The sequence below is a fragment of the Schistocerca gregaria genome, chromosome 3, assembly GCF_023897955.1.
Source record: "Schistocerca gregaria isolate iqSchGreg1 chromosome 3, iqSchGreg1.2, whole genome shotgun sequence".
NCBI classification, from domain to species: Eukaryota; Metazoa; Arthropoda; class Insecta; order Orthoptera; family Acrididae; genus Schistocerca; species Schistocerca gregaria.
Genome location: NC_064922.1, coordinates 135,113,076 through 135,518,821, shown reverse-complemented (window position 1 = coordinate 135,518,821; position 405,746 = coordinate 135,113,076). Strand labels below are relative to the sequence as shown.

General features: G+C 41.5%; 2 protein-coding genes across 5 annotated transcripts; one reads left to right on the top strand and one right to left on the bottom strand.

The window, feature by feature from the left end:
* Nucleotides 1-8,594: 8,594 nt before the first annotated feature.
* Nucleotides 8,595-178,325, bottom strand: LOC126356071 (uncharacterized). Its single transcript, XM_050006774.1, has 4 exons — nucleotides 176,660-178,325; nucleotides 23,196-23,328; nucleotides 11,588-11,717; nucleotides 8,595-11,238 (listed from the first exon to the last, which is right to left on the bottom strand). The coding sequence occupies exons 1-4, from the start codon at nucleotides 177,316-177,318 to the stop codon at nucleotides 11,153-11,155; spliced, it is 1,008 nt and encodes a 335-aa protein (XP_049862731.1). The 5' UTR covers nucleotides 177,319-178,325; the 3' UTR covers nucleotides 8,595-11,152.
* A 244-nt stretch (nucleotides 178,326-178,569) lies between these two features.
* LOC126356069 (PRKCA-binding protein) lies at nucleotides 178,570-306,451 on the top strand. 4 transcript variants are annotated; one of them, XM_050006768.1, is made up of 11 exons: nucleotides 179,272-179,384; nucleotides 184,530-184,610; nucleotides 189,115-189,213; nucleotides 194,707-194,793; nucleotides 197,652-197,763; nucleotides 201,668-201,796; nucleotides 229,157-229,430; nucleotides 272,261-272,394; nucleotides 272,505-272,698; nucleotides 290,478-290,730; nucleotides 305,823-306,451. In XM_050006768.1, the coding sequence occupies exons 1-11, from the start codon at nucleotides 179,287-179,289 to the stop codon at nucleotides 305,910-305,912; spliced, it is 1,551 nt and encodes a 516-aa protein (XP_049862725.1). In that variant the 5' UTR covers nucleotides 179,272-179,286; the 3' UTR covers nucleotides 305,913-306,451. The 4 variants fall into 4 exon arrangements, with proteins under 4 accessions (XP_049862728.1, XP_049862725.1, XP_049862726.1 ...); XM_050006769.1 differs by lacking the exon at nucleotides 184,530-184,610; XM_050006771.1 differs by lacking the exons at nucleotides 179,272-179,384; nucleotides 184,530-184,610; nucleotides 189,115-189,213; nucleotides 194,707-194,793 and adding an exon at nucleotides 178,570-178,932.
* Nucleotides 306,452-405,746: the final 99,295 nt, after the last annotated feature.

Genomic DNA, 405,746 nt, shown 5'->3' with positions numbered 1-405,746 from the left:
ATATGTCAAACAGGTTTAGTGGTTAAAAAAACTGTTTTTACGGAGAAGTTTGACGCAAGTCACTACCTTGGTGTAATAAGATAAATTGCATTGAGAACATTAAACCACAAGCCAGAAGCCTGGCTCTATTAAAGAGAAGAGCCTTGCTCTTGGAATATTTTGTGCACATATATTTTAGAACTACTTATTGTGTACTGCAACAGGAAGTCAGGGTATGACTACATTTGATACAGCATTGTATATCTGGCATAATCCATATCACTTCAGGCATGGGGATTACCTTCATAGTCTAGGATGTTACTGAATTTAGCGTATGTAAAAATTCAGGAGTAAGTAAGAAAAATGTATTTTTTTTCTAAAAAAAAAAAAAATAAAAAAAACTGCCTTAAGATACAGACCTCCAAAGATGACACTGTAAAAAATTTGTTTTATTTGAAACAAGATAATTGCTTTATGGTTGCAGTGGTATCCTCTGTTTGGACATATCTTCAAAGTTATTTTATTGTCACCTTTTGATTTTTTTTATAATTTACAGAATTTCTTTTTTTTCCCCAAAAAACACCAGTCCAGGAAAGATAGATTTTTTTTCTGATGATTAGTACCATGTAGTACTATCGTCTCCATAAAAGAGAGCTTCTACTTTTAAGTTGGAGAGGCTTTATTTGAAAAAATCATTTTTTTTTTTTTTTTTTTTTTTAACTTTCAAGGGTAATGTATGTCTTCACTGAAGTTGTCTCTTACAAATTTCTATTTACAATGTTTATTTCTATTGTCTTTGTTGCAGTTATTACTTATCACTTTCGTTGTTGCAGTTATTTCTTTCCACTTTCATTGTTGTAGATATTTCTTACACTTTGTTGTAATTTATTGTCAGTTTCTTTGTTGTGGTTGTTCATTGTAGGTTTCTGTATTTTAGTTGTTCAGTGCTAATTTGTTTAGTGAAGAGGCTTCTAAGAAAAGAGAGACCATCCAATGAGTTCTGTGTTTTTGTGAGGAATTTGCGAATTGACACAGTTGGGTTTTATAAAAATGTCCGAAATGTCTTCTGACTTGGGCCACAGGAGAGTGAAATGTGCTAACTATTTGCATATCCATGAAAGCGTGATATATATGTAGATGTAGATGTATATAAAAGACAAACAAAAACACAGACTTTGTTCAGTTTGGGAATAAGTGTTCTCTACAGGATGAGAAGGGGTTGATATGTAACAATGTACTGAGATGGCCTTTTGGTATTTCTTCCCTTACTTGGAATATTTTAAAAGTATGATGTGCAATGTGTTTCGGGATCTAAGATAATGCCACTCATGTTAATACTACAAGTAAATTTATCATCATCTGTGGAGTCATACAGTGTGAAACAGCAGAGAATCTGGCATTTATGCACGCTATATAGGTGACATGCTTGTGGTGAAGAGTTAATGCTTTGTTAAGTGCTGCTTGGAAGATAAATCATTCCTTTTCTTTGTTCCTATGACAAACTCTTAGTCATTTGTTTCAGTTTGTTTTCAGTTGTGTGTGAAAGAGAATCCATTGCCTAGTGATGAACAAATTCTGTGTATGTTATCTGCCTTGTACCACAATTGATCAGCTCTGTACTCATTTGGTAAATCAAGCAGTTATCCTCAAGATTTGTTTAGACAGAAAGAAGCTCCTCCACCTTTGATGTGTACTCTCTCAACTGATTTTCTGTTTCCTTGTGGAATACTCTATTTAGTGTGTTGTGTCATATCATATTCAGAATTGTAATGATAGACATTTTATCACAAAAGTTCTGCCCTACTTTTAGAGTTCATGATTTTTACGATATAGAGAGATTGCTTAAAAGCAACTGGACAACAGACCAGACAAGTTATTCATCCACAGGCTCCCCCAGCACACACTAAAAAGAAGCAGGGTCAATCCATATGAAGTGAGGTGGTCCAGTGATGGTTGCTTGACCAATTTTAAATATTTTAATATTTTTATGTAATTGCCCTATATTTGAGAAGTTCAAAACAGTATTTTTTTAAAAAAAATTCTTGCACCTTTACTGGATGGCAGCCATTTTTATTCGTAGGCGTGCGACGATTTTCAGTGCTCTGTTGGACAGATAGCAAGTGAAGTGTATCACAAAACAGTTTACAACTCAGTTTCAAAAAACTTGAAAATTGTCAATGACTTTGATGAAGTTAGACAAACTTTGTTTAAATTTTGAGTAACTTCTTCTGTAACATCAGTGTATGAGTATCATGAAATACATTCTGAAGTACAACAACATTTTTGGAAGAAAGTGCTGTGATCCACTTAAAGTTCATAAAAAGCTTGTTGCTAAAGGTTTGAGGGCAATAAAACCTCGACATTTGTTCTTGTTACGTGAGAGTGAAACAGCTTCCCAAGTGAAACATGATGTGATTCCTGGAAATTCCCTGTGCCCAAATTGTTACTTAAAAATATTTGTTCTGAATCCAGAACTGGAATCATGCAACCTTGTTAATGATATTTATATCCCTAATGAGGAAGCTGTTAGCATATTGAATTTTACTTGTTCTAAGTTAGATGTATCTCCTGCTTCGAAAATAATTAAATTAAGTAGCAGAAAAAGAAAAGCAGCTATTGAAAATAAGGCACAACAAATTTCAGAGCAAATTAGAAAAAGACTTGGAATCATGCTTTAATAATACAGATACCAACATTATTTCTAAAGAAGAAGAAAACTTAGGACTACCACCAGCGTCATCTGACATTGAATATTTGAGCTTAATAGAGAAATAAAAATTAAATGTTCAGTGACATATAAAGAGGAAAAAGTTAAAATTTTAAGTTTGCTCCCTGATTCGTGGCCAAGAGAAAAAAAAAATAGTTCATGAAATCAACATATCTTATTTCGTTAAACTAACCCAAAAAGTAGTTAAAGAGCAAGGCATTCTTCCAGTTTTAGGAAAGAAGAAAGGAGTGAAGAAACAATTAAAAAGATCCAGCAGTTTTTAAAGATGATTAAAACAGTAGAATGTACCCAGGTTGCAAATAGAAAAAGAGTTGTTATAAATTCAGTTAAAGTAACAAAGCAGAAATGACTAATGCTGTCAAATTTAAATGCACTTTATATAGCTTTCAAAAATTCTCATCGTGAATGCAAAATTGTAAGGTCAAAATTTTGTGACCTCTGACCTAAGTGGTGTATTTTGGCTGGATCCTCATGGACACAAACCATGTGTGTTTGTTTATATCATCAAAATGTGAAACTGATGATTGCTAGTGCAAAACTCAGTGATCTTAACTACAAAGAGTTATTAGATTTAATGGTCTGTGACACTAACAGTTATGATGGTCAGTGACCAGACAACAGTGCATCCATTTATTCTCTACTTTAAAAATGAGAAAGATGAAGTTTGCAGTTCTTCAACTTGCATTCTAAGCGACTACTTGGAGCATAACACTTTGGCCATACATGTTTCAAGATTATGTAATAAATTACATAAAAGAAAATTTTCCCAAGGTTGAGAAGCTGATATACTTTTCAGATGGGAGTGGCAGTCAGTATAAGAACAAAAATTATTTTTCAAATCTGTGCAACCACAAAGTAAACTGAATGGCACTTTTTTTGCATCGTGCCATGGTAAAAATGAATGTGATGGAGTAGGAGGTACAACTAAACGTGAAGTATGTAAAGCCAGCCTGCAAAGACCAACCACAGACCAAATTCTCACAGTACAGGACATGTATGTCTTTTTTTAAGGATAATATTAAAGGCATTACCTGTTTTCTGATCAAGAAAGATGAAGTGGTTCTGCATATGAAAACAACACTCCAAACCAGATTTGAAAACTGTATAGCATTAAAAGGAACATGGTATTTCCACAAATTCCTTGCCATTGCAGAAAACTTAGTTTGATGTTATGTAACATCAGAAACTGAAATTTATGAGCATCATTGTGTCAGTAAAATTACATTTGTCTTTAATGTTGAATGACATAGTGGCATGTGTGTATGATGGACAGTGGTGGCTGTAGAGATTGAAAGAATACGTTTGAAAAACAATGATGTTTTTGTGCACCTTGCTGGCCCAAGAACATCATTCAAGAAATCTACTAGTGACAAAGTTTGCCAATGAAAAATGTTTTAAGGAAACTTTCAGTGCTTGAACTTACCTCAGCAAATGGGAGGGCTTATTCTATATCACAGAAGCTGTTTGAAGAAATAAGTGTTGCATCTTGAAGGATGTTAATTGAAAATATTTTAAGTATGTCAGAATAATATAAATGTTAATTTCAGTGATGTTTCCACTTTTTGTGTATAATTCAGTACCTTACTTCAATAATAATTGATTATAGCCGACCAACATCACAAGTGAATAGGCAACAGCCGTAAGGTCAGTTGTAGAGTAATGTGAATTATCTCCTTATTTTCAAAAATTCATATATCTGTTTACAGTCAGATATCAATGTTGAAATTTTTACAGTACATTGATATCATATAGGTGTACAAACTGTGCGAAAATCATATTTTTATATTCAGTCCCACTTGACATAACTTACCGCAAACTTTACAAAAAGGAAAATTTTCAAATTTCAAGAATTCATAAAAAATTAAGGAAACATTTATAAGTGTTCTTGCTCTATATGAGGCTAGTAGTGTTATGATATTTAACTATGGGAAAAAACAGACACTCTTAAATCACTCCTTGTTTGTTATTTTTGGGCCTAAAAAAAGTGGATTTTTGATAATTTTGATACCAAACTTTGAATTTAGGGTGTTTTGTGTAATAGACAATGTTGTAGAGGACATTTTCTAAAAACAATCCTGTCAATTGCAATGTAGTAACATAACCCAGTGAAGAGATATTCATATTTTTGCTAACATCTCTAAACTGAAACATCATCCCGCACTTACAAACGTAAATGGCCACCATTCAGTAAAGGTGAAAGGTAAATTTTTTTAAAAAACTGTTTTGAACTTCAATTATAGGGTAATCACATATAAAAAAATTAAAATATTTAAAAATGGTCAAGCACCCAACTTCATTTTTATTGGACCACTTCATTTGGATTGACCCAGCATATGCAACTGAGCTTATACCATCAGCAAAGAATGACAATAACGTAAGTTCCTGGTTAGAGCAATTTGTAAATTAAGGGACAGGTAACTACGCATCTTTAGTAGATTTATGTGTGGATCACAGAAACATCCTATGGAGAGATTTTCCTAAAACAGGAAACCTAAAAATTAATCCAGTCTGTACTCTCATCCCACAAAAATAAACCCACCATTTTCAGCAATGTGCTACATTATTCAATAGACAAGTTTTGAGCCTTTTATGTCCTGTGGCCCCGTAAAAGATCTTCAAATCATAATTTATATTTAGTCTAAACTTGCGTTGCAAAGTTTCTGTTAATGTTGCATCTAAAAGCTGTGCTACATATAGTTAAGTAAAAACAGATTTTAGTGGAAACTGGAATCACTGTCAATAGATTCAGTACTCTAGCTTGTAGTGGTGAAAGTACTGGGATGTAACAAGGTAAGTTATATCTTTCCTTTCTTATTGCAGTTTCTTAGCAATATTTTTTAGTTCATTTTTGTTGTAATAACTACACTGCAAAAACCTCTGTTACTTTCACCACATTTTAAATTATGCAAAACAAATTGAACTATATAGATAATAGAACTGTATACATAATGCTGTAGACTGTGTGAAGAGATGCTTATGCAATATCAGAGCAACACGTTTTCATTGTAGACTACCTCTACCTAAGACTGTCTAGTCCCTCCAGTCCAAAAAGCAAGTGTTAAATGTCCCTTGCCATCTTATTTTTAGAAATAATTTGTAATATTAATAACCCAAATGGCAACTGGTTGTTTTTTTATTCATCACATTGTCAGTGGTACACTATTGCAAACTGAGCAACGGATGAAATGTCTAGAATAATTGTTTCTCCGGTATGCTCCCAACATTAATTCAGTCATCAACAATTTGGCCCATTAAAATTTACAGATTATCTTGCACTTCCGAAGCAGAATAGACCTTGTGAATGCATTATAGAACTTTCCCAGCAAAAATAAAAAAGAATAAATATTAATTCATGTAAAATGTGATTTCTTGTTTCTGTGTAGCTATAGATAGGTACTCTCCACATCATCTCTATTCAGTGAGCAGGGAGCTATCCTCATATAAATGTATATTCTAGCTTGTAAATATAGTAAGGAAATTTCTGGCAGAACATAAATAATTTAAGAGTTATGGAGACCACTCACTAAATAGCAGAAGCATCGACATTGACAGGCACATAAAAAAGAATGAAAATTTTGCTAGCTTTTGGAAGAAAACCTTTGATGAGCATCTCTGTACACCTCTACGTTTTGATGGTTGCACACGCAGTTCTGTGATTGCAGTTTGGCGGGAGAAAAGGGGCGGGGGGTTACATTTGGTGGGATGGGTGGATTGGTAGGGAGGAGATGTTGCAAATGGATAGTTGTGTCTCGGAGGGAAGCAGCATACCACAAGCGCAGGAGAGAAATATGGAGAAGGAAGGGTGGCACCTGCAGAGACTAGGTCGATATGCTTCACCAGATCCTCCCCAGTCCAAGTACCACCTTCCTGGACATTGGCCTCCATTTCTCAGACCACTCTATCCACTAACTGCCAAAAGCACCTGGATTGATGGGTGTCACCCCCTTAAAAAAATTGTTCCCATACAGCCTGACCGCCTGTGGACATTATATCTGCAAAGGTGAGAATTCCCTTGCCCAGTATTTTGAAGGTCTCACAAAGTCACTCAAAAACCGGCAATAGCCCCGCCACCTCAAACCTAGTCCACAAACGGATTGTGCATGCCGGACCATCACACAGCCGTAATCCTCCCACCACTGCCAAAAACCAGATGGATAAGAGCAATGCACCCCTCACCCTCAATCGATGCGGACTGGAGCCACTGGGCTGTATCCTTCCCAGAGCGCTGTCTATCATCGTGCACAGAAATGAGCAACATCCTATCCAAGTCCTTCCCACTCCTCCGAAAGTAATACTCTGTTGTCCCCATACTTAATACCCCATAATTACTTAACCACTCACAACCCCTTGCCACAGGACCCAGAACCCTGTGGTAGACCCAGGAGCAAGACCTACCCAACTCACCCACACAGCACATCCTATTCTAGTCCTGTCATAAGCTTATGGTATCCCATTAAAGACAGGCCCACCTGGAAAAGCAGCCATGTCATATACCAGCTCTGCTACTGCACAGCATTTTATGCGGGCACGGCCACCAACCAGCTGTCCACAATCATGAATGGCCACTGCCAAATTGTGGCCAAGAACAGAGTTGACCACCCAAGGCACAACATGCAGCTGAGCATAATAAGCTTGAGTTCAGTGGCTGTTTCACAACCCGTGCCATCCGTTCTTCTCTCTAGCAGCAGCTTCCAAACATAAATACAACACAACCTTTGTACCCGTAACTCTTCTGGCTTCAGTTTCCACTAACCCACTGTCCTCGCACTCACTAAGTTTCCTCCCTTCCTATGGGCTGTCACTTCCTAAGTCCACACCTGCATGCCATCTTCATTGTGCACTGCACCTCACTGGCTCTAGTGCCTATGTGCTGCATCCCTAGCCCATGCACCTGCCAAGGAGTTGTTCTAAAAGCTAGCACAGTTTTCATTCTGTTTTGCATCTGCCAGCAACTGAACGCTTCCGCTGTTTGGTTAGTGGCCTCCTTTATTTCCAGATTATTTACGTTCTAGCTTGGATTTTTTAATTGTCTTATTCATCTAGAGTTTCTGTTACTACAGCTTCTCTGTTTGGAGAAGTGATCCCCTGATTGAACTTCTGCAAAAAACTTAGTATTTTATTTTACTAACAGTTTTGCTGACACTAACCATCCTCTTCAGTAGTTATGAATCTGCAAGTGTGTAATATACCATTTGTTTCTACATTACTCAGGTTATCTCAAACATTATTACTTTGAGGAAGGTGACATTATTCATATGATATGAAAATGATCTTGTTTGATGGTTTTATGAGCAAAACAGCTTATCTCACACTTTTATTACTAGCATCAGCCAAATTATTACATCTTAAGGTTTAAGGGCTATTGCCAATGGTAGCAACAGCCTTCATATATTTTAATTGTAAATATGGAAATGGTCTGTCAATCTAATTTGGCTGAAACTGGTAACAATCCTTAGATAATAACATGCTCTTTACCATTCTGCTTGTATTTTAAAAAAGTAGTTGTACAGTCTGACAAAAAATTTGGATATATTTTGTACATTAAGTGTTCTTTGTTTAATTGGGCATTTTATAACTTCTCTGACCACAGGCAGTATTTACATACCATAACTATTATCAATATAACATGCTAGCATTGCAGGAATGTAAATGCACTGCCCTACAGTGAAAATGGTTAGATAATTATGTTTGTTTAATGACATGCTATAAATACATTATGTAACATTGTTAGCTCATATAATTCTACTGCACATGATTTGTGGAAACTAAAAATTACTATCTAACTAAAATGAGGCATATCTCTCTCCCTCTCTCTCTCTCTCTCTCTCTCTCTCTCTCTCTCTCTCTCTCTCTCTCTCTCTCTCTGCTAAAAGAAATTGAACAAATGTATCATTTCATGTGGCTTTTAATCACAAAAATTTACAGTTGTATTTAAATCACATAAGTAAATTGTACTTTTCTTGTCATTGAGCTGTCATATGAAAGGAAATCTACAAATCTGTTGACCACTGCGTCAAATATATTTGTAATTGATAAAAAATATTCCAATTCACATGCAACATAAATGGTACGTCTCTTCTTCACAAGAGAAACTTACATTAAAGAAATGGATTCTGAACTTTCTCTGAATGTCAGTTACTTCAAATTATTAATTAATAATGGTTTATTTCTTTATTGTTTGTCATATAATCATAGTTTGATGCTACATGTATCTACGCGTGAACTGAACAAATGCTTATACGACCACTTTAAAACCTCATCAATGGGACATATAATTTCAAAAAATATACTAGTAAACTAAAATATACAAATGAAGTGGATCCATTTTTTGCTTTTTATTATTCACTATAATCTATTTGCTATAGGCAGGGAATAACTGCAATAAAAATAATGAAAATGAAGATTTTTGTTGCCACTTGTTTCGAAGTTCTTCCATTCCATAGAAATTTGTGAGTTGACTACAGTAATTTCCAATACTTAGTTACGTTACCACCAGTAACAGTAGCCTATATTGTTCAGAAGCAATATACTGTTTTGTACCATAAACACTAATTTAAGTTTATTATATCAGTAGTAATTACATATTGATGTACAGGATCTTATTCTATTCCATATGCTGTCAATATACACACTGCATCACATGCTAAATAACTAAATGAAAAACAAATAAGCAGTGCAGCAATTCTTAAATAACTGCTTTAAAGGTGAACAAAGGGGAATGTGTCAACAGATGGGATAGTTACCACAGCTGTATGAATGCATATGTATTAGCTCCCCTGCATGTATCTTAGGCATACCAACCAATCCAGTGCTTTATTGCTATACTTGTTGTGTTGGCATTAACCCTCATATTAACTGGAAAATGTTTTTTCATAAATACAATGTAGCTTTTTCCTACCATTGCAATAAGGATATACTGAGTACAACTAATTAGATTTATTGGTAAGAAATTCTAATTCGTTGTTAACGTAACATGCAAAAGCAATTTATATTAGCTGTTTTTCTATGGTATAGTAATTCTTGAATAATTGTTCATCACTGAAACCCATCATTGTTTTTGGTTCATTTGTTAATTAATGTGTACCTCATAATGACCAGATTGCTGATTTACAATTATAAAACAAAATGACTGGATGAAATAATTTACTTGATCACTGCAAAATTATGGAAAAAAAGAGATGCTGGTTTTTAACTTGCTGTAAGTAATGCATGCACTGTGGTATGGACTCCACCATAAAAGTGTTTAAATTTGTCAGATGCAGCACAATTTTGAATAAATATACTTAATGTCTTAATAGTAAGAGATTAGAATTTAATCAAGAGGCACTAGTCCATACACATTGTTGAGTGTATAAAATATGTAATATACAACAATAAATGCCTTTAAAATGATAACAGAGAAAGCACATATAATAGTAGTAACGGCAGCACCTCTAATATTACAATTAAACTTCTATGAAAGAAATTTTCATTACAAGTGTTTTAAGTAAATGTATAATTATTTAACAAAAACTAAGACAGTTGTTCACATAAAAGGCATAGATACTAATGATAATTTGGTAATACTTTCAGCTATTGTGCACAGATGTCACAGGGTCTTACAAAATCATGTCAACTGTAAACGGATACATGGCTAGTCTCCATTGGTGTAAATAGATCAAGAAATTTAGAGACAGAATGATGAAATATGGAAGACAGAAAACTTGAAATCTTTGGCTTGTAGAATTTTTCTTATATGTATTTAACTAGGAAGACAGACTGTTTTCAGTTGCTGCATAAGTTATACTAACAAACAAAAAACTTAATACAGCATCTCTTTTGCACTATGTAACTTCCATAGAGAAAGCTGAAATGAACTTTTCATGTCTTGTGCATAATCCATTGGTACTTTCCCATTATATTGAGAAGAATAAATAATGAAAGAGCATGTGAAGAAGAATGACATCATCACTACACACTTTCAGAATCTCTCCATTTATGATACAAAAGTGACAACGGTTTGTATAAACTGTTGAAGACTTTAGAATTCTTTTGGAGAAGCTAAAACTATGGTTATACACATGACTAGGATAGTATGTAAAGTCTATAATATAAAAATAATTCTCTTTTGTGTAATAAATATTTCTTTGTGCTAGCTTAGTAATGTACAAATATACGTAAATTTAAATGAAATAATTGTGCCTGCTGTACAAAAGGACTAGAAACAATTTGTGGTATAAATCAGAAGCAGAATAATCACTTTCTAATATTCATAACAGCCTAAGTGTTGCTGATGGCAATTTGATGGGACTTTGGTTTGGCTTTTGGGTAGTGGTGATTAGTATAGCTATTGTCATCAAACTAATTAAAATTACTGCTGAAATTTCATCATAACCATGTGAATTCCTGAGGTTAAAAGCTACTTTTGTACTGTCATACAATTTTCTTGCATGTCTTCTGCTGTATCTAACCATATTCAGAGCTGACTGTAAGACTCATTTCTCCATCGTCTATATGGGTATCATGGTACCACTGCCGTGTGTCCAGGAGAACTGAAAATGCATTAAGCAAATTAGAACAATAATAATGTATTTAAGATCCATATATATTCAATAACAAGATTTCTATCATTTTCTGTTGCATTAGTTTTAGAGATTTACTTTCCGAAATTATGTTTTATACAATAATGTCCTGGCGAGAAGAATAAGATCAACCAGTGATAGCAGTCACAGTATTTTGAAGTATGAAAAGAGTTGCACCAATATTTCATACTTACTAAGGAACATACCACACATTTTTTATGCCCTTTCAGAGAAGATTTGCTTATTCTGTGTTATTGTTTAGCAACTATTCTTTTCAAGTTTTGTTTAATACTAAATGAAGTGTGTAATTTTTACGTACCTATATCTCCTGGTTCAACACGGAAGCTAACTGGTGAACAATCATCATCACACTCTGGTGGTGGTAACAATTTCCATGTCTTGTGCCCTTTAATTTGGGCCTGCCACATCAGGCGGCTTACGTAGTCAATCTGTGAAAAGAAATAAATGTAATGTGTTGTTCTTATTGATGAATGTAATAACTGCTTTTGTCACTGTTAAAATTGGCCTTTTGTCACGATTAAAATTGGCCATTTCAGAGTAATTGGATTTATTGGCTCATCTGCCTCCAATAGGTAGAAAAAGTAAGATATGATTTTGTTCTGACAGGATTTTGATACCACTAAAAATTCTACTTGCTTCTTAATGGTTTACCAAAGACAAGGTAGCAACTACATTTCACCTTTTGTGAAAACAAAAAATAAAGAGTGTTACTTCTGTCAACACACAAAGGGCTTATTTGAAGATACACAGATTAGATTAGGCATACATTTTGTTTTGGAATAAAAATCAGTCATCAGTTGCATAATAATGCAACATGTCATAAAACACCAATACATAAACATATTTACAAAAATAAACGTAGGTATGCTAAGATCCCTTCCACAGATTACATAATAGTGCAAAACAATTTGAATTTTACAGGAGGCACTTGGTAGTCACAACTAATAAGTGTTGAGTGTAGCACTGGTCGACAGTCTGAAGACTACTCAAAGGAGTCACTTGATTAAAAATAGCTGACCAGTGCATGAACGAAGGTGTCTGAGGGCTCAAGGAATGGCCACCAATTCAGTAGGGTTCATAGTTTATTGCATCTTGCATGTATGTACACAAATCCAGTTTCTCTGTCGACCTTAGAGCCATCAGTGTACCCCACATCTGAGCCTGGAAATGTATGAAGGATGTCCAGGAACAAGCGGTGAAAATCTATTGCATCTATTGAGTGTTTTGGACCAAAGGAGAGGCTGAGGCAGATCGAGGATGGGATACACAGCATGAGAGCACATGCAGTTTCTCCCTGACAAGAGTCAACACTGGGGAAGGATGAAGTTTTAGAGCAGAACTATATCCGAATTGTGATTGTGACTCCAGACCTTGGCCTTTGTTGTCTGAGGTAGATCTCCCTACCAGGAAAAGGGATAGTAGTTTGGATGCTCAGGGGAGCAGCGAATGTGTACTACATAGTTGAGCAGCAGTTGGTGTCTGATCTGTAGGGGAAAGATACAAGCTTTCATTAGTAGGCTGTTCGCAGGCTGGTTTGAAAAAGCAAGTTTGCACCCCAGTTGGTGTTACTGAGACAGCAAAGAGTACTAAGGTGTGACCAATATAATTGCTAAAGATGAGGAAGCCGTGTCAACAAGGCATCAAAGACCAATCCCCCCCCCCCCCCCCAAAAAACCATCACAATAAGCATTTGGTCTCATCTGAGGTGGACAATGCGATGGCAGCAGAAGTGCATGACATGTCTTGGTGATGAGAAACCGGTCACTACGAGTGGAAACTCAGGACTGCTTCTTTTGCGTGGAGCCCTGCAGTTGGCATTGGGCAACACCCGCAGCTGAGTAGTAGTAGTAGTAGTAGTAGTAGTAGTAGTAATAATAGTAGTAGTAGATGCAAAAATCGTCACCGTACAGGGAAGATGTCAATAGATCCCACTGCTGAACTAGACAATTGACAGCCACTGGAAAAAGGGGCACACTCAATACAGAGACTTGTGGGACACCATTCTCTTGTAGATGGGGGTTAATGTGGTGGGAAGCACCAACTTGAACCCAGGAAAGACAGTGAGACAAGAAGTCCCAGACAAAAATTGGGAGTGGGCTCTCTGAGATCTCACTAATGTAGTGTAGTGTGGACAAGGTGACACAATTTAATGTCATCAACCCTATGCGAATCAAAGAAGACAGCAATAAGATGTTCACACAGGGCAAAACCTGACCAAATATTGAACGCCAGGCACACCAAATTGACAGCAGTAAAATGGTCTTGGCAAAACAGCCCTGAGATGGAGCCAAAAGACCCCAAAACTCAAGGTACCAACACAGCTGACCAATCCGGAGAGAACATTAGTAAGGCTAAGTGGGTGACAGCTGTTTATCCGAAGGGTGTGTGTATACCAGTACTCTCACAATAATGATTTCTCACCACTGCTACAGGAACTCATCCTCGCTCCAGAGACAGTATGGCAAGGAATCACAATCCACTGGCAAGTACACTCATGTTCAGAAAAAAAAAAAAAAAAAAAAAAAAAACAGAATACCTTGAACGACTAGAGACAGGATGTTCATGTTCACAGGACATGTACATCAGGCTCCGAGGTCAACATTGATAATGCACTGCGGAATTCATATTCACAGAGTGAATCAGTGTAAGGTTACGTGTAGTAAATTGTAAAGGAAGTTACTCTACCTGCTGTTTGAGCAAACAAAATGCAGATGCTCAGGCATAATGAATAGCAGACTGGTCGGCAACAGTGTCTGGGTCAGTGTAGACAAACAGCATTCACAGATATAACAGGTACACTCATGGGGTACTGGTGTTCATATTGGTGTCAAATCTTCACCTGGCCTGCGAAGGAGAACTACGCGTGGTCCAATGGTAGCAACGTACTGCTTCCAGCATTCTCGTTTCTGTCTTTTATGAGATGGTGGACCTGGGTAGGGAGCCATTTAAAGGCACTGAGGCTGAGGTGCTCCCTTGCAGATGTCACTTAGGGCATTTGGGAGCCTGCCTGCGATCTCTCATGGCATGGAAATTTCTGAGGTCCGCCAATGTAGTCTGTTCTGACAGGGGGATACCAAGGAAGAGGGGATTGCTGAGACAGCTGCAGTTACGCTCTGGACAACTGCGTTGATACCTCCATGTGTTGGGGTGCAAAGGGTGACAGCAATGGTGAAAACATTGCAGTCAATAACACACTCGGAGAGAGCCCATTTGAGTGGGCAATGAGGTGTGTGATGCCAAGGGAACCACTGGAAAATGATCACTGTCGCACATGTCATTATGGTGTCTCTAATGGACAGTGGAAGAAGACCTGGGTTGCGAATGGAAAGGTCCATGGCCAAATAAGACCCATATGTCATCTTTAAGTGTCTGGATACTCTACTATTCAAGAGGCAAAGATCAAGCTCTGTGAGCAAGTTTACTGCAGCCAGTGGTCTTAGTTTCACCCCCACAAAGCATCGCAGGTATTTAAGTCACCTATTAGGAATGGTAGGAGGAGCTGAGAAAACGGTGAAGACAATTTGTTCTGGGACATGTCATTGTCAGGAGGGAGGTACACGTTACAGATGGTAAATTTCGGAGATGACTCCACATGACTTGTCACAGCCTCCAAAGTCCTGTTGAGTGACGTGTTTGCTGCAGACAGAGTACAAAACGTATGGGCAAACACCACCCGATGCTCTTTCATAGTCAGTATACTTCTTAAAATAGCTGCAGAGGGTAGAGGTCTGCAGTGCTGGAAAAGAAGTTCCCTGCAGGGCGTTGCAACAAACGCAGATCAACCAAGTGGCAGACAAAACTGCCACAATTGCAGTGGAGGATCACACTACCAATATCCTGTGGGGGTGTGAAGGAACCATGGAGGCAAGTCACACTTCAGTTCCACCTGCTGCCACTGCTTGTGAAGATACAGCACCAATACACAATCATTCCATAGCAAAATGTGTGGGGTGAGAGATGTTCTGGGGCGATATGGGCCACTAGGAATGCTGCCTTGGATACAGAGGTTGAACATGCTGGGGTCTGGTGGCACGGGACCCATCATAATCTCTCTCTCTCTTCTTAGAGGACTACTTATTGTCCTTAGAGAATTGAGATTTCAGCAAGGGCTTGTCTGCTCCAGGTTCTGGGACAGAGGAGGAACACAAAAGCCCTACAACTTGCATCCCTGTTTCTTCAGCCACCAGCTGGCACCTAATTCCACGTTAGCAGAGACCTGGGAAGGGAGCATCCCGAACAACCTCTTCCTGGTAATGGGCGATGGAGGAGAGATTTGCTTCTCTGGCTGGGGTTGGGGGCTGATGTCCTTGGTGGATGGTGTGTCTACACTCCAAAAGGGGGTGTGGAGGAAGCATTAGATGGAGGACCCCAAACCATCAGGGGAGTGGGTGAAGTCCCCAAGGGTTAGGCATAGAAGACATGGAGGGCGATGACACAGTCACAATGTCGTCGTCACAGTAGCTTGTGTCATTGTAATACATGTAGGATGTAGGCAATCTTATTTCTTCTTGATCTCTAGATATGTGAGGTATCATAGGTCTTTTATTCTTGGATTTTCTTTTTGCATCTGAAAATGCTGCAGTCTGGTGAACTCGAGTAATGTCGCTCCCCACCGTTGACACAGTTGGGGGGCACAAGGAACATCCATGTGCAAACTGACAGTCAATCTCTACAGACTGCTGGCTATGCAACATGTATTCGTGTGTCCAGAGTGCATGCGTTTTTAGCACGACGTGGTAGAAGGAATATATGGCTTGATATCACAATGACACAAAATCACCTTTATCTTCTCAGGCAACATGTCGCCTTCAAAGGCCAAGACGAAGGCTCTAGAATACACTCTGTTGTCTTGTCATCCCCACTGAATGCAATGGACAAAACGCACATGTTGTTGCTACAAATTAGCACACAAATCATCATCAGTCTGTAAAAGGAGATCTCTGTGGAAAATGACACACCTCTTTGATAGCTTTGTAGTGACAGGAATATAACCCAGCTTGCTGCAGGCAAGCAGTAATAGTGAATGAGGGGTCGGGGACGCCGTTTTAACACTGGAATTGCTGATATTTGGACATGCCTACAACTGCAGCTTGGTGACTAATGAGCTGCATATCTTTCCCTTTTACTATCTTGTGTTGGTAGGTTATTGTTACTACAAATGAATGTATTCTTTGAAGTGCTGTAAATGTTGTTATGAAATCAACAAAAATGAAGTAGCTTTTCACAAATAATCATTTACTATTTTAAAAAACTTACACACATTTGCTGAGTGCTATTTACTGGCTACCATTCCATAATGAGCACAAATAACAGTTTTTTGATGTACATTTGTTGCAGATAGTTTTCTAATGTATATGAAACTTCACAAATGATTTGCTCCCTTCACAGTTGTTGTTATTATTGTGGTCTTCAGTCCTGAGACTGGTTTGATGTAGCTCTCCATGCTACCCTATCCTGTGCAAGCTTCTTCATCTCCCAGTACTCACTGCAACCTACATCCTTCTGCTTAGTGTATTCATCTCTTGGTCTCCCTCTATGATTTTTATCCTCCATGCTGCCCTCCAATGCTAAATTTGTGATCCCTTGATGCCTCAGAACATGTCCTACCAACTGGTACCTTCTTCTTCGTCAAATTGTGCCACAAACTCCTCTTCTCCCCAGATCTATTCAATACCTCCTCATTAGTTATGTGATCTACCCATCTAATCTTCAGCCTTCTTCTGCAGCACCACATTTCGAAAGCTTCTATTCTCTTCCTGTCCAAATTATTTATCGTCCATGTATCACTTCCATACATGGCTACACTCCATACGAATACTTTCAGGAACACTTAAATCTATACCCGATGTTAACAAATTTCTCTTCTTCAGAAACGCTTTCCTTGCCATTGCCAGTCTACATTTTATATCCTCTCTACTTCGACCATCATCAGTTATTTTACTTCCTAAATAGCAAAACTCCTTTACTACTTTAAGTGTCTTATTTCCTAATCTAACTCCCTCAGTATCACTTCATTCGACTACATTCCATTATCCTCGTTTTGCTTTTGTTGATGTTCATCTTGTATCCTCCTTTCAAGACACTGTCCATTCTGTTCAACTGTTCTTCCAAGTCCTTTGCTGTCTCTGACAGAATTACAATGTCATCGGCGAACCTCAAAGTTTTTATTTCTTCTCCATGAATTCTAATACCTACTCTGAATTTTTCTTTTGTTTTATTTACTGCTTGCTCAATATACAGATTGAATAACATTGGGGAGAGGCTACAACCTTGTCTCACTCCCTTCCCAACCACTGCTTCCCTTTCATGCCCTCGACTCTCACAACTGCCATCTGGTTTCTGTACAAATTGTAAATAGTCTTTCGCTCCCTGTATTTTACCCTTACCACCTTCAGAATTTGAGAGAGAGTATTCCAGTCAACATTGTCAAAGGCTTTCTCTAAGTCTACAAATGCTAGAAACGTAGATTTGCCTTTCCTTAATCTAGCTTCTAAGATAATCCGTAGGGTCAGTATTGCCTCACGTGTTCCAATATTTATACGGAATCCAAACTGATCTTCCCCGAGGTCGGCTTCTACTAGTTTTTCCATTCGTCTGTAAAGAATTCGTGTTAGTATTTTGCAGCTGTGGCTTATTAAACTGATAGTTCGGTAATTTTCACAACTGTAAACACCTGCTTTGTTTGGGATTGTAATTATTATATTCTTCTTGAAGTCTGAGGGTATTTTGCCTCTCTCATACATCTTGCTCACCAGATGCTAGAGTTTTGTCAGGACTGGCTCTCCCAAGGCCATCAGTAGTTCTAATGGCCTGTTGTCTACTCCCGGGGCCTTGTTTCGACTCAGGTCTTTCAGTGCTCTGTCAAAGTCTTCACGCAGTATCTTACCTCCCATTTCGTCTTCATCTACATCCTCTTCCATTTCCATAATATTGTCCTCAAGTATATCGCCCTTTTATAAACCCTCTATATACTCCTTCCAACTTTCTGCTTTCCCTTCTTTGGTTAGAACTGGGTTTCCATCTGAGCTCTTGATTATTCATACAAGAAGTTCGCTTTTCTCCAAAGCCTTCACAGTTAGACTTTACAAATCAATGTGTCCACTTTTCTTGTCTACCAGGAATGTCTTTAGTTGTGACAGAGGTCTGGTCTTCCTTGTTGCTGTGTAGTTCTCAGCAAGCTCCTCTCCCTGCTGCAGTATGAAGTCTCTGCATTTCTACTTTTTCTCAATTTTACAATACCCAGCTAAGTACAGCAAGTTTTAAAATGTGTGAACAGGCCAACGTCTCGATGTTGCTTTGACAGAATACTTGCAAGCCATTTGGTTGATCATGTCCACCCCATATTTAGAGCTGTTATAAAATTTAACTGTATCTGGCTTCTTTTTCAAACCATATTCAGTTTTAAGATAAGGATACGTAGTGCTGAAAATCAGCACATTCTTGTTGCTCTTTCCCTAGTAAACTGCTAGCGTGGTATCATTCTTCTTGAACAATACTGTGCTGTTAACACTTCTTTTGCTTTCTTGATACAGACTGGAATTTCCCCGAGAGATTAATGGTACCCACTAGACTTGTAGGATTTGCTTTCAAGGTTTAAGAGAGAGCCAAGGAGGTGAAAAAATTGTCACATGTAACATTTCTTCTTTTATTGAGATAAGGTTGCATCAATTTTTTCACAACAAAATTGACAGTACTCTCATCACTTGGCGTAGTGTCATCCTTTTTTAGATACCAGAAAGCATTCACAATATATTTGGAGTCTTTATCTACTTACGTCTAATACTTTTGGCAATCTTTTGAGGCCAGGAACTGTGTCGATCTGCAATGGAACTTTAAAGGGAAAAGCTGTTCGTCGATTGTGTGTTCACAATGGACTACTACCACATTTCTGATACCAATGCAAACTTGTCTTCTTTCAGTTGTTCTGATCTTGTGGACCTAATGTCAGATCTGAGATAATGCATTATATCTCTGAATCTGTCATGAGCCATTGTTGACTACACAAAATTATTTCCCCACTTCACCACAATGTGTGTAGTTCTACGAGATGCATTCAAGTTCTAAGACCTCCAATTTTTTTTCTCCTTACTGGAAAGAGATAGAAACATGCACATTGTTTTAAAATGAGGCCGCGTTCATTGTCAATAAGTCCCAGAGATGGCAGCACCGTACAGCAGATGAAATTTTACCGCCAGTGGCGAGAATGAGAACTGTTTTAAATACTTAAAATGGCAACGTTTTCCTTACTTGAACAGCGTGCAATCATTCGTTTTCTGAATTTGCGTGGTGTGAAACCAACTGAAATTCATCGACAGTTGAAGGAGACATGTGGTGATGGAGTAATGGATGTGTCGAAAGTGCGTTCGTGGGTACGACAGTTTAATGAAGGCAGAACATCGTGTGACAACAAACCGAAACAACCTCGGGCTCGCACAAGCCAGTCTGATGACATGATCGAGAAAGTGGAGAGAATTGTTTTGGGGGATAGCCGAATGTTGAACAGATCGCCTCCAGCGTTGGCATTTCTGTGGGTTCTGTGCACACAATCCTGCATGATGACCTGAAAATGCGAAAGTGTCATCCATGTGGGTGCCACAAATGCTGATGGATGACCACATGGCTGCCCGTGTGGCATGTTGCCAAGGAATGTTGACGCGCAACGACAGCATGAATGGGACTTTCTTTTTGTCGGTTGTGACAATGGATGAGACATGGATGTCATTTTTCAATCCAGGAACAAAGTGCCAGTCAGCTCAATGAAAGCACACAGATTCACCGCCACCAAAAAAATTTCAGGTAACTGCCAGTGCTGAAAAAATGATGGTATCCATGTTCTGGGACAGCGAGGGCATAATCCTTACCCATTGCAGTCCGAAGGGCACTATGGTAACAGATGCATCCTACGAAAATGTTTTGAAGAACAAATTCCTTCTTGCACTGCAACAAAAACGTCCGGGAAGAGTTGCGCGTGTGCTGTTTCACCAAGACAACGCACTCGCACATCGACCTAACGTTACACAACAGTTTCTTCGTGATAACAACTTTGAAGTGATTCCTCATGCTCCTTACTCACGTGACCTGGCTCCTAGTAGCTTTTGGCTTTTTCCAACAATGAAAGACACTCTCCGTGGCTGCACATTCACCAGCCGTGCTGCTATTACCTCAGCGATTTTCCAGTGGTCAAAACAGACTCCTAAAGAAGCCTTCGCCGCTGCCATGGAATCATTGCGTCAGCGTTGTGAAAAATGTGTACGTTTGCAGGGCGATTACATCGAGAAGTAACACCAGTTTCATCGATTTCGGGTGAGTAGTTAATTAGGAAAAAAATCAGAGGCCTTAAAACTTGAATGCACCTCGTAAGCTCTTCGCTCCTATAGCACCACAGACGTACAGTATAGTTATAACAGCTTCCAGTTCTTCAACATTAATAGTCCAATCATCTGAACCCAATACTTGAAGTGCTTCGGTCTCAGTTCATTTTGCAATGTGTTTCAAAATTTTGTCTTATGATTCATGTTTCGTTTTGCATGCAGAGATGGTCCTGCATGCCTTTGGAAACAGTCTGTTGTCCATATCTGCCAGCTGAACAGTCACCTGTAACTTCCACTTTCCAGGTTGCTCCATATGGTGCTACAATCTCTCTACCTGAAGGAATTTGTACAGAAACCAGATGGCAGTTATAAAAGTCAAGGGGCACGAAAGGGAAGCTGTGGTTGGGAAGGGAGTGAGACAGGGTTGTAGCCTATCCCCGATGTTATTCAATCTGTATATTGAGCAAGCAGTGACGGAAACAAAAGAAAAATTCAGAGTAGGTATTAGAATTCATGGAGAAGAAATAAAAACTTTGAGGTTCGCCGATGACATTGTAATTCTGTCAGAGACAGTAAAGGACTTGGAAAAGCAGTTGGATGGAATGGATAGTGTCTTGAAAGGAGGGTATAAGATGAACATCAACAGAAGCAAAAGGAGGATAATGGAATGTAGTCGAATTAAGTCTGGTGATGCTGAGGGAATTAGATTAGGAAATGAGACACTTAAAGTAGTAAAGGAATTTTGCTATTTGGGGAGCAATATAACTGGTGATGGCCAAAATAGAGAGGATATAAAATGTAGACTGGCAATGGCAAGGGAAGCGTTTCTGAAGAAGAGAAATTTGTTAACATCGACTATAAATTTAAGTGTCAGGAAGTCGTTTCTGAAAGTATTTGTATGGAGTGTAGCCATGTATGGAAGTGAAACATGGACGATAACTAGTTTGGACAAGAAGAGAATAGAAGCTTTCAAAATGTGGTGCTACAGAAGAATGCTGAAGATTAGATGGGTAGATCCTATAACTAATTAGGAGGTATTGAATAGGATTGGGGAGAAGAGAAGATTGTGGGACAACTTGACTAGAAGAAGGGATAGGTTGGTAGGACATGTTCTGAGGCATCAAAGGATCACAAATTTAGTGTTGGAGGGCAGCATGGAGGGTAAAAATCGTAGAGGGAGACCAAGAGATGAATACACTAAGCAGATTCAGAAGGATGTAGGCTGCAGTAGGTACTGGGAGATGATGAAGCTTGCACAGGATTGAGTAGCATGTAGAGCTGCATCAAACCAGCCTCAGGACTGAAGACCACAACAACAACAGATGAAGACTCCAGATTTAGGACCCAAAATCTCATTTAGCACATTTATAATGTCCTCTTATGTTCACAGACGTTTGGCCGCAATAAATTTACACAGTTAGAATGCAGTACTAAAACCACATTTCATGAAACAAAGCACAAGCTGTGCAATACTTGTATACACGGCCAGATGCATTTCCACCTGCTTTCTCTCTCCTCCCCAGCTGGGATTTTGCAATTGTTGACCGAACACCATCTAATGATAAGCATGAAGCTACATGAAAAACCTGATTGTTATAGCAGATGCAGAAGAGGGGTCAGAACTGACACATCTGCAGTTCTAGGTGAATCTTCATATTTTTTTTTGTAAGGTTTCCCCATAAAATATAAAATGAAGTATAATCACTCACTAACTACCTTATTCTATAAAAAGTAACAGAAACTCAGCACTCTACGCAATAATGCATAAGAGTGACAAACAAAAAGAACTGAGAAGTGGGTCGCAAGTGACCCAGCAGCAGTTCTAGTGTTAAGTTGAACAGAGCCACTTTTCATTTTTGAAATTGCTGACACTTCCCCAAGACCTATCCTCCAGACGTTCAATGAGGAACAAAGGCTTTGCAGTCAAAAACTAATCTCTGTCTGGGGGCGAGTATTTCTCACCTTGCCTCTGACCCCTATTTTGGGGCCATACCTCTCCACAACGTAACATATCTTAGTTTCAGAAGAAACTGCTGGGGCCTTGCGGCCACCGAGAAAAATTTAATTTGCTTCATGTGCGAATCTTCCGCCACGGTAACACCCACTCAAAATGGGGGCTCTCCCCATTAGCACCACCCACCCACAGCAACAGTTACCTGTCCAATAAATCATCGCTTGGAGTCCCTGTGACCCAGCCATGATGGGCACACAGTCCATGGATTGCATGGGAAGTTTCCAGTTCCGGCACCAACTGTGTGATCCCTGCACGGTCAGCGGCCTACAACCAGGCAGGTACGTGGTGAGACAGCATACTACGCTGTTCCTTTACGTTCCACTCAACACAATGTGCTTCACTTTGTTGGCTACTTCACAGCCTATGTCATCTAGATTCTTCCCACAAATATCACATTTTCTAAATTGCACAGGTGGGAACTCTTCATTTCCATAACCTCAACTAAACATTTGATTTTATCACTTGTATGCCCTTTTTAATTAGTTGCCATTAATGAAAACACAAAAAATTGGAAATCATCAACAGCTAGGAACATTGTCAAAAATACTGCATATCTTTTAGTAGAAAAAGAAAATTCTTACATGCATGACAGCTCCCTGTTGGTATCCGATGAAGATGTAGTCAGTGCGAGAGTGTTCAGCATCCTCTGGCAGGAAGTCTGGCTTATCATAGTACTGATGCAGTACGTCCAGAACTTCTGGATGACAGTTACTCCTGAAATAAAATTTATCACATTTTTATTCCTCCACATTAATTTGATAGCAATTTGGGAAGACATGAATATTTAATCCAAGGAGGTGTTATGCATGCAGAGCACTATCTGCTCTACATTCATATTTACAGGGGCAGGTTAGTGCTTTGGTTATTTGCCAGTAAAGTAAATTCTATATTCAGTCCACTACTTCAAGTTACTCTCATCAGTTGCTGTTAATCTATAGTACATTTTGAACAATTATATGTGTCATGTAAAATGAGATATAATTAACATTGTTTTCTACTGTGCAGTACTTATATTGATTACAAGAAGCCCCCAAGCATTTTGATTATTTACAAAACAAGTGGATAAAAATATGCACTTAATTTAATATTGAGTTTCTGAAGATTTTTTAATTTCTCATCTTCTCTGTGGGCAAACTGTCAAGAATATTATTTTGCATCCAAATTAGGGTTGCAAAGCAGTGCACATGAATATTATTTGTAGTTTGTTGTGTATACCACATTTAACATCAAATCAAAGCTACCTTAGGTACTAATCTACAGATACTTTTTGCTACTGTGAAACACAAGGAGTGACCATATCTTAAGAATAAGCTAAACATCTACAGCCTAAACATGTGCATTTGTTGTCTTACCTGCTGTCACAGTGCTTTTGAATAATGATAATGCACATGACTGCTTACAGATGTTCAGATTCACCAGCCAAGCAATGAGAATTTGATTTTGTTTAGTGGTGAGCTATGTAATTCTGTCAATATCTTTGTCCTTTTTTGGCCATAGGGTTAAATTTACCAAGTGAAGTGATGCAGTGGTTAAGTCCAGGAAGACTATTTCATAGGAGCTGGGTTTAAATTCACAGATCTCCCAGCCAGATAGATTTCTCATTGTTATGTATGGTAACATGAGGTGAACATCACCAGTGTTCATTAGGAAGACAATGAGGCATTACCTTTACCACTATCTTTTTATGATTAGATTAGATTAATACTTGTTCCATAGATCATGAATGCGACACTTCATAATGATGTGGAACATGTCAGGTTAATGAAAGATTTCTGTACAAGATATTACATTACACAAAATATTGCATGACACTAATGTTTAAGTTAGTTTTTTTCCCTCCCTTAATTTATATCTAAAAATTCAGGCAATGAGTAGAAGGAGTTGTCATCTAGAAATTCTTTTAATTTGTTTTTAAATGTTGGTTGACTGTCTGTCAGGCTTTTGACCTGTTTGGTAGGTGACCAAAGACTTTTCTGGCAGCATAATTTACCCCTTTCTGTGCCAAAGTCAGTTCAGTGTGAACACAACATGGGAAGTTCTGGAAGGTACTGTGTGGAAGTAACGTGTTTCTTCCCTTATTTCAGAATTTTAACAGTTAGTCTATGTGTAAAGCACAGTTTATTTACTTATCATGTAACCCACTGGAGATAGATGAGGTGGTTTTTTTTTCAGAAATTTCTTTCTTATTGAACACCCAAACCAATAACAAATATTTTCAGTCAACCCCTGCCCTCGTCGTAACGATACCAAACAGACAACCTACGCCCAAGAATTGGCCAGACAGTGGTTATGTGGGAATGAATCATACACTCCTGGAAATTGAAATAAGAACACCGTGAATTCATTGTCCCAGGAAGGGGAAACTTTATTGACAGATTCCTGGGGTCAGATACATCACATGATCACACTGACAGAACGACAGGCACATAGACACAGGCAACAGAGCATGCATAATGTCAGCACTAGTACAGTGTATATCCACCTTTCGCAGCAATGCAGGCTGCTATTCTCCCATGGAGACGATCGTAGAGATGCTGGATGTAGTCCTGTGGAACGGCTTGCCATGCCATTTCCACCTGGCGCCTCAGTTGGACCAGCGTTCGTGCTGGACGTGCAGACCGCGTGAGACGACGCTTCATCCAGTCCCAAACATGCTCAATGGGGGACAGATCCGAAGATCTTGCTGGCCAGGGTAGTTGACTTACACCTTCTAGAGCACGTTGAGTGGCACGGGATACAAGCGGACGTGCATTGTCCTGTTGGAACAGCAAGTTCCCTTGCCGGTCTAGGAATGGTAGAACGATGGGTTCGATGACGGTTTGGATGTACCGTGTACTATTCAGTGTCCCCTCGACGATCACCAGAGGTATACGGCCAGTATAGGAGATCGCTCCCCACACAATGATGCCGGGTGTTGGCCCTGTGTGACTCGGTCGTATGCAGTCCTGATTGTGGCGCTCACCTGCACGGCGCCAAACACGCGTACGACCATCATTGGCACCAAGGCAGAAGCGACTCTCATCGCTGAAGACGACACGTCTCCATTCGTCCCTCCATTCACGCCTGTCGCGACACCACTGGAGGCGGGCTGCACGATGTTGGGGCGTGAGCGGAAGACGGCCTAACGGTGTGCGGGACCGTATCCCAGCTTCATGGAGACGGTTGTGAATGGTCCTCGCCGATACCCCAGGAGCAACAGTGTCCCTAATTTGCTGGGAAGTGGCGGTGCGGTCCCCTACGTCATTGCGTAGGATCCTACGGTCTTGGCGTGCATCCGTGCGTCGCTGCGGTCCGGTCCCAGGTCGACGGGCACGTGCACCTTCCGCCGACCACTGGCGACAACATCGATGTACTGTGGAGACCTCACGCCCCACGTGTTGAGCAGTTCGGCGGTACGTCCACCCGGCCTCCCGCATGCCCACTATACGCCCTCGCTCAAAGTCTGTCAACTGCACATACGGTTCACGTCCACGCTGTCACGGGATGCTACCAGTGTTACAGACTACGATGGAGCTCTGTATGCCATGGCAAACTGTCTGACACTGACGGCGGCGGTGCACAAATGCTGCGTAGCTAGCGCCATTCGACGGCCAACACCGCGGTTCCTGGTGTGTCCGCTGTGCCGTGCGTGTGATCATTGCTTGTACAGCCGTCTCGCAGTGTCCGGAGCAAGTATGGTGGGTCTGACACACCGGTGTCAATGTGTTCTTTTTTTCATTTCCAGGAGTGTATTTCCTTATAGGTCTTCCACAGAATTTCAGCATGGTGCCGGTCTCTGCTACAATGAGTCATGTAATCATGCTACTTTACAACATTCCAGAAGAAGGCTTTTATTTTAATTTTTTAAAATAAGATTTCTTGAAGCCTTCAGCTGCCATTCTCTTTATTTCCTGTATGATTCTACAATTTTGGCCTTAGGCCATTTTTAAGTACTTTATGGATGATTTTTTAGTAGCAGATCATGTCATATACATTGTTGCTAATATGACATCATGTTAAGCTCATAAAATATTCAAGGTGTTCACACTATTTTAGGAGCACGTTACTACGCAGTTAAGCAATACTGGCTCTGTCTATGTGCACTGCAATACCCTTGGCTAATTCTCAGTTGTTAATTGGAGATCTTTGATTTTGTAATTATTTGATTTCCCAGTGAACAAATACATTGTCATTACCAGTTGCAGTCAGTTTTCATTTGTACATTATGTGATCAAAAGTACCCAGACACCCCCAAAAACATATGTTTTTCATATTAGGTGCATTGTGCCGCCACCTACTACCAGGTACTCCATATCAGTGACAGCAGAAGGTTCATCAAACCACCTTCCAAATTATTTATAATTCCAGTCTCGTATAGTGCACAGAAAGAACAAACACTTATATTTTTTCTTACAAGCTCTGATTTCCCTTACTTTATCATGGTGATCATTTCTCCCTATGTAGGCCGGTGTCTACAAAATATTTTTGGATTTGGAGGAGGAAGTTGGTGATTGGAATCTCGTGAGAAGATTCCACCACAACGAAAAACGCCTTTCTTTTAATGATGTCCACTCCAAATCCTGTACCATTTCAGTGGCATTATCTCCCCTATTTTGGGATAATACAAGATGCACTGCCTTTCTTTGAACTTTTTCAATGTACTCTATCAATTCTATCTGGTATGGATCCCACACTGCCCAGCAGTATTCTGAAAGAGGATGGACAAGCATAGTGTAGGCAGTCTACTTTCACTTTAAAACTGGCTTATTTCCTTTGTCTGACTAAAATGAGTAGCTTTTTTCCTACGTGGTTAGGAGTAATTTTAGTAAAAAATATAGAAACTGGCCACATGGAAAATGCTGTGGTGACTCAGTAAAGCTAAAGGTTTTTGTAATATGCACATAAATGCAAAAAGAGGAGCTACATTATAGAATAGAAGACCCAACACTCATATGATATTGTGTCAACACAGGCAAGCTGAATTCCAATGTGAATGTGTTGTTAAGAATAATTAGGTCCAGAGTAGCACAAGAGGAAGTACAGAGTCTCATGTATAAATAATTATAGGAGAAGAAGAACAAAATGCCAAGGGCAAAGAAATTATTGCGAAGGAAAAGAGACAGATCATGAAGCAGGTGTATGGCCATCAGTTAGGTGTACACCAAGAGATCCACAGAACGTTGGATTGCATGCAGAAGTTTAATATATGGAAAGTTATGAAAAAAAAACTTCGAAGAATATATCAGAAATGCGATGTGTCAGGGGAACAACCTCACAAAAAGTGAAACCAAGATGTCATTTGCAATTACAGACACAGTAAATAAAGTATTTCAGAAATGTAATATATGGATATAGTTGGCCCACTAGGTATCCCAGTAGTGATGACATCAACTGACGAGTTCAATATAAATAAGTTCAATCGGATAATAAGAACACTATACATGTCTATTGTTTGTGTCTCGTATCTCGTCTTTGTCTTATGTACTGTTTATTCACTATGTTAACACATGTGTTTTGAGTTGTGTAATTATTTATGTTAATGAAGTGGTTACAATTTGTGGCAACAGTACAAATATCTTATCCTGCCAAGTCACCTTCATGGACAAATACACGGATATGTCCTGACATTTGAAGATGATTTAATCAAGTTTATGGTAGTGATACCAAACAAATGTTAAGATGCCGAGAGAGTGGCACAAAATTTTGTGGACGAGATTGTACGGAGATGTTGGATTCCTTCAATGTCACTAACCAACCAAGGGTTGAACTGTTTGAGTGAAGTATTTAAGTATGTAAACTATTACAATTGAAGAAGATACAGGAGACAGTTTTTCATCCACAGACAAACTGAGCACTAGAAAGGACTCACAGGACATTGGTAGGGTATCTGACACACTTTATAAATGAGGACCATAGCAACTGGGATTATTGGGTAGCATACAATACTTTTGTGTTCAGTGCTGCACCGTATAGTAGTACTGGATACAATCCAATTGAACTTATGTTCAGGAGAACGGTGGCCATACCAGGAGTTTTACAGAAAGACAGTTACAACAGTTGGATAAAACTATGATGAATGCAAAACAAACTCAGAATGTGGATGCAAGAACCTCCCCAAGTAGTGTGCGAGAAAATTAAAGGGGCAACTGAATTAAGTGAGGTATTTCAATAGGGTAAAGAATCTGAGATCATGGAAGCTATGTGAGAAAAGCTGTACAGACTGTCAAAGGAGTAAACTTCCACAGTTCAAACAACATTCTCTGGGTTAAATCATACAGAAAATTTAGTTGCCACTAATAAGCAGCAGCTAAAAAATGGGATGAACAAGTCAGAACAATTCTTAGCATACTCCTTGAACACAACAGATGCAGGGCTAAAAAGAAGAGCAGCAATCATTATGAACAATAAACTGATAATTTGTTAAACAAAGTATTTAACTGAATCAAGTACACAGTGTTATCAGCTAGTAAGTAGCATAGTATGTGCTTAAAATCAGATATTAGCATCACAAATTGTGAATCTTGTTCAAATTGACAAATACATGAGGTTAATAGAGGACAGTTTAAGGAATACTTACATAAGGGGGCAACGAAATAAAAACAAGACACAAAAAAGTAAAATGTTCATTATTTTAAAAGCAATTGCCATAACTGTTAATATATTTACCTCACTGTGACACTAGATGGTCAATGCCTTCATGCAAAAATGTTCAGAACCATTATTGTACCCAGGGGGGCACCTCTTCGTGTGACTCAAACAGCGGCAATGAATGTCTTTCTCCAGGGCTCCAAAAAACATGGAAATATCATTGGGAGAGATCAGGACTGTATGGAGAATGTGTAAGGGTTTCCCAACGAAACTTATTCAGCACAGTCGAAACAATAAGGAGGTCTGACCACATTTTTCTTTGACTGCAAGGGCCCACTGCCCACTGACTTTCTGCAACAGGGCGCCACGATTAACGCACAGCGGTATGCGGACACGCTGCAAAAAGTGAAGCGCACCATTTCACAAAGACACCAGGGATGTTGACAAACGGCTTCATTTTATTGGACGCTAATGTGCACTCGCATGCTGTCAACAACACTGCAGAAGTTTCTGCTGGGAGAAGCTCTTACACATCCTTTATACAGTCTCGATCTCTCCCCAAATTTCCATATTGTTGGATCCCTGAAGGTAGAGATTCGTGCCTGTCAATTTGCTTCGGACGAAGAGGTGTATGCTTGGCTACAATCATGGTTTTATAGACAGCCTCCCACATTTTTCCATGAAGGCAATGACTGTCTTATCTGAAGTGTGGTAATATGTTTACAGTTAAGATAAGTATTTTTGAAATAATGAACTGGCCAGTTTTCACCCCCGTCTCGTTTTCATAAAACCTTTGCTGTGTTGCATTGTTTATGTCTAGGACTTTCGAAAGGGGCTAACTGCTCCTGTTATTCGTCTAGAGGTAAAACATGCGATTTCTTCGCTCAGAAACACAAACGACCACAAATTGTGGCTCAAAACACACAGTTTCATGGGTACTTTTATGTAATGTGTCTGAGTAGTGCAAAACATATTAGCAAGATGTCATAGCGTAAAAACTGAAATTAGACACAAATCCTGGATGCAGTATGGCTGTTCAACACCCTCCAAGTACCCTGAGTTCTCTCGCAATGCTGGCATAGACTGCACGAGACATCTACACTCGCACTGTGCAACCATCTGATATCCTGCCCCAATCTCTGGCATTGCCGCCGAGTTGATTCGGTACTGTTTACATGACACGTGCTAATCGCAAAAGGTATCATGAGAGTGAAAAACTTTCATGCGGAAATACAACTTAAAGGTAAAGCTACTGTGAGATACCTCTTCCAGTAAGCATATATATACAGTAACTGTTTGAAATTCAGCATACTTGCTAGTCTGATAGCAATCTTCAACTTTCCTAAGTACCTGAGGAAGGCTTTTGCTCTCACTTCCTACGACGATACATAGGAGCTAGCACAGAAGTAATTGTTCCTCAGTTCCCGTCCGTCAGGAAGAAACGGGGAAACGACACCCTGCTTCAAAAGTGTTTCGGGCTATTATAGTGAGTGCTAGTCGACGCGCTTGTGTGAACATGAGCATCTACCAGTGGCTTGCTACTAGGACTGTGGATAAAATATCGGCAACGTCGTGTGCAGGTATTTTTATTTTATATTACATTTTTTCACAATTTTCGGAAAAGATTTGAAGTTGTTGGACATTATTTTACTTCCACTGTGTTAAGGATTGTAGAGGCTTCTCATGAGGGGTAAGATAGATACTGCCTACAGGAAAAATAAAGAGACCTTTGGAGGTAAGAGAACCACTTTCATTAATATCAAGATCTCAGATGGAAACCCAGTTCTAAGCAAAGGAGGGAAAGCAGAAAGGTGGAAGGAGTATATAGGGGGTCTATACAGGGGCGATGTTCTTGAGGGCTATATTATGGAAATGGAAGAGGAGGTAGATGAAGATGAAATGGGAGATACGATACTGCGTGAAGAGTTTGACAGAGCACTGAAAGACCTGAGTCAAAACAAGGCCCCGGGAGTAGACAACATTCCATTAGAACTACTCACAGCCTTGGGAGATCCAGTCCTGACAAAACTCTACCATCTGGTGAGCAAGATGTATGAGACAGGCGAAATACCCTCATATTTCAAGAAGAATATAATAATCCCAATGCCAAAGAAAGCACGTGTTGATGGATGTGAAAATTACCGAACTATCAGTTTAATAAGTCACATCTGCAAAATACTAACACGAATTCTTTACAGGCGAATGGAAAAACTGGTAGAAGCCGACCTCAGGAAAGATCAGTTTGGATTCCATAGAAATGTTGGAACACGTGAGGCAATACTGATCCTACGACTTATCTTAGACGAAAGATTAAGGAAAGGCAAACCTATGTTTCTAGCATTTGTAGAGAAAGCTTTTGACAATGTTGACTGGAATACTCTCTTTCAAATTCTGAAGGTGGCAGGGGTAAAATACAGGGAGCAAAAGGCTATTTACAATTTGTACAGAAACCAGATGGCAGTCATAAGAGTCGAGGGACATGAAAGGGAAGTAGTGGTTGGGAAGGGAGTGAGACAGGGTTGTAGCCTTTCCCCGATGTTATTCAGTCTGTATATTGAGCAAGCAGTAAAGGAAACAAAAGAAAAATTCGGACTAGGTATTAGAATTCATGGAGAAGAAATAAAATTTTTGAGGTTTGCCGATTACATTGTAATTCTGTCAGAGACAGCAAAGTACTTGGAATAGCAGTTGAACGGAATGGACAGTGTCTTGGGAGGAGGATAAGATGAACATCAACAAAAGCAAAACGAGGATAATGGAACGTAGTCGAATTAAGTCAGGTGATGCTGCGGGAATTAGATTACGAAACATGGCACTTAAAGTAGTAAAGGAGTTTTGCTTAATAACTGATGATGGTCGAAGTAGAGAGGATATAAAACGTAGACTGGCAATGGCAAGGAAAGCATTTCTGAAGAAGAGAAATTTGTTAACATCGAGTATTGATTCAAGTGTCAGGAAGTCGTTTCTGAAAGTATTTGTATGGGGTGTAGCCATGTATGGAAGTGAAACTTGGAAGATAAATAGTTTAGACAAGAAGGGAATAGAAGCTTTTGAAATGTGGCGCTACAGAAGAAGGACCAACGAACAAGTACAACTTTATGCTGACGACACGGCATACTGGACTTCCGGACCGAACATGACTACCATAAACCAACAAACTTTGACCTACCTAACACGACTGCAAGACTGGATGTGCAAACGGCGTATCAAACCAAACCCTGACAAGACGCAACTCATACTTTTTAAACACAGACATATACACAGTAAGACGAACCAAAACCCTGACGACATCACACTCACGCTGTGGGGAACCAGACTGAACATATCCGACAAAGCCAAATATCTGAACCTAAAAGAACACGTTAAGCAAACCCTCAACAAAGCCCGAAAAAGACAAAACCTCATTAGACTGGTACAAGGCAAATTCAACGGCTGCTGTGACAGAACAGCAATTAACACGTACAAAACATTCGTTAGACCCCTCTTCGAATACGCAGCCGCGCCGCTAGCAGGAATGAATCGGACACAGACAGAACGACTATACCAGACTGAAAGACGTATACTGCGTAGCATACTAAGAGTCCCCCCGAACTGAGGTCTACGAGGAAGCTAGGGTCACACCGCTGCAAACCAGGCTCGCACTACTTAGAGCGCGGTATGGGAGACGCACTCTAACCAGACGGCACGACATGACACACACATTCACAGCCATACCACGCCACAGGAATAAGCCCAAATACAAATACACCTACCCACCACGCACCATCACATACAACACATTACTAACACACCCGCAAACCATTGAGAACCACGAACAAGCAGGCCAAATTAGCATACTAGCGAACGATAAACCCACCCCTCCCCACTTACTGGCATTGGACCCTGACCCAATATAAATATAAGTATCGTAGCAGACACAGGATACTCCCACACCTACTCTGATTAAAGCCACTCTTTCGTCTTCTCACATCATTTATAAATTTACAAATTTAATTTACTTAATGCTTAGACCCTTCCCTGCTTGACACAACAAGCTAAAACAACACAAAACTATCCATATAGAGGCTTGTTTTCATTTCACCATATTATAATGAGCTAATATCTATTTAATTTTCTATCCCCTTATGTATCATTTATGTTAAACAACTCCAAACTCACAATTTTATTTTCATCTATTAATTTATGTTATGTTTTATGTGAACTAGCACCAAATAATCCCATGGTGTTATATTTTATGTTATTTCACGAATTTGTTCGGCATTTTGCTCCCTTACTAAAACACAAAAAAATGTATCATAGACTTAAGTTTAGCTGTAAGATTAGTTATAAGATGGTCTAATAAAGGTTCAAAGGAAAAATATAAAAACTGTGTAACTAAGGCCCCATAGAGCAGTCGCTCTAAGAAGGCCCGCCTGTTCCCCTCAGGAAAAAAGTTATGGAGTCCAGTAGCGTGAAATATGTCGGTAAGAAATCTCGCAAAGTGCGAGTGACGTGCCGTTATCCGCTTCCTACTAGGAGGAGGAATAACACCTACTGAAATTTTTTCGCGGATCAAAACGGTTTACTATGGAGTGTTATGAGCAGAGCGAATGTGGCTAAGAAGTGAAGGGAGATCAGTGGAGGCAGAACAAATGTTCATGACGAACAGAGACGTGGAAGACCTTCCATTTTCACAGAGGAGTTACTGCAAAAATACGAGGAAACTGTTCGTAAAGGCTGCCGACTGCCAGTAGATGAAATTCCTGTGATATTTCCACAACACTCCAGAACTTTCATACACGAGACTCTCAGAAACTCTGAGAACAATAGGTCCCGAAACAGCTGGCAGAGCAAGTACAAGAAAAATCGGGCCAGTAGCGCGAACACCAGCGATTTAAATTGAAAGGTGAAAATTTTCTGAGCTCTACTATGACTGGAGATGAAGCGTAGTTGGTTCCCTATACGACTGAGACAGAAAGACAGTCGTCACAGAACACCAGACCAATTTCCCAGCTGCCAAGAAATTCAAAACAACAATTTTGGGTTTATTTATTCATCGCGTCAAAAGGAAATGGCTGTTAGTTTGCTCAACGCCACACTGGCAAAGAACTGAATCCACAGAAAAACCTCCAAATCCGCAGATTGATCTTGCATCTCGCTGTGTTTGATCGTAATCAACTGAGACCTCCATATTGACCACTTATCAAAATGTCCAGCTCTTCCTTTGGAACCATCCATTCCCCCAAATAACGACATTTCTCCCGCCATCGCGAGGTCCTTGGCGCATGTGGATTCTCGATGAGAGCCTCAGTAGTTGTCAAGAAGCTCGCTCTTGATGTCAGCCGAGGATGTGCGGGCTGCCAACCATGTAGTGGATAGGCTTCCTTCGTTGTGGCCTTACTTTTTTCATATCTCGCAGCTACCTCACGTCTGATTTCAGGAGGACCTATGCCAGCGAGGCAATGGAGTTTGTCCACAGGAGTAGGTCTTAAGCAACCCGTGATAGTCCGATAGACTCATTTAGAGCCACATTTACGTTACTGTTATGACTGGACTTGTTCCATACCAAACATGCATATTCAGCAATGGAACAACATAGAGCAAGCGCGCTTGAGTGCACAGTGCATCGATTAGCACCCCATGCTGTACCTGTCAATTTTTTCACTATGTTATTTCTGGCTGCCACTTTCTGTTTGGTGTTTCGGCAATGTTTTTTATATGTTAGCGCGCGATCCATAGTTACTCCACGACATTTGGGAGTAGGATTATGTTCGAGTACGAAGCCTCCCCAGGATATATTTAAGGATCTATTTCCCTGTTTATACTTCAGGTGGAAAGCGCAGGTCTGAGTCTTGGCAGGATTAGGATCAAGATAATAGTATCTTATCTCCTTTCTCTCTCGAAGAATTCAATTCAGCCCTGAATAAATGTAAATTGGGAAAAGCAGCAGGATTGGGTGACATTGCAGCGGAACAAATGAAGAATTTTGGTCCTGTTACAATGCTTTGATTACTGGAGTTTATGAACAACTGTATTCGAGAATGCAAGATCCCTATAGTATGGCAAAAAACAAGAGAAATTGCCATACCGAAACCAGGGAAGGATAGGAAAGATCCCAAAAATTATAGACCTATCTCCTTATTCTGTCACCTCTACAAAATACTGGACAGGCTCATTCTTCTGATAATGATTAGAAAAGTGGAGTCTCTTCTAACACCACAGCAAGCAGGTTTCAGAAAAAGGAAAAGTTGCATGTCTCAAATATTAAACTTAACAGAACATATCGAAGATGGGTATGAGAAACGGCTCATTACAGTTGCTGCCTTTATCGGTCTATCCGCGGCTTACGATACGATCAACCATCGGCTACTTCTGAATAAAGTTTATGATACAACTAAAGACTTCACACTCACGTGCAATATTAGAAATCTTCTCCAGAACCGCAGATTTTTTGTGGAATTTCAGGGTAAGAAAAGTAGATGGAGAACTCACAAAAATCGGCTACCACTAGGCAGCGTGCTTGCGCCGCTATTATTCAACATCTAGACCAACGATCAACCTATCCCTGAAGGAACTCTAAGCTTTATTTATGCTAATGACTGCGCTATCACTGCTCAGGCTGACTGTTGAGACTGTAGAAGATACGCTATCAAAATCTTTCGAAGAAATCACTGTTTACTATCATGGGAATTTCGGGTTAAAAAATCATGGCCTCAGTGTTTTGAGACCAAAAAGGCATCATTTTGGTCGAATTTCTGCCTCAGAGGGAGACCATCAATGCACAACGATATTCGGAGACCCTAAAAAGCTCAAACGGAGCATTAACAAGGAAATGAGGGTAATGCTGGGGAGAGGGGTGTAGTAGTTACACGACGGCCTCACACAGCTTTAGCCACGAAGGCGCTCTAGGTCTCATTTGGTTGGGATGCGTTGATCCACCCCCCCCCCCACCCCCCATTAACCCTTTAGATTATCATCTTTTCACGTCCGTGAACGCACATGTAAGTGGAATTAAATTTTCAACCGACGCTCTGGTGCAGAATGAGGTTCTGAAGTTGGCGAAGGAGCTGGCGGGAGAGCCTTTCGAGGATGTCTAAGGAAATCTTGTGCCACGGCTCCCACATGCATTAAACGGGAAGGTGATTATGTGGAAAAACAGGCAACAAGTGTATCCTGTAATTTTTTCCACGCACATTTTTTCTAAATAATATAAAGATGGAGCACGCTTTCTGAACGTGCCTCATATTGTGACAAGTGGTTTGCTGACGGATCTAGCATTTTTACTTGACGAGAAGAATGTCTAGAGTGTTTAAAAATTTTGCGTGACGACTAAAGTTCATAAGCTGTTACGGTGGAGTTTCGATGTTGTTCTGGTGGGCGACGCTTCAGATGTTTCTGACAAGTGCTCAGCCAGTCACGTCTTCTGTGATTGATATTTTGGTCTCGTCGCTTCTAAGAAATAAAGACCCTTTATATTGTTTGGGCCTATATGGTAGGTGAATGTGTGGCTGTCAATACGTGATGCGGTACCAAATCATAATTTCAAATATTTTAGTGAAGTTAGTCTGTTAGTAATTCTACGTGGTACAGCGACGCTTAGTGTCCGGAAGCGGCAATAACCATCATTGTTCCCTAATTTATGGCATACTGTGCGACACGAATTTATATTATAGTCTGCGGCAGACGAAACTAGACTCCATTTTAGAGTACTCCCTAAACAGCAGCTTTGCGCTGCGCACTGCCAGACAACGTCAGCAGGCGCTCTAAACAGAACATCTGTCGTTTAGAGTAAAGTGTGTGTGCCGTGCTGCGCCACACCCTTTTCCGGCCACACATTAGTCACATGAGCTGTGGCACGAACGCAAACAACAGTGCAGGGTAGCCAAAGTAAAGTGATTCCCGGTAAGGGAATCCTGAAGCCCATTTCATTTTTTAAAAAAATTAGGTCATTCTAGCTCATTACAAAAGCCACACAATTGTATGAATATCTGCTCTACATCTGCATCCTATAGTTCGCAAGCCACCATACGCTGGGAGGGTACTTCGGCGCCACTATGTTTTCTCCCCCTCGATGGCCCATTCGCGAATGTTTCGCGAGAAGAAAGACTGCCTGTGAACTTTCACTTGAACTCTAACTTCCCTGATTTTCTCCCCCTGCCAATTTCGTGATTCGCCTATCGAAGTAATACAGTGACTCCAGAAAGTATAAGTCCAACCATAGCACCTCCATATAAGAAGCACAATCATCAAAATATAGCTAATGAACCAACAATAACCAACCCATTAGTCGTATAATATCGACATTTATAAATAAAACCCTATTTAAGTTCGTATGTTGTTTTATTTGTGAACAAATCCACGTTATTTACAATCATGCCCCAGTTGAGATCAAACAAGTACTAGTCTAGTAAAGAAGATCCCAGGCGTGGTGCCGCACTGATACATATCCCTCTCCCTTTCCTTACGCAGTTGTATTTCATCCACTGTAGTGGATAGTTTCCGCTCTGTTTTCAAAGCCGTTGAGTGCAGTTTGGTCCCGTTAATCTATAAACCAACCAACTAACCATATCAAAGGTCATCAGTCCCTTGTTTCATAAGCACACAGAGCATATTTAAACCATCTACCAGTCAGGCTGAGTACTAAAAAAGAGCTCCGGGGGAAGAAAAGCCCCAAGGTCAACGGTAAGCCAAACGTGCAAAATGCACAGCGACAAAAACATATAGAAGAAAGAATTAAAACTGTACAGCAGAGAACCGTGGCTGGCTGATCACGAAAATAAAAGGATGAGCCAGCCACTTTGCAACACGTTAAAACCTCCAGCCTAAAAGATTAGGGTGGAGTCGAAATACAACACAAAACAAAGTAAAATATACGGCACAAAAGAGGGCGACGCAATAAAATTAGATGGACCTATAAAAACAGCTTGCGCGAATAAAACTTAAAACCCGATCCGCCGTAGATACATTGTCACCTAAGAGAGATGATCAATCACACAGTGAATTAAAAGATCGCCTGAGGCCGGTTAAAACAGGACATTCCAACAACATATGGGCCACCGTCATGTCTGCACCACAGCGACAATTGGGGGGGGGGGGTGTCCTCTCGACGCAGCAGATGACCATGCGTCAGGCAAGATCGACCAATGCGGAGCCTACAGAAAACAGAATCCCTGCGAGAGGCCCGCATGGAGGACCCCCACACAGTCGTGGTCACCTTTACTCTCTGCAGCTTGTTTGGGTGCAAACATGGTGCTCCATTCGTCGCCCCACATCCCAAAGACCCAGTAAGCAGTATGTGTCGAAAACGTCGCGAAACTGCAAAAGATCAGAGAGAAATCTACATCAGGTTCTTTCGAAAAGGAAAATCTTTTCAAGAAATCGGAGAAACTGTTGGCAGACATACCAGTACAGTGAAGACTTTTTTATTAAATCTGTGTAATATAACAAAGTGCGAAGACCCATCACGAAGCGGTCGTCCTGGGGTTCTAATCGAGATTGAAAAACGACAGCTACTTATAGAAGTCGAGAAAAATGCAAAACTAAGCGCTCCAAAACTTGCTACAGCAGTTGATAAGCATACATGAAAGTCTGTTGCAGCACAGACTGTGAGAAATGTGCCTTATGAATCTGAGACCTCAAAGCCCGTACAAAACAATAAGCCAGTAAAATCAAGAGCAGGAAGCGAGTTCTATATGCAAGAGAACAACACAAATCTGATAGGTTTTATCTCTGGAATGAGGCTGCACTTACGAGCGAGAGTCGATGTGGGCTATTTAACTAAAAAAGAAGAGTAACATTGGGGAGAAAAAAAACCTGTGAATTTGAAGAGAGAAATAAAACAGCCTCTGTTAAACAAGGTGGAGGTTAACTATTTGTCCGGGGCTGCAGGAGTGTAAATGTTGTGGGGGGGATTTGTGTTTTATTGATGGAATTATGCACCACAAAGTTTACATATACATCCTAACAACGCATCTATCCAGTACTGAGTATAATATGGGTCTTTCTGAGACTTACATTGTCACTCAAGGTAATGATCCAAAACATACGCCGGCCGGGGTGGACGAGCGGTTCTAGGCACTACAGTCTGGAACCGCGCGACCGCTACTGTCGCAGATTCGAATCCTGCCTCGGGCATGAATGTGTGTTATGTCCTTAGGTTAGTTAGGTTGAAGTAGTTCTAAGTTCTAGGGGACTGATGACCTCAGAAGTCAAGTCCCATAGTGCTCAGAGCCATTTGAACCAAAAAATACAACTCTAGCTGCAGAGCTGTGGCTCTTGTATAACACTACACGCTAGATGCCGATGTCGTGGCAGTTGCCAGACATTAATCCATTAGAGAATTAGAATTTGTGGAATGCACGTGACAAAAATATGAGGAATCATCAAGTATCAAATAGAAATGATCTAGAGAACGCTCTACTGGACGAATGGCGTAAAATTACAGAGCAAATAAGAGATTCGCTAGTGAAGTCCACGCCAAGGACAATGCGAGAGGTTATAAAGAGGAAAGCAGGGCCTACTAAGATAACATTCTATGTTCAAAGTGTCACTTTCAGTATCATCAACGAATACTTGTTTTGCATTCTAAATTACCTATATTTACCTTTGAAAGTTTAACTACGTTTACGTAAATAGAAACTCCGTTTCTTTATTGTATTCTCCTTTTCATTGATTAATAGACAAGTCCATGCCCCTGCTATACTTCAATCTGAAAATTTTCCTGTATTTCTACACCATTAAACATAAAGTCGTGTATTAGACGACCATTTTTGCGATTATGTGTATGTCGCCCTATACGTCGTGGAACGTGAGCGCTCTTAACTTCAACAGCAAATATCTCGCATATGCAAAGTCTCTCCAGTATCGTCTGCCACTGGATTTTGTAAAGCATCTCCCTAACACACTGGTGAGGCTTCGAGACTGCTGAGCGTACCCAAGAATCTGTCCAACAAGTGTTTTGCACGCCACTTCTGTAGCAGACGAATTACATTTTCTTAAGATTCTCCAGTGCATCTCAGCTTGATATCTGCTTGCCATGCAACTAGCCGTAACCTGGTCATTGCACGTTAAGTTCCTTTGGACAGTTACTCCTTAGGTGGTTTACAGCTGCTATTGTTTCCAGTGATTTGTCGCTGGCACTTTCATCAAACAGTAGTCAACCTCTTCGCCTATATACTCGTATGCGCATCTACACTGCACAACAAAATTACACGAACCCTTTTCGAATCCCCGTAACTGTCTCCCATTCTGATGCCCAAGTTTGAAATTTGGCTCAAAGACGCCAACAACCTTCCTCTGTATTGGTGCAAAATCGTGGCACCCTGCGACGTCACCCTCGACCTCGACGACGCATCAGACAGCAAGGTGTCGACACGCGCCAAAAAAGGACACAGCTCAGAAGTTCATGAGACGTGCAAGGTGGGTTAATGACGTCACAGTGACTCGAAATTTCATCACAATTCTGCCCAACGCCACTGAAGCCGTGTCACACGATGACAAGGTCGTCACAGCCCCTCTTACCCGCATTTCACCCCTTATTTTGGTGGCTCTGCGACGGAGGCCAGAACCGCGACTCTCGTTGTTGAAATCAAGCGCTTTTCTCGTGGGCGGCCGAGGAAAACATTTGAGAGACACCGCCGACCAAAAAAATGGTTCAAATGGCTCTGGGCACTTAGGGACTTAACATCTGAGGTCATCAGTCCCCCAGAACTTAGAACTATTTAAACCTAACTAACCTAAGGACATCACACACATCCATGCCCGAGGCAGGATTCGAACCTGAGGCCGTAGCGGTCTTGTGTAAAGGCCTCAGAGGGTGGTACGAAGAAGGCCAATGAAACCATCCCCTTTCCCCGGGACACTGATTCCCACAAATTTCGTCCCCGAACACGACAGCTGTGGGATGAGCAACAGGACGCCGTTCTTGACAACCTTTGGCACTGTGCACACCTCCTGGGAGATTCGACCCTTCTCGACGAACATCATGGGGCTGCAATCCCACTGGACTGTGATCTGACCCCTTTGGAGCACAGAGCGACAGCAATATTTGCTAAGGTATGCACGTTGGAACCATTCGGGACAGAATGAGATTTTCACTCTGCAGCGAGTGTGCGCTGATATGAAACTTCCTGGCAGATTAAAACTGTGTACAGGACCGAGACTCGAACTCGGCACCTTTGCATTTCGCGGGCAAGTGCTTTACCACCTGAGCTACCCCAGCACGACTCACCCACTCGGGACAGTTCAAAACCGTCCGACAAAATCTCAACGTGATCCGAAGCACAAGTGTGTCCTTACGCTTTTTCAGTGCTCCTGTTTAACGCCCTTCTGTGGCATGATCACTGAGGGTTGTGACACTGACACATGCCTCAATAACGCGGGACGGGGTCCCTATAAGACACTCTTCCCCTTTCCCTTCCACCCAGTTCAGCAAAAGCCTCGGCGGCACCCGCCCACCTTCATTGAGAATTTTAGAAATGAACCTGCCACAGAGACAATCTGTAAAGTAGTCAGAGGCGTTGCAGGTAGGCAACCACTTGATAGGCCTCCGAGACCAGGCACCTAGGAATATTTCGCACGAAACTTCGCAGAACTATCGGAAACATGCGTTGCATAATTGTAATGTCTAACAGGTGTTCAGTTTCACGATTCTCTGTGAAACGCAAGGCGAAAAACGTAAGACATCTCGTTATTAACAAATACCGAACAATGGTCAGTAGCCATACTTCATATCTAAGAATGTCAGCTTCCACGTCAACTTCAGAGACATCTGCACTTTATAGACACACACACACACACACACACACACACACACACACACACACACACACAAAAAAGGTTTGCATTACCCCAGTTTCCAGAATTCCTGAAGACAGACGTTGACTGTGGATACTATCTCACAGAGACAGTCCCTTTGACCAGAGATGTCACCAACCCGCCCAAAGATGTAAACAACCAAGCATGAGCAGCCCCTATTAGACGGAGCGGGTCCGACAGCCGATCAGTTCCAGTCACTCCACCAGGAAGAAGGTACACGGCTCGTGTTGTCGGTGGTCCAATCATGCCTAGATGGTCAATACCGCGGTTCGATCGCGTCCACATTGTTACTTTGTGCCAGGAAGGGCTCTCAACAAGGAAAGTGTCCAGGTGTCTCTGAGTGAACCAAAGCAATGTGGAGATACAGAGAGACGGGAACTGTTGATGACATGCCTCGCTCATGCTACCCAAGCACTACTGCTGCAGTGGATGACTTCTACCCACGGATTATGGCTCGGAGGAACCCTGACAGCAACGCCACCATGTTGAATAATGCTTTTCGTGCAGCCACAGGACGTCGTGTTAAACTGTGCGCAATAGGCTGCATGATGCGCAACTTGACTCCTGACGTCAATGTTGAGGTCCATCTTTGCAACGGCGACACCATGCAGCGCGATGCAGATGGGCCCAACAACATGCCGAAAGGACCGCTCAGGATTAGCATCACGTTCTCTTCACCGTTGGGTGTCGCATATGCCTTCAACCAGACAATCGTCGGAGACGTGTTTGGAGGCAACCCGATCAGGCTGAACGCAAGGGAGTGTAGCAAAGTGGAGGTTTCCTGCTGTTTTGGGGTGGCATTATGTGGTCCCAACGTACGCCGCTAGTGGTCATGGAAGGCGCCGTATCGGCTGTACGATACGTCAATGCCATCCTCCGACCGATAGTGCAACCATTTCGGCAGCACATTGGCGAGTCATTCGTCTTCATGGACGACAATTCGCGCCCCCATCGCGCACGTCTTGTGCATGACTTCCTTCAGGATGACGACATCGCTCGACTAGAGTGGCCGGCATGTTCTCCAGACGTTAACACTATCGAACACGCCTGGGATATATTGAAAATGGCTGTCTATGGATGACGTGACCCACCAACCACTCGAAGGTATCTACGCCGAATCGCCGTTGACGAGTGGACAATCTGGACCAACAGTGCCTTGATGAACTTGTGGATAGTATGCCACGACGAATACAGGCATGCATCAATTCAAGAGGACGTTCTACTGTTTATTAGAGGTACCAATGTATACAGCAATCTGGACCACCACCTCTGCATGTTGTACCACCAGACGGCGAGACCTTCAATGCGTTGTTTTCATGGGCAATAAAAAGGGCGGAAATGATGTTTATGTTGATCTCTATTCCCATTTTTTGCTCAGGTTGCAGAACTCTCGGATGTGTGCATACACAAATATTCCTATCTTCTTTGATTGTTATTAGAATTTCAGACCTACTGATTAGACAACTACGATGGACGTTAGACCTGAAAAACTCGTGTTAGATCTGAAAAACGCGCGTTGGCTCACAGATGTAATAACTTTTGCTATTGGGCATTTGTAAAATCGCTTATTTGTCACTCCGCTGTCGTCTTAACGTCCATTGATTTAACTAAATTCTAAGCTCAGCTTTGTACCACGGAAATGTGCGTTTTTTAAATATTAACATATTTATTGAGGAGGATAGTGCCTTTTCAATGCCTGATGCCGTGATAATTGCGTACTGCAGTCCATTTTAATTGACGGACGATTTAGATTACTTCTACATTTTGTCAGTAGCAATAATTGTTTAAATTACGACGGAAAGCAGCTCCTCAGCGTCTTCAGAGCCACCAACCGGATAAACACACAACTACACTGGTAATCAAAACAGCAACTACTTCCTTTATTTGTTTCTGTCACAGGAACTACAAAAAAATATGTTTATAGTTATTTATCTTTTAGCTTCCGTATTACTTTTCGATCCCGACGTCTTTAAATCTCCTTTCCTTTCTGGGTTTCATGCAGGTAGGAATGACTAAATGACCAAGTTTCGTACTAATTCAAGGCAATCTCAAAAGATCTGTGCCCATAATTTACAACCATATGTAAACAGTTTGTGACAGTGTTTTACAGCTGACAATATGGGACGGACGCTCAATATTTCAATAAGATACTTAAAAAAACTGAAACCAAATGCCAGTTTCCAGAGACCATCCATACTGCGTAAACGGCGTCTCACGGTAAACGAATCGATAATCTACTGCAGGAGAACAGACGTGAGATTTACCTGCAACGTGCCGAGGATGAACGGTGGATTCTGTTCATGCAATCGTGCGGTATTTATATTCGGAAGAATTGCTTCATCAACGACAGAAACGCCTGCTGTTCGACAGCAACACACGTCGTGTCACCACGGGCCTAAAGTTCAAGCCAACATTGATTGACAGAAGCCAGAAAGCGCTCTAAAGAAATAATCGTTAGGATCGAGAAACTAGCACATTCTTTAGTACTTTTAACGGACAGGATCTGTAAAACATCACTGTCACTGGTGTTACTGTCATCTTAGGCGACCAAACCAAGGCTCAAATAACGCTGTTAGAACATCTGAGATCTTAAAAGAGACATGTTTTTCCATTGGGTATTGTAGTGTACCAAAATTTACAGTCCACTACGTTCTTGCAGGCTGTGTGACGTAACGTGAGTTATTTCTAAGTAACGCCTTTATTAGGATCGAAGTAGTAAATGAAACTACATAATTGTGTAATTTCGTCGGTTGATTGTTGCCAAGTGAGAGCAGAGGGGACTTACGGTAGCGTCGTATATGCCTTCTTCCTTTTCGACTCGACAGCTCTGATCAGCGCCGGTCGCTGTCAGCTTACAGCAGAAGATATTGCTGGAGTCCTCTGAGTCACCGGTATTTAGTTTTTGTACAATGCTGAAGAAAACCGAAATATACTAGTCTAAACGCCAGAAAGATTGAGACACTGTGAATAAGTTAGTCTGTGTTCATCAGCAGAACCGTAAAAGTCTATACTTATCTCTCTTAGCTAGCAACTGTATGGAAAATTACAGGTTTTATTAAGACAGAAAGTTACTATATATTGCCTGTGATCACTTGTGAAGAGTATAACGAAACTGATTCACAAGTGTTTTACCATATACTACGAGTGAAATAAGTGTGTGACGAATTAAATATTTATTAGAAACAAAAGACATCGAGACTATTATCGAACATCTTCGAGACTATTAACGAACATCTCTGGATAACCGATTTTAAGTAGAATTACATCATAGCCATACACTACGGGACCTATAAGACCAGTGACATAATTTTGAAGCGGTACCAACAGTTTTAATCAAAGATAGGAAATAGTCCAAGACTGACTTTCGTACCTTTTTTATGAAGATACAGGCAAAGTCTTTAATCAATAATAAAATTTGCATCGGCAAAAATTCAATAATCACTCGACGGCTGCAATATGTAATCTATGGAATATCTTTGTAGCATCAAGGACAGAAGTTTTATACGTTTCCATGGCTACAAAATATTTGAGTCTAAAAAAAAGAGTATTTTTTAACGACAAGAAGTTTTCTCCTCCCATTAGCTTAACCGGAGCAGAGCCTACGAAGAATATGTGACGATGCAAGAAGAGAATAGATAACCAATTTAGCTACGAAGAAAAGTTACGAAAAAAATATCTCAATAATTACCACCGTTAACAGACATAGTGAAAGCGACGACGAGGGTTTGCATTTATTCCCATTGCATCTTCCACCTTATTGCTACTAGACTGCGGCAGGACGCGATGGCAAACCAGAACTTAACAGCACAACACTACAGTCTTATTAACCACTACGATACTAAATCGCAGATACAGCGGATATGAAGGAAGAAACGCGCATGAAGGAAATTTTTTAGGTTCCTCTGTATCGTAATTATGCCAGTCACATATTCTGAAATACTTGAGCGAGACGCTGTGGTCGCGTTTGGGAAATTCTACATCACTATCTGTCACAATTCAGGCTGCGCGCACTCAAGGGGCTTATTTCAAACTCCGAGCAGAGTGTTTTTTTTTGTCCCCAGTCTTTGAACTGCTTTGGTGCCGTCATAGAACGTTTCCAATCTTCCGCTCATCTGTTCATACCAAAATACGACACAATCTCTATCTTGCATATTCGAGTTTTTGTCTGCCCTGGTATTTGTCACTTGTACTGTGTCAAGTTATTTCTGGATGCCACAGCAGATGTCTCACAAACCTGTTCCTTCTTCTGACAAAAGTTTTTGAGACTCCTTTCCTGAACTATTCTTTTTCTACTTCATTTCGTGCTTATCCATTCTTCGATAGCATCAAATTTCAAATGGTTCCAGTCTCTCTTCATTCAGATACTCGATTGTCAACGTTTCACTTCCAAATAACGCTGTGCACGTCTTCTGACGAAAGCTTTCTTCGCTCGCGACACACTCACGCTCAGAGAAAACAGAACACACTGAATGACTAGAAATAAGACGTTCATATTCACAGGACATGTACATTAGTACGCTGTGCAGAATGCTTAGCATTTAAACCACGTCGGCACGCGGGTTTAAGTTCAACACCGACATCGCCGTGCAACGCCACCTACCAGTAAAATGTGCCTGCAGCTCGCGTTGTCGCTATGAGTCGAAGGTAATGGATCAGTGTGACTTGAGAAGAGCGGGATGGAGTGTTTCGACAGTGCAACCGGTGTGTGTGTGTGTGTGTGTGTGTGTGTGTGTGTGTGTGTGTGGAATGATTCACAGAAAGCCGTAGATGGAGTAGGTCGCACCACCCTGACCACCGCAGAGAAGATCGACACCTCAACCGAATGGCATTGTAGGACAGATTTGCGTCCTCCTCGGCTCTGGTGCAAGAGTGGAACAGTGTAACACGTCATACACTATCAGGGATGACAAGTCCTACGCAGTTTGTTATGGTGTGGGTTGCATGTGCGCGGCGTCCACTTCTCCGCCTACCTTGGACGGACGTGCAGAAAGTGCTACACGCCAGTGGTTTATAGGAATGGCATCAGATAGTGTTTCGAAAGAATCCAAGATCTGTTTCTTTGAAAATGATGGGCGCGTTTTGGTTCGCCACAGACCGAGGGGGGGGGGGGGGTGGCATCACAATGACTTCATTTGCACGAGACATAACAGCGCCAACTCCAGGCCTTATGAGGTGGAATGCTATTGGGTACAACCACAGACGACAAGTGGTGAGTGTCCAGGGCACTGTGACCAGTGTGCATTACGTGAACGACGTCACGTGACCCACAGCCATACCCTTTTTGCAGAACACCCCGGACGCCATTTTTCAGCAAGACAGTGCACGACCACATGTTGCTGCACAAACATGTGCCTTGCTGGTGTCACAGGATGTCAGCCTTATGCCCTGGCCCACCCGATCACCAGACCTGTCGCCCATCCAAAATGTGTGGGAGATGGTGAGACGACGGGTTCAGCGCTGTGACCCAGTGTCAACCACCACAGATGAACTTCGGAACCAGGTGAATGCAGCATGGGCAGCTATCGCACAGGATATACACATCGATACCACCACGCATGGACCAAGTTATCAGGGCCCATGGTGGGCTCTGTGCCTACTGCGCAACAGAGAAACTGTTGAACAGAGGTGACTGAAAGGCCATTCATTTCTGCAGAACATATACTAATGTGTATGTCCTGTAAATAGGAACGTCCTATCTCTATTCGTTCAAGGTTTTTTTTCTGAAAAGGGGTGAACTTGTGTTATCTTCCCTGCTTCGGGAATTGTTTGTAATTTTGCTTGGTAGATGTGAGAATTCTTCCACTTCTTCCAGTGCTGTGTCATTCTCAGTTTCGATATTCAGTCGTCGTAATCCTACTATCATACAGTACGTAGTGAGGTAGGTCAGTGGCAACACCCTGGACACTTACTTGGGAGGACGGTGGTTCAAATCGCTGACTTGTCATCCTGAATTAGGTTTTCCGTGATTTCCCTAAATCACTTAGGGTAAATGCCAGGATGGTTCTTTCGATATGGTATGACCAGTCTCCTTCCCCACATTCCCCCGGCTCGTGCTCCATCTCTCGTGACCTCGTCAGCGACGGCACGTTAAATGCTGATGTATTTTCGTTCTTCTTACATAGTGAAATAATCTCACAAACCACAGAAGTCTCATACTCTGGAGGTGTCAACGAATATATGCCGATTTGCACGCAAATACATTTATACTGGGTTTCTAAGTACAGCGCTGTCTGTTACATACGAAGCCTACAATGATGGACCAAAACATTTATGATCACCTGATTAATATCGTCTTGAATCACCTATAGAATGGAAAACAGCAGCGATTCTGCGCTGCACGAATTCGCCAAATTCTTGGTACGATTCTGGAGATATGTGGTATCACATACGCACAGGCAACGCAATTCGCGTAAATTACGAGCCGACGGTATGTGGGAACGGAACGGGCGCCTTGCAGCGTCACGGATGTCTCCCATAGGCTTCAGATCAGACGAATTCAGTGGCCTGAAATGTTCACTACAATACTCTTTGAACTACTGTAGCAGTATTCTGACTATGTGACATGGATTGTTATCCTGCTGGAAGACGCCATTGCCATCGGGGAAGACATCAAGAATGAAGGGAGGAACGACCATCGACCTGGCTTAGCAAGAAGCGTGATCAGTCCGGCTGCGCGACACGTTTCACTGATCCTAGGTCCAATCTAGATGACCCCGTGCCCACTGACTGACGATGTAGTTGGATCGACGCGGGATGATCGGTGTGCTCCAAATCACTTGCACAAGCGCCAGCTCTGTGCTCTGTCGTCAGATCTGCCAGAGATTCCCGCTGCCTATCCTACTTTACAGAGCGGGTAGGCCTCCGGTCTCCATGTTCTGTGATCAGTCGCGGACGCTCGAGTAGCTGATCGTAAGGGGGCCGCACCAAATTTCACATTCTACTGTTTACAATGCAGGTGGAATTTACAAAATGACAATCTTTTCCATCGAATCCAATCCACGTTTATGTATTTCTCTATTATTCTTTGATGCGTCATTTGCCTATGTTTAATACACTATGTGATCAAAAGTATCCGGGCCGCGTGGGATTAGCCGAGCGGCCTAAGGCGCTGCAGTCATGGACTGTGCGGCGGAGGTTCGAACCCTCCCTCGGGCATAGGTGTGTAAGATTTTACACACATTTGAACATTTTTTGGAAAGTATCCGGACATCCCCAAAACATACGTTTTATATTAGGTGCATTGTACTGCCACCTACTGCCTACTCCATATCGGAAACATCAGTAGTCATTACACATCGTGAGGGATCAGAATGGGGTGCTCCACGGAATTCGAACGTGGTCAGGTGATTGGGTGTCACTTGTGTCATACGTCTGTACGCGAGATTTCCACACTCCTAATCATCGTTACGCCCACTGTTTCCGATGTGATAGTGAAGTGGAAACGTGAAGGGACACGTACAGCACAAAACCGTACCGGACGACCTCGTCTGTTGACTGACAGGGACCGCCGACAGTTGAAGAGGGGCGTAATGTGTAATAGGCAAACATCTATCCAGATCATCGCACAGGAACTCCAAACTGCATCAGAATCCAATGCAGGTATTATGATAGTTAGGCGGGAGGTGCGAAAACTTTGATTTCATGGAGGCTGCTCATAACCTACTTAGATAGTTAGTTACGTGTTCCAAAATGGCACAAAATGCATATATCATATCTCCAGATTTATTTACTCATATTCAAGAATTCATCTATGGTGTAGGAGGAGTTGTCAAGGAGGTATGATTTCAATTTGTTTTTGAAACTATAACTGCTGTCTATCAGACATTTTATTTCATCTGGTAATTTATCAAAAAGTTTTATAGCAGCATATTTTACCCCTTTCTGTGCCAAAGATAGGTTAAGTAAATGATAGTGTAGGTCTTTCTTTTTTCTGGTACTGTAATCATAAACGTCGCTGTTGATTTTTAACTGAGAAAAAAATTCATTATTGAGTAAATGTACTGTGTAGCAGTTGTAAGAATTCCTAACCTTTTAAAAGAGATGCCTCAAGGATATGCGGCTATGAACCCCACACATTATTGAAACTACTTTCTTTTGAGCACTGAATACCTTAAGTGTTGAGTGTTTTGTATGACATCACGCCGGTAAATGCCAAAGAAGCCTCGCTTGCTTAAGGAGGGTAAACATTGAACCACTGAACAGTGGAAAAACGCTGTGTGGAATGACGAATCACGGTACACAATGTGGCGATCCGATGGCAGCGTGTGGGTATGGCGAATGCCCCGTGAACGTCATCTGCCAGCGTGTGTACTGCTAACAGTAAAATTCGGAGGCAGGGATGTTATGGTGTGGACATGTTTTTCATGGAGATGGTTTCCATCCCTTGCTTTGGGTGGCACTATTACAGCATAGGCCTACATTTATGTTTTAAACACGTTCTTGCTTCCCACTGTTGAAGAGCAATTCGAGGATGGCGATTGCATCTTTCAACAGGATCGAGCACCTGTTCATAATGCACGGCCTGTGGCGGAGTGGTTACACGACTGTAACATCCCTGTAATTGACTGCCCTGCACAGAGTCCTGACCTGAATCCTACAGAACACCTCTGGGATGTTTTGGAAAGCTGACTTCGTGCCAGGCCTCACCGAGCGGAATTGATACCTCTCCTCAGTGCAGCACTCCGTGAAGAATGAACTGCCATACCCCAAGAAACCTTTTAGCACCTGATTGAACGTATGCCTGCGAGAGTGGAAGCTGTCATCAAGGCTAAGGGTGGGTCAACACCACACTGAATTCCAGCATTACCGATGGAGGGCACCACGAAATTGTAAGTCATTTTCAGCCAGGTGTCCGGATATTTTTGATCACATAGTGTATCAGTGTTAGAGATAAGGTTTTGTTTATGGCATTGGACATTTTATCTACTGTCGTAAATACGTGCTACGTTTGCAAAAGTCTGACGAGAGTACACTAGAATACGGTAACGTGTCACCACCCAATGACAGTTTCTCGATCGCTTGGATGAAATACACTACCTGACCAAAAGTATCCGGCCGTCATTACCTAATGCAGAATTGACCACTAGATGTCACGAGAGTTGACCCGCCTGTATAAAAGGAGGTGAGGAGATTCGTGTTGTCAATAGATAAGCACCGACAGCTGGGTGGGTCGGTCAGGAGAGCTCACCGATTTCGGGCGTGGACTAGTTAGTCATCGTCACCTGCGTAAAATGTCCGTCAGGGACATTTCAACTCTTCTAAGGCTGCCTAGATCGACTCTTGGTTATGTGACTGGGTGCGGAAACGCGAAGGAACAACCACAGTTACACGAAGACCAGGTGGACATCAAGTTCTGAAGGACAGAGACTGTAGAGGACTCCAAAATGTGGTTGTAAAATATCGCACGAAATTGTCCTGTGAGCACAATGACTGAGCGTAGGGAGTTAAAAGGAGCGAGGTACAATGTTGGAGTACCTCCTCAAAAGCCATACATCAATGCAGAACGACGCTTGATATGGTGTGAAGAGCGATGCCATCGCACAGTGGATGGCTGCAAACGAGTGATCTGGAGTGATAAAAAAAAAGCAGTACCCTGTGGCAATCCGATGAAAGTATTCAGGTTTGGCGTATGCCTGGACAACGTTTCCTACCACCCATTTATAAAGTGTTCCCTTTGTCAAGTCCAAGAAATTTTACTCTGGCTCAAAAGTATTCCTTCGTCCTCTGAAACTGGTCTTAGGACTGAGGTCTATTTTTCTAATTTGGGAAAACAGTTATTATAATTTATTACTGTGACAAGTAATTACAACAACTGGAAGGACGGCAAAAGCAATAAATAAAAACGGTGACCTTGAGTGCTGTTGGTACACTAAAGAAACTTTCAAAATGAAGTTTTAAATTCTCATGAAATTGGACCGTAAAAAGCAGTTTGTAGTAGCAGTTTTGGCTCGTGGCAGTGAGACCATTCAGAGTTTGAGGGCGATTCATCGACGAATAGGGAAATGCATGTTCCAAAATATTGGGTGAGATAGGAATGCAAATAAATGAATTGGGAAAGAGATTAGAAAGGAAAATCTAACAATGAGTGATGAAGGGGGGAAAAAAGTGGACGTGAGCTGGACAATACGCAGGAAGACGGGTGGTAGATGGTCAAAGGAACTTTTTAGATGCTAAGATATAAGGAAAGACTGAAGACAAATTTATGGAAGGTAGGTAGATGACATTAGAAGATACACGCGAGAAACACTGATTCACATCGCTGAAAATTGCAATGCCTGGAAAGATCTAGACGCGGCTCTTATCCAGCAGTGGATGTCAAATGACTGCTGTTATGTTATATATTAATTTTGATAGCCTAGGTTATTTTTAATATATCAATTTAAGTTGGCCACGATAACCCCGTCGAACCCATTTTGTCTTTATCCCTCCCTCAGAAATTTTCATTTTACTCCACGAGGGTAATTACCCCGAGGTTACGAACTACTGCTCTATCATATAGTTTGCAACACAGAGGTAAACAGACTTGCTAGTACCCCGGGCCGCCAGTTCCTTACTGTGAAAACAATCATATCGTTTGTTTCACAAATACACTGCAGGAAAAAAATTGTACACCCTTTTAGGAGGTTTACAGTACTCTCAAGATTGTTTCAATAGTGCATATGGAGTATATGAGTTATTACATTGACAGAGCAACAGCACAAGTGGGTCCGAGGTACCATGTACCGAGCCATCATGAAACGCTCACATATGTGATGTAGCCTCCATAGGCAGCAGTGCAGGCACTAAGTGTGGCACCCAGTTGATCGTACACACAGCGAATGCTGTCCTGGGATACGTTACGCCAGGCCTGCTCGACCTGTTTACGTAGTTCTGCAAGAGTTGTTACCGGAGGAGTAGCACGAGTCACTTCTCGTCCCATCACATACCACACCTGCTCGATTGTATACGAGTCCGTAGAACGCGCTGGCCAGAGAAGTTGCTGCACGTTTTGCAGGGCACGTCGAGTTTCACGGGCAGTGTGTGGGCGGGCATTATACAGCTGGAACGACGCATCTCCGTCCTGTTCTACGAACGGCCAAAGAACGGGTCTAACAACATTCTGCACGCACCGAGCGCTGGATAGCGTCCCCTACAGAAACACCAAAGTAGAAATAGGGTTGTAGCTTGTCGCACCACATACCGTAAGCCCTGGTGTGCGGCCAGTGTGTATTGGACGAATGCATTCTAAGGCACAGCGCTCACCAGGCCGTGCACGCTCAATCTGTTCGTAACACTTCTTGTAGGACACGTCTGGATCCCTAAGCTGTCTTACTTGTGCAGTGGTAGCTGTACCATCTGCCACGGCTGTCCTTACAATACAACGATCCTGGCGGGCGCCTGTGCTACGTGGGGGGCCAGTACCTCGTCTATGGGTGTGAGAATGTTCACGTGACACAGCTATCGCTGCACATCCAACTTGTGTGGCAATTCTCCGAAAGGACTATCCCGCCATTCGGGAGGCCACAATTTAACCCCTTTCAAGCTCGTTAATTTGGCTGTAGGAAGCACGAGTGCGTCTCTGTGGCATGATTGCCTGCTTGCTTCACACGTTTGCACCACAATGAGTCTTTTAGCTGTGAGCATTCCCTATTAAGGGGGGGGAAACCACATCAGGAGGTTTAAAAAAATCCGTTTTTTATTGCATAAATCGTTAGCTTAACTATCCAAGAGCACGCTGTCAGAATTTCAAAGCGAAATTCGCATTCGTTCAGATTTTATGAACATAGAAGCGAGTGAACATCGGGTAGGGGCATGGGCACAGGCAGGGAGGAGCACTACCTCAGGTATGCTGGAGCGATGTTTAGGTGGACACACACAAAATGCAAATGAAAATTTTAACTCAACTATTTGGCGATTAGCTCCTGAACACTTGCACCCCGGACTAAATTGCGTTGAATTGGCATCGTATTAAGCAACGGGTTTATCCAATGAAGGAAATTCCTCCCTTCTCATGGTCATGAACGAGGCGGCAATTGTAGTAGGCACGCAAAGCTTCTATTATGCCGAACAAATGGACAACCAGCGCGTCAGCCGGCAGAATCGACGTAGTTGATTGGAATCGAAGGAACGTCGGAAAGCACTACTGCAAGCGCAAAACGAAGCCTATGAGGAAGGATTACTATATAGTGCTGGAATCGCAGATCAAACGGTAAGAATTTTACAATACTGTTAACTTCCTTGAGTTTCTAGTTTCCGAGAATGTATTTTTAAATCGCGTTTATCTCGAAATGACTGTTTTCCCATGTGTGTGCAGTCGAACTCAAAAAGTATAGAACCGATCATTATGAAAATTGATGTTATGATTCTTTATAAAATTACGAATTACATGAACCAACTTGTGAGATAACATGATTTTAAGGGTATTTTCTTTGCATAATTAGAGAAAAAAATCGTGAATATCGAAGTAAATTGTTCCAACGCAGGCAAAAATTTTACTTTTCATTTCGTCACCTGCACTGAAGTTCATATTCTTAGAAAATGAGTTATTAATGCAGAATCAAAACCTTTTTCATTTCAGATGAAAATCAGAATGGCTACACTGCACGCAACTGGAGAACTATACCCACAACTTCAGAGGACTTCACAGCGCAGCTTGGTTATTTTTAGCTGAAATTATTCAAAAAAAAAAAAAAAAAAAACAACAAAACAGAAACCGTTCGAAACAATGTCAAAATTTGACTAAATTCCAATTAACTCTGCCTACTCAAAAAAATCCCAAAAACAGCCTCCTAATGTGGTTTCCCCCCTTAAAGGGCAGACACACACTGTGCTCTGGTAGCTAAGCTATCCGTCGACGAACGACGTTGAAACCATTATGAGTACATATACTGTTCCCCAAGTAGCATAAGCTGCTATCGGATCAAAATCTACGTCTTTCCAGGTATACTAATTTTTTCCGGTACTGTATTCATTTTATTTAAATTTTGTACTTTTCTTGTATTACTGACCGAAGATCCTAAAGTACATGCTTACAGGTTCACAGAAATATACAAAATTTTGCGTACCTTCGTCGTAACACGGTAACGCGCTTATAAGAAGAATGCTGAAGCTCACTGGTGAGAAGTATGTACTAGAGGTGTAAAAAAAAAAAGCTGATAGAAATAAACGGACACTGGAAAAGTAGCAGTTACTGTAACAACCGCTCATCTGTTACTAGTACTTATTTCAATAACTGTAGTGAGTGGCGCCATTTCTTTACCGAAGCATGTATGCGCTTTCGCGTCATCTGATGATCTGAGCACAGATAAATGAACAGAGCAGAAGGCAGTCATCTAAGAGGGATTCTACTGCTGTCAGACTGCGCGCTGTCTGTTCATTTAACTACGTAGCGTGACCGTACTGAATTCGTGCGGCAATGAAAACAACTGCCAGTAGATGTGGAGACTTTTATGTTATTTTTCCGTGGCAGTTCCTTTTCGCTCGCAGTTCTTTTTCGCTGGGAGTTACGGGCTACCACTAGAGGTAACCTGGAAGTTGATGACTTTGTTCCGTTCTCCTGTGGGTCGTTGCAGACGGTGATATTTCCAGACGGGACAGATATTTGACTGAAACAAGTATTTTCGTACTTCTACATGAAATAACCATCGGCTGTCAGGGATTTCCACCAAGTTTACGAATAACTGGATTGTTATTTTGTCCTTAACGTGATGTACATGCCGCTCCCACATGCAGCTGCCGTTAACCTGTATGCAGTATTTGGCAGTCTGATACCGTGCGCCAGAATCAACTTGCACGACCGCTACACCAAATAAAAAAGTTAAATATCTCTACTGCCGTTTCGCAGATGTAAGTATACGATCACAATAAACAAACTTTTCAAAATGGGCTGTGACGTCACACACGAGGCGCAAAAAGTTTCGATCTGCTCATAGATTAAGCGACAAAAGCTTAAAGTCACACCCATAAGAAATACATTGGAGGGAAATTATTCTAAGATTGATTTTGCGCGTAAGCGAGCTGAGATAAATCTAACAGCTCGCGTTTCGCAGGCGCTCAGAGTTAACTGAACCCTGTGTGGGCAAATCTGTAGTAAAAATAAAAAGCCGTTACAAATAACTCTTGAAAGTGACTGGTATAAAAAATAATCATAACTGGTACTCCGAAACAATAGTTTGGCCCACCTCTAGTATGTGCTGTATAATGTACCAAACACTGACGACTAAACAATATCGTTTCCCACAGACCCACGTGCAGCTCCTTTTGCAGCATCGGCATTGTAGCACGAGTCCAAAATTGACGTTCCAAAAGAGAAGTTTATATTGTGAATTCGCGTCCCCCTATCCCAACTCCACGAAGTTCTACAAGGGGCAGCACCCCTTCTTCCGCCGCCATCAAATCAATGGCAGGTAGCATGCGGCCTATGAATCCCTGACTGTGGAGTCCCCACACGACACTGTGCCCAATCCGTAGTGACTTGTTTTCGTTTCAAGCGCTGGGCAAGTTCATTTGTTTCTTCGGAAGGGAAAGGACAGTGTTTGTCCCCTTTTCGGCCGCTCGGCGATGACAGAATCTAGGGGCACGCCTTGAAATCATTCTCCAACTGTTTTAAAGAAACTATTGAGATAAAAAAGCAATTTCGCGGTACTTATAGCTTTATGTGTCAGCTTCACGCTGTTGTGCCAATCATTTCGTTACTGTGATACATGCATGCAAGTAACACACTGCGAGAAATTCGAAAAAGTTTACACTGAGATATAGGAGTCTATGGTTTTGCGTTTAGTGCATATTACATAATATTTCGCTGCGTATCAAATTTAGCTATCGTATTGGATTTTTTTTTTTTTTAACTTGGGTGAAGGTCTATCTGTCACCAGTCTCCTAACGAAAGCAGTGGTGACATCTTTTTAGTGGTCACCATGCAAGTGCGAGCGAGGAGGAGCTCCACTCAACATTTCAAAAAATGTGACTGTAGGCTTCAGTTTAGAATGGCACTGCTGCAGCGCTCAGGATTCCCCCTATAGCGTCTGTGCGTAATCCCCACCACTACCGCACTCCATGCATCTTCTGGCGACTGCTCACCTAGCGGCCACATTATTCTGCACACACTAATACTTTACTATCGTGTTAGACCTGCAATGTACACTACTGGCCATTAAAATTGCTACACCAAGAAGAAATGCAGATGATAAAAGGGTATTCATTGGACAAATATATTATACTAGAACTGATCTGTGAGTACATTTTCACGGATGTTGGGTGCACAGATCCTGAGAAATCAGTACCCAGAACAACCAACCAGCTCTGACCGTAATAAAGGCCTCGATACGCCTGGGCATTGAGTCAAACAGAGGTTGGATGGCGTGTAAAGGTACAGCTGCCCATGCAGCTTCAACAACATAGCACAGTTCATCAAGAGTAGTGACTGGCGTATTGTGACGAGCCAGTTGTTCGGCCACCACTGACCAGACGTTTTCAATTGGTGAAAGATCTGGAGAATGTGCTGGCCAGGGCAGCAGTCGAACATTTTCTGTATCCAGTAAGGCCTGCAATATGCGGTCGTTCATTATACTGCTGAAATGTAGGGTTTCACAGGGATCGAATGAAGGGTAGAGCCACGGGTCGTAACACATCTGAAATGTAACGTCCATTGTTCAAAGTGCCGTCAATGCGAACAAAAGGTGACCGTGACGTGTAACCAATGACACACCATACCACCAAGCCGGGTGATTCGCCAGTATGGCGATGACGAATACACGCTTCCAATGTGCGTTCACCGCGATGTTGCCAAACACGGATGCGACCATCATGACGCTGTAAAAAGAACCTGGATTCATCCTAAAAAATGACTTTTGCCATTCGTGCACCCAGGTTCGTCGTTGAGTACACCATCGCAGGCGCTCCTGTCTGTGATGCAGCGTCAAGGCTAACCGGAGCCATGGTCTGATAGTCAATGCTGCTGCAAACGTCGTCTAACTGTTCGTGCAGATGGTTGTTGTCTTGCAAATGTCCCCATCTGTTGACTCAGGGATCGAGACGTGGCCGCACGATCCGTTACAGGCATGCGGATAGAATGCCTGTTATCTCGACTGCTAGTGATACGAGGCCGTTGGGATCTAGCATGGCGTTCCGTATTACCCTCCTGAACCCACCGATTCCATATTCTGCTAACAGTCATTGGATCTCTACCAACGTGAGCAGCAATGTCGCGATACGATAAAGCGCAATCGCGATAGGCTACAGTCCGACCTTTATGAAAGTCGGAAACGTGATGGTACGCGTTTCTAACCTTTACACGAGGCATCGCAACAACGTTTCACTAGGCAACGCCGGTCAACTGCTGTTTATGTATGAGAAATCGGTTGGAAACTTTCCTCATGTCAGCACGTTGTATGTGTCGCGACCGGCGCCAGCCTTGTGTGAATGCTCTGAAAAGTTAATCAGTTGCACATCACAGCACTTTCCTGTCGGTTAAATTTCGTGTCTGTAGCACGTCATCTTAGTGGTGTAGCAATTTTAATGGCCAATAGTGTAAGAGCATACCTCTCAACGACTAGACTATAAAAGATTTTAAATTCGGCGAGTAATTACATGAAATACTGAAAATCGAATTATTGTTTCCCCTGGAAGCTGTTAGAAAGGCAACAGCTAACTGGGAGCAGGTGACCTGTTCGACCTTTATAGACAGAGATAGACCCCTAGCTTTGGTAACGACCTCAGAATGTCAACAACACCACCGTACTGGCAGCTGGCGGCAGTTTGCCACAAACGGCTGCCGCCTCGCACTTGGAAGCGTGGCCAACGGCAGCGTGCCGCATAGATAGCGGCGGACTTTTTACGCGGTGCGATACGGCGCCAGGCACGAGGAACGCCGCCGCAGACCGCAACAGATGGCGGCGGCGGCGACGGGGGCGGTTCCGCCCGTCTCTTGCACCAGACAGCGGCGTCTGGCGAGGACGCGGTTGCGTGCTCCCGGTACACCTGGCACCTGGCCGCCACACATGCGTGCTATTTACACGCGTGTCGCGTGTCCCACTGTGGGGCTAACGTCGACACTGTGCGTCTCTTACACGGAGTGGACGTGTCAGTCGCCGATACATGCAGGCCACGTTCTACTTCTTCTCAACAGGGGGAGGACGAAATCGACTCACCAGGTCGTGTCCTATGGGATGTCCTCTAATTGAAGCTGTAGCAAGGACATCATTTTGTCGCGATCTTCAGTCGGATTATTGGTCTATCCTGAGCGAGCCTCTTCATCTGTGTATATTACAACCCATACAAATTTCAACCTGGTTAGTGTATTTAAGCCTTGGTCTCCCTCTACGAGCTCAGCGAACGAGAACGAGTCCGGATAGCTCTGAGATGGACATCCCATCGACAGCGCGGTCATTACAGACTGAGCACAAGTTCAGATTACGAAAGAATGGGGAAGGAAACCGGCCTTACAAAAGAACCATAGGTCATTTACCTGGAGTGATTTGTTTAAATCACGGGAAACGTATATCTGAATGGGACGGGCAGATGATGATTTGAGCAGTCCTCCTCCCGAATGCGAGTCCAATGTGGTAACCAGTGCTTCATCTCGCTCGCTGATATGTCTCTACTCGATTGCGTGGTACATATGGTAAGGAGACTACAGATAAAATAGATACATTCGAACGACAGTCAATTGTGGGTCTCCATCTCATGTAGCAGAAAAGAAGCAATTGATAAACACAGACCAATATACTATTTAAACTGTTCTCTGAAGATCAGCGACCCTAACATTATCGTAAGTGATCATTTATAAATAATTATTATTTGTACCTTATTTTTATACGGCAGTTGCTGCTACGTATAAGTGGCGGTGTTTGTAATAGGCCCTTTTCACATTTACCGGGTGGTTATAATTAAAGTGCTGCTCACTGAGGTCGATTGTGCGCTGTAGGTATCTATGGCAGCGAAACTTGGGTTGACGCGCTAATGCGGAAACGACTTAGGCTTGAAAAATTAGTTCCAATCTGTGCACCAGGGGTAAATCTAGCGCTGTTCAGCATCTCGTCGCCATCTGCACTATTCATATTGAAATAATAGTGTAAGCGGCGGTTAATACAAGAACATTATGCCTTCATCACTCGTTTGACCTTTTCTGCCTACTTCCCGTTTCTAATCCATTACGTCCAGAATGAAATTTTCTTTTTACAGCTGAGTGTGCGCTGATATGAAACTTTCCAGTAGATAAAACTGTGTGCCGGACCGAGACTCGAACTCGGGGCCTTTGTCTTTCGCCGGGAAGCGCATTAACAACTGAGCTACCCAAGCACGACTCACGACCCGCCCTCACAGCTCCTATTCCGCCAGTACCCCGTTCTCTACCTTCCAGCCTTCACTAGAACTCTCCTGCGAACCTTGAAGAATTAGCACTCCTGGAAGAAAGGATATTTTGGAGACATGGCTTAGGTCCAGAGTTCGAGTCTCGGTCCGGCACACAGTTTTAATATGCCAGGAAGTTTCATTTCTATACGTCTTCTTGCATTCATTGAGTCAGATTTGCACCTAGTGGCCAAAATTGAACCTAACTTTTTCCAGCGTAAGTTGGTTCCGCACTAACGCATTGTATATCTACCAAGTTTCCCTGCCATGCGATAATTACAGCCCACAGTGGACTTGTGTCAGTAGTTGCACTTTAATTATAACCATCCAGTACAACAGTTGTGTAGTAGTAGCAACACCTATAGCAGAAGCTGATAAACTTAACCATGAAATTACTTAAAACATTGAAAAGAGCCTTTCGTCTCGATTTCGGAGCTTCCATGGCGTTGATGACACAGCCTAAACGCACGCACTCTTTGCGATCTGAGGCGCGCATGAGACACTCAAGGATAGCAGTGATCTCAAACAGTCCGCTCTGTCCTTTGGAGTAGAGAATGAAATATGTACGCCAAGACGAATGGTCCCTCTCTCGAGCGGCGACAACAGCTAAAGTTGATAATACAACATCTTGCTACACTGGCTGAAATAACTGTACCGTCTAACTTCATTTTTGGAAGTGAAGCCATCTTCAAAAGTATGCTCAAAGTCTGGCTAGACAATGAAAGCGTTAACACCTCACGTCGTCTCATTATTACCCACAGCTATTTCTACACCTTAACTATCTCTTGTTTCCTTACTTCTCAGCGCGAACTGAGTTGCGTTTCTGTGTGACTCCCATAGAATCGGGTGGCATAGAGACCAAAGCAATGGATTCCCATTCGCGAGGACGTCGGTTCAAATGCCACGACGCTTCCTCTCCAACGGACACTGTCCATTTCCTTCCTCTTTATTGTCCAACCCAAGCTTCTGCTCAGTCTGTAACGGTCACCACGTATGTAAGATTAGGGTTTAATCTTCCTGTCATTCCTTCAGCATGACAGCTGCTGAGTCGCAAGAAAGGATGCTTCTCTAGGCGTTACGTGTCCATAGCCTGGGCGATAAGCCACGCAGTGTGCAAGCATCCGCCAGCAAACGGCGTTGAGACACCACCGTCACGTGTGTCGAAACCGACACAGAGAGGCCAGTCAGTACGGACACAGCAGAAAGGAGAGGTAGGCAAAAATGCAGATGCTGTCGACACAGCCTCCAAACAGCTAAATACATAAATCCAGTTTAACGGATTCCGGAGGAAAAACAAGCCCCCGATTCGGATCTCTGTGCGCGGGCTACTCAGGAGCATGTCGTCATCAGAAAAAAAACATGACGCGTTCTATGGGTCGGAGAATGGAATGTTAGATCCCCTAATCGGACAAGTAGATTCTAAAATGTAAAAATGGCAATGGTTAGGTTACTGTTAGATGTAGTGGGGATTAGTGAAGTTCGGTGGTAGATGGAACACGACTTCTGGTCAGGTGGTACAAGGTTATAAATACAAAATCAAATAGGGGTAGCTCAGAAGTAGCTCTAATGATGAGCAAGAAAATAGGAATGCGGGCGAGCGACAATGAACTGCGTAACGAACGAATTATCGGTGCCAAGCTGGACACGAAGCCAACACTCATCACAAAAGTACAAGTTTATATGCCAACTATCTCCGCAGATGAAGAGATTGGAAAAAGTATGATGGGTGAAAGAAATTATTCGGACATTTAAGGGATAGTAAAATTTAATTTTGATAGGGGACGAATTCGATAGTAGGAAAAGGGAGGGAAGGAGAAATATAAGAGAAAAAAAAAATGGGCTAGGTGAATGGTGTAGCTGTCTGGTGTAGGTCGCAGTAGTTATTCGAAGAGGAATAGGCTTGTACAGGATAGATTAGCACTGAGAGAAGCGTCAAACCAATCTTCATACTGACCACCACACAACAATTCAATCAAAAGCTGTTGACAACTCGGTGGACGTCTCAATACCAATAGACACACGCAATAGAAGGCGTACCACAGAAATAATAAATGGGTATAATTTTGCAATAATAAGTGGGAATCACATTGTAATCCGGACACCTACGAGTTCATGATGCACGAACAGCAATTCAATGTTATAATAGTACTTATCTAGGACTCTGTCGCGCAGAGGCTTCCACCTGCAACGGACGCAACGGAGTGTAAGGGCGACCTACTTCGGAATCGAATGCAATATTTGGAATGCTCAGCTTTAGACAGGTCGGTCTACAGTGATCCCGCAAGTTAAGTGTCAGCGGAAGAACATCTGTAATAACATATCCGCTTACCAATCAAAATCATTGACGCACGTCAATTCAAAATAAGAGATCACGGAGCTATGGACAGACGCCGCATGGGAAGTAGCATAAACAGTGCAACGTAGCATTTTCAGCAGAATGCTTTGAAATTTCCGAGTAATAGGTAATAATTTAGACTGCTTTATTGTTTCAACTTTCAGCCTGTGAGAAACAAATAAATTGGCGTAACTGAGGAATGATGGCTTAAGGAATAATTGAGGCAGCGTGTAACCTTGCTAGGTATCAACAACATTAAAGATGGCATCCAGTAAAGGGACGGTGTTGTACTGTGTCAAGTGTGTCACGGAACTGCATAAATGCCATTCTACACTGAAGCGCCAAAGAAACTGGTATAGGCATGCGTATTCAAATACAGCGAGATGTTAGCAGGCAGAATATGGCGCTGCCGTCGGCAACGCATATATAAGACAAAAGTTTGTTGGGTTGTTTTGGGGGAGGAGACCTGACAGCGAGGTCATCGGTCTCATCGGATTAGGAAAGGAAGTCGGCCGTGCCCGTTCGAAGAAACCATCCCGGCATTTGCCTAGAGCGATTTAGGGAAATCACGGAAAACCTAAATCAGGATGGCCGGACGCGGGATTGAACCGTCGTCCTCCCGAATGCGAGTCCAGTGTGCTAGCCACTAGACAAAAAGTGTTTGGCGCAGTTGTTAAATCGTTTACTGATGCCACAATGGCAAGTTATCAAGATTTAAATGAGTTTTAACGTGGTGTTACAGTCGGCGCGCGAGCGATGGGTCACAGCATCTCCGAGGTAGCGATGAAGTGGGAATTTTCCCGTACAACTATTTCACGAGTGCACCGTGAATATCAGCAATCCGCTAAAACATCAAATCTCTGACATCGCTGCAGCCGGAAAAAGATCCTTCAAGAACGGGACCAACGACGACTGAAGAGAATCGTTCACGTGACAGAAGTGCAACCCTTCCGAAAACTGCTGCAGATTTCAATGCTGGGCCATTAACAAGTGTCAGCGTGCGAACCACCCAACGAAACATCATCGATATGGCGCTCTTCAAAGTTGACGGCTGGACGTGCACGGGTATGGAGATAACCTCATGGATCCTACATGTCAACAGGGTACAGTTTAAGCTGGTGGAGGCTCTGTAATGATGTGGAGCGTGTGTTGGAGTGATACGGGACCCCTGATACGTCTAGATACGGCTGTTGACAGGTAACGAGTAGGTAAGCATCCCGTCTGACCACCTCCATCCATTCATGTCCACTGTATAGTCCGACGGACTTTGGCAACTCCACCAGGACAAATGCGACACCCCACGCGTCCAGAATTGCTAAGAGTGGTTCCAGGCACTCTCTTCTGAGTTTAAATACTTCTGCAGGCCTCTAGACTCCCCAGACGTGAACATTATTGAACATATCTGGAAGGCTTTGCAACGTGCTGTTTAGAAGGGATATCCAGCCCCTCGTACTCTTACGGATTTATGGACAGTCGTGCATGATTCATGGTGTCCGTTCCCTCTAGCACAACTTTAGACATTAGTCGAGTCCAAGCCACGTCGTGTTCTGGCACTTCTGCGTGCTCGCGGGGGCCCTACGCGCTATTACGCAGTTGTACCAGTTTCTTCGGCTCTTCAGTGCTGTTTATCTGTAGGTTAGTGGCTGTTAGTATGGGTTGTCGGTTAGTGTGGGGCACATGGTATTTCTCGGGTGCACTTCAAAATAGAGGATTAGCGCTCCGCCATTCTCTTTAAGCTGAGTGATGTAGCTCTTGAGTCTGTGTAACAAGTAAATTTTACTTATGTATGAGTGTGGAAGCTGGTGGACGGCGTAATCTTCTGCGTCGATTCGTACATTTACAGATGAGAATGTAATGGTATCATTCTAGTATTAATATTGAAGTAGTCTATTCAGATTTTATCGTATTAGTGAAATTCCGTTCTCTCAAGCCGGTTTCTGCTTCCGCCGTGGTTAAATGTGCGTCAATCAGGTAGTGTGGGCGACATTAGTAATTCTTTCTTTAAGGCACGACGCCAACGATGAAAAAGAAGGGTGGAGGTGAGGGATGGTGGAGTGGTCGACAACGCAAAAGTAGTAAGCTGTTTCAAGTGTTTCGGAAGCTGAAATCACCAAATGGGCTGTTGACGATCGTTTTAAATATTTCTATAACTACGCTGCAAAGGAGACACGTCAAATGAGGTTATCCAACTAACATTTCAAGAAAATTATGGAGAACTGCTTGTACCACACATGAGAGATTTAGATTCCAGATTAATACCGGTAGCTAAGATTGAGTTTCGAAATTTATGATCTGGGAGAAAAATTAAAATTGCTTCACCGATTTAACAGAGAAAAGCAGCTTTCTACAAAAGCTTATGAAGAAGCAGCCAGAACTGCCTTACAGAAAATCTGTCGACAAGTTTAATGCGTTGTTTTACGTTCTGTGGGCCGCAAATCGTGTGGGTCGTTGGGTCTGAAATTTGAAAAATCTTCTAGTATCATGCTACATGTGCAGAGCAGTAATAATAGGCACAGAATTCCTGTGGACAGTTTCGGCTGTTCTTTAAAAGCTGGGTAAGTGACCTGCTGTGATTAAACTATTTGACTGTCACATCTTTAAGGCCTAATTATAATGATTGATAGACTATTTTAACTGTCGCTCTTAACTCCAATAATATAACGTGAACGACTGTGTCGCTTCGGTAATATGAGCTCTCGAAGTCAAAGCTGGATACATCTTATTATCGAGCTGCTCATGTTATTCCATAACAACGAAGATTATAACGTATCGTTGACGACAAGTTTCATGGAGACGGAGTACGTACTAGGGTACGGCAAGCACGGGAAAAGAAAGATTCATGTAAACGGATCTAGGGGAACCAAGGAAAACCTCAATCTGGATGTCAGGACGGAACCTAACCCAAGTAACATGGAGAAGTCTGTAACAGTAGTGTGATGAGGATCGTTAACGCTACGTACACTATTTCGTAAATTAAATCACCTTCCTTTCAGACTGCTTTGTATGGATATATATATTACACACTGATAAGACAAAATATTGCGACCTCTGATCGCTGCTGGCGTCGTTTCTGTGAGGGACGTATGTAAACGGAACAGAGACAAATGGGGAATATTAAGGCGATGATACGGGCCCGCAAATAGAAAAAATGTTCACATGTGTGTGAAACCATATGGGACTTAACTCCAACGTCATCAGTCCCTAAGCTAACACACTACTTAACCTAAATTATCGTAAGGATAACCCATGCCCGAGGGAGACTGGAACCTCCGCCAGGATCAGCCGCACAACCCATGACTGCAGCGCCCCAGACCGCTCGGCTAATCCCTCGCCACTCGCAAATGGAGAAACATACAGACATAAGCGACTTTAACAAAGCCCAGATTGTTATCGCCCCCAATTTCTCGCAGGCGTCGCAACACGTCCCGATAGTAACACCGATTAACAGTTTGTTCCTGTGGCACGAATTCGTGGTGAATTAATCCACAAGTCTAAGAAAACTATCATGGCATTGACATTTGGCCTCACCTGACGAGCTTTTTGGCCCTGGAGACCCTCCCCGACCCATTGAACAATCAGTATGGTGCGATTCGTCTTGGTTCTGTCCACTTTATTGGAATCTGGCAGTTTTTAATCTATGATATACCGTCTTTCAGCGGTGTTTTGTTCTAACGGACAACGAATGTTTGGTAAAAAGATTCTGAGCTTTTCCGCTTCAATATTTTGGTCAAATGTTCACCTGACGATGTGGCCTTTAGTGACACGAAACCGGTAGTGATCCAGTAATAAAGGACCAAATACGCCTGAGGCGGTTATTAATACCCAAGATGAATACTCATAGCTGTGGTTGCGCACCTACAAGGTTGTCTTATGAGTTAGAGGTTTTGTTTCCGTGCTCGTGGTGCAATATGACGCGGTGCGGCAGTTTCAGCGAAATTCTGTACGAGGCAACAGGAGGCGAGCCCGTCTCGTTTAGACTGTGTGGAGAATCGCCCGGAAGCTGGCGGCGGCGGCGTGCAGAATGGGGGCAGGTGTCGCCTGCCGTCGTTTCGTACTGTACGTGCACAAACAGCTCGCCCCCAGCTGGCGTGGCAGGCGCAGCGGAAGGGTAACGGACGGCTGCATGGCACAGCACTGCCCCGCACCCCTTGCTATGCCCTGCTGTTGTGTGGACGGGCCGACATCTGCGCGGGCCAAAGGCTGCGCGGCCGAGCGTGAGAGGAACGAGCGAGCCAGCGAGCGGCCACATGGGCAAGCGCGGCTTCTGTATCCGTTACACCGGCAACGGGAAGCTACCCTACGGACCGGCCGGAAGACAAGATCTCGCCTCGCCTGCAAAAAACCAAAGCCTCAAAGCACGGCAAGGCACAGGCCGGCCACGTGTGAACACACGTGCTCGCTCCCAGAACTGGGGCACAGCCGCGCCGCCGATCCCTGCTCTCGCTTCTGCAACGACACTCGGTTCAAGACTCCACCTTCATGAAGCAGTTACCTGCAGTGCCTTTAAGGTTGAAAATAACATAAACAATCAAACGTGTTATGTTTGTTATTGCAGACAGACAGAATGATATCCACAGAGCAATAAATTTAACATTTTACTTCATTTAATGACTCACAAAATACAAATAGTTTCATATTTATGTGAAATAACAGATTTCTCTTCGCAAAAGTATTGGGATGAAGGGCAGAAATAAACCAAAAACTAGGAAATAATGAAGAATTGGTACTTTGTACTTCAACGCTGGTGTCAGCCGTTTTCGCATACTTCGTACAAGCTTCTGTACGAACGAAATGCTTGCATTTTCCGAACCTTCTTACAGTCGTCTCCTGACTTCTTGTTTTGGCTGTACAGGGACTTTTCGAATATTTTCCAACGCATCCCATAAATTCTCTATTGGGTTCATGTCCGGACTTTGTGAAGGGGGAGTGACAACTTTTGGACAGATGTCTAGGAGCCACAACCGTACAATACACACGGTATGTTTGGGTTCGTTGTCCTGATAAAACTTGAAACAGTCTCCGATCCCCGTATTCTTCAAATTGTTCCTTAGACTCTGCAGGTATACATATTTACCCATTGGCTCGTCACTGAAGAGCAGTTCAACCACTCTCTGCGCCGACATCCAACCCCAAACCATAAATACATGGCCCCTGCTGTCTTTCACTGTAGATTGCTATCTCTTTCTTCTAGCTGATATGTTAAATTTTGATTCATTCGAAAAAATTACTTGATTCCACCACCACATGTTCTTGTTTGTGTGTTCCCTTGCAAATAGTTGCCTCTTCTTCCTCTTGGAAGGACTGCCGCGCGGGATTAGCCGAGCGATCTAGACGCTGCAGTCATGGACTGTGTGGCTGGTCCCGGCGGAGGTTCGAGTCCTCCCTCGGGCATGTGTGTGTGTGTGTGTGTGTGTGTGTGTGTGTGTGTGTGTGTGTGTGTGTGTGTGTGTGTGTGTCCTTAGTATAATTTATGTTAAGTACTGTGTAAGCAGAGGGACTGATGACCTTAGCAGTTGAGTCCCATAAGATTTAACTTTTTTTTTTTTTTAGCGGGCCTGCATAAGGCTTCCTTCTTTCAGTTCGCCCATAGTAATTTTCTCTGTACAGTAATCGTCTGATTGTGCTGTAACTAGCCTTCTTCCCAAACTCTTCCTCAGTCTCAATTGTGGTTCTTGGATCTTTCTTGACCTTTTGTAATATTGCCCTCTCCTCTCAAATATCCTTGTACGGCCTGTCTGTGGCAGATTTTCTATCCTGTCTTCATATCTATATCGACGGAGTGTTCCTTACGGTAATTTTCTTTATATTCAATAACGTTGCTATTTCTCGGCGTGTTCTTTCCTGTTCGTGGTGGATATTACTAACTGTTAAGAAGTGCTGTTTTTACCTCTGCGTACCATTGTATACGAACACTTGCGTTTCCTCTGAGCTCTCGACAAATAATGACTGACATCGCAGGAGGTAACGAATAATAGAGATATGCACACTGACACTGTTGCCAACATTTGTCCCAAAACTTTTGAAGTGCTGAATTTCATACTTCGCCGTAAGAAATGGGCCTTGTTCTGTTGTAAACAAGCAAACATACGGGACTGCACTTTTCATGGCCCATAATTACATGTACAACCTGCAGACGTACATCTTTATTTCCGTATTAACCATCATAAATTCTTTCATACCCAGACATACTGTGAACAATGTTTCGTCCCAAAACTTATGAGAGGCGCTGTATAGCGCAGGGAACAAGACGACTTATAAACTGACAAGGGGAGGCCACAACGTTGGGATCACGTATTTACTTCAAACTAACAACTTTAGTAGGCCATTAAAACAACCTAATATGCGACTAGTACGCTGCGCTACTCTGGCAATTCCGAGAAAATCTCAAGAGAAGTTTTACACGTCTAATACGTAACTGATGTATCTGTGCAGAGATGCCGGCAGTAAGACAACAGACAAAAGATCAACAAACGAACTTTAACGGATGTCATGTGACGTCCGCAATGACCAAACAACGATCAACAGAATGAAAAACCGGTTAGCGTTCCCGCTGTGTAAAAGAGTCGTGGCCGAGGCGATGGTTCTAATCCCGCTAACACATTTCTTTTAGTCAAGATTTTTTTTCATCACTGCTCACATTATTTAATTTATATGACATTTGAGACGTAATACACTGAAGCGCCAAGTAAACTGGTATTGACATGTCTATTCAAATACAGAGATATGTAAACAGCCAGAACACGGCGCTGCGGTCGGCAAAGTCTACATAAGACAACAACTGCCTGGCACAGTTGTTAGATCGGTTACTGCTGCTGCAACGGCACGCTATCAAGATTTAACTGAGTTTTAACGTGGTGTTACAGTCGGAGCACGAGCGGTGGGACACAGCGTCTCCGAGCTAGCGATGAAGTGGGTTGGCTCTGAGCACTATGCGACTTAACTTCTGAGGTCATCAGTCCCCTAGAACTTACAACTACTAAAACCTAACTAACCTAAGGACATCACACACATCCATGCCCGAGGCAGGATTCGAACCTGTGACCGCAGCGGTCGCGCTGTTCCAGACTGAAGCGCCTAGAACCGCTCGGCCACTCCGGCCGGCGAAATGAAGTGGGATTTTCCCCGTACGACCATTTCATTAGTGTATCGTAAATATCAGGAATCCGGCAAAACATCAAATCTCCGCCATCGCTGCGGCCGGAAAAAGATCCTGCAACAACGTGACCAACGACGACTGAACAGGATCGTCCAACGTGACGGATGTGCAACACTTCCGCAAACTGTTGCAGTTTCAATGTTGGCCAACCCATCAACAAGTGTCCACGAGCGAACCATTCAACGTAACCTCATCGATATGGGCTTTCGGAGCCGCAGGCCCACTCATGTACCTTTGATTACTGCACGACACAAAGCTTTACGCCTTGCCTGGGCGCGTCAACACAGACACTGGACTGTTGATGACTGGAAACATGTTGCCCGGTGGGACGAGTCTCGTTTCAAATACTATCGAGCTGGTGGACGTGAACGAGTATGGAGACAACCTCATGAATCCATGGTCCCTTTTTGTCAGCAGGGGACTGTTCAAGCTGGTGGAGGCTCCGTAATGGTGTGGTGCGAGTCCAAATGGAGTGATTTGGGGCACCGGCTATGTCTAGATAAGACTCTGACAGGTGACACGTACGTAAGCATTCTGTCTGGTCACTTGTATCCATTATGTCCATAGGGCATTCCGACGGACTTAGACGATTCTAGCAGGTCAATCCAACACCCCGCACGTACAGGATTGCTACAGAGTGGTTGCAAAAACATTCTTCTGAGTTTCCGCTGGCCATCAAACTCCCCAGACATTAATATTACTGAGCATATCTGGGATGCCTTGCAACGTGCTGTTCAAAAGAGATATCCATCCCCTCGTGCTCTTACGGATTTATGGACAGCTCTGCAGGATTCATGGTGTCGATTCCCTCCAGAACGACTTCAGGCATTAGCCGAGTCCATGCCACGTAGTGCTGCGGCACTTCTACATGCTCGAGAGGCCCTACACGAAATTAGGCTGGTGTACCAGTTTGTTTAACTCTTCGGTGTGTATTGACAATGTCCCAGACCACAAGAGTAATGTACAATCACTCCCCGGATGTGCTCTCGGCATCACACTTTGCAATATGGTATTTGTCATACAAACACGGCAAACGTGAATTGAAAATTGCAAAACTCCATGCAAAAGCACATGTTTTTATTTCATTATATTACGTCTCAAATGTCATAAATTAAATAATTTGACCAGCGATGAAAAAAAAGGTTAATAAGTATGTTTGAGCGAGAGTCGAACCGTCGCCTAGTGCATGTTCGCCTTATGAAGCTCTAATACTAGTCACTTTGCAAGGTGCTGCTCCTGGCGGGTGTAAAAATGAACGTGCGCAACGGAAAGTAATAAACGCTAAAATGATGATTTGGCCCTGTCTGACTACCCCCTGAAGCAGCTCTTAGGATCTCTTTTTAACGTATAAATTACAATCTAAACATAAATGAATGACGAAGGCAACTAATATTACTAAATGATAAACGTTGTTGTTCAATTTATATTTATTATAGAGTAATATCAAACCCTTTAAGTACAATTGTCTGTATTTCCTGACTAAAATTATTAATCACTTGCCCAACTCTGCCCCTTATTATTACTGCGTGGTCTAATATCACTAACGCGAAATGACTGACATCATCTATGTACCAAACACTAGAAGACAACTTTCAAAGACGATCTACGGTGGTGTGGAACCTCAGTGGAAATAAACTAACGTGATCGCAGCTGTTTAGCTTTATTGCCTTAATAAGCCGAAGCAGTTTGCGATATCACCGTATGTACTGCATCTGGTGTGTCGAAGTAATGGTTCTTGTACACGTCTGTGGCGATGGAAGAACTCTAACCACCAATAAACTCTTCCAAACACTACGACGGCAGAAGGGGATCCTCTGACTAATATACTCTAATACTGTCTTCTCCTGTCTGTGTTCTACAGACGAGAAACGCAAACTCTAAGGCACAAGGACAGAGTTCAGATAACGTAAGTATAGGTAGAAGACGTGCTCTCAATTACTGAACGCTGCATACTCAACGACGACTTCCAATCCAGAGGCGAAGTTCAGAATCGTATAGGTTTGCAACAGTACAGTGCCTAACTGGTCTAACTATAAACTGTCCTGAGAGCAAACACAGCAAGTCCGTCTGTACCAACAAAAGTTGATACCGAGCGACCGTCTCACACGGGCGCTCACAACGGAAGACCTCGTCTCTCCACCGCCTGCCTCCCAGCAAGGCTCGGCTCCACACCCTTGTAATTCCGAAAACGCATCAAATTCCCGAAACCACGGAATATTCTACCTCCCTACAGATTCTTCCGGACGCCGACCAACCATATTTCGATCTTTGACGTCCAGCGCGGATAGTTTGCGAGGAAAAACCTATACTCGTACAATGGTACGCTTCTGACTAAAAATCCTTGGAAATAACCCAGCTTGCGTGGTTTCCGAGGTGCCGTTTATTCGTTCCCCTCACTTGCGTCAAAGATTTGCAGAGTTCCCGGTTATCCCTCCGGTCCTGCTACAACAGCGGCCGGACGTCACCCTATTGTGCTCCAGAGCTCACGTGGCACGACGTCCGTCTAGCTACACCCTGTTTCTAAGTATGACCAACACCTGTGCGGGCCTTCCACCCAGAGCTTGAGTTCTGCCTGCCGTTTCATCTCCACTGGCGTTCCAGCCTGTACTATTATAGGCAATCATTCATTACGCAGTTCTGATAATGGAGACAGTCAGTCAGCTTTCATGCAATATGTGCTAAAAATTATTTACAAGGCGTACATGAGAATGTCAGTCTCCTTTAAATTTTCATATATATGATGTACAACATATCAAATGATACCTAAATGTGCTTGAAGTTCACGGCAAAGTAAGTGGATGAGTGCTTGTAAGGTGCGAAATTATAGCCACCTTGCAACTTGACCGCCATGAACTTAGACACCCAGTAACTTTGCGCACACATATATGGCCACAAAGTAGACGCGTAAAACTTCTCTTGCTATTTTCTCAGAACTGTCAGAGTAGTGAAACTTTCTACTTGCCCATATACAATAATTATGTTAAAATGGCCTGCTAAAGGTGTACGAAGTTTGAAGAAAACAGTGATCCCTACGTCTTGGCCTCCCCACGTGAGACCACATGAACTACCAACCGTGACATTCCGTACCTCAACTGGTGAAACCGGAACCTTAACAGAATCACTTTGTTGTTCGCCCCTCTATCCGACTATTCAAAACTTTCTCAGGAATTGGTATGTGTATCAAGTGGAAGTTCATGCCACATACTAGGCACACGGTCCCTTGGCGGAGTACAGTAACTGGAGCCTCTAAGTTAACGAAATCAAAAGATACTGCCGTTTGTCGCATATTTCGATACTCACAAACTGCTCGCTCATGAAAACCTGCTGGGTACCTCCTGTCCACCTAGCACCATGAAATTTGGCAGGAATGAAGGTTTCACACTACAACTAGAGGAATAAATCCGATAATTGTTAATATATAATTATGTCACACAAGAAAAAGTCTTAAGTCTTGTTACCAGACTTCAAACTTAAAATATTCTCCAAAGTCTTTGAATTCCTGGGACCGTTATCTTGCTAGTATCGACATCGGTAGGTAAAATCGACGAGATTATCGATTCCCGGAAACGATGAACAGTTTATGTACAGTAATTAAGTTTGTACGGAACCCTCAGTAGTGCGCAAGTAGTCCTGCAGCAAGCCAAAAAAAGGTAGGCAATGAAAACCTAGTAACGCCATTTTGCTAACTTTTACAGGAGAAGCGAAAACGTTTTCCTAAGAAAATATGTAGACAGGTACAGAAAATGTTAAGTGGTGCAGAAAATATGTTAAGTGATACAGAAAATGCTGATACATGTGAAACTATATATCAGAAATCTGTCTACTGACAAATTAGAGAAATCCATCCGATAATGTCGTTTTTCAGTTTCGGTGTTTGCATATATTGTTTTCTGTGTTACATACCGTATGCACGCATCACCTTTATGGAATTAGAGATTCTCTCTTCTGCCCACTTCTACATTTCTATGGAGAACAAAGATCTCGAGTGCCTATGCTTAGTCGCAACAACTGTCGAACTGAACTTAAACAAAACAGTATTGTTTCACTTGACGTGGGTGTACATCCCTGACGGCGTTAGGAATATGAAGCAAGGCTCAGAGTGCGTGGGAAAGTACATGCAGACAAGGGCGGAGGCAGATATGGGCCCGCAGTACCGAATATTCTCGACCTCTGATGGACAACACCCAGTAACATCTCGGCAATACGTCGGCAACTACCTGCTGCATCAGCAGTATTGCTGGCCACACCGCTCTACTGACGTATATTCGAGCCACATCGCAGCAATATTTAGTGCAACACACTTGCGGCGGCACGTTGCCGTGAAACATTTGCGTTGGAATCACCGGGCAGCGCTTTTGGCGACTAGCACGCGTGAATCACGAGACACTGCTGCTAAAATAACCGCACAATACAACACTGATCGTCGTGACGATGGATTCTCTGGAAGGACGGGCCGCACGGTAACGTGTATCAGCTATTCTAGTTGATGCCACGTGATTCATCCGTAGCTCTCGTGAGCTGACTACGAAAATGACTCGCCTAGTGCAACGAACATTATTAAGTGTCGTAACAGAAGAACATTATTAAGTGTCGTAACAGAATTGATAACTTGGAAAATAATTTGCCTGCTGGCAATTCAACAACTTTATTCCCATTTTTTTTTTTTTTTTTTTTTTTGGCGTAAGTAAGTATGAATGTGTGGCGAGGCGGGAGCGAGCTTGGGGAGGGGGACATAACTTCACGCCGCGAGAGCGTAGTAACGGCAATTGGTATGGGAAAGGCAGCATGAATGGAACGCTGGCTGTCAAGGAAGGCGCGGTTTGTTTGCTTGAAGCTGGTGATTTTTAAGGACTAGATGTTCGGATAATATTGTACTTGTTTTCAGAGGCTGCGATACGATATCAGTAAACTGTTGTGATGGGATTACTTAGTGATTTGCAGTTAGCCAACGTCACATTTCGATCATTCAATTACATTTCCTCTCGAAGGTGTACAATAAGCATAGAGGCCGTGTATACGTAATGTCCGCTATGTTCTTGTATCTGTAACACCGATACATGTAGAAATGCTGAGTGTGTGTGTTAAAAATACTACAGTCCGCCTACAGAGGTGAAAGTCACATGGTGATTCGTGGAAAAAAGATTATTTTACTTACGTACTTTGTTATGACCTGTACGGGAAAAGTGCGTGCTATACAAAATAAAACGAAATACCTTTTCATTTCACCATCACAATTAGGCCTAGCACTTCAAAAAATGAAGATTTATCGGGTAGGAAGGAGTGGAAATTGGTATAAAGGAAGGTCCGCTAGATGGTGCGCGCACTGGTGAATGCCGACAGCTCGCTACGGTTGCAGTTCGGAGGCAGTTATTGTGATAATGCCGGATGGTTAACAAGTTAGGGCGTTCCAGTTCTGTTACTGAATTTTGCCAGATTGGGTTCACAATATGGCGACAATGGCAAATGTGGCCGGCAACAAAAATTGACGACTTGTATTCCTCTCAAATCGTGACTATAAGACACATCCAGGTGCGTTAGACAAATCCCAGCTGAAGGCGCATTCAAGAAACGGCTCCATAAGCCACTTGTAAACAATGCACATAAGGAGGCTAGACTGAAGTTTGCAGAACAACATATATCGTGGACCGTAGACAGGAACTAAGTAATTTTCAGTGATGAGAAGAAGTTTAATTTGGATGGGCCGGATGGTTTTCAGTATGCCTGGCATGATCTCCATACACAGGAACACTTTTGGGCGAGTAGACACTTTGGCGGTGGCAGCGTTATGAACTGTACTACAGGAACGGCCAACGCAGCATGTCCGCACTCCAGAATGAAGTTCGTTGGATATACGGGAATGCTGGAAATCGGATTGGTTCGTATGTATGAGGAATTCCACGACGACAATTTCCTATTCCAACATAACAACGCTGCCATTCACATGTCTGCCAAGACAAAGTCGTTGTTTCAGAATAAAGGAATTCCACTTCTCAGCTGGCCATCGAGAAGTCCAGATTTAAATTCGATGGGCAATCTATGTGGGATTCTAGCACCACGGTCTGAGACTGTGGCCGATCTGAAAACCGAATTCGAATTGAGTGGACATCAATCTCGGGGGAGATCACTGCTCTTATACAATCAATACCTAAGAGGGTTTTAGTAGTTACTAAGAACAATGAAGGTTCGACTAAATACTAGGTCATAGTTGTGATCTATTTACTGTACACGTTAGGATACTTTGACAACAATTCGTAAGTGCCTTTATATCAATTGCTGCCCCTAAGGTAGTCTTGTTTCTTATATTCCTTAAGTACCAGCGCTAATGGTAAGCAGAGAATGTGTTGTTTTGTCTTTTGTGGACTGTATGGGAAAAATAACCACGTGGCTTATACTGATTTCCACTACTGTACTGAATAACACCATTTATTTCATCCATACGTTTGTTATTTACTTGTAAAGATGACATCACTAACAGAATCTGCACCAGTCCTACGCACAGCAGTGGAAACACGAGTAAAAATTATTGAAAATGGTACTCTGACGTTGGGAATTTACCTACCGTATTGTCTACACACAGGAGCAGCGTTTCCATTACTCGTAAAATATTTGGTGTCGTACATGTTATTTTGTAAGTTTTGAAAGTCTACGGCGAAGAATTTGCTGATAATGCAATAATTAGAAAAAATGCATGAAGAACAGAACTCGTCACTAAGTATTATTTTGGGAAAAAACAAGTTTAGTTCCATTTGAAAAAAAAAAAAAAAAACCGAATCTGATGGCTTCATTTTGGTGGGAAGAAAAACCAGATCAGAAGAGAATCGAAGCATTTGAGATGTGGTTCTACAGAAGAATGTTGAAAATTAGATGGAGTGGTAAGGTTATGAAGGTATGAATGAGGATGTTCTCCTCAGAATCGGCGATGAATGGAATATATGGAAAACACTAACAAGATGAAGGGACAAGATGATGGGACATCTGTTAACACATCGGCGAATAACTTCTATAGTACTTGAGGGTGCTCTAGAGGATAAAAACTGAAGAGGAAGTAAACTGTAATAGACACAGAAAAAAATGGGAATGTAGGTTGCAAATGCTACTTTGAGATGAAAAGGTTGACACAGGAGAGGAATTCGTAGCAGGCCGCATCACAGAAGTCAGAAATTTGATGACTAGAAAGATTACGATATTGTTTGCTATTTTATGAGGCCATGGTGACTATTCATCGGAGTGATAATAGGTTGTAGCCTTAGCTTTTAACAAGATATCTGAAGTGAAACAGATGACTCGCCGTATACGGAGGATTCCAGGAAGGAACGCTTCCTAAGGGAAACCGGATTCATGAAATTCCCTCGCTCACTATTCTACCGTGTCAAATCCGAGACCACGACTGTAATGGCGTGAAAGTTCCGATTCCAGAAAAAGCACTCCGTGATCTGCACTAGCGAAACTGCTACACTGATATGTCACGTTGCATTCTAGCTGCACAGAACGCTGAAACAGAGTCTTTGATGGCCGCTCAGCGTTTTCTAAAGGCAGTCAGTAGCACATTGGGTACCACAATGTACTCATTTCGGAAAGATGGGTTCAAATGCTGTCCAGCTCTCCCGATTTAAGTTTTCCGTGGTTTCCTTAATTTAAGACGAATGCCAAGATAGTTCCTGTAATAGGACCACGGCCTATTCCTTTCCTTTCTTGTCCAGTTCGAGCTTCTCTAAATGTTGCCGATGGCACTTTAAAAACAAATTTATTTCCTTCGTCCCAGAAGTACACAAGATATCTGGTTTTTCAAAGAAGTTTAGGACGTGCAACCGGCAGCTGTTTACCGCACTACTCGATTTTTCGACTGACCATCTGCCAGTCAATCTCAGGTCAGTAATCGGTGACTGAAAATATTAACAGTCACAATATCTGGTTGCATTAAATCTGATAATAGCGCGCAGTGATTCTAAGACTGGAGGGGAACAACTAACAACAGCGTCGAATATTAGAAACGCACCCAAAGTTTACAACTTTACAAGCATTATTTAAACATTAAAATAGGTCGGAGGCAAATAATTTATAAAACTTCTGGTGTTTGGGATCCACAGTGAACAAGTATTTTTTTTTTTAGACTTCGTCTTTCTGCCGCTGACTAATGTTTCGTGTTTCAATATACGATAGCATTTTCGGCACTTAGGGCATTGTCAAGTGTTAGATACATATCCTGCCATTTTATAAACGCTGAGATGTTCGAGTCTGTTGTCAAGAAAGCCTGGGCGGCATCACCATTTGACTTTTAAATAAAATTCATATCATTTCATAAGACTTGACATTATCAAGTTTGTGGAGTATGCGATCTATATTTTCGATGTACAATTTATTAGTATTTATGGCATATTCATAAGATGATAGCCAGTTTCAATTACTTAAGCAATCATCTCCATACCATTAAAATTTCTCCCTGCAGTCAAATTTTAATGATGTCAAGATGATTTACTGAATGATCCTTAGCGGTTATCTATAGATATATACATAATTTACAGCACCTGCCACGTTTTTCTGTCTATTGTGACGACTAATTTCAGGACTTACAGAAACACTGATTGATGAGGAAGGTTTGTGTACGTAGGGTTGTCACAGTCTAAAAAGCTTGGAAGGGTGTTGCATGGTGGTTGTACTGAGAAGTACTAATTAAGAAAAAAAATTCGATACTTTGCGCCGTTTCCGAGTTAATTAGCACTAAAGTTAGCAACCTGAGCGTTGCGCGTGCAAATGCAAGGGGCCCGCCAGAAACAATTAAGTTCGACCCTTACTATCATCCCATGTCCAACTTACGTATCACTCTATTTTTCGGTTTTAGGAAACCAAACGAAGAGTACGTTTGGCGGGCAGCTTGAATTTCCGCGCGGGCAACGGCATGACTGGCTAAATTCGACGCTAATTAACTCAGAAGCGGCGCAACGTGTCGAAGTTTTTCTTAATAATTATTTCTTCGCACTATCTACTCTACAACATCCTGACAAGCTTTTAAGACTGTTTCTGACACCCTATATTATTTGTTACCTCTTCCCCTGGATACTAAAGACGTTAAACCTACAAGCATCTGCTCCAAATGAATGACTCGATGCGGCAGTCGCGTTTATTTTGGCATATATAGCTTTTTTGTATTATAAGGTGATGGTGCACTGAAGATTTATCACAAACACGTCACCCCTATCATTAAATGCCAGTTAATGATGCATTAACGACAGAAGCCTTCAAGGGACAATGTGGTACCCAAAGCAAAAAACCGAATCATACTACTGCGGCATAGCATAGTGGATATCGTCGTGGATTATAGTGCGGGAGGAAGTAGGTTCGCACCACGCTGTTCTGGGACTTTCTTATGAATGAAGTACAAGTATGATCAGTAGTATACGATGTTATTTTATTTCCGTGAGATTACAAAACGAAGAATGAAACAAATATTTGTCTACTTCCGAATATGTGGCGATTTCCCAAAGTGTGATTAGGGAGGAACCGAGGAGGACAGCTTTAGATTGTTGCGAATGTGTATAGCCAGCTATCACAAATATTTAGCTGTTTGAGAAGAGAGGGGAGAGCGGGATTTTCGCATGCGGTGCTTCTTACGTCACTTCCGTTTGGAGCAGTTGCTTGTTGTAGGTATAACGTCTTGTCAGGTAAGTCGTCCGGCCGAAGAAGCTGAGGCTGGTCGCTAGTTATTTTATACATGTGCGATCAAGACAAATATTCTATCGAAAATTCAGATCAAATAGGCGCGTGTTATCACCACCATGGTTCTTTTACGATTTGATGTGGTGGTGGATAACACAGAGAAACACTTCTGATACGAATTTTATTTAAAGATCAAATTATGAAGTTACTGAGGATGTTTGACGACATAGAAAGTCTCAATATTTATGTAATGACCGGTTTTTTTTACTCCCGCTAAGACGTGTTTTATGTATCTGACTATGTCCTACGTGCAGCTGTTGCAACCGTTTATTCAAAGATTGCAGCCAACAGCCGAAAGACAACGTCCTTTAAAGAATTTCCGTTCGAGCTTACGAGTGTTTTTATATATAGAAAATGGACGCGTGAAAGAGGTAGTTCAAGCTACTTGAATACGCTGTGTGTAACTGTACGAAGGACTAATACAAAGCCACGATGCTGTTCATGAGCACCATCATGGGAAGTGAATTCTCTTTTGTTTCGCACAGGTGTCTTCAGCTAGCAACAACGCGACTTCCGTTAGCATCCACGATACGGTTTATTGCATTCAGGTCGGAAGATCGAGACGGCCATTCCACGCACATATTTGCTGTTGAGATGTTAAACCGAGAGCCGAACCCTGTATGGTCGAGCATTATTGCTTTGGTGGGATGAAATTGACACCTATAGAGCCGACATTAAGGGGGAACGACAGGGTGAAGGCGGAGAAGACTCGAAATTTTTTATTGCGGAGTTCCAATGTCTATACACTCAAGAATTATTCACCAAAATATTACTCCATAACGCAACGATTCTGTGAGCGTGCACGGTACGCCTCGCCGTTAGGGAACCGGTTCTGCGATCCCATTCCCTGTTCATACAGATTTGAGTAAATCTGATTTGGAGGAGCGTTGTTAGGGCGAAAGTTTCAATAGTCTCGTTTGGAGATATGCTCCAAAAACAACATCCAGCCGAAGCGAAACTTTCAACTCTGCTTCGTATGTCTATTCATCTACATCTACATACATACTCCGCAATCCACCATACGGTGCGTGGCGGTGGGTACCTCGTACCACAACTCGCATCTTCTCTCCCTGTTCCACTCCCACACAGAACGAGGGGGAAATGACTGCCTATATGCCTCTGTACGAGCCCTAATCTCTCTTATCTTTGTGGTCTTTCCGCGAAATGTAAGTTGGCGGCAGTAAAATTGTAATGCAGTCAGCCTCAAATGCTGGTTCTCTAAATTTCCTAAGTAGTGATTCGCGAAAATAACGCCTCCTTTCCTCCAGAGAATCCCACCCGAGTTCCTGAAGCATATCCGTAACACTCGCGTGATGATCAAACCTACCAGTAAAAAATCAAGCAATCCGCCTCTGAATTGCTTCTATATCCTCCCTCAATCCGACCTGATACGGATCCCAAACGCTCGAGCAGTACTCAAGAATAGGTAGTATTAGTGTTTTATAAGCGGTCTCCTTTACAGATGAAGCACATCTGCCCAACATTCTACCAATGAACCGAAGACGACTATCCGCCTTCCCCCACAACTGCCATTTCATGCTTGTCCCACTTCATATCGCTCTGCAATGTTACGCCCAAATATTTAATCGACGTGACTGTGTCAAGCACTACACTACTAATGGAGTATTCAAACATTACGGGATTCTTTTTCCTATTCATCTGCATTAATTTACATTTATCTATATTTAGAGTTAGCTGCCATTCTTTACACCAATCACAAATCCTGTCCAAGTCATCTTGTATCCTCCTGCAGTCACTCAACGACGACACCTTCCCGTACACCACAGCACCATCAGCAAACAGCCGCACATTGCTATCCACCCTATCCAAAAGATCATTTACGTAGATAGAAAACAACAGCGGACCTACCACACTTCCCTGGGGCACTCCAGATGATAACCTTACCTCCGATTAACACTCACCATCGAGGACAACGTACTGGGTTCTATTACTTAAGAAGTCTTCGAGCCACTCACATACTTGGGAACCAATCCGATATGCTCGTACCTTAGTTAGGAGTCTGCAGCGGGGAATGCAATGTAGGCCATACTAAACTAAACTCTTCCCGAACAGGTCTGGGAAGATCCTAACGGTACTGACCGACCGCCGTGTCATCCTCAACGTACAGGCGTCACCAGATGCGGATACGGAGGGGCTTGCGGTCAGCACACCATTCTTCCGGCCTTTATCAGTTTTCGTGACCGGAGCCGTTACTTCTCAGTCAAGTAGTTCCTCAATTGGCCTCACAAGGACTAAGTGCAACCCCCTTGTAACACTGCTTAGCAGACCGGACGGTGACCCATCTAAGTGCTAGCCACGCCCGACAACGATTAACTGCGGTGATCTGACGGGAACAGGTGTTACCACGGTGGCAAGGCCGTTAGCAATGCACGTGGAAAATGCCCTTCAAATCAAAATTGCACCGATTCTGTGAAGGTAGAGATGACATCGGCGATGCGCTCGGCGATAAAAAGGGTTTTGAGGGCGAAAATGAGGGCTTATCAGGTCAAAGTAGCAGAAAGCGGCCGCCCTCTAGCCGGGCCGATAGTTATTTTTGACTATACATCGATGATATCCCGTAAGTTTCAGGCTTTCTCCCTTTGCCATATTATAAATACTTGTCAAACTAGTTTCTTTTTGCTTCAAAACCATGATTTTCGGCATGGTTGTCACCGCCCACGCTACAATTTTCATTCGATTTCAATGAGTTTTTGTCTCCCTTTGAAGCAAACTGAATTCTCTTCAGTTCATCAAAGCTGATTTTTTTTGTTAATATTCAGTATTTTTTCGGCCAAAAAAGTGAGGCCCAAATATGCCATTTTTTCAAATATCTATAATTTCGCCAAAACATTTTTTTTTCCAAATCCCTACGATGAACTAAAATTACATCTGTAAGGATCAGGGTGATATGTTGATTTCATGTTTTAAAAAAGCACAACCGGAGTTACAGAGTTGCCTCGGGAAAATCCTAATCACACAATGAAGATACTAATATTATCCAGTAAAAAGATACCAATAAAAAAAGTCAATATATGCTTTATTCATTGCAGCAAACCCCTTTTGTCTACTACACTCCAGTACGGAAAAAAACCGTGAATCTGAGCAATATTTTCTTCTGTCATCCCCCCTTAAGGACATGTACAGAGTGTGCCAGAAATGTTACGAAAAACTTCTGGGTCAGGTGGGGGACATCGTAAGGATAGCAACCCATGGTCACAACATTTCTGGGACGACCTGTACATGGAAAGAGGACGTGATCTACCGGGTGATCAAAAAGTCAGTCCGTGCGATTATTGGCTTTGGGGTTACCTGAAGTCGCAAGTGTATCGTGATCGACCGACATCTCTAGCGATGCTGAAAGACAACATCCGATGCCGATGCCAATGCCTCACCGTAACTCATCTTAGCTTTGTCTTACTTTGTTATGTTAATTATTGCTATTCTGATGAGAAGAAGCACCATCTGTCGGACATTTTTTAAACTTTCTTTGGTTCTAATAAAACCCCATGTCATTCCAAGCATGTGTGTCAATTTGTACCTCTCTATCTAAATTATTCCGTGATTTATTCAGTTTTCAAATTTATACTGACTTTTTTATCACTTGGTATATAAGATACACACGCGAAGACAATGGTCTGTGCGTATCTGTAAAAACGTTTCGTACCATTTGCAGACGATGGCTGAACCCGAAGGCACCACTATCTCACCGACGCCTGACGGATGATAAAGGGTTCCGGCTTATCTCCAATCAAAACACGTCTGTCTGCTGTCACTTTGCCAGCTGCAGGGGGACTCATCCGCGAAGGGGGGCTGTCCCCCATTCAGATGCAATCAGGCGCACGTGTTGGCGTGGTCGCTGCACGTTCGCCCAGCCGGTAGCTTCGCGCACACGCATTCTTCCGGTGGCTGCAGCAAGGGCGGACTGCAGTTATAGATGGGGTCATGGAGCTATTCCTTCTAGCGCGAAACAGACATCTGCCACCGAAGCGCGTCTTGGTCCAAGCCTCAAAGCTTTGACTGCTCAATCTACACAAACATCTAAATGCCGCTAAACCACCTTACGGCGTTAGACGGAAGGTATTTTTCGGTATCACTATCAGTTCCCCCTTCCTTAATCTCCAAGGAGTGTGGGAAGAAAGGCTGTCCGTATAGACTCTGTGCCAGTTATTTCTTTGGTTTCTTCGGCCTTCGGGAGAAGCTAGATTACCTCAGTGACACTTCACCATGACGTCACTATGACGCTTACATCCTCAGTTTTGAAAGCTGTGGCGTCTATCGACTTTCGTGGTCGTATCGAGATCGATTCTGAGTGCGGTGAGCTTTCCGTGCATCGTCTTGTATTTACGGAGTGATATTACCACGGTCAGCCTACAGCCCCACGGTTTCACTTGGGACTTGGCACAATCATCGTATTGATATTATATAAATTAAATATTAGACGAGGTAGGACAAGAACCAACGCAACCGTTATACTTGCTTCACAACCCGAGATGCTATCCACTGCGCCACTGTTGACATGTGTAACATGGAACTCTGTTTCGTCTTTAGACACCCTGAACACTTCAACTCCCGATATGTTTTTACCTTATATTCAATTATAACAAATCGTACCAACAACGGCGTGTTTTCGACAGATCCTCAACATTTGAAGCAGCATGTATTCATAGGACAAACGACGTAGTTTAAGACATTAAAGATGGCGTCTCGCACTCTTCTGAACCGGATACGACCACGAAAATCTATGGACATCCGAAACGGTAGGCATGGGCATGTACATCTTCATCGTGACATCACGGAGAAGTTTCAGCGAGGTGACTGTAGTGTGTCCATCGGTGTTAATTTCGCGAGACGTAGGTGGGAAGAAGTAACAAGTTGCCTGACTTCTTGCAACGTGAATGAATACCGGCCATGGTATGCCTTCCTCCGATCTTTGAACTGAATTACCCAGTCAATTATGTGGGGACCTACAGTATAACGTGGATTCCGAACCACAGCGTATCTCGGCATTTCTCACACGATCAGACAATACCACACGTGAAAGAAGTGGTAACTGACTTAAAACTCGTAGGTCTGATCGGGGAACGAACCAGACACGTTTGCATCAGTAGCATGGCACATTACCATCTGCCTGCTCTCTTGACACGTGCCCTCGGAAATTGAGCAGTACATTTCTCTGTGGTGAACAATGCTCATCTTGTAATGTCTGCCAATGGAGTTGGTTGACCATCTCCGTAACGCAGTCGCGACAACTCATCAATCCCGTGACTTAACGCGCCGCTCTTCGTTATATCGTCTATTAATCTATCCTGGCACAAGCCCTTGACTGAAGAATCTCGTCAAACAAGTGTTTCCTAAGACGCTTCTTCCGTGGATGAATGATAGGTTCTTAAAATTATTCCAATGAAACTCAGCCAGACATCTATTTTTCCTACAATTAGTTTTATTTGATGTTGCGTCGCTTGCCTTACATGGTTGTTACTGTTTACTATGATTCACCACAAACAGTGTAATAAAACAGTACTTTACCTCTTCACCTCTCAATGCACAACAGGTACATTTATTATAAATGAGTTTCAGTTGACAGTTCTTTAAGCATTCTTTGACCATCTACTGGTTTTCTTGTATTTCTCTACTCTTCTGGTGCTGCAGTTTCTTGCTATATAAAAGGAAAATCGCCAGCAGCCTCAAGGAGTTTCCGAACTTATCCAATCGATAATTTACACATAGCGTAAACAGTAAATGGTTACAACACTATCATGATGTACTCGCGAATGTACCTTACATCCAGTTTTGGTCACCAGGTGCAAATTGGTCTTTTGAATGCAAGACAGACATATAGATATGCAATGGATTAGGAACGGGACATGGACAGGAAAGGTCAAACTCCGCTGCAGAGTGAAAATCTCATTAAAATGAGAAAGACATAATTTTGATTTTGTAATTGACCGCCGGTTACACAATTTGTTCAACGTGAACACCGTAGACGTCGACGAGGTGCTGCATCCGTAAAAAGACGTGATCAGAAATTGCTCGCACCAGTTCCGGTGGAATCTAAGCCACGTGTTCCTGTATACTGGCCATCTGATTAGGTGGAGACCTCTTTTAGATATCCCCCGAGCCAAAGGATTCAGATCAGGTGATCTTGTAGGCAATGCATCTGGAAAACTCTGGACATAGCATGTTCGTGGAACGTTGTATGAAGTAGATCTTGCACTGGGCGAGTGACATGAGGTGTTGCTCCTTTTAGCATGGAAGCAGTTGCTTACGCACCGTTGCACTCTTTCAAAGCAGGAATCACATGCTGTACAAGGATGTCTCGGTAACGTGCAGACGTCATGGTATAACTGACAAGCCCTCTGGGTGTATTCTGTTGAAAAAAGAACGGACCGAGGATAAGGCGCTTGTGAGAGCAGACACCACCGTCACATATCGCGAGTGCAACGACTCTTCGTGCACAGCACGCGGTTTAACAATACCCCCAAATTTGGCAGTTACGACTATGCACCCTGTAGCGCAAAATGTGCCTCGTCACTCAACAGAACATTTTTCGAGCACACTTCTTGACCTCCGAACCGTGCCAGAAACTGCAGAGTAAATTCAAAATGTTGCTGCTGATCATAAGGTTGGCTCTGAACAGTATGCGACTTAACTTCTGAGGTCATCAGTCGCCTAGAACTTAGAACTAATTAAACCTAACCTAAGGACATCACACATATCCATGCCCGAGGCAGGATTCGAACCGGCGACCGTAGCGGTCGCGCGGTTCTAGACTGTAGCACCTACAACGGCACGGCCACCTGATCATGAGGTTTCAGTTGCTGCACCGTATGGATCTTGTACGTGAACCAGTTGACAAAACTTTCCGTACTGTTGACCGTGGGGCGGACAATTCTCGTGACACTGTACGAGCGCTGGCCCTACCCGATGCACGTGCTGCATGGTCAGTTACAACAACAACCTCGTCAATAACTTCCACCGGATTAGGATCTCGTCTTCTTATGGGCGCCACATAAATATCATCCGAGTTTTCGAATTTCATTATTAGCTTCTTTAAACCAATTAATGACGCTGGGCTTCTCCTTAGGCTTTCCAATCTGCTATGATTCACTGAATGCTGCACTGTAATTGCTGCCGTTCACATAAAATAATTTCGCCGACATCATACTGTCTCTCTTGTCAATAGCCATACTGTTCACTCACGTTTGGCTTATCAACTGACTCTCTCTCTCTCTCTCTCTCTCTCTCTCTCTCTCTCTCTCTCTCTCTCTCTCTCTGTGTGTGTGTGTGTGTGTGTGTGTGTGTGTGATACCGTCATGCAAACAGCGCATAGCGCCAGATTTGCACCTGGTGGTTGCAGTTGGAACTAATTGTTTTTCCAGCGTAAATCGGTTCCGCATTAACGAATTCGCACATCTACCAAGTTTCGTGCCATACGATAAGTACAGCCCACACTGTACCTTCTTGAGTAACTGTAATTATGACCAACCAGTAGTGTTGTGGAATGACGTGGCCTGCACGGTACGGTAGAGTACGAGGCTGTTTGATGTGTCGTAAAGGGTTTGAATTGTCATATCTTGGGTATAATGACTCCGTTTACTTGTGTGCGCTTGGTTCAGACTACGTGAGGGTAAGTGAAGCGCCGAACTCACGGATGACATTACGGATGGCTGAATTCCTGTCAGAATCTAGTACCCAGACAGTGTCTACGCAACGAGGGTTGGGAGGTGAATTTTGGCTGTAGCAACTTTTCACGCCTGGGGCGGAGATTTGTAGGAAGATGGAACATTCGGTAGCAGCGCGGCGCGCGCAATGTCGAACAGACGCTGCAGCCCAGAGTCTGGATCTTTATCTTGTCTCGATAGCCCCTAGGAGCCCCACCGACACACACACACACACACACACACACACACACACACACAGCGTGACCTCTCCGCAGCCTCTGGGCCACTCATCTCCCGTCAGACTGCGTATCGTCCGCTACAGGCTTCTCTGAGCTCTCGAAGGTCCGCCATCTGTTCTGTCATACAGGGGCCTCGCACGGCTCAGCAGTTATGAGTGCACGCCGGAAGGCTGCTGTAGCATCCTATTCTCGGATGACTCAGCTGCGCCAGGATAGTTACTGTCGCCATCTCTTCTCACAGTGCAAACCTAGGATCAATGGCCGTTTAAATAAAACTGAAGCACAATATTGGAAGAAAGGTAGAAATCGGCATTTATTTTGAAGCAAAAGGAAAAAGCGAAGCTTCTGCTTCAGACTGTATTAATGACCTTTCTTTTTTCCTCTTATCTTTTGCTTCTAACACGAAAGCGAAAGCTTCTAGCGATCTGTTTCGCCTGCATTTGAACAAGCGTGGGCATCTTGATTTCGCTGTTTCGTAGACGGTAAGACTTCCTCTCGCTTTCTTTGTTCTAAGTTAGCACAAGTGACTTGTCAACTGAAGACGTTCTCATACGATTCAGATAAAAGATAGGTAAGTGCAGACAATACGATAGTGTTTGTAACCACTGCTTTACCAACATCCTGATTTATAGAAATCACAATTTCGGAGGCAAAAAGAAACAAACAGGTTGCAACTCGTCGTTTATAGCAAGTTCGTATGACGGGCCACCAACCTCGAAGACAGCAAAATGTTTGCCAGAAATAGATGAGAGAAAGGTGCTCGGTACCACGGAAAACACGGGCTTGTGCTGCTGGAGTAACTGAACTTGCAAATGGAAACAGAAGCTGTGATAAAGAACTTCCTACATGCAGAAAGTGGAAAACGAAAATAGTTTTAATACATACACTGTTCTTTAGAGCGTGTTACTAATAGCTTGTTATAGAGAATAAACAGTTTTCTACGTTTTCATACGTAAAATAATTCAAAATCGTGCATTTTGTATTGAGTTGCAATTTGTTATCTTTTTCTATCCTAAAAATTTCCGCTTAAATTTCAGGCTCCATTCTCGCCATTAACATGGCAATCCTATACTGGACCTTCAAAATCCTCATCCTGCAGATGTTACGCAGCATTATGTAGTACAAAGCAACAGACAGGAATTGTTTCAGCATTTGATAAGGAAACTTTACACACCGTCTATAAAACAGGAAACCGCCTAACTGACCAAAAAACCGCTTCATCACGACGATCCCTTTTTTAAAAAAGGATGTCTGAATGATTCAAGACTAGCCTCTGTTGGTTTGCGGTAGGGTAGAGGGTCATCAACCAGGTCCCTAGGGCATAGATATCATCATCATCATCATCATCATCATCATCATCATCATCATCATCATCCAAAAGAGCAGTGTTTTTATGTTCAGTTAGCACTCCCCCGAATCTTCAATTTCTGCTCATACAATTATGTACTGACTGGGGCCAGATAGCCACAGCGCGCTAGTCCTTACATTGCACGTATCCTGCACGTTTATAGTAGCGCTAACCCTATCCATTCACATATTCGTCGCCATATTGCACAGGTTTCGGAATTCGCATCTACGTACAGCCAATTACACGGGAGGTACTTGGTTGGGAACGTACATTTCTCTAGCCACCCTTTTTTTCTTTCTTTTTTTTTGTTTTGCTACAATCAAGTGGTGACGACCAAAATTTGATCGGCATTCAGGTTTTTCCATTACTTTCTTAGAAACTCTACTCACTCTCGTTTGATGAACCCCCATTTCTTGTGCTATGTCGGACTGGAATCTTAGATCAGCAGCATAACGAAGGAAAGTCTTCAGCCTCTATTCTGACAATAGTGCTCCACCTCTTTCTTTCCCCGTGTCCTCACAAACTAAAGTTCTTGCTTCACATTTTATTTATAAATTGCTTTTTGGATCGAAAAACAGTTCGTTAAGATTAGATTGGTTTGTACTTACGGTGATTTATCGGCTGCTTACTCGTTTACATCGGGAAATGCCGTCTACTAGCACATCGTTTTCGTGTGTTAGACACTAGTAATTTTCGACTAGTTTTTAGATATTCTGCAGCACTATGCATTTCTCACAACACACTTTTATGCACACCACTGTATTCTGTTTGTTTTCGTACTTCAAGTAAGTATTGATGTTTGTGTTTTGGTATATTGCCAACATAATCTTTCCACTCACTACTTTGTCTTTGACCTACAAATATTCCTTTTTAAATTAGGTTATTGAATGTGTGTAATTCTATTTAAGTATGTTTCTGTGTATTTATACACTGTGTACGAGTAGAGAAGGAGATTTTTCTTTTTTTTATTTAGAAAAAACCATGATGAATGGACGTAAGTATATAGCACTGTGATGCAGTGTGGTTTAGAGGAGAAGGTGAGGAGGGAAGAGGTGTAATGAGACTGCAAGTGATGGAGGGGGGGGGGGGGGAGGGGGAAGAGTGGGAGGGCGTGAAGGATGGAAAAGGCTCTTTTCTTTTTCATGTGATTTCATCACTTATTCTATATATAGAGTACGGCTTCCAATATTTATCTGGTCATTGAGCAACTGTATTTTGTGTTAATGCTTTTTGTATGTGGAAATTTTCTAGGAAAGGAAACGAAGGAGGTATATCTGTCTTTACTGATTTCTATGATCTTCATATCGTTTTCAGTATTGCTTGGTCTATGGTGTCGTTCTTTTAGATCAGGGGTTCCCGACAACATTTTCTCGAGGACCCCCCCCCCCCCTCATCGAGCATGATTGGTACCGTGTCATATCACAGTATCAAGTACCTAAAAAAGCCAAATTAAGAGTCTTTTCATACGTTTTCTACTTTTGGTACTTATAAAGAACATTGACATTCACTATTGAAAAAATATTGTGCCTAAAACTTTTTTAATTCAGCCATCATTGTTAGTGTTAAATTTTTAATTACTGCTCAAAATCTTTGTCTTCAAAGCTGGGTGTTTAGTATAACAAACTGCTTAAAAAAATAATGGTCGATTGTCGACTGAAATGCGAGTTTCTGTGTAAAGTGACTGGCAGTTGTCAGCTGCAAAGAAGCAGCGCGCGCAGTCTAAGGCATACAGCAGAACTATTTGCATCTATCTATTGCTAGTTTTGCGGTAGTGTGTGCTAGTGCCAGTTGGCTCTAGGAAGACGCTAGACGCAGAAATAACGTTCGCTCAAGCTCTGCTCATGCAGGAAGCGGCCAAAACGAAAAATCTGTTATCATACGAAATATATTTAATATATTTTGTTTTCTTACAGTATCTTGTGGACCCCTCTGGCATAGCTCTCAGACCCCCGTGCGTCCGCGGACCACCTGTTGGGAACCGCTGGTTTAGATGATCCGCAAATCTTGAATGACTTGTACCGTATTTGTATGTTCTGATGTGTTCTTTATATATTGTGTCAAATGTCCTGCCAGTCATTCCAATGTATATCTTCTCACAAACACTGCAACTGAGCTGATAGATACCACATTGGTGGTATCTGCCTAGTTTTTAGTTTTAGCACCTGCTTTTGTATGGAATTAATTGTTTTGTGAGCAACGTTTATTGCCTAGTTTTTTTGAATGTGTTTCCTATTTTATGAGTGAATTTGTTGTGGCAGGTCATTGCATACCATTTTTTTTTGTTTTAGTGCAGGTTGTACGAGTTAGTGTGAGTGGGTTAGTTTTCTTATTTTTTTGTTTAATTTGTCTGCCATTGTTTCTTTGTGTCCATTTTTAGTGCCATTTGTTTTATAATGGCTAACTAACTCTTTTTGGTAATTAGAACTGTTTAGGGAGATTCTGTTCAGCCTGGTTAACATGTATCTGTTTGCTGCTTGTTTGTGGTTCTGTGGGTGGTTTGAAGTTTTATTTAAGATAATGTCACATCTTGTGGGTTTTCTGCATATGTCGAATGTGTGTTTATTATTGTCTTTTCTTGTGGTTATGTCTAAAAAGTTGAGTGTGTTTTATTGTTTTCTATTGTGAACTTTATTTTTTTGTGTGCAGTATTTATGTCTTTGTGTAGTTGCTGTATTCTGTTTTTAGATTCATCTACCATGCATATTACGTCATCATTGTATCTGTACCAGTAGATGACATTGTAGCTTTTCTTTGTTATTATGTCTTCAAATATTAGTTTTTCTATGTGAGCGAAGAAGTCAAAGAACCCGATGTCTCTGAGCCAGGATAATTAATCTTTGTACGGAGATCACCCTGTACTTTTCCAGCCATCGTATACTCTCCTGTGTCATAGTACCACAGTACCACACACACACTTTTTGTTGAAATCGTCAAATTCCTTAACTTCTGTTTTCATTTATATCCCTTTGTTGGAGAATCAAAACATATGGTTACACCTGGAAATTCTGCCGATGTTAGTGCATTGTTAATATAGAATACAGTCGAATCAGAAATACCACAAGGTTTTCTTGTTATTTTTAGGACTTGCGCAAAATTTCTTCATTAAGTAAAGAGCATCAGCACATTCCATGCGAAAATTTTAGATTGTTTTTGAATTTCTTTTCGCCCTTACACACACCGACCAGAGAAGCACTACACGGAAGCCCTCGCTCCTGTATTTCGCTCACTACCATACTCAACGCCAATGCACTGTCCCACGGAAGACTGAAAGCACCCATGAACACACGATATTCGACGGATACGCTGAACATTCAATTGGAGCTGACTTACTGCACAGTTAACAGTGTACATAGGGGACGATAGAGCTATGTGGGCTAATCACATGGAGTAGCGCCAGCCGACTGCAAGGAGCGGGTGTGACCTTGAGGTGTCTAATTTCGTGACTGGCACTCTAGCGAACGCACTACGTCTATCGCCGACATGGTTACTGTGCTAACTTCCACTCTTCCACGTACTTTGTTCAATGGAGTTCTTGCTGTTACTTCGCTTGGGATTGGTGCAAACTCATAAAGAGCCCCGTAAGTGGGGGATCGCACGTTCCGTGTTTAGTAAAGCTCACCTGTAAAAGTGTTGTGTTAACAATAACGACAGGAAAAATATTAACTGCAAATGATTCACCATGTGCAACAGAAGGGCGACGGAAAACGAGTGTTCCAGATGTGCACAGACCACCCTTCTGTGGGATGTATGTGTTACGCTTCACATCGTCGATATTCAAGAAAAGTTCAAAACAAACCATTAACTTGCACCATGAGCACCGAAAGAAAAATGGCGCTCCATGGTGATTACAAAGGTTCGCACCATCAAGATCGAAGGCGAACGCCTTGGAAGTTACAAGGCTGCGGTCGGCAGCGCCTATATAAAAAACCAAGTGTCTGACCCCGTTGTTAGATCGGTTACTGCTGCTACAATGGCAGGTTATCAAGATGTGAGTTTGGTGTTATAGTCGGCGCACGAGCGATGGGACACACCCCGAGGTAGCGATGAAGTGGGGATTTTCCCATATGACCATTTCACAAGTGTACCGTGAATGGGACCAATGACGACTGAAGAGAATAGTTCAACGCGACAGAACTGCAACTCTTCTGCAAATTACTTCAGATTTCAGATATGGGTCATCAACAAGTGTCAGCGTGCGAAGCCTTCAACGAAACATTATCCATATGGGCTTTCGAAACAGAAGGCCCATTAGTGTACTCTTTATGATTGCACAACACGAACCGTATGCCTCACCAGAGCGTGTCAAAACCGACATTGAACTGTTGATAACTGGAAACATTTTGCCTGGCAGGACGAGTCTCGTTTCAAATTGTATCGATCGGATGGACGTGTACGGGTATGGAGATAATCTCCTGGTCCATGGACTCTGCATGTCAGCAGGGGACTGTTCAAGATGGTGGAGGCTCTGTAATGGTGTGGGGCGTGTGCAGTTTGGAGTGATATGGGGCCCCTGATACGTCTAGCTACGACTCTGACCACTTGTGTCCATTCATGTCCATTGTGCATTCCGAAGGACTAGGGCAATTCCAGCGGGACAATGCGACACCCCAGACGTCCAGAATTGCTACAGAGTGGCTCCAGGAACACCCTCCTGAGTTTAAACACTTCCGCTGGCTACCATACTCCCCAGACATGAACATTATTGAGCATACCTGGGATGCTGTTCAGAAGAGATGTCCAACCCATCGTACTCTTCAGGATTTATGGACAGCCATGCAGGATTCATGGTGTCAATTCCCTCCAGCACTACTTCAGACATTATTCAAGTCCATGTCACGTCGTGTTGCGACACTTCTGCGTGTTCCCGGGGGCTCTACATGATATTAGGCAGGTGTACCAGTTTATTTGGCTCTTCATTGTATTGGCGTAAAGGGCTTATGAGAAATGGTGGAATATGGTGGTATGCAAATCAATGTGAAACAGTTTGTCGTGGATCTTGTCGTGAAACTAACAATCCTTTAAGGCGAAGATGCAGTTAATGCAATAATATGTCTCACAGGCACGGCTTCCGAATTTTGCCGATTACTACAGACTCAGGACCGGAGCGAGACGCGAAGGTGGAGGTTCAAATGGTTCAAATGATTCAAATGGTTCTGAGCACTATGGGACTTCTGAGGTCATCAGTCCCCTATAACTTGGAACTACTTAAACCTAACTAACCTAAGGACATAACACACATCCATGCTCGAGGCAGGATTCGAACTTGCGATCGTAGTCAGTATCTGAACTGTAGCGCTTAGAACCGGACGGCCAACAAGGCCGGTGCAGATGGAGGAAGTAAGAAAAACAGATATAAATAAAAAGGAATTCTGTGGCTGGTTAACAGTATTACGAGAATTGTTAGTCATTGTGGCCAGAGAAAGCTATCATTAGTTCATCAAAGTTGTAGTCGCGTGTAAACAAACGTATGCTCTGAAATTCGTCGTCGGCAGCATTGCTCAGGCATATGAAATCTTAAGTCCGAATAGACATTAGTTACGTATTATGTATTTTGTTGTTAATTCTCTTGCAAATAACTACGCTAAACGTTTAACCTATGTATATCCTGCCTCAGATCTCACTGAACAGTCGTTATCATTGCGAACGTTTCATTCGTATCTTTTTAAGGGAGTGTGGGTTAAAGCCGTCTGTCAAATTTAGTTATGTTGTCGGCAGAGTACGACACATCTACTAAATATAACTTCAGTAGCTTATCTGAACCTTTGCTCAAAGCAAGGAAATGCAAAGTAAAATTTTAATAAAAACAATTCACATTGAAACCAATCTGCAGTACCTACCATAAACAGAGTGGAAATAAAATTTCTGTTTTATACAATTTGTAATTTATTTCCTACAAATGTAGATTAATTTTTGTGCGTGTAATGGTGTAATGTTTGTCATCAATATAGTACATTTACCTAATATTTTTCAATAATGTTTCATCATACGGGGAATGGGAAGCAGGGGGAAGGGGGGGGGGGATTTCGAAGTTCTCTCAGGGGTGCAGGGTCACGTACTTACGGATGCGCTCAGTGCTGCCACTACAAACACAAGCCGTTTCCTACCCTGATACACAAACTAGGGATTCAAATGTGTTGGCGGTCTGTACGTCACCGGAGTAGGGACACAACACCTTTAGTGCCGCCGACAATACAGTGCCTTTACGTGCACGTAATTATTTAACTTTGTTATCTAAGCTCATTAAGAAGTACAGTAGCGTCGTATTATAAGCAAGGATAAAAAATCAAACTGAGTGCAGTTACAGCTTGCCTAATTGCAGGAAGGTACTCTATAATAGCTTCTATTCATAACTAGAAAATCTTCTCAGTGAGGGCGGAAGCAGAGATCGATACTATTTGAAAATTTAGATTTGTTCGAGCAGTTACAGATATCAGGTTACCTTCCATTCAGAAAGCTGTTGCACTCAGCGACTGTTATATTGCCTTGCCTTGTAAATTATTGTGCAGATCTAGATTTCGGCTCAATGTATGTAACTCCCTGTTGATTGGGCTTCAGCCACAGAGCGAAAAATAATAGTGCACTGAGAATGGCTAGCTTCTAGCTGAAATCTAGATTTGCACAATAAAATTTAAAATAGGGCGACTGATTGCTGCAATCTATAATTTACAAGTTATAGAAATATGTCGTAATTAATCGGAGGTGTAAACGCTATGGAACCAATGTGTCTGCTAAAACAATGTTAATTGACGAGACGACAAATACAGACAGTAGTATCAACTCGCGGTATATGGTTTTCGAACATAGGGTTACTACACGGAACTTAAGATAACAGCTTTTTTGGATCAATCACGTGAGCTATTTACTAACTAGTCAGTATCTGAATTAAAATTTTAAATTATGGCACTTGACGTTATCAATTATTCTGCTCTGGCGGTAAAATGAGAATGTGCTTATATCTACAAACCAGGACACTGCATTCTGACCTTCCGCTGTCGAAGCGACACGTAAACCTCCATCGTGAACACACGCTACAGCTAATTTGGGTAGTGAGTGCGTGAGTCAGTACTGTACCTGAGACTGCATCATAATGCTGTCGCTAAAAACGAGTTGCCCTGGGAAACATGTGCGGGGACATGGTATTCCCATTATTTCCGTAGAATAAGGTAAAAACTGGTAACTTTCTTCAGAGATAAATGTGCTTCAAGGTAAACGTAATTTACCTTTTCAACGTAATTTTCCCTTAACTCTACACCTCCTCAGCACCTTAGACTTTTTATAACTGGAAATGAAAATATACAGTGATATTATCCTTATTTATAGGTATTTTTCGCAGGCCGTTGTGGCGGAGCGGTTCTAGGCGTATCAGTGTGGAACCGCGCGATCGCTGCGTTCGCAGGTTCGAATCCTGCCTCGGGCATGGGTTTGTGTGATGTTCTTAGGTTAGTTAGGTTTAAGTAGTTCTAAGTTATAGGGGACTGATGACCTCAGATGCTGAATTCCATAGTGCTCAGAGCCATTTGAACCATGGTATTTTCCACAATTCCCAAAGTCAGATTAGTTATACAGAATCTTATGAGGACGAAATAAAACAAATCCGTTTTCCAGTTAGTGCAATTTCGATATCGGTAGGTCAACTTCAGCTGCTTCGCTATTGCATAACTTGCGTGGACTTAAAAAGAAATCATCGTCGCCATCATGTTTTTCCTCCAGTTTTTAAAACTTTTGGTATTTCCTTACTGTCTACCAACTTAATTTTCCCCACGCTTCTCCAAAGCCAACTTTCTGAGTTTTCCAAATATCTCTCCTCTGTCTTTCTTTATTAGCAAAGTTCCTGCGCCTTATGTAACTGTACTAAAACGCATTTTGCAGATCTCTACCTTACATTAATTCCAATTGCTTTTCTTGATAGCAATAATAACACAACAACCTTAGCTCACACGTTTCTCGAAGGTCACCTAATCCGTTTCTCCCTCCTGTACTTCTAAGCACTATTTACTGTATTAGGTACAGTTTTCTTCGTCGTTTACCCTTCTGTTTCTTTTAATATTTTCATCATCATCTTTCATTTTATTCAATAAAAAGCCTTTCTCAAAATCTATGAAACACACTGGTCTCCCTACCGTCTTCTCTCGTTCTTCCCATCAATATTCCCGCACATCTAAGGGTATCTCTTGTTCCCTTGCTCTAGTGAACAAAATCACTGTTAAGATGTTTTGTCTTTTTTCCGTCCTCTAAGTATTAGACATACAATAAGTTCGCCAGCATGAGGGATACGACTAATAACTGTAAGCCTCTGGCTTTGTCATTTTTCATACAGGTTCCAATGCTATATTATGAAAAACTTTATGGTTCCTTTCCTGCAACGAATATTTTGTCTCTTTATTACATTTTCTCATTAAAACCTACTGCACTTAACACAGTTTAGTATCAGAGCTTGCTACATTTCTTAACCCGATATCGCTACATCTGCGTCGTGTTCGGTGACAGTTAAGGCCAATTCCAGCCCTGTGACATGTCTTATTTATTGCATTCTTCCACAGAATATTGGTAGTCGTTAGTGCTACATAATGAATCCAAAACGCTTTCATAGTTTGTGATTGAGAAGTTACCATCCCATGTATGTGGTATGACTGTGTAGCTGCTTTTATCAGTTTCCCGTGTTCTCAAGTTTCTCGCTATGTTGCACATTTCTTCAATTTTACTTTGCGAGTCCATTTCGTGCATTAGTCAACTGTCCATTGCTATCTAATTTTCGTGCATTCCGTCTGAGTCCCTTCTCAGTTCACAATTTAGACTATTTTATTTTTTTCGCATATGAATCGACATACTTCGATTTCTTCACTTAATTCATTTTTACAGATTTTCTTGTCTGATGCATCCCTTCACTGCTTTATACTGCTCTGTTTCCCCAAATATCTCATCCACATATCTCCGCATTCCGTCTTTCATTTCATGTGAGAACAAGACGGAATCATGTTAATGATTAAAAACGCCAAGATATAAATAAATGAAAACTGCTGCTAGAAACAGTTGTAGGGTTTCTCCCATCTGCTCATGAAGAAAGAAACAATCTAATATACAATATTTTTTGCCGCGTGTTGTATGTGCTATGATGATTTTTTTGCCGCAATATGGCCTAACGAGTTTATACAATTCAACATTTACAGATTGGCGTCAGTACCTCCAACAAGTGCGTTCATACTAGAGGAAGATGTCTCAAGAGCTTTCAGACAGGCATGTGGTTCGCTGTATGTTACTCAGTCTTATCTCCAAGCTGCGCCAGTAAACTTCGACTGCTTATCTCCTGTTTGCCGGCTAGACGTTTAGAACAATGGCTGCGCGAAAGCTGGGGGTTCCGCTTTAGATACCACAGGCGACCAACCACAAAAAACGTAGGAGGAAGAAACGCTCGTTTGGAAAGCACCACGTAGCGTTGTCGGTTCTTTGCACAATGAATTTCCACTCTTGCTGATATGAAACTTTCTGGTAGACAAAAAACTGCGTGCTAGTGGAAGGGGAGGTTTAACGGTAGATCATGCGCCGTGTATGGATAGCTCGATCGGCAGAACACTTGCCAGCAGAAGGCAGTAGTCCCAGGTTCGGATTCGGGTACGTGTCCGGTACACAGTTTTAATCTGCCAGGAAGTTAGTTCTTTGTTGGCAGCAGAAACTTAAATTCGTTTGAAATACTTCGAAATGGTGACCTGGAGCTAAATTTTCTTTTACGCAATGTGTTCCAATATTACAATAACGCCAGTATTAAGTGGTCTAATTTCACAGCTTTATGTTTGTGTATGATGCAGCGAATTTTGATTGGCACAGCAGAACATTTTCAAGGACCGTTGTTACCGTTTCCTTCGTGGGCATATTTCAGACATATTATAAAAAACGTGTGTGTGTGTGTGTGTGTGTGTGTGTGTGTGTGTGTGTGTGTGTGTGGAGGGGGGGGATGCGCGAATATCTCCTCCTAAACCACTGGAGCGGTTTCAACCAAACTTGCTAAACATATCGTTCACTGAAACTTCTTGGCAGATTAAAACTGTGTGCCGGACCGAGACTCGAACTCGGGACCTTTGCCTTTCGCGGGCAAGTGCTCTACCAACTGAGCTACCCAAGCACGACTCACGCCCCGTCCTCACAGCTTTACGTCTGCCAGTATCTCGTCTCCTACCTTCCAAACTTTACAGACGCTCTCCTGCGAACCCTGCAGAACTAGCACGCCTGAAAGAAAGAATATTGCGGAGACATGGCTTAGCCACAGCCTGGGGGATGTTTCCAGAATGAGATTTTCACTCTGCACCGGAGTGTGCGCGTGAGTCGTGTTTGGGTAGCTCAATTGGTAGAGCAGTTGCCCGCCAAAGGCAAAGGTCCCGAGTTCGAGTTTCGGTCTGGCAAACAGTTTTAATATGCCAAGAAGTTTCATATCAGCGCACACTCCGCTGCAGAGTGAGAATCTGATTCTGGATATCCTTCACTGTCAGACAACAACAGCTGTGAGGGTAAGCATCATCTACCTAACATAGTTCAGGAGATATGACGTCATTAGCAAGGAAATGAGTGAAAACTACCTTATCTTGCATTAATTTTTAATGCATTTGTCCTTTACTGTTTTCAACTGCGAAGCGTAAACAGCTGTAGGCGAAAACCGTAGCCGTCTAAGCAGTGGAAAAGCAGCATAAGATTTCAAAATCCCTCGAAGAACAGCTAAAAACAAAGGAAAGAGTCTTCGTTTACAGAAAAAAGTGTCAAGGATTTTCTTGGTGGACTTACTCAGTTCTTCGGAGGAAGTGAGTTTGAGGTCTCGTACAACACACAGGAGGACAAATCTTTACTGCACAGACGCGGCAGATGAGGCTTCCCTGTATGTAGCACACTGTGCAGGTAATTAATCCGCCTTACAATCAGAATCGATGAAAATGCCAAACTTAACTTTCAACGTTGAAGATTTAAATTTAACATTCTTTGTAACTATCCTTTCATGAATGTGTCCAGTTTGTCAGGTAACTTCGCCGATGGCGTTTTTCATTGCTTTTATGTATCAATATGTAACTAATTTGTCATCGGCCCAAGTATTACGACACTAGAAACCACGACATGTTTTAGGAAGATTTGCATTATTAGTAACGAAAGGGGAAGAAGAAGAAGAAGAAGAAGAAGAAGAAATATGGCAAAGTTATCCCATTTTAAGGTATATTTAGATTTTTTCGTAAAAAGTTTGGTCCCTCATAACCTCAATTTCACCGTTCAAGTGCCAGACTGCACACTAAACAGCTCACACGACACAGGCAGTTTTCGCGCTGACGTGTAAACGAGACCCAACACTCGTGACACGCATGAGATACTACGTGAACAAAGCGTCAGGGGCACTGCGAGTAGGCAGTCAGTTTCCGCGAACAGTGGATTGAGACGAGACTCGCTCATGTGAAAGGGGCCTTTCCAACTCCACACTCGGCACAGACAATTCCTCACTGACTCACTCACCCACTCGCAAAGTGATTGCGGGCTTATTTACACACACGCACGTGACGCGGAGCCACTACGAATAGTTTATTTTGACCAGAGAATTTTTCGCGTAAAACGGGCTTAAAACTGTGTCTCACTGGGAAACTTTAGTTCAGCTCTTAACCCTCAGACGGAGTTGTGGGGTCCTTTTTGATACCAGTCAAACTGTACACACGTGCCATTTCCTCAGTTGGTCATTCTATTTCTCGACAGTTGATAGTCAACCTCCTGACCAACTAGCAGCACTGCCGAGTTGTTCTCTTTCTCAGTGCACAGCTGTAAAGTTTGGGTGGTGCCATTATTGACCCCACGACACCTTAAGTGTTTCTGTTTGCCCTATGTCAAAAGTTTACTTATCAACGAAATGTCATTTTATTTTTAGGCTTAGTGGGTGTTTTCATTTATCTTCAGTGTTACTATAGCTTCGAGCTCTCATTGACGCATGTCAGTGCTCGACTTGGAGAGTAAAACGCTAGAAGAACTAGAAGGAGAAGAGGGTAGTGATGCAAATAATCAGCGAATTATGGACTGAAAATAATGATTTTAGCTAATGCTCTAGCAAATTACCTTCTGAATGCCTATTTACACGCTGGAAAGACAGTCATGGCGTTGACGTGACACCAGAAGAAAAGGAATTTCAGAAACCTACTCAATCTGTCCTGAGACTAGCGAAGCCCATTTACGGTACAAACCGTAACATTACAGCTGACAACTACTTTGGCTCTATTGAATTAGTTTCGGAGTTGAAGAAAAAAAAGTTGACCTATGTTGGTACATTGAGGAAAAACAAAAAGGAAATCCCACCCGAATTCCAGCCATCTAAGAGGCGAGTGGAAGGTTCAATACTTTATGGCTTCACAAAGGACAGAACATTGATTTCTTCTGTTCCTAAAAAAGGAAAAGCTATCATTTTGATTTGCAGTATGCATCATTCAAAAAGTAAAGATCCAAAAACAGGAAAACCAGAAATAATTTCCTTTTACAATAGCACAAAAGGTGGCGTAGACTCTCTTGACCAGAAGTGTGCTACCTATAGCACAGGCAGACGAACACGCAGATGGCCTCTTGCTGTATTTTATGCAGTTCGGAACATACTCTGAGTTAAGCTCGTATGTAATACAAACGACCTGCAAGAAGTGCATACCTATTTCCCGGTTTGAATTCATCAAGACACTTGCCAGGCAGCTTACTGAACCTTATCTCAAAGACAGGCTGATGAATGGCAGACTACCAAAAGAACTAAAAGTAACAATCTCAGGACTTTTGAAGAAACCTCTCCCAAAATCACAAATATCTACTCTGGATTCAAAGAGGAAACGATATGCTCTTTGTCTGCGTGGCAGTGAGGAAAAGACAAACCAGTATTGCACCTGCTACAGTCGCCCAGTTTGCCAAACCTGTCGTTCGGTTGTCTGTAAAGAGTGTGGAGAGGAAAATGCGGGTGATTGACGATTTGTGAAAAATTTCATATTTGATGTTCATTACATGCAGCTAATTTTTCAAACACTATATATTTATCTCACAGCAATCTATTACTGTTTCGTGTCATTTCTGATCCAATAAACTAGTTTGAATTTTTATATTGCGTTTCATTTCAGTGTTAAGTAAACTTGTTTTCCTTTTGTGATTTTTATAGAGATTTTTTTAGTTTAACTGAAGTTTTGTGTAGTAACATAGGCAATTAAGGAACTTATAAATAAATATTTCTGATGAAAGTAAATTAATTTTCATGAATAAAACTGAGTGGTATCCTTTTGGACCCCACAACACCATTTATGATACTAGGAAGTCACCACTCCGTTTGAGGGTTAAGAGGTAATGGCGCTAAGCTTCGCTTTAAACGGGCCGTAAAAACGAGGAAGACGAGTAGGCAGCCTTCACTTCAGACTCCCACGGGGGATTCGCCGACACCTGTCTTGTGCAGCTGCGTTACGCGCAGAGAATACAACACGCCGTGCGTGTGTTGTTGGAGTCTCTCGCCGGTACGTGACACCAGCGGGGGTGGCTGAGTCACATGTGCTGGCGGAAGCAGGGATTGATTTCCTGTCCCGTGCCGAGCCCGTGTCCGGCTAGGCCAGGCGAGCACGGCGGAAGTACGCTCGGACGCTCACAAACGCTGCGCGACACGTACATACATACGCACTGTATCTGTTCCTTCCATCACGGTTCACTGTCCCCGTCAATGCTGGAACTACGGTGCGGAAACTTTCTCTAAGTTCCCAACCAAATTGCGAGAAGCGTAACAGATTGCATTTTGTTTACATGCTGCATCGATCACATCACCAGGGTACTTCTTGCGTTCATTTCTAAACTCATAAAAATCAATGAGTTGGCCCATTAAAAGAAATCATGAGATACCATTAGAAAAAGGAAATGAGTTACCACATTTAAAATGCGCGCTCAACAGCAAGATTGACACGTATGCACGATCAAGCATTTTGAGCAAATTTGCATTCCGCATACTCCGAGCAGGTTTGTACAAGTATCGGATTGTCTTTCGAGTACATGGAACGCGAATGACGACTATTTCCCGTATTGGCCACCATTGCCGTTTTGCTGATAAAATACACTCCTGGAAATTGAAAAAAGAACACATTGACACCGGTGTGTCAGACCCACCATACTTGCTCCGGACACTGCGAGAGGGCTGTACAAGCAATGATCACACGCACGGCACAGCGGACACACCAGGAACCGCGGTGTTGGCCGTCGAATGGCGCTAGCTGCGCAGCATTTGTGCACCGCCGACGTCAGTGTCAGCCAGTTTGCCGTGGCATACGGAGCTCCATCGCAGTCTTTAACACTGGTAGCATGCCGCGACAGCGTGGACGTGAACCGTATGTGCAGTTGACGGACTTTGAGCGAGGGCGTATAGTGGGCATGCGGGAGGCCGGGTGGACGTACCGCCTAATTGCTCAACACGTGGGGCGTGAGGTCTCCACAGTACATCGATGTTGTCGCCAGTGGTCGGCGGAAGGTGCACGTGCCCGTCGACCTGGGACCAGACCGCAGCGACGCACGGATGCACGCCAAGACCGTAGGATCCTACGCAGTGCCGTAGGGGACCGCACCGCCACTTCCCAGCAAATTAGGGACACTGTTGCTCCTGGGATATCGGCGAGGACCATTCGCAACCGTCTCCATGAAGCTGGGCTACGGTCCCGCACACCGTTACGCCGTCTTCCGTTCACGCCCCAACATCGAGCAGCCCGCCTCCAGTGGTGTCGCGACAGGCGTGAATGGAAGGACGAATGGAGACGTGTCGTCTTCAGCGATGAGAGTCGCTTCTGCCTTGGTGCCAATGTTGGCCGTATGTGTGTTTGGCGCCGTGCAGGTGAGCGCCACAATCAGGACTACATACGACCGAGGCACACAGGGCCAACACCCGGCATCATGGTGTGGGGAGCGATCTCCTACACTGGCCGTACACCTCTGGTGATCGTCGAGGGGACACTGAATAGTGCACGGTACATCCAAACCGTCATCGAGCCCATCGTTCTACCATTCCTAGACCGGCAAGGGAACTTGCTGTTCCAACAGGACAATGCACGTCCGCATGTGTCCAGTGCCACCCAACGTGCTCTAGAAGGTGCAAGTCAACTACCCTGGCCAGCAAGATCTCCGGATGTTTGGGACTGGATGAAGCGTCGCCTCACGCGGTCTGCACGTCCAGCACGAACGCTGGTCCAACTGAGGCGCCAGGTGAAAATGGCATGGCAAGCCGTTCCACACGACTACATCCAGCATCTCTACGATCGTCTCCATGGGAGAATAGCAGCCTGCATTGCTGCGAAAGGTGGATATACACTGTACTAGTGCCGACATTGTGCATGCTCTGTTGCCTATGTGCCTGTGGTTCTGTCAGTGTGATCATGTGATGTATCTGACCCCAGGAATGTGTCAATAAAGTTTCCCCTTCCTGGGACAATGAATTCACGGTGTTCTTATTTCAATTTCCAGGAGTGTAGTTCCATATTTAGCAATTATATACAACCATTCGCTCACAGGAAGATGCGTACCTAAAGACTGGAAAATTGCTCAAGTCACACGAATACCCAAAATGGGAAGTAGGAATAATCCGCAGAATTACAGGCCTGTATCACTAACGTCGATTTGCAGTAAGGTTTTGGAATATATACTGTATTCGAACATTATAAAGTGCCTCGAAGATAACGATTTTTTGACAGAGTCAGTACGGTTTCAGAAAATATCGTTCTTGTAAAACAATTAGCTCTTTATACCCATGAAGTATTAAGTGCTATCGACAGGGGATGTCAAATTGATTCCATATTTTTAGATTTCCAGAAGGCTTTCGACATCGTTCCTCACAAGCGACTTCTAATCAAACTGCGTGCCTACGGAGTATCGCCTCAGTTGTGCGACTGGATTCGTGATTTCCTACCAGAAAGGTCACAGTTCGTAGTAATAGACGGGAAGTCGTCGAGTAAAACAGAAGTAATATCCGGCGTTCTCCAAGGAAGTGTTATAGGTCCTCTGTTGTTACTGATCTCTATTAACGACATAGGAGACAATCAGAGTAGCCGTCTTAGATTGTTTGCAGATGATGTTGTCATTTACCGTCTTGTAAAGTCATCAGATGATCAAAACGACTTGCAAAATGATTTATGGAAGGTATCTGTGTGGTGCGAATAGTGGCAATTGACCATGAATAAAGAAAAGTGTGAAGTTATTCACATGAGTACTAAAAGAAATCAGCTGAATTTCGATTACCCTATAAGTCACACAAATCTTAAGGCTGTAAATTCAACTAAATACTTAATACTGTGGGTAGAGCAAACCAAAGACTGCGATTCATTGGCAGAACACTTAGAAGGCGCAACAGGTCTACTAAAGAGACTGCTTACACAACGCTTGTCCGCCCTATTCTCTAGTATTACCGTGCGGTGTGAGATCCGCATCAGGTGGGACTGACTGATGACATCGAAAAAGTGCAAAGAAGGGCAACTCACTTTGTATTATTGCGAAATAGGGGAGATAGTGTCACAGACATGATACGTGAATTGGAATGGCAATTATTAAAGTAAAAGCGTTTTTCGTTGCGACGGGATCTTCTCATGAAATTTCTGTCACCACTTTTCTCCTCCGATTGCGAAAACATTCTGTTGGCACCCACGTACATAGGGAGAAATGATCATCACGATAAAATAAGAGAAATCAGGGCTCGTACAGAAAAATTTAAGTGCTCGTTTTTCCCCCGTGTCGTTCGAGAGTGGAACGGTAGAGACAGCTTGAAGGTGGTTCATTGAACCCTCCTGCCAGGCACTTTATTGTCAATAGTAGAGTAATCACGTAGATGTAGATGTGAAACAAACCAAAAACTATGCGAATGTGGTGATACACTGAGAAGGGCAACAGGCAGATTTCATATTTCTACGTTTCCGGAAAGCATCTGACACGGTGCCCCACTGCGTTACGAGCATATGGAGTAAGCTCACAGATTTGTGTCTCTAAGACTTCTTAAGTAATAGAACCCAGTATGTTGTTCAAGACGGCTTGCGTTTATCAGAGACAAGGATATCGTCAGGAACGCCCCGGCGAAGTATGGTAGGACCGCCGCTGTTCTCTATATCCTTATATGATTTGGCAGACAGGGTGGGCAGCAATGTGCGGTTGTATACTGATGATACCGTGGTGTACGCTAAGGTGTCGAAGTTTAGTGACTGTAGGAAGATACAAGATGAGTTAGAGAAACTTGTAAGTTGGTGTGATGAATGGCAGATAGCCCTAAATGTGTAAAAACGTAACTTAACGCGAATGTGGAGGAAGAACAAACCTGTAATGTTCGGATTCAGTATTAATTGTGTCCTGCTTGACACAGTCAAGTCGTTTAAGCATCTTTGCGTAACGCTGGAAAGCGAAATGAAATGGGACGAGCATGTGAGAACTGTGATAGGAAAGGCGAACGGTCGACTTCGGTTTATTGGGAGAATTTTAGGAAAGAGTGGTTCACCTGTAAAGGAGACCGCATATGGGTCAGATTGAAGCGATTCAGAGGCAAGCTGATAGATTTGTTAGCGGTAGATTCGAACATCATGTAACTGTTACGAAAATGCTTCGGAGACTCTGACAGGAATCGTGGGACGGAAGGAGACGTTTTTTTTCGGGGAACGCTATTGAGAAAATTTAGGTAACAGTGATTTGAAGCTCAATGCCGAATGATTCTGCTGACATACATTGCGCACAAGGGCAACGAAGATACAAGAAGGTAGGGCTCACACGGAGGCATACAGACAGTCGTTTTTCCCTCGCTCTATTTGATAGGCGTATACGAGGGGAAATGGCAAGTAGTAGCACAGAATACCCTCCGCCATGCACCGTAGGGTCGCGTGCGGAGTATCGATGTAGATGAAAAGTAATGCCTCAGAATTTTTGATGAGAAAACTCTTACAGCTTTTTAAATAAAGTAACTTTATTAACATTCTTTTCTATTCGTTCATGTGCAGACATTTGCAGCCCTCTGGCGCTAGAGTGCTTCGTATTGTAGCGTGTAACATCGTGTGTAGCGTAACTATGACGGTGCGTGAGAAACGTCTACATCCATACTCCGCAAGCCACCTGACGGTGTGTGGCGAAGGGTACTCTGAGTACCTCTATCGGTTCTCCCTTCTATTCCAGTCTCGTATTGTTTATTTTTCATGGAAAGAAAGATTGTCGGTATGCCTCTGTATGGGCTCTAATCTTACTGATTTTATCCTCATCGTCTCTTTCCGAGATATACGTAAGAGGGAGCAAAATACTGCTTGACTCCTGAGTGAAGGTATGTTCTCGAAACTTCGACAAAAGCCCTTACCGAGCTACTGAGCGTCTCTCCTGCAGAGTCGTCCACTGGAGTTTATCCATCATCTCCGTAACGCTTTCGCGATTACTAAATGATCCTGTAACGAAGCGCACTGCTCTTCGTTGGATCTTCTATAGCTCTTCTATCAACCCTATCTGGTACGGATCCCACACTGGTGAGCAATATTCAAGCAGTGGGCGAACAAGAGTACTGTAACCTACTTTCTTTGTTTTCGGATTGCATTTCCTTACGATTCTTCCAATAAATCTCAGTCTGGCATCTGTTTTATCGACGATTAATTTTATATCGTCATTCCATTTTAAATCACTCATAATGCCTACTCCCAGATAGTTTATGGGATTAACTGCTTCCAGTTGCTGACCTGCTATATTGTAGCTAAATGATAAACGATTTTCCTTTCTATGTATTCACAGCACATTACACTTGCGTACATTGAGATTCGATTGCCATTCCCTGCACCACATGCGTCAATTCGTTGCAGATCCTCCTGCATTTCAGTACAATTTTCCATTGTTACAACCTCTCGATACACCACAGCATCATCTGCAAAAAGCCTCAGTGAACTTCCGATGTCATCCACAAGGTCATGTATGTATATTGTGAATAGCAACGGTACCATGACACTCCCGTGCGGCACACCTGAAATCACCCTTACTTCGGAAGACACCTCTCCATTGAGAAGGACATGCTGCGTTCTGTTATCTAGGAACTCTTCAATCCAATCGCACAATTGGTCTGATAGTCCATATGCTCTTACTTTGTTCATTAAACGACTATGGGGAAGTCAAGAAACACGGCATCTACCTGGGAACCCGTGTTTGTGGCCCTTTGAGTCTCGTGGACGACTAGCTGGGTTTCACACGATCGGCTTTTTCGAAACCCATGCTGATTCCTACAGAGTAGATTTCTCGTCTGCAGAAAAGTCATTATACTCGAACATAATACGTGTTCCAAAATTCTACAAATGATCGACGTTAGAGATATAGGTCTATAGTTCTGCACATCTGTTCGACGTCCCTTCATGAAAACGTTTATGACCTGTGCCCTTTTCCAATCCTTTGGAACGTTACGCTCTATAGAGACCTACAGCTTACTGTAACGAGTTTCGAATTCAAGGAGTTCAACCAATAATGGAGCAGCACCCCTCTTCTTCAGCGCGACAATGGCAGACGACATAGGACCGCTGCGCCATCTGCAACAATCGGTCGCCTTCGGTTCACTGTCAGCGATCGTCCTCCATACAGTCTCGACTTGGTGCCATGATTTTCATCTGATTCCACAACAAAGAACACCTTCGAGGGCTTCAATATGAGTGATGAAGCGGATGAAGCAAAAGTTGTGTGTGGCTCTGTTCACGAAGTGAAACATTCCATAGTGACGTTTCCAACAAACTGGTCTGTAGCTGGAGGTGTTTGTCGCTATGGCGACTATGCTGAGAAATAAATATGTAGACATGAAGAACAAAGAGGCAAAATGTTCAATTTTTTTCATTTAAAAATCTTTACGTTTTTTTTAAGCACCTTCTTGCTTCTCACTGTTGAAGAGCAATTCGGGGATGGTGAGTGCATCTTTCAACACAATCTAGCACCTGTTCATAATGCACGGCATTTTTTTTTTTGGTCATCAGTCTACTGACTGGTTTGATGCGGCGCGCCACGAATTCCTTTCCTGTGCTAACCTCTTCATCTCAGAGTAGCACTTGCAACCTACGTCCTCAATTATTTGCTTGACGTATTCCAATCTCTGTCTTCTCTACAGTTTTTGCCCTCTACAGCTCTCTCTAGTACCATGAAAGTCATTCCCTCATGTCTTAGTAGATGTCCCATCATCCTGTCCCTTCTCCTTATCAGTGTTTCCCACATATTCCTTTCCTCTCCGATTCTGCGTAGAACCTCCTCCTTCCTTACCTTATCACTCCACCTAATTTTCAACATTTGTCTATAGCACCACATCTCAAATGCTTAGATTCTCTTCTGTTCCGGTTTACCCACAGTCCATGTTTCACTACCATACAATGCCGTACTCCAGACGTACATCCTCAGAAATTTCCTCCTCAAATTAAGGCCGGTATTTGATATTAGTAGACTTCTCTTGGCCAGAAATGTCTTTTTTGCCATAGCGAGTCTGCTTTTGATGTCGTCCTTGCTCCGTCCGTCATTGGTTACTTTACTGCCTAGGTAGCAGAATTCCTTAACTTCATTGACTTCGTGACCATCAATCCTGTTCTCATTTCTACTACTTCTCATTACCTTCGTCTTTTTCCGATTTACTCTCGAACCATACTGTGTACTCATTAGACTGTTCATTCCATTCAGCAGATCATTTAATTCTTCTTCACTTTCACTCAGGATAGCAATGTCATCAGCGAATCGTATCATTGATATCCTTTCACCTTGTATTTTAATTCCACTCCTGAACCTTTCTTTTATTTCCATCATTGCTTCCGCGATGTACAGATTGAAGAGTAGGGGCGAAAGGCTACAGCTTTGTCTTACTCCCTTCTTAATACGAGCACTTCGTTCTTGATCGTCCACTCTTATTATTCCCTCTTGGTTGTTGTACATATTGTATATGACCCGCCTCTCCCTATAGCTTACCCCTACTTTTTTCAGAATCTCGAACAGCTTGCACCATTTTATATTGTCGAATGCTTTTTCCAGGTCGACAAATCCTATGAACGTGTCTTGATTTTTCTTTAGCCTTGCTTCCATTATTAGCCGTAACGTCAGAATTGCCTCTCTCGTGCCTTTGCTTTTCCTAAAGCCAAACTGACCGTCACCTAGCGCATTCTCAATTTTCTTTTCCATTCTTCTGTATATTATACTTTTAAGCACCTTCGATGCATGAGCTGTTAAGCTGATTGTGCGATAATTCTCCCACTTGTCAGCTCTTGCCGTCTTCGGAATTGTGTGGATGATGCTTTTCCGAAAGTCAGATGGTATGTCGCCAGACTCATATATTCTACAAACCAATGTGAATAGTCGTTTTGTTGCCACTTCCCCTAATTATTTTAGAAATTCTGATGGAATGTTATCTATCCCTTCTGCCTTATTTGACCGTAAGTCCTCCAAAGCTCTTCTAAATTCCGATTCTAATACTGGATCCCCTATCTCTTCTAAATCGACTCCTGTTTCTTCTTCTATCACATCAGACAAATCTTCACCCTCATAGAGGCTTTCAATGTATTCTTTCCACATATCTGCTCTCTCCTCTGCATTTAACAGTGGAATTCCCGTTGCACTCTTAATGTTACCACCGTTGCTTTTAATGTCACCAAAGGTTGTTTTGACTTCCCTGTATGCTGAGTCTGTCCTTCCGACAATCATATCTTTTTCGATGTCTTCACATTTTTCCTGCAGCTATTTCGTCTTAGCTTCCCTGCACTTCCTATTTATTTCATTCTTCAGCGACTTGTATTTCTGTATTCCTGATTTTCCCGGAACATGTTTGTACTTCCTCCTTTCACCAATCAACTGAAGTATTTCTTCTGTTACCAATGGTTTCTTCGCAGCTACCTTCTTTGTACCTACGTTTTCCTTCCCAACTTCTGTGATGGCCCTTTTTAGAGACGTCCATTCCTCTTCAACTGTGCTGCCTACTGCGCTATTCCTTATTGCTGTATCTATAGCGTTAGAGAACTTCAAACGTATCTCGTCATTCCTTAGAACTTCCGTATCCCACTTCTTAGCGTATTGATTCTTCCTGACCAATGTCTTGAACTTCAGCCTACTCTTCATCACTACTATGTAGTGATCTGAGTCTACACCTGCTCCTGGGTACGCCTTACAATCCAGTATCTGGTTTAGGAATCTGCCTGATCATGATGTAATCTAATTGAAATCTTCCCGTATCTCCCGGCCTTTTCCAAGTATACCTCCTCCTCTTGTGATTCTTGAACAGGGTATTTGCTATTACTAGCTGAAACTTGTTACAGAACTCAATTAGTCTTTCTCCTCTTTCATTCCTTGTCCCAAGCCCATGTTCTCTTGTAACCTTTTCTTCTACACCTTCCCCTACAACTGCATTCCAGTCGCCCATGACTATTAGATTTTCGTCCCCCTTTACATACGGCATTACCCTTTCAATGTCCTCATACATTTTCTCTATCTGTTCATCTTCAGCTTGCGACGTCGGCATGTATACCTGAACTATCGTTGTCGGTGTTGGTCTGCTGTCGATTCTGATTAGAACAACCCGGTCACTGAACTGTTCACAGTAACACACCCTCTGCCCTACCTTCCTATTCATAACGAATCCTACACCTGTTATACCATTTTCTGCTGCTGTTGATATTACCCGATACTCATCTGACCAGAAATCCTTGTCTTCCTTCCACTTCACTTCACTGACCCCTACTATATCTAGATTGAGCCTTTGCATTTCCCTGTTCAGATTTTCTAGTTTCCCTACCACGTTCAAGCTTCTGACATTCCACGCCCCGACTCGTAGAACATTATCCTTTCGTTGATTACTCAATCTGTTTCTCATGGTAACCTCCCCTTGGCAGTCCCCTCCCGGAGATCCGAATGGGGGACTATTCCGGAATCTTGCCAATGGAGAGATGATCATGACACTTTTTCAACTACAGGCCACATGTCCTGTGGATACATGTTACGTGTCTTTAATGCAATGGTTTCCATTGCCTTCTGCATCCTCATTTAGTTGATCATTGCTGATTCTTCCGCCTTTAGGGGCAATTTCCCACCCCCTAGGACAAGAGAGTGCCTCCTCCGCTCTCTTTGACAAGGCCGTTGGCAGAATGAGGCTGACTTCTTATGCCGGAAGTCTTAGGCCGCCAATGCTGATTATTTATCAAAATTTAAGTAGTGGCGGGGATCGAACCCCGGACCGAAGACGTTTATTATGAATCAAAGACGCTACCCCTAGACCACGGGTTCCCCTTTACAAGGGTAATGAAAGGTAGGCGAATTACATTAGAAGACGCTGAGGGAATTAAATTAGGAAATGACACATTTAAAGTAATAGATGGGTTTTGTTATTTGACAGAAAAATGAATGATGACAGAAGTACCATAGATAAGATACAAAAAGCAGGCTGGCAATAGCAAGACTAAGATTTCGGAAGACGAGAAACCTGTTAACATTGAACATAAATGTAAAGGTATATGTTCGAAGTGTAGTCTTGTACGGAAGTGAAACTTCGCCGATAAGTAGTTCAGACAAGAAGAGAATAGAAACTTTTGAAATGTGGTAATACCTAAGAATGCTTCAGATTAGGTGGTTAGACCGCGTAACTAAAGATGTACTGAACAGAATTGGGGAGGAAAGAAATGCGTGGCACAAAATGACTAGAAGAAGGGATCGGCTGATATATCGAATGTAAAAAATGTCACTACCGGCCCTCGCTACACCGTGAAAAAGTATCGACATGTCGACGACACAAATATCGACGTACTGGTCCATAAAAATGTCGGCTTCACATTGCAAATATACCACTGGTTTTAGAGCTGAATATTTAAGTACTGATTTATTATTGCGTATTCTGCACAGCAACTCACTAGCAGCCTGCCTGTCCCCCTTAAAGCAAGAATTTAAAAGAAAAGTATTCACGTCACGTTTGGCGATAACCACTTTGTTAACAATGGCAACTGCATGTAAGTGGCACAATAAAAGCTGTCTGCCATTCTGTTTCGGCACACATCGGATTTGTCCATAACACTTTACGTCGACTTGCCTTTTTTTCATGTCTGCCGACGGCAGCGACCTAGCAGATGTAGTGACAAAATCGCGTGGTGGAGCTAAACGTTGCAGTTTCTGTTCGTAGCGCAAAAATGCCGATTACGTCAGCATTTCCCCCTCACACGTCTCCTTCCACCACAAAGATATAGTCATCTTTTTTCAGGAACTGTTTTTGAAGAATGCCGACGTAAAAAATGGCACACTAGTTGCGTTAAAATATTGTTTTTTAACACAACTGGTGAGCTGTTTCTTCACATCGGAAGCTTTGTTATTCCATTCACACGACCACCTCCAGTGCAGCCAGACTACTTCCGGTACTTTTGTGCTACATATACGTGTTTAACACAGTCAGAGAGAAGGACTGGACGTGATGAAAGCTCAAAAAGTACGAAGACTCCTTCACACAGTGAAAATAAAATTATGTATACCAAAAAATGCGAAAAAAATATAAAATTAAAAATGTCAGCATCCGATTTTGGCATTTTGATATGGATATATCGTGGAACAAATATACCCGATACATGTCCATATTTTTCCGAAAAGATGGATGTAGTGATATTTTACAACAGCGCTAGCTGATAGGACACGTTCTGAGAAATCAAGGAATCGTCAATTTGACACAGGACGGAATAGTGGGGGCGTCAACAGGGGAAGAACACAGTACGCCGGTTCAAATGGATGTATGTTGCAGCAGTTTTGGGAGATTAAAAAGACTCGCGCAGGATAGAGCTGCAACAAACCAGTCTTCGGGCCAAAAACTATTACGACAACGATGTTATACACGAAATTCCACTCCATGCAAAGAAGCGAACGGAGGCACATGCACCGGCTGTTCGGTGACCCTACTGGCTTAGTGCGCTTGGCTGACCCGCTTTGGAGCAAAGCTGCCGACAGCGAGTGGCATTCAGCTCTCGGATAAGCGACGCTCTATTCAAGGGCACTCAGCGTGAACGGCGCACACATCCCATCGCATTCTGACCTGGCGTACAACACTTGCATTCACTGAACGTCGCTGCTTTGGCTCGCTCCAAATCATGCCCCCCCCCCCCCCCCCCCCCTCACCGGCCCCACCCCCCGGTCTCTCTCACATGACATTCATGTGTAACTGGCGTTACTCAGCTTGTAATTATAAAGCGTTGTTTACAAAACATCTTACTGCATGTAGAATATTTAATTGCCAAACCGGTGTTCGGGCACAGAGCACATCGGGCGGTCTGCTAAGTATGCTACACGGTGCCAACAAAAAAATCGTAACAAATCTCTCATATGAAATCCCCCCTACCACCACCGCTTGTCGCTTGTCACTCACAGAGGCGCCGTATTTCACAGAGTAACTGTTGTGGATGATTGGAGCATGCTAGAATCTCCGGACATCGCTCGTACTCCGCAGAGTGTAAAATAATTTTCCTCTCAATTTATGTAAAGAGGTGTAAACATAATGTAATTTATTTTGTTATCTTTATTAGCTTCTCCAAGTACTCGCCTCTATAGTCTTGTTAGGGTTTCTAGCTAGTACCACTTTCATCTCCTAGCGACTACCCACGTAACGTCAAGAAGTCACCCAGTTCGATCAAAGAAGCAGCGATATTTGGAACCTCGTAGGGTCTGGCCGGATTGTGGAACTATAGTTCACTATCTGACTAGAGAAATTGATTAGTGAGTTATTAGTATTTCAAAGCACTTGCATATGTTGTTTCGTAACCTTTCGAAATCCATACACCAAAGAAGACGAAGTAAATATTCCAGAATTCGAGTCAAGAACAGCTGCCAACATGAGTAACTTACGAGGTAGATATGAGTAGTGAAGCAGCTTGTATCAATAAATCAAGTCTTCAGACTGTATACCAATTAGATTCCTTTGAAAGTATGCAGATGCAATAGCTTCATACTTAACAATCACATAAAACCGCTCGTTCGACGAAAGATCCGTACCCACAGACTGGAAAGTTGCACATGTCACGCCAATGCTCAACGAAAGTAGGAGGAGTCATCCACTAAATTACAGGCCCATGTCATTAACGTCGATATGGAACAGGATTTTGGAACAGGTACTAACAAGGGAACCTCCCCATCGCACCCCCCTCATACTTAGTTATAAGTTGGCATAGTGTATTGGCCTTGAAAAACTGAACACAGATCAATCGAGAAAACAGGAAGACGTTGTGCGGAACTATGAAAAAAATGAGCAAAATATACAAACTGAGTAGTCCATGCACAAGATAGGCAACATCAAGGACAGTGTGAGCTCAGGAACGCCGTGGTCCCGTGGTTAGCGTGAGCAGCTTCGGAACTAGAGGTCCTTGGTTAGATTCTTCCCTAGAGTGAAAAGTTTAATTTTTTACTTTCAGACAATTATTATCTGTCCGATGCGAGGTAACTGCGCCGTAGTATGGAGACGCTACGCCTAAACAAACATCGAAACATACGACGTCAGCCGACTACAGCGCACGGAAGAGAGAGTATTCCTGATAACGAAGCTCCCTGGCTGGCAGTTGACTGTTCGCTACTTTGGACGAGAGTGCATTAAATACGTGAGATCTATTCCGTGGGCAATATGAATCCAGCAAGTGTAGCTCGCGACTTCAATTACAAGGTCGATGAATATTTTCCGAAGTGTAAGGAATCGGAAAGTTCGTTAAGGGATCGAACGATTGTCGAACTTTTGTATTATTATTATTTCCTACATTTGTTGATCAACAGTACGTGTGGTGATGACGATACATTGCTGTTTGCTGTGGGGCTGTATGTACCAGATGATGAGATTGTTGACGATCCGTACGAAGAACACGAAGAGGAAATACTGCGACTTCAATCTGATGGTATTTCTTTGGGTTACATGAAAGATATGCTCCAATACAGGTTACTGTCCAAATCAATTAAAAGACGCAAATATAGATTATGGAGTGAAGTAACAAATAAATTTAAGAAATTCATAGGGATGGAGGAAAAAATCACAAATATTGCCATGAAGTCATGGAACGGGGTGAACCCGAAGACAGAAGTTCAGTGAACTAGAAAACCATGTATACCGACAATTTATTAAAGCCAGAAATGAATTAAGTGCAGTCCATGATAGAGACCTACAGATTTGGGAATTGCATTACGCTAAACAAATCGGCCTGGACTTCAAAGTTTCATCTCATTGGCTTCTCACGTTCACAAGAAAATACAAAATTACGAGCAGGATAATTACGAAATATGTGAGCACGAACTACGCGAATAAACTGGAAGAACTTTTAGAGTGGTCCAAGACGTTTGTTACAGAAACAGTATGATGGCGCATGTATCATCAACACAGATCAGCCCGGTTTTAACTATGAAACGAAATCGACCCGCACGTTATCGTTAGTTGGAGAAGGCGACACGGAATGTCCTGTAGACCAGCTGCATGCCACTTCACATAGTTATACCATACAATACGCTCTGAACAAAGCAGGATTTCTTTTATCTACATTTTATGTTTGCAGGAAAAAATGGTGTATTTGGGCCGCAAATTCTGCAACAGCTCAATAGGGTACTTGCGCAAACGCCGAATGTCATTGTGAATTGCAGTGCGTCAGGAAAAATGGAGAAAAGACTAGTGAAAGACTTTAATGAACATGTGATAGTTCCTTACGCGGACAAAGATTTTGCCTTACTCCTTGACAGCTATACAGTACAGAAGGATCAGGCATTGTACAATTTTAGTGTGGGAGTAGACGTGGTTACCATTCCTCCAGGTTGTACACCTCTTGTGCAACCGTTATATGTGTTTGGTTTTCGGCAAGTGAAATACTTTGTGAATAGATTCTATGATTTTGCGAAGCTGCACAGGTACACAGAGCAGTATTGTTTACCTGATCGTGTGTCAATTATCAAAGTTCAGGCACTCTCACAATCAACTTCGCTCTCCAAAATTCCAGGACATGTTCAGATTTGCTTGGACATATGCAGGATTTGATGGTCTACACTCGGAAACATTTAAAACGTTAAAAACATGTTTTGACAGAGCACAGGGAAAACTGTGCGACTGTGGAACTGTTGCATTCATTTGTTGCAGTTTATGTGACAAACTCTTATGTTTTCATCACTTTTTTGGGAGTGATTATCACATCCATAAGAAAACATAAATCGGGCAAGGTAGAAGAATCTTTTTACCCATTTGCCAAGTGTACAAGTTAGGTGGATCGACAACATATTCCTGTCATGTGACGCACATGCCGTCACCAGTGTCGTATAGAATATATCAGACGTGTTTTCCTGTGGACGAATCGGTTGACCTATGACCTTGCGATCCAATGTTTTCGGTTCCCATTGGAGAGGCACGTCATTTCGTCTACTAGTCGCACGGTTTTGCGATGTGGTCGCAAAACACAGACACTAAACTTATTACAGTGAACAGAGACGTCAATGAACGAACGGACAGATCATAACTTTGCGAAAATAAAGAAAGTAAACCTCTCACTCGGGGGAAGACTTGAACCAAGGACCTCTCGTTCCGCAGCTGCTCACGCTAACCACGGGACCACGGCGCTCCAGAGCTCACACTATCCTTGGTGTTACCTATCTGCGCATGGACTACTCAGTTTGTATATTTTGCTTATTTTTTTCGTAGTTCCACACAACTTCTTCCTGTTTTCTCGATTGATGTGTGTTCAGTTTTTCAAGGCCTATCCGCTGTGCCAACTTATAACTAAATCAGAGGGGGGTGCGATGGGGAGGTTCCCTTTTAAGTTCCAACATAATGAGCTACCTACAGATAACACGGATTTTTTAAAACATCGTTCTTGTGAAACAAATAGCTCCCCAAAGACTGCGTTTTATTGGCAGAACACTTCGAAAGTGTGACAGATCTGCTAAAGAGACTGCCTACACTACACTTGTCCGCCCTCTTCTGGAATACTGCTGCGCGGTCTGCGAACCTCACCAGATGGGATTAACGGAGTACATCGAGGAAGGTCAAAGAAGAGCAGCATGTTTTGTGTCATCAACAAATTGGGGAAGATTGTCACTGGCATAAGAGGATTTGGGGTGGACATCATTACAACAAAGGCGTTTTTCGTTGCAGCGGAATCTTCTCACGAAATTTCAATCACCAACTTCCTCCCCCGAATACGAAAATATGTTGTTGACGCCTTCTTACATTGGGAGAAACTACCATCATAATAAAATAAGGTAAATCAGACCTCGCACGGAAAGATACATCTACATGACTACTCTGCAATTCACATTTAAGTGCTTGGCAGAGGGTTCATCGAACGATATACGTGCTTGTTTCCTCCGCGCGCTGTTCGAGATTGGAACAGTATTGTTGTGAAGGTGGTTCGACGAACCCTCTGCCAGGCACTTAAGTGTTATTTGCACAGTATCCATGTGTATGTAGATTAGCATGAACACTAAAGCTCCAATCGATTTCGGAGGGGCACTGGATGAAGCTCGTGTCACACGCAGTACGATATGGTATAAGTTTATTTGCTGAACTCTCCAAGCACGCGAAGTGGACAACAGACCGTTTGCCTGTTAAGTGCTTCACATGTTTTCGTGGGGATACCTCCAGTGCTACAATGATATGCTGAAACATCACGACCAATGTTCAGCGTGGCACTGAATGCCGCCTGATGACATCGGTACGAAAGACGGCAACGAAAGCACGTGAGTGGAACACAGACGAATGTGGAATTGTTCTAACGACTACATGGGCCGCAAATCCACTTACATAAGCGACTTTCACAAAGGGCACGTTGGACCACCGTCTGGGAATAGTAATCTTGTAAACTGCTAATGTAGTCTCTGTTCGCGTTCTATTGTCGAGAGCATCTACGAGAAGGCGCAAAGGCGTTGGACATCCACCATTCACCACACAAGGTCGAGATCGGAGGCTTGCCTGCTATGTAATGCATTTATTTAATAACCTGATCAGATTACGGTCATCAGGCCCTCTCTTACATTGGACCAGTGTTCCACACATGCAGCATTTCACACATCAGAGTTACACCATGACAATAGTTTAAATAAGAAAATTAGATTACTCTAGTGACAATATGGGTAAAGAGTAATGACTAAGACCTAATAAAGTAAATGCTGGCAGTATTTTTACAACAGGTGCTATACATACAAATTATGATACAAGCAATAATAATAACAGTAAAAAATCAAATAATGATAAACATGAGAAAAATTGGCAATAGTAATGAAGATTTGTGCAGATGTACATTAATATCTTGGTGTGTAAAGTAGATGTTTACTAGTACAGCGAGTTTTGGGGAAGGGAGATTTAAGGAGGTGGAAAGAGGGAAGTAACGAGGTGAAGTGCATTCATGTACAGAGGAAGGCATTACTGTTGCTTAAGTAGATAGGTCATTAACTATTTTTTGAAGCCGGATTAGTTTTTAAGTTCTCTGACATAACGAGGGAGGTTATTCCAGAGCCGGGTTCCTGCTACCGTAAAGTACTTTGAGAAGGTGACTGCGCGATGCAGTGGAACAGAGAGGATTTTATTATGATGGGAACGTGTGTTTCTGTCATGTTGTTCCGACAGAAGCGTAAGGACGAGGAGAGATATGAGGGACAGTGTACATTTATAAGGCTACAGGGACGGGAGAAAAATATGGAACAACAAAAATACATGTTACCGCGCCCAAAACGATGCAGGAAAACCTGTGGGACCCAAAACAGATTCCAATGTCTCGGAATGGATAAATACAGGTTCTGTGTATACTGGTAGTTTACACAATTTTTCCTGCAAAATGAGGCAAGTTCAGGCAACGACGACGGAGGTGGACAGTGAAGTAGACCACAAAGACTCAATAATAGTGTCATCTCGTGACCGATGGCCAAGGGAGAAGCGACAATTCATCCTCGTGCTCATAAAATCAGTCCTGGACGTCACCAGCTTTGTGAACGGGAGCCCTATCGACTATAAACACAGTATCACCACTGAAGGACAAAGATTGTATACCATGTGTTGGGCATTATCAGCCAAAACGGTCACATAATGTGACCTTGCAGAGTAGCTTACGGGGGCCCATGGAATACCACGATATGTTTGCCCCGCCATATTTCACTCTTGGGGCGTGAAGTCGGCCGTGAGTTGGAAACACTGCCAAACAATGCTTGTCGGACCAAATTACATCCTTCCATTTCTCCATAGTCCTGGTTTTGTGTGTTCGGGACCACATTTTTCCTGTTACGAACATTTGCATCACCAATGTGTGGTTTTGGAATTCCAGCTCGCTTCGGCAGTTCCCAACTTATGGATCCCCCTTAGTGTTGTTTAGATGCTGACAGGGTTCGTGACTGCGACATTCAGTTCTGCAATAGCTTTTGGATACGTCGCCTCTTATTTTTCGTCACACTCCTATTCAATGACTGCCTGTTACGACCACTCAACACTTTCGTAAGTGGTAGGACTTAGCGGATGTTGTTTTTCCGCTTTCCCTGTGCATGGCACGTATCTTCAATACAGCCACTCTTGAAACTCTAAGCTCTTCGGCTACATCTACACACATACTCCGCAATCCACCATACGGTGCGTGGCGGAGGGTACCTCGTACCACAAGTAGTGTCTTCTCTCCCAGTTCCACTCCAAAACAGAACGAGGGGAAAATGACTGCCTATATGCCTCTGTACGAGCCCTAATCTCTCTTATCTTTGTGGTCTTTCCGCGAAATATAAGTTGGCGGCAGTAAAATTGTACTGCAGTCAGCCTCAAATGCTAGTTCTCTAAATTTCCTCCGTAGCGATTCAGGAAAAGAACGCCTCCTTTCCTCCAGAGACTCCCACCCGAGTTCCTGAAGCATTTCCGTAACAACCGCGTGAGGATCAAACCTACCAGTAACAAATCTAGCAGCCCGCCTCTGAATTGCTTCTATGTCTTCCCTCAATCCGATCTAATACGGATCCCAAACGCTCGAGCAGTACTCAAAAATAGGTCGTATTAGTGTTTTATAAGCGGTCTCCTTTACAGATGAACCACATCTTACCAAAATTCTACCAACGAACCGAAGACGACTATCCGCTTTCCCCCCACAACTGCCATTTCATGCTTCTCCCACTTCATATCGCTCTGCAATGTCACGCCCAAGTATTTAATCAACGTGAGTGTGTCAAGCGCTACACTACTATTGGCGTATTTAGACATTACAGGATTCTTTTTCCTATTCGTCAGCATTAATTTATATTTACAGTTAGCAGACATTCTTTACACCAATCACAAATCCTGTCCAAGTTATCTTGTATCCTCCTCCAGTTACTCAACGACGACACCTTCCCGTACACCACAGCACCACCAGCTAACAGCCACACATTGCTATCCACCCTATCCAAAAGATCATTTATGTAGACAGAAAACAACAGCGGACCTACCACAATTCTCTGGGGCACTCCAGATGATACCCTCCCCTCGATGAACACTCACCATCGAGGACAACTTACTGCGTTCTATTACTTAAGAAGTCTTCGAGCAACTCACATATTTGGGAACCAATCCCATATGCTCGTACCTTAGTTAGGGGTCTGGAGTGGGGCACAGAGTCAAAAGCTTTCCGGAAGTCAAGGAATATGGCATCCGTCTGATACCCTTCATCCATGGTTCGCAAGATATCATGTGAAAAAAGGGCCGAGTTGCATTTCGCAGGAGCGATGCATTCTAAAGCCGTGCTGATGCATGGACAGCAACTTCTCTGTCTCAAGGAAATTCAGTATATTCGAACTGAGAATATGTTCGAGACTCCTGCAACAAACCAATGTTACGGATATTGGTCTGCAATTTTGAGGATCCGTCCTTCTACCCTAATTATATACAGGCGCCACCTGCGCTTTTTTTCAGTCGCTCGGGACTTTACGTTGGGCAAGAGATTCGCGATAAATGCAAGCTGAGTAAGGAGCCAATGCAGTAGAGTACTCTCTGTAAAACCGAATTGGAATCGGGACCTGGCGATTTATTTTTTTTCAACCTATTCAGCTGCTTCACAACCCCAATGTTGTCTATCACTCTGTCCTACATACGGGAATCTGTACGAGACTCAAACGGCGGTATGTTTGTACGATGTTCCTGCGTGAAAGATTTCTCAAATGCTAAATTTAAAATTCAAGTTTTTGTTTTGCTGTCTTCTGTTGCCAGACATCAGTAAGTGACTGGATGGAAGCCTTCGAGCCGCTTGCCGATTTTGCATAAGACCAGAATTTCCTTCGGTTTTCAGCAAAGATCTTTTGCTAAGGTATGACTATGCCCTGCAGCTACCTAGGTTACGGAAGCATCCGAAACACCCACAATATGAGCAACGACGACAATGCGTTCGGAGGCACTAAGCTCCGACATAATGCACTCACCACTACGAAGAACACTATTCTGTCCCAAGAGTGACACTTGAAACGTATTGAGAATACTGTACAGGGGTCGGGCGTGGCCAAATACAACAGCGCAACATGCAGGCTCGGCTAGAATCTGCATTCAAGTTCTCGCGGTGATTTTCACCAAACGCCAGTATGTGACGGCAGACTGTGGCGTACCTCGTAATACAGTACAATGACGCTGCAGACACTGTTGGGTCTGCACACACCATTTAGCGCACATTGTTGCACATGGTGCTCCGCAGCAGGCCACTCCAGCGTGTATCGACATCGCCAGTTAAGATTGTAGTGGGCACGAGAACATCCAAACTGCATTGGGTCGTGGACGAATGAAAACATACACTCCTGGAAATTGAAATAAGAACACCGTGAATTCATTGTCCCAGGAAGGGGAAACTTTATTGACACATTCCTGGGGTCAGATACATCACATGATCACACTGACAGAACCACAGGCACATAGACACAGGCAACAGAGCATGCGCAATGTCGGCACTAGTACAGTGTATATCCACCTTTCGCAGCAATGCAGGCTGCTATTCTCCGATGGAGACGATCGTAGCAATGCTGGATGTAGTCCTGTGGAACGGCTTGCCATGCCATTTCCACCTGGCGCCTCAGTTGGACCAGCGTTCGTGCTGGACGTGCAGACCGCGTGAGACGACGCTTCATCCAGTCCCAAACATGCTCAATGGGGGACAGATCCGGAGATCTTGCTGGCCAGGGTAGTTGACTTACACCTTCTAGAGCACGTTGGGTGGCACGGGATACATGCGGACGTGCATTGTCCTGTTGGAACAGCAAGTTCCCTTGCCGGTCTAGGAATGGTAGAACGATGGGTTCGATGACGGTTTGGATATACCGTGCACTATTCAGTGTCCCCTCGACGATGACCAGAGGTGTACGGCCAGTGTAGGAGATAGCTCCCCACACCATGATGCCGGGTGTTGGCCCTGTGTGCCTCGGTCGTATGCAGTCCTGATTGTGGCGCTCACCTGCACGGCGCCAAACACGCATACGACCATCATTGGCACCAAGGCAGAAGCGACTCTCATCGCTGAAGACGACACGTCTCCATTCGTCCCGCCATTCACGCCTGTCGCAACACCACTGGAGGCGGCTGCACGATGTTGGGGCGTGAGCGGAAGACGGCCTAACGGTGTGCGGGACCGTAGCCCAGCTTCATGGACACGGTTGCGAATGGTCCTCGCCGATACCCCAGGAGCAACAGTGTTCCTAATTTGCTGGAAAGTGGCGGTGCGGTCCCCTACGGCACTGCGTAGGATCCTACGGTCTTGGCGTGCATCCGTGCGTCGCTGCGGTCCGGTCCCAGGTCGACGGGCACGTGCACCTTCCGCCGACCACTGGCGACAACATCGATGTACTGTGGAGACCTCACGCCCCACGTGTTGAGCAATTCGGCGGTACGTCCACCCGGCCTCCCGCATGCCCACTATACGCCCTCGCTCAAAGTCCGTCAACTGCACATACGGTTCACGTCCACGCTGTCGCGGCATGCTACCAGTGTTAAAGACTGCGATGGAGCTCCGTATGCCACTGGCTGACACTGACGGCGGCGGTGCACAAATGCTGCGTAGCTAGCGCCATTCGAAGGCCAACACCGCGGTTCCTGGTGTGTCCGCTGTGCCGTGCGTGTGATCATTGCTTGTACAGCCCTCTCGCAGTGTCCGGAGCAAGTCTGGTGGGTCTGACACACCGGTGTCAATGTGTTCTTTTTTCCATTTCCAGGAGTGTATATTGTCGTATGAATTATGTTTTTTGTTACAACAGATCGATGGTTGTATCCGGATATGCCATCATCCAGCGAACGGTTGCTCGAAACTTACACCGTACCACTGACGTAGGCAACTGGGGGCATTGACCTGCATTTCCATGGGATCCGTGGTAGTACAAGTAATCGAAGGAACCATGACGTCTGTCGCTTAAGGGAACGTTACTGCAGACCATCTCCGTCGCTTCATGGTTGATATCCTCCTCAACAGCGACGGCATCTTCCAGCAGGGAAACTGTTACCTGGTCAGACTCGTGCTACAACAGTTTTAGGAACGTCACATTGAATTCTCTCATTGTTGTCTGAACCACCGTGTTCGCCTGCTCCCCAAATCACCAGCCCGTAGCTTACCGAGGTTGCGGGAGATGAGTCTAGACGTCTCGTGCCACATACAGAATATCTTGACGAATCCATGACATGCAAACGCGCTACTGTATTGGGTTCTAAATTTGCGCGAACCATATATTAAGTAGGCAGACATAATATCGGATGGTTGTAATTAAAAGTGCAGCTAATCACGGACGTCCACTGAGGGCTATAAATATTGTATGCCATTGAAACTTGGTAGATATGCTAATGCGTTAATGTAGAACCGTTTTACGCTGGAAAAAGAAAATTAGTTCCATTTTTGGTCACCAGGTGCAAATCTGACGCTATGACATCGACGCTGTAATTTGGTAAGCCATAACGTGAGAGAACAGTATGGCTATCTAGAAGAAAGACCGTGCGCTGTTACTTAAACTTTATTGTGTGAACGGTAGCAGTTACAGTGCTGCGCTGAGACAGTATCGCCTTTTGAAAAGTCTGAGGAGAGGGCCGATGTCATTAAATGGTTTAAAGAAGATAAATAGATTCGAAAACATGACAGATTCGTGGAGTGTCTGGAAGGCGTCCTATTACGGTGGACATTATTAACGAGGTTGCTGCTGCTGTAATTGACCATGTACGACGTACCTAGGGTAGTGCTGGTGCTCATGCAGTGACACGAGAATTGTCCATCCCGTGGCCAACAGTATGAAACGTTTTGTGGTTTGTTTTATACTGGCACCCGTAGAAGATCTACACGGTGCAGCAACTGAAACCTCTAGATCCACAGCAAGGTTTCGAATTTGCTCGTCGGTTTATGGCACGGATTAAAGTAGATGACATGCGACCGCGGAATATTATATGAAGTGACGAGGCATATTTCACACTACAGGGGGCAGTGGATACACAGAACCGACGATTCTGTTAAACTGCGTGTTCTGCACGATGAGCCGCTGCACTCGCCGTATGTGACTCTGTAGTGTCGATTCCGTCCTTCTTTGTACAGATTGCACCCAGAGGGGCTGTCAGGCGTACCGTGACGTTTGCACGTTATCGAGACCACCTTGTACAGCATGTGATTCCTGCTTTGCAAGAGCGCAACTGTGTGGAAACCACTATTTTCGTGGAAGGTGCGGTAATACCCTATGTCGATCGCCCAGTAAAAGATCTGATTCATGCAACAGAGGTTCTCCAGATGCATGGGTGGCCTGCAAGGTCACCTGTGTGTGATCTTTGGCTCTGGGAACATCTAAAAGAACGCGTTTACCAGGGACACGTTCGGTCTCAATGCATCTGAAGGCCAGCATACAGGGTCGAGTTGCTAATATTGCACCGGAACTACTGCGAACAATTATTGATCACGTCTTTTTAAGGGTGCAGCATCCCGTCGTCTCCAGTGTTCAGACTGAACGAACTATCTAGGTGGTGGTTAATAATAAAATCAATATTATGCCTTTCTCACTTGTTTGATCTTTTGTGGCCATGTCCCATTACATATGCGAACACTTCTACATGTTTCTCGGATGCACAGCGCTAGATTTGCGTTTCATGGCCCAAACTGGAACTAATTTTTCCAGTGTAAATCGGTTCTGTATTAAAGTAATAATATTAAAACTAATAATATTAAAAGTAATAATATTAAAGTAAAAGTAATCTACCAAGTTGGTGCGACAGCCTATAGCGGTCCCCCATGAGCAGCGGCACTAAAATTACAACAACTCGTTGCTTTCAGAATAAAATAAAGTATTTTAAAGTGTACCATATGGGTATTCAACTGAAAAAAACCTATAATGTTGGCTCATCAGTCTGAAGTTTGGAGATTTTCTATTAGAGATACTTTGAAAGCCATATGCGCTGGTCAATCAAGATTGCTGTCGCCATGTGACGCCGCAGTCTGAAAGCATAGCAACGCTAGAAAGTTGCCTGGTTGGAAATAACAACACAGTGCTTTTAACAAGCGCGAATGGCTTCATAGCGGATTAAAGAAAGCACTATTGCTTTTATTGATGAATGTGAGGAACAGTCGTGTTTATATGCTGTGAAAACTTCTCAGTTATTACAAACAGCTGACTCGCGCAGAAGCTCTGGCAGGGGTTAAGAGAGTTGTGTGGATGCTGAAGGCAAATACATGACCAGAGGACTACCACATCAACAACTGGACATAGAAAACTGAACTCAGTAAAACGACGCATTAAATTGAAAAAGTAAGTCTCATTAGCATACACCCGTGCATTATATAGCACCAAAATAGCTGACAACGCCAATTTCTTACGTAAATCGACACTTTGACACAAAAGACTAGTCGCAGACCCTAACAGCAAGGGATAGCTTCGACAGGCAAGCTAAACGTCCCTGTAACGCGCTAGCCAACAGCCATGCCCGCCGTCCAACGAACTTAGGGCAGAATTTCGTCCAAGTGACGTGGGCTTCAGCACATCGTACGAGGGCATTCAGTAAACAATGCAGTACATATTTTTCTGAAGACACGTTGGTTTTGTTCATTATTCCAACACAACATACTGTATTTCAACATAATGCCCGTTCAATGCGACAGCCTTATGCCATCTTACAGGGAGGACCTGTTTGCCCGCATGCTACAACTCTACTGGTTGACGTCGGAGCAAACGTCTTGCTGCATAAATAACTGCACCTGCACCACCACCACCACCACCACCACCACCACCACCACCACCAAGTTCAGTGAAGTGTTTGTGATTCGCCGATCACCTCTAATGAAAGTTTCTGCACGTTGTAACATTGCAGGAGAGACAGGTGTATGCGGCCGACCGGCAAGCTGGAGCTCGTACACGTCTGTGGCGACCTTGTTGAGGTGACGACAGACGCCTCACCCTGCTTTTCTTTCACTGCCAGGTCAGCGCAGACATTCTGGAAGCGCCAATGGACGTCTGCCATGTTCTAGTTTACCGCGAAAAGATTCTCAATGACAGTCCTCGCTTGGAACGCACTCCGTTACATACACGAAATTGAAGGCAACGTATAGCGTTCATGAAATCATAGGGGCTGAAGTAGGAACATTCCACGATGTCCCCACAGTAAATCCCGCAACCTTTTCAACAGAAACTGACCGAGAAAAAAATTTGTTGCATTACTTATTGAAGGCCCCTCGTGTATCAAGGTATGTATGGGTAACTGGATAACTGCGATAAGAGCGTAAGTATCGCTATGAAAGGATGGCAGAGGTTGAAACCCAGTAACGGTGCAGTCCACACTTACAGCATCAAGGAGACTGTCAACCTCAACTACCCCATCCTATGCACCCTCCATAGTCAAATGCCCGAACTCAATGAGGCACTGCGGAGAGGTCTGACATTTAAGCCCAGGGCACTGGCACACAGGCCGGTGGTAAGGAACTGTATGCCACCACACCTGCTCCGCCTCCATAGAAATAATGCGGGTAGAAAATTCACTCCCCTTAAGGACAAGCGAGATTCATATCTCCCAGGACTCAATCCAGAATTATGTTTTCCGTGGTACCCTGTTGCTTTTTTTCCCTTCCTTTTAGGCCCATTGGTTTCACGTCCAATCTTATCTTACACTGAGTCTCTAATGAAATCATTATTCACCGTACACGAAATCCCCCCCCCCTTCTTCTTCTCTCTCTCTCTCTCTCTCTCTCTCTCTCTCTCTCTCTCTCTCTCTCTCTCTCCAAGAAGCTTTTTTGTATGCTATCATGTCGTAGAGCTTTAGGATGATTTGCTTAATGCCAGACCTACATAAAAGAGGGTCAGCGTTTTCACATCTCAAACTTTCGTTCCTTTTATTCTTTCAGTGATGCTGGAATAGAAACGTGTTCAGATGGGTGTTTGGATATGGAGTGAGCGGCTTTCCTCCACACTGCAGATGAAAATGACATCGCGGACTCCAGGGAGAACTCGTGACTCTGGCAGTTCACTAATACACTTCGAAATTCGTCTGCTGTTCTTCCCTCGCTATCGTCAAAATAGGGCCAGAATGAAATATTCTCCAAGAAATACGAGGAACGTTCAATAAGTAACGCAACACTGTTTTCCTCGGCAAATTTCGGATGAAGAAATGCGGAATATATTTCAGGATATCGTGGAATATTCCCGCTTCAGCACCTATAGTTTCATGAAGTCCCGATAGGTGACGAAGCCATACGTAGCTTTCAAAATGGCGTCTGTAACAGAGGTGCGTTCCAAGCAGACAGCTGCCATTGAATTTCTTTTGGAGGACAATCAGAGCATCGCAAATATTCATAGAGCTTGCTGGAATGTCTACGGAGACCTGACAGTGAACAAAACCACTGTGAGTCGTTGGGCGAGGCATCACAACACGGCCGTGCAAACCCGTCCGGTCTCCCGAGTGCCAGACGGCCACGCGCAACTGTGACTCCTGCGATGCTGGAACGTGTGGACACATTCAGTGTGATCGACAGATCACAATCAAACACATCGCTACTCAAGTGGACATCTCTGTTGGTAGTGCTGACACACTCTTCCACCAGTTGATGTACTCAGAGGTTTGCGCCCGCTAAGTTTCTCGGCGCCTAACAGAAGACGGCAGATAGCAACGAAGGACCATGTGTGCGGAATTGCTTGCGCATTACATTACATTTATCATTTTCCATGAATCCCTTGGAGAGGAGTTTCTGGGATGTGGAAAGAGTCAAAGATTTCTTTTTACTCAGATACATAGATATTGTACAAATCTAATGCAGACAGAGTTATCAGCTATAATCCTTGTGAAGATATTCATCGATGGAGTAGAAGGAGTTGGCCAACAGGAAGTTCTTTAATTCGTTGTGAAACCAATCTTTATCACTTACAAGACCTTTGATAAGCTCTGGTAAGTTACTGAATATATGAGTACCCATGTATTTGACTCCTTTATGTACTAATGCTAAACTTTTGTAGTCCTTAGATTGTTTTTGGTTCTAGTATTATAATCATGTTTCGCACTATTTTGTGTAAAAAGACATGTTGGAAATGACAAAGGACATAATGAGTATATGTACTGAGAAGTAGTAGTTAGATTACCAAGTTTCCTAAAGAGGTCTCTGCATCATCATCTAGGACTGACACCAGATATAATTCTAAGGACTCGTTTTTGAATTTTGAAAATGTTCTCTTTGTGAGAGGAGTTTCCCCAAAAGATGATTCCAGAACTCGTTGGTGAATGAAAGTAGGCCGAATAAACTAACGTCTTCATTTTTAAATAACTTATTTCTCCTATCATGCGTACTGCAAATATAGCTGAACTAAGGCGTTTCATTAAGTCTAGAGTGTGAGTTTTCCAATTTAGGTTGTGGTCAATTTGTAGCCCTAAAAATTTGACACTACAGCTTTAATTTCATTGTTTGAATACATTATACTTATAGGCTCAGGTATTCTTTGTGAGGTACCAAACTGTATGTACTGTGTCTTGACAAAATTCAGTGACAATCCATTTGCTGTGAACCACTCATTGATACAAATATTTCATTAGCTGATTGCTCAGTGAGATTACGAGGCTGATAGTTTTTTTTTTTCCTTTATTATTATGGTTTTAGGGAGCAAAACTGCTACAGTTATTAGCGCCCGGTCTGTAGCTTAGGAAAAAAGCAAATTGGAAATCAGCAGTAATGGGAGCGAAACTCAAAAAGTGGGGAAACTAAAGAGAAGGAAAGCTTGGAAAACCACTATAGAAAGGGGGGATTGTTTCCCCCAAAAAGAGCTTCCAATTACCGACATCTCACTGACACTGATAAACTCAAGGACGCGATCGGCTGAGCGCGCGTCATCACCTAAAGTGGAAGATATATCAGGCGACAGCTGTAGACGGGCGCGTAACGGCGTAAAATAGGGGCACTCTAGTAAAAGGTGTCACCGTCCACAGTTGAGAACAGTGAGGACCAAGCGGTGGAGGATCGCCACTTAAAAGATGTCGATGGCTAAAAAGACAGTGCCCTACCCGGAGTCTTGTTAAAATTTCCTCCTTTTGACAAGTTCGGAAGGAAGAGGTGCAAGAACAGGGAGGAGCTCGCAATTTCTTATTGGGAAGTGTAGACCAATGGGCGTGCCATAAAACAGCAACACGACGACATAAAACACTCCGTAGATCGGCGAAGGGAACCATGCGATAAGCAGTCTGAAGAAGAAAGACTGCAGCCTTGGCCGCTAAGTCGGTCGCCTCATTTCCACAGATACCAACATGTCCTGGGATCCAGAGGAATGCCACAGAGACGCCCCCCAAGTGGGGGCAGTCCAGAATCCGGTGGACCAGAGGGTGGACAGGGTAAAGAGATTGGAAACTGAGGAGAGAGCTGAGCAAATCTGAGCATATAATATACTGTATCCGCTGATGGCGACGGATGTATTGAACAGCCTGGAGAACAGCGTAAACCTCCGCAGTAAAAACCGAACATTGGTTGGGAAGCAGGAATCGATTAGGGGTGTCGTCAACAATATAGGCACTCCCAACACCATACTCGCGGTTCTAGGCGCGCAGTCCGGAACCGTGCGACTGCTACGGTCGCAGGTTCGAATCCTGCCTCGGGCATGGATGTGTGTGATGTCCTTAGGATAGTTAGGTTTAAGTAGTTCTAAGTTCTAGGGGTCTGATGACCACAGCAGTTGAGTCCCATAGTGCTCAGAGCCATTTGAACCATTTTTGAACCAACACCATATGATGTTTTTGAGCCGTCAGTGTAAATAAATGTGGCATCCTTCATTTGTGTGCATAGAGCAGCAAATGCCCGACAATAAACGAGAGAAGGGAAACCATCCTTGGGAAGCCGACAAAGGTACGGTGCAAGCAGGTCCGGGGGCGGAGCCAAGGCGGTGCTATACCCCCAGGTGTCAAGAAAGTTTTAGGAAAGTGGAAGGAAAGAGTAGCAGTAGACGGAAGCAGACTCCCGGTAGTAGTAGAGAGGACGAGCGACCTGCAAATCCTAAATCGAAGGAGGCATCGAAAAAAAGGTCATGGGCCGGATTAGCAGGCATGGAAGACAGATTGCTAACATAACGACTGAGGACAGCGCGCCGATTCGACAGCGGAGGTTCAGCAGTCTCAGCATAGAGGCTGATCGTGACAATTCTTTGTCGAACATCGTGACGGGCGTTGAAGCATCGATTCAACACTTCGAACCGGAAACGTAAACGGCAATTCATGGACAGACGCCACCCCACCTCTAATCCGAAGAAAAATTTCGAAGCCGCAGGTTCAGATGGTAAAGGCGACGGTCTTCTGAGACTCTGAAAGAGTTATTCTGTTGTATGTCCTGTCTCATGCTGCAACGACCAACTCTCAAGTAACCCCCTCTCGGAGGTTCGAGTCCTCCCTCGGACGTGTGTGTGTTGTCCTTAGCGTAAGCTAGCTTAAGTAGTGTATAAGCCTAGGGACCAATGACCTCAGCAGTTTGGTCCCATAGGAAGTTACCACGAATTTCAAAAAAAAAAAAAAATCCAAATCAAGTGTAGTGTGCTATTCTCACGAAACTGAAGAACGAGTTCAGCATGTTCATCAAAAAACCAAATACAAACGAACTTCCCCTTCTCCACGGCAAAGCAGGGCCTTACACAATCTAAGGACACGAGAGGAGCTCACAAAACTCGAATGGACTGTCCCTCCTCTACCCTACAGCCCGAATCTCGCACCTTCCGATTTCCATCTGTATGGCTCGACAAAGGATGACTCCGCGGGAAGCAGAACGTGGGTGATGGGGAGGTTACTGATGCAGCACGACGTTTGCTCCAATGTGTAGCAGTAGAGTGGTACCATGTGGCCATACAGGCCGTCCTAGTAAGTAGGCCTAAGGTCGTCGCACTGAACGGAGATTAAGTTTAAAAATAAGTAGGGTTTTGTAGCCAAAAGAGTGTGGAATAATGGGGTGTAATGGAATCCAGAATAAAACCGACCTGTTTTCAGAAAAAAATGTTGCATCACTTATTGAACGCTCCTCGTAATAGAGCACAGAGTCCCCATCCCTTTGCAAGTGAAGTTAATGACTTTGTATTGGACCCACATGCTTTCAGATTGTCAGTCGCGGATCGCGTCTCGAGGCCAACATTTAATCCGCTTCTAGTATCGTCTCATGATGACTAAGACAACGGAACTAGTTATGTTACCATTTGGGTGGCCGAAGGCTGACTTTTTTTTTTAAGATTGTCACTTATCTCTCTTTAGGCAGTATGCTCAGTCTACGTAGAGGCGTCAGTTTTTTCAATGTTATTTTTCGTTGGTACCGTACCTGCTGCACAGTTCTCAAGCCGTTATGGATAAAAAAGATCCGGAGTACATTTTCAGAAAGCTGGTACACTGAAGAAAAAAAGAAAAGTCAGGTACTTATGTTAGGAACGCCCTTTTTACAAAACAAGTAATTCGCCATGCTGACTATTTGGAATTTCGGAACATCAATTAAAATAAGACATCAAGAGTTATGAGACACACTGACGATCCAAGAACGTCACCAACGTTAACTGGGTGAAATTATCTGCTATGGAATGCTTCACACTAATTTACTGAAACAAAAATACCATCGTCGGAACAACGCCGATGGAACAAAGAGTGCAAAGCGCTGATATGGCACATCTGCACAAACATGATACGACACGTTATGCAAGAGATTTAGCTGCAATTATGTACATAACAGGGACGTGACGGGAAATCAGTGTTTACACATTCGTCACGCCATGCGTCTCCCCCCCCCCCCCCCATCGTCTATATATCATTTTTCAACGACTCCATGGTTCTGTAACTGTTTCCTTTAACCAATGATGCTCTGGCTCTAACTGAACTAGTGTATGTCCCTCATAACTGCACTGTCGACGAGACTTTGGTGGTACATCTACCTTCCACCTATTTGGCAATCTCCAAAGTGGTGTAAGTTTGCTTCTACACGTTTCGCTATCTGGTACAGCCCTCAAATCCAACCGAAGTCTTTGGAAAAGTTGCTCAAGAAACGTTTGTTATTTAGACACAGTAAATTCTGCGGACTCAGAACAATATCCATAGGCGTTATCCCTTTATTTTCAAAACATATGGGGGAAGGTGGGGGGGGGGGGGGAGGTGAGGGGAGGATATATGGGTTCCATGTGAACGGGCAAATATCTAGAGGGTACGTGGGTTCTATCTAGATGGGCAAATGTCTAAACCCGGGACCCCGCAATTTCCCCACACCCCATTAATTCTGAGCAGGTGCGCGAATTCGCGCTTTCGACTTGGTTCTTTCAAAAGCTTAAAAAGTAAGCAATAGAATATCAATCCCTGATTACTATTTCGAGTGATACCATGATGTATATTTGTTTACAGTAAGAAGCACACGTTATTTGTTCCCTCACATTCTCTACCCCCACTTTGCTGGACGTCCAGCACTTGTGAAAACCAAACTTATTTGTGTATAATTTTTGCTTCAGATAACATTAGCATTTTTTCACCAACTATATATCGGCACCGACCTTCAACCTATCGGGCATCTGCTGTCAGAAAACAAAACGATCAGAATTCCATTTCTGGGTCAGACGGCTTGACGTCTACCGATTGCAACACTCACTGGCATGAACTTATCTTAGAGGGGCAACAGGCAGATTCCACATTCCTACATCACCGCAGAGCGTTTGACACAGTGTCACAAGGCAAACTGTTAAGAGAGAGTCCAGGCTTACGGAATAGGTCCCAGATATGAGAGTGGTTCCAAAATATTTTAAGAAAATACTTTACCCTGGACGCCGAGTCTTCATCAGAACCAAGGGTATCGTCAATGTGACAGTATCGCTCTTTCGTCAATATGCGACGTCTCTTCAAAAAATTCCGGAACATTCGTAATATCGCGCCATAGGTGTGTTGGAGCGACATGCACGTGGCATCCCCGCACACGTATGTGTTTAACGTTTAACTGCCGGAAGTTTCACTGTTGTATGTTAACTATTGTTCGGTGCTGTATTGAGTAGAACGTTGTGTCACACAGTTTGTAAATTCCGATGATGATTATGAGTTGGGTTGAGGGGGCGTTCGACACTACGGTCGACAGCGCCCTGACGAAAAGTCAACATGAAATCTCATTGGTGGGGACAAAGCCTGTCCGCCCCTTCAGAGCAGTTTATAACGTACTAGAGACTGCCGCCCTTCCCCACCAGTTTAGGGATGAGGCCTTATAGCTCACAAAATTTCACCGCTCTGCTAACACTGGTATATGTATCTGCAAGGACGGTAGGGCTGTCCTAAACTCAGTATACAAGATACACGTAGCCACAATGCAAATTCCATGATGGCAGAGTCAGAGGAGCAACACGCCTGCATTAAATTTTGCGTGAAACTGAAGAAAACCTTTACGAGATACACCAAATTATTCAGAAAGCCTACGGTGATGAGTGCTTAAGCCATACTCGGTGTTACCAATGGTTCACACGCGTTAAAAATGGCCGGATGGAGGCTAACGGTGACCCTCATCTACCGACGACACTTGTCAGGAATGTCAACAAAACTATGCGTGCCAATAGAGGAGTAACCGTAAGAGATTGCAGAAGAAAGTAATATTTCAGTCTTATCATGTCATGAAAGCCTGACACAGCATCTTGGAATGCATCGCGTTGCCGCCAACTTCGCCCCAGGCTCATGAGTCAAGACCGGAAAGATCTTCCCTGTGAAATCACTCTGCTGCCTCATCCTCCGTAGTCTCCATACCTGGCCACTGTGGACTTTTTGTTTCCAAAGTTGAAAACTCCGTTGAAAGCACGAAGATTTGTAGAGACAGACGAGATAGAGGAAAATTCGCAGACTGCGCTTCGCACGATCCAGCAAGAAGCGTACCAAAACTGCTTCCGGAAGTGGAAACGGCTTAGGGAGGCGTATCTCAATTATGGGGGAGGGTATCTGGAAGGAGACCATGCGCAAGAAGTTCATCCTAGAATTTTTTTTAACAAAGCAACGGAACATTTTGAACAGATCTCGTACATAAAAGATGTCATAGGAATGTTTGATGACGACGTTTTAGTGTACGGCTATGTGTCTTTCAATGACTATGTGTGAATACAGAATGACCCGGACAGAATTTCTATTTGGTGTGATGGATGACACCTTGCTCCAAATGTGGGAAAGTGTAAGTTAATAGAGATGAGTAAGAAAAACAATCCCGTAATGTTCGAATACAGTGTTATGGTGGGGCGCTGCTTGACAATCGAGTCGATTAAAATGTAAACGTAAAGCTGTAAAGCGACCTGAAACGGAACAGGCGCGTAAGGTCAGTTGTAGCGAAGTCGAATAGTCACCTTCGGTTTATTGGGACAATTCTGGGGAAGTGTAGCTCAGCTATAAAGGAGACCGCGAAAACGGCACTTGTGCGAGTGTTTGCAATTCCCACAAGTTCGGCTTAGAGGAAGATATCGAAGCAGTTCGGAGGTGTGCTGCTGTATTTGTTACTGGTAGGTTCAATCGACCCTCGAGTATTACGGGAATGCTCCTTGAACTCCAATACAAATTCTGGAGGAATGTAGACGTCCTTCTCACGAAACACTGTTGAGAAAGCTTCAAGGACCGATGTTTGTGCCATACTGCAAAACGATCCTACTGTCACCAACATTCATCTCGCGTAAGGTTCACTATAACAACGCATTCAGTATCTTTATTCACTATGAATTTTTCGATTATTTTGTTAAAAATAAGAGAACTGATATTCTTTTCTTGTATTTCTCCTCCTTCAAGCCTCGCTTCTACTACGTTGTACCATTCCTGTAACTTGTACTTTATTTTAAATAATAATGGAATATAAATCATTTTTCTTTATTTTGGTAAACACAGTACGAATCCTTGTGTTCCTACGTGCTAATGAAGTTCGTCTATTCAATTCTATGTTTATAAGTCAGCTAGATGTTGTGTGTTCATTGAGGCAACGATCGCGCACATAAGCGCGCTATTGTATTTTCATTTCAGTTTTTGTAAGCCAAACCTTCTGTATGTGTTAATAACGAAGCCAGATTATTATTATGCAATACTGACTTGCGCATTAATGATTAACAATAACACGATTCTGCGTCACAAAGCTCTGTTTCTAACGACGTCTGCTAGAGCTTGAGGTATCATTTGCATGTGGAGGAAAATCAACTTACTCGAGTAAAAATTTTTGCAATAAGGAAGGACATAAAGAATAAATACTATCACGCTAGTTTTATCGGCTGTGTGATGTGTCCTTTCTTCGCTACAATTCTACTCTTCTGGACGAATGTAAAATATCTAACCATACTGAAGAAAGCTGATATTACACTGAAAAAACTACGCTACTGGCCATTAAAAGTGCTACACCAAGAACAAATGCAGATGATAAACAGCTATTCATTAGACAAATATATTATACAAGAACTGACATGTAATTACATTTTCACGCAATTTCGGTGCATAGATCCTGAGAATTCAGTACCCAGAGCAACCGCCTCTGGCCGTAATAACGGCCTTGATACGCCTGGCCATTGAGTCGAACAGAGCTTGGGTGGCGTGTAAAGGTACAGCTGCCCATGCAGGTTCAACACGATGCCACAGTTCATCAAGAGCAGTGACTGGCGTATTGTTACGAGTCAGTTGATCGGCCACCACTGACCAGACGTTTTCAGTTGGTGAAAGATCTGGAGAATGTGCTGGCCAGGGCAGCATTCGAACATTTTCTGTATCCAGGAAGACCCGTACAGGACCTGCAACATGCGGTCGTTCATTGTCCTGCTGAGATGTAGGGGTTCGCAGGGATCGAATGAAAGGTAGAGCCACGGGTCGTAACACATCTGAAATGTAACGTTCACTGTTCAAAGTGCCGTCAGTACGAACAAGAGGTACCGAGACGTGTAACCAATGGTACCCCAAACAATCACGCCGGGTGATTCGCCAGTATGACTATGACGAATACACGCTTCCAATGTGCGTTCACCCCGCTGTCGCCAAACATGAATGCGACCATCATGATGCTGTAAACAGAACCTGGATTCATCCGAGAAAATGACATTTTGCCATTCGTACACCCAGGTTCTTCGTTGAGTACACCACCACAGGAGCCCCTGTCTGTGATGCAGCGTCAAGTGTAACCGCAGCCATGGTCTCCGAGCTGATAGTCCATGCTGCTGTAAACGACGTCGAACTGTTCGTGCAGATGGTTGCTGTCTTGCAAACGTCCCCATCCGTTGACGCAGAGATCAAGACGTGGTTGCATGATCCGTTACAGCCATGTGGATAAGATGCCTGTCATCTCGACTACTAGTGATACGAGGCCGTTAGGATACAGCACCTCGTTCCGTATTGCCTTCCTGAATCCACCGATTCCATATTCTGCTAACAGTCATTGGATCTCGACCAACGCGAGCAGCAATGTCGCGATACGATAAACAGCAATCGCGATAGGCTACAATCCGAGCTTTATCAAAGTCGGAAACGTGATTGTACGCATTTCTCGTCCTTACACGAGGCATCGCAACAATGCTTCACCAGGCAACGCCGGTCAACTGCTGTTTGTGTATGAGAAATCGGTTGGAAACGTTCATCATGTCAGCACGTTGTAGGTGTCGCCAGCGGTGCCAACCCAGTGTGAATGCTCTGGAAAGCTAATCAGTGGCATATCACAGCATCTTCTTCCTGTTGGTTAAATTTCGCGTCTGAAGCACGTCATCTTCGTGGTGTAGCAATTTTAATGGCCAGTAGTGTATATAAGAGAAACCAGGGCTCGTACGGACGCTCATAGACTGTAGTTTTTTCCCTTGCAGCATTTGCTAGTGCGACTGGAAGGAGAATGGCTAGCAGAGGTACAAGCTACCCTTCAACATCCACTGCTGTAGTATTTGAGTAGATGTAGAATACATCATCATAACTGAATATGTTAATAGGTGCAACGACAATCCTATATATTTCTCTTCAAACAAAATGTGTGTCCTGCAGAAACACTGCTTGCTGGGTGCCCACACAAACTTCCACAGGCAAGAACATTTACTTGACCTGAATTCGCCACGAAAGAAAGAAAATCGTCAGATGTAATCGCTCGAGCCTGTTTTGCACTTGTATCTACTTAGCACACGCAATGGCACCCGTTTGACCTCTACGGCTGTTATCGACTGAACGCCGACTAAGTGTAAAGTGAGTTGTTTCACCGCTTCCAGTAGTTAAGAAACTGAGACTTGCAAAATAAGATCTGTCTGAATGCTGTTATTTTATGTCTTTGCTGCATGGGGCGACATCATACTCATTACATTCTGAGTGATCCCCACAGCAATGCATTTCCACACAGGTTCTTAAAGGGCGGCTTAAAGAACTGGTTGAATATGAATTTGTTCTTACAACGAAATGCACTGTAAAGCTCGCTCTTACTCCATCAACGCTGAGAAACGGAAGGAATTATCACAACATGAGGCTCTGAGGACTATAAGGGCCTAAAGAACACTGCCGTAAGGCCACATTTAACAGAATATTAGAGAAAATAGTGGGACAGCTTTTCGTGAATATCACGAATACATTGTGGGCCTACTCTACACAAACCTGACTCACCATAAAATGAATAGATGTCAAAAGTACGAGAAATCGACGATGATGTGCTTTAGGCCTTTATGGTTCTCAGCGTCTCATATATAGTCTTCAGTCAGATCTGTTTTAAGTATAAGTATATATTGACATTTTTTTCGTAAATCTAGTTGTCCGGGCCAGATTCGAATAGTGTCTACTTTTTTCTAGATTCCAAGCCTAATATTTCACCAATGCGATGTTTGCCGTCAAGTTCTACGAGTAACACAATTCTATCCAATTTTTTTCCTTTGCTTTCTGCCTCCACATTGAAGCTGCGTGTCTATCGCCACTCCACCTATCAACAGATGTTTTGATGTACTCTAAAACAAAGCTTAAGTGCATTAGTAATATCAAAGCTTTCCATTAATTTCATATTTAAGTTCTACTGATAGTTTTTACTTATATTTCATAGCTAGTCCTACTGTTGAAGGCAGCTGAATGATTGGTTGCACGCATGGTCAGCGTTAGGTTTCAAATAGTATTATACTGTTGTTATAGTGCTTTTGGCACGATTTTTCAATCACAACGTCTCTTTCTAGACCGTTATACTTCTAATCGTAATATACGTTTCTCTTTTCAGTCACTGTCAGCCGACTTTTCTGATATTTCCTTACCGAGATATGTTGTGAAGAAAATAGTGTATTGCCGCCACTCTATGTGAGTTTTCTCACAAAAAATATCTCCCTAATAGAAAACCGCTGAACTGTTTCTGCAATAAGAGGAGTAAAGTTCGAAGGACTGGTAGCCCTCTTTAATTCCACGCATCAACGAAAATATGACTCGGCTCACGAATTCTTGTTGAACCAAATCCGATGACTTATGATCCACGTTTGAAAAAAAAAACAGTATGCAGTATTACGACTTTATTTCCCTACTCGAAGAATAGTACTACGTAACGATATTGTGCCCCAGATTATAATCGTCTTCATTTCTCGCGCTGGAGGCAGACATTCGCTACACCGCAATGGAATTGTTTGGATCAAAATATACATGAAGGACGGCTAAATTACACACCAAAAGGAGGATGACCAAAATTCCGAATGAAAGGTGCTTACTGCTGGACTAAAATGTCAACCACGTAGGTTAGAAAATACTCATCGAGCTATAGCCGTGCGAGCCATACGAGTTAGCGGTCGCCGCTCAGTTCGTTACATTATCTTTTCCTGACTTCTCATGTCCTTGTGAAATCACAGCATAGAGGCTACTTGGCCAATTAGAGTCCTTCAGGTTGCTTGGAAATCGGAAAGCACACGCGGAATTATAACATTTTAGTTGCCAAATACATAGCTGAGCAACATCTATTTCAAAAACGGCTGGTAGCAAGGGTGACCAACCAGCATACACTACCAACTGTCGCGTTTCAACGTACACACGAAATAGATCAGATTAGACGTATCGTTCGTTACCTCCACGTTGTGGCCTCACATTAATCTAGGGGAATATTGCCTGTATGTAATAAGCAAACTCGCGCAGCGAACTTGCTAATTGATAAACAGCAGGTGTCTGCTGAAAAACTTAGTCTAAATAGAATTTTTATTATGTTTTTAACAAACGGTTTGATCAAATGGTCTAGACTATGTTATCCACACATTTTCACTATACATATCACTACAGTGTCTCCAGGATAACTTAACAGCGTCTTTTAGTAAGTAAGTTGGCGAGTCAGATTACAGATCTTATTAAGTCCGGACTACATGATCACGAGGAGGACATCATTGCGTACAATAAGCATACTCAAACCAGTCTTTCTTCGAGCACTGCGTTACTTGAGAGGGAGACTCTCTGCGCGATAGCAATGATAATACTATCGATGACAGTACTGCTAAAGCAGAATTGCTGAACACAGCCTACCAAAATGCCTTCACCACAGAAGACGAAGTGAATATTCTAGAATTCGAATAATGAACAGCTGCTACCACGAGTAGCTTAAAAGTAGTAGATAAATAACTAAATAAAAGGAAGTCTTCTACTCCACACTGTATACCAACTACGCTCCTTTCAGAGTATGCTGACGCAGTAGCTCTATAGTTAACAATCATATACAATCGCTCGCTCGCTGAAAGATCCGTACCCAAAGACTGGAAAGTTGCACAGGTCACACCAGTATTCAAGAATGGTAGTAGGAGTAGTCCACTATTATAGGCCCATAGCATTAACGTCAATGTGCACATCGTTCTTGTGAAACAAGACTAGGTCTTTACTGACACGAAGTGTTGAGTGCTATTGACAAGGGATTTCAAATTAATTCCATTTTTCTAGATTTCCAGAAGGCTTTGGACACTTTACCTCACAGGCGGCTCGTGGTCATATTGATTGCTTCTGGAATATTGTCTCAGTTATGTGACTGGATTCGTTATTTCCTGTCAGAGATGCCACAGCTTGTAGTAATTAACGGGGAGTCATTGAGTAAAACAGAAGAAATTTCAGGCCCTCTGCTGTTCCGTATCTATACGAACGATTTAGGAGAAAGTGTGAGCAGCTGTCTTAGGCTGCACATGATGCTTTCGTTTATCGTCTAGTAAACTCATCACAATTTCAAAACAAATTGCAAAACGATTTAGAAAAGATATCTGAATGTTGCGAAAATTGGCAACTGATCGCATATAATGAAAAGTGTGAGGTCATCCACATGAGTGGTAAAATGAATCTGTTGAACCTGGGTTACACGATAACTCAAATATAAAGGCCTTAAATTCAACTAAATATCTAGGAATTGCAAATACGAACAATTTAAATTGGAAACAAGTGTTGTAGAAAAAACAAACCAAAGACTGACATTTGTAGGGTACTCATAAAATGTAAAAGATCTACTAAGAGAGACCGCCTACACAACGCTTATCCGTCCTCTTCTGGAGTACTGCTGCGTGGTGTGGTATCCTTACCAGACAGGATTAATAGAGTACATGGAGAAAGTACAAAGAAGAGCAGCACATTTTGTATTATGGCGAAATGGAGAGGGATAGTCACGGACATGATAGAGGATATGGGGTGGACACCATTAAAGGCGTTTTTTCATTGCGGTGGAATCCTCTCACAAAATTTCTCCTCCGAATGCTAAAATATTTTGTTGACGTCGACTCATACAGGGAGGACAACGATCATTATAATAAGAGAGGGGAAATCAGAGCTCGCACGGAAAGATACAGGTGTTCGTTTACCCGCGCGCTGTTAGAGAGTGGAATAATAGAGGTGGTTCGATGAACCCTCTGCCAGGTACTTAAGTATGATTTTCAGGGTATCCATGTAGGCCTAGATGCAGATGATGAAGACGCCCATCTAATTACCTTGACCTTCAAAAGGTCAAAGTCACTAAAATCGAGTTTCAAAGTTTCAATCCTTAGAGTCGTTGGCAACAATTAACACCGAACAGCTGCTCCAGATTATAGCAACTTCTGGTTGAAGTCACTTTTAAAACGTTAACGTGTACACGTGGTAGCGTCTGTCGTGTAACGCCAGGAATGCAGAGCCTGCGGCTGGCGTAATTAATCTCCGCGCTCCACGTTCCTCTGAAGAGCGCACATGTCCGGCCAGAGACGGGCCGGCGTTAAGTGGAGGCAGCAGTGGGCGGCGCCGCGGGCGGCTGCAATCAAGCCACTGACTCAGCACTCACTGTGGCCCGGACGCCCTCGGCACTGCGCTGGGACCCCAGCTGCAGGCAATGCCGCTGCAAGCGCCACACTGTAAGGGGGACTCTGTATATGTAAAAAAGAGGCGAGGGAGAGTGCGAACGAACTGCTCTAGGAAGGACAATCACAACTCAAACCAGTATACACGTCTTTTGGTCTTCAGTCGGAAGCCGGTGTGATGCAGCTGTCTACGACAGTCCATCTTGAGGCACTCTCATGCTATCTGCATAACTACTCCACCTTACATCCACTTCAACCTGCTAATTGTCGTAGACACTCTACAATTCCCCCACCAATCCCTTCCACACAAAGGCATTTCTCTATCCATCAAGTTAAGTCACCAGGGGTCTGCATGGATGAGGATATCTATAGTAGTCATTGATCTCGTGAATGAAAGCCCACGTCCCACATGATACATTAACGGACAAAATCGGAACACCGAAAAATAATTAATAGGAAGTAGACACAGGAGTACGAGAAGGGGATGTACTGTCCCCAGTGCTCTTCAACTGTGCTCTTGAAAAAAAGTGTTAGAGAATTGAGAAAAGCAGGTACAGTCTCGGACCAAGACGTAAGGGTATAGAATTAGACTGTTTAGCATTTGCTGATGACATGGCACTGATTGCACAAGACATTACCGATGCGCAGAAACAGCTAGAATTATTACAAGAGAAGGCAGCAAAAACAGGATTACAAATTTCATTTCAAAAAACAAAATTTATGACTGACATCAAAGATGCACCTTCTGATCTCAAAATTGCTAATAACTACATCTTTACGGAAAAAAATTAAATATTTAGGTGAATGGATTGCAGAAAATTGTAATGAAAAGAAATGTCAGGTCAAGAGTCCAGAAAATGGAGACGGCGTTTCAGTTAGCAAAAAACATTTACAACAAAAATAGTCTCTCGTGGAACTGCAAAATACGACACTACACAACAGTAATTAAACCCGAAGCTATCTACGCAGGTGGGACACTAAAACCTTCAACACAGAACACTACGAGGAATTAGTAGTGTAAGATCATAAAATAATGAGGAAATTCCTAGGACCAGGAACTAAAGATTGTGTGCATTATCCAAAAGCCAATGGAGAAATATATAAAAATATCTCCAAAGTAACAGACACAATGCGTATGAGAAGAACCCAATTCATCGGGCATTTAGAAAGAATGGACTCAAACAGGTTAACTCACAAAAACCACACATTTTGAAAGAACAAAACTGCAAGACCAAACTGGTACAAACAGACAAAAAAAGACCTGAGAGAATTAGGGTCTCCAAATCTACATGATAGAAATGAAATAAGAAAAATCACAAACACACGGGGTTTTGAGGAAGAAGAGAGAAAAACTAACCGACATACGTGGTCTACGCAACTAAAGCTAGCCCATTCGTTGTTTATGAAGGAATACTGGGCGAAAAGGAAGGCCAACAAATGTTGATTACGCGTTGTTCTAAGTGATCCATCCGCGAAGAAGAAGAATTAATAAGGGTAATGAAATTTCGGGAATACATTGTCTAGGTAACAACAAGTGATTAACAGAATGATATTTTCACTCTGCAGCGAAGTGTCCGCTGATATGAACCTTTCGTGGCAGATTAAAACTGTGTGCCGGGCCGAGACTGTGGTGTCACCGCCAGACACCACACTTGCTAGGTGGTAGCCTTTAAATCGGCCGCGGTCCTGTAGTATACGTCGGACCCGCGTGTCGCCACTATCAATGATTGCAGAACGAGCGCCGCCACACGGCAGGTCTAGAGAGACTTCCTAGCACTCGCCCCAGTTGTACAGCCGACTTTGCTAGCGATGGTTCACTGACGTCTACGCTCTCATTTGCCGAGACGATAGTTAGCATAGCCTTCAGCAACGTTATTTGCTACGACCTAGCAAGGCGCCATTATCCGTACTATTGAGATTGTGAAATATGTACCGTCCAGACCGATGTCAATCATTAATGGATTAAAGTATTCCACCAGCTAAGTCCGTTTTTCTCAATTCTAATTCCCTTGTCATGTTCCAGACCTCACGGCACCCTGCGTTAGCTAAAACGCCTGCATTTCGGCCTCCTTTAGTTATACGGGTTGGCTCTCCTGCCAACCACAACAGAGAGGAACTCGGTACCTTTGCCTTGCGCGGGGATGTACTCTATCCAAGCACGACTCACGCCCCGTCATCACAGCTTTACTTCCGCCAGTAGGAAAGTAGAAGACGAGGTACTGGCAGAAGTAAAGCTGTGAGGACAGGGCGTGAGTCGTGCTTGGGTAGCTCAGTTGGTAGAGCACTTACCCGCGTAAGGCAAATGTCCCGAGCTCGAGTCTCGGTTCGGCACACAGTTTTAATCTGCCAGGAAGTTTTAACAAGTGATTAACATAGTAAGATCACAGGATGATGTACGCGCGTGATAAGTAATGGCAAATATGACATGCTGGTACCCTAATAATCGGTCTAGCCATCAGAATGTTGAATGTAAGCATGCAAATGTGCATGTACTGTGTAGTGCAGGTGCCGGATGTCAGTTTGTGGAAGAGTGTTACGTGTCTGTTGCACTTGCTCGGTCAATACAGTAACTTCTAATGCTGGCTCTGAATGACGCTGGAATTGCCGTCAGATGACGTAAGGTAGGTGTTCGGTTGGAGACAGATCTGGTGATCGAACAGCAACATGTCACTATGTAGAGCATCTTGGATTACAACAGCGGTATGTCGGAAAGCGTTATCCTGTTGAATCCTAGAACGATACTCATGGATGGCAGCAGAACAGGTCTAATCACCAGATTAACATACAAATTTGCAGTCAGGGTGAGAGGAATAACCACGAGACTATTCCTCTTGTCATACGAAATCTCGACTCCGGGTGTAGATCCTCTTCTGTTTCTAGCAGGCAGACTGGTTGTTTGCAGGCCCTCAGTTTGCCTACTTGGAACAAACATACGGCCATCACGGCCACCGAGGCAGAACCAGCTTTCATCAGAAAACACTGCCAACCTCCACCCTACACTGGTACGAGCTCTCGCTTGACACCACTGAAGTCGCAGATAACGGTGGTTTGTGGTCTGTGGAACGCATGCTACAGGGCGACTGGCTCGAAGCTGTCCTTTAAGTAACCGAACGTCACATTTCGTGTATCACTGTGGTGGCTACTCAAATGGCTGCTGCAGATGTAATACGATGCGCCAGAGCCACATACCGAACAAGATGGTGTTCCCTCTCAGTAGTGTCACGTGACCGTACGGAGCCCGATTTCTTGCGGGCGTACATTTTCTTTATCACCGCTGCCATCAGTCACGTAGAGCAGCTGTGTTCCTGCCAAGTCGCTCTGCAATATCACAGACCAAACATTCAACTTCTCGTAGTCTTATTACACGTCCTCGTGTAGACTCGGTGACATGTTCATAATGGCGCCTTTGTCGCCTTAAAGGAATTCTTGACTAACATCAACTCACCACGTCAAGTCTCAAGGTTAACTAGCGCTCACGACCGTCGTTACAGAGTGTATTTGAACTAAACCGGATTTGCATCACCACACTGGCGCTACTCTTATGCGACTAGGACGAAACCTGAGTACACATCTTTCAGTTGTATAGACACGCATACCAACTTTATGTTTCCCAAGCTGTTCTTTGTGTTTTTTTTTTTTTGTCAGTGATATCAGCACTGATAATTACGTTAAGAGTGGTTTCTATTTGGATTCCGTACTACACTACTGGCCATTAAAATTGCTACACCACGAAGATGTCGTGCTACAGACGCGAAATTTAACCGACACGAAGGTGCTGTGATATGCAAATGATTAGCTTTTCAGAGGATTCAACAAGGTAGGCGCCGGTGGCGACACCTACAACGTGCTGACATGAGGAAACTTTCCAACCGATTTCTCATACACAAACAGCACTTGACCGGCGTTGTCCGGTGAAACGTTGTTGTGATGCCTCGTGTAAGGAGGAGAAATGCGTACCATCACGTTTCCGACTTTGATAAAGGTCGGATTGTAGCCTATCGTGATATTGCTGCTCGCGTTGGTAGAAATCCAATGACTGTTAGCAGAACATGGAATCGGTTGGTTCAGGAGGGTAATACGGAACGCCGTGCGGGATCCCAAAGGCCTCGTATCACTAACAGTCGAGATAACACGCATCTTATCCGCATGGCTGTAACGGATCGTGAGTCAACAAATGGGGACGTTTGCATGACAACAACAACCTGCACGAACAGTTCGACGACGTTTGCAGCAGCATGGACTATCAGCGGTGACTCTTGACGCTCCATCACAGACAAGAGCGCCTGCGATGGTTTACTCAACGACGAAACTGAGTGCACTAATGGCAAAATGTCATTTTCTCGGATGAATCCAGGTTCGATTTACAGCATCATGATGGCCGCATCCGTGTTTGGCGACATCGCGGTGAACGCGCATTGGAAGCGTGTATTCGTCATCGCCATACTGGCGTATCACCCGGTGTGATGGTATGGGGTGGCATTGGTTACATTTCTCGGTCACCTCTTGTTCGCATTGACGGCACTTCGAACAGTGGACGTTACATTTCAGATGTGTTATGACCCGTGACTCTACCCTTCATTCGATCCCTGCGAAATCCTACATTTCAGCAGGATAATGCACGACCGCATGTTGCAGGTCCTGTACAGACCTTTCTGGATACAGAAAATGTTCGAGTGCTGCCCTGGCCAGCACATTCTCCAGATCTCCCACCAATGGAAAACGTATGGTCAATGGTGGCCGAGCAACTGGCTCGTCACAATACGCCAGTCACTACTCTTGATGAACTGTGGCATCGTGTTGAAGCTGCATGGGCAGCTGTACCTGTGTACACCATCCAAGCTCTGTTTGACTCAATGCCCAGGCGTATCAAGGCCGTTATTACGGCCGGTGGTGGTTGTTCTGGGTACTGATTTCTCATGATTTATGCACCCAAAATGGGTGAAAATGTATTCACATGTCAGTTCTAGTACAATGTATTTGTCCAATGAATACCCGTTTATCATCTGCATTTCTTCTTGGTGTAGCAATTTTAATGGCCAGCAGTGTATTTTATGGACGTAGCTGACTTCAGTTCGGCAAAACCCTCGGTGGCACTCGTCCACCGTGACAGAATTTTAATTATACAACTGAACAGACAGAACTCGTCACGATATCCTAGGTGCCTGCAGACCGGCAATCCATTTGATATTCTCAGATTCCCATTTCCCTACTATCAAGTGCAGAAGCAGCATTGTAGTGCAGGCGCCTGTGACTAGCCTCAAGAAATTTCGTCGAATGGTGTTGAAAGGTCCCTAGTGGTCCCAAACTGCACACGAGAACAAACAGTCGCGATTTCGTTCGGTAGGGACGCAGGCTCACAGTGTCCATCTAAAGGTAGAAACGCCCGAAAGTGTCACCGGTGACAAAGGTTGTTAACAACATCATCTTGTTGCTCGTCGCACTCGATCGTGAAATGTGTGAGAATCAACGCCCCAGGGAAAGGAGTGGTTTTACTGACGCCATTTATGCCACTCCTTGCGGTCTTCTCTTGCCGATTCTGAGCGGCGGGTTGTCTGGGATCTTTTCCTCGGCCATTCATAAGAAAAACGCGCAATTTTAACGCTAGTTTTGACATTCATCACACAGGCGGCAAAAGAAGGGGGTGAGATATTCGTAAGAGGGGGTGTGGCGATCTTCCGAACGAGTGCCACGTCCACGGTGACAGTGGGCAGAATTATGGTGAAATTTAAGGCAATCGTGACATCATTAACCCACCTTACACGTCAGGTTAACTTCTGAGCTGTGGTGTCAGTTGTTTTCATAGCGTAGTTGATAGCGCACGAGACTGCTCAGCCTTTGGCTCGGGTTCGATCCCTACTACCGTCCCAGGACCATTTTTCGTATCGACTGTGTTCCGTTTTTGGAAACCAATCTAAGAACACTTGTTCGTCAGGGTAGATGTCAGGAGCGGAAAATTGTGGGCGTTGCAATAATTAAAAGTAATTAAGCTGGAATGGACCCTATTTATTCACGTAATGATGGTACATGGGTGCCTATGTAGGGCTGAGCAGCCCCAAGAGGGGTTGCCGTCTGTTCATCAGGAGGTTTGACGATAGAGGCAGAGGCTAGAGGAGCGACTGCTCGGGGCCGAGGTCTGAAGCTATTTGCGCGTGTCACGGTCTGGCTGGCTATCTTCAATGCTAATCAACCCTGAAAACATGGCGCACACGTATAGAATTTTTTTCGTAACAATTATTTCCCAGCAACACTGACAACCTTTTCAGACTGCTGTTGGCCACCCACCATATAGAGAGTGCACTGGGAGAAACGGTCAGTATTCAGAGACATGTCAGGAACGACCATTCGAAGCAAAAACTTCCAATAAACATGGGTTTTAGAATGCGTAGCTTAACAGCTAAGAGCACTTGTTCATCCTCGCTACTGTGGAGCATCTCTTCTACTCGACACGTTGCGGTGGCGAGGCAACGTCCGTCCATTACCTGCACCCAACTGTGAACTCGTTGCAGCAGATCGCCGGTAAGAAAGCAGAGCGGAAATCTACCGTACTGCATCTCGCACAAGGCTGCATGTTGTTATTGTTGGTCGTCTTCAGTCCTGAGACTGGTTTGATGCAGCTCTCCGTGCTACTCTATCCTGTGCAAGATTCTTTATCTCCCAGTACCTACTGCAACTTACATCCTTCTGAAACTGCTTAGTGTATTCATCTCTTGGTCTCCCTCTACGATTTTTACCCTCCACGTTGCCCTCCAATACTAAATTGGTGATCCCTTGGTGCCTCAGAATATGCCCTACCAACCGATCCCTTCTTCTAGTCAAGTTGTGCCACAAATTTCTCCAAATTCTATTCAGTACCACCTCATTAGTTATGTGATCTACCCATCTAATCTTCAACATTCTTCTGTGGCACCACATCTCGAAAGCTTCTCTTCTTGTCCAAACTATTTATCGTCCATGTTTCATTCCCATACATGGCCACACTCCATACAAATACTTTTAGAAACGACTTCCTGACACTTAAACCTATAAACGCTTTCCTTTCTATTGCCAGTCTACATTTTATATCCTCTCACCTTCGACCATCATCAGTTATTTTGCTCCCCAAATAGCAAAACTCTTACTACTCAAGTGTCTCATTCCCTCAGCATCAACCGAGTTAATTCGACTACATTACATTACCCTCGTTTTGCTTTTGTTGATGTTCACCTTATATCCATCTTGCAACACACTGTCCATTCCGTTCAACTGTCTCTGACAATTACAATGTCATCGGCGAACCTCAAAGTTTTTATTTCCTCTTCATGGATTTTAATACCAACTACGAATTTTTCTTTTGTTTCTTTTACTGCTTGCTCAATATACAGACTGAATAACATATAACGTAACTATTCTAAGAATCGGAAAAGGTCTTAACTTTGAATAATAGGTGGAAATACTGGAAAAACATCGGTATATTCTGAACATTGATAATGTACACGCTCACTGCCAAGTCCGTGCTAATCTTAACACAAGTCACGCACAAACTCACGTTAGCAAGTTTACGCTAACTTATTTCCAGAAATCTGGACAGCGACTAAGCACGGACTGTTCTTAAATGAAAATGCTCGCCATACTATTAAGTTTATCGGTATCGAATGCACTCAAGTTTTTAGTCACCGATCTGCTCAATATGCCAAGCGGAATTACTGCCTTTTCTCGTGCACAAATTTACTTAAAAAATCCGTACTTTCTAAAAAACACACCGGAATAAATATGACTTCACTTTAAAACATGCAGCAGAACTAAAACCGGCAAATTATAACTTCCTTCGGAGCTCATACCACACACGACAGTACCATTGAAAGGCTTAGACTGCTTTAGACTGCTGTAAGTATTCTGTATCTCCAAGAGAAAAGACATGAGAAGAGTACTTCGTCCTGGCTGGTCAGTTTTCTTTAAGGCCAATAGAAAAACGTTATCCTCCCGCATTAGGCCGCGCTTTTCATGAATATACAATCAACAAATAACACACTTTCTAACTGTACTTTTTCCCGAAATAAATATTTAACATTCTGATATTTTGTTTATTCTTTACATTATTAACTACTTTCATTTGCACTCGAATTAGCTTTCCTTTTACCATAACCGTACTTAACATATTATGAAACAAAATTCCTCGTCATTAGTATTCACACTTCCTTAAAAGGTTCTCGCACTAATTCATCAGAACAATGATCTACACATTTACTTTGGACCACATTCACGCATCACCCATACTACTAAAAGCACATACAAAACTGCACGTGCTTAAATAAAAAAGCCTTCAAGAAATAAACACAACAATTCACAGAAACATTCTATTGACCTGTTTCTTGAATGTCTCTGCGCACTACTGGACACTGGTGGTCAAAATTCTTAACTACTTTATAGTTGTTTCTCTTTAGTCCTGGCCGCTACTGTCGTCTAGCAGATGAAAATTAGGAACTACGTACTCGACTGAACCCGCTTTAGACTATCTGTCACTGTGCACGAGAGTCATTCTCCCTAGCCGTGCTCGTAGGTCTAAGATGTGCATTTTATGGCCCATGTTTACTGGTCTTTTTTTCTTTTTTTTTTTTTGGTCGACGCTAGCTACTCGCAAAATATGAGAAGCAAAGAGCTTGCAGCAGAAGAGGTTTGTTTAACAGCATCGAAGATGAACAACTTCTCATAGCTCTTCAGGGACGCATTTTAGTGCCCATGTTTACTGGGCAATTTTTTCTTGTTTTGGTTCATACTACATCCTCACAAAATATGGAAAACAAGGAGCTTGCAGTAGAATAAATTTATTTCATACTATAGGAGACGAACAAGTGCTCATAGCTCTTAAGATATACACTCCTGGAAATGGAAAAAAAGAACACATTGACACCGGTGTGTCAGACCCACCATACTTGCTCCGGACACTGCGAGAGGGCTGTACAAGCAATGATCACACGCACGGCACAGCAGACACACCAGGAACCGCGGTGTTGGCCGTCGAATGGCGCTAGCTGCGCAGCATTTGTGCACCGCCGCCGTCAGTGTCAGCCAGTTTGCCGTGGCATACGGAGCTCCATCGCAGTCTTTAACACTGGTAGCATGCCGCGACAGCGTGGACGTGAACCGTATGTGCAGTTGACGGACTTTGAGCGAGGGCGTATAGCGGGCATGCGGGAGGCCGGGTGGACGTACCGCCGAATTGCTCAACACGTGGGGCGTGAGGTCTCCACAGTACATCGATGTTGTCGCCAGTGGTCGGCGGAAGGTGCACGTGCCCGTCGACCTGGGACCGGACCGCAGCGACGCACGGATGCACGCCAAGACCGTAGGATCCTACGCAGTGCCGTAGGGGACCGCACCGCCACTTCCCAGCAAATTAGGGACACTGTTGCTCCTGGGGTATCGGCGAGGACCATTCGCAACCGTCTCCATGAAGCTGGGCTACGGTCCCGCACACAGTTAGGCCGTCTTCCGCTCACGCCCCAACATCGTGCAGCCCGCCTCCAGTGGTGTCGCGACAGGCGTGAATGGAGGGACGAATGGAGACGTGTCGTCTTCAGCGATGAGAGTCGCTTCTCCCTTGGTGCCAATGATGGTCGTATGCGTGTTTGGCGCCGTGCAGGTGAGCGCCACAATCAGGACTGCTTACGACCTAGGCACACAGGGCCAACACCCGGCATCATGGTGTGGGGAGCGATCTCCTACACTGGCCGTACACCTCTGGTGATCGTCGAGGGGACACAATAGTGCACGGTATATCCAAACCGTCATCGAACCCATCGTTCTACCATTCCTAGACCGGCAAGGGAACTTGCTGTTCCAACAGGACAATGCACGTCCGCATGTATCCCGTGCCACCCAACGTGCTCTAGAAGGTGTAAGTCAACTACCCTGGCCAACAAGATCTCCGGATCTGTCCCCCATTGAGCATGTTTGGGACTGGATGAAGCGTCGTCTCACACGGTCTGCACGTCCAGCACGAACGCTGGTCCAACTGAGGCGCCAGGTGGAAATGGCATGTCAAGCCGTTCCACAGGACTACATCCAGCATTGCTACGATCGTCTCCATGGGAGAATAGCAGCCTGCATTGCTGCGAAAGGTGGATATACACTGTACTAGTGCCGACATTGTGCATGCTCTGTTGCCTGTGTCTATGTGCCTGTGGTTCTGTCAGTGTGATCATGTGATGTATCTGACCCCAGGAATGTGTCAAAGTTTCCCCTTCCTGGGACAATGATTTCACGGTGTTCTTATTTCAATTTCCAGGAGTGTACATTTTAGAGCCCATGTTTATATACAGTTTTGCTTCGAATGATCGTACCTGCAATATTCATAAATTTTGACATCTCCTGCGACACCCTGTGTATGCCGCTCCAATATCACTTCCTTGCGGTACGACGTATGGTATTTTAACATCTTCAGATTTCTTTAAAGGACGTCATTACGCGGCAGTGCGGGACTGTATAGAACGATATCAACTAGAAAAGGAGTATGACACAACCGTTGTCGCCGGTTCGTTATTCAATGTAAAAGTTCCTGAAACACGGATGATCACAGATTGAGTAATGTTTTAGCAAACCGCTTCGTTTAAGAAGAGTCCAACATACGCGGCTGACAATTAAGGTTTTGATGTAACATTAGAACTGCCCGACTGACTGAATACAATGTGACGAAGTGGGTATTTGTTCGGAGTGTACTAACACTGCCTCGTTCCATGTTCATGCGATGCCTACACTCTAGTTGCAACGCACGCCCTGGCGCGCAGTTTATGAGTGCGCGCGTTGGATCGATCAACAGCTTCCTCTCTTGTGTATTCGTATTTATAGCCACCGAGAAGTGCCATGCGAGGTCTTTCGACTTCGCATTCGGATTTTTAAACTAACGTTGCAAAGTATCTTTTCCCTTGCCGACAGGGGACGGTTGTCGGATGAGTAATCGTGCGGTCCATGTTTCTACTACAAGAGAATTTTTACGAGCTGTAAATCACACTGGAGCCTGACCGGTTGGCATACTAGGTGAAACCAGGATCCTTAGCAACTTTTTTAAATTTGTGTTGTTATCTAATACACTTACTGCCCCATAAAGTGTACCAAGGATAGCGCTATTGATATGCGACACTATTTTTTCACCCACTAGCCCCACCCCCTCCCATCCCCTCCTTCCCGCCGCCGATTCTTAATATATATATATATATATTATCACCCATGCCTAAAACAGCAAATTTTTCAGGTAATTCAATGTTCCTGACATCGTATCTCCTAAACTTTGTGTGGTATAACGATTATATATAATCTTGCAAGTACATTCAGTAGTATAGGTGGATAATGTTTTCAAAATTTATTGCCAAGAGAATCTAACTGCAGTACTTGTCAAAAGTGGAATGATTAAAACACTGGTGGACCAGACTAGAAGAATCTAAATAGTAGTTGTGTATGGAGGATGCTTTCGATCAATTAAGAACTGATCTCAGAAGAAACGGCTATTCAGAGAGGTGAAGACCTCGAGCTTCTGGTGAAAAAGAACATACTAAAGAGAAATTTTTCCTCCCATTTGCAAAAACAGTCACATATTGCATCAGCAGAGTACTAAGACGACACGGTATCGGCACAGTATTTGAACCAAAAACAAAGATGCGCGAGTACTTGCACATTGCCAACGACGTAGACAAGTTGGTTGCCACAGTAGAAGTATATAAAATCCGTTGCACATGCAGCTAAGTGCACTCAGAAACCAAATAGATAGATTAACACAGGACTAAAGGAAAACAGGAGGAATTGTCTGGGAAACACGTATAAATCGTCAGCAGCAGATAATGCAATGGTACTAGGTAACCACCAATTTAGTTTCTCCGGCACTATAGTTTCATCAAGATCGAATCATTACTATGTTAAGATGTACAGAAGAGCAACAGAAATTCAAAACCACAAAAACAATTTTAACGCAAATGGAGGACTGAAATTTATATTTATTTATTTATTTATTGTTCCGTGGGACCAAATTAAGGAGAAGTCTCCATGGTCATGGTACGAGTCAATACATGGAATTATAACGCGATAGTAGGAACAGATAAAATGAAATATAAAAAACATATTCAAGCGATAAGTCTTAAGTTTACATAAAGAAAATCAACAATGCAACACTGGAATCTGCTTAATTTTTTAGCTCTTCCAGGAGCTCCTCGACAGAATAGAAGGAGTGAGCCATGAGGAAACTCTTCAGTTTAGAATTAAAAGAGTTTGGGCTACTGCTAAGATTTTTGAGTTCTTGTGGTAGCTTATCGAAAATGGATGCAGCATAATACTGCACTCCTTTCTGCACAAGAGTCAAGGAAGTGCATCCCACATGCAGATTTGATTTCTGCCTAGTATTAACTGAGTGAAAGCTGCTAACTCTTGGGAATAGGCTAATATTGCTAACAACAAACGACATTAAAGGTGGTGGTGGTGGTTAGTGTTTAACGTCCCGTCGACAACGAGGTCATTAGAGACGCAGCGCAAGCTCGTGTTAGGGAAGGATTGGGAAGGAAATCGGCCGTGCCCTTTCAAAGGAACCATCCCGGTATTTGCCTGAAACAATTTAGGGAAATCACGGAAAACCTAAATCAGGATAGCCGGAGACGGGATTGAACCGTCGTCCTCCCGAATGCGAGTCCAGTGTGAACGACATTAAAGAAAATATATACTGTGAGGGCAATGTCAGAATTCCCAGACTATAGAATAGGGGTCGACAAGAGGTTCTCGAACGTACACCACATATAGCTCGAACAGGCCGTTTTTGAGCCAAAAAAACCCTTTTTGAATCAGAAGAATTATCCCAAAAAATAATACCATACGACATAAGTGTATGAAAATATGCAAAGTAGACTACTTTTCGTGTTGAACTGTCACTTATTTCAGATAGTGTTCTAATGGTAAATGAAGCAAAATTTAGTTTCTGAGCAATATCCTGGACGAGGGCTTTCCACAACAGCTTATTATCTATCCGAACGCCTAGGAACTTGAACTGTTCCGTCTCGCTTATAATATGCCCATTCTGTCTGATCAAAATATCGGTTCTCGTTGAATTGTGAGTTAGAAATCGTAAAAACTGAGTCTTACTGTGATTTACCATCAAATTATTTTCCATCTTTATTTCCCCCATTGCCTCATCTTCTACCTTCCACACCTCACAGAAGTTTTTCTACGTACTTCTAAGTGGACGTACTTCTGTGTCTCAACCACGTGTTGGCAGAGTGTAAGCTGCATTTCAATGCGGCCTGCAGTAGTCAATTAGTCCTGCATCAGGCGACTTGCAGGAAGGAACCAAGATCAACTGTCCTGAAAGTGTTACATACACACGGTTATGTCTTTTCGCCTAAAAAGTGCAAATGGTCCAATCATTGCAGCCAAATATTCGTCCTCCGTGGTACACATTCACGTTTACCGTGCTATCCTCAATAAATAATGATAAGGACTATCTGAAACAATGCCTGTCTCTAGACGAAGCAACGTTTCACATTTCTGGACATAGGAATTTGTGGATTCGAAAAACCAAGCAACACAGGTGAACACGCTCGTGAGAGCTGAAAGACCTTTTGAAACATGTTGTGGTAAAATCTAAAAAGTTATAGAATCCCCTTGTAACTGCTAATGCTCATTTATTGAGAGATCAAGGTACAAACGATTTCGCGATGATAAATCTCATCTTCAGATCAATTTGGCTGGATTATATTAAGCGAAAAACCAATACGATCTCCCAAAGTTCTATAATGGATTAATGTAAACCAGGCAAATTAACCTGAAAACGCGATTCGTTATCGGGAAACTGGGTTATCTTGATCTCACAATAAATGAGGATTAGCAGCTACAAGCGGACTCTACAAGATTTTACCACAAAATCTTAACTGTGCGTAGCTTAAACTAAGGTTGCCTGCATAAAGACCTTATACAACCGCGAAAGCTCCTAGCTTAAAATTTGGTGTGGCCGAATGCGATATAGGATGACAGGTCAATTTCTCTCGCAGAGAAAACGATAAGGGGAAATTGTTTATTTCGACATACTCAAACAGCTGCTGCTACCACAGATCAAAGAACTCCAGCTGTCCATCAATGATGGTGCACCTCCATATTGGATTTTGACCGTGTGGGATGTGCTGAATGAAATTTCCTGACAGCAGGATGGGTCGTGTTGGTTCTATGGCATGACTCCTGCACTCCCCTATTTCACGCCATTTTTTTCTGTAGTATTACGTCACGGATCGTGTTTACACAAAAGTGTGAGGCTATTAACGCAATTTTTAAGCTAGAACCACGAAACCCGGTTTTTGGTTTCTGGATCAAAAATGAAATTTAGTGCTTTAGCAATTGAGGAGTTTGATGGGCTATGGGCGTAAATCCGAAAAGTGGATTTCTGGTATAAGTGAGTTGAAGATTTGTATGTTTATATCTTATTGAAAACAGTTACATTTCATTTCAATGATGTAATAATTCTGTCCTAGACCATACTTTTAACATACAGAATCATTCCTTACAAGTGAAGACATTTCTTCCATTTGTGATATATTTTCCAAAATATGATGAATGGTTTACGCCCTTTTCCCATCAAACCATGATACCTCTACAAAATATGAAAATTGAGTTGAACATTGCTTTTATTATTTTACTACGCAGATAAACTATACATTAACAAAAAATATGTTTATGGCCATTATAGTTTATGTTCCTGTTCATGATCAGGAAGAACGCGCAAAAGGTCTTGAATGTCCAACTTTGCTGCTGCTACATTTGGTTTCTCTATTAATGACAAAAATGAAATATCTTCAGGGAGTCTTGATTTCTTAATGACCTTAAAGGGTATAGAGATCTTCCTATATGATTTTGAAGCACAGTGCATCCTCACACAGGATTGCAAATGGAAAGGAAATTTCCCCTGTGGCTGTAAGAGAAGAAGCCCATTAAACTTTTCTTCCAATCTTTAATAAGCTCACTTCCGCCAATGACTTGAAATGGCTCTGGTTTCCCCCTGCATTGTTTAAGGATTATGACACTCTTCTTTTGAATGCACAGTTCCCCCTCTTCTTCAAATTTCTTCCATAAATGCCAAAATTCCGGTCACACTGACTTCTTTTTGTCTGTAAAATTTTCTGATTCATTACCACCCACTCCACTCATTGTATCTCACAAGATAACACACAAAGCAGCTCAGAGTCGATACAATAACCTACACGCAGTAAACAAGGTGACAACTGCCTGTCATCCACTGCCTTCTTAAGCTGATTGCTTACCCTAAACTAAAAATATAGAGCTGAAATTTTCAGTATGGGTAATCCAAATATGGAGGTATCGACTTAGCTATCGGAGGGAAGAGAGGCGTAAATCCAATTACGCCCATAGTCCATCACACTCCGCAATTGTGGAATTTCAACCGCTAAGTGGTAAAATTGTGGAGGGGAGTTTTGTAAAAACTAAATCATTTTTGAAGTACAGGTATTTATTTATAATGCATTTTTAAAGCTGCACGTATGAAAACTGTAATCTCAGTTCTTGCTTGGTTAGGGGATGAGAGTTTCTATGGAAATAGCACCGCAAGAATTCAAAAGGCAGAATTAACAAAGACCTTCGACTCAGTTACTAGGATCGCTTTTTTGGTCAGAAGCACTTTCCGAAAAGACCATGCTTCTGTGTCCTCAATCAGTGGAAAATTTAAAATGTATTGTGCACAACACAAAAATTCGATTAAAGAAAAACAAAAAAGTCTGTGCAAATCATACAATGAGGTGACAAAAGTCACGGGATGGAGATATGCACGTACTGTATACAGATTGCGGTAGTATCGCGTAAGTATAATATAAAAGGGCAGAGCATTGATGGATCTGTCATTTGTACTGAGATGACCCACCTGAAAGGGTTTCCGACGTGATTATGGCCGCATGACGGCAATTAAAGACTTTGAACGCGGAATGGTACTTACAGCTAGACGCGTGGGACGTCCCATTAAGGGAATGGTTAGGGAATTCAATATTCCGAGATCCACAGTGTTAAGAGTGTGCCGAAAATACCAAATTTCAGGCATTTTCTCTCACCACGGACAACGCACCGGCCGACGGCCTTACTTAACGACAGAGAGCAGTGCCATTTGTGTAAGGTTGTCAGTGCTAACAGACAAACAACACTGCGTAAAATACGTGTGATGTACGACGAACGTATCCGTAATGACAACGCGGCGAAATTGGGCATTAATGAGGTATGGCAGCAGACGGCCGACACGAGAGTCCTTGCTAACAGCACGATATGGGCTCCAGCACCTCTCTTAGGCTCGTGTTCATGTGTGTTGGACCCTAAACGACTGAAAACAGTGGCCTGGTCATGTGTGTCCTGATCACAATCGGTAAGAGCTGATGGCATGGTTCGAGAGTGGCGCAGATCTCGCGAATTAAAGGACTCAAGTTGTGCCGGCCGGAGTGGCCGAGCGGTTCTAGGCACTACAGTCTGGAACTGCGCGATCACTACGGTCGCAGGTTCGAATCCTGCCTAGGGCATGGATGTGGGTGATGTCCTTAGGTTTAAGTAGTTCTAAGTTCTAGGGGACTGATGACCTGAGAAGTCCCATAGTGCTCGGAGCCATTTGAACCATTTTTGAACTCAAGTTGTCAACAAGAAACTGGTGGTGGCTCCATAATGGCGTGGACTGGGTCCTCTGGTCAAACTGAACCGATCACTTGCTGCAAATGATTATTTTCGGCTGTGTAACACCCTAATGAACCAAAAAACCCATTTAGGAAGGACCATCATGATTTAAAGTACGGAAAAGTTATCCTGACAGGTACGACAACTTTGCCGATGATATAACACCAGAAAGTCTTGATAAACACCAACATTAAGCATTACAGACTGTGTTTTGGTAGGAAGAAAGGTCATCCTCAGTTATTTTCCAAGCATCTAAGTAATTAGCCCGGAAGTTTTAATTACTGATCTAAGTAATAATTGCAAATTAATGCCTTGAAAGTTAAGTGCAAAGAAATGTCAGTCAGAGATAACTTTTTTGTGGAAGAGAGTTGTGAACGCAACGAAGAAATTCAATACGTCTAAATACTCATTCACGGAAAAAGTAAGTCGCTTCCTGGCTATCATGCTATTCATTCGAGAGCAGCTCTTGCCATAGTTGAGCGATCGGGGCGCGACGAGATCGTTTTACTTTCAAGAGTCGTTGTTGCGTGACGTAGACGCACGGATTTTGTGAACTGATATTCAGACTAGAGACTTGAACCGAGATAGTATGCTGACTGTGTATACCGAGTTGTTGGACTCGGTTAACGGAAGCAGGCAATATTGGACTCAACATTCACATAAGTGAACTTACAGAAAGGAAGGGACAGAGTTTCAAAAGACTATAATAGACGAGTAGGAGACATTGACATGAAGATACAATTACGCCGAGGGTTAAAGCTGTCGTAATTGTCAAGATACGTGAAACTAACAGAACTGCCAGTGCTAATTAACCGTGTGTGCTTGTGCCGTGATGTTAATAAAGTATTTAGCGAGACGGAACAATAAAATTGTTTATCAAAAGTAGAAATTCAACATGTCGCCTCCAACATTATATAAATATTTGGTAACTGCTCATCACAAGTTAATGAACAGTGACTATTTAACTTGGAAGTAAATTCGTGGACTGTTAGTTGTGACAAGGACGGTTTGGACATACATAATATTACGACGGAAGATAATTAAGACACTTAACGATTATCTGCGGATGTCGCGTCATATAGAGCGAACAATTTTACTTAGCAACGAACAAACAACGACAAAGACGATCTGCAATAGAACTTTTTCCTCGGTTTTGGTGATGTTGACGATGCGCATGAGGGAAGATTCATCAATTACTGCACTAAAATGTTAATCGCGCACATAATAATTCAACTTCAAACCAGAAGAGACAATCAGAGTGCACAGTTCGCATTGATAAGGAAACTGTGAGGACTCGCAATCAAACTTCAATCATTACGCGAGGAACGATTTGTTTTAAGAGCTTTTTCAGATCTTGTCTCTCGTTAACTGACGGAGACATCCATCATCGCGCATCGCGTCTCGACTCCACCGACCGAGCTGTAACAGTAACAGCTCCACGGCGTCGACAACACCAACACGCGGTGGAGGGGGGACTCACAACGGGGACGATTTTCTGTCATTCATGGACATCCCATTCCCAAATAACAGTATCGTGTCACCGGGCCACAACAGGTCGCCTCTGGTTTGACGTACCTTCTATACAATCGGAGCGAATAATCTGGACACCCAAGGTCGCCCCATAAACCCCGTCGAACATTAATGGGACATAACCGAGAGATCAATTGGAGCACACAATGCTGCACCGGCGACACTTTAGCAATTACGGACGGTTATAGAGACAGCAGGGCAAAGTATATATGGAAGAGACTTCCAACGACTTGTTGAGTCCATGTGACGTCGAGTTGCTGCTATACCCCGGGAAAACGAAGATTGAAAGTTTTTTTTTTTTTTTTTTTTTTTTTTTAATGATACAGGGTGACACGGGAGTTGGACGGTTTTGAACTGCGTAGTACTGAGGGCGCGATGGTGGGAGGGGGTTCAGAATGGTTCAAATGGCTCTGAGCACTATGGGACTTAACATCTGAGGTCATCAGTCCCCTAGAACTTAGAACTAGTTAAACCTAACTAACCTAAGGACATCACACACATCCGTGCCTGAGGCAGGATTCGAACCTGCGACCGCAGCGGTCGCGCGGTTCCGGACTGTAGCGCCTAAAACCGCTCGGCCACTTCGGCCGGCTGGGAGGGCCATGGTGGGGTTAGTTCTGATCCACATAAGACGCCATCAGTCACTACGGTGCAGTGGGACTTGCAACGTCGACAATTTGTCTATGACAGTTTCGTGAAAAGTGGTGAGTCTATTACTGCTACGCTGCGATTGTTTCGTGCGCGGTTTAATGTCGGTCGACATGGAACCTTTTTAGAGCCGTAACACAATCCTCAGGTGGGTGAAAAACTTCAGATCAACTGGAAACATACTGGATAAGAAGCATCCTGGCCCGAGACGCACAGTAACGACACCGGAAAATACTGAAAGGGTAAGGCAAGTGGCAGTCAGAAGCCCAGGACGGTCAGCTAGACGTCATGCTAGTGAGTTACGAAACAATCGTGAATTGGTTAGACGAATTTTGCATAAAGAATTAAAATTCCATCCCTACAAAATGCTCATTGTCCAACAACTTAAGGAAACTGATTTTGCTGTACGAGAAGACTTCGCTTACAGAATGCAAGTGATTTTGGGATCAGATGAAAATGAAATTTTATTAATGAGCGATGAAGCACATTTTCATTTAAACGGGACAGTGAATAAGCAAAACATACGTTACTGGGCTCCAGGGCATCCACACCTTATCCACCAGCGTCCTCTACACTCAGAAAAAGTAACAGCCTGGTGTGCTCTTGGCTCTGTTGGCATTATTGGACCTTTATTTTTTGAAGAGAACGGGGCCACAGTTACTGTTAATTCGGTTCGTTACATTCGTATGCTTGAAACATTTTTGAAACCAGAACTTAGAAGACGACAGATCCCATCAAAACGGGTTTGGTTCCAGCAGAATGGGGCAACACCGCACACCGCAAACACTTCAATGACAGTTCTTAGACACGTGTTTCCTGGGCGGGTTACCTTGGCCTCCAAGTTCTCCCGACTTGTCCCAATGTGACTTTCTGTGGGGGTACCTTAAGAACTGTGTCTATAACCACAAACCACTAAATTTGGACGAGTTGAAGAATGGAATCAATCAAGAAATTGCTGCCATCCCTGCAGAGATTTTAGCCCGTGTGATGGAGAATTTTGAGAAGAGATTTGAGTCCTGCATTCGAAATGATGGACATCACGTTGGCGACATTAATTTTCACAAATAACTTTGTTAATTAAAATGGCAAATAATGAGCTTTGATTTTGTGTAAATAAACATGCATTAATTCTAAAGTTGGCTGAGCGTTTCTTCATTAAAAACCGTCCGCCTCCCGTGTGCCACCCTGTAGTGGGATTTTATGGAAACCTGGCATTTGTTTTGCTACGACTGAACAGCCTTACTTGTAAGATACGCCACTTTGTTTAGTGTGCTTCCCGAGGACATCGCGTGACGTAATCAACAGTCCGACCGTACGCTGGAGAACAAGCGAAACGGTGCACTTGTCGCAACGTTGTGGCGCGGTGTTCCCCGCGGCTAGGGCCGGTGGCCGGACGAGTCGTGGACCACGTGGGCCGCGGCACGCGGAGGTGGGGGCGGAGGCGGGGGCGGCCGGAAGCCGGCGCCGGATTGGAGGCGGCGGCGGATGCGGACCCCCGCTGCCCGGATATCGCGTACACTCATCCGCGCCGCAAGCGGGCCCCCGGTCACTGCCGCTCAGCCTGACAAGTGGCAGAGTGGTTCGTTCCACAGACACTGCCGTCGCCTCACTTGCGAAGTAAAGCCGAGCGGGGGCAACTATCCCTTACCCAACGGAAGGATTTTCGCGATATTTGTAGAGGTGCTGTGAAATTTTTGTCTACTTGACATTTTTAAAAATAGTTAAAAATAGTTAAAAAAAAGAAAAAACCCTGCGTGTCCAATGGTTCGCATTCAGTAGATAATCCCCCCACCCTCTGTGGGAGCGAGGGAGGGTAATGTGACGTTGTTGGTTTGTTTAAAAGATGAGGCGGGAGGGGATGGGGAGTTAGTTTTGCGGTTTGATGGGGGCTGAACATCGAGGTCATCAGTCCCCAGTTAAAAACATACATACTTTTAAAAGGCCTATACAGTAAAAGCGTTAACCTCTGCACCCAGAGGGAGGAAACACCAAGGGGTACAGAGCTAAAATGAACACCGAAATAACACAAAATAGAGGACACTTAAAATGAGTAGAGCAAATAGTTGACTAGAGTAAAACAGACTACAGTGCTTGATGGATCAGGTAAAAGGTCAGCCACTCAACTACAAACGAAGAACCTCCAGCTGGAAAGCATTGATAGAGGTACCAACACAACTTGTTACCATAAAAGCCACTATTTTGGTATCCACGTCACAAAAGTCGCTGGAGTGGGTGTAGCCTGAGAAATCATGCGAGAGCGTACACACTAGAGTGAGTGATAAAACCCAGCTGCACGGATAAAACGTAAAACTGAGTCAGCTATAGAGGCATCGTCACCTAGAATTAAAGGGAGTGCAGCTGGTAAATTAAAGGACTGCCGCAAGGGGACAGTCCGTCAGAAGATGGACCACTGTCAGCCCTGCATCACAGCGACACTTGGACGGGTTCTCACGGCGAAGGAGATAGCTGTGGGTCAACAGAAATTTGTCTCATTCGGAGGCGGCAGAGAACAACTGAGTTCCTACGCGTGCTTCTCAAGGATGAGTGCCATACGGCCATGGACGACTTTACCATGCGGAGCTTGTTTAGCATGTTCAAGGCAGACCATTCACAGCTCCAGAAATCGCGGACCTTGCGATGTAGGGCTGACTGGGCGTCTCTTTCCACGAGACCAAGCTCCAGGGGTGGCGAAGTGGTGGCCTGCTTGGCCAACCGATCGACACGTTCGTTTCCTGGAATGCCGATGTGGCCCGGGTCCACACAAACGTCGCTGAACGACCACACTCGGCGAGAGCAGAAACAGCATCTTGAATACCGCGCACCAAAGGGTCCCGAGAAAAACACTGGTTGAGTGCTCAGGGAGTCACTGCATATGGGAAGTGACTACCCTGGGCAGGAGGAAAGGTGAGCGAGTGCACGATAAAGAGCAACCAGCTCCGCAGTGAAAACACTGGCAGGGAATGCTGTTCAACGTAGTCGTCGTGGATGAAAGCAAACCCAGTGTGGCCATCGACCACAGAACCATCGGTGCAGACTACATCTGCATCGTGAAACGAGGAAAGAGGAGCCAGGAATTGTTGAAGACTGGCAGGTGGAACGGAGGACTTGGAGTCGCAGGACAAATCCAAGCAAAGCCGCAAGCGATGGAGGGACCAAGGAGGGGTAGAAGAAGAGGGCCGGGAGGATGGAGGAAGGGGAAAGGACTCGAGTGACGAGAGAAGGGAACGAACGCGGACCGCCATCGAGAGACCCGACCTAGGCCGCCGTCGTGGGGAGGGGAGTGCAGAAGGCGGAAAAAGGAGCCTGCGGTCTGGGTGATCGGGCGAGGCATGGACGCGGGCGATGTGCGACGCAAGGAACTGTTGTCGGCGGAATCGTAGGGGAGGGATTCCAGCTTCTACAGGAAGGCTAGTCACCAGACTAGTGCAGAAGGCACCTGTCGACAGAGGGGGGTGGGGAGGGGGGGGGAGAGGAAGGGACCAAACTACGAGGTCATCAGACCTTTGTTCCGAAGGAAACAATTCCACAAGAGTGAGAATGAGACAACACAAAGTAGAATCAAAGGAAAAACCACAACACCTGAAGGGCAAAACACACTTAAATGGACAAAAGGTGTGATGATGATGAGTTGGGTTGAGAGGGCGCTCGACATCAGTCATCAGCGCCCTGACGAAAAGTCAGCATGAAATCTCATGGGTGGGGACGGAGGCTATCCCCACATGCAGAGCAGTTTATAACGTACTGAAGTCTGCCGCCCTTCTCCACCAGTTTAGGGATGAGGACTGATAGTTCACAAAATTTGACCACTCTGTTAACACTGGTATCGGTATCTGCGAAGACGGTGGGCAGATCTCCAGCGAGACCAAGGGCTGCCCTAGTATCAGTATACAGAACACACATAGCCACAATATGCTGAACTAAAAGCAGCACGCCACAAACTTCACAGAAAGGTGGATCATCCTCCTCGTGGTTGACACGAAGTCCGCCAATCTTTTGTGGTCGGTTTGAGTGACTGCAGTTTGTTGTCCGACACCGAAAACCATTCAGTCTCCCACTGGCGCACGATGCATGCCAGAAAATGAGATAATGGCGTCAACGGGATGGGACATTGATGGACAGCACCATACCACCATGCTTCCTTGGCAGCTTTATCAGCCATGTCGTTACCCTGTATCCCAACGTGGTCAGGTACCCAGCAAAAGATCACCTCGTTGCCACGGCGTTGGAGCCGCTGTAAGTAGTCATGGATGAGCTAAATCAGCGGGTCTACCGGATACATTTGATGACTCGCTTACATTGCACTAAGAGTGGGAACAGACAAGAAAACTCGTACGGTGATGTCTGTGAACCCTCTCCGGTACCATTAAAATGCCATATAACTCCGCATCATAATTTGTAAATTGCTCTGAAAGGCGCACTAAAAAAACCATATCAGGGAAAACCACAGAACGAACAACCGAGAGCATCGCCCTGCTGGGATCCATTTGTATAAATAACTATAAAACTATGGTACATACTTAAAATAGATGAAAAATTTGTAAACACCATATCTGGAGTACAATTTTTCGGGCACTGCGTCAAGCTTAAAATCACTCTCGGCCTCCGAAGACACCAAGGGGATAGTGCGTTCCATCCATGGGTGTGTATTTTTATGCCCGAGAGATGCAGATCTTTGAGGCAGGCCGTAGCACGTATACCAAATGGCTGGGTCACCTGGGGCCGATTCCTGAATAGTCGTTCGAAGGCGGGTTGGATCACTGCACTAAATGCCAACGACTGGGGTGACGCTGCGATTTTCAGCGCCTGTCGAGCCAAAAGGATACGTCGCCGAAACCAGCGTGGTGGTTCACCAGCCTCTGCCCACAGACTCTGAACACGACTGGTCCAAAAGGCTCCAGTCGATTAAAAAGGACAAAAGGGGCCAAGAAAACCACAAAGACGCAAGAAACAGGTAGGTTAAAACAAGAAAGCACGTTACCACGGCTGGCTGACCAGGAGGATAAAAAGGAAAAGCCAGCCACTCTGCAACACATTAAAACCTCCACCCTGAAAGCACTAGGGTGGAGGACACAGGGACAAAGGACATGTGCTAAAACTTAGAGCAAATGATAAAACTCGCCCTCGCGAATTATATGTAAAACTAAAGCTGCTGTTGAGGCATTGTCGCCCAACACCGAAGCTAGGGAGCTGAGAAAGTTAAAAGTCCGCCACAGAGCGGCTAGAAGTGAGCAGTCCAGCAATAAGTGGACGACCTTCATTCGTGAGCCACAGCGATACCGAGGTGGGTCCTCGCGACGAAGGAGGTAACTATGTGTTAGCCACGTAAGGCCAATGCGGAGCCGACAGAGAACCACAGAGTCCCTGCGAGAGGCGAGCACGGAGGTCTCCACACATTCGTAGTTCCCTTAATGGCACGCAGCTGATGTGTGTACTGAGATTATGCCATTTCATCTGCCAAAGCCGCCTAGTAATGAACGCAGGTCAGTTTCAGAGAAGCCGATCTCCATAAGCGGTTTACGCGTAGCCTGTTGGCAAGTTCGTAGCCTGGGATTCCGACGTGGCCTGGGGTCCAAACAAACACCACTGAACGACTGGACCGTTCCAGGGCATGGATGAAGTCCTGGATGGTCGCTACCAAAGGATGACGAGGGCAGCACTGGTCGACAGCTCAAGGAGTCAGTACACAGGAGAAATGACTCGCCTGGGCATGGACGGATGTGCTCTAGAGCACGAGATATGGCCGCCAGCTCTGCAGTGAAGACACTGCAGCCATCTGATGAGTGCTGTTCTATATGTCCTCCATGAACATAGGCAAAGCCAACGCGACCATCAGCCATCGGTGTAAACCACTTCATGGCCCCGGTACATGGCGAGAATCGAGAGGAAGTGATAGAGTGTCGCAGGGTTAACTGAGTCGATAATTTTGTCGCGCCTCTAAAATAGTCGCCACCACCGGGTCTTTATTGTCTGGCAATGTCAATGTGAAAAATGCCAATTTGCACTGTTGTTCGGTATGCACGTCACCAACAAAACATCAGTTAGACAAGGTCAGGGAAGTGTCCAACTTAGGTTATCTGGAGCCTTCAGAGCTGCAAGGTTATGGTTCAATACGAGGAGACTAGATAAGGTACACATTGTAACTGGTGTACCTATACAGACGACACGTCACCTTAAAAGTTGACGTTAACGGACACAGGCTAAGTGACTTCTCCCTGAAATAAGGGAGCGGTTGACTTTTTGATTTTGTTTTGTATTAGGGCGCAAAAAAAAAAACTAAACTCATACGTGTCCATGTCGAACACGAAGACTAACAAGGAGTTAAAAGCGACTACACGTTAAGACCAATCGACGGAAAGAAAGACAGCTAAAAACAGGAAGTTTGAGAATGGTCCATAAAATACACCATAGAGACAACGGAGGTCTTCAACCGAAAATTAAATGTCCTTCGCCATACTGCCACGACGGATGGAAAGCAAAACGCGGTCGACAGCCAGCGCGTCTTTCGCTAAAACGGCTTATTACTTAGACAGCAAACAGGTCGAAAGGGAATTCCGTCAGGAAATGGCAAACATCAAAGGTTGAGGATAATGAGCACAAAGGGGTGGAGGATCAACACTTAAATGGCGATGGCTAAAAAGACAGTGCCCAGTACACAACCTAGCTAAATGATCTCCTCACGGCGACAGGCCCGAGAGGAGGTCGGCCAAAGCGCTGGGAGAGGTTTAATTCCCCTGAGTTATCCCCATTAAGGGAGGACCAGTGCTGATGCCAAACTGATACCACCTGCTAACAGACGGCAACACAATCATCGAAGGGAGTAGAAGAACTTGCGGGCCGAAGTACGAGGACTGCAGTCTTGACAGCTACGTCAGCGGCCTCGTTTCCCGTCAGACCGGCGTGAACAGGGACCCATATAATTATCACATTGTCTCCATCAAGAGTGAGCAGTGACAGCTTTCCTGGATCCGTTGCACTAAGGGATGGACGTTGCACAGCACACGGAGGCTCTGAAGGGCACAGAGAGAGTCGGAGCAAATGACAATTGAAAAGCCTGTGTCGCCGGAGGAACTGTTGAGAATGAAACATATCGATCGCAGCTGCGGTATGGTACATTTCATAAATGAACACGGTCCTTATCCTGAAGCCGGGTGAATTTGAGACTGGCTCCTACATGCACATGCAGGAAGGAGGTTTCGCAGAACACAGTCTTATTTTGCGTTCAGTACGCTAAAAACAGGCATATAATACACTTACACTATACGGAAACAGACATACATATACAGGGTGGTCCACTGATAGTGACCGGGCCAAATATCTCACGAAATAAGCATCAAACGAAAAAACTACAAAGAACGAAACTCGTCTAGCTTGAAGGGGGAAACCAGATGGCGCTGCCATAGGTCAAACGGATATCAACTGCGTTTTAAAAAAAATAGGAACCCCCATTTTTTGTGCATGTTCGTGTAGTATGTAAAGAAATATGAATGTTTTAGTTGGACCACTTTTTTCTCTTTGTGACAGATGGCGCTGTAATAGTCACAAACGATAAGTACGTGGTAACACGTAATATTCCGCCAGTGCGGACGGTATTTCCTTCGTGATACACTACCCGTGTTGAAATGGACCGTTTACCAATTGCGGAAAAGGTTGTTATCGTATTGATGTATGGCTATTGTGATCGAAATGCCCAAAGGGCGTATGCTATGTATGCTGCTCGGTATCCTGGACGACATCATCATCTAAGTGTCCGCACCGTTCGCTGGATAGTTACGTCATTTAAGGAAACAGGACGTGTTCAGCCACATGTGAAACGTCAACCACGACCTGCAACAAATGATGATACCCGAGTAGCTGTTTTAGCTGCAGTCGCGGCTAATCCACACATCAGTAGCAGACAACTTGCTTGAGAATAGGGAATCTCAAAAACGTCGGTGTTGAGAATGCTACATCAACATCGACTGCACCCGTACCATATTTCTATGCACCAGGAATTGCATGACGACGACTTTGAACGTCGTGTACAGTACTGCCACTGGGCACAACAGAAATTACCGGACAATGAGAGATTTTTTGCACGCATTCTATTTCGCGACGAAGCGGCAGTCACCAACAGCGGTAACGTAAACCGGCATAATATGAATTACTGGGCAACGAAAAATCCAAGATGGCTGCGACAAGTGGAACATCAGTGACCTTGGCGGGTTGATGTATGGTGCGGCATTATGGGAGGAAGGATAATTGGCCCCCATTTTATCGATGGCAATCTAAGTGGTGCAATGTATGCTGATTTCCTACGTAATGTTCTACCGATGTTACTACAAGATATTTCACTGAATGACAGAATGGCGATGTACTTCCAACATGATGGATCTCCGGCACATAACTCGAGTGCGGTTGAAGCGGTATTGAACAGCATATTTCATGAAAGGTGGACTGGTCGTCGAAGCACCATTCCATGCCCCGCACTTCACCGGATCTGACGTCTCCGGATTTCTTTCTGTGGGGAAAATTGAAGGATATTTGCTATAGTGATACACCGACAACGTCTGACAACATGTGCGAACATTACGGAATGCGAACTACTCGCTGTTGAGAGGAATTTCGTTACACGTATTGCCAAATGCATTGAGGTTGAGGACATCATTTTGAGCATTTATTGCATTAATGTGTTATTTACAGGCAATCACGCTGTAACAGCATCCGCTCTCAGAAATGATAAGTTCACCAAGGTACATGTATCACATTGGAACAACCGAAATAAAATGTTCAAACGTACCTACGTTCTGTATTTTAATTTAAAAAATCTACCTGTTACCAACTGTTCGTCTAAAATTGTGAGCCAAATGTTTATAACTATTACAGCGCCATCTATGGCAAAGCGAAGAAAGGATCCAACCAAAATATTCATATTTCTCTACGTACTACACGAATATGTAATAAAAAATTGGGGTTCCTATTTTTAAAAAACGCAGCTGATATCCGCTTGACTTATGGCAGCGCCATCTAGCGGGCCAACCATAGCGCCATCTGGTTTCCCCCTTCAAGCTAGACAAGTTTCGTTCTTTGTAGTTGTTTTGTTTGATGCTTATTTCGTGAGATATTGGGCCCGGTCACGATCAATGGACCACCCTGTATACACAGCAATAAGACTTGAAGAATGGGCACAACTAAATGCACTAACAGACAGTATTTCAGAAACAACACATAAAGAGTACATGTGGACACGCCTATATGCAACGTAACAACAATCTCCACAGATTGGACAGCGACACCAACAGTGACAGCGAAAACAGTGCCACTGAAGAGAAACAAGAGGAAGAGTACGATGAGAATGAATCAGACATAGCGTGCCTAAATGCACTGACAAACTCTACATATCAATCAAATAATACTTAAGGATAGTGAATACTACAGTAATGTGCTGGCAATCCACCCAAGAAAGCACTAATGTTGTACACGGATGAGTACCTAATAGTAGTACACAGGATTACTAGTACTATTTCTCCACTACTAACCATAGAATATTTTTTTGTGATAGGCGGTCAACAGCCATCCTATTATCTTTTTGCGTCATTCTTCAAATAACAAGATTTTATTCGTATTTCAAGCACAAATTACTGTGTCAAATGTTGCATATTAAGAAATTCAAAAACTACAAAAAGAGGACAAACGTAAACTGTGATATGAACGGCCCGTTTTAAAACAACAGGTAACATATCTTTAAATTTGCAATAAAGAAACAAAATAAATAAATAATCCACGTCAAACTGTTGTTCCCCTGGAATAGACAAGCAGTGGTTGTCAGGACATTCCTGTTACACCGGAAAAAAAAGCTCAGTGTTAATGAAGTTGTACAGATTACACAATTTCACAATAAATGTTCAAAAATGTCTCCACCGAGTTCAGTGCATTTAGCTGCATGTGTACGAACAGATTTTGTTGCTCCTTTCAGTTTCACAGGGTTGCTCTTAATTTCGTCTGTTGCATTGATAATAGGAGCAAGTAATGCCTCACGTTGTATGCCTTTCATCATCCCCCATGCACAAAAATTCATTGGTGTTAATTCGAGCGATCTGGGTAGCCAGAGACTTGTAACACCACGACCAATCCATTTCTGGGGGAAATGTTCATTTAAATGTGTAGTAATGGCGTAGAAATGTGAAGGCGCCCTGTCATGTTAAAAATGCATCTGCAATCGTCGTAGCAAGTGGAACATCTTCGAGCAAGAGGGGCATTTCTTTTCTTCTTGAAGGAATTGTTAAGTACGTCTCGCCAGTTAGACGTCCTGGGAAAATGAATTGTCCAATAAAGTGTGTGTTGATTGTACCACACCACACATTTATGCTCAATCGCTGCTGGGAACTGCGTTGCACTGTCGCATGTGGGGTTGCTTCAGACCATACGTGCTCGTTATGTAAATGGTTTATACCATCTCGAGTAAACTGTGCCTCATCAGTAAATAAAACGTATTTGTGTACCTTCCGATTCCAAGTTGCACAACTCCAAGCGAAGGGCACGATCTCCCAGATGTAATGACAAACTTTTTGTTTATGGTAAGGATACAGAATATTGACTTCAGAGTACGTCATACCTTAGATTGTGAAATGCCTAATCGTTGAGAGAGAAGTCGTGTGCTGGTACCCGGCCTACGTTTAACAGCATCCATAATTTCCTCATCGCCTTCACGTATCGAGCGCTCCTACTGATTATGAATGCTAGGTGTAAAACCCGTCTCCCATAACATTCGAAATACTCCACTAATGGTTTGTGCATTCTGAATCCTCCGAGTTGGATAACGTACGCGATATTCGTTAACAGCAGCCGTTGCGTTACCATCACATTTGCCATAAACAAGTACGATGTCTGTGTATTCCTCTGTCGTAAATTAAGGCATCCCTGTTTCATAAATAATCTAACTACAACAGTTACTGTGTGGTTTCACTTAAATACACTGTTGTGATGTTCTTTCACTGAATAATACAGAAAACTCACTAGTTTCTAGGTAGGAAACGACTGAAACAACTCAGTATCAGTTGCCAACAGTGACAAACGTTTCGACATTCTTAATGCAAAGTGAACAAATTTACTTTGCTTCTCTGGATGTTGTGAAACTACTGCAGAAACACGTCTGGGACATGTTTTATTAGAGTCGCCAGACCAGCAGCTACAAACTAAAAGGAAATCGTGCTTTACTTTAACCTCGTACAGTTTTGCGATGACTTCATATTAGCGGAGTTGCTAAATTTCATGCAAAATCTTTTATTATCCGTGACTCCGCAACTACACATTTGTGGACCTATGTTTATGAACTTTTTCCTTTAATTTTACTTGTGGAGCAACGAATTAAAATATTTGCATATCTTCGTGAATCGCACTGTATATTGAAGTAATTTATTGTAAAAATGAACGATCCATAAACGCATGAACTGAATAGGCAGCGCGATTAAGTTGCGTTGCGGTATACTACACATGATTTGTACAAGGATACGTGACCTTTGACTTTTTTTATAATCAGCCCTACGTGACAATGTACGAACCGTATTTCGTACTATATCCCATTGGTAATGTAATTACCGACGGCCCGTAATCCATGCAGACAAGAGCTGGACAAGAAATGACCCCTCCGTCTGCAAGGAAGTGTAAGAACGTCATGCAAAAACGAAATTAAAGTATGTGTACTAGCTAAGATACAAAGGAGTGACCGACACACAGCTGCGTAGTGGGCCGTGATTTACATCAATGGGGAAAGTTGAAAATTTGTGCCGGACCGCTCGCTAGGCAGATGCTCTGACCACTAAGCCATCCACTGTAGGCATCGCAACTGCACGGACCACCCTAGCACGCCTCCCCTCAACCGAATTTCGTAACTTAGCCACACACTACTGGCGTAGTGTCCCTGCCCATTATCCTCATCCCGCAGGACTTCGAGCATGGTGTGCATGTGCACCGAACGGACCACTGGCCGGCAGCTAAATGTAGGTCGTTCCTGTGTGTGTTGATTTATGATGGCTGCAGGATCAAGAATGGTGTCTTCTTTCGGACATGGCCGAAAGAACAGACACTACATACAGGGCGACAATTATTGAACTATATAAAAAAACGTAAATTAGCTACAAACCACGGTGTGTACATACTTTACTCATCATGTAAACATTACTACAGATAACCGGATTTAGGTTATGACATGTTCGATATGCCCTGCTATCATAGCAAATAAGAGTGGGAAGCATCTGGGATTGGATATACATATACTGCGAAGAAAGTTCCTAATCTAACAGTCGCCGATAAAAATACTGCAAAGAAGTGACCTTAAAAACTGACTAGGTTACATCGACATTAAGAAAGAGGTGCAGGATAGGGAGTAGTGAAGAGCCCGCGGTCGACAAATATAAAAATTAAGAGGAGATTTTAATTCGCATCGGATCGAGAACAAGAGCGTGGCTGACTGAACGACACTCAGATAAACCTTCAGCTTAGCCTATATACTCGTACTAAACTACTTATACAACATCGTAAATGAAAACTAAATAGTATTAACAAAACATATGTACATATTAAAAGCCACTGACGATGCCTTGCAAAGAATAATGGTGAAACGCATATGGCACGAAAACAGTGTTTCATTCAGCCGTCATTAGACGGTCCTAATGTAAAAATTGTCGATATACTGTGACACTCATAGATGTTAAATATTCGAGAACTAACAGTGCGCAATTCAGACCACCGACGAACAAACACAACATTGATATGTGCCATACCTAGACATAGGCGAAGGAAAATGGCAGCACAACTTGAATAAAAGAAGGGCGGATGGACTGGCGCAAAGACTTGCATGAAACCAGTCTTCGGATTTCAGACGACAGCGGCAACTACTACTGTTTAAACCTACTCTCAGTTTCAAAGATAAACTTATCTACGGAAGAGTTTAGGAAAAACATTGCCGATTTAGTCATGGTCGCCTCTAAAATGGACCGTGATTTATTCAGTAATACGAAGTGGCTCTTAGGTTTGGGGCAAGTACTTATTTGAAAGAACCGAGCGAGGTGGCGCAGTGGTTATCACACTGGACTCGCATTCGGGAGGACGGTTGTACAATCCCGTCTCCGGCCATCCTGATTTAGGTTTTCCGTGGTTTCCCTAAACCGCTTCAGACAAATGCCAGGATGATTCCTTTGAAAGGGCACGGCCGATTTCCTTCCCCATCCTTCCCTCACCCAAACTTACGCTCCGTCTCTAACGACCTCGTTGTCGACGGGACGTAAACACTAATCTCCTCCTCCTGATTTGAAAGGCTCGACTGATACGTTACATATCTCTTCGCCAACTTTCAAGTTAACTGTAATCTTTCAGCAGAATACAGACTTCACGCTACGTTATACTGTTTAGTCACCACCACCCTCTTTTCAAAACCCAATGTAGAAACTAAAGAAGTATCAGTGTTCCGTTTACTTAATCACGAGTTGACGCGTCACATTCAGTAGGGCATACGTTATGGGACGAAGCCGACAACCAGTATCAGCAGTCCCAGTCTGCTGAAAAACGCGAGCCATGGGCATATTCGTTTACTGTTTGTGCGTTACTATTTTCCCGTTTTTGTCTAACATATGCAAGTTTTGTTTGTTTGGAGGCATTAATAACAAGTAAGTCCTCGGATAGTGTTTCGCTAATGTTTTCACGTTCCTGTTGATATCAATCGATCGTTTCCAATGGTTCGTTATCAATAACATGTAAGGATGTACCAAGTTATTAACAATATGCCCCCCAAAATCTCGTGCATCTCTTTCTACACATCAATATTTTCTGTCTGCGTGAAACGTATTTGAAAGTTGGCTGACATCTTGCGTATAACCAACTTGTAAATTGCTGGTTGAAGTCATGTTTGCTGGCGTTAAATTCTAATTTCAACACATAGTGATATATTTAAATAGGAATGATTCCGGATTAATAAGAGAATGAGCACTCCTAGGCATAGTTCTAACAAGCAAGAAACCTTTGGCGATTTCTAGAGCACCGTTTTCAGCTAAGAATTTCCAAGGATACGCACATAGTTGAACAATTGTTAGACGAACAGCTATAATTACAATTATTATTTTAACTTCAGTTTCGGTGTCTGCAAATACTAGTCCGACGTGTAAAAAAACGCGCAGATGAGATGCATTCAATGACTGCCACTAAAAGCAATTGGAGCGTGTGGTTAATTTGTATGGCCTCAATAGATTATGGATATCAAAATTTATTTATATCCCTTAAAATTCAAGTGTTTGCCAGTATCCACACCACGCCCTTTTATTTACCTTGAATTGTATGAAACATTAAGCAATAATTGTAAGGTCCAATCTTTGTATCGGGCTGTGCCGATAATGCTCTCGCAGAGATGCCGTATTCGCATAAATGCTCAGCTTTGGAAATTATCCTGTAGATAACCGCTGAGAAAACTGCTCAAGAAAAAGAAAGTCAAATTGTACGTAGATTGTGGAATTAATGCTCAAAACAATCCGAAGTGCAAGGAATGCACGTACGCAAGCAGAACTATGTTGCACACATAGATGACATTTCGATTCCTGGAATATTCGAAAAATTTCAGTGACCGAAGCAAATTTCACCAATTGCAGCGTAAACAAATTGGCTAATCCGCTCTGTTTCAAACAATACTTAGCGGCGGAGTGAATGTCTGACCTCAACAATACCACGCGTCGTGAATTCAAGCAGCCGGTTCTTTCCAGAAAAGAACTGTCGACATGAAAGCATTCCTGAAATGAGTAAAAATTACCGGGAACCACTTCAAAGTTCTCACCCGGGCATTTTGAACTGCCATTCAAACCATCACTTCCTATAAACTTTTTAGCGAGGAAAAATTTTCCAGTATTGCTCTCAAAAATGGACAATATGAATTGCACTACACTGTCAGTAAGGCATGAAACGCTGTGTGTGTTAGGGAATGAAACCACTTCGAAGCTGCAGGGAAAGCATTGAAATGGTTTTTGAAAGCAGCTGACAAACACCGGACACTCCGTAATTTACACTGGCGTACAGTTTCTTTAAAGGAGAAATGGCACAAAACAATTTTATTTCATCATATACTTAACAACTTAACTGTTGAATTATTCTATGACAGGAGATACTTAGAAGACACGTAATTATTTAGATCAATGCCAGTCCTGCAATAATGCATCGATTAGATCAATGGCGGTCCTGCTATAATGCATCAAAAATACAAGAGACTTTTGGATACGTTAATACCCACTATACGTCAAACGACTGATTCATAATTTAGATCACAACATAGGTTATCTCACTACAAATATTAAAAAATTAGAACACCTTTTCACATATAAAGGTAATAATGATCGCGTACCGACGTTCAATGATTCTGTTCAATTGACGCATCATACACTTCTGCTTTTGGTGTAGAATTTAACTAAAAAAATAATTTAAACATTATGAAACATGCAATCGCACCTTTAACAACTTAAACATTAGTTATTGGTCGAAATGTTTACTTACCAACCAACATACCACGGCTTCTGGCCTTCTTCTAGTTTGACTCTTGACTCAGGCATAGAAAATACTTCTTCTAATGTTTTGAATTCAGTCTTGAAAGTTAAAATCTGGCACTCATCCTCTACACTTTCGTAAGCACCATCAATTCTTTGATACAAGTCTCTCAAAAAATGATAATCAAACATACGCATTGCAGGCCATTTTGAGGCAGCACCTTTCATTAACATCGGTCTGGAACTGTACGCATAGTTCTTAAATTTTTCTCTAGTAATATTGTGAAATACAAGCACTTCCTTCACATCCTTACACATTTCACAGTCTGTTATAGGTCTAGTAGCTTCCCAAACAAAATAATTGTTGGGTAAAATACATCGTATACCGATGGCACTCTGCACGATGTATTCCACAAATGGTATTTTCAGTACAATACTAACACACGCAACAGCAACAAGTGTTACTAAAATAAACAAACTGTGAGGTCTACGTAGTGCAGAGCCACCATCACTTTTCGTCCTAGTTTTCCTATACGTCACGTTTCTTAATTCGTCTATGTGTATTCCACAGTCGATCAAGTTTTGGTTCAGCGCAATAAACTTTTCATACACTATTCGCTCAGCATCCGAGTCTCCTTCGTGGTCCTCATCGCTGTTGTTTACAGCCATGTTACACGCTTCATAGTGACGTTTGACCACGCTCGGCGCCGAGTAGTTTTGAGTTTGACGTTTCACATCCTACTGGTAACATGATCGATAGCTATCGATAGTATCGATAACTAATGGCAGTAGCAATAACCATCGAAAGTATCGATATTTGGCATTTCGTACTCGATTTACAGAGAGTAGCTTTTAATAACTTTATGGTATTAAAATAATAATTTCTCCATATAAAAGTTATCACTTTCATGTATGTTCGATAGTCGAAGTTATAGTGTCCCACTATATTTTTAAATCGATATATTTCAAAGTGTCTCCTCCTCTAACTTGTCGGGTTGCTTTTTTACTTACACTGCCATCTGTTGGTCAATAACTAAACTAAGCAAAAAATCTGACCATCTGTAGACTTGTACTTATGTTTCGTACGGTCTTCTTCTTTTCTCTAAACGGATTTTTTCCGTACTCATGCTTAGAAAATAGACAGTAACAAATGAGTCAACGTTAGAGCTACATAAAAAGTAGAACACTGATTATTAGTAAGAGGGTTTGAAAATAACGTAGTATACGGTAACAAGATTTAAAGCCTTGTGTTGTATGGAAAGAATAGGTGGAACATGACATTAATATTGGTGCGATGTATAACTAGCAGTTAAGTACCAGAGCCAGAATGTCCGAAGGACTGTGTTTCATACCTTTAACAGTCGTCTCTCTTCATATTCCGCTCACGCGCGGACTAGTGCGAAAAATACTGGTATTGTGTATGTCCTTTTGCGTGTTAATCTCTTTCATATTATCCGTAGACAGAATTTACGATGGAAGCTGCAGAATTCTTTTTCATCGTACCCGAGATAATGATTCTCTAAATATCCTTCAAATAGCGTGACAGAAATTTACATTCTACTGCTGTTGAAATATAGCTACTGTAGGGACAGTGCCTATTTTAGTTTGATTCACAAACAGGAACTTAAAGCTGACGAGTAAACACAGTGAATAGCTCTAGTTCCCAAATCAACACTGCGGTGTTTCCCAATGTTTTTAATACGGCTGCCTATAAACTCCTGGTAAACGAGACGTTTTAAAGTTAGTTACATAATTCTCGTTTACTTTCCATGTTAACATCATAATTATAAACGCGTCTACGCATTATTGGTAACATTAATAATGTCATATTCTTTCGTAAGGTATGTTTTCTATGTTGAAGTGCGTGCCGTGCAATAACCGCACAGGAAACGAGTTAATCCGGAAGCCAGAGACTGATAACTGGTAAGTATGCCAACACCTGTCACCAGTTGCCGCTTGACGACTTCAGTTCGTGGTCGTACGAACAGTTTGTATTTTACAGTGTTTCTGATTTTTGTAAAGTTAATCGTCACTGGATCCTTTCGTTTCGTGAACTGTTTATCAAGTTAAGGCACTTCTGATACATTGGTCACAATGCTCGTGTTATGTAAACCCTCTGGTATAGTTTTGACGTCTAACATGCGGTAGAGAGAGGTCCAAAAAAAAAGCTACGTAAACAGGCAAACAAACAACAAAGTGACAGTAATAAACATAAGTACCAATGTATCTAGCACAGACGATGCTCGAGTACGAAGACGACTACTTTTTAGAAGAAGACAAGATGTAAGTGTCTTTTCTATTCTTTCAGTTAGCTAACTACACTTGACAGGCATAACACATGTCCCCAGTTATAAGCCACTTTTAAAAACGGATAAAAAGCGCGTGTTTTTTTTCAAAAACTGCCACGAATTCCACTTGTATAAAAACCGATGTATCCAGAATCAAATAAAAAGTTTTCAGACACACCGTGCTGTCATTAGTAGTTTTAATTACCAAAGTCAGGAGGATGCTATTGATTCTTGAAATTAAAAAGGAGAGACCTAAGTGAAACATAATTGCAGTTCAGCTGACATTTATTTGGTTTTTATGTTTTGTTAATGATTTTTGTATCATGTTAGATAAGGAAGGCGCCCACAAATGGCTGAGTACTCACCTATTTTGAGAGGGCTCTATGGTGGTGTCTTCAGTGATTCCGACGAGGAAGACAGTTATTTTGGTACCATGGAAGATCGCATGTATGTTAACATTTTGTTTTTGAATTTTGTTTTATTTATAGTAGAACCTTTTCGTTTTGTCTTTTGCTTTCTATGGTGATGGGTGATTAATTTCTTGTCTCCAAAAATTTGTCGTGCTTACAGAAATGAAAAAAAAGACAAAATAGGGATTACATTGAGAATCTGTCAGGAGCTAAGGAAGGTCATTTTAAATCTCCCTGGTTAAAAAGGCAGTAAACCAGTTAAAAATCTCAAATTGCATAGTTATTGGTATTAGCAAATGTTTTATTTTCATCATTTTTTTAAAATAAATAAACCTTGTAATGAAACGAGTATGTTAGTTGATAAACACACATTTCATTAGTGTTATTGGTAGTAATAGGAATAAATTATTTGTGAAAATATGTGTAAGCCATTTTCGTAGATTTTTTTTTTTGGTCTGGAAATCATTACTGATTTTCTTGAACATGTCAGTTTCATCCAAACAGTGCGTTGTTGCTATTTTCAGTCCTAATACTGTTCTCAAAGCTATTCTGTCATGTGCAAGATTCTTCATCTATGTATAACTGCTCCAACTACTGCTCTTGCACCTGTTTACTGTAGTCAAACCTTACTCTGTTCCAGGAATTATTTCCAGTCACCCTTCCCCCAGTTACCAAATTAACTATTCCTTGATGCTTCAGGATGAGTCAAGCTGTGCCACTAATTTCGTTTCTCTTCTTTTAACAGTCTGCTATACAAAACATTCAGATACAAAGCATGAAAAATGGAATTTGCCTTAGGCTTGTAACTGGTTTTCGAAACATTGTACGGAATATGGTACTGTTCATTGCCTTCGCAGAAAGCTACTTAGCTTAGACTTCCTCTGTTGTTATTATCGGTGATCATTTCTCACTGCTGTTTATGCCAAATAGCTTCATCACACATAAAGAAACATAAAAGAGTAGTCTAACAAAAGAAGTATGGTACACTTGACTTTGGTTTCATCTTCATTGTTTTATAAAATCTCATAAAAATACTCCAATCTTGTAAAAGTTTTTGCATATGGACATATTGCATACTGTCTTCAAGGTAAACTGAAAATAGGCTGCATTGGATTACCTCATTGGTCTCATCCAACGGACTGTAAATAAGAGTTGCCAATCAAGATACTAAATTTTATTATTACTATGTGTATTATTAAACTTATAATTAAAAAATTAAGCTTTTACACGAATCTAGGTATGAACATATGCTCTACAAAAAATGGAAATATGGTTTACATAATGAGAATCTTTATTAAATGCGGCTTTCTGTATGAAATTTTATCAAATATGTGATTTGTAAACAAAATAACAGAAAACATTGATTTGGTTTTTAATTATAAAATAAAGTTTGGTGCTAATATTACATTAACTCTTGGTCTAGTAATTAACAATATGTAACAACTGTATCAAAAATAAATAATTTGTTAGTGTGTTTTCAGGAATTTCAAAAGTAGGTTTACATAAAATAAAAATAATTAGAATTCTGAAAGGAAGTCTATTTAAGCATAATTACTATTATAAACCCATGTTAAAAGTGAAACCAAGATGGGAATGTTAGCAGTAGTTGACAAACTGTGTGTACTACATGCAGCCTCTGTATTGGAATGTGCATCAGCCCTGGCATTGATCACTTCATTACGTTGTTTCCTGGTCTGCTACTTTACAACCTCATTAATCAGTCCTGTTCTGTATTTATCTGATTTACCCATCCATTCTTCATCATACTTCTGTAGTACCAACCATATTTCAAAAGCTTTTCTTCTCTTATTGTCTGAACTATTTATCACCCATTTTTCATTTCCGTACAAGTCTGCACTACATACACATACTTTCAGGAAAGACATTCTGATATGCTTATGTTTATATTCAATGCTAACAAATTTTTCATTGCCTGAAAGCTTTTTAGGTATTGCCAGTCTGTATGTTATATTCCTTTACTTATGCCTTTGTCATTTATTATTTATTTTCTAATGGTGGAAAAGCTGTGGTGGAATAATGTCAATATTACGAAAGGAAGAGATTGCTACTCATCATATAGTATAGATGCTGAGCTGCAGGGGCACAAAAAAAAGGCTACTAAACATGTAAGCTTTTGGCCAGAAGGCCTTCTGAACACACACACGCACACACACACACACACACACACACACACACACACACACACACACACACATTGCAGCTCACACATTGTAGCTCACACACGCGACCACTGTTTGTGGCTTCCGAGGCAAGACTGTGAGCAACTGCGCAAGATGGGAGATGCAATCTGGATGGTGGAGGTAAGGAGGAGGCTGGAGGGGGGAGGAGAATAAAAGTGGGGTACGGATGGGGGACAGCAATGTGCTGTGTGCAGGAGCATACAGGGGCGAGGTAGGAGGAGGGTAGGACAGCTAGGTGAAGTTAGTGCCTTTGATATCTCTCATGTACGGCTATTGGGATCTCCCCAGCACTCCCATTCGCAACAGCTTCCAATCATTTGACGGTAGTTAGGGCGATTTCCAGCTGCTTGTGAATGTTAACTAACGCATCCCGTGTTTGAGAGCAGCACTCACAGTGGGGCTCCAGTGTGGTTGGTGCAATGTTTTACTGACCAATAAACAAATAACTTTCTCTTTTAATTTGTTAAGCAAAGATATTCCTTATTTTCTTTAATAACTGAAACAATTAGTATGCAAAATGAGATTTCTGTTAAGACAACATAAAAACCTGGGATGAAAGTTACTAGTTTCAAGAAACATTTTCGAAGTTATAGATGCCATCCAACTAAGTGTACGATAAGTGCAGATAATATGTGATCCTATTGAAAGGAAAAACTGGTTGTAACACAATATGTTAGTTACTTAGTAAATCAGAAATGCCAGTTTACTACAAAGTAGATTTTGCCCACTACAATTATAAGTTCTCAAAATTCTCTGAAATGTGCATTTATTCATGCTGTTGCACACATAAGTTCTAGGTGAAAGATTTTTTTACAGTGACTGTAAATCACAAACACTGATTTGCAAAGAAATAACTTATCCACAATGAATGTGACTCACTCCAGTCCTATCACTGGCATCTCATCGCATCAAAGGCAGGGCCACCTGTGAAAGCAGCCTTGTAATCTGCAAATGTAGCTGCAAACACTGTGCCACATTCTATGTCGGCATGATAACTAATAAGCTGTCTATCTGCATGAATCACCACTGCCATACTCTGGCCGAGAGTTTGCTGGACCCAGTTCTGGAATATGCAACTAACACCATTTGCCTCACTGTAATGACTGCTTCATGGCTTGTGCCATCTCATTTCTTCCCTCCAACTCCATCTTTTCTGAATTGTGCAGGTGGCAACTCTCGCTACACTGTACCATTCATTGCCGTAACACCACAATCTCAGACTTTACACCCACACATCCTTTCTATTCCGCCATCAAAACTGCCTCCTAGCAGCTATATCCTGTCCCCATCATATCACTGCACCCCCCCCCCCCCCCCCCCCCCAACTGTGGTTGCTGCTATTGTAAGATGCAGTGACAGTTGAGCCTTAGTGTCCACTGACAGTAGTAGTGTGTGTACAAGTTGCTATTGTTTTTGTTGTTGCATGAGTGTATGATTTTTGTTTCTGAAGAATGACCCTGTTTAAAAGCTGAAAATATTTACAGTGTGCTTTTTAATTGTGCCTATTTGTGATTCAACACGTTGCCTCTGTGCTGAGCAGCAGTCTAGCCTTTCCATATTATTAAACAATGCAAAATCCAGGATGGGTTTTGTTGTGCCTATCTGCAACTCAATATCTCCACTGTAATGTTGTCATGTTTCCAGATTGTTGGTATTGCATCAACCTGCTGGAAATGATTTTCAGTGGTATTAACCAGATAGATGGATTTCACAGCTCTAGTGCTTTAATGCTTCAGGCATGTAAAAAATATTTTCTGTATCAGTTCATCAGTTCAGCGTCATAAGAACCCTGAAGCTCAGTGTCAGAGTGATTTGTTGTTATGCATCATATCTACCACTCTGTGACATTTTTTTTGTGTGTGCGCGTTCAGAACATAAAATGTAAATTTCCCTTTTTTTCTGCGTAAAAGATTCATCTGTTTTCACACAGTATCCTGACAGAGATAAAAACTTTTTGGTTTTGATGGAGTGATGGATTCTCTCTGAGCAGACAAGTTGTATGTTATGTGTTATGTTTCTGGGTATCAACCAAAGTATTTTTTTTTTTTTTTTTTTTTTTTTTAACACGTGTCATAAATTCAGTGTCTTGAGAATTAAGACTATGGTAAACACACACTTACAGTGTACCGTGGCTTTTACATTGTGTGCTGCTGTTGGTAATGGTTGCATGATGAATGATGTGAAGTGAACACAGTGAATCATGAGTGAGATGTGGGTAGCTAATCATAGGGCTCATTGATATTTTCTGTGATTCAAAAAGAAGTTAGCTGGACTTTGTTTCATTTGCAGAAATTTAAGCTGTGCTGTTAGGTCCCAACCAAATTCCAACCTCAGAAATTGTGACGTATTCAGAAAAAAGTGAAATATTTGTGACAACCAAAATTATAAGATTGAGAAATTCTTACTGGCATACTATCACCTAATTGGCCAAGAACAATGATAACAATCTGCCAGCACCAGCACACTGTGGAAGATCCGTGGTATATTGTAAGTGCACTTTAGACAGGACTATATAACAAAACAAGGGATTCAACAGGTAAATGGAGAAACAACACATTTAGAGCATAATATGTATCCACTATTCAATGTGCCGTTATAGCTATCTATTCACTGTATCATTAAGTAGGCAGCTTTGTAGGTAGGGGGATTTTTGCACATTTCTCAGCTCCAAATATTTACATGAAATTACTTGGATTGAAGTTATTTGTGAAACAGGTAGGAAAGAACAACAGTTTTGACATGAGATTCTTGCTGCACATTTTTGACACAAACTTCCTATACTTGGTGCATTACATCCACTGACAATGATAATAATGGTGTTAATAGTTTTGTGACAACAGCATAGGAATATGTTCAGATTTTCAAGATTTCTCCTTAAATGTACATCTTTGAATAGTGTGTATAATTTTTCCAGCTAATTTTAGAACTATACATAACTGGACTATTATTTGTTTTTCTTGCACCCCTTCAACTGCATGTAGTCCAGAATTACAGGTAGCAACATGCAGGGAAGAAAAACAACGTACTGGTCTACATGTGAGTGTAGATGTGGTTGATGAACTGTGAGTATTCATAACAGAAGAACAAGGAATTCCACATCCTGTAAAAATGTTTGCACCTCTCAATTACATTATATTAGGTGGTGCTTTTGTTCCATATATGCAATATGAGGCTTCCTGTAAAACGCTAACTATGTCTGTAGCATTCTTGGATGTGTATTTTTGTTTCCATTGCCATGTATATAGTGCCATTGTCATTAAATGTAACAAAAAATTGAAAAAAATAAACTGTTTTGCAGAGTGTAGTTCGAAGCAGATTTTATTATCCCTTCCTACTCATTTTTGTTACCTAATAACAGTCAAGAGTGTCAAACTGAATGTTGTTATATTACTGTGAATATTACCTAGAAGAGGTGTAGTATAATTTGATCTATAGAGCATTAATACATCATATGTTCTATTATAGCAGTCAATTAGATGTGAAGCACTGTGGTTGGTTTATTGGTATATCCAATATTTTATTGCAATAACAGTATGTTCAGAAGCACAACTGTAAAACTAATGAATGAGGTTGCAGTGCTTTTATGAAAGTATTTTGTTACTTATGCTCATCTCCAATAACAGCTTTGCTTCATTCGCTAAATGCATCAATCATCCAAAAAGTACTTTCATTCTCTTGAGTTGCTATCACTGACAACAACCATAACACAATACTTGTAATCTTAAGAATCTCTCATTTGTCAGATGCAACCCTAGAACCAAAAGTTCTTTTCTCATATATACAGTTAATAAATATTTAGCAAACCCAGAAGTACAGTATTTTGTAGGCTTCATTTGAGCTTAGTCTGTAATGTCATTAATTTTACTGCCATTTTAGCCCCCTTGTAGAGGCTAACCACCATAATACAATCTCCTATTACAAAACATAAAAGAACTTTCTGAATTTGGATCAGTGTACAAGTATTTGGCAGATGGATAGCAATGAGGTTGAGTGATAGATTGACTACAGAATACTCACAGTACAGGAACGAATATTTGAAAAAAAAAAAGAGTGAATTAGATTTTAATTTGACAATTTCGTACTTTATTACATATCAAAACATTTGATAATTGTTTCACCACTTCCTCTTGTTAATTTTGACACAAATGCTCGAGGGTTAATTGATTTGTTTTGCTTTATAATTTGTCACTCAAAATGTTTCATAGTTGTCTTCAAAAATTACATGTAGGCACATCACTAAGTTTGCACTGCATAAATGAGTAGGTCAGTATTTTTGCTGTTGTTTTTAAAACGATGGGTTGCTGAGCAACATCTTATATCCATCTGTACATTAGAAAATAAAAAGTAAAAGGTAAATATTTCACGCATTCCCTTTTATTTTAAAGATTAATATGGAGATCCCGACTGGGACCTTTTGCTCTTTGTAGGAGGTGCCATTACTAACTGATCCACCCAGGCATGCTTCGTGGTCCTGTTCTGTAGGGGGGGCGGGGAGGGGGGGCTAATGGGGTTTTCTTTGGTCTGCAACACATGATTTCTCTTGAAACATGTAATTATGCGATGCCAGCAAATAGTTTAGACATTTTTTTTTTTTTTTTTTTTTTTTTTAATTGTCAGCTACCGGTCTGTTGAACCCTATTTATGTGCATATTACTGCACTGCAAAAGTCCTAAATTATGGTAAAGGCACACTTATGTCCACAACCAGTACAAGAGCAAGATGATTTTTTTTTTTAAAAGGGAAGGGAGGGAGGTTGGGGTTTGTGTCACTCAACCTTTATGTAGCATTAATGCTTAGGGGTAACCCAGCATTGCAGCATTTAATTGGGTTGAAGTCTTGTCATGAAAATCTTCATTGTGGTTTTTCCAATCTTTCTCTCTACATCTTTTTGGGGGAATGCCAGAATAGATCCCTAAGGAGATTCATGATTAATTCCTGCTACATTCATTGTGTAATCAAACATTCATGTCATTATCAATATTTCTGTTTGTCAGTAGGAAATTAAAAACTATTATAAAAGAAGAGAAAGTACAAGGGTGGTTTGAAAAATTCTCAGAATCACCTCGTGAAGTCAGTGCTAGCGCAACAAGTTGCTCATCTGATATTCATTGAATTATTGCCTGTAAACATGTGCCATGTCAGTGCTCTTGGAAGAGAGCCGTGGCTGTGACATGTCTCTGTTGTTGTTCCCACGTAGTGATTTGCAACGATGGAAAAAACTGAGATTTGAGCAATGATACTTTGTAAAGAAAGATTTGAAACCAAATGATATTCATGCCGATTTCCAAAATACACTGGTGGCCAAATGAATTTAAATTTGGTCGGGAGAGCTTAGATGATGACCCACGCAGTGTTTGGCCAAGATGAATCACTACTCCAAAAATCATTGCAAAAGTGCACAAAATGGTCATGGAGGATTGCCAATTGAAAGTGCATGAAATTGCTCATGCTTGCCAGATGTCATCCAAAAGGGTATATCACATTTTAACTGAAGAATTAGAAATGGAAAAAAATTATCTGCAAGATGGGTGCCGTGACTCTTGACACTGGGTCAAAAACACATGAGGATGGTCATATCAAAACGATGTTTGGCCGATTTTAGGAGAAACTAACAAGATTTTTTGCGCCGGTTTGTGGCCACCAATGACACTTGGGTGCACCACTATACCCCAGAGACAAAACAACAGTCAAAGCAGTGGAAACATGCCGATTCTTCGCTGCCAAAGAAAGCTTTTGCGCCGGTTTGTGACCACCAATGACACTCGGGTGCACTACTATAACCCAGAGACAAAACAACAGTCAAAGCAGTGGAAACATGCCGATTCTTCGCTGCCAAAGAAAGCAAAGACAATTCCTTCAGTGGGAAAGGTCATGGCATCGGTGTTCCGGGATGGTAAGGGGATTCTGTTTGTAGATTAACTCCCCACTGGGCAAATAATTACTGGAGAATACTATGCTAACCTCCTGGACAAATTACTACAAAAGACGCCCGAAAAGGCCAGGTTTAGCAAGGAAGAGTCGTTCCATCAAGACAATGTGTTCCCTCTCACATGTGCCGTCGCCATGGAAAAATTACACGAACTAAGGTATGAGTTGTTGCCACACCCGCCTTATTCACCTTATATGGTTCTGTCAGACTTCAGTCTCTTCCCAAAACTGAATATTTTTCTTAGTGGATGAAGACACACTTCAAACAAAGAATTGATGGCCGCATTTGACAACTATATTGCAGGCCTGGAGGAAACTCATTTTCGAGATGGGATCAAGGCACTGGAACATCGTTGGACCAAGTGCGTTAATCTACAAGGAGGCTACATTGAAAAATAAAAATAGTTTCAGTAATGTAAGTACTGTTTTTCTATTCCATTCCGAGATTTTCTTCAAACTACCGTCATAGTTGTTACATGTACACAAGCAATAAAAATATTCATTGCGTCTGGATAGTTGAGCACATTAAAGTGCCTGCTTCTGGGTCATGGGAAGGCGTGCTGGCCACAGATCAAATCCGCCTTGGGGATTAAGAATGGAGCCTGGTTTGCAAGCCAACCTGGATGTAGTTTTTAGGTGGCTTTCCACATCCATCAAGGTAAATAAATACTGGGATGGTTCCAAGTCCTATCTCAGATAAATATTCCATAAACAAGTTGGAAAATGTTATTAAATTAGATTGTGTGACAAACACTAGACACAGACACAAGGGGTCATGGATTCATCCCCATGGTGAACTGGCAGTACCTAGGGGAATGGCGATCTTATTTAATAATACCTATACACAGCTATGGTCAGTTCTCCACATAATAGTGACAGAATATCAGTTCAGATCTGACATTAGCTGGATAAAGGGCACCAGAATGGCTAGATGGACAAAAAATTTCATTTAAAAAGTAGCATAGTTTTGATATAGTGCTGGTTTGCCATTGTTATCACTTATATTTGTGGTTGTAAAATAAACTTTGCAGAATCTGCTACATTTTAGTTTCGTTAATGTCAGTAATATTCCATGCTATGAGCTCTGGTATTTATTGTGAATTTATCATATCATCAACATTTTTGTCTTTGAGAGAAGGTATGAAAAGGTCAGATGCTGCTATATTTGTTTCTGAGGTAAATAAAATAACAGTTTCAGTGTGTGTACATTATTTGTGTGTTATTATAGCGAGAGGGGATTTGCCTTTTGTAGGTATCTAGGAATTCTTAATGATTGGGTTTGATAAAATCTTCAATCTTGCAAGCTTTAGTAACTGCTCTGAATGTAATAATCGTAACCATGTGAGCAACTTAATGGAGCATCACAGTTGTATATATCTGTTATTAGTTGAAGCATCTTAACTCACTTGACTGTAAATTCAAATATGTCTCTGTAACAACATTATATGAAATCCTGTAATTGTTGAGAATGGTCTCTTAGTTTAAAGGCTGGAACTGTTTTTAGAGCTATCTTTTCATAATTAAATTATTTTAAATTTCGGAGTTCCCTTAGCTTTTGAATCACTTTTGTGAACAAATGAAGAGGTTTTACTGCTAAAAGTTCTTCCTTCATTAGCATGTTAAATATTTGTTGGGTAGACCAGCTCCATCTGAGAACAAACACAAAGAAGTGGAAGATCATATCCAAGAATGCAGGGAGACTGATTCAAAAAGTGAAGGAGAAAAGTTGTGTGACAGGTAAGAAAATGTATTAACTGGAACATGTAAAAATCACATCTAATTACAATGAAAGTATGTAACATGAAGTTCATGATGCGAGGGTTATTTGGAAAGTAAGGTCCGAATTGCTGCAGCTAATCAGATGTGTCACGAACACCGAAATGCACATGTGCACCGAATCCAGGCATGCTTTGCTCACCAAACAATGCTATTTGCTTTAATATTCTTGCTGTGTACTGTTCGCAGTGTCAGCTCAAAATGTTTAAAACAGTTGTTCAGCCTGCTGACTGTGAAATACAGTCAGTGGTTGAGTTTCTGACAGAAATAAATGTTGCAGCAGCAGAAGTTAATTGCCATATAAGTGAGATATATGGCTGCATCACAATGAATGACAGGAAAATGTGTAAATGGGTGATAGTTTTCAAGAACAGATGGGTAAAAGTCCTTAATGAACATCTATCAGGCCAACCATTAGTGATCTCAGATTTGGTCAAAGCCATGAATGAAAAGATTTGTGCAGACTGGCGATTGACAATTTCAGCATTGGAGTTTCTGAATGTGAGTAGATCAACTTCACACAAATTGAAAAGTTGAAATTTTCTAAATTGTGCACACATTGGCTTCTGAGGCTGTGTACTGAGAAAAACAAAATGGAAATAACGGCTTGTGCTCTTAATTTTTTGGATCGGTATCTCTAGGAAGGTAATCACTTTTTAGAGAATGTTGTCACGTGGGATAATAAATAGATTTCTCACATGACCCCCAGAGTCAAAATGTCAGTCAACCGAATGTTCTCAGATATCATCACCAGTGAAAGCCAAGGCCAAAGCAGTCAATTTCAACATGCAAGGTTATGGCAGCTGTGTTTTGAGATATACATGGAGACTTATTAGTCAAGTTTATGCAGCCAGGGACACCAATAAATGCAGCTGCTTACTGTGTTAACCTGACAAAACTTTGATGTGCAATACAGAATAAGCTGCTTGGTCTACTGTCATATGGAGTTTTGTTGCTGCATGACCCCATTCTGCCATTCATACCCAAAGGCTGATCAGATCTGTTGGGAATAGATTGTCCACCCACCTGAGTGATTTTAACTTGTTCCGCTACCTAAAGGAGTTTCTCGGTGACAAGTGCTTCGCAACAGATGATGAGGCGAAAGAAGCAGTTAAAGATTGTTTATCCTCAAAGGCAGCAGATGTCTATGACCAATTGATTAAAAATGTGTAGAACATTATAACAAATGTGCAGACAAGAATCAAAACAATGTAAAAAAATACAAAGGAATTAAATAAAAACTGTTTCTTGAAACAATATGTGATGGTTTATGTTTTATAATAAATCAGGCCTTACTTTCTGAGTAACTGTCTTAGTGAAATGTATTAATACTACTTGAGTATTATCAATGGAAGCACATTTAACTCTTAAGTTTTGTGTATTTTAGTTGCTGAAGCTGCATTTTAAAGTCCATTATTTGATTTGCTAACATGCTATCAATTTCACAAACAACATAGCCCTTCAGACATTAACAGATAAATTCAAATTATGAGAACACCATGTTGTGAATATCATAATAGCATAGTCACATATCTTTGGTAAGGTGGTGTAAATTATTGTCCACTTTGAGTTAGTGTACTCATTATGATTTCCTTGTTATTCCAAGCATTCGTACTATCATTTGTTATTTTATAAACAATGTAGGAAAAGACAGATTGCTACTTACCATAAAGAAGACATGTCAAGTTGCACAGAGGCACAATTAAAAGACACTTACATAAATCAGCCACAGACTTTATCACTAAAAGGCACACACACACACACACACACACACACACACACACACACACAACTGTGCCAACTCCAGCATCTCAGAATGCATTGGCCTCACCTGTTCATTACATTCAGTTGCTTCATTTGCTAAATGAGTTTTAGTGGAAGAAAATCCAAATATTTAAATGTGATGTAATTATTTCTATAATTTGTTTTTAGTATGTTAATGAGAATTGCTTATTTTCAATTGTCACTATTGTCTTTCACTCTTATTCTATGTCATATGTTAAGATATAATCTAGATTATTTTTTCTGGGTATGTTAGTTTATTTTTTCTGGGTATGTTAGTTTAGTTTATGCAATTTTGCAATAATGAAATTTTCGGTGTAAGACAACGAACAAAAATCATGAAAGGCAAACTCGCATCTAATGTTGATTGGTGTAATGTGTGTAAACAACTATAATAGTACAGAGCTATTAGTAGCTTACGAGGTGCTGTACTACTCTTCTTCTGTATAATTGTAGGCTTCCACGGTCATTGTCACTATCAACAAAATTATTCTGGGCTGTTGAACACATTGTCAGTATATAAAATAGTCTGACGTTTCAGCCACTGTTGCAAGTGACCTTCCTCAGGACTATGTGCTGAGCTGCCTGCTGAAGGAGAGAGACTTTAGATATTGTATATTAGCAGAGGAAGCTGTTTTTGTAATTTGACAGGGTACTTGAGGATAGGAGGAGGGATGTTAGGCATTCTGTATTGGTCAAATATTATTCCATGTCATCAGTGGATAAAGATGTACTTGATTGGTGTTTACGTTATTTCTTGCCATTGGTGAAAACAGATGAACTAGAAGCAGGTAGTGGCTGTGACATAGTGCTGTTTACTTGTTGCCAGGTGCGGGCTGTGGAGTGCTTGCGCTCTGTGTACATACGATCACCACAGTTCCCCTGTGCTCCTGTGTGATTTGCTTCGTGCATGCTGTCCTCCTGTAGCATTATCACTACAGGCAGCCGGAATGCCGTCCTCTCTATTCATGTTGGTGGGTCACTTGGCTATTTGTATCACATCTCTGATCTTCCTCCTCAATATAAATGGATGCTTTGCCAGTATGCGGGCTGCTTGGAATATTACCTGTTTATCACTCTCATCCTGGTGTTCCGCTACCTATGATCTGTTCTGCCGCTTCTGATATGGCGCGCTGTCCCAGATGGATATATCTTTCATGCTCTGCAATTCTTTTGCTGATTGGCTACCCTGTGTCAGCTACATACAGACGTCCACATTTGCAACCTATTCCGTAGACTTCTGCGATGTTTAGCTTGTCAACCGCATCTTTCTTTGAGCCTGAAACATATTGAATTTTGTTATTGTTCCAAAATATTGGCATGATGTCGACTTGGTGGAAAATTTTGCCCATATGTTCAGTGACCCCTTGTACACATGGTAGTAGGGCAACGTTCTGTGTATCCTTCTGCTCTTCCCTGTTGCCTTCACACTTTGTTATCAAAGTTTCATCTATCATATCCCTGCCATAACCATTGGCTACAAAAGTGGATCTGAGGTTTCGTAGTTCTGCCTTCAGGTGTTCATCATTGCTGATCCTGTAGGCCCTCCTGTTTAAAGTGTGAAGGGCGAACATCTTCTGCATAGGATGATGATGGGAGGAGGTGTGGAGGTACCTGCCCATGCTGGTGGCTCTTCTGTATACTCTGGGCCAAGTTTACCATCAGGCCTTTGGTAAACTTTAACGTGTAGGAAAATCAGCACTCGATTCTTTCCAATCTCCATAGTAAATTGTATTTTACTATGCTGTTGATTGAGATGTTGATGGAAATTCTGTAGTCTTTCTTTCCATGTGACCAGGTGACGAAGGCATCGTTAGCATATTGGAGCTAGGAATCACGGCATAATGGTGCAGATGGGACAGCTGTTTCCTCAAAAGTGTGCTTGAAGGTGTCTGCTGCAATAGGCGAGAGAGGGGAACCCATAGTCAACAGTCCAGAAGAATTTTATTGACAGCCGGCTGTGGTGGCCGAGTGGTTCTAGGTGCTTCAGTCTGGAACCGAGCGACTGCTACGGTCGCATGTTCGACTCCTACTTTGGGCATGGATGTGTGTGATGTTCTTAGGTTAGTTAGGTTTAATTAGTTCTAAGTTCTAGGGGACTGATGACCTCAGATGTTATGTCCCATAGTGCTCAGAGCCATTTGAACCATTTTTTTTATTGACAGTATTCTTCTTCTAGTTTATAGACACATACTTATAACAACATTTACACCCAAATGCACCCAAGCTTGCCACCCAGTTTGAAAGACATGAACCCAATCTACTACAGCCATGGAGTTGCCTTGTTTTTGTTAATTTTAATTTATCTGAAGTATTTGCTGGAATATGTATGTCACAGTGGTTGTAAAATTGAGAAATTTCATGAACCTGAGCATAACAGATATTGCTGGGTCACTAATAATTTATTTAGGTCTTAAAACTTGTAGTTTGATGCTCTCTTTGTTTTAAAAGGTTTGTGTCTCTATGTTGCCATCCTAATTTTGATTTTTTGAGGTTTCATAAATTAGTTACAGTGAAATACATGATAATTCAAACAATGGAAGATCCAGGATGTAGTTATGCATTACAAAATAATAACAAAGTGAAACAGCACTGGGTTATGGTATGGAAGAAAAACTCTTTGACAAAATTGAGCAATGGAAAATCCAATGTAAAGAAACAGATCTCCTGTGCCTTACATCTCCAGTCACCCACCACCTCCCAGAACCCCACTGTCCAGCCACACAGGAGTATTCCCATTGTGGCTCAGTACCACCCAGGACGGGAGCAGTTGAATCACAGTCTCCGGCAGGCTTTTGGCTACTTCTCTTTGTGCCCTGAAATGAGAAATGTCATACCCACTATCCTTCCCACCACTCCCAAATAGGTATTCCGCTGCCCACTGAACCTTCACATGTGTTGCATTCTATGTGGGCATGACAACCAACAAGCTGTCTGTCTACATGGATGGCTATCGACAAACTGTGGCCAACAAACAGATGGACTACGCAGTTGCTGAGCACAGTGACCGACATGACGTTCTACATTTCAATGACTGCTTCACAGTCTGTGTCATCTGGATCCTTCCCGCCAACACCAGCTTTTTTGAATTAGGCAGGTGGGAACTCTCCCTCCGATATATCGTACATTCCTGCTATCCTCCTGGCCTGAAGCTCTGTTAGTCACTGTCCTTACCCCTTAAGCCCCTTCCCTGTTCCCATTCCAGCACTACACAGCCCTCCATTCCATGAGTGCACTTGTAGTCTTTTTACTTCTCTCCTTGTCCACTATCCCCCCCCCCCCCCCCCCACCACCACCCCCACCCCTGCCCTCCGTCTGACTTCCCAACTGCACCTAGCTGCCGTACCCTCTCTCCACCTCATCCTTGTATGCACTTTACTGTTCCCTGCTATCCCTCTTTCTCCTCATCCCAGCTTCCTCCTTACCCCCACCACCCAGTTGCTTCTCTCATCATATGCTGCTGCTTGCAGTTTGGCCTCAGCAGCCAGCCATCATATGCTGCTGCTTGCAGTTTGGCCTCAGCAGCCAGGTAGTGTGTGTGTGTGTGTGTGTGTGTGTGTGTGTGTGTGTGTGTGTGTGTGTGTGTGTGTGTGTGTGTGTGTTCCTATTATTGCATTTTATAATTTACATCAATTTTTGATTGTTTCTATATTGCTTTGTCTTTGCCTAAAGTAAATGCATTGAAGAAGAAGAGGAAGAGGAGGAAACCAACAGTGAAAGAAGCTCACTAGTACATCTGAATTTAACACAAAATACATTGTAAGTTTATCTGACTTTGATAATTAGTGCACTTATAAAATGAAACTGTCATCATAATAGTTTAGAAATCCACACGGTAGTTCATTATAGTCATCCCTTGTGTAGGTATCAGCTTACTCGCTTCTTGAAGTAACAATTCCAAATGTCCAGTTATGTCCTTTGTAACTGCAATTTGTGTCTAGTTCAGTATACACATGAAAAGTTAGAAAAACAGAAATCAAATAAACAACTAAAACTACCACTATTATTCTTATTTTCAGTATCATACTGTGGGAGTTACATTTGGATAATGAAGAAAAATATAACTCATATTAAGGATTAATGCAGAACTAGAGATTTAATTGTTGATAGGTGAAACTACAGGGTTTGTGTTCCTTTTATGTCAAGTTTTACTGGATGTCTCAGGAGGAATGGTCATTATTCAGGGATATGACGGAAACAATCATTCGAAACAAAAATTTCAGGTAAACATGGGCTCTAAAATGAATTCCTGAAGAGTTAAGAGAACTTGATCAGTAGAAGAGATGTGTTTCACAGTAATGAAGGTGCTCATAGCTCTTAGGACATATGCTTTAGAGCCCATGTCTACTGGACTTTTTTGCTTTGAATGACCGTTTCTGAATATTGGCCACTCATCCTGGGACAACCTGTAGATTTAAAAAACGAAAAAAATGTACATAACTTTAATTTTTTCGATGAATGGTTTATGAGCTGTACTCCACTTTTGTTTGTAACAAAGACCATAATCATTTTGTCAGTAGTATTGCTTCAACAGCTTTATTGCTAATGTAGTCTGTGATCACCATGGCAGCAGTATGTATTTTCCACTGCTTATTACCACAAATATCACAATATACATAAATGACCTGGTGGATGACATCGGAAGTTCACTGAGGCTTTTTGCAGATGATGCTGTGGTGTATCGAGAGGTTGCAACAATGGAAAATTGTACTGAAATGCAGGAGGATCTGCAGTGAATTGACGCATGGTGCACGGAATGGCAATTGAATCTCAATGTAGACAAGTGTAATGTGATGCGAATACATAGAAAGATAGGTCCCTTATCATTTAGCTACAAAATAGCAGGTCAGCAACTGGAAGTAGTTAATTCCATAAATTATCTGGGAGTACTCATTAGGAGTGATTTAAAATGGAATGATCATATAAAGTTGATCGTCGGTAAAGCAGATGCCAGACTGAGATTCATTGGAAGAATCTTAAGGAAATGCAATCCGACAACAAAGGAAGTAGGTTACAGTACGCTTGTTTGCCCAATGCTTGAATACTGCTCAGCAGTGTGGGATCCGCACCAGGTAGGGTTGATAGAAGAGATAGAGAAGATCCAACGGAGAGCAGCGCGCTTCGTTACAGGATCATTTAGTAATTGCGAAAGCGTTACGGAGATGATAGATAAACTCCAGTGGAAGACTCTGCAGGAGAGACGCTCAGTAGCTCGGTACGGGCTTTTGTTAAAGTTTCGAGAACATACCTTCACCGAAGAGTCAAGCAGTATATTGCTCCCTCCTACGTATATCTCGCGAAGAGACCATGAGGATAAAATCAGAGAGATTAGAGCCCACACAGAAGCATACCGACAATCCTTCTTTCCACGTACAATACGAGACTGGAATAGAAGGGAGAACCGATAGAGGTACTCAGGGTACCCTCCGCCACACACCGTCAGGTGGCTTGCGGAGTATGGATGTAGATGTAGATGTAGATATCTTAAACCTTTTATTACTGATTTCCTTTTATTACTGATTTTTCACAAAGAGTTTCATTGTTGATTTAGTAGACAACTGTTTACTGGAGCAGGATATGAATTCTTCTCCAGTGCAATATTTTTGTCCAGTTAATAATAATAATAATAATAATAATAATAATAATAATAATAATAAAACATTGTGACAGACATTTTAAAAAGCCATTTTCAGATAACTTGTTGAACACAACTTCATCGTGGCCTTCATAGGTTTGTCTTATTTTTATGAACTTTAAATTAATGATTGCAATTGTAAGTGTCTGATAGTAATACAGAAACTACAGAACTGAGTACAAAGTATAGTCACTTTAAAATAAGTGCACATTTTTATGTACACAAAAAAGTATAGGGTGAAGATGGGGAGCAATTGGAGTCTCACCACACAACTTACACCGACAAGGTTAGCAAGTGAGTCAGTCTATACCTCTGTCAGTGCTAGACAAACATATCAACAGTAGGATGATGATAGCGTAGTGAGAAGAACTGAAGAAAACTGGTTTTCAGACCAAAAACTACAAAAAACAACTATTGAGTTGCTGTGTGGTACATGCTTGTTCTTAATCAAAAAATGCAAATTATTTGCATCATTTTTGCCTAATATTGTATGGTGTGTATCGTACTTCCTCTTGCAATAATTGAGCGGATGCAGAAGAGCCAGAAGAAGAAGACTGCAGTTATGTTCAACAAGAAGGGGAAGCTCAAAGTGATACCCACCTTACATACAAAGTAAATACAAGTGTAATGGACTTTATTAAAATTTTCCCTTTATGTTAACTTGAAGCTTAGGACCTTTAGAGAACATGTGAGAATGTAGCATGCATGGTTAGCTGGTTATAGGAAGTCCTCATAATATCGTGTTAAATGTAACTTTGCTGTTATTAATTGTATCATGTGAAGCAATGTGCTTCATCATTGTGCTAGCAGTGTCTTATAATATTGTTTTATGCTGACATGTAGTAACAGTGTAGAACATAATATATTTGGAAGTATTTAGAAATATCTGATCCACAAATAGTGAGTGATTTATCATCCTATTTTTTCTTATTTGCACTGCTTATTACGTGCCAGTGTACTTAAATGTTGTGGAATGTTTTAGGGGCATGACAGTGACATCTGGGAGTGTCACTATTACAAAGGACAATTCAAATTTGATTGGAATTAGCATTGGAGGAGGAGCACCATTGTGTCCTTGTCTTTATATTGTGCAGGTACTATAGTTTTAATTGAATTTTTCATTTTTTGTGGAGCAATACGTATGTGAAATTAGTCTGTAGTGTGTCAAGGCAGAATAGGACAAAAAGTTAAAGTGCAAAATCACAAGGTAGATGAGTGTGGCTGCTTGACAATTCATTTCACTTGACAAATAGAAATTCATTAACAAAGTTGTGAGCAAAGATAACAACTCACTGTATAGAGGGAGGGATAGAATAGGAACCACACACTAAATAAGGTGTTGGTTCCTGTCATCCTTGAGCTTTTCATCCCTGTAAAAGCACACACACAAATCTCCTCTATTGTCTCTTAAGGGGTTAAATGCATTCTTAATGTAGCCTGTAGCTATACAGCCTGAAAGTCTTTCAAACAAAGGATGTTTCTTGAATGCTTGAGCTCTGTACTTTTTATGTTATTTTATGTTTATTCATTATGATATGGCAGTAGGTGCTGTTTTGGTTTGTGATGGTGCTGTGACTGTTTTGAGTATATGTTATGTTAGTATATGTTGTTGTTATTGTTTGGACAGGACACATAATTATTAGGAAGCTTTTGTTCTTAACAGTGGTCCAAATCATATAAGAAACAGGAGAGACAAACAATCTGCTTCAGTCATATAAGCAGAACATACCAATTCGAAAAATTGACAGAGTGCTATTCAGTGAAAAAGAAAATGTTGATATTGTGTACTCTTGCTCCATTTTCTTCATGATAATGTAGAGTCTGTTCCTCCATATGCTTCTGATATGGGAACCAAAATGGTAAAACTGATGAAAATGGATTATGTGGCTTGGCTTGCCATGTGCACATCTCTTGATCTGCAGTGAAAATAACAAAGACAAAGTCTAGAGAGAGAAGCTACTACTTCTCATATACTGAACACTGGTTTGGTGGTACAGAATAATATAAAAGTCAATGTTGATGCAAGTTTTGTGGAAGAACTTCCACCAATTTTTCCCTTCTGCTGTTGTACTGATAGTTTGTTTAAGTCTGTATAAAAGAAGTGCTCTTATCCATTCTCATTAGTCTGTGAAGAAGTGAAACACACTTGCCATTTGCTAACAAGGCAGGGTATGTTTTAGTAATGAGCTATTTACAATTTGTACAGAAACCAGATGGCAGTCATAAGATCGAGGGGCATGAAAGGGAAGCAGTGGTTGGGAAAGGAGTGAGACAGGGTTGTAGCCTCTCCCCGATGTTATTCAATCTGTATATTGAGCAAGCAGTAAAGGAAACAAAAGAAAAATTTGGAGTAGGTATTAAAATTCATGGAGACGAAGTAAAAACTTTGAGGTTCGCCGATGACATTGTAATTCTGTCAGAGACGGCAAAGGACTTGGAAGAGCAGTTGAACGGAATGGACAGTGTCTTGAAAGGAGGATATAAGATGAACATCAACAAAAGCAAAACGAGGATAATGGAATGTAGTCCAATTAAATCGGGTGATGCTGAGGGAATTAGATTAGGAAATGAGACACTTAAAGTAGTAAAGGAGTTTTGCTATTTAGGAAGTAAAATAACTGATGATGGTCGAAGTAGAGAGGATATAAAATGTAGACTGGCAATGGCAAGGAAAGCGTTTCTGAAGAAGAGAAATTTGTTAACATCGAATATAGATTTAAGTGTCAGGAAGTCATTTCTGAAAATATTTGTTTGGAGTGTAGCCATGTATGGAAGTGAAACATGGACGATAACTAGTTTGGACAAGAAGAGAATAGAAGCTTTCGAAATGTGGTGCTACAGAAGAATACTGAAGATAAGGTGGATAGATCACGTAACTAATGAGGAAGTATTGAATAGGATTGGGGAGAAGAGAAGTTTGTGGCACAACTTGACTAGAAGAAGGGATCGGTTGGTAGGACATGTTTTGAGGCATCAAGGGATCACAAATTTAGCATTGGAGGGCAGTGTGGAGGGTAAAAATCGTAGAGGGAGACCGAGAGATGAGTACACTAAGCAGATTCAGAAGGATGTAGGTTGCAGTAGGTACTGGGAGATGAAGAAGCTTGCACAGGATAGAGTAGCATGGAGAGCTGCATCAAACCAGTCTCAGGACTGAAGACCACAACAACAACAACATAATAAAGTATGTTCATTGTGTTAAAGTTGATGATATTACAACTTAAAAATTATTTGTTTCTAACAAGCAATAAAACACACATATCAATTGCTCAGTTGAGACAAACCAAAGCTCTGCATCCTACAGTTGTAATACATTATTGTGTGCGACTTGTGTTCTTATCAGTGTAAAATCTAAAGAGTGAAAGTGCCATTTCACCAAAATTTTATTGATTTGCATTTTTCCTTCTCTAATGAGCTCATGGGGATATTCCTATTTTTCTTATTTGCCATAGCATTTTCCTTGATTTTCATCCATTGTTTATTAAAATATACTGGTGTCCAAAATTAAAGCAACAAACTACTTTTTCTCATCCTGTGTCTAACTCACAATATAATCATACAAACTGTCAACAGATGTCATTACAATCGTGTTCTGCATGGAAGATGGCATTCCGGTCAATGGACAACCACACCAGCAATGACATCAGGGCATGATCAAGTGTGGTATTGTTTGCAGGGTAGTCCCACATTCACAGTCACTGTGTATACAGTCATAGATGGTGCAGGACATTGCTGCGGAGGGCCATAGGAAGAATGGAAGCAGGAGAGTTGCAAACTCATGTGGCCCAGTCGCTTAATGTGAATCTTCCTGTTGTTTCTCAGATGATGTGATAGTTTATAGAGACTGAAACTGTATCACAGAGACCAGTACAGAGCCGAGCAATGGAACAGCAGAAAAAGTGGATTATTATTTGGCTGTAAGAGCATGATGGTACTGCCTTTATACTGCACCTTAACTGTCATCTGACCTTGAGCATCCCCTGGCCATGTTGTATTGAGGCAAACGGTGTGCAGAAAGCTTCAGCGGAGTGGCCTTTACTGTTGGATACCTGCTGTCTGTTTACCTCTTGGCATGTCTTCACAGAAAGGAACATCCAGTGTGGAGCTGTCAACATGCCACCTGGACTGTCAAATGGTGGGCCAATGTTCTTTTTGCAGATGAGTCCTGATTTGGTCTGGAGAGCGATTCTTGACGGATTCACATCTGGTGGGTACGTGGAACATGATTTCGGGATCCTAACATGTGGAAAGAGCCCCTAATGGTGTGGGCAGGGATTATGCTGACCACTCAAACACCTCTTTATGAAATTGTACGGGTGAACCAGCAAGATGTAACTGCTGTTAGGTAAAGCAAGTAGATCTTGGGATCTCACACACGGTTGTTGCAAGGTGTTGTGGGCCCAGACTTCGTATTGACGGATGATAATGCCCGACCTCATAGAGCATAGGTGGTTAATGTCATTTTGGAACTGGAAGATATTGCAGGCATGGTGTGGCCTGCTTGCTCTCCCGATTTGAATCCCATAGAGGGGATGTGTGGGGTGCACTAGGGAGACTGGTTGCATCATGTCAGCATCCACCCACCACTCTCCAGGAGTTGGCAGCAGCTCTGCGGGAAGAATAGGCATTATTGCCTCAACTTGAGATTGATGACATCATTCACAGCATGTCCCATTGTTGTCAAACCTGTATTGATGCCAGAGGTGGTCACATCCCATACTGAGCACATTAATTAGTCAGAACGTGCATGCAAATCCATTAAGTTGGAAAAAAATGAACATTTTTGTCTACCATTATGCATGTTGCAGTTAATTACATTCTGTATTGTTTACATTGTTTCTACTTTATTTCACCTTTTTATACTGTTTTGTGGCAAAATAAACACAACCTTGCAAAATTTCCATTTGTTATTTTAATTTTGGACACTAGTGTATGTTATTGTTTACACCCATTTTTTACTTTATTACCATCAAGTAAATTCCTTCATTTATACACCAGGTATTTGACAACACCCCAGCAGCAAAGGATGGCACATTACAAAGTGGGGATGAGCTTGTTGGTGTAAATGGCCAGTCAGTGAAAGGGAAGACTAAAGTAGAAGTTGCCAAAATGATACAGGCATGCAAGGTAAGGTATATTAGTGGTCATTTCCTCACTTTCCTGTACTTGTACTGACATTTTATTCATTAGGCTATTCTTTGTGGTGCCAGTATCCTGATGTTCTCTGGGCAAGTTGTAAATTAGATTTACTTTGCAAGAACAGCCACAAGTGTTTATCCTGCTGTAATTTATATTTGTTCTGAAACTTAACTGTGTCTTTGAAATACTTACCACTGATAACTAAGTAAGTTGTTAAGTTATTGAATTGATCAAAGTGGAGCAAACTGACTCATTATTCTTGTTTCTAGACCTGACGGTAGAGGTTAAAGGTGTTTCAATACACAGTTCTCAAAAAGACTAAGCAGCTTTGACAGTGAGATATTTCTGTAGTATTTGTTTGTTCGTTGCTGAGGTCTCTCTTTGAAATTTCTAGCTGAGAATATTAGAAGTGTCACGTAGTTTTATACATTCTGATATTTATGTCTTGGACACTGTTCTGCTTGAAGTGTCATTTTATATTTGACTGTTATATGTTCAATGAATACAAAGTATATTTACAATAATTATGTAAGATCCCTTGCTGAAGAGATATGGATACAATGGGAATTATACAGCCAACCAGTTGCATGCCAAAAATTAATTCAAACTTTTACCTAGTTTTTGATAAAAATAAACCTGTCGTCCTCAGAAGAAGTAATAACGCATGTTACATATTTTGCGGAAAGAGAAATGAAGCTTAGCAAACAATAAAATGATCCATATAAATTCTGTGCCATACCCTTGAGGCTTAGTCAACAGTAAAATAATCCATGTAAATTCTAAGGCAGATGTGCATCATACACACAGACAGACAACTTGAGTCATTATTTCTTCTGAGCAAAACAGGTTTATATCTGTTGAAACCAAGGCAAAGGTTTGAATAAAATGTTGGATTGCAACTGGTTGGCTTTATAATTCCCATTGTATCCGCAATTCTGTAGTTGACAACTACTGCCATGTTCGAGATCTTAAAGAGAAGGTAGTAGTGATTTATATATATAAAAAAGAGCAAACCTGGCAGTGCTTCACAGTGGTTAAATATTTATTGGAATTGGGTATACATCCTAATTACCTCCTCCATCTCTCTGTCTCCTCCTCCCTCCCTCTGTGTCCATCTCATCCTCATTCCCATTCTCTCTGCCCATCACCTCTTCCCCCTCTCCCTGTGCATCACCTCTTCCCCCTCACTTTCTCGATTTCTTCCTCCCCCTCTCACCTTATCTTCTCCTTCCTCCTCTCTGTGTCTGTTTCCTGTGCCATCTCCCCCTCCCCATCCATGTCCTCCTGTCCCTTCTCTCTGACCTGGAGCCTTATTTATTGTTATTGCAAACAAAACCCTGACTGGGAACTGAAATTGCTTAAAATAAGGGAGTAAATTGGTTGGACCATTGGTATATGGAGAGTGAGAGAGGCCTCTCTAGTAGCTGGATCTGTGAGGATAGTAGCTTCAATGACCGTATTTCACATTGTTTACTCTGTGGACATGTACTGTTATAAAGTTTTGGATGATTTAAGTTCTGTAGTAGTGTTCTAATCGTAAGACAATAAGCCATATATACAACTTTCATGTTTTCTGTTAAAACTGACTCTGAGGAAAAAAACAAAACAGCACATTCTTGTGCACACAATATTTGTTTAAAATTAAATGTAAGGACAAATTTCATATATGGGAGAAACCATTTGTCTAATGCTGTAAATGTCCCACTATTGCAATTGTAACTGACTGTGAAAAGGAAAACTATACGGCACATTTTCACAGCACAGCATTTTCTTTTTCTCATTTGGTTTTAACAGAATACCTGCACATTGTTGTTTAATATTACATACGGACAATGTCTGTCCGAGTGCTTATTAGAGTATCGTGTAAAAATTTGAAGTAAATCGATCAAGAACCTTCCAAGATTTTTGATAATAATGTTTCCCCTGTACATGTTTTATGCATATTTATATATGTGGCCTTTTACCACCTGAGTGTTTATTAGAGAGCTTTGTGTAAAAGTCTGAAGTAATACTTATCAAGAACTCTTCGAGAATTTTTGTAACAATGTTAAATTATATTCTGTTTTTATATAGTAGTATAGATATACATATATTATTAAAAATGTGCCCCATGTCCTTCCAAATGTTCATCAGAGTATCATGTAAAAATGTGAAGTATAACAGTCAATAACTTTTCAAGATTTTTGGTAACGATATTGAACATCAGACTATCTTGGTGTAGTAATATACATCTTGAATATATATTTTTATACCATATACAGGGTGTTTCAAAAATGACCGGTATATTTGAAACGGCAATAAAAACTAAACGAGCAGCGATAGAAATACACCGTTTGTTGCAATATGCTTGGGACAACAGTACATTTTCAGGCAGACAAACTTTCGAAATTATAGTTGTTACAATTGTCAACAACAGATGGCGCTGCGGTCTGGGAAACTCTATAGTATGATATTTTCCACATATCCACCAAGCGTAGCAATAATATGGCGTAGTCTCTGAATGAAATTACCCGAAACCTTTGACAACGTGTCTGGCGGATGGCTTCACATGCAGATGAGATGTACTGCTTCAGCTGTTCAATTGTTTCTGGATTCTGGTGGTACACCTGGTCTTTCAAGTGTCCCCACAGAAAGAAGTCACAGGGGTTCATGTCTGGCGAATAGGGAGGCCAATCCACGCCGCCTCCTGTATGTTTCGGATAGCCCAAAGCAATCACACTATCATCGAAATACCCATTCAGGAAATTAAAGACGTCGGCCGTGCGATGTGGCCAGGCACCATCTTGCATAAACCACGAGGTGTTCGCAGTGTCGTGTAAGGCAGTTTGTACCGCCACAAATTCACGAAGAATGTCCAGATAGCGTGATGCATTAATCATTTCGGATCTGAAAAATGGGCCAATCATTCCTTTGGAAGAAATGGCGGCCCAGACCAGTACTTTTTTGAGGATGCAGGGACAATGGGACTGCAACATGGGGATTTTCGGTTCCCCATATGCGCCAGTTTTTTTTATTGACGAAGCCGTCCAGGTAAAAATAAGCTTCGTCAGTAAACCAAATGCTGCCCACATGCATATCGCCGTCATCAATCCTGTGCACTATACCGTTAGCGAATGTCTCTCGTGCAGCAATGGTAGCGGCGCTGAGGGGTTGCCGTGTTTGAATTTTGTATGGATAGAGGTGTAAACTCTGGCGCATGAGACGATACGTGGATGTTGGCCTCATTTGGACCGCAGCTGCAACACGGCGAACGGAAACCCGAGGCCGCTTTTGGATCACCTGCTGCACTAGCTCCGTGTGGCCCTCTGTGGTTGCCGTACGCGGTCATGCTACCTTTCCAGCAGGTTCATCAGTCACGTTCCCAGTCCGTTGAAATTTTTCAAGCAGATCCTTTATTGTATCGCTTTTCGGTCCTTTGGTTACATTAAACCTCCGTTGAAAACTTCGTCTTGTTGCAACAACACTGTGTTCTAGGCGGTAGAATTCCAACACCAGAAAAATCCTCTGTTCTAAGGAATAAACCATGTTGTCCACAGCACACTTGCACGTTGTGAACAGCAGAAAGACGATGTACAGAATGACGCACCCACAGACTGCGTTGTCTTCTGTATCTTCCACATCACTTGCAGCGCCATCTGTTGTTGAAAATTGTAACTACTGTAATTTCGAAAGTTTGTCCGCCTGAAAATGTACTGTTGTCCCAAGCATATTGCAACAAACGGTGTATTTCTATCGCTGCTCGCTTAGTTTTTATTGCCGTTTCAAATATACCGGTCATTTTTGAAACACCCTGTATATTAAAAATATGTAGTCTTTGTCCGTCCAAAGGTTTATTAGCATATCATGTAAATATTTGCAGTAAATTGGTTAAAATGTTTCGACAGTTTTGCCAGCAATCTGTATACTTGTATACAATATATAACATGTTGTGGTTGGCAGGAGAGCCAACACCGTGTTACTAGAGGAGACCGAAAGGCACGCAATTTAGCTCACGCAGGCTGGCGTGAGGTCTGGAACAGGACAAGGAAATTAGAATTTAGAAACAATGGACGTAGCTCGTGGAATACTTAGCTTTAATCCAGTAATGACGAACGTCACTCTTGACATGATTCACAGTATCAATAGTAACTGATAATGGCCTCATGCTAGGTCGTAGCAAATAACACAGCTGAAGGCTATGCTAACTGTCGTCTCGGCAAATGAGAGTGTATTTTGTTAGTGAACCATCGCTAGCAAAGTCGGCTGAATAACTGGGCGAGTGCTAGGAAGTCTCTCTAGACTTGCCGTGTGGCGGTGCTCGGTCTGCAATCGTTGATAGTGGCAACACGCGGGTCCGACGTATACTACCAGACCACAGCCGATTTAAAGGCTACCACCTAGCAAGTGTGATGTCTGGTGGTGACACCACATAACATATATATTTTTAAAATATCCAGCCTATGTCCATGTTGTTGTTGTTGTTGTTGTTGTTGTTGTGTCTGTTGTGTCTTCAGTCCTGAGACTAGTTTGATGCAGCTCTCCATGCTACCCTATCCTGTGCAACAAGTTTCTTCATCTCCCAGTACCTACTACAACCTACATCCTTCTGAATCTGCTCAGTGTATTCATTTCTAGGTCTCCCTCTACGATTTTTACCCTCCACACTGCCCTCCAATGCTAAATTTGTGATCCCTTGATGCCTCAGGACATGTCCTACCAACCGCTCCCTTCTTCTCGTCAAGTTGCGCCACAAACTCCTCTTCTCCCCAATTCTATTCAGTACCTCCTCATTAGTTACGTGATCTACCCATCTAATCTTCAGCATTCTCCTGTAGCACCACATTTCGAAAGCTTCTATTCTCTTCCTGTCCAACTATTTATCGTCCATGTTTCACTTCCATACATGGCTACACTCCATTCAAATACTTTCAGAAACGACTTCCTGAAACTTAAATCTATACTCGATGTTAACAAATTTCTCTTCTTCAGAAACGCTTTCCTTGCCATTGACAGTCTGCATTTTATATCCTCTCTACTTCGACCATCATCAGTTATTTTACTTCCTAAATAGCAAAACTCCTTTACTACTTTAAGTGTCTCATTTCCTAATCTAATTCCCTCAGCATCACCTGACTTAATTCGACTACATTCCATTATCCTTGTTTTGCTTTTGTTGATGTTCATCTTCTATCCTCCTTTCAAGACAATGTCCATTCCGTTCAACTGCTCTTGCAAGTCCTTTGCTGTCTCTGACAGAATTACATCATCATCGGCGATCCTCAAAGTTTTTATTTGGCTTGGTTTGTGGGATTAAAGGGACCAGACTGCTACGGTCATCGGTGCCTAAAGTTTTTATTTCTTCTCCATGGATTTTAATACCTAATCCGAATTTTTCTTTTGTTTCCTTTACTGCTTGCTCAATATACAGATCGAATAACATTGTGGAGAGGCTACAACCCTGTCTCACTCCCTTCCCAACCACTGCTTCCCTTTCATGTCCCTCGACTCTTATAACTGCCATCTGGTTTCTGTGCAAATTGTAAATAGCCTTTTGCTCCCTGTATTTTACCCATGCCACCTTTAGAATTTGGAAGAGAGTATTCCAGTCAACATTGTGAAATGCTTTCTCTAAGTCTACAAATGCTAGAAACATAGGTTTGCCTTTCCTTAATCTTTCTTCTAAGATAAGTCGTAAGGTCATTATTGCCTCACACATTCCAATATTTCTACGGAATCCAAACTGATCATCCCTGAGGTCCACTTCTATCAGTTTTTCCATTTGTCTGTACAGAATTCACGTTAGTATTTTGCAGCCGTGACTTATTAAACTGATAGTTCGGTAATTTTCACATCTGTCAACACCTGCTTACTTTGGGATTGGAATTATTATATTCTTCTTGAAGTCTGAGGGAATTTCGCCTGTCTCATACATCTTCCTCACCAGATGGTAGAGTTTTGTCAGGACTGGCTCTCCAAAGGCCGTCAGTAGTTCTAATGGAATGTTGTCTGGCCTTGGTTTATTTGCCCTCTATATACTCCTTCCATCTTTCTGCTCTCCCTTCTTTGATTAGAACTGGGTTTTCATCTGAGCTCTTGATATTCATAAAAGTGGTTCTCCATTCTCCAAAGGTCTCTCTAATTTTCCTGTAGGCAGTATCTATCTTACCCCTAGTGAGATAAGCCTGTACAGTCTTACATTTGTCCTCTAGCCATCCCTGCTTAGCCATTTTGCACTTCCTGTCGATCTAATTTTTGAGACGTTTGTATTCCTTTTTGCCTGCTTCATTTACTGCATTTTTATATTTTCTCCTTTCATCTATTAAATTCAATATTTCTTCTGTTACCCAAGGATTTCTACTAGCCCTCGTCTTTTTACCTACATGATCCTCTGCTGCCTTCACTGCTTCATCCCTCAGAGCTACCCATTCTTCTTCTACTGTATTTCTTTTCCCCCTTCCTGTCAATTGTTCCCTTATGCTCTCCCTGAAACTCTGTACAACCTCTGGTTTAGTCAGCTTATCCAAGTCCCATCTCCTTAAATTTCCACCTTTTTGCAGTTTCTTCAATTTTAATCTGCAGTTCATAACCAATAGATTGTGGTCAGAGTCCACATCTGCCCCTGGAAATGTCTTACAATTTAAAACCTGGTTCCTAAATCTCTGTCTTACCATTATATAATCTATCTGATACCTATTAGTATCTCCGGAATTCTTCCATGTATACAACCTTCCTTTATGATTCTTGAACCAAGTGTTAGCTATGATTAAGTTATGCTCTGTGCAGAATTCTACCAGACAGCTTCCTCTTTCGTTTCTTACCCCCAATCCATATTCACCTGCTACATTTCCTTCTCTCCCTTTTCCTACACTCGAATTCCAGTCACCCATGACTACTAAATTTTCGTATACCTTCACTACCTGAATAATTTCTTTCATCTCATCATACATTTAATCAATTTCTTCATCATCTGCAGAGCTAGTTGGCATATAAACTTGTATACTACTGTAGTAAGTGTGGGCTTTGTGTCTATGTTGGCCACAATAATGCGTTCACTATGTAGCTTACCCGCACGCCTATTTTTTTTAATTGTTATTATACCTACTCCTGCATTACCTCTATTTGATTTTGTATATATATTGTCCATCTGAATGTTTATTAAAGTGTATTGCAAAATTTTGAAGCAAATCACTCATGTCCTTTCAGAGATTTTAGCTAACAACATTAAACAATGACTTGTCTTTATATAATTATAGAGATATCCAGCACTATATTAAATTTATGGTCATTAGTGCTTAATCATGTATATACATTTTTCTATTAGACAGCCTTTTAGATTGTTTCCTGAAAGCACGCTTCATTTTATTTCTTTTAATATATTGGCCAGTTTATTGAAATGTTGCCAGCCTGCTGCAATAGGAGCACACATTGCCACTGTGAGTTTCCATTGTTTTATGTAATAATTCTCCATACTTCAGACTGCATGTTCATGTATGTCCTTACTGGGGAAGATGAGATTTAATGTATCGCACCAGCGTGATAGTCTTTAGTGGTTTTAATTTTGAAAAAGAGTGTTTGCCAAAAAGCAGAAGCATTGAGTTGTTAGTAGGTACACAAAAAAGGAAGAAAATTTGCTAGCTTTCAGACTTTATCCTTTGACTAGCTAGAGTAAAATAAAATAAAACACACACACACACACACACACACACACACACACACACACACACACACACACACACACCCTGTGCCCCTACATACTGCCAGCTAGATTGACAGTGCCAATGCCCTTTTTGTGACAGGTGGACTGGTTGCGATAGGGGTAGTGCTGGGTGGTGTGTGTGGAGGGAGAGAGAGGTGGGAGGCAGAGAGCTCAGAGGGAGCTAGCTAGGAATGCAGGTGTGTGACAGTGAAGTTACCTGGTCTCGTAAAATGGGTCTAGGTGAAACCAAGTTAATTGTTGGGTGTTTTTAGTGGCCACATGATTTTGTTGTGACAATTCTAGATTCATTCAAAGAAAGTTTATGGTCAGTATGATGCAATACTAGTTGGAAGTGGCTTTAACCTACTAAGTATGGGTGGTATGGGTAGACAGTCTTGTGATGTAGTTTTGAACATGTTATCCAAAAACTGTCTTGAGCACCTAGTTCAGCAGCCCACATGTGATGCAAATATCTTAGACCTTTTAGTTACAAACATGCCAGACCTTATCGACAGCATCAGTATAGAGACAGGGATCAGTGATCATGATATCATCATAACAACTATGGCTATGAAAGTTAATACATCCGTATCTACATCTACATGGATACTCTGCAATTCACATTTAAGCACCTGGCAGAGAATTCATCGAACCACCTTCACAATAACTCTCTGTTATTCCACTCTTGAACAGCCTGGTAAAACCAGCACCTATATTTTTCCGCGCAAGCTCTGATTTCCGCTATTTTATTATGATGACCATTTATCCCTATGTGTGTCTGTGTCAACAAAATATTTTCGCATCTGGAGAAGAATGTTGGTGTTTGAATTTTGTGAGACGATCCCACCACAATGAGACACGCCTTTGTTTAAACAATGATGTCCACCCCAAATCCTGTATCACACCTGTGACACTCTTTCACCTATTTCTCAATAATACAAAACATTCTGCTCTTCTTTGAACTTTCTTGATGCACACTGTTAATCCTATCTGGTAAGGATCCTACATCACACAGCAGTGCTACAAAAGAGGACTGACAAGTGTATTGTAGGCAGTCTCTTCAGTAGATCTGTTGTATCTTCTATAAATTAGTCTGGTTCACCTTCCCCACAAAATTTTCTAAGTGTTCTTTCCAATGTAAGTTGTTTGTAGTTTGTCTTTGTAATTCTTAGGTATTTAGTTGAATTTAAGGCCTTGAAATTTGATTTATTTATCATGTAACTGAAGTTTAACGGATTCCTTTCACAACTCATGCTGATGACCTCACACATTTTGTTATTTGGGTCAACTGCTAAACTTTGCACCTTACATATATGTTTTCTAAATTATTTTGCATTTTTTGTATCTTCTGATGACTGTATTACATGATAAATGACATCATCTGCAAACAGCTTATGACAGCTGCTCACATTGTGTCCTAAAGAGTTCATACAGATAAGGAACAGTAGAGGGCCTATAACACTACCTTGAGGAATGCTGCAAAATCACTTCTGTTTTACTCGGTGACTTTCCGTCAGTTACTACAAACTGTGACCTCTCTGACAGGAAATCGTGAATCCAGTCGGATTACTGAGATGATATCCATAAGCATGCAATTTGAATACAAGCCACTTGTGAAGTACAGTGTCAAATGCCTTCCGGAAATCTAGAAATATTGAATCAATATCTAATCCCTTATAATCCCTTCTAATTAGCATCAACACTTTGTGTGGATCAGTGAAGTACAGTGTCAAATGCCTTCCGGAAATCTAGAAATATTGAATCAATATCTAATCCCTTGTAATCCCTTCTAATTAGCATCAACACTTTGTGTGGATCAGTCAAGAAGACTAGAAGTATGTTTCTGCTAGAAAGAGCAGATAAGTAGTTGTGAGCATCTCACTTAGACAGTGAGTTGCAATCATTTAGTTTCAGTATGATGGAATAGATGAATTATGGACAAAGCTTTTACAGATTTTAAATTGTGCTTTGGACAATATATGCCTAGTAAGTGGATTACAGACAGAAAAGGCCCATTGTGATTTAGCAATGATATACAGAAAATGCTGGGTAAGCAAAGGCTGTTGCAATCTTGGCTCAAAAGAGAACACACAGATGACAACAGGCAAAGGTTAGCAGAGATTCAAGAATCTGTGAAAATATCTGTGCTTGTAGCATAGACAAGTACCACTGTTGTACCTTAGAAAATGATCTGGCTGAGAACACAAGAAAATTCTGGTCTATGTAAAATTACCAAGCAAGTTTAAGGGCTCCATCCAGTCTCTTGTTGACCAATCTGGTGTGGCAGTTGAATTTAGCCAAACAAAATTCGAAGTTTTAAATTCCACATTTAAGAAATCATTCACACAGGAGACTTGTACAAACACACTGTTGTTTGACCATCGTATTGACTCCTGTACAGAGCACATGGTGATGAGCATCTGTGACATAGAGAGACATGTAAGTTACCAGGTCCAGGTGGGATCCTAGTTTGTCCATTGCATTGACACCTTACATAGCTTGCATTTATCACAAATCTCTCACATAGTGCAGAGTCCCAAGCAATTGGAGAAAAGTGCAGGTGACTCCAGTATATAAGAAGGCTAAAAGAACAGACCCTCCAAATTACAGTCCAATATCCTCAACATTGGTTTACTGCAGAATTATTGAACATATTTTGAGTTCAAATGTAATAAATTTTCTAGAGACCAAGAAGCTTCTCTCCACAAGTGAGCATGGTTTTAGAAAGCATCACTCATGTGATACATAAATTGTCCTTTTCTCACATGATATACTGTGAACTATGGATGAAGGCCAATGGTCAGATGTCATGTTTCTAGATTTCTGAAAAGCATTTCACATGATACCTTACTGCAGACTGGCAATGAAGGCGCGAGAAAACAGAATAGGTTCCTGGATCTGAGTGGTTCGAAGACTTCTTAAGTAATAGGTCCCAGTATGTTGTCCTCGGAGGCAAGTGTTCATCAGATACAGTGGTATTGTGAGGTATGCCCCAGGGAAGTGTCCTCCTCCTGTGCCCGAATAGGCCTCGGAAGGTCCAGGGGTACTGACCGATCACCGTGTCATCCTCAGCTAGTAGCCATCACTTGATACCGATATGGAGGGGCATGTGGTCAGCACTCTGCTCTCCCAGCCATTGTTAGTTTTCATGACCAGAGGTGCTTCTTGTCAATAAAGTAGCTTCTCAATTAGCCTCACAAAGGCTGAGTGCATCCTAATGCCAACAGCACCTGGCAGACCCAGACGGTGTCAAAGATGAGTGACTGTAGTATGTTACAAGATGACATAGGGAAAATTTCCTGTTGGGGTGATGAGTGGCAGCTGGCTCCAAAAATAGAAAAGTTAATGCAGATGAATAGCAAAGACAAACCCATAATATTTGGGTACAGCATTAGCAATATGCTCCTTGACACAGTCCTGCAGTCCTGCAGTCCTGTCATTTAAGTATCTGAACATAATGTTGAAAAGTGACATGAGCTGGAACAAGAATGTGAGGACTGTGGTAAGGAAGGTGAATGGTCAGATTCAGTTTATTGGGAGAATGTAGGGAAGTGTGGTTCATTTATAAAGGAGAGCGCATATAAGACACTAGTGTGACCTATTCTTGGATACTGCTGGGGTGTTTGGGATCCGCACCAGTTTGGATGAAATGAAGAGATTGAAACATTTCAGATGCGGGCTGCTTGTTTCATTACCAGTAGTTTCAGAAACACCTAAGTGGTACAGTGATGCTTCTGGAGCTCAAATGGGAGTCCCTGGAGGGAAGGCAACATACTTTTTGTGAAGTACTATTGAGAAAATTTTAAGAGCCGGCATTTGGAGCTGAATGCAGAACAATCCTCCTCCTGCCAACATATGTTTTGCATAAGGACTACAAACATAAGATAGAAGAAATTAGGGCTCATATGAAGGCATATAAATGGTCGTTTTTACCTCATTCTGTCTGCAAGTGGAAGAGGAAAGGAAATGACTAGTAGTTGTAGTAGTAGTAGTAGTAGTAGTAGTAGTAGTAGTAGTATAAGTTACCTTCCACCACATACCATATGATGGCTTTCAGAGTGCATATGTATATGTAGATGTAAGTGGAGGCAGTGTTGGCAGATGTATGGGCTGGCATGATTGTAGTGGCCAGTGGGAAACTGCGTGTTCTGAAGGTGATGTGGGGATGTGAATTTAATTTTTTTGGTATTTGTTTGGCCTCGATTATAACAAGTATTTTTTATTTTTTACTAATAACTGGGCAAGAAAACCAAACTATCATTTAGCCATAGGAGGAAGCAAAAATTTTGTTTTTAAATAAACATTTAAAAAAATACATTTTATTCATAAAATTTCCATTGTTTTGAAATATTGGGTTGTAATAGAAAATGGATAAAATGACCTTTACTGTTTTAATAACAATGCCAACAGAAATGAGCAAGAAAAACATGGCATAAGAATTGGAATAGCATTATGAAGGCAGTAGTGTACATGTTACCATGTGGTGTGGCTCAGTATGCATGCACATGCAGTGTGTAGCTCTTGCACCTTCTGCCCATAAATTAGTTTCTCGTTGTCGTCATCCGACATCAACAAGATTTGCCATCCCTAGTCTGGAAGTATTTTACAAAGTGTAGTATCGGTGAAGTACAATGCTCCATTTTCTTTAAAAGATTAAAAATGGGAAGAACCACAGCAAACTTGCAACATCATATGAGGAGAAAACTTAAAACTTAACAATTCATTGAAACAATTCATTTGTAGTTTATGATAAAAGTAGGCAGTCGCCAATCTGTTGCCGATGTTTACATAATATGTCTTTATCTGCTTGCAGCCCTTGGAAATGGACAAACTAACATGAAAAAGAGAGTTATTCAACCTCAGTTCTCTCCCTTAAGTGTTGACTATCCGTAAAGCCCAAGTAGTGGTATGTTCCTTGTTTACAGCATGATTTTAGAGTAGAATTTGAAAATTAGAATCAGTAGGACAGTAATATTCAAGCACTTACCACTTGTCGAGAAAATCAGCGAATGGTGGACAGACTAAGTTTCCTTTTCATAAAGTTTTGGGAATGCAGCCGCAAGAATTCTTCTTCTTCTTCTTCTAATATTTCGGCTGTATACCTTTCAGCCATCTTCAGAGTGAGCCGTACGACTGACGCTCCAGCGCTCGCTCCATCCTTTTAAACTCGCGCACCGCGCCACTGCGCATGCGGCCACAGATAAACAAGGCGCCAGTGATGTTGATAGGCGGCAAAGACGGCGGTCCATGCTGGGAGGTCGATGTATTACTGGGAGCTGAACTGTAGCGACGTCTTTGTAAGTTCAATATTGAAAGTGACGGATTCCATGAGTTATCTAATGTGAAACCGCTGTCTCTATTAATTAAATTCTTTGTGAAGTGGATTTACTACGGAGTCCCAGAAAGATGAAACAGAAGTCAGAATTTCGACATTTTCATATACCATAGAGTGACCAGAATCAACACAATGCTCTGCTACAGCCGATTTACTGGGTTGTAAGAGCCGAGTGTACCTGCGATGTTCCGTACACATCTCTTGGACTGTACGATTCGTTTGTCCGATATATGAAAGGCCACCTTCACATGGTATCTTGTAAACTCCAGGCTTGCGGAGTAGTAAGTCATCTTTAACGGAACCCAGGAGTGCAGCCATCTTCGCCGGTGGACGAAAAATCACTTTTACTTTATGTTTAGTGAGGACCTTCCTATTTTGGATGAAAGGCTTCCCACGTACGGCAGGAAAGCCATGGATATAAATGTTTCCTCGTCATCTTCTGCATTCCTTACGAACACCTTAGGTTTTATTTGTAGTGCCTTACGCCGATCAACATCACTGGCGCCTTGTTTTTCTGTGGCCGCATGCGCAGTGGCGCGGTCCGCGAGTTTAAAAGGATGGAGCGTCAGTCGTACGGCTCTCTCTGATGATGACTGAAAGGTATACACCCGAAATATTAGAAGAAGAAGCAGAATTCATGCAGCTGCATTCCCAAAACTTAACGGAGCAGTCTTTGCGCCTCGAAAACTTGAAGATTCACATTAAGTTTCCTTTTGTTTGCCCATTTCATTTAGTATTGTGATTCTATGTGTCTTGAAACTGAGAATAAAAATTCTTCAATCTTTCTTTGATTTCTACATTTATCACAGGAAATAATAAGAATAACAAACTGAAAATTGGTTATTTCTGAAACCAGTTATTTTGAATGGTTTTAGCAGTCAGGTTAAACTGGCATCGTAAAAAACTGAAATAACCAAATATCGGCTGTTACAGCAGTAAGTAGTGTTAGGATGGAGGAAGGGGAGACAGTTGGATGAAGTTAGGACAATGAGTTATCTGAGGTTGAGGCCAGCACAATTGCAGGAGCAGAGGGTGTGTTGTAAGGATAACTCCCATCTGTATAGTTCAGAGAAGCTGTTGGTGGAGGGAAGGACACAGATGGCTCAGGTTGTGAAGCAGCCAGTGAAACTGAGCATGTTGTGCTCAGCTGCATGTTGTGCATAAGTGGTCAGCTTTGTTCCGGACAACAGTTTGGCAGTGACAATTGATCCTTGTGGACAGCTAGTTGGTAGTTGTACCAACATAAAAGGCTGTGCAGTGTTTGCCGCAGAGTTGGTATATGACATGGCTGCTTTCACAGGTAGTCTCCGATGTGTTAGGATAAACAAGACTAGAACAGGAGGTGCTGAGTGGGTAGACTGGGCATGTAATGTTTTAACTCGCCCATTCCCAAGTCATTTCCCGTTTCCTAACATCATCCCTATCCCAGTCGACCACTGCTTCATCTTTCTTTACAAGTTCAGGAAAGTATCCCTTTCCTCAGCTAAAACCCAATCCTACATCCTGTACCTACCAGGCTCTATTCCTCACAGACCTCAATGGCCAGACATCCAAGAACCACCTCTATTCCCTCTTAAAGACACTGTTACAGTGATACTCACTTCACACAGAACATCTCTGAAATAGAAACCCTTGCAGTCCAACAGCTGGAAGAGCATCCCAGACATGATCTGTCAGCATCCTGTTCTTGCCTTTGGGCACCAATTTCTGCCAACAACCGTCCTTCCTCATAGTGAACCCCATGTCAACCCCTCATAGCACCCAGGCCCTGCCTAGCTGACCAATTTACCTCCAGAACTCCCCCAAACACCCCACAAAACCCAGAGCCCAAGAAAACCCTAAACACTGTTGTTAAGCTCTCCACTAATATAATCAGTCACACACAAGTTTCAGTCCTATCCAAAGGCCTAACTTTCAACCCCACCCCAAAATTTAACCATGCTGGAATTGTCCAAGACCTACTCTCCTTCTCCCGATCCCTACTGTGGAAACACTTCTTTGCCACCAGTCCCTCCAACCAAAACCAAAAAGCCAACCTGATCCCACCATTGAACCTCGCCTCTCCCAGTTCATACTGCCCTCCAACTGTGACCCTTCCCCACCCCCCCTTTCCATCTAACCATCCCTTAGCCAGCTTCCAGGAATTCCTTGCCTCCAACTTGCCCTCACCCAGGTTCCTGCCTAAGAACACTAACATTTTGGCAGAAGAAACGATGGTCATACACAACCTGAAAACAGATCCAAACCTAATTGTCCTCCCTTCAGACAAAGGCGCCACTACTATTGTGATGAGTTACAGTAATCACTTGATGGAAGTCGTCAGCCAATTATCAGACTCCGCCACCTACAAGCTCTGCCAGGGTGATGCCATCTTAGATGCCCAACATACCTCCAGTACCTACTCAGATCCATAGACCCTTCCCAGAACCTCTCACCTGAGTGCATCTCCCTCCTCACCCCAACAGAAACCTGCATATCCACCTTCTATGTGTTCCCCAAAATCCTCTAACCCGACAGTCCTGGAGACCTCTTTGTCGTTGGCTACTCCAATGAGTTGCCCAAAATCTAGCCTCCCACATAATTACAACCACTTCTTTCACTAACTTTCCGCCATCCCCAATCCTCTATCTCCTGGATCTCAACTCATCACTGTTGATATCATCTCCATATGCACTAACATCCCTCATATCCAGGGACTTGCCACTATCAAAGACTAGTTCTCCCAATATCCTTCAAACTCCAAATCCACCACCTCATTCATTATAAACCTTACCTATTATATTCAGACCCAAAACTACTTTCCCTTGGAAGAGAAGGTTTACAAACAAATCTATGGCACAGACATGAGCACATGCATGGCACCCTCCTATGCCAACCTGTTTATGGGCCATCTGTAGGAAACCTCCTGCCCCTCAGTCTGGTTTGGTTTCATTGATGATATCTTTGTGAGCCAGATTCAGGGCCAAGACATCCTATCCATATTCACCCGTCTGCTTTACCTTGTCCTCCTCTGCCCAATGCACCACTTCCTGAATGTTGACCCCCACCTCACTGATGGCTCCATCCACACCTCTGTCCACATGAAACCCACTTATCACCAACAGTACGTGCATTTCAGTGGCTGCCATCCCCTCTACACCAAAGGATCCTACCTGTACAGCCTAACCATCTATGGATAACATATCTGCAGTGATGAGAACTGCCTTGTGCGGTGTGCAGAAGGCCTCAAAGGCCTTCACAGACAGGCAATACCCCCCCCCCCCCCCCACCTCCACCCCCCCCCCCCAAAAAAAACCTAGTTCACAAACAGATTTCACGTGCCATATCCTCATCTTCTCCCAATCTTCCCACCACCCCTCCAAGAATCAGCTACAAAAGAGTGCTCACTCACCCTGTATCAGCCTGATTACAACAACTGAACCATATCCTTTGTCAGGGGTTTGATTATCCTTCATTCTGCTGTGAAATAAGGGACATCCTACCCAAGATTCATCCTGTCATTTTAGTAGAGTTCTGTTACTCACACAACCTACACAACATCGTAGTCCATCACTATGCACTCCAACTCCCAACCCCTTGCCACAGAAGTCATCTCTCTGTGGCGAACCAAAGTGCATGACTTGCCCGATCCATCCACCTAGCACCTCTTACTCCAGTCCTGTCAATGACTTATCCTACACCATCAGAGGCTGGGCTACCTTTGAAAGCAGCCATGTCATATACCAACTCTGCTGCAAACAATGTACAGCATTTTTTGTTGGTATGACTACCAACCAGCGGACCATCAGGATGAATGTTCTGATTTATCCTTGTGAATAAATTGTGAAATTTTATCACTTTGTTTTATACATTTTATTTTTACATTTTGTACCAAATCCATGTAAGCCATGCACTAAATAAATATATATATAAATGGTCACCACCAAACTTGTCAAGAACCAAGTTGATGACCTGGTGGCAAAATATGCAGCTGAGGACAACATGTTCAGTTTCATGGCTGCTTCACAACCTGAGCCATTTGGATTCTTTCTGCCACCACTAGATTCTCTGAACTACACAGATGGGAGTTATTCTTACAACATATCCTCTGCTGCCATAATTGTCTTGGCCTCGATTCAGGTAACCCGCTGTCACCACATCCTACACCCAACAGTTTCCCCTTTGTCCATCCTGTCACCCCCTCTCAATTCACATCCCCATGTAGCCTTCAGTGTGTACCTTCTCCCAGCCACAGTTACAACTGTACCAGCTCTCATACCTGCCCCCAAAACCCCACCACCCTCTCCCACCACCTGCATTCCTAGCCAGCAAACTGGCCATCTCCCTCAAAGCCAATAGCTATCCACTCCTGCCTTCCACATCCCTCTCCCTCCACCCACACCAATCGACACTACCCACACCACAATAAGGGTGTTGGCATTGTCAGTGTAGCTTGCACCATGTAGGTGCATAGACGTGTGTGGGTGTTTGTGTATTTATTTCACTCTAGATCATCAAAGGATAAAATCTGAAAGCTAGCAAGTTTTCTTCCTTTTGTGTGTGCATATCAACAACTCAATGCTTCTGCTTTTCGGTGAGTAGTCTCCTTTAATCCTAAAGTATTTACGCTCTATAAGAACATTCCATAACAAAAGAATGTTTGGTAGACTGTGAATGGTGGCTTAGAAACATTTTACCTCAGTACTTTTTTTTAGTGTAAATGTTCCTTTTAGCTATCCTACATTTGTACTTTCTCATGATTTAATTGAACATGATAGATCTGAGAATAAAAGTTCATAGCAGATAATCCTCTAAACACACTGTCAGTAAACCTGAATGTCTTGGTGATCAGAGTAAGATCTTTGATTAGTACCTTGCACATAAAAATCAGTGGTCCCTCCAAGTCAGTTATTTATCTATATTAGACCTCAAAACTATAATATTGTTTGTTTCTTCAATAAATCTATCTCCATAAGCTTCAAACCATTGTGAAGTACATGCAAGAGGGCACTTCCATTCACATACGGAACATTAAAAGAATGTCTGCTTGGCTGCCTCTGCGACTGGGACAATTAGTCTTTGCAGTCCCTATAGGAGTGATATGTGTGAGGCAATGGGATATTCATAGTTTTCTCATTTATATAAAGTATCTGCCAGTTAAGATTTTTTCAACATTTTCATGACATACTTGCATGGGTCCAAAAAAACTTTCACCATATGTGCTGTAGTTATTTGTCCTTGTTCAATATCCCTTTTTATAAATGTTTGATATGGGTCCCACAGTATTGAGCAATATTCTAGTATTGGTCACCCAAGTATATCTCAATTGTAGACCAACAACTTTTCATCAGTATTTTATCAGTGAAGCAATGACTAATGACTGCTACTTGCTTTACCAACAACTGAACCTATGTGATCATCCAATTGTATATTCCTACTAAGTCACTATAAGCAGATACTTGACAGTTGCTGGGCTGAACGCAGCAACTTTGTGCACTTGCTACAACCAATCATGTTACATCATTTTGTAAATGTCCCTGTGACAACATCTTGATGTTGCCAGAGTTCTGTAGATGGCCTGTGTTTCTGCCTGCACTGTTCCGCACTTCATAGTTTTAAGCTGGCAACGGGAATGAGAGATCAACTTAAGCCAACTCGACATTAGGTAATTTGATTAGTTGACTAGCTCCTGTTGTGGCTCATCGATATTGCGATATTGTGGTCATAGTATATTACATTTTTCAAACAGTAGAAAATCCAGGATGGAATAATAACAAAATTGAAAGGATGGTTAGCTACTCAAAACATAAAGGAGGCATTGACGTGCAGATGGGCACAGTGAAAAAGAAGACTACAAACACACGCGCGCCCACACACACACAACTCATGTCACGTGACCACCACTGTCATATCTGCTGTGTACTAAGGCCTGACTGTGTAGCTACTAGTTATATTGTCTGCCATGTCATTAATATACAATATGAACAACAAGGGTCCCAGTGCTTGTCCATTAGACATTCCTGAAGTTACTTCTGCATCTGTCAGTGCCTCCCCATCCTAAATATCATTCTCTCCTGGGGTACACTGAAGTTACTTTTACATCTGTCAGTGATTTTCTATCCAAGATAAAATATTGCATCCGCCTTACCAAGAAGTCCTCATTCCAGTCACTGAGAGTATAAATTTGCGACACTGTCTCAAAACCTGACATTGAACCGCCCCCTGCGGGTTCGGGGGTTAGAATAGGCCCGCGGTATTCCTGCCTGTCGTAAGAGGCGACTAAAAGGAGTCTCAAACTTTTCGGCCTTATATGATGGTCCCCTGTTGGGTTTGACCTCCATCTCTCAAAATTTTCCGAAGAGCGTGCCGATTGGGGAAGGGTGCCTTACTTGGTGCATTGTGTCCATCTTGCGATCAGACCTTTCGCCAGCTTATACACCGTTGAACTGCAGTCCTGTGCGCTCTCCATCTCTTGGGCATGACTCTTTTTCTGCATGCAGATAACACCTTGCACTGTGCAGTGCCTCTTTCTGCACCAACGGCGACCATGGACCACATGTTACCTAACATCCAGCACGGTAGCCAGTCCGTTGTGGTGGGGCCGCCATGTACCCTGTTGGTTGTAGCCCCTTGACAACACAGGGATCGCTCTACTGATGCCTGCACCGTTAACTCCCCACGTATGCCAAGGAGTAGATGCCTATCCTCCTGGGGTATCGGGACTCCCGGCAACGGCCATCCTGCCAGGTGCCTCTTGCCGTGGCTGGGTGGCGCCCGTGGGGAGGGCCCTTGGTCGGAGTAGGTGGCATCAGGGCGGATGACCCGCAGTGAAGCGTGGTACATCGTCTCTCGCTGGTGGTCAGCCGCCAGCAGTCTCTAAGTGTTCTCGGGCTCAGTTTAATGCTCAGAAGTACGATCCGAAAACGTTCCAATCCCTGGCCACACCGTGGAAGGAACGTAAGTCTCAGGATGGCAGTAGCAGTTATTCGCCCCGCTTCTTAGTTTGTACGAGGGTTGATGGGGAGTCTTTTCTCTCCACAAAGCCTCACTTCTTCATCAAGCATTTAGAGGACAAGTTTGGGGAGGTGGAGGGCTTGTCAAAAATGCGCTCTGGGTCAATCCTGATACAAACGGCATCCTCTGCCCAGTCAGGACGGTTACTCGCTTGTGACAAGTTGGGGGATGTTGCCATTACGATCACACCCCATAAGAGTTTAAATATGGTCCAGGGAGTTATTTACCATAGGGATCTTCTTTTGCAGTCTGATGAAGAGCTGCGCGCCAATTTAGAACGCCGAGGTGTACATTTCGTCCGGCGCGTTCATCGGGGTCCGAAGGAAAATCAGATTGCAACCGGTGCCTTCATCTTGGCCTTCAAAGGGGATACATTACCGGAAAAAGTCAAGGTGATGGTCTACCGATGTGACGTTAAGCCCTATATCCCTCCCCCGATGCGGTGCTTTAAGTGCTGGAAGTTCGGCCATATGTCTTTTCGCTGCACTTCCAGCCTCACATGTCGAGATTGCGGACGCCCATCACATCCCAATACTCCATGTGCCCCGCCTCCCATCTGTGTCAACTGCGGGGAGCACGATTCACCTTGCTCGCCAGACTGCCGAATTTTCCAGAAAGAGCGTAAAATCATGGAATACAAGTCCCTGGACCGACTAACCTATACTGAGGCCAAGAGGAAATATGACCGACTCCATCCTGTGAGAATGACATCTTCCTACACTGCTGCTACAACACCTGTGCTAGCCCCGTCTGTTTCTCCAATTGTGGCCGGATCGATGAGTAGTAAAACTCCTCCTGCCCCCTCGCCAGTGGGGGGCTCTACCCACCGGGTTGCTCCTGCACCACCTACCTCAGGAGCAACACCATCCCACCCGTCGGGGACATCCGTCCCCCCTTCTAAGCCGGAGAAGTGTCCCACTTCTTCGGCTTCTCACGCTCGCAAGGGGTCCCTTGGGTCCCTCCCTTCCCAGGTTTCCGCCAGCGAGAAGCCTGACGACCGACAATGGCGTAAGTGCCCGCAATCAGCTGGTCATAGGGCTTCACGATTCTCCTCCGTCCCGGAGACTGAATCGGTGAAGCCCTCCCAGCCGGTGTGACCCAAGGAATGGCGTGAGAAACCCAAGAAGAGCTCTCAGCCCGAGGAACTCGCGGTGGCAGCCATCCCACCGCAACCTTCCAGCTCTGCGTCTGAGGATGTGGTGGAGATTCTGGCGTCCGCTGAGGACCTTGATCTCGCCGGTCCATCAGACGCCATGGAAAGCACTATCACAGGTGCTAAATCGGAGGCAGCAGGTGACCCAGCGGCGTAATCTCCCTTCCCAGTCCCGTCAAGCCTTTCTCAGCCATGGACAACACCATCCTCCAGTGGAACTGCAGCGGTTTCTTCCACCATCTAGCTGAGCTCCGCCAACTTATCAGCCTTCACCGTTTCCTCTGCATTGCTCTGCAGGAAACTTGGTTTCCGGCAATGCGAACCCCCACCCTCCATGGCTATCGGGGTTATTATAAGAACCGGGCAGCTTATGAAAGGGTGTCTGGTGGCGTCTGCATCTATGTCCTGAACTCTCTTCACAGCGAGTCTGTACCTCTCCACACACCTTTAGAGGCTGTCGCTGTTCGGGTGTGGACGCCACAGGCTGTTACGGTCTGCAGTCTTTACCTTCCACCGGATGGTGATGTTGCGCAGCATGTCCTGGCTGCTCTGATAGCTCAATTGCCTCCACCTTTCCTGTTGCTGGGCGACTTTAATGCCCATAACCATCTGTGGGGTGGGTCAGTGGCAACAGGTCGAGGCGCCATCGTTGAGCATTTATTGGCGCAGCTCGATCTCTCGATCTTAAGTGATGGTGCCTTCACACACTTCAGTGTGGCACATGGCACATACTCCGCCATTGACCTTTCCATCTGTAGCCCTAGCCTCTTACTGTCTGTCCAATGGAGAGTGCATGACAATCTATGTGGTAGTGACCACTTTCCGATCTTTCTGTCACTGCCACAGCGTCAGTCTTCTGGGCGCCCTAGCAGATGGGCTATGAATCAGGCTGACTGGGAATTGTTCTCCTCCACTGTCGCTATTGAGCCTCTCTCTAACGATGCCATTGATGCAGTGGTTCAATCGGTCACCACCGGCATCGTTACTGCCGCCGACTCTGCCATTCCCCGTTCTTCTGGGTCCCTTCGGCAGCGGACTGTGCCTTGGTGGTCGCCTAAGATCGCTGAAGCGATTAAAGCTCGCTGGCGGCTGCTCCAGCGTCACAAGCGACATCCCTCAATCAACCACCTTATCGCCTTCAAACGGCTGCGTGCGCGAGCCCGCTGCATTATCCGCCAACGCAAGCAGGAGTGCTTGGAGCGGTATGTGTCCACCATTGGCCTCCATGTCACTCCATTGCAGGTCTGGGCCAAGATTCGCCGCCTCTATGGCTATCGGACCCCTGTCAGTGTCCCTGCGCTCTCACTAAATGGAGCAGTTTGTACTGACTCCGACGTCATTGCAAACCGCTTGGCAGAGCACTTTGTGTGAATTCCACTTCTGCCAACTACCCCTTGGGCTTCCGCTCCATTAAGGAGTGGATAGAACCTCGGAGTCTTTCTTTTCGCACTCACCATCCTGAATTGTACAATATTCCATTCAGTGAGTGGGAATTTCGAAGTGCCCTCGCCGCTTGTCCTGATATTGCTCCAGGGGCCAGATAGCATCCACTCTCAGATGCTAAAACACCTTTCAGTGGACTGCCAGCAACGCTTCCTTGATCTTTACAACCACATTTGAGTCGAGGGTGAGTTTCCGTCGCAATGGCGGGAAAGTCTTGTTGTCCCCATTTTGAAACCAGGGAAGAACCCTTTGGAGGTAGACAGCTACCGTCCCATTAGCCTCACCAACGTTCTTTGCAAGTTGCTTGAACGGATGGTGAGCCGACGCTTGAATTGGGTACTGGAGTCTCGAGGACTTCTGGCTCCGTCTCAGGGTGGGTTCCGTACAGGCTGCTCTGCCGCCAACAATCTGGTGTGGTGAGCCATGAGTCAGCCATCCGTACTGCCTTTGCCCGCCATCAGCATTTGGTTGCTGTCTTTTTCGACATGCGGAAGGCGTATGATACGACATGGTGTCATCACATCCTTTCTACGCTTCATGGATGAGGTCTTCGGAGCCCTCTGCTGAACTATATCCGCTTTTTTCTGTCGTATCTTACCTTCTGCGTGCACGTCGCGGCCTCATATAGTTCCTCCCAAGTCCAGGAGAGCGGTGTGCCACAGGGTTCTGTTCTCAGCATGTGTCTGTTTTTAATAGTTATTAACGGGCTCGGTGCGGCCGTCGGAAATACTGTCTCCACTTCCCTGTATGCTGACGACTTCTGCCTTTACTACAGCTCTATTGGCATTGCAGCTGCTGAACGTCAGCTACAGGGCGCAATCCGCAAGGCGCAGTCTTGGGCTGTAGCGCATGGTTTTCAGTTTTCTGCAGCCAAGACCTGCGTTACGCATTTCTGCCGGCGACGCACTGTTCACCCGGAGCCGCGGCTTTATCTTGACGGCAAGCTTCTTAAAGTGGTGGAGTCACATAGGTTTTTGGGGATGGTTTTTGATGCCCTGTTGACTTGGCTGCCTCATATTCAGCAGCTTAAACAGGCGTGTTGGCGGCATCTAAATGCTATGCGATGCCTGAGCCACACCAGGTGGGGCGCCGACCGATCTACTCTCCTACGGCTTTACCAGGTGTTAATCCAGTTCCGTCTGGACTACGGGAGTCTGGCTTATGGCTCAGCATCCCCATCTGCCTTGCGGGTGCTGGACCCAATCCTCCACAGCGGGATACGCCTTGCCACTGGTGCCTTCTGAACCAGCCCTGTGGACAGCATACTTGTGGAGGCAGGTGTCCCTCCACTACGGTTACGACGCCAACAATTACTGGCTGCTTATGCTGCCCATGTTTTTAGCTTGCCCGGGCATCCAAATTATCGTGTCCTCTTCCCGCAGTCAGTCGTTCATCTGCCAGAACGTCGGCCCCGGTTGGGTTGTCCGATCGCCGTACGTGTCAAACAGCTTCTTTCCTGGCTTGGGTGTTTCCCTGTTCCACCTCCTTTCCGGGGCCCTATGCTTACACCCCCATGGTGTGTGCTTCGCCCTTGCCTTTGGCTTGACTTGGCACATGGTCCGAAGGACTCAGTCCCTCCGGAGGCCTTCCGACGCCGCTTTTATTCCATCCTGGCCACGTATCATGGCTCTGGCGTTGTCTACACCGACGGTTCGATGGTTGCTGGTCTAGTCGGTTATGCACTAACTCTAGGGGACCATTCCGAACAACGTTCGTTGCCGGTTGGCTGCAGTGTTTACACTGCTGAGCTGGTCGCCATCTTTCGTGCCCTAGAGTATATCTGCTCCTGCTCAGGTGAGTCCTTCGTTATCTGTAGCGATTCCCTGAGCGGTTTACGAGCTCTCGACCAGTGTTTCCCTCGTTCTCGTCTGGTGATGGCTATCCAGGAGTCCCTGCATACTCTCGCCTGTAGTGGCAGGTCTGTGGTCTTTGTTTGGACCCCAGGCCATGTTGGTATACCCGGCAATGTAACTGTTGACCGCCTGGCGAAAGAGGCCACCAGTGCACCATCTCTGGAGATTGGCCTCCTGGCAGCTGATTTGCGGGCAGTCTTACCCTGCAAAGTTCTCTCGTTTTGGGATGCTGAATGGTGCGGTCTGACCACCCCTAACAAACTCCGTGCCGTCAAGGACACAACGACTGTGTGGCGGTCGTCCATGCGAGCCAACCGAAGGGACTCAGTCGTCCTTTGTCGGCTCCGCATTGGCCACACCCGACTCACGCACAGTTATTTACTGTGTCGTGAGGATCCCCCTCTTTGTCGTTGTGGGGCGTCCTTGACGGTGGTCCATATTCTGTCGGAGTGCGCCCTTTTAACCGTGCTCAGGCAGACTTTTGCAATGCCTGACACGCTCTCTGCTCTTTTATCAGATGACTCTGCCATGGTGGACTTGGTTTTGTGTTTTATTCGGGCAGGGGTTTTTTATCCTTTAATCTGAGTGTTTGTTTTTTAGTGTTGATTCTGGCTTTTAGCCTCTGATTTTAAACTGAGTTTTTAAAGTGTTCTTGGTGGTTGGATTTCCCTCTTTTTCTCTACGGTCGGCTAACCACCGTCACACTGGGTGTTTTAATTTGTTTTGTCTGGTCTCTTAGAGAGTATTTCATGTCCTGTTTCGTCTACTGTCTTTCCTGTTGTTCGTTTTTTATTCTGTTCGGGTGGTTTTAGTTTTTATAGAACAAGGGACCAATGACCATAGTAGTCTGGTCCCTTTAATCCCACAAACCAACCTGACATTGAACCCTGCTTTGAAGAGTTCCAACCACAATCCCAACTTGATCCAACACCACTATCTCAAAATTACATCTTACAAGCTTTGTGATAATTCGTAACATTCAGTGTTGCCCCACCACCCTTTCTGAGGTCCCTACAATATGACCCTAACTTCTCCTCTGCAGAATTCCAGGAACTTTGTATCCTAAAAACTGATGACTTCATGATTATCCTCCTGACAGACAAGGGATCTATCTGCCGCCAAGATCCTAACCCTGTGGTACAAACAGACCTACATTCCTTACTTAAAACCTCAGGGCCCACACACGGACTAACATCTCAATCCAAAGAATTTCTTAACCCACCCAATCTGTGCACTCCCACCTTTTTGCCTCTTCTTAAGACCCACAAACCCAACCACCCTGGCCAGCCTGTAACTGCTTTCTTGAAAGTACCCACTGAATGTATCTCTGCCTTGGTGGTTAGAAACTCCTATCATATATTAAAGACACCAACCATTTCCTAGATTGTCTGAAATCTGTATCTCTCCCTATACCACTACACACTTTGCTTGTCAGCATTGATGCCACCTCACTCTATACCAATATTCCCCACGCATATGGTCTGTCTGCTGCCGAACATTACCCCGACTGGCACCCACTTGATTCCAAACCCATGCAACATTCCTCCTCAACTTAGTCAACTTTGTATTTACCATTAACTAATATACCTCTGACGGACTGACTTGCAAACAAACCAGAGGGGTGGCCATGGAAACCACGATGGCCCTTGCAAATGCTAACCTTTTCAGAGATTGTTTGAAGGGGGCTTTCTTGGGATCCATAGGCCTTCAGCTCCTGGTTCGGTTTAGATGCATTGATGACATCTTTGCCTTATGGACGCATGGTGAGGTTGACTCTTTAAAGTTTTTTGGAAACTCTAAATACATTCTCCCCATTAAATTCTACTTGGACCTCTTCCATATTTGATGCCACATTTTTTTATGTTGGCCCCATGTTCACCTTGCGCAGCTACACATTTCTGTTCACATTAAGTGTACAAACAAATAAAAGTTCCATCCTTTTCTTGTCAAACATTTCCTTCCATACAGCCTTTGCATTCAAGGCAAACATTTTTGTTTAGATGCTGACTCCTTACAGTAATACATGACTTTGGTCTTCACTGTTTGTAACTATACCATCAGCCTAGTTCAAAAGCAGATTTCCCAGCTCATTACATCCAATCCTGTTGATGCTAATCCCTCCAAAAACAACTTAGGGCTATACCTCTTGTCACTTAGTACTATCCTGGTTTTGAAAGTATTAATAAGCTACTTTTATAGGGCTATGACTTTCTTAAATAATGTCCTGAAATGAGTGAAAGGATGTCCATTGCATCTGATATTTTACCCACCCCACCTAGAATAGCTTTTCATCCCCCTCTCCCCCTACCAGTCTTTTGTCAGACCCTGAGTCCCTTATGCATCCATTTCCTTACTCTGTGGCTCCTAGCCCTATGTCTGTCCCCACTGTAAGACTTGCATAAAACCACCACCTACACTAGCCCTGTAACTGGAAAAGCATAAACTAACAAAGGCAGAGCCACCTGTGAAAGAACAGGTGTTGTGTGCCAGCTGTTATGCAAACCTAGTTCAATTGTACAGTGGCATAACTACAACCAAGTTATCAGTTAGGATGAACGGGTGTATACAGAGGTTGTTACTGGCAACACACAATATTTTATGGCAGAGCACACTCTACAACATGACAGTCGTGACCTCGGTGTCTGTTTCATTGCATGCACCATATGGATTTTCCCTCCAGACACTGATTTCTCAGAACTACACAAGAAGGAAGTGGCTTTACAACATGTGCTGGGTCTCACCACTCACTTTGCTTACATTAAATCTATTCCTTTTCTTTGATGCTTTTAATTTTTCTCTGTCTTTTAAAAAAAAATTCTGACCTGTTTATTTTCTTCTTCATGTCATTGACTGTGTTCATATGGCACCTGTTCAAGTGATTACTCTTTTGCTATAGGACGAGGTAACAATAAATTACAACAAGCTTCATGCAGATCCACAACAAGGGCGGACTTTGGACATCATTCTGAAGAAAGTGAAGCATCGTTTGGTAGAGAACATGAGTACTGCCACAGCTGATGCTCTGGGTTTATCTAGAGCTATTCTCTGCAATGACACTTTGGTTCGCAAACTTCAAGAGCTGGAACAGACGGAGAATATGTATCGTGGGCTTGTGGATAATTCAAAAAGAGTACTACGTGCCTTTTTTGACCTCTTGCAGGTGTACAAAGGTAAGTTTGTTCTTTGCGAATCTGAATATTCTTTGCCTCTCATATGCTTAAAAACTAAATTGGTGCTCATTTACTACTGGCATCAGTAGCTCTTCATTTTAAGATCAATCTTCTTTTGTCATTGTGTGTGAGTGGAAGGCATCAAAACTACTTTTTTTTTTTAATGTTCAGTATAAAAACTGACAAATATTTTTAAGGATTGTTGATATCAGAAGTGAGCATACAAAAGGCAGGGCTTGAGATTCACCACTTCATTCACAGCCATAATTAGCACCAGTTTATATTATTCCATGCAGAATGTGTGAAGGCTATTCTCTCTGTTTACAATATGTAATTTTGTAAATACACTCCTGGAAATTGAAATAAGAACACCGTGAATTCATTGTCCCAGGAAGGGGAAACTTTATTGACACATTCCTGGGGTCAGATACATCACATGATCACACTGACAGAACCACAGGCACATAGACACAAGCAACAGAGCATGCACAATGTCGGCACTAGTACAGTGTATATCCACCTTTCGCAGCAATGCAGGCTGCTATTCTCCCATGGAGACGATCGTAGAGATCTGGATGTAGTCCTGTGGAACGGCTTGCCATGCCATTTCCACCTGGCGCCTCAGTTGGACCAGCGTTCGTGCTGGACGTGCAGACTGCGTGAGACGACGCTTCATCCAGTCCCAAACATGCTCAATGGGGGACAGATCCGGAGATCTTGCTGGCCAGGGTAGTTGCCTTACACCTTCTAGAGCACGTTGGGTGGCACGGGATACATGCGGACGTGCATTGTCCTGTTGGAACAGCAAGTTCCCTTGCTGGTCTAGGAATGGTAGAACGATGGGTTCGATGACAGGTTGGATGTACCGTGCACTATTCAGTGTCCCCTCGACGATCACCAGAGGTGTACGGCCAGTGTAGGAGATCGCTCCCCACACCATGATGCCGGGTGTTGGCCCTGTGTGCCGCGGTCATATGCAGTCCTGATTGTGGCACTCACCTGCACGGCACCAAACATGCTTATGACCATCATTGGCACCAAGGCATCTACATCTACATCTACATGACTACTCTGCAATTCACATTTAAGTGCTTGGCAGAGGGTTCATCGAACCACAATCATACTATCTCTCTACTATTCCACTCCCGAACAGCGAGCGGGAAAAACGAACACCTAAACCTTTCTGTTCGAGCTCTGATTTCTCTTATTTTATTTTGATGATCATTCCTACCTATGTAGGTTGGGCTCAACAAAATATTTTCGCATTCGGAAGAGAAAGTTGGTGACTGAAATTTCGTAAAAAGCTCTCACCGCGACGAAAAACATCTATGCTGTAATGACTTCCATCCCAACTCGTGTATCATATCTGCCACACTCTCTCCCCTATAACGCGATAATACAAAACGAGCTGCCCTTCTTTGCACCCTCTCGATGTCCTCCGTCAATCCCACCTGGTAAGGATCCCACACCGCGCAGCAATATTCTAACAGAGGACGAACAAGTGTAGTGTAAGCTGTCTCTTTAGTGGACTTGTTGCATCTTCTACGTGTCCTGCCAATGAAACGCAACCTTTGGCTCGCCTTCCCGACAATATTATCTATGTGGTCCTTCCAACTGAAGTTGTTCGTAATTTTAACACCCAGGTACTTAGTTGAATTGACAGCCTTGAGAATTGTACTATTTATCGAGTAATCGAATTCCAACAGATTTCTTTTAGAACTCATGTGGATCATCTCACACTTTTCGTTATTTAGCGTCAACTGCCACCTGACACACCATACAGCAATCTTTTCTAAATCGCTTTGCAGCTGATACTGGTCTTCGGATGACCTTACTAGACGGTAAATTACAGCATCATCTGCGAACAACCTAAGAGAACTGCTCAGATTGTCACCCAGGTCATTTATATAGATCAGGAACAGTAGAGGTCCCAGGACACTTCCCTGGGGAACACCTGATATCACTTCAGTTTTACTCGATGATTTGCCGTCTATTACTACGAACTGCGACCTTCCTGACAGGAAATCACGAATCCAGTCGCACAACTGAGACGATACCCCATAGCTCCGCAGCTTGATTAGAAGTCGCTTGTGAGGAACGGTGTCAAAAGCTTTCCGGAAATCTAGAAATACGGAATCAACTTGAGATCCCCTGTGGATAGCGGCCATTACTTCGTGCGAATAAAGAGCTAGCTGCGTTGCACAAGAGCGATGTTTTCTGAAGCCATGCTGATTACGTGTCAATAGATCGTTCCCTTAGAGGTGATTCATAATGTTTGAATACAGTATATGCTCCAAAACCCTACTGCAAACCGACGTCAATGATATAGGTCTGTAGTTAAATGGATTACTCCTACTACCCTTCTTGAACACTGGTGCGACCTGCGCAATTTTCCAATCTGTAGGTACAGATCTATCGGTGAGCGAGCGGTTGTATATGAGTGCTAAGTAGGGAGCTATAGTATCAGCGTAATCTGAAAGGAACCTAATCGGTATACAATCTGGACCTGAAGACTTGCCCGTATCAAGCGATTTGAGTTGCTTCGCAACCCCTAAGGTATCTACTTCTAAGAAACTCATGCTAGCAGATGTTCGTGTTTCAAATTCTGGAATATTCCATTCGTCTTCCCTGGTGAAGGAATTTCGGAAAACTGCGTTCAATAACTCCGCTTTAGCGGCACAGTCGTCGATAACAGTACCATCGGCACTGCGCAGCGAAGGTATTGACTGCGTCTTGCCGCTTGTGTACTTTACATACGACCAGAATTTCTTCGGATTTTCTACCAAATTTCGAGACAATGTTTCGTTGTGGAACCTATTAAAGGCATCTCGCATCGAAGTACGTGCCAAATTTCGCGCGTCTGTAAATTTTAGCCCATCTTCAGGATTTCGCGTTCTTCTGAACTTCGCATGCTTTTTCCGTTGCCTCTGCAACAGCGTTCGGACCTTTTTTGTGTACCACGGGGGATCCGTTCCATCTCTTACCAATTTATGAGGTATGAATATCTCAATTGCTGTTGCTACTATATCTTTGAATTTGAGCCACATCTCGTCTACATTCGCATAGTCAGTTCGGAAGGAATGGAAATTGTCTTTTAGGAAGGCTTCTAGTGGCACTTTATCCGCTTTTTTAAATAAAATTATTTTGCGTTTGTTTCTGATGGATTTGGAAGAAATGGTATTGAGCCTAGCTACAATGACCTTGTGATCACTAATCCCGGTATCAGTCATGATGCTCTCTATCAGCTCTGGATTGTTTGTGGCCAAGAGGTCAAGTGTGTTTTCGCAACCATTTACAATTCGCGTGGGTTCGTGGACTAACTGCTCTAAATAATTTTCGGAGAATGCATTTAGGACAATCTCGGAAGACGTTTTCTGCCTACCACCGGTTTTGAACAAGTATTTTTGCCAACATACCGAGGGTAGGTTGAAGTCCTCACCAACTATAACCGTATGAGTGGGGTATTTATTTGTTACGAGACTCAAACTTTCTCTGAACTGTTCCGCAACTGTATCATCGGAGTCTGGGGGACGGTAGAAGGAGCTAATTATTAACTTAATTCGGCTGTTAAGTATAACCTCCACCCACACCAATTCGCACGGAGTATCTACTTCGACTTCACTACAAGATAAACCACTACTGACAGACACCAACACTCCACCACCAATTCTGCCTAATCTATCTTTCCTAAACACCGTCTGAGACTTCGTAAAAATTTCTGCAGAACTTATTTCAGGCTTTAGCCAGCTTTCTGTACCTATAACGATATCAGCTTCTGTGCTTTCTATTAGCGCTTGAAGCTCAGGGACTTTTCCAGCGCAACTACAACAATTTACAACTATAATTCCGACTGTTCCTTGATCCAAGCATGTCCTGTAATTGCCAAGCACCCTTTGACATTGCAGCCCATCCCGCACTTTCCCGAGGCCTTCTAACCTAAAAAACCGCCCAGTCCATGCCACACAGCCTCCGCTACCCGTGTAGCCGCCAGCTGAGTGTAGTGAACTCCTGACCTATTCAGCGGAACCCGAAACCCCACCACCCTATGGCGCAAGTCAAGGAATCTGCAGCCAATACAGCCAAGGCAGAAGCGACTCTCATCGCTGAAGACGACACGCCTCCATTCGTCCCTCCATTCATGCCTGTCGCGACACCACTGGAGGCGGGCTGCACGATGTTGGGGCGTGAGCGGGAGACGGCCTAACGGTGTGCGGGACCGTAGCCCAGCTTCATGGAGACGGTTGCGAATGGTCCTCACCGATACCCCAGGAGCAACAGTGTCCCTAATTTGCTAGGAAGTGGCGGTGCGGTCCCCTACGGCACTGCGTAGGATCCTACGGTATTGGCGTGCATCCGTGCGTCGCTGCAGTCCGGTCCCAGGTCGACGGGCACGTGCACCTTCCGCCGACCACTGGCGACAACATCGATGTACTGTGGAGACCTCACACCCCACGTGTTGAGCAATTCGGTGGTACGTCTACCTGGCCTCCCGCATGCCCACTATACGCCCTCGCTCAAAGTCCGTCAACTGCACATACGGTTCACGTCCACGCTGTCGCGGCATGCTACCAGTGTTAAAGACTGCGATGGAGCTCCTTACGCCACGGCAAACTGGCTGACACTGACGGCGGCAGTGCACAAATGCTGCGCAGCTAGCGCCATTCGACGGCCAACACCGCGGTTCCTGGTGTGTCTGCTGTGCCGTGCGTGTGATCATTGCTTGTACAGCCCTCTCGCAGTGTCCGGAGCAAGTATGGTGGGTCTCACACACCGGTGTCAATGTGTTCTTTTTTCCATTTCCAGGAGTGTACATACAAAATAGTTTCTGGTAGTTTGAAAGTTCTTTTGTCTGCAGAAATCATCCTTGTAATTTTATGAATCACTTTCATTTCTACTAGGAAGCACTGGAAATATTATAATTAAAAAATAGTAGGTAACATGTTTTTATTTAGTGTAAAGTTAGTTCATTTTGACATTGCTTTGCCAGTAATGGGAGAAGAGATGTTTGTTGTTCCCAGTTGTGGAAGTCATGACTGTAGAGAATCTCCCAAGCAGGATCTTCAAATTGTGGCTCATGTCAGCACCAATGATGCCTGTCTCATTGTTTCTGAGTCCATCGTGTTACATGGGCAGTTGGCAGAAGTAGTGAGGACTGCTGGCCTCACTTGTGGGGCACAAGCAGTGTTTACAATTTACAGCACTGTACCCAGAAATTTTTTTTTTTTTTTAAGGCTATGTGGTATTTTGAAGTTCTCTGACAAACACCGGCTAATCAGTATGCAGGACGTGAAACCAGGCTGTGCAAAACGTGAAGACACTTCGAATATCAAAATGTTAAGACTAAGTTGCAGAAGCATTCATAGCAAAGTCCTTGGATCCACCATCCACTAAGAAACCTGTAGTGCTTAAATTACACTCAAAACTGAGAGCTTGATGTAAGCTGAAGTAAAATGCTCCAATAATCAATGAGGCAAAAGAATGTATATTGAAAAGACTAGTTAGATACTGCAGTTGACAAAAAAAATGTGTCAATTGAAGTCTAAAAATGTTGTGTCCATTGAGGTCTAAATTGAGTCTGACTGCAAAACTGTTTGGACACACCTAACCGGTGTAGGTGAAGCTCAGGTTCAAGTTTGAATGTTTTTATCAGCTATTCGATTCTACTGTAACAGTTGTAGAACAATTCAAAGGAAATCTCCACTCAGCAGTGCAGGAGTGCACAGCGTTTTCTTAGGCTAGGTGATATTTTGAAGTTCAATGATGAATGCCTGCTGTTCAACATGCAGGGACTGGAATCAACTTTGTAAAAAGTAAAGACACTTTGAATGTCAAAATTTTAACAGTAAATTTGTACCCCACTCATAGTTGGTGATAACTTCAATCCACACCTGATATGTTGGCAAAAATACATGTTTAAAGCGGGTGGTAATCATAAAATGTTGCCCAAAATCGTACTGAATGCTTTCTCAGAAACTAATTTTGAACAATTAGTTCAGGAGCCCATTCAAAGTGTAAATGGCTGTGGAAACATACTTGACCTCTTAGCAACAAATAATTCTGAGCAAATAGTGTATCATGCTCATGACAGATATGGGGATTAGTGACCACAAGGTTCTTATAGCTAGACTGAATCCTTAATATCCAAACCCACCAAATATAAACGAAAAATACATCTATTTAAAAAAGCACATAAAAATTCACTTTGTAAGTGTGGACCACATGTGGTTTAAACTGAAAGAAATAGTATTGATGGAAATTTAAAGATACATACCAAATAAATTAAAAAGAGATGGTACTGTACCCCATGCTACACAAAATGGGTCTGAACACTGTTGCAGAAGCAGCAAAAAATTCATGCCAAATTAAAAAGAATGCAAAATCCCCAAGAATGGCAGAGTTTTACGGAAGTTGAAAATACAGCATGAATGTCAATGTGAGATGCTTTTAATAGTTTCCACAATGAAACTCTTTCTTTCAATCTGGCAAAAAAACCCAAAGAGATTCTGGTTGTATGTGAACTACACCAACTGCAAGATGCAATCAATACCTTGACTGCGCAGTGACAATGGTGATGTTGTTATTGATGACAATGCCACTAAATCAGAGTTACTAAAAATGGTTTTCTGGAATTGCTTCATGAAAGAAAAGACAGTAAATATTCCAGAATTTGAATCAAGAACAACTGCCAACGTGAGTAACATATAATTAGGTATCCTTATTGCAGCAATGCAGATTAAAACACGTAAGAAAGCGAAGGTCTCTGATCCAGATTATATAGAAGTCAGGTTCCTTTCAGAGTATGCTGATACAATAGCTCGTTACTTAGGAATCATAAACAACCACTTGCTTGACGAAAGATCTGTACACAAAACAGGATAGTTGCACAAGTCACAGCAATACCCAAGAAAGGGAATAGGAGTAATCCACTGATGTCATCATTGCAAGGCTAGGAGAGTACTTATGCCGGAAAAAGCAGATAAGCAGTTGTTAGCATCCTGTTCAGACTATGAGTGGACATCATTTAGCTTCAGGTCCGATGGACACAGAGGAATTATGGGAATAGCTTAAACTGATTGTAAAACAAGCTCTGTAAAAGTATGCAGACTAAGTGGTTTAAAGGACAGAAAAGATCCATTATGGTTTAGTTGGGAAATTTTGCGAAGGAGAGATTGTTGCATTTTCAGTCAAAAAAGAATGTGTAAATGTTGACAATTAAAAGTTAATTGAAGTTTGTGTGTGTATAAAAGGATCAATACATGAAATGTACATCTTCCTGCACAATACCTCAGTGAAAGATCTCATCAAGAAACCGAGAAAATTGTAGTTCAACTTCAAATCACTAAGGGTTCTATCTAGCTTGGTGTGGCAGTAAGAGACAGCAAAACGAAAGTTAAGTTTTAAATTTACCATTTAAAAAAAAAAAAAAATCATTCATTCAGGAGGATTGTACAGACATACCATTGTTTGACCATCGCAGTGACTATATATGGAAGACAGAAATAGGGCATTCCTGGTGCTGAGAAGTACCTGAAAGAGCTGAAAAGAAATAAGTCACCAGGTCTCAATTTAGTTTTACTGAGAGAACAGTACTTAATGGCATTGAGCCCACACTTAGCTTGCATTTACTGTGAATCTCTCACTCAGCACAACACCCCCAGTGACTGGAAAAAAGTGCAGATGACTCCTCTGTTTACAAAGGGTAAAAGAATGGACCGACAAAATTACAGACCAGTATACATTTGTTTTCTGCAGAATTGTTGAACATGTTTTAAGTCTGAATATAATAAAAGCTTCTGTTCATGAATCAGCACTGATTTTCAAAGCATCACCAGTGCAAAACTCGGCTTTCCCTTTTCTCACATGATATCCTGCAAACCATAGCAGATTTTGTATTCCTAGATTTCTGCAAACTGTTTGACACAGTGTCCAGCTATGGACTGTTAACAAAGTCTAAGCATACATCATAGGTTCCCAGGTATATGAGTGACTTGAAAACTTCTTAATTAGTGGAACCTAGTACATTGCACTGGGTGGTGAGTGTTCATCAGAGACAAGGGTGTTGTCAGGAGTCCCCAGAAAGTGTGATAAGACCCCTGTTGTTTTCTATATACATAAATTATCTGACGGATAGAGTGAGCAGCAGTCTGCAGAGTTTTCTTTACACTGTAGTGTAAAGTGTCAGTATTGAGTGACTGTAGGAGGGCACATGCTGACAGAATTTCTATTTGGTGTGATGGGTGGCAGCTTGCTCTAAAAGTAGAAAAATGTAAGGTAATGCAGATGAGGAGAAAAAATAATCCTCTGACATTGAAATACAGTATTAGTGATGTGCTGTTTGACACAGTCACATTGATTAAATATCTAGGCATAACATTGCAAAGCTGTATGATACAGAACAATCATAATGAATGTGAATCATCTACTCCACTTTATTGGGAGACTTCTAGGATAGTGTAGCTCAGTTGTCAATGAGACAAAATATAGGAGAGGTGTGTGATCCTTTCTTGAGCACTGCTTGAGTGTGTGTGTGCCCCAGCAGGTTGAATTAGAGAAAGACATCAAAGCGTTTCAGAGGTGTGCTGCTAGATTTATTTCTGGTAGATTCAATCCGATCAACACGTATTAAGTAAAAGCTTCATGAAATCAAATGGGAATCCCTGGAGGGAAGACGGTGTTCTTTTCACGAGACACTATTGAAAAAAAAATTTGTGAACAGGCATTTGCAGCTGAATGTAGAAGACTCTACTGCCATGAATCTAAATTGTGCATAAGGACTGCAAAGACAGTATAGTATAGTATAGAGGTCCCAGAACTGCTCTCATTAATAAACGGTCACAACGCCCATATAGTACTAGGAACAGAAAGTTGGCTGAAACCAGACGTAAACAGTAATGAAATCCTAAACTCTGATTGGAATGTATACCGGAGAGATAGGCTGGACAGTGAAGGGGGAGGCGTGTTTATAGCGATAAGAAGTGCAATAGTATCGAAGGAAATTGACGGAGATTCGAATTGTGAAATGATTTGGGTGAAGGTCACGGTTAAAGCAGGCTCAGACATGGTAATTGGATGTCTCTATAGGCCCCCGGGCTCAGCAGCTGTTGTGGCTCAGCACCTGAAGAATAATTTGGAAAATATTTCGAGTAGATTTCCCCACCATGTTATAGTTCTGGGTGGAGATTTTAATTTGCCGGATATAGACTGGGAGACTCAAACGCTCATAAAGGGTGGCAGGGACAAAGAATCCAGTGAAATATTTTTAAGTGCTTTATCTGAAAACTACCTTGAGCAGTTAAACAGAAAACCGACTCGTGGCGATAATATATTAGACCTTCTGGTGACAAACAGACCCGAACTATTTGAATCAGTTAATGCAGAACAGGGAATCAGCGATCATAAAGCGGTTACTGCGTCGATGATTTCAGCCGTAAATAGAAATATTAAAAAAGGTAGGAAGATTTTTCTGTTTAGCAAAAGTGACAAAAAGCAGATTACAGAGTACCTGACGGCTCAACACAAAAGTTTTGTCTCAAGTACAGATAGTGTTGAGGATCAGTGGACAAAGTTCAAAACCATGGTACAATATGCGTTAGATGAGTATGTGCCAAGCAAGATCGTAAGAGATGGAAAAGAGCCACCGTGGTACAACAACCGAGTTAGAAAACTGCTGCGGAAGCAAAGGGAACTTCACAGCAAACATAAACATAGCCAAAGCCTTGCAGACAAACAAAAATTACGCGAAGCGAAATGTAGTGTGAGGAGGGCTATGCGAGAGGCTTTCAATGAATTCGAAAGTAACGTTCTATGTACTGACTTGGCAGAAAATCCTAAGAAATTTTGGTCCTATGTCAAAGCGGTAGGTGGATCAAAACAAAATGTCCAGACACTCTGTGACCAAAATGGTACTGAAACAGAGGATGACAGACTAAAGGCCGAATTACTAAATGTCTTCTTCCAAAGCTGTTTCACAGAGGAAGACTGCACTGTGCTTCCTTCTCTAGATTGTCGCACAGTTGACAAAATGGTAGATATCGAAGTAGACGACAGAGGGATAGAGAAACAATTAAAATCGCTCAAAAGAGGAAAGGCCGCTGGTCCTGGTGGGATACCAGTTCGATTTTACACAGAGTACGCGAAGGAACTTGCTCCCCTTCTTGCAGCGGTGTACCGTAGGTCTCTAGAAGAGCGAAGCGTTCCAAAGGATTGGAAAAGGGCACAGATCATCCCCGTTCTCAAGAAGGGACGTCGAACAGATGTGCAGAACTATAGACCTATATCTCTAACGTCGATCAGTTGTAGAATTTTGGAACACGTATTATGTTCGAGTATAATGTCTTTTCTGGAGACTAGAAATCTACTCTGTAGGAATCAGCATGGGTTTAGAAAAAGACGATCGTGTGAAACCCAGCTCGCGCTATTCGTCCACGAGACTCAGAGGGCCTTAGACACGGGTTCACAGGTAGATGCCGTGTTTCTTGACTTCCGCAAGGCGTTTGACACAGTTCCCCATAGTCGTTTAATGAACAAAGTAAGAGCATACGGACTATCAGATCAATTGTGTGATTGGATTGAGGAGTTCCTAGATAACAGAACGCAGCACGTCATTCTCAATGGGGAGAAGTCTTCCGAAGTAAGAGTGATTTCAGGTGTGCCGCAGGGGAGTGTCATAGGACCGTTGCTATTCACAATATACATAAATGACCTGGTGGATGACATCGGAAGTTCACTGAGGCTTTTTGCAGATGATGCTGTGGTGTATCGAGAGGTTGCAACAATGGAAAATTCTACTGAAATGCAGGAGGATCTGCAGCGAATTGACGCATGGTGCACGGAATGGCAATTGTATCTCAATGTAGCGAAGTGTAATGTGATGCGAATACATAGAAAGATAGGTCCCTTATCATTTAGCTACAAAATAGCAGGTCAGCAACTGGAAGCAGTTAATTCCATAAATTATCTGGGAGTACGCATTAGGAGTGATTTAAAATGGAATGATCATATAAAGTTGATCGTCGGTAAAGCAGATGCCAGACTGAGATTCATTGGAAGAATCCTAAGGAAATGCAATCCGACAACAAAGGAAGTAGGTTACAGTACGCTTGTTCGCCCAATGCTTGAATACTGCTCAGCAGTGTGGGATCCGCACCAGGTAGGGTTGATAGAAGAGATAGAGAAGATCCAACGGAGAGCAGCGCGCTTCGTTACAGGATCATTTAGTAATTGCGAAAGCGTTACGGAGATGATAGATAAACTCCAGTGGAAGACTCTACAGGAGAGACGCTCAGTAGCTCGGTACGGGCTTTTGTTGAAGTTTCGAGAACATACCTTCACCGAAGAGTCAAGCAGTATATTGCTCCCTCCTACGTATATCTCGCGAAGAGACCATGAGGATAAAATCAGAGAGATTAGAGCCCACACAGAAGCATACCGACAATCCTTCTTTCCACGTACAATACGAGACTGGAATAGAAGGGAGAACCGATAGAGGTACTCAGGGTACCCTCCATCACACACCGTCAGGTGGCTTGCGGAGTACGGATGTAGATGTAGATGTAGATGTAGTTGTACAGGTGCATATAGACATTCAGTTTTATCTTGCTCCATTTGCAGTGAAACAGGGCAGCTAGGGACTAGTAGTGGTAAAAGATACACTCTGCCTTGCACTGTATGGTGGCTTGTGGAGTATGTCTGTAGATCTAGCTGTAGATGTAGATGTTAAACTTTAGATGGGCTCCTTAATATGTAGATAGACACTTGCCATTGATCAAATAACCATCACTCCGCTGTAAATGTAATGTAGTTATAACAACAAAATTCTTTGTATCCTTTCTACATGAACTGGGTCATAACCAGCTTTTTCTTCTAGGTGTGTTTTTTGTCCTATAATTCTGCAATATAGGAATTACTGCCATTACATGTCAAGCAATTTTTAAATATGATTTTATGCTTGCATCCTGATGTACTGATACCAGCAGTGGTGCACTTTTCATTAAGTACAACTGTAACATATTATTCTATTTGTGAAAATTGCTGCACCATGAATGACTCATAAAAAATAAATTTAATTTCGTTCACTGTGAACTGTAGTTGAAGAACAAAGTGATTAAATATTTATCAAACAGAAAATTGTCTCGAGAAAACTACACAATTATGTGACAGAGTTACTGGCCCTTTGCCATCACAACAGGCAGATCCCTCTCATCTTGTAGGTCTGAGCGACCTACTCTTACTTTGTTTACCTCCCCTTGTGTATCACTGTTACTTCCCTGATAAAGTAACTACTAGTTCTGTATGCCAGGATCTTGTACGTACTTTTATGTGTGTATGTTGGTAGTGCTGATATTTCTCCTCAAGGTGAGTAACGGTCAGCAGTTTTGTCTCAGGAAACTCTGATTGAGTATTTAGAACAAGAAAATGATGATACAACACCAAACAAGAATTTGATGAAACTGGACTCTGCTTCGGGAGGACGATGGTTCAATCCCGCATCCAGCCATCCTGATTTAGGTTTTCCATGATTTCCCTAAATCGCTTGAGGCAAATGCTGGGATGGTTGCTTTGAAGGGGCACAGCCAACTTCCTTCACAATCCTTCCCTAATCCTACAAGACTGATGACCTCGCAGTTTGGTCTCTTCCACCAAATCAACCAACCAACCAAACTAACATAGATTTGCCATAAGAGCTAAAAAATTGTCAAGAGTCGAAAGTAAAGCACTATTAACAGCTGAACCAGCAGTAGATGGAAATCGTTGAGGGATGAAAGTATGGTATATGTTCCAGGGGAACGGGCAACTCATTGAGGATATTATACACTGCCAGAAAAAAAGCTTATCAAGTTAAGAAGGTATGTGATGTTACTTCAGAGTTTACAAAATCGCGTCAAATTTACAACAAATTTGGGCAGTATGAGCCCACATATCAGTGTGATGTTGCACCCCGTCGGGCCAAGATTGATGCACTTAATGGGTTAGTAAAATTGTTGTAAAGCCATTGTATCTTCTCCTCAGTGTAGACATCCCCCAACTGTTGTAACTGGTTCTGATATCCTGGATGTTGATGCTGTAATGGAGTTGACATCCGAGCTGGTCCTAGACATGTTCAATCTTGGACAGATCTGGGGATCTTACTGCCCACGGGAGTACCTCAACATCATGCATACAGCTCATGGAGACACAAACCACGTGTGGACAACCATTGTCCTATTGAAAAATGGCAACACATTACTGTCGCATGACGGATTATGCATGGGGATGCAGGATGTTTGTGATGTACCGTTTTGCCATAAGATTTCCCTCAATCACTACCAGCCATGACCTGAAGCCATACCTGATGGCTCCTGACACCATGACAGCAAGAGTAACACTGCTGTGCATCTCCAAAACATTGGAAGAATGACAGCTCTCCCCAGGTTGCCATCCATACTCTCCAACAGGGGTCATCTGTGGTAGTCCAAAAGCATGATTCATTGCTGAACACAAAGTGATGCCATTCATCAGCAGTGAATGCTTCCTGGTCACGGTACCTCTCCAAATGCAGCTGTTCATATTGTGGTGTTTAGAGCAACCTACACATGGAACAGTAGTTCCTTAGTCTGGTTGTTGCTAGTCTCTGACCAGTGGGGCGGTATGATGTGGAGTGTTGCAGGTAGTCCATTACTTACTCTCAGATGGCAGGCACAGGTGTGAAGGGGTAAAGACACGCTTGGTGCACAATAGCACATCTGTCTCTTACAGTGGTCGAGCATGGTCAACCTAAACCTGGTTGATGAATTATGCCCTAACACAGGATAGAAGGAAGATGGGATTTGAGGTCAGTTTGCAATTTCTTTAGTGATGAAGAGCAAATGTAGAAGGACGAATTCCCAGTAAAGGCTGGTTGATGGCTTGGATCAGCACCAAACACTGTCACAGGGCACCGACGAGAGGTGCAGATTTTGGGGCTTGACAGGACGCTTGCAGCATGAGACTCATGGAATTTTGGGGTCACATTAACACTATTTATTAGTGATCACACTAACTACTGCACCGAGGGATAATTCTAAACATTAGAAGAACCGAAGGAGGCAGTTGTTTGCACAGCAGAAGTTAGTGTCTGAATCCACGGGGGTGAGTGCTAATGGAAGTAGCAAACACTAACAGGATGTTAGGTACAAACTTGAGAGCAGCACTCCTAGTGAGAAAAACAGATGACTCAGAGATTACTGAGGCTGGCCACAAGTGACACAGGATTGGTTCCCCAACGATCTGAATGATAACCTCTCTGAATTAAAAAACGCTGGTTTTTAAGGTATCATGGTGGTGCACTATTTCTCCCTTCCTGTAGTTGACCCACCAATCCAACAGCACTTAACAAGCTTCAACCAATCTGACAAGTCACTCTGCACCTGCAGAGTGTCTCTGGACAACCACATTTAGATTTCTCCCCTTATCCTAATGTAGCAACAGCATTCAGCTGAACACTAAAAACACTGCCACTTCTGTTATGGCCAGTACCATTAGTGTTTTGTATCTTTTGGTCCCCCACTCCGTCCTTTTGTGTGTGGGGACTGCTGTAGTAGCACTATAACCTGTGTAACCCCACTGATGTTGCAGTTCGCAGGAGCATGCATCATGCTCACTGTCTCTGCTAAGACACGCCTTTTCATGGGTACCTTGTACTGTGATGTCTTACAACAGTTTCTAGGCAGTGGGCGGAGTTACCTGTTAATTCTCTGAAGCAAAAATTCTGCCCAGAGCATCTACAATTTACAGGGCTCCAGCTTTGGTAACCTAAACACTACCACTTTTGCCTGATCTCTGCATTGTCTCTGTGATTTCCTATCTGGGAGTGCTCTTGATGACTTCCAGTAGCCTTAAGCATAACAATGTACAAGTCATTATGTTATCAATATGACATCTCCTCCCCATGGGAAAAATTTGTTAACAATCATTTGGCAACAAATTTGTAATCTGTCTTCTGTTGTAGTTGAAACATCTTAGCTCTAGAAATGACTTTATACACATTCTTGGTTATTGGCTCTCTTTACATTTTGCACTTTGTAAAGTTCGTATTTCATTTCACTTTTGCACACATGTAAACATCAACATAGAACATTGTTTCATTTTTCAAAGCACTCATATATATGTAGATACACATGCATAGAAGCACCACTGTAAAAGATTGGTTCATTTTTTGTCAAGATTTGCGTGACATACTACATAAATTTTAATCACTGGCTCATTAGCTCTTTCGTTTTTTACATTACAGATACAAAACATCAACACCAATAAAATATTGTTCTCTCTTTTTTATGTTACATATACACATCCATATTTATTTGTATAGTTTTCTTCACATTACGTATACATAAACATATCAGTACATCACTATTATAATAATAAATATGAACAAGAACAAACAATCTTACAAAATTCTTGCTTACATTTTGCTTGCATGATTTGCAACAATAATTTCTTACACACTAAGCGAGTTTTGTAGTGTCTTGCACTACCTTTGATCTCCATGTGGAGGTGGCATGGAAAATGCAGCTCTTTAGTTATTGCATTCAGATATAATGGAGCCTCTGTCACACTCTTCATTATTTTTTCTGTATGACTGAAGCGGCTGTCTACTGTGAATACATGCCATTTCCAACCCTTCTCATGTGTTGACTATGGTCATCCTCACACACACTCTGCCACAGTAATCATTGCCCATGCCTATCCACATGTATGTAAAGGAGTCTCCAAAACATTTGCAGTATCTACACAAACAACATATAAATACCAGACCAGAATGAATAATGATACAGAGGAGTTTCTGAGAAATTATGATGCTCTTGGAAAACTATTTCTTCTTCTATTTTCGTTATTTTATGACCTACTACTTTAAGGTCTTCTAAATGTTGGATTCCATGTTCCAACTGCATGCCTAACTACAGCTCAGAAATGTTCCTCTTTTCCTTTTTTGTAATACTGCAGTCAGTCTCCACATCTAAAGCTGGCACTATGTCTTCACTGGTCACATTAATTCTTATTATTTGTTCAGATTACATGAACACCAATGTTCCATCTCTTTACATTTTCCTGTGACCAGTGCATTGCTGGCTTATTGTCATTACCCAAAATTGTTAAGCCTTCTTCTTTTGGAGGAATGAATAACCATTGGTCCTCACTCAGTGGAGTACAAATACTAGCATCTAATTTTGCAAACTTCCTGATTCAATCTTTGGGAGTTTCCCTTATGGGTTGCAACATCCTTGCTTCACATGTGGACACAAAACAAACTTTTGTTTACAAATTTTGCCAGCATGATCTAGTTCTTTACACAACAGTTGTTTGTTACTCAATTTTACATAGTGTTGCTTGGATTAATCAAGTAACAAGACTAGCTGTTGTATTATTGAAACTTGTCAGAGTTGCTTTTATTGCTGTTACTTGCTCTTTGATCAACTTATGCAATTGCCTCTGTTCATTTTCAATTAAATCGATCTTTGATTTGAAGTAGGAAGCATCCTATTCATCTAATGTCCCAATCAATATTTTACTAGTTTCACCCACAAGATTTAAGGCACCCTGTTTGACTCATGTCTGGTTAATTGTCCAATTAGACCTCATGAATTCTGTATCTTTTTGACATGCCATTCTAATGATTACTCTACAGTGGTACATTCTTTGTTATGTATTCCCAAACTTGTTAACTTCTGTTTACAATATACTATGATTAATGTGCCAGTCTCTCTGACTAATCAGATTTTCCCTGAAGTTCTTCCACATTAATATAACTGATGATTTTCGATGTCACACTGTAGATATGTACCTCACCAATACTGTCACAATATAAGCTTGGCAATAAAGGAAACTTCTCTGCACTAAAATCTTGACATTGTCCAATTTTGTACACTACAGCAATAGAGCTCATGAGGTGCAACACTCTTGTCAGTTTCCTCATCTGAAATTCAAGAAAAAGCTCTATTTCAGTTGAACACCTTTAACCTATTGGCAAATTTTTAATGGTACATACCATTAAAAATTTGTTTCTATTTGATTGAATGGCCATATTTAAGCCCTTTGTCCTTACTACAGTGTCTATGTGTCTAGGCTGCAGCTAGCACACTAGACTCACATTCAGGAGGACGACGGTTCAATCCCGCGTCTGGCCATCCTGTTTTAGGTTTTCCGTGATTTCCCTAAATCGCTCCAGGCAAATACCGAGATGGTTCCTTCGAAAGGGCATGGATGACTTCCTTCCCTGTCCTTCCCTAATCCGATGAGACTGATGACCTTGCTGTCTGGTCTCCTCCCCCAAAACAACCCAACCCGTCTCTAGGTTACATCTTCTGCACCTGCTTACGCATTTGTCGTACAATAAGACTGGATCACTTGTTTTTTTATAATATCTGACACATTGGTGCATCTGTCTCAGTTTCTCTTTTAACTTGAGTACATAGTCATCATAATTATAAGTACACCTCTGGGGGTCCCTCTGCGATATACCCAGAATGGTACACACTACTGAAAAATAGTTCATGTGTTGTATAATCCGTGGTTCTATGAGGTGTGGTATTATACATGAATACCTTGAATGGAAACCATTGTTCCAATTTGATTTAGCCCTATTGATGTAGTGTCTCAGAGATTCTTTTTTAGTTTGCTGTGATCTTTCCAATACTCTGTACACTTTCTTTAGCATGTCACTCAAAAAATTGCTATCATTGTCACTGAGTGTTACTGAGGGTATCCCAGATCTCAGAATTATCCTTTCCACAAGGACTGAGCTACTGTTCTGTGTCCTGCTTTTGTATTGGTTCTGCTACAGTGAACTTTGTTAGATCATCCTGGCATGTTAGTATGTAGTTAATATTTTTGTCTGTTACTGTATGTGGACGATGATAAGTTCTCACACTCCCTTGATGTCCACCTATGGGTCCATTATGGAACTCCTGCAAAATTTCCATCCTTTTTTCAGCAGTTATCTTCTGCTGTTCATCTTCCTTGACTACCGGCACTTCCTCACTTTCATTTGCCCCTGTTTCGGTATCAGCTGACCATACTTCCCTTATTCTCGACAGTGGATATGTTATACAGCTGTTCTTGCCTTTTTTTAAATACAGTTTCGGAATCATACTCCTCTAATTTCAATCTGAACTTCACTAAGCGTGAGGACAGATTGCTAATATTTCCGACCCTTCGCAATGGTTTATGATCTGTTCAGATGGTAGACTTATAACCAAAAACATGTGATCTGAACTGTCTGACCACCCAAACTATGGCCAATAACTCTCACTCACTTGTGCTACAAGTTTGCTCTGCATTGTTCAAAGATCTGGACACATATAGAATTGGAAGTTCTTTTCTGACTTCCATTTCGCTAAGAACTGAGTCAATAGGTCCCTGCTCACACCAGTTGTGATTATAAACTTTTTTGAAAAATCTGGATACTGTAATTTAGGGGGATTGAGTAACTTCTGTTTTAAGCTCTTTGAGTTCCTCTTCTTGCTTGGTGCCCCATTCATACTTAACACTTTTTTTTTACAACTCATGTGGTGGTTTTGCCACTTTACTAAAGTCACTTATGAAGTGTATATAGTACCTGACTAACCCAAAAAAATGTTTTAATGCTTTTGTTGTGCTGGGTTGGGGATATTGTGCCACTGCTTTGTTTGTTTGGGTCTGATTTTTACCCATCAATGGGTCCATGTTCCAGATACCTGACCTCTTCCTGTAAAAATTCTCATTTATCCATCTGCAACTTCAAATTATGTTGCCTTAGCCTCTCAAAAGTTTCGCCCAATCAGGCATTGTGTTCTTACCATGAGGGGCTGAAAATTACTATGTTGTCCAAATAAATAAACATTTTTTTCACCCTGTAAACCCATTAGAACCAAATTCATCAATTTTTGTAATGTGGAGGTGCAGAACAGATTAATCGTAAATACTCTTTGTCTTATTGCTTAGTCATTCCTTTTTTCCATTCTACTACAATTATAAAACATGAACCTTTCAATCCATGTTGGAGTTAGCTCTTTCAATATCTAAAAATCAAGAGGACCAAAATTTTTGTTTTCTGCTCTTTTTCCAATTGTAAATTCCAGGTGTCATGGACCCTTGAATATTTCATCCTTTATTCTAATTCTCTGTACCACCTCTTTAGTACGTAATGACCTCATTATTTACAGTAACCTGTAGTCTGGAGGAACTCTGGGCAAAATAACAGTGTTCCTATTGACACTCAGAAAACATGATAATGCTGGTGAAATATAGAATTCAAATTTACCAGATTAATTCCTACAAACTGTGTGACTTCTGACATGACACAGTCCTTCCCCCCCGGGTCAGCATCTATACCTTATATGTGGGTTGGCCCTATGAGTGCCCTTCCTCCTTCTGTTTTCGTAGGTACACCCCTTGAAATTCCTACACTCCTATGGTACATGTCAATCCCCTTATTGGTGCCCCTGTATGCACAGGATAGGTCTGCCTAACTGCCCTTTATATCCAATTAATGCTGGGTGCACCCTCCTTATCCGAGTATACATCTTTATGTACACTATAATTAAATATCTTCTGGTAAAATTATAAAATCTATTTCACACTTCACACTCGCTTTTTAATACTTTGTTTAGTACCCTAGAGTCCTCCTCCACTTTTCAACTTTTATACTCTTGGTATGTACTCTACCTCTATACACTATTCATACAAAATGTGTTTACTTGTGTTATTAGAGTCCCACTATCCTACCAGTCATCAAAATATTTGTCAGACTGACCTTCCTTAACAATTATCACAAACCCTTCCTCTCTGGCTTACATTCTCTGTAATTACTCACACTTCCTACTTAGGTATACTCGATGTAAAATAAGCATAGTTCTTCTATACTTATGCACACAGGCAATATGGAATGATCCTCGTTCTTATATAGATATATACATGTGTGTGCAATATAGAACCGTCACTGTAAATGACAATGTGTGCATCCTTTCCTGACGTACTTCTTTTTTTTATGTGTGAGTGTGTTTATGTAGCCTGATTCTTTAGCCTACGTATATAAAATAAGTTGAAGGTTATCGGAAACCACAGAAAATGAGAAGGACTTCTGCGATAGAAGTATATGAATATGTAAAGAGGGAAAGATAGATAGGTACTCAAATGAGAAGTGAAAAAGGAAAAAAGTAGAAATGGTTACTAAGATGAAAGACAAGAAAGAAGATAGCCCCAAAGACATGAAACCCTTCCCACCCTCCTTCCCCAGGTTCCCTACTTTGCTGGTACTTGAGACAGAAGCCAGAGGAGGTATGGTGTTAAACGTCCCCTACAGAACGGACATTCTCATCTTTGCCTTTGTAGTCCCTGAAGAAAATCTTAGCAACCCCTATGGAATGGCAAATAGTGAAGAATCAGTCACACTTGTTTGTGAGGGTCATTTGAAAGGTGTGGTGTGTCTTCTGCGTAAGCCATGATTTATTTGTTAGTGTAAATCATGCTTTAATATATAATACCCACACCTTCCATAACCAATACAAACACTTCCATCTATATCACATTTCATGTTGTTGTTGTTGTTGTTGTTGTAGTGGTCTTCAGTCCTGAGACTGGTTTGATGCAGCTCTCCATGCTACTCTATCATGTGCAAGCTTCTTCATCTCCCAGTACCTACTGCAACCTACATCCTTCTGAATCAGCTTGGTATATTCATCTCTTGGCCTCCCTCTACGATTTTTACCCTCCACGCTGCCCTCCAATACTAAATTGGTGATCCCTTGATGCCTCCCCAATTTTATTCAATACCTCCTCATTAGTTATGTGATCTACCCATCTAATCTTCAGCATTCTTCTGTAGTACCACATTTCGAAAGCTTTTATTCTCTTCTTATCTAAACTATTTATCGTCCATGTTTCACTTCCATACATGGCTACACTTCATACAAATACTTTCAGAAATGATTTCCTGACACTTATCTCAATACTCGATGTTAACAAATTTCTCTTCTTCAGAAACGCTTTCCTTGCCATTGCCAGTCTAAATTTTATATCCTCTCTACTTCAACCATCATCAGTTATTTTGATCACCAAATAGCAAAACTCATTTACTACTTTAAGTGTCTCATTTCCTAATCTAATACCCTGAGCATCACCCAACTTAATTCGACTACATTCCATTATCCTCATTTTGATTTTGTTGATGTTCATCTTATGTCCTCCTTTTAAGACACTATCAAATTCCATTCAAATGCTCTTCCAAGTCCTTTGCTGTCTCTGACAGAATTACAATGTCATTAGCGAACATCAAAATTTTTATTTCTTCTCCATGGATTTTAATACCTACTCCGAATTTTTATTTTGTTTCCTTCACTGCTTGCTCAATATACAGATTGAATATTGGGGAGAGGCTAAACCCTGTCTCACTCCCTTCCCAACCACTACTTCCCTTTCCTGCCCCTCAACTCTTATAACTGCCATTTGGTTTCTATACAAATTGTAAATAGCCTTTCACTCACTATATTTTACCTCTGACACCTTCAGAATTCGAAAGAGAGTACTCCAGTCAACATTGTAAAAATCTCTCTCTAAGTCTACAAATGCTAGAAACATAGGTTTGCCTTTCCTTAATCTAGCTTCTAAGATAAGTCATATGGTCAGTATTGCTTCACGTGTTCCAATATTTCCACAGAATCCAAACTGATCTTCCCCGAGGTCGGCTTCTACCAGTTTTTCCATTCGTCTGTAAAGAATTCGCGTTAGTATTTTGAGCCGTGACTTATTAAACTGATAGTTTGGTAATTTTCACATCCGTGAGCACCTGCTTTCTTTGGGATTGGAATTATTACATTCTTCTTGAACTCGGAGGGTATTTCGCTTGTCTCATACATCTTGCTCACCAGATGGTAGAGTTTTGTCAGGACTGGCTCTCCCAAGGCATCAGTAGTTCTAATGGAATGTTGTCTACTCCCGGGGCCTTGTTTCGACTCAGGTCTATCAGTGCTTTGTCAAACTCTTCACGCAGTATCATATCGCCCATTTCATCTTCATCTACATCCTCTTCCATTTCCATAATATTGTCCTCAAGTACATCGCCCTTGTATAGACCCTCTATATACTCCTTCCACCTTTCTGCTTTCCCTTCTTTGCTTAGAATTGGGTTTCCATCTGAGCTCTTAATATTCGTACAAGTGGTTCTCTTTTCTCCAAAGGTCTCTTTAATTTTCCTGTAGGCAGTGTCTATTTTACCCCTAGTGAGATAAGCCTCTACATCCTTACATTTATCCTCTAGCCATCCCTGCTTAGCCATTTTGCACTTCCTGTCGATCTCATTTTTGAGACGTTTGTATTCCTTTTTGCCTGCTTCATTTACTGCATTTTTATATTTTCTCCTTTCATCAATTAAATTCAATATTTCTTCTGTTACCCAAGAATTTCTACTAGCCCTTGTCTTTTTACCTACTTGATCCTCTGCTGCCTGCACTACTTCATCCCTCAAAGCTACCCATTCTTCTTCTACTGTATTCTTTTCCCCCATTCCTGCCATTTGGTCCCTTACGCTCTCCCTGAAACTCTGTACAACCTTTGGTTTAGTCAGTTTATCCAGATCCCATCTCCTTAAATTCCCACCTTTTTGCAGTTTATTCAGTTTTAATCTACAGTTCGTAACCAATAGATTGTGGTCAGAGCCCACATCTGCCCCAGGAAATGTCTACAATTTAAAACCTGGTTCCTAAATCTCTGTCTTACCATTATATTCTATCTGAAATCAGTCAGGGTGTCCAGGCTTCTTCCATGTATACAACCTTTCTTTTATGATTCTTGAACCAAGTGTTAGCTATGAATAAGTTGTGCTCTGTTCAAAATTCTACCAGGTGGCTTCCTCTTTCATGTCTTACCCCCAATCCATATTTACCTACTACGTTTCCTTCTCTCCCTTTTCATACTACTGAATTCCAGTCACCCATGACTGCATTAGCAAACAGAACATAGCATGTTGTTATCAATGGAGAGACGTCTACAGACGTTAAAGTAACCTCTGGTGTGCCACAGGGGACTGTTATGGGACCGTTGCTTTTCACAATACATATAAATGACCTAGTAGATAGTGTCAGAAGTTCCATGCGGCTTTTTGCGGATGATGCTGTAGTATACAGAGAAGTTGCAGCATTAGAAAATTGTAGCGAAATTCTGGAAGTTCTGCAGCGGATAGGCACTCGGTGCAGGGAGTGGCAACTGACCCTTAACATAAACAAATGTAATGTATTGCGAATACATAGAAAGAAGGATCCTTTATTGTATGATTATATGATAGCAGAACAAAAACTGGTAGCAGTTACTTCTGTAAAATATCTGGGACTATGCGTGCGAAACGATTTGAAGTGAAATGATCATATAAAATTAATTGTTGGTAAGGCAGGTACCAGGTTGAGATTCATTGGGAGAGTCCTTAGAAAATGTAGTCCCTCAACAAAGGAGGTGGCTTACAAAACACTCGTTCGACCTATACTTCAGTATTGCTCATCAGTGTGGGATCCGTATCAGGTCGGGTTGACGGAGGAGATAGAAAAGATCCAAAGAAGAGCGGTGCGTTTCATTACAGGGTTCTTTGGTAACCGTGATAGCGTTATGGAGATGTTTAGCAAACTCAAGTGTCAGACTCGGCAAGAAAGGCGCTCTGCATCGCGTTGTAGCTTGCTCGCTAAGTTTCGAGAGGGTGTGTTTCTGGATGAGGTATCGAATATATTGCTTCCCCCCACTTATACCTTCCGAGGAGATCACAAATGTAAAATTAGAGAGATTCGAATGCGCACGGATGCTTTCAGACAGTCACCTTTCCCGCGAACCATACGCAACTGGAAGAGAAAAGGGAGGTAATGACAGTGGCATGTAAAGTGCCCTCCGCCACACACCATTGGGCGGCTTGCGGAGTATAAATGTAGATGTAGATGTAGATGTAGACTATTAAATTTTCGTCTCCCTTCACTATTTGAATAAAGGGTATAAAATATTCTATACTAAATAGAAAATCATCACTATGATAACATAGTTGTTTAGTCATTATGCTTACACTATGTTTTTATACATACATAAAAGATTATGTTAAGTTCATGTCATCCAGGTATCATCCTGTTTGAATAGTACCATCATATTATGTTTTCCACTAATATTACATACTATTCGTTGCATTTCATGTTCAGAGATCACTGTTTATCCATGACTCTCTTAAGTCTATTATGTTTTAGTCATATTTATTTTCCTAGGTACTAACATTATAGGATAGATTAAGAATTCAAAACTAGATTACAGAATGGTTTATGATTTGAAGGGAATTTGGTGCAGGAAATATAGTACAGAAGAAACACCGAAAACAACTCGGGATCCAATGATCGTCACTCTGCCCATTAACACAGAATGTTAATGCCCCTTGGGGAAACAGATATGACTCCACCCGGATCCCATGGATCTGACATTAACCTCCCCCGATTACTTATGGACCGATACTCTCATTAAATTTTGTGTTAAAGCCTCCCCACAACAAAACAGTGATCACTTTACTGGGAAACACAACATTAAGTAAAGTTATTCTATTTTTTACTCTTCCATGGACAATTTGAATTCTTTGCACAAGTCATCTATAACATTTCCTTTATCATTAAGTTTGGAAATAGCAACAGTGGAAATGTGTCCGGAGATTATCCTCGTGGCAACTTTTCGATCAATTACTTCCTCTACCTGTTCCTCCAGATTACTTATATTTATTGAGTCTGAAATGACTAGTTACTTCTTAAAGTCACGTCCCACGTTATCTGCTCGCATATTAACACCTGCAATTTGTGATTGGACTATAGGAGTTAGTTTTTCCTGCTTCTCAACACTTTCCTTTAAAGTGTAAGATCTTTGTGTTACAGCATCAAATGCAACATTGCATACACTTTGAAATGATGCGAATTTTTCACCAAGTTCAGATTCTACATTATATTACTTATCTTCAGTATCACTTTCTAAATTTTTAGCTGTCCTGAAATTGGTTACTCTGTGTCTGACTCAAGTAAGTGAACAGTTGGTTTACTTGACTACTTAACAAACCAGATAACTCCTCTCTCAAATCTATTTTAAAATTCTCTACTTTACTAGTTAAAGCGTCAAATTCAGTCTTCAAATTTCCCATGCCTTCACATGACTGACTAAATTCTTTACTTTGTTCATCTGCTCTAGCACTTAACAATCTTAAAGTCTCATTCTGAATATCCAATTTCTTTGAGTGTTCACTGAATCTAATTTAAGACTTTGAGCATTTAGAGTTGTATTTAGTTCCTTTCTTAAAGAAATATTTTGGGCAGTGAATTCTTTACTTTGTGCATCTAATCTTTCACTTAAAGTTACAGTTTGAGCATTTGACTCTGTTCTTTGGTTACCTAATTTAAGACTTAGTGCTTTAATTAAATTTACTACATCAGTCCAGTCTGGCATTTCTTTTGTTACTGTCATGGCCATGGCTGGTTCTGATGTTTCACTAGTTTTTTGAGTATTATCCATATTTGTCTTACTTTCAGATCGTGTTATCATTAAAAAAACTCCCCTCTGAATATAATAATTATACTAACAGTCTGGTATTGAACAGTGTCCTTAACTTCACACTCAATTAATTGTCTTTCGCTCACCCAGCGTAGAGTTTTAGGCTGTGTCGGTGAGCAGGTGTGGAATCGGTGCCGGTGAACAGCACGGGCGCCGGCAGTATCAAAGGTTGGTTTCAGCATCGGTGTTAGTGAACAGATTTGTAGTCAGCACTGGTGAGCAGCAGCTCACGTCGTTGGCGTCGGTTGCTGGTTATGGGGCCCACGCCACCGTGCTGTGTGTAAGGGCTGCTTACTCTCCACCCTGGATCTTCGTCGTCGAATAGATCTTGTTGCAACTCTTCGTAGTCTAAACTGTTGAGATTTTCCTTGTGTCTTTTCGTGTATGGTATTTATTAATTTTTCACCCCTTTTTACCATTTATGAAGAATACAACTCTGTTAAACAAGTTCCATGTCTTGTTACTCTTTCTTCGAGTTTTGATCACGTTGGTCACCATGTTTTAACAGTTTCGATGATAGAACGTGTAAAGTCGGATTGTTGTCCTTATTAAATAAGTAGGCAATTCATGACTTATTTATACACCATAAAATTCTCTTCTTAGACATAAATATCTCTGCTTCTTCTATTTCACTTGTACTTTGAGCTTTAGAAACTCAATTAACATTTACAAACGAGTTTGGTTTATAACCACGTGGAAATTCAAAAACAGGTCTTGCTTCTAGCAAGTCTAGCACCAGGATTAAGTAAGAGTCTAGACAAATCATGTTCCAATTATTTATAAAAATTACAGTTATTTGACCATCAAGGAATAATATGTAGTTACTCCTTGCATCCTCCATACAACTCTATGGTGCGAGCAGCAAACACTTGTCGGTGTTGCTTGTCTTTCACAACTCTTGTCTTCCCACGATAAACATCCATCCTGCACACACAGATATGTGTTGTGCAGTAAATAGGCACTCTCTCTCTCTCTCTCTCTCTCTCTCTCTCACACACACACACACACACACACACACACACACACACACACACACATTTATCTTTAAAACATTGCGTGTTTGAGGTTACAGAAGTGGTTCCAGAATTTACATGGAAATTCTCGAATCACTACAAAAGGTATTTAATTTTGCAAGCTTTTGGCGCCAGTGGATCCTTCTTCTGGCAGCAGGGTTGAAGGGGAAGGAAGAAGGCTGAAGTAAAGAGACTGGTGAGGTTTAGGAAATGGGGCACAGTTCGGAGAATTCCAGGTCAGGGGAGACTTAACCAGACAGGATGAGAAAGGAAGACTGGTAGACTGGTTGTTGAGGGCTGCACTGAATGAGATTGGCAAATCTGATTATTATTGTTGATACAAGTAATCAGTATGCATGATTTATCACCAGTGGCTAGTGAACCGAAGACACCATGAAAACCGGGGACATATTTGGCTGGGCACAAGGATATCCTCTGCAAAAAGAATGGTTACACATGGTGCTCTGTATGGCCATACAGTGAAAGACATAACAGTGGTAAACCATAGCATCAAATCTTTAATGTGTGCAGTCGAATGTTTTCTGTTGACATCACATTTTGTTGTGCAGTTGCCAGATTTATAACCCATCTGCTTGTTTATGACCTTTGACCCATGACACACACACACATGCGCACGCACCCACCCACCAACCCACCCGCCCACACACACACACACACACACACACACACACACACACACACACACACACACACACACACACACTGAAGATTTATAACACAACTAACCAAATTCATAATGGTAAGCCATTCACACCCTCCTGCTCATTCCTGAGCCCCTAATGTTGTTCTATGACATCTTTTGGTGTTTGTGAACGACAGTGATCTCTCCTGAAATGTTTACTGTAGGGAGGCAATGACAAACATAGTTCAGTACATCTTTGCAGCCATATGTCAGCAAAAGTCAGTTTCTTCCAGTTTTAAAATTTTTGAACAAAATGGGTCATTTTTAGAAGGGAACTGTAATTATCGAAAATGTTCTCCATGCAATTCTATACGAAAAACATCTTATGTATAATTTAAATGAGAAAATAGTTTTAGAGGTATAAGAGTTGGAATAACATCCTGTTATGCATAATATTTGCAACTTTTGTTGCTTAGTGAGTTATGTAAATGAAAACAGTAAATATGTGCAATTTACTCCCAGGGGGAGAGTATGCATAAATAATAAAAAACACAAACAATAGAGATATTTTCAAATATGTATTCTTCATTTATCCAAGTTCTGTGCATAGGCACTGTAGGCTTGTTTATTTGTTAAAATACCCTCTGATGTCGAGGAGCTGACATTTTTTCAAACAGCATTTTCAATTTTTCTTGTAGCAGTAATCTCATTGAAATGCTCTCTGGCCCGTATACTCCGGAGGAGTATCAACACGTTGCAATACTGTATATAATCTAGAAGAGTGACAACATGTTGCAGTGTGGTCCTTTATTCATCCCCACTTTCACATTCACCGTCATCATCTTTGTTTTGTTGTGAAGCAATGGTCACAATTTTGGCATCACTCATTTACTGGAAGCCGGGTTCAGATGTGTCGATCTTTAGCCACTCATTCAGGTTTTCTTCATCAACATCTTCAAAACCATTTAAAACAGATTCATTATTTGTGCAGTTATTTCTTCATTAATGAAATGCTGTAAATAACTTTCTTCATCTGGAAGAATTTTCCTCCCTGACTGAACTAGTCTGTGTGGCCTGACTTCCTGCCAGGCATCAGAAATCCTGTGTATGGCCTGTAGAATTGTCAGTTACTTTCAGAATGCCACCAAATCATCCTCGTCAATTAGCATTCTCAGGAGACCAATCCGGTAGTGCCATTTTACTGTTGCAATTATGCCTTGGTTCACTGGCTGTATAATGACAGTCACATTAGGGGATAGAATCTTAGTAACAATGAGATCATCATCAGACACAAGAAACCTCTGAATGAGTTGTGAAGGGTCATTATCCAGCAATAGAACGGCCTTCTATGGGAATCCTTTCTCTTCTATAAATTGCCAAATTTGTGGTACAAAACGTCTCTGGAACCATTTTTTGAAAATTTAACTCTCCATCCATGCTCCTTTTTGGTTGTAATAATACCTTTTTCCAGTCAATAGTAGTATCACTTCGTGGTTCCCAGAAGCATCAGCAATTCACAAAATTGTAATGCGTGTCTTTGACAACATATATCCATGAGCATGAACTTCACTCTCAAAAGCAACGGTTCTGGTTGGTAGATTTTTCCAATGTAAATCTCTTTCATCTGTGTTATAAATTTGGTCTGGTATGAAATTCTCTTCTTCCACAAATTTCTAAAGCTTTTCCCAGAAGGAATCAGCTGCAACGTTTGAATGAAGCCACTCTCCTAGCACAGTAAGTTCGCAAATCCTGTAATGATGTGTGAATCTGATTAGCTATCCAGATGAGGCATTAAATTCTCTGCCTAACTCTAGAACTTCATGATAAAATTTAGCTATTTCAACACACATTACACCTGAAGCAGTGACACCTTCTAATTGTTTTTGACTAAACCAGTGCAAAACAGCAGTGTCTAATTCATCAATGTAGATCTCTTCATGCTTTTTCATGCAGATGGTCCAGAACTAGAACTGACGAAATCCCATATTTTCTTCTTTTTCTTTTTAATGTCCCAAACAGTCTACATTTTAATACCATTAGCACATAGAATAGACTGGCCGATAACAATGGAAACAGGTCTCTGTTGTCATGCGGCAATTGGTTAATCGTTGGAAATGGCACTTATTGCTCACACGATGAGATGTTTATTCCTATTTGCAAGAGAAAAATATTGTAATTTTTTTTGGTTGTGCAAATAATCCACAAATTGGATAATCCACATACGAATAACCAGGAGTACACTTTATATGAAAATTTGTTATATATTTTCAACTTCAATTTCTTGCTGATATCAGGGTCAGGCACCCAACAGTGAAAACGGGAAGTTCCTGTTCCTGTTCCTGTTCACTTACCATTCTCCTGCCACTGCAATTTTCCCCACCCCACATCCAGTTCAGTTCAGTTTATAATGCAAACTTACTAAAGGCATGCGGGACAGCTCAGCTTGTTGTGTTATGTAGAGTTGTAGTGTTTCTTCTTACTCTCTTTTCCTTTCTGTTGACAGAAAGAAGAATAATAATCTTCAAAGGTGTACAACTTTGCTTCCACCATTTTTTTCCCAACATTTGAGGCGTTAATGAAACAAATTGGTTACACGTTTATCATTCGAAGTATTTTCCTTCGCTGGCCACTACTTTCTCCCATCTTTCAGGCAGTGTACGAATCCCGTGTCGAAAAAATTGTTCATCCTTTGAAGCGATCCATGAATCAATCCAATTTGTGACTTCTTCATAAGATCAGAAGTGTTGGTCAGCCAGTCCATGCACCATTGATCTAAACAGGTGACAGAGGGAGCAATGTCTGGAGAATACAGTGTTTGGGGTAGGACTTCCCATTTTAATGATTCCAAATACGTTTTGACCTCTTTTTGCAACATGGGGTCGATCGTTGTTGTGCTGCAAAATCAATTTATCATGCCTCTCGCTGTATTGTGTATGTTTGTCTTTTAATGCTCTGCTCAAATGCATTAATTGTGTTCAATAACAAGCATCTGTGATTGTTTCCCTTGGTTTTAACACCTCATAGTACACAATGCTGAGCTGGTCCCACCAAATGCAGAGCATGATATTGGAGCCGTGAATATTCGGTTTGGCTGTTGATGTGGCATGTTTGGTATATCCCCATGATTTTTTGTGTTTAGGGTTATTGTAATGAACCCATTTTTTGTCCCCGGTCACAATGTGGTGCAGAAATCTCTTTCTTTTTTTGCCTCTGAAGCAACTGTTCACAAACACACAAATGCCGTTCAACATCTCTTAGTTTCAGCCCACATGGGACCCAAGTTCCTTCTTTCTGATCATGCCCATAGCCTTGAGACTCTTGAAATGTTTTACTGTGTCACTCCCACTAATCCTGTCAATTCTTCTTGAGTTTTATGCGAGTCTTCATTCAGCAATGTCTCCAGTTCTGCATTTATGAAAACATTCTCTCTTCCACCACTCTGCCAATCTATGACGTTAAAATCACCATTCTTAAAGCGTTGAAACTACTCATGACACGTTCGTTCACTAATAGTGTCCTTACCATATGTACTTGAGAGCATTCGATGAGACTCAGGCGCTGTTTTCTTCATACTGAAACAAAACAGTAATACCTCCTGCAAATGATGAGAATTAGGCTCGTAAACTGACATTTTCAATCAAGAACAATTTTATGATGCAGACACAAATCTACTAATGTTTGAATGAGGTTATGTTGACCAAGGTCCAAGCTAACTGCCTGATGTCTGTGATCTGTTTCTTTCGACCGCTACTTACCGTTGTCACCACCTATCGGCAAATGGCGGAAGCAAAGTTGTACACCTTGTAGATGCTACCACCTGTTTTATTTCTGTTGAATCTATTTCAGAAGGAGAGATATCAGAAGTGATTAAAGTGGTTGGGGACTGTGATACATTTCAGCAAGGGTTAGAAGGATGAGGCTCATACTCTTCTCCAAAACATTTGAATGATTGAAGTGCTTAAGTTATGTCGACTTAAATATATTAAGCAATGTAATGTTAAGAAACAAATTAACCAGAAAACTGTGCAAGTATATGACTGAAGTTTAAGATGGTCTTTGTTTTATCCATTCAGTTTCAAAAAGAGTATTTCATATTAAGTGAAAAATGTGACTTACAAACTGAAATAAAAAGAAAACCACTCCAAAAATGCTGTGGAGTGTTTGAAGTTCATTCTTTAATGCTGAAACACAGAGCTGGAAAAATCAGAGAAATACTATGATACTTTCAGTAGAAAGAATGCCAAACACATCACTATTGTTTTAAGTTGAGAAGCTACAGAAGCCTGTTATCATCAAGACTGTTATGCTAAATTCGTGATGAGCCCCTCCATTGTTCGAAAAAGAGGCCACCCTTATGATACCAGTTTTATGCTGTTTCCTAAGAAGTATGCAATACTGCAGTTTTCGTAGATGATTGTCAATTTTCAGTGCATGATTTATTCCAAGGAAGTCAATAAATGTCTTCGAGAATGAGATACAATGACCATAAAAACTCTAATAAATGTATTGGCTGAACACAATGGTGATCAAACTCATCCCCCTTTAAAATTCACATGAAATGACCACTACCTCCAGACAAGACATTGCTACTGATTTCATGTGGCTGCGCTCAAGGTTGCGGGAGAAACTGCAAGTGTGTGAAGGCTGACTTACTCTGTGCAGCACTGTGTAAAAAACTGTCGAGGACAAACGTGGCACTTACATGGCTCACAGTAATTTGACAGAAGCTGTAAATATTTATATACAACAACTTATTTGTTCAACAGATACTGTGGTATTTTAGCTGTATAGGTGTTGTATGTATGATAATTGTATATGTATTATAAAGACAGTAATTGTTGGTTAATTATAGGAAATCTTCTTTAGCCAAGATCACTTGGTATTTTTATTTTATTTCACAATGACCAGTTTCAGCAGGATTGCTGTCATCATCAAATCTACCATGTACCAAAAGTAAAGCCGAGACAGAGAATTTATCACTGTGTGCAAACCCGCATCTCAGGGATAAGATGTACGTAAGCAGTAGTTTACGTGCCTTTGAAATATCTTCTTAACATGTATACATGGCATCAATACAGTGAGAACACTTTCCATTCATAGGAAATGACACCTCATTTGTTTATCAAATACATAAGAAAGAACCTATAAAATATCCATTGTACCAGCTATGTGCCCAGGAGTGGAGATAAACAAACAGGAAGTGCAGTCATAGCCCTAGCAAATTGCGGGACTAACTGTGCAGGCACACAGCCTATGGTAGATTGACCTCTTACATAAATGCTGGCCGCTATGGCTGAGCGGTTCTAGGTGCTTCAGTCTGCAACCATGCGACTGCTACGGTCGCAGATTCGAATCGTGTCTTTGGCATGGATGTATATGATGTCCTTAGGTTGGTTACGTTTAAGTAGTTCTAAGTTCTAGGGGACTGATGACCTCAGATGTTAAGTCCCATAGCGCTCAGAGCCATTTGTGCCTTACATAAATGACCAACAAGTGGGGTATGTTTGCACGTAACATCTTACATCTTTAGCAAAACAATGTGCTCATTGTATCTGTGGCTTGTGTACTTGTCAGTACGAAATTGCAAAGTTATGTAAATTAATGCATATGTACATCTTATTACTGAGATGTGGGTTCACGCACTTTGATAAATTCTCCTTGTAATTACTTTATTTTTGGTACAGTGTAGATCTGATGATGACAGCAAGATTCTGTCAAAACTAGTCATTGTGAAATAAAATAAAAATACCAAGGGTTCCTGGGTGCCGAAAATTTTCCTATTCACTAGTGACACAGGTGCAACCTATATGTTAATTAATTCTCCAATAATTCTTAATTCTCATGACAAGTGACTTGTCATACAAATATTAAGGTGTGTGATACTGAACTAAAAGTAACTGAATTGTTCCGAATGACTAAATATCAGTTTTAAAAGGAATTTCACTCTTTCTTTTTTTACATTCAGATTTTGATACTAACATTTATGTGCTACATTTATATTTCTGTACGTGTAAAATCCAAGTAGTTATGGAAAAACAGAAGAGAGATTTAATTTAATTTTAATTGAAGTTGAAAGTTGTGCCAAACTCACAAGCTAATGGATTTTTAATCTCCCAGATAGAAGACTCGAAAACTGGTTATTTTGCTTGATATGTTCATATCACCTTCTTTGAACAAAATTTCACTAGATAATTTTTTTGTTGTAACAGATGTATTTGAAAAATGCACCATTTTTGTAAAAATTGAAAACAGGTAAAATAAAGTTAATTCAGGGCTGAGGGAGGGTAATGCTCACCTGCTAGGGGAGGGAATGTTTCTATTTCTTGTTGCTATATTTCCTTTGAGTGTTCTCCCAAAGTTTCAAAACCTTACAGATTATTTCCCCCATTTTTCCTGATTTATTTGAGGTAATAAATGAGTAGCTTTAGTTAGGTCGGTTCCTGTATTTCCAACATTGAATCCATTTTGACAAAATTTTTTGTGTGTTACCTACAAAAAATGCTGTAACACTACCATTGATTTGGAAAAGGTTCATTTTAGTGGCTCTTAAATATTTCGGGAGACTGTGCCTCAATAAGGCAAAGTTACATATTTTTTGGTACATGTGCAGAAGAAATGGGTTAGGATTTGTGAAAGGACATATTGATCATATAGTCTGTAATTTTTCATACCTGTGCTGTATTGCAATTTTTATCATTCCCTAAGCCTTACACAAAGTTTCTTTTGTTTTAATGTGTGCAGATATTTTGTGCTGTATTAACACACTCAATCAGGCAATATTTTGTGCTGTATTAACACACTCAATTAGGCCACAGTGAAGGCTGCAGTCCCCTAGATATAAACTTTTTCAACTTCCTTATTTTATGATTAAATGTTGTGATCATGACAACTATGGAAGCACATTGCAACAACGAATGCGCAGGAACTGATAATGCCTGTAACATGTTTTTCAAGTCATATAGCACTTTTTGGAAGTGGGAACATCCATTTAGTAGCTCTCCAAAGTGCTAAAATATTGAACAGCTGACTTCGAGCCATCACTGCTCGGAAATAATTCATCATGAAGTAACAGTCAGGAAAGCTGCACTTGGAGATTGAGTGGTGACTGTTAGGGAAACTACAACATACCTGTAATTTTTATCAACAGCGACTGGAATACATACTATCAAATTGCCCAGGTTGTGGTCCAGTAAGTTCAAATGTTTTTAAAATGATTACTTGTGCAGTCCCCAAATGACAAGGGTAGTATGCAGTCTGATAATATGTAGAAAAATTAAGTTGAGAGGTACTAATAGCTGTCATATGAGAAGAAAGTGTCTATGAGTGAGAATGTATCCAGTTGCGGTTTTATGCAACTTATTTATCTCATCTAACAAAATTTCCCACTTAATTCACATTTTTACATATATTGCGAACAGACCAGTTAGACGAATAGTTGGCTTTTTAAGCTGTAATCCAGTGTTAGCTAAAAAAAAGTGCCCTATGTATTAAATGGCAGCTAATTTACTTTATGTGTTTCCATTCAGTTTGGTTTACAAATTAAAATAAAATAAACACCAAGAACAGTTATTTTTAAACCAAAATGATGGAAATACATAATATGAATACACTGCCATTTTTGTATGCATTTTTCTAACTAAACACCCGATAAAGTTTCAACAACCTAATTGGAAAAATTCCACATTCATTTATAAATTTATGGCTGTACTCAGAGGATCAAGTATGTAAAAAGAGTAGGTAAAAAGATGAGGGCTAACAGAAATCTTTGGGTAACAGAAGAAATGTCGTTGTTGTTGTTGTTGTGGTCTTCAGTCCTGAGACTGGTTTGATGCAGCTCTCCATGCTACTCTATCCTGTGCAAGCTTCTTCATCTCCCAGTACCTACTGCTGCCTACCTCCTTGTGAATATGCTTAGTGTATTCATCTCTTGGTCTCCCTCTACGATTTTTACCCTCAACAATGCCATCCAATACTAAATTGGTGATCCCTTGATGCCTCAGAACATGTCCTACCAAACCGATCGCTTCTTCTAGTCAAGTTGTGCCAGAAGCTCCTCTTCTCCCCAATTCTATTCAGTACCTCCTCATTAGTTATGTGATCTACTCATCTAATCTTCAGCATTCTTCTGTAGCACCACTTTGCAAAAGCTTCTATTCTCTTGGTGTCTAAAGTATTTTCTGTACAAATTGTAAGTAGCCTTTTGCTCCCTGTATTTTACCCCTGCCACCTTCAGAATTTGAAAGAGAGTGTCCCAGTCAACATTGTCAAAAGCTTTCTCTAAGTCTACAAATGCTAGAAATGTAGGTTTGCCTTTCCTTAATCTTTCTTCTAAGATAAGTCATAGGGTCAGTATTGCCTCACATGTTCCAACATTTCTTCGGAATCCAAACTGATCTTCCCCGAGGTCGGCATCTACCAGTTTTTCCATTCGTCTGTAAAGAATTCACGTTAGTATTTTGCAGCTGTGACTTATTAAACTAATAGTTCGGTAATTTTCACATCTGTCGACACCTGCTTTCTTTGGGATTGAAATTATTATATTCTTCTTGAAGTCTGAGGGAATTTTGCCTGTCTCATACATTTTGCTCACCAGATGCTAGAGTTTTGTCAGGACTGGCTCTCCCAAGGCTGTCAGTAGTTCTAATGGTTTGTTGTCTATCCCCGGGGCATTGTTTCGACTTAGGTCTTTCAGTGCTCTGTCAAGCTCTTCACGCAGTATCATACCTCCCATTTCATCTTCATCTACATCCTCTTCCCTTTCCATGATACTTTTCTCAAGAACACCGCCCCTGTATAGACCCTCTATATACTCCTTCCACCTTTCTTCTTTCCCTTCTTTGCTTACAACTGGGTGTCCATCTGAGCTCTTGATATTCATGCGAGTGATTCTCTTTTAGCTGGCCGCGGTGGTCTCGCGGTTCTAGGCGCCGAGTCTGGAACCGTGCGACTGCTACGGTCGCAGTTTCGAATCCTGCCTCAGGCATGGATGTGTGTGATGTCCTTAGGTTAGTTAGGTTTAAGTAGTTCTAAGTTCTAGGGGACTGATGACCACAGCAGTTGAGTCCCATAGTGCTCAGAGCCATTTGAACCATTTTTGATTCTCTTTTCTCCAAATGTCTCTTTAATTTTCCTATAGGCAGTATCTATCTTACCCCTCATGAGATAAGCCCCTACATCCTTACATTTTGTCCTCTAGCCATCCCTGCTTAGCCATTTTGCACTTCCTGTCAATCTCATTTTTGAGACATTTGTATTCCTTTTTGCCTGCTTCACTTACTGCATTTTTGTATTTTCTCCTTTCATCAATTAAATTCAGTATCTCTTCTGTTACCCAAGGATTTCTACTAGCCCTCTTCTTTTTACCTACATGATCCTCTGCTGCCTTCACTATTTCATTCCTCAAAGCTACCCATTCTTCTTCTACTGTATTTCTTTTCCCCATTCCTGTCAATTGTTCCCTTATGCTCTCCCTGAAACTCTGTACAACCTCTGGTTCTTTCAGTTTATCCAGGTCCCATCTCCTTAAATTCCCACCTTTTTGCAATTTCTTCAGTTTTAACCTACAGTTCATAACCAATAGATTGTGGTCAGAGTCTACATCTTACAATTTAAAACCTGGTTCCTAAATCTCTGTCCTACCATTATATATCTATCTGAAACCTTTTAGTATCTGCAGGATTCTTCCATGTATACAACCTTCTTTCATGATTCTTGAATCAAGTGTTAGCTATAATTAAATTATGCTCTGTGCAAAATTCTACCAGGCAGATTCCTCTTTCATTTCTTAGCCCCAATCCATATTCACCTACTACGTTTCCTTCTTTCCCCTTTCCTATTGTCAAATTCCAGTCACCCATGACTATTAAATTTTCGTCTCCCTTCACTACCTGAATAATTTCTTTTATCTCATCATATATTTCATCAATTTCTTCATAATGTGCAGAGCTAGTTGGCATATAAATTTGAACTACTGTAGTAGGCATGGGCTTCATGTCCATCTTGGCCACAATAATGCATTCACTATGCTGTTTGTAGTAGCTTACCTGCAATCCTATTTTTTTTTTATTCATTATGAAACCTATACCTGCATTACCCCTATTTAATTTTGTGTTTATAACCCTGTATTCACCTGACCAAAAGCCTTGTTCCTCCTGTCACCGAACTTCACTAATTCCCACTATATCTAACTTTAACCTATCCATTTTCCATTTTACATTATCTAACTATCTGCCCGATTAAGGGATCTGACATTCCATGCTCCGATCCGTAGAACACCAGTTTTCTTTCTCCTGATAACAGAGTCCTCCTGAGTAGTCCCCACCTGGAGATCCGAATGGGGGAGTATTTTACCTCCGGAATATTTTACCCAAGAGGACACCATCATCATTTAACCATACAGTAAAGCTGCATGCCATCAGAAAAAAATTACTTCTGTAGTTTCCCCTTGCTTTCAAACGTTTGCAGTACCAGCACAGAAAGGCCGTTTTGGTTCATGTTAATGCGAGATCAGTCAATCATCCAGACTGTTGCCCCTGCAACTACTGAAAAGGCTGCTGCCCCTCTTCAGGAACCACACGTTTGTCTGGCCTCTCAACAGATACCCCTCCATTGTGGTTGAGCCTACAGGACGGCTATTTGTATCATTGAGGCACGCAAGCCTCCACACCAATGGCAAGGTCCATGGTTCATGGGGGGGGGATTTAATTGATGAAAGGAGAAAATATAAAAAGGCAATAAATGCAGCAGGTGAAAAGGAATGCAAATGTCTCAAAAATGAGATCGACAGGAAGTGCAAAATGGCTAAGCAGGGATGGCTAGAGGACAAATACAAGGATGTAGAGGCATATATAACTAGGGGTAAGATAGATACTGCCTACAGGAAAATCAGAGAGACCGTTGAGAAAAGAGATCCACTTGTATGAGTATTAAGAGCTCAGATGGACACACAGTTCTAAGAAAAGAAGGGAAAGCAGAAAGGTCGAAGGAGTATTTAGAGGGTCTATACAAGGGAGATGTTCTTGAGGAAAATATTATATAAATGGAAGAGAATGTAGTTGAAGATGAAATAGAAGATATGACACTGCATGAACAGTTCCACAGAGCACTGAAAGACCTAAGTTGAAGCAAGGCCCCTGGAGTAGACAATATTCCATTAGAACTACTGACGGCTTTGGGAGAGCCAGGCCTAACAAAACTCTACCATCTAGTGAGCAAGATGTATGATACAGGCGAAATACCCTCAGACTTCAAGAAGAATATAATAATTCCAATCCCAAAGAAAGCAGGTGTTGACAGATGTGAAAATTACCGTACTATCAGTTTAATAAGCCATGGCTGCAAAATACTAACGCGAATTCTTTATAGACAAATGGAAAAACTTATAGAAGCCGACCTCAGGGAAGATCAGTTTGGATTCCGTAGAAATGTTGGAACATGTGAGGCAATACTGACTCTATGACTTATTTAGAAAATAGATTAAGGAAAGGCAGACCTACATTTCTAGCATTTGTAAACTTAGAGAAAGCTTTTGACAATGTTGTCTGGAATACTCTCTTTCAAATTCTAAAGGTGGCAGGTGTAAAATACAGGGAGCAAAAGGCTATTTACAATTTGTACAGAAACCAATTGGCAGTTATAAGAGTCGAGGACATGAAGGGGAAGCAGTGGTTGGGAAGGGAGTGAGACAGGGTTGTAGCCACTCCATGATGTTATTCAATCTATATATTGAACAAGCAGTAAAGGAAAGAAAAGAAAAATTCAGAGTTGGAATTAAAATCCATGGAAAAGAAATAAAAACTTTGAGGTTCGCTGAAGACATTGTAATTCTGTTAGAGACAGCAAAGGACCTGGAAGAGCAGCTGAACGGAATGGACCATGTCTTGAAAGGAGGATATAAGATGAACATCAACAAAAGCAAAATGAGAATAATGGAATGTAGTCGAATTAAATCAGGTGATGCTGCAGGAATTAGATTAGGAAATGAGATGCTTAAAATAATACATGTGTTTGTTGCATCGCCTGTTGCATAAAAACGTGCCTTTTCACTGGTCCGGCTCATGTGATGCGGCTTTCCAGAAATTGAAGACTATGCTGAAACGGGCCCCGTGCCTGGTTACTTATCGACCTGGCCAACATCTTGTTCTTGTCACGGACTCCTCTCAATACAGGGTCGGTGCAGTCCTTGCGCACCATTTTTCTGATGGTTCTGAACAACCCATTGCTTATGCCTCCAAAACGCTCACGGATGCCCAACAAAAGTACTCTCAAATTGAAAAAGAAGCTTTGGCCATTATTTATGCTCTTCATAAATTTGGCGTTTTTCTCTATGGATCCAAATTTCATCTTGTTACAGATCACAATACAAATACAGAGAGCTAAAGGCTATTTACAATTTGTACAGAAACCGGATGGCAGTTATAAGAGTCAAGGGGTATGAAAGGGAAACAGTGGTTGGGGAGGGAGTGAGACAGGGTTGTAACCTCTCCCCGATGTTATTCAATCTGTATATTGAGCAGGCAGTAAAAGAAACAAAAGAAAAATTTGGAGTAGATATTATAATCCAGGGAGCAGAAATAAAAACTTTAAGGTTCGCCGAAGACATTGTAATTCTGTCAGAGACAGCAAAGGACTTGGAAGAGCAGTTGAATGGAATGGACAGTGTCTTGAAACGAGGGTATAAGATGAACATCAACAAAAGCAAAACGAGGTTAATGGAATGTAGTCGAATTAAGTCGGGTGGTGCTGAGGGAATTAGATTAGAAAATGCGACACTTAAAGTAGTAAAAGAGTTTTGCTATTTGGGGAGCAAAATAACTGATGATGGTTGAAGAAGAGATGATATAAAATGTAGACTGGCAATGGCAAGGAAAGTGTTTCTGAAGAAGAGAAATTTGTTAACATCGAGTATAGATGTAAGTGTCAGGAAGTCGTTTCTGAAAGTATTTGTATGGAGTGTAGCTATGTATGGAAGTGAAACGTGGACGATAAATAGTTTAGGCAAGAAGAGATTAGAAGCTTTTGTAATGTTGTGCTACAGAAGAATGCTGAAGATTAGATGGATAGATCACATAACTAATGAGGAGCTATTGAATAGAATTGGAGAGAAGAGAAATTTGTGGCACAACTTGACTAGAAGAAGGGATCGGTTGGTAGGGCTAATTCTGAGGCATCAAGGGATTACCAATTTAGTAGTGGAGGGTACAAATCATAGAGTGAGACCAAGATATGAATACACGAAACAGATTCAGAAGCATGTAGGTTTCAGTAGGTACTGGGAGATGAAGAAACTTGCTCAGGATAGAGTAGCTTGGAGAGCTGCATCAAACCAGTCTCTGGACTAAAGAGTATAACGACAACAACATGGCTGTAGTACCCACAATGAAGAAGATATAAGTTTTGTGTTTTGTCTTGTTAACAGATGCTTAATGTGTAAACCAAACCAAGTTCATTGTGAGCTGAACACAGAAAGAATGCCAGTAACAGTAATTGGAAAGTCAATGTCCACAGCAAGGTCAGTATCGAAACAGCAGGTGGGCAAGATTTGTGATAGCTCATGCATCACACTGTTCAAGGCTGACTTACGACCACTAGCCTAGCTCTGTGTGGCTGGCAGCTGGGCCCACGTAACCTGTCATTCAGCCTCTGATGGTGCATGTTGATTGTTCTATAGTGTTTCCAAGCTCTCATCAATCTGCTATCTGCTGGTAGAGATATTAAACTGGTAATGCATTTATTCAGGTTGTTTATTTGTCCTCTTGATCAAATGTGCTTGGTCATGCATTAAATGTATTATTCCAGTTTTTGTTTTTGTATTTTTTTTTTTTATTGCCCTTCCTTCCTATATAGCGTTATTGGCTATACTGGCTAGAGCTGACTCTGTAATGCTAGACTAACAGTGAAAATATCTTCTCTACATCCAGCAGTTATTGATGAAACTGGATATAGCTACTTTTTTTATCTCTGCCAAATGTACTAGAACACTTTCAGGTAAAGACACTCTTCTGTTGGTTATGGCTTTTCATAATGAAGCAGTGGTTAGCACAGTGGACTCACATTCAGGACGATGACGGTTCAAACCCGTGTCCGGCTATCCTGATTTAGCTTTTCCATGGTTTCCTAAATTGCTTCAGGCAAATGTCAGGATGCTTCGTCAAATGGACGCAGCTGCTCTAATAACCTCGTTGTTGGCGGGACGTTTAAACACTGACCTCCTCCTCCTGCTCTCGTAATGAAGGAAAGAAACCCTATGCCTTATTGTAGATTATATGTCTTATATTTTGATAGGTTTTTAGTATTCTCATATATTTCTGTGGTGGTATAGAGGTGACCGATAACTTTAGAATATTTGTTTCTCTAAATTCAACCTGTAAGTTGCACTTTATACAAGACAACTATCCCTGTGATTACAGTGATTGTCATCTGACCAGGCATATCTTGTAACATTTTTAACAATATAAGGAAAAGATAGGTTGCTAGTTATTGTAAAGATGATGCAGATGGCAGTCATCTGTGCGTGATTGCTCTTGTGAATAAATGTGTGTGTGTTTACTTTTCAGACGAAGGCTGTGGCTGAAGCTAATCTGAGAGTGTCATTTGGTTGTGCTTATGTGCAACTTGATGTGTTGTCATTATGTTAAGTAGCAATATTAACACATGGCTATATATTTGGAGAGTCACACTCTTGCAATATGGCTACCCATATTTAAATCATCCATCAGATGTACTTGAATATGTAAAGTAGCAATCATAAAATAAAGACACTTCTACAAACAGAATCCGTCTTACTTGAATATTCTCTCTTGTGTTTCTCTGTTCAGTCCTATAAAACTACCACCTTTTCACCAGAGTGCCTTGCCTTCTTCAGCGGTGTCCCCAACTGTGTATGTTGTCATGCCAGCTGCTTTCTTGTACAATGAATTGTCTAGTGAACACTTAAGTGCCCAGTGCCATGTGAAAGCACTGTGTTAGAAATTGTACCCTTCCACTCCCAAGATACCAACTTGTGATTATGCTGAAGTGCATACTTACGTTAGTCGTATATGAAAATTTTTATGCATGCCTTGTTTATACTAATTTCAATAGAGGTCTGTGAAACCATTAAGGAGTCCATGACAGATGTCTGTCAAATCTGTCCTGATGAATTACTACCTCAGCTTTTTCACTTAGGTTTTCTTACTATCTCCTCTGTGTGAAATACTTCTAAATCCTTTATAGCCCCATTTAGTGAATGACTTTCACATGTTTGTGCATGGCTGCTATTTATTTCCCATACTTGCATAGCCTAAAGTAGTCTGTGTGTTCATTATATATCATAGTGTGTTCCCCTGTCTGTCTGATACATCTTGCTTCCTATGATATATGTTATGTTTTGTAAGATCCTTCTTATTCCAGTGCCAAGCCAAGTTAGAGCCATTGTTGCTGTCAGAACCAGCAGCTCTACATTCTGAATATTACATCCAGTATACCCCCAAACTACCCATAAATATAATCGCATATGTTTCCTGCTATTCTTCATACGAACAACCATCCAACCTGGAGTTGCAGTTTTAATTACCAGCTGTGCAGATTACTCATAAAATTTGTTCTCTCATAGTGGTCACAGACATACATTTTGCTGAATAGTAATATGTTTTTTTCAGCATTTGGTGATACTTTTGCTGCGATTGGTGTTCGCGAACCTCAGCCCAGAGCCAGTGAGGCATTTCGACAGTTTGGTGATTACCATAGACAGATGGAAAAATATGGAATCCAAATGCTGAAGTCTGTTAAACCTGTGAGTTGCAGTTTTGCAGACTTATTTTTTACAGTGTAACTAATTGTGTGGTGCAGCAAATTATTGTTTTAACCACTGTAATGAATATTATTTTATTTTAATGTCAACAGATATTGACAGACTTGGGTACCTACTTGTACAAGGCAATTCCTGATACAAAACTGACAATTCGAAAGTATGCCGATACAAAATTTGAATACCTCTCATACTGTTTGAAAGTTAAGGAAATGGATGATGAAGAGTATAGTTACAGTGCTTTACAAGAACCCCTGTATCGCGTGGAAACTGGAAATTACGAATACAGGTATAATAGAGTGTCTTTTTCCTTCTTTCTTTCTTTTTTTTTCTTGAGGATATTTGAATCATTGTTTCCACTGAAGCAAAATTAGTAGTAGCAATAGCTAATGCAGAGACTGAAAGTTTCTAACATTGGTACTGCTGGATGGGGATAGCCATTATTATTACAAATGAGAGCCATTATTATTATTATTATTTCTTTCTTATCTCAGACGTTATGTCTGGTCAGAAGTAGAAAGTGACGAGGACCTTGATCAAGCGTGACTTCCTTTTAACTGTACATTATATGTTATATTGCACTTAGGAACTTTCAGATAATTGAACATGTATCAATAATTACGGATTTCTGTAGTTGTGTATATAAGTTTGGATGTAGCTGTATTGCATTGATGTACTGGTGGATATTGTGTGGTATGAGTCCTGCAGTTGATAGTATAGTTGGTATAATGTCAACTTTTTCCTGATGCCACATATCCTTGACTTCCTCAGCCAGTTGGATGTATTTTTCAATTTTTTCTCTTGTTTTCTTTTGTATATTTGTTGTATTGGGTATGGATATTTCGATTAGTTGTGTTAATTTCTTCTTTTTATTGGTGATTATGATGTCAGGTTTGTTATGTGGTGTTATTTTACACTCCTGGAAATGGAAAAAAGAACAAATTGACACCGGTGTGTCAGACCCACCATACTTGCTCCAGACACTGCGAGAGGGCTGTACAAGCAATGATCACACGCATGGCACAGCAGACACACCAGGATCCGTGGTGTTGGCCGTCGAATGGCGCTAGCTGCGCAGCATTTGTGCACCGCCGCCGTCAGTGTCAGCCAGTTTGCCGTGGCATACGGAGCTCCATCGCAGTCTTTAACACTGGTAGCATGCCACGACAGCGTGGATGTGAACCGTATGTGCAGTTGACGGACTTTGAGCGAGGGTGTATAGTGGGCATGCGGGAGACCGGGTGGACGTACCGCCGAATTGCTCAACACGTGGGGCGTGAGGTCTCCACAGTACATCGATGTTGTTGCCAGTGGTCGGCGGAAGGTGCACGTGCCCGTCGACCTCGGACCGGACCGCAGCGACGCACGGATGCACGCCAAGACCGTAGGATCCTACGCAGTGCCGTAGGGGACCGCACCGCCACTTCCCAGCAAATTAGGGACACTGTTGCTCCTGGGGTATCGGCGAGGACCATTCGCAACCGTCTCCATGAAGCTGGGCTACGGTCCCGCACACCGTTAGGCGGTCTTCTGCTCACGCCCCAACATCATGCAGCCCGCCTCCAGTGGTGTCGCGACAGGCGTGAATGGAGGGACGAATGGAGACGTGTCGTCTTCAGCGATGAGAGTCGCTTCTGCCTTGGTGCCAATGATGGTCGTATGCGTGTTTGGCGCCGTGCAGGTGAGCGCCACAATCAGGACTGCATACGTCCGAGGCACACAGGGCCAACACCCGGCATCATGGTGTGGGGAGCGATCTCCTACACTGGCCGTACACCTCTGGTGATCGTCGAGAGGACACTGAATAGCGCACGGTACATCCAAACCGTCATCGAACCCATCGTTCTACCATTCCTAGACCAGCAAGGGAACTTGCTGTTCCAACAGGACAATGCACGTCCGCATGTATCCCGTGCCACCCAACGTGCTCTAGAAGGTGTAAGTCAACTACCCTGGCCAGCAAGATCTCCAGATCTGTCCCCCATTGAGCATGTTTGGGACTGGATGAAGCGTCGTCTCACGCGGTCTGCACGTCCAGCACGAACGCTGGTCCAACTGAGGCGCCAGGTGGGAATGGCATTTCAAGCCGTTCCACAGGACTACATCCAGCATCTCTACGATCGTCTCCATGGGAGAACAGCAGCCTGCATTGCTGCAAAAGGTGGATATACACTGTACTAGTGCCGACATTGTGCATGCTCTGTTGCTTGTGTCTATGTGCCTGTGGTTCTGTCAGTGTGATCATGTGATGTATCTGACCCCAGGAATGTGTCAATAAAGTTTCCCCTCTCTGGGACAATGAATTCACGGTGTTCTTATTTCAATTTCCAGGAGTGTATCTGTTATAATGGTTCTGTTCCAATATAATTTGTATTCATCATTCTCCATTTTGTGATGCATACTTGTATGTGGGAATGTGTTGTTTTATAAGTTTATGTTGTAAGGCAAGCTGTTGATGTATTATTTTTGCTACATTGTCATGTCTTCTGGGGTATTCTGTATTTGCTAGTATTGTACATCTGCTTGTGATGTGATCTACTGTTTCTATTTGTTGTTTGCAAAGTCTGCATTTATCTGTTGTGGTATTGGGATATTTAATAATATGCTTGCTGTAATATCTGGTGTTTATTGTTTGATCCTGTATTGCAATCATGAATCCTTCCGGCTCACTGTATATATTGCCTTTTCTTAGCCATGTGTTGGATGCGTCTTGATCGATGTGTGGCTGTGTTAGATGCTACGAGTGCTTGCCATGTAGTGTTTTCTTTTTCCAATTTACTTTCTTCGTATCAGTTGATGTTATGTGATCTAAAGGGTTGTAGAAGTGGTTATGTAATTGCAGTGGTGTAGCCAATGTATTTATATGAGTGATTGGTTTGTGTATTTTGCTAGTTTCTGCTCGTTATAGAAAGAATTTTCTTAAATTGGCTACCTGTCCATAATGTAGGTTTTTTATGTGGATAAATCCCCTCCCTCCTTCCTTTCTGCTTAATGTGAATCTTTCTGTTGCTGAATGTATGTGATGTATTCTATATTTGTGGCATTGTGATTGTGTAAGTGTATTGAGTGCTTCTAAGTCTGTGTTACTCCATTGCACTACTCCAAATGAGTAGGTCAATATTGGTATAGCATAGGTATTTATAGCTTTTGTTTTGTTTCTTGCTGTCAATTCTGTTTTCAGTATTTTTGTTAGTCTTTGTCTATATTTTTCTTTTAGTTCTTCTTTAATATTTGTATTATCTATTCCTATTTTTTGTCCGTATCAGAGATATTTATAGGCATCTGTTTTTTCCATCGCTTCTATGCAGTCGCTGTGGTTATCCAATATGTAATCTTCTTGTTTAGTGTGTTTTCCCTTGACTATGCTATTTTTCTTACATTTGTCTGTTCCAAAAGCCATATTTATATCATTGCTGAATACTTCTGTTTTCTTTAGTAATTGGTTGAGTTGTTGATTTGTTGCTGCCAGTAGTTTTAGATCATCCATGTATAGCAAATGTGTGATTTTGTGTGGGTATGTTCCAGTAATATTGTATCCATAATTTGTATTATTTAGCATGTTGGATAGTGGGTTCAGAGCAAGGCAGAACCAGAAAGGACTTAATGAGACTCCTTGGTATATTCCACGCTTAATCTGTATTGGCTGTGATGTGATATTATTTGAATTTGTTTGGATATTAAGTGTGGTTTTCCAATTTTTCATTACTATGTTTAGGAACTGTATCAATTTAGGATCTACTTTGTATATTTCCAATATTTGTAGTAACCATAAGTGGGGTACACTATCAAAAGCTTTTCGGTAATCAATGTATGCGTAGTGTAGTGACCTTTGTTTAGTTTTAGCTTGATATGTCACCTCTGCATCTATTATAAGTTGCTCTTTACATCCTCGTACTCCTTTGCAACAGCCTTTTTGTTCTTCATTCATAATTTTGTTCTGTGTTGTATGTGTCATTAATTTCTGTGTAATGACTGAAGTTAATATTTTGTATATTATTGGTAGGCATGTTATGGGGCGGTATTTAGCTGGGTTTGCTGTGTCTGCTTGATCTTTAGGTTTCATATAAGTTATTCCATGTGTAAGTGTATCAGGGAATGTGTATGGGTCTGCAATGTAACTGTTAAATAATGTAGTTAGATGTGAATGTGTTGAGGTGAACTTCTTTAGCCAGAAATTTGCTATTTTATCTTTTCCAGGGGCTTTCCAATTGTGAGTAGAATTAATTGCTTTGGTGACTTCATGTTGCAAAATTATCACTTCAGGCATTTGTGGAGTCATCTTGTATGTGTCTGTTTCTCCTTCTATCCACCGTGCATGCCTGTTATGTTGTACTGGGTTTGACCATATGTTGCTCGAGAAGTGTTCCATGTCTGTTATGTTTGGTGGATTGTCTATTTTAATGTGTGTGTTATCTATTGTCTGGTAAAATTTCTTTTGGTTTGTGTTGAATGTTTGGTTTTGTTTCCTTCTATTTTCACTTTTTTTGTATCTTCTAAGTCGTTTGGCCAATGCTTGTAATTTCTGCTTCTTTTCATCTAATTGCTCTATCGCTTCTTGTTGTGAGATTTTACCTAACCTTTTTCGTTTTTTTTCTGACATTTGATGTCTTATAAATTGTGTTAGCTGTCCAATGTCTTTTCTCAGTTTTTCTATTCTGATCTGTAGCCTGTGTTGCCATGCTGGTTTTGTGGGTTTCTTCTGTGTGTTGGTTGGTTCTGATCTCTGCCTAGTGTGCATATTTAGTGTAGTGAGTGCTCCTATATAAACCAGTAGTTGTAACTCTTCCTTAGTTGTGTTTTCATTTATTTTGTTGTGAATGATTGTGTTGATAGTTTTTATTGTTGTTTCGACTTGTGGGTTATTTGGCTGTCTATGCAAGAATGGTCTAATGTCTGTATTTGTGTCTTTGTATTCTATATATGTCAGCTGAAATTTTTCTTCTATATCTAACATGTGTGTCACTTCGTGTTCTATTTGTACTTGTTCTGGTGGCAGTCTTAAGATTTAGTTTTCCTCTGATTGTTTAATTGAGGTGTGTTGTTCTTTGTTTGTTTGAGTCCATTACAGTATTTTCTTCTTCTTCTGATTGCACATTATTTTGTTCCAGTATTTGTTGTACTTGTTGTTTGATGTTTTCTAATTCTGACTGGGGTATCCTGTTATTTTTGATTATTACACGGATCTGATCAGCTAGTCGTTGTTCTGTTAAAAATTTTAATTCTGGGTATCTGGTAATAAATGTTGTGTATACTTGTGATCTGTATCCAGTTGTGTTGGTTCCTAGGTTTGTTGCTTGGTAATAACAGAACATGAGGTGTCGATTAACTTCATCTGACCATTTCATCCTCTGTCTTTGTTTTCCTTCTAGGGTGGTTGCAGGAAGCATATCCTGCAAAACACCTCTATTTGGATTTAAATCATTTTCCAGTTGGATAGCAGTGTCGTTACCATTGTGGGTGGGCATAGGGTTCAAGCGTCGTCCCCGACCATGATGGCGCTTGTCCGAGGCTTCTTTAGTTGTGTCCTGAACCAACTAATCACACTAAAAGGGGGGTTAGCCCTATTAGTGGTTTGTTCTTTTCGTCGCCTTTTACGACTGGCAGAACATACTCGAGGCCTATTCTTTTCCCGGGCCTCCACGGGGATTATTATTATTATTATTATTATTATTATTATTATTATTATTATTATTATTATTTCTTTCTTATCTCAGACGTTATGTCTGGTCAAAAGTAAAAAGTGACGCGGACCTTGATCAAGGGAGACTTCCTTTTAACTGTACGGTATATGTTATATTGCATTTAGGAACTTTCGGGTAATTGAACATGTATCAATAATTACGGATTTCTGTAGTTGTATATATAAGTTTGGATGTAGCTGTATTGCATTGATGTACTGGTGGATATTGTGTGGTATGACTCCTGTAGTTGATAGTATAATTGGTATAATGTCAACTTTATCCTGATGCCACATATCCTTGACTTCCTCAGCCAGTTGGATGTATTTTTCAATTTTTTCTCCTGTTTTCTTTTGTATATTTGTTGTATTGGGTATGTATATTTCGATTAGTTGTGTTAATTTCTTATTTTTATTGGTGAGTATGATGTCAGGTTTGTTATGTGGTGTTGTTTTATCTGTTATAATGGTTCTGTTCCAGTATAATTTGTATTGTTATTATTATTATTATTATTATTATTACTACTACTACTATTACTATTACTATAAATGAGAGAAATTGCTGTTGAAAGTTCAAGTCTTACTAAAAGTGAGTTCATTTCATTAGACTTTGCAAGTTTCTTTTATATTAAATTGGCAATAAAAATTCAGGATTCCGTAGGCTCATAGAGAGTCCACTTGCACAGACAAGAACTGAATGTGGCAATATGAACATCCTGGATAGAAATATTGCACTTCCTGATCCTTTTGACTGATATATTATGACATATTTTCTTCTGTTTTGCTCTTGTACTATAAGTGCCCTCGAGATGTTATGAGGTACCTGTGTGACCATTGTAGTATTGTGTTGGCATGAAATCTTGGATGTTAAAGACTTTCAACAACAAGACACTGCTCATGTCCATTTAGTTATTTCATCTTTGGCAGGAGTCATAAATGTGCTGCTAGGTAACACACACAAATTGGAAGTGCTTTGCTTGTGTGATCAATGAATATTTTGATATTATAAACAAATCAGTAGGTAAGATGTAAGACGTATAGAGAACATCAGAGGGAAATGCACAGTTAATAGTGTTTTTTTTTTTTTTTTTTTTTTTTTTTTTTTCAAGAGGGAAACATAATATAGGTTACTATAACAATGAAAACAGTAAATTATTGACAAAATTATTTAATTGGATAGATAAAAAACCTACTCACCAAGCGCTACAGAACGTGCACATAAAAGGGTGTTGTAATTTGCAAGCTTTTGGAGCCAGTGGCACCTTCTTCAGGCAGAAGGGCTGAAGAGGAAGGAAGAAGGGCAAAGGAAAAGGACTGGGGAGAGATCCAGAAAAAGGTGTAGATTTCAGGGAAAATCACCCAGAACCATGGGTCAGGGGAAAATTACCATACGGAATGAAAACGAAAGATTAATTGTTGGGAATTGCATTGGATGACATTTGAGAACCTGAGAGCTTAAAGGTGGGAGACAGGATAATATGCAAGACAGAGATTACTACTAAAGCACCGTGCACAAGTTAATAAGAGTGGGAAGCTAAGTGCATAGAGTGTAACAGAGATGGGAGGGGCATGGTGAAAAATAGATGGGGAAGACAATGAAAGATGTAGAAAACTAAAACGGAGTTAAGCAAAAAGTAGTAACAGTGAAGAAATGCTGAGACAGAAGAAATTAACATAAATTAAGGCCAGGTGGATTGTGAGAACCAAGGACATGTTGTAGTGCTAGTTCTCACCTGTGGAGTTCCGAGAAACTGGTATCTGGGGGAAGAATCCGGATGACGTATATGGTGAAACAGCTGCTGAGGTCACAAGTGTCATGTTATAGAGCATGCTGTGCAATAGGATATTGCTGGTTACCATTATACACCCTCTGCATATGCCCATTCATCCTAATTGATAATTTGCTGGTAGTCTTGCTGATGTAGAAGGCCGAACAGTCTTTACCTAATAGCTGATATATGATGTGTCATTTCCCTTTGATAGTATATGCTTTGCCAGTTACAGGGCTATTATAGGATGTGGTAGGAGGGTGCATGGGGCAATCTCGCAGTGGGGATGCTCACAAGGATAGGAGCCACAGGGCAGGGAGATGGGTGCAGAAGGAGCATAGGGTCTGTGGAGGTTGAGAGGGTGACGGAAAGCTGTTCTAGAAGTGATGGGCAAAATTTCAGACAGAATAGATCTCATTTCAGGGTATGATTTTAAGAAGTCATGGCCCTGTCAAAGTAGCTGATTAACACATTGCAGACCAGGATAATACTGAGTCACCAGTAGTGTGCTCCAAAGCTGTTTTTTTTTTTTGGAGGAATCAGCAGTATCAGGATTGGATGTGATGGCACAGGAAATCTGCTTTTTAACTAGGCTAGTGTGGTAATTTGTACAGTGAAGCTTGAGGTGAGGATGGTGGTGTATTGCTGTAAAAAGTCTGCATCAGAACAAATATGTTTTCCTTGGTTGCCAAGGCTGTGTGGGAGGGAATGTTTGACATGGAAAGGATGGAAAATGTCAAAATGTAAGTAATGTTGTTTGTTGGTAGGTTTAATGTGGACATAAGTGTGTAGCTCACCTTCGGTGAGGACGAGATCAACATGAAGGAAAGTGGCATGAGATTCAGAATAGGACCAGTGAAATTTAATTGGGAGAAGGTATTGAGAGATTCCAGGAATTTTAGCAGATCAGTCTCACTATGAGTCCATATGGTAAAGATGTCATCAATGTATCTAAACCAAACCAAACCAGGGAAGCCCCCTCCAAGTGACCCATGAAAAAGGTGGCATAGGAAGAGGCCATCCTGGTTCCCATTGCCATACCTCTGATCTGCTTGTATGTCTGCTCCTCAAAGCCGAAGTAGTTGTTGGTAAGTATAAAGATATAAGGTAAGATATAAGGTAAGTAGGAAGGATTTCATACTGTTGGAATCAGGTGGGTGCTGACTGAGGAAATGTTCAGCAGCAGACAGACCATGTACATGGGGGATGTTGGTATAGATGGGGGTAGCATTGATGGTGACAAGCAAGGTGTGTGGTGGGAGTGGGACGGGCATGGATTTCAGATGATCTAGGAAATGGTTGGTATCTTTAATGTAGGTGGGGAGTCTTTTTACCATGATTTGCAAGTGCTGACTAACTAAGGCAGATATATGTTCAGTGGGTGCTTTGAAGCCAGCAACTATAAGATGGACAGGATGATTAGGTTTGTGGATCTTAGGAAGAAGGTAAAAGGTGGTAGTGTGTGGTTTGGGTGGGATGAGAAGTTCTATGGATTGAGGTATTAGTCCTTGTGAGGGGCCTGAGGTTTTAAGGAGGGACTGCAGGTCAGTTTGAATTACAGGCCTGGGATCTTTATGGCAGACACTGTATGTAGAGGTGTCAGACAGCTGGTGTAGACCTTCACTAACATAATCCTTTCTGTCAATTACTACAGTGCTAGATCCTTTGTCTGCTGGAAGGATAATGATGGAGTCATCAGCTTTTAGGGAACATAGAGCCCGGAGTTCTGCAGACGACAGGTTAGTATCTTGTTTTAGGGACCTAAGGAAGGGTTGTGAAGCAATGCTGGGTGTGAGGAAGTCTTGGAAGGCTTTGAAGGGATGATTTTGAGGTATTGGTGGTGTATCAAGTTGGGATTGGGGTCTGAACTGTTCAAGGCAGGGGTCAGTGTCAGGTTTTCTGTTGGATAGGTTTTGGGGTTGAGTTGCAAAGTTATATGTCCAATGGATATTACTTATGAACGAAAGTAGGTCCTTCACCAATTCAGCATGATGAAATGCAGGGTAAAGCTGAAAGGGAGGCTGTTAGTTAATTCAGGAGGGGAGAGTGCTTTAGATGAGAGGTTAAGGACACTGTACTGTTGTGGCTGGTTCTTGGGATTGTGGATTATTCTTAGTCTGGGAGGCAGTGGTGAAGGCCATGGGATGTTTAGGAGGTTGGCCAAGCCCGGTATGTAGGAGAGGTGTTGTGATTCATGGTGTGGCTGTATAGGGAGTTACAGAAGGACAGGAAGGAAAACAGATAGTTTAGAAGAAGGTGGGATGGCTTTTGGAGGTGAAGTTACGCATGTTGTTGGAGTTTGAAGATGGATTGGGAGATGATACTATTTAAGGAAACATGAGGGACAGATAACTGCAGAATTTTATAGAAGGAGACAAGTCTGGTAGAGGGAAATTTGCTTATGAGGCATATAGATCACAGGTTAGCTGGGTAAGAGCAACAGTTTGCTGTATATGAAACTGTAAAAAGAGCCTGCTGTAGGGTAGGATTGCATACAGAAACATGGACTTCCAGTGGTAGGCCTTTTGGAGTAACTCCAAGGGACAAGCAGGTTTCAAGAAACAGAATGTGGGACCTTAGTTTTGATAGTGCAAAGGCATGTTTTCGAAAATAACAGATGTAATATGAGATGGTATTCATCATGGCAACATAGGGCTAGTTGGAGAGTTAGAAATCAAGGCAGAGGGTGGAAAAGATAGACAAATGGAAGAAAAGCAAGGAAAAAAAGTCAGAAAAATCCATACAGAAATCGTTAATAAGAAGTAATGAAGAAGAATATGATTTTAAAAAAAGGATAAAAGAAAAATGTCAATTGGGAAAGATGTGAAAGCAGACAAAATTTTAGAAACTAGGTAAGCCGTAGGAGAAAATGTAAACTACTTATCTTGTCAATTAAAGTGATGTAAGAGACAGCAATAAAAGTCAATCTGAGCAGTTTGCCAATAAACAAATCCACAAAATTGTGAAAGAAGCGGATGGTGGAAAAGGAAATAGCTTTAAAATTTGTGAATAAATTGGCGAAAGCCATGCAGCATAATGAACCATAAATTGTTGTATACAAATTTGTAAATAACAATGGAATTGTTGTATGCAAATAAAAATGGACCTGTCTATAAGCACAGAAATCAGTATTTGAAAAAAATTTAGGGACCAGTTAATGTTGGTGATACACATAAATGAACAAATGGATTAGCACATAAGGTAGAAATCAGATAACAGTTTGAAGAAGACAGATGACAACAAAGATTGACAAGAGGCTCTTTTACAATTACAGTACAGCAATCTCTTGCTCTTACCTAGCTATTCTCTGACCTATGTGCCTCATCAGCAAATTTCCACTTTACCACACTTGTCTCCTCCTGCAAAATCTTGCAGTTATCTAAATTCCCTAAAAGCTGATGACCCCAACATTATCCTCCTATCAGACAAAGGGTCTACCACTATGATACTTGACCAAAAGGCGTATGTTAGTAAAGGTCTGCATGAGCTGTCTGACACATCCACATACAGCGTCTGCCATCAGGACCCCATCACCGTAATTCAAACTGACCTGCAGTCTCTCCTTAAAATCGCAGGTCCCTCACAGGGAGTAACACCTCAATTCGTAGAACTTCTCACACCATCCAAACCATGCACCCCCACCTTTTACCTTCTTGCTAAGATCCACAAACCAAATCATCCTGGCTGTCCTATAGTTGCTGGCTTCAACGCACCCATTGAACATATCTCTGCCTTAGTCAGTCAACACCTGCAACTCATTGTCCAAAGACTCCCCTCCTATATCAAAGATACCAACCATTTCCTAGATTGTCTGAAATCTGTGCCCATTCCACTCCCACAGCAATAAAAGTCCTTGCTTGTCACCATTGATGCCACCTCTCTCTGAACCACCAACCCCTACATGCATGGTCTGTCTGCCGCTGAACATTTCCTCAGTCAGCACCCACCTGATTCCAAACCTATGACATCCTTCCTACTTAACTTAATCAACTTTACACTTATCAACAACTACTTCACCTTTGAGGGGCAGACAGACAAACAGATCAGGGGTACGGCCATAGGAACCACGATGGCTCCTTCCTGTGCCAACCTTTTCACAGGTCACTTGGGTACATTGATGACATCTTTACCATATGGACTCATGGTGAGGCTGACCTACTAAAATTCCTGAAATCTCTCAATACCTTCTCCCAATTAAATTTCACTGGTCTTACTCCAAATCCCAAGCCATTATCTCGTCCTTACTGAAGGCCAGCTGCACATTTCTGTCCATATTAAACCTACCAACAAACAACTGTACCTACATTTTGACATTTGCCATCCTTCCCATGACAAACGTTCCCTGCCATTCAGCCTTGGCAAATGAGGCAAACATATTTGTTCAGATGCAGACTCTTTACAGCAATACACCACCATTTTCACCTCAGCCTTCACTGCGTGTAATTACCCCACCAGCCTAGTTAAAAAGCAGATTTCCCATGCCAGCCCGCCATTGGTAACTCAGTATTATCCTGGTCTGGAATGTGTTAATCAGCTACTTTGACAGGGTCATGACTTCCTAAAATCCTGCCCTGAAATGAGAACCATTCTGTCTGAAATTTTGTCCATCATGCCTAGAATAGCTGTCCTTTGACCTCCCAACATCTGCAATATTCTTGTTAGTTTCTCTTCTCCTTCTGTGTCGATCTCTCTCCCCATGGCTGCTACCCCTGAGACCGTCCCTGCTACGAGACTTGTCTTGTCCCATGCACCCTCCTACCACCACCTATAATAGCCCTGTAACTGGCAAAACATATACTATTAAAGGAAGAGCCACCTGCGAAATGACACGTCATATACCAGCTATTATGTAAACACTGTTTGGCCTTCTATATTGGCATCACTACCAGCAAATTATCAATTAGGATGAATGGGCATAGGTAGAAGGTGTATGCTGGCAACCAGCAATATCCTGTTGCAGAGCATGCTCTACAACATGACATTTGTGACCTCAGCAGCTGTTTCACCACATGAATCATCTGGATTCTTCCACCAGGCACCATTTCCTCAGAACTCTGCAGGTGGGAACTAAAACTACAACATGTCCTTGGTTCTTGCCATCCACCTGGCCTTAATTTACATTAATTTCTTCTGTCTGAGCATTTCTTCACTATAACTACTCTGTGCTTCAGTCTGTTTTAGTTCTCTACATCTTTAATTGTCTTTTCCATCTATTTTTCATTGCTTCCCTCCCACCTCTGTCACATACAATGCATTTAGGTTTTCACTCTTATTAACTCGTGCACAATGTTTTAGTAGTATCTCTGTCTTGCATATCACCCTGTCCTCCACCTTTAAGCTCTCAGGTTTTCAAATCTCATCCAATGCAGACCCCAACAATCAGTCTTTCATTCTAAATCCTGACTGTAATTTTCTCCTGACCCGCAGTTCTGGGTGACTTTCTCAAAGTTTACCCCTTTTCCTAGATCTCTCTAGCCCTTTTCCTTCTCCCTTCTTCCTTTCTCTTCAACCCTTCTGCCTGACGAATGTGCCACTGATTCCAAAAGCTTGCAAATTACAACACTCTCCTATACGTGTGTTTTCAGCTGCTTGGTGATAATATAGGTTATATAATGATAGATGACAATTTGGACAATATGCATTGAATGAGGTGGGCAGTGTCCCTAGGAGGGATTTGTGCATTCCAAGGTTATATTGGTGAGCATGAGAATGAAATAACTTGGTTTTTGTAGGCACACGTATATGAATATTCTCTAGTGATTGTGGTGCTTATCTCTGTTCTTCAACATGTCAGTGAGGTTCTGAACAAGTCCATTTGTCCTGGGTATTGATAACTGCTTCAGTTGTATTTAGTCCGTTAATGTTCTACCAATACCAGTTTTTTGGTAGTAAAAGCCATATCTTCAGGTGAACATGTGGCTAAAATATAAAACTGGAAAAGCTCAGAACCTTTTTACCCAATATTTGTTGAAAATGTGGCTTTCAGTGCCATGAAACCAGTAGTGATGCAATAATAAAGGACTAAATACAGTTAAAGTGATTATTTATACCCAAGATGACTACTCATAGCAATGATTGCCATACCTACAAGACTGTCTGCAGACACACTCTCTCTCTCTCTCTCTCTCTCTCTCTCTCTCTCTCTCTCTCTCTCTCTCTCTCTCTGTGTGTGTGTGTGTGTGTGTGTGTGTGTGTGTGTGTGTGTGTGTGTGTGTGTGTGTGTTCAGATGATAATACTCCTTGGGTTTGTTCCTATCTTTGATTTTTCCTGTTTCTTTATTTTCATGCAGTTTTAGCAATCTCTATTAATAATTATAATTCCCCCCATGAACCATGAACCTTGCCATTGGTGGCAAGGCTTGCGTGCCTCAACGATACAGATAGCCGTACCGTAGGTGCAACCACAACAGAGGGGTATCTGTTGAGAGGCCAGACAAACATGTGGTTCCTGAAGAGGGGCAGCAGCCTTTTCAGTAGTTGCAGGGGCAAAGGTCTGGATAACTGACTGATCTGGCATTAACATTAACCAAAATGGCCTTGCTGTGCTGGTACTGCGAACGGCTGAAAGCAAGGGGAAACTACAGCTGTAATTTTTCCTGAGGGCATGCAACTTTACTGTATGGTTAAATGATGATGGCGTCCTCTTGGGTAAAATATTCTGGAGGTAAAATAGTCCCCCATTCGGATCTCCGAGTGTGGACTACTCAGGAGGACATCGTTATCAGGAGAAAAAAAACTGGCATTCTACGGATCGGAGCGTGGAATGTCAGATCCCTTAATCGGGGAGGTAGGTTAGAAAATTTAAAAAGAGAAATGAATATGTTAAAATTAGATATAGTGGGAATTAGTGAAGTTCAGTGGCAGGAGGAACAAGATCCCTGGTCAGGTGAATATAGGGTTATAAATACAAAATCAAATAGGGGTAATGCAGGAGTAAGTTTAATAATGAATAAAAAAATAGGAGTGCGGGTAAGCTACTACAAACAGCATAGTGAACGTATTATAGTTGCCAAGATAGACATGAAGCCCATGCCTACTACAGTAGTACAAGTTTATATACAAACTAGCTGTGCAGATGACGAAGAAATTGAAGAAATGTATGATGAGATAAAAGAAATTATTCAGGTAGTGAAGGGAGATGAAAATTTAATAGCCGTGGATAAATCATTCAGGTAGTGAAGGGAGATGAAAATTTAATAGTCGTGGATGATGGAATTCGGCAGTAGGAAAAGGGAGAGAAGGAAATATAATAGGTGAATATGGACTGGGGCTAAGAAATGAAAGAGGAAGCCGTCTGTTAGAATTTTGCACAGAGCATAACTTAATCATAGCTAACACTTGGTTCAAGAATCATAAAAGAAGTTTGTATACATGGAAGAATCCTGCAGATACTAAAAGGTTTTAAATTGTAGGACATTTCCAGGGGCAGATGTGGATCTTTAGATTAAAACTGAAGAAACTGCAAGAAGGTGGGAATTTAAGCACATGGGATCTGGATAATCTGAAAGAACCAGAGGTTGTACAGAGTTTCAGGGAAAGCATAAGGGAACAATTGACAGGAATGGGGGAAAGAAATATAGTAGAAGAAGAATGGGTAGCTCTGAGGGATGAAGTAGTGAAGGCAGCAGAGGATCAAGTAGGTAAAATGACGAGGGCTAGTAGAAATCCTTGAGTAACAGAAGAAATATTGAACTTAATTGATGACGGGAGAAAATATAAAAATGCAGTAAATGAAGCAGGCAAAAAGGAATACAAATGTCTCAAAAATGAGATCGACAGGAAGTGCGAAATGGCTAAGCAGGCATGGTTAGAGGACAAATGTAAGGATGTAGGGGCTTATCTCACTAGGGGTAAGATAGATGCAGCCTACAGGAAAATTAAAGAGACCTTTGGAGGAGAGAGAGCCACTTGTATGAATATCAAGAGCTCAAATGGAAACCCAGTTCTAAGCAAAGAGGGGAAAGCAGAAAGGTAGAAGGAGTATATCAAGGGTCTATACAAGGGTGATGTACTTGAGGACAGTATTATGGAAATGGAAGAGGATGTAGATGAAGATGAAATGGGAGATATGATACTGCATGAAGAGTTTAACAGAGCACTGAAAAACCTGATTCGAAACAAGGCCCCAGGAGTAGACAACATTCCATTAGAACTATTGACGGCCTTGGGAGAGCCAGTCCTGACAAAACTCTACTATCTGGTGAGCAAGATGTACGAGACAGCCGAAATACCCTCAGACTTCAAGAAGAATATAATAATTCCTATCCCAAAGAAAGCAGGTGTTGACAGATGTGAAAATTACCGAACTATCAGTTTAATAAGTCACAGCTGCAAAATACAAACACGAATTCTTTATAGACGAATGGAAAAACTGGTAGAAGTCGACCTCGGGGAAGATCAGTTTGGTTTCCGTAGAAATGTTGGAACACGTGAGGCAATACCGACCTTACGACTTATCTTAGAAGGAAGATTAAGGAAAGGCAAACCTACGTTTCTATCATTTGTAGACTTAGAGAAAGCTTTGACAATGTTGTCTGGAATACTCTCTTTCAATTTCGAGAGGTGGCAGGGGCAAAATACAGGGAGCGAAAGGTTATTTACAATTTGTACAGAAACCGGATGGCAGTTATAAGAGATGAGGGACATGAAAGGGAAGCAGTGGTTGGGAAGGGAGTGAGACGGGGTTGTAGCCTCTCCCTGATGTTATTCAATCTGTATATTGAGCAAACAGTAAAGGAAACAAAAGAAAAATTTGGAGTAGATATTAAAATCCAGGGAGAAGAAATAAAAACTTTGAGGTTCACTGATGATATTGTAATTCTGTCAGTGACAGCAAATGACTTGGTAGAGCAGTTGAATGGAGTGGACAGAGTCTTGAAAGGAGGATATAAGATGAACATCAACAAAAGGAAAACAAGGATAATGGAATGTAGTCGAATTAAGTTGGGTGATGCTGAGGGAATTAGATTAGGAAATGACACACATAAAGTAGTAAAGGAGTTTTGCTATTTGGGGAGCAAAATAACTGATGATGGACGAAGTAGATAGGATATAAAATGTAGACTGGCAATGGTAAGGAATGCGTTTCTGAAGAAGAGAAATTTGTTAACATCAAGTATAGTTTTAAGTGTCAGGGAGTCATTTCTGAAAGTATTTGTATGGAGTGTAACTATGTATGGAAGTGAAACGTGGACAACAAATAGTTTAGACAAGAAGAGAATAGAAGCTTTCGAAATGTGGTTCTACAGAAGAATGTTGAAGATTAGGTGGGTAGATCACGTAACTAATGAGGAGGTATTGAATAGGATTGGGGAGAAGAGAAGTTTGTGGCACAACTTGACTAGAAGAAGGGATTGGTTGGTAGGACATGTCCTGAGGCATCAAGGGATCACAATTTTAGTATTAGAGGGCAGCGTGTAGGGTAAAAATCGTAGAGGGAGACCAAGAGATTAATACACTAAGCAGATTCAGAAGGATGTAGGCTGCAGTAGGTACTGGGAGATGAAGGAGCTTGCACAGGATAGATTAGCATGGTGAGCTGCATCAAACCAGTCTCAGGACTGAAGACCACAACAACAACAACATTAATAATAATAATAATAATAATAATAATAATAATAATACAAATAATAATAAGTAACTTTTTAAAACTGATTATAATTAAAAAATATTCTGTGTATAACTATTATGACTTTTGAGAAAATATTTTAATCGGCAGCTGATGTATTCCCCCCATCACTGATTATGTATGCTTCCAGTTGTTTTCAGCCTGTGAAATTTCCAAGGAAAAAATGTATGCTTTTACAACACTCAACTCATGTGTCCTTGATTTTGACATGTGGGGGCACAGAAAACTGTAGCTTTTGTTCTTTGTGTGTTGAATGTTCAACAGAGGAGTAAATGTGTGCTGAATGAAATGTTGAGCTGCGCTGAGAACAACACAGTGGCTGTGGATAACTTGTGCATTTGATAGCACATTAATGTAATGTGTGGTGGAAGTATGACCACTGAATAATAATGATTAAAAAGAAAGTGTGGTTTCATCTATGGTATAAGCCTTTTTATGTTATACTTTGGTGGCACCTTGCATGTCAGTTTTGTGAGAGAACCTTTTCACCACTGAAAAATCTGATGTGATCACTGCATGTAAAGGCACTGACCACTACATCACAGAAGCAGGTGTAATGATGATGAAATAATTGTGTTTTGAGCGATCCCATTATTGCTCTCTCTTCTGTTGCTGTGACACATCAGTCTGGTGCAAATAATTACAAGGAACCTTTCATCATTATGAATTGTACCTTTTATAAATAACTGAATGACAGTTCTGTCTAGGATTCTGAGTAGAATGGTTGCTAATAACTTATGTCTAGATATGGAAGAAGTGTTTTACTATGTAAACTATTCGTAATTGCTTTTTCATGCCTAGGATATTTTCTTCATTGTCTTGTTTTATAGTTAAAAATAACTTTTCTGTATGTAATTTATGTATTTCTTTTTCTCTGGGACAAAAACAATTTAGAGAGAAATGGTTGTTCCAGTGGAACACATTGTTGCTAATATATGTCAAGTATTACTTAGAAGATAGAAATAGGATTAATAATGATTATATTTTCCTGCAGGCTTATTTTGAGATGTCGGCAAGACGCACGGGCAAGATTTGCCAGACTGCGTGCAGATGTGTTGGTGAAGTTGGAGTTGCTAGATAACAAGCATGTCCAGGATGTAGTGTGGCAGCTTCAGCGATTGGTTGCTGGCCTGGCTAATTTCCATGGGGAGACATACAAACTCCTGCAAGGACGATCACTTTTTCCTGTAGAAGTTGATCTCAGCCGGTCTGCTTTCCAGTACAAGAGTGCTGGTGTTCCAACACAGGTGACTTTCTTATGCAACTCACATTTGAAATGGGAGAAAAATGTTTATGGGTTGTATTAACACAGATGCAGTGATGTTAGATGCTGCTTATAATTAATCTAAAATGGAAATAAGTCTCTATAAAAAATTGATTAGCACACTATGGTATTTGTAAATGTTCTCAATGGCTGCTGAGCCACCATTCATTGTCAGGTGGCAACTTGTCATGGTGTGCCAAGAGGACGATATATGTGTCTATGTATTGCACTATTGCTTACCAGTTCTTGTATGGAGTAGGATGTATCGGTTGCGGGTTGACATTTTGGTGTGACTACTGTAATGGTGAATTTGACAGGAAGCTCATTGAGGCTCTCTGTAGGCTATATGAAATGGATAAGATAATTTCTGTTCAGGAAAAAAGGTTTGTGCCCTACACGTTGCATTATATATCATAAAATGTTAATTAGACAACATGAAGAGCGAAAGAGGTAATGGGAACCGGGAAAAGGTAAAAAGCAAGAGACACTGAAAGGGAACAGGTATGTTACCTGAAGTAGGAAGGAAGATCCCCATTTAGATGTAGCCGAAAGTAAGTTGCAGGATTGTAACTATGACTTCATCAGTAACAGAAGGAACAGAAAAGAAGAGATTCTTGCTGCAAAACAGTAGTCTGGGAGGTATGTGAGCCAGATGGTGCAGGGAAAATTAGAAACTGGTTGTCAGGTTACAAATAGTGCAAGGCCAAGTGTCTGTCTTAGCCAGGTGACAAAGAACATAGGGCTGGGCATATTATTACAGAGGCTGTTTACAGGAGATGGAAAACTGCAACTTTTATCTTAACATGTAGATTTTGGCATTACATGAGAACATTATAACAAGATTTATCTTACTTTACATTAAGTATGACTTTATATTTTGTATGCCTTGTTATTTTCAAATACCAGGGCTTTGGCAATGCCACCATTGTGTAAAAAGAGCAGCATAGAAAAAAAAGTGGAATAGATGTAGACAAAACACTGTTTATATGCCAATCTTGTATGGCTTTGGGATTGTTTTGGCTTCCATAAGAACTGAAATTATGGGCATTAGTGGCGGTGAGATGTGTTTCTTTGAAGACCAGACCTGAAAATTATAGCAATTAACACACACACACACACACACACACACACACACACACACACACACACACACATACACACCCATATAGAAATTTACAGGGTGACGATTATAGAACTATATAAAATAAAATCAACATCCTTCTGAACGGTTTGTGTTAGGATGTTAAAACTGCATGGTTGGCCTCTGGGCATGATGGGAATTAGTATGTGCATTGGGGGACTGAGAATCCGCATTTCATGGTCTAGACATCTCTTCACCCTCAATGGGGGACTGTGGAGTGCAGTGTCCAGTCCCAGAATAATCGGTGCGATATTCCTTGGTGGCACGGTGACTACCGAACGGTACGTGAAGATTTTTGAAGATGATTTCATCCCCATTATCCAAAGTGACATTGATTTTGACGAGATGTGGTTCATGCATGATGGAGCTTGACCCAGGAGAGTGTTTGATGTCCTGAGGAGCACTTTGGGAACTGCGTGCTGCCTCTGGGTTAACCAGAGGTCACTGGCATGGGCCACGATTGTCTACCCTATTCTCTGGATCTGAACACATGTGACTCCTTTTTGTGGGGTGTATTAAAGGCAAAGTGTATAGCAATAACCCTAAAACAATTGCTGAGCGGAAACAGCCATTCAGGTGATCATTGGCAACATTGATGTTCTGAAACTTCAGCGGGTCATGCAGAATTTTGCTGTTTGTGTGGGCCACATCATCGTCACTGATGGGAGGCATATTGAATATGTCATAACCTAAAGCTAAGTATCTGTAGTGACATTACATGTTGAATAAAGTGTGTTCACACCATAGTTTGTAACTAATTTACGTTTTTTTCATATTGTTCAATAACTGTCACCCTGTACATTCAATCCTGAATTTCCCATTGAGTATGGATAATTATAGTGTGCTCCAGCCTTCGATTCAGATGCTACTATTGTATACTTATTTACTTAGATTTACAGAAAGTAACTGTACACTAAACTTTGCAATTCCATTGATTTATCAGATTTATTTTCTTGAGCTTTATAAGATATATAACATCACCAAAAGGTGTAATAAATACCGTACTTCCAATTGTACGATGATAGTTTGAATTGTCACCTATTCATTTTACTGCTGTTACTACCCTCTGTGATCCTACATGATTTGTATGGTTGGTTGTACTGCAATTGAGCTGGTGACTCTTCATCAGAGTGTCTTGATTTCTATCTTTGTTACTTATCACTACTTCATCTACCAAACACACAAGGGCTTCCCTTGATAGGTCAAGGGAGTAATACACACAGGAAGCAGCTACTCCAGTAGCGGACTACTTGTGGAGTGCACATGCAAGTTTTTTATGCTAGGCGATAGTTTGCAGTCCTCTTGGTGAAAGCTCATCATTCTACGCATAGGGAATGAAGATAGATCACATACAAAGTAGAGATACTTAGCCTTCGAAAATTTTAACAATAAATTGCCAAATCATTTGTAATGAAGATCCTGAATTTACTGTCCTCCAGGAAAGTTGTCACACTCAAATTATTCTCAGAACTGAGAGCTGTATGAAAGCTAAAGTAGAAAGCTCTGAAAGGTGTGGAATATATGCGGAAAAGATGCATGAGACCCAATAGGAGGGGGAGTCTTCATTACAGTCGACAAAAATATTGTCCATTGAGGTCGAAAATGAGTCAGACTATGAAGTTACCTGGACTCTAGTACCCAGTGTAGGTGAATTCAAGCTAATTATCAATTCTTCCATAACAAATGTAGAATCGTTTAAAGAAGTCTCTGCTCAGTAGTGCGGAAATCTGTCATGCAGTATTAATTGGAGGTAACATGAACCTTCTGAGTATAAATTGGGAAGTATATGGACTTGCTGCAGGTTGTACAGACAGAAAATCTTATGAAGTAGTTCTGAAAATGTTTTTTAAAAACTTCTTCAGGAGCTAGTTCGATAACCCACATGCAAAGGAAATATTTTAGATCTTGTGACCTTGTAGCTGCAAACAGGCCTGACCTTAATGTCAGTGTCAGTATAGAGACTGGGATTAGTGATCAAGATGTCATCAAAGCAGCCCAACAAATTAATGGAAAAGCTCCGGGCCTGGACAACATCAGCCCAGAGTTACTTAAAGCAGACCCCTCTATAACAGCAGAAATTTTACGTCCACTCCTGACAGCCATATGGATGAAAGAAAAAGTACCGGATGATTGGAACAGAGGCTAGCTCGTGAAACTCCCCAAGAAAGGAGACCTGTCGGTTTGTGATAACTGGAGAGGCATTACCTTGCAGTCAGTCCCAAGCAAGATCATCTCATTAATAATCTTAAATTGCATAAGAGCATATGTAGACACGAAAATAGAAGAGAACAAGCAAGATTCAGGGAAGATCGCTCTTCCATTGGCGAGATAAACACCTTGAGAATAATAGCTGAACGTTCATATGTATATCAGTCACTGCTTCACATGCTGTTTGTAGACTTTGAAAAGGCCTTCAGCAGTATAATTAGAAGAAAAAAATGGAGCTCACTTCAAACTTTTGGAATTCCCAAGAAAATACTTGTTCTTGTCAAATGCATGTATGAAAACTACACATGCCAAGCTCAATATCAAGGTCTGACTTCAGATCCAGTAGCAGTGAAAACTGGACTTAAGCAATTCTTCATGCGCTCACTGATACTATTTAACATGGTACTGAATCTTGTAATGCCACAAGCAATAGATAAAGTGAGAGAAATAAAATGGAGCAATGGAACACATTTAGAAGACCAAGATTTACCAGATGACGTTTGCCTTCTATCTCACAGCCTCAATGACACGAAAGCGAAACTAGAAGATCTGACATCTGCAGTAAAGGAAGTCGATTTGAAAATTACTGCACAAAAATAAAAATTCATGTGGGCAAATGATGGCAACACTGCAGAGCCTAAGCTTGGGAGCCAGGTAATGGAAAGGGTGGATAAGTTTTGCTATCTTGGAAGCATGATTACACCATATGATAGTGCAACAGAGGACATTAACAGCTGCATCAATAAAGCCAAAGGCACTTTTATGACTCTGTGCTCTATTTGAAGATTGAAGGAATTAACATTGAGGATCAAATTGTGGATATTTGAAAGTAAAGTAAAATATATGCTTCTGTATGATGTGAAACTTGGAAAGTGACAAAGCAGCTAAGCCATAAGCTGCAAACATTCAACAACAGATGTCTGAGTGTTGTGACTCGCCGATCTTTCAAAGTGCCGCCGCACAGTTACGCGCGTCCTCTACATGCGACGTTGTCTGCCAGCCATGCAGCAGCAGCGCCACCTAAGCAGCCAGCCAGCCAGCAGCCGCTTGACTTGGACTTAGTTATGATTTGACTGTTAAAGTGTACACACGTCTTAATCTGTTTACTTGATCTGTGACTTTCATGTATTGCGTCTTCCTTGAAACATATTTGTTCAACTTGAAGTTATTACAATTGGTGACGAGTTAGTGATTTTTCTCTTCCATCGTTGACCCACATGTTTACATGGCTACTTTAGAGCAACTATTGCAAGGTCTCATACAACAGCAAATGCTTCTCACAAATGCAATTCGTGATTTTGTCGAGCAATCAAATGTGGGGCGTCTCTCGTCGTTGTCTCTACCTACTTTTCCTCCTTACGACGAGATGGTGGAAGACTGGTCTGATTATGAAAAATGTCTTTGACAGCACTTCTTGACATTTCATGTCGCGGACGTACAAACATGTAAGTCTCTGTTCATTTCATGGATTTCACCTCTAATGTATCGGTTGCACAATTGGCTCCTTTGAAAGATCCTGCGTCTTTGTCCTTTGCTGAAATGTGCTCACTTCTGTCTGTCTATTTTCAAAAGCAAACACATGTGGTAGCCTCTCGTGTTGCCTTTCACCATTGTCAAAAACAACTGAATCAATCCTATCGCGCTTGGGCTGCTGAACTTCACGGCCTCAGTAGAAAGTGTCAATTTGTTACTGAAGTTCACAAATAATCATACGCCGATTCCATGGTGTGGGATGTTATTATCTGATCGGTTCCCAATAAATAAGTTAGGCAATGTGTCCTTCAGTTGGCAAATCCGACTCTAGATGAGTCCTCCTATACATCTCTCAGTCTTTTGAAATTTCTCACGCCGCTGGAGCGCAAATACAGGCATGGGGCGACATCGGGGAAATACAACCTATGTGTGATGTTGACGAAGCATGTGGCATGTCCCCGCCAGCCGATGTGGCCACAGTATGCTCCCAAGTGCAGCCTCGGCCTAACCGTAAACAAACCTCTAAGAAACTGCAGCAAAACCCACAGCAACTTCCTTCTTGTCCGCAGTGTTTTACGAAACATTCATGAGAAGATTGTCCACAACTTTGGGCCATGTGTCACAAATGCAAAAAAAAAAGGGGTCATGTGTCATCTGTTTGTAAATCCAACTGCATATATGATGTTCATGAACATGATGCTGATTTTGATTCTGTGTTGTCTGTCAATTGCACTTCTTCCCTTTCAGGGAAGTTATTCCTCACTGTCCAAATACTTGGTTGAGATGTTCGCATGCAGGTGGATACTGGTTCTGCTGCCACTATCATCAATTCTCTGACGTATCTTCAGTTGGGTTCTCCAATCCTGTCACCTGTCACTAGGTAATTACGGACTTACAATAAACAGAAGATATCTCTCTTGGGACAATTTGATGCTGAGGTATCTTACAAATCTGTCGTTCGCTCTGTTCCCATATTTGTGGTCGACCATAGTAACGCGGAGAATCTTTTTGGTTTCGATGCCTTTCGTGTTTTTGGGTTCTCCATAGATGACTCTGTCAATATCGTCTCTGATGCTATTCTTTATTCTCAATTGGATTCCTTGTCGACGACATTTTCGTCCCTTTTTTCTCCTGGGTTACGCTGTGCAAACGACTTTGAAGCTCATATCACGCTCAAACCCACTGCTCGGACTAAGTTTTTTTGGGCTTGCCCGATTCCTGTGACTCTTCGTGATCAGGTTAAAATGGGAGCTGGATCATCTCACTGCTTCAGGGGTCTTGCTTCCTGTCACTTCCAGTGCGTGGTCTTCTCCTGTCGTTGTCGTTGCTAAGCCAAATGGTGATATTCATCTCTGTGGGGATTTCAAAGCCACTGTAAATGCTCAATGCTTTATTGACACTTACCCTATGCCTCGACCTGAAGAATTGTTCACTAAACTTGCTGGAGGCCAGTATTTTTCTAAACTTGACCTGTCAGAAGCTTATCATCAACTTAGTCTCTATGCTGCTTCCTGGCAGTTTCTGGTCCTTAACACACCTTTCGGCCTCTATCAATACCAATGATTGCCATTCGGGGTTGCCAGCACCCCTGCTCTCTTTCAGCGATTCTTGGAACAATTATTGTTCACTGTCCCTGGGTGTACAAATTATCAGGACGACATTGTTGTCACTGGCTCCACCACTGACGAACATCTTCAAAATCTCCGCATACTTTTTCATGTCTTACAGACTGCCGTTCTTAAGTGTAATCTTCAGAAATAAAAAATTTTTTCAGGCATCTATCACGTACTTGGGGTTTCAACTCTCTTGGGGTGGTATTCGTCCGCTTCAGCAAACTGTCGATGCGATCGATGCCCTTCCTCGCCCTACATCTGTTAAGGAACTGCAGGCCTTCTTGGGGAAAATAGCATACTATCACAAGTTTTTACCATCTGCTGCTTCGATGGCTCAGCTGTTGCATCGCCTGTTGCATAAAAACGTGCCTTTTCACTGGTCCGGCTCATGTGATGCGGCTTTCCAGAAATTGAAGACTATGCTGAAACGGGCCCCGTGCCTGGCTACTTATCGACCTGGCCAACATCTTGTTCTTGTCATGGACTCCTCTCAATACAGGGTCGGTGCAGTCCTTGCGCACCATTTTTCTGATGGTTCTGAACAACCCATTGCTTATGCCTCCAAAACGCTCACGGATGCCCAACAAAAGTATTCACAAATTGAAAAAGAAGCTTTGGCCATTATTTATGCTCTTCATAAATTTGGCGTTTTTCTCTATGGATCCAAATTTCATCTTGTTACAGATCACAATACAAATACAGAGAGCTAAAGGCTATTTACAATATGTACAGAAACCGGATGGCAGTTATAAGAGTCGAGGGGTATGAAAGGGAAACAGTGGTTGGGGAGGGAGTGAGACAGGGTTGTAGCCTCTCCCCGATGTTATTCAATCTGTATATTGAGCAGGCAGTAAAAGAAACAAAAGAAAAATTTGGAGTAGATATTAAAATCCAGGGAGAAGAAATAAAAACTTTAAGGTTCGCCGAAGACATTGTAATTCTGTCAGAGACAGCAAAGGACTTGGAAGAGCAGTTGAATGGAATGGACAGTGTCTTGAAATGAGGGTATAAGATGAACATCAACAAAAGCAAAACAAGGTTAATGGAATGTAGTCGAATTAAGTCGGGTGGTGCTGAGGGAATTAGATTAGAAAATGCGACACTTAAAGTAGTAAAGGAGTTTTGCTATTTGGGGAGCAAAATAACTGATGAAGGTTGAAGTAGAGAGGATATAAAATGTAGACTGGCAATGGCAAGGAAAACGTTTCTGAAGAAGAGAAATTTGTTAGCATCAAGTATAGATGTAAGTGTCAGGAAGTCGTTTCTGAAAGTATTTGTATGGAGTGTAGCCATGTATGGAACTGAAACGTGGACGATAAATAGCTTAGACAAGAAGAGAATAGAAGCTTTCGAAATGTGGTGCTACAGAAGAATGTTGAAGATTACATGGGTTGATCACATAACTAATGAGGAGGTATTGAGTAGAATTGGGGGGAAGAGGAGCTTGTGGCACAACTTGACTAGAAGAAGGGATCGGTTGGTAGAACATGTTCTGAGACATTGAGGGATCACGGATTTAGTATTGGAGGGCAGCGTGGAGGATAAAAATCGTAGAGGGAGACCAAGAGATGAATACACTAAACAGATTCAGAAGGATGTAGGTTGCAGTAGGTACTGGGAGATGAAGCTTGCACAGGATGGAGTAGCATGGACAGCTGCATCAAACCAGTCTCAAGACTGAAGATCACAACAACAACAACAACAACAACAACAACATACAGATCACAAACCACTTGCTTCCTTGTTTCATCCATCAACGTCACTTCCCGACAAGGCTGCACACACCGCCTCCTGCGTTGGGCTCTTTACTTGTCTTGTTTCAATTATGAGATTCAATTTTGGTTGACGACTCAACATGCGAATGCTCATGCACTGTCTCTCCTTCCCATGGGTCCTGATCTGGTATTAGATAGGGACGAACTTTTGTGTTTCCACCTGGATGTTGCCGAGCAGCGGGTTGTGGAATGGGTTCCCCATCACCGGGGACTGGCTGGCAGCTGCTATGGGTTCTGACCCTACCCTCTCCCAGGTTGTACACTGTATTCAGAGGGGTTGACCAGATCGTCTGTCTGCTAAGATGTCTGATCCATTGCGGAACTACTACGCTTTGCATTGCCGCCTCACGGCTAGGGATGATGTTATCCTCCTTTCCACCGAAAATGCTTCGCTGCGTGTTGTGGTACCTGCGTCTTTGCGTGCTTTGGTCTTGCGCCTCATTCACAAAGGGCACTGGTGTGTCTCTCACACAAAATCTCTGGTGCGCCGTCATGTGTACTGGCCCGGCGTCGACTCTGAAATTGCACACACGGTTGCTGCCTGCGGCCCTTGTGCATCGCAGGCTGCCCCCCAAAGTCATCTTTGTCACTGTGGCCTTCGCCTGAGAAGCCCTGGGAGAATATTCATGCTGACTTCGCGTGACCTTTTTTAGGTACTTATTGGCTTCTTGTTATTGACGCCTACTCTAACTTTCCTTTCATTGTCCGTCGCACATCGCCTATCACCGTGGCAGCCACCAATGCTCTAGCTTGCATTTTCTCTTTGGAAGGCCTTCCCTCTACTCTTGTTACTGATAGTGGTCCGCAAATTGCCTCTTCCAATTTTGCGGATTTTTGTGCCTGTCACGGCATCATGCATGTCACGGCCCCTCCATTCTATCCACAGGCAAATGGTGAGGCTGAATGACTGGTCCGCACATTTAAGGCTCAGATGAGGAAACTCCTGACTTCTGCTGATGATGCACTTCTCCAATTTCTGGCTTCTTACCGTTTCACTCCCATGGGCGACCACAGCCTGGCTGAGCTCTTACATGGCCGACAGCCCCGCACGCTACTGCATCTTGTGTGGCCCTCCACCTCACTGCCGCGGGTGCCTTCGCTTGGCCAGCTGGAATCTCTCATTACTCACAACACAGTCCTCTCACCATCATATCGGTGCCAGCACAAGAACTGACACCACCAGGAGACATGCCCATGCAGGAACCAGATGACTATCATCTTTCGGAGCAACTCTACTTGCCTCCTTCTCCTACGGACCCAGACACATCACCCATGTCTCCTGTTATAACTGGATTTGCCACAACAGGCAGATTGGTGCATGGGGCTCCAGCAGATTCGACCCCCACGTCTCCTGTCATCTCGACCCGTTATCATCGGGAACACTTCCATCCGTACGGGAAGCCTCCTCCTCGAGACTTTACGGCCAGTCAAATGACACCTATGGACATCAGCAATCTACAGGCCACCTCCATCAAGACTTGTGCAAAAAATTCAAAAGGGGGAAAAGTGTTGTGACTCACCGATCTATCAAAGTGCCGCCACACAGTTACGCGCGTCCTCTACATGCGACGCTGTCTGCCAGCCATGCAGCTGCAGCACCACCCAAGCGGCCAGCCAGCCAACAGCCGCTAGACTTGGACTCAGTTATGATTTGACTGTTAAAGTGTACACATGTCTTACTCTGTTTACTTGATCTGTGACTTTCATGTATTGCGTCTTCCTTGAAATAAATTTGTTCAACTTGAAGTTATTACACTGAGGAACATCCTGGGGATACAGTGGCCAAATGTCATCTCTCACAAAACACTCTGGGAAAGAACCATCCAGAAGCCAATTGAGCTGCAAATAAGAAGCAGGAAGTGGATATGGTTAGGACATACACAAAGACCAAAAGAACATATTGTGAAGGGAGCACTTTATTGGATCCCACAAGGATTGCGGAGACAAGGAAGGCCCAAAATGACATGGAGATGATCAGTTGAAGCAGAAGGCCAACAGCAAGGAATGGGATGGGAATAAGTGAAAATACTAATAGAAGACAGAACGTGATTGTGACCCTGTGTTGCAGCTCTATGACCCCCCATAAGGAGGTGAAGGAATTAATAAAATAATAATAATAATAATAATAATAATAATAATAATAATAATGTCCACCATAGTGATGTTGGTTACTGAAATTAATAAATTCATCAAGAATGCTATGAGAGTGTGGTGATTTCTCTGGAAAACCTGGAATCCTCAGGGAATTACATTTTACCTGGAAAAATCACGGAAATCTCGGGGAATTTCATGAAATCTTGGGGGATTCTACTTTTTAAACCAACATTGAAATTTGATTTTATTGAGTTTTAGAAATCACAAATTTTAAGATAGTTGATATTTCAAATATGTTCATTATATGATTATTATTCCATATAAATTATTTTTTTTTCTAAAATTGTGGTTAAGCAATTGCTGATGGCTAGTACACCACAGCTGAGAGGAAAGAAAAAAATGTTGTTATTGTGGTATGCCCTTCCTCCCTCCTTATTAATTTATCTGCAGTGTCTTGACATTTTATTCCTTGTCATACTCGGAATTCTTAGAGAATTTTTCTTTGAAGTTTGAGTAGTCACCCTGTATGAGAATTTTTATGCTGGAAAGAGCAGATATACTGTTTTTATACTCCTACTTAGACAACCTATGTACATCATTTAGTCCCAGTATGATGGATTTAGAGGAATTATAAGTTGAAACTGATTGTAAATCACACTCTTTAGGAGTGGCTTAAAGACAGAAAAACCACACAATGATTTAATAATAAAATTCGAAAAATACTGAGGAAGCAGAGATTGTTATAATCTCGGGTGAAGAATGCTGCTCACCATATTGGCAAAAGTTAGTAGAAATTCATGGGTCTATAAAAAGATCAATTTGCGGAGCTTACGATAAATTTCACCATCATAACTCAGCGAAAGCACTTGCTGAGAACCCGAGAAAATTCTGGTCCTAACTCAGTAAGTGGTTTGTTTCTGTCCAGTCACTCACTGACTAGTCTTCTGTGGCATTGGAAGACAGCAAAAGAAAAACTGAAGTTTTAAATTTCACATTTAAGAAATCATTCATGTAGGAGGATCATACGGACATACTGTCATTTGGTCGTTGCACGGATTCCTGTGCCGATGACGTAGAAATAGGCATCCCTGGTGTAGAGAAGCATCTGAAAGATTTTGAAAAGAAAGAAGTTGCCAGGTCCTGACAAAATCCCAGGTCAGTTTTACAGATATACTGTATTTCACTGGCTCCTTACTTATCTTGCATAAACCATGAATCTCTTGCTGAGCACAAAGTACCCAAGTGACTGGAAAAAAGCGCAGGTGACTCCTATGGATAGACCCGCAGAATTAGAAACCAATATCCTAAATATCAGTTTGCTGTAGAATTCTTGAACATATTCTAACAGTGTTATAAAAAGGAAAGTTGCTACTCACCATATGGTGTAGATGCTGAGTCACAGATAGGCACAACAAAAGGTTTTTTGTTGTGCCTATCTGTGACTCTGCATCTCCGCTATATGGTTAATAGCAACTTTCGTTTTCACAATAGTGTTACATTCCATCCTGGATTTTCCTTTGTTTTAACATATTCTAAATTTGAATATAATAAATTTCTGTGAAACAGAAAAGCTACTGGCCACAAATGAACATGAGTGTAGGAAGCATGACTCATGGGAAACTTGTCATGCCCTTTTCTCACATGACGTTCTGTGAACCACGGATGAAGGGCAACAGGCAGATTCTACATTCCTAGACTACTGGAAAAGTGTTTGACACTGTGTCCCACTGTAGACTGTTAATGAAGGTCTGAGTATAATAAATAGGTTCCCAGATATTTAAGTAGTCAAAGACTTCTTAAATGATGGAACCCAGCAGGTTGTATAGAGTACAGGAAGTTGTCATCATTGGGTGACTGGAGGAGGACACCAAATTACTGAGACAAAATTTGTATTCTGTGTGCTGAATTGCAGCTTGCTATGAATGTAGAAAAATGCATAAGGGACAGTCAGATGAAAACTGAACACCCTCAATGTTACACAGCAAACATGACAGATGGCCCCACTGCTTCTATGTTTCGATGCTGTCACCACTGTGATAGGGTAAAGGCATGACATCACAGGTGGATGTAGTTGTTGGGTCAAGACCCTAGTTGTTGACACAATGACCTAGTTTGTTCATCCAGCTGTTGACATGAAGGCATGCAAAGAAGAGCTGAGAGATATGGTGGCTGAGGATGCTGGAGTATGCAAAAATTCATTGCCGTGTATCATGTGTATACATTAAATTCTACAAGACCCTGACATATGTGCATGAGTGGCAGATGAGATTCTGGGAAGGGTGCATGTCACTGCAAGACAATGTGCACTAATGACAGGTCCATTGAGCCATTACCCCTAATGTGATGGAGAGGATTGATGGTCTTATCCTGGGAGACTGATGAATCCTGGAGGATGAAATTCATGTTTAGATCAGTATTACTAATGACTCTGGGCATGACATAATAAAAGACCACTTGCATTACTGTAAAATTTGTCACTGTGGGTGCCGCATCACTTGACGAGGGACAAAAGATGGACATAATAGTGTCAAGTCTCAGTCATCTGCTGCAATAACACGAGGACAGGCAAGCATTTCTACCCTCTGTCATCACAGGGGACGAAACACATTGCCACCCTTTCAATCCCAAGGGCAGACTGTAAAGCCAACATAGGGAACATCTCACCTCTCCCCCAGAAAAGAAATCCCCAGCTGTTCACACAAGTTCCAGGAAGATCAGGGTGATCTTCTTCTTTGACTGCAGGGGCCATCTGCTTGTTGACTTTCTTAAGCTTGGAACTGCAATCAATGCGTAGTGCTATGAAGACACTTTGCAGAAACTGTGACACATCATAAAATAAAAATTCCCAGGAATGCCAACATATGTTTGACTTAAGGACCATGAAAACAAGATATGAGAAATTACACATGTAGATAGTCGTTTTTGCCTTGCTTGGAAGTGAATCAGGAAAGGAAATGACCAGTAGTGGTACAATATCCTGTCTGCCATAATCATACTGTGATTTCCGGAATACGTACATAGATGTAGATGACGTCCTGAATACCATGAACTAAGTCACTCAGGTAGATGCAACATTTCTTTATTTCTAAAAACTGTTTGACCCCGACCCCCACACTTACTACTAAAAGTAAGATTATATTAAGTATCAGGTGAAATATGTAATTGGCTTTAGGATTTCCTGGTAGGGAGGATGCAGCATATTATCTTGGATGGAGAGTCAGAAATATGACGCGTGCCTCAAGGAAGTGTGTTGGAATGTTGCTGTTCATGTTGTATATTAAAGACCTTGCAAACAACATTAACTTTTTGCAGCTGAAGCAGTTATCTATAACTAAGTGCTGTTTGAAATACATTGCACAAATATTTATGCATATCTTAATAAGAGTGCAAAGTTCACTATCAGCACATCATCATCTGCAGCACCTCTCATGGGTTTGTGAATGTATCAGTTGGATGCTAGGCGACTGGAAAATTGTGGACTGGTCAGAGGAGTCCCAATTTCAGTTGGTAAGAACTGATGGTAGGGTTCGAGTGTGGCACAGATCTCGTGAAACCAAGGACCCAGATTGTCAGCAAGGCACTGTGCAAGCTGGTGGCGGCTATATAATGGTGTGGGTTGTGTGTACAGTTGAAGTTATCATTGACTGGAAATAGTTATGTTTGGCTACTTGGAAACCATCTGCAGCCATTCATGGGCCTCATGTACCCAAACAAAAGTGGAATTTTTATGGATGACAATGCACCATGTGCCTGGGCCACGATTATTCCCAATTGATTTTAAGAACATTCTGGGCAACTCAGGTGAATTATTTGGCTACCCACATCCCTCATCATGAATCCCATCAAACATTTGCGCTGGGGCGAAGGAGGTGCGACATGATATTGGGAGGTATCCCATGACTTTTGTCACCTCCATGCAAAACTGTGCATTTCACAAAATGGAAAAAAATATAGCATGTGACTACAGTATTTAAGAAGAGATATTGAGTGTGTAGAAAGAAAAGCAGTGCAAATCATGGTAGAGATGTTCAGGCAACAGGCGAGTGCCACAGATGTGTTGGCATACCTTAATTCAGATTCTTGAAGATGAAATGCCAACTATCCTTTGTAAGCCTGCTTTAAGAGTTACAAGAAACAGCATCAAGGGAGGAATTTAGGAATAAACAACAACTCCCTACATGTAATTCCTGTAGGGTCTACAAAAATATGATCACAATTTGCATAGATCCATTCAGGCAATCATTCTTCCCATGATCCACACATTAATGGAACAAGATTAATCTGTAATAAAAGGTGCTATGGGAAGAACTCTCTGCCATGTACTTTACAGTGGCTTGCGGAGTAAAAATTAGATCTACATAAAAATATGGTGTCTTAGACTTACCACTGCAGTAATTGTGATATGTACTTCATAATTAAGAATGCTGCTTCAAATGTATTTAAAATAGATGTGTTGACTTTATTTAATGTGGCATAATGTAAAAGAATTAAGTTTTTGATTTCATAATACCTTGTACATATTTGGAAATTATGTTCCTTTCAGATATGTCTTTTATTTGAAATAGTGATTTATCATTGCTATTAGCAAAACTGAGAATAAGTTTAACATTACAAAATTGAATAAAAATTATTTGATAGCTGTTCAATCAAATAATTGGGTTGATATTTATGATGCTGTTATTGAAGTACTTTCTGGTAGTACTTGTATGTACTCATATTTTGTTATCACTGACCATTTGAAGAAATAAAGGTGTTGTGGCTTTATACGCAGGAAGGAACAGAGGAAGAAGACGATGATGACCTGTTGCATGCTGATGAAGCCAAAGAGAATGACTCCACACTGATACCAGAATTAAATTAATTTTTAAGAATAACATGCAATTTTAAAGTGTATACAAGCTTAAATTCTATGAATCAATGGTTGCATTGTTTACATTGTGTGAGGTTAAGAATCTTAAAACACCAGTAGCAAATGTTGTTTGCTGGGTAAAGAATCATAATTGATTTAAATATTTGTTTGCCTAGTCATCTGTTTACCAAAGAAAACTGAAATATCACTATGATGCAGTGTACAATTTTATATTTGAATTCCTTTACCATTTATAGTCTTTTACCATTTATAATCACTGTTGAATTTGAAAGTGGACCACATATTGTTTAATCTCATTATTTTTTAATATGTGACTAATAGCATTAGAGATGCAAATAAAGTTGATTTACATCTTGCTGCACTATTGTGTGTGTGTGTGTGTGTGTGTGTGTGTGTGTGTGTGTGTTTGTTTTCTACTTTGATTCTTTAATATTGTTCTGTTGGACACATCTGATACACATTAAGTATTTGATTTTGCACTTGTGGCGGTTACAAATTTTTGTTCCTGTGAATAAATCCCTGTTCTCGTATATTTTCAGTCTTAATTTTTTATGTCTAAATTTTGAATTAAATTTAATGTAATTGTACAGGGTGGTGTCGGGCAACTTACCTATTTAGAAATACAATGAATGCAGATATGTATTTAATTCTTTGAACATCATCAAGTGCAACAATTAAATTACTCATTTTTCAAGATGATATCAAGCAGGTGGCATCCATTGTTCTCAGTACACTGTGTTAATTGAACTAGGAAATTTCGTTCAACTCTTTCCAGCATATCATCAAGTATGTTGGAAGCAGCATGACAAATGTTGTTCTTTAGGTGAGCCAGGGTCCTAGGATAATATTCGTAAACAAATGATTTTAGATAACCTAATGAAAAATAGCCACAAGGGCTAAATCAGGTGACCATGCTGGCCAGTGTGTATGTTGCACCTCAAAGAGATGAGGCGTCCAGAGGAATTTTGCTGTGAAAGAGCCATTGACACATGTGCTGTGTGTACTGTGGCTCCCACCTGCTGGAATCATACATCTCCCACATGTATATCAATGAGATTGGCTGAAAAAACTGAATTATATGGACATAATGCTCAGGAGTCATCAGAAGTGCCCATTCATTTTCTTCTAAAAACCATATACCAGTTATTCCAACTTATGATAGGGCACACGAAACATAAGGGTCACTGATGAAGTTTTCTGGGACAGGAAAGAGGAGGGGGGGGGGGCGTTATTAGGGCTCCAATAGTGCATGTTCCACTTATTTATAATCCTGAAAAATGATAGTGAGCCTCATCACTGAAGAAAACTTTCTGATGCTACAAAATTGCATGGGTTAAGTTCATGGACCACAGCCAATTTGTAGGGATGAAATTTTATTTCTTCATGAAGGATTCGCTTTACAGGAAGAGCAGACATCCAAAAGCAGCTGCGTGGTTGTGGGCAGAGGGCTGAAGGGATTGAAAAACATAAAATCTTACCATGTCACTATTTTGGGGTGACCTCACTGTTTGTGGAAGCTCAGGGTTTTTTTTTTCTTTTTTCCCCATGCACCACCAGCTCCCCTGAAGTTGATTTCTCATGCAACCAACTGCCAGCTAGGAACATGTCCACGGGGTGCAATATTGAATTAGTTACAGTATGCATACTGTGTGGCGATTATTGAGCAACCATTGGAAAAGTATGCCTCAACAGCAAACGCGCGCTTCACCTTCGTCCATTCCATGGTGCTAATAAAATTGTATGGAACTACAATGTTACACCCTTCCCTCTCAGATGTGTCTACCCCCATAATCCTCAGAGTAACTATCACTTCAGGGTGCCAAATTCAAATAAGCAAGTACCCCTGCCCCCACCTTGTATGTAAACATCTCTCAAAGTATTTCAGTTGACTTAGTTTAACATAATGGTAAATGATTTTGGCCACTCCTTTTATTCAGTTCATAGTGTAGCAGCAGAAATAATCTTGTTGCTAATTTATAATTTCTCTGTGCGGATTCTATCACAAAAACATGATGAAGACTTTTGAGGAAACCATTCACAGTTGTGTGTATTTCAAAGACTTTTGAAATAATTGTTCTCAGTTACGCTTAGTGAATCAAATACTATGTAAACATAATAAATTTTAGATTACTTGTTTTATAGGATAATTCAGAAACTTCCTTAGTTGCCTGTGTCGGATGTCAAGCACATATTTTGTTGCTCACTTTTGGAATCAAGCCAAACTGTAAACAGTAAATACAGTGTGATGCTCCAGCAATTGTTTCTTGGCACAATAAAACATATAAAGGGAATTCAAATCCAACATAAAGATTGTACTAGAACATAAAAAAGTCTAATAAATAAACTGCAATGAGACAGAAACCCTTCACTTAAAAGCCTCTCTATAGATCTTACTTTATGAGCAAAGAGCATTGAGGCATTTTCCGACATGATTCAAGTAAACTGAATACTGGATCCCATGTTTTTCTTAAACCAAAAAGGTCTCTGTCTGTGTTGATTAAATTGTCCCCCCCCCCCCTCTCCCCCCTCCTCCCCCCCCCCCCCCCCCCCACACACACACACACAATTTAAGCTCAATGTCTGCCTTTAATACATGATCATGATCACTGTAGTTCCTTGCTGCTCCACAGTGTTGGTATCTCCACATTTAATTTTATTTTTGTGAGCTGTTTAACAAAGGTGTAAAGGATACAAGTGTTACACCAGACCCAAGCGGCCAACTAAATGAACTTTTGTTGAACGCTTCCTGACAGTGAAATATGAAGGCGACAGATTTTTGTGACAGAATGTTAAAGGATAGAATTGAAATTTAAGTGGTAGATAACTTAATCAACAAGGACAAAAGTTTTAGCTTACTATACCTGGGCCGCTGAAACATTGCACTTGACGTTTGCGTATGAAATTGGCAGCGTAACAGAGTAAGTGAAGAACGATAGGTTTTCAGCGTAGGGCACCAGCCAATCACAGTGCAGTGAGCACTGCTGTTACTCACGTGCTGTCACGTCAAAGTTCTCGCATTGCCCGCTTTGTTTAGTGAATGTGTATGGAACGTGAATTGTATGTTGTTTACCACATGTTTTCGTTGTACTGCGTGCTACATCGTTGTGACTTTCGTTACGTTGTGACTTTACATACTTGGATAATGCCACCGAAAAGACTTCGTTCACCTAGTGACAATCCTTTGTGTCAAGGGGTGCCGCTAAACAGCCAGGCACCGGAGTTACTACGCAGAACACGTGAGTTTTACGAGCAGGAGAAAAATTACATAAGCATTCGTGGACAGCCATCAATTCCTGCCAACAAAGTGGTGGAACATACGTCAAAAACTCTTGGAATTAATGCAAGAACCGTAGTAAGTAAGAGAGCATTACTACAAAACTTGGAAGATACTGAAGTGAGCCCCAATGATTCCGAGCTGTCTGGATCAAATAATACATTTTTATTGACCCTGGGAAAGAAGAAAAAGTGGCCTAGTCCTATCACAGATTTAGATTCTTTCCAGACTGATGCAATTCGTAGGCATGTTTATGCTTACTACAGCAGAAAAGAGCACCCGACTGTAGCTAAGTTATTAATCTCTTTAAAAGAAAGTGAACTCTTCAGGGGTGGTAAAATGTCACTAAAAATTGTGCTAAAAATATGGGTTTCTGTTACAAAACGCTAGACGAACACAAAGTACTGTTAGAGAGGGCACATATTCTTACCGCTCGTAGCATTTTCTTGCACAAAATTGTGGGCAGAGACATTCATTCCATAATTTGCCTAGATGAAATGTGGGTTAATGCCAGGGAAGCTGTCAGTAAATGCTGGCGGATAACACACCCAGCAGTAGCAGCCACCAGCCGACGGGGAGCTAGATTAATTGGGGTCCATGCAGGCTCCTCCAGTGGTTTTGTCCCTGACGCACTTTTAGTTTTTAGATCAAAAAAGACTGCTGATTACCATGAAGATATGGATCGCACACGATTTGTTGAGTGGTTCAGGAACCTTTTAAAACAATTTCCTGTCCCTACAACAATTGTACTGGACAATTCTCCATATCATTCGGTGATACAAAACAAAACCCCAATCACAAATGATCGGAAAGAAGTTGTGGTGCAGTGGTTACAGGTTCGAAATATTGCAGTGGATATGAGTATGACAAAGGTTCTGTTATATTCTCTTGTTAAAGAAACTAAGCCTAAGACACCTACATATGTAGTAGACGAATTACCAAGGAGCAGGGTCATACTGTAATAAGTCTGCCACCATATCACTGCCATTTCAACCCTATTGAGTTAATATGGAGTGATGTAAAAATGTATGTAAGGAACAACAACAAGTCCTTTACAATAACAGAGATGGAAAAGCTGTTGCATGAAGCCCTTGTGACTGTGGATGCAGCCTCAAGGAGAAAAAAAGTAGAGCACGTCGAGAAGCTTATACGAGGAGCACAGACCATAAAAGGCATTATCAGTGGCCATGAACAATTAATGATTTGTCTTGCTGATGACGACGATAGAGACGGTTTTGGCGATGAATCGGACAACAGTGACGAACTGGATGGAATTGCGCCATTATCGCTGTTATTGGTGAGTGAAAAATTACTAATATTGGTTATTTATTGCAATCTCGGTTATTATTTATTTTGTAAACTACGTACCTTATTGATTTTAAAGTACCAGTTGTTAGATGCATGTTTTTTGTATTTCTTTGCGCCGTTATCAAAAGGGTGCGCATTGTTATGCTTTTACATGCATTATTATACGGTTGTTTACTTCCTGTCACTGTAGTACAACTAAAAATGAGTTTTTATGTACACTGTAATTGCTCAATTGTTTGCATTTACGAAACAGGACGGCAAACTGTATCATCTACTGTGTGTATAGAGGCAGCTGTTGCAACATCGCTATTACAGTGTAGCCAACCTAACTAGACAAAAAGTGAACTGTCAAGTGCAATGTTTCGCCAATGCGGGTATAAAAACTATTTTAAATAATGACATAACCAGTCTGTTACATTTGCATTTCTGTTGACTGTTTTATTGTTTTAAAGGTGCTGGGAAACAGTTGCTGTGGCATCACATAGTGTGTTCCATTCATTATTAGGCTGGAGTCTAAAAAAGTGGGCAACAAAATCTATGTTCTACACTTGAAGACAACTAAAGAAGTTGTCAAAATGTCACGTTAAGATAAGATGGTATTTGGGTTCAAACCCAAAAAACAAGTAAACCATCAAAACCTGAATGACCACATAATACATTCTGTGGGGCATCGCACATTCCAACATTACATCATGATAATATCTGCCAAACAGATTTTAGTTGTAGGGAGTTATTTATTCGCTTAGCCTGTTGACCATGTGTAGTACAATGTACAAGACTTAATTCTAGTCTTTACAGAGAACAGTAATTAGGATTATATGTATGTGTGGTGTGCGTACTGTACGACCTTCGGTACACACACCATCACATTATTTGACTTGTCGCTCTAATGAAGTAGGCGAGTGTCAGCAATATGTCTTGTGGTCTTATCGTGGCGTGTTTATCTTCTGCTGTTAGGTCAGACGATAGAAATGCCACTTGCACGCTTAGTCGCAGACTGACGGTGACCAACTTTAAACAGAACTTGATTAATTTTTACACACATTTATTAAAATAATAACAAGCATAAAATTTACTTAACTTGGTTCTCGATGCTATTTAAAATTGACAATCTGAAGTTCCTTTGGTATTGGTACATTAATCTTATTATCACATATATCTCTGATACTTGACAAAAGTGCCTATACATTTATCTTCATGTATGTTCATCTTATTAGGTGCAGACTGAATCTTGACTATAGACTGGTACAGACAAATGTAGAACTCGTACAGGCTGGTACAGACTAGTGCAGACTGGTACAAACTGGTGCAGACAATGCAGACTGACTAATCAAAGGTCTGTACAGTCGATATAATACCTCACACGTTCAGGTATCACTGCGCGAGTGTGATCCGTGAGGAGAAAAGGTTGTACGTTAGCAGCAATCTCATTGGCTGCGTTACATATTAATACGCGGATCGGCAGAAGCAGAATTTGGTCCATCTCTATGGCAGCGCCATCTCGTCATACGGAGACGGACGAGCGCTGTGCCTGCGCTGTTGTGCTTAGCAGGGCGCATTCTAGTGGGAAAGTTGTGTACACGCCGACTATGCGGAACTATGTACACAGCAGTATGTCAACATATTATAAATTGAAAAAGGTACAAGTTATTTATACTGAAGTTCATGTTTTCACTTAAAGATTTGTACTGTAGATATTCTCTGATATATCTTTAAAAAATGCTAATATTTAGTGTCCATTTGGTATCATTTGGCAACCTAATGAATAATTTTATTTCCATATAGCATGTTCCTGTCTGATGGAACTTAATTGGCTGATAGTACATGCAAATTAACTTTTAATCTAGTGTTGCGATTATGTAAGTCACAGTGTTTTCTAACACTGCTATCATTTCCAATTACATTTTTATAAATATACATTAGTGTGTCAAGTATGGTAGTGGTAGTGCTTTCAGTGTTATAAACTACAGTTCACTTAACTTCTAAATCTGCTCCCTGTGATAATCCTCATGCCTCTTTTTTGGATTCCGAAGGTCCACAGAACTGCTGCAAAATTCCCCATGAACATGAGGACATATTTCAGATGCATTAAAATATGCACAGTAGGCACTCATTAGTGAGTGCTCATTCCTGTACTCAGCTTGACAGTAATCCATTCAATTTTTGGTCATTTAGCATACAAATGGAAAGAAGTTTTGTTATCATTGTCTTCACACTGGGATGTTGGTGATATCAGTATAATCTGAGGTGTCATTCTGATAGTTACGGAAATGTAGTGTCACTGTTATACTATCGTTTATTATAAGCTGATATAATTACTGATTTTTTACTTTTTTGTGGCCAAGAAACAAGCAGACCATTCTGTTGCTGAACACACTGCCAAATATGATATCCTTCATTTCAGTGACTGCTTCACAGCCTGTGCCACATGGATCCTTCCCACCAACACCAGCTTTTCTGAATTGCACAGGTGAGAACGTTCCCTGCAATACATCCTATGTTCCCATACCCTTCTGGCCTCCTTCGTTAGTCATTGTCCTCACCCATCCAGCCCCTTCCCTGTTTCCATTCCAGTACTACACAGCCGTCATTTCGGCACCACACCCAGTACTTTTATTTCTCAAATGTTCCCAACACTCCTGTGCCCTCCATCTAATCTGTAGCACTTCACTGTCTGTCACCCCCACCGTACTACGCTCGCTCTTTAAGCCTTTACATATGATGCACTGACTGAATCATGTGCTCAACCGTGTATACACTGCCTCTACATGAGCATCAGGCAGTAGTGATCAGTGAGACATTTATGTCTCTAGCACTCATTGTACATAAACATGGGTAACTGTAAGGACATGAGGGAAGGGGAAATCGTGTTTGGCTATACCCGTGACCATATGGTTTGTGAAGTTGCTGGATGTGCTGGTATTTCACAGTGCACTGTTTGTTCCTACAGGCAGTGATGTAATACATGTGGCCATGGAACACACTGCTAGAATTGTGGTCAGAAAAAGGTCCTGATGAAGAGAGAACAATACACTTTTCATTGTTTTTGACTCAAAATTGCTTCCAAAGATTACAGCAGTTGTTGCAGACAGCGAATGAAGGTCCATCTAACTTGTTAGTGGAAGAACATTATGACAGGACCTGCATGCAATAAACATTTGGAGTCACTCGCCTCTCAATAGGCTATTGCTCGTATGGACATATAAAAACAGCAACATTAAAATTTGTGGACAGGAAGAATATGTGACTGGTTCTCTGTACATTGCCCCACCGTATTAATCTTGATTGGCATGTAAAATCACCTGACTTGAACCTTACAGGAATTTTGTGGGACATGTTGGAACAGTGGAAAAAATGCTTAATCAGCATCCCCACAATTGGGTAGAAATGTGTGACGAAATCCTCAGTTGGTCACCTAACCTGCACAACTTTGTGGACTCACTTCCTAGCTGAATAAAGGTTTTTATCAAGTACAGGGGCACAATTTCACAGTATTAAATGATGCTTGTAATGATTTCTCTAGGGATCATTAATTTTTTTTCTGGTGAGCTTAGATCTAGCAGCATTAGATTCCTGTAGATCAACACTGTGCATCAGAAATGCGTTAACTGTGAAGATCATAGAGGAACTGGATGCTGATGTAGGTTGAAGTTATATTGGGGATTAGTAAAGTTAGGTGGCAGGAGCAGCAGGACTTCGGTCAGGTGAATGCAGAGTTGTAAATACAGAATCAAATAGGGAGAATTCAGGGGTAGATTTAATAATGAATAAGGATATTGGAATGTGGGTAAGCTATAATACTATGAACAGGATAGGGAGCACATTATTGTAATCAAGATAGAAACGAAGCCAACACCCACCACAGTAGTACTAGTTTATACTCCAACTAGCTGCGCAGATGATGAAGAGAGTAAAGAAATGTATGATGAGATAAAAGGATCTATTCAGATAGTTAAGGGAGATGAAAATTTAACAACAGGAAAAGGAAGAGAAGGAAAAATAGTAGGTGAATAAGGAATGGGGGAAAGGAATGAAAGAGGACGCTGTCTGGTAGAATTTGTACGGAGCATAATTTAATCATCACTAACACTTGGTTTAATAATCATGGAAGAAAGTTGTATATGTGGAAGAGACCTGAAGGCACCAGAATGTTTCAGATTGTTTATATAATGGTAAGACAGAGATTTCGGAACCTGATTTCAAACTGTAAAACTTTTCCAGGTGCATATGCAGACTGTGTCTATTAAAACTGAAGAAATTGCAAAAAGGTAGGCTATTAAGGAGATGGGACCTGGATAAGTTGAAAGAACCAAAGGTGGTTGAGAGTTTTAGGGGGAGCAGTAGGCAACAATTAACTTGAACATGTGAAAGGAATAAAGCAGAAGACAAATGGGTAGCTTTTAGAGATAACATAGTGAAGGCAGCATAGAATCAAATAGGCATAAAGACAAGGTCTAGTAAAAGTTCTTGGATAACACAGGAATATTGAATTTAGTTACTCAAAAGGAAAATATAAAAGTGAATCAGGCAAAAGGGAATACAAATGTTTAAAAAAATGAGGTTGACAAGAAATGGCTAAGCAGGAATGGCTAGAAGACAAATTTAAGGATTTAGAAGCATATTTCACAAGGGGATAGATAGATACTACGTGCAGGAAAATTAAAGAGGCCTTTAGAGGAAAGAGAGGTAGTTGTATGAATATCAAGAGCTCAGATGGAAAACCAACCCTAAGCAAAGAAGGGAATAGCTGATAGGTGGAAGGAGTATGTAGGGTCTATATAAGGGAAATTAGCTTGAAAGCAGTATTACAGAAATGGAGGAGGATGTAGATGAAGATGAGAAGGGAGATATGATACTGTGAGAAGAATTTGGTAGAGCATTGAAACACACACTTCTACATCCACGCAATATCTCTGCTATCCACAATAAAGTGCGTGGCAGAGGGTTCAATGAACTACCTTCAAGCTGTCTCTTTACCGTTCCACTCTCGAATGGCACAGGGGAAAAAGAAGCACTTAAATTTTTCTGTTTGAGCCCTGATTTCTCGTATTTTATTGTGATGACCATTTCTCCCTATGTAGGTGGGTGCCAACAGAATGTTTTCACAATTGGAGGAGAAAACTGGTGATCAAAATTCATGAGATCCTGTCACAATGAAAAACGCCTTTGTTTTAGTGATTGCCACTCCAATACGTCGAAACAGGTCCCCTGGAGTAGGTGCATTCCGTCAGAACTACTGATAGCCTTTGGAGAGCCAGCCATGTCAAAACTCTTCCACCTGCTGAGCAACATGTATAGAGAGGAGAAATACCCTCAGACTTAAAGAAGGATGTAATAATCCCAATTCCAAAGAAAGCAGGTGCTGGCAGGTGTGAATATTACCAAACTACTAGTTTAATAAGCCTTGGTTGCAACATACTAACGTGAATTCTTTAAGGAAGAATGGAAAACCTGGTAGAAGCTGATCCAGGCAAAGATCAGTTTGGATTCTGGAGAAATGTAGGAACATGCGAGGCAATACTGACCCTATGACTTCTCCCAGAAGATAGGTTAAGGAAAGGCAAACCTATGTTTATAGCATTTGTAGGCTTAGAGAAAGCTTTTGACAATGCTGACTGGAATACTCTCTTTGAAATTCTGCAGATATAAGGGGTCAAATATAGGGAGCAAAAGGCTATTTACAACTTGTACAGAAAGCAGGTGGCAGAGTCGAGGGGTTTGAGAAGGGAATAAGAAAGGGTTGTACCATCCCTGGTATTGAAGTTTGCTGATGACACTGTAATTCTGTTAGAGACAGCAAAGGACTTGGAAGAGCAGTTGAGTGGAATAGACAGTGTCTGCACAGGAAAATATAAGATGAAAATCAACACAAGCAAAACGAAAATAATGGAATGTAGTCTAATTAAATCTGGCGATATTGAGAGTACTGACTGCGGAATGAGACTCTGATGAAAGTAGAAGATGAGTTTTGCTATCTGGGTAGCAAAATAACTGATGAAGGCTGAAGTAGAGAGGATGTAAAATTTAGACTGGCAATGGCAAGGGAAGTGTTTCTGAAGAAGAGAAATTTGTTAACATTGATATAGATTTAAGGGTTACCAAGTCTTTGCTGAATTATTTGTGTGGCTTGTACCATCTATAGAGGTGAAACATGGATGATAAACAGTTTAGGCAAGAAGAGAACAGAAGCCTTTGAATTGTGGTGCTACAGAAGAATGCCTAAGATTAGACAGGTAGATCATGTAACTAATGAGGAGATACTGAATAGAACTGGGAAGATAAGACATTTGTGGCACAACCTGACTAGAAGGGGGGATCATTTAATAGGATGCATTCTCAAACATCAAGGGCGCACCAATTTAGTACTGGAGGGAAGAGTGGAGGGTAAAAATTGGGAGCAGATTAAGAGGGATCTAACTTGCAGTAGTTATTCACAGATGGAGACGCTTTCACAGGATAAAGTAGCATGGAGAGCTGCATCAAATCAGCACTTCAACTGAAGACCACAACAATATATTTTGTTAGATCAGCAGGCCAAATTATAATTCTGAATTGACTGAATATTTATTACAATAGTCTCGTTGTGCTCTTTTAAGATTTTTTAAGCTTTTGTATATCAATGAGGCTTTGAATTTACTCAGAGCTTGATTTGTAAAAAATGAAGTTTCGGTACTATGAACTTTGGGGAGGGGGGGGGGGGGTTAATTTAGACGTGGACCTGGTGTACACTTCTAGGATTAAATATCTGAAGAAATTAATTTTGCTCTCATAGCATCTTCCCAAAATGTCTATTGAACCATGCTGGGTGTTACTCATCCCTCGCAACCACGCCCATTATGTTTCACCTCTAACAAATGAAACTACTTCTGTGACCTCACCATGGATTCTTGTGATGTTAATTAATACCACTTTAATATTTTTTGTGATCTACAAGAATAAAAGTTCTACTCTGTGATTAATATGACTGCCCTCTGTGATTAATATGACTGGCGTGCTCTTTTATCCGTTTACAGCATAGTGCTGGAAAAATTGCTGGCCTCTCTTGTTTGCAGTATTCAAATTTTGTGGCATGTCTGAGGTTACGTTCACATGGTGTATTGAACTGGCCTGGCGGTATCTTCGATTTACACCGCGGGGCAGTATAACTGACAGGCGCAGTGCCAGCTGTTGAAACATGCCGAAGCTTTAACTGCGAGATACTTAGTTAATTGAAGACACAAAATTGTTGCCACAAAACGAACAAATATAGCTGAGAACGTAAAATTATTTTCAAACCTAACTTGACAAACACACAAGATGTACATCTAGATTTGGAGTTCACCAGATTTAGATTCAGAGAGCTGTAAATACAGAATTATGATGCTACACACCAAATCGGCGTCCATAAAACTCTAATACTTCTGTGTTGTGTGGAAAAAAGTAACTATATTAATGAGCCGATTAGGACGTACTGGTAACAAAATTTTGCAGAAGATAAGGGATGCGCTACCTCGACTTCTAAATTCGGTCAGTAACTCGCTACATATTCGCCGTCGCAGTTCCACTCTTGCAGAATCCAGAGACAGATTAACGTTCCAGTTACAAGGTACCGACAACTGAATATGGTAGGAAATACATGGTGGGCACTTTCGGTCGCTACTTTCGGAGGTCAATAACTAAATAAATATCTACTGTTGCAATGTGTCACTTGCTGCATACGCAGGACACTCCTTAATTAGAGAAGATGGCGAAGTTCTTCCTAATGTTCGACATAACTGATATTACAATGTTCTCTTTACCAAGTTTGTGCGCACGGGCTCTTCCTCCCGTGGTAGGACATTGGAGTGTGAATGTATAGTGCGAGAGGACTCACTGCCCTCCCGTTATTTCCACTCACAATAACTAGACGGAACAAGTTGTCTGGTATAATTGTTTATTACATTAAACTTTACAACTTTTACAGGCAGCGCACGAACTGCGGCTCCTGGCTTAGCTGGGAGACATACACGCCCGTCCACTACGGGATCTCTCGCAGCTACCTGCTCGGCCGTTACAACGGCTAACCCTACCTGCATGCACAAAGGACCTGGGAGGTCCACTTCTGCACGTAGGTTGCAAATTCTTCCGACAGGGAGCAGACTATACTGGACAGTCTGACCTGCCGATTTTGAAGCTGCCATTAGATGGCAGTTGGAGTGAGTAGCAGAGTCCAAACAAAGTTATTTCTGGACGTCTTGCTGAAGTGTCTTTACCAACGTTGAACCTACCTGTGGCGACGGAGTATGACCATATATCTAGGAATTGGCGTAACTGAGGCAAGACAAGAATTTTGTTCATCCCACTGTCGCTGAAGAAGAGACTGCAGAGGTTGGGGAATCTAGAAGGAATACTGGATGTTAAAAGGTCATTATGGATGCGTTAGTAATGTGTATGTCTGTCTGAAATAGCGATAGCAACGGAATGTAATGGACGAAATGTTATAGGGATATTGTACAGTTTAGAGTTTGAATAAGGAGAGCGATTATTTGCGGGTTCTATGCTGCTAGCGGAGAGAGAGAAAAAAACTTTCATAATTACTGTGTTACCACACGAAACTACTATTCATTTTGAAATCACTACAATGACACTGTCTGTAAATTTAGAGTTAAGAACAGAGATAACCAAGAAGTATATTTCGCTGTATATTCAATTACAACGAACAGTAATACAGCAAAATAAAAATAGTTCGATGGTTTGATAGTTACCAAAATTAAGAAATGACAATAGTTAAGGTTGAAGTAAGAACAGTGGAAGGAACAAATACAAAAATAGCTACAGAATTATTATAGTTGCAAAATGGTGTCTAGGGATTAAACAATATCACACTAGCTTGGTAGCAAAACAAACACAAACGGTTATGTTTAGAGTTTTGCTCGCCTTGCTTTATTTAATATTATTCAGTTCTTTCTGACTGCAGTCTTGGTAATTCTTTTGCCATGCTTGGTACATTCATTCTGAAGGCCTATATATGACATGCCGTAGTTGAAAATGTTTAACTGTTAGCATGTCACATCGTGTCTTATTGTTCAACCAGTTTTTGCTATTTCTTGTTCTTCCGGCTAAAGATCTCCGTCTTTATTTAGTATGAGACAGATTTTATGCTGACTTCTACCGATCTCCCACAACACAGATAATTCAGTTACTGAACAGTTGGAAGATAACCTGAGTACCATGACAAATATTGTTGATGGTGACTTCAGTCTACCTTCGATATGTTGGCGGAAATGGGTACTGAAAGCCGAAGGTAGATATGAAACATGGTCAGAAATTATACAAAATGCTCTTTCCGAAAATTATATTGAACCATTACTAAAAGGAGTCCAAGTGAAGTGTCAGTGGTTGTGAAAACGTACTTCAACTCTTCGCACCAAATAGCCCTGGGCAGATAGGGAGCATGGCGGAGGATACAGTGATTAGTGACCACAAGGTCGATGTAGCAAGACACTCTGTCAGAACATCCAAAACCACCAAAAGTAAACGCAAAATATATTTATTTACTCCTTCCCAATTAGCTATGTAAGTGTGGACCAGATGTGGCTTAAATTCAAAGAAATAGTATCTGATGCAACTGAGAGATTTATATTAAATAAATTAATAAAATATAAGGCGTTGATCCTCCATATTACATAAAACAGGCCTGAACACTGCTATAGGAGCAACGAAAAAAGCATGCCAAATTTGAAAGGTCACAAACACTCCAAGACTGGAGATGTATTACTGAAGCTCGACACTTCACACGGACTTCAATGCGAGATGCCTTTAATCCGAAATTCCTCCAACCAAGAAGATGAAGTAAATATTGCAGAATTGGACTCATGGACAACTGCCAGGACGAGTAGATATCTTCGGTGTGGCGACTCAATAAAGGCATCTCTTGTGGTCTAGATGGCATAACAATAGGATTTATTCCAGAATGTGTTGATGCAATAATCCCATACTTAGCAGTCATATACAACTGCTCACTCAACGAAAGATCCTTACCAAGAGACTGGAAAGTTACACAGGTCACAACAATACTCAATGTTGCCCTTGTGAAACACAATTACCTCTTTATTTGCTCGAAGTAATGAGTGCTGTTGACAAGGCATCTCAAATAGATTCCATATTTCTTGATTTCCCGAGTGCTTTTGACACCATTCTTTACAGGTGACTTGTAATCAAATTGTGTGGCTGTGGAGTATTGTCTCAGCTGTGAGGGTTGATTGGTGATTCCCTGTCAGAAAGTTCGCAGTTTGCAGTAATCAACGAAAAAGCATAAAGTAAAACAGGAGTGATACTGCTGTTCCCCAAGGATGTTTTATAGGCCCACTGCTCCTCCTAATTTGTTAGGAGACAATATGAGCAGTCCTGCTAGATTGTTTTCAAGCTGCCATTTACAGTGTAGTAAAGTCATCATAAGGAAAAGTGTGAGGTCATCCACATGAATACAAGAATTATTCCATTAAATTTAGACTACTCAATAAATCACACAAATTTAAAAGCTATCAAAGCGGCTAAAATAATAGGAATTACAACTAGAACAACTTAAATTGGAATGATTACATATACACTGAAGTGCCAGAGAAACAGGAAATGCTGCCTAATATAGTGTAGGGCCCCTGTGAGCATACAGAAGTGCCACAACACGATGTGGCAAGGACTTGACTAATGAAACCTGCAGGGCTCACCATAAATCCGTAAGAGTACGAGGGGGGGAGGGGAGATTTCTTCTGAAGACCAAGTTGCAAAGCATCCCAGATATGGTCAATAATGTCCATGTATGGGGACTTTGGTGGTCAGCAGAGGTGTTTAAACACAGAAGAGTGTTCCGGGAGCCATTCTGTAGCATTTCTGGACGTGTGGGGTGACGCATTGTCTTGCTGGAATTGGCTAAGTCATTCAGTATGCAAAATGGACACTTCTCGACTAAAAGAAAGTATATAATAAATGTAGGTTCTGGACCACTAGACCAATTTTATAAAAAATAATTATTTTTTATTTTATATGAAATTGATCTAACAATCCAGAACCTACATTTATTTTCTGCTATTCCTTTTACCTAATAATAATATAATATAATAAAATAATATAACAGCTATAATAAAAAATCATTTATTTTACATATATTTCCCATAGGCGAAAGTAGTGTAATTAAATATATTAGAGAACTATATATTATTTTTAAAAAACTATTTTTAAAAAAAGCATTTTTTCCATCTTTGCTTAGGGCCAAAAATGGTCATTTTTGACTTATGTGAAAAACGAGTTTTTTAAAATTATATTAAAGAAAAAGTATATAAAATTATTTACCTTCTGCCTTAGCAGCTGGAGATTGTTATGAGTTGTTGTTTTACATTATGAATGTAAGTAAATAAATAAAAATGTTAGTTAAAAAAATATATTTTTAAAAAATGTTTCATTATGAAATACAAACTTATTTTTTGTAAAACTAATAAAACTTTTTCTATATAAGTGGAGTCTATAATCAAGAAACTCAATGATGTTAGTGTCTCAGAAGAGATTAATAAATAACTGAACTAGATATAAAAGTTTCATATAATATTACTGACTGTGAAAAGTACTAGATATGGAGAAAAAATTTGTATAGACATTAATAATGATTTTAAATGTATTTACCAAATAGATATTACATATTAAATGATCATTGAAATGTGAAAAAATTAGAAAAGGGCAAATGAAACTCAAATATAAGGGAATGAAGAAACTTAAAAATAGAAATAACGAATTTCATGATATTGAGTTCACAATGTGATTTTTTAAACAATGTAATTTTCACATCATAGCTAAATGTCTTATTTTTGATTTCTTATAAATCTAATAAAAATTATTGTTTATAAATGGAGAACCAAAACGAAAAGCTAGCTAACGAAAAATGTACTTACGAAATACTTGAGGTATTTGATATTGATTGTCCTCTTTGTTTAAGTGATGAAAATAATAATCAATTTGTTAAAACAAGGTGCAATCATATTTTTCATAAATAATGCATTGATAAATGGCAAAAGGAAAAAGAAAATTGTCCAGTTTGCAAAGTATTATTAAAAATACAGAACAGACATCAGTTGACATATTAACAACACTTGATTCATTACTAGTAACTATAATTAGAACTTTTGATCAATTTTTGATTCTTTCCCAATAACTAAAAGATCTTTTGATCCTTTGTTTCATAGAATTCAACAATGTAGAAAATGGCATTATGAACCTGATGATGAATCTAATGATTTTTATTTTTAAAATAATTTATGTGAATAATTTAAAATTAAAAATTAAAAAATTATAAATACTTACTTTTTCACAAATCTAATAATTTTTTTTATATATAAATGGAGCTAGTTCAAAAAGAAATAAATTTTATAAATATTGTAATACAGAGAAATAAATTGAGAATTCCACTTTACAAAAATCGACAAAAGAAGGTTATAGAACTATATGTAGACCATGTATAAATAAATATCACATACAAAATTACAATATAGACCAAATCACTTATGTATGTGGAAAACGTGTTGCTAAATATAATTTTAAAGAACATTTAAGACGAAATCCAAGTGTAGAACATACAAAAATATTGTTAACAATGGAAAATGAAGAAATATCTAAATCTACAATGAATAATGAAAAAGTTATAACTGAATAAAAATCTACATCTACGAAGACATGTAGAATTTGTCAAGAAATTAAAGCTTTAAATTGGTTTTATATAAATCCATCACATAAAGATAAACATAATAACATGTAATAAATGTAATTTAGGCTATATTATGAATAAGTAAGCTTTAACTTTATGATTTAGTATTTATTAAATAATAACCTTTCATGATTAATTATCTATTATATAATAATACTTATCAATCTATTAAATAATTATCATTTTATGAATAAAAATATTTTTCCAAATCTAATGAAATTATTTATAATAAATAGAATAGCAAAGTAATTGAATGTTAAACTAAATAATGAACTAATTGTTTGAAAACTAATTTATAGTTAAAGTAATATTGTTTTTGATTAATTATTTGTTACGTAATAATCCATGTTCATCTGTTAAATAATTATTATTTTATTAAAATAATTTTTTTACAAATCTAATAATTTTTTTGAAACAAATAGAAGATCAAAATGGAAAGTAATTTTTCTGCACAACTAAAACAATTCACTGTTGCTAGACTTTATCAGTTTTGTAAAATAATTAATTTACGAGGATATTAAAATTTACATAATGCTGATTTAATTACATTTATTATTAGTAATCGCTCAATTAATATTAGTAATACTCCTAAAATTGTTAGAAATGATACAAGTGAAAATAGTAAAAATATTGTTCAAAATAATAAAAATCTGAAGTAAGTGAAAATAATACAAATCATATAAATGAAAATAATAAAAATTATATACTGAAATAAGTAAAAATTATAAAAATATTGTTAATAATAATTCAAAAAATACAGCTGAAATAAGTGAAGATCTTTGGAAAAAATACTCTTTTATGATATTTAAGATGTTTTCCAAACTAAAGAAGAAAAACCATTAAAAATAATATTTTCATTTTCTACAAATATGTTTGTAAAACCAAGAGATAGAAAATCAATTAAAAATTACTCAGTTGAAAGAGCATTTGAAAATAGATGTGTATAAATTTAGAAAATAGTATAGATATATGTGATCCTAGACATTTCTTAAATGCAGTAAAAACAAAAATTTTTAAATCTGTAAAACAATTTTTGAAAGTACATCACACTGTACAGATAAATTTTAATTGATATTGTGAATATGTACTAAGAAGGGTGAAATAGATGAAAAAGTTCATGAATCGGGACAACAAACAGCAAACTATGCTATTTCAACACAAAAAATTTTAATAAAAAATTTCATTATGGTAAAAGAATATTTTAGAAAATATATCTAATTTTCAAGCTCAAGGATCTGGATGGTCATAGAATTATTGGTTTACAACTAGCAATTAGTAAATATGTTCCACTAAGAGGAACATTTTAAATTGATTTGCCTGAAGTAATAAGAAAATCTTGTATTAATGTAGAAAATAATGATCAAAAGTGTTTCTGTGGGCTATAAATTCATCTTTGTTTCCTGTAGATGAACATTCTGGTTGGGTAACAACATATAAGATAGTCGATTTTGATCTTGATAAAAAAACTTGAAAACATTGAATTTCCTTTATTAGGTGATATTATTCAAAAGTTGAAAATATAATTAATGTATCTATTAATGTTTATTCATTTGATGATGATGATGATGAAGAAAACTATTTAGTATATCCATTAAAAGTAACAAAATCTAAAGAAGAAAAACATGTAAATCTACTTTATTTTAAAACAAAATAATAATTCCCAATATTGTTATATAAAAATTTATCTAGATTTTTATCAAGTCAAATCACCAAACATGAAACAGTAAAATTTATTTGTGATTTATGTTAATTAAATTTCAAAGTAAAGAAAAATTAGATAATCATTTACCAAATTGTTCTACAATCCATTAAAAGTTGAAATGCCAAGTGAAGCAGAATATGTTTATTTTAAAAATTTCCAATATACACAAAAAGTTCAATTTGTTATTTATGATGATTTTGAAAATTTACTTTCAAAAATGGATAATTGTGAACCAATTCCAGAAAAGCCATATACAATGATTTTTTCAAAAACATCAACCAAGTGGATTTAGTCACTATATTAAAAGTATATGTGGAAATTATAATGATCTTGTTGTTTATAAATGACCAATTTTCTATAACAATTTATAGAATGTATAGAACAGTCTGACAGTGAAGAAATGAACCCCCTTACACTTGATGAATACGAAATATATCATAAATCTTCAGTGTGTACACTATATAAATGTCATTATACAAAAAATTATAAAATAGTATGTCCCCATGATCATTTAACTGGAAAATAAATTGCTCCATTATGTAATAATTGTAATTTAAAACTAAAAAACCTGTTTTTGTACTATTTGCATGATTTATCTCGTTATGAGTCACATCTTTATGTAAAAGAACTTGGTTAAGATAAAAGAAATAGAATTAATACCAAATAATGAAAATAAATATACTTGTTTTGGTAAACATACAAAAAATTTAGAAAAATGAGATTTGCTGATACATTTAAATTTATTTTTCTGCACTTGTTAAACTTTCATCAAATTTAAAGAAAAATGAATTAAAATATTAAAAAGTATTTTTCTACAGCATTACTTAATTTAGTCGTTAGGAAAGGCATTGATCTATATGATTATATGCATTTTTGGACTAGATTTGAAGAAACACAATTACCAAAAAAAGATAAATATTAGAGTAAATTAAATGATTGTAATATCACTGGTGAAGATTATGAACATGTAAAATTAGGTTTGAAAATTTTCTAAATAAAAAATCTTGGTGAATATCACGATTTATATCTTAAAACTAATGTATTGTTGTTAAGTGAAGTTTATAATTGCGTATAATCTAGATCCTTCTTGGTATTTTGCAGCAGCAGGTTTATCTTGAGATGCAATGTTGAAAATTACTGAACAGAAACTGGAATTATTACATGATTGTAATATGCTCTTAATTGTTGAAAAAGGAATAAGAGGTCGAATTTCACAATGTTGTTAAAGATCTGTAAAAGCAAATAATTTATATGCAAATAATTTATATGGTTATGTTATGAACCAATATTTACCATGGTGGATTTGAATGGGAAGAACCATAATTAATGTAATTCTACAAAAATAAATGAAACTCAAATAATACTGAAAATGGTTACACATTTGAGGTAGATTTAGGATATCCGAAGGCATTACATGATTTACATAAAGATATACAATTAGCTACTGTATCAGAACTAGTTCCAGGTACAAATGAAAGTAAATTAATAACTCCTTTAGATAGAAAGTGTAATTATGTAGTACATGGTAGAAATGTTAAACGATATTTATCTTTAGGAATGCGACTTACAAAAATACATAAATTTTAAAATTGAAACAATAAGATTGGTCAACAAAGTTTATAGCTCTAAACACACAGCTGAGTACTAAAGCGACAAATGATTTTGAGAATGGTTTCTATAAATTAATGAATAATTTTGTATTTGGGAAAACAATGGGAAAAGATAAAGACAGGAAATAAAATTAGTTTGAAATATTAAATAATGTGATAAACATGTAGCTAAACCCAACTTTAAACACGGAACTATTTTTAATGAAAATCTTTTATTCATATGAATAAAACAAAAATAATACACTCTTGGAAATGGAAAAAAAGAACACATTGACACTGGTGTGTCAGACCCACCATTCTTGCTCCAGACACTGCGAGAGGGCTGTACAAGCAATGATCACATGCACGGCACAGCGGACACACCAGGAACCGCGGTGTTGGCCGTCGAATGGCGCTAGCTGCACAGCATTTGTGCACTGCTGCCATCAGTGTCAGCCAGTTTGCCGTGGCATACGGAGCTCCATCGCAGTCTTTAACACTGGTAGCATGCTGCGACAGCGTGGACGTGAACCGTATGTGCAGTTGACGGACTTTGAGCGAGGGCGTATAGTGGGCATGCGGGAGGCTGGGTGAACGTACCGCCGAATTTGCTCAACATGTGGGGCGTGAGGTCTCCACAGAACATCGATGTTGTCGCCAGTGGTCGGCGGAAGGTGCACGTGCCCGTCGACCTGGGACCGGACCGCAGCAACACACGGATGCACGCCAAGACCGTAGGAGCCTATGCAGTGCCATAGGGGACCGCACCGCCACTTCCCAGCAAATTAGGGACACTGTTGCTCCTGGGGTATTGGCGAGGACCATTCGCAACCGTCTCCATGAAGCTGGGCTACGGTCCCGCATACCGTTAGGCCGTCTTCCTCTCACGCCCCAACATCGTGGAGCCCGCCTCCAGTGGTGTCGCGACAGGTGTGAATGGAGGGACGAATGGAGACGTGTCGTCTTCAGCGATGAGAGTCGCTTCTGCCTTGGTGCCAATGATGGTCGTATGCGTGTTTGGCGCCGTGCAGGTGAGCGCCACAATCAGGACTGCATACGACCGAGGCACACAGGGCCAACACCCGGCATCATGGTGTGGGGAGCGATCTCCTACACTGGTCGTACACCTCTGGTGATCGTCGAGAGGACACTGAATAGTGCATGGTACATCCAATCCGTCATCGAACCCATCGTTCTACCATTCCTAGACCGGCAAGGGAACTTATGTTCCAACAGGACAATGCACGTCCGCATGTATCCCGTGCCACCCAATGTGCTCTAGAAGGTGTAAGTCAACTACTCTGGCCAGCAAGATCTCCGGATCTTTCCCCCATTGAGCATGTTTGGGACTGGATGAAGCGTCATCTCACGCGGTCTGCACGTCCAGCATGAACGCTGGTTCAACTGAGGCGCCAGGTGGAAATGGCATGGCAAGCCGTTCCGCAGGACTACATCCAGCATCTCTACGATCGTCTCCATGGGAGAATAGCAGCCTGCATTGCTGCGAAAGGTGGATATACACTGTACTAGTGCCGACATTGTGCATGCTCTGTTGCCTGTGTCTATGTGCCTGTGGTTCTGTCAGTATGATCATGTGATGTATCTGACCCCAGGAATGTGTCAATAAAGTTTCCCCTTCCTGGGACAATGAATTCACGGTGTTCTTATTTCCATTTCCAGGAGTGTATTTAAAAATCTGTTTGTGTTGGATTAAGTATACCTGATTTATCTAAAGGATTAATGTATGATTTTCACTATAGAGATATGAAACCTAAATATGGAGAAAATATTGAATTATTTTATGAAGAAACTGATAGTTATATTTATAACATTAAAAGTAAAGATTTCTATGAAAATATGAAAACAGTGATTGATTACTTTGATACAAATGATTATCGAACACATAATGTATAAGGTATTCCACAAGTAAACGAGAAAGTTATTGGTAAAATGAAAGGTGCATATAATGGAAAAAAATTCTGTGGTTTAAGAGCAAAATTGTATGCTTATAAAGCTGGTGGCAAATTAGAAAAGAAATTTAAAGGAATTAAAAAAAGTGTTGTTAAAAATAGAATAAGTTTAGAAGATAATAAAGATTGTTTGTTTAACAATATAGATCATGATAGAAAATTTAATTAAATTAAAAGTGAAAAACACGAAAAATATACAATTCAAGTATACAAAAAAGCACTAAGTCTTCATGATAGTAAAAGATATATATTGGAAAATAGAATAGACACATTACCATACAGTCATTATAAGTTATTAAAAGTAATAGAATCATTTCTATATAAAATTATAAAAATTTCTTTATATTTAAATTTTTTTATATAAATAGATTCTTTTGGCAAATATAAAATAAAATATTCCAAAAGTTAAATAAAATATAAAGATTATTGTACACAAAAACTACAGAGATTATATAAATTAAACAATGATATAATTAAAATATAAGATGACAGAATTAAAATGAAAGTTGAAACTATTAAAGTAAAAGATGAAATAATTATATCAAAAGATGTTTAATTTAATAATGTGATCGAAATATTTGATACTTATTTTTTAAAACACAATTGATTGTTCAACCAATTCTTTATAAAATTACTTTATCTTTATTTACACAGCTATTATGTGAATTACAAAACCTTAACAATTAACATAAACTTAATCAACTTCCTTTTTTAAATTTTTTTCAACTAAGTATATAACTGGGAAAACACAAAATATATACAATTCAAGTATACAAAAAAGCACTAAGTCTTCATGATAGTAAAAGATATATTTTGGAAAATAGAATATACACATTACCATACAGTCATTATAACATATTAAAAGTAATAGAATCATTTCTATATAAAATTATAAAAATTTCTTTATATTTAAATTTTTTTTATATAAATCGATTCTTTTGACAAAGATAAAATAAAATATTCCAAAAGTAACAAGTAAAATATAAAGATTATTGTACACAAAAACTACAGAGATTATATAAATTAAACTATGAAATAATTAAAATACAAGATGATAGAATTAAAATGAAAGTTGAAACTATTAAAGTAAAAGATGAAATAATTAAATCAAAAGATGTTTAATTTAATAATGTGATCGAAATATTTGATACTTATTTTTTAAATGCAATTGATTGTTCAACCAATTCTTTATAAAATTACTTTATCTTTATTTACCCAGCTATTATGTGAATTACAAAACCTCAACCATTAAAGTAAACTTAATCAACTTCCTTTTTTAAAATTTTTTCAATAAGTATATAACTGGAAAATTAGTTTTTGTAGTTCTTGTTCAGAAAAATGTCCTATTTTAATGTAATTGGATTAGAATGTACAACATCTTCAATTTCAAATATTTCTTTTTACCAGGTAGCTGTATTTCCTTTTTCAAAAAGACATTTATGTCCATTAATTTTTGCTTTATCTAGTTTTTTTTAATTTAGCTCAGTCATTATATACAATATTATGTATTTTTAAATTTTAGTTTTTTAGTTCAGTTAGTTTCGTTCTTATTGTAGAATGCTTTGTATTATTATTTATGTCAATTAAATTTTTAACTAAATTTAATTATTTATAATATCCTTGTAAAGCTAACTTCTTTCATATTTTTTCTTTAAGTGTTTTAATAAAACGTTCAACAACAGATGCTTTTAATTTTGAAAAAGTCAGATAATGATTGATTTTTTATTTCTTCATTAAATCTTTAAATTCTTTGTTATAACAAACTTTGCTATTATCTGTTTGTAAATTTGGTTTCCAACTATTAAAATTTTTTGAAATGCATCAACTATATTTTTAGCTTATTTATCTTTAAAAGGGACAGCAAATGCATATTTTGAAGTAACATCGATCATTGATAATAACTAATTAAAACATATTTTATTTTTGAAATTCCATTTAAATTACCAGATTCCATTTCAACTTAATCAACGTGAGATAGGCCATCTATATTAAAAGAAACAACATTTCTTCTTTTAAAAATTCTAGTTGTTTATGGGATTCATTAATTGTAATTTCACGAATATTATGATTTACACCTTCACCATACACAAAATTCTTTTAAGAAATTTCTTTTTCTTTAGATTTACATATTGTACTAAGAATTTCACACCTTTGTCTTGCATTTTCAGTTGTTACTCTTTGTGGATTATGTGTTACAGAAAAGTTTTTACATCTTAACAATAAATGTGATCATCTTTAAGAAATAAGTATGAACTATGATTTTCCATTTATATATATATATATATATAAATATATATAGAATAAAAAAATTTGTAGATGAAAAATTTATGAAGCTAATTTAATCTAATTATTTCAACACCTCTATATCTTCACAAACGTTTCTGTCTAAGCTTTTTTTAATTTGTGATTATAATGGTTTAACGTAACTTTCAACTGAATCAGTTTTAACTAATGCATTAAGAAGACTTCTTTTGTATTGTTTATTTCTTTATTATAGTGTTGCATAATACCATCCATTATATTATTCCTTTGCTTTAAATCTAAAAAAAGTTGTTATAATTTGATATATTGACATTGTTATTAAATAGTAGATTGTAATTGTCTAATACTATTTTCAATTCTCCAATTTTTTGTAAATTTAATATGGATGTAATAATTACATGTTCACTTTGTTCAAATAAATTTATTTTATTTCCAAAAATGCCCATTTATTAAATCAAATACATCATTAAAATTCTAATTTTTACAAAGCATTTTTAAAACAAATAAACCTAAAAGGACCCAAAGAAGGGAAAGCAGAAATGTGGAAGGAGTATATTGAGGGTCTATAGAGGGAGAATCTTGTGGAAATGGAAGAGGAGGTAGATAAAGATGAAATGGGAGGTATGATACTGCGTGAAGAGTTTGACAGAGCACTGAAAGACCTAAGTCGAAACAAGGCCCCGGGGGTAGACAACATTCCATTAGAACTACTGACGGCCTTGGGAAAGCCAGTCCTGACAAAACTCTACCACCTGGTAAGCAAGATGTATGAGACAGCTGAAATACCCTCAGACATCAAGAAGAATTCAGTAGAGACAGATGGAAAAACTGGTAGAAGCCGACCTCGGGAGAGATCAGTTTGGATTCCGTAGAAATATTGGTACACGTGAGGCAATACTGACCCTACGACTTATCTTAGAAGCTACATTAAGGAAAGGCAAATCTATGTTTCTAGCATTTGTACACTTTGAGAAAGCTCTTGACAATCTTGACTGGAATACTCTCTTTCAAATTCTGAAGGTGGCAGGGGTAAAATACAGGGAGCGAAAGGCTATTTACAATTTGTACAGAAAGCAGATGGCAGTTATAAGAGTCGAGGGACATGAAAGGGGAGCAGTAGTTGGGAAGGGAGTGGGACAGGGTTGTATTCTCTCCCCGATGTTATTCTATCTGTATATTGAGAAAGCAGTAAAGGAAACAAAGGAAAAGTTCGAACTGATAAACCAATCTCACTTCCAACAAAGACTGCTATTCAAAAATGGTTCAAATTTCTCTGAGCACTATGGGACTTAACATCTGAGGTCATCAGTCCCCTATACCTTAGAACTACTTAAACCTAACTAACCTAAGGACATCACACACATCCACGCCCGAGGCAGGATTCGAACCAGAGACCGTAGCAGTCACGCTGTTCCAGATTGAATCGCCTAGAACGGCGCGGTCATCTCTGCCGGCTCCTAAACATCCCTAGGTCCACCGTTTCCGACGTGATAGTGAAGTGGAAACGTGAAGGGACACGTACAGCACAAAAGCGTACAGGCCGACCTCGTCTGTTGACTGACAGAGACAGTCGACAGTAGAAGATGGTCGTAATGTGTAATAGGCCATAATCCATTCAAACCATCACAGATGAATTCCAAACTGCATCAGGATCCACTACAAGCACCATAACAGTGAGGAGGAAGGTGCGAAAACGACGAAGGCGATTGCATCTTTCAACATGATCGTAACCTGTTCATAGTTCACGGCCTGTGCCGGAGTGGTTACACAACAATAACATCCCTGTAATGTACTAGTCTGCACAGAGTCCTGACATGAATCCTATAGAACACCTCTGGGATGTTTTTGCACGTCCCCTTCGTGTCAGGCCTCACCGACCGATATCAATACCTCTCCTCAGTGCAGCATTCTTTGACCGAGAGGCTGCCATTCCCCATGAAACCTTCCGGCATCTGATTGAATGTATGTCTGCGAGAGTGGATGCTGTCACAAGGCTAAGTGTGGGCCAAAACCATACTGAATTCCAGCATTACAGATGGAGATCGCCACGAACTTGTAAATCATTTTCAGCCAGGTGTCCGGAAACTTTTGATCACATATATAGTATTGTGACAGTGCTGCCTACGACCAGACGGGTATCACGATGTAATTGCCAGGCACTTACTGTTGCTTGTGGTGCCTTGCCGCTGGTGCAGCTATTTCATTAACTTCTACAGTAACAAGTTTGCTTCGTTTCCTTTTGTCGGTCTGTACGTTACTAAGAGACACAAAGGCGTTCACAACCTTATAAAAGAACAACAGAGAGAGAGAGAGAGAGAGAGAGAGAGAGAGAGAGCTTTCTGGAAAACTCTTGGCATACAAGGCAACAGCAGCCTCAACATTTCTGCTACATTATCCGTAAATCAGGATCATTTCAATTTCTACTTCTGTGGTTGCAACATTCATCGTCCACCTGGACGTCTGTTTTCCAAATGGTAGGTAGGTGCACAGAAAAGAAACGCTGAGAAAATATCACCATGTTTAGAGCCGCTATCTGTTCTGTTCTCCAAATGATGGGTTGGTGCACAGACAAGAAACGCTGAGAAAATATCACCATGTTTAGAGGCGCTATCTGTTCTACGTCAGCACGATACGTGAGCTCCGGCCACAGTGTACTGTTTGTTAGATACGTCGTATCGCTACACGGCCGCGGAGGAGTGACGAGTAGTTCCCTGTTCGATATACCAGAGGAATACAACGTTACAGAGTGTGTTTCCAATTAGAAGTTACGAAATACTGGCCTGCACTACCCTCGCAGTATGGGGGTGCTGTTCAAAGTGACATTGGAGATTCAAGGGCCAGTGAGCAGCGTATCGTAAATTAAGATCGTATACCCATGCCTATTCCTCCGTTTTCAGTGCCATCTGTGGCGAAACGAAGAAAATTTTTCAGACAAAACGTGTGTAGATTTTGCTGTAGAATCGTAACCTGCAGTAAAAAAAAAACGTGTATTCCCACGGAAGATTTCAAAGTTACAGCCCGCCAAGTATGCACTGGATGTCCTCTAAGGAGGCAAATAAATTGGGAAAAATGGAAAATTTGTGGTAAGGACTATGGGACTAAATTGTCGAGGTCATCGGTAACTAGGCTTACGCACTACTTAACCGAACTTAAAGTAACTAAGGACAATACACACACACCCATGCCCGAGGGAGGACTCGAACCTCCGACGGGGGGAGCTGCGCGAACCGTGAGAAGACACCTAGGACCGTATGGCAACCCCACGCTGCAATAAATTGGAATTATAAGTTGTTTTGAGCTGATGTGTAGTTGTCAAGGTCTCTCATTGTCTGCAGTTAAAATGAACACCTTCAACTTTTGGGGAAATTATGGTATCAGTTAGCCAAGTTTTCCAAACTCTCAACTTCTGTGTAGCTTTTTCACTGCATAACAAAAATCGGAACTCTTACTTGCATATTGAGAGGCCTGGAATGGTATGTCAGCCATAAATTTTATATTGGTCGAACTGGAAACATGTTTAGCAGAACATTAAGCGAGCGTTTGTTAACCAGAAAAGGTCAAGTATAGCAACAAGCACTCTACATGTGCTGAACATCTGAAGACTGCAATGCACCAGCCAACCACGCACCATGGTCTCCGTGTCTTTCGTTGTGCTCGGAATTTTAAAAAGCTTTATTTATTTGAGGATTTAGGAGACAAACCCCTAACCCCCCCCCCCCCCCCCCCCCGCCAATTTTCCCTCCACCCCACTGATTCAGTATTAGACATTATACTTTTTAAGTCAAGTGGGCCTGCTATTATGAGAATTTATTTTATCCCCATATATTGGAATGACGCTCATCTTTAGAGGTTATCTTACGGTTTTATTTACTTGCCGTTTGTGTTACTATTTTATCTATTTCGAGTAATTTAAACGTTTCTTCTTGGTTGACTATGTTTCAATTAATTGTAATCTCCTAATTTTGTTCTAGTGACTCAGTAATTTTAGATGTTTTTTGTAAGCATTAAATGTAGTATTTTATCCATGTTAAGCAACTGTAGTCATGTATAATGAAATCATTAGCAACCAGTTGTACAAAAGAAATTTAATTTCTTCACCTGTTCGGGCTCTTGGTGTCCTTCTTTAGCAGGTTATGCATAACACATTATTTGTGAGTGTGAACATTATTTGTGAGTGTGAATAATTAAGTACGTACAGCACAATACAATGGTCCTAAAAATATGTGCAGGAGCAATAAGTAATACAATACTGAATCCATTAATACAATTGTATTACTTAATGCTCCTGGATATTTTTTTAGAACCGTAGCGTTCATCTTCTTACTGACACTCGCAAATAATATGGGAGGCATAGCCTTCCGAAGAAGGGCACTAAACTCCCGAAAACGACAAAAACATTTTCTTTTGTGTAACTGTTTGCTTATTATTTCAGCATTAAATATGCTGACAATTACCATAACTGCTTTGTGTGTCATCTTAATGCGTCCTTTTTAGACATTATATGAAAGCCTCATTCCATTACTCGCCTTTGTGCTAACTTGGCGGATTGGTTCAAATGGCTCTGAGCACTATGGGACTTAACATCTGAGGTCATCAGTCCCCTAGAACTTTGAATTAATTAAACCTAACTAACCTAAGGACATCACACACATCCATGCCCGAGGCAGGATTCGAACCTGCAACTGTAGCGATCGCGCGGTTCCAGACTGAAGCGCCTGGAACCGCTCGGCCACACCGGCCGGCTAACTTGGCACTACTGCTGTGAAATTACGGCAGCGCCTCTGTGTACTATGTTTAAATGTGTACGCTTCTTTGAGAGTGTAATCCTACCATGGCATGGTACCCGCTGGTACGACGTTATTAAAAAAATGTTTCGTTCAGTTAGATTATTTATTGAAGATTATATCCGGTGTTCACATGATATTGCATTAGTTGCTTTTGACTAGGTCCCTGTGGGTTCACCTGATTCGACTCGTGCTTTAGTATTGCACAATGCTGTTTTATGGTTTTTTAAAAGTTGTAAAAGAAAAGAAATGTCTCCGGAGATTCATCTGATTTGATGTGTGGTTCTGTCTAGCACAGAGTGGTTTTATGGTTTAAAAAAGTTGTAAAAGGAAAATTTTAAGGTCAGTAACAATTCGTTACTCACATTTAGAACGATGCATTCTAGAGCCATATCCCAGCCGGCCACTGTAGTCGTGCGGTTCTAGCGCTGCAGTCCGGAATCGTGGGACTGCTACGGTCGCAGGTTCGAATCCTGCCTCGGGCATGGATGAGTGTCATGTCCTTAGGTTACTTAGGTTTAAGTAGTTCTGAGTTCTAGGGGACTGATGACCTAAGATGTTAAGTCCCATAGTGCTCTGAACCATTTGAACCATACCCCAATTTTACCTTATCTTGTTATCTACACAGGTAATCTAAAGATGTACCACGATAGCGAAACTCGTCGTTAATCAATGATGAACTGCAACCAATACTCGTTTTAATTCAAATATTCTTCATGCAGCAGCTGTTCCAGACAGCGTAATGGAGTGGAAAATATTTTACGACGATGATGGAATGTAGTGGAATTTAACCAGACGACGTAGGAGGAATTAAATAAGGACATGTGGTGGATGAGTTTTATTACGTTTGCAACAAACTGACTGACAATGGCCAAAGGAGAGAGGATATAAACTGGAGACTGGCAGAAACAGGGCAAGTATTTCTGGAAAAGAGAAGTTGGTTGCTACTGAATGTTAATTCAGTTATTAGGAAGACTTTTCTAAAGGGATTTATCTGGAGTATCTATAGCCTTCTACGGAAGTGAAACGAGGACATTAAATATTTCTGTCAAGAAGGGTATAGATAGGGTGCTGCAAATGAATTCTGAACATTTGGTGGGTAGAGCAGATAACTAATGAGAAGGACCCGAATGGAATTAGTGAGAAACGAAAGTTATTGCACAACTTGACTTAAAGAAGGGGACAGGCTAATAGAATGGACCTTCCGTCATCAAGGAATCGCCAATTTACTTACGGAGGTAAGTTTGTGTGTGTGTGTGTGTGTGTGTGTGTATGTGTGAGTGGGTGGGTGGTGTGGGATGGTGGTGGGGGGTGAGAATCGAAGTGAGAGACCAAGGTTTCAAGGCTTGACTACATTAGGTAGATTCAAATGGATGTAAATCTTCAGGTTTTGACGGCGCAAAGACTGTTCCATCAAGTTTCGGGTGTGCACCGCAAGAATTCTTCTTCTTCTTCTAATATTTCAGCTGTATAACGTTGAGCCATATTCAGAATGTTGCGCGGTACACGAGTATAAAGGGACAAAGCGAGCACTGGAGCGGCTGTCTTGCGGCTCACTCTGAAGGTGGCTGAACGTTATACAGCCGAAATATTAGAAGCAGGAGGAGAATTCTTGCGGCTGCACACCCGAAACTTAATGGAACTGAAATGGATGTAGGTTGAGTAGTTTGGCAGAGATCAGTCTTGCACGGGTTAGACTAGCGTGGAGTCTGAAAACTACAACAACAAGAACGACTCAACGATAACATTCACCAGATCTTGTCCTTTGGGTCAGAGTACCAACTGGACAGAAAGGGTACGGTTACGAGGAAGAATCGTAAGTGGTTAAACATACGAGTGCACTTACTAAAATAAAATAATTAATTCACTATGGGTTTTGGGCATCATAGCAGACACCCTCCCCCCATGAACCATGGACCTTGCCGTTGGTGGGGAGGCTTGCGTGCCTCAGTGATACAAATAGCCGTACTGTAGGTGCAACCACAATGGAGGGGTATCTGTTGAGAGGCCAGACAAACGCGTTGTTCCTGAAGAGAAGCAGCAGGCTCTTTGGTAGTTGCAGGGGCAACGGTCTGGATGATTGAATGATCTGGCACTGTAACACTAACCAAAACTGCCTTGCTGTTGTGGTACTACGAACGGCTGTAAGCAAGGGGAAACTACAGCCGTAATTTTTCCCGAGGGCATGCAGCTTTACTATATGATTAAATGATGAGTGCGTCCTCTTGGGTAAAATAGTCCGGAGGTAAAATAGTGCCCCATTCGGAACTCACAGGGGGGGTTACTCAAGAGGACGTCATTATCAGGTGAAAGAAAACTGGCGTTCCACGGATCGGAGCGTGGAATGCCAGATCCCTTAATCGGGCAGGTATGTTAGAAAATTTAAAAAGTGAAATGGATAGATTAAAGTTAGATATAGTGGAAATTAGTGAAGATTGGTGGCAGGAGGAACAAGACTTCTGGTCAGGTGAATACAGGGTTATAAATACAAAATCAAATAGGGGTGTTGCACGAGTAGGTTTAGTAATGAATAAAAAAATAGGTGTGGGGGTAAGCTACTACAAACAGCATAGTAAACGCATTATTGTTGCCAAAATAGACAGGAAGCCCACGCCTACTACAGTAGTACAAGTTTATATGCGAACTAGTTCTGCAGATGATGAAAAAATTGATGAAATGTATGATGAGATAGAAGAAATTATTCCGGTAGTGAAGGGAGACGAAAATTTAATAGTCATGGGCGACTGGAATTCGACAGTAGGAAAAGGAAGAGAAGGAAACGTAGTATGGGAATGTGGATTGGGGCTAAGAAATGAAAGAGGAAGCCGCCTGATAGAATTTTGCACAGAACATTACTTAATCATAGCTAACAGTTGGTTCAAGAATCATGAAAGAAGGTTGTGTACATGGAAGAACCCTGGATATACTACAAGGTTTCAGACAGATTATATAATGGTAAGACATAGATTTAGGAAGCAGATTTTAAATTGTAAGACATATCCAGGGGAAGATGTGGACTCTGAGCATAATCTATTGGTTATGAACTGTAGATTAAAACTAAAAAAACTGCAAAAACGTGAGGATTTAAGGAGATGGGACCTGGATATACTAAAAGAAGCAGAGGTTGTGAAACGTCCCCTTAGAAAAATTAGTGAATTACTGTGCTGATAAATCTCTTACATTATTTGATTTTCAAACAGCTGAGCAAAACTGAACGTACTCAGACATTTTTCTGTGTACCTATTCTGATCAACACTACACTGACACACACATTATTTTTTTAGCGCAACGCAATCTGACTTTCAATAATCCCTACAAAAGAATGGACCTGACTAACATTAACCTATACGTTTCACAAATCACTTACCTCACAAAAATCTTCGTTACTCGAACTACTGCACTACGGCGAGCGCCAATACTGCCAGCTAAATAAAAGATTCAAACTACTGAATGCACTAAGTACTGATAGGCATAGTTAGCAAATGAAAGATTTTGAAAAAGAACAAACAATGTATTTACCTTAATGAGGTTCAAAAGTCATTATATATATATATATATATATATATATATATATATATATATATATATATATATATATATATATATATATATATCAGTTCATGACATCCAGTCTTACAAGTTTACTGTCTCTGTCCAGATCATCCGCTCTCGAAGTTCCGCCATGTCTCCCCTCACATCCACCACTACTGGTGGCTCACCTCCAATTGCGCAACGCTACGCTACGCGCTGTTAACAGCCAACTGCCCAACACTACAATGGCCAACAACAATGCAAACCAGACACAGACTGCACACAGCACAACCAGTGATTTTCATACAGAGCGCTACGTGGCGTTACCAATATAAAAACCTAAACAGCCTACTTACAGTTGTACAGAGTTTCAGGGAGAGCATAAGGGAACCATTGACAGGAATGGGGGAAAGAAATACTGTAGAAAAAGAATAGGTAGCTTTGAGGAATGAAATAGTGAAGGCAGCAGAAGATCAAGTAGGTAAGAAGACGAGGGCTGGTAAAAATCCTTCGGTAACAGAAGAGATACTGAATTTAATTGATGTAAGGAGAAAATACAAAAATGCAGCAAGTGAATCAGGCAAAAAGGAATACAAACGACTCAAAAATGAGATCGACAAGAAGTGCGAAACGGCTAAACAGAGATGACTAGAGGACAAATGTAAGGATGTAGAGGCTTATCTCACGAGGGGTAAGATAGATACTGCCTACAGGAAAATTAAAGAGACCTTTGCAGGAAAGAGAAGCACTTGCATGAATATCAAGAGCTCAGATGGAAACCCAGTTCTAAGCAAAGAAGGGAAAGCAGAAATGTGGAAGGAGTATATTGAGGGTCTATACAGCACGATGTTCTTGAGGAGAATATTATGGAAATGGAAGAGGAGGTAGATAAAGATGAAATGGGAGGTATGATACTGCGTGAAGAGTTTGACAGAGCACTGAAAGACCTAAGTCGAAACAAGGCCCCGGGGGGAGACAACATTCCATTAGAACTACTGATGGCCTTGGGAGAGCCAGTCCTGATAAAACTCTACCATGTGGTGAGCAAGATGTATGAGACAGGTGAAATACCCTCAGGCATCAAGAAGAATTCAGTACAGACGAATGGAAAAACTGGTAGAAGCCGACCTCGGGAAAGATCAGTTTGGATTCCGTAGAAATATTGGAACAAGTGAGGCAATACTGACCTTACGACTTATCTTAGAAGCTAGATTAAGGAAAGGCAAATGTACGTTTCTAGCATTTGTACACTTAGAGAAAACTCTTGACAGTGTTAACTGGAATACTCTCTTTCAAATTCTGAAGGTGGCAGGGGTAAAATACAGGGAGCGAAAGGCTATTTACAATTTGTACAGAAAGCAGATGGCAGTTATAAGAGTCGAGGGACATGAAAGGGGAGCAGTAGTTGGGAAGGGAGTGGGACAGGGTTGTAGTCTCTCCCCGATGTTATTCTATCTGTATATTGAGCAAGCAGTAAAGGAAACAAAGGAAAAGCTCGAACTTATAAATCAGTCTCACTTCCAACAGAGACTGCTATTCAAAAATGGTTCAGATTTCTCTGAGCACTATGGGACTTAACATCTGAGGTCATCAATCTCACTTCCAACAAAGACTGCTGTTCAAAAATGGTTCAAATTTCTTTGAGCACTATGGGACTTAACATCTGAGGTCATCAGTCCCCTAGACCTTAGAACTACTTAAACCTAACTAACCTAAGGACGTCACACACATCCGTGCCCGAGGCAGGATTCGAACCAGGGACCGTAGCAGTCACGCTGTTCCAGACTGAATCGCCTAGAAGCGCTCGGTCATCGGTGCCGGCTCCTAAACATCCCTAGGTCCACCGTTTCCGATGTGATAGCGAAGTGGAAACGTGAAGGGACACGTACAGCACAAAAGCGTACAGGCCGATCTAGTCTGTTGACTGACAGAGACCGCCGACAGTTGAAGAGGGTCGTAATGTGTAATAGGCCGTCATCCATCCAAACCATTACAGGTTAATTCCAAACTGCATCAGGATCCACTACAAGTACCATAACAGTGCGGAGGGAGGTGAGAAAACTTGGATTTCATGGTTGAGCGGCTGCTAATAAGCCACACATCACGCTGGGAAATGCCAAACGACGCCTCGCTTGGTGTAAGGAGCGTAAACATTGGACGATTGAACAGTGGAAAAACGTTCTGTGGAGTGACGAATCACAGTACACAATGTGAAGATCCGATGGCAGAATGTGGGTATGGCGAATGCCCGGTGAACATCATCTGCCAACTTGTGTAGTGGCAACAGTGAAATTCGGAGGCGGTGGTATTATGATGTGGTCGTGTTTTTCATGAAGGGGGCTTGCACCCCTTATTGTTTGCGTGAACTATCACAGCACAAGCCTGCATTGATGTTTTAAGCACCTTCTTGCTTCCCACTGTTGAAGATTGCATCTTTCAACATGATCGTAACCGGTTCATAATGCGCGGCCTGTGGCGCAGTGGTTACCCAACAATAACATCCCTGTAATGGACCAGCCTGCACAGAGACCAGACATGAATCCTATAGAACACCTCTGGGATGTTTTGGCACGCCGACTTCGTGTCAGGCCTCACCGACCGATATCAGTACCTCTCCTCAGTGTAGCATTCCTTGACCAAGAGGCTGCCATTCCCCAAGAAACCTTCCAGCATCTGATTGAACGTATGTCTGCGAGAGTGGATGCTGTCATCAAGGCTAAGTGTGGGCCAACACCATACTGAATTCCAGCATTACAAATGGAGATCGCCACGAACTTGTAAATAATTTTCAGCCAGGTGTCCGGAAACTTTTGATCAAATATATAGTATTGTGACAGTGCTGCCTACGACCACACGGGTATCACGATGTAATTGCCAGGCACTTATCCGTTGCTTGTGGTGCCTTGCCGCTGGTGCAGCTATTTCATTAACTTCTCCGGTAACAAGTTTGCTTCGTTTCCTTTTGTCGGTCTGCACGTTACTAAGAGACACAAAGACGTTCACAACCTTGTAAAAGAACAACAGAGAGAGTGAGAGAGAGAGAGAGAGAGAGAGAGAGAGCTTTCTGGAAAACTCTTGGCATACAAGACAACAGCAGCCTCAACGTTTTTCCTACATTATCCGTAAAGCAGGATCATTTCAATTTCTTCTTCTGTGGTTGCAACATTCATCGTCCACCTGGACTTCTGTTCTCCAAATGATAGGTAGGTGCACAGACAAGAAACGCTGAGAAAATATTGCCATGTTTAGAGCCGCTATCTGTTCTACGTCAGCACGATACGTGAGCTCTGGCCACAGTGTACTGTCTGTTAAATACGTCGTATCGCTACACGGCCGCGGAGGAGCGACGAGTAGTTCCCTGTTCGATATACCAGAGGAATACAACGTTACAGAGTGTGTTTCCAATTAGAAGTTATGAAATACTGGCTTGCACTAATCTCGCAGTTTGGAGGTGCTGTCCAATGTGACATTGACAGTTCAAGGGCCAGTGAGCAGCGTATCGTAAATTAAGATCGTATACCCATGCCTATTCCTCCGATTTCAGTGCCATCTGTGGCGAAACGAAGAAAATGCTTCAGACAAAACGTGTAGATTTTGCCGTAGAATCGGAATCTGCAGTAAAAAAACGGGGATTCCCATTGAAGTTTTCAAAGTTACAGCCTGCCAAGCATGTCCTCTTCCGAGACAAATAAATTGGAAAAAATGGAAATTTGTAGTAAGGACTATGAAAATAAATTGTTGAGGTCATCGGTCCCTAGGCTTACGCACTACTTAATCTAACTTAAACTAACTAAGTGTGATTAGGCTGTTTAGGTTTTTTATATTGGTAACGCCATGTAGCGCTCTGTATGAAAATCACTGGCTGTGCTGTGTGCAGTCAGTGGCTGGTTGGCATTGTTGTAATACTCGCCATTGTAGTGTTGGGCAGCTGGATGTTATCAGCGCGTAGCGTTGCGCAGTTGGAGGTGAGCCGCCAGCAGTGGTGGACGTGGGGGAGAGATGGCGGAGTTTTGAAATTTGTAAGACTGGATGTTATAAACTGCTATATGTATTATGACTATTGAGGTAAATACATTGTTTGTTCTCTATCCAAATCTTTCATCTGCTGACTATGAGTATGAGTAGTTAGTTCCTTCCGTAGTTTGAATCTTTTATTTAGCTGGCAGTAGTGGCGCTCGCTGTATTGCAGTAGCTTGAGTAACGAAGATTTTTGTGAGCTAAGTGATTTGTGAAACGTATAGGTTAATGTTAGTCAGGGCCATTCTTTCGTAGGGATTATTGAAAGTCAGATTGCGTTGCGCTAAAAATATTGTGTGTCAGCTTAAGCACAGTCGTGCACAAATTTTCTAAGGAGACGTTTCATATGTCGACCCTTAGCCAAGGATACCTCACTGGAACCTTCTGATTTTTTCCTTCTAGTTTGTGTAGTTAGTGTAGCCTTTGTTTACTGCTAGCGCGTAATCACAGAGAGTATTTCCTTTGTAGATGCAGTCTTTCATTGTTGTACAGTGAAACAGTTGTGGCATGCATGTAGATTTGCACCAAGTATTTCGCAGCTTCGCTTACAATTAACTAGATATTATTTTCAGTGCTATGTTAATGTGTTCTCTTAGTTTTGCTCTTCAAATTGTGCTTTTATGTGTTATCGTGTGAAATATTGTGACAATAATGGCGTGTGAAAAACGTAACACTAGGCTCCAAAGGAAACTGAGAAATATTAGTGACGACGAGCGTCGCTTATCAGCACCACTGTGTAGTGAATTAACAGACATTCGAAGTAGCAATTTGGTAATTGTACATAGGGAAATGGAGCGGGCGGCAAATAATGGTGTAGGTAGTGAAACAAGTAGTGAACAGGGAACAATTATCGATCGATCAGTTGGCAACAGCTCGCCTCAGGAATCCGAAATGACAGAACACAATATTGCAAATACTGTAGACTTAGGTTACGGGTCCTCACCGTTTTCTCAAATGAGTAAGGCACGTTTTCTGCTTGTCAAAATGTAAATGTTGCCGGTGAAAATGCACTGCCAAAAAGCATAGAAAAACAGATTCCAGACAATAATACATTATTATTTGCAATTAATGCAACAGATGGAACAAAATCAGAAACAAATGGGGCAAAATCTTCAAAAGTTAGACACAATGGAACAAAATCAGAGTCAAACACAGCAAAAGCTTCAAAAGCTAGACACAATGGAACAAAATCTTCAAAAGTTAGACACAATGGAACAAAATCTTCAAAAGTTAGACGCAATGGAACAAAAGCTTCAAAAGTTAGACTCAGTGGAACATACGCTTGAACAAACAAGTGAAGATTTAAGTACTGAATTACATAAAATCGAATCGAAATGTCAAAAAGTCTGTAATGACGTAAAAACACAAATTTGTGAGCATTTCCAACCTATTTTTTCGCGGCATGAAAATGCATTACAGAATCACGAAGCAGCCATAAAAGAACTGCAAACTATTGTTCATGAAACTCATGAGACCTTGCAAGCTACAATTGACTCAGTTGCATCTACCGATTCGGTTACGCAACTTGCAAAAACTCAAGAAAACTTAAAGGACACAGTAGATACTCTGAAAATTGGTTCAGAAAGACACATGGACGACATTAGTTCATTATCAGAGAAAGTAGTTGAATTTTCGGATCAGCTAAATAATTTATCTACGAAGGTAGATGATAATCTGAATGACACAAAACCGGTAATCTTTAATGACACAGAAGTGTTCGAACAAATTAGGAAATTCAAACAAAATCAGAATCAAATTAATACGCAACACCAAAGAGAAATCCGGGAAGTACAAGATCAGCTGACACAGGTAATACAAGAATTACGTATTTCAGAGGACACTCGCACTCCAATACGGGAAGAGGGACATAAAAATTCGGAACTGCCACAAAATAATAACACAGGGCACTTCGGAGATTATGAAAGAAATTGGCAAAGGACACCGAATTTTGAGATGGAACCGCCGAAACGACGTAACAATGACCGACATGCGACCCGCCGACACGATGATTTTGACTATAAGCTGTTCATTACTACACTTAAATTCAAAACATTTAAGAATTCTGGCAACGACATTCATCCACAAGTGTGGCTTCATCAATTCTCTCATTGTTTCCCCCCCAACTGGTCATTAGAGCACAGATTAGAATTTATGTGTGGCTATTTAGAGAATGAACCAGCTGTAAGAATGCGATCTGTCATTCACGATTGCCACAGTGAAGGAGAATTTTACCATGCCTTCCTTTCAGCATATTGGTCTCAAGCCACACAAGACCGAGTAAAACATGGCATCATAATGATGAAAAATTTAGAACAATCTGAATTTTCCAGTCTTGTGATATTTTTTGAAGACATGTTGCACAAGAATCAGTACCTGTCAAACCAATACAGCCCCTCAGAACTCATCCGCATTTGCTTAATCAAATTGCATGAACATTTACAGCATATTATTTTAGCAGGACGATGCAAAGACGACATTCAAGCTTTTGAGGGACTGTTACAAGAATTAGAAATTGACACTGAGAATCGCGGAACGCGAAAACAGGAACACAACAATTACAGGTAACATCCGTCGCAATTCCGCGATGAAAGAAATAATAACTGGACACGACAAGGCTATTCTCACAACACAAATCGTGACCAAAACAGACACCACCCGTATGACAACTGTTGGCAGAGTAGTAATAATTACAGGGAAAGATCACCTCTCAGCAGTAGTGACTATCACAGAGACAATCAGAGAAACAGACAATATGGGAACCAAAATAATTATTATCAAGGGAGACAAAATAACTTAAGACGCAACGGTCTAGCGCGCAGTTACGATTCAGAGAGAAATTCTCCACCACGTGACCGACAAGAAAGAAACTATGGAATCTACCGACATGACGACAGACGATATGATCGTAACGACAGACCTGAATTGCAGCAGAACTGGCGGGATTCAAACAGAGCAGGGCCCTCTCGACAAGGTGAATTTGTAGAAGTTAGGTCTCCAAATCCCAATAACGACGCGCGCCATCGAAGACACAATAGGCAATGACTCACACCGCTGGCAGCCACAAAACGTACTTATGAAACTGACGACGCAGCTGCCGTAGCTAGTAATTACGTTAAAATGGAAGAAATGAGGGACATATTACTCCAGGAACACGACGTAAAACATAACAACATTGCATATCCTGTGATTCACATTACTGTAAATGACGTAAAATTTACGGCAGTACTTGACTCAGGCAGTCCCATTTCAGTAATTAGTGAAACAGCTTTTAGCAAATGCAACAAATCGAACGATTGTCCCACACTTCCGTTAAGCAAGATTAAATTACAAGGTGCAGTCATTGGAAAAAGTGTAGATGTACGCCAACAAACCAACCTAGAATTCTTTTGTCAAAGCCACAGCTTTTCTATGAACTTTCTTATTGTTCCATTATTGTCGACGGAAATTATACTGGGAGTAGACTTTTTGAATGAATACAAAGCAATCTTAAACTTTCACGATGCTGAAATAAGTTTAGAGAAAGAAGGTAAGTCCATAGCTTTGAAATTTGAAGATTGGCTCTCAAACCATGACGAGGAAATTAATCGGCTTTACCTTATGTTAGACAACAGTTCGGAATTTTCTACGAAACTAGACACTAACAGTCGCTCTGCAAGTACTGACAGGGATGATATCGACGGCACATTTGAAACTAATGAGTTAATTCAGAATAAAATTCAAACAATTGAGAATTGTAATGACACTGATAGGCAGGACCTTTTTGAGATTTTACAAGCACATTCCACAGTTTTTACTCACAAAACAGGAACAATCAAGGGATTCCAATACCAATTTCGTGTTCGTGAGCATACTAAATTTTGTGTTAGACCATACATAATTCCAGCAGATTATAGGGACCGTGTTAGAACAGAAATACAATCTATGCTTCTCGAGGGCATTATTGAGCCTGAAGTAAGCTCACACAACAATCCATTACATGTTGTTGAGAAGAAAAATGGATCGATCAGGCTTGTCTTAGATTCGAGACAAATCAATACGATCATTATTCCTGAAACAGACAGGCCGCAAACGTTGGAAGAACTTCTTCAAAATTTTAATGGTGTAAAAGTGTTGTCTTCCATTGATCTCAGATCCAGCTTTTATCAGATCGAACTTCATCCAGAATGTAGAAAATACACAGCTTTCCTTTGTTTCGGTGTCTGTTATCACTTTCGGAAACTTCCTTTTGGTTTGAACATTTCCTCGGCAGCATTCATGCGCGGGCTAAATTCCATATTACCTGAGCTCTTAAAACGTCACATCACCTTATATGTGGACGATATTCTGATAGCAGAAGCCTCATGGGAACAACATAATCGCATCCTCAACAGCGTGTTACATATTTTTGCAGAATCTGGAATTACAGTTAACTTGGAAAAGTCTGAATTCGGTAGGAGAAAAGTGAAATTTTCGGACATATTATTTCTTTCGAAGGCATTCAGCCGGATCCTGAAAAGTTAGAAGCAATCAGAGCCATTCCAGTTCCATCCACAAAAAAACAAGTCCGCAGCTTTCTAGGTCTCGTAAATTTTTACCGTCGTTTTCTGAATATGCAAATTCTAGTTACACCAAAACTTTGTTCTCTCACTGGAAAAAATACTATTTGGAACTGGGACGAACAAACACACTTGGAATTCCATTCTTTGAAAGAATCACTACTTAACGCGCCAATACTAGCTCATCTAGATCTGTCACAAGATTTCTGCCTTAGCACGGATCCTTCTAAAGTCGGTCTTGGTGTCCATTTATTTCAAGAAGCCATAGAAAATGACACTACCATTCAGAAAACCATTGCTTTCGCTAGCCGAGTGCTAACAAAATCTGAAAAAAATTTTTCCGTTACTGAGTTAGAAGCTTTAGCTATCGTTTGGGCATTTAACAAATTCTGTTTCTCTCTTTATGGTAAGCACGTAAAAGTATACAGTGATCATCGTGCATTACAATTTCTTATGTCTTCAAAATTAAATCATGACAGGTTAAAACGTTGGGCATTGTTTCTGCAAGAATTCCACTTCACAATAGTCTACATTCCCGGCAAGGAGAACATTGTTGCGGACGCACTGTCACGCGCATCGGCTGGGCTTGAGAAAAGTAACACAGAAAGCAACCTCGAGAAAAATTTTAGTATTCTTTACATTCAGAAAGTCGCCTTTGAAAACTTCATCACCACATCTTTAAAGGACATTGCTCATGAACAAGATAAAGATCCGATTTGGAAAGACATCAAAAGTAAATGGCATGAAAAGACACACACAGATTCGGCATTATTATCTGGTTAGAAACAACATACTGTTCAAACGATGCATTGTTGATGACAAGCTATGGGTACTTTGTATTCCAGACGATTTTGTTAATAAGCTCATTTGGTACATTCATTTCAGCTATGTACATTTTGGTCCACGGAAATGTTATCATATTCTTCGAACGACTTGTTATTTTGACAATATGGAAAAGAGAATTCGAAGAGTCATGTCTATTTGTAAACTTTGTCAAAAGGCGAAACCATCTATTGTCTCTCATCGTGCTCCATTGTTTCCTATCATTCCTTCTAAATTAAAAGAATTTGCTGCTGTTGATCTCTTGGGACCGCTTGTCAGAACATCTAATGGATTTTCGTATGTTCTAGTCGCTGTTGAACTTACTTCAAAATTTGTTTCTTTCACTCCGTTACGTAAAGCCACTGGACGGTCTGTATCCATCGCCTTTGTTAAAAATTTCTTACGTGAAGTTGGACACGTTAGTAAAGTCATTTCAGATAACGGACCGCAATTCAGATCTGCTGTTTGGTCACGCATGCTTCGTAACCATAAAATCAAATCTGTTTTTATTTCATTGTACTCACCACATTGTAACCCGTCTGAACGGATTATGAAAGAAATCAATAAGCTTTGCAGACTTTATTGTCACAGAAAGCATCAGCATTGGGACAGATATTTACACTTATTTCAAAACGTGCTGAATGAAATGCCTCATGACTCCACTGCTTTACCACCTGTTCTTGTACTGAAGAATAAAGAACCACCGAACAGAATCAGAGAGCTTGTACCTTTTCCGAATACACGTAAACTTCGACACAAAGACATAATTGATTTGGCTATTAAAAATATAAATTCTGCTGCAGACAAAAGGAGAAAATTACACGGTAAAGCAAATGCAAAGAAATTATATATTGGTCAGAAAGTTCTCATTAAAGCTCATTCATTGTCACATAAGAAGAAACACTTGAGTCACAAATTCTTTCTAGTTTACAATGCACCTTACAGAATTCGACGTATACCACATGATAATTGCGTTGAAGTTGAAACTCTGTGTACTATGAAGAGTAAAGGTTTACACCACATTTCACATGTAAAACTGTTTATTGAAAGATAATCTGCTTTTTAACTTTGTCTTTGCCATAAAATTTTTCACTTCACGCTACTAGTACAATTTTTCAGACTTAGAATCTGTTAACATGCAACCATGTCTGAAGTTAAATATCCAGTCAAGAACCAAGAGAACTTATTTAAACAGAAATTACGAATGCATTCTTATAGTGAACAGATGTCACAGTGTTATTGCGCGTGTACATTCTTGCTTGTTAGTTGCACGATTACGTAACGACTGTAAGGCTTACATACTTAGAACATTTACCAGTACTGCCAATGAGATTTTAATGCAACATTTTGGTTTACTTGAAAATACATTCTTTATTTGAAGTACATTCGGTGAGATTAAAGATGACTTAGCATTTGGTTTCTCTGATACCTACACGATTATATCACGACGCTACTAATATGTGACACGATTTACATTGTTGCTTTTGCGGTGTATCTGTTTTATATCTGCACAGTTTTTCTGTTTTATTCTGGAAAGTAAAACATGTTTTAGTAGTAACTTTTGTGGTATAGCTACAATGAGACAGCCTTTAAAGTAGCACAACAATACGTTACAGTACAGTACTTACTTCATCACGGCAATAAGCGTAGTAACTACGATATCTATACGCAAAGCATTTCACTTTTGTTTATCATGAGGTAAGTACATTGACTTCTGCAGAACTTAGCTTTTGGAGGACTATAACTACGACACTTCCACAGAGATTATCTTACAACAAGACACCTAGTTTAGCGCTACAGTACACGTATTTGAGTGATGAATTTTGTACTTAAAACATTTACTTTTAAAGATATTTGAAGTACAATGAAAGAAAGGTTTTCCGTGATACATTTCATTCCATTGCTGTAATCTGCAACACCTGAGGATATAATTGCATTAATCCTCAGGGGGGTACACACCTACTTTGTGTACCACGTGTTTGGCTAGCACAAGGAGCCCTAGCTAATATGGTATTTGCTTATACGATTTTACAAATCGGTACCATATTTCTCTAACACAGATTACACAGCTATCTGATTATTTGACAGAGAAACAAACATATTTTTACTACGTCAGTGACACATGTTTACGCAATTACGTAGGTGGATAACTTCACACTTATGAAATTGTATTTTGTCTGTACTTTGTGAACTGTTCATATTTTTTCGGAACCATTGTGATACTATGAGAGCTTTGAATGATTTTTAAAGTACGTTTGAGGTAGATGACACTTTTGACAAGAGCAGAGAATTTTTTTTAGGTTTTGAAATTATTGCAGAAAGCTATGATGTTTTTGAGATTTGACTGAGGTGTTATGATATTATTATTACGACGACGATGTGAGTTATGCTGCTGAGGTATATTTAAGCTGATGCTATATGAGGAATTTGATTATACTACGTATTTATTATGATGAAATATTGAAGAAGTGTCGACGAATAAGGTAAGGAATAATGAGTAGTGGTTAGGGACTCTGTTTTGTGGAAAAGGATGTTGGAAACCAAGAATCGTACTTCAAGAATTATGAAATGTGTGTACATGCGTGTATGTATTACAATGCCGACGAAAATTTTTTGGACACTGTTATATTTATAGGATTTTATTTTCTACACATTTGTAACGCAAATTCTCAACCTGTGAAAATATTTTTATATGAGACTGTCACTGTAGCGGAAACTGCTGTCGTAAATATTTCGGTATGAAAGGTAAGTGACCGTGACGTAATGCATTGTGAGCGGCCAGGTGTGCCAGCCGCCTTGAGAAAAAGTCTTTAGTGTGTGCCTTTCAGAGGCACAGGTGGAGAAAAAAGGAGGCCATTAACCTCGCTATTGGCATTCCTTTGTAGAAAGCATCGCAAATACGACGCGCCCAAACTTGAAAACATATGATTACACTGTGAAGCTCTTAATTTATGATATTTACTGAAATGAAATGACGAGAAACATTTTATATCTATTGTCTTTCTAGCTGAGAGATTGCTCATTTTGTTTAATATCCAGTTTCTATCTGCACTGCAGCATTGGTTAAAATAAAATTTAATAGATGTACTAATATCACTATTTTCTGTCTACAGACCCAGTAAAGAATCATTTTATGATGTACTTTCTTAGAAAAGAGAGCACAAATAGACATTCCACTTCACAGGAATTGCAAAAATAATTATTTTACGATTTGGTAACTTATCTGCTAGCGTATGTTCTCGTGATGCATCACTCCAGTGTTAAGATGTGACATAGGTATTAAACATTTTTACTGTAATATTTTTTCTGCTTCAGCTTTGTCATGTTTATATATAAGTTATTGCATTTGCTGCTGCTGTATGCCAGGCATAATGTTACTGAATTTGACTTTGTATTACTCTGTTAAGCCAGTTTTACTACGGATTTATTTTTCTTGTTTGCTGCACATTGCCTTATAGTAGTTGTAATATTGCTGCTTGCTTTGACAACTTCCATTTTTTTATTGGTTTATATCAGTTGTAATATTGCTGATTGCTTTGACAACTTCAATTTTTTTCATTGCTGTTTGTGTTAATTGTTTTGTGCTGCTGCATTGGGTCGTCCCTTAGTTTAGCATCAGTGCTCAGTAGGTTTAAGTTAGCTTAAGTGGGGGTAGACTTTATAAGAAACTAACTATGATGACTTGGAAGAAAAGCATTGAGAAGTTATAAGAAAATGGTTTGGCCAAGAAAAGGACTTTGAAAGAGGATATGAACAAAAATTAGGGTTTAGGGACAACAGGTTTAGGTAGAATTTTCTTGGAAATAAATGATGAGGTAAGATGATGGAAAATAAATAATGAGGTAAGAAATATGTGAACATATAAATACAGAAAGCATGCTTGGATAGGATTTTTTTTGGCTGGAGCAAATGTTGAAATAAGAGGGACGATCTATGGAATGAAGTTTTGGGTTGGACTGCAGTACCAAATGTTACACTGAAAACAAACCCTGTCCTTTCCTTTTGTGTTATCCCACTATGTGTTTGTGTACCCTTGTGTATTTATTTTCTTCCTGTCTCTGTGTACTGTTTCATTGAATTTTTTCTCTTCTAATACTAAGCTACATTTACTATGATGAGGAATACTGTTACCCCCAAATATAATTTGCATTAATAATATGTTATTTACTTTGTAAAGATGTTTAGACATTATTTATCTGTTCTGTTTTAATGATCATGTGTGAAGTTGATGTTTCAAAAGTTATTGTGATCTTTTATGTATGTACTTATGTCATAATTTTTGTAACACTGATGTATTTGTTATTTCGATTCTTTTGTAAAACCTGTATTACTACAAATGTTATCTGTATTGTTATGTTCTTTAATGACATATTTTGTACCTTTGTTATTGTATTCTTATGTTATAAAATTGTAATTGACACCAGTTCATCAAATTAAGTAACTTGTAAATTACATTTCACTGCACACATTTCTGTTGGTCATAGCATATGCACAATATGTGAGAAGTAGGGACTGATAGTGTTTGCAAGTGTGTTAATAATTCAGCAAGGGACTGGTTAACAGCATTGCTGGTTCTAAGGACAATTCCAAATTCTTTGTGAGTGGACAAGTGGTGGGTTATGGACTTGCTATATTATCCGCAAGACTCTTCAATGGTGATTGTGGTCCTGCACAGTCAAACAGATGGCTGCTGACCATCTCTACAAGGACTACAGTGGGTCTAAACCTTTCATGACTCACCAATACCATTACTTCTACAAGGACTGCAGTGGGTGTTTAACATTACACGACATATTGGGTCATATTGAAGTATTCGATACTGTAGACTTTTAGGGGATGTCGATACAGATATGCAAAATGTAAAGGGAAACTTTGGTGATGTTTAAATATTGTACTGTGTCAATATTAGGACATTTTGCACAGAAAGAACAAAAATAGAATTAATGTAAATATATATTAGTGTTAGTAACCTATTTTCATTCAATTTTGTAATTATATTTCATTTTGTAAAAGAAAGACTCACTGTTTGCTGTAGCTCTGATTAATTGTATAAATTATCAGTTTTGAGCTAAATTATTTCGTATAATATGGACAAGATACTTTTAAAAACTCACCAGCTAAAGAGGAAGTCTGTGAATGATCGTTTAATGCACACTTCTGGAACTTTCTATGGAGAAATTCTATATTATGATCGCAAAAATACGAAAACTTGTGAAAACTGTTTCATAATCTAATTTCGAAAGACGATTTGTATCAAGAAATATTGCTAAAAAGATTTATTTGCGTTTTGAAACACGATTTAAATCATTTTACATATAGATAGCTGTTCTAAATCACTCAAGAAATATCCAGAATCAAATGTCAAGATATTTCTGGAAACATCGGTACAAATCTGGTGAAGGTTATCCAAAAGCTGGTAGAAAAATGTTATAAAATCTATTTGGAAATAATGCTTGTAAGAATTTATATGTACTGATCCTTTTACTTACTTTAATCTGTACTAAAACTCTGTAATGTCTAATTTAGTTTTAAGTCATGAATTGCTATCGTATTGTAAACAAAACATTGTCAAAGACTCTCATTGTTTGGAAAGATATTAATACACCTAGGAGTTGTCAGTTGCCAGTTCAGTTCAGTTCGGATATGCAGTGCGGTTAGCTCGGAGAGTCAATTGTTGAGTCTGTGAAGTCTGCAGTTCTGTTTGTAAATGAACGTCTGTAATGAAGAATTACTTGTTGTTGTCAATATGAACTCAAGACCTTTTGCACGAAGCAGACACCTCCTAATGCAACGTTTTAATTTGGTGTTGAGGAGCTGAAATGTTATAATTTGGTTGAGGAAGCTGGGATGTTATAATTTGGTGAGGAAGCTGGGATGTTATAGTGTGCACCTCTGGTGGCCCACCAATACCATAATCTCTACCAGACCTACAATGGGTCTGCTCTGTGATGACCTACCTACCAGAATTGTTCAAAGCTTCGACTGACTCTGCTGTGGGTTTGCTCTGTTGTGGCCTATTACCTGGCTGTATGTCAAGAATCAGCATTGTTTTTCCGTTGGAGGGACAACACTACTTCTTCAAGACTGCTTAGAAATCCACTACTTGCGAGTGCATTTTCTTTTACTGCGCAGACATTGAGCTAAAACACTGCTATTTTACTGTGATGAATGATCAGGACTGTCTTTATCGGACTATGAGAAAATTTTAGCTTTTGACCAACATTGTATCAATAAGTGTGTGCATTTGATATCTTTCTTATTGTAATTATGAAAAAATTTTCAAATCTGTATTGGCTAGTGCCCAAAACAATTTTTAAAATTTTTTGTGGGTGGAATGGGGGCTATGTAATTAGGCTGTTTAGGTTTTTTATATTGGTAACGCCATGTAGCGCTCTGTATGAAAGTCACTGGCTGTGCTGTGTGCAGTCAGTGGCTGGTTGGCATTGTTGTAATACTCGCCATTGTAGTGTTGGGCAGCTGGATGTTAACAGCGCGTAGCGTTGCGCAGTTGGAGGTGAGGCGCCAACAGTGGTGGACGTGGGGAGAGAGATGGCGGAGTTTTGAAATTTGTAAGACTGGATGTCATAAACTGCTATATGTATTATGACTATTGAGGTAAATACATTGTTTGTTCTCTATCCAAATCTTTCATTTGCTAACTATGCCTATGAGTAGTTAGTTCATTCCGTAGTTTGAATCTTTTATTTAGCTGGCAGTAGTGGCACTCGCTGTATTGCAGTAGTTTGAGTAACGAAGATTTTTGTGAGGTAAGTGATTTGTGAAACGTATAGGTTAATGTTAGTCAGGGCCATTCTTTCGTAGCGATTTTTGGAAGTCAGATTGCGTTGCGCTAAAAATATTGTGTGTCAGCTTAAGTACAGTCGTGCACAAATTTTCTAAGGAGACGTTTCATAAGGACAATGCACACACACCCATTCCCGAGGGTGAACTCGAACCTTCGACGGGGGAGCTGCGCGAACCGTGAGAAGACACCTCAGACCATATGGCAAGCCCACGCTGCAATAAATTGGAATTATAAGTTGTTTTGAGTTGATGTGTAGTTTTCAAGGTGTCTCATTGACTTCAGTTAAAATGAACACCTTCTACTTGTGGGGAAATTATGGTATCAGTTAGCCAAGTTTTCCAAACTCTCAACTTCAGTGTAGCTTTTTCACTGCATAACAAAAATCGGAACTCTTACTTGCATATTGAGAGGCCTGGAATGGCATGTCTGCCGTAAATTTTATATTGGTCGAACTGGAAGCATGATTAGCAAAACATTTAGCGAGCGTTTGTTAACCAGAAAAGGTCAAGTATAGCAACAAGCACTCTACATGTGCTGAACATCTGAAGACTGCATTGCACCAGCCACCCACGCACCATGGTCTCCGTGTCTTATGTTGTACTCGGAAAGGTAAAATGCTTTATTTATTTGAGGATTCAGATATTCTTAAATATGCGTGTACAGTCGATGAACAACTGCTGAACGATCAGTTCGCTAGTAGGAGACAAACCCCTATCCCCCCGCCCCCCCCCCTCGCCAATTTTCCCTCCATCCCACTAATTCAGTATTAGACATTACAGTTTTTAAGTCAAGTGGGCCTGCTATTTTGAGAATTTATTTTATCCCCATATATCGGAATGACGCTCATCTTTAGAGGTTATCTTACGGTTTTATTTACTTGCCGTTGGTGTTACTGTTGTATCTATTTCGAGTAATCTAAAGGTTTCTTCTTGGTTGACTATGTTTCAATTAATTGTAATCTCCTAATTTTGTTCTAGTGACTCAGTCATTTTAATGTTTTTTGTAAGCATTAAATGTAGTATTTTATCCATGTTAAGCAACTGTAGTAGTGTATAATGAAATCATAAGCAACCAGTTGTATAAAAGAAATTTAATTTCTTCACCTGTTTCGGCCTCTTAGTGTCCTTCTTTAGCAGGTTATGCCTATCACATTATTTGTGAGTGTGAATAATAAAGTGCGTACAGCACAATGCAATGGTTCTAAAAATATGTGCAGGAGCAATAAGTAATACAATACTGAATCCATTAATACAATTGTATTACTTAATGCTCCTGGATATTTTTTTAGGACCATAACGTTGTGCTGCATGCATCTTCTTACTGACACTGGCAAATAATACGGGAGGCATAGCCTTCCGAAGAAGGGCACTAAGTTCCCGAAAACGACAAAGACATTTTGTTTTGTGTAACTGTTTGCTTATTATTTCAGCATTAAATTTGCAGACTATTACCATAACTGCTTTGTGTGTCATCTTGGTGCGTCCTTTTTAGACATTATATGAAAGCCTCATTCCATTACTCGCCTTTGTGCTAACTTGGCGGATTGGTTCAAATGGCTCTGAGCACTATGGGACTTAACATCTAAAGTCATCAGTCCCATAGAACTTAGAACTACTTAAACCTAACTAACGTAAGGACATCACACACATCCATGCCAGAGGCAGGATTCGAACCTGCAACCGTAGTGTGGGATGGGGGTGGGGGGTGGGGGTAATCGACGTGAGAGAACAATGTTTCAAGGCTTGACTATATTAGGTAGATTCAAATGCATGTAAATCTTCAGGTTTTGACGCCGCAAAGACTGTTCCATCAAGTTTCGGGCGTGCACCGCAAGAATTCTTCTTCTTCTTCTATTATTTCGACTGTATAACGTTCACCCATATTCAGAGTGTAGCGCGGTACACGAGTATAAACGGACGAAGCGAGCACTGGAGCGGCAGTCTTGCGGCTCACTCTGAAGGTGGCTGAACGTTATACAGCCAAAATATTAGAAGCAGGACGACAATTCTTGCGGCTGCACACCCGAAACTTAATGGAACTGAAATGGATGTAGGTTGAGTAGTTTGGCAGAGATCAGTCTTGCACGGGTTAGACTAGCGTGGAGTCTGAAAACAAAACACCAAGAACGACTCAACGATAACATTCACCAGATCTTGTCCTTTGGGTCAGAGTACCAACTGGACAGAAAGGGTACTGTTACGAGGAAGAATCGTAAGTGGTTAAACATACGAGTGCACTTACTAAAATAAAATAATTAATTCACCATGGGTTTTGGGCATCATAGCAGACACCCTACCCCCATGAACCATGGACCTTGCTGTTGGTGGGAAGGCTTGCGTGCCTCAACGATACAGATAGCCGTACCGTAATTGCAACCACAATAGAGGGGTATCTGTTGAGAGGCCAGACAAACGTGTTTCTCCTGTAGAGACGCAGCAGGCTCTTCGGTAGTTGCAGGGGCAACAGTCTGGATGATTGAATGATATGGCCCTGTAACACTAACCAAAACTGCCTTGCTGTTGTGGTACTACGAACGGCTGAAAGGAAGGGGAAACTACAACCGTAATTTTTCCCGAGGGCATGCAGCTTTACTATATGATAAAATGGTGAGTGCGTCCTCTTGGGTAAAATAGTCCGGAGGTAAAGTAGTGCCCCATTCGGAACTCACAGTGGGGATTACTCAAGAGGACGTCATTATCAGGAGAAAGAAAACTGGCCTTCCTCGGATCGGAGTGTGGAATGTCAGATCCCTTAATCGGGCAGGTAGGTTAGTAAATTTAAAAAGGGAAATGGATTGATTGAAGTTAGATATAGTGGAAATTAGTGAAGTTCGATGGCAGGAGGAACAAGACTTCTGGTCAGGTGAATACAGGGTTTTTTTTTGGTCATCAGTCTGCTGACTGGTTTGATGGGGCCCGCCACGAATTCCTTTCCTGTGCTAACTTCTTCATCTCAGAGTAGCACTTGCAACCTACGTCCTCAATTATTTGCTTGACATATTCCAATCTCTGTCTTCCTCTATAGTTTTTGCTCCCTACAGCTCCCTCTAGTACCATGGAAGTCATTCCCTCATGTCGTAGCAGATGTCCTATTATCCTGTCCCTTCTCCTTATCAGTGTTTTCCACATTTTCCCTTCCTCTCCGATTCTGCGTAGAACTTCCTCATTCCTTACCTTATCAGTCCACCTAATTTTCAACATTCGTCTATAGCACCACATCTCGAATGCTTCGATTCTCTTCTGTTCCGGTTTTCCCACAGTCCATGTTTCACTACCATACAATGCTGTACTCCAGACGTACATCCTCATAAAATTCTTCCTCAAATTAAGGCCTGTATTTGATATTAGTAGACTTCTCTTGGCCAGAAATGCCTTTTTTGCCATAGCGAGTCTGCTTTTGATGTCCTCCTTGCTCCGTCCACCATTGGGTACTTTACTGCCTAGGTAGTAGAATTCCTTAACTTCATTGACATCGTGACCATCAATCCTGATGTTAAGTTTCTCGCTGTTCTCATTTCTACTACTTCTCATTACCTTCGTCTTTCTCCGATATACTCTCAAACCATACTGTGTACTCATTAGACTGTTCATTCCGTTGAGCAGATCATTTAATTCTTCTTCACTTTCACTCAGGATAGCAATGTCATCAGCGAATCGTATCATTGATATTCTTTCACCTTGTATTTTAATTCCACTCCTGAACCTTTCTTTTATTTCCATCATTGCTTCCTCGACGTACAGATTGAAGAGTAGGGGCGAAAGGATACAGCCTTGTCTTACTCCCTTCTTAATACGAGCACTTCCTTCTTGATCGTCCACTCTTATTATTCCCTCTTGGTTGTTGTACATATTGTATATGACCCGTCTTTCCCTATAGCTTACCCCTACTTTTTTCAGAATCTTGAACAGCTTGCACCATTTTATATTGTCGAACGCTTTTTCCAGGTCGACAAATCCTATGAACGTGTCTTGATTTTTCTTTAGCCTTGCTTCCATTATTAGTCGGAACGTCAGAATTGCCTCTCTCGTGCCTTTACTTTTCCTAAAGCCAAACTGATCGTCACCTAGCGCATTCTCAATTTTCTTTTCCATTCTTCTGTATATTTTTCTTGTAAGCAGCTTCGATGCATGAGCTGTTAAGCTGATTGTGCGCTAATTCTCGCACTTGTCAGCTCTTGCCGTCTTCGGAATTGTGTGGATGATGATTTTCCGAAAGTCAGATGGTATGTCGCCAGACTCATATATTCTACACACCAACGTGAATAGTCGTTTTGTTGCCACTTCCCCTAATGATTTTAGGATTCTGATGGAATGTTATCTATCCCTTCTGCCTTATTTGACTGTAAGTCCTCCAAAGCTCTTTTAAATTCCGATTCTAATACTGGATCCCCTATCTCTTCTAAATCGACTCCTGTTTCTTCTTCTATCGCATCAAACAAATCTTCACCCTCGTAGAGGCTTTCAATGTATTCTTTCCACCTACCTGCTCTCTCCTCTGCATTTAACAGTGGAATTCCCGTTGCACTCTTAATGTTACCAACGTTGCTTTTAATGTCACCAAAGGTTGTTTTGACTTTCCTGTATGCTGAGTCTGTCCTTCCGACAATCATATCCTTTTCGATGTCTTCACATTTTTCCTGCAGCCATTTCGTCTTAACTTCCCTGCACTTCCTATTTATTTCATTCCTCAGCGACTTGTGTTTCTGTAGTCCTGATTTTCCCGGAACATGTTTGTACTTCCTCCTTTCATCAATCAACTGAAGTATTTCTTCTGTTACCCATGGTTTCTTCGCAGCTACCTTCTTTGTACCTATGTTTTCCTTCCCAACTTCTGTGATGGACCTTTTTAGAGACGTCCATTCCTCTTCAACTATGTTGCCTACTGCGCTATTCCTTATTGCTGTATCTATAGCGATAGAGAACTCCAAATGTATCTCGCCATTCTCTAGAACTTCCGTATCCCACTTCTTTGCGTATTGATTCTTCCTGACTAATGTCTTGAACTTCAGCCTACTTTTCATCACTACTATATTGTGATCTGAGTCTATATCTGCTCCTGGGTACGCCTTACAATCCAGTATCTGATTTCGGAATCTCTGTCTGACCATGATGTAATCTAATTGAAATCTTCCCGTATCCCCCGACCTTTTCCAAGTATACAGCGTTATAAATACAAAATCAATTAGGGGTGTTGCACGAGTAGGTTTAATAACGAATAAAAAAAATAGGAGTGCGGGTAAGCTACTACAAACAGCATAGTAAACGCATTATTGTGGCCAAGATAGACACGAAGCCCACGCCTACTACAGTAGTACAAGTTTATATGCGAACTAGTTCTGCAGATGATGAAAAAATTGATAAAATGTATGATGAGATAAAAGAAGTTATTCCGGTAGTGAAGGGAGACGCAAACGTGATAGTCATGGGTGACTGGAATTCGACAGTAGGAAAAGGAAGAGAAGGAAACGTAGTATGTGAATATGGATTGGGGCTAAGAAATGAAAGAGGAAGCCGCCTGATAGAATTTTGCACAGAACATTACTTAATCATAGCTAACAGTTGGTTCAAGAATCATGAAAGAAGGTTGTATACATGGAAGAACCCTGGATATACTACAAGGTTTCAGATAGATTATGTAATGGTAAGACATAGATTTAGGAACCAGAATTTAAATTGTAAGACATTTCCAGGGGCAGATGTGGACTCTGAGCATAATCTATTGGTTATGAACTGTAGATTAAAACTAAAAAAACTGCAAAAACGTGAGAATTTAAGGAGATGGGACCTGGATAAACTAAAAAGAAGCAGAAGCTGTGAAACGTCCCCTCAGAAAAATTAGTTAATTACTGTGCTGATAAATCTCTTTTATTATTTGATTTTCAAACAGCTGAGCAAAACTGAACGTACTCAGACATTTTTCTGTGTACCTATTCTGATCAACACTAAACTGACACACAATATTTTTTTGCGCAACACAGTCTGACTTTCAATAATCCCTACAAAAGAATGGCCCTGACTAACATTAACCTATACCTTTCACAAATCAATTACCTCACAGAAATCTTCGTTACTCAAACTATTGCACTACGGCGAGCGCCACTACTGCCAGCTTAATAAAAGATTCAAACTATTAAATGCACTAAGTACTGATAGGCATAGTTAGCAAATGAAAGATTTTGAAAAAGAACAAACAATGTAATTACGTTAATAGTGTTCAAAAGTCATTATATATATATATATATATATATATATATATATATATATATATATATATATATATATATATATCAGTTCATGACATCCAGTCTTACAAGTTTACTGTCTCTGTCCAGATCATCCGCTCCCAAAGTTCCACCATCTCTCCCCTCACATCCACCACTGCTGGCGGCTCACCTCCAATTGCGCAACGCTACGCGCTGTTAACAGCCAACTGCCCAACACTACAATGGCCAACAACAATGCAAACCAGAAACAGACTGCACACAGCACAGCCAGTGATTTTCATACAGAGCGGCTACGACGCGTTACCAATATAAAACCTAAACAGCCTACCTACAGTTGTACTGAGTTTCAGGGAGAGCATAAGGGAACCATTGATAGGAATGGGGGAAAGAAATACTGTAGAAATGGAATGGGTAGCTTTGAGGAATGAAATAGTGAAGGGAGCAGAGGATCAAATAGGTAAGAAGACTATGGCTAGTAAAACTCCTTCGGTAACAGAAGAGATCTTTCAACATGATCGTAACCGGTTCATAATGCGCGGCCTGTGGCGGAGAGGTTACACAACAATAACATCCCTGTAATTGACCAGCCTGCACAGAGCCCTGACATGAATCCTATAGAACACCTCTGGGATGTTTTTGCACGTCCACTTCGTGTCAGGCCTCACCGACCGATATCAATACCCTTCCTCAGTGCAGCACTCCTTGACCAAGAGGCTGCCAATCCCCAAGAAACCTTCCAGCATCTGACTGAACGTATGTCTACGAGAGTGGATGCTGTCATCAAGGCTAAGTGTGGGCCAACACCTCACGGAAAATCCAGCATTACAGATGGAGATCGCCACGAACTTGTAAATCATTTTCAGCCAGGTGTCCGGAAACTTTTGATCACATATATGGTATTGTGATAGTGCTGCCTACGACCACACGGGTATCACGATGCAATTGCCGGGCACTTATCCGTTGCTTGTGGTGCCTTGCCGGTGGTGCAGCTATTTCATTAACTTCTCCGGTAACAAGTTTACTTCGTTTCCATTTGTCGGTCTCCACGTTACTAAGAGACACAAAGGCGTTCACAACCTTGTAAAAGAACAACAGAAAAAGAGTGAGAGAGAGAGAGAGAGAGCTTTCTGGAAAACTCTTGGCATACAAGGCAACAGCAGCCGCAACATTTCTCCTACATTATCCGTGAATCAGGATCTTTTCAATTTCTTCTTCTGTGGTTGCAACATTCATCGTCCACCTGGACGTCTTTTCTCCAAATGATAGGTAGGTGCACAGACAAGAAACGCTGAGAAAATATCACCATGTTTAGAGCCGCTATCTGTTCTACGTCAGCACGATACGTGAGCTCCGGCCACAGTGTACTGTCTGTTAGATACGTCGTATCGCTACACGGCCGCGGAGGAGCGACGAGTAGTCCCCTGTTCGATATTCCAGAGGAATACAACTTTACGGAGGGTGTTCCCAATTAGAAGTTATGAAATACTGGCCTGCTCTACCCTCGTAGTATGGAGGTACTGTTCAAAGTGACATTGGAGATTCAAGGGCCAGTGAGCAGCGTATCGTAAATTAAGATCGTATACCCATGCCTATTCCTCCGATTTCAGTGCCATCTGTGGCGAAACGAAGAAGATACTTCAGACAAAACGTGTGTAGATTTTGCCGTAGAATCGTAATCTGCAGTAAAAAACGAGGATTCCCATTGAAGATTTCAAAGTTACAGCACGCCAGGCATGCAATGGGTGTCCTCTTCCGAGACAAATAAATTGGAAAAAATGGAAATTTGTAGTAAGGACTATGAAAATAAATTGTTGAGGTCATCGGTCCCTAGGCTTACGCACTACTTAATCTAACTTAAACTAACTAAGTGTGATTAGGCTGTTTAGGTTTTTTATATTGGTAACGCCATGTAGCGCTCTGTATGAAAATCACTGGCTGTGCTGTGTGCAGTCAGTGGCTGGTTGGCATTGTTGTAATACTCGCCATTGTAGTGTTGGGCAGATGGATGTTAACAGCGCGTAGCGTTGCGCAGTTGGAGGTGAGCCGCCAGCAGTGGTGGACGTGGGGAGAGAGATGGCGGAGTTTTGAAATTTGTAAGACTGGATGTCATAAACTGCTATATGTATTATGACTATTGAGGTAAATACATTGTTTGTTCTCTATCCAAATCTTTCATCTGCTGACTATGAGTATGAGTAGTTAGTTCCTTCCGTAGTTTGAATCTTTTATTTAGATGGCAGTAGTGGCGCTCGCTGTATTGCAGTAGCTTGAGTAACGAAGATTTTTGTGAGGTAAGTGATTTGTGAAACGTATAGGTTAATGTTAGTCAGGGCCATTCTTTCGTAGCGATTTTCGTAGCGATGTTTTCTAAGGAGACGTTTCATAAGGACAATACACACACACCCATGCCCGAGGGAGGACTCGAACCTCCGACGGGGGCAGCTGCGCGAACCGTGAGAAGACACCTCAGACCGTATGGCAACCCCACGCTGCAATAAATTGGAATTATAAGTTGTTTTGAGCTGATGTGTAGTTTTCAAGGTGTCTCATTGACTTCAGTTAAAATGAACACCTTCTACTTGTGGGGAAATTATGGTATCAGTTAGCTAAGTTTTCCAAACTCTCGACTTCTGTGTAGCTTTTTCACTGCATAACAAAATTCGGAACTCTTACTTGCATATTGAGAGACCTGGAATGGTATGGCTGCCATTAATTTATATATTGGACGAACTGGAAGTATGATTAGCAAAACGTTTAGCGAGTGTTTGTTAACCAAAAAAGGTCAATTATAGCAACAAGCACTGTACATGTGCTGAACATCTGAAGACTGCAGTGCACCAGCCACCCATGCACCATGGTCTCCGTGTCTTTTGTTGTGCTCGAAAATTTAAAAAGCTTTATTTATTTGAGGATTCAGATATTCTTAAATATACGTGTACAGGTGATGAACAATTGCTGAAAGATCAGTTCGCTAGTAGGAGACAAACCCCTATCCACCCCATCCCCCCGCCAATTTTCCCTCCATCCCACTGATTCAGTATTAGACATTACAGTTTTTAAGTCAAGTGGGCCTGCTATTTTGAGAATTTATTTTATCCCCATGTATCGGAATGACGCTCATCTTTAGAGGTTATCTTACGGTTTTATTTACTTGCCGTTGGTGTTACTATTTTATCTATTTCGAGTAATTTAAAGGTTTCATCTTGGTTGACTATGTTTCAATTAATTGTAATCTCCTAATTTTGTTCTAGTTACTCAGTCATTTTAGATGTTTTTTGTAAGCATTAAATGTAGTATTTTATCCATGTTACGCAAATGTAGTAGTGTATAATGAAATCATAAGCAACCAGTTGTATAAAAGAAATTTAATTTCTTCACCTGTTTCGGCCTCTTAGTGTCCTTCTTTAGCAGGTTATGCCTATCACATTATTTGTGAGTGTGAATAATAAAGTGCGTACAGCACAATGCAATGGTCCTAAAAATATGTGCAGGAGCAATAAGTAATACAATACTGAATCCATTAATACAATTGTATTACTTAATGCTCCTGGATATTTTTTTAGGACCATAACGTTGTGCTGCATGCATCTTCTTACTGACACTCGCAAATAATACGGGAGGCATAGCCTTCCGAAGAAGGGCACTAAGCTCCCGAAAACGACAAAAACATTTTCTTTTGTGTAACTGTTTACTTATTATTTCAGCATTAAATATGATGACAATTACCATAACTGCTTTGTGTGTCATCTTGGTGCGTCCTTTTTAGACATTATATGAAAGCCTCATTCCATTACTCGCCTTTGTGCTAACTTGGCGGATTGGTTCAAATGGCTCTGAGCACTATGGGACAACATCTAAAGTCATCAGTCCCATAGAACTTAGAACTACTTAAACCTAAGTAATCTAAGGACATCACACACATCCATGCCAGAGGCAGGATTCGAACCTGCAACCGTAGCGGTCGCGCGGTTCCAGACTGAAGCGCCTGGAACCGCTCGACCACACCGTCCGGCTAACTTGGCACTACTGCTGTGAAATTACGGCAGCGCCTCTGTGTACTATGTTTAAATGTGTACACTTCTTTAAGAGTGTAATCCTACCATGGCATGGTACCCGCTGGTGCGACGTTATTAAAAATGTTTCGTTTAGTTAGATTATTTATTGAAGATTCTATCCCGTGTTCACATGCTGTTGCATTAGTTGCTTTTGACTAGGTCGCTGTGGGTTCACCTGATTCGACTCGTGCTTCAGTATTGCACAATTCTGTTTTATGGTTTTTAAAAAGTTGTAAAAGAAAAGAAACGTCTCTGCAGATTAATATGATTTGATGTGTGGTTCTGTCTAGCACAGAGCGGTTTTATGGTTTAAAAAAGTTGTAAAAGGAAAATTTTAAGGTCTGTAACAATTCGTTACTCACATCTAGAACGATGCGTTCTAGAGCCATTCCCCAGCCGGACGCGGTGGTCGTGCGGTTCTAGTGCTGCAGTCCGGAACCGCGGGACTGCTTCGGTCGCAGGTTCGCATCCTGCCTCGGGCATGGATGTGTGTGATGTCCTTAGGTTAGTTAGGTTTAAGTAGTTCTAAGTTCTAGGGGACTGATGACCTAACATGTTAACTCCCATAGTGCTCTGAACCATACCCCAAATTTTCCTTGTCTTATTATCTACACAGGCAATCTAAAGATGTACCACGATAGCGAAACTCGTCTTTAATAAAAGGATGAACTGCAACCAAGACTCTTTTTAATTCAAATACTCTTCATGCGGTATCTGTCCCAGACAGCCTAATGGAGTGGAAGATATTTTACGACGATGATGGCATGTAGTGGAATTTAACGAAACGACGTAAGAGGAATTAAATTAGGACATGTGGCAGATGAGTTTTATTACGTTTGCAACAAACTGACTGACAATGGCCAAAGGAGAGAGGATATAAATTTGAGACTGGCATTAACTGGGAAAGTATTTTTGAAAAAGAGACGTTCGTTACTACTCAATGTAAATTCAGTTATTAGCAAGACTTTTCTAAAGGGATTTATCCGGAGTATCTATAGCCTGCTACGGAAGTGAAACGAGGACGATAAATAGTTCTGTCAAGAAGGGTATAGATATGGAGGTGCAAATGAATTCTGAACATTTGGTGGGTAGAGCAGAATGATGAGGACCCTAATGGAATTAGTGAGAAACGAAAGTTATTGCGCAACTTGACTTAAAGAAGGGGACAAGCTAATAGGATGTACCTTCCGTCATCAAGGAATCGCCAATTTACTTACGGAGGGTAGTTTGTGTGTGTGTGTGTGTGCGTGTGTGTGTGTGTGTGTGTGTGTGTATGTGAGGGTGGGTGGGTGGTGTGGGATGGTGGTAGGGGATGGGGGGGGGGGGGGTGTAATCGAAGTGAGAGACCCAGTTTTCATGGCTTGACTACATTAGGTAGATTGAAATGGATGTAAATCTTCAGGTTTTGACGGCACAACGACTGTTCCATCAAGTTTCGGGTGTGCAGCCGCAAGAATTCTTCTTCTAATATTTCGGCAGTATAACGTTCACCCATATTCCGAGTGTTGCAAGGTACACGAGTATAAAGGGACGAAGCGAGCACTGGAGCGGCAGTCTTGCGGCTCACTCTGAGGGTGGCTGAACGTTATACAGCCGAAATATTAGAAGAAGAAGGAGAATTCTTGCGGCTGCGCACCCGAACCTTAATGGAACTGAAATGGATGTAGGTTGAGTAGTTTGGCAGAGCAGTCTTGCACGGGTTAGACTAGCGTGGAGTCTGAAAACTACAACAACAAGAACGACTCAACGATAACATTCACCAGCTTTTGTCCTTTGGGTCAGAGTACCAACTAGACAGAAAGGGTACGGTTACAAGGAAGAATCGTAAGTGGTTAAACATACGAGTGCACTTACTAAAATAAAATAATTAATTCACTATGGGTTTTGGGCACCAGAGCAGACACCCTCCCCCCATGAACCATGGACCTTGCTGTTGGTGGGGAGGCTTGCGTGCCTCAGTGATAGAAATAGCCGTACCGTAGGTGCAACCACAATGGAGGGGTATCTGTTGAGAGGCCAGACAAACATGTGGTTCCTGAAGAGAAGCAGCAGGCTCTTCGGTAGTTGCAGGGGCAACAGTCTGGATGAGTGAATGATCTGGCCCTGTAACACTAACCAAAACGGCCTTGCTGTTGTGGTACTACAAACGGCTGAAAGCAAGGGGAAATTACAGCCATAATTTTTCCCAAGGATATGCAGATTTACTGTATGATTAAATGATGATGGCGACCTCTTGGGTAAAATATTCCAGAGGTAAAATAGTCCCCCATTCGGATCTCCGGGCGGGGACTACTCAAGAGGACGTCGTTATCAGGAGAAAGAAAACTGGCGTTCCACGGATCGGAGTGTGGAATGTCAGATCCCTTAATCAGGCAGGTAGGTTAGAAAATTTAAAAATTGAAATGGATAGATTAAAGTTAGATATAGTGAAAATTAGTGAAGTTCGGTGGCAGGAGGAACAAGACTTCTGGTCAGGTGAATACAGGGTTATAAATACAAAATCAAATAGGGGTGTTGCACGAGTAGGTTTAGTAATGAATAAAGAAATTGGAATGCAGCTAAGCTACTACAAACAGCATAGTAAACGCATTATTGTGGCCAAGATAGACATGAAGCCCACGCCTACTACAGTGGTACAAGTTTATATGCGAACCAGCTCTGCAGATGATGAAAAAATTGATGAAATGTATGATGAGATAGAAGAAATTATTCCGGAGGTGAAGGGAGACGAAAATTTAATAGTCATGGGCGAGTGGAATTCGACAGTAGGAAAAGGAAGAGAAGGAAAGGTAGTAGGTGAATATGGATTGGGGCTAAGAAATGAAAGAGGAAGCCGCCTGATAGAATTTTGCACAGAGCATTACTTAATCATAGCTAACAGTTGGTTCAAGAATCATGAAAGAAGGTTGTATACATGGAAGAACCCTGGATATACTACAAGGTTTCAGATAGATTATATAATGGTAAGACATAGATTAAGGAACCAGATTTTAAATTGTAAGACATTTCCAGGGGTAGATGTGGACTCTGAGCATAATCTATTGGTTATGAACTGTAGATTAAAACTAAAAAAACTCGAAAACGTGAGAATTTAATTAGAAGGGACCTGGATAATCTGAAAGAAGCAGAGGATGTGAAACGTCCCGTTGGAAAATTAGTGAATTACTGTGCTGATAAATCTCTTTTATTATTTGATTTTCAAACAGCTGAGCAAAACTGAACGTACTCAGACACTTCGCTCATTTCCTATTCTTAATAACACTAAACTGACACACAACATTTTTTAGCGAGCGCAATCTGACTTTCAATAATCCCTACAAGAGAACGGCCCTGACTAACATTAACCTATACGTTTCACAAATCACTTACCTCACAAAAATCTTCGTTACTCGAACTACTGCACTACGGCGAGCGCCACTACTGCCAGCTAATTAAAAGATTCAAACTACTGAATGCACTAACTACTGATAGGCATAGAAAGCAAATGAAAGATTTTGTAAAAGAACAAACAATGTATTTACGTTAATAGTGCCTGGAAATTGAAATACGAACACCGTGAATTCATTGTCCCAGGAAGGGGAAACTTTATTGACACATTCCTGGGGTCAGATACATCACATGATCACACTGACAGAACCACAGGCACATAGACACAGGCAACAGAGCATGCCCAATGTCGGCACTAGTACAGTGTATATCCACCTTTCGCAGCAATGCAGGCTGCTATTCTCCCATGGAGACGATCGTAGAGATCTGGATGTAGTCCTGTGGAACGGCTTGCCATGCCATTTCCACCTGGCGCCTCAGTTGGATCAGCGTTCGTGCTGGACGTGCAGACCGCGTGAGACGACGCTTCGTCCAGTACCAAACATGCTCAATGGGGGACAGATCCGGAGATCTTGCTGGCCAGGGTAGTTGACTTACACCTTCTAGAGCACGTTGGGTGGCACGGGATACATGCGGACGTGCATTGTCCTGTTGGAACAGCAAGTTCCCTTGCCGGTCTAGGAATGGTAGAACGATGGGTTCGATGACGGTTTGGATGTACCGTGCACTATTCAGTGTCCCCTCGACGATCACCAGAGGAGTACGGCCAGTGTAGGAGTTCGCTCCCCACACCATGATGCCGGGTGTTGGCCCTGTGTGCCTCGGTCGTATGCAGTCCTGATTGTGGCGCTCACCTGCACGGCGCCAAACACGCATACGACCATCATTGGCATCAAGGCAGAAGCGACTCTCATCGCTGAAGACGACACGTCTCCATTCGTCCCTCCATTCACGTCTGTCGCGACACCACTGGATGCGGGCTGCACGATGTTGGGGCGTGAGCGGAAGACGGCCTAACGGTGTGCGGGACCGTAGCCCAGCTTCATGTAGACGGTTGCGAATGCCGATACCCCAGGAGCAACAGTGTCCCTAATTTGCTGGGAAGTGGCGGTGCGGTCCCCTACGGCACTGCGTAGGATCCTACGGTCTTAGAGTGCATCCGTGCGTCGCTGCAGTCCAGTCCCAGTGGACTTGTACAGCCCTCTCGCAGTGTCCGGAGCAAGTATGGTGGGTCTGACACACCGGTGTCAATTTGTTCTTTTTTCCAGGAGTATATATAAAGAACAAATTGACACCGGTGTGTCAGACCCACCATACTTGCTCCGGACACTGCGAGAGGGCTATACAAGCAATGATCACACGCACGGCACAGCGGACACACCAGGAACCGCGGTGTTGGCCATATATATATATATATATATATATATATATATATATATATATATATATATATATATATATATATCAGTTCATGACATCCAGTCTTACAAATTTACTGTCTTTGTCCAGATCATCCGCTCTCAAAGTTCTCTCTCCTCACATCCACCACTGCTGGCGGCTCACCTCAAATTGCGCAACGCTACGCGCTGTTAACGAAATGACTCTGAGCACTATGCGACTTAACATCTGTGGTCATCAGTCGCCTAGAACTTAGAACTAATTAAACCTAACAAACCTAAGGACACCACACACATCCATGCCCGAGGCAGGATTCGAACCTGCGACCGTATCAGTCGCGCGGCTCTCGACTGAGCGCTTAGAACCGCGAGACCACCGCGGCCGGCGCGCTGTTAATAGCCAACTGCCCAACACTACAATGGCCTTCAACAATGCAAACCAGACACAGACTGCACACAGCACAGCCAGTGATTTTCATATAGAGCGATACGTGGCGTTACCAATATAAAAACCTAAATAGCCTACTTACAGTTGTACAGAGTTTCAGGAAGAGCATAAGGGAACCATTGACAGGAATGGGGGAAAGAGATACTGTAGAAAAAGAATGTGTAGCTTTGAGGAATGAAATAGTGAAGGCAGCAGAGGATCAAATAGGTAAGAAGACGATGGCTGGTAAAAATCCTTCGGTAACAGAAGAGATACTGAATTTAATTGATGTAAGGAGAAAATACAAAAATGCAGTAAGTGGATCAGGCAAACAGGAAAACAAACGACTCAAACATGAGATCGACAAGAAGTGCGAAACGGCTAAGCAGAGACGGCTAGAGGACAAATGTAAGGATGTAGAGGCTTATTTCACGAGGGGTAAGATAGATACTGCCTACAGGAAAATTAAAGAGACCTTTGCAGGAAAGAGAACCACTTGCTTGAATATCAAGAGCTCAGATGGAAACCCAGTTCTAAGCAAAGAAGGGAAAGCAGAAATGTGGAAGGAGTATATTGAGGGTCTATACAGGGGCGATGTTCTTGAGGAGAATATTATGGAAATGGAAGAGGAGGTAGATAAAGGTGAAATGGGAGGTATGACACTGTGTGAAGAGTTTGACAGAGCACTGAAAGACCTGATTCGAAACAAGGCCCCAGGAGTAGACAACATTCCATTAGAACTATAGACGGCCTTGGGAAAGCCAGTCCTGACAAAACTCTACCATCTGGTGAGCAAAATGTATGAGACCGGTGAAATACCCTCAGACGTCAAGAAGAATTCAGTACAGACGAATGGAAAAACTGGTAGAAGCCGACCTCGGGGAAGATCAGTTTCGATTCCGTAGAAATATTGGAACAAGTGAGGCAATACTGACCCTACTACTTATGTTAGAATCTTAGAAGCTAGATTAAGGAAAGGCAAATCTACGTTTCTAGCATTTGTAGACTTAGAGAAAGCTCTTGACAATGTTGACAGAAAGCAGATAGCAGTTATAAGAGTCGAGGGACATGAAAGGGGAGCAGTGGTTGGGAAGGGAGTGGGACAGGGTTGTAGTCTCTCCCCGATGTTATTCTATCTGAATATTGAGCAAGCAGTAAAGGAAACAAAGGAAAAGTTCGAACTGATAAATCAATCTCACTTCCAACAGAGACTGCTATTCAAAAATGGTTCAAATTTCTCTAAGCACTATGGAACTTAACATCTGAGGTCATAAATCTCACTTCCAACAAAGACTGCTGTTCAAAAATGGTTCAAATTTCTCTGAGCACTATGGGACTTAACATCTGAGGTCATCAGTCCCCTAGACCTTAGAACTACTTAAACCTAACTAACCTAAGGACGTCACACACATCCATGCCCGAGGCAGGATTCGAACCAGGGACCGTAGCAGTCACGCTGTTCCAGACTGAATCGCATAGAGCCGCTCGGTCATCGCTGCCGGCTCCTAAACATCCCTAGGTCCACCGTTTCCGATGTGGTAGTGAAGTGGAAACGTGAAGGGACACGTACAGCACAAAAGCGTACAGGCCGGTCTAGTCTGTTGACTGACAGAGACCGCCGACAGTTGAAGAGGGTCGTAATGTGTAATAGGCCGTCATCCATCCAAACCATCACATAGGAATTCCAAACTGCATCAGGATCCACTACAAGTACCATAACAGTGCGGAGGGAGGTGAGAAAACTTGGATTTCATGGTTGAGCGGCTGCTAATAAGCCACACATCACGCTGGGAAATGCCAAACGACGCCTCGCTTGGTGTAAGGAGCGTAAACATTGCACGATTGAACAGTGGAAAAACGTTCTGTGGAGTGACGAATCACAGCACACAATGTGAAGATCCGATGGTAGAATGTGGGTATGTCAAATGCCCGGTGAACGTCATCTGCCAACTTGTGTAGTGGCAACAGTGAAATTCGGAGGCGGTGGTATTATGATGTGGTCGTGTTTTTCATGGAGGGGGCTTGCACCCCTTATTGTTTGCGTGGAACTATCACAGCACAAGCCTGCATTGATGTTTTAAGCACCTTCTTGCTTCCCACTGTTGAAGATTGCATCTTTCAACATGATCGTAACCGGTTCATAATGCGCGGCCTGTGGCGGAGTGGTTACACAACAATAACATCCCTGTAATGGGCCAGCCTGCACAGAGACCTGACATGAATCCTATAGAACACCTCTGGGATGTTTTTGCACGTCCACTTCGTGTCAGGCCTCACCGACCGATATCAATACCCTTCCTCAGTGCAGCACTCCTTGACCAAGAGGCTGCCATTCCCCAAGAAACCTTCCAGCATCTGACTGAATGTATGTCTACGAGAGTGGATGCTGTCATCAAGGCTAAGGGTGGGCCAACACCTTACGGAAAATCCAGCATTACAGATGGAGATCTCCACGAACTTGTAAATCATTTTCAGCCAGGTGTCCGGAAACTTTTGATCACATATATAGTATTGTGATAGTGCTGCCTACGACCACACGGGTATCACGATGCAATTGCCGGGCACTTATCCGTTGCTTGTGGTGCCTTGCCGCTGGTGCAGCTATTTCATTAACTTCTCCGGTAACAAGTTTGCTTCGTTTCCTTTTGTCGGTCTGCACGTTACTAAGGGACACAAAGGAGTTCACAACCTTGTAAAAGAACAACAAAGAGAGTGAGAGAGAGAGAGAGAGCTTTCTGGAAAACTCTTGGCATACAAGACAACAGCAGCCGCAACATTTCTCCTACATTATTCGTAAATCAGGATCATTTCAATTTCTTCTTCTGTGGTTGCAACATTCATCGTCCACCTGGACGTCTGTTCTCCAAATGATAGGTAGGTGCACAGACAAGAAACGCTGAGAAAATATCACCATGTTCAGAGCCGCTATCTGTTCTACGTCAGCACGATACGTGAGCTCCGGCCACAGTGTACTGTCTGTTAGATACGTCTTATCGCTACACGGCCGCGGAGGAGCGACGGTTAGTCCCCTGTTCGATATTCCAGAGGAATACAACTTTACGGAGGGTGTTCCCAATTAGAAGTTATGAAATACTGGCCTGCTCTACCCTCGCAGTATGGAGGTACTGTGCAAAGTGACATTGGAGATTCAAGGGCCAGTGAGCAGCGTATCGTAAATTAAGATCGTATACCCATGCCTATTCCTCCGATTTCAGTGCCATCTGTGGCGAAACGAAGAAGATACTTCAGACAAAACGTGTGTAGATTTTGCCGTAGAATCGTAGTCTGCAGCAAAAAACGGGGATTCTCAAGGAAGATTTCTAAGTTACAAACCGCCATGCACGCAATGGATGTCTCCGAGACAAGAAATTGGGAAAAAAAATTGACAATTTGTGGTAAGGACTAAGGGACCAAATTGCTGGGAGCGCGCGAACCGTGACAAGACGCCCAAACCGTACGGCTACCCATCGCGGCAATTAATTGGAATTATAAGTTGTTTTGAGCTGATGTGTAGTTTTCAAGGTATCTCATTGTCTTCATTGAAAATGAACACTTAGCTATTTTTTTCAAACTTTAGAAGTCTGTGTAGCTTTTTCATTGCATAACAAAATTCGGAACTGGTACGTGCATATTGAGGGGCCTGGAATTTATTTGAGGTGTCAGATATTCTTAAATATACGTGTACAGTCGACGTACAATTACTGAACGATCAGTTCACTAGTAGAGACAAAGCCCTATTCCCCCCTCCCCCCAATCTCCCCTCCAATCCCATGACGAATACACGCTTCCCATGTGCCTTCACCGCGATGTCGCCAAGCACGTATGCGACCATCATGATGCTGTAAACAGAACATGGATTTATCCGAAAAATGACGTTATGCCATCCGTGCACCCAGGTTCGTCGTTGAAAATGGCTCTGAGCACGATGGGGCTTAACATCTATGGTCATCAATCCCCCAGAACTTAGAACTACTTAAACCTAACTAACCTAAGGACAGCACACAACACCCAGCCATCACGAGGCAGAGAAAATCCCTGAGCCTGCCAGGAATCGAACCCGGGCGTGAGAAGCGAGAACGTTACCGCACGACCACGAAATGCGGGCTGTTCGTCGTTGAGTACACCATCGCAATCGCTCCTGTCTGTGCTGGAGCGTCAAGGGTAACCGCAGCCATGGTCTCCGAGCTGATAATCCATGCTGCTGCAAACGTCGTCGAACTGTTCGTGCAGTTGGTTGTTGTCTTGCAAACGTCCACATCTGTTGACTCATGGGTCTAGACGTGGCTGCACGATCCGTTACAGCCATGCGGATACGATGCCTGTCATCTCGACTGCTAGTGATACGATGCCGTTGGGATCCAGTACGGCGTTCCGCATTACCCTCCTGAACCCACCGATCCCATATTCTGCTAACAGTCATTGGATCTCGACCAACGCGAGGATCAATGTCGCGATACGATAAACCGCAATCGCGATAGGTTACAATCCGACCTTTATCAAAGTCGGAAACGTGATGGTACGCATTTCTCCTCTCACATGAGGCAGCACAACAACGTTTCACCAGGCAATACTGGTCAACTGCTCTTTGTGTATGAGAAATCGGTTGGAAACTTTCCTCATGTCAGAACGTTGTAGGTGTCGCGATCGGCGCCAACCTTGTGTGAATGCTCTGAAAAGCTAATCATTTGCATATCACAGCATCATCTTCCTGTCGGTTAAATTTCGCGTCTGTTCCACGTCATCTTCGTGGTGTAGTAATTTTAATGGCCATTAGTGTACTTAATGCTCCTGCATGTTTTTTTTTTTTAGGACCATGGAGGTGTGTTGCATGCATCTTCTTACTGACACTCGCAAAGAATGCTATAGGCATAACCTTCTGAAGAAGGGTACTAAGTTCCCGAAAACTGCAAAGACTTTAACTTTCTCTTATGTAATTGTTTGCTTATTATTTCAGCATTAAATATGCTGACAATTACCATAACTGCTTTTTGTAGCATCCTGGTTCGTCCTTTGCAGACATTGTATGAAAGCTTCATTCCAATACTCGCCTTTGTGCCAACGTGACGGATTGGTTCAAATGGTCTGAGCACTATGGGACTTAACATCTGAGGTCATCAGTCCCCTAGAACTCAGAACTACTTAAACCTAGCTAACCTCAGGACATTACACACATCCATGCCCGAGGCAGCATTCGAACCTGCAATCGTAGCGGTCGCGCGGTTCCAGACTGAAGCGCCTGGAACCGCTCGGCCACACCGTCCGGCTAACTTGGCACTATTGCTGTGAAATTACGGCAGCGCCTCTGCGTACTATGTTTAAATGTGTACGCTTCTTTGAGAGTGTAATCCTACCATGGCATGGTACCTGCTGGTACGACGTCATTAAAAAATGTTTCGTTCAGTTAGATTTTTTATTGAAGATTCTATCCCGTGTTCACATGATGTTGCATTAGTTGCTTTTGACTAGGTCCCTTTGAGTTCACCTGATTCGATTCGTGCTTCAGTATTGCACAATGCTTTTTTATGGTTTTTTAAAAGTTGTAAAAGAAAAAAAAAATGTCTCTGCAGATTCATCTGATTTGATGGGTGGTTCTGTCTAGCATAGAGCCATTTTATAGTTTTTAAAATGTTGTAAAAGGTAAATTTTAAGGTCTGTAGCACTTAGCTACTCACATTTAGACTGGTGCATTCTAGAGCCATACCACAATTTTTCCTTATCCCTTTACCTACACAGATATTCTAAAGATGTCCCACTATAGCGAAACTTGTCGTTAATAAAAGGATGAACTGTAACCAAGACTGTTTTTAATTCAAATATTCTTCATGCAGTAGCTGTCCCAGACAGCCTAATGGAGTGGAAGATATTTTACGACGATGATGGAATGTAGTGGAATTTAACCAGGTGACGTAGGAGGAATTAGATTAGGACATGCGGCAGATGAGTTTTATCACGTTTGCAATAGACTAACTGACAATGGTAAAAGGAGAGAGGATATAAATTGGAGACTGGCATTAACTGGGAAAGTATTTTTGAAAAAGAGACGTTCGTTACTACTCAATGTAAATTCAGTTATTATCAAGACTTTTCTAAAGGGATTTATCCGGAGTATCTATAGCCTGCTACGGAAGTGAAACGAGGACGATAAATAGTTCTGTCAAGAAGGGTATAGACATGAAGGTGCAAATGAATTCTGAACATTTCGTGGGTAGAGCAGATAACTAGTGAGGAGGACCCGAATGGAATTAGTGAGAAACGAAAGTTATTGCACAACTTGACTTAAATAAGGGGACAGGCTAATGGGCTGTACCTTCCGTCATCAAGGAATCGCCAGTTTACTTACCGAGGGAAGTTTGTGTGTGTGTCTGTGTGTGTGTGTGTGTGGGTGTGTGTGTGTGGGTGGGTGGTGTGGGGGTGGGGGATGGGGGAGGGGGGGAATCGAAGTTTCAAGGCTTGACTACAGTAAGTAGATTGAAATGGATGTAAATCTTCAGGTTTTGACGGCGCAAAGACTGTTCCATCAAGTTTCGGGTGTGCAGCCGCAAGAATTCTTCTTCTAATATTTCGCCTGTATAACGTTCACCCATATTCAGAGTGTTGCGCGGTACACGCACTGGAGCGGCAGTCTTGCGGCTCACTCTGAAGGTGGCTGAACGTTATACAGCCGAAATATTAGAAGAAGTAGGAGAATTCTTGCGGCTGCACACCCGAACCTTAATGGAACTGAAATGGATGTAGGTTGAGTAGTTTGGCAGAGCAGTCTTGCACGGGTTAGACTAGCGTGGAGTCTGAAAACTACAACAACAAGAACGACTCAACGATAACATTCACCAGATCTTGTCCTTTGGGTCAGAGTACCAACTGGACAGAAAGAGTACGGTTACGAGGAAGAATCGTAAGTGGTTAAGCATACGAGCGCACTTACTAAAATAAAATAATTAATTTACTATGGGTTTTGGGCACCATAGCAGACACCCTCCCCCCATGAATCATGGACCTTGCCATTGGTGAGGAGGCTTGCGTGCCTCAACGATACAAATAGCCGTACCGTAGGTGCAACCACAATGGAGGGGTATGTGTTGAGAGGCCAGACAAACATGTGGTTCCTGAAGAGAAGCAGCAGGCTCTTCGGTAGTTGCAGGGGCAACAGTCTAGAAGAATGAATGATCTGGCCCTGTAACACTAACCAAAACGGCCTTGTTGTTGTGGTACTACGAACGGCTGAAAGCAAGGGGAAACTACAAACCGTAATTTTTCCCGAGGACATGAAGCTTTACTGTATGATTAAATGATGATGGCGTCCTCTTGGATAAAATATTCCGGAGGTAAAATAGTCCCCCATTCGGATCTCCGGGCGGGGACTACTCAAGAGGACGTCGTTATTAGGAGAAAGAAAACTGGCGTTCCACGGATCGGAGTGTGGAATGTCAGATCCCTTAATTGGGCAGGTATGTTAGAAAATTTAAAAAGTGAAATGGATAGATTAAAGTTAGATATAGTGGAAATTAATGAAGTTCGGTGGCAGGAGGAACAAGACTTCTGGTCAGGTGAATACAGGGTTATAAATACAAAATCAAATAGGGGTGTTGCACGAGTAGGTTTAGTAATGAATAAAAAAATTGGAGTGCGGCTAAGCTACTACAAACAGCATAGTAAACGCATTATTGTGGCCAAGATAGATACGAAGCCCACACCTACTACAGTAGTACAAGTTTATAAGGTGAGACATAGATTTAGGAACCAGATTTTAAATTGTAAGACATTTCCAGGGGCAGATGTCTACTCTGAGCATAATCTATTGGTTATAAACTGTAGATTAAAACTAAAAAAAACTGCAAAAACGTGAGAATTTAAGGAGATGGGATCTGGATAAACTGAAAGAAGCAGAGGTTGTACATAGTTTCGGGGAGAGCATAAGGGAAACATTGACAGGAATGGGGGAAAGAGATACTGTAGATAAAGAATGGGTAGCTTTGAGCTATGAAGTAGTGAAGGCAGCAGAGGATCAAGTAGGTAAGAAGACAAGAGCTGGTAAAAATCTTTGGGTAACAGAAGAGATACTGAATTTAATTGATGTAAGGAGAAAATACAAAAATACAGTAAGTGAATGAGGCAAAAAGGAATACTAACGTCTCAAAAATGAGATCAACAGGAAGTGCGAAACGACTAAGCAGGGATGGCTAGAGGACAAATGTAAGGATGTAGAGGCTTATCTCACGAGGGGTAAGATAGATACTGCCTACAGGAAAATTAAAGACACCTTTGGAGAAAAGAGAACCACTTGCATGAATATCAAGAGCTCAAATGGAGACCCAGTTCTAAGCAAAGAAGGGAAAGCAGAAATGTGTAAGGAGTAAATTGAGGGTCTATACAGGGGCGATGTTCTTGAGGAGAATATTATGGAAATGGAAGAGGAGGTAGATAAAGATGAAATGGGAGGTATGATACTGCGTTTGACAGAGCATTGAAAGATCTAAGTCGAAACAAGGCCCCAGGAGTAGACAACATTCCATTCGAACTACTGACGGCCTTGGGAGAGCCAGTCCTGACAAAACTCTACCATCTGGTGAGCAAGATGTATGGGAAAGGTGAAATACCCTCAGACGTCAAGAAGAATTCAGTAATTCCAATTCCAAAGAAAGCCGGTGTTGACAGATGTGAAAATTATCAGTTTAATAAGTCATAGCAGCAAAATACTAACACGAATTTTTTACAGACGAATGGAAAAACTGGTTGGAGCCGGCCTCGGGGAAGATCAGTTTGGATTCCGTCGAAATGTTGGAACACGTGAGGCAATACTGACCTTACGACTTATCTTAGAAGCTAGATTAAGAAAAGGCAAATCTACGTTTCTAGCATTTGTAGACTTTGAGAAAGCTCTTGACAATGTTAACTGGAATACTCTCTTTCAAATTCTGAAGGTGGCAGGGGTAAAATACAGGGAGCGAAAGGCTATTTACAATTTGTACAGAAAGCATAGGGATATGAAAGGGATGCAGTGGTTGGGAAGTGAGTGGAACAGTGTTGTAGGCTGTTCCGGTGCTATTCAATCTGTATATTGAGCAAGCAGTAAACGAAACAAAAGAAAATTTCGGAGTAGGTATTAAAATCCATGGAGAAGAAATAAAAACTTGCAAGAACAGTTGACCGGAATGGAGAGAGTCTTTAAAGGAGGGTATAAGATGAACATCAATAAAAGCAAACGAGGATAACGGCATGTAGTTGAATTAAGTCGGGTGATGCTGAGGGAAATAGATTAGGAAATGAGACAGTTAAAGTAGTAAAGGAATTTTGCTATTTGGGGGGGGGGGGGGGGGGCGGCAAAATAACTGATGATGGTCGAAATAGGGAGGATATAAAATGTAGACTGGCAATGGCAAGGAAAGCGTTTTTGATGAAGAGACATTTGTCAACATCGAGTATTGATTTAAGTGTCAGGAAGTCGTTTCTGAAAGTATTTGTATGGTGTGTAACCATGTATGGAAGTGAAACATGGACGATAAATAGTTTGGGCAAGAAGAGAATAGAAGCTTTCGAAATGTGGTGCTGTAGAAGAATGCTGAAGATGAGATGGGTAGATCACATAACTAATGAGGAAGTATTGAATAGGATTGGGGAGAAGTTTGTGGCACAACTTGACCACAAGACGGGATCGGTTGGTAGGACATGTTCTGAGGCATCAAGGGATCGCCAATTTAGTAGTGGAGGGCTGCGTGGAGGGTGAAAATCGTAGAGGGAGACCAAGAGATGATTACACTAAGCAGATTCAGAAGGATGTAGGCTGCAGTATGTACTGGGGGCTTGCATTGAGAGCTGCATCAAACTAGACTCAGGACTGAAGTCCACAACAACAACAACAGCAAACACACCCACCCGGGTCTAAAAGGCGGATTTGCACGTAATCGGTACATATTTCCATTATTGTATGAGTGGTTTGCGGCATATTTACGAGTATCTATCACACGAGTATCTATCAATACTAGGACTAGTTACTTCTCGACCTCCAGTAGGTCGCGGAATTGAAACCACACTGAAGATCGGGTGAAACGTTGCGCAGATGTGTTGCGCAGTGCCTCTAGTATGCCCGTCTGTCGCCTCAAGTCTCACTTTTCAGTTCTGAGGACACAGATGATGATGATGGTTTGTCGGGCGCTCAACAAAATGGCTCTGAGCACTATGAGACTTAATATCTGAGGTCACCAATCCCCTAGATTTAGAACTAGTTATACCTAACTAACCTAAGGACATCACACACATTCATGCCTGAGGCAGGATTCGAACCTGCGACCGTAGCAGCAGCGGGGTTCCGGACTGAAGCGCCTAGAACCGCTTTGCCACAGTGACGGGCAGGGCGCTCAACAGCGTGGCTGTTAGCGCCTTACAAATTTCAAATCTTTTCGTTGTCCAGCCTCGCCAATTTCCGGAATGACGATTAAATGATGAGAACAACAGCAACACCCAGTCCCCGTGAGGAGAAAATTGCAACCATTAGACAACGAGCTGTGGACCTGCGCGCACAGTGAGCACGCAAGGGTGGCTAGAAAATACTGTCTTTCACCAGTTGCGAAGTCCTGCTGGCTGGTTTCAGCCGATATCATGCACATAAGTAACTGCATGCGTTTCCTTCTTCATGACAGTTCTCGCCCGCATACTGCATGTGGAACGACGACGCTTCTGCAACGTTTTCGATGGGAAGTGTTTGATCACCCACCATACAGCCCGGATTTGGCTTCCCCTGATTTTCATCTCTTCGCTCACATGAACCGCTGACAGTCAACGACCTGTAGACCAGGGCAGCTAACTGGCGGAAATCACAGGCAGCTGCCGTTGATGACTAGGGTATTGGGAAGCTGGTACCATGCTACGTCAAATGTCAAAGACAGAACGGCGACTAATAGAGAGGTAGTTGGAAGGCGTAGCTAAGTTTTGCTAATAAAAGTTTTTTGATAGTTAGTGTGGTTTCCATTTCGCAAAAAAAAGCTCCCGTAGTAGTTTCGCTCGAACTCTAATAGCGATGATGTTCAGGACACCGGACGACGTATCCCCGGAAGTAGTCTTCAGAGGATGCGCACCGCCTACGGGCCGGTTTTCAACAATGTTCAGTTCCTAGACGTCGCTTCCACTTACGTGGGCTCCCTCAGTTCGACTAATAGTGGTCTGGCGTCCAAAGAAGCTGTGGCAGCTGTATCAACTGTACTACTGATCATTCGGGAGAGTGCTTGGAGTCCTTTGCTTACATGTCTTCGTTGTCACAGAAGACTCCCTCTAACAACAGAAGGTTTACCTCCAACAACAAGCCTGAATCTTCGTCTTGGCCGGATTTCATCTGACCGTTATAGTGGCGTCACGGAATAGCGAGTGCGCAGAAAGGAAAGCAGGGGGCGGCTCCTTTGATCTGCATAAAATCAAGTGTTGCGCTCGATGCCATACTGAAACCGGGTAAATGCGGAACAATACCTGCTTACTACTGCGGCTCGAAATGGACATTCTTACGAAACGCCAGTCATATAATCAACTAAATGAAAACTTTTATGAAAGTAGACGCCATTGAAATAAGTCGTGATAGAACTTAAGTTAAAAAAGTCCTAAATTGATTACTGTTCACAAGTGCAAGCTGTGAACTGCCAGTGCTTTTAGTTTCAGATGACAATGAAGCTGCTTTGTTTTGTATATATCGTTTTTTTCCTTGCAACAATTTCATTTTACTTCTTAATTTTTTTATTTTTTGCGACTTCGAAGTGATAAATCAACCTCACTTCCAACAGAAACTGCTGTTCAAAAATGGTTCAAATTTCTCTGAGCACTATGGGACTTAACTTCTGAGGTCATCAGTCCCCTAGACCTTAGAACTACTTAAACCTAACTAACCTAAGGACGTCGCACACACCCATGCCCGAGGCAGGATTCGAACCAGGGACCGTAGCGGTCGCGCGGTTCCAGACTGAAGCGCCTAGAGCGGCTCGGCCACAGTGGCCGGCAAACCGCAGTTATTGGAGTTTCAGTGTTTGCATCGGTGCTGAAGTTTCATTCAAGTTTTCAGCATGAAAGTAACACGTGGGTATTATTTGCTAACATGTCTGGGTGAACAGTCATTAGAATGGACAGGGACTGCGATTGCTGTGTTCGGATGAGGGCTGACTTGGCATCCCTTCGTTCACAGCTGCAATCGGCTCTGACTTCGGTCGCGCAGCTTGAGGCTGTTGCCAATGGGCACCACTGTGGGGAGCCGGACTTGGGTATCACGGGGATGTCAACCTCGTCCCGTCTGTCCCCAGATCGATCTGCCGCTGTGGTTGCCCCGGTTGCTGCCCACAGTGGGGCTGAGCCCTCGCCTGTGGTTGATTGGGAGGTCGTTCCAAGGCGTGGCAGGCAGCGAAAGGCGTCCCCGGAGGCTGATCAGAAAGCCTCCCCAGTGCGTCTGACAAACCGGTTTCAGCCACTGTCTCTGGCTGAGCCAGATGCAGCTGCCTGCCCTGTTTCAGAGGATCATTCTCAGCCTTCAAGGTCCGGGCAATCGCAGAGGGTGGGCTTACTGGCAGTTGGGAGCTCCAATGTTAGGCGCGTAATGGGGTCCCTTAGGGATACGGCGGCTAAGGAGGGGAAGAAATCAAGTGTGCACTCCGTGTGCATTCCGGGAGGAGTCATTCCTGATGTGGAAAGAGTCCTTCCGGATGCCATGAAGAGCACAGGGTGCAGCCAGCTGCAGGTGGTAGCACATGTCGGCACTAATGACGTGTGTCGCTTTGGATCTGAGGAAATTCTCTCTGGATTCCAGCGGCTATCTGATTTGGTGAAGGCTGCCGGTCTTGTTTACGAGATGAAGGCAGAGCTCACCATCTGCAACATCGTTGACAGAACCGACTGCGGACCTTTGGTGCAGAGCCGTGTGGAGGGTCTGAATCAGATGCTCAGACGGTTTTGCGACCGTATTGGCTGCAGATTCCTTGACTTGCGCCATAGGGTGGTGGGGTTTCTGGTTCCGCTGAATAGGTCAGGAGTTCACTACACTCAGCTGGCGGCTACACGGGTAGCGGAGGCTGTGTGGCGTGGACTGGGCGGTTTTTTAGGTTAGAAGGCCTCGGGAAAGTGCGGGATGGGCTGCAATGTCAAAGGGTGCTTGGCAATTACAGGGCGTGCTTGGATCAAGGTGCAGTCGGAATTATAGTTGTAAATTGTTGTAGCTGCGCTGGAAAAGTCGCTGAGCTTCAAGCGCTAATAGAAAGCACAGAAGTTGATATCGTTATAGGTACAGAAAGCTGGCTAAAGCCTGAAATAAGTTCTGCAGAAATTTTTACGAAGTCTCAGACGGTGTTCAGGAAAGATAGATTAGGCAGAATTGGTGGTGGAGTGTTTGTGACTGTAAGTAGTGGTTTATCTTGTAGTGAAGTCGAAGTAGATACTCCGTGCGAATTGGTATGGGTGGAGGTTATACTTAACAGCCGAATTAAGTTAACAATTGGTTCCTTCTACCGACCCCCAGACTCCGATGATACAGTTGCGGAACAGTTCAGAGAAAGTTTGAGTCTCGTAACAAATAAATACCCCACTCATACGATTATAGTTGGTGGGGACTTCAACCTACCCTCGGTATGTTGGCAAAAATACTTGTTCAAAACCGGTGGTAGGCAGAAAACGTCTTCTGAGATTGTCCTAAATGCATTCTCCGAAAATTATTTCGAGCAGTTAGTCCACGAACCCACGCGAATTGTAAATGGCTGCGAAAACACAACTTGACCTCTTAGCCACAAACAATCCAGAGCTGATAGAGAGCATCATGACTGATACAGGGATTAGTGATCACAAGGTCATTGTAGCTAGGCTCAATACCATTTCTTCCAAATCCATCAGAAACAAACGCAAAATAATTTTATTTAAAAAAGCGGATAAAGTGCCACTAGAAGCCTTCCTAAAAGGCAATTTCCATTCCTTCCGAACTGACTATGCGAATGTAGACGAGATGTGGCTCAAATTCAAAGATATAGTAGCAACAGCAATTGAGATATTCATACCTCATAAATTGGTAAGAGATGGAACGGATCCCCCGTGGTACACAAAAAAGGTCCGAACGCTGTTGCAGAGGCAACGGAAAAAGCATGCGAAGTTCTGAATCACGCGAAATCACGAAGATGAGCTAAAATTTACAGACGCGCGAAATTTGGCACGTACTTCGATGCGAGATGCCTTTAATAGGTTCCACAACGAAACATTGTCTCGAAATTTGGTAGAAAATCCGAAGAAATTCTGGTCGTATGTAAAGTACACAAGCGGCAAGACGCAGTAATACCTTCGCTGCGCAGTGCCGATGGTACTGTTATCGACGACTGTGCCGCTAAAGCGGAGTTATTGAACGCAGTTTTCCGAAATTCCTTCACCAGGGAAGACGAATGGAATATTCTAGAATTTGAAACACGAACATCTGCTAGCATGAGTTTCTTAGAAGTAGATACCTTAGGGGTTGCGAAGCAACTCAAATCGCTTGATACGGGCAAGTTTTCAGGTCCAGATTGTATACCGATTAGGTTCCTTTCAGATTACGCTGATACTATAGCTCCCTACTTAGCACTCATATACAACCGCTCGCTCACCGATAGATCTGTATCTACAGATTGGAAAATTGCGCAGGTCGCACCAGTGTTCAAAAAGGGTAGTAGGAGTAATCCATTTAACTACAGACCTATATCATTGACGTCGGTTTGCAGTAGGGTTTTGGAGCATATACTGTATTCAAACATTATGAATCACCTCGAAGGGAACGATCTATTGACACGTAATCAGCATGGCTTCAGAAAACATCGCTCTTGTGCAACGCAGCTTGCTCTTTATTCGCACGAAGTAATGGCCGCTATCCACAGGGGATGTCAAGTTGATTCCGTATTTCTAGATTTCCGGAAAGCTTTTGACACCGTTCCTCATAAGCGACTTCTAATCAAGCTGCGGAGCTATGGGGTATCGTCTCAGTTGTGCGACTGGATTCGTGATTTCCTGTCAGGAAGATCGCAGTTCGTAGTAATAGACGGCAAATCATCGAGTAAAACTGAAGTGATATCAGGTGTTCCCCAGGGAAGCGTCCTGGGACCTCTACTGTTCCTGATCTATATAAATGACCTGGGTGACAATCTGAGCAGTTCTCTTAGACTGTTCGCAGATGATGCTGTAATTTACCGTCTAGTAAGGTCATCCGAAGACCAGTATCAGTTGCAAAGCGATTTAGAAAAGATTGCTGTATGGTGTGTCAGGTGTCAGTTGACGCTAAATAACGAAAAGTGTGAGATGATCCACATGAGTTCCGAAAGAAATCCGTTGGAATTCGATTACTCGATAAATAGTACAATTCTCAAGGCTGTCAATTCAACTAAGTACCTGGGTGTTAAAATTACGAACAACTTCAGTTGGAAGGACCACATAGATAATATTGTCGGGAAGGCGAGCCAAAGGTTGCGTTTCATTGGCAGGACACTTAGAAGATGCAACAAGTCCACTAAAGAGACAGCTTACACTACACTCGTTCGTCCTCTGTTAGAATATTGCTGCGCGGTGTGGGATCCTTACCAGGTGGGATTGACGGAGGACATCGAAAGGGTGCAAAAAAGGGCAGCTTGTTTTGTATTATCACGTTATAGGGGAGAGAGTGTGGCAGATATGATACACGAGCTGGGATGGAAGTCATTACAGCATAGACGTTTTTCGTCGCGGCGAGACCTTTTTACGAAATTTAAGTCACCAACTTTCTCTTCCGAATGCGAAAATATTTTGTTGAGCCCAACCTACATAGGTAGGAATGATCATCAAAATAAAATAAGAGAAATCAGAGCTCGAACAGAAAGGTTTAGGTGTTCGTTTTTCCCGCTCGCTGTTCGGGAGTGGAATAGTAGAGAGATAGTATGATTGTGGTTCGATGAACCCTCTGCCAAGCACTTAAATGTGAATTGCAGAGTAGTCATGTAGATGTAGAATGACTATTGACAGCCGTTCAAAAGTAGATCGGCGAGCACGGCCAGGCGAAGTGGTCAAAGCGACAGTTCACGATTAGCGGGATATCCAGGTTTAGGTCCCGGTCGGGAATAATTTTCATTTGTCACTAATAGATGGTATAGACATAGATACCTAACTGAGCTGACGTCAAGTTAATCGCAATCAGCGAATTTATTTCTAATTAACGAAGCTATTACTTTAAACGAACACAATAGCCAGCATTAAAATTTAACTTATACAATTGTTTTGTATTAGGTCTACACCTGTAAGTTTACTCTAACATATTACGTAACGTGAATCACATTCGTTCAATAAATGGCGATTGATAAGCGACGAGTGATAAATGTCGAGTAATTAGAAATTTTTATCAAGCTTTACGTGGCGTGTGTTTCAGCTTTTCCGTTGTGTAGCTGTTGGAGTGCAATATCTTCTTAATTATAATTTCTTCTAACAGTGTAACAATGAAACGCGATCACTGATTTTAGAAACGTGCATCTACTTGCACCAATCTGCTGGAAAACTGACCTACGGAGTTGCTCAAAAATGTGTGTGAAATCTTATGGGACTTAACTGCCAAGGTCATCAGTCCCTAAGGTTACACACTACTTAACCTAACTTACCCTAAAGACAAACACACACACCCATGCCCAAGGGAGGACTCGAACCTCCGCGCGGCCTTGCAGAGTTCATGTAACCCCGCTTCATTTACACTTAGAATATTTCACAGCTTAATGAACTTTTATTGTTTACAGCAACAAAATGGGAAAACTCATTTATATTGTATACTGCTATCAGCCGCTTTGTGAACACCCGTTACTTTCCCGTGTTGTCTTTTCCCTTATTACTGTTGATTACATATTTCTAACTTCTGACGTACACCCAAAAAAAGTTTACTTCTAGGCAAGAAAGCAGCTGGAATGCAGCATTAAAGCACTGAGGAGTCAAAGAAACTGGTACACATGCCTAATATGGTGAAGGGCCCCCGCGAAGACGCAGATGTGTCTCAGCACGACGTGGCATGGACTCGACTAATGTCGGAAATAGTGCTGGAGGGAACTGACACCATGAAGACTGCAGAGTACAAGGGGATGGAGATCTCTTCTGAACAGCACGTTGCAAGGCATCCCAGATGTGCTCGATAGTGTTCGTGTATGGCGAGTTTTATGGCCAACGGAAGTGTTTAAACACGGAGGACTGTCCCTGGAGCCACTCTGTATCAATTCTGGACGTGTGGGGTGTTGCATTGTCCTGCTGGATTTGCCCAAGTCCGTCGCAATGCACAACGGACGTGAATGGATGCAGGTGATCAGACAGGACGCTTAGGTACGTGTCACCTGTCAGAATCGTATCAAGACGTGTCAGGGGTCCCTTATCGCTACAACTGCACACGCCCCACACCATTACAGAACCTCCACCAGCTTGAACAGTTCCTTGATGACATGTAGAGTCCATGGGTTCACGAGGTTGTCTCCATACCCGTACACGTCCGTCCGCTCGATACAATTTGAAACGAGAATCGTCCGACCAGACAAAATGTTTCCGGTCATTAACAGTCCAATGCGGTGTTGACTGCCGTAGGTAACGCATAGAGCTTTGTGTCGTGCAGTCGTCAAGGGTTCACTATTGTGCGTTCGGCTCCGAAAGACCAGGGCTCCACTTCTGTCACGCTGAACGATTCCCTTGAATTGTCGTTGGTCCCGATCTTGCAGGATCTTTTTCGGGCCGCTGCGATATCGGAGATTTGATGTTTTACCGAATTCCTAATATTCACATCCACTCGTGAAATGGTCGTACGGGAAATTCTCCACTTCATCGCTACCTCGGAGATGGTGTGTCCCATCGCTCGTGCGCCGACTGTAAGACGACATTCAAACTCACTTAAATCTTGATAACCTGCATTGTAGCGGTAGTAACCGATCACCAACTGCGCCAGACACTTGACTTAAACAGGCGTTACCAACCGCAGCGCCGTATTCTGCCTGTTAACATATCTATGTATTTAAATACACATGCCTGTAGCAGTTTCTTTGCCGCTTCAGTGCAAAATAAGCAAAACGTAGATGTTCGCCTTTGGCATGAGACACAGGTGTTTTCTCGGTTTCAATATATCAGACTACGCGCATGCGCACTAAAGTTTGGGGCATGGGTGGCAGCCAAGTTTCCATTCTGTATTTTCCCTATTCTGTGATGGCGCTATCATTATGTAGGACGTCGACCCGGCTTCAAAGTGTAGCATCACCATCTGCGTAAAGCTTCATTATGTGCTAGTACTGAGGTGCACTTAAAGCGAGATTCCTGCACTTCTTCTGAAGTGCGAAGCTAATGTAGCACCGATCCGTTTCGGCAAACTGCAAGAGCACCACCATAGCGTCCATGTACTGTCATCTTCGAGCAGCCGTTTTTGTAAGGAATGTTACACGTTAATGGGCGAATTAGATTCATGATATCACGTGGCGACTTTAAAACACGCAACAAGGTCCCTAATATATCGTTCGGTGAGCTAACTTATTTCTGTACTTGGATAAATTGTGCATCTTCAGAAGACCAAAAGACAAAATTTGAAAAGAAACGGATTGCTGGACATACCAGGGGAAGCAAAGACAGTGCCGTCGTGAAAGATTTTCCAGATTTGCTAAATTTTTAGTGAAAAAGTTTATTTTCAGTTTCAGAACATTTCTAATTACGTACCTTGGATATTATGTAAGTAGGCTGTTTAAGTTTTTATGTTGGTAACGTCACGTAGTTCTCTGTATGAAAATCACTGACTGTGCTGTGTGCAGTCTGTGGCTGGTTTGCATTGTTGGAATTTGCTAGTGTAGTGTTGGGCAGTTGGCTGTTAACAACGGGTAGCGTTGCTCAGGTGGAGGTGATCCGCCAGCAGTGGTGGACGTGGGGAGAGAGATGGCCGAGTTTTGAGAGCGGATGATCTGGACGTGTGTTCATCAGAGAGAGTAATTTTGTAAGACGGGATGTCATGAACTGATATATAATGACTTTTAAACACTATTAAGGTAAATACATTGTTCGTTCGGAATCAAAATCTCTCATTTGCTAACTTTGCCTATCAGTAGTTAGTGCCTTCAGTAGTTAGAATCCTTTATTTAGCTGGCAGTATTGGCGCTCGCTGTATTGCAGTAGTTCGAGTAACGAAGATTTTGTGGAGTAAGATTCATGAACGGTATAGGTTATTGTTAGTCAGGGCCATTCTTTTGTAGTGATTATTGAAAGTCAGATTGCGTTGCGCTAAAAATATTGTGTGTCAGTTTAGTGATGATCAGAATAAGTAAAGAGAGAAATGCCTGAGTACGTTCAGTTTCGCTCAGCTGTTTGCAAATCAAATAACGTAAGGGGTTTACCAGCACAGTAATTCACTAATTTTTCTACGGGGACGTTCAATTAATGTATTCCAGATGACTTTCGGTCATCTTTACCATGTAAACTATTCGACACCCTGTTCAGAATTTGTACTGCTATTTTCTGAAAATGCTTAAGTTCGGTAACCAGAATAAAATAATAGTTGGAGCCTTATTCCGACCATACAATTCAGATGATACAGTTGTTGAAAGGTTCAAAGAAAAACTGAGTTTGATTTCAAACTCTTACCCGACTTACTCTCGATATGTCGACGAAAATAAATGTTTAAATTCGCAGATACGCATAAACCATGATCCGAAATTGTGCTAAAAGCATTCTCTGAAAATTGTTTCGAGTTGTTAGTTCATCAGCCCATGTTGTGGAAACACACTTGACCTCTTAGCAACAAATAATCCTCAACTGATAACGAGAATCAAAACGGATACAGGGATTAGTGAACACAAGGTTGTAGCGCGATTGAATATTGTACCCCCCAAATCCTCCAAAAACAAACGAAAAATATACCTACTCAAGCAAGCATATACCTATTCAAAAAAGCATATAAAAATTCACTTGACACCTTCTTGAGAGGCAATCTCCAATCCTTCCAAATTAATAATGTAAGTGTAAACCAGATGTGGCTTGAATTTAAAGAAATAGTAACGGCAGCAAATGAAAGATTTATACCAAATAAACTAACAAAAGACGCAGCTGATACTTCTTGGTACACAAAACGGGTCAGAACACTGTTGCAGAAACAACGAAAAAAAGTGCCAAATTTAAACAGAAGCAAAATATCCAAGATTGGCGATCTTTTACAGAAGATCGAAATTATGCGCGGACTTCGATACGAGATGCTTATAATAGTTTTCACAGCGAAACTTTGTCTCGAAACCTAGCAGAAAATCCATAAAGATTCTGGTCGTACGTGAAGTATGTTAGCGGCAAGACACAATCAATGCCTTCTCTGCGTGGTAACAACGGAAATACTATCGATGACAGTGCTGGCAAATCAGAATTGCTAAACACAGCCTTCTGAAATTCCTTCACCAAAGACGACGAAGTAAATATTTCAGAATTCGAATCAAGAACAGCTGCCAACATGAGTAACGTAGAAGTAGATATCCTGGGAATAGTGAAGATTCTTAATTCACTTAACAAAAGCTAGTCTTCCCATCCGGACTGTATACCAGTTAGATTTCTTTCAGAGTATACTGATACAATAGCTCCATACTTGACAATCATGTACGACAACTCTCTCGACGAAATTCCGTACCCAAAGAATAAGAAGTTGCACAGATCACACAAATATTCATGAAAGGTAGTAGGAGTAATCCACTACATTACAGGTCCATATTAGTAACGTCGATATCCAGTTGGATTTTGGAGCATATATTGAGTTCGAACACTATGAATTACCTCGAAGAGAACGGACTATTGACACACAGCCAACAAGGATTTAGGAAACTTCTTTCTTGTGCAACGCAACTAGTCCTTTACTCGCATGAAGTGCTAAGTGCCAATGGCAAGGGATTTCGAATTGATTCCGTAATACTGGTTTTCCGGAACTGTACCACACAAGCGGCTTGTAGTGAAATTGCGTGCTTACGGAATATCGCCTCAGTTACGTGACGGATTCGTGATTTGCTGTCAGAGAGGTCACAGTTCGTAGTAACTGATGGTAAGTCATTGAGTAAAACAGAAGTGATTTCTGGCGTTCCCCAACGTATAGGCCCTTTTCTGTTCCTTATCTATATAAACGATTTGGGAGAAAATCTGAGCAGCCGTCTTAGGTTGTTTGCAGATGACGCTGTCGTTTATCGACTAAAAAAGTCATCAGAAGACCAAAACAAATTGCTAAACGGTTTAGAAAGGAAATCTGAATGGTGGGAAAATTGTCAGTTGATGCTCAATAACGAAAAGTGTGAGGTCATCCACATGAGTTGCAAAAGAAATTCGTTAAATTTCAGTTAGACGAAAAATCAGTTAAATATAAAGGCCGTAAATTCAACTAAATACCTAGGAATTACAATTACGAGCAACAGAAATTGGAAGGAACACATAGAAAATGTTGTGAGGAAGGCTTACCGAAGACTACGTTTTATTGGTAGGACACTTAGAAAATGTAACAGATCTACTAAGGAGACTGCCTACACTGCGCTTGTCTGTCCTTTTTTAGAATACTGCTGCGCAGTATGGGATCCTTACCAGATAGGATTGACGGAATACATCGAAAAAGTCCAAAGAAGGGCAGCATGTTTTGTATTATCGCGAAATAGGGGAGAGAGTATCACTGAAATGCCGAGCGGTCTCAGGCGCTGCAGTCATGGACTGTGCGGCTGGTCCCGGCGGAGGTTCGAGTACTCCCTCGGGCATGGGTGTGTGTGTCCACATGAATAATTTAGGTTAAGTAGTGTGTAAACTTAGGGACTGATGACCTTCGCAGTTAAGTCCCATAAGATTTCACACACATTTGAATATTTTTTGTCACTGAAATGATACAGGATTTGGGATGGACATCACTAAGTGAAAGACGTTTTTCGTTGCGACGGAATCTTCTCACGAAATTCGAATCACCACCTTTCTCCACCGAATGGGAAAATATTTTTTTGACCCCTGCCAACATGGGGAATATGATCACCATGATAAAATAAGGGAAATAAGAGCTCGTACGAAAAGATATAGATGTTCGTTCTTTCCTCGCGTTATACGAGATTGGAACGATAGAGAATTGTGAAGGTGATTCGATGAACCTTGTGCTAGGCACTTAAATGTGATTTGCAGAGTATTCATGTAGAAGTAACCTTCGTGTATAACATTCAGTTATTCGGTAGGTTATTATAGCATCGAATCTTCTGAGGGTCCCTTTTCTGGCATGTCGCTCTAGTAGAACGCCGTTTATTTCGATATCTGAGACAGTTTCAATTTTTTGTGCGTTATTGCCTTCAGAAATATCAACTATATTTTTGTCGCATGTGAATTGTTTTGGTATTGTTATTTTGAAAGTATAGTTGAATTTGATTCAATTTGTTTAGCCTTTTCATAAGAGAGCACTGAAGAAAATAGTAATTCCCGAAACATAAATCTAGCAGAATATGTAAACAAATGAGACAGAACAAAAATGGTGATAATAAATGGCTATGTTCAGCAGTGAATTCATGCTAATTGTAAACAGTGGGTTTCTACTAAGTGGCGAAATCTAACTGGACAAAAATGTCGACTACAATATTTGAAAAAAAGGAACCCTTATAAATCAGTGAGAATCTTTTCTAATAAATAAGCAGACATCGATACACACATTATGGACTGCTATCGATACACATTATGGACTGCATTTTATGCAGTGGCATTGCACCAGTACTGGAGTGGAAATTTAAAAAAAATTAGATGACCGGATTGATGAGAGTTTAAACTGGAAAAAAACATATTTTCAAACTCCTACAACAACTTAGTTCATCCGCATTTGCACTTCGAGACTTTGAAAATGCTGGGGAGAGACAAATCAGTAAATTGACATATTCTGCCATCTTTTGCATATTTTCATTTAGGAATGTCTTACGCAATAATGTTCTGAGATAACTCGTATTTAAGAAAGAAAATCTTCATTTCTCAAGAATGTGGCATAAGAATAATGTGTGGTGCTCACCTCTGATCACTTTGTGATCATGTCATGTGTTTAAGGAGCTTGGCATTCTAACTACTGCTTCACAATATATTTATTCCTCCATTAATTTTGTTGTAAGGAATCCTCTGCAGTTCTACATTAAGATTGTTTTCAGTTCATGCTGCTATAAAAATTTTTTGTATCTTACCAGTGATAAAGAATGTCTGACATATAGGAAATTTTAATCTGAAAAGTTTCTCCCTGACAACTCCTTCAATTCTGTAGAAAAATTTCTACTTTTGTAATATGTAAAAAGGTGATGGGTAGGCAATACTAATTCACAACTGTCTTCTGTTTGAAAAAAAAAAGATTATTGTAAATGCTCAATAGATAGCAAAATTTACAAATAAATGTCTAATGTGAATATTAAATAACTCGTTCCACACCATTAAGATTAATAGTACAAATGATGCACCATTTGCATTGAACATGAAACTGACTAACTAGCCAGTGCATGACAGGGATATTTGGATTATTGGCCCCAAAATGGAAAGGGTGTGTCAACTTTCACACATTTGAATAACATAGCTAAATCAAGTTAAACTTCTACCGACTGTTTCTTGTCTGTGACCATCCCACCTGGCACAGTGTATCCATACAAAAGTTTTTGGCAGAAACAGTGATGGTGATAGGAAAACTCCACTGGAATTAAGATATTACTTATGAGAGAAGGGAAGGAAGTGACAGTTAGGGAAACACAAGTGGCCCAAGATTTACTGTGTTCCATTCATGAATAATGCATGGGAAGAACGACTGCTGGTGTAAATTTCTATATGTAGTTGAATTTCTGCGATTTTTCTATCATGTATGTCTATCTGATTCATGGTGTCACACAATCAAAATGAAAGCCTGTCCCCTACTTGTACACTTGTAATTGAGAACAATGGAAGGATCCCACTTAGCTTTTATGGAAAAGATACTATAAAAGTATTGCTGTTGGCTTTGCTACAGTCTTGTGTAGGTATTGCATAAATGATTGTGAAGAGTGCTTGAGGAACGTGATGATGTGTTTGTTTTGTTCTGAATCAGTCTGGAGTCAAAGAAAAGGAGTGTGTGAAACTCAGCACCAGCCATCTCGTCTTGAATAATGAGACGCAAAATTCACTGCGTCGCATGCGTTCAATAAATGATACAATATTGGAAATCTCGATATGTAACCCACGTCACTGACAAAGGGGCTGACTATCATGAGATTCTTGGTAATCGAAACAATAGTACAGTAGAAGTCAGTTACACTACATTTATTTGGTTTTCGTCTTCTTTTGTTTTGAGAGATGAAATTTTAATGAATCATTGAATATTATATTTTTAAAGTATTTCATCAATTTTTTAACTCATGTGGACCACCGTGCTTGTGATTTTGCTACACTTTTGCTGTCTGCCACTTCTGATGATCCCTGTGAACTTTAGTGACTGGTTCCTTGTTAGTACCTGGAGACTTTCTGTTAGCGGAGTATTTCTTCATTTTCCTACTGAAGTATATCTTTCGTTCCTTTGATTATTTCCTAGTCATGTAGTGGTTAACTGCTGTAAGGGATGTTATGAAGCGTCTGGTTTCAATAGCTATATAACAGTCGCACATATTAGTTATCTACTCTTGCCTAATATGAAATTCTGTGAGATGTTTCTCTATTAGCTTGATCCGAAGGGATCCAGTGGATTTACCGTTTTTGGCTACTTTGAAAATCTTATAGAACAGCTCGTGTAGATACATTCTGTACAGGTAGCCATAGAAAGCTATATGTAGTTGTCTACTTCTGATAGAGTCAGTGAGTTTTTCTCCCATCTGATAGGATACTTGATCCCACCATCTCTTGCAGGAATTTACTTTCTTGTGGTTAAATGGTTCTTATTGGGGTCCTCTTGGTTGGGATAGGCACTTCGCTGCATAAAGGACTAACAGTCTGAAAACTGTGTTACAGCGTCTCAGTTTGATATTCATCGAGGCACACATGTTTCTCTCTGCAAGCATAGTATGCCCTATCTAGTTTGATTTTTCTTTGTTCAAGAGCTACAGTTTCAGTAAGATCCATTCTCCACAGTACCTTACGGTTTTGGCTCACTTGATGTATTTATAATTTGTGCTTTTCTTTAATTATTTAACAAGAGTATAGTAGTGTTGTGAGTAGGCACCGTGTGCAGTCTGTGGCTGGTTGGCATTGTTGTAATACTCGCCATTGTAGCGTTGGGCAGAAGGCTGTTAGCGGCGCGTAGCGTTGCACAGTTGGAGGTGAGCCGCCAGCAGTGGTGGATGTGGGGAGAGAGATGGCGGAGTTTTGAAATTTGTAAGACTGGATGTCATGAAGTGCTATATATATTATGACTATTAAGGTAAATACATTGTTTGTTCTCTATTAAAATCTTTCATTTGCTAACTATGCCTATCAGTAGTTAGTGCCTTCCATAGTTCGAATCTTTTATTTAGCTGGCAGTAGTTTCGCTCGCTGTATTGCAGTAGTTTGAGTAACGAAGATTTTTGTGAGGTAAGTGATTTGTGAAACGTATAGGTTAATGTTAGTCAGGGCCATTTTTTGTAGGGATTTTTGAAAGTCAGATTGCTTTGCGCTAAAAATGTTGTGTGTCAGTTTAACCACAGTCTTGTATAATTGTTCGAAGGGGACGTTTCATATGGCGACTCTTAGCCGAGGATACCTCACTGGAATCTTCTGATTTTTTTTGTAGTTTGTGTAATTAGTGTAGCTTTTGTTTATTGCTAGTGCGTAATCATAGAGAGAATTTCCTTTGTAGTTGCAGTCTTTCATTGTTGTACAGTAAAACAGTTGTGGCATGCATGTAGTTTTGCACAAAGTATTTCGCAGCTGCCCTTGCAATTAACTAGATATTTTTTTCAGTGCTAGCAGTCTTTCATTGTTGTACAGTAAAACAGTTGTGGCATGCATGTAGTTTTGCACGAAGTATTTCGCAGCTGCGCTTGCAATTAACTAGATATTTTTTTTCAGTGCTATGTTAATGTGTTCTCTTATTTTTACTCTTCAAATTGTGGTTTTCTGTGTTGCAGTGTGAAATTTTGTGACAATAATAGCGTGTGAAAAATGTAGCACTAGGCTCCAAAGTAAACTGAGAAATAATGGTGACGACGAGGGTAGCTTACCAGCATCACTGTGTAATGAATTAATAGACATTCAAAGTAGTAATTTGGTAACTATGCATAGGGAAATGGAGCGGGCGTCAAATAATGGTGTAAACAGTGAAACAGGTAGTGAACAGGGAAGCATTATCGATCGATCGGTCGGCAACAGCTCGCCTCAGGAATCGGGAATTACAGAGCACATTCTTGCAAATACTGTAGATTCAGGTTTTGCGTCCTCGCCGTTTTCTCAAATAAGTCAAGACACATTTTCTGTTTTTCAAACTGCGAATATTGCCGGTTCAAATGCATTGCTGATTAGTACTGAGGAACATGTTTTAGACTCCAGTGCATTGATAGTACAATTAATGCAACAAATGGGACAAAAGCTTCAAAAGTTAGACACAATGCAACAAAAGCTTCAAAAATTAGACACAATGGAACAAAATCAGAGACAAACACAGCAAAAGCTGCAAACGTTAGACACAATGGAGCAAAATCAGAGACAAACACAGCAAAAATTAGACGCAGTGGAACAAAAGCTTCAAAAGTTAGACTCAGTGGAACATACGCTTGAACAAACAAGTGAAGATTTAACTACTGAATTACATAAAATCGAATCGAAATGTCAAAAAGTCTGTAATGACGTAAAAACACAAATTTGTGAGCATTTCCAACCTAGTTTTTCGCGGCATGAAAATGCATTACAGAATGACGAAGCAGCCATAAAAGAACTGCAAACTATTGTTCATGAAAAACATGAGACCTTGCAAGCAAAAACTGACTCAATTGCATCTACCGATTCGGTTACGCAACTTGCAAAAACTCAAGAAAACTTAAAGGACACAGTAGATACTCTGAAAATTGGTTCAGAAAGACACATGGAGGAAATTAGTTCATTATCAGAGAAAGTAGTTAAACTTTCGGATCAGCTAAATAATTTATCTACGAAGGTAGATGATAATCTGAATGACACAAATCCAGTAGTCTTTAATGACACAGAAGAGTGCGAACAAATTAGGAAATTTAAACAAAATCTGAATCAAATTAATTCGCAATACAAAACATAAATCCGGGAAGAACAAGATCAGTTGACGCAGATAATACGAAAATTACATATTTCAGAGGACACTCGCGCTCCAACACGGGAAGAGGAACTTAGAAATACGAAAAAGCCACAAAATAATAACACAAGGCATTTCGGAAATCATGAAAGAAATTGGCAAGGTGCACCGAATTTTGAGATGGAACCGCCGAAACTTCGTAACAATGACCGACATGCGACTCGCCGACATGATGATTTTGACTATAAGCTGTTCATTACTACACGTAAATTCAAAACATTTAAGAATTCTGGCAACGACATTCATCCACAAGCGTGGCTTCATCAATTCTCTCATTTATTCCCCCCCCCCCCCCCCCCCAACTGGTCATTAGAGCACAGATTAGAATTTATGTGTGGCTACTTAGAGAATGAACCAGCTGTAAGAATGCGATCGGTCATTCACGATTGCCACAGTGAAGGAGAATTTTACCATGCCTTCCTCTCAGCATATTGGTCTCAAGCCACACAAGACCGAGTAAAACATGGCATCATAATGATGAAACATTTAGAACAATCTGAATTTTCCAGTCTTGTGAAATATTTTGAAGACATGTTGCACACGAATCAGTACCTGTCAAACCCATACAGACCCTCAGAACTCATCCGCATTTGCTTAATCAAATTGCCTGAACATTTACGGCATATTATTTTAGCAGGACGATGCAAAGACGACATTGAAGCTTTTGAGGGACTGTTACAAGAATTAGAAATTGACACTGAGAGTCGCGGAACGCGAAAACAGGAACACAACAATTACAGGTCACATCCGTCGCAATTCCGCGATGAAAGAAATAATAACTGGACACGACAAGGCTATTTGATTTTCAAACAGCAGAGTAATAGTTTCAGAGAAAGATCGCATTTCCGTAGTAATGAATATGACACAGACAATCATAGAAACAGACAATCTGCCAACCAGAACTATTATTATCACGGGAGACAGAATAACTTCAGACACAATAGTCCACCGTGCAGTGATAATTCCGGGAGAAATTCTACACCACTTAACCGACAAGAAAGAAATTACAGGAACTACCGACATGACGACAGACGATACAATCATAACGACAGACCTGAATTTCATCAGAACTGGCGGGATTCAAACAGAGGTGGGCCCTCTCGGCAAGGTGAATTTGTAGAAGTTAGGTCTCCTAATCCCAATAACGGCGCGCGCCAACAAAGAGACAGACAATGACTCACACTGCAGGCAGCCGCGTGCGCCGGCTGACTCAGAGAAAAATAACATAGACGCTAACCTTGAGAAAAATTTTAGCATTCCTTACCGACGTATACAACATGATAATTGCGTTGAAGTTGAAACTTTGCGTACTAGAAAGAGTAAAGGATTGCACCACATTTCATATGTAAAACCGTTTCTTGAGAGATAATCTGCTTTTTAACTTAGCTTCTGCCATAATATTTTTCGCTTCACGTTACTAGTACTCTTTTGTCACACTTAGAAACTGTTAACATGCAACAATGTTTAAAATTAACTGCACTGGGTCTGCACCTCTGGTGGCCCACCAATACCGTAATCTCTACCAGGACTACAATGGGTCTACTCTGTGATGACCTACCTACCAATATTCTTCAAAACTTCGACTGACTCTGCTGTGGGTTTGCTCTGTTGTGGCCCATTGCCTGTCTGCATGTCAAGAGTCAGCACTGTCTTTCTGTTGGAAGGACAACACTACTTCAAGACTGAATGGAAATCCACTACTTCCATGTGTATTTTCTTTTACTGCTCGGACTTGGAGAAAAACACTGCTGTTTTACTGCGATGAATGATCAGGACTGTCTTTATGGACTGTGAGAAAATTTTAGCTTTTGACCAACATTGTATCAATAAGTGTGTGGATTTGATTTCTTTGTTATTGTAATTATAATTATGAAAAAGTTTTTCAAATCTGTATTGGCCAGTGCCCAAAACAATTTGTAAAATTTTTTGTGGGGAACGTGGGGGCTATGTGAGTAGGCTGTTTAGGTTTTTTTTATTTGTAACACCACCTCTGTATGAAAATCACTGGCTGCGCTGTGTGCAGTCTGTGGCTGGTTGGCATTGTTGTAATACTCGCCATTGTAGCGTTGGGCAGTTGGCTGTTAGCGGCGCGTAGCGTTGCGTAGTTGGAGGTGAGCCCCCAGCAGTGGTGGATGTGGGGAGAGAGATGGCGGAGTTTTGAAATTTGTAAGACTGGATGTCATGAAGTGCTATATATATTATGACTATTAAGGTAAATACATTGTTTGTTCTCTATTAAAATCTTTCATTTGCTAACTATGCCATCAGTAGTTAGTGCCTTCAGTAGTTTGAATCATTTATTTAGCTGGCAGTAGTGGTGCTCGCTGTATTGCAGTAGTTCGAGTAACCAAGATTTTTGTGAGGTAAGTGATATGTGAAACGTATAGGTTTATGTTAGTCAGGGCCATTCTTTTGTAGGGATTTTTGAAAGTCAGATTGCGTTGCGCTAAAAATATTGTGTGTCAGTTTAACCACAGTCTTGTATAATTGTTCGAAGGGGACGTTTCAGTGTTTAATTTTATCTACATATCTATATCCGAATCCCGCTCCAGCTACTGCCAGTTCTGGGTGCTGACGAGTCCTCTCCATTTGGCTCGGTCCTCCCACCACTTTTCTTCCTCCACTTGCTGCGAGGTCACACCTCTCCTTTCAACAGATATTCTCACTCCCATTTTCCACCGTGTTCTTGGGAGCACTCGAGGTTTTTTCCCATCCATCTTTAGTTCTTCCATAATTTTGGGGAGTCTCTGCCCATGCATCCTCTTAAAATGCCCATACCATCTTAATCTCTTTCTTTCTTCTCTCATACTTTCTTATTTGAGGTCCTTTCTAATCTCTACATTCCTTACTCTGTCCATTCTTGTTTTTCCCTTAACTGCTCTGAGAAATTTCATTTCCCCTGCATGCAGTCTGCTCCAGTCCCTTTCTGTCATTGTCCACGTTTCTCCACCATAGGTGACAATAGGGATGTAATAATTCTTATACATCAGGAGTTTCGCTCTTTCTGAAACCTCATTATTCCAAATCAGATGTTTTATTGCTTGGTAGAAATTGCCTCCCTTCTGTAACCCCCTATTAATTTCGTTAGTTATTCTTCCATCCCTAGATATTTCACTCCCTAAATAAGTGAAACTTTCTACCACTTTGAGGGGTTCTCCATTCAAGGTAATATTTCCATTGATTCCTTTCTCTCTTCCAAATACCATTACTTCACTCTTATCTTTATTTATTTTTAATCCATATCTTTTCATTATTTCCTTCCACGCATCAAGCTGTAACCGTACATCTACGATATCATCTGCAAAAATTATCTTTTTTGTCTTTTTCTTTCACTATATATTTAACTGCCCTATTCATTCCCTCCATCACAACATTAAAAAGCGCACGAGATAGAATACTTCCTTGCTTAAGTCTTTGTCTTATTTCGAAGTATTCAGAGTTCCCCAATGGTGTTCTAATTCTACAATTGTGGCCTCTGTACATTGTCTTTATAACATTAATGTATCCATCTTCTATATCTATCTTCTTCAGTTCTTCCCAGAGTCTTTCCCTGTCAACTGAGTCATGTGCCTTTTCTATATAAAAACCATATTCACCCTATTGTTATACTACCAACTTTTCTCCATCAGTTGACGGATAGAAAATATCAGGTCGATCGTGCTCCTTCCTGTCCTAAACCCATGATGTTCTTCAGTCAGCTCCTTTTCTATCTTTTCACTTATTCGATTTAGTAAAAACAGCTTTTTAAAATATTCTTTCCAGAGATCTTTTATATTCCCTGGATCTTCAATAATGGTACCATCCTCTGTTTCCATCTTTACTGGTACTTCAGAAGCCTTCCTTTTATTTTTCATCATTTTATAGAACATTTTCTTATTGCTCTTCACATCTTCTTAAAGTTTTTTTTGTAAACTCTTGCCATGCCTTTTTCTTTGCTGTTTCCACTATTTCTTTGCACTTCTTCTTCTCCTCGATATATCTTTTATGGTCTTTGTCATTTTTAGTTTTCCACCATTTTCTCCATGCTCCATTTTTTCTTCTAACTGCTTGGATTGTGGTATCATCCCACCAACTTGTCTGTCTTATTTTTTCCTTTCCAGATGTTCTGCCACATACTTTTTGTGCTGCTTCGACTAAAGTGTCTTTGAATAAACTCCATTCTTTTCCTACATCGCAGAAAACTTCTTTTGGAAATTTTTGTGGTATTAATTCCCTGTACTTTTCAGCACATTCACTCTCCTTCAATTTCCAATCCCATATCCTCATCACTTTCTTCACTGATTCATTTTCCATTGTCCCACCAGTAATGTATGGTCTCCATCTGCACTCACACTTGGAATTACCTTCACATATGTTACTTTCTCTCCCCATTCCCTATCTACTAGAATATAATCAATTACACTCTTTGTTCTTCCACCCCAACTGTATCTGGTGATAACATGATTTTCTCTCTTCATAAACCAGCTGTTTGCTATTTTCATTCCATTCCTCTGGCACAAATCCAGGAGTCTTTCCCCTTCTTCATTTCTGCCTCCATATCCAAAACATCCCAATACTTGCTTAGATCCCTTTCTGTCTTTGCCGACCTGTGCATTAAAATCTCCCATCACTATATTAGCACTTTCTATATGGTTTTCTAACACATTTTCAAAGTCCATCTTCTCTTCTTCGCTACATCCCACTTGAGGTGCATAAATCTGGATTACTTTTAGTGTTTCTGTTTGGAATCTCAGGTTTAAGATTATGATCCTGTCTGATATATATATCTCATATTTTCAATACAGCTTTGTACATTCTTATTTACCATCACTGCCACACCATTTCTTCCAGACCTGTTATTCCCACTCCAGTACAGTTTTCTTCCTCTCAAATTCTTCTCACCTTTTCTCTTCCACTTTGTTTTGCTTAATCCCAATATATCTAACTTCCTCTCTGTTAGTGCATCTGTCATTTCTTCCATTTTTCCATTGAGAGTTAATATATTAAGGGTGCCAATATATAGTTTATTTTTTAGTCCAGTTGGTTTCATCTTCTTGTACTGATGAATATCATCAGGTCTCCCATCATTTGCACCAATACTTGAAGAAGCAGTGGGGTCAAATCCTGAGTGATTCGTTCCGAGGCTAGTCTGTGTTTTGAAAGCAATATATGAAGACTTTCCTACTGGCTTGCTAGGCCTAACACAAGGAAGGATTTTCTGTTGGGGTTGTCTCCCTTAGCCTTTGGAGTTTATCCTCCACCACAAGGCAGTGGCTCTCTTCTCATTTAATCCCCAGGAAGGAGGGTTGCCTCATCTGCCAGCTACGCGGTTCCGAAGTCTTTCTTCTCCACCGTCGCTGCCATTAAGGTCTTCACCCGTAACCCTGGGCATGGGTTCCGTGTTATACCCCACGGGATTGGGTCCCTGCCTGAACTCAGCCATCCTAGCACTCCAGCCTACTGAAGTGTAGGATGCCCACCCCCGCGATGTGGACGCGCCAGGCAGGAATTACTCCAGTGGAGGAATAAGGAGGGGCACCCTACCTCCCTGGAGCCAGTTAATGATTGTGTATGTTGCCACAATCAAAAATTTTATAAATTACGTAATTTAGAATTTTAGGCGAAGTTTCTTTTTCTGGACGGTAGATTTAAAAAAGGTAGATCTGTGATTCCTGTGAAAACTAACCATCTAGCCACTGCTCCCGCATATTAAGTAAATGTCAGAGCTTAAAGGTTTTCGTAATCATGTTCAGGAGTAATTTCATGTTGCCGAAAAATGTGAGGGAGCTACGTAACATATCATTTTAAAGCCGCACTCGTCCACAATAGTGAACGCCAGCACCAATCTTTTGTCTTCCGTGGTCGGAGACCATTAAGCAGACTGGAGATAATGGGTCACTCCTCCCTTAATCTGCTAACTTTGGCGGTCTGAGCCGATCTTGCAGCTGTTTTGAAAGGCTAGCAATTTCCACAAGATGGACAGCGTTTCCTGATTCGCTTTTGTAGAATAAACTTCTGAAGCAACGCGTTACAGCAAGTACTATGAACATTAGCAGGAAATCGACATCTGAAGTGCCTACATCTTCTTTGCATAATCTCGAGGGTGGCTGGTCGAAAAGCCCGTAGGAAAATTTTGTGGAGTGTTTTGGGAAGTTAGGGAGGAGTAGGAGTCAGACTGCAGCTCTCGTGGCCACATGAGACCAGTTTCTTGCTCTGTGGAAGAGGGGGTGTATTTTGGAAGCCGTTAGTCACTGTGCAGTGAAGTCGTTCTCCCCATGTGGGAAGTTTCGGAAGTGCTCATGAATCCATACCTGTACAACAATGTAGGTACTGACTTAGTCGTTTTCCTTTTTCCAAGAGGGATGTTGCTGCCTAGTGTACGTCTATGACTTCAGTCGGAAGGGGCTGAATAGCAGAGTGTGGACGGATAACTACCTGGAAGTGTTATTTAATGAAACAAACAGACTTGGCGAAGATTATTATAAGATAGTAAATTCGGTTTTGTTTCAATGAAATCTGAAATTTGGCGTTCTCACGGAGATATGTCTTAGCCACAGCTTGAGGACTCGTTTCTGGAATGAAACGACGTCCCAGACTGTGGTTAAGCCATGTCTTCGCAGTATCCTGCCTTTACGAGTGCTAGTTTGGCAAGGTGTGTGGAAGAACCTCTTTGAGGTTTGGAAGGTAGGAGATGAGGAATTAGTGGAAGTGAAGCTGTGACGACGGGTTGAGAGTCGTGCTTGGATAGCTCAGTTGGAAGAGCACTTGCCCACGAAAAGTAAAGGTCCGAGATTCAAGTCCTGGTTCGATTATGTCCTGGTTTGATTATGTGCTGTCAGAACGAGTACCAAGCAGAGCACTCGTCTCTGGTGGCGAAAGGCAGATCTCAGGAACCGTGAGTTGCTGGAAAGCAGTAACATATAGAGCGGCAGAGCGTGATCGTTGATGTGTGGAGCTGCTGTAAGACACTTCTCTGATTAAGGCTGAACTATTGGGAAGTAAACCGTTCTTAAATCGTGTCCATCAGTGTTTGCACTCTTATTCACATCCTACAAAGCGAACAACTTGTCCCGTCTGTTCCAAAATCGCCTGTGGTAACTATATTAGGAGAATTTCTCCCTCTCACTTCGTTAAACAGATCTCAGCCCACATTGTTTCCCAACGACGTGATGGCGTCTTGCAGGCCACTCCTTCGCCCAAAGGATCTGTGCCAGAGAGCAACACCTTACTTAGAATGACTGTGTATTGACTGTAGTGCAGTAAATTAATCTAGGTGCTCCAAATATACCTTTTCAAGGATATGAAGCAATTCGTTACGTAATTTTCTCGCACACCATATGGTGCTATGATTTATTGGCCACAAGTAGGTCTTCACCTCATGCTGCCGAAGCTGCGAGACGACAAATAAGGAGGAACTCTCTAAGATCTCCTTTTGCCAGAGTTCTTACCGTGCACTGTTCATGAATGGAACACGAATGGGAGGCAATGATGGTAACCGAAGTATCCTCCATAACACAGTCTAAGGTGGCTGGTAGGGTACTGATGTGATATAGATCTAGGTTTCAGAACAATCCGGCTTGGTGATACTTCTTTCACAACCAGATTTTGAACAAAGTACTTCTAGATCAAGTGCCACCGCAGTAGTAACCGTAAGCAATATTGAATACGCATGCTGACTTCAATGCAGTAGGCCTACAGCATTAATGTAAAATGGATGCTGCATTAGATACTTCTCTCTCCTCTGTATTTTGGAACTTATTTGGTTCGGTATTATGATAATTTTAGAGTTTATAATGGTACTTATTTTTCGTTTCATACTTGATATTACTGGTCTTCATATATGTATAGTTCCTATTGAAACACATTTTCCGTTTATTGTAAGTTTAATAATCTGAGAAAAGTCAAACAAA

Excerpts from the sequence above, each read along its gene's own strand:
- LOC126356071 (XM_050006774.1), bottom strand. The coding sequence starts at position 177,318 with ATGGCTGTAAACAACAGCGATGAGGACCACGAAGGAGACTCGGATGCT. Across the intron at positions 23,329-176,659 it reads AAGCCGTGGTATGTTGGTTG|GAGTAACTGTCATCCAGAAG; the intron begins GTAAGTAAACAT and ends ATTTTATTTCAG. Across the intron at positions 11,718-23,195 it reads AACAGGGAGCTGTCATGCAT|ATTGACTACGTAAGCCGCCT; the intron begins GTAAGAATTTTC and ends TTCTTTTCACAG.
- LOC126356069 (XM_050006768.1), top strand. The coding sequence starts at position 179,287 with ATGGCTGAGTACTCACCTATTTTGAGAGGGCTCTATGGTGGTGTCTTC. Across the intron at positions 179,385-184,529 it reads GGTACCATGGAAGATCGCAT|TCCAGAATTACAGGTAGCAA; the intron begins GTATGTTAACAT and ends AACTGCATGTAG. Across the intron at positions 272,395-272,504 it reads TGCTGAAGTCTGTTAAACCT|ATATTGACAGACTTGGGTAC; the intron begins GTGAGTTGCAGT and ends TAATGTCAACAG.